Genomic DNA, 576,716 nt, shown 5'->3' with positions numbered 1-576,716 from the left:
TGCCTCCGGAACTCACTGGAAATGAGACCTTGGTCTCAGTTAAGTAATTATTCATGGTTCACTTTCTAAATAAAACATGTAGATACATTGATAGATACTAATGACATATTTATTGTATATCATTGTATATTTCATATATATATATATATATATATATATATATATATATATATATATATATATATATATATATATATATATATATATATATATATATATATAATATTAAAAAAAAAGTGGCTGGTGAAAATCTCAAGATACACCTTTGATCCTAGTTCCAATTAACACCCTTCACTGGTACCTGACTTCACTCTTGTGTTTTGTAGGTCTCATCTAGCCAGAGCGTCTTTGATTGCATGTGTTTGCTGTGTGGGTAGATGTGTCAGTTGTTGAGACAAGACAGTAACCACTTCCTAACTTCGTTTCTAAGACAGTGCAAGATGGGAAGGCTTTAATCTCACACAGATGATTCTGATTGTCTGCACCAATGAAAGGAAATCAGAAGCACTTTCCTTCCATTTGCAGTGTTCTTCTTGTCATTGCTCCCCCTACTCTGCCTGCTACTTTAAAATCGTTTTTAATCTTGTTCAGAATGCAATGTTCCTATTGTATCCTGTTATATATCCTTGTCAACATTAAAGAGTAGTGCTTTTACATTTTTTTCTCCTCCTGTTATTTAGTACTTTAAGAAATTTAGAATATTCTCAGAGCAGTAATTGCAGACTACAAAATGTCAAAGCTTTAATAGGGACTACTGGGAAATAATGATGGCTCAAAGAAAATCAATGTTATTTAAAGGAGCTGAAAGGTTAGTTTGTTCACTCTAAAGTGATTAGCATAGCTGTATCTGTTTTATCTGATAGTGGGTGTCCAACTACACTGAGCACCTGTATCCCAGATGCAACTGAGAAATCCAGAAATACTGTGTCTCAAGACATTTAACTGCTATATTGACTATTGCTAAGGTGACGCACGCACACACACAAAAAAGTTAGAACTATGAGTTAAATGTTCCAACTCTGGGTTAATATCTACGCTGCATGAACCTTGACATTTTAGCAGCAATGCCAATACAATGGATTTGGAACACCTATTTCATAGTACTCCTGATATGTTACCATGGTTACTTATGTGCATTGATTCCCTGAAAAGAAAAAAAAAATACATTGAAGGCATTAAGAAAGTCTTCATGTTGAAACTCTTCTCATAGAATTAATGACGTTTTAGTATTTCAAAATGTAGCACTATTGAGTAGATGATATATGGACAGTCAAATGTGTTACTGCACATTTACTCTTCCTAGGCCCAATATCTGACTGCAGTGTCAAACATAATGGCTCAATCAGGAATACCATGAAGGCAAGGCTGGGATTTCTTTTCCTATTTGCCTATCATTAGATCTCTAGTGATGGTATCTCCAGCCATTCATGTCCCTTACCCTGATACTGGCAGTTTACAGCTGTTGCATGTCCATTTCTTTATAGAAACATGATGCAAACTGACAGAGTTTGGGAGTGAATCAGTCAGCTCTACTGCCCCAAACAAAACAGAGATCTGTACAGACGTGCCAACAAAATATCCATCAAAGTACATCAGGAACTACACCTGTCAACCTTGGCTTCGGTCAACTCCAGTGGGCTTTGGGCAGTATTTCTAGTCTAGATAATGGACAACTGTCTCCAGGGAAATGACAGCTTACAGCAGTCAGGGATTAATGAATCCCTTCAAAAATATATAGTAATAATTGCAAGTCCTCCCATTTCTGTAAATGCACTCAGTACATTGTATAGTTATAGATATTCCAAAGACACTGCCAGCGAAGGACTGTATACCATTACACCATACTGAGGGAGAAGAATGGTTGGTATGATGCTAAATAAACAGATAATGTTGGTAGGCATCTCAAACCAAACCAAAAATTCTGGCAGTGTGGATGGGTGAATCATTTTCTCGATAACAAGCCACCTTGGTTAAAGCCAACAATATTGCTGTCTTGTTGAAGCCAACACTGTTGATAACAAGGGTTTTACAGACTCTTTGAAATCAAATAGTTTATTCACCTCAATTGGCAGCCTTATTTGGTCTCTCCTATGAAAGTAGTCAATTTATCTCATTACGTCTCTCCTGCACAAGAAGAAAGCTCTAGTGCCAAGTGAGTCGTGAGTGGGAATTGCTGGGGGCACAACAGTTGAGTTTAGTTGTGAAGACAATTCACAACTGCTTAACCAAAAAGGGTCAAGACATTTTGTGTAATAGACTAGCATGGAGATTATGTAGCATTATATAATAAATGCCCGACTCTGCAGTTATACTGGTGTCTGTTGTCTTTTAAATTGGTGGATGCATCAAGATCACAACAGCAACAGACAATTCAGTATGAAAGCCTTTGTGTGATAAAGAGTGCATTTAAAAGCATTTCTATCAATCCAGCTACACCACTCAGAAAGGTATATTTTACATATTATAACACTATGTAACACAATTTTTGTTCCTGGGTAGTAAGTGTTATTTCCTAATTGCTTATGCCTCAAAAGTATAGAAAATGGCTATTATTCCCCACAAACTTTACTTTTGTGACCAGGACAGGTAAATTTCAAAATATCACTATTTCTAATGAGAAAACGGGAGCTTTTGTGTCTTTTCGTTCACATAAAGTCAGAAAAAAACAACAAATCAATCCAAATTAACATGTATTTATACTAAAGTAATACAAAAATGACTACAAAAGATTTAGAAGTGAGTAGTTTTTCGAGATTTACGATTATACAGCTCTATCATTTAAGAAGGCAACAGTAAAAGAGTTAGATATGCCAGAACAATACTGTACGCAACTCATTGAGACAGAATACAAGATTAATTTTAAAATGGATATATATATATATATATATATATATATATATATATATATATATATATATATATATATATATATATATAATCTTTGCTTATTATTTGGTTTTAACTTCTTTAATAGCATCTAAAAAATATATATATCTCTTAATTTTAATGGCTGCAGACAAAGTTTTAAGAGAGCACAAGTTTTTAACTTTTTAGTGCAGAAGCAGGTACGGCTTGTGTTTCTTCAGGAGATGCACTCAGACCCAAGCGATGAAGCTGAGTGGCAGCTGCAGTGGAGAGGGCAGTATGTGCTGAGCCACAGCTCCAATACCAGTGCAGGGGTCGCCGTGCTTTTTGAAAAGAGTTAGCAGCAGGCATTTCATTGATTGAAGATAATGAAAAGGGACATCTTGTCAAAGTTATAGCTAGAATTAATGACGATGTTATTACTTTTATAAATATTTATGCCCCAAATATAAGAGTTTACAACAGACACTCAAAAAGGTATACAGAGGATGTTTTAATTGTGTCTGGGTAAAGTGCAAATTCAACTTCTTTGCCGGCTCTTCCTCCTGTGCTCCCCAATCACCCCATACCTCATCCCTGCCAGCAGTAGCCTGTCCATGTTGTTTCAACAGGTACGATTTCCTCTGGTGTTCTGGATTCCCACACTTAAAACATTTCATCACGTTTGAAATAGCAAACACCACACAGCTTATGCCCTCTAGATGAGAGGTCCATGCCACCCCAATAACAGCACTGGGGTTGTGCAACATTAAAAAAAAAAAAAAAAAAGTCTTCTCAATGAGTGTACATGCTTCAACCCCGGGACTTCACAACCTTGTGAAATGGGTTTTATTGGACCCATGAGTTTCCCGTACAAACTCAGTTCTCAAGAAACAAGCATTCACTCTCCATATTTGGGGCGTATATATTTATGAATGTCAATTTCCTATTTCAAAACCTCAAAAGCCACCATCTTGTAAAGCAACTACCTGAGCACCAAAACAGCAACTCCCCACACTCACATTTGAACTATGACTTAAAAAAAAACACCTCACCCTTCTAATCCCTAGCCAGTAAACTTGGTTTTCTACATCTGAATAAGTTTCTTGTAAGAGCAACCTTCTGCTCTATAAATGAAAAAGTAAATAATGTTTTTCATTTCTACAGCCATTAACATTAAGGGATCCTACTTGAAAAGATTGCATTGAGACCAAAAATATATTTAAACACAACAATCTAACAACAGCTGAATTTTAAAAAGCACTAAAATAAAACTTAGCCATATTAAATGTTAGCTTTTTTCCACCTTTGCAACACATTTCTAACACTGCTAACAAACTTCTTTAAAGGAAAACATTTTCTCTGATCAAACTCGTCTAGCATTGATTCTATTTCACACCATAATGCTACAGCACACAAACAGTTCCAAATCCTGAAAATAGGATTGTACTTCTACACCCCTTTTCCCCTTAATTCTATCCAAAAAATCACAGAGTATAAAGTTTTTTCCTGATCTTCTGACTGGCTGAGATGTCGGAAAGAGCCCCATTCTCTTCATCAATTCCTTCTGAAAATTCATATTCATCCATTGACTCATAATCGTCTTCCACTGATGCCGTCTCTCCCTGTAGCTGTAAGCCACCCAAGGAAGCAGCATCAGCAGTTGACTGAGCTCTGGTCTTGCCTGTCTCTCCACTCTCTGCACAGGGAGTCTCAACAGAGTCAGGACGAGGTCCTGTTCCATCAACACTCCCCTCCGCCGATTCCTGGTCCCCCACAGCCGCAGCTTGCAGCTGAACCATCGGACTGTGGTTCTCAGTGGTCCGACTCACCGCAGTACCTACATCAGATTTCGCACTGCCATGCGGGCCCCACATTGACTCACCTTCCTCACTGATAGGGGATTTGGGGAGGGGAGTTTAAGCCCGTCTTTATAGTCTCTTTTTTTAACAACTGTTGTGAACAGGTCAGCATCATTCTCTGTGTCAACAACAGTTTGTACTGAATCAGGTGACTCGACCTGAAGTGGCTGTGTCTCAGTCGGACTGTCCAGCGTTTTTCCCTGTGGCGCTGGCTCAGGTCTCTGCTGCCTCACCTCCCCACTTTGCACTTCCCCCACTTGTGTTCTCTGAAAACTCTCGGCCCCGCTTCTTTGTCCACAGCGTCAGCAGGTCCCTTATTCCTCGGACAAGCCATTTTTTGGTGCCTATACTCTCCACAACGAAAACTCTTCATATTTTCAGAGCTTATGTAAATCATATAATCTTTGTTATCCACATTTACCTTGAAACATTCAAAATTTCTTCATGGTCATTCAATATCATGAAAGTTTACCTACGGAAAGACAATACATGTTTTATATCAGGATTTTTGCACCCAAGTAGAATTGTTTTGATAGGGCCCCTGATTTTTCATAATGGGACAGAACTTTTTCCAAAGCTTTATTTCTTATAAATGAAGGCACATTAGACAGCATGATCTTTTTAGAAGGGGTCGATAAAGGGAGCACAGAAACAAAGGATTCCCTAACCCATAGCCCACTTTGCACTATTATGTTAGCAAATGGTTCCTCACTCAAAAAAACAACAAGAGCTTTTTTCATCCTAGAGGCAGAGAATGCAAAATCCACAAGAGGGAAAGCTGCCAATTGGCACCTCTCTTCAAATGTAAGATACATGCCTGGTTTCCTAATGAGTCAGTGTTTTTATTTATTTATTTATTTTTTTTAGAAAAAACAGAAATACAGGACTCAGAAATACTAAAGTCTCATTATACAATTGTTTGTGGTTTACTGATAAAATCAATGTCGTCGACCGTAGGGATTCTAAAACTCAAATCCTTCTTTCATATGAGAATTAAAGACAATGGTGTGGTTTTTGTGTTTAAAATCTTTTTCATCCTGTCCCATTGCAATTAGTGGGTAGTGAAGGATGAATTCCGGGATTAAATGTGTGGGCAAACAAATGGGACAGCTGCAGAGTCAGGGCCTCTGATTTGGAGTTTTTGGGAACAGGCAGGATAAAGTGCACTGAGCCTAAGAACCTTTATTTTCTGAGCTTATAATAATTCTATAAATCCTAATAGTACCCTTAAAGAAGTGTATTAAACTGTATTAAAAAAAGCTTATTTTGACCCAACTTGTAAAGTTCTCATTTGCTCCCAGACTTATTCAGCCATGGAAGATGAATTTGGAGGCATCAAATTTTTGGAATTAGGATAGCAACAAAAACAAGATAGCCAAATTGTACTCTGTATATACATATGACTGCATTTCCTAGCATGACCTTCCATGGTTTAATTGAAAAGACATGAAAGGATCAATGTAAACATGGTTAAATGTGCCTTGGTCTTCCTATACTAACAAGGTTCTTTGTTTTCAATGATTATGTGAGGAGCGCACAAAACACTGCAATACATCACTGTGGCAAAGTGGCTGAGTGGAAACCGGTGCAGCGATGCAGTGCAGTAATTAAACAGACAGAGCCTTGTAATCATGTTTGGAAAATAACTTTTATTTCTTTTAATCCAGGTCTGGCGATCAAACAATAATCCCCCGGCAAAACACACCAATGTGTACTGCACAGGATAAATAGCATGGGAAATGCAGTCCCAAATAATAAACAATATACGCCCCAGATTAACACAGACATGGTCACCAGTCAGTAGTGCTCGTGGTGGGTGATAATGGTGAAGTCATGTTTCGGTTTCGTGCTGGCCCTTGGCAACAGCTCTGGAACTGTGTTAGCTGGCTGGTAACATACAAGACAAGACAATTACAAACAAACAAAACACAACACTCACGATACTCTTTTAGTATTTATGGGTCTCTCACAGTCCTTCCCATTCTAGCAATTCAAACCAATGCGAAGGAACAGATTGCGATTCTCCGTCCTCTTTTATGCTGTCCCACATGACCCCTTGGTAAACGAGTGCAACCACCTCTCCAATCCGTGGCTGCCACGTTGTTTCCCTTCCGGGTCAATGTATTATTGCAACAGAGTCCCACCCCCTTTCTAGCTTGCCGACTTCCCTTGAACCCTTGGAAAGAACTGTCAGGCCAATTTTTTAGGCTTCAGTTTATTATTTTATATTAAGGTGTCATAAAAGCATTTGAAGGGCTATATTTACAGAATTAACAGCTACATTTAGATTTAAAATTATTACGGGTAGGTAGCAGTTAAAAATGCTCCAAAAACTTAATGTGATTAAGGGCAGATATACACTATCCAAGTAGAACATAGGGAAGCAAATGTGTTGGATGAAAACATATCTATCAATTTCCAAATTGTAGCCTTACTTCAGTATTAGAAATACTGTACTGTTTTGAATATCCTTACATCTCCGTCCCCCCTATTGGTATTACTTTTCCAATAAAGAACCGACTTGCGTGCTTGTCTCCATTCCTGATATACTTAAGTCACGCTGGGTTTCAACTGGCCAGAAACAAACAAAAAAATGTAATATTGCATGAGGCAGCAAAGCCTCTTCCTTTACCGCTAACTTGTTGTACAATTAAAAAGGTTTTAATTCTTTCCTGGATCAGCTAAAAATAAATCCATTACTGATGACTGAGTAGATAATTTCCCCTATTATTTTTATCCAATATACACACACTGGATGCTTGGATAGGTAAAAACTATTTTTATTGTTTCTCAACAGGGTTAAAATAGCACACTAAAAACCACACAGCAACAAGTTAAAAAAAAACAAAAGATTGGAAAAGCCACAAAAAATAAAACCCACACCAGGCAGGGCAGTCCCTTCACCATTTCCACCGTCCAGACCTCCAACCGCCGACACCTTCGATGAACCTGGAAAGGAGCGGGGCAAAGAAAATGGCCGTCAGGAAATGTACACTCAGGTAAGTAGAATTACCACCTCTATCCAGAGGTTCTGGTTACTTCCCCTTAGCCTATCTTTAAACCCAACGTGTCTCCTTTCTCTCTCACTGCTGTTCCTGGAACCCCAGTGTGGCATGCTGGTAACTGACACTGGACCTCGACCTTCCGCACTGACTGGTAAGTATCTCCGGACCTGGATGCTGCACCTCGATCCTTGGGACAACGGTAAGTAGAACGCTGGTGGACCTTGACTGTGTCCTGGCAGGACTACAAAGGGATCACTCAGCGTAGTTAAGTACAAAGTACAAAAATATTAAAGTTAGAGCAGTTCTAGAAATGATTAAAGTGCAAATGAAATAATGTAATCTCTTCTCGCCCTCAGACCCTTGGCTGTCTCCCGGAACCACGACCTTGACTCTGCTGGTGAATGGATTGTCCAAGGAGTGCCAACCAGACACAGCAAGGCAGTTACCTAAAATAAAAATCTATTTGTTTGTAAACCAACAAATGTCTTCACAGTCAATAATTCTCTATACCAACCCGTTACCACAAAAAAAAAAAAAGGTAGCTCAACACCGTCCAACAATGGCAGGTGATAATAAAACAAAATCCCCCAAAAAAACAGAAAATCCAAAGAAACAAATATCCATACAAAAATGTCCCAACCAAGTCCCGCTGCAACAAAGAAAAACAAAAACTTCAAACCCGTTCCCTTGTTCCTGCAGTCAATCTTAGACTGCTACCGAGAGTGTTTTCCGTGCTGTGTTCCTTTCCAATACAGCTGTCTCCTTGCTATTCTTTCAGACGCGTTGTGTGCTTCTTCCCAAAACACTTCTCTCTCCTCCTGGTCCCTGTTCCTCCCTTTTTATAGTCAGCCCACTATCATTGGCTGGACTGGCAGGTAAGGCAGGAATTCCTATCGACTGTGGGGAAAGTGCTTAACCCAAACGTCAACATGTCAGTCACAGTGCACAGGAGAATTAGCAGCACTTTAAAAATCACTAATAAAACACATAACAAAAATACAAGCAGTTAAAAACCATCACTTGTGACATATATATTAAATGAATGTGTATGGATGGTTTGCTGTCTTCCCAGGACACCATTGTAGACTACAGTAAATAAGATCCTCTATCTCAATTGTGTTCCAGTATCACATGTCTTATACTCTTTTGCATTAGATGCTAATTAGCTAAAGTCCTCCTTCAGAATGAGTTGGAGACTGATTTCTGGCAGCCTGAAATCCCAACTGGGGTTGACAGAGCGTCCCAATTAAAACTGTTTTAATCTTGTACTATTACTGATGGAAACGGACTGGACTGGTTTCAAAATATATATTTTTTCAGAAAATTCACAATCTCTGCTATGTGGCACCATCACGACAGGTGGTAATCTACAGTGCAGCAGTAGGGAAATGTGATTCACCCTGTAGGTGCTGGAGTTTTTTTTAACAAACCGTTTCATTCAACTTATCAGCTAAGCCATTTTGAACTATGAGAAAGTAAATTTTTGCAAGGAGGCAGGATGATGGTTACACTCTGGTGTACCACATGTACCTAGAGAGAAGACATGCTTGAGAGCTTTACTGAGACCATGGGCTGCTCTTAAAAAGTCACCAGGATGTGGCAAACCGAAAGTACAAAGTGAGTCTAAACAAGGAGAATACAATAGTTGAGATATCGTAACTGTTAGAGTTACCAAGCTGCTCTTTGAACATAGTAGAAATAAAATCTATCGTGAATATGGTTTGTATAAAAAAATAAATAAAAGCTGTATTACAACCAAAATGGCACTACAACCAAAAAACATACAAGAAAAAAAGCTCATCAATCAATATTTTGGTTCACAGTATAGTACAGTTAAATTATTTTGTTATGTGTCACACAGCGGTAATGCGTTTCTATTGAAAATTGTCTAAAGGAAAGTTTGAGGGTATACAGAGACATTTATGGAATATAGTCTTTCCTCAATTTGATTGATATTTACTGACAAACAAAACAAAGACATGAAATTTAGCATTGATGCTATTGCTTGTTTCTAGCCTAGATTGCACAACTTGTCATTTGCAGTCTTTCTAGGGAGAGAGGTGCAGCTTGTTGAGCTGGCAGGGGGCATGGACACACTGTCTGTGGTCTATATTAATTTAAACAGGGGTGGGTATTAATAACGCTAGACTTAAAGGTTCTCTCCAATGGGAATTTTACCTACAAGTGATGGCCAAAAATAAAATATTTACTAAGTTGTTTCAGTTTAAATGAATGCCATTTTCATAAATTACCTTCAATGCCACATTTATTCTTTTTATTATTTAAATATTTCCTCTCAAGTAAGGACACATATTGTCAAGATTCACTTTTGATGTATTTGGCCCAACCCTTTCATATTGATTTTGTAATAGAAATGGTATTACAGCAAAAATAACTACATTGAGACCACCACAGAATCCAAACAAACTATATGCCTCCTGAAATAGCCTACTGTATATATTTCACAAGCTGGAATTAATCAAATCCCTGCTAAAAAATGTAAATGTTTTTTTGCATCCTATTGCAAATACATGTCACTCATTTTTTTGCCTCTTAACTACACTACAATACCTGTACTTGTACAGTTTGTTGCATAAATCTGGGTATTATTTTCAGTCCCATCATGAAAGTAAGTTTAAAAACCAAGGTGGTCTTTAGCCTCTGATATTGAATACAAATAAAAGCAGTGCTTTATTGTTTCATAATGGAGCTGCTGGTTTGTAAAGGGGGGTTTAGGAGCAGTGAAAGAGTGTTACATTTGTATAATACAAGGGTTTTGGGTTATTAGTAATGTGACTCTTGGCAATTGTACACAGGGCATAGAAAAACAGGGCCAGAGGAATGACTTGAGACAGAAATCTGATTGAAACACATGCAAAAATAACAACATCATGCCGCCAAAGCCAAAAGATGTGTTTTTCATTTTGTCGAACGTCAGATATTGCCGACTATCCGTTTTGTGAGTCATTTAGCTACTTTCTTAGTTCTCTCCTAAAATGCTTATTTTGGAGCTTATCGTTGGTCATTTTCTTGTTTCAATCACGTCTGCTTTTTGCGGTCAGCCTGGTTTGCAAAGCAGCAAGTTTAACAGAGAGAATTAAAGTGGGCGTCTGAGTTCCAGTGTGATTTGAGGGATCATTATGATAAAACTCGATAAGGACTCAACATTTGATATATTGCTGATGTGTGAGTAACACTTTATGAAGAACCTTTGGCTTAGCATCACAGCCTATTGAACTGAATGGAAAAGCAAGGGCTGGATGTGAATCCCCAACCTCAAAGTTCAAAGACAGGCAAGTTCTTAGACTGCTGTGAGTATTATTAACTCACCTGATCCATTTCAACCTCAGCTATTTAAAACAAATTGATATCCAAAGATAGATCTGTTTTTAATTTATATGACATACATGGTAAATAATGAGTGGAGCAATATAAACATTCATGTATTCTTTTACTGAGTATAATAGGTTGTATTATGTATTTAATAATAATAAAAAAGATTTCTAGTCATTAATGCATTAATGATATGGTAATAGCAACCATTTACCTTGGCAATTTTAATAATTTATTCTGTTTTTAAATAAATGATTATTAATTTGTTGACATGTTAATACACCAATTACTTAGAATAAATATTGAAACTCAACCAGCAGAAATGTGTAATCTAAATCCCATATTACACAACACTTTCTAAGTAATAAACTCACTGTGCGATGCTCCACTTGCCAGCAGTCGTTTCATGTTGCAGAATTCAGCGTTGCTTAACATTATTTGACAGTAAATAATTATCTAGAAGTGATACACAGGGCATTGGACAAGCTTGTCAAACAAGAAAGATGATTCCCCTCTGAATAGCCTGATTGGCAATTGTGATACATTCCTTTAATTACTATTGACTCAAGGGAGGGTTTAAATTGTTACATTGTTGCTAACTTGACAGCTTTTTATGTAGTTAAAAAGAATAATCACTGCACTTCAAAGTCCTTCAGAGGCCAATACTGCACGTAACCCAGCAGCTTGAGGCTACGAAAAAATATAATTTCCCATATTGGAAGTTGTTCAATGGCAAACAGACAGTGCCACTACAATGACAAAGCAATGGTTCTATACTGAGGGTGCTGAAAGCGCTAATGATTTGTGGCACTGGTAGAATGGTACCACAGTGATAACGAAGGTCTATAATATTGGGAATTATTTCTACAAGTGAAGACCAAAACCGAAATATTTACTATGGAAGTTGTTTAAACCTTGGAGTTACAATAGGGTAATTACTGACTTGCTGAAATGACCATGGACAAAAAATGTAATTTATATTGAATCCTATGTAGATGCATTTGTGCACTTTAATTTGACTGTGCAATTAAGGAATACCACCTGGTGTAATGGTTATCATCAGAAATATCAGTTAAAATCCACATAAGCTGTAGATTGTAAGCATTTCTGAGACATTTGTTTCCTTTAATTTCCTCATATTGGTTGTGGCACTGGAGAATAAAAATGTCAGTTTATGTATTTAGCATCATTTTCTGTATAACACACAACAAATGAACACATACAGTATTAATGCGATATTAATTATTAAGTGGAGAATGAGATGATCGCAATTCAATGCACATGTTCAACTTGAAATACAACCCCTTATCTTGGGGTTTCCATTTCGTATGGGATATGTAAATAGAGAGTGGTTGCTATGCTTTATACTATTTTAGGTTCTCTTCTTTTCCATTTTACCCCAGTTTGCCCTGGGTGGGCTCAAAAAAATGCATTTGAAATGATTTTCAGCACAATTCAGTAGAAACAAAGCAATGCTATTTCCATTGTAAAGTAGTCTGCAGAGGGTCATTCTGTCAGTTTGAGATGTCTTTTTTAAAATTGCTGCCTTTGTGAAACACTGCCTAGTATATATAAACTCTGGGATTATAATAAATTGGTTTAGAAAGAAAAAACAGCCTTCAATACCCAATATAGACCTCTTGTTGGATTGTTTGGCCCACACCAATTTTGGCATCATAAGCTTCCATTACTGCGTGCTGTTCATGTGTAATGTAAACAATACAAACAGAATCCTATCCTGAACCAGCCCTACAAACTTTTGAATCTTCATATGAAAACCAGTGCTGGGCAAAGCTAATGCTTAGAATGGCTTGTGTGTGCAAAATCGTTTTTTTCCCTTTCCAATCTAGCTCACAGCTACAGTTTAAACTTTTGATTCTTTATATCCCCAGGCAGCAGCTCTTTGACCCTACCAGTATCTAGGAGCAGATGTTATTTTGTATTCTATGTAAAGAGCATTTAGCTGTCTTGGCTGTATACACTTAAAGTGTATGCATTGTAGCATGCTTGTGGTACAATAACACACAGGGAGGTGTACATTTAGCTTTGTGCTACATTTAGACAGCTCCAACAGCTCCCCGAAAGATTACTATCAGGTTGTGGTTCCAGTCTAATGAAAACAACAGAATAATCCACCGAACACTCCTGCATTACCAAACTGGCCCCACCAGTATTCTCCTGCTAACCCTCAGCTAATAATGAGGCAGTGCTGTATCTATAGTTAACACAACACCCACCCTGATCATCACAATATTGTATATAAACACAACACATGACCATCACCTGTTTAATTATTTTTTCACATTTCTTATTTACATTCTTAATTTACCACACCTGTATAGTGTTCTAATTACTTGATAGAGAAGACTAGAACAAGGAAAGTAATTACAGTAACCTAATTTGCTTATCAGGAAAAAAAACACCCCCATCCAATATTTAAGTGAAGGCAATCCATCACAACCCTCTATTGATAGCTGCTGAATAGTAGCACTCCCACATGCAAAGCTTAAATAGGTCTAGTGGACAGAATTACACATGACCAAATTCATTGCAGAAAAGTGGATTGACTAATTTTACGTTCCATCTCAATTTCTTTGGACCAGTCAATCTACTTTCGTTCACACTGTTTTGTGGATGAAAGCGAACCCTGAACCTTATTTCACTCAGTATTCTCACTGAACCATATTTTACTGATTATTCAAACTGAACCCTATTTCACTGATTATTCAAACTGAACCCTATTTCACTCAGTATTCTCACTGAACCATATTTTACTGATTATTCAAACTGAACCCTATTTCACTGATTATTCAAACTGAACCCTATTTCACTCAGTATTCTCACTGAACCATATTTTACTGATTATTCAAACTGAACCCTATTTCACTGATTATTCTCACTGAACACTATTTCACTCAGTATTCTCACTTTACACTTGTGCTTTGATCCTCGTCAGCTAGCAAGATGGCCTCTTGTAGTTTTTGCCTGTTCCTTTCAAAGACAGATTGGCTCCCTCACTTTACTGGCACCTACATTAAGAAATGTCACATTATTTGCTAGAAACAAAGATTGCATCTTTCTTCTTCCTCAAATATGTGTGAGAGTCTAAGACGTTCTCACTATTCATTTTGAGTTTTTTTTAAACAGTCTGTGATAGGCTATTGCCGGGTGGGTGCGTGCATTCGTTGCTGAGTGACAGGAGATCGAGACATTATAGTTGACACGCCTCACAGGCATACAGGTTTTATTTACATAAACACAGACAGAACATGCTGGAACCCAACATGATGCTACTAGCAATACTACTCCTAATACATGGGAGGTCCCACGTATTCACGTCGCTTTCACACACAGCAGACAGGCTCTCCCAGGAGCATCAGGTACTTAATTTATTAATTACAACAATTACAGTAAACACACAATTTGCAATATACATTTACACAGAATCTTAATGTACAGGCTCCTACCCTGCCACACCACCTTAAAATCAATCAAGGGGGCATTTAAAAGTGGTCATTAGAGCTAGGTGGTCTCCACATGCAGCTAACTGAACTGCTGTATTAGACACATATGAGTACATTCCTAGCTGCCCTTTAAGCCTTTCATGTATACTTGAAAACTACCTGTAGTTTCTATAACATGCACACATGAGATCTATGAGGACAACAGGTAAGATTTAAGAAATCTTAAAAGGCTACGCGACGATCTGATTTAAGCGTTCAAAATTCTAAAAGGTATTGACAATGTTGACCCAAGGGACTTTTTTGACCTGAAAAAGAAACAAGGACCAGGGGTCACAAATGGAGACTAGATAAAGGGGCATTCAGAACAAAGGAGGCTAAAAATATATCTGGCTGATGTGCCTTATACATATCAGTTACTTTTTCTGTGAACCGGCAATCTTGTATGGCCAACGCAATCATCTTAACCACAGCACAAGAGGGGTTATCAAAGGAGCTTATGATGAAGTGTTGTATAATGCACTGGTGAGACCATGGTTAATACAGGTCACCACAATATAAAAAGGACATTACTGGATTGAGAGACCGAATGGCCTCCTAACTTTTGTAAAATGTCTTATGTTTTTTACGAGCATTTACAGGATTCTCTCGACTCAAGAAAGTGGAATTTCCTTTGATTTAAGAGGGATAGTAAAAATAAAAGTTTTTGTTTATAAAACTAAACAAAGAAAACTATACATTTTTTGTCTGTCTATGTAGCTTTCACCAAAGCTAAAATGTACTGAGTCACAAACCAGTAATAAAAATGAATCTGGACAGATCAGAAGAGCTTACCCCCATTCATAGGAGAGACAACACAAATCATTGTACGTCTCTGTTCTCACGCACAGGGCTTCTGAAGCATGATTAAAGCTCTCAACCTACTCACGGTTACAGACCTGAATACTAGGTTTTAATTTATCTCCCTGCTATTTATCATAGTGCTGTTTGTCAGATACGCCATACCTCCAGCCAAAAGACCTTCAAAACAGTCATACGACGAACATTAACCTTTTCTCAACCTTCTCAACAAGCTATCACAATCGATTTTACTGCATCCCATCAAGTTTTACCTTGCGAACTTGTATCTGCCTGATAACATCTGTGAACACTTTAGTGAAGCCTTGTAGAATACAGAAAGCACTGTTCAACACGTCAGTGTTTTAATCTTGGCAATAGCCCCAAAGCCTTTAAAAAAGAAAGAGTAATTGTATTGAGAGTTTGGGGTTGCACTATAAACCCAGAAGGGTGAAGTTTTATTAACGTCACCAGAAACCTAAAAAAAAAGAAAGAAAAAGAAAGGGTTGTGTGTACTTTATTTGTTGCAATTTAAGTTTAGCACAGTTATTACACACACACACACACAGAAACACACACATATATATAGTGTTTTTTCATGTACACAAAAGGTTTAAATAATTAAAAAAAAAAAAAAAAAAAAAAAAAGGACCTTTCAGATAAAAGCTCTTCTCCAGCCGTGTAAAATGAAAAGCAAACAGTTGAATCACTGTACTTTTTACTTTTCTTGAAGAAGTGCTTTTGCCCAAAAAATCCTGAAATAAATCATTTTTAAATGATGTTAACATGTATTGTGGCAGAGCAAAGGCTCTGCACATTGGGGGGGAGGTGGGTGGCTGACAGCCCTCTTGGCTCGACAAGGGACGAACAGCCTGGAGACAAGATGGCCACTGTTGCTCAGTCACATAGTTTAAATTGATTTGTTTTTTTAATTGTGTGGAATGTTGAAAGGTGTTGATTGATGTATGGATTGTCAATTAACCCTTGCCAAGTTTTGTTTTTTTCATGTTTCATCAAGCAAATTAATGTAGTTTATTTAATCATCTGCGTTTTAAAGTCGGAAACGACAGGTGTGTTTCTTAACTACCAGAGACATGTGTTCCTAAACTCTTGTAGTTTATTGTTATTTATTGCTTAGCAGATGCCCTTATCGAGGATGACTTACAATTGCTACAATTTGAAATCACGTTATTTTTACATACAATTACCCATTTATACAGTTGGGCTTTTACTGGAGCAATCTAGGTAATTACTTTGCTGAAGGGTACAGCAGTAGTGTGCCCCACTTGGGATTAAACCCATGACCCTTCGGTGAAGAGTCCAGAGCCCTAACCACTACTCCACACTGCTGCCCAGATGTATGTGTTTGCAGCTAACTATAAGCCGATTATACTTTCTCTGTAATTGGATTTTGGTCCAAACTGAAAAAGACTGTACTGACTTTGTCATTGAAATAAAACAATAGGGCAAAAGGTCTATACTTTTAGATCCAATTTAATTCAATACATGTTTAATCTTTGGGGAATATCTATCAGACTTTAATCCACTAAATTTGGATGTAATGGGTAACCTATAGCTACCAACATTTAACTACAAGCATTATGTAATTATTTTAGCTTTGTACAACCACCAGAACAGGTTTGGCCTTTTATTCTTCAAGAACTAAACAGATGGAGGTACTAAGTTTCAGTTTTAGAAAACACTGAGACAGACTGCCAGTCTAAACATTTGTCATTGAATTTGAATGTGTTTTTTTTTTTTAGTATGGAAGAAGTTGGCCAGTACTGTATACAGACCCAATATATGAATATATTTTTAAACAATATAGGTCTTGTACTTGACCGTATCAGAAAGACGCAGTGAGGATGTACACTATACCATTATAAATGGAATGAGATGGCCTTTGCTGTTATAAACATTTCACGGGACAGCAGCAAGGGCTGCATGGAGGAGAACCTCGGGAATATATAGTAGGAGAGGTGCTTTGTGAGTGACTTCCAGATTGCTTTGTGAGTACATGGTTTCCCTCACCAATGCAAAGAAATAGTCCAATTGATAATATATATAGATATATATATATATATATATATATATCATATATATATATATACACACACACACACACACACACACACACACACACTGTGGAAGATATTGCTTCGCCTGTTTCATTTTGAGGCACGTAACCGACCAAGACACACACAGGAACTTGTTTTGAGCATTTTCTCTGCTCATTTTTATTTTACACAGCAAACTAATAACCAAAACAAAATAAACACCTAGCTCTTTTTGATCACTTACTAGACATGCAGGTTCCCTGACTAACTTGCAGGACAGCTAAGCTGTTTACCTGACACAATTTGCAATAACGAGGCCAACTGCCAAAACATCTCAAACAATTAACTAATGCAATGAAACTTAGCAGCAAGGCCTATATATTGTAACAATGTCAACAAGGACACAATACAGAGTTGCTTAATGTAAACACTTGGTTTATTCTCACACAAACAAAATCTATCAAAATAACTAGTTTAAACAATCCAGATTCTTGTAACAGTTCCTGCTTCTCCAGACTGACCCTGAGGTCCTGCTCACAGCCCCTTTTATAGGGGAGCTGGAGGGAGGCAGTGCCCACCCCAACCAATCCACACATGGCTGGAAATACCCTGCCTGACAGTTGGTGAGGGAAAGAATAGGAGGATGACCCAGAGATCTTGGAAACTCCCCAGCCAAGGGATCCTGGAAAGTACAGCTATATATATATATTAGCTAATATATTTCATAGGGGACCACCATCACAAAGTGCTTTACAAGATACAATAGGGTTTGTGAACTATGCATCAGCTGCTGAGTCACTTACAATGTTTCATCCGAAAGACGGAGCACAAAAAGGTTAAGTGACTTGCTTAGTCACACTGGGATTTGAACCAGGGACCTCCTGGTTACAAGTCTGTTACTTTAACCATTAGACCACACAGTCTACTGAGTAGTACATTCTCTTTAAAGAACACACAGCTGGAAAAGCATCCTGGGACAGACAGAGGGACTGAGGCAGCAGGCTGGGAGCACAAGAAAACACAAAGCAAGGAGGAGCATAAATGTACACCGTGAAGCAGAAAGAGGTAGGCACCAGTCGAATGCCGCCTTCTTTCAAACAAATGCATATAAAACAAACAAGGATGAACCGCCCCTAAAAAAAAATTCTCACAACCAAAGCACAGAAAAATGTAACAATGCAAGAGAGAGACTGGCGACGCATAGGGAAGCACAGACAGCAGAAATGGAAACAATAAGGGGTTTGCAGCACTGGGTGACAATAAGCAAACACAGAAAAAAGCAAGACCAGTGGGTGGCCATATAGTCTTGAATGTGGGTGAGTAACCATTTCAAATCTAAATTGAGAATCAGATTTTAAATGATTAAGTCTGCAGGGCTGTGCAGCGATACACAAACAAAAAAAGAGAGCCCATTTGAGAATTCAGCATTCGAGAACTCGGCGCAGAAAGCTTTATCCAGCAGTGTTGAGGGTAGAATGGACAGTGACGTTTGTCAGCTGTGTACACAAACAAAGTGCATGAGTTGGGGTTTAAATACAGGTTTAGCAGATATTATTGGTAGGACCGAAAGGGGGTTGAAAGCCCTTAAAAAGTCTTGCTAGCCATTATCTCCTATTGCATGGGGGTCATCGACCATGAAGTAGCACATTCTAATAGAGCTTTCTGATAGGCAGATGATTAAGGTTCTGACATTTCACATTCTTTAAGGTGTATTGATATCCACCTGTATGTCTTTAAAACAAAAATGCCTTAGCACATAAACACATTACAGAATGGATTATCGGTATACCTAACACTTAGATAAGAAGCAGTTGGGTAGAGCTGTATACTGTGGATTTACTCATTACTGTTTCTTTGACAAATCCAAAGTTTTCAGTTGAATCGCAACAACTAAAAAAGTTAGTTTTTTTTTTTTCTAATTATGAAGAAAGTGTGTAAACTGACTAACTAAAGATAAACTGACATGCTTGATATTGAGAAAATAGTAAATATTAAAAGGTTATTTGATTTGTCTTTGAATAAATTATATATCTTTGTTATCCCTGTAGAGTGAATTAAAAGCCAATCATGGACACAGGATTGGAATTAGATAAGAACATCAATGCAAGGCTAAATGACTGAAAAACATATCTATAATTATGAAGAATATGTAAGACATTTGTATTTTTTGTCGTTCTTCCAAAATAAACACAGAAAACAAATGAAACTAATGATACTTAATGTTGTGGTGTCTTGTAAGCTGCCCTTTAATCCTTAGCGATTCATTTATTCAAAGCTTGTCAGGTGTGTCGGGTCCAATGAATTTTCAAACGCGCTGTTTATTTTACATATTTTTTTTCACAGTAAAACAGCTTTAAAAGGCACTGAATCACAAAAGTACACTCAGTACAGCATCTCCAGCCAAGCCCCACCCCTTGTTTGCTGTATTTTTCACATACCTCTTTAGTCGTGCAAACTGAAAAATCCTCTTCTGATCACTCGTTTTATCACCAAACTCCTCAGTAATTTTATTACTATAACATCTCAAAAAGCTCTGAAAATGTCTGTGATATTCTTTGAGCGTGGGATGCAGAAGCAACTATCTCCTTGTTTATGTCAGTGTTATCTGTGGGTTTTTTTCGGCTTCATACGGCTCCTATCGGTCTCACTCGGCCATTGAAAGGTTTTCTCTGTTTTCTTCAGAAAAAATGACTAGAGACCTGTGCTTGACGTCTTTTTGGTGATGTTGGATAGGGTCCGACATTGGACTGGAAAAGGGAAATTGTAATGTCGAACCTGGTCCAACATACGACCGCAAAGGGTTAACCCTTTTCTATAATGGTTTAAAGAGGGTTCGAAGGCAAATGTCTTACCATTCAAATAAAGAGCAAGCTCTGCAGTCGAGAGGCAAGTATGTCTTATACTGAGATCAGTATTATTAACACTAGAACTGCCAGGTTTATGCTACCTAGAACCGCCGACAGCATTGATTTTGACAGGTACATTTTCAACAGCTTCGAAATGAAAATGAAACACAAACTATAAGATACAACAAAAAAGTTTTATTTGTGAACATCATATCTAACATTTGGATAGCAAAAACACAATTTAAATGAAATAATAAACATAAAAGGCTTTATTTTCAGAATTCTCGCATATAAAAACTATAATAAAAAACATTTCAAAAAATTATATTGTGTAAACTGTAAACTTGTAAGTGTACATACAAAATTGTAAAAACCAAGTAATTATTTACAATAACATAAAAAACTAAATAATGTGAATGCGCATTCAGGGAAACATACTTCAACGCCCATATTAGCACAATCCACACAGATGTAACACTTAGCAACTTGTCGTGTGCATTTACCTGGCATTGTTTTCTGTTCCGTGTGTCATTTGGTGCGCACTGTATCCAGGTTGAGCTGCGTTTCCCTGCTGCTTTGCAGTTTTGTGATCAAAATGTTTCTGCCAAAACTCTGTGGCTATCATCAAGATGAAATCTCTCCTACTGATAATTTCCCCGGTGCATTCCTTGTACAAAATGAAGGAATTGATGGCTGCCATGTCCTGTACATTGTAAAATACATCAATTGGACACCGGTGATTGCTTTCACCTAGTACTAAGTTTTGCGCAGATGTTGGAAACTCTCTTCTTGTTTGTTTGTTTACTGTTCCAATCAGGAACAGTAACTTTTAACTTTTGTTAATGACAGTGAAATAAAATAATGTCATTGGTAACATTCATCCCTTTTCCTGAGTACAGTTACATCAGCCTAAGTAACATATTGTCACCCAATCTCTGATCAGCTGGACGAGTTTCATCTTTGCACAGGTAGGGGTAGAGTCCGCTGCCAGCCAAAATTTGATCCTGTTTGTTTGACATGTATTGTGTCCAGCGACACTGTGCTTTTATCGGAAACAGCTGCTTGTCCACGTAATGTTTTACGTTTAGCTTGAAGCAGGCAAAGCTGTTTCCAAATTTCTGATGCCAAGGCAAATATATATGTAGCTGTTCTCAAGTCAAAACGCAAAAATCTCAAGATTTCTCAAAATTATTGTAATAGTAATATTATAAGACAGCAGACTATACGCTCAAGTAGACAGCCAGACGGCAGCTCTCCAAGGAATTGATAAGATTGCAATAGAGATTTGGATAACACAAATCTAGACTTCAAGAGCGATATTCTATTCAGATACATACTACTGCTAATCTCAGTGGAGGTAGAGAACAAACTGGCATATAAAAATAGCTTATTGTAGGTTATGTTAACAATAAAAGCGTGTATTGTGATAAGCCGTCAAAATGACGGCTTTTGGCAGTTCTAGGTCGAAGTGCTTACAATTTATTTTATTTTTGCGATTCAGACTTTCAAACGCTGTCAGATGTGCCATTAAAAAAAAGTTATTAGTATTCCTTTGTTTAGTAGGTGTTAAAACTTTGTTTCAGAAAATCCTAAATAATCCTGAATTTGGCAGGGTACTTAATTCAGGTTTCGTGTACACACCTTGAAACAAAAAAAGTTTTGTTACAGACTTGCTTTCCTCTTTGAAATGGCATTTTCCTTCAGAAGTCAGCATCAGGATAATATGCACATTATCATGTGAGTGATTTTAATAGGCTATAATGATATTAGGACCCAGTTTGTTCCAACTTCATTCCGAGACAGCAGAACAATAATGTTGTAATGAGTTTAGTGTTTAATTGAGCTCTCCCTCATTTGATTATGAGTAATGATTATACACACATTTTCTGCACGTTTATTTTACATTATAAAACATTATTAGTGTGTAAACGAAACTGGAGATGGCAATAGACATTTAGCATTAGCTACAGGAAAATATTGCATTGCCATCTCTTCTATCATTAACCATCCAGCTGCCTATTTATTTGGACAATTTCCACATCAGTTTATATATTTATTTATTTTTTTGCAGATTTTTCATTGTTAGTCCTCAAGTAAGCAATCTGGACAGTTTTCAAAACAATTAACGCAGACTTACACTCACCAACACATCTCTCTAATGGAACCCTGGGCTCTCCTTTTATTTTATGCCAAAAACATGTGAGAATATGGCTGTTCCTGATTGAATGATTAGTGTTAATTGGGAACAGCCACATTCTCACATGTTTTTGGCAGGGACAGGAATTAACTCAATCTCTGTCAACCACAACCAAAACACAGAAAACACCAAAACTATTTGCAGGCAGAACTTTTGCTCTGCCACAGGTACCTTGTCCAGTGTAATTATTCAAATCACAGATGCATTTTGCCTCACACAATACAACTTCACTGCAAATCTGGCTCTTTTTAGAGGGATATACTGTTTCCATCGAGATACCCTTTGTACATCAAACTCTCATTAATGCTAATGTCTTTATCTGGTACATACAAATCAGATCATATATCTTTCACAGTTTCAGGTATGGGTGTGTATTACTGTGAAGTGTAGGTACTTCATCAGCAGAATAAATCAGTTTCTAGTCATGAGTTTAGCAAAAGTCAGAATGTGAATTGTGGGTTGTTTTGACCAGTGCCAATCCTGACAAGGTTTCCTTACAATCCCTTGTAACATCAATAAAGAAATAAATACGCTCATCTCATTCTCTCTATTAGGTGTCAATTTTTTTACTGTAAGTTTATTGATTTAGTGTAGCACATCAAAAACAGGTGAGAAACTTTGCAGATGCACAGAGAGCCCCCTGCACGCTATTCTCACAGGAGTTACAAATTTGGACTCGCTGGTGCTCCACATGGAAACAGCTGGGTGGTTAAAAAGGCTGAATGTGTAATTCATACAGGGTGATTTTTTTTTTTTTTTTAAATCACACATATTGTTGCTGACCAATACATTTTGAAGCTACATTTTTTAAACTGTACAGTACAGAAAATCCCCTTTATAAAAAAAAAATTGAACTGTCAAATTTGTTGACATAAAACATCAGTAAAATCCTGAGAGGAATAAAGGTACACAGACATAATTAAATAGACTGGTAAAAAATATTGATTTTAAAGGGCTACATTTGTTTGAAAGCTTTTTGGATTGCATTGGGATATAATAAACGGTTGTACAACAATGTTTTTCAGGGAGCTAGTGCAGGGGATCCTCCCTAGTTAATCAAGCTCTATAAATGAACCTCCATGTTTAAGTCCTGGGTTGAACACTCATTCGCCGTCTGATTTTTGCGCTTGCGTATTGACACGCAGTGCTGCAGACCTCACTTGTCATTTTAATTTCTGCCTTCTGTGCTTCTCTGTGAGTTGCCAGGCTTTTGCTTACATTGTTAAATTTTTCTGTGCTTTGTTTGTGAGAACATTTTATAGGAGCGGTTTGGCCTAGCTTGCTGTAATTTGTATGCATTTTGTTTGGTGGCCGCCATGTCCCTTATGCTCTGTGTTTTGTTGTGCTCTTACTTGTTTGTACAATCCCGAGGCTACTGCCTCGGCCCCGCTGACGCATCCCGGCTCCAGAAAACAAAAAATGTTTCATTAGAGCCATGCCCCTTACGCTCACGAATGTATACATTAAATTGGAGTGGCAATGCTTTGTTACCCTCGTCTCTGACTGGGCTCCAATAATGGCACCCATAGTGAAATGACCATTGAGTCAATATACTTTCTCTCCTTCAGCACTAGTTTTGTTCCATCTTACAATGCTCCCTATGCAAACTGCTGCTCTTTGACCAGGCAATTCACTCAGCAATATTCTTTCAACTCCCAACTGAAGCCATAAGCTACAAGCTCACTGTCACAAATTAGCTTACTTTCACAAATCCAGCAGTTGCTGGTTTCTGCCGCTAGAGATCTCCCTTGTCCCTTGTCCCCATTACATATTTTGGTCAACATTTATTTTAAATATATTTATGCATCTGTTCGTATTCAATGATATCTGATATGTCCCCCATTGGGGGAACATATAGTAAATAATGTGTTCTTCACTTTCTGATATTTATTTGCCCAACAGACTATATTGCTAGTATGCCCGGAGTTGGGGCCATCTTTCCACTGGGACCACCAGAGATTTGCTTCCAATTAAGGATGTTTTTTCCTCTCCTCTGAGTAGGTGAGATTAGTCCTTAATAACAATGTATTAAAAAAAAGAAACAAATCCTCCGGCATTGATTGTCACAAATTGACTAACCCTATGTTTCTTTACTAACCCATATTTTATTTGTTTTTTGCATTGGTGGAGCAGATGCAGGGAGCTGGTGGTCCTTTTTTGGCGACAAGTGACGTTAGGCCCAGCTGGCCTTGACCTCCGAGAGGAAGGTTTTCAGAGAGCCAGAGGGGACCCCCAGCCAAATCAATCATGACAATCTCTCTATTATTCCAGGTTCCTCCTAGGGGTAGCATACATGCTGTCCAGCACTGGCGCCCTCTGAGAGAGTGGTTCCCTGAGCCAGGGGGAACCCCTGTATCCTTTACTAACAACTTGCTTTCATCTATGCCAGTGTATCTCTCTGGCCCCTTTTAATTCCTCTCTCAGAATTCCCATCACATGGCACTGTCTCGGAGGTCCAGTTAGGACTATCTTCCAAATGTATCCTCTATCCTTCTCTTCATTTTCCCCTTGGGGGGAAATAATGCTTACTTCTCAGCCTTGGAGGCCGATCGGTTTGCTCTCACATCCGCGAGGGTGGCTCTCTGAGAGCCAAGGGGAAAGCAATGTCATCTTCCAAAGCATATTATCTTCCTAAAGTCACAAGAACATAATTCCTATTTCAAGTCCCATTGCTTACTCCTCATAGTTCTTGCTCTTGTTCTGTGATTTTATACATAGTTTACAAATATTTGCTCAGTTGTGAGTGCCCATCATTTGTGTGTCAGTGGTTTAAACATACTGCAGAGACCAAGTATTCCAACCACTCTATAATTCTGTACTCAAAAATAAGCATGAACTTCTATCTTCACTGACATGATGTGGATCCAAAAAGGGACACCCTTGTTTGTTTGTGGTGTTATGGTTGGGTTACCTGTTACCTAAGACTATTTGCCTACTAAATATCTTGCCATCCCCGCCATCACCCCCTCAAAAATCTACAAATCTAATCATTTTAGTCAGCAATACGTTCCATAAATGCTGTGTCGCCTCAAATGCATTTGCTACGAATACAAAATGACTGGGGTGCCGTATTCATTCTTTAGTTCAACCCCATCCCAAAGTGAGTTTCTGCAATAGTACTGTTATGTCAGTTATGTATAGGATATGTGTACTCTGTGAGTAAGCTCCTATTAGGCCACATGTTGTTGGTCCCTTGACTGGCATTAATAGTAAGGTTTTACAAAATGCTGAAATATATAATGCTACTTTATTTGTTTTCAGCCTTTTTAATTTAGTGCAGTGGTGATTCTCCCTGGCAGTATTGTATTTGGTATAACGTTTTGTTCCAGCATTATATTTTGCACCACATCTCTTTGTTTTCTCCTCCAGCTCAGTCTGTACCTGATTCTATTTCTATCTTATAATCTCTCCCACACTGCTAATAATAGAACACCAGTTCCATTGAACTGAACAGTTTTAAGTGAAGATCTCCTTAATACATTTGCCTTATGAAAGGTAACATTTCCATATAAAAGCACAGCATGCTTTTGTCAGCCATTGGGTTTGTGAGTAGAGTGTGCCGGGAGGCTTATTGATGAATGTTATCATACCTGGCCAGTTAGCCTACCTCAGTCTTGTTTTCAAAGGTTATCAGATAAAAGCAGCAGAAATCTATTTTATATACATTACAATGGGAGGCTTTTCTTAACAGGAATTGCTTGCTTTTTCCCATTAGAATAAATAAGAAGTTTGCAGTTATATTGAATTCATAAAAACCATTGGCTATAGACTTTCTTACATTGAAAAAAAAAGAAACCTGTTCATATACATTCAATGACCTGTATCAGCAGGTTATTATGTGTTATATAGTTAGAAAAAGTCCTTGTATTTTTTTTTTCTTGAACATTTAATAAAACTGTTTATTTTGTTGCCTTGTATCTTGTAATGTGATAATTATTATATTACATTTTGTGCTTCCCAACTCAAGCAGTTAGACTACATCCCCAGATGACGCTTACATCATACTTGAATCAGACCCAATTTGAATGCCATATTTAGTTCAAACACAGCACATCTTGTTTTTGTTATTAAATTTCCATACATGCAGTAGCACAGCATTCATCAATATATGTTAATCGAAAAATCTAACTTAACTACATTTGAATTATTAACACCTTCTGTAGAATGTTAAAAGTCAGTTGCTTATAGCAACAGAAAAAGGCTCAATGATCGATTTTTAAAGCTTCAAAGTGGTTTCACAATCAAAGTGTCTAAGTTCTACACGTAACAGCAAAGCTACGTTGCAAGGCTCTCTGCCACTCCAATTTCTTTTGAAGCCATCTTCCCCAACAGAAAGACACATATAAGAAACTAAATAAATAAGGGGCTCGGGAGACGCACACTGGAACTGTAACATAGCCCATTAAAGTTCCACCATTCCTCAAATGGTGTGAACTTGATGACAATGCTTTAGAACTCTACAACACCCATCCCTTCAAAAACAATAACAAAAGCTGCATTTACGCTGCTCCAAATCGTGTTCTGAACCCATTTTCAATGAGCCCACTGTTCAAGTGAATAACCTCCCCTTCATCACATTACGCACTTGTCACAGATAGCCTGGTTAGTGTGGGTGGTGACGTCAGGTTCAGGAAGCAGTACAAAACAGACTGACGGTAAAGGGCTAAAACAGCCGCAGCCATATCTTTATTAAATACCAAAATAAACTGTTTAAACAAAAACACACAATAAACAAAAGGGCATGCAGGCCAAAACAAAACAGACACCATACCTTGTTCGCTGGCTGGTAGCATTCATTCTTAATCTCCTCTCAACTCAACTCTTCTCCACTCTGAGCCTGGAGTGAGTCTTTTATACAGTGGCTTGAGCCTTAATTACCTTTTAAACAATGACCCTATTAAGGCTCCAGACACATTCCCACGAGCTACTTAGGATTGGGAATTCAACTCCATCCATCCACTGACAAAATACATTTTGATAAATACTTCGATTTAGCCTGTTGACAAAAGAAATTCCGTTGACCATCTTAAGTTAGTCTGTCAATAAAACGAATTTCTATAATCTATTTTCTGGATAGAGTCCAAGTAAAAGAATTGTCAACAAAATAGATTTTCTTTTGTTGTTAGTTACCTTCTAAATGCTGACCAAGCTTTAAAATCTCAAATTAATGAAGTAAAATATATTTTAGACACAATCAATTCTATTAAATACAATAGAATTAGCAGAATGGTACCATGTTTTCATGTTTACATACCAATGGTATCAAATCAGTACTACTGTATTGCTATATCAAACACTGTGTTACAGATTCATTGTGTTGCCATTGCAGTTAAGGGTGTGGTTTGATAATGACTTTGCTAGGGTCTTTGTGGAAATATAGTGGTTATGCAAAGCTGTCCTAATATAGTAGGACTCCAATTATGTGCAGTAATTGAGGGGTAGGCCAGTGAAGACAACCCAAAAAGTCATCACATTGAACAACCATAATTCACCACTATTATGAGCCCTTTAACTGGGGCTCGTACAGTACCTATAATACTGAAATCAATCCTCCAGGACAGCACACACAGAATACATGTAGGCAGTGGATGATAATATGCTTTATTTTTTTACATAAATAAATACTCCCAAACCCAAATGCAGAACTCACCCAGTATTAAGCCTACAGTAGATGATGAATCCAGCCAGAAGGTAAAATGTGATCTTTAACTAGTCTAGTCTAGTCTATTTGTATTTAATAATGCATGGTATTTGTCCTGCCATTGACTATTTAAATCATATGCTTCAAACTAAAATGATAGTCACTGCTCTGGACTAATGAATTATGCTGAGATATTCCTTGGAAGTTGAGTGCAGATGGTATTGTTATTGTATTTTTGACCGTGTCATTTTAACAACAGCAATCAGCTAAGATTGCATGCATTTCTGGTTGCTCAATCAGGTCTTTTATAATGAAAATGTTTCTCAGATAGCATATTGATTTACAAAATGGCAAAGGTGTGCTTAATGCACTATTATGTATAGAAGGGGTACAGAAAACCTTACTGTAGTAACATTTCTTGAAACATTTCTGTAAGGGTGACCACTTTAAAGTAGGTGTCTTTTGTGAAGAATTACTGTTGAATCATGTATTTGAATAAGTGCATTGTGACATGTGCGTTTGCTCAATTAATTGAAAATCAGCCATCAGTGCAAGTATATGTCATTTCAGGTCTTGTAAGTAAGTGGTCTAAAAGGTAGCACTGGAATACATCAAATTCCTCTCTGTAGTATGTATAGTGCCTCTTTAGTTAGCAACTGATTGTAATGGTATTGCAATCACTCCCCCCCAGGAACTTTGAATGGATTTCTTCATACAAGTGGGCCTTATCAAGTACTGAGGGCTTCAACTCATACATTATTATACAGATACATGCTAAAGATATTATACTACAGAGTCAAAGATCAAAGGCATAGAATTGACACATGCAGTATGGAAAAGTTAAACATTTTTGTCCCAGAATCTCACCTTCTGGACCAGCACTTTATCTGGGGAACTTGATCTTGCCATAAGATATGATTTTGATTGTGGGAACCATGCCAATCTATGATGCTGTATAGAAGATGAGCATGAAACACAAATCTTCTAGCAACCCCAGTTTTCTATTGGATAGATACTGTAGCAATTGTTTCTATTGATCAAATGACTCAACAGTCTTAAAAACAAAAGATAAACTATGTTAAACCGTATAATTAATTCTAATTAATGTGGAGAACATCTTTTTATCTCAATACTTTATCCATAACAGAAATACAAGTAGAGTACCATAGAAAATAATTGCCTGGTCTCCAATACACACCGAGTCTGCTGGCAAATATTGTACAAAAGCCGGGTCTCTATTATACGCCGGGTCTCTGTCACTGCCATTGAAGCTGAAGAAGATGAGGACGAGCTTGAATAATAAACTTCTAATAAGTGACAGCGATGAAAGTGACTCAGGATTAATAAATAACAATAATAGTGATAATAAACGTAATTTAAGGAAGGCCTACATGTAATGCATATTTGTTTAATGCAGTTATTACATTATTAAAAATTTTGATCATTTTAAACGTGCTCAAAGTAGGCCAGATACAAGCCTCTTGGTGTATTTTAACATGTTTTGTTGTATTAACAATGTGCAAGTTTGAGATTAAACAGTAAAACATTTTAGAAGTTTATATTATTATTATTATTATTATTATTATTATTATTATTATTATTATTATTATTATAATAATAATAATAATAATAATAATAATAATAATAATAATAATAATAATAATAATAATATTAATATGTCTACAGGGCTGTTTTTTAGTGGATTATTATTATTATTATTTATTATTATTATTATTATTATTATTATTATTATTTATTATTATCATCATCAACAATGGTAGATCTAATTCCATTTTTAAATAAAAATTGGTACCTCTGCTTGTTCGTTTTGCATACCCTATCCTTGTTAACCAGTGCATATAAAAAGACTAATACTTTCGCTTTATACTTGAGTGAACAACACAATGTAATTTTGTTATAAAACAAAACTGTTACTTAGTTCCCAGTGACACACAACCTTTTAGCAAAGTTGGTGGAATGTTTAAATTGAGTTATGATGTTGCTACAAGGTTGCGTATTAATGGTTTCTCAATGACCGCATGAAACATGTGAAGCTAGAGATCTAATATAATCGTCGGTCTTCAATTCGCGCCCGGTCTGCTGGCAAATATTGTAAATAAATGCCAGAGGTCTTTAATTGAAGTTTTATGGTATACTAATACCATTCTTATTGCCCATAGATTTTTTTCATAAAGAGTTTGTTTAGGTGGTATCTCTAAATGTCTTTCTTTTCAAGAATCTAACCCATCGTGGTCCTAGGTCGGACCTGGTCGACTTTACAATTTTCCCTCTCCAGTCCAACATCATCAAAAAGATGTAAAGCACAGGTCTCTAGTCGTTTTTGCTCTGGAAGAAGCAGAGAAAACCTTTCAATGGCAGAGTGTGACCGATAGGAGCTGAATAAAGCCAAAAAAAAAGGATGTATCTGATAGACCCCCCTGCACCACAGAGGTACACCCCTTGAACTGTTTTTCACATTTTGTTGTGTCAGTGCCTTGGAGTTTCATGCATTTAAAGGATGATTTTTTCCCACTTATTTACACACCATACTCCACACTGTTAAAGGGTTTTTATTGAGAAAAAGAGAAAAATAATATATATATATATATTAGATACAAAACTAAAAGATCATAATTGGATAAGTCTAAGTTAATACTTGGTGGAAACGCCTTTGGCAGCAATTACAGCTGTGAGTCTGTTGATATAGCTCTCTACCAACTTTGCACACCTAGATTTGGCAATATTTGACCATTCTTCTTTACAAAACTGTTCAAGTTCTGTCAAGTTCCTTGGGGAGCACTGATGGACAGCAATCTTCAAGTCATGCCACAAATTTTTGATTGGATTTAGGTCGGGGGTCTGACTGGGCCACTCAAGGACATTTACCTTTTTGTTCCTTAGCCACTCCATTGTAGCTTTGGATGTGTGTTTGGAGTCATTTTCATGCTGAAAGGTGAACTTCCATCCCAGTTTCAGCTTTCTTGTAGAGGGCAACAAGTTTTCCTCAAGGACCTCTGTACTTTGTGCCATTCATTTTCCCTTCTATCCTGACAAGTGCCCCAGTCCCTGCCGATGAGAAACATCCCCATAACATGATGCTGCCACCACTATGCTTCACAGTAGGGGTGGTGTTTTTTGGGTGATGCGCTGTGTTGGGTTTGCAGCAAACATAACGCTTTGCATTTAGGCCAAAAAGTTCCATTTTAGTTTCATCAGACCACAAAACTTTTTGCCACATGGCTACAGAATCTCCTGAGTATTCTTTTACAGACTTCAAATGGGATTCAAGGTGGACTTTCTTGAGTATTGGCTTCTTTCTTGCCACCATACCATACAGGTCAGATTTGTGGAGTGCTTGGGATATTGTTGTCACATGCACACTTTCACCAGTCTTGGCCATAAAAGCCTGTAGCTCTTGTATAGCTGCCATTGGCCTCTTTGTAGCCCCTCTGATCAGTCTTCTTGCTCTGTCATCCAGTTTGGAGGGATGGCCTGATCTAGGCAGGATCTTGGTGGGTCCATACACCTTCCACTTGGTAATAATCATCTTGACCGTGCTCCAAGGGATATTTAAGGTCTTTGATATTTTTTTATACCCATCCCCTGATCTATGCTTTTCAACAACTTTGTTCCAGGGTTCTTTTGAAAGTGCTTTGGTGCTCATGGTTGAGTCTTTGCTTTGAAATGCACTACCCAGCACAGGGAACCTACAGGAACTGCTGAATGTATCCTGAGATCATGTGAATAAATACAACTTAACACAGGTGAAGGCCACTTAACTTGGTGTGTGATTTTGAAGGTGATTGGTTACACCCAAGCTAATTTATAATTGCTATTACAAGGGGGGTGGACACAGACTATCATAGACATTTGCAGAGATTTTTGAGATGTTATAGTAATAAAATAATGACTTGCATCGCATTATTGAGGAGTTTGGTGATAAAACAAGTGATCAGGAGAAATTTTTAGTATGCACGTCTATAAAGAGGTATTTGAAAAATACAGCGAACAAGGGGTGGGGCTTGGCTGGAGATACAGTACTGAGTGTCCTTTTTCGATTCAATGCCTTTTAAATCTGTTTTACTCTGAAAAAGTATATTTTAAAACAGCGCGTGTAAAATAAACAGCACTTGTGAAAATAAATTGGACCCGACGCACCTGACAAGCGCTGAATAAATGGACTGTCTTTCTTTAGCCTTTATCATATATCACTTTACTTAAAAGTTGTTTCTCATCTTGCTTTGAAATACATAAACCACTTTCCTTTTATAGATTAATCCCATTCCCCAAACTGTAAAATAATCTCCTTTGCTTAAATTGCAACTACTTTACAGTTGAGAAATGTATGCTTTCCCAATACAATATATCACTTAAGAGAACTGCTCACTTGAAAGAGTCCTTAGCAGTGCTTTATAATCAATGTATTACTTGCCATCCATAGCATTGACCTTTTATTATATCTGGATAGCCCATATCAAAGTATATATGTATTTAAAAAAGCCAAATTATAATAAAGAACTGAGATTTAGAACCATTATTACAGCTTATTTAAAGAGGAAGTAAGCAAGACTTTATAAAACAGTTCCCTGACTATCTGCTTCAACCCCTATGTGACAGGCTATAGGACACTGATGATTCTATTTGTGCCCTGCCTTTGTTGCACATGGAACACAGTGTGTGGGACAAATACAGGGCCATTAACTGTAGCAAAGAACATGAATGAGGAGAAGTACTTGTTTTTAAAAGCTACTGTCTTAGTCATCACATCCTCTAAAAACTGCCCCTCTCCAACACTTAGTGTGAAGCTCCAAAATGTCCTATTATGGGACAGAGTGTTGCAGGGGGGCAGATTTATGGTTACACTCTGGTGTACCAGCTGAAAAAGAGAGAGCACATATTTAATAGCCCTTTTGAGGCCACATGGCTGATTTTAAAAGTGAGTTTTAAAAAATCAAAAGGCTATGATAACAGAGCAGAACAAATATACAAAGTGATTCTAAGCAATCACTTGCTTTAACATCAGCATGTTAGTAAAGATAATTGATATTTCATACCCATACCAAGTTAAATAAAAATGACTAAGCATGTTAACAAGTCATTTCAGCTGCATAAGAAGATAAAAGAAATGTGAAAGATCTTCAGAAGATTCAAGGGCATCAATGTGAAAAAGAAGTAACTAGGCAACTGAAGACTAGCTTTGAAACTTTTCACAGATTTTTCAAGATGCTGACCCTGAAGACACTTTTCCAAGGGTTAAGAAAATATACATTGAGGCTATTTAGCCTTGACAGCAAGGCTGTGTGTTTCGTGGCACGTTGTTCAAGAGATCACAGGTAAGTTTGCTTTGAAGCAGCTGCCATGTTCCTTGTTAGTCTGGACAACTTCTAGTCTCCTCAAATGTATCCTCTATCCTCCTCTTAATTTTCCCCTTGGGGGAAATAATGCTTGCTTCCAGATTTGGAGGCTGATCGGTTTGGTCTCACATCCGCGAGGGTGGCTCTCCGCGAACCAAGGGGAAAGCAATGTCATCTTCCAAAGCATATTATCTTCCTAAAGTCACACGAACATAATTCCTATCTTACTCCTCACAGTCTTTGTTCTTGTTCTGTGAATTTTATACATAGTTTACAAATATTTACTCAGTTGTGAGTGCCCATCATTTGTGTGTCAGTGGTTTAAGCATACTGCAGAGCCCAAGTACTTCAAGTACTCCAAAATTCTGTATTAAAAAATAAACCTGTAGTCATATCTTCACTGACATAAAATGGTTACACCGGTCCTGGTCACAGAGAAGAGAACCAGGGGCCAATGTGGAAGCCAAATAAGGGCATAATCAGAACAGAGGGGAGAAGGAGCTTTTCACAGAATAGGTGGTGAACCATTGGAACAAGCTGCCAGACAGAGTTGTTGAAACAGAGTACCAAATTCTTCAAGAATAGATTGGATGAGCCATGTGGCCATAATACGACCTTTAACTAGACGTCTGGAGGAAGGGTAATCCGTTTAGCTATGGATTAAGAGGTTTCTTGGTTTTGGTTTTTCCTCTCCTGAGTGCTAACGGACCACACTTGCATCAAAGCAGGCAAGCATAGCTGGGCTGAATGGTTTTTTCTCATTCTAGAATTTCTCATGTTTCTATACGAAGCAACATTCTCCAAGATCCAGCTCTTCAAGAAACTGCACCCAATCGCCAATCCAGTGGTCATACCAGTTCCAGATTTCCAGAGCCTAATCCTATAAAAGACCAGCCACCTATTCTCTAAAGCCCGTAAACTATCAATAGCAATTCCCCCCCCCCCATGGATCGTGATCATGTGCTCCATTCCAGGCCTTGTTCTACTAATGGTTTCTTTCATTCTAAGTGAGCTTTCAGTTTCTACAACCTTTAAAAGCTAAGTCAAAAAAGGGTCAGCAGAAAAAAGGTTTTCTTTGGCAATTCATTGATTCAATTTAAACACTTCCCATATTTGGCTTAATTATATATATATAAAAGGGACTGTGTATGTGAATTCTAAATTTGGAACATTGGAAGTACATTATTGTCATGTGGACAGACTTAATAAGAATCAATATTTGGGCTTTAAATATTTAAACTTATTAACCAAGCACCCCCAATATGAACAATACCCAAACATGGTAAAATATCAAACTATGCAATGAAGAAGGTTAACCAGATACACTTCAAAATACTGATGTAAGTAAATGTGAGAATGACATACAAATGAACGGCTGTATGGACAGACAGGCAACCCCCTTTATCCCCAGATATGCTCAACAACTAAGTAGAATACTGTATATGCAAATGTGTGGCATACAGATGGACAGATTAACAATTGTCCAAACAATTGCAGGAAAAATGGTGTTAGTTCAAGTCATAAGAAGATTAACACATAGGCACCTGCCCAGGGCCCAAAGTCATGGGGGGGCCTGAAACAAATGTATTTATTTTTTTAAACAGATACTCAATTGTGCGCAAACTGGAAGAACTCCACTCACTGACATTTCAACCACTGACAAGTGTATCACAGAACTTACTGTCTTGCTCACTTGCTCGTGGCGACACAAGTAAATTCCAGGTCAGTAAGTTTGATCTTGCTTGAATACCATGTATAATGGCTTAAAAACAAAAATGATACCTTTTGCAAATTGGTGGATCTTGAGTTAAGATAATTTTATATATAATCATATATTTGTTGTTATTCATATAAGAAGATAGGGGCCCAAAAGTGCAGGTTTGCCTAGGGCCCCATGATGGGTTAATCTGGTCCTGGTCATAAGAACATAAATTTGAGAATGAAAATAGGCTGTTCAGTTAATAATGGCTCGTCCCTTTCAAGCTCATTTGGTCCCTTACACGGCTAAGGCGATCTTTGTAAATAGGACTGAATCTAACTTTTTTTTTTTTTTTTTTTTTTAATAGTGTTTTGATCTTACTACTTCACCTGATAGGTTATTCAATGTATTGGTAACTGTGTGAGAACTCTTTCCTTTGCTAAACATACTTTTACTCAGCTTCTATTTATAACCTCCCCTCCTGCTCTCTGTGTTAAATTTGTGGAGTAGTGATTGGGTTCAGTTTGCCATTTCGGATTTTAAAAACTCTAATTAAATCCCCTCTTTCCCATTGTATCTAGGCGGAAGAGGATTATTTTAACTTCCTCATACTGTAGCTCATGCCTTGGAACCAGCTCAGTTGCCCTTGTCTGTACCTTCCCAAGTGCAATGATGTAAAGTGACTAAAACCAGTCACAGTATTTGTAGTGTCTAACTAGAGCATCTCATAGGTCTGGAATACAAACAAGTGACTGCCTTGTGATAATCCTGTTATGTTAATTGGAAGGTAAAAAAAAATGTTTTTAAAGCCTTGCCTGTAACAGCTGTTTGACAGAAATAATCATATTGAAAATCCACATGAGGAAGAAGATAATCCTAGCTTCTTGGAGGAAATTCTTTTAAATAGACTTTGCATCCATAACAATAAGACTGATATAACATGTTTTGAATTAAATGGCATTTCCACAATCGATAGGCATAAACATAGATTACCTTTATTAAAAATGTCACAGTATTCCATACCAATACACTTTTCTTGCAAAGACTAGTACTTGTTTTCCTCAGTTGGTGCTCCACGTAAGGTACAGTTACCATATTAAAATTAAAACAGAGCAACAGCAGCATTAGGGAGCTTAGGATAATCTCCTTCATGAAGTCATTTGAATCTGGTACACTTATCTAAGCATGGCCTTCACATCAGAGGACATTTTAATGAAGGCTAATAAAAGGCAGAGCCTCTGGGTGTTGACTGTACTCAGAAGTAGGGTATTATGCCTTTAGAGGCAATTTAGACTGAATTCAGAATGTAGGTGGATGAATGGGGGATTGGTGGCTTTGGTACAGTGTGGTGTTACAGGTGTAGCAGCTAACAAGGACACTTCTGTTCAAGATAATATTGTTTGTGGGACAACTGCATAGGTTTTCTACGTAGACCAGACCTCTGACTTTTGTAATTTAATTGGCCTCGGTTTCTGCAGTAGTAAAACAGGTATTGCATTGAATATTGGGTAATTGTTTAAGAGTCCAGTGCCTCGAAAATGTAATTAACATTAGAACCAATTGTATAGGCATACCTAGAGCAACCATGATGGGTCAATTTGACCGGCATATTAAAAACATAAATATTATAATAAAAGGTCAAACAAATATGTCTAGTTTTATTCAGGAATGTCATATAAAGCATTGACACAACCAAAACATTGTAAATCAACTGACATTTGAACAGAAATGTGTTTATATACAGACATATTACATAACATGCAACCTCTAAAAAAATAAAATAAGCAAATATTTCAAAATAAATGTGTATATACAGGTATAACATACATACAAAACTGTACAACTGAAATATGTAAATAGTATAATTTTATTAATAAATGGGTTTATAGTGCCTACATAACAAAGCGTATATATGCAACCAAAGCTATGCGTTTATATACAGACAAAATATAACTGAAATTACATGGATAAATAAACATTTGAACAGGATGGGCTTCATTTGCAAAGTTTTTGCAGGCACAAATCACACAGATCCTGCGCTTTTCAAAACATGCAGTGTACTTACCGCAGACTCTTTGTGCATTTGGCACCACTATCAACAATAACCCAGGCTTCTGCACCAAATGCTCCACAGGCATATACTAGAGCAAGGAAAGCTAATTCCTCCAAAGGCATTGACCAGGGATCATCTTGGTGTCACTCAGAGCCAGATTTGTCATTGTCCATCTTTGCTGCATCAGAATTTTGTTTGGCAAAATTTGCATTAATTCCAAACACTGTTTTGCTGTCCGGCGTCTTCAGCAATCCATGCAATGTGTATTGGGGTAACAGTGAATTTCTTAGAAAAACAAGTGACTTATAGTAACCACTGCAGACAGACAGTCTGGTGCCATGAGCTGTCAAGGCTGATTGATGGACTATCAGGAGGCTCATTCAAACAATAGAAATGTCAGCATACCGCTCACTTGAGGAATGCAGAATGATATAATCAAACTTCAATACATGGCTGCAAGTCCAGACTGATAAACACAAATAATACTGCAAAATTGAATGGTTTTACAGGTATGACAGTATTCTATCTCCCTAATTTTTGCAGCCACGCAATTTTTTCTTTGTCAGGGGAATTAGTACATATATTGAAAAAGTCAGGACAGCACAGCTCCTTATTTTAAACACACGCAAAGCAAATTAAATTTAAATTCCAAAAATGGTCAAAATGACCATCTTGGTTATTCTACTGTTAAACTATAGTAACAGAGTGATTATACATAGGGTTGTGCAATTAAATGCAGAAATTAAAAATGTCGGCAGTTGCTAGCGTCTTGTTTAGTTATACATGTGGCTGTGTATTCACATGCAATTACAGTGTAGTCAGAGAGGCTTGTAAATAATCCTTGAGGTTACAATATCAAAACCCAATCCCCCCCCCCCCCCCCCCCCCCCCCCTCACAGTGCAAATGCTACACTCCCTGTGGAATCCCTAGTGAAGATCTGCAACTTCACACAGCCAGGATATGAACTTGCACTCCTGTGACTGAGACACCACATGGGTAACAGTTTGTTGAAGTATTTTATCCCAAATGAAGTATACAACATTATGGCAAAATTTTGTTTTCTTGACTTCTGTCTGAGTTGACTTGAAGATCTAAAGAGTACTCCCTCATGAATATATTGTTTTAAATTGGAATAGCAAAATATCTGTTCTGTTTCTTTTCTGTATTTTTTTAGTTTGTATTTCCTTATAAAGCCCATGTTTCTGCTTGTGCTAGTTTTCTAGTTTTTCCCGGTCTCACTCTACAAATCAATAACACATGAATAAAGAAGCAGCTTGAAATCCATCCACAGCTCTCAAGACCAGAACATCCTAAATGATAAATACAATCACAGTGACTCATGTAACCTTGCAATGAGACTCAGCTTACTTTTACAGACAAAATGCAAAGTAAAGGCAGAACTGTATAATCATTGCTTACAATTTTTGTTCACATAGCAGGAATGAAAACAAAATATCTGTCTATACATTTGGAAAGTCTCAAAATGTTCAAAGATATCTTTTGTAATGTATTATGTGGACGAACATGGCAAACATATTGAGCTTCCAGACATACATGACAAGGTGCATCCACCTCAGCTCATAATCAGTGCTTACTTCAAACACTTGGCATGATATAATTGGCAAAGGCCATGACAATGTTTTAAAAGACAAAATGTTGTGCCACTGCTAGCAATAGGTTATGGGAAGAGCCTAAATACAAGGTCTGTCCTTGCTTAAAAGACGATTTCAGTCATAGCTACCTGTACATTAGATCATTAACGGATTAAGATCTTCAAGGAATTTAAATGGGTCCAATTGAATAATTAAGAATACAGGTTGAACAAAAACATAGAAGACTCTGAACCTCGGACCTCAAAGACTGGAATCGGCACCTCTGCTGTACAGTGATTTTACTGTCTAGGATTCAGCCCCTGCTGGATTCCATGAGCTAGTAAGTCCTGGGAGTCTTTAGTACTGTATTTAAAGTGCAAACCTGGCACTAGGATAAGGCTTTGTCAATATGTCCTTGACATAGCTGTCTGAGTGGTGACGTCAGACCCGGAACAATAACACACAGGACAGAGAGACGTGGATTTTGGTGAAGCTGAGCGCTTGCTTGTGCTCAGCATTTAATAAATGAACAAACAGAAAATAAAAGATTGAACAAAAACAGCACACGGCACTCAAGGCCAAAATAAACAGACAGACAAAACAAATTAACACTAAACAAAATAGATACTAAAAACAGCGAACAAACAGACAAACACGGTGAGTTAAATTAATTTACTTTTACTTTGTTTTCTCCTTCTCCCCACTTGTTCTCCACTCACCAAACACACAACCCCGAGTGAGTGAAAACATGCTTCTTTTATATAGCTATACTGAGACTCGATTGCTAGCCAATCATTCAATTGGAGTCTCGGTACAACTGCATGTGAATTAATGAATTGCAATTTCCTGTGCTCACATATTACATTTTGAAGTGCTGTGCAATCCTTGTGCCTAAATACAAATATACATTTTAAATTATTCATGTTACACAGACCCATTTATATCCCGTGCACCAATACACCAACATTAACACACTACATGCAAAATACAACATAAATAAATAGCCCAGGGGCGGGGCACTTTGCCACAGTCCCTAATAAGCCAGAATTTATACTGCCTGGCCCCCTTATTTGCACCTGTTTGTATGTGGCTTTGCTCTGGTGTGGTGAATGTTCTCCTGGTATACCCTGGGTTCCTTGCTTTCTCTGGAAGACAAAAGGAATGCCATAGTGTACTTAAGCATCGGATCAAGTCTACCCAATCATGCTGCAGTGGTACACTGATGTGACAATTGTATGGATTGAGGAGCATGCTTTTTTTCTGTGGTAACCACAGTGTCCAGCTTGTCATTAGTTACAAGTCCTAATAAAGTGGCAAGGAAGCCAACAGTAAGCATTTGACAACATGGAATAAGTTATTGGTTGCTTTAAATTGCAAAGAAGAGTACCTGTTGGGCAGATTGTTACAGAAATGTACACTTCGATAATTGCATTTGCAGTGGCACAAATCTAATTCAGTCCATTGTTACAGGTTGAAACACACGGTCCACAACCCCAGCACAGTACAGCATGATTACAAACAGTTGCTCCAAAGGATTGAAGTCAGTGGGGCAGAAAGACCACAGATTGTAAAGCCTATTTAGTATTTAATATGCAATACAGGAAATGTGGAATATGTCAACTGTGGTCTCAGGAGACATCCCTGTCATATTCGTTGACCTGCTTGACAGATTTTTTTATGTAAACCTCTCAGAACAGCATGGTAACATAATTAGAATTTCTGCATCACCAAGCCCCAACTTATTAGGTATATACTGAGTCTGTCTGATTGTATAATTTAAATTAGGTCTGCAAGGTTATCAGAAAAAAAACTAAACTTCAGGACCTTTAACTTGCAGACACTGTCAGAAAACTATTTTTCCCTCTACAGTGTAGTGTCCTCATTTGATTACTACATTCGGTCATTTAAAACATGCACACCTGTAACATACATCCACCGCTCAAATATAGAGCTATCGTTATAATGAAAAGTTGATAACCATGGTGTATATCAACAGTATGGACAGAATACTGTAGAGATCGAGAAATGGAATTTAATAGTTTAATGAAAATTGGAAAAGTGGCAAGGCCATAATGTTATTAGGCAAGCAAACAATGTGTTTAAGTAAAATAAGTGATTTATAACATGTAGAATAACTTGCATTGTTCTCAAGATGACATCCAAATATTAACCCTTTGCGGTACTGTGTCGGACCAGGTCCAACATTACAATTTCCCCTTTCAGGTCAATCAAAAAGATGTGAAGCAAAGGTCTCTAGTCGTTTTTCCTCCGGAAAAAAAAAGAGAAAACCATTCAATGGTCGAGTGAGACCGATAGGAGCTGAATGCAGCAGAAAAAATAAAAAAATACAATAAAAAGGGCTTCTCATAGCCCAGTGCATTACAGAGATAACACGGACATAACAAAGGAGATAGCTGCTTCTGCATCCAGCACTCAAAGAATATCAGGGACATTTGCACAGCTTTTGGAGATGTTATAGTAATTAAGGAGTTTGGTGATAAAACGAGTGATCAGGAGAGGCTTTATTAATATGCACATCTATAAAGAAGTATGTGAAAATACAGTAAACAAAGAGTGGGGTTTGGCTGGAGATACAGTACTGAGTGTCCTGTTGCGATTGAATGCTATTTAAACCTGTTTTATGCTGAAAAAAAAAAATTTAAACAGCGCATGTGAAAATAAATTGGACCTGACGTGCCTAACAAGAGCTGAATAAATGGACCGCTAAGGGTTAATATGCATTATAAATCGACAAATGCTTGGACAGCCAACACCACATAGATCCCCAGACTATAAGAATGTACAAGGCTGTAGCCAGCTATGAGGCACGGGTCTTGGTTAAAATCATACTAATATTTTTTTTAGGGTCTCTCATGTTGCTTTGCCGCAAAATAAAATGCATTTCATCTCTTATTGTGAGCATACATGAATTCATGTCCTGCTGATATCTACAGCCACTGTGCTCTTCAAAATCGTTTACTGTCACAGACTACAGTGACACCATGCGGCTCAGTTCACACAACCATAGTCGCGCTAGTTAACACTTAGCGGTCCATTTATTCAGCTCTTGTCAGGCGTGTCAGGTCCAATTTATTTTCATGCACACTATTTTACACACGTCATTTCAGGTAAGGCATTGGTGATAGTAGGAGATTTTTTTGATGACATTTAATAACACTGGCGTAGCAAGGATCTCATTGGGGGGGTGCTGGTGGTGAATCACCTAGATTACTTTTCTGGGGGGAGGGGTGCTAGTGATAGATCGTCATTTTTCCACATGGCTGATATTTTTTATGTCCCATGTATTTGAATAATAATAATACTCTTATCTGTTACATTTTGTGGTATATTTATGCAACTTACAATAAATACACGTTCCTTATTTTTAATTACTGTGCAGATGTGTGCATGTTTAAGACTGAGAAGTAATTAATGGTTTTCTTAACAACGCATTTCCCAAGGGTGACAATTAGACAGTGTACAGTAAGAATTAAAATTCGAGATTAATAGTGAGTGTATGACGGTACCACATCCGATATGGGCTGACACACTATTACGTGGACGAGATAAAGTGTAGTCCAACTACACCAGTTCTGCGTTAACAGCGACAGAACATATTTATATTGACTTCTATTTCTTGGGTCACACAGGTTTGAGCATCCACAGAGAAGGACAACAGCCAGACACACAATGAGGTAAGTTATTATATTTTATGCAGACAATGTTACAAGAATATGAATAACTAATAAGCAGTACAGCTACAATTTCACTAATAATTTCCCTAGCCAGGTTATCAGTACTGAATGTGGTTCAATCTCCTACTCCCCAAATTAGGCAATTAGTTTAATCAAATTCACCTCACCCACAACAGGGGGCGCCACTCCATGACCGAGCCCAAACCACAGACTAAGGTGGTCTACTGGTGTCCCAATATTGTCTTGGTGCTACTGGTGTCCCAATATTGGGGAGGTAGTAGTACCTCTCTGTCCCTCCAGCATTCCAACTCGGGATAGAAAAGAACTGATAAAAATCCTGCAATTAAAGTCCAATTAAAATCCTATTAACCACTTCCTATGGCTCTCATTCCTTATTCCAGTTCAGGAGATCTGTGTATTCTGGTTCATCAAAAACAATAACAGAATATATTATAGGTAGGGCTTCTGTTTTAGTTTTTTAAATTTCAGTGCTTAATTTGAGATATTGAGTTTAATGTAAATTTTTTTTTTGTTTTTTTTCAGGGCTTTCGCTTTTTATATACTGCATTAAATTTGTTTTTAGTTAAATTCCCTCCAACTCAAGACCACACGACCACCAGGACAGTAAAATAGATAAGTGTTCTTCCCTTTGTATAAGTTTAGTGATCAGCAGATGTGTCAGCCGCTCGTAGTAGTGGTTTTCACGAACTCTGCTGTGAAGAATAAATTACTACTATTTTTTTTATAGGACTTTCTTCCTATGCAGCGGGATCCAAGACATTTGCTAGGAAGCCAGGACTATCGCAACCATATAGGGACTGTTGGCATGTATGCACCCCTGTCAAAAGCGTTATTCAGTACATTTCAGTTTCAAATATTAAGTACATGTTCTAATTTGACTTCAGTACGTGTTGTAATTCTAATTATGCATACTAACTTGGCCAATCAGATCAAGAAAAATGAAATAAGAACCAATGAATTTAAAAGAAAACAATGTAATAAATCATCCAATTAAAACTTGCCTTACATAGTACATTCCTGCCCAATTTATTGCAGTATATGGACTTGGCATTGGGTAAGGTCTAGTGAAAGATGAACAGACACTGACCCTCTGAGACAAGCATCAACTGGGGGTTTCAGAGCCTTATAAATTGCTTTAATTCAGTGGTAACCCCTCTGTAACTAATATGCAAACAAACAAGTGGTAGCTCAATATTTTAGTGTAAAACTGAAATAATTATAATTAGAAAAAAAAAAATGGAGTACATTGTTAATACAAACTGAACCATGTCACAGTGAACATTGTCCGTCTCAATAGATCACCCCTAGTCTGTTGCTTTGCATAAAAGTGTCTGCTAAATGACTAATTAATAATAATAGGTATATATATATATATATATATATATATATATATATATATATATATATATATATACACACACACACACACACACACAGTCAAAAATGTTTAACAAATAATACACTCCATAAGAAAGCACTGTGTTCTATCCTTGTATAATACAAGGATCGTGCACAGCGCTCTCATGGAATATTTGTTTCATTTTGTTATTTGTGTAATGCTATGGTCTGTGTTTCTTGTTTTTTCCCTGTGACCAAATGAGGCAGGCTGTACTTCAGTGTTTTAACACTAAAAGCTTTGTTTAGCAAAGCTGTACGATATGAGCAGTCATGTAAGGCCAAACTGGAACTCAGACACACACCTTTAAATATACCCATCCATATTTTAATATTAATTAGGATATTTGCATTTTGAACAAAAAATTTTCTGGCTAAAAAAAACAAACACACACAACCTGAAAGTACTACCAAAATAGTGAGAAAAAGGTGAGACTGTTCCCATGGAAATTGTCCCGTTTTGCAGGGGTTTTTTTGTCTTGTAATTTATCAATTCAAAGAGTTCTGTCTCTGGGTAAATGACAATCAAAGCCGCTTCACAGAATTGTCTCAAAACCCAGGGGTCCTTCTTGACCTCTATTTTCCCTGACTTTTTAAAAGATCCACATTATCCAAAGTAATGTGACAAGATACAGAGGGGGGAAAAAATATCCTAATTGAATATCAGAGGAACAGAAACACTGAATCATTGCAAACATCAGAAAGCAGTAAGGGATATACTCTAATGGAAGGAAACACAAATGGATGGAGATGCAGATGGATCACATTATTTTACTGTAAAGCTACCTCTTAGTTGGTGCTTATCTTGGTGAGATCAGCATTAAGTTTTAACATCTACTCTCATATATAGTACTGTGCAAAAGTTTTAGGCATGTGTGAAATAATGCTGTAAGTTAAGAATGCTTTCAAAAATAGACATGTTAATAGTTTATATTTATCAATTAACTAAATGCAAAGTGAGTGAAAAATGGCAGCAGGTAATCTGGACTGATGAGTCAAAATTTGAAATATTTGGCTGTAGCAAAAGGCAGTTTGTTCGTCGAAGGGCTGGAGAGAGGTACACGAATGAGTGTCTGTAGGCAACAATGAAGCATGGTGGAGGTTCCTTGCAAGTTTGGGGCTGCATTTCTGCAAATGGAGTTGGGGATTTGGTCAGAGTTAATGGTCTCCTTAATGAAGAAGTACAGGCAGATATTTATCCATCATGCAATACCATCAGGGAGGCATCTGATTGGCCCCAAATTTATTCTGCAGCATGACAGTGACCCCAAACATATAGCGAAAGTCATTAAGAACTATCTTCAGCGTAAAGAAGAACAAGGAGTCCTGGAAGTGATGGTATGGCCCCCACAGAGCCCTGATCTCAACATCGAGTCTGTCTGGGATTACATGGAGAGAGAAGCAACTGAGGGTGCTTAAATCCACAGAAGAACTGTGGTTAGTTCTCCAAGATGTTTGGGCCAACCTACCTGCCAAGTTCCTTCAAAAACTGTATGCAAGTGTACCTAGAAGAATTGATGCTGTTTTGAAGTCAAAGGTTGGTCACACCAAATATGGATTTGATGTAGATTTTTCTTCTGTTCACTCACTTTGCATTTAGTTAATTGATAAATATAAACTATTAACATGTCTATTTTTGAAAGCATTCTTAACTTACAGCATTATTTCACACATGCCTAAAACTTTTGCACAGTACTATATATATATATATATATATATAATATATATATATATATATATATATATATATATATATATATATATATATATATATATATATACTTGGGGCCTGATATATAAAAATACTGAAATTTACTATAGCTTTAACCTCTAACCTCTGCCTAAATGTAAGATTACACATCTCATGCCTTTTTCAAACTGGCACTTCAAAGTGACAGTAATTTTAGCCTCGCTCTTAAAGACACTTTGCCACCTTGAAATTAATGAATGCAAAAATCAAATGCATTCAAAACAATCCTCACTTTTAAATCAAATGTTTGATTTATTATACCTTAAAAACATGTCAGATAAATATGACAACTGACAAAGACACATTTAAATAAATGAATGAACTCTGGTTTCCATATTCAGGATTCCGCTACATAAGAGAAAGCATTCAGGAGTCTGCTATATAAAAGAGAATTCATTTAAAGCATAGATAGACACCCTCACAATTAAGGACAGTTTTTTACATTTCCTGTTTGCTTCCATTGAAGGCAATGTAAGTACTTGAGGCTGTTCAATTCACAATTACAGCTTTCTGAATGACGTATAATGAAATGAATATGACATTGAAATGAATATAACATACAGTGAAATTAATGTAACGTATATCGAAATGAAAATAACATATAATGAAATGAATATAACACACCGAAATTATTATATCACATATTGAAATGAATATGACATATGCCAAAATGGGAATATTACATACTGAAATGCATATTGTGTATACAAAGAATCACATGACATTAATGGCCAATTAGAGATTAGGCATACAAATTGCTTTGGAACTGCATTTCTATGGGTTAATACTGACAATAAACTGTGTAATATACCACCTGTACACAGGAGAAGAGGTTTTTTTGCACTGCTTTTGTAGGAAAATTGCTATTTCAACTAAATAATGAACTTACTGCAGGTCTTTTCTTTTTACCATGGCTTTGAGTTACATGTCCTGCATTTTCCTTTGCTTATTTTTTCATTCAGTGTCAGCCAAGGCAGTGGAAGGTATCCATGAAAAATTTCTTTCACTAAAGTCATGCTGCACTGTGGTTGAAAGAGTTACTTTTTCTGGTGGTCTTAATTCTATAGAACATCTATATAGAAAACGTGAAGGTCATTTAGATATTTTAATTGCAATGCTTATTGCATGTTACAGTTTTCAAAGAATAGACCCCTCTTTGCTATCCATGCTAGAAGAAATATGCAGGAACACAGTTTCATTAACTGAAGATCTCCAGGCCAGGATCAATATTTTAACCGCCTGTTCTCCAACCCCCTGATTTTCTGCACCCCTTTTAAAATCATGAGGTAGGCAGGCCAAGGATTTTTTTTTTTCTGTATTTAATCATTGTATAATAAAACAATATAATAAATTCAAATTTAAAGTAAGTGCATAAGACAAAAATAAATCAGACTACTGGCTCAATATTTGAAAGGGATATGCGCGTTGCAAATGGCCGTTGTGCCGGAAATTGTGCCAAGTTACCATATTCGAAACTTTTGCACGTCACAGTCCATTCTGCGCTGTGTAGAAATAAAATGTATGCATCGCGCAATATGATGGGAGTGGTCAACAATATGCGTGATCCTGGTATATTCAAAGGTATGCACCAAGCACAAAACCTGGTCTGTGACGCGCAGAATAAGGATTGTAAAAGGACTGCGTTAACTCCGTGCACACTACCATTCCAGCACTGACTACTAACAGACAACAATGGGAAACGTGGGTAGCATGCAGCATGTCCGTTGACATGTGGATGTGAATGATGCAAGGCACACCCAGCAACAGCAACCCCGACATAGTCGAACACATGCTGAAAGGGTGTATCGGCCTCGGCACACATATGAGGAGCTCAGCAATGAGCAAGTCGTGTCCAGGTATTGCTTCGACCGAGACATGCTGAATCATCTATGTCACATGCTGCATGATGACCTGGCCAGAACAAATCTGCTCAGTCATGCCTTGTTTGAGAAATTGGTCTGTCTGTATGTGTAGCCTAGCTACCGGGACCTTCCAGAAAGTAACACGTGATACAGTGGGAATTACTCAGTCAGCGGGTTTGTATGAGGTTGCGCACCTGCCGTGCTTGGTAGGTGCAATTGACTGCACCCATATTGCTATCTAGTTGTATTCAGAATAGTGGGAAATTTGAATAGCTATTCCACGCCGTGTAAACAGGGTATTCTGAATGAATCCATCCTTATTCTCGATACCAGTATACGTAAACTCGATACCAGTAAACGTGATACCAAATTCCCACTTAGTATTAGGATACTATCGGAATACTAGCCCTTCTAGACACCTGTGGCAGGAAATGGCGTTGTGGACACTCGGACAATAAGGAGGAACAATAACAGATGGGTACGGTGCAGTGGCACATGCTCCATTTTATTTAAAGCAAACAAAAATAAATAAAATATTATTTTCCGAGGCACTGGCCCCAGTGCTTCCTGCGGTCCTGCAGGACTAGTACCAGCTCCAGGTGGCGCAGGCCAGGCAGTGGCCCCACGTGAAGCAGTGCTGGCAGAGGCCCAAGGCGAAGCAGAGGAGAGACAGGCAACCCCAGGCGAAGCAGAGGAGAGACAGGCAACCCCAGGTGAAAAAAATAAATAATTATGTGTGGGTGCGGCATTTTTATGTAGTCCAAAATCTCGGTGGTTCTAGTGTTAATTGTAGTTAGAACATAAAGCAACATTGTATAAGAAATAGTTTCGTTTAAATTTCATTTCTCCTTAAAAAAAAAAACAAACAAAAAAAGGTTAATGCAACGTAAATGTTTTATGAACACAGTCCTGTATGTCCTACAAGGTCTTTTACACTAATGGCCTTTTCTGCCTATGTTTTTGTGAAGTTTCATTGTTTCGAGAGAACAGATACAGCATTTGTGGTAGCTTGGGTTTTCCTGGATCTGAATAGCAGCTTGCCTCAGCATCAGTGTTTCAACTCTATGTAGAATAAGCAGAGAACTAGAGTTACCTACATCTTCAGTGGAGAAGACTCACTGACATACGTAATGAAGATCTTGGTTGTTACATCTTAGGGTTTTTAAATTCTAAACCTAATGCTGGGGACAGTTATATTCAAGGAAGCCTATGAAGCCGGGCATTGAGAACACAGAGGTGGAGAATTAGAAGGATGTTGCCACTTTTGGATCCTGTTGGTAGAGCAGTTCGATGAGGTCTTACTAATGCATTGTAAAGTTTTAATATAACTTGCCTTGATTGAAATTCAACACTTTTCATTATATATCCGAGCATCCTGTTGGCCTTTTTATGGCTTCCCCACATTGTCTAGATGAAGACATTTCTGAGTCAACATAAACTCCTAAGTTTTTTTCATAGATTCCTTCTCCAATTTCAGTATCTCCCATATGATATTTATAATGCACATTTTTATTTCCTGCGTGCAGTACCTCACACTTCTCTATTAAATGTCATTTGCCATGTTTCTGCCCAGTAGTGAATCTTTTCTAGATCATTTTGAATGACCTTTGCTGCTACAACAGTGTTTCCCACTTCTATTTTTATGTCATCTGCAAATTTAACAAGTTTGCTTACTATACTAGAATCTAAGTCATTAATGTAGATCAGAAATAGCAGAGGACCTAATATTGATCCCTGTGGTACTCCACTGGTTACCTCACTCCATTTTGAGGTTTCTCTTTTAAATCACTACTTTGTTTTCTACATGTTAACCACTGCCTAATCCGTGTCCATCCATTTCCTTGAATCCCTACTGCGTTCAGTTCGAGAATTAATCTTTAAAATGCGAGACTTTGTCAAAAGCTTTCTGGAAATCTAACTAAACCATGTCAAATGCTTTGCAATTATCCATCCAATGTAATGTTAATAGTGTATATATTTACAATACATTTTCTAATACGATTATATTTCTTACTTTATAATCCCAGTGAAGGATCCAAACTGACAATTTTCCCTCAGGCAGCGAGTAGTTTTCTCATGAGCTGGGGATAGTAAAGATGCTGTACGTCGCACGAGGACAGAAACACAGTCTAGTTAAGACCCCCAGAAAATTGTTTTGTGGATTAGACTTAAAACGCGGTCATAACATAGTCTGCAAGGCGGACTTAAGCCTCTTATTTGGTCTTAGACTTAAGTCAGCTTTGTGAATACGGCCCCAGATGTTTAGCCAACTCTCTGGGCTACATTATTTTTAAAAACCAGCATCACAATTCAAAGTTTTTCATAAGCAGCACATTGTGGGTGACAGGACAAGAAACAAAAAAAGTGTTTTGTGCAAGAAACAGAATATAGTTACATAAAATAGCCTCCCTCGTTACATTCTTTTGGGCATTACAGAGTTTAAACAAACCAAGTTTAAGTACTGAAGCGATCATAAAAAAAGAAAAAGAAAAAAATCTGCAGTGCTATTAGTTCCTGTGTCAGTGCTATCCTGCACTTTGTTGCCGTGGATAGGCTGTAGGTATCAGCTCATTTAGAATGTTATAAAACTGCATGCAAAATTGCGCTGTTGCCAGATTGGGGGACTTAAGTGGCCAGGGGGGACCTTGGTGGATTATTATTATTATTATTTTTTTTTTTTACATTGGGGTTTTTTAGGGGATTTGCAACTCTTTCAATTGTGATATTATACAATGCACGCTAAGGCTGAAAACACTGGATTTTTTGAGTGAAATATAAACACGTCATGGAAGTAGTGTGGAAGGGATAAGCACATGACAGGCGGGGCGTATTTGTCTTCTACACGTGCTGTTCATACAAATGTACACCTGGTTCCCTGGAATAACTAAGGAGCGTTTATTTTTCACCGCTTGCACCCTCGAAACTTCATTTTATCTATGGTAGTATGCTAGTTCAACAGGTTCAACATTACATTATTTCACACGATAAGGCCTATCTTAATATATTTCAGTGTATTTTATTTTAAACTGCAATATTTGTGTTAGCTATTATAGTCCGGTCATTTCAGAAATACTGTAAAATGGAAACTCCTGTACAGTAAGTAAAGTTTCACGTCGTTCATCTCACCTGCGGTGCACTTTTGATAATTTAAATCAATAGGTTTATTATTTATTTGCTCCAGTCGCGTCAGCTGTGCAGTGGCCTGAGCACTTTAAAATTACTCTGTTAATGATTATGTTTATGTTGTTTTTGTATTATCGGTTAGTGATTTCTCAGCATTATTGCTTTTTTTTCATCTTATGAGAGAAGTGCAGCTCTATATCGGTAATATTTATTTATTTATTTATTTATTTATTTATTTACAGGATGGATATCTTTGGTTTCTGAGACGATCTCAGCTTGCTACAAGTATTTCTAGGCAATTGTGAAAAAGCACAAAAAAGACTCGTGCAAACTCAGTGAAACACGAGAAGTTGGACAGAGAAGCAAAAACGCACTCCATGTCACTTTTTGTGGTACCCGTAATACCATACACTCTTAAACAAGCTTAACATGGCTCCATCAATCACCTGACAGAAATGCTCTCGTGATCCTAAATCAGATATACTGAAGCAGAATGCACAGGACCAAATGATCTGCATTAATAAAAAGGATCCTCAATCCTTCATTTACCGAGGGACTGTTAACAGACATTGAAAAGAGCTACTACTTGCTAGACGAAAGTACAGACAGCTCAACAATGAAGCTAATTTGTGCCACGATTTGTTATTACAGCAAGTGGCAACGTAAACGTTCAAGTGGCAAATGCAGAATCTTTGACAAACATTCTAATTAAAACACTGCATGCTGATGGATTAAAAATCAACCATTTAAATGGCATTGGTGTGAACGGGGCAAATGTGATAGTAGGACAACATTGTTCTCTGTCATCGAAGCTTAGAGATGTGCAGCTATTTAGTTGTAGTGAGGTGCGTTTGTCATTCTCTCCATCTAGCAACAGAAAAAGCATGCAGTGTGCTTTCAAGAATCCTGGAGTTTCTAGTTCTTACAACTGGTTTGCTCATAGCAGCAATAGGCAACATGAATACAGACAACTGTTTGATGTCCTGGGAAATGAAAAATGGATCAAACTGGTTTAACTGGCTAACACTAGGTGGCTTTCAAGACATGAGTCAATGTGTAATTTTAGATCAATGGGATATCCTTAAGCTTCACGTCATGCTGGCCAAAGACAAGGAAAGTTGTTACACAGCTGATCAGCTTTATCAGATGTACAATGACAGATAATCTAAAATGTATATGTTTTTTCTGAAGCGAATACTAAAAAGACATGACCAAGATAAACAGTCTTTCAAAGTGATAATTTTGAGCAAATTAAATAACTTGATAATGTTACTAATCTTTACATATCTTACTGTTGTGCCTGCTCAGCTTCAGACTTTGAAAAGGAATTGAACTGTTAAATTACAATTTCAAGGATTACATTATGCCAACATTATACCAAGATTTCACCTTGGAATGTGGGCATGCTAAAAATAATGTCCTTCTCAGTGAAGTAAAGGACCATTGCAAGGAATTCCTAGTAAGTCTCTGTAGTGAGATTAAAAAATGACTGCCAGACAATATTTCAACCCTCGAAACGATAACAGTGTTGCATTCAAATGTTGCCACCTCTCAGGTATGGCCTAGCATCACAGAGCTTGCAGCGGCATTTAAAGCAGTGTGACTTGACATTGATGTTACAGTAAATGAGTGGCAAATGATACCAAATAAACAGTGGCTGCACACATCTGGGAGTGAAGAATTCTGAGCAGAGGTTTCAAAAGATTGCGAAGCACATTAGCACTCTGGCACTCTAGACCAGTGGCAAGTATATAATCCTGTAACAGTATAAAATCAGGTTTCAGTATGAAAAAAGCTTGGCTTTTTATGTGCTTATTCATTTTTTAATTTTGAGGGGAAACGATGTGATTTGTGGGATTTTTACGATCGAATTGAGGGGAAATTCAGGAGAGGACCTAGCAACCCTGCTGAATCCTCACATTGATCCAAATTCTGTCTAATTTAGAGCACAAGGCAGACTCTGAAATACGGCATCCGTTTCTGTACACTACTGAAGGTGTATTCAAGTTCCCTGTTGATGTTTGTCATTTTCTTAGTTATTGAATGCATGGAAATCAGCATGGAGTTGAGCAGCTATTAATATGTTAATTATTATTATATTATTAACGTGAACACACATGTAAAAAATATTGTTTTATTTATGGCCATGAAATAAGGAATTCCAAAAAATAATAGCAAATTTAATTTTGAATCCACTGATGAATCAAGCTACCCAACATACCCTGCTGTATTCATTTCATTATATGCTGTATTCATTTCATTATATGTCATATACCCATTTCAGTATGTGTTATATTCATTTCACTATATGTTATATTCATTGTATTATACTTTATATTCATTTCATTATATGCCATATTCATTTCATTATATTCGTCATTTTTAATTTTAATTAAATGGCCTCTCATAGTAAAGTCATTACAGTATTAAGGTCACTGATAAGCCTCTGTTCAATAACCCCTCTATTGAAAGCAGTTCACAATGTGAATTACTAGCCCTTTTAAACAAAAAATAAGCAACATCATGCAACTGCTTTAGAGAAAAGAAAAAAGTTAATAGCAGTAAAATAATTCAAATTGCTGTTAATCTGTTCAATAAAAGTGTTAACCAATTAAATATTTTGGCAAAATAAAAATACATCCTGAATCCCAAACAAAAGTCCTGTTGTAAAAATGCCATGCCTCTGCAGTGGTAAGGCCATCCCCTATTACGGCCACTTTGTCGGTCCCTTGCCTGGCTTTAATAGAGAGGTGCGCAACAGGAGACGCTTTGCTAAGAAACAAATTGAGCAGGTAGGCTTGCCCAGCACTGAGCTAATCGGGAGGTCCAGATTGGCTGGGGGTGTTCCTGGAGCTCAAAAAGCATGTGCACCACAGCTCGAGGCTACTGCACGGTCATAGCCATACAGACAGGCGCTGAGCGAAAGCTTGCTGTGCAAGCATCAAGGAGGAGAGGGTCCGCTCTATGGAGAGAACTACTACACGAAAGCCTTCCACTTCAAGATGGTGCTCATGAAGGCACTGCCCAGCCGAGGCTGTGTGAAAAGGTCGTTTGAAGAGGCCAGAACTAGGTCAGTTTAGGGGATGTTGATCCCAAACAGTGTAGAGAGAACTGCATAGAGTAGGGCATTTCTTTTAGTGGGACTAGCCCTGGCAAACTTTATTTTAGCTTTATTTTCTATGCAGTGTTTCAGTGTTCTGTGCCTGCCTCGTTATTATGCAGCGACAACCCACACACATAACAAACCCCCCTGTTACAAGAAGTTTCACTGTACTTTAAGTCAGCTGCTGTACCAGAGTTCATTATAAGATAAAAGACTGACTAAATGTAACCTGATTTGGCAAATGTATTCAACTATCTCCAATTACCCAGCCCTAAGATGGTGACAGAACATATAGTAATGGCGATACTGGAATTATCCTGTAGAATTCACAAACCCCAGAAGGCTACTTAATTCTGACACCCTCCCACCACCATACATAGCAACTGAGGGTTTTTTTAGTTGATTAACTGGTGCGCAGATGGTCAGGGTGCTCATGAAAGACAAAAAGCCAGTTGGTTATTTAGCATCCTGTCTGTTGTTGCATGATGCTGTCCAAATGTCTCAAGTATAGTTTAACAGAGCACCAGGAGATGTACAGATCTGTCTGTTAAAGTGCAGTGGTAACAGAAACACACAAAGTTGTTCAGCCTGGGAGACTGTCATTCTGCAATGTTTTATTAGGATGAAAAAGGTTGATCTTGTCAGCGAAATAAAAGTTGACTCTACAGTAAGTGGCTGGAATTCAAATGAGAACAGGAGATTAACTATTATATTTGTTATTGTCTGCAGTTGTACACCTCAGAACTTGTATCCACCAGTCAGGGAGTTCTATTAGCATTTTGATAGAATATTTTACTGAAGTTAAAATAACTGACAATGCACCCCAGTGCATTTTAATAATACAAAAAACAAGAAAGCAGCAACCCTGACAGCCACTACAACCAATTCATTTTTTGCTGTTTTTCCTTTCCTTGCAAAAATGCACTTGCTTCAAAATAAGGCACAAAAAGTTAACTTCAAACTTTTCAGCAATGATCCCAAGGCAATAAAACCATCTTGATTAAAACCAAAATAAAACAACGGAAACCAACCAAAAATAAAATAAAAATAAGCCATCTCCAATCATTAAGGCCATGAGGCTTATACTTTGTGTCAGAGTAAACAAGTGTGTTCTAAGCAGGGCTGGTGCTAGGCAACTTACCGCCCTATGCACAGCTTAGCATGGCACCCTTCATCAGTCATGTAATGATTATTTTATTTATTTTTTAAATCAATAGGTTTTTGATTCAGCTTGTATTGTATAATCGCTTGGTGTGCTGGTATATAACCTGGTTTCTATTTTGATTGCATGGACCATGCACAGGTTTTAAAATTGGCTTTCCCACTGTATATGGGAGTTTGAAATTACTGTCATTATTTTAAACTGTAATATGAAAAAAAATGTATAGGTTGATAAAATCGTCAAATGTATGTTTTTGCAAAAGCATTAACAGTGTTCCTTTGACATTACAAATTAGCTGTTTCATGCTTAACTATTCAATGTCGGGATCATGACTGCTTGTTCGGGTATGGTGAAAGTGGTAATTATGGATTATTTGGAAGCTCGTCTTGCCTGTTAAGGGGAGAAAAAGAAGCCACTGCCCTCTAAAAAAAAAAGGAACTGATCTGGTGATGCCAGGTCAGGAAGGTGGACCGTGATGAAGCCACGCCCTTTCCCCCAAACGCCAAGACTGAGCACATCTGCCAACTCCATTTGAGTGCAGGAATAACAAAAAAAAAAAAAAAAAGACCCAAACCCCCTAATGTTCTCTTTTTGATTTATTTTTATTTTGATTGGTTCATGGCTAGATGAGCAACAGTTATGTCTTCTGGAGCAGTTCCCATATGCCGCTCTACAGCACTGGAGGCCTGCCAAGGTGCTTGCGATGAGAAAGAAATGGCCTGAAAAAATGTGTGGAAGAAAAACCTGCACAAATAGCAGAGATAGGTGGATTGAGAACCATGATCGAGTTACCGGTTTATTTGTTTCTGTAATGCAGACGGGATCTTGGGGAGCATTATTGAAAAAATACTATTACTTCCAAAACTAAGCTGAACAGAAAAATAGAAATTAGATTTCCATGACACTCCAAGCAAGTGCTATTGAATGGGGTGGATTGGCATCATTTTAAAAGCTTATCAGCCTTTGAAAGCCAGGCTCCGCGGTCAGCTTTTTTAATAAGCTTAATTGCATGATCGATAGTTGCGCACTGTAAAGAATATTGTTCGAAAGGGATAAGGCTGTTTATACTTGGCTGTGCAGAATGTCTATGAGGAGCAGAACGATTGATTCCAGAGTATTTATGCTTGGCCACACCGATGGGGCTTCTATGGTACACTGAAAAAGGAGGAATTTTATAAATGACCAATCATGAAGCCCTTGGAAATTTCTTTCACCAGCAGTATGCCAACTATTTACAGTCCCCGAAGAGCTGACTAAGTTAGGGCAGATGTGGGAAACTGAAGGAAGGACAACTAGACCTGTGTTGAAGCCTTCAGTCAAGCCATTAAGAAGGAAAGAAACAAATGTTTGAGTGTGGTATTTGACCATTTTTTTTTTTTTTACAATGGCAGGTACATTAACAGACGTGGATATGTGTTATAATAGTCATTTTGGAAGGGCTGAGGCAGCTGGTTTGTTTTTTGGTTTTTATGGACAGACGATCAAGGAGTGGGCGTCACCACAGCAGCTGTAAATATGGAGAATTTGACAGGATAAATTTCTACAGGTGCTGTCATTGAAGTTGTTGCATAGTTGTTTGTCTCCTGAGTACAGGGTTAAACGACCCCTAACATCCTAGGAGTGGTCAAAGAAAATTTGAGGAAGACATAATCATTGAGTTTATGTCTTCTATCTGGATACACTTTACAGATTTTATCTCAATAGATGCCAAAAGCATATACAAAATTTGGATATTGTGAAGGTCTTGAAAAGATGAGGATCAGATTCTTTAAGCACTATTGAAACTTCACTGCACTCTATGGTACGGCGCTCTACAGATTCAAGAGAAGAAAAAGAATGGAGACCATATTCACATCTTTACCGTGGAGAATGTTGTTTCTTATGACTGGAGTCTGGAGGAGGCTGGAAGGTAAGAGCACTTGGTGGTGGAGGCAGTGGTATAGCAATAGCACTATAGGAACACTGGGAGCAGTTTGGGAAAGCCAGGTCGCGGGCATTGGAAACATGTTGTTAATGTTGGTCAGTTTGCTGTAGGGGTGGCGCCAAATGGTGGCATGAAGGGTATCTGAACACAAGCTGTTGGCAGCTAACAAGGTCACGGGTAGAAGCGCAAGAAGTCATGTGCTGAGGCACAGAGGACAGATTGATGCAATGAAATATTAATTTCACTGGCAATTTAAATGGCAGAAATTCTGTTTGTTAAAGTTGAAATTGATTGGTCATCCTTTTTCCTTTTGCAGCAAGGCAAGTTTACCTTAGATTTATATACATCAACACCCAGGCAAGTTTACCTTAGATTTATATAGGGTTAGGGTTTATATAACATATGTGGAAGTTATCTAATGAGATAGCAATCATTCAATAATCCTAATATTGTTAAAGATGTTTGTTCCTTTTGGTGTGTCTGTGATTGGACATTAACTGTCAAGGGGAGGGGCATTTAAAGGTAATTACTTTGTATGTGCATCAATGTGGTCTGGAGAGTATTATTAAAAAAAGTAATTTAAAAAAAAAAACATTTTTACATTGAATTGAGAAAACACAGTGGTATAGACATGCTTGTTCTGTATTTTATATGACAAGCATCAGGCTTAGCTGTGAAGGCCAGTATTGTGGCACCTTGATGAAATATTAAAACGATTTCTGTGAATACCCTCTGTAAAGAAGCAAGTTAAAGATAAAGCATAAAAGGAACTTTGAAGGATTTGCAAAAGCCAGGACCGCATTAGTGTCTGCCGATCAGATTCATAGGATCTGAAAATTTATCTTATTCATAAACCCAGAATCATGAAGGCATTTTTAAATTGCGCTGTCTCTTCAAGGCTACATTTGCAATTACTGTCTGTCAAGATCAATAAGAATGCTTAGATATATCTGGAAATAAACTGCTTATTTAAAGAAAATATTAATGCCTGTTTCTGGTAAAAAGGTTTTGTAACAGTTTTTATTAGTCTATCACTGCATTTATTGTGTTGTGAAGTCCAGTATTGGATTCAAATTCACTAAACTTTAAAGTTACATTGAATGTTTTTTGAGGTTTCTTGATTCTTTTTTGTGCGGGTTGAGTCACAGAGAAAGTTCATGCCCTGGTTGTGCAGGGTGAGTCAGTCAGGGAAAGCAGGTTCTTGTCCTAGCTGTGCAGGGTGAGTCATAGAGTCAGGGAAAGCAGGTTCATGTCCTGGCTTTGCAAAGTTGTTGTCCTTTGCTGGCTGTTGACAGGGAGCTCTGGCGCTCCTGTGGGTTAGGGAAGCAAACTGGCAGGGACTCACCGCACTACAGCAGCATTTCTAGCCAAGCGCCCATGGAGCTCAAGAGGACCCCTACAGGTCAGCTCTTTGTCCTCAAAGGGTTAGTTGCTTGCCGACCTCCTCTGTCGAACTCCTGGGTGAAAAGAGGCTTGGTCGTGGGGTCTGAGAACACCCACTGACCTTCTGAGGTGCTGTGGGGAGTGGCTGCAGAAACATTTTGGACAGTCTAAATCTGGGGGGAAAAGTGTAAAATAATTGGACACTCAAAATGTAAAATATAAATAAAAATAATTCTGGCGGTAATACTGATGTGAAATTAAGTGCTCTTTCTCATACTGATTTTCCTCCCAAACCTGTAGGAGTGCAAAGACCTAAATTAAAGTGTGGAGAAAAATTAATGAACGTTCAAAGCATGTGTTTACGACGTGGAGGGTGACACAGATAGGATCAATGCATACGAGTTCACATTTAGAACAAGGATCCAAATAAAATTAATAATCAATGTAATGCTTATACAATGCACAGAAATCATTTCCTAGAAAAGTCAGTAGTAGAAATATGCAAGATTTATGCAACGCAACAATTAAGTCATTTTGTAAACAAACTGCTGCAAACTGGGGTCCTGCTGGTTACAAGCCTGTTTCTAATACTACTGGATCACACAGCCAGCCTACAATATATATATATATATATATATATATATATATATATATATATATATATATATATATATATATATATATATATTAGTAACACAGCAGGGAGGGGGATTAATATCCTCCCTGCCAAAAACATAATTGTTTAATGAATTGTTAATTATCCCTTGCACCTGGGAGTAATTGTAAACCAGGTGCATGGTATAAAAGAGGTGCAGTTAATCTGTACTGGGCTACTGAGTAATAGTAAGCAGAAGGTGTGCTCTGTTTCCTAGCAGTTATATGTACTGTAAGTGCTGCGTTAAACCTGTGTGTTTTTTTTTTGTTTGTTTTTGTCAGGTAAACGGCTTAGCTGACCTGCAAGCTAGTTAGGGACCTGAATCAAATGTTTAGTAACAGCTTCAAAGAAGCTAGATGTTTGTTTGTTTTGGTTTATTTTGTATAATTAAAAGTGAGCATCAGTGCTGTTTCTTTCAAATTCTGTTGTTGGGTCGTGACTTGGAAAGAAAAAGAAACAGAGTGAGCCTGTATGGCGAGTCGGTCTTTTATACACACACACAGTGCTCACCTGTTATAACATGCCCCGTTATACTGCAGAATCGGTTATTGCACGGAAGGGTCGTGGCTCCCAGTTGCTCCCTAATGCCATTACAGTAGCCCTGTTATACTTGTTATAAGACAGAATACTAATTGCATGGTCTTGTAACTATGGCTCCACACTATAGCTTTATAAAGGGTGAGCACTGTATGTATATTACGGTAAATTGCACTTAACTCAAATGAATGGAACATGAATAAACACAAGTGTTTTAAAGCAGTTGATCATTTACAGACCCACTGTACAAATGTGTTTGTGAAACTTCCAATACCCTGTATAACAAAAAAACAACAACAAAAAAAAAAAAACATTTGAACAAAGCTGGTGCACTAGACTATGCTAGATCCTCTACAACTGATGCTTTTATGATGTTCTTCAATGTCTCTTGCAAAATCCCCAATTGCAAATCTGCTATTGTAATACAATGGTCCACTGGCGACTTATCTGAAAAGCTGAACAATTTTCAGTGGGGGAAAAAAAAAAAAAAATATTGTGATACATCATGGTTTATTTATAGCGTGACAGTGAAAGGAAGCATAACAGTTTTGAAAGGATTGTGCAACAGAATGTATCAGCATGGTTCCATGTATTTAAAGATTGCTAGAAGATCTCTAGCAGTGGCACTGTAGTTAACTATTTTGTATCTAAAAATCTACATTAAAAAAAAACTTAAAGTAATTTCAACTTAAGTAAACAGTAGTCTTGCAAAACATTAGCTGCAAGGTAACATTAAGCAGCACAAGATTAATAATAATTCAGGCCTGTGAAACCATCCTTTGAATTCTTATTTGTAGTAATAACATATTGCGGGTTTTCCTTTCATTGTGTTAAGGGGCATTGACTATGAGTCAATGGCATTGTTCCCTGCCACAGATATAGTAGGCTAGATTGGTCAATGTGTGAATATATTAGTTAGCACTAGCACCATCTAGAGCAGAGGTCTCCAACCTTTTTACTATGAAGAGCTACTTCTGATTTCCAAAAACCTTTGCGAGCCACTCCTCAAAGAACTCCAAACTAAAAATAAAGAAGTGTTATTACCTAGATTTCAATGCGAGTCTTGATGCTGCGAGTCTTGACTAGGCAAGCAAAATCTGGCTTGGAGTCATTCAGATGCTCATCACTTAGACGGGTTTGAAATTGATTTGATAAAGTTCATGTCTGAAAAGGCAGATTCACATAGAGAAGTGGAACCAAATAAGAATGCCACTTTGATTGCTGCTGTGCAAAGATTTCTGTGCTTGTCCTTGCCCACTAAAGTCCAGAAGTCATACACTGAGTATCTTGCTTTCAACTGAATATAGTTTGAAAGAATTAGTAACTCCATTTCCAGTTCAACACAGTCCAGATTAAACAATGTCTCTACTTGTTCAGAAATGTCACTTACATCCATAAAAGGGATTTGAAGCAAACATTACATAAAACTCCAGCTGCTGAAAAATCATGAAATCTGTAATTAAATTTCTGGCCAAGAGATCACAGCATTTACCAAGGTCTAATCAAGAGATCACAGTATTTATTGTGTCTGGTCGAGAGATCAGTTTTTACTGGGGTCCAAAAGTTCTGCAGAGGTTTCATTTCCTCCAACGTTTCTTGCACAACTGGAAAATTTCCAACTTTGATTTGAAAGTCTTCGCAGCAGTAGTCATCCTGTCTGCAATAGTTATTTTTTTCATTGCAGTTACATTTCAGACTGCTTCATTTCTCTATGACATTAGTTAAAAATGCCAAGTCAAGCAGCCAGCACACTATTTTCTACAACAGGAGTCATAATGTAGTCAACTCCTATTACTTTGCCGTAAAGTGCCTGTTGATGTAAAATACAGTGGTAGTTGAGGGAAACTAAGGAAATCGGGGTCTGTCTTGAAACATGCTATGAAGCCCATGTGACATCCAGTCAATGTGGGGGCTCCATTCGTTGTTACCGACACAAACTTTTAGCTGTATGTTCTTTCTAGCAAAATAATTTGTACGCTCATTATAGATATCTACCCCTTTGGTTTTAGCTTTTAATTTCAATAATGTCAAAAATAGGGATGCACCGAATCAAAGTTTGTGGGATTCGGCAGAATACCAAATCCATCTCAAAAGGTTTGGCCGAATACCAAACATGCAAAAACTGTCAAGACAATTGAAGGAAATTGTTGATTGAAAAACAGACTGACAGCTACTTACAAGGGACATGCACAATCTATAGTTGAGCATTTTTGTTAATAGTACTTTTATATTCAAGGAAATATATGCTTGAATAAGATTTCAGTTTGAAACGTAAACAATTTACCGCTAGCCCCCTCCCTCCACAACAGAAATATTAAAATACAGAACCATTTACTTTTACAAATTGAGTATGTTTATCTTTACTTTTACAAGTTATAAAAAATATATTTCTGTGCACAGATTAATTTCTTTTTTTTTTCTCAGTATGCTCTCTAGACCACGTTTGACAGACAAAGCAGCAAAGCACAAAAGCCTACAACAGTTTGCCGTTACTATATTACAGGTTTACTGCATAACTTTACTCCATGAAAAGTGTGATGTGACTGTGCTGTTGCATACGGGGGTATGTTTGCATTCAACATCAGAGTGAGTGTTTATTGCGTGCGCCACCAGTAATTTAGGGAGTAGAGAGCTGAGACAGAGTTCAAACGTGTTCCTGTTATTAAATAGAACAGTTACGTTCAATGCCGTATCTGTGTCTTATTTACAAGAACTGCACATATTGGTGGTATGTACCAAAATGGATGTGCTTCTGGACGGATATAGGATTCGGATTCTGGATTCATTGTATCCGTAGGCAAATACTGTTCTTTCATGCTAAAGTCCTCAAACATCACTCGAAGTCAACAGATCATTACACTGTATTGAAAACCACTGACAACATAAATCCCAGTCTAACTGTTCACAGACATCTTTGGATAATGCCTCTCCTTGCTACAGTGTTAGCTCCCAGTGGAACGTCAGTTATAGCAGACATTATTTCTGACTTGTTTTTTTTAATCTTTGAATAACAATTCGGCCATGACAGTCATTGTTCCCTTCACCAATGCACCATCTATAAATGCACTCTTGTTTTTTGCTAGAAAGTAAGCAAATTGTAAAGAGGCTTCTGTTACAGCATTTGCTTTTTTCACTGGTTTGGTAAAATAAAAAAAAAGACTTTCTGCAAAGTCGGCTTTAGTTCACTTCCTTTTTTGACTGCAGGAAATGTTTTTTCAAACTCTTTATGTAGTGTTGCGTAGTGCCTCTCAACATTGTTATTTTTTCCCCTAACTGTGCGCACCATAATGTGTAAACAAATTTTGGAAATTATCTTTGAAGCTGCTTTCTCTATAAAATAAATGAATTATAAAAAAGTGGGATTCTTCAATGACTCATGCTTTATTGTACTGGATGAGTGAAGACTAGACCGACAACAGGGGAGACAATGGTGGTAATACAGTAAGTAGTGAATTACATTAATCCAGCTCAATGAAAAGACCAATTTACTCATCAGTACTAACTGCTGGGGGTTATTGTATTGAAGTGCACTTTGAGTATAATTGAACGTATCTTATATAATTGAATTGTACATATCTTATGATGCATTTGAAACATTTCCCTCAGTTTGTGGTATAGACACAGAGGTCTAGGTTGTTGATCAGTTGCCAAAAAAAAAAAACACATACTAATTTAGAAGTAAAAAAGGACCAAAATACTCAATTATGATCTCCTTTTTGTTGTTTTTTTGGACCGTCAAATGAATACATAATGAAGAGACAGCATTTACATGTATGCTATTTCTTTGTTGATATTTAAATTAAAATGAATAATCAAAGGTATTTCTTATTAGCAGGGTGTGTGTATCAAGTGGATGAATTGAGTATGTTTGTCTTAAATTAAAAGTGATAGAGAGAAAAGGTACAGGAGGATGCCCAGCTGTACTGGAGAACAGTTACAAAAAGAAAGGAATTGTGGAAGAATGTCACCACATGTTAGGTATAAAATTCGAGCTCTTTCGTTAGACCAGAGAAAGAGAGAAGACTGCTACGCTTTGTTGTCTCTGGAATTGGTAATAATAGATTTCATATTGTAGGCTACATGCTTGGACCCTAATAAAGCATTACTAAACTGACAAAGTGCTGTATTGACAAATCATTGTAGGTTAATCTATAAACTAAGCGTTTCCCCTCAGTGTTCCATGAGTAATGCGGTTCTGGTTTAATCCAAGCTGTGGGCACTGTAGGCTACTGCCAGCTGCGGCGTAAACAACAACTTAATACAGGACTGGAAAAATATTCTACTTACAAGCAACTGTTTATACACTTTTGTTAGATAACTTTTTTATTTTTATAAATACGATTTGAGTGCTTATTTGTACAGCCAGCTAAATCAGTATTTACTGTTAGGCCATTTTTTTTTTTTTTTGTGATGTGTTATTGGTAATAGTGCTGTTTGTTGTGTTCATAACGTTTATTCAAAGTGCTGTCAGAGAACAGGGACCATGTCTGTGTTACTGTTGATCCGTTGAAATAGAGTTGTTTTACAACTTGTGAATAAAACCATAGAGTAGTTGCTATAGCCGCTGATTAACACTATTTTCAATTGAGTTTAAAAAACAAACAAAAAACTATTTGCTGTCCTAATTTTAAATAGATACAGTAAGGATAGCCTGGTTGACAAACTGTGTTCAGAATGTGTGTACAATAAGAATGGAGATTTTCTTACATCAACCAGGATTAGGTCAAGAATATCAGAAGCGAATACATACTGGAGGTTTGACCAGTTAACACAATTGATCTAAATAATGGTGGATGTAACAATGATGCTGTTTAAATCATTAAAAGAAGGGAAATTTGTGAAAACTAACATCTGACTATGTACGTCTCTGAAGCATAGTCCAGTCTTTAAAACTAAGGCCAATTCTTGCAACCATTCTAATGGTTGCAAGCACCATCAAACAGCAAAGGAAATGTACAAAGAAAATTCAACTGATATGTGAAGCAACCCTTCATAAATGTACCATGTTCATGTTCCACAATATTTTTGCAGTTGTCCAATGTTTTTTCCATGGTTATAGAGGACTACCCATTTACCCTAGTTTACCATGTTTTTACAATACCCCTCTGGGCTATACAAAGCTTACCTATGTTGCACCATGCCTTCACTATCCCTTATTACAATTGGGATTCTAATAGCCTTCTTAATTGCTCCTCTCTTAAACCAAGTGGCAGACGGTCCTATTTTATTCTAGCTCACTTCTATAAGGTTTTGCATTCACTGTGTCCTACCTTTGTGTCAATCTGTGCTCATATAAGATCTGGGTTAAGAGCTCTCCACTGCTTTGTCAATCACTCCTTATCACCTTCTGTTGTGTCGTTATTCTTTCTTTGGCACAGCCTTGGGGTTATGGAATGCCTTTTCCGGATTCCACTGCATTGCTATTCATCATTATTATCTGTGTGTGGGATGAACATGTGTATGTTGAAATAAACTGTAATTGTGTTCATATATTTATTTGTATTATTTTTTGCATGTATAGTAACTGTATGGAATTGTTGTATTACTGTATTAATATTATATTGTATTGAGTATGGAGTATTTTGGTCTTTCTTTGTATTAGTGCTTGCACTATTGAGATGTAGCTGTGCTGGCCCTGCGGGCACAAAGTAAAAACCACTAAATTGCTGTAATTGAACTGGATTATTTTTATTTTTAATTTAGTTGTCACCAATGTTTTTTTTTTTTTTTTACCCCTGTTTTCTCCACAATCTGGAATGCCCAATTGTTATTAGTATCCAGGTTGACTACTGCAACCCCCCAGCGACTTGGGAAACAGAGGCTGGAACACATGTCCTCTGAAATATGTTCCTGCCAATATGTCATTTTTCACACTGTGGATCCACAGCAAGGACACCAGACCTATAGTGCCGGAGGACAACACAGATCTGAATGGCTCCACTGCAGACCCGCAGGCATCCTATCATCCACAGGGGTCGCTGGTGCACAGTGAACCTTGGATTCCCCTGCCGACTTAGGCCCTGCCTATCTGGGCGGTGCTCGGCTAATTGTGCGCCACTCCCTAGGAACCCCCCATCACGGTCGGCAGTGACACAGCCTGGATTTGAACCTGTGATCTCCAGGCTATAGGGCGCATCCTACACGCCACAGGGAGCGCCGTTACTGGATGCTCCACTCGAGAGCCCCCCTTTCCTGGGCTATTTAAATGATCTGGTTTAAATAAGGTTTGCCCAGTAAGAGAAATAAGTACAGTACTGCTGTGTTTTAGAGTAAAACCCTGATGGTTATAAAAAACTGCAATTTTAGTACTGGGTGTGGTGTATGAGTGGCAAGGAATTCGTGAAATGCAGGGTTTACTTGGAGTTAATTGTTTAATCTCTTTGAATTGCACAAATAGATTAGAACACAGTTTTACTGGGAGACACTTCTGATAAGCATTCAATATGCAATGAAACGCAATCTTCATTTCCACACATGATTAAGCCTTAAACCGCTCATCTGCTCTTACCTCGCTTCCTAAAATCATTGTCAAAGCAATTATTTCTATCCTTCATGTGACTACAGCATACCACAGTTGCCAGGTGCTACTTTCAAAAAACAGATGTCATGTCTTAAGAATTCAGTACCAGAAACATAATTATTTGTCTTTTTTAGGGTGGCATAATAAATATAAAATTCCAACATGATTCAGCCTTTTAAGAACTTTTTGGCCTGTCGTCAGCATTCCGTCTTTTACAAAGCATTTAACCAACCCACACTAGCCCAAAATAAAACCATGCAGCATCATAGCAATTCTGAAAAAAAGTGTGTATTTTACTTACATGTACATCTGGTGCCATATTCTATTAATGGAAGAGTTTACATGCCTTAATTCAACAGTCTTGTACTTCCTTGGTCACTGAACATTTTTTGTCATTAATCAACCAACTAACTGCTTCTAGCATGCTTTGTGTCCATTGACATGCTCTCGCCCCAATGACTAGAAACTAAAGCAGCAACTAGTTACCTGAAAGAAAGGAATGGGACATGTTTCTCTTTCTTCAACCTAGTACGCTACCATACCTGTTTGCTGGAACTTGTCCTTCTTTAAGAACTACAGATATGAAATCTACACAGCAAATAGAAGCCAGGTAAGAATTATTTCATAAGCTACAATACAACCATTTATTTGCAGTCCTTCCACACCCTGGCCCTCAAGACCCATTCCAGTCCAGATATTTTTCCAACCAGGTTCTAAATTAGTTATTTGAACTGGCTACATCTTCTGGACTGGATTACATTCTCAGCCTTTTCTCAGGTAAGTTAATTTCTCTAATGTATCCTGATCATTCTCCCTCCTAAAACTGCTTATTTCCTATTCCCATTTCAACCACCACCAGTGTTGCAGGAGGGAGCATGAAATGGATACCTTATTATCATAATATAAATTATATTTCACCTGGAGAATGCTCCCAAGTAAAATTGGTTAATTGTATTTCCAGATGATTTATGAACCCCGAGGTGTAAATGAAAATATCAAAAAACAATATATTGCTGTAATACAGACAACACAGGATAAGCAAAGATAATGTGTTTCTATGGAAGCTTGTATACAGACATGTTAGAGAAAGGGCAAGTGAGATGGGACTGAAATTAGAGACATTAATCATCTAAAATATGTTAATTATATTATTAATGGGTGAGAATAGTACAGCCATGGCCAAAAGTCTTGCATTGCCCTATATAATGAAAACATTTTGCTTTATAAAGTCGATTGAAACTTGCTGAATAATGTTATGTTAACATATAGAATTACATACTGCTTTGTAGTTTTCCATATGCTTAACGGAAAACAGAACAAAAATGAAATGTGACATTTTGAAATTTCACATGAAATACTGTACTATTAGCATGGCTTCTGGTACACTTCTGCAGTATCATTATGTAGTTTCTTTGATTACATGATGTTAAATAATTTGTTTGTGTAAATTATGTCTAGCTGTATATTACTCTGACAATGCTTTCGAAAGATCAACGATCCTAGTCTGTACAATTACATTGTTCTCGATATGCAACACATTGTGTATGCCTCTCTAGTCCTACTTGTTATTTATAAAGGTACCAGTACACATATTTTTCAAACTGCATTAAAGTCACTGCTGGTAAATCTTACTGTTTTAATGCTATTGCTAACTCAGATATGTCAGCACCAATGTCATTGTCACAATGTATTCCAGAAGCAGAACTTCTACAACAGGCTTGAGGTGCATAAATGTATTTACAAGAGTAAACTGTAAACAAAAGCATGTATCACAATGTTTTCATAAATGTAGTCATATGATGTATATTTATATATATATATATATATATATTATATATATATATGACAGATTGGCACTTCATAGTTATTTACATTGTTTGACATATATATAATATATATATATATATATATATATATAGATAGATAGATAGATCTGGAAGTCATATTTATTTCAAATTGTTTGTCATGCAGAGAACGCCTAGAGGGAGCGGGCACTCAATAGAATTATAATTGTATATAAAGTGAAGATGACACTGTGATTATGTACAGTTGGAGTACAAGGTTTCTCGTAAAGAGGGAGAGGCCTGCTCCAGGCCAAAGTGTTGACAGGTGGAATTAGGGTGGATATACTGTATTACTGGAGCTGTAAACTGCAATTGAATAAAGAGAGAACATGTCTGAACCGATTCTATCTTCCAGCTCAGATCCCGGGTTAGGAAAGTACCACTCACAGAAAGATACCCTTCATTCCCTCTTGACCAAAAACAAGAACTTACAACTACAGTATATACTGTATGTTCTTCTCAACTAATTTTCAATTATACTAAAAATAGTATAATTATATACAAATCTGACTTTGAAATTGTTAAGCGAAACAAAAAAAGAAAAGCATAATTTCGTTAAAATTTGCAACCTTATTTTGTATTAAACAAACATGATTGTTTTCAAATGTTGGTAAAGTACAATCATTTGACATCCATATTTCACTTCAGAGTATCACATTCAGATCAAATTTAGGGTTCAGTAGCAATGTATAATCAGCATCATCGATCTGAATAAATCCAATTACGAATATTTAATACTGACTTTCTTTGAAGTAATGTCAGTTTCTTGACAATCATGCTCAATTCCTCACATTGGTGTGCCATAAAATAAGCAGTTATTGATGATTAATTAATGCAAGTTTGCAGTTCACTATGCCGATTACTTCACATTAATGTAAAAGAAATTCAATAAGGGATTCCTTTTTTCAGGTAGTACGTAATTACATTTCAGTGTTCTAACCTGACCTAACCTAACTAATGTGTGAATTATTGAATCAGGTTATTAAACAGATTAGTAATCATGTATCCACACTTATTTTGTGCTTGTGAGTTTAACTATCGATTAATTCTAGCTAACATGATTTGCAGTACTGCTGCCCTGTCGATGAACTGCAATATGAGAGCAACATTCTTTTTTATTAGTTTCAAGCCTTATGGCTGTTTATCCTTTTGCTGTAATGCCGTCTCACTTTGAATGCAGCCCTCGGGTTTCTTTGCTTTCTTATATTTTCTAGCATTTCCCTATTAACTGTAACATCAAACTCTCCTGCCAAGCTTGCCTTACTGCCCTTTGTGTCGACGGTCTTCAATGGCACCTTTATACTCATTCATCTTCTAGTGACATTCCATCTGTACTTTCATTTATTCTCCTGGTTTATTTTTGTGTTTTACTGACAATTTTGTTTGAAGACAATGACAAAAAAAAAGACATGCTCTATTCTAGTGACTGGGAAATTAGGGTTAAGCCAGTTGGCTGGCCCAGGTCCAGTAGCATATGAGGGAGTGGAAGGGAAATCTGTAAGTGCTGGTTTTGGGGGGGGGGGGGGGGGGGGGGGGGGGGGGGGGGGGGTGGAGGTAGGGGGGGGGGGGGGGGGGGGGGGGGTGGGGGGGGGGGGGGGGGGGGGGGGTGGGCTGTTGGGGGGGAATGGGGTAATGAGCAAGTGTTGGCGCTTTTATTTATTTTTATTTTTGTGTTTAGACTCCAGCACAATTCTGTATTTTTATCATGGGGGAATGCCTCAAAACAACCTGTGGTAAGCCTGTCCTGGGCAGTTCATTGTTGTGAGCAGGCTTTAATTAAGTACTGTAGGTACCTAAAGCAGGTCTCCTGATGGGTTCCTTCACTACCAACACTCGACTGCCATTCATAGCACATAATGTATGGTTCCCGGTGCACTATTTAAATACCTGAGAATATGCAAATTCTTCCCAACATAAAAATAAATTCCACTCCACCCCTGCCGAGGAGGTGGAAAGAAAGCGACCAGATTGGTCAGGAAAGTCATTGCCTATTACTCTTCGGTTCTGTTACATAACAAATCAATTCAAGTCTATGTAACTGCACCTGATACTTCTACAGAAGATCGAGACTTTGCACTTGGAAACTAAAACTAGTAACATTTCTTACTGGATTCATAAATTCCTTTTATTTACCCTGGCAAGAGGTCAGGTGACACTAGCCTCTTGCTTTGAGCAATACAGTTAGTAGTGTGATGGGCCACTATGGAAAGTAGGACCACAGTAGGGTGTAGGACAACCATTGATTGTAAATGCTTTATCTCCAATTCAAGCAGGGAAACAGAGGGTGGAAGTCACCAAACATGAATGAGTAGGTGGAATCAGCCTGTTTATCTAAAAGTGTTATTGCATATATTGTCAAATGTGTATGATAATAAACTGGCATCCTGTTGCTGCAGTAGCCCTTAGCTTAAGCAGGCGGCATTTATTGACAATATACAATGTCAGAACATAAGATAGAAAAAGATGGAATCCTGGGAGGAAAACGCACCATTCTACCTTGCATTCATTATATCCACCAGAATGGTATTGTTCCAGATTGCAGCACATTGCTTAGTATGTGCAGAGCTTGATTTCAGCTGTTTAAAGATACTTATATTCCATAAATTGTTATTGTAACAGACAGGCCACTCACTCTGGTTCATTGCTCCTTTAAATGCAGACCCAGGACACAGGAACTTGGTTTCAAAGCGCTGACGTGCTATTTTTAATGAACACACAGAAACAAAAATAAACACCCTCTCTTTTTTCGAGCACTAACTAAAAACACAAACAGGACCCTGAACTTTCTTGCAGGATGGCTAAGCCATTTACCTGACAAATAAACAAACCACACAGGTTGAACACAGGTCTAAAAGATTTTACACTACCTTTTTTTTTCTTTTTATACACTTGAGCACACTATCAAGCAGGCATGTACACAATCCAGTAGCACAGAACAGACTGTCTGCTTCCTTTAAATACCCTTCACCAGGCTCTAATTTACAACGGTAGCCAGGTGCAGGGGATATTTACTAATAACACAATTAACAAAACAATGAAACAATTAAACAAATGTGAATTTGCACTTTTTTTTTTCTTCTGCAGGGAGGAATTCACCCTCTCCCTGCTCACATTATATAGACAGAATAATCCATACATTTTGTTTCACTTTTAAGCATGTCCATAAAAACCTCACCTGAGCTCAGTTATTCTGGTGTACAGTTCTCCATGAACGTTCATGGAGTAGTCACTTAATGACAGGTTTAATTTAGGGTTTTGGTGATTGCCTATTCTTCATCTATTAAACACTCTTATGTGCCAAATCGATACAGTAGAGTACATTATATGAAACATCATTTCAGATATCTCCAAATGCTGGATGAAACAAGTTTTCTCCCATAAGCGCTTTTATTATCAAAACCCATACCAGTATTTAAACAGTCTATTAGCTGCAGCTGAATCATCTTATAGCCTATGTCCCACCAGCATATTATTCATTAAATCCTCACCGCCTTGGAAAACTGGACTCAATTTGGTGAACAGTTAATAGTGCTGTGGGATTTACAACCTTCAGATCAAAACAAGGCACATCAGAAAAGTATCTAATATAAATGTTTAAAAGATGATCCTATTGTCGTCATTGACTGAAGTCATGTTTCCTGCAGCTATTCATTTTAAACAAAAATGTTTTATTAAGCGGCAGAGAACGGTGAGACAGATTTATCAGGCTTATGTCTAAATTACATTTTTGTGGAAAGAAAGTTGGTAAATATTGACAATAAATAAAAAAAAAAAAAAAAAAAAAAAAAACAAACATGAACAATTGTACTGTAGTATATTTGTGCAGAGGCACAAACATACTGGAATTGTTGAGAGGAATATTTTAGAATGTGTAAATGAGAATAACCTCATGAGTGAAATAACCAAAGCACTAGTGTTCAAAGAGTATTCTGGTTTTAAAACAAATATAATGTATAGTAAAGAAATTATGTTTACACCTATATTTAACAGGTTAATCTGGAAAAGTATTGTCCTTAGATCATGCTCTGCTTATAAAGTGGCCTAATTCAGAAAAGTGTGAGGGATTTGAATGTATGCAAGGTATATTCTAAATGATATTACTTGTATTTCACAAAACAAAAGGCAGGAATTACAGTATGCAGCAGATAACCCGCTTGTTACAGCTCCTGCCCCTCTATCAGACGTATGACAGGCATTTCCATTTGGCTGGCTTTGTATTTTTCCAGCATGAATGTTGTTGCTGATCAATTAGGCAACACGTATTGTTCTCCTGGGATAAGGAAAGTTAGCTGGTAATTATGTTATGATACAAAACCCACGTTGTTAGTTAAGGAGGGTCAACTACAGCCAACAGAGATGTGATATTTTTCTAAGCATACAATAGTACATTGACAGGAGAATGCTAGACATGCTGTTGCATTCCAATTACAGGAAACCTAATTAAATAGTTTCTCGCGGTAAACCATCAAATAAATACCATGCTGCTGCGGACCACACAGGGCCAATATTACAGAGTCAGACCTTGCTAGATATCTGATGGGACTAATACCTTATTCAATCTGCAGTCAACACGTGTTGAAGCCATTGCCATTCCTTGTATTCAGAATACCATATTCAACGTGTGATGAGTGTGCATTATAGAGGTGATGTAAATTGGGATGTAAGTTCTTGGTCTATGCTGCTCAGGTAGTGTTTTACAGAAGATATAATGAGATCAAAGACAAGTAGGTAAGAAGTTCTTACAATGGGGTCAATCCCCTTTTATTTAGTTATTTTCTTTATTCTTTCTTCCAGTTCAATGCAGTGCACTCGTCACTCTAGCATAATCATAGTTTCTTTGTAAATACTACAGTTAGGTCACACTGGATCACATATTCAAGTAGTCTTAATAAGCATCAAAATCAGGACTGCTTCCTCAGCTTAACCCTTCATTGAACTCACAGGTGTGATGGCTTAGAAACTGGATTTGCTTTCACCCTTTTCTCCAGTGCCTCTTTACCTCAGATATCTCATGAGCCTTTATTTGTTTCCCCCACCAGAGTGATTAACTGATTTTTGTATCAGTGTCACAGAAAATTGGTAGAGCCATTTCTGTTTTCAATTGGTTACCATAGAATTCTAAAATATAGCAAACTGTTTTAACCCTCATACCTTTAGTATCAGTTATTATGTGGATCTAGTGACTTGATTTTTGTTTCCTTTTAGGTAGTAGCCAGCCACCTGTTTCACTATGCAAAGGATAATTCTAGTCCAGGTAGCCTGGTTGAATTTCCCAAATTGTTTTAGGTTTGGGGTCCATATGGACCCCAGGCGTAGTGTATCGGTGGGCCTGGTCTTCTCACATGAATATCTCAGGCACCGTAATAGCTGGTTCAAGGCTTGTTTGAAAGTACAGATTAGGAGCTTTCCCATGATGTATCATATGTCCTGATCACACATTCCTAAGCTAAACTACAGAAATTCGAAGGCTTGAGTCACATACCATGAGTCAGCTCCTAAGTTTCATTTGTTGCCTAATACTCAGTCCTTTCAACAGACAACATTCCGGTTTCAACATAATTTAAAAGCACAGGCGTTGTGCTTTCCGTTGATGTCAGGCATGCCCCTATACATACTTTCTACCGCCCTCATTCAGTGCTCCAGTGCTGTGATGCGCAGCAAATCACTGGGTGTGTCCAAGTGCCTGTCACTCAAAAACAGAAAGAGCCCAGATGACATGTTCCTACAGTAAAATGCAGTGGTGCCTTCACCTGCTAGAAGACAGCTGTGAGCATTGGACGTGTTATCCATTTTGCATAGCATAAACAACACATTATACCAAATGATTGCTAGAAGTAAAGGAAAAGCAAAGTACACTGTTCATATACACATTTTCACTTACTCTAATTGTTAATTATATGTTGTTTTATTTCTAGGGTCCAGTAGGATCGACATTTCCTTATGAGGGTTAAACTTAAAAAATGCTGTTCAAATCTTTATTAAAGCTAAATTTTACAAGATAAATATTTTGCTAGTACACTACAGAGATAAATCACATTGTTTTAATAATAATCGTCTAACTAAACTGTCAGTGTGGCTTTGAAGAAAAGGGGAGTACGGGGCAGATGTATTGTTGATTAACGATTCCACCCTTTGAGCTACGAATCCACAGAAAACTGGATTAACAAACCACAGTCACAAACAATTCAAGAAAAAAGTGTCTTTTTAATAAGCAGCAATTATAATAACAATTAGCTATACTTTTATACCATTTAAACATAACTGATTTCCAATTTCAGCAAACAGTATTGAAAAATAAATAATAATTAGGCCTATCAATTACGTAGGCTACAAGCATAACTGTAGGGTTGAAAAGCTGGAACACAACTATTCAGATCCAAAAGTAGATTGCTAAAGTTGTTTATTGAACATAGAAGAGCTCTGGAGAGACAATCACACAGGACCAATGGTGTAGTAAATTGCTCTATAGTTATGTCCTTAAGGGACGGCTTTGTAAATTTTGTTAGTACCAGTCAGTAGTCGCTATGCAGTAAGAAATATATGTAGCATTGTGCTTGCAGCTATGTCAGTAAATTCACAACAACACTATTAGGATATTAACAGTTTGCATAGGTAACCTTGAACATTCTCCACAAGGGTTGCATCACTCAGTGCCGGCACTTCATCTATGTATCTTATTTAACCAGAACAGTTTTGCACACAGTCCACACTTTGTAACCTTTCATTGTTTGCACTCTTTGTACAAGTCACATACAAGCCAATTGCTGGAATTTTTCCATCCTCTGTTCCTAGTCTCTTTGTTGCACATGTGCAGTGATCCAGAAAAGCAAATTGGCTCCTACATTAATAATGCATGAAAAAAAAAATATTTACAAACTCACTTCCACACAAACATCCCACTTTCTAATCATGATTTCACATTTCTTCTCAATAGGTTCGAGATCACCACATTTAACGTTTGTAACCCCATCATGAAAACCCAATCCACTTCTTGGTTTCTTGCTCTGCAGTATTTACGAAATCTCATGTTTTTTGCTTGTCACTTGTCCTCCGTATGAATGTACTGCATTCGATCTGTGCCCAGTTGTTTCATAAATTAATTTCATCAAGTCCTTGATTAAACAAACGTGTAGCAGCTGTAGCTCTCAAACTATGATTAGAATAAAGTCCTTCAGACCCATATTTGATGCATTTTCCCAATGATCTGGGCCAGTTGATTAATGCCATCTGATTGGTCACCATACCACTGATTGAATCTGACAGTAGGCAAAAGCCGGATTCACACTTCCCATCCTTTGATCTGTAAATAGAATAAATACAATCAATATATAAAATGATATTACAAATAAAGAAAAAACATCCTTATTATTTTACCACACGTTTTTATAAACATGTGCCTATGTACGATAATGTTACAGCGCAACAGCCCAATAGTTTTAAAATTAAAAACAATAATACAAAAAAAAAAAAACATACCGTAGTCCCATATATATTTCATACAGTCGCATCACACATCTGTCAGGGCTGCTGTTCTTATATGCAAGGACTTCCTTGCACTCATCTTTATATTTAAAAAAAACGTCCAAACAAGTCCTTTCCTAACTGAAGCTGAATATTAACTAACATTAACTCTAATCCTTAGAGTACGATGCTTTTGCCCTGTCGTCAGAAGAGAATGTATTCCAAACAGGTAAACCAGTGTTCAATGGATTTTCAGGTGTATCGGATCCGAGAAGTCCCATTTCCCACAATATATTTTCTTGTGCTTTGGAAAAAAAAAAAAAAAAAAAAAAAAAAAAAAAAAAACTTTATTTATTTTTCTTTTTATGCAAAACAACTCCTGATTTGGTCAAAAGTTTCATTTTCCCATCAAGAACACTGAAAACTTTCAAACTCTGGGTCATTTAACAAACTTAAAGTGTGTCCCTGCAGTCGTAGAAAATGCTGTATACAAATTACAAGTTCGTATAGTGAATTACCACAGTACTCCTCTCCGTTACATTTTCTTATTTCTGTCACAAAACAGATAAGGCTGCATGACAAAGTAGCATTATCCATATTGACTAAATCTCCACTAATTACACGTATCTCAGATTTAAAGTCAGCTTTTGAATTCCTTTCATTTAAACAAACTTCAAACAGATTCACATCCCATTAACATTTTGCACGAGTACTTTCAGAAAATCGATCGCTTGCAAAGATATTAACTTCTTCATTCGTTTTAGTTGCAGCAAAACACTTACTTTCCGCTTTCCTCTTTGTTTTTTTTTTCATTCTTTTTATTTTTCTAATGCCACCTTCATGGTCTAAATCTAAAGCAAAGTCCTTGTTGCTCTCTTCACTTATACCACAATATATTGTCTGTGTCAATGGGGTTTCAGGTTCAGACTCAGAACTCATGACGGCACACCAGCAAACTCATACACAATGTAACCTATTAATATACATGTCAATTACAAAATTAGAGTTCAATTACTCTCCTTATTGAACAATTGTCAATTAGGAAGCAATGTTTTAAGTTGGATAAACCACGAAAAGTGTGATAAATCTAAAGGCACTTGAAACAGTGGATTATTTTACTGATTCAACACTTACCGTGGTTTATTGCTTACTTAATAGGCTGTATTTGTTGTTATCTATTATACTATGCATTAGTCATTACAGCATTAAGCATGTATTTAGGTTTGAAAACCATGATTTAGAAATTATGAAATGTTCATTTCCAATAATCTTATCTTTAAAGGATATTGATGTGTGCCAAGTACTGAGTTTTAACAAGTATCCGTTATGATTTTCTGACAGACAAGATCAAGACAGAAGGAGGAGGGACTAGTACTTTAACCCTTTGAGTAGTGAGCTCTGAAATGCCCTACGGGAGTGTTTTTCTTTTTTGTTGTTGTAACGAGTCATGATGTGGTATCGAACTGAAAAGACAGAGCACTTGTTAAGCTTTTATTAATTATTTTTTTTTATCGCTCTTCCTGCAGTGATTTAGTGGACATATCTCAAACCCCAGTGCACTAGAACAGCCATTATAGAAAGAGCTTTGGAACAGACTAAAGTTCTAAGTGTAAAAAGTTGTCAGGATGTTACCAATAAAAAGAAAAATTACAGGTATTTTATTTAAACCGTTGTAGCAATACGTGGGGACGCATAATAATTTTCAGAACATTGCTACAAACTCTTTAAGTTGATAGAATTGATCAGACAAAGCAAAGAAAAAATAAATTACCTAACACCACCCTTCATTAACAGCCACCCTGAACAGAAGGGGCAGTTATTATAACCCAACAGCTACCCCTTCAACCCCAGTTACACTGCATTGCTTAATAAGAGCACAATGTCTTATGCTATGTTCTAGTTCCAATTTTACACAATGTTAATTTCACATTGAATGTGCTGTGACCTTCAGCATTTAACTTGGGCAAACAAAGTATGCATATAACGACCACTATGTATGCTTTTTAATGCTACAGTACATGTAATTTAATCCAGCAGTAAAATATATTAACTTGACCTTCAGCACTTGAACTGAGCCAACCAAGTATGCAAATATCGACCATTACCTAGGCTTCTTAATGTTTCAATACTTTCAATAGCATCATAATTTCCATAAGGATGCATCTACTAGTTCTGTAAAACGCAAAGATCCAGCCTTGTGACATTCAGCTCATGTACTTGCAATTGTTGAATTTGGACAGCAATGAACAGCTTTTCAAAGATGTATTAAAAACTGTCTGGTGTAATTAACTGTCCGTTTTTGGGGGTGTGATTCCTATATATTTTAGTCCTGCAATCCAGGTGTGTTTTACAGTATATTCATTTTACACAGCAGCTTTAAGTGGTGTGATGAAGCCTCTCTAGTCGGGATGGCCTGGAGCTCTCTCAGCAGCACTTGTGGGTGCACTAGGAAACTCTCAGTCAGTGTTTATTTTATTGCGGTTTTCACATTTTTATTTACAACTAACACACAAAATAAACAAAATTGCAATACATCCAAGCCAGTGTTTTTATTCTCTTTCTCTTTCTGTTTACACTCCACACTCCTACACAACCTCTCTCCTCTCCTCTCCTCTCCTCTCCTCCTTGTTGAAGCTTGTTTCCACTGGGCAGTGCTTATACTTGCCTTACAGACTTCTGCAGCATTGTCAGGTATATCAATATGCTTATAGACAACTGAAGCTTTGCACTTAGACATGGTTGTTTTTGCAGATGAGCACTAGAGTATCAAAGGTGCAGTGTGACACAGAACTGAATTATCTGATAAGTATTTATATCTAACAAAGTACTCAATTAACCCTGTAAATGTATTTGAAATCAATCAAATACTTTGCACAGGTATTCAAATGCGGTGTATATTTGTTGATCAAATGCAAGTGCTAATGTATTTGCATTTTAATGCAAATGCACTTGCATTTGAACCAAACCTCATATATATATATATATATATATATATATATATATATATATATATATATATATATATATATATATATATATATATATATATATAAAACTTAGTAAACTTCCTGATAATTAGCATTACATTATATATTTATACTCATATGCTCTGGTTGAGTCTGTTCAGTTGATCTTAACACGGTTGATCTAAATATAATGTATTTAAATGATTAAAATGGGGCCGTCGTTTTCATATACTTCTGTATTAGCGATGATGGTTTAAAACATTGACGAAATTTACATCAACAATCTAAACTATGGCAGTATACAGATCTAACTATCATTGTATATTTTTTTATTTGTTTTTATTCATAGTTTTGTCTTTTTACTATGAGACAGTAGCAGTGAACAAAAAAGAAAAAGGAAATCTCACCTTAACATGAATTAGATTGTGTAGCATGGTATCAGTTCCCTTACTGCAGTCATAGCTGACATCCAGGATGTTTTTTGTTGCAGGATATGATCTATTGATCTTAGTGATCAAGCCAGAAAAGCCTCTGAAAGAATATTGCTAAGCAAGATAAGAAGAGGGATTTGGACCAGACTGGGAGGATAGAATACACTTGGTTACTTGCATGTTTAAAACAGATTAGTAATTTGCCACAAAAGGAACACGTTACATGTAAATACCTATGTGACTCTGATGGCAGTCGGTATAGTTTGGTTCTGGAATTAATTTCATCTGGAAATATTATATGGAGTGGGATAGACTTTAGTCCTATCCAGAAAAATGCTCTTATTTTTAAGGTTGTAAAAATAAGATGTGCAGCTATGGCCGAAAGTTTTGCATCACCCTATAGAATTAACTAATTTTGGGATGTCGATAAAATTTTAGGGGGATAGAATGTAGTGGTGCCACCTGCTAAGTGAGTTTCATCACTGAGAGAATGTGGCAGGTGTAATTGATTAACTGCATTCAATTGAATAAACTGTTTCACCTTATTACCATTTAAAGGGAGATGCAAGGCTTCGGGAATGTCGGCTCCACACGTTTATTTGCAAGTGTGCCCCGTGAATGGAGGCACCGGTAGTATAACTGATTTGAGCTTTCTTTTGGTCTAAACTGTTTCATGCAGTTAAAGCAGTGTGTATGGCTGTTAAGCAGTCTGTGGTTGTAGTCAACCCGTACATGCTGCGTAAAAAGTTTGAGTTAATGTGGTATTTGGCACTCCCCGTGGGAATTAAGCTTATAAACGTTCTGTTTTGAGTTGTATGTGTGTGTTTGTATTCCCAGTGCCCTGCACACTGCTTTTTAGGAAGGAAGATGTGCACATTTCTTTAGCTCAGATTACTAAACAGGGATTGGTTTGTGTAATATTGGGTTAGAGTGAACTCAAGTAATTCCATGCTAACTATATTATCCCATGTTAAGATGCATTCTCATTGAATGAGAGTAATACTGGTAACAAGGTTATAGGAGAGTGATTTGCTGTATTGCGTTTTGGTGGATTGTTGTTATTTTGTGTGATATTCACTTGGTTTGGAGTGTACCAATTACTTTGTTGTAGTATGTTTAATTGTTTAAGTGTAGTAATTACTTGTTTTACCACTATTGTCCTGATTCTATGAGTTGCCCATTTAATTGTACAATTATCTGTATGAAATTAAATCTTTAACTACTTCATTGATGCTAATTGTACTTGCATTGAATTCAATTTATAATTATCCCATGCTGTTAATTGTAGCTTAGCTGTTTTGAAACTTGATTTTGGATTATTTCATTGATGTTAATTGTAATCTTCTTGTGTTACTTACCTGCTATTTTGAGTTCTGTATTTTTAATCATGTATGTGATCTTTTAACAGAAGCCGTGTTTCATAAATAGTTATACTTTTATCCCTTGGTTGTTTGCTTCTTATCTTTGGCCAGTATAATGTTTTAATTGCCCTGTATAATGAACCTGTGCATTGAGTGATCTGGTAAAAGTAAATTCTGAAGGCGTAGTTACTATAAGGGGTTTGGTGTTAATGCTTAACAGACAATTAATGACAATATATTACCAAGACTTTACTGTTCAAGACTTGCATCGGCCAGCTGAATCTCCCAGACCAGGGCATTTGAGTTCCTCTATTTTTTAATACTGTTATGGTGCTTTGTAGGTTAAATCCAATATTATGGGATATATGAGTACATGCTCTGTGGCTCACAAGTATTGACTCATTAATAATACTGTATTTGTTTAACCCTACATTTACAAAAATACACCCCAAACATTTACACATTCAACTTATTGGACATTGTATGGTAATACAATACAAATAAGCAATAACATTGAATGTTGCATGAAAGCAGCGTTTGGGAACAACAAAATGGAAAAAGTGGGAAATGAAAGGGAAAATCCCTTACTTGTCCCTTAAAATTTGTATTACGGTCAACTGAGAAATGAATGATACAATGAAAGTAATTTGAAACAGAATGTTACAGGATTCGGTTTCATAATGTGACAGGTTCAAAGTAGAGCAGTCATGGTCCTATGGTATAGGTTGGTAGAGTAGCTACTGGTAAATTGTGTTTTTAAAACAGCAGTTTTTTTTTTTTAAGGAAAATAATCAGATATGTATGGTATAAAAGTATATGGCATTAGCCTTATTTAATTTAGGAAACCTATAAAGAAATATTATTATGATTCCACAAAAATACATGACTTGACTCTTGACAAGGTCTTATCCATTTGTTCATTCTTACAGAATGGGCAATTTAATCTGTGACACAGTAAGAAGACAGAACATTTCCTCAAGTCAACAACACTGCTACTACTGCTGTTATTGGTTCTACTGCAAATAACCAGAAAATCAGTTCAACACACTGAAGAGGAAGAGAACATTCCCAATGAATGGACTGGAGCCTAAGGCTGTAGATTCCATTTCTCCAGAGTGCGGGACAATCAGTTCATTTCAATTAGATACAGAGTCAGCAGAGCCTGAAGGTTCTTCTGTTAATCCTACACCTGTAACTATATGTCTGCTTCCACAGCACAGATCAAAAATGATAATCAAAATAACCAGTGCCAGGCATAATGTATTGGCTGCCCTATACTGTACTTTTAAAGTAAAAGGTTGGACTTTAGCTCTTAGCCAGGTATTATCAATGTCTCCTATACTAATACAGGAAAAGGGACCGTAGAGGACTTTACTACTAAACGCAATTTCTTGTAACGCATGAATATAAGTCAATGTATCATTTGAACAGTTGAATCATGCTAGATGCTCTTTATTTTAGTTTTCTTTTATGCAATCAGTTGGTGTATCAATCACATGTGCAATGAGTTACATCATCTTGCATCTAAGTTTAAGAAAAAGCATTTGGTAGTTGCAAATATTTTGGTCTTTTTAGAGGTAAGATGCTTGGTAAGCCTAGCACTACTGAATATAGGGGTGACCTTGATGTTGTAAGTGATGCTACATTGAATTTACATCCATCTATTTCCCCATTATGGTTTGCTATTGAGTCACTAAATGGTTGAGCTTGTGCCTTCATTAGCGTAATGATTCAGGCTGTACAAGAAGGAGTTGTTTTCATAAGGAAGGACTGTCCATTTTATAATAAGTTGTAAATAGGATTGGTCTGAAAAAGTAATGAATTGTATCTCTTGGGAATATGTCTATCGTGTTTTCTAAGAAATGAGAAGATAAAAAGGAGAGGACATTAGACATGAGTACATTTTCTGATTTAATGGAGTGTGATGTATTGGAATTTATTTTTAATAATTAAGCACCCAAGAAGTTCTAAAATATCCTGGACATTTTATCAAACATACATACTGTCTCAGTAAGGTATTTTGCGTAATCTGACAAAAAAAGGTGTTCTTTTAAAACTGAATTACCTATATATATATATATATATATATATATATATATATATATATATATATATATATATATATATATATATATATATATATATAACAGGGCGAGCAGCCCTGTACAGTATTTATTTTTAGAAGTGGCTTTTAACCCTCCGCCCCTGTGCAGTGTATTTTGTGTTTTTGTATTATGATTTATTTATTTGTGTTTATTATGTATTTGTATAAATGTCGGCGAACACTGTGTGTTTTTGTTATTGTATTTATGACGGCATAACTGTGTGTTTGTTTTGTTATTGTTTTGTTTTTATTTTGTTCTGGCAAAGACGAGATTGGCAGCCTGTCCTCTGCCAATTTCTAATTTGAAACCTCGTGCAAAAGGTGGCCATCTCCTGAATTAATGAAGTGATTAATTTGTTGCTAATCGGGAGATGGTCACCTGTATAAATATCTGCAGCTCTCTGCACTCCGGGTCCATGTTCAAGAAGTGGAGAACGGGATAGCGAGAGGAGAGAAAACTAAAAACAAAAATGAAACTGAAACTTAAACTTAAAGGCTCCATGAAGGCTACTGCCCAGCTGGACCGTATGTGTTATTGTGTTTGTGATTTGTTTTTGTTTGAATATTTATTTTCTGTGCTCTGTGAGCAGTGTTTGTTTTGTTTAAATATTTTATTTATTTTTGTGTTTAATAAATGGCGCGCCCAGCATGTTCTTTTGAACTGCAGTACTTACCTGCCTGTTTGTTATTCTTCCGGCTTCTGGCCTGACGTCATCGCCCAGCCACTTCCTGTCACAATATACGACTGAATTTCACGAAAGCCTGCATGTGGAAATTGCTTAATATTATATGAAGGCAGGAATTATTAACATGAGCTAATGAATCTCAATAAAACCCAAGTTTAGCTAGGATGATTACTTGATATTGATTCAGCCTGTATACAAAAAAATTTAAAAAAATCACAACCTCTACTCAAGAAGTACACTGTTTTCAGTTTAATTAGGGAGAACTTGGCCTCAGTGCAGATTCAAGTTGGTAGTTTGGTGTTTAGAATTCAGAATGCTATTACAGAAAATCAACAGAGATGTTTATGTAGATACAGGTTCAATGGCACAGCAGAGACCTTGCAAAGGTAATGCAGTGGTTTGTACTAATAATAGCACAAGGGCAATGAAAGAACACATGCTCATATCTCATACAATGGTATGAATCATAGAAAAGAAATGCACTTATTTATTACATATCGATGGTATGAAAATGGTATGCATAGTTGGTCTGCATGTCGCATTAGACACTCATTTCCTGTTATTTGTTAAGAAGAAAGTATTACAAGCTTAGCAAAACATAATGCTACAGTTAATCCCTAAACCAATGTTACAAAAGCTATATACATTTTCTTTACCATTATCCAAGTCCCCATGTAAAATCCTTCAGTAGTTTAGGAGAAAAAGACAATAAAAAGGTTACATACATAATTATAAATTAACACAAACTGCATAAGCTATTGTGCAATTAGAATATAAAACTTCTGATTGCCAGTAATAAAGCTTTTCTATTAAAAACACATCATTTACACATCGTTATTATTCAGAGACAAGAACATAAGAAAGTTTACAAACGAGAGGAGACCGTTCGGCCCATCTTGCTCGTTTGGTTGTTAGTAGCTTATTGATCCCAGAATCTCATCAAGCAGCTTCTTGAAGTGTGTCAGCTTCAACAACATTAAGGATGACTAATAACCAGTTATTGTTATTTTATAAACATTCATGTATACCTAGATGCATACACATGCACAGCATGTAATGTACAAACATATAGTACACAGACACACACAAACAGATCTACAGACCTATACTTAAGCAATGCGGTCCACCTGCATGTACTTTACCAGTGAATTGAGAATAGGCTTGTAGTTTGTGGGACGAGACCAAAAGTAAAACATTATAAGTTAAAATAAAAAAGGACTTGAAATATTAAAACAAAATTGTAAAGTTTATAAGTTGGTTCCAGATTGGTTTGTCTCTAGATTGTGCACTCAGTTGATTTTGTTCATATAGCAAACAGCCAATCAGAGGACAACATGTTCCTTGCTTGCAGAGATTGCAGTGGTTACAGTTTCATAGGCTATCTGCATGTGCAAATTATAACAGCAACACCCACTAACCCTAACCCATTACCGGGGTTTAGATTAGGGTTTGCAATGCATTTGTTATACTTAAAACTTATGTTTGTTTTTTTATTCTTGGCATGGTCATTTCACTTGCACCATATTCTTCATAAACAGTTTCTAAAAAGTATTAAACAAAATTGCAACAGGATATTTACAAAGGTATTTTTTGTTGGTTTAAGTGATCAACATTCAGTTACAAAAGCCACCCTCAATGCTCAAATGACCTTGGTTGCTAGGCGCATATAGTACTGTACATACGATCCATGCAAACCTGGAAACTGAAGGATAAAGGATAGCCCAGTTTTCATGTTCAAAGACCTTATTATGTTGTGCAATATTTGTTTCAAATCCTTTGTGTTTCTTTTGCTTGTATTGTTGTGGTATGCTTATGGGTCTCTTCTGGGTATTTGTGCCAAAGTGGTTCACAGGTACAGATGTATGAGTGATGCAGTGCGCAATGAAGAGACAGATAGTGATAATCCAATCAGAAAATATATTTTATTTATAATCCAGGTCTGGTGACCAAAACAATAATCCCAGGCAATACACAGCAATGTGAATTGAACTGTTCAAAACAAAGGGTTTGCAGTCCCAACTGATAAAAACTGTCCAGTTACAAACACAAGATACAGACAGGGTCACCAGTCTTGGGTACGTGCTCCTCCAATCCGTGGCTGCCACAACATTTTCCTTCTGGGTAGATAAATTAGTGCACCAGAGTTCCGCTCCCTTTCTAGATGATCGACTTCCTTTTAACCCTGGGAATGAATTGTCAGACCAACCTGTCCAGGGAACTCTGTTCCTGTTAATTAGCGCCTTCACAGGTTGGGAGTGAGATTTACCACTAAGAATCATTCTATCTATGTCATAGTAATACACTGATAATATAACACTATCTTAACAGTATTTATTTTACATTACTAAATGGTAGACATAAAAGGTAGCTGGTCCTTTATCATCAGAATCAAGTTAGCAGGAGGTAAAAAAAAAAAAGAAAATCTGGGATCTGAACGAAATCTTTTCAGATATGTCTGTAATTATAGATCATGTAAATTCTGATGTATTTCGTTTACACTTTTGTTGTTTCTCTCATTAAATGAACCAGGTTGTCAGAATGAAAGCTTATTTGCTGAAAATTTGTCAAGACTGGACCAGCAAATCAAATTCTGCATCAAAACATGCTATCCCTTAACTGACAGGGAGGCCTCATTGGAACTGAAATTTGATGAGCGTGTAATCTATGATCTTTGGTTCCACCGTGTACAGGGGAAAGAGAGGTGCTAGGGCATTTATCAAAAGTTACTTTAACATAGTCAGCATTGCAAGATAAATTCAGTGATTCCTGAACCTCTATGATCTTCAAACATTCTTGAGTATGCCATCAGGAAAACACAATCTTGTGCACACAAGCAATGGTTGCTTTCCAAAAAGAATTGCTTTGAATTGTCACCAGGAGAAAGGCTTTAAAACCATAAGACAAGAGGACTGCATGCATTTGTTTTCCAAATGCACTCTTAAATGATACTTGGAAAATAAACAGTTTGTAGCAAACTGGAGGAGTTTTGGGAAACACGTGTCATGACCTAATTCACTCCTGTTTTCTTGGTTAGGGTAGTTGAGGCCCATTGGCTGTGCAGTGGATGGAAGTTCACAGTATTACTTGGCCAGTGCTGGACTTGCTTGGAGACAATAGCTTCTGTTTAACAAGCACCAAAATGTAAAAAAAAATTAAAAAAAAATGAAAGAAAGAAAGAAAAAGAAAAACAACAACAACAATAACAATGGATTCAGGTGAACTGCAGTTTTAAACAATACATCAGAAGGCATTCTGGATAGTGTGAGTGGTCAACAGGAATCCTCAAGATACCTTATAAATGTTGAATTCAGTGCCCTGCAGTTAATTGTTCTGCTTGACCCTACCCTTGCATTAACTGTTATTTGATATTATCGCCAATTGTTTTCCTTTGCAGCTGGAGAAAGTAAAAAGAAAAAAAAATGGAAAAATACTAATAACAGCTCAAAAGATATAGGACTTGTACATTGAAAATTTTTGTACTGTTTCCATGTCACAAAAGTGGGTTACATTTTGATAAAACAAAATTTTAAAAAGTTTATTCAGGCCTTTTTCCTGAACACAATGTGTAGCCCCTATAGAATGTAGTGACTAGTTTTGTGGGTGATTGATTAAGCTAACCCATCTGTTTCCAGGGCACTAGTTTCTGGTATGGTCCACTGAGGAATCTGCTGCCAGCTGGGGGAATTGCTAGGTCAATCCCTGTAGTTTGCTAAGTATCATGTGTTGTTTTAGCTTCATTCTTATCGAAGCACAAAGGCAGCTATTGGTGGTTGGTCCACAGCAAGCAGGAGTTAGATATTCTGTAATGAAGCAGTGGGACAGGATAGCGCTTTGGCCCAAAATGGTAGTGCATCGAAGTGCTGTAAAACACATTTATTAACAAACAAACACAGGAACAAATCAAAAAATGCTTATCCTTTTACAGTCCTGTGTCAGACCAGGTCCAACATTACAATTTTCCCTTTCCCTTTCAAAAAGACATGAAGCACAGGTCTCTAGTCATTTTTTCTCTGGAAAAAGCCAAGAAAAACTTTCAATGGCCGAGTGAGACTGTTAGGAACCAAATGAACCCGGAAAAAAGGGGTGTAATACCCATAGCCCCTGCACCACAGAGATAACACGGAGATAAACAAAGCAGATAGCTGCTTCCGCATCCAGCGCTCAAAGAATATCAGACATATGTAAAGCTTTTTGAGATGTTATAGTAATAAAATAATGACTTGGATCACATTATTGAGGAGTTTGGTGATAAAATGAGTGATCAGGAGAGGATTTATCAGTATGCATGACTATAAAGAGGTATGTGTAAAATACTGCGAACAAGGGATGGGGCTTGGCTGGAGATGCAGTACTGATGTCCTTTTGCTATTCAGGGTCTTTTAAACCTGTTTTACTCTGAAAAATATTTTAAAAAGCATGTGTAAAATAAACAACACATGTGAAAATAAATTGGAACTGATGCGCCTGACAAGCGCTGAATAAATGGACCGCCAAGGGTTAAACAAAACACAACACACAAACAAACATTTACCCTTAGGTGGATCAGTAGCCTTCACTAAAGGTTCTTAAATCACAGTACACAAACAATTACACTCACTTAACTTCCTTCATCAAACAATCGCTGTTGCTGTCTGCCACAAGCAGGTTGTAAAGAGGATCAAAGACTGTTACTACCCAGGTCTGTAACCCAGCCTGCTCAAAGGAAAGTGTGGTGCTCCGGTAACCTTTCCCTGTTGCCGATTAAATAAGTGCCCATTGTGGGGGGTCCCTGAGTGGCTCACCTAGTAAAAGCACAGCTGTTTGGGGTGCAGGGAGTCATACAGTCAGGGAAGTGCAGGTTTGCATCCTTTCTGTGCGAAGTCGGCAGTCTTCTCTGGGGATTCCAGGGAGAGAGAGCCGCACTGGCGATATTTCTCCTCATTGAGCTACAGCAGACCCTACCAGCCAGATGGACACCCGCAGGGCTGGCCTTTGTCCTCCAGAGGCTGGTAGCTCACTGACTTCTTGAGTTCATGGGTGTAGAAGAGGAAGCTGGTTTGGACCTTCAGTTCTCCCAAGGTGTATGGGAAATTGTTGCAGTGAGGAGAAAAAATAACAAAATAAACTGGGTAGAAAATCTTAGGTGAAATAACCTCCCACTAGGGGTATATAAAAACAAAGACACAGATTCTGTGCAGCAACTGACTTCTTCCGCCAGGCTTGCTTGCCCCTCTCTCTTTCTCCAGACACTGACGTTCTGTTATGATTTGTAATCCAGGTTTTTCAAAACAGAGCTCCTGCTGTTGTTTCTCCTAGAAAGGGCAAGAGCGAGGGAACTGCAAAGCGTCTTTTATTGGTCAAGCCCAAGATCCGCCTCTCGACCACTCAAAGAGAGAGAGACCCTCACCCAGCCTCTCTCTGTCATTGCCATGATTGACAGACGGATGCCATGGAGCTCCGTCAGATAGCCAGTACAGACCTCACCCTGCTAGAGGCATTCTAAATACAAAACATGGTATACAAACACAGCTGCATAAGCAAATGGGGCATCATCTGCTCCTGTTTTGTGACATTATGCTTCCATTTAATACATTTATTAAAAAATTTATATGAATATTAAATTTATATTTAAAGTCTGAAAAGGTGAGACAGTGATCATTTATTGCCGAGGCTCTTTTGTTCAGGTTTGTTTCGGTTAGAGTTAGGGTTGGGTTAGGGTTAGGGTTACGGTTAGGGTTAGGTCTGTTTTGAATTGTACAGTTCACACACAGAGCACTTACAAAAAACATGGTAAGGGTGAGTTTATTCCATTTTATAATGTGACATTTTGTATAGATCACATGTCATAGTCCTGCATTACCCGAAATAACTTCTTGTTAAAATGCATTGGTATTTATTATTCACAGATCTATTGCTATTAAATCTATTGTCCAGGCATTCACAAGCATGCTTATGCAGCTAAAGTAAATAATCAACTGCCTGATGGTTTCTGATTAAAAACTGTGTTCGATAATGCTGAAACAGATATTGCAGGAATATGTAGTATACAGCCCTAGACACAGTTAAAGGAAGCAATGTGTTTAATCTGTAAGTATGCTGGCCAGATCACCTCTATGCATAAGGAATGGTGTTGCACAGATTACTGCTCAGAGTCACTCTTGCACTAGAATTATATGTTTTAAATTATTTATGTAGTTGTGACCTACACTAGCTTTTGGTTTAACAGGGTAAAGGACCTCTAGGCAGGTTGCTTTTTGTATCCAACAGGGAGCAATTTGGACACCAACCACCATGAAACAGACACAGCAGAGATAAAATTAAACTATTTATTCTCCCCCACAAGGGAACCAAAAGACACAGTCAGGTATAGAGTTACGCTAACACTAACAATAATGCAATTTCTCAAGCCTATCAATCACCTTTTACAATAACAGCTAACTCTGTGGAAGGGTTATTTTCTTAAAACTATAAATGATCTATTGCTAAAAAATACACATATTTTATTGCTAAAACTAATAAAAATAGTTACAATATACCATTATTTATAAAACAATAAATTACAAAAACATTGATTCCTGGAATTTCTCTTAAATATAGCAGTCTGTTCCATTATGAAATAAACACACCTCTTACCTTACCATTTATACAACTGAGGGCTGGTATGGGAATAACACACTCGGCTACCCTTACCCGCAATTTAATTTGTTTAAAGTCCAAATTCCCTTTCACACTAAGGGCACCACCAATCAACTCTAAGTGTGTAGCATGAACACCTGGCGGTGACCCAAACAATAACACTAGCAAGGGGAGGGACAGATTAGTCTAACACAGCAATACACACACACACACACACACACACACACACAAATATAAGGCAGGATTGAGAGAGGTCTTCTAGTTAGTCTGATTGGCAGTCAGCATTTCATTTTCTCTAGAACAGGCAGAGACATAAACAAAAAGCTATTTAAATAGACAACCCAGCTATGATGTTAATATTCTAACAGTGCAATATAGTGGAATATACAGTTCAACAAGTATTTAAGCAGACACACAATACAGTGCCATGAAAAAGTATTTTCCCCCTGTCTGATTTTCTGCATTTTTGCATATTTTTGACACTGAATGTTATCAGATCTTCAATCAAAATCTATTATTAGATAAAGGGAACCTGAGTGAACAAATAACACAACATTTTGATAGTTATTTCATTTATTTATTAAAGAAAGTTATGCAACACCCAATGCCCCCGTGTGAAAAAGTAATCCCCCCTTAGACTCAATAACCCATTACGCCACCGTTAACAACAATAACTGCAACCAAATACTTCCTGTAGTTATTGATCATTCTCTCAAAGTGCCATGAAAGAATTGTGGCCCACTCATTCATGCAGAACTGCTTCAGGTCATTTCACGTCCTGCCACAACATCTCAATGGGGTTTAGGTCTGGACTTTGACTAGGCCATTCCAAAACTTTAAATTTCTTGTTCTTCAGCCATTCTGGTGTAGACTTGCTTGTTTGTTTCAGATCATTGTCTTGCTGCATGACCCAGCTGCACTTCAGCTTCAGCTCACGAACGGAGGGCCTGACATTCTCCTGTAGAATTCTCAGATACAGAGCAGAATTCATGGTTCCTGCAATGATGTCAAGTCATCCAGGTCCTGATGCAGCAAAGCATCCCCAAATCATGACACCACCACCACCATGCTTGACCGTTGGTATGAGGTTCTTACTGTGGAATGCAGTGTTTGGTTTTTGTTACACATAACGGGGCCCATGTTGGCCAAAAAGTTCCACTTTTGAGTCATCTGTCCATAGAACATTGTTCCAGAACTCTTTTGAGGATCATCCAGGTGCTTTTTGGCCAACTTGAGACGAGCATTCATGTTCTTCTTAGTGAGCAGTGGTTTCTGCCTTGCTACTCTGCCATGAATCCCATTTAAGCCCAGTGTCTTTCTGATGGTGGTGTCATGAACACTGACATTAGCCGAGGCAAGAGAGGCCTGCAGATCCCTGGATGTTGTTCTAGGGTTCTTTATGACTTCCTGGACGATTTTACATCTTGCCTTGAAGAGATTTTGGCAGTACGTCTACTCGTGGGAAGATTCACTACTGTCCCAAACTTTCTCCATTTGGATAATATGGCTCTGACTGTGGTATGGTGGAGCCCCAGAGCCTTAGAAATGGCTTTGTAACCCTTTCCAGACTGATAGGCATCAACAACTTTTTTCTGGAGGTCTTCAGGAATTTCTTTTGATCTTGGCATGTAGTGCCTCTAGAACATGTGTGCTGACAACTTCACTCTGATGGTAAGGGCCAAAGTTAGTCAGATTTATATTGGCCAGGGCTGGCCCAAATCAGGCCTGATTGTTAACCAAAGTATTTAAACAGCTGACCCTAACTATCCCTTTAATTGGGTTGAGTTAACTAGGAGGCAATAACTTTTTTACACCTGAAGATTGCATGTTTGATTACCTTGCACACCAAACAAATGAAAGAAGAACCAGACTTTGGTGTAATTTTTTCTCTCAGACTTCCTCTATATACCACTTCAACCCACAGAAATTGCTGAGCAAATGCAATGTGAAAAATATGCAAAAATGCAGAAAATCAGACTGGGGGAAAATACTTTTTCAAGGCACTGTATATGTGCTATGCTAAGGCAGTAAGACAGATATGCAAACACACACACTATCGCATTAGGTTACGGATGTAACCCCAGTTCCCTGAAAGAGAAGATGACCAACAACCAATACTTTTGGGATATATCTGTCACAGGTCAGGTATTTACTGAGCATTTTATGTCAGAGCTGCCGATAGGCCCCTCTGAGGAGTACGTCCTCAGTCCCACCTACCGAGGGATTAAGTAGCCACTTCACGGAGATCACTTTCTCTTTTGCATCAAACCTGAGAATGTGAGTGATGCGACCTGGCAAGGTTTGTTGGTCGTCTTCTCTTTCAGGGAACCGGGGTTACATCTGTAACCTAACGTTCCCTTTCAATTCGAAGACAACAAACAACCAATACGTCACAAGGGAGCGGAGACAGCAGACAAGGGATGTCTTCTACCGCCAATGTTTGTGGTGCAAGCGTGCAACCTCAAGGACCCTTGTGCCTAATGGAGACATAGAGGGATCTACCATTGTAAGTCGGTAGAACTTGATGAATGATCTGGAGTAGTCGCTGTACAAATATCAGTCAATGAAGCAACTCTAAAGATGGCCCGTGATGTAGCCATAGTGGGCAATGAGTCGTCTCTGCCATTGCAAAGAGATCAACTCTGACCTTCCCAAAATGTTGCCAAATGTGCTCTACCACCTGAGGATGGACTCGGCGGTTATGCGGTGCAACCATGGAGTCCGAAGTCCTCCCTGGCAGTTTACATATGCTACTACTGACATGTTTCCTCTGGAGCACTGGAAGGAAATGCTGGAGAGCGAGGTGAACCGCTTACAGTTCCATTGCATTTATGTGCAGGGATGTCCAGTGACCCAACCAGGACCCGCGGACTCCTCTGCCTACCCAGACCGCAACCCAACCTGAGTTGTATGCATCTGTCATCAGCACCTGACTCACATCCTTACACCTTTGCGCAGGTGAGAGGTTTGCCTACACCAGCGCAGGGCTTCCCAGCATAGGTGAAACACGGTTAGCTGATGGTGTTTGTTACATTTGGGATGTAGCCAGAAAGCATTGAGCCATGCTTGAATCGGATGTGGAGTAACCCAACCTGGATGGCTGATGAAGCTGCGGCTATCAGAACCAGTAATTTCTGACACAACATCAGTTGTACTGTCGATCGTTGTTGAAACAGGGTTAGACAGTTAGGCAGGTTCGCATTGTAAGGGAGTCCAGCCGGAGACCCAAGTAAACCCTACTTTGCACAGGTATTAATTGGCTTTTGGCATCACTGAGGGTGAGACCCAATCTCACCAGATCTCCATCACATTCGCTGTGTGGGCCACTGCTCCTTCCTGTGACTGGGAGAAGATCAACCAGTGATCCAGGTAGTTCAACACCCTGACCCCCTGCAGCCGCAAAGGGGCTAGGATGGCATCCACGCACTTTGAGAACGTACAGGGGGCTAAGGAGAGACTGAATGGCAGAGGGCCAAGACCTGGAGAGGATTGCTCACAGATGTAACCGTGATCCCTCGAAAGGGAGGAGGGCCTGTGCGGAACAGTAGCGCATAACAGATGTGTACGCTGGTGAACACCCAAGAGTCTGAGGTACAATTGTGCCAGTATTGCATCTGTTGTTGTGAGAAGGGGTGGGTCTGAGGCTGCAAACCTTCAGGAGCCCTGTTGGGGATGCTGAGGCGGGGGTGGAGCCTGCTTTGGAGGCTGCCTAGGGCAGCATTGGAACTGCCTCCCGGAGCGCTATTGCGCTAGTGCCCCACATCCAACCTTTCCCCATCCTTGAGGGTGGCTCCAGTTATTAGCTGCCACAGAAGTTGAAGGCGATGCTTCAGGTTGCCACGAGACGCAGTGGTGGTCGGAATCGTGCGGGTCACAGTCTGTCATGGGCAGACCCCAGTGTCTCCTCTCCCGCAGCTGAGCATGGGAAGGGATCATCGAAGCCACTTGTCTAGACACCTCCCGTTCTTGGTGGGAGCGTTGTAGGATCTCCTCTAGTGCTGGTCCGAATGTATGGCTGAGCGCTTTTTTCGCTTCATGGCCCTGACTCTCTGGAACTCTCTTCCAGCTTTAGTGTGTGCAGCTCTCACAGTCGCTCACTTCAAATTAACTCTCAAGATCCACTTTTTCTCTCTTGCTTTTAACGCTCTTTAAGCCTGATACCTGTTATTAGCTGTTGTCTAAATTGCTATTTCAGGTTTTTCACTCCATCTTATTTGTATGATTCTGTATGACACACGCATCCACAATGTTTAGAATTCACATCTTAGCCCTGTATTTAATGTAATATGCCTCTATTTAATGTATCTGCATTGTTTTTTACTGTTTGTATGTAATGTACTATGCCCAGTATTTTACTGTATTTAATGTATTATGCATTGTTTCTCACTATCTTGTAAAGCGTTTTGTTATGGTTATCCACTATGAAAGGCGCTATATAAAATAAAGATTGATTGATTGATTCTCTGCTTCTCTCCAGTCTACTTGCTGCAATTTTTTTTATTTTCTATTTTCTGTTCTTTGCTTTCTCAATACAGGTCTTTGTATAGCGGGCGGCGTGGATTCTAAATCAGCTACTGGGGCCGGTAGTTAACTCAGTGTTGCCGGGTAATTACGAAACAAAGCAAAACAATTTAAAGTGAGAAAATAATCACATCACTCAGTGCAAGAAATAAAACGTGCTCATGTGTACAAATAAATACAAAAACAAACCTATAATCCAAAAGTAAAAAACTACACACTGGATTTAAATACGAAGTGCCCATGTAATTAAATAAAAACACATATACTAAAGTGTGCCAATGAAATCAAATTAGTTATCATAAGTGACCCCTGAAACAATGGCTCTTACTGTTTTAACCTTGGTAAATATGGACTTGATTTATTGAGGTAGGTGGCTGTATCCCATAGAAAACTTTAACTAGAATCTGTACAGGTCCTAATTAGAGTGTAGTTGTAGAATGATTATCACTGTCTATTAATAATATTATTAATAAATCCTGCTCTACTGAGATCCACTTTAAGCAATGTAGAGACAGAGATGAATATTAGCCTATAGATTGCAATGGATTGCATTGGAATTCAATGCAAGGGAGCAGTGAAGCGGTCATTTCCATTCTGTTCAGTAAATCTTACAAATATGACATTTATAACAAAGATGAGTATCGGACTGATCTGCTACCTGACTCTTCCTTGCATATTAAATACAAATTGACTTAAGAAACTATTGTGACAGATACATAAATCAGGGGCAACTGGAAATGTGTTGCCTATTTTATCACACTGAATATCTTGGTACACCTGAATAGATCATCCCATCTTCAAATACATGTTAAAAACTTTTAATGAACAATCTATCGTGGTACCCTAAACACGAATTTACAGCCGATGCTGTTGATTGTATCTTTGAGGTCTGGGGTCTATTTTAATTATCTAAACAGCTTAATACTTCTGTCTTATCATATAAACCTGATGGTGGCACACCTAATAAAGGCACAGCTTGGTAGTGTGCAGGGTGAGTCATATAGTCTGGGGACCACAGGTTTGTGTCCTGGCTGTGTGAAGTTGGCCATCATCACAAGGCGTTTCATTGATCCCGGAACTCCCATGGGTTTGGGGAATTTGAAAACTATATATATATATACCAGGCGTGGTACATGACAGTCTTGCAAATGGTACACACTAGCAGTTGTTCTTTATGATGGTATGATTCCTCAACCACAATACTCCCATAATTGTAATGTGTCACTGTTTGTACCACTGAATCACAGAGAAATGATAAATGATGATGAGAGGTATTTGTTGTTAACTTTCAAAGTTACTGTGTCGACCTCTCATCAAATAATTAAATGATACTGTCACATTTTCAGCCGTTTAAGATTGCACATAGTTGCAATCTGCGGCTGCAGATAAAAATGTTGAAAACCACTGCTCTATGTGTCTCCAAAAAGGTCACACATTTCGTGTGTTACTACTGTAAATGTTGTGAAAAGTTTTTTGGCTCATATATATTGTAGTGGTGGCAGAACGGGAGAGCAAATATGGCCGGGGTTACAGCAGCAGCACCTTCCCAAAAGGGGTCACGGAATAAGAGAGTAGCAGGCATAGGAGGGGTGCTAGAAGAGAGGAGTCAGCTCTTCATAAGACATCTTCATCATCAGCCTCCTCGAAATGGAGAAAAATGGCGTTGCTTTTTGGACTTTGTTTGTGGACTTCAGGAACTGGCTGATGTGGAGTGGGAATGAGCAGGCTTCCTTTAGTAGGAGTTTCAATCCTTCTTCTCTTGTGTACTGACCTAGTGTAGTTTAAATCTAGGCAGTGTCACAACAGAAAGAAGACCATCCTTGTAACTCAAACCCCTGCCATCATTTTGGATAAGCTGTCCTTCAAGGCACTGATTTTTGCCATAAGCACTTCTAGGGTGGGCTAGAGTACTCAGTTGTCCTCTCCTTGCAACACACCTAGTGTTAAGTGGCTTTAGAACAGCACAGTACATTCTTTGTCATTAATACACTTTATTTCAAGCTTATTACATACAGTGTTCGTCCGTAGGATGAATGACCCTTATGTGGGACACGGCATCATAAAACTAGTTCTAGAAGTACTAGAAGTTTATTTTTTTGTAATTCCTTCCACATACTCGGCAGCGAATGATGACCTACTAGCTTTATTCCATAAGATCTAGAATCGGCATAGAAAGACAGAACTTATGGACAGTAACAAGGTGCTTCTTGGGGTTGTATTCCTCGCACATGACAGGATTTTCATCCCAGGACAGAGAGTGCATTTGAATGATAGTTTTGCATAAAGTAGTGGCAATACCTCCAACCACAGATGGTAGGTGATACTTTGTATTATGTCCTCAATGATCTTTCTATCTTTCTTATAGTTTGACATGGTTACTGAATAAGAAGTTGGGATCTGTTATGCCTTTCTTAAGCTCTGTATGCAAGCCAGTTAACCTGATTGCACAGTGCGAATGCACAATTAACCAGATACATTTGTAACTAAGGTCTCGTGCAGATAAAGCTTGACGTTGATCTTGGCAGTTATTGAAAGGAAAATCTCATTTGAAACATCATTTAGATATTTTATTTACTTTGGCTTTAAAAAAAAGAAAAGGCCACTAATGTAGGTGTACGACAGAGAAAAGGCAACATGTTATATAACCTTGTTATTGATAAACATAATATTATTAGTTATGTGTTACTTAAGTAACAAGTTACCCCAACTCTGGTCATCACCTACATAGATTTCAGAATTTGAAAATTCTGGCAATCAGAAAAGCCAGACTGGTATCTACACACTGCACTTACTGGCTCCTGCGGTTTGAACATGGCAAGCTATTAGAATTTTAAATGACCCAAGATAATTTTGCTTATCAACCTGTATTAAATATTTATTGCCATGCATTATTCAGTTCAGAGGGGTCTGGCTGGATATTTACTCTGAGGTTTAGTACTATTTAATTTACTAGTAATTGCCTCTTAGTCTATAGAACCTTAGAGTTTTAGAGGGCCCTTTGTAATCAATATTTAACAAATGTTTTTAAATGTTATGGATCATCCATTATTTACTTTTGCTGATTGATGATAAAGCACCGTACATCAACATTGCATAAGCGAGCTTGTAAATAAGCAGCAAACAAATCTAAGGGTGTCATTCGTCAGGGACTCTGGGGTCCAGAAAAACCACAGTAAAAAAAGACCCCCACATTAAAAAGTGACTCAAGTATAAATGTTGTCAATGAGAGCCTTGCCATACGGACAAAAGTTGTTGGATTTATCATCACACAAATGCCGTCCCAAGTGTCCTGCAGAGGCTGGGAGCTTGTTGAAATCCGCTGTAGTGCTCCTGGGTGGAAAAAGGCAATTGGCTTGACGGTGGGATTGAAGGGAAAACATTGACCTTCAGTACACCTGAGCTGTTGTGAGGATTGCTGTGAGGAGGGAACATAATTGAACATTCTAATTTGGGCAGAAAAAAAACATGGGTGAACTAATTGGGCACACAACTGAGCACAGCAGTCAAAGCAGCTTCACACCCACACTAACACTAATGCTTATGATTGCAGCCTTTGTTCCCTAAGACCAAATAGCAGCAGTTTATTTGATATGATCAGGTAGATTAGTGACTAATATATTTAGTTTCAAAGGTTATTTGTGAATTAATTATTGCTACAGCTGCGTTTTAAATCCCAAAGATAGGAAAAAAAAGTGTTTTAATCTTGAACAATTAAAGTGATATCTCTAAGTCCCATATGGAATTGTAGTATTAGTCTAACCTATTAAAATAAACAGAGGAGATTTGATGAACCTTCACAGAGTCTTCTAGTTATTCCATGGCCTGGTTTGCTGGCTGTATGGAGAAAGACACAGTATAGAGTTCAGTGCTAACACGCTAGATATAAACCTCAGGTTAGTTGCGAAGAATGGAAACCTCCGACGTTATTTTAACTTCTCCAAATAAAAGTCTTTCTTTATAGAACATGTGTTGCTCCTATTTAGGGCTGAATACACTGTTATTAGAGTGTGTGTCTTTAATTAATGTACTGATTAAGTACTGCTTTTAAAGGCAAGTATTAGTAAATAGGCATTACTGTCACGAGTGACTATAAGATTTATTTGATATTTGTGTTTTTTGTGATAATGAATTGTTTTCTTTTTCGTATTATTATTATTATTATTATTATTATTATTATTATTATTATTATTATTATTATATTATTATTATCATGCACTGTTATTAGTATTGTTTCACTGTTTTGATTTGTGTGAGCACAGTATGATTTGAGATGTTTTTGTTTTCACCAAGAGCACGCACACAGAACGGAGCTGTGAAAAATGTGACGTTAATAAATTAAAGCAGATTGCTTACAGGTGCGGCCACTTGAACCACTGCATATAAACTCTATATGCAGACTCGGAAGCAGAGAGAGAACAGGCAGAGCTGGAGAAAGGGCAGAGCTGGGAGATCGAAGACAGACAGACAGACAGACAGACAGACAGACAGACAGACAAGAACAAAAGGGAGGAACGAAAGCCAACAAGGTAAAAGTAGAGCGAGCGTGAAGCAGCTGGGATCTGACCTGACGGAGAAGAGAGGCACAGAACCAGTGTTTGGGTACATAAGAAAGTTTACAAATGAGAGGTGCAGCTGGGATCAGCAAGCAGAAGCAATAATTAAGAGAACTATAATTACAGCCAAATGGTGGAAGAGGAGAAATGGACGTTACAGCGGCTAATTTAATTAAGTCTGCGTGTCACCACGCATATGTATTTTCTAGTCTGTTTGGTAAATTGTGAAGAAGATCATTGACTACACTTGTGTTTTATTGCACATATGCACCCTGCTGATAGAAGCACTAATTGTATAAATACGAGTGACTTTGTATGTGTGGAAGTACTTGTTTAGTGAACGAGTTAAGTAACTTGCACTTTAGTTAGACGGCACTGTATAAGTATATTCAACCCTTTGTCTTTTCATGTGACGTGATTTTCTGTTATATTAGTATTGGTTTTAAATAGTATATAATTGTAGTTGTTGTTGTTCTTATCTATAAATGTAATGTATCCAGTTAACTGATTTTAGTTAATAGTTTAATTAATAATGGTTAATAGAAGTTGTAGTTTAATTGCTTCTTAGTCATTTATGTCCCCTTTTTCATTGCTGTGTACCAAAAAAACATAATTGATTACTTGCCTGATTGATGTGTTCTGCTGCTGGTCCCCTCTGTGGATGCCTCAAACTTGTGTGACCAAAGAAAGTGGGTTAAATAAAATGATAAATATTATCCTGTTGCTATTGGCACAGGACTGGCATAGTCAGACTGCATTTTATAGGGTGTTGGACCGTGATCATCCTTAGGGGACGGGTGACATTACTGTACACACAAGTACATATTGGTAACTCCAATACCTAAAACAGAACGTACTGTTCTTACAAGGTACTGTAAGTATTACTAACATATAATTTAATACAATTTACAGAACGTACTGTTCTTAAAGGTGCCAGTTGGTATTGTATTACTAAGACAAAAAGTTTCATTACAAATTATCTCTCATTTTGTGCAAGGGTTATAGTGCTCAGTTGGGAAGTGAAGTATGCAAAAAGGCCCTTCAAGGTGTCTGTACACATCGAATATATGGACACCCTGCAGGGCCTTATTGCATTTATAATCGAGGTCAAACAGTGGCCCTGGATTATAAATTAAGCTGAGTAAATTGATTTAATTGAAATATGCAAAAGTAAATATATTTTACTTGTGTTGAACTGATGTGTTGAATTTTACATTGCTATTGAAAAGACCTGCCAGGAGGCGGATTTGTGACGGCACTGAATTCTTTTTTTTTTTTTTTTCTGTGAAATGCAAGACACTGTTTCAGCAGAACTGTAGTAAAGAAAATAAATAAATTATTGTATTTCAGTAATTTTTTAAGGTTGGTATTGGAGAGGGGTGGATAATGTGCAGAAGTGTCTTTTTATGTTTTTCTGTAGCGTTTACAAACTGCTAAAAAAAAAAGATGATTATTTGAAGTGACAAAGTCAGGGTATTTATGTCTTTATTTTTTGGTGGTATTTTTGGGTATTTTTTTCATGTTTTGCTGTCTTCCAGTTTTTTATTGTTCTTCATCCAAATCAGCATGTCTAATCACTACTTTGGGATTTTTTTGCTGGTAGTTGTTCACTCAGTTTAATAGCTTTACTGTACACCTCTAACTGTAAACAAGAGGGCTACCATTACTTGATATTCTGTGAGGCAGTGCAGTGATTTCGAATATGTGACAAAGCTCATCCAATATACGGGAAGTTGGAACCTTGCTTGTTTCACATCACATTGCTTGTTTCACATTCCATTGCCAGCCCTGGATTATCATATTTATACATATAGATATATATATATATATATCTTTGCTTACTCAACTGTGTTGTTTTGTACTGTATATATTACAAGTCTCAGTTTGTTTGCTATTGATGTTAAAAAGCCATATTCCTACATACACAGCTAGGGTGCTTCAGATATAAATGATAAATGAAGCACGCATACAGTGCATTCTCTGTAGATAAGGTTATTCTTAGAATGATCAATCATTTATGCATGGACCTTTGTTACAGTCCCATTTGAATCTCGGGCTTGCATAACCTATTTTAAACGTAGAAGGTAAATGATTAAATAACCCGCTCTTCCTGGATATAACAAGGTCCTCTTCGTAGAAAAGACAAAGGGTGACATTAAGTCACCCTGATTACTTACTTCCCTTAACTTATTTGAGTGAGGGACCGTCTATCTGTGAAAGGGTAGGCGTCTACGTGTGGGTGCATGCATTCGCTGTTGAGTGACAGGCAGGAGATGGAGACTGAGGTTGAAGTTGAAACGCCCCGCAGGCGAACAGGTTCTCTTTACATTAACACAGTGAGCAGCTCATGTGACTCTACCAGCAATGGTAGTGCACGGAGTACATACAACACAGTGTACTAAAAGCTAAATAAAACACTAAAAAAAGTAGAAAACGAAAATAGCGCGTGCTGTTCCCTAATACACGGAGGTCCTGCTTATTCACCTCGCTATTCTTGTATAGAACAACTTTTACCATCTGGCCTTCGGTGGTTTTGGCTTCTTTTGGCTCTGATCCCAGTTCATCGTCATGGCGATCGGAGGATTTCAGCAAGGTATTTCAATCTCTATGTCCGGGTAGCGTGGACGATCTTCAGTCAGTCAGATTATGGGATTGCTGGTGAATAAATGGGATCTTTTTATACCCAACACCCTGCTGGAACACAATTACCTGCTGATTAGGCTTCCACACCTGGTAATCACACACAGCAGGCAGGCTCTCCCAGGAAATTCAGGTACTTCATTAATTACAATAAATACACACGATTTACAATATACACTACCGTTCAAAAGTTTGGGGTCACTTAGAAATTTCCTTTATTTCTGTGAAAACATACATGAAATGAGTTTGAATAGGAGATATAGTCATTGACAAGGTTAGAAATAATGATTTTTAATTGAAATAATAATTGTGTCCTTCAAACTTTGCTTTCGTCAAAGAATCCTCCATTTGCAGCAATTACAGCCTTGCAGACCTTTGGCATTCTAGTTGTCAGTTTGTTGAGGTAATCTGAAAAGATTTCACCCCATGCTTCCTGAAGCACCTCCCACAAGTTGGATTGGCTTGATGGGCACTTTTTACGTACCATATGGTCAAGCTGCTCCCACAACAGCTCAATAGGGTTGAGATCCAGTGACTGTGCTTGCCACTCCATTATAGACAGAATACCAGCTGATTGCTTCTTCCCTAAATAGTTCTTGCTTAGTTTGGAGCTGTGCTTTGGGTCATTGTCCTGTTGTAGGAGGAAATTGGCTCCAATCAAGCGCCGTCCACAGCACTTCCTTCCTTCTTCAAGATCCCTTTTACCCTGTACAAATCTCCCACTTTACCACCACCAAAGCACCCTCAGACCATCACATTGCCTCCACCATGCTTGACAGATGGCATCAAGCACTCCTCCAGTATCTTTTCATTTGGTCTGTGTCTCACGAATGTTCTTCTTTGTGATCCAAACACCTCAAACTTAGACTCGTCTGTCCATAACACTTTTTTCCAATCTTCCTCTGTCCAGTGTCTGTGTTCTTTTGCCCATCTTAATCTTTTCTTTTTATTGGCCAGTCTGAGATATGGCTTTTTCTTTGCAACTCTGTCTAAAAGGCCAGCATCCCGGAGTCGCCTCTTCACTGTTGATGTTGAGACTGGTGTTTTGCGGGTGCTATTTAATGAAGCTGCCAGTTGAGGACCTGTGAGGCGTCTGTTTCTCAAACTAGACACTCTAATGTATTTGTCCTCTTGCTCATTTGTGCACTGGGGCCTCCCACACCTCTTTCTATTCTGGTTAGAGCCAATTTGTGCTGTTCTGTGAAGGGAGTAGTACACAGCATTGTATGAGATCTTCAGTTTCTGGGCAATTTCTCGCATGGAATAGCCTTCATTTCTCAGAACAAGAATAGACTGATGAGTTTCAGAAGAAAGTTCTTTGTTTCTGGCCATTTTGAGCCTGTAATCGAACCCAAAATTGCTGATGCTCCAGATACTCCACTAGTGTAAAGAAGGCCAGTTTTATTGCTTCTTTAATCAGCACAACGGTTTTCAGCTGTGCTAACATAATTGCAAAAGAGTTTTCTAATGATCAATTAGCCCTTTAAAATGATAAACTTGGATTAGCAAACACAACGTGCCATTGGAACACAGGACTGATGGTTGCTGATAATGGGTCTCTGTACGCCTATGTAGATATTCCATTACAAATCAGCCTTTTCCAGCTGCAATAGTCACTTACAACATTAACAATGTCTACACTGTATTTCTGATCAATTTGATGTTATTCTAATGGACAAAAAATTAGCTTTTCTTTCGAAACTTTTGAACTGCAGTGTATATTTACGCAAAAACCCCTCTTCGTGTGCAGCACTCCTACCCTGCCACACTATCATGTAGCAAATGCTATCTATGTTTCGACTAGCCTTCTTGTCATTTGTTCTGGTAAACACTGCCCACAGAAAAAAAGGTTGGGGGGGGAATCTCTAAAAACCATAAACCCTAATAACTTCCCTAAAGGAATCAGAGCTGCTAATCATTAGGGGTCAATTTTATGAACCTGTCTAATAGCAAGCCAGTTCAAAATTGATTTTAGAGCATTTTACAGAATTGGAAACCCCCCTGGATTGCATCAACCATCTTCCCAGGTGCTGTAAAATGCTGCTGTGGCTTATCCCAGCATAGAAAAGCTTAATGAGCCCCTTTATCCAGCCAGGAAGAAGCCGTCTGTTCAGGCTTGGCTGTCAGCTGGTCTCTAAATACAGTTGCTGCCTCCTGTGCTGTATCAGTGTAGTTTACAGCATGACGGTTTTGATATATTCACATATTTATGGGTTCAAAATCAATTAGGGAAAGAGGCCTAACACATACTGAACCACAATACATGTAGGCGGGAGCCCGGGTCAGGAAAGCACAGAAGCATCCATTATTTGTATCCAAATACAAGCTCCCTACTACAGAAATGTCTGCTGTTCTGATTGAGCAGCTATGGGGGGGGGGGGTGGGACAGCATCTGTGTGGTTTACTAAAGTGTTTGTTAATTCAGAGTGTCTAATGTCACAACTGTGGAGCCCAGCAACCTAATGTCTGTCTTCAGTTTGTCGGCTGGTATATACATAATTTTATATATTTTTTTTTTAGAAGTCTGAAGTAAGGTGCTTTGACAGTGAGTTCAGGAGCTGCTCTTCTGTTCTACGTGCCTGCCATGGACATAGCTTAGGTTAGATCAGCCTTGTCTTTATATTAATGTCAGATCCATCTAGTGCACAGCAGTGTTTTGCCAGTAAAACAATAGGCACATTTATCTAAAGTGGCAAATTACTAGAGGGAGCTGGCTTTCCTATAAATGTTGGCTGACCTCTAGAACAAAATTTTTTCATCACCCTACAGAATTAACTCATTATACTTTATAAACTCAAATGAAAACTGATGAACAATGTTATACATATACATTTGTAAATACATACTACTTTGCAGGTTTCAATATAGTTAACAAAAAACTTGATTACATGTTGTTAAATAGAAGATCTAAATTACCGTAAAAACTACTGTATAAGTCGCACCGGTGTATAAGTCAACTCCCCTTTTTGAGACAACAATTTCAGAAAAAAGGTCACACTAGTGTATAAATCACTGCTCTCTTTTTAGGACCCCCTAAAAATACCCAGAAAATAGACTTATGCAAAAGTTTTTACAGTATGTTCATATATATATATGAAGTGTTTAGTTATGGTGGTTGCGGAACTTACAGGTGTCACAGATTCCATAACTTTGCTGATGTGCGTAACTTGCAGGGATGTCAGTAGATTCAATATGTATGTGATTTTATTAGAAAGTGTCTGCAATTACATATTTTGAACTAGCTCCAACACCGTACTTGCTGTCCTTTTTTATTTTTTTATTTTTCTGGAGAAGAAAAAAAAAAATCTTGAAAGTTATGTTAACAGTTCATAAATTCAGTGTGTCTGTATGTGTGTGTGTGTGTGCGTGTGCATGTGTTCATGTTATACAAACTGTCAGCATTCGCTGAGGGGCATACATTGAGTTTCCTCTTTTAAATTGAAATTATTGTTCCACTTGTGTTTTAATTGTTGTACGGTTGCACTAATTTAATGTACATGTCTCTTGTCAACCCTACACCCTCTTTGTTTGTTTCCTCGTATGTATTTCTCACCCCCAGTGTGTTACACTTACTGCCTCTGCTTAGTTCAGCACTTATAAATGCTACTGTTAGTTAGTAGTCAGGGTTGCAGAGCAAATAAAAAATCAACATATTGAAATTTTATTTTTTTGTCTCGTCCTTCTTTGCTCAACCTGTGCACACCAATGCCGCAATATGCTTTTGTTAAAAAGACAGTTATTTTATTTAATTTTTTATCCCCGTGACTTTACTCTCCCTCCCTCTGCTCTGTGATTTACGTCCAAATTTTCTGTGTCAAACTCCTAGCCCTAATTATGAACGATGCATGAGAACTACTAGATCATTATTATCAGTATTATTATCATAATAATAATACTGTGAATAATGTAGCTTTTTTCCCACAGGATGTTTCAAGCTTCCACCCCTTCTGACAGCATGCAACACTAGGTCCGCTGGACGGATGAGGAAACTTGTTCCCTCCTCCAAATTATTGCTTTGGTTATGGGTAAACTGGATCGACTTCGCCAAAGAAATGCCACCATTTTCACCAGTAGTGCCGGTGCTCTGGCTGAACTTGATAACATCAGAATGCTCCTGCAGGTACGAGCTAAATTCAAGAAACTGAAATATCTGTACCTGCAGGAGAGACAACGCCTGCAGTCCTCCGGTCAAAGCTCTAGGTCCCAATTTCTGTTCTGAGAGGAAATGCACTGGTTTGTGGGTTACCGACCAATGGCAGTGACATCGGACCATTTGCTGGAATCCTCACCCTGCCAGACATCCTGGGAGAAATTACAAACATGATTGCAGAGGGAGTATTTTTAACATTAGTTTTGGTCAAGGCTGGCCTGTGGCAGAAACAGCAACACCACCAGCACACAGAGACAGTATTACAGTTCAGCACCTTGGCACACTTTTATTAACACAAAAAAAACCATAGGAACAAAATAAAGGTGTAAACTGAAATATTACAAACTCTTAAATACACAAAACAAACCAAAAGCATATCTCCACTTGAAGATACTAACTTCACTTTACTGAAGTCTCTAACTCACACATGGGCCACTAAGCTGTTTACCTGCACTGAACACAAACACTTTTCAATCCCTTGATACTTATGCTCCACACTACCCAGACTAAGAACATAAAACAGTTTATATAGACACAAGTTAATTACAAACACTCAATCAATTAATACACTATTTACGTCATTACAGACAGGTGTTTCTTCCTTGTAGGCTGAATGTCATCAGCCCTAGAGTCTTCTGGGAGATGCAGTTTTTCTCCCGTGCGGCCATGACACCTGGTGGACACCCAAACGGAACTACAAGTTTTTCTTGTCAGCCTCAGACTGACATACCTATTGGCCATCATTGCACTACAGTAGATAGACTACCTTCAAATAGTATACCTTCAAATACCTTCAAGTAGTTTATTGGGGTTTGGAATGTGGTGAAGGCAGATGGAGAAACCCAATAAATCTATTTGGGAAGGAGCATTTATGTTTATTGTATCTGTTTTTTTTTAATATAATAAAAATAATCTCTCACACTTATTTACACCAGAAGTTGTACAACAGTTTTAAAAATGACAAATAAAATAGAGCTCTGTGTGATATTAATACAGGATCAGCACAGCAGCTCTTGAGCCTCTATTTAAAAGTTTTAGACAGCAGAAAGTAAACAAACCAATAGTGAGCATAGTGATCTCTTTGCAGGCCAACTGGGTCAAAAACGCATTGTGTTGCTTTAGAGCGTTTAAGAATCTCATGGGACAGAAAAAATGTAAACATGCAATTCTGAAATGCTTCGCTTAAACATTGCCCAACTTGCTGGAAATGTTGTGTAGTGATTTATATATATGATTTTCTGATTTTATGTTAACTTAGAATACAATAAATGAGAACCAAAATGGTGAGTTTTTTCCCCTTCATTTTACAATGCCATTTCCACGTTTGTTTTATCTGAAGTGTTTAAAGTAAAATTTCAGTTTTCGTTTGCGTGTTCAGCTATAAAAAGGCACATGTAAACCTCATGTTATTACCTTATGAAAATGTGTCTATGGCAGTGGTCCTCAAAGTCGTACCCGCAAAGCCAGGCCATCATGCCTGCAGCAGCTGTTCTTCAATTATGGGTTGTGAATTATTTTTATTTCACCAGACAAGGGAAACACCGTAATAGATTTAGTTACGAATCCACTTGCTCTGAAAAATTATACTGGAGATGAGCGATCTTTAAAACAGAGTAGTGTTGACAAATATGTCAAATTGAAACAAAGCGAGATGCTATCTACACTTTTTTATTTCAGTTTATTCACGGTTATCTCTGTAAACATTCTATTTAAAAATATTTGCATTGCGTATTTTATGTAAATTATTTAGAGAATAAGCACAGCACACAGCTACCTGAAACTTGGCCTTATTAGAGTAAGCCAAAAATAACCCCACTAAAACTCTTAAAAGAATATATATATATATATATATATATATATATATATATATATATATATATATATATATATATATATATATCTCACACGAGAAGGCACTGTGTAAGATAAGAACCTATGCAATAGTCAGCGTGCTCGCAAACAGCCAAGTAAAATCAATTTATGCTTGTGCCCAAATTACTTTGAGGACCACTGGTCTATGGCCACTGTTTTCTGCAAAGAAACGACAATGGCAAGGAATGAAAAAAAGTAAAAAAATAAATAAAAAACACTGTCAACTTTATATACTATTTATTTCAGGAATAAACAAAATAACATTTAACTTTAACTGCTATTGGCATCCTTTGTTTTGTAGTTAATTCACTGTGGAAAAGTAAGGCCTACGCAACGTATTCTTTACTCCTGGGATATTTTCTACTTTAAAGTGTTAGATATTGTAATGTCTTGCTGTAAAATAAAGGCACACACACACACAGGGGCCACACCCCCTGCCCCTGCTGCCTCTGCCTGCGTTCTGAGCAATATAATGGCTTTTTTTACTTTTTGAAAATGAAAGAATATCTGAATGAACATTTAAAGTGTTCATTTTTTAGGAAAAAAAAGCTGTTGTTGATTCCGACTCAGGAACTTTACAGAAGGACTAGCACGTTTCAAAAGGTACTAGTCCTCAGTAAATTATTTGTTAGTTTCTAACCCTGTATAAAGTATATAAACCTATTTGGCAAGCTCAGTCTTGCTGTGCTTTCGAATTGCCACCTCCTCTCCAACCACCACCACCACTCATAGCCTCATCCGGAGGGGGGTGTACACGATGCCCCTCTGCTTAATATTTTTTGTACATCAGGATGAACATGTCACATAGATTTATTATTGTATTTTCTTTTTTTAACAGGCAGCCCCGGGATGCTCCAAGGGATGAGGCTGTGCTCCAGCTCATTTTTACTCAACTTATTTTTCTTCACCCATTGTTGGATTTAATGTTTCTGGAAATTAATGAGATTTTGTATTATACTAAAGGTAGTTATTTAACGCAAGATTGTCCTAACTGAAAATCTGTTAAACTAATAAGAAGCAAAATTACATCTGAACCTGCAGATTTTCTTTTTTTGGAATTGCATTATCTGAGGTTAATAGCCAAATTTCAAGCAGTTTTGTGCAGTAGAAGAAAAAGAAAATTATACTTAAGTACAAAAATGAGCTGAAGAGAAAGTTAATCTGGTTTTAAAATAAATGTTGAATTGGTTGTTTTGTTCTGGTAGTCTTCCCACGCATGGGTGCACTAATAGAGTGTAGAGCTCAGGGATAATGATATCCAAGTAATTGATGGTAATGGCCCCTTACAAAATGCAAGGTTACTTTCATACATCTGCTTGAACCTCGACAGTACAATTTCAGCACCATGGACAGAGCACTGTTCCGCTGGTAAATACATCTTTCTTTTCGTCCTCCTATTAAAGATGAAAGATGAAATAAGGGCAATAAATAGGTCTCTGTTGTATTGGGATTCAGAGAAGGTGCATTGTTGGTTCATTTGAGTTCACAAAAACTTCACTTAAAGTAGTGCTAATGAAGGTGTTAAAATGCATAAATGGGATGCAATCACAGCACAATTGGTAGTGGTAGGAAAAGTGAAGCCTCCTGAAGCACTGAACCCTCTAAATCATTTGGTTCATAACAGACTCATTGAGCCGAAGCACATGAAGTACTTTGTGCTCTTTAGGGCCATCTTTTGGTAGATCTGCACAACTCAATACATTGAGAGTAAAGACAGCCCACTATCTCCAGAGAGAAGGCATTTAGTAAAGCGCACAGCACTTCACATGCAGGTAAAATGTAATAATATGTGAGCACGGGGAATTGCACTTTATTAATTCACGTGCAGCTGTACCGAGACTCCAGTTGAATGATTGATTAGCAATTGAGTCTTGGTACAGATGCTTAAAAGCTGCATGTTTTCACTCACTCGGGGTTGTGTATTCGGTGAGTGGAGAACTGGTGTGGAGAGGAGAGAATTTAAAACTATAACTAAACATAAATATATAACCGTTGTTTTGACTCACCGTGTTTGTCTGTTAGTCCACTGTTTGTTCAAGTGTTAGTCCGTTTTGTTTGTCTATTTATTTTGGCGTCAAGTGCCGTGTCCTGTTTTTTGTACTGTTTTATTTTATAATAAAATGTGCAGAAGCACATCCATTTATCATTTCATCTCGCAGTACTGTGTGTTTCTTCAGGTCTGACGTCCCCACTACAACTGTCTTTGTCACAGTTATATAGTGACATTTCATACACTTTTGATATGCAATATCAAGCAATTTCATTTTAAATTCTCGATTAATTAGGCAGCTATAGTTTAAACAATCATTTCAGTGCAATGGAACATTTCAGTGCTTTTTCTAAAGACAGAGCTTGGTCATTGCTTTTTGCAAAATTGCCTGGAATATTTATTTTACATGCGACCACACATGCGATTAACCAAAAAAGACCTTCTTAAATAATCATAGTAGAAATATAAAAGTGTTGTCCAATCAAAATCACGCTATTGCTGCTTGAAATAAAATACAGCATAATTCGATCAGACTTCATCAACCATAGAACTAAAAAAAAAGTTTCCTTCCTATCAGTACTGCTAAACACCTTCTTGGGTCACACAACCTAGTGGTTCAAATGAACCACATGAACCTTTGCTTCGTTACACTGTTTGCTTCAATTGTTTCATGTGGGGTCGAACAGCTGTGATTGCTGGCAGCGAGAGATTTAACATCATCCCTGCCAACCTTGCCTTCTCTCTCATACACACACACACAATATGCATTAAGGGCTTTTGCCCTGCCACACATACATTTTAGAACAAGGCTTAGAGTTTAAATATTGATTTGTAAAGGTCACCCAACAGTGTCTTTTTAAATTAAACCACTGAAATCTGTGTTCACAGGGGATCCTATAGGACCAGTGTAACATTCTCTCACAGTCTCACAGGTCAATCATCTATCTAGATCTTGTTAACTGACAGCTGTTGCATAACTGGTATGGTCAAAACAATAAAGTACAGTTCATGCTTAGAAGGTGTAGGCGAAACAGTCCAACTGCCTCCTACATGTTTCTCAGTGTCAGCCGAGAAATGTCAATAACAATTTGAGTTTCAAAGCAATACAGTACTTCTCAAAAGACAAAGCAGAGCACCAAGCAAGTAAAATGCTGTCAACTGTTTTTATTCCATGATAAAAAAATATTTTTGTTGTCTTGACTGAATGCCAAAGAGAAATGGAGTTCATTATTAGTCTTTAAAACATCTCTATGATCTTTTTATTGAATAATTTCTCAATTCAACTACAAACTGGATCCAACAAAAACTAGAGAAGGGGTTAACAGTTCACTTTGCATAGTTGTAAGAGATGCAGTTCTGAAGCTCTGTTCAGGTATCTCAACGCTAAGAGGCAAAAGCTTTCTCTTTGTAGGCGTGCGGTTCATTTAGAGACACTGTGATTTCTATAGGATCAGCTTCATGGTTCAGTCTCTACCCCGCAAAGTCTCCCAGCTGCTGAAAGCACAACTTCAGTTCAAAGACTTTGTCTTTTGTTTTTCACGGATTTTTCACTCTAAAGTTGCAGTAAATCTTTGATCCAAATAGAAATGGTTGTTTTAAATGTTTGTAATGTGTTGTGGTCATTATAAAAAAATTAAAAAATAAATAAATAAATAAATAATAATAAAAAAAAACTGCATTTGTAACTGACCCTAGCATTAAATTTGTACAACCAGGATGTGAACCTGCATTCACCTGCCTGCATAATTAGGTTACTTACAATAACTCTGGTTCCCTGAAAGAGAAGATGACCACCAAAACATGCTTATGGAATATGCCTGCCTTAGGTAGGTATTCAGTGAGCTCTTTATATCAGAGCTGCTGATAGGCCCCTCCTTGGGGTGATGTCCTCAGTCCCGCAGGCCGAGGGATTAAACAGTTAACCCACGGAAGCCATATTCTCTTTTGCATCGAATCTGTGAGGGCGACCGATGCAACATCTCTAGGTGGTGATCATCTACTCTTTCATGGAACCAGGGTTATGGTAAGTAACCTAACATTCCCTTATAATTTGAAGACGACCACCAAAATATACTCATGGGAAAGTATAACAGAGCAGTCGAGAGGGAGAAGGAACTGCAGCATACGAGGGACGCATAACCCAGTGCTAGCCGTGCAAGCTTTCAACTTCAAGGACTTTTTTGCCTAATGTAGCCAAGGAAGAATCTATTATAGTTGACAGAACCTGGACAAATGTTGGACAGCGAGGCCCCTCTGAAGAGAGCCCAAGATGTATCCAACCCTCTGGTAGAGTGCACGGCTACACACCCAGGTGGGGACATGCCAGCATTGTCATACGCAGTCAAGACTGTTTCCACAATCCAGTGTGACAGTTGCTGCTTTGAGAAGGGCTGTCCTATGGTCTGTATACCGTAACAGACAAAGAGCTGGTCAGAATGATGCAGAGCTCTTGTTCTATCTGTGTAAAGCCTCAATGCCCGCACCGAGCAGAGGAAGTTCAATCTCCTATTCTCCTCCGAAGAAAACAGAGGTGGATGGAAAGACTTAAATTCCACAAACTGGTTCATGTGGAAGACTGTGATCACAGGGAGGAAAGCAATGTTTGTACATAATGACACCCTGCTGCCATCGTCCGAAATACGCGTACAGGAGCTTTGCACCTACAGTGCCTGTAGTTTACTGACCTTTGAGGAGGTGATAGCCAAGAGGAAGGCTGTCTTCACAGACAGATACTCTATGGATTGTATGGGCTCAGGTGGGGCCTTCGTAAGAGCCTCCAGTACAATATCAAGGCTCCATTCAGGGAGAACGGCCCTCCTTGGAGGGCGTAATTGCCAAGCACCCTTAAGAAAATGGATTGCCAAGAAATGCACAACTGGAGATACAGAATCAATGGGGGCATGGCACGCAGAAATGGCCGCCAAATAAGGTGACCTACCGGCATCAAGCAGTTCTTGCAGAAACTACAAGATAACTGGCATAGGGCAAGAGACTAGGTCATGACCCTTAGTCAGCCAGCAATATATCTCCACTTATAGGCATATAACGACATAGTGGAGCCTCCTCTAGCATTCTGCAGTATGCCCTCAACCACGTCAGATAGCCCTAGGGCTGACCAGCAGTCCCATAATTGGAACCTACCTGGTTCCGGATGCCAGAGAGTGCCTTTCATCTGACCGAGGAGATCCAGGCAAAGCGGGATCTCCCAGGGCTGCCCTTGGAAGAGCTGGTACAGGGTCGAAAACCAGATTCTCCTTGGCCACCGAGGAGCCAGCAGGAGAACTGTTGCCTTTTCTAATTGGATCTTCTCTATGAAGGCAGTATTGATGGGAATGCATAACAGAGTGTACTGGGACACCCGTGGGCCAGGGTATCGACACAGAGTGGACCGCCTAAGCGGTGGAGGGAATACTATGGGGGCAGTGTTTCATCTCTGCCGAGGTCTGCACCTTCCCAAACTGTCCCCAAATGCGCTCCACCACTTGAGGGTGGAGTTGCCACTCAGACTGATGCGTACCCTCCCTTGGGAGGATGTCCACTGCTCAGTTCGCCACTTCAGGAAGATGCATCGCCCGCATTTTTTAAATACACTTTGTCAAAACATCTGTCCCCTGGATCAGGTTTCTTGAGTTTAAAAGTTAATTATAATGAAGACATGCTTTTAATGATTTTCTTTTTTTTTTTTTATCAACGTATTGTCATTTGGTACTCTTTCAATAATTTTTTACACTGTGATTGCTGTCCTTTTCTCCAAATGGTTCTAAGAAAATGACCTTCAAATCATTAGAGTGTATCTGATGTATCTGTTCAATACATTTTTGCTCTTTCTTTTTTTTTTTTTTACCGGTGAAGCACGTCATTCACTTCAGTTTTTATTTAGTTGGTAAGATTAGTATTTTGTTTCTATTTAGTTTCCATTTTCAATTATTATTCTGTTAGTTTTAGCTTCAGTTAACTAAATTCATAAAGATATTTCAGTTTTATATTTCAGTTTTAGAACAAAAATCACTTTCAGTGTCTTTTCATTTTAAGAGACTTTTAGGTTTACATTGAGTTGCTGCTTACACACACACACACACACACAAAAGCCACACAAAAAAGTATTAATCACTTTTTTTGACAGGGCAAACACTTTCAGCCATGTGATTTGAGCAATAGTGCCACAGAGCAGGAAATCATTACAGCTTGGCTGTGCTATTTATACAGCATTTTCGTGAAACTCATATTATTCGTTTTTTCATGTTTATTTTTTTCATTTCTGTTTTGTTTCTGTTTTTAAGCATTTTCCAGTTGCTATTACTATTTTGTTAAGGAAAATATCATTTTTTTTTTTGGTTTTGACCATTTTCGTTTTAGTTTTCGTCAACTGAAAAACCACTGCAGCCAATATAATTTATTTCCTTCAGTTCACCAGAATTCTTAATAGACATTTTTCAATTCATATTCATGCTAATTTGTGGTACCAGCTAACCCTAATTAACATGGAGAAACATTTATTTCAAATTGCCACAATTCTTCTTTCTTTAGAAGCATTTCAATTAAGAGCTGAGACTTCTTTTAAGGATGACAGATTAACTGCTAGAATAACACCAGCTGTTCTAATCGATGGTGTTTGTTTGACAGAGACGTAGATGGCATGACTACTCTCAAATGGTCAACCTTCTTACTATGGGAGTAATCTTTTCATAAAATGATTGCATTCAATGACAGGTATAACAGTGGATCAATCAAAAGAAATACAGCAAAGCTTGACAGTGCACAATGCTGTCCTTGTTTTATGGCACTATTCAACCAAATTCTAAACTTTAGGGACAGGTCCCAAAAATTTATTTTTTATGACCTTAAACTAGCATTTCCATCTTGATGTGTCTACTAAAATGAACTGTAAAAAAAAAAAAAAAAAAAATCATTATTTAAATATTTAGCAACAATATTTCAGCTTCCACCTTCAGGTTACATTGTAGAAATAGTTTGGTAAACCATCTGGTTTCACCAGACATATATATATATATATATATATATAATATATCAACAACATATATTATATATATATAATAGATATTATATATATATACTATATATATATATATATATATATATTATTTCAGTACATTTTGGACAATAATCCTTCTTCAGTTGTGTAGAAAGAAAAGTAAACACATACAATTGAGACAGGAATATGTTTAGTTTACCAAAACCAAATACCTCATTACTAAGCAAGTACATTTTCAAAAAGGGAGGTATTCCTGAATGGGAGCTTTACTAAACCAAAAGAGTCATATTGCGGAACTCAGTGAGGTAGATAGAGCTCCATATCCAGCCACTGAACACGCCTATTTGATTGCATTGTAATTTCCCAGTGTTCTCCAAGTTCTGGATGAAAAACAAATAAACAAATTTGTCTTGTCATTTAAGTCTCAAGCCAAGCTCAACATCAGTATTTTGTACAACAGCTTTTGAAAGGAATTCAACCCAAACACTATCAAACTATTCTCAGTTTGCAGTAAAGAATGTATCTGTTTCTTATCAAGGATTTGTTTTAGCATGCCTGCTTCAATGTGAGCAGCCATTTAAATTGAAAGAATTGCAGTTCCACCTCCCACAACCTTGATACAAGTCTTATCTGCTCTCGAGAGTGACAAAAACATATCTCTTAAATGTGAAAGAGTCAGGATTAACCAAGCAACAATAGCACTTTTTCGCATCATCTAAATGAAAACAAATAGATGGCAGCTTTGCCCTTTATGAAACAATGGCTCCAGCCATACAGATGAGATGCACGGAAATAGATGAATGACATCATCTCGCCAAAGAGTCAGTGTAGTTTACCATTGCACCTGACTGTAATGTATATACTTCAAGATTTAATAGCTTTTATTTGTGTATACATTAACTAGAGAACTTTTTTCAGTGGATTTTCAGGGGTTTACTGAATTTATTTATTGAAACCCACTAGAATACCATTCCTAGCGTAGCGCCTTGAAGAAATACTTTCAGAAACATTGGCACAAGGCATTATAATCTACAGTGGATATGGAATTTGACACTGCCTTGTACTGGTGAGGTACCATGGTGTTACAATGTATTAGAGCTGTGTTTTGGTATACCATTGTGATACACATTGTACCATTCTACTGACAACAGCATAGCGTTAGGCCCATTAGTGATTGTTATTAACAAATCAGCTCTTTACATGCTCATAGCCATGCACTAATGTTGACTATATATGTCTCAAATGTGTGGTTTGTAAAGAATAATTTAACAAACATGTATTTTAATTTTAAAACATGGTCGTTGGTCCTACACAAGGTTAAATAAATCTCTGTTATTAGGCTTTGCTTTCAGATAGTGTTGCACTTCCCTGATCACCTGGCAGGTGAAAATGTCCCCACCCCTTCAGGGTCTTTTTACTTGTTAGTAACCAACCAGCTGCTTTCCTGTTTCACCTCAGTCTTCAGTAAGACCCTGATGACAGCGCTGAGGTGAAAGGACCTATGAAGTGTAATGAATTTAAAGGCAAAACAAGATAATTGAGATTATTATCATTAAAAAGTATAAAAATTGAATTTATCAGACCCTGCCTCAAACTGCAGCAAAGACACAAAGAGTAATCATGCATCATCCAAACAATAACATACAAGCTACGTTGTTATATTGCACACATACAAACAAACCAGCTCCATGAATAACCAATGAAACGAACCCCTGCGGCAGGGTAGCCTCCTAGCCCAGGTGGCATTGCAGGGGCAGAGGCTCAGACACAGAACACTGCTAAAACCCCTTTAAATAAACAAAAACACAGGAATAAAAACATGGGCCAAAACACAAACAAAAACACATTTAATAAAATAAAAGGCAAAAGGGCCAAAACAAGAGGGCTTTCAAAAACTCACAATAATAAACATACAACACAACACGGAACACGGAACATGTAACACACCCCTCCACCTCTATCACCAACATCAACTCTAACCCTCTCTAATTACCACGCGTAAATACCTCTTTTATACACCTGTGAATACCTCTTTTATACACCCGTGAATACCTCTTTTATACACCCGTGAATACCTCTTTTATACACCTGTGAATACCTCTTTTATACACCTGTGAATACCTCTTTTATACACTTAATCACTTAATCGTTTATTCACTTGTCGGCTCCAGCCACATTCCCACATGTTTTGACAGGAAGGAATGTAACCTCCTCTTTCCCTGCCAAACCAATATTCCCCCCACCACTTCAAAGCCTTCTGTTAAAAACCTGCTGATGAAAATGCAACTGACTTATTTTTACTATCCATGCTGTACTGTTGTTAAAATAGCTTTTATGCATTGCTTCTATATTTATTTAGCTTTGTGAAAGAATGGAAATAGTTGGATAACATTAATGTTTGCTGCAAGCTCTTTCACTTGATAACCATTTCATTTTCCGACAGTCAGACAAATACGGTACACCAGAGATGATGGGATGTTGCTGAGTAGGGACAGAGCAAGCAGTGGTTTGCAGACTTTATCGTTGAAACTGTCCCCAGCAGACTTGCCCTCTGGCCCCAGAATTCCAGAACACTTTAAAGAAGGGCAGAATTTTTTTTTAACACACCTCTGAACCACAAACAAATTGATTTTAATCAACATGTAAGGTGAATGTTAATTTGTGAGCTACTCCATTAAATTGATTTAATTGTTTTATTGCGACAGCAATTCCTTCCGGAGAGCATTGTAGGAATATGGATTACAATCCTATCCTACACCACTAATGTGGCTAAATTTCTACCCATCTGGTTAAAGGCTGACCTGTCTTAAAGTTACCTGTAATTATCAGGGTAGGTGGTTCCCATTCGCATATCACTGGATAATGTGGTCTCCACCCTAAAATGGTAAAGTGTAAAGGATCTCTTTACAGTCCCATTAAAAGGAATGTTTCTATACTGCTTTTGAACATATGAGATATTAACCTTGTGTAGCTGTGCTTATCAATGATGACCTGTAAAAGGGCCAGGAGCCTTGCACATAGAAAAGGGGGAGGGGCAACGCCCTGCCAATAAAAATGTGTTTATTTTTTATTTGTATTGTTTATTTTTAGAATGGGGTCCTCCTTCCACCTTGTGTGTTATTGTTTTGCACTGTTTCATTTTTGTATTTTGATTCTGTAGTTTTGCACTGTTTCGTTTTTGTATTTTAATTCTGTAGTTTTGCACTGTTTCATTTTTGTATTTTAATTCTGTAGTTTTGCAGTGTTTCGTTTTTGTATTTTGATTCTGTAGTTTTGCACTGTTTCATTTTTGTATTTTGATTCTGATTTTAGTTGTTTAAAATGACGCCGTGGCTGCATGTGTGTGAGTGTGGGTGTGTGTGTTCTGGCAGAGACGAGGTTTGGCAACTCGTCTCTGCCAGTGAACGAAAACTCATGAAGAATGCAGCCAGGGGATAATGCAGCTGGTTAATCCCCCGGCTGAGGATAAAAATGTGGCGAGCAAGAGAGTGTGGGGAGTATTTGGAGAAAGAGAGAGATTACTTGCTGTGTCATTGAAGTCTGTGACCAGCCTAACCGGTACCTTTTATTTTGTGTAGTGTGTTCGAGATTTATTGTTGTTTCCAGCTTTTCTTTTGTGCTCTGTGAGCAAGTGTTTTTTTTTTTTTTTGTTCAACCTTTTATTTTATTTTTTTGTTATTTAAAAATAAACGATGCGCCACACGTTTTTTGCACTGCAGTACTGGTGTCAGAATTTTTGTTCCTGCTTCTGTCTTGACGTCACGGCAACGCCAGCCTGTCACATAACCATAGGTCACATATACAAGGAATAAAGTCAATACAATGTGCAATAACCACTTTACAGTTGAAATGACAATTTACATGGTTGGTTTATGATTAGGTCTGTACCCAGCTCATACCTCTCACCCCTTGTGACGACTAGAACTCTATAACATACTCTTATAACCAGAAGAATGGAACACACAAACTTCTGAATATACTCAGGGGTAGGTGTACTAAGATAGGCCAACAATCATAATGCAATTTGCATTTTCGTTGTGACACTTAGCAAAGTAAACATTTTGTCATGTGTACTAAGAGGCTGTATGGGCTGGTGGTTAGGTCCCTGGTTCAAATCCCAGCTCAGTCAAACTCACTGCCTGACCTTGAGCAAGTCACTTAATCTCCTTGTGCTCAGCCTTTTGGGTGAGATGTTGTTGTAAGTGACTCTGTAGCTGATTCATAGTTCACCCACCCTAGTATGTGGAAGTTGCCTTGGATAAACGTGCCTGCTAAATAAACTAATAATAATAAAATAATAATAATGAAGAGTGCTGCAGTATGCCAATTTCAATATTTGTTGCAATATCTCTAGCATTATACTTTGAGAGAGTCATGCAACATTATTCAAATAAATAGTGGGTGTTGAGCTGTGGTTTGCTGCAGCAGACGGATAATGTCTATAGATGCAAGAATCAAAATAACATTGTTTTTGCTAAATGTAAACGTCATCTGTACAATGTAAAAATATAAATATGTACAGTAGGCATATACAGTACATAGTAAAATCAAATGAATACCTAGCATACTTTCTTTTTACTTAAGACTATCGGTAACACAACAAATAAATCATGCTGCTGCATTGTGCACATTGGAGTACAAAACGAATAAAAGATCATTTTAAATTGAAACTAAATGAGTAACATTTTGGTTGTTGTTGTTTTGTTTTTTTTTGTTTTTTTTATTATTATTTTTAACTTGGCCTATGTAGTAGCCTAGATAATTAACGCAAACTAGATCATGGTCCTATACAAATGCTCAGAAAGAGTGTGCAGCCAACACATTGGGGAAACCAGAAATGTTATAGAAATATTGTTTTCAAGCCTTGCAAGTACACCCTGACTAGGGAAAATCCTTGGATGTTCGCCTCAAAAATGCAAGGAGCACAGCTGGCAATGTATGCGAAAAATCGGACTGGGAAATGCCAGCAACAATTGCAACTAAAACATGCTTTCAAAAGTTCTTAACAAATTGTGGAATTGTAAGTGTCGCAATTGTCTCAGCTTTAGTACATCCCATTATACGCGATGTTGGTTAGGTTCAAGTATCTTCTGGGAAAAGTCCTCCAGGTCTTCAACACAGATCCTTTAGTCAGAAGGGTTGGCATAAGCAAGTGAAAACACCACTTTCTGACGGCAGTTAATCCCTATTCAGGGGTGATCAAAGCTGACCCATCAATCCATGATGTTTGTTCCAATCCTGTTCTAAATTGAATTGAACCAATTAAACCTCCATCCAGACCCTAAAGTCTTTAATTATTTCACTGGACCAGTTGAACCTGGAGTGAAATGGCTCTCCAGGACTCTGAGTACGCATCACTGCTTAAATAGAATTTTCTGCAGAATATATTTTAATTGATTGTTAGCGCCTGGTATTTGTATAGGAGACATTTCTTCCAATTACTGGAACTCTGATTACAAGCGCATTTAATAAGGAAAGATTTCTATATCTCCCTGTAGCAGGGCAGGAGCCCTGCACATGAAGAGTGGGTTTTGTGTGTAAATATTGTAAATAAGTGTGTAAATTGTTGTAATTAATTTAAGGAAGTACCTGATGCTCCTGGGATAGCCTGCCTGCTGTGTGTGATTGCCAGCTGTGGATAATCAGCAGGTAGGTGTGTTCCAGCACGGCATCGGATATAAAGAGGTCCTGTTTGTTCACCTTGGGGCTGCAGCAAAGCCACGGACAATGGGCAAAAGATCATCCACGCTACCCAGACATGGAGACCTGGCTGCGTAATCCTGATCGCCGTGAGAGTGACCCGGGATCAGAAGCGAAACCGTCGACTGCCCTGCTAGTAGCTGGAGTCGGGGTTTGGTTGTGATTGAACAGAGAAGATTAGTTCAGGGATTGTAAATCCAACTAATGATAGTGAGCGGGGTGTATAAAGCGGGACCTCCATGCTTTAGGGAGTAGCGCACGCCGTTATTACGGCACCTTTATTTTGATAGTTTTTTGTGCTGTTTTATTTAGCATTATTTTTTTGTACAGCTTGCTGTAGCAGTCCTCTGTGCATTACCATCATTGGTAATGTCACATGACCATTTGTATTTACTTTCAATTTCTGTTTGTATGTGAATAAATCCTGCGCGCCTGTGCTGGCGTTTCAACTTCAACCCCTGTCTTGATCTCCTGCCTGTCACTCAGCAGCGAATGCACACACCCAGAAGCAAGACCCTGTTACACTCCCTTTAACAGCATAGAGCTGGATAAATCATCTTTTACTTTTGTTATCTCTGAACCAACGTATACACTGGTAGCTTTCTAATTATTTTATCTTTTACCCCTGCTGTTTACAATTTAGAATCTGAGCAGAAAGATTATCATTTCAGACTCTGCTTAGCTATCTGTTTGGTTTCTCTTCTTACATCTCTGCCACTACTTCTTAATGCATAGAGACTGAATTATAAACTATTCTTTCTAGTTTGCAGTGTTTACTTGAGCTTTGTGCTCCTAATGCAGCTCGTCATTTCAATCCTTAATACACGGTCTTGCTCAAGGTCTTTTGTTGCTTTCTTTTACTGGGGAAGGGGGTGCATCATATACAGAACTATCTCCCCAGTGACACCCCTGACAAAGCAATGTTTCCCAGGCTGGGGGTCCATTTACTTACATATTTGCTGTGGGTTATTTAAAATTTAACCCTTTCTACTCTGTCATACATATATAATCTTCTAATATCATTCTAACAGTATGTACCATTATTAAAAAAGAAGGAGAACCTAATTCCACACAAAAGCTTAGGAGAACTGAAGGTTGTGGGTGTCCTTCCGTTCCCACTGCAATCTGAGGAGATAGACAGCAGCAGTTATAGGCAAGCAACTGTCCCATTGAAGTGTGCATTTGAGCTCAACGGGTGCTTGGCAAGTAGAGGCCACTGCAGTGCTGTGAGATGGCTGCCGATTTTTCCAGAGCCAATTTAACAAAAAACTGCGCTCCCCTGACTGAATCACTCACCCTGTAGTCATGCCATTACTAGGGAAACTCTCTGGTGCTGTTTGGTGTTGATCTTTTTGTTTTGCAGTGTACATTTTTACTTTGATTCAAACATCCTGCGTTAACAGTAATAAAACCCCACCTGCTGAAAAAAGGGGTTATAACATTCTGAGCAATATATATTTATAAGGTTATAACATATAATATATCTGAACAATATATATTGCCAGGAAATCCTAACCTTTTAATCCTGGATGGAAAAAAGAGGTTTAACTATATTTTTAAAAAATGGTGTAACAAAGGACAATCTAATACCAACTACATATGCAGGCGAATAACTGAACAAAAATAAATACAGGGTCTGGGGACATGCTGTCAGTATTGATAGTTTGCCTTCAGACTGTGCTATGAGGATTAAAATAGCATTTTTTAGCAAGTGGGGGCTTTTTCAGTAAAACAATATTTAGCAAATAGTTTTGCATTCATTATTTGCAAGATGATATACTGAAACAACCAATACACATTTAACTTACGAACTTTTGACGATTCCCCTTATTAATCCCAATTGAACGCACTAGCAGGATTGTGCAATCCAGCACACAGGAGGGTTCTCTTACCTATAAGCCACTGCAGATAAGTAGGAGGCTGGCAGGTATGATTTAAGGTATGCAGAAGAAATTGCAGTGAAACAGCAATGCAAGACTCCCCCTTAGGGTAGTAATCCCTTTCGCATTTTATAGGTTGATGAAAAACATTTTCAAAACATAAACCCAGGTACAGTTTTCACTGGACAGACGAGGAATAGCTTGGTTGATGTATTTCTGTGTAATGATTCAGAAATATTGAATAGTTGTCATTTTGTCACAATTCATATCATCTGGGAAAATGTGAATACAGAGAGTGGTTTAATGACTTGTAATTTTTTGTTACCCGTTATCTGGTATGACCTTCAGCAAATGGTTACAGTTAAAGGCTGTAACCTTACAAGACAATATTGGTAACAGGGTCCTGGGAGACAGTCAACATGGTTTTAGGAAAGGGAGATCATGTCTAACTAACTTGCTTGATTTTTTTGAGGATGCAACATCGATAATGGATAATTGCAAAGCATATGACATGGTTTATTTAGATTTCCAGAAAGCTTTTGACAAAGTCCCGCACAAAAGATTAATTCTCAAACTGAACGCAGTTGGGATTCAAGGAAACACATGTACATGGATTAGGGAGTGGTTAACATGTAGAAAACAGAAAGTACTGATTAGAGGAAAAACCTCAGAATGGAGTGTGGTAACCAGTGGTGTACCACAGGGATCAGTATTAGGTCCTCTGCTATTCCTAATCTACATTAATGATTTAGATTCTGGTATTGTAAGCAAACTTGTTAAATTTGCAGACGACACAAAAGTAGGAGGTGTGGCAAACACTTTTGCAGCAGCAAAGGTCATTCAAAATGATCTAGACAAGATTCAGAATTGGGCAGACACATGGCAAATGACATTTAATAGAGAAAAGTGTAAGGTACTGCACGCAGGAAATAAAAATGTACATTATAAATATCATATGGGAGATACTGAAATAGGAGAAGGAATCTATGAAAAAGACCTAGGAGTTTTTGTTGACTCAGAAATGTCTTCATCTAGACAATGTGGGGAAGCTATAAAAAAGGCTAACAAGATGCTCGGATACATTGTGAAAAGTGTTGAATTTAAATCAAGGGAAGTAATGTTAAAACTGTACAATGTAAGACCTCATCTTGAATATTGTGTGCAGTTCTGGTCACCTCGCTATAAAAAAGATATTGCTGCTCTAGAAAGAGTGCAAAGAAGAGCGACCAGAATTATTCTGGGCTTAAAAGGCATGTCATATGCAGACAGGCTAAAAGAATTGAATCTGTTCAGTCTTGAACAAAGAAGACTATGTGGCGACCTAATTCAAGCATTCAAAATTCTAAAAGGTATTGACAGTGTCGACCCAAGGGACTTTTTCAGCCTGAAAAAAGAAACAAGGACCAGGGGTCACAAATGGAGTTTAGACAAAGGGGCATTCAGAACAGAAAATAGGAGGCATTTTTTTTACACAGAGAATTGTGAGGGTCTGGAATCAACTTCAGTAATGTTATTGAAGCTGACACCCTGGGATCCTTCAAGAAGCTGCTTGATGAGATTTTGGGATCAATAAGCTACTAACAACCAAACGAGCAAGATGGGCTGAATGGCCTCCTCTCGTTTGTAAACATTCTTATGTTCTTATTCTGTCCAGAAAAATGCTCCATCACAACCACAAGCAAGTATTCAGTGTGCTGTGTGCCATTTGTAAAATCCCCTTCTCTTGAACATGTTATTGATAAGCTCTTAACTAGTACCAGGTATGAGTATATTTTGGATTACAAGCAGCTGGATACATATAATGCAAATTAAAGTAGCATTTAAAATGAATTAATGTGATGTGTTCTGTGCTGTACATATCGCAGTGATTGATTTTTCAACGCAATCATGATTGTGCTCTTATTTTTATAACTCAGCGGAGGAATACATCTTAACACATATAACAAATAATGGACAGAGGTTTTATGTAAATTCCAAGATTGCCTTCTGACTGCTTGTGCACCCACAACACTGATACTCAAGGATATGTGAATCAGATTCTGAAAAGTGTCTAATAGTTATGGACGATGGGCCAGAGTATCTTCATCCTTACCCACTATTCTTAACACGAATATTCCATGTTCTCCTCGGGTCCGTCTCCTGAATAATGACTGTACTCTCAATCTCTCACGGCAGCGGAAGAGGATTTGGTTGGCTGGCCTCACAGCAGCTAAAAAGTTACTGGCGCTCCGCTGGGAGCCGCCCCACTCCCTCACTTGGCAACATTGCCTCCTCACTTTCCTTGACATTACCCGTACGGGACTATTTACTGCCCGAATCCATGGTGCCGGGGGGGGGAGGGACTGTGGAGGCATGGAGTGTAGCTGTGAGCATTGTCAGGTCATTATTATAAGATCCAGTGGAATGAAGATCCATAGAGGAAAGGGGGCACCAACTGGGGGGGGGGGGGGGGGGGGGGTGTTGTGTTTGGGTTTTTATATTATGTTGTGTTATGTATTGTTCCATGTTGTTCTTTTCTCTTTAAATAAATAAAAAAAAAAACATTTGTTAAAAAAAAAAAAAATAGTTATGGTCAAAATAATAAGCATACAAATACCTATTATGAATCAAAGCAAACAGCAGATTCAATTTTCTTGGTACTTTCCACAAACAAGACCCTCGCCATTTTCCCCTTTTTGAAGCAATCTCATGTTTCTTCCTAAGTGTCCACACTGGCAGTTTAATTAGACGGGCCTCAGCAGGGCACATGTTCCTCTACTGAGTCGACACCTGTGCTTAGTCCTGCACAGGAGATAAATATTTGATTAGCTCCAGGATGGATGGTCTTCCAATTCAAGTCAAAGGCAGTGCTTCACTACCCCAGGCAAGACCTGCTCTGAACCATACAATAGATCAACATTGTTCAAACACCAAGGGTCATTGAGCTAGAGGGAAAAAAAGATACTCTAGGGAAACCAGGGGAAGAAGTTTATAATCTGAAGTTTTTGCTAAGAGTTCTAAAACTTCTCCAATAATCTCTGTTACTACTTGCAAAATTAGCAACAGCGGAGAGCTGGAGCAAACATTAATGGTTTCATATAATGTAGTTATATTTTTCTGTACCTTCAAAGGATAATGCTGAGCCCTAACCTGAATATCTATTCATATTCATAATAACTTTCCTTATTCAGCCTTATTTGAACAGTGAGATAGAATAACAGTTTAATTCATAATTATTTGCATTTGTTGTGCTGTTACTTAGAGTGTAAATTAATGTGGGAATGTCATTTTGTATTCACTTCTAATGTTATAGGAGATGTAATGGGTCATACCTGATCTAAGAAAGATATCCAAACTTGCATGATTGTTTGATGCACAATGGCAGACTGAAGCTTGATTAGAAAACCCATAATTGCTGGTATGATGATGCTGCTGTTTTTCCCCAGCACTGGAATTGTAATTGATTTCCCTGATGCTTTCTGTCATGTAATATTAATTAAATGTATATTTTTTATGGGTTAATATATTATGCATTTCTAATGTTATGGAGGCATTTCTGCTAATGTGCTTATCACTATCTGATTAAATCTTTATTTTGAGATTTCAGAGTACAATTCACCAGTGGTGGCTTGAGACTTTTTTGACAGTTGGGGCACAAATGACTAAATAGTTATTACCACCCCCCACCCCCACAACCTCCACTCAATGGCTAACGTACTAGTAAATGCACTTGGTTCAGCTGATTTCATGTATGCCTCCGCAAATAACAGACTGCAGTCGCTGTGTAAAATATACCCCCATCAATTAAAAAAAAGCAAAATTAGCACTGTAAACAACACACAACTTCCAGAATTGCGGATATAGATTTTATAATCAATTTGCAAACCAGAAAATTAATACCACGTATTATTTAGTTCTTCAAGTCATTATGTGACAGCAGTGTGGAACATTCTCTATAAAGACACAAATACAATATCACAAAATCATTTATTAGAAAAAAAACAAGGGAGCTTGTCATGTCAGGACAAGAAATTAACAATTGTACCATTAAAAGAGATGAAACCTTTAGTTGAAAGAAGGAAAAATGGCCAACAATAGTTTGTTCACAGCGCTGCCTGCCATTTTATTCACTCCTTGCCCAGTCAAGTCTTTTGTTAGCGATTTTAATACATGCATCACTTTACTCGAATTTAAGACGCAGGCCTTTTTTGAGAAGAAAAAAATGGATTAAAAAGTGCATCTTAAATTCGAAGGAATATGGTAAAACAAATCTTACAAATACACATCACTTAGCATTTACCTGGAAATCTCTAGTTCAAATAATAAAGTGTCAGATCGATCTGATTATAATTACTAGGAGTTGAGTCCCCTAGAATATGACACTTATGGTTCACTATAAATAGCCATGATTATGTAGGAATCGCCTGGTGTATTTATATAGACCCTGTAAAGCAAGGTGTTACATTAGATCATGTGGCCATTGATCTATTTGTTTCAGAAGTACCTACAAGGCCTGTGTACATTCCGGCCAATCGGTTTTTTGCATTCTGAATCGTAAAACCAGAAAACCACTCGTTTTTCTATTTCGGTTTTTCATAAAAGCAAAAACTCCAAAAACTGATTCAGGCTTGTTTTCCCATTTTTCATATTGCTTTTTGCAACGAAGTATTCTAAATTGAATAATCTGTAACACAAAAATAAATAGACTATTAAAAAAAGAAAGTAAGGCATGCTCTACTTGTGTCGAATGTATCCCGGTGTTATGACGTTTTCTGAATCAATACATTGATATCTATACTATGGCTGCACCCTCACCCCCCCCCCCCCCCCAATTTAAACAAATTGGGTTTCCTCGTGAAAGGGGAGCTCTAAACATACGTGAGCACCCTGGACAAATGGGCTAAGATAATATAATCCAGTTAAGTTAATTTATAAAGCCGGATATAAATATTAAGGACCATACCTGGATTTTGGGAGCGACGGCAGCTCCTCACCCCTCCCGCTCCCAGAGCCAGAGAGGGAGGAGCCGCCGTCCCCAGAGCCAGAGAGGGAGGAGGAGCTGCCGTCCCCAGAGCCAGAGAGGGAGGAGGAGCTGCCGTCCCCAGAGCCAGAGAGGGAGGAGGAGCTGCCGTCGCTCCCAGAGCCAGAGAGGGGTGAGGAGCCGCCGCTCCCAGAGCCAGAGAGGGAAGGAGCCGCCGCTCCCAGAGCCAGAGAGGGAGGAGCCGCTGCTCTCAGAGCCCAGAGGGGAGGAGCTATGGCCCAAGGATGCCTGCCTTGCACCAACCAGGGATACCACGCCTGCTCCGCCCAGGGATACCACGCCCGCTCCATTCAGGGATGACACATTTGCGTCGCCTGGGGTTGCCTGCTGCTTCGCATCGCCTGGGGTTGCCTGCTGTTTCGCATCTCCTGGGGTTGCCTGCTGCTCCGCATCGCTTGGGACTGCTGGTGTCTCCTTTTTGTTTTCTAGGGTTGCTGAGGGTCCGCTGCCATCGCCGCCTCCGCCACTAGAGGGAACCGGGCCGCCTCCTCCACCAGAGAGAGCCGGGCCGCCATCGCCGCCTCCACCACCAGAGGGAGTCGGGCGCCGTCGCCGTACTACCTTGGATCCGGGGCCCCCTCAACCAAAGAAGGCTTGGGGGTTCCGACATCAACCCCGCCCACCACCATCCACCATAACAGCCCACCCAAGGGACATAATTGGACTCTTGGGGGGAGGGGGGTGGGGAGGGTGGGGGGAAGGGGGGAGTTGGCCGATTGCGGCCGGTGTACGTTGTACATGGGGGGAGGTGTGTGGCAGAGCAAAGCTCTGCCCTTTTTAAATTGGCAGGGATGGGGTTAATTTCCCCTACCTGCCTGGGTTTATTATGTTCAGGTGGTTGGGGTTGATTAGTTGATTAGGTTAATTAACGATCAATCAGCACCCAGCCACCTGACATAAAAGGAGGCCTCTGCTTCTCATTTGGGAGGAGGGAGCTGAGGAAGCAGGTTGGTGTTTTTTTGGTGGTTTTTTGAATTTTGTTAAATCCAGTGAAGGCATTGCCCAGCCTGGAAACCTTATTTTTGTAAGTTTTGTTATCTTTCTATTTGTGTTTAAAGATCTTTATTTTGCCCTTGTGCACTTTATTTTTGTGTTTATTTATAATAAAATTAGGATTTTTTGAACTGCAGTCTGTCTCTGGGCCTCTATCCACTCACCAGCCTGCCACACTGAGTGATACAAGGATGATTATTATATTAACTTAAAGTAGACCTACGACTGTATTGTAATACAGTACTTTGTAACAACAGCTAAATTAATTAATAAATAATGTTGGTAAACAGACAGAACACTTCCACAACAATAAGCACAGGCGCAAAATTATTGCATCGTCATAACAGCGGGACACAGAGAGCTGGCCGTGTCTGACCTTAGTAATTTTTAAGATATTAAATGTTGTTGAGTGTTTTCATGTGAGGGTTCTTTTGTAACAGAATATGGCGAAGTTTCGCATTGTATCGCAGTTCCTTCTTTTGTAAGAGCTGCAAACCGCAGAGAGACAGGAAATGTTAGCATCTCACAAAGCTTGTCATAGGTTCACTAAAGGAGGCTGTCACACTTTTATTGGTTGAATAGGTCTGTCTCTCTTCCAATACATTAGTATATCTATCATTGTTTAAGTGTGTACCTGTTAGAGAAGCATTAACAGATTTCCTGTGAAGTGTTTGTCTCTCCAGATATCTGCTTGAATAAAAACTGTTATCTTTATCACTGATTCTTGGAGATTGATTTCATTTCTCATCCCTACAGTCTATTATGCATTTTTGTGTTACAGATTATTTCATTTAGAATATTTTGTTGCAAAAACTGATATGAAAAATGGGAAAACAAGCTTGAATCTGTTTTTATATTTTAAACTCAGAAATTACAAAATGAAAAACAAGCAGTTTTCTGGTTTTTCGATTTCCGATTCTGAAAGCAAAAACAATTGGCTGGAATGTACACGGACCCTACAAAATAGTTTTACAAGTTTTATCTTAGCTTTTTATCTTAGTTTTTCAAAGTTAACAATTAAAACCATATTTTTAAATATCTTTTTAAATTTCTGTTTTATTAAATTCTGTATTAGACTGTGTAACAGGGTCATGGGTCACATTTGTGGGTCTTCACTGAACAATCATGACGCAGACATTGGTGCTGACATGCCACGCAGATATAATTTCAACAGGCGCTGACACTAGGGTAGCAGCAATGGTTGCACTAGTGTCACATTTAATAAAGAAAAGAAAACAAAGCTAAAAATAATAGTTTGCCACAGAAAATGACGAGCGCTAGACCCACTAAAAAGAACATCCAGCTTCAAGAAGCTACTACTCCATGGTAACCCCCTCTATACTGTTGGGATCAACATCCCTTAAATTGAACTATTATTTTTGTTTGATGGTCCTAGTTGAGCAGCCTTCATAGTCAACATTCTGCAATCAAGAGGTTCAGACACTCTCCTCCTTGATGTAAACAAACACATGCTTTTGCTTAGCGTCCGTCTGTATAGCAATGGCCTTGCAGCAGCCTCGAGCTGTGGCACAGACATTTTGAACTCCGTGCAGGACACCCCCCAGCCAATCCAGACCACTTGATCCTCTCAGTGCTGGTGAGTCTAACTACCCAATTGGTTGCCCAGCAACGTGTCTCAGCTGCAGAGGTACAGGAACCAGCAACAAGGCTCCCTGTCAAAGCTTTTAACTTAATGGTTTAATTGTCCATTTTTATGTGTGTGTAAAGTGCTTTGGGATCCTTGTGATGAAAGGTGCTATAGAAATGTACATTTTTGTTGTAGTTGTAGTAGTTTGAAATAAATATTTAAATTAGCCAAACTTAGCTTAGCCCTAATAAAATAAAAACTTCACGCATGTCAAAATATACATGAATTATTCACAGGAGATACTTACTAAAGGAAGGCTCATTTGTCAGTATACTGGCACCCCAGACAGCTGAGACAGTCAGTGATGTGGTTAACCTGCTCTGTACTGGAAAAGTAGTAGTGTGAGTGGATTAAGCACCACGCCTGACTACTGCAATTTAAAAGAAGGATAATGAGTTGGGATGAAAGAGGGGTATGCTTTTTTTAAAGTGGATGTCACTGTATCTTCAATGATCATTGAGTCTAGTGCATCAGGGGATATATTCATAGCTTGTCTCGTTGAGCTGACAGGATTTGCTCTCTTCAAGTGCAGCCTTCTTTTGAACATTAAGACACTTAAACCCAACAGTGTGACTGTATGAGGACGGCCGGTGGGAAGACAGGAGTAATACAAAACTATAGTAGAACTTTTTGCACACTTTTTTTGATGCTTTACTCAAAAATATACAAAAACCATTGCAGCCTTCAGGCTCTTTTTGAAGGGAAGACACAGCTTTCCCTGGTACAGTGCTGGAGCAGGTTACCATACATGTAGTGTTGCTACAGCCTCCCACTCCTGACAGATCTTTTTACAGCCTTTTTGATTAATACTTAATTGGCCAACCAATTAAGGTCCCACTTTTCTCACATAAATGGACCAATGAAGGGTGATGGGATTTTAACCCTATCCGCACAAAACTACAACAAAATTAAACATGAATAATTAACAATACTCCACGGGACACCTCACCCTGTCACAGTGAATAATTCTTTACACGTCATTCCAGCCACCTGGATATTAGAAACAATTTCTCTTAAATGATTTTTAATGTCAATTAACCTCGAGTATTTAGAAAAACATTTCAGTACAAAAACCCGCCCAAATAACTAACTGCTAGTACACACTAGTGACCTCACAGTAACATCCAAGTAACTGAGTACTAACATGCGTTTCTTATTTTGCTTCCTGTGTATGTTGTATATTGCATCTTATACAAATAACTCAGAAGGTAGGTCTTTTTTTGTAAAGCTCCTAAATTCTGGAATGATGTGCCTTCTGCTGTCAGGGAAGCTGGAACTCTTGCTGTTTTTAAGTCAAGATTGAAAATGTATTTCTGCAAAATAGCTTTTCTAGCTTAGTCTTCCTATCTTACAATCAAAACACTACGTTACTTACCATAACCCTGGTTCCCTGAAATAGAAAACAACCACCAAAACATTACTTATGAGATATGCCTCCTATTGGCAGATATTCACTGAGCTCTGTATATCTCTGTATACCTTCCTGGGGTGACATCCTTGATCCCGCCTACCGAGGGATTCAAGTCTACCCACGGAAGCCATGTTCTCTTTTTGCATCGAACTCGTGATGGCGACCGATGTGACCTCGCTAGTTGGTGGTCGTCTTCTCTTCAGGGAACCAGGGTTACGGTAAGTATACGGTAAGCAGCATATGAGGGATGCATCAGAACCGCGTAACCCAAGGTTAGCAGTGCGAGCATGCAATCTCAAGTTGACAAGTGGAGAAAGTATCCGATGTAGCCCAGCTAGCCGCAGTACAAATATCAGACTGTGATGCCTCTCTGAAGAAGGCCCAAGATGAACCCAACCCTCTGGTAGATTACACGGCTACACGCCCCAGGTGGGGGCAAGCCAGCATTGTCATATGCAGTCTAGACTGTGTCCACAATCCAGAGTGACAGTTTTTGCTTTGAGAGGGTCTGTCCAAGAGCTCATATACCATAACAGCTGGTCAGTATGACACAGAGCTCTTGTCCTATCCACATAATACCTCAATACCAGCACCGGGCAAAGGAAGTTCATTCTCCTATCCTACTCCAAAGAAACAGAGGTGGATGGAAAGACTCCAGTTCCACAGTCTGATTCGTGTGGAAGGTTGTGATCAACTTAGGGAGGAAAACAGAGTTTGTATGCAGTGACACCCTGCTGCCATCATCCCAAATCCGCATACAGGAGCTGTGCATGGTGGGTTTCAGTCCCAAATACAACTATACAGCCCCACCTGGAAAACATGTGATGTGAGTTTAAACAGTGATACAGCCCCATTGTCACTTTGGCAACAACAAACAAAATACAATTCATAGAGTATTCTAATTCCAGGGATTTCTTTGTTTATGCAAAATGGCTGAACCTAAAAGTTCTGTCCAACCCATGGTCCTTGTACTGTGGTCTGCAGACCAGCCTTGAGGATTCTTACAATGGTCTGGTAAATTGTGCTCTTAAAGATATATCTAGTTTATAAATGACCCCTGGTTCAGAGTAGAAAAAAAAAAAGACTGTATGCGATAATCATCCTCCAAATTAAAACATCTCTAGCCTGATTCTGGGGGTATGTTAATATAGTGCTTTAGTGCATCCAGCACCCTGCATTGTTTTTATAATTCCAGTTTGAGAAGAATTTGCAATATCTTCCTTAACTAAGGGGACATGTCACTGACTAGTATGGCTCATTTAATTCCCAACCAATCCAGACTCTCAAATCAGCGTGCCTGCAAAGTCATTAAAAACTAAAAACGACTTGATGGAGGGAGTATTGGCATACAATTTGAATTAGATTTATTTCTGGTGCACTTAAATGATGAATCGTTTAGTCTGGCTTTTAGCTGCACAGAAAGAATGCATTCCTGGGTGTGTTTTTGACCTTAAGTGTAGAAATACATCCTCAGCTAAGGACATATGCATTATTAGACACTTTCAACTGTTTTCCAGCACATTTGCCCTCTGGAATTGTCATTTCTCTAAGTTAAGCTAAGCGCTAGCGAACCATACCCAAGTACCATTTAAGCATTACGTGATCCAATTTTTAGTTAATCAAATAACACTTTTTAAAGGTGCAATACTCTCAAAATTCCTCTTAACTATTATCAGTCTAGCCAAAATGTCATCTGATTTATATATATATATATATATATATAAGCTTCTGCTTGTGAGATCCATGTTATGAAAGGTTTGATAACATTAAAATTCCAGTCTGTTGCCCTGATGAAACTTGTTCTGCGAAACACAGGAAACAGGAGTTGTGGTTGTCTCAGACCAAATCATAATTGACATAAATCATGAAACCAATCTCACATCTGGCACTAATTGGCCCTTTTTTCCCATACAAGATTTTGGAATGGGAATGGGGATGGGTACAGATAAATACTACTCCAGTGATTAATCCATCTAAATCAAGGTTGAGACTACTCAGGGAGGGACCTTTACTCTCCATCAATCATTACACTAAATCCATCAATGAATCAGTTGATCAGTCAATCAGTATCTAGCTCATACATTACAGTATTGAAACTGTTCTAGTAAATGGGGTGCATATGGAATGAGCTTCTTATCTAGTGGTAGTGACTTTTAGCCTACAGGTGTGGGGCTTTCATTTAATGCAGAGACGTATTAGTGTTGGATTGATGGGGCAAGGGGATGTAGCCACTGAGAAGGTACAACATGATCAATGACAGCTTTCTTTAAAGGCTTGTTCAGGTGTCATGACACTCAAAACATGGATATTGTTTTTTAACAGTGAACTGGACAGACATAATAATCTATTGTTTTTGGCACAGATATTTTTTATGGGGGGGGGGGGGGGGTTGTTTACTGTTAAAAAGATGCACGTTATAGCAAACAGTTAATTAGATAGTCATTTTTAATTGATTTATCAAGAGGTGTATGCTACAGTAACCTTCATCAAATTCCTATTACCCCTGCCCAATCACATGCTCTTGATTGGATCAATTTACACCCAGGTTTATTTAATGTCAGGTCTCTGTCTAATAAGGCTCTGTTAATTACAAAAATTCTCTCTTTAACTGAAACATGGCTTGGACCGAATAACAATGTTTCCCTGATTGAGGCTTCTCCACCTAGCCTTCTTTTATCCAGAAAGCTCGCTCTACTGGGCGGGGAGGTGGACTTGCTACTGTTTTCCGTAGTGAACTTAGAATCAAACAGGAAATTGTTGAAGGTTATTCATCTTTTAAAGTTTTTGACATTAAAACAGTCCATTACCTGTTTATTGTAATTATTTATTGACCACTTAAGTCAAACCTGCTATTTCTGACTGAATTTGAGGATCTGTTACCTATAATGACAGTCAAATATAATAGAATTTTTTTTTATTGGGTGATTTTAGCCTTCATGTTGACATTGATTCTGATTCTAACTCCTTGGAATTTTTGAGGCCACTAGATTCCTTAGATTATATCCTGCATGTCAAAGGTCTTGCGTATAATTGTAGCCATACTTTTAGATCTAGTAATTTCTCGTATTCAGCTGATAAGAACATCATAACCCTAGATCATCATAATCTCTGATCATCTTGCCATTCTTTTTGAGGTGGATCTGTCAGGATCTACAAAGACTGTGGATCGTTCATTTAAATCCAGGGTAATTAATTCTTCACTTACTGTTTAGCTTTCTGATGTCTTGAGCTCATTACACTCTGAGTCCACATCAGTAGATGAGCTGGTTAAAACCTACAACACCACCTTGACTGGCATCTTAGATACTGTAGCGTCAATCAAAACTCAGAAACTGTCTTTTAAAAAAAGCTCACTGTGGTTCAATGATACAACTCATAAGATGAAATATGAGGGTCATACAATAGAACAGAGATGGCGGGAATCTAAACTGCACGTTCATTATATCACAAGAAAGGGACACCTGTTTACATATAAGAAGGCACTGGCGTTGAAAATAAACTGAAGTGCATTTCCACCGTGCCATCTTTGACAGGTGTGCCGTAGGTGCATGTGGCAAAGTATCTGGTGAAGGGGAACAGGTGTAGCAGTGATGCGGTGCAGGGGTGACAAGCAGACAATTGTAATCCATTGAAAAGCGCTTTTATTGTATTCCAGGTCTGGTGACCGTAAAATAATAAATCCCCGGCAATACACAACAATGTGTAAAGCGTGGGGATAACAGGGCACAGTCCTGAACAAAACAACAACACGGTCACCAGTCCCGGGTGAGTGCAGTCGTGCTGGTGCGGCGTGCAAACGCAGGTATTTTTCGTGACGGTAGTGCAGTGGTGCTCCGGATTGTGCTGACCCTCGGCTACAGCTCCGGAGATGTGCTTTAACTGTCTGGTGATGCAAAAACACGAACAATTACAATACAGACAAACACAACACAAAACACGTAACATGGCTTCCTTTTTTTATAAGCTCTCCTTTCTCAGTCCTTCTCTCCACTGAGCTTTACCCAAACGAAGGAAAAGATCAGTGTTACCCTGGCCACTATATATAATCCCGCATGACATCTTGGTAAACAGTTGCAGCTGCCTTTTTGCTTGCAGCTGCCCCTCATTTACCTTTCAGGTCAATACGGTCTTACAATAGAGTCTCGCTTCTTTCCAGGCTGACCGACTTCCCGGCCCTGGAAAAGAACTGTCAGGCCAGCCCTTCCAGATACTTCTCCTGTTCTTTAGCGCCCTCACAGGTCGGGAGGGAGATTTACCACCAGAACTCATTATCTTTCTGTCACAGTGCATTTCTTACTGGTGCTAAATAAAAGATCTTTGACAGACTCAGTTTCTTCAGTCAATTTCTTGTGACTGAACACTTACTGGTGGCCGCATTGCTAATTTTCATAACAATACGTAGTTTATCATATGAAAACTAAAGGAAATCTAGACATATGCACTTGTTTTGTCATGTATTTCTATAACGCATACAGCAGCACCTCTCAACTTCCCAAGACTTTCTACAATAAACTGGAGACAAACATCTGGTGTTTTGGAAGATTAAAAAAAAAATGTATTGCTTTGACAACAGGTCAAATGCAATAGGTTAATATAGAAACTTTTCATTTACATTTAAACACATTGCAGCTAGAACATGCATATTTAGACCCGGTGCTACACTTTTAATCAGGTGCTTAATAAGATGCTTATACATCATAAGTGTTTTCATTAGTTAATTTGAATGCTTGCTCTGCAGTAATTGTCAGAACACTTTCTAGGTTTAATAAAGTTAAAATGAATGACATGCTGTTTTAATAGCATTCCAGTGAGATTTGTATAATTATTTGTTTGCACGATGTCGTTTGAATACTGGTCAGGAAATTATATTTGCTTTCTATTTTTATTATTTATGCTGTTCATTGTATCATATTAAGTCGTTATTTCTGAGATGGGTTTGTTGATTGGTGCAAGTGCGGTGGTGCAACGTTTTGTTACTATATGGAAGGTGTGATTGGATAGTCAGATTTTCATGACCATTTAAACACCCCCCCCCCCCACACACACACTACGAGCCCTCTTAAGCACCCTGCGGCCCCCCAAGGTTTGGACACTGTCTTATCTGGCACTCCAGAGAATGGAATTGAGTACCACTGCAGTATAGAAATGATTTTACGATTGTGCTGTACTTACAAGGCCTTGAATGGATTAGCACCTAGATATTTGCACAGGATGCAGGGCTGTTGGTTATTCCTAGGATCAACAAAAGCAATAATGGAGGTAGGGCTTTTTTCAAGTCAAGACTAAAAACACACTTTTATAAAATGGCTTTCTTATCTTAGTGGGTTTTAATGTAACTTTAAAATTGCTGCTTTTGTATTATTGTATGTATACTGTTATTGAAATGGTCTGACTGTGGCAGTTGTATGTGTGACATGCGTTGTGCTCTGTTCTTTTTTCTGCTAAGACCCGTACAATGCTTTCTGATACTTTTGTATAAAAAGCACTATATAAAATTAAGTCAAAGAGGAGAAGCTGAGATTACAAATAGCTGCTTTGAAAGGAGAGGGTAGTAAGACATTTGACAGTGCTTCAGGTGAACAGAATAATAATTCGTAAATTAGATTTTTTTTGGTATGTAATAATAATAACAATAAAACTACAGTATTAGTTTCTGTATGTCATCTGTTCCCCCCCCCCCAAATGATCTACTACATACTGGTGAAATAGTAATAAAAAGCCTAAATCAATTTATATTAAATATCCTTACGCCAATAAAGTAGTCCCTTTGTTTACAGTTCATGGGTGATGACTATCTATATTGGGGATAAAATATATATATATCTATATTATATATATATATATATATATATATATATATATATATGAATAGTATATAATGGCACTTATGAATTAGTGAATGTCTGAGAAAAAAGTCAGACCGGATTATGCTTGACATACCTTGTACCTTATTTTTGTACTTGAGATTGTATGGATCTGGCCAGGGGGTAAGCTTCGTCAGCCCCCTAGAGGGAGATGCAGTTGCAGAGTTGGTGAAGGGGAAGAATAGTGGAGCAAGTGTGCAAATGAAAAAGATATGGGGTCTTGATTAACAGTTTAAAGAAGCTGAACTACACCATAGTTATAAATCCAAAACTGTGTGGATGATCCAGAAAATACAGCATAAGAAAAAGTCTTCAAAGAAAGAATGACCTTATCTTGTAACAACTAGTCCTCTGTTGTTGCTTACAGCTTCATAGTGGGGGAGGATTTAAAATAAACAGCATCCACGTTAATACTTTGATGATATTGCTTCACCAGTTTATTTCATGCACAATGGAACAATCACACCAGCATAAGGTAAGGGTTCAGAAGTTATATTCGATAACATATATATATATATATATATATATATATATATATATATATATATATATATATATACACACACACACACTCTGTTTTGTTGCTCTCTTTCCCCCACATAAAAAAGCAATGTGATGAATAATTGACCCCAAATACAATAAAGTGTAGATGGCAGCTGCATTTTCTAGACCACACGCCATACTTTATTCAAGGGTATATTCTATAGCTAAAATAAATTTGATTTAAAATGGTCGTGCAATGCCATTCAGGAGAGCATTATTGATTGCAAAGGAGAGAAAATGTTGTATGCCAGCATATTGAAATCCGAATGCAAATAAATTTTTTATATTTGATCAAAAAGGATTATTTATTTATTTATTTTTATATAAGATTAACCCCTTGACTGCTATTGAACATACCTGGTACATCCTCAGAAATGCTTGTTCATGCTTCTGGACGTACCGGGTATGTCCTTATTAAAAAATTTTATTGGTTTGTTTGTTTAATGCTGGATTGCCGTTATTTCACTTGAGTTTGCTCATTGAGAAGTTCTTACAGATATTATTGGGTCAGTGGTTTCATTTTCATTATGTTACACAGATGTTAAACCTACTTTAGAGCCTGCTTGATTGCTAACGCTGGCTAGCACTGTGATACATCATACATACAATTTAAAACTATCTAAATGCAGCTTTGGTTTCTGTTCAGTGAGGATTGATAATAATAATAATAAAAAAAAAAAGTTATTTTGATTAGGAGCTGTGTTTCTTGAAATTAGCTTTGAAGTGACACATCTGATTATTTCCTCCTGCTTGTTTTGCTGATCTGACAAGAAGATCCTTCCATTTCTGGGGCTGTCATATCGACACCATTGTATCGTATCACATGTGTGGGGAGGGAGGAAGAAACCTTGCGGTTTCATTTGTTTAGTTTGTTTGTCTAGTGCTGTAAGCTCAACAAACAGAGGCTAAAATAAACATTAGGAACCACCTGATTTAAAAAAAAAAAAAAATTATAACAGTTACTGTAGTTGAAACCTTGTCTCAGGTTTTGTTGTGTCTGGTTCAATTGGTGTTGAAGAGAAATACCAGTTAGCTAGTTTTTGAGCATATGATCTACTTTACACAACATATATTTTTTTCAATTATCTTATTTTTGTAATCCTTGTGTTAAACTCTTTTTCGTATTTTATAACTTTATATTAGATCTTGTGGCAGGACAGTTGAGCGATGATGTACCCAGACCAGGAAGCTGACCTACCCAGACCAGGAAGATTCACACAGGTACTTGCTGGCAGTGGCACTGGAACAGTTTTTAAAGTGGGGGTGCTGAAAGCCATTGAACAAAACTGTAACTTCTGTATGTGATGAAAGTCATGCAAAGCCAGGGGGAGCTACCGCACCCCCAACAGCCCTAGTTCCAGTGCCCCTGCTTGCGGGTGAAAAGTTCTGGTCTTCTGGACCACTGGTCACATTCTGCATGAGTTTAATATCTGCGTGGTTGACAGCAACTCTTAATTAATTCGCTGCCGACCACGCATTCTCACGAGATGTCTGACAGAGATGATCTGCTAGCATCGCCGCTGTCAGACCACATTTAACTGTATGTGGAACAGTTGGTATGAAAAGGCTATAAAACACTGATAAATAATATACCCCCAAAAATAATGGGCAGTGTCTAATTCATTTTGCTTGAAAAAAGCTCAAATTGCAGTATTACTATGGTGAACAGAAAAAAAGAAAAACGCTATAGCAAAATGATGCAATGATACAACAAGTCAAAATAAACTTGTAACTTTTATTGATTTTCAGGTAATCTAGCCAATCCATTTGAATATATATGATGTATAAGTAATTTAGGAACAATTACGTTTGGTTATTGAGACATTTTGTTCTGTTTTGGAGAATATAAACTGATTATTAAAATGTGTTCTAAACTGGTACAATATGTATATGAAATATATATATATATATAATATATATATATACTATATATATATATAGATATATCGTCACGATATAATTAACTTCAGACCCCTGACCAATTCTCTCATATTACTGAATTACAAATGGTACATTGAAATTTCGTTCTGTTCGATATTTTATTTTAAAACACTTAAACTCAAAATCAATTATTGTAAGGTGACATTGGTTTTATGTTGGGAAATATTTTTAAGAAAAATAAAAAACTGAAATATCTTGCTTGCATAAGTATTCAACCCCCACACATTAATATTTGGTAGAGCCACCTTTCGCTGCAATAATAGCTTTAAGATTTTTGAGGTAAGTATGTACCAGCTTTGCACACAGTGTCGGAGTGATTTTGGCCCATTCTTCTTGGCAGATTTGCTCCAGGTTGTTCAGGTTGGTTGGACGACGCTTGTGCTCCACAATTTTCAAATAGTGCCACAGATTCTCAATGGGATTGAGATCAGGACTTTGACTGGGCCACAGTAGGACATTCACATTTATGTTCTTGAGCCACTCCAATGTTGCTTTGGCCTTGTGCTTGGGATCATTGTCCTGCTGAAAGGTAAATTTCCTCCGAAGCTTCAGTTTTTTAGCGGACTGAAGCAGATTCTCTTGCAGTATTTTCCTGTATTTTGCTCCATCCATTCTTCCTTCAATTGTAACAAGATGCCCAGTCCCTGCTGATGAGAAGTATCCCCACAGCATACTTCACTGTAGGGATGGTGTGTCTTGAGGCATGGGCAGTGTTGGGTTTGCGCTACACATAGCGCTTTGAGTTTTGGCCATAAAGCTCTAATTTGGTCTCATCTGACCACAAAACCCTTTCCCACATCGCAGCTGGGTCACTCTCATGCTTTCTGGCAAACTCCAGATGTGCTTTAAAATGGTACTTTTTGAGTAACGGATTCTTTCCTACCACCCTCCCATACAGACCAGTGTTATGCAGAGCTCTTGATATGGTTGACTGGGGCACCATTACTCCACTCCCAGCCATTGAACTCTGTAGCTCCTTCAAAGTGATTCTTGGCCTCTCCATGGCTTCTCTCAAAAGTCTCCTTCTTATTTGAGCGCTGAGTTTTGAGGGACAGCCTTTTCTTGGCAGTGCCTGGGTGATGTGATATAGCTTCCATTTCCTGATTATTGATCTATCTGTGCTCACTGGGATATCCAAACACTTTGTTATTATTTTGTACCCTTTCCCTAATCTATGCATTTGTATTATTTTATCTCTAAATTCTGTAGAATGCTCTTTCGTCTTCATTTTCTTTTAGATTCACAGCCTTACCAATGATCCTTCAACAGTGGGACTTTTATCCAGAAAATGTGACAGCAACTTTAATGGTTCACAGGTGGAGGCCAATGGTAAGGTAACTGTTTCCTTGTTAGGGCAGTTTCTTTCATCGGTGCAAACTGGGAGCTTCCATAGCACAGGGGTTGAATACTTATGCAAGCAAGATATTTCAGTTTTTTATTTTTCTTAAAAATATTTCCCAACATAAAACCAATGTCACCTTACAATAATTGATTCTGAGTTTCAGTGTTTAAACAGAACGAAATTTCAATGTACCATTTATAATTCAGTAATATGAGAGAATTGTTCAGGGGTCTGAATACTTTTGCAAGCCACTGTGTATATATATATATATATATATATATATATATATATATATATATATATATATATATATATATATATATATATATATATATATATATATATATATGGGAAATTGCTCTGTTTTGACAAACTTTGCATTTATATGACTGGAAACCTTACTCTGATATTAATGCTTATGTGCTTAATATTACTAAATAAATCGTTAGTATCGTATTAGACATGCTGTTATAAAATGGAAAAGGGATATTGATACTGTATAAATATAATGTGTATTGCTTATGGAACTGATTAATAGTGTTGATTTCATTGAACAACAGTTAAGGAATTCATATGAAAGCTGTAAACTGAAAGTAAAAATTATATAATCTGCTGTACTAGTTTAAATTGAAAAGAGAGTCAGTGAAAGACATACAAAGGAAAATACGTTTTGTGTTGAATGTAAACATGAATAATGTGAATATTAGAACATAAGAACATAAGAAAGTTTACAAACGAGAGGAGGCCATTCGGCCCATCTTGCTTGTTTGGTTGTTAGTAGCTTATTGATCCCAAAATCTCATCAAGCAGCTTCTTGAAGGATCCCAGGGTGTCAGCTTCAACAACATTACTGGGAAGTTGATTCCAGACCCTCACAATTCTCTGTGTAAAAAAGTGCCTCCTATTTTCTGTTCTGAATGCCCCTTTGTCTAATCTCCATTTTGTGACCCCTGGTCCTTGTTTCTTTTTTCAGGCTGAAAAAGTCCCTTGGGTCGACATTGTCAATACCTTTTGAATTTTGAATGCTTGGATTAGGTCGCCTTCTTTGTTCAGGACTGAACAGATTCAATTATTTTAGCCTGTCTGCATATGACATGCCTTTTAAGCCCAGAATAATTCTGGTCGCTCTTCTTTGCACTCTTTCTAGAGCAGCAATATCTTTTTTATAGCGAGGTGACCAGAACTGCACACAATATTCAAGATGAGGTCTTACTAGTGCATTGTATAGTTTTAACATTACTTCTCTTGATTTAAATTCAACACTTTTCACAATGTATATGAGCATCTTGTTAGCCTTTTTTATAGCTTCCTCACATTGTCTAAATGAAGACATTTCTGAGTCAACAAAAACTTCTAAGTCTTTTAGATAGATTCCTTCTCCAATTTCAGTATCTCCCATATGATATTTATAATGTACATTTTTATTTCCTGCATGCAATACCTTACACTTTTCTCTATTAAATGTCATTTGCAATGTGTCTGCCCAGTTCTGAATCTTGTCTAGATCATTTTGAATGACCTTTGCTGCTGCAACAGTGTTTGCCACTCCTCCTACTTTTGTGTCGTCTGCAAATTTAACAAGTTTGCTTACTATACCAGAATCTAAATCATTAATGTAGATTAGGAATAGCAGAGGACCTAATACTGATCCCTGTGGTACACCACTGGTTACCACACTCCATTCTGAGGTTTTTCCTCTAATAAGTACTTTCTGTTTTCTACATGTTAACCACTCCCTAATCCATGTACATGTGTTTCCTTGAATCCCAACTGCGTTCAGTTTGAGAATTAATCTTTTGTGCGGGACTTTGTCAAAAGCTTTCTGGAAATCTAAATAAACCATGTCATATGCTTTGCAATTATCCATTATCGATGTTGCATCCTCAAAAAAATCAAGCAAGTTAGTTAGACACGATCTCCCTTTCCTAAAACCATGTTGACTGTCTCCCAGGACCCTGTTACCATATAGGTAATTTTCCATTTTGGATCTTATTATAGTTTCCATAAGTTTGCATATAATAGAACTCATGCTTACTGGTCTGTAGTTACCTATTTCAGTTTTATTTCCCTTTTTGTGGATCGGTATCACGTTTGCAATTTTCCAGTCTGTCGGTACCACCCCTGTGTCAAGCGACTGCTGCATGATATTGGTTAGCGGTTTGTAAATTACTTCTTTCATTTCTTTGAGTACTACTGGGAGGATCTCATCCGGCCCAGGGGATTTGTTTATTTTAAGAGCTCCTAGTCCCTTTAACACTTCTGCCTCAGTTATGCTAAAGTTATTTAAAACTGGATAGGAACTGGATGACATGTGGGGCATGTTGTCAGTATCTTCCTTTGTAAAAACTTGTGAAAAGTAATCATTTAATATATTTGCTATTTTTTTTCTTCATCTACGATTTTGCCATTTGTATCTCTTAAACATTTAATCTCCTCTTTGAATGTTCGTTTGCTGTTGTAATATTGGAAAAACATTTTGGAATTGGTTTTAGTTCCCTAAGCAATGTTCATTTCTATTTCTCTCTTGGCCTTTCTAACTTCCTTTTTGACTTGGGTTTGCAGCTCTGTGTACTCTTTCTGCGTACTTTCTTTTTGGTCCTTTTTTAATGCTCTGTAAAGTGCCTTTTTTCGCTGATTTTTTTTTTTTTAATTGATCTATTAAACCATTTTGGCAATTTAGTTTTACATTTAGATTTGTCTACTTTAGGGATGTAATTGTTTTGCACCTCTAGTACTACATTTTTGAAGAACAATATTAATATTTTGAAGAACAATATTAATTATAAGAACTGACTAAGTTATGGATATGATTATAATTGAAATGATATATTTTTTTTTTTGTTAGTAGTAGAGCCTACTAAGATTTTTCCTGCTCTACATTTAAAAAACATTTCAATTACAATGAAAAAAAAACAAAAAAAAAAGATTGATTAGTATCTGATTCTTTTTTCACCTTTAATCCACTGAAAACCTATTATTTTTTCCCTTCAATTTGATTATAATTATTGATTTTAATTGTATTTTTTCCTGGTCCATTTAAAAACGTTTATATTTATTTGATCTGATTTTGTTATATTGATTAGATTTTTTTTTCTCCTTTCCATATATCCACCAAAAATGATTTGCAATTATTGATTTTTCTTCTGTTCTATTTAAAATACAAAAATACAAACCACTTGGCTTTAAAATGTATGTGTTTTTTTATTGAATTCTCCTCTCCCCTCACAGCACACATTGTAATTGTATAGGATCAAATTTGATTGCATTTGGTTTTTATTTATAATTGCATTTGTACTGGGCAGTGAAGGCTATTTTGGGAGAAAATGGGAAGGCGACTCATTGCAGATGCTGTTGCTAACCTCCTAACAGAGTCTGGCTCGGAATTATTTTGTGCCAGATGACTTTGGCACTGAATATGAACCAAGTGGCACTTCCTAATGATGTGCATTTTAGGAGATTTTTGGAATCAGGTCCAAAGTGGGTATCTGTCATTGGCACTGGGCATTTCGAGAGTCTGATTCCAGAACATGTCTGCATGCAGAGCAGGATTAACACATAGGCAAACTAGGTAGCTGCCTAGGGCCTAAAGTCATGCTATTGAACAGACAAATTAATGCCGGAGACCTTGCCCATGGGTGCTGACAGCTATCCGCAATGCTGGTCGATTAGCGAGTACATGATGACATCATGCAGTCTAGTGCCACGGATAGGAAATGGCTCACATGGCCACCTTACCCAAAAGACAAAGCCGCCACACCATGACTGGATAAAATGAAGATGATGAATGGATAACGCAACAACTGCAGTTGCGCAATTCCACCTACCCCCAAATAATAGGAGAAGGATGAATGAAAGGTAAGCAGCTGAGACACGGGCCCGCCCTTCATGAAATACACTGAGGGAGAACCAGGCCTCTGCCATGCACCCTGCAGGAACTAAATATGAACCACTCGGCACTCAGGCAAAGGAAAAAAACCCTTCTCGCTGGTAGGAGGAAACCTTAGGGAATCCATGGCTGAGGGTAGCCCTTCCTGCCTGTTTGGCCTCACCACGCGTGACTGAGAGGCCAAACAAAAGAAGCGGCATGAATGAAAGCCATACTGGATTTTAATGGCGCTTGTACATGACACACCAAATTAGATTACATTTCCTGTCTGGTGGCCATCTTAGATTTAAGTTTTGGACTCTACTGACTTTAGCTTTCAAAATTTAAAAAAAAAAATAATAAAAAAGATTTGTCACTAAAATATTTAACCATTTGCGGTCCTATGTCAAACCAGGTCCGACGTTACAATTTTCCCTTTCCGGTCCGATCTCGGACCCTGTCCGACATCATCAAAAAGACATCAAGTACAGGTCTGTAGTCGTCTTTTCTCCTGAAAAAGCCAAGAAACCCTTTCAATGGCTGAGTGAGATCAATAGGAGCCAAGAGAAGCCAAAAAAAGGGGTGGATCTGTGCAATACACTTAGCCCCTTCAGCACAGAGATAACACAGACATAAACAAGATAGCTGCTTCCGCATCCACCGCTCAAAGAATATCATGGACATTTATAGATCTTTTTGAGCTGTTATAGTAATAAAACAATAACTTGGATTGCATTATTGAGGAGTTTGGTAATGAAACGAGTGATCAGGAGAGGATTTATCAGTATGCACAACTATGAAGAGGTATGTGAAAAATACAGCGAACAAAGGGTGGGGCGGGGCTGGAGATGCAGTACTGAGTGTCCTGTTGATATGCAGTGCCTTTTAAACCTGTTTTACTGTGAAAAAAAAACAAAACTTTTAAACGGCATGTGTAAAATAAACAGCGCTGAATAAATGGACCTAAAGGGTTTATATTGTGCAGTATGCTTTCAAATACAGCAAACTAGATGCAATTCCCCTATTCTTCTGCAAAAATAGAAATTGTTTTTACATTGTGTGTTGTTCATGAATAAATAAAATAAATAAACAGAATAATCTAATACAGTGCCTATAGAAAGTATTCACCCCCCCTTGGACCTTTTTACAGTTTGTTGTGTTACAATCTAAAATATTGATGCATTTAAATGGGATTTTTTTTTTCTTTGATTTACACAACCCTCTTAACGCTTTCAATATGTGAAAAAAAGGAAGGGGGGGGGGGGGGGGGTGAAAAAACAAATCAATTAAAAATAAAAACCTGAAAAGTCTTCATTAGATAAGTATTCACCCCTTTTGCCAAGGAACTGCTACATAAACTCAGGTGCAACCAATTGACTTCAGAATTCACACAATAAGCTAAATGGAGTCCATCTGTGTGCAATAAAAGTGGTTCACATGATTTCAGATTTAGTACACCTGTCTCTGTAAGGTCCCGCAGATGGGTAGTGTATTTTAAGGAAAGACTCTACTATGAAGACTCTACAAGGAGCTTTTAAAACAACTCCGAAATAAAGTTGTGGAAAGGCACAGGTCAGGGGAAGGGTATAAAAAGATTTCAAAGGCATTGACTATCCCTTGGAGCACAGTCAAGTTGATCATTAAGAAGTGGAAGGTATACGGCACCACCAGGAATCTGCTTAGAGCAGGCCATCCTCCCAAACTGAGCAGCCGGGTAAGAAGGGCATTGGTCAGAGAAGCCACCAAGAGGCCAATGACAACTCTAAAAGACCTACAGCGTTCCATGGCTGAGATGGGAGAAATTGTCCATGTGTCAACAATTGTTGAGGTACTCAACAAATATGGCCTGTATGGAAGAGTGGCAAGAAGGAAGCCATTTCTGAAAAAAGCACATGCAAAATCCTGCTTGGAATTTGCAAAAGGGCATGTGGGAGGCTCTGAAAAGATGTGGCAAAAAATTCTGTGGTCCAATGAAACAAAAATGAACTATTTGGCCTATTTGCAAACAGTTATGTCTGGCGCAAACCCAACACAGCACATCACCCAGGTAACACTATCCCTACTGTGAAGCATGGTGGTAGCAGCATCATGCTGTGAGGATACTTGTCATCGGCAGGGACTGAGAAACTTGTCAGGGTAGAGGACAAAATGGTTGGAGCTAAATACAGGCAAATCCTTGAGAGATCTGCTTCAGTTTGCAAAAGACCTAATACTGGGACGGACAGTCACCTTTCAGCAGGACAATGACCCCAAGCTCAAGGTGAAAGTGACACTGGAGTCCTAGAGCGGCCCAGTTAAAGGCCAGACTCGAAGATTGCTGTCCACCAACAATCCCCATCCAACTTGACAGAGCTTGAACAATTTTGCCAAGAAGAATGGGCGAATATTGCATGATCCAGATGTATACACCTGGTAGAGACTTACCCCAAAAGACTTACAGCTGTAATTGCTGCCAAAGGTGTTTCTACCAAATATTGACTCAGGGGGGTTGAATCCTTATCTAACCAAGTCATTTGGGTTTTTTATTTTTTTATTTTTTTATTAATTGTTGTTTCAAACTAAAAATTATATTGCCTTTTCAAATTGTTGAGTAGGTTGTGTAAATGAAAGGAAAAAAAAAAAAAACTCAATTAAATGCATCAAGATTTCAGGTTGTAACACAACAAACTGTGAATATGCCCTGGGGGGTGAATATTTACTATAAGCACGGTACATAAACAAATAGATAAACAAACAAAATAAAATATAAATAAATAAATGCATACATTGAACCAGGAACATCCTAGTATTAAGCTTGTTTCTTTAACCACTGGACCACCAAGCCTCCTGTTACCAAAGCTTCATTAAATACCTAGCTAATTCACCTTTTAACTTTCAACTCTTGCTCACACTTACATAATTCTTAGCCAGTACCTCCCCATTCTTATCAATTGGTGACAAGGAAAAAGCATATGGGAACCCGGGAGCAAGCTGATGTTCTCTGTGTAACCCCTATAATCTCATAATTCAGTCTACAACATCCAGTGTACCACAAACTTAACACAACCTTGAATGGTTGCCAATGCTAAGCACATTCAGCAGTTTACAGAAGTCATGACATTTTGGAGAAATGAGTACAGAGAGTTCTCAGCATACCGCATGAACTATTATACTGGTCATTAGAAAGTAAAAATACAGAATCTTACACGTGGTTTCAAACAGCACCAGATACAAGACTCTGCATCTAAGATAGAACCGTTTTTGCCAAATTATTTTCACCGTAAGAGAACAACAAATAGTTGAAATTTGCTTCTAGTGCTTAATCAGTAAAAACAAGATCTGGTCAACAACATGGTATTCTCTGTCGTCACTGAATTTGTAGGGACATGTAGTGTTTTGACCCTGAACAGGATTAAGTACCAATCAGTGCCTCTTTGCATGTGTTTCTATCAAGGCTAAAACGTTTTCATTCCCATTCTTGAATTTGTTCATAGTTCAATTAATATTAAGCAATTTCATCCAGGGAATGGGCAATTAAAGATCGGTTAACACTTCGGACAGTTTTTGACAGTATGTTACTCACATAGCTGTATTGTGCCAGCTGTATCTTTTTTGTCCCCTGTGAAGCTTATTAATAAAGCTGTATTGTATGAAATGGGAAATTAAAGTTAATTTTTTTTTTTTTTTTTTCAACAGTGCTACATTGTTCTCACTTAGCTGTATTGTGTGTATCATTTTCATACTCTGTGCAGCTTCAGAACCCAGTGTTCGAGGCAGTTTTATTCATAATTAAACACTTTAATTAAACACTTTATGTTTATAAAATTGTCTATTGCACATAATGGGAATATAAAAGGTGGGTTTGGTGGGGTGCTTTAACAGTTATTTTATCCTATTTTTATTATATGTATCATTTTCGTCGTCTTTACATTTTCGGAAATGACTGTTCCGGGAGTTTTTTGGTGATAAAAAATCTGTTCTGGGCTGGAACGGGTTAATGACTACGAGTTATTAATTGGTTCTCATTGCTAGAATATTCCCCTCACGTGTGTGTAACTTTCTCCACTGCTTTTTAAATGCAATTTAATTAAACAGTGCCTTGCCGGGCTGCTTTTACCCCAGCTCTTTACTTACTGGCTTTGCCGGTTCCCAGTGAAAAGATTTAACGTGCCAGTTTTTTTAATAAGCACAGTGATTGCACTGGGATGGATAGACCTACACTTTTTTATTCTTGCCTTTATCTTTTAAAAGTTTTAAAGCTTTTGAAGCAGTAATCAACTGTCCTTAAGACTGTTCCATTCCCTATTTAATGTAGTTCTGTATATCAATAGTGGAAGGAGTTAATGTAGGGATGGTGTAAAAACCGAAATGAGACGAAACAGCCCGGGATCACATTAATTAAAATACTAATGGCATTTAAAAAAGAAAAAAAAAAAGAGAAAGTGACATGCACTTGAGAAGAATATTTTACTGATGACAAGCAATTAATAATTAATCTCATTCCCAAAATAGTCTTAAGTGCGTGTAATTTGCTCAGCTGTTTATAAATGCAATATAATTAATCATAATGTCGTTCTGGACCCAGCTCGTTTGTCAGTTGAACTAATGTCATTTTTTTTTTTTTTTTTTAAATCGTCACCCTCTTCATTAATGGTATTCTCATACTATAAAACATGACACAAAAAGCACATGTTGCATATCTGAAATAAAAAAAAATAACCACTGTGCAGCCTGGCACTGAACATGCTGCATGAACAGTGTAGTCAAGACTTGTGTGCGTGTCGGCATTTCATTAGGGCACGCCATCTTTCTTTACTTATTATACCTTATTATCCCATATTATCCCCCCATGCATAATATTTGATAGGGGCCTATTGTCTCAGAGACCAGAGAATTTTTGAAAGTTTGGAATTTGGTTTTGTTTTCAAATTCCGGCCCAATAAATGTGAAACAGAAACTGAGGATAATGTGAAAATAGGGATTCAGAAAGATTGAAGGGTATTAAGTTTATTTTAAAGCAATTTGTATGTGCAGTATAATGAAGTCGGTGTGGTTTTGTCGAAAATAGGTAAACCGCAAACGAAACTCAGGGTGCCATAGACATGCCTAATCTTAATTTACCTAGCATATTGTAAAGTAGCACAAAAAACAGGAACAATGTTTATTTGAGTAGAAGCCAGGATTATTATTATTATTATTATTATTATTATTATTATTATTATTATTATTATTATTATTATTATTATGTTTTTATTTATTTATTTTTTTTTATTTTCCAATCGAACAGATATTAGTGTGACACTGGAACTATTTGTGTTAAAGAGGGATGCAGTTTCTGAAGTGCCCTTTATCGAAACTCTGCATGGAAAATACATAATGAAGAAGAGCCACTTGTTAAGGTAATCTGTAAATAAATAAAAATAACAATAACTAGAAACAAACCATGCAGCTACTTCAAAATAACTTAAGACCCTGAAGGCAGCAAGTACAGCTACAAAGCTGTGCACAGTGATGCGCTGTAACAAGGCTTGCGGTGGTGGTCTGTCGTGTAAAGGTGTCCCGCGGTGATGGGGTTGCGCTGTATTGGGTCACGCGGTGGTGGGGTTGTGCCGTACTGTAAACAAGTATTGGAAGGACTAAATAAATCTCAGAACAAACCACCACGACACAGGCTGTACCAGTACCTGAGGTAACGTAACTTCCGAACTGTGTTTATTATTTGGGGCTGGAAACCCATCGTTTGAGGTTTAGCCCCAATTGCTGTGTATTGTCTGGGGTTATTCTTTGCCGTCGGAAGACCGGGATTATAACGTATTGTTTGGACTGTGAACATTGTTGTCTGTCTTCTGTTTCGTAATCACATCACCACTACACCTGTGCACTGCAAACCACTTTGCCACAGTGAGTTATTACTTATTCCAGCTCAGACTTGGAGATCTGCAAATGATGGTGTCTTGGTAATTCCAAGAAATCAATTAAAAACCTACAGTGTGAGGGCTTTTAGTTATTGAACTCTCATTTTCAAACTCTCTGTCAAATGTTATCAGGAATGCAGGGTCTTTTTAAATCTAAGCTAAACCAGTTCTTTGATTTTGGGTTTTCACTAGCAAGCAGTTTGGAGCTCTTGGTTTGCTGTTTGTTTTTGTAACACACTCTGGCATGTTTGCACATGAAGGACACTAATAAATGAAATTGGTTTGATATAGTACGGTGTGGTCTACTGCTCAAGTTTCTGAAATGTGTCTTGTTTGAAACACTGTACGTCTCATTTCTTTCTCCTTTTGTTTATCCAATAGTGGATTTAGGAGAAAAATTTGAGACATACAGCCAATTTAACACATTTGTCAAGGAAGTGAAATATACATGCGTAGTAATTTTACCTCTAGGGTGGACTTATGTTCATTGAGGGACTAGGCTGAGATGACCCGGACAGTTTCAAAGCTAGTCCTCAATAGGAGGCAAAAAGAGTGGTATGCAGTACAATGGTATTGGAATTGATTTCCATTTTGGTTCATATCTGTTTGGTACAATTTATATATGAAATATCAACATCCTTGTAGGTTTTCAATCCCCAGCTACTGGATGCCAGAATCTATTTATATACTAAATCATTATTTCGGATGGCACAATACATCCAGTATTATTGTAGGCCCAGTGGGTGTAATTTTGCCCTATCCATCAGTTATGACCGCATACTTAAAAGTGTCTTAAAAGTGACTTTTTTATTCTGAAAAAAACAAATTTGCATAATTTCCCACAAGTTGCTATTCCTCCTTCTTTGCTGTACTTAAATGTGACTTAACTAGATTCGATATGTGAGTGTGACAGTGTGAAAACCCTACCGGTGCGTGTGTGTGTGTGTGTGTGCTGGTGTGGGGAATATTGGGTTGCTAGAGAGAGGGTTACATTTTTCCTTATCAAAACACTTGGGAATACCAGCCACAGCTGTATAAATAACACGATCACGGGTGTTAGTTAGAAAAGGATAGAATTAATGTTGGTGAAGGTATGTGTTTTGTGTTCCGTGCTGTCCCGTCCTGTATTTACATTTTCTGAGTTTTTGTAGCTTTTATTTTGGCCCTTATGTCATTTTATTTTGTTAATGTGTTTTGTTCTGTTTCATGCTTCACTGCAGCTTTTTTGTGTCTGAGTCTCTCCTCAGCCACATCACAATGAGTTAATAAATAATATCAATTCCAAAGTTGTAAGTTGTCCTTGAGCTTTACCTTGGCACTTACTTTAACCTGTACCATATCATATCATACCATACCATTATTAGGGGTGTGCGATAATACCGATATACCAGTATATTGCGATATTCATCAGGAAATACAAAAATCGGTATTTGGACATGTCACAAAGACGGCTGCAGTGGGTGACGTCAGACCAGAAACAGGACATAAATGACAGAGAGTGTGGTGGAGTTTGGTAGAGCTGAGCGAATGGTTTCGCTCAGCATTTAATAAATGAACAGATCAACACTAACAAACACAAAAACACAGGACACGGCACATTCGCCAAAACAAAAGAGACAAACAAAACAGACTAAAACTACAAAAAAAGAAACAGCAAGCATCTATTTTAACTTTACGTTATTATTTTATTATTTATTACCTCCGTCTCCAATCCCGTTCTCCACTCACCGAACACCCAACCCTGAGTGGGTAAAAACATGCAGCTTTTATGCAGCTGTACCGAGACTCGATTGCTAATCAAGCATTCAATTGGAGTTTAAATTCTGCTTAAATTCAAAGCAAAGTCACATGTCTGGAATCATTCCCTAATAAAATCTAAAAAAGATGGTTGTATCGCATCAAACATTGGTGCGTATACAAGGCTGAAGTAAAATTTGCTGTCGGTGTTATGGCAAATTTCACCCAAGTAAAACCGTTGCTGTCGGGTGTTTATGGCAAATTTCACCCCACTTACAATATATATATCTATAGCTATATATATATATATATATATATATATATATATATATAGTATATAGATGATTATGATTAGTCATACTACAGCTTTTTTATGTTGATAGTTTTCTATCATAATGTTAATAGTTTTCTTATTTATCATCTCTGGATGCTTTCCATTACTTTGATCCATGTGTGATTAAATACATAACCTTTATAGTAAAACAAATAAAACATAAAATGAGGTTTATATAGTGTCCAAGTCACTATCATCCTGGACTTCGAGTCTCGAGTCTGAGTCCTTGAAACAAACTCAAATCAATGTTCATTCAACTAGTGGTAGTAGTGGGGGAACAGTTTACCTAACGAGCATTGTCCAATATCCACCAGTAAAAATGCACAAATAGTACAAAATTAAAATGCACAAGATTATTTGATTTATCTTTTCCTGCTAGATTATTCTATTTGCTCACCTTTTTCAACTTGTCTGTCACTATTTTCTTTTCTTTTGGAGCTGGAGTTAGAATACTGTTTGAATGTACCTGAACTTTATAGATAAGCTGTAACTTCAAGTTTATGGATGTTGTTTTTTACTTTGATAGAAGCCGTGATCTGGACTATAGAGCCGGTGTAGTGTTAGAAAGTGGTACATCATCAGAATGTGGTACGCATACCACAACTTGACTCATGTAATGACAAAAGTGGTATGATGTCATATCGATCAATTGTGATCTGATCAGTGTTTACCTATTGTCTAAAGAGGTACATTTACCATTAATTATACATCATTTTTTTGCAAACTTCAACTGGCAACAGACAATTACTTTCTCTAAAAAGAAAAAACAGTATATTTGTATACTATTATTTTAATGGTGGAAAAATACATTAAAAACGGCGTAAAAGACTGGAAAATATGATAGATTCAGTTAAAAAATGATGTAAATGTCCGAAAACAGTTTAACGTTCCATATTTGAATGGGTTCTTCCCTGTTTTTTTAGCGGAAGTTGTTTAGGCATGTACGAGCAAGCACAGTGGGCTGAGTACCACTTTTTAACACGTACCTGAAAATAACATTGCACAAATAAGAAATTAAAGTTACTTTCACCTATCAGTATATCATCTACTTTGACTTCAATTCCGGTAAAATCTGCCAATCTGATTTAGACATTGCCAGAACTGTATATATACTGTGTTCTTAAATAGTGAATGTAATATTATTTTTATTATTTGTTTTGTAAAACAGAAATGTTATGTTTCACTTTCATTGCATTTGCACTTTTATTAAGTCTGTAATACAATGAAGCATTTACGAGGTTGTGCTTCAGTTAATTTAATTTCAGATCATGTATTTTTTATTTTTTCTCTTTTACGCAAAAACATTGTGTTTCCGTATTTCAACCAGCCATCCAAGATTAAAAAAATAATATAAAATATTATAGAAATAATTAAAATAATACAAATATACTGTACCTGTCCATCACACGTGTCCTCCAAGGATGTTAAAGGGGGACCCCAGCTCTCTTGAGGTCGTTACACTATATATAAATTAGAATTAAACCACAGATATCTGTGTGTGTGTATGTTTACATATAACTCCGTTATTTGTATTATATTGAAAAACCCAAACCTGATTTGAGTAGATTTTCACTACATTTGTCTCATACAAACAAGTCAATAGTGCTGGTTGTTTTTGATCAACTCTGAGGACACCTGTTTCAGCTGTTGTAAAACCGAGATGTAAGTAGTTGACAAGTTTGCAATGAAAAAGTAAGGTAAGGTAAGTTAAGTTATTCTTTCTGTTATTTCATTTGTATGTTTGAAAACTGCATAGAAGTGGTTCTGTATGTGACTGTGGGGTAAAACATCAGGCCATACAGAATGGTTGATTCTGCAGACTTGGGGGATTGGTGTACGCCCTGGTCCTGGAAACAATTCTCAGATGCTATAACACCACAGATGTGCAGCAAAGGCAAGGCTGAAATGGAAACTGAATTGCAGACTCTGCAAAACAAGTGTTAACTTATAATGACTCTGGCATTTAGTCACACATGTTGAGTTCAGAAAAAAACATGTTTAATGTAAAATGAAAATTAGACATTATTTATAATAAAACATTCAAAAAGTATATTTAAAATCAACATTTTGAGAATTTTACATAGCTAATTCAGTGTTTTTGAAATATGCAAAATTGCAATATGCATACAAATTTGATTAATAACTGTTCAGTTCTCATTTAGGTAGCAATAAAATCATCATTCAGTATTGAATTCAATATGTATCACAATACATATTTCAGTACTGTCTTCAGTATTGCAATACAGGTCGTCAGTCCCAATACCCATAAATCATTATACAACACACTTGGCGAAAGAAATGCTTGCATATAATTTGAAATATGGGGAATTATAAATATAAATTAGGGTCTTCAACATGTGAGGAAGGTCTGTGCACAGATTAACATTTCCCCAAGTGGTACTATCCTATCAATACAATGTAGCATACAACTGGAGCTGCCTTTTTGCTGCTATTGTCCCTTAGCTGAGAATTATTACATGAGATCGTTTGATAAGGTAGTGAAAGGTAGAAGTTGGCCTTTGTAGAAATACTGTAAATAATATTTATTGTAGATGTTTTTATTTTACTGACTGGAAATACATCAAGCTTTTATATTTGAGTGGCTGACTTACTACATGTGTGGTATGATTAAAATATAAATCTCAACATCTTTCTTTTTCAGTAAATGTCAAGCTCTGTGTTTTTGTAACCAGTGCAAAGTGCACAGCAAGTAAGCAATACAGCTTTGTCTCATGAAAGGATGCTTTGACTTGCAGTTTCAGAACATTATTAAAAATTCTAAGTTACGCAGACTGCCCAAAGTGACCACAGCTGTCAGTTTAGATTAAAAAGCCTTTGCCAATGATTCAGATCCATTAAGAGTTTATTTGAAAGCTCTGCAAAGCTAATTGACATTTTCAGAGACATTTTCATATGATCTTCAATGGTTATGCAGCAGAAATGATTGCTGAAAAGGTCTGAACTTTGGCCTTTAACATAATAAATGCATATCAACCACTGTCTCTCCTACTCCTCAGAGGAATCCCCACTGAAAAAGACTGAGATTTGATTTTCAATAAATTATCTTTGCCTAAATGAATTGACTTATCTCCAGGGCATTTTATAAAGGTTTTGAAACAACTTTTTGTCCTATTTTACTCTAGGTATACAATTAATATTTTGGTATAGGTAGTATAAATGGTACTGTGTCAAAAGCCCTAGACCCTTTAACCCTTCTCAACATGGATTTTAAAATACTTGCCAAGTTGCGCTTTAATAGGTTTAAAACATTTGGTCTCCCTGGTCAGAGCTGATAGTTTGCTGGTTTTAAACTAGTCTTGTTGATTCAGTAGGACAAAAAAAAAGACATTTTCATCCCTTTACTGAAAAAAGACAATGATTCTCTACAGTCTTTAAAGAAATGAGAACCTTTGAAAGTATTAAAAGTAAATGAGCACCATCCACATAGTGAGAGTGTTTCCTGAGAGTGGGGTGTTTATAAGTAACAATGTTCTGCAACTGGTGAGAAAGCAAACAGATTGTGTAGTAATATAGTCACAGTTCACCGTGAATGAACAGTCACCCTGGAATCTGTGTTTATGCCCACACAAAATGTCTAAAAAAGTCTTACACATACATCAAGCTGTGACTTGATCTTTGAATAATTACCTGAAACCATGAACTAATCTAGCATTGTACATCTCAAGCATTGTTAGAAAATCAAGAAAATGTGTTAATTTTGTTTTAAAGAAAACAAATAACAAAAAAAACCCAGCATGTAGTTTGCTATGAGGTCAGGTTTAGTTGATCCAGGTTTGGGTTGACTTCTTACATTCTTATTAAAAAGGGCACTATAATCTCACTGCAGAGAAAGTTCACACAATGTGTATGTCATTCTGTATGTAACTGTGTGAGGCGAGAGTGTATTAAATGGAATGTCCAGACAGTAATTTATGTGTACAGAAATAAAATAATTTATTTTTATTTTCTATACACAACAAAAGGATTAAATAACAAACGAAAAACAAAATGGTGTGAGGGAAGGAGTGCAGGGGTGGAATCCAAAACAAACTGTGATGACTCGTCTTTAATTTGTCTTCGTGGTGACCCATACATAAACAAAAAAAAGACAAAAGAAATGTTAGTGTTTCAAAAATCCCGCTGCACAAAACCAGACTCTCCCTCCACCCGTTACTCCTCCTATTTTACTTTCGGACCAACCCCGAACACAGTAGTACGTTCCCTTTAGTATGTAATGTCCCGCCTCTGTAGTCAGTGGAACACCAATCCCCAACCGACACGTGTCCTTATCCTTCACTTGACTCCAGTGGCTGGAATTTACATACTCGTACTTCCGCCCCTCACCAAGGTGCCGCCCCTCAAAAGATGACTTTTGCCATGGTCACGAGATCTTGGTAAGGGAAGTCCCGAGTTGGTTTGATGCCACCTACTGTCGGGAGGCTGAATCACAGACCGAAAACCCTTTGACTCATCACAAACTGGTATTCTTATTTTGACTCATACTATTAAGAAGATGTGTTACTTGATTTTATTTTTTATGGAACTAGTAAAAAATACCATGGGAGAGACGAAATACAAGTTCTGAGAGCTCTTCTTCTCGGGGGAAGCGAGAGAGGAGAGTAGAGAGAGAGAGAGAGAGAGAGAGAGAGAGAGAGAGAGAGAGAGAGAGAGAGAGATTTTTGAATAGGTTATTACTGGTCTTTTATTTTGTTGAGAATCTTGGCTATTTTTTTATGTTAATTTGGGATATGCAAAGATTTCACATACAATGCACTTGGTCTGATTGCTGCTAGAACATTGAAATGAGCTTGAACTACAACACAAGTGACGTTGAAGCAATGTGTCTTCTATAGTGTCATCTACTGTATGATGTAATATTACATTTTCAAACAGAACAAAATAATGGGTGCTAATAACGGGTGAGAAAGGGTTTTTAAAATATTGATTAAATAATACAGGGGAGCATTTATGCCAACTATGAATCACATTGGTCAAGAATCATTTGGTTTACTACAAGTAACTATGCAGTGCTTTTGGTCATGTCTCACAATACAGTCCTCTGTTACATATAGAATATTGTGTTAGGGGTGAAAATCAGCTTGTCTCATACAGCATCTTACATACATTGTATATGCATTAATGTACAATATTGTATGTTATATTATTTCGAAATGTCACATTTTTCAATCGTTGTCAGTTTTCTGTTAAGTATACGGAAAACTATAAAGCAGTATGCAATTCAATATGTTAACATAACATTATTCATCAGGTTCCATTCGACTTTATGATGCACATTTTTTTAATTCTATAGGGTGATGCAAATCTTTCTGGCCATAGCTGCAGAAGGCTGGAATTGTGCACGCTTGCCCTACACTATTTTAACAGTACACAGTAGTTCATCTTGATTTCAGATGTCTGTATCACATCAATAATCAGGGAATACTATATATTATATTAAAATATATGATGTGAGGAACCACCCCTGGCACTGTATTTTCTTAGAAAAAGGGCCCATTTCTATTGACTTATCAGGCAGATTTTAGAAAAATAATATGTTATTGAATTGGTCTCTCATACGTAAAAGGTTTTCATTAAAGAAATAAACAGCAGTGGCACGTCTATATGCATCCTCTGTTTTATCAACTTCCTATGACCAACATGCTGTAATGTGTCTTATCGCTCTGTCCTAGACTGATAAAGGGAAGCTGTTTTGTTATTGTAATTGCAGGGAATTTGATCACCCCTTAATCACACACAAATTATCTCCTTATCTCTTAGCCTTTGCTGTCTAATAAATCCTCATTATTTATAGTGACAACACAATGCTTGAATCTGTCCACAGTCACGCCTAGTTTCAGGTCAAGATCGTTGAAGATTTAACCTCAATGCACACAAAGCAGGTTGCCTTGATTGACCCTGACCTAAACAATCATATCAAACAGCCGCAAATTTTGTTTGGAAATGGACTTTCACACAGAACGTTATCTAAAGGCTCTTTACAATCATTAAAAGCAAAACAGAAAACAGACATTGGAGTGCCGTGAGAAAACATTTCTACATCCTAAGTTCATGTTGTATGTTGGTCATTCTTTTGCACTTACTGTAAACTACACTGTATTTAAATATTAAGCTTGCATTGTAGCCCTGTACTACCCTGTAGCACTTGTAAGTCACCTTGGATAAAGGTGTCTGCCAAATAAATTAATAAGATAATAATGTAACTGTAATGATATGCAATAAAGATGGAAAGTTAATTAAATCATTACTGAAACACGTACTCGTTATTTTAGTATGACAGAGGGGTCATTTTAGCAATATAACAAGAATTTCAAAATAACAAATGTAATTAAAATCTAACACATTGCAGTCTGTGATGGAGAGAATTCCATCTTCCATCACTAACCATGAACACGGACTGTCCTGTAATTAACTTTTAGAACAGAAGCTGTACTCTTGGAGAATTCATATTGTGGTTTTATGCAATGTAAAATTATACTGTTCTAAAAAGCACCTCTGTTCCTTTCTAGGTTTGACAAGCTGGTACAGGAGATTCGTACCAGGATTTGCGACTAAGGCCACGCCGTTAACCGATTTGACGCGGAAATCGGAGCCAAATAAGCTTTTCAGTTTTTAACGGAAGCAATGTGCCATGAACCTGTGCTTTGCAGTCCCAATTTTAACCAGCCATTATGGTACAAATGGGTGATGCCAGGGTTGGACTTGGAGCAGTATTGCTACAAAGGAGAGCCAGGAGAATTGAAACCAGTGTCCTAAAGTAACTGTCAACTTTTTCACTGGGAGATCAGATTTTCCACAATTGAAAAGGAGTGTTTTGCCATTAAATGGGCACTGGACTCCTTCTGCAATTACCTGTTGGGAATAAAATTTATCCGAGCGGCTGACCATAATGCATTTCAATAGCTGGGAAAGATGCAGGACTAACAAAGATTACACAATGCGGTACAGAGCTGGCAGAATCAAACTGCGGACTTCATTTTTCACATCCCTGAGAGCAAGAAAAAGGAGGGTGAGGGGAATGTGATGGAGAGAATTCCATCTTCCATCACTAACCTTGAACACAAGGTTTTATGCATTACAAAATTACACTTTTTATTTTTAAAGGAACCCAAAAGTAAATACAATCTCTAACTTGTAAAATAACAGTTAGTGAAGCAGCTGGTGTGGTGTACAGGAGTTTATTTTACAGAGTAGGTGCACATATTCTCTGAGATAATACCTGGTCTTACCAGTTAAAATGCTGTTGCTTAGATGAATTGATTTGGCTCAGAAATATTTACAGTTTCTCCTGAATCCTGGAGGCAGTCGCGCATGCATGCTGATTATGAGGACGGCCATGTTGGGGGAGTGTGCACTCGTGCAGCACTCATATAGACGGGAGCACGCCTAATGTTAGTCTGTGGGAGTGGGGCAAGCTCAAAAGAGTAAAGCATTGTAAATATTTATGGATGCAATGGGAAAACGCGTATTATTGTAATGAGAGTTGTACCAAAGTAAGCTGATGACCTTTAGACATGATATATGGAAATATGTATATATGGTAATACTGGTTAAGTATTTATTTTTTGGTGGACTAGTTCAGGGGTGGGATTAACAATGTAAACCTCTAGAAATAAGAGGTGGTAGCTCATTTGGATGAATCTCAAAGAGGATAGAGGGTAGCGATGTACCTGTAAATTATACACTTGACTTAAAGTGAAAGTATAGGATAGTTGCGTGTCCTTGTCACACAGTTTCATATCTGTGAGGCTTATTTGTTTTTTGCAAGATTGAAACTTATTTTTATTTTCACTGTTATTAATTTTTAAAAACTGTTGCCTGAAGCCATCCGGTGTGACCCACAAAGCTTCAATAAAACTCAGACTTCTGCACTTTAACCTCTCCTTACATCTTCCTGCTACAGACACCAACCCCACCAAACACTCAAATCACTTCTCAAAAAATCAGGACCTTTAGGAACAATAATAACATTAGATTGTTCTGTACAGTAAACATCATAGAGGATGACTTGTTCGAGGTTAAGCAGTTATTTTCTTAGTTTTTATGTGCTGTCAGAGTTGCTGGTGGTAAAGTGGTACTGTAGTGTGTTTCTGTATATTTGCTTGCTTGGCAGAGCTGCAGGTTCAGAACAGTGGTTTTTTAAGAAGTGCATTGTGTGGGTGGCATTGTGATAGAGGGGTAGTGGTGGGGGGGGGCATAACAAAAGAAAACTTGAACAGCTTGATAAGTCTGTCTACAATAGGTCAAGAAGAACATGTTAGCACTCAATCCTCTTTTGAGAAAGAGCTGTGCATTGACATGCCACATAAAACTACAACGCCCTCACACAGGTCTCGTGCAAGTCAGATCCACTTAGACACTCTTGTATGCTTATCTTAGTGTCATGTATTACTCACCTCTATGAGCTGAATAAACATCTATCAGCCTATTCAAGCCAAGCCACGGGCAGGCAGCACTGATTAATTATAGATCGACTCTCCACCTACCAAACACCAAATCTTTGCCTCCCTGCAGAAAGCCCATGGTGGGCGTTGTTGAATCTACAATGTTAACTGAAGAAAGCGAGCTCCCTTCTAAACCCCTGAGAATGTAGCCTTTTTCTAAGAGAAGATCATTAGCATCACTCAAGAAAATCAATAACATTAGAACTCTTGCCTTAAAAGACAATAGTATTGATTGATCTGCTGTGTTACTATTCCTTTCAGTAGAGGTATGCATAAAATGAAAACCATTAGAAACCTGAGAACTTTCATCCAGCTATCAGGAACTTATGTTGCAGGGCACTACTACATGTTAGACGACCACAAAACTTCAAAAGTAAAGGAAAGTCAAGGACTGGAAAGAACAAACCTGTACATTTTAAAATGTTTAAAATAACAGTAAGGCCACTGTTTACCGGTTTCTTATTGCAATAAACATAGTTTCACAAGCTATTGTAAAGTGCTTGAATAACTTTGATGTTAATTTGGATGTCAGTGCATTTATCTGTATATTTGCTCTTTAACAAAATAATAATAATCTGTACACTTAATTTATAACATTATTTCCGTACACATCCCATGAAATCCAATACTTTACCCATGACACTGCTGTGAATTTTAAAGAAAATGTCTGTGATTTTCACAGGGCCTTATAAAGGATACAAAGTACATAATTTCTTTAAAAATGGAAATGGCAGGGATTTGAACGGACTCTTTTACACCTCTTTCCTTTATAGCTCTTCTACTTGCACCACTGAAGGATCTGCTTGCAAGCATGCATCAAAATATCCTACTTATCAATCACCATCTTACACACTAAGGTTGCTGAAGTCTCATCAAATTACTGTGTCTTATTTCAGACAACAAGAGCTTGTTTTCCATTGGACAACTCTTTTATATTTCTAGTATGATTATTTAAGAAGGTTTTGTTGGTTAATCGCATGTGTGGTTGATATGTAAAATAAATATTCCAGGCAGTTAAAAAAAAAAGGCAATGGCCGAGCTCTGTCTTCAGAAAAAGCATTGAAATGTTCCATTACACTGAAATGATTGTTTAAATTATAGCTGCCCAACTAACCAAGAAAATTTTAAATGAAATTGCTTGATATTGTATGTCAAAAGTGTATGAAATGTCATTATATAACACATTGCCTTCTGTGAGCATTAGTGCGATTGTCCACTTTACTAAATGCATTGTCTCTGAAGATAGGGGGCTGTCTTTACTCTCAATTTGAGTTGTGCAGATCTACCAAGAGATAGAACTAAAGAGCATGAAGCATTTCATGTGCTTTGCCTCAGTGAATCTTTTTTTAAAAGGGTTTAGTGGATCAGGAGGCTTCACTTTTCCCATCACTACCTGCTGATCTCTGCATTTCTCCATTTCTCTATTTCTCTCTCTCTGCTCCATGCTCTCTTTCTATAGTATATACTCACTTTCTCTCTCTCTGCTCCATGCTCTCTTTCTATAGTATATACTCACTCTCTCCATTCCACACTCCTACACACTCTCACAAACAGACATTATTTTGCTCATTTTATACCATTCCACACTTCTCCAATCACACAATCAGTCCAACAATGAAACACTGAAATCCATGTGGCTGTGCAAATGGCGTCCATCTTGACTCCAGGCTGTTTGCCCCACACTCAAGCCAAGATGGCTGGCAGCCACAAAACACAATACACACACACACTTGCAGAACCTCTACTCTGCCACACTATAAACCTGACATTATCAGTCATTACCTTGTCCATACAGGAGCATACAGGAGCGCCCTCGCTTTCCTGACATGGTTATTTACTAGCTAGTACTTCCCTCTAATCAATGTTCTAGTTAAGCAATAGAGCCTGAAGATGGCTTTACCATCTGGTAAGGCCCATCTCATGCTGTTAAATGCCTGAGCCGAGTTTTTAATGATTTTATGCAGCACCGGTTTTTGTTTCTAATGTTTTCCTTAATATCCCATGTGTGCATTTTAGTAATTAAAAATATCTAGTAACTAATTCAGTAATATTCAGTAACTTCTTCACAGTGTATTAAAGTTTAATAGTTTAAAAGTCTGTGTTATTATGATACAATAAAGTTGCTGAAAGTAATCAGTCTGCATCCAGTTGTTTGATTTCTACAATGTGTTATTTAAACCGGAGATTAGTTGCAATTGCTGCTGTGTTTACTGTTCTGCAGTTGACAGCAAACACTATTTTCAATGTATTTATTTATTTGTTTATTCATTTAACTTTGTTTGCTATACTAAATTTAAATAGAGAGATTGAATATATAGGACAGCAAGGAAGTAGACTTTAAGCTACATTGACAGACAATGTAGAGGGGGTTTACTTTTCATCAAGCAGAAAAAAAGTAAAATGCATGGAACAGAGATTAAACAGTTTTAACAACAACAGTCAAATTTCTTTTTACCATATTGACCATTCAGGTTAAAACCATTTTCTAATGCTAAATTATAATCCCATTTAGAATATGACAATGTTATCACTGTGGTGCCATTCTTCCAATGGTCATAGTATGGTACAAAGCACATCAACTGCTGTCTAAGCTGCCTCCATGTTTCTATAATGATGGGATGAGCATCTTGACATTCTACAAAACCTTGGGATTCTGGATTCTCTTTCAAAACACCACCAACCCAACATCTGACATACATGCCACAGTCTGGTGTTAGTAATCCATCAATGCTTCAGTTAAATAGGCAGTTCCTATTCAATTATCATTGTCATCCACCCCAATCAAAGACAAGACTATTTTAATGCTGAACAAATGATAGCTTGTAAAAAAAAAAGATTGTGAAAACATACTTGAATTAAAGTGCATTGTTGGTAAATGCTTCATGAACATAAACACTTCCAAGAACATCTACAAATGAACCTAATCCTGACCTTAAATCATAATGTTACCTAACAATCTTTAAAATCATATTTTATATACAATGAGACTGCTTTTAGAATCGGACAAATTGAAAACCTGCTAAATTCAAGGCTACAGTCCACTGGTCAAGGTTTACACCCAGGTACACACTGGCTTCTGATAAGAAACAGTGTGATATGGGAGATGGTACGATGCTTAATATGCTCGATGGTGTAGAAGGAGGAACAGAATTAAGAACAACTTAAGAACATAAGAACATAAGAAAGTTTACAAACGAGAGGAGGCCATTCGGCCCATCTTGCTCGTTTGGTTGTTAGTAGCTTATTGATCCCAAAATCTCATCAAACAGCTTCTTGAAGGATCCCAGGGTGTCAGCTTCAACAACATTTCTGGGGAGTTGATTCCAGACCCTCACAATTCTCTGTGTAAAAAAGTGCCTCCTATTTTCTGTTCTGAATGCCCCTTTGTCTAAACTCCATTTGTGACCCCTGGTCCTTGTTTCTTTTTTCAGGCTGAAAAAGTCCCTTGGGTCGACACTGTCAATACCTTTTAGAATTTTGAATGCTTGAATTAGGTCGCCACATAGTCTTCTTTGTTCAAGACTGAACAGATTCAATTCTTTTAGCCTGTCTGCATATGACATGCCTTTTAAGTCCAGAATAATTCTGGTTGCTCTTCTTTGCACTCTTTCTAGAGCAGCAATATCTTTTTTATAGCGAGGTGACCAGAACTGCACACAATATTTAAGATGAGGTCTTACTAGTGCATTGTACAGTTTTAACATTACTTCCCTTGATTTAAATTCAACACTTTTCACAATGTATCCGAGCATCTTGTTAGCCTTTTTTATAGCTTCCCCACATTGTCTAGATGAAGACATTTCTGAGTCAACAAAAACTCCTAGGTCTTTTTCATAGATTCCTTCTCCAACTTCAGTATCTCCCATATGATATTTATAATGTACATTTTTATTTCCTGCGTGCAGTACCTTACATTTTTCTCTATTAAATGTCATTTGCCATGTGTCTGCCCAGTTCTGAATCTTGTCTAGATCATTTTGAATGACCTTTGTTGCTACAACAGTGTTTGCCACTCCTCCTACTTTTGTGTCGTCTGCAAATTTAACAAGTTTGCTTACTATACCAGAATCTAAATCATTAATGTAGATTAGGAATAGCAGAGGACCTAATACTGATCCCTGTGGTACACCACTGGTTACCACACTGCATTCTGAGGTTTTTCCTCTAATCAGTACTTTCTGTTTTCTACATGTTAACCACTCCCTAATCCATGTACATGCGTTTCCTTGAATCCCAGCTGTGTTCAGTTTGAGAATTAATCTTTTGTGCGGGACTTTGTCAAAAGCTTTCTGGAAATCTAAATAAACCATGTCATATGCTCTGCAATTATCCATTATCGATGTTGCATCCTCAAAAAAATCAAGCAGGTTTGTTAGACTTGTAAAGAAGGAATGGCAATTAAAAAAAAAAACTTTAATGGACTTTGAAAAAAGCATGTTCACTGGATACAGGGTTATGAATGGAGGTGTTTTGCTGAATATGGTAATGCATTCACCTTTTTTATAACTACAAGAAACTAGACTTTAATGTACAATTATATACAGTCACAGATTTAAAAACAGTCACATTAACAATGCTTAAAACTGCACATTACAGTCTTAATTTAAATTGATACAGAAATATAGAAAAGGCTCATCAGTCTAAGTTGCCCCTGATGAACTGAACTGGCTTGTGAACTAGCATTTTGTTCTATTCCACTGTCTTGCTAGAGGAGAAAGTGGCAAACTGCCCAGATTGGGTTTGCATTCTGTAAATTCTTCAGCTAGGGAAGCTTGCCTATGCTGAGATGTATAGTTGTCGTCATTCCAAACAATAGCAGAGATGCAATTCTGTCCAAAGACACCATTTTATAACATACCATCTGTGCCTTTAAGCTTATCAATCAATCAATCAATCAATCAATATTTATTTTATATAGAGCCTTTCATGGTGGACCACAATCAAAAAGTGCTGTACAAGAATTGTGAGGAACAATGCATAATACATTAAATACAATATATCACAACCCAACTCACACATTTGTTTTCATTATAAAAACATGACTTTATTAAACGACTAAATCTATCAAGCGCAATGCTTTTTTCCATGATTTTTTCATGAAGTGACAATCAAAGTGTCTGTGCAAATAGAAAATTATCAAGACATGGTGTGTTTTCCATCTGCTCAAACTAATTCACACTAACGATTGCCCCTTGCTTTTGAGTGAATTTAACCAGGGGTTTTGATTCTCTGATTAAAGATGTAAGAATGTAACATCTTTGATATGTTAATTGGCCTTTATTGTTTCGAGTGTTAAATTATTTTGTCCTTTTTTCCTCCCCTGTTATGTTCCCAGAACAGCACAACTCAGCAAAACTGAAGGTCAGTTGATGTACTTTGATCCCATCACCAAGCCCATTACCCCTTTACACCCACAATGGTTTGCCATTGTTGGATCCCCAGCCAAGACAAATTGGCAAAGCCATGTTACAAACCTACACTGCACTGACCCTGCTCACCAAGTGAGCCTTTCTCTGTGGTTACCCTTTCCGCACTTCTGGATGTTATTTTGTCTACAATTTGGGAACTACTTGAATATAAAACATATTTAAGGAGTACTGCAACATTTTCACCTAAAAGAAAAATGGGGAAAAAAAAAAAAACATTTTTTTTTTGGAACACCCTGTATATTCATTTCTGAAATTCCTTACTTCCTCAGATTAAGTTATAATTGTTCATACCTGAAACCCTAAAAACAGTTACTCACTCATACAGTACTTTGCCATTGCAGAACCGTTTTGGTTACCTGCAATAACCACATGGTTTCAGAACTAGTCGTCCTAATATATTAGCATATGGTGCCATCGGGTAACACAAGGATTTTCATTATTGTTTCAAGCAACTGTTTCATTGGCATGTCAAAAAAGCACAGCATCCCTAGTGCTACCGTTAGTATATAACCATTGCATGGCCACTTGAAGAACACTTTATTGTAGGTCTTTGTTTTTTAAAACCAATTTAGTACTGTACTGTTTTATACTTAATTGCAGTGTAATTTCAATCTGCTATGCCAGATACAACATACCCCCTTTGAATTAGAACTGTCCCAATGATGCTTTCGATAAGCCACTTGTAAAGGGCAAATGCAATCGTTGAACACTCTATCAGTGGGGAGCATACTGACATTTCCTCTTCGCAGTGGTGTGCAATTCGTTTGTGCAGGTAGCTGGCTGCCCAGAGGTCTTAGTTCAGTGGAAGCACGCTGCTCCACACGATCACAGTTGAGATTAAAGTGGCTCTCAGGTATTGGAGGAAATGATAACAGCCAGATATTCAAGTTGGGCACTTAATCACTTTTTTGTCTGAGCTTGCATAAGCCAATGGCACTTCCTAACAGGTCATCGAGGACAGCACTTTAATTCTGCCTTCGCTTGTTGCTTTTGCACCCAATTCCATTTGTCTGTGGGAAGCTGTCACTTTTTCATTGATGATAGTGTTTCCAATAGTACAGGAGGTTCTAAAATAAGATATTGTTTCATCCTTTTACCATTGCCCTGTTGAAACTGTTGCAATGAAAATGAAAGTGAAAAAGTTATTTGTTGGGTCACTTCTTGTTGCAGCTTTTAAATCAAAGCCAAACAATTTACCCATCCCATCCATCAGTAAAGGTTGCGGATTCTCTCATTCTATGTCCATTATGTCTTCTCTACAAATATAAGATTTATATTTCTGTTGCCACGAGTGAAGCACTCAGATCTCCTCTTCATTTACCAAGGTATACTACTGGTCTTTTACCACTTTTGTCATTGTTTTTTTTTTTTTTTTTGTCGTTGTTATTGTTTATAATCACTTATAACTGAAACACTAAACTAAAGTGTTATCAAAACAGTGTGTTATCGCAGTAAAATTGGGACAAGTACTAATTTCATTAAATAAGAAGTAAAAAGAGTATTTTAAAGTATTGACGGTGTCACATTTGTACACTTCTTTTACTCTCTAGTAAAATCAGGAGAGGCAAACAGGAGGGTAAATCGATTTTATAAACTTCTATAGCGTGTTGTTCATGTACTGGCTTACAGACTTTAACATATCCAGACAACAGTTAATCAAGAATAGTCACACAAACTCAGGTATTCAAAGTTTAATGAATCAGAGTGTATTTTATTAACACTTAAATGGATCGAGTGATCATAGATCTACTTCAAATCCTAGCTCATAGACAGTCCAGACAGACTGGTGTCTTTGCAAACTAACAGCATTAAACATTTTAGGACCAAGCAATTTTCAGTGGGATGGTCCCTCAGAACCAAACTCTCTTGCTATAAAAATTAACTAAAAACCAGTATACATAGCAATTGTTATCTTTTAAATAATTTTACCTCCTGTCTCCACTCTAAACTCTCTCCTCCCTGTGCAGCCAAACTGCAGATCTTTTTATATTTGTGACCAAGTGACTAACTAGCTATCAATTATTATATTATCCGTCGATCACATTGTGCACGGATTTACTAAGTCTGTGTGATTGTCAGCTAGTCAAATAATCAGCAGCTGACAGTCACACATTCCCACGAGGCATTTCAAAACATTAAAACAATAACATGGCAGATACGAATGTATGAGGTCTTCTCTAAAACTAATTATATACAGCTCTGTGAAAAAGTATTTGTCCCGTCTGATTTTCTGCATTTTTGCACATTTTTCACATTGAATTTGGTCAGATATTTTTGTAGGTTGTAGTAGTATATAGAGGGAGTCTGAGAGAAAAAAAGGGACACCAGAGTTTGGTGCTGCTTTCATTTGTTTGGTGTGCAAGGTAATCAAACATGCAATCTTCAGATGTGAAAAAGTTATTCCCCCCCTAGTTAACTCAACCCAATTAAAGGGGTAATTAGGGTCAGCTGTTTCAATACTTTGGTTAACAATCAGGCCTGATTTGGGCCAGCCCTGACCAATGTAAATCTGACTAACTTTGGCCCTTACCATAAGAGTGAAGTTGTCAGCACGCAGGTTCTAGAGGCCCATCATGCCACGATTAAAAGAAATTCCTGAGGACCTCCGGAAAAAAGTTGTTGATGCCTATCAGTCTGGAAAGGGTTACAAAGCCATTTCTAAGGCTCTGGGGCTCCAGCAAACCACAGTCAGAGCCATATTGTCCAAATGGAGAAAGCTTGGGACAGTAGTGAATCTTCCCAGGAGTGGCCATCCTGCCAAAATCTCTCCAAGAGCAAGGCATAAAATCGTCGAGGAAGTCACAAAAAACCCTATAACATCCAGTGATCTGCAGGCCTCTCTCACCTTGGCTAAGGTCAGTGTTCATGACTCCTCCATTCAAAAGACACTGGGCAAAAATGGGATTCATGGCAGAGTAGCAAGGTGGAAACCACTGCTCACTAACAAGAACATGAATGCTTGTCTCAAGCTTGCCAAAAAGTACCTGGATGATCCTCAAGAGTTTTGGAACAAGATTCTATGGACAGATGAGTCATAATTGGAACTTTTTGGCCAAAATGGGCCCTATTATGTCTGGGTAAAACCAAACATTGCATTCCACAGTAACAACCTCATACCAACAGTCAAGCATGCTGGTGGTAGTGTCATGATTTTGGGATGCTTTGCTGCATCAGGACCTGGATGACTTGCCATCATCGAAGGAATCATGAATTCTTCTCTGTTTCAAAGAATTCTACAGGAGAATGTCAGGCCATCCGTCTGTGAGCTGAAGCTGAAGTGCAGCTGGGTAATGCAGCAAGACAATGATCCAAAACACACAAGCAAGTCTACATCAGAATGGTTGAAGAACAAGAAATTTAAAGTTTTGGAATGGCCTAGTCAAAGTACAGACCTAAACCCCATTGAGATATTGTGGCAGGACCTGAAATGAGCAGTTTATGCTCGAAAACCCACAAATGTCACTGAGTTGAAGCAGTTCTGCATGAAGGAGTGGACCAAAATTCCTCCACGGTGCTGTAAGAGACTGATCAATAACTACTGTAACTGCTTCTTTGATCACTGTCTAGTGCACACAGAAGACTGCATCATTAAAACTTAAAAGCCTTCAAAGAGTTGTTTATATAGAAAAAAACACTGCAGATGAAGGGCTAAATAAGCAATGTTTATTAAAGACAGGTGCACTTGGTGGACAGGTCTTAAAGAGATAATTACAGTACCCCTAAAGAAAATATGGAGCAATTGGTAAAGCAATTTGGTGGCCTTAATAGTTCTCAGAAGCATTTCTACCCAGTGGAAACTTTTAACTGGACCCCTGCAACACTCTTCCCCTAGAGAATGTAAGAACATGACATTATTAATGGGAGCATTCGTCCTAGAGGTGCTGCAGGTTCGTGTTTGCACTTTGCTATACAGATGTACTTGGAGTGTGGAACATTTATAAATGAACATTAAAGCATTTATATATCTTCTGTAAGAATCAACGAGCCTCGATCATCTCTAATCTGAGTTATAGGCTTAATTTGACAAAGTTAATGTTGTTGTGTCCTTGTGTTGTCCTTTGGTTTGATTGGGAAAAGGTTTTATAATACCAGTGTATTAGCTGAAAGAAACAAATAGCAGACTGCAGCATTACCAACAATGGTCACTCCATACAGAATGAGATTATTTCAACAAATTCTCCAATTGTCGACATTGTTGAGAGTTGAACACTTTTTAACATAGCAGGCATTTCAAATCACCTTTAAGAGCAGTTCTCTGAAATCAGCTTATCAGGTGGAAAACCTTTCTATGATCCACAGTTTGAGTATGACTGGCCTAAAAAGAAGAAGAAAGAAAAATGATTAAAGTTGCATGACTTTACATTTGGAAAAAAGTATTGCACAGTGGTCTGAATATGATATGTGGCAAAGTCATCAACTGTGTGCAGGTGCAGGTGATCAATATTCAGACAGACAATGATAATCCAGGTGCAATGGTGATTTATTGTTTGTAATCCAATTGTCTGATGGCTAAACAACAGTAAATAATAATGTTAACAGGCAATACAGTGGTGTGTATAGCTCTGCTTTAATCCATGTCTTGGTCCAGTTTAACAATAGTCCCATTGTTTTTCACCCATTCGTAACACAGACACAAACACAAACACAAGTTGTGCTCTAGTGCCCATAGTAAAAATACAGTTCTGGTGATACAAAGTGCAGTGGTGTTGATCTGGGTTTAGTGCTGGCCTTTGGGGACAGCTCCGGATCATGTTAGCCATCTAAATAGCAATAAACAGTATTATTAACGACAAACAAAACAAACACTCACAATATCACAGCATGATTCTCCTTTTAGTTAACAAGCTTTTAACCATGCAGAAAGGAACAGATCATATCACCATGACCCCTTGGTTAATGAGTGCCCCCTTCCAGGTTGATGATTTAGTGTACCATAGCTCCTCCCCCTTTCTAGATGGCCGACTTCCACCTAACCCTGGGAATGAAGGGTCAGGCCATCCGGTCCAGGGTACTCTGTACCCTTTACACAGTGCCTTTGCAGGTCTGGAGGGAGATCTAACACCAAGAATCATTTGAAATCAGGTACCATGGTACTGTAATGGGTTTTCTCAGTGTATTATCATTGTAATATCATTTGTATGTATGAGTTAGTTCTATGAATTGTTTAGATCATTGCGACTGCCTTTGTGCTACTGTTGCTCCTTAACAGAGATTTTACATTGCATGTGTAAATATACAGAACAAGTGTGCAGTAAATTATATATCACTGACTTTTAATTAAATTCATGGACCTTCTCTTGTGTGCAGACACAAAAAAGAAGTAGCATGCAATCATTTATTTAACAGTATTGTGTATTCTAATTTAAGTTTGCAAACCTTCAGCAAAGTTAAGGGATTTCGTTTTCATAAAATGCTAAATTAGGTCTGAAAAGGGATTACAGCTAAAATGCTTAAAAACAAACAATGGAACATCCAATGTAGCATGCTAAGAATTTAGATGAAAAAAGATAGTGCTTTGAATGTTAACGAAAGGCATTAAAATGGACTAAATAAATAAAAACGTTATTCTTGAGAGTTATTCATGCAGCAAAAAAAAGGCATTTTGGTATCAGGTTTCCTTAATTTATTCTGACTGAATGAGTGGGGCTTGTTAATAAGGTATCAACAGATTGTATTATAACTTTAAAAGGGTATACTTTTCAACGATGCATGTGTCAGATAATGGAAACACCTTTAAATAAAAGTGGTATGCTCCATAGCAGTAAACCATTTCTTAAATGGGTGTGCTATTTATTTTTCTCTTCATAGATACTGAAAAATGTGAAAGTTATTTGGCCAAATTGTGCACTGAGTATATCACAAATCTGATTATGGATTACAATAAAAAATACCATGTGTAACTTTTCATTACTATGAGTATATTTTGTTGCTTTGGTCTACCACTTTAAGGAATTATAAAATGGAATAGATTCTAAACTAAAATGTTGTCAGCTGGTCCCGGTGTCCCCTATTATCCAAATATCAAGAGGTCACACTACAGGGAGCAGTGTGTATTGAAAACATGACAAGAGATGCAGCGCTTCGAACCCACAGACTGCACAGGGACTAGGAGATGTGACCTTGTCATTAGAAATGACATATTATCCATATAGCATAGCACATTTACTTTAACACACAACTCACAAACTGAGGACTGTGCAGTAGCACCCAGCTCTGTTGTTTCGGGAAGCCTTGCTTGTTCATCAATTTAACTCTTTTCTTTATATTCGTAGAAACAGCATCGTCCTTAAGACCGGAGGGCTGCTTTCACTGTCTCTCGGTGTAAAATTGGATTTTGGTCCTTGCTCCTTTGCATATCTTACACCTAGTTTATATATATATTTTTAACCTGGTGATGTTAAGCCTGTAGAAACCTTTTTAAGATCTTCTGTTAGTCATCACTGTTATTGGTTGCTGTTGCTGCCATTGCAAGATTTTGAAAGGTGACTGTTAATGTGCATACATTATTACCCAAATACTGATTGCTAGTACTGAGCAAGCTGTACTGATCAGAACATTGCATAGGGAGAGTAAAGGAGGTCTTGGGTACTTGCTAGGTATTGCTATATAAAAAGCCATCACTAGGGGGCCAGATATGGTTGCCCTTGAGAAGTGTAGTTTCACTATAATACCATACAGTGCTTGAGTCATGAAACCCAGTTTCCTCTTAACCTTTAGATTACCTCAGGGAATATTCACGCCATCAAAGTTTCAATCAGGAAACTCATGCTATTAGTTATTAAAACAGACTAGACAACACTATAACATTATACGTATTTTACACTACATTCTTTGGCCTTGCCTTTCGAGGCACCCCTGCCCATTCATTAGATGTGTAGAGGCTGCCCGCAGGGAAGCCATGGGCAGGGGGCAGGATAGCTCCCCTCCAGTGACAGACAAAGCCAAACAAAGCAGGTGGAGGCTGGAGAGGAGGAGATAAACTCTGAGGCACAACGGGGACGAAATGGACTGAGGCAAGATCAATCCTTTCCTTGCCCATTATTGGACGTATTGTTTATAGACTGACAAATAAGATTCGATTCATGATTGAATCTGTTATTGGAAGCACCTAAAATATACTTTGCTTAATTTCTGGCATTGAGATCACCAACCTCATTTAATTTCAAACCCAACTCTCGTCAATTAACTTCTGTTTTTTTTTAAGGAGATAATCACAATCGAAAGCTTTTAAGAGACTTACCGGAAATGTGAAATTAAAAGATGTTTTCTTAAAAAAAAAATAGGATTTAATGAACTGATAATACACTCTCAGGTTTCTACAACTGAAGGGCACCCAGAACTCTAGAGGCAAGTTAATTAGCCCACAGCACCACCTTGCTCCCCCAACATATAAAAAAACAAATACATATATATATATATAAAATTATCATTGCATTTATAAATATCTAATTCCCAACATAGTGCTTTCAATCTCCAAGCACTTTGTTGTACTGCTTTGAAACAAATCAAAATTAGAGATCATCATTTGTGTTTGGTGCCACAGTGCTAGCACACCTCAAAGTGCCAGTCAGACAGCAGCTCTGATGCAATGCTGGGCTGACATGCTGTGCTCGCTGGCTTATGGAACACTGCAGGGGGTAAAACAATTTGACTTACACAGGCACAGAGAAATATTGAAAAATCAATGATTTTGTTTTTATTACATTCCATGCCTTGGAATCTTCGGGTGTCATGTCATACTTCTTAGTTGAAATAGATGTAAATCTATTATTTCTGATTTCTTGCAATTGCTTTTTTTTTTTTTTTGAGGGAGGGAAGGAGTGGCTTTTTTTACATCTTCAAAGTTAACGAGTCTTAGGAAACAATACCGGGCACAAATCTACCACCACATTTTTTATACAGTAGTACTAAGAATTATTAAGACAATTGCTAAGGTTAATATCCATGATTCAATATATTATAGGAAACATTCCCATAAAGCAACTGTTTTTTTTTTTGTTTTTTGTTTTTTTTAAATAAAAAAGGCAATATTGAAGATGATAACTAAACAAATAAATACAATTATGTAAGGTTATATATTATACAGCTGTGGATATGATAACTGGCTAAATAACGTTTGATGCCTCTTTAGGATAATATAATGTATTGTGTAGAGTAGTTTACTGTAGTGAATATAGTATAGTATACATGTACTGACATATAATACAGCTATGGCCAAAGGTTTTGCATCATCCTATAGAATTAGCTCATTTTGCATCATAAAGTCGAAAACCTGCTGAAGAATGTTACGTTAACATATTGAATTACATACTGCTTTGTAGTTTTCCATATACTTAATGAAAACTGACAACAATTGAAAAATGTGACATTTTGAAATCTAAGATGAACTTTTGTGTAATCTTTTTATAGTTTCTTTAATTACATGATGTTAAATAAAAGATCTAAAATACTTTCATATAGTTTTTTTTTGTTTGTTTGTTTGTTTGTTTTTTTAAATTATGTCTCATCTTAAAATTCTAGGTGATGCAAAATGTTTAGCCATAGCTGCATAGTATATTTTGTGAGCCACGCCCACTCTCTGTCTGGACTCTACATACAGTATAAAAGTCATGATTTGAATGGAATGAGGAAGTCTGTTCAGACCTGGTAGCATCAGAAAGAAATCTCCACTAGAAACTGTCCTTAGGGCATCGCTTAAGCTCTGCATCTCTCCGACATCAACAACCATGACCACAACCCTATCTTAAGCCAACCCTAACCCTAACTCTTTTGAATCAACTGATGCCCTGAGGACAGTTTCTAGTGGATATTCATTTGTGCTGCATCCTGGAACTTAGGACAATTCAAATCAAGCTTGAAGCCAGGTAAGGGCAGATTTAGAGAAAATTCACATGACAGTAGCAGGACTATTCAGAATCACTGCAAGCACCATACAATATTAAAGAAAATGCAAAAAGTAGTTAAAATGGCATTTCAAATGAGCAAGGGGTCTGAGTAGGTTAACACAGGCAATGATTACCCCACAACTGTCATGGTATATTGTTCCAATAACAGGGTAGCGTTTCACATTAGTTAAACAATAGAATTCATTTCAAATTCAAACTACAGCTACAGCACACAAGGTAGTAGCAGTAAATATTGAGTTTGTCATTATAAAAACTAAAACAAACACTATGAATCCTGCAGGAAACACCTCCAACTTTAGAACTCTGCATGTCGAAGAAAACAGATTGTCATCTGTCGGCACTTGGCTTTATTCACTGTTGATTTTAGCAATGAGACAAATGATGCACTCATTTAAAGCTGCCATTGGTGGATGACAACATGTCAATTCTTATTACTTGGTCTGGGATGTTTAAATTACTTTCATAGCCAGCAGTTCTCTGTCACTGAAAGAAACTACCCATCACACTGATTAATCTTACTTATTCCCCTATCACTGAACTGTCTGTAAAAGGCTATTGATTGCCTGTATTTAGAATATGTATTGCTCTGTTGTAGGGCTTGTGCTGTAGAGAACATCTTAACCTAGGTCACCAGAGCTCTTCTGTTCTGTTCACAGCTAAAAGTAGAAACAAACACATTTTGAACCAAACGCTAATATGGCAACAACTTTTTTTGCTTTGCTGTTGACTTTCATATTTTCTTGATTTTACAATCAAGTCAAGATCTTTTTCCAGTCATAACATCACTAGAGCGTGGCTAAGTAAATCAAATGTTCTTGTCGATTGTTTTTGTTTATAAACTGAACTTGTTTTCAGGTTCTATTTGTCAAAGCAGGTACACTATACCTTAGTTATATTAATATTATATTATATTACTGCTCTGGACAAAAGTTTTGCCTCACCTAGAATTTTAGGATTTAGACCTAATAAAACTGTTAAATGTGAACACAATTTAGATTTTTTTTTTTAACATCATGTAATCAAAGAAACTACAAAATGGTATCGCAAAAGTCTAATGGAAGCCATTATAGTAGTACAGTATTTCATGTTAGATTTTAAGTTTTTCGTTAAGTATATGGAAAACTGCAAAGAGGTGTGTAATTCAATATGTTAACGTAACATTGTTTGGCAGGTTTCATTCGATTTTATGAAGCAAAATTTGTTAATTATTTTGGATGATGCAAAACATTTGTCCATAGCTGTATATTATATTACATAACATAATATTATATATTGCATTGCATTAAGAGTGATATAACAGTTTTTAAATGGGGAGGAAAATGTCAAGTGAAAAAGTGTACTAACTGTTCTGGTCTTTATAAAGATGAAAGAAGGTTTGCTGGAAATAAATAAGCCAGAGAGTAGCTGGATACATTTTTTGGAAGCGTATTGTTTCACAATCTTTTGAAAGTTTTATTCAGCTGACGTGGCAAAAATGTTAATCCATCTATACATCTAAAATAGGTTTAGTTTACCCATTAAAAAATGTCACGGCCAAAAATGTAATATTTACTATGAATGTTTCACCTTTAATGGAACTATCGTAGGTTATATTTGTAGAAATTAACTGCAAGCATTTCTACATTCTTATTTTTTCCATATGTATCAGATTTTATGTAGGCTGACTTGTGTAATTTTGCAAATTTTAAGATCACTTTTTCTACTTCGCTATCATTTTTATACAACTTCAGTATGTCGTTGAGCATTATGAGATTGTTAAGTGATGACATTGTTAAAGGATGCCAGTCACATTGAAAAGTAGGTCACACTACTCAAAATCGATCAAATTTGCACTAGTGGACCTAAATAGGATTCAATTTAATGAGAATATGGCAACAGACAACTTAATTTCTGCAAATATACCCTATGGTAGTTCCATGAAAGGTGAAACAGCTTCTATGGTAAATATTTAATTTTTAGCAGTAACTTGATGACATTCTCATCTTAGACCCTTCACACTAGTTTAAAGATCAAATTAATACCATCTACCCTGAGCTAAAAACTAGTAAAGTTTCAGCTGGTGCCTTCTTCAGTGAAGAACCAACTGATTTATCATCGAGTTTATCACCTGGTATCAAATTACATTTGTCTCCAGGCAGAATCAGCCCCTTCCAAACTGTAGGAGTCTGCTAAGGGCTGTTTTTAGATTAGTCAGAGCGTGTTGGTTGGTCCCTGGTGGGAGTCTGTTACAGAGTTAGTCAGTTACGGTTACTCAATCCAAACTGACGCAGTCACAGGACAAACTACAGTATACCCTGTACTGAGCCCAGCAGTGAACACCAGTAAACCACATGCTGGAAATCCAGGGAACACCTTAGGTGAAATAATAAGTAGTGTTTTGATTTCTTTCTTACGTGCCCCTTACTATTGGATTGTATTTGCAATCAGTCTGAGGGTCCTGGGTTATGTAGTTCCAATAATAATTTTTCTAAATCTGTCTTTACCTGGCTATATTGAGCTTGTGTAAAGGGCAGTGTTGTGCAATGAATCCAGCTGCACCGAAACCTAAAAAAAGATATTTCAATCCCGCTTGGGAAAAATGATAATTCTTGAATCACCTATGTTTGTTTTTGCCAACATATACCTCACCCTCTGTTTTTTTTTTTTTTTTTTTTTTTTTTTTTTTGCTTCTCTTACAAACATCTCCTTTTCTGCTGCAGACATGCTTAATAGTTTTTATGCATCCCTATCGAACACATTTTTTGGTTTGCTTGCATGAATTAACCAAATTTCACCTGTTTCCATCATAGTTGTCAAACTGTTTTTTTTTTTTATATGCACAAGTTTTTGCTCAAAAAAAATGATTAATGGAAACATAGCTTGTGTCTTAATCTCCAGTGATGTGTGAGTCAGCAATCAGAGGCAAGAATAAACATTAGGAACCACATGATTTTTTTTTTTTTTTTTTTATTCCAATTTCTGTGCTTGAAACCTTGTATCAAACTGTGCTGTGTCTGGTTGAGTTGGTGTTAGGGTTAGGGTTGATGTTGGAGATGCAGTTTAGGTAGCAGTTTGAGTAGTTTTATCTTAATAAAATATATTTTTTTCATTTATGTATTATTTTTTTTTGGAATCCCTGTATTAGATCCTTTTTCTTGCTTTATAATTTTGTATAGATGTAATTTCATTTGTTTACCATCCTGTAAGAAAACACACATTTGTGTAGTTAGTAAAAAAGGTCTAGTTTATTTAGTAATAGAATACAAACAGAGTATCTAGCTCTGGTCTCAGTAGGATGGTGCTGAGCCCTGGTCGCTAGGATGAGTCATCTTATAGATGAGAGAGCTTCATCCGCTCAAGCAGCAGCACAGCATTTCAAATGCAAACAGTTTCCATATCTGGTTATTAAAAAGCAATTTAACTGATGTCTACATATGTGGTACTTTGAAATATGATGTGGCATGGTTCCAGATGTTCTTGTAACCGTACAATAAGTTTTTGTTGATGTTATGGGGTTCTGTCTCCGCTAATTTTATGCCCTTGACAGTAAGCCCAAAATAGTCCAAACTGCACTCACTTCTGACACACAACAATAAAAAGGAGACAGACAGGAATATAAAATAATCTTATTATAAATTACACTATGTAACACAATTTTTGTTCCTGGGTAGTAAGTGTTATTTCCTAATTGCTTATGCCTCAAAAGTATAGAAAATGGCTATTATTCCCCACAAACTTTGCTTTTGTGACCAGGACAGTTGTATTTCAAAATATCACTTTTTCCAATGGGAAAACGGGCAAATGTGTATCTTTTCGTTCACATAAAGTCAGAAAAAAACAACATATGAATCCAAATTAACATGTATTTATACTAAAGTAATACAAAAATGACTACAAAAGATTTAGAAGTGAGTAGTTTTTCAAGATTTACGATTATACTGTATTTATAATTGTAAATCTATGTCAGTTCCTTCAGAAATCCCACCTGTCAATCCACCCGAATACCAAACGAAAGACTGTGCACATAAGTGGAAAGAAGTAGATCAAGCTGTGCAAGGGCACCATCATCTCCAGGGCCTAATGGAGTTCCATACAGAGTGTACAAGAGTGCTTCTGGAGTTCTACGAATCCTCTGGAAATTGATGAAAGTGACAAGGGTAAAACAGGTTGTACCAAGAGCATGGCGCCGAGCAAGTGGAGTCTTTATACCAAAAGAAAAGGATTCTACAAGCATTGGTCAGTTTCATCCAATTTCCCTATTAAACGTAGAAGGCAAGATTTTCTTCAGCATTATTGCTCAGTGATTGTCAACCTACCTATTAAAGAACTGCTTCATTGACACTTCAGTACAAAAAGCAGGCATTCAAGGTTTCCCAGGATGCTTAGAACACATTGATGTATCTGGCAACAAATTCAATCAGCAAAAAAGGAGAGGAAGGAGCTCTATGTGACATTCCTGGATTTGGCTAATGCATATGGTTCAGTGTGGCTTGAACTTTTTCGGGCAGCATTTGGTTTTCTCAGTGTATCGATGACAATAACAAATTTAGTAAAAGCCTACTTTGGAGATTTGCAATTTAGTTTTTCAACTTCAGAATTCAGCACTACATGGGCTTTTACCATGGCAATGGAAGTAATTATTAGGGCATCAAAATGGGTAGTGGGAGGAGAGTGCTTGGCTTCTGGAATGCGACTACCATCAATTTGAGCATACATTGATGACATGACAACAATGACTACTGCACTAATTGGTTATTGGGAAAATTAACCAATAACATTGAATGGGCATGAATGCGATTCAAGCCCACTAAATCAGTGAGCATCTTTATAATTAAAGGTAAAGTAGGTTCTACATTAATGGTGAGGCAATACCAACAGTGTCCGAGAAGCCAGTGAAAAGTCTAGGAAGATGGTACTACTAGGATCTAAAGGACACAGTTCGTGTGGGAGAAGTTAGACAACAAGCAATGGAAGGGTTGAAGAGCATAGACAGCAGCGCTTTACCAGAGAAAAACTGAAACGCTGGTGCTTTCAGTTTGGTCTACTGCCAAGACTGCTGTGGCCACTGACTTTGTACGAGGTTTCCTTGACAACAATTGAGAAGCTGGAAGCTTTAATCAGTTCATGCATCAGGAAATGGTTGGGAGTTCCATGCTGCCTCAGCAGAGTGGGACTTTATAGTAAAGGAATACTGCAGATACCAGTCTCTGCACTAACGAGGAGTTTAAGTGCGCCAAGGTCTGACTGGAAATGACATTAATAGATTCATGCAACAAATGCGTAAGGGAGGCAGCACCTGTGTTGAAAACTGGAAGAAAATGGTTGGAAAAGAAAGCTGTGGAAGATGCTAAGGCTGCCCTTCGAATCAATGATATTATGGGGCAAGTTCAGCATGGAAGAGGGGGTCTTGGTCTCAGTTCAGCTCCTCCTACATGGCACAAGGCAACCTCAGCTCAACGGAGGAAACTGGTAGTCAACGAGGTGCAAAAGCGAGAGAAAAGGATCAGGTGTGTAAAGGTCGTTTCCCAGGCCAAGCAGGGAGAATGGATGAGACGGGAGAGTGTGGAACAATGCAAAATCGGCTGGCAAGACCTATGGACAATGGAACAGAGTAGGATCAGTTTCTTCACCAGATCAATATATGATGTTTTTCCATCACCACAGAACCTAAACCTCTGGGTGGGTGAGGATCCCTCATGTCCTTTGTGTTCATCACCTGCAACATTAAGGCACATTTTGACAGGATGTAAGGTGGGTCTTAGCCAAGGATGATTTACTTGGCGCCATGACCAGGTGCTGCAATGTTTGGCCTTAGCATTGGAAGACAGGCATAACCTGACCAATAAGGGTTGCCACCAGTTCCATCAAAGCATTACACACAAAAGACACTATTCCTCCATCCAGGAGAGCAACCACCAAGAAAAGGTGTTAAAACCAAGCCTCACCCAGGAAAACTGGAAGCTGTTAGAGACTGGAAGATACTGGCAGATGTTGGTCAATGGCTTATATTTAGTTAGCCACCTCTAACCTGTGACCAGACATTGTCTTGTGGTCTGTGGTCAGCACGCCTTCTTCATCTGGTATAGTTAACAGTGCCATGGGGGGATGCTGTGGATGAGGGATATGAGAGTAAGAAACTTCGGTATGCTCAATTAGCTGCTGAAGCAGAACAGAGAGGATGGAGTGTCTGAGTTTACCCAGTGGAGGTGGGTTGTCGAGTATTTGTGGCACACTCTACAACCCGGTTTCTCAGAGATGTCGGGTTCAGTGACCTAGAGTTACGTCGCACAGTGAAGAACTTATCTGAAGCAGCAGAAAGGAGAAGCAACTGGCTGTGGTTGAGACGGAACGATTCTGGATGGGGATCTCAAGCACAATAGAAAGAAAGCAACGCTGATGTACGGGTAAGTAAGCTGGGTTGAGTTGAGTGGGGGACGAAGTGGGGTGATGCTGGGATGCCAGAAAAACTGTTGAGCCCTCTTGAGATGTTGTGGGCTAGTTGACGAAACACAGAGGACAGAAGGTGCCCACTTGAAGACCCCATAAATGTACCCTACTTAGCTCAATCCAAACAGTTGTCATGCTGATGCGCTGGGGAGACCACACTGTGGTTGATCCCCGGAGCCAGCGTCGCACCGTTGTGTATACTGATGGGCTGGGGAGGAAAAATAAGCTGCTCCCTGGAGCCAGCACTACACTTCAACCATCGACACAAGGCAGAAGTATATCTACATCAACAGATGGAAAGAAACACAAAAGGATGAATGGATCACATTAGTTTACTGTAAAGTTATGTCTCAGTTGTGCTTAGCTTGGCGAGAATCTAGTTCAAATCAGCATGAAGTTTTAACATCTATTCTTATGTAATGGAAATCATGCATAATACATTTCATAAAAACGGAATGAGTTTTAACTACTGCACACTTCTCAAAAAAAAAAAAAAAATTAGTATCCATATAAATGCTGTAATTTTTGACTATATAAATAATTCTTTTCACCAGCAACCACAGATACACATGCAGCATTATACTTTACTCATTGATGTTAAAGGGTAAATATGCATGAAGGCTCTAATAATAATGTGAGCAGACTTCAGTACTTCCAACATTGTTCCATAATGTTTTAGATCAGTTGTTTTCTGGTCCTCAACAGTTAGTTTCAAATGCAAATAAATAAAACACCAATAGCAACAACAACTATAATACAAACAAATTAAGCAACATAAAAAACAATTGAAAATAGCAAGTGAAAATAAGTGAAAACGCAAAGATGACTCACTACACTTAGCTATGGAAGCTCACTCCATATATCCATATGATCACATCTCAAATATAACCAGCTTTGTGTAAACATACATTGTAATGCATTAATGTGCACTGGTTTGCTGTATATCTACTGGGCTGGCCTAAGGATATACTGCTGTAAGCTAGTGTAACCATATATTAATCTTGTCTTAATGCTACTGCTTTCTAAAAGCTTTCTACTAGCTTATGAAAGGGTCACAGGCAGAATCATTAGCAAGCACAGCATGATCAGCAATAACAACAGATTTAGAACAAACATTGCAAAGTGTCCCTGACACTGTATCACACGGGTTCTGGTAGTATTGCAATGGATTACCAGTGGGTATCGGTTCAGAATGTTGCCATACCTTTAGTACAGTCAAATAAAAGGAGGTTATAATAAGTGTGTATAATGCATTGGTGAGAATTTGAAAATGTCACTGTGGTATCATTCTACAAAAGGCTCATTCAATTCTAGTTGGTAGTGTACAACCATTTCCCCTAAGATAAACCAGTCTTGAGGGCTAATGCCAAATACACACAGTACATTACTGAACTCTCATTCCAAACATTTCGCCTCCCCATGCAAATTCTATTCCTGACATGCACTCTGTAATATCTAAAAGCTACATGTCCCCATTGCAAGCCAGTTTCAGTCACAAAGGGCCTGATAGACTTGGAAACATGGGCTGATCATTATTACCAATGCTAGATTGGCTGGTGCTTCTGTATACATGACATTTGTAATCACTAACAACGGTTATCCATCCATAACAATGTAAACACCTTGCAGGCTTATCAGTACTGTCCATGGTGATCCTACAGTATACCTAGATAATTAGATCATTCCAGTTCAGAAGGAGGGTTGATCAACCTCTTACGCCAATGAATTGCACCATTTAAGTATTTCTTGTCCAGGTCATCCCCCTTGGTCATGTAAATTATATATTTTACCAGACATGAGTTGCACAGCTCTTCTTTTGCACTGGACACTAACCCTGGAACCGTACCCTCGGACCGTTGTTATCCACCTCATGTAGTTTCTTTCTGATCAACAGCAGCTGGAATGATCCAGTTGACAGTGTGATTGTTAGAGCTTCTAACAATCCAGCCCCTGGCTGTATACTTTGATATAACCATCACCCATGTTTGATCATATACAGAGCAATGCAGGTGCTGTGTGTAATATACACCCAATGACTTGACTTTAATGACTTGTAGCGGTTCACTGCTCTTCACAATCATCATCCACTACATCTTAAAGGGGAAGGGTGAGAGGGTCATGCCATTTCTTGAGTAATTTCTGAGAGGTTGTTGGGGTCAAACTTGTGGGATGATTAGTTGTCAAAATATGTTATTTCAGTTGCTTCGTCTTGCATCTGAAGACAGGAATCAGAGCGAGTGTTCATTTTTTTTTTTTTTAAGTAAAGTTAGTATTTTCTTTAACCTCAACATTGCATGATCGCTAATAAGGATTATCAGAAATATTGACCGACTTTAATAATAATAATAATAATAATAATAATAATAATAATAATAATAATAATAATAATAATAATTAAACTGAAATATAATACTAAGTTTCAAAAATTCTATGATTTTGCTTTACTGTACATCAGCCAAACACACTACATATTGCTGACAAATAGTATAACCTTTTACCAAGTAAATGCAGAGGGTCAATGCAGTGTACCAAATTTAGTCCACTTGGTGTGTCTAACTAGTGGATTAAGCAAGTTTAGCCCACTTGACAGGTAGTGCCCCTGCTAATCCGAATTACAGCCTACACAAAGTTAATCGTCACAGGTAGATTATCTGCTAAATCAGACTAAACAAGATCATGATTGCAGCGTACCAAATCAGTATTGTGATGATCCTGTTCAAGTGGATTAACTTAGTACTGTGAAAGACTAACTTAGTATGCTTGCTCATCTAAAGCATTTACTGCTTACAATATTTAAGTATTTTTCCCCTGAAATGACTAGTACATCCGAAAACTTTATTCTGTACATTTCTTATATCGGTCACATTCGGGCAGTCAGATCTGTGAGAATAAAGTATCACACAATAAGGTAATACAAGCCCTACATTTAAAATAAACTTTGTATGCATGTAGCTTTGATACAGTTTTCAGTTCAACGCAATAACATTTCATTTAATATGCTTTAAATAGAAACAACTAATTTTCCATTATCACGTAATTAAACTGTTCTATGCTTTTACAGCAATGTCGGCATCTGAAGATGCAAGTATGATACGTCAATTTGAAATGTGCACAAAAAGACATGAAATTTGATTTATTTGTACTAAATAGGTTTGCATAGCTTTCTTTTTATACAGGGATCACTTTAAATATTTATCTGACATTTATTTGAATTCCTCGTATTGGATTGGTAAAGAAGGCTTTATACAGCTACGGTAAAGTTTTGCATCACCTAGATTTTGGGGATTAAGACATAGTTTATTTTTGTCAGTTTTTCGTTAAGTATATGGAAAACAACAAAGCTGCATTTAATTTAAATATATTGCTGTAATGTTATTTTGCAGGTTTCATTTGACTTTATGAAGCAAAATTAGTTAATTTTATAAGGTGATGCAAAACTTTTGGCCATAGCTGCAGGTTAGTTGTCATTATCGATCTGACCTGTTCCACTTGTTCCGATCAGTAAAACCAATTAACAGGATCATTTTGGCAATCAGGATTAAGTTAGTACAGATTTGCAGGATTTCTTAGTCTGCATTTTAGTCTATTTGATGTGATTAAATCATTGGTAAGCTGCAATTGAGCCAGTATGTTTATTTCAAAGGTATGGTGCTTCCAACAAACTGCTCCAATGTGCAGTACAGTGTATTTGTATAATTTGCTTCATGGTATAATTCAGACGTACAGATTTATTTAAATACCTGTTCATGGTAGTCTTGTTTTAAAAGTGCATTTGCATTTATACAACTTGTGTGGGTGTTCCAAAGTGTATATATGTGTCAGATTCCAATGGCCAACTTGAAGTCAAAATAAAAGCAAGCTTTGAGTTCAGAGCTCACCAGAGAAGGTGCAATGTTTAATCAGCAAAACAAAAAGAAATGGCTAAATTAAATCTATAAATAAATAGTAAATTTTGTGTGGGATAAATAGATAGCATGGGCAATTAAAAAAAAAAAAAAGACTTAGTCTCTCTGTATTTGATTTTAAAGGTATGGTGCTTCCAACAAACTAGTAACCACTGTGTAGCCTCACTGTTTTTTTGCTTACAAAATATTGTTGCATCTTAGAATAAATTATGGTTCCTTCTTCAGACATAAACATACTATTTAATGAGCAAGCAATCTGAGTACAGTGGCACTCCAAAATACCACCACACATTACAAGGAATGGAGACTGACTCAGGGTTTTGCCATTTATTGGACATATAATGAGGTTGTAGCTAACCAAATTAATCTACACATCTGCTGTGCACTTCTATTCACTATGTAAAGAAGACCCAATTTGTTTTAAGAATGCAAGTAATTATATTTATCAATTATATAGAATTTATCAGTTACAGTTCAATTACACATCTTTCCAAGCTTAATCATTCACAGTTCCATGTTGCATTTTACATTGATCGAACATTCTTCTTGTGTTTCCAAGCACTTTAAGTTTGAAAACAAAACAAAACAAAAACATTATACAGTATGTTTCTGTATTTGTACCTGTGATTACTGCTTGGTAGAATACACAGAGTAAACCTGTTAATGTGTGAAGCTGTTCATGTAACTTTTTAGTGTAATTATATTTTTCCAAAAGCAGGCAACATTTTGACTTAATTCACAAGGCCAAACAGTTGAATGTGTGGCAGCTGCCATTTCTTTCTCAGTAGTTTGACCGACATAGCAACAGTAACTAGGGGAGGCGGGGTTTATTGGCTGTTTTGTGAACGGTCAGTTGTAATTACAATTAACCCCAGATCTGTAACAAACTGACATAACCTGTTTTGCCCTTTTTTTCCAAATTATTGCTTTTTCTAAATTGTAGGAACTGCAACACAATTAGATGTTCAGTGGAGACAGGAAAAATACGATTTTATTTCTTATGTGAAGACATGTACAACTAATTATTACAGTTTTGGTCTTTAATTGAGTTTCTCTGCATATGAATATGTCCAATTAAATATTTCATTACAGTTTTTATCCAGACCACTGCTCCTGGTACTAAGCCATCAGAAGTTTAAATAACAGAAGAAAAGAATTGTCAGTGGAAACAATTTTCAGCATTTTCAAAGAAAAAAAATAGACTTGAGCATTGATTTAAACTAATTTAACTTTTGAGGTCACTGAAATTGAGCCACTTCATGCTGGCAGAGACTAGCAGACACTTTATTGAAGTGTACAAAATAATGAAACCAGTACTTTGTGTGAAGAAATGAAGATTTGCTATGCATTTGTAACTATCTAATCACAAAAAACACATGTAAAGTGTTGGACTTTTCAAAGCAGTTCAGAATACTTTCCAGGGTTATAAGACATACAAAATAAACACAGAACAATTTAAGATAACAGAGAGGTAGTGGAAAATGTAAATCTAATTCAAAGCTACTGTGTTTGCTCTTGTGTCTGATCTTGAGGCACACATTGTTCATGTCTGTTTTGTATAAACTTAGGTGGAAAGAACACCTTGGGCAGGATTTTCAAAAAACAGTGTTATTGCATTGAACTCGTGGTATAGTAACGAGAGCTTTAGCAGCAAGTGATTTTCAAATGAAATGTGTTAATTAAATCAATCTGTTAATGTTTTTAAATTGAATTGATCAGGTCATTAATAAACGCATTTCTCGTTAAAAAGCTTAATTGTTGCAGGTCACCTACATCACTTCCTGTCTCAGCAACTAGATAAAGGGAACTCGTTAATCAATATACATGTTAAGAACATAAGAACATAAGAAAGTTTACAAACGAGAGGAGGCCATTCGGCCCATCTTGCTCGTTTGGTTGTTAGTAGCTTATTGATACCAAAATCTCATCAAGCAGCTTCTTGAAGGATCCCAGGGTGTCAGCTTCAACAACATTACTGGGGAGTTGATTCCAGACCCTCACAATTCTCTGTGTAAAAAAGTGTCTCCTATTTTCTGTTCTGGTGATGCAAAACTTTTGGCCATAGCTGCAGGAGTTAATTTTTCTTGATCTGTTAACGAGATCAAGAAAAATTAAAGGAAGCATAATTCTCTGTTATGGAAACTACTAGCGTTCAGGGAGGCAACTCTCCCACCAGCGAACATCAGCCAAATGGAAATAAAAAATAATGGGAATATCTATGTTGTGTATAGTATACATGTAATTTAAAATTGTGCATTTTGTCATGCAGAATGTATATTGATTTAGAACACTTCACATATAAAATGCTGATTTACGATTATCTGGCACAGATTATAAATAAATAAATAAATAAATAAATGAAGCCCCACTAGTCATTTACCCTCTTTCGGGGGGATATTTTTCCACAGCTTACTATATACAGCTCTTTTAATGTGCATTTTGCAGTATTTTTTTGGTTAAAAATAAAATAAAAACTGTAAGCTATCTGTGGATATTGGTTGGAATTTGTTTTCTTATGTTGGCATCTGCTTGTGTCTGTATTTTAGTATGTACGATTGTAGGCTGTAAATAAATACGTTTGAAGTGCCATTTGTGTTTGTAGTTAGCTATATTTTACATGTATTACATGTTTGCAAAGATATATGTTAACATATATGTTAAGCTTTTAACATAGAATTCCCTACCCAATACACAATTTGTTTGTAATTAATTGTTCGGTGAACTTCTAGTCATACATTAACTCTGGTACTCTTTGCTCACCTCCGCGATAAAGAAACTCAACATGAGCAGAAGTAGCCACCGAACACTTACAGTATAATAAGAACATTTTATATACATACAAACGTGTGAAGGTGAAAGTGTACTCTGTACATAAAGTGTGGAGGGAGTCTGACAACATTAAATCCGTTAAGGCAAAATCCATGTCAATGATCTCAATCACATTCCTAATGCGTCGCTATGTGTCCTTGATGCCTGTTCTTTGTTCTTGTGTGGATAAGACAAGTTTTAAAAGCCAAGGACGCATTGCAAATCCACAGTCACTTAAGGAAACTTTATTGAATACCTAATATGCTGTTTTCTTTACCAAGATTTCAGTTATAATTTAAATAAAATGTACAGTAGACATCAGCTGTCATATAATGTGTGTATGCAGAATTCAAACAGGCTACACTTGCTTTGATAATTTCTTGTTAGTAACATTACAATCCGTGCAAATAACAGTATATCATTTTAGCAATACAACAAATGTTTCATGATGTTACAAATGGTTAAAACAAGTGAAAAATCTCTGTGATAACCACAAGCATTGAAAAGGCAAAAATATTTAGATAACTACAAATATTGAATTATCTAGGTTGTCTGTAAGAAATGCACTCTGGTCCTGTACACGCTCTCTCTGTATTGGTAGCCGCTGTCTGTTAAATTTCTGTTTCAAGGTGAGTTATATACTGATTCGTTAATTAAAACCCCCCTTTTCCAAGTGCAAATTAACTCCTGATAAATTATAACAATTAACATGGACTTGCTTTTCAATTCCCACACAAACAAAAGAAAATCACAAGAAGCACTGCTCGTTAAGATATTAATATTATTTCGTAAATCAACATAATTTCAGAAATCACAACAGGATGATTATTTAATAACGAAATAGGCATAACAACCACTTCAAAATGCCAAAATCAATGCTGCATACTTATCTCTTAATTAACATTGGAGTTATCATTTATGAGCTTTAGAAAATTCTGCCCCTTGTATTTAATTGGTACCAATGCACATTCATTCAATCCACATCTTCGACCAATTTAAAATGGCACATATTTCCATTAAACAGATATAGAACAGCAATAAACTTACCTTTTCTTTACCTTGTGTATTTCTTGTTTGAGTATAAAAATATTTCTTGGAGGTTACTATTAGGGAAACATATAACTAACTTGATTTTGTTTTCTATTTTCTTAGGAGTTTTCTGACAGTACTACTTGTACCTCAGGGTTAGAGTGATGTCACATGACCTTCCGCTTACAAAATAATGGGGAAAGTAACAGTAGTAATAAATACAGCAATTTACTTACTAAGTGCAAGTTTAGGATGATATGTCTTGTAGATGTATATAGATTGCTTTTGGTCAGTCATTATAAGAAATGTCAAATATGCTTGACAGTTTTTTATTTTTTGTGAAAAAAACAGGCAGCTAAAATAGGTTAATTTCTATGTCAGTAAAAAAAGAACAACTTTTCTGACAAAAAAAACTCTTAATAAACATGATCCTCAAGTGTATACACACTGCTGTGCAAAAGTCTTAGGAATGTTGGATTTTTCTACTCTGATGCATTATGAGCATCAAAAATTTAGTAAAAGTCTCCATTAGAGTTTTCTACCATTATAACAACCTTGACTTGCATAAAAAAGGAAAAACATTGAGTGAAATAGCTTTCATCACTCGATTTGCAAGGTGTGGTATCCGATGCATAATTAGCAAGTACAGAGAAACATCTGTAATTGACAAACCCAGGACTGGAAGACCCACAGAGCTCTCTAACAAGGATGAGCAATACTTGAAGATAATATCCTTAAGGAATAGAAAGAAGACAAGCGTTGAATTGACAACAGAACTGGCAGAAGGCACATGTGCCATCCATCAAATCAACAGTACAAAGGTCACTCTTGAAATCAGGACTTAAAGGATGTGTTGCAGTAAGAATCCCTCTGTTTAGAAAGGGGAACAAGACTAAAAGGATAAAATATGCACAAGAACACAGAAATTGGACTATGGAACAATGGTCAAAGGTGTTTTGGACTGTTGATGGATGGACAACTACAGCGATATTGAGAGACAGTGGGTGAGATAATAATAATAATAATAATAATAATAATAATAATAATAATAATAATAATAATAATAATAATAATAATAATAATACATTTTATTAACAAGTTGTGTAACTCATAACTATTTATCTATTTTTATTATTGCTTACTTAGGTGGATAGTAAAATACATGTTTACTTACGTTGGGTTGAAGGCAGCAGGAAGCGCGTTGATATCTTCTTTTCTTTTTTTATGCGTATTCCAAACCTTTCTCAGTACAACCAGCAGCTATTTCTCCAATTATATTTAGACAATTTTTTTCTCCTCATTTTTGGTCTTTTTTTTAATCTCCTTTCAAAACCAAGATTCTTTAAAGAAAATTCAAACCAACTGTATTGTATTCAAGTTACTAAACACAGCTTTATGATCTTGAAATGAAACTGTATCCAATAACACTGATTTGTATTGAATCAGTGACCCAAAGATGATTTACTGAACCAAAACAAGCTCTTTGTTATAAAATCCAACTGCAGAAAAAATGCCTTGTGTGTTCCAAGATACGGACATGAAAGCAAACACAACAGTGTTTTATTACACTGCAAAAGTGGTGATAAAATATAATATGCTTAATTCCTGCTACACTCTAGACTCAACAATGTATTTTGAGTATCCAGAAAAAACTGTTAGACAAAACTTGCACATTGTGCTACCTTGAACTGCATGGGATTTATACCAGACAAAGGCATCCAGGTTTTCAAGGCTGACTTTTATACAGTCACTACAATGAAAAACAGCAAACAGGCTTATGCTGAGCACATTAAAGTCCAGGGCACATCCAAGCTGACCTTAATCCATAACCACAAGTTCTTCATGTATCTGTTTAATTATTGCTGCATTGGGTGTGAAATAAATTCTACACTTTTCTGTAAGTTATATGGCACATCCCTTATAAAAGTTTACCACAGTAAATTTCCACTGTAATTTTGCAGTTTTCCTATACCAATACTAAGTATTTACCATAGTTTATCAAGGAGTACTATGCGTTACCATACCCCTGGGCTTTACAGTGGCTATTTATACTTTGCCATGCTTTCACTTCACTTTTTTACACTTTGCTTTGCTTTTACTATGGGAAACTAATTCAGTATACGGCATACAACACAAATTTGAATCACCAAAAATGTTTTCTGTCCTTTCAGTGTACTCGTCTTTAACCCTTTCCCAAATAAAATATTAGAAGGTAGATGTATCGGTATTTCCTGCACTAAAGCAGGAGGTGATAAGGGAGGAGTCAGCTGACTAAGCAGTGTTCTTTCTTGTTTGATACATTGCAAGGTCCTTTTATCACGTCTGATTGGTGATTTTAAAAATGTTTGTGAACGACGTGAAACAAAAGAGAGAGCAGAGTTTATATCATGTAGTGGATAATAATTCAAAAGATAGCACAGGGTTTATATCATGAAGTGGATAATAGTTCAAAAGGTAAATCAGTGTGGAATTCTTCTGTAATCATAGCAAATGGAAATATGAATGTGACTGGATTTGCTGCATGTAAATGTGTCCTTATGTTTTTGTGAACAACAGCCACAAAACTGGTACATCTCTGTGAAAGCACCGGTGTAGCTCCATTTAGACTGGTGGCACAAAAGGAGTAGACAGGTATTTTATAGTAAAGTAAGTAGAGATAGGTAAAGTTACAGTGTTAAAATATATGCAGACCACTAGAGAAAGCCACTAGTTGAATGTGAGAGCATGAGTCAGTTGACGTAGGCAGTAGATAAAGGACAAAAGCTTGCTGGGTTGGATTGGATTGCAGATCTTATTAAATCGTGTTGCGTGGATATGAAGATGGTGCTGCAGCGGGTGTGGGTTCATGTCGTGACCTGTAGTAGCGGGTATGGGTCGGAAGTGGGTTGTAAAAATCGGACCTGCACAGGACTCTGATGTGCATTACAGAAGGGTATCAATTAGCATAGGCATCTGGGGTGATAACCCCACATAGGTTTTAGACACCCCACAGAAAATTTGAGCAAAAGCAAACCCATTTGTGTAACAGAAACACAGCTACTGTGTATATACCCTATTTTCCACATCTATACCATTTTGCATTTATATATACTAAGTAGGCACCATTGTAAGATTTGTGTTTATTGATGCCAGAACATACTTTAAATCCAAGAAACTCAACATTGGATGCCACAATCCAGCTAGATAAATAAATACATTGTATACATAGCTAGATAAATAAATACACTGACAGACATGTTCCATAACTTCTGTCACAAATCTTGATCATCTCAAGAGCATTTACTTTGTCGGTTTCAAATTATGCATAGGTTTTTTGCTCGTCCAACTTTTTCAGAAAACCTCTAGCAGTAAAAATGAGGGTTGCTTGTTAATACAGTAAACAGGACAGAAGGAGCTTGTATTGTTAAGGTTCCCAAAGTACCTATGCGGTGACAATGATAAAGAATGTGTCTTTTAATTTTGTTGCCCTAAGTCTCATGTTATTCCCTTCGGAGGCAACTATCAGTGCAGGGCTGGAGCAATGACAGGCTTCTGTCTTACCAGACTAGTCAATCAATCACAGAACACCTCTGTTTGGCAAAGGGCCACCAGCAAGTCATCTGTCTGCCCAGGCTTTTAATCAAGTCTTGTAGCCTCTCTGGTATTGATACCTAGGCAGTGTTTGTTTTGATACTTTTATACTATATATATATATATATATATATATATATATATATATATATATATATATATATATATATTTTTTTTTTTTTTTTTGGGGGCAGTGAGAGCTAATAAGTATGTCAGTCTGAGGCTGACAAGATCTATGTTCCCCTGTTAAGGTGAAAAACTTGTAGTTCTTTATAGACGTCATGGCCGAAGTGGCTGGGGAAACTGCATTTCCCAGAAGCCTTTAGGGCTGGTGGTAATTAGCCAAAAAAGGAAAACACACCTGTCTAATTGGGTAGGTAGGGTGTTAATTGATTGAGTGTTTGCAATTATCTGTCCTATATAAACTGTCCTTTTGTTCTTAGGGATGAAAAGGGATGTGGCAGGAGTGTTGAATGTGGAAGGAGTGCTGAATGTGGAGACTGTAAGTACGGAGGGATTAAATTGATAAACTGGATTTGAAACAGGAAAACAGCTTAGCTGTCCTGTGTGAGTTCGGGACTGCAATACAGTGAAGTTAGTATCTTCAAGTGAAGATAGGATTTTGGTTTGTTTTGGTTGTAAACGGTTTATAGTATTTTGGTTCAACTATTTACTTTGTTCCTGTCTTTGTTTTGTTTTGTGAGAATAAAAGTGCGCCAAGGCGCTGAACGATAACTCTGTCTGTGGATGTTTGCTATCTCTGCCGCTAGTCAGTCTTGGCTACCCCACAATATATATATATATATATATATATATATATATATATATATATATATATATATGTATCTCGCTATACAAAAGAAACACTGCTCACAGAGCAAAAAACAAAAATTCAAACACAAACAAAATCACAAACACCAAAACAACCCTTACGGTCCTGCTGGGCAATAACTTCACGGATCCCTTCAGTTTAATTTTTGTTTACTTTCTTTTTGTTTTCTCCTTTCGCTCTCCCATTCCTCCTCCGAACACCCACACAGAGCAGGGAGAACTGCAAGCTTTTATATTAGTGACCGAGGAGAATTAACTAGCTATCAATTATTTGATAATCCCTTGGTCACATTCTGTACAGGTTTTTTTAATGTGGATGGGGCTTCCCATCCATGCTGCAACACAAATACAAAACATACGGCTACACCGTCAAAACAATAACAAATACATAATAAATGCACAGCTTTCGCTGTCATTTAAATAAGAAGAAGAAGAAGACGACAACAAAACAAATACACTTATAGGAGCAGGGTTCTGCCCTGCCCCCTTCTCTTGCACAGGGCTCCCAGCCTTGTTTCACCTGCCAAATGCATCAATCATATGTATAGCCAGCATTCGATGATTACTGTAAAATATATATTCATATGTTAACTGCAACTTTTGATTGGGGGTGATGCTGGGACAACAGAATCACTGTCAAGCCCTATAAAGGTGTCATGGGCTAGTTGACAAAACACCAAGGACGGAAGGTGCCCACTTGAAGACCCCAGAGAAGTACCCTACTCAGCTCAGTCATGATGCGCCAGAGAGGCCGCACAGTGGTTAATCCCTGGAGCCAGCACTGCAGCCGTTATGTGTGCTGATGTGTCAGGGAGGCAAGATAGGCTGATCCCTGGAGCCAGCATTACACTTCAGCCATCAACACCAGGCAGAGGGATATCTGCATCATCAGATGGAAGGAAACGCAGATGGATCACATTAGTTTACAGTAAAAGAAGCTATGTCTTAGCTGGTGCTTATCTTGGCAAGAGCTGAGTACAATATCAGCATGAAGTTTTAACACTTACTCATGTAATGGAAATCATGATTGCACTTAGATATGAATGTAGTTTTGATGGTAAGATAGAAGGATATTGTGGTAACACCCTAGATAATTTATGATAAAATGCATTTTATACATGACTAAAGGTGTGTGTTGAGATAGTATCCACAATCATATTTACGTGTTTTGAGATAGCTTAAAGGTTAATGTTACAATTACTTTACAATAATTTAAAAAAAAAAAAATCTGGGGCCTCATTGAATTATCACCATATCATTAGTCAGCATGACAAATAATTATGAAAGCTTAAAACATTTCTAAGACGTGATCTTTTGATAATTGATTAATTTTCCGATTCAGCTTAAAACTGTGGATTCGTCTAAGACACCATCACAAAACCCACAGCAGTCAACTGCTAATTTTCCTATATCAAAATCAATTCAGTTGTCAATTCTAGCATGGTTTCATTGCTAAAAGAGGTGAGGTTGCAATTGTGTCATCACTGAATATCGGTTGACCAACAGAGAAAGTCTCTGTTGGTCAGTAAAGTTATGGTGTAAATGTTTTGAAAGCAGCTATAGTGTGTGCTTATTTTTCTATACAGCGGTGAAAACAGAATACTTTTGGAAGTAATTTTTACGTTATTATCAATAAAGAGTTCTGCATAGTATTCTGTCTTTCTACTATTAATGCTATTTTGTTCATCAACTGATATACAATGATTTACAGCCTAGCTGTTAATTGGGTATGTGTCAGGTTACTTCATTAGGCCACAGTTTTGTTAACAGCAGATTTCTGAATCATGTTATAATCAAGATTTTTTCACTGATTTTCTATGTATCTGTGTTGATCCCTTGCAGAAACAACAATAAAGAATTATACAGAACACACATAAGACTGGAAGGACATTAAACATTAAGAAAGACTTGTCAGAGTTCTTTGTACTGGCAAAGCTGAGGGAGGATGCTATTAGAGTCTATACCCAATGGAGATGTTTCAAACAAAGGGAAACGGATATGTTCATATGCTAAGACTCCTCCTTACTCTTGCTTCCAATTAAGCAGATAACACTGAAAACACTTATTTGAATCAGTATTACATGGAATAAAATTACACTTCTCCTAAGAGGCGTGACATGGTAAAGCTTCAATTTGTTAGTATCAAGAAAATTCATATGGAAAGACCTTGTTTCTGATCAAGTGAAATCCAAGGCTCCATCTAAGGGTTTTAGTCGATCATATTAATAATAGTTGTTTAAATCCCCTTTTGCAATTTGAAAAGATTACTACTGGACCAGTCATTAAAAAGACACCTTGATCAATTTGGTTCAGCTATGAATTTGCATTTAAATTTGCATGTATTCTTACTTTGTATATCATTTTCTCTTTTAGTCCTCACATCCTGGTGAACACCCCTGTGGTTTAGTACAGCTCGTACACCAGAGTGTAACCATTAAACTGAAGTGTGAAAATAATATTACCGATTGTTGTGTGAAATTTAATTACTTTAAATTTAAAAGGAAGTTGATGTGGAAGTAAATAAGACAATTACTTCACAGAGTAATTTTAAAAGGTCCTTTATTATTTCACACACACACACACACACACACGCAGTTACATACATAGATGCTATACTGCGAATAACGATATCCCTAATGGGACACAACCCAACAAAGTTACATACAAAGATTATATTAATCACAGATCAATACAATCCATGAGACGCAACTGAACTAATTCTTACCCTTCCAAGCGGATCGGGAGAGCCCTTCGACCCTGGTAAGAGAAAGCAGCTGTCTCCAAGAAATTACCGAGCAGGACTGCGCGCTAATCCTCACGGCTGACTCTCATCAGAGCAGGGGAGAACCCCGTCCTTTATAACTTAACAAGTTAGGCTTTTGCATGCGAGAGAGTAATTGGCCAGATCACTCCCTCGAGGCTCGGCCCTCTGAATAAACCATTCCTTTCCCTAGAACATTCTAACAAAAACAAGTTATATAAACGTGACAAAAACAAGTTATATAAGATACAGGGTTATTATAGGGCAAGGGCAAAGATGAACTCGAACACATTTCTAGAACTTTCTAGAACACACTTTTTTTATTACACCGATGCATATCTTACATCCACTAGGAGCAGTGCGTTGCAAGGGGACGTGTTAATGGTTACACTGGTGTACCAGCTGTACTTTGAGATAAAACACACACATTCTAATGAATGAAACAGAAAGTTTTATACAAGGTGAACATAAACAACAAGAATAAATAGTTAAGGTAAGTACGTGTGGCAAATTGGTGAATACATGCAGGTGAGTGCAGTGCAGAGCAGATTAATCACACAGATGAATGATTTACAGGTGTTTATTAATGATTCTAATGTCCAGAGCCTTATGGCAAAACCTGCAAACAATAATAATGATGGTACAGCGGCGTATATTACTCCTGTTTGTAATCTCACGGGTTTGACCTGCAACCAAAAAAAGTCCCGTCTTTCCTCTCCCACACAAAACACAAACACAGACACAGTTCCTACAGGGCGTGAATTAAGTGCTCGAGGTGAAAAGACAGTTCTAGAGTGAAAAGTGAGTGTTGATGTCCAGGATAGTGCTGGCCTGCGGCTACAGCTCCGGATCGTGCAAGTATTCTTTAAAGACAAATGACACAAAACAGTGTTACAAGACAGACGAATACACAAACTCACGGTTTCTATTTCACAAATGTATGGGCTCCTTCTAGGTTTGTTTGTTTACTAACCATCTGCAATGGAACAGATCACTGAAGCTATGCCCCCTATTTATACCCTCACCCATACCCCTAGGTTAACGAGCGTATCCGCTCCTCCAATCCTCAGATGCCACGTCGTCTACCATCCGGGTCAGTGAGCTTGGGTGCTGTAGCTCTGCCCCTTTCCTAAATGACCGACTTCCACCTACCCTACAGAATAAATTGTCTTGCCATTTGCTTAAGGTTACTCTGTTCCTTCTTTCTAGTGCCCTCACAGGTCGGGAAGGAGATCTAACACCAAACGTCATTCGATCTCTGTCACAGTATGCCATACCTGTAAGTATTGCCAGATCTATCATTTAGTCTAGTCACATTATTCAATACTGCTGAGTTTTTTTTTTCTTTGTTTTGTTTGTTTGTTTTTTTTACCGCATTTAATTTTGGAATCTTGCATTAATTCAAATCTACCAACAGAATGGCCAGACAAATTGTGCTGTACGGCGTGTTGCTAAGTAGATGCAGAATTATATCTAAAGAAAGCAATTCTCAGAATTCAGCAGTTTTTTTTTTTTTTTTAGATTGAAGCATACATTGTACTTTTTTCCTGAACAGAATACTATTTGTTTATGAATTGTTTATATTCTCAAACATCTGTTTTACATTATGGTGAAAAAGCATTTTCACCTATAGAATGGAATTTTACCATATGTATTACTTTTCTCCACTCTACATTGGACCCCTGCTAGCCCCCATAAAAGAGACCCTTTCTTCCATCTTAATTGTAGATTCCTTTAAGACCTTTGGAGTCTTTCCAATATTCCAAATGTATGCTTTTATACACAGAGACAATATTAAATGTTTATTTTAATCCATACAACTGACTGCGTTTTTAAAGGCGTTACATGCTTTCCCTTATTGGAGCATCTCGTCTTTTGGATTGGAGGACCTGCACTTGGAAATGCATTTACTCTGTCTGGCTTTGGCAGTGATTGGGTTAAAAACCTATCCTTGCAATGTGTTATTGTGTACTTACTTCCATTTCGCAGGTCAGCCAAAGGTGAAAAAATGGGTTTGAATGCAAGACCTGGCCTAGACCTGGAGGTAAAGAAATTCATTTGGATCATGGTCAGGCTAAATTGGTAAACTGATGTACACATGTATTGAGGCACAGCACTGGCTGCTAGAGATACATCTGGCTAGGACTGAAGGAGATCTCCGTAGGGTCTGGGTCACCGCTATCAGCTTGGGTGATTTGTGCTCCAGATCCTGCTTAAAAGACTCCAGCACCATCTTTTGCATCAAAAGTTTGTTTTCTAATTTAAACCTTTTCCATGAATGACATTCAATTCAGACTTTTTCTTTCACCAGTTTGTTGAAGTGTCTAAAGTTGGCTTCCATTTCTGGATGACTGTGCTCAGCTGTCTTCTGTAATATTTTGCAGGTTGGTTGTTAATAATTTATGTTTTAGGTTTACTTTTTAGTGGCATTTTTGTTCATTGTTATAAATACCATTGTTACATCCTCAGAGATGCAACATTTAATTCTCTAACCAGGATAGACTCTTGAGTTGCAACAACTCATTTTAAGATTGTGCCAGATATATCAGGCAAACACTCCCACAAGAAATGCAATAAACAGAGCAACGTTTGAGAAATTTGGATTTGATTAATACATTGTAGATGCAAAAGCAAAACAGTGTTCCACATTCACTCTGTTTATTACTTGAATTTATAGTTTCATAAAATGCTTTTTTCCCAGCTATCATGTTATTGAATTTCACCCCTTGTTCTCATTTTAGAAAACATTTTTTCTCATTTCAAATAATAAGGTTACATAGAGAAAATGCTTTGGAAATATTTCTATTTTAATAAAACTTTCATCAAAGAATGACACTAGTTTGTTTAGTGTTTTATAGTTATAGATAGTAAGGCTGCCTGAATACTAAATAAAATCAAATAACAGTTGTAATGATTTTCATTACATGAGAGTAGATGTTAAAACTTCATGCTGATTTGAACTCAGCTCCCACTAATATAAGCACCAACTAAGACGTAGCTTTACAGTAAACTAATGTGATTCATATGCATTTTCATCCATTTGCATTTTTTTCCACCTGATGATGTAGATATCCTTCTGCCTGGTGTTGATGGCTGAAATGCTGGCTCCGGGGATCAACCACAGTGTGGTCTCCCCAGCACATCAGCATGACAACCGTTTGGATTGAACTAAGTAGGGTACATCTCTGGGGTCTTCAAGTGGGCACCTTCCATCCACGACACCTCAAGAGGCCTCTACAGTGATTCTGGCGTCCCCCCTTTGTACCCCACTCAACTTAATAATGTTAGCGGAGGGAACGCATACAAGAGCCCCTGTGGCCAGAGGTGAGCTAGCGCATCTACTCCCATGTGGCCCCACCAGTCTCTCTCCATGGAGAACCATAGGTGGCAATGAGTGGACTCGGCTGTGGCAAAGAGGTCACCTTGTGTAGTACGTTGTCTGGAGCTCTTCTGGACAGGAACACAAGACCAGCACATGTTTGTGCACTAACTGCTGGCGAAAATGAGATAAAGGCAGGTTCACTGCTTGCAGCTCTTGGGCATTTATGTGCTCTTGCTGCCAATGTCCCTTCCACTGACCTCTTATTTCTCTTCCATTCCAGACTGCTCCCCAGCCCAGGCTGGAGGCTTCTGTAGTGACCACTTGCCTTCTGTGAGGGGATCCCTGGGGAGATCTGAGGTGCAGATTGCCAGGACGGAGCCACCACTCCAGTGTCTTCCGGCATTGTCTGGACACTCGCACCAGCTGGTACTGATCTCAGACCTGGTGCACCTTGAGCGTATTTACCCAGGTTTGAAGAGCGCACATTCTCACCAATCCTAGCAAAAGGATTCTCGAGGCAGCTGCCATCAGCCCCAACAACCTTTGATATATTTTGACTTGTAGGAGAGCATCCTCTCTGAATAGAGAGAGAGTGGCCTCCAACCACCGAATCCTGTCTTCCAACAGTGAGGAAAGAATGCTCACAGAGTTCAGCTTGATCCCCAGGAACACTGTGGACTGAGACAGTATGAAGTTGCTCTTCTGTTGATGTACTGAGAGCCTAACTTCGTCACATGATCTATGACCTGTTTTGTGAACTCCTCTGCGTGTGCTTTGGAATGCGCGCAAACTAAGCAATCATACAAATAGTTCAGGATGCGAATACCCCGCAGCCTGAGTGGAGCCAGTGCTGCATCCATGCACTTTGAAAATGTGTGGGGTGACAGCGAGAGGCCAAATGGCAGCAAGCAGAATTCATACACGTTGCCTTAAAAGGCGAAGCGCAGATATTTTCTGTGCGCGGGATGTGAAAGTAGACGTCTTGCAGGTCGATCGATGTGAACCAGTCACCCGGTTGGACGGACTGGAGGATACGCTGTGCTGTCAACATGTTGAACTTCCTCCGTTTGAGGAACACGTTGAGGACTCTGAGGTCCAGAATTGGTCAGAAACTAGCGTCCCTCTTGGGCACCAGAAAGTACCTGGAGTAAAAGCTATTGAGGGCATCGCTTGGACTTACCAAGAGTACAGTGTTCTTCTGTTGAAGATAGGCGCTTTCCTGTTGAAGGAGTATCGTGCTCGCTGGTTCGACGGTGGTGATGAGCACACCCTATCACCTAAGCGGAATTGTAGAGTGTATCCATGTCTCATAGTCGATAGCAGCCAGCAGCCTGGGTGAAGCCTTGTCATGAGTCGTTGCCATTGGTCAATCCGATTGTGGGGGGGTTTGAGGGCAGCCGGGGCCCCTCAGGATCTGTCTCCCTTGGGCTTGGGATAGGGCGGGTCTTTCTCAGGCCCCGGCCTCGGTCTCCAGCCAAAGGACCGGTTACCCCTGGCTGGCGGTGGTCCCTTGCAGCCAGCTCTGCCTCTGCCTGCTCTGGGGTGGAGGGCGGTGTTCAGGCCCCTTTGCCCCAGCAGGCTGTGAATGCCACCTTGGGTGCTGACGGTAAGCTGGAAGGCTCGAGAATTTGGAGGTGACCTAAGTGACCTTGTGGGACCTCTCAAGGCTCACATCAGTGGTCGCCCCAAATGTCTGCCTCGGTGTAAAGGGGGCATCCAGTAATGCCACCCTCTCGGTCTCCATGACCTTGGCTTGCGTCAGCCACAAATGCCGATGAGTGGCCACAAATGCCGCCAGCGACCTCCATGATGCCTGGCCTAACTCTTCCATTAGGTCAGTCATCGCCTTTGCCACTGCCTGGAGCTCACCTATGTCTGCTTCTATGGATCTTTCCTGCAGTCTCTCTGCTAAATGGGTTTTATAGAGCACCAGTATAGCCATGGCATTCGCTGCTCTCACTGACAGCGCTGCCGATGCGTATGCTTTCTTTAGCATGGCATCCATTGTCCTGCAAGGCTTAGACGGACAGGTTGGGCCCTTATCCCCCTTGGTGAAGGTGGAACCTTGCACCAATACTGTGAATGTGTCCCCGATAGATGGGAATGTGCCTAGACTCACTTCTTAGGCTCCTGCAGTGTGCAGCAGACTCTGCTGTTCTGGAGGCTGAGGGAGCAGACACTGGGTTGCTCCAGGAGGAGCACACCAATTCCAGGAAGTTCTGACACAAAGGGAGGGCTTGTTATGGTTGCCCTTTTTTCTGGAGGAAGCTGTTCCCCTTTCACTCATGTTCTGCTGGCCATGGACCGTCCGTGGCTGCAGCTGCAAGCTGCACTAGCGCCCGGAACTCTTCCCTCTGCGACACATGTGACAGGGGTGATAAGGAGCCCCCTGCTGCGGCCTGCCTGATGGAAGTGGCTGGGTCGGAGACGTCTGACGCCGTGAAGGACAGCTCACCTGGGCTAGGGGGGCTAGGTGTTGGGGATGGGGAATGTGACTCTGAGAGTTGGGGCTGCCCGGTGGTAGGGGGCAGTCTGCCCTGCGATTTGAGTAGGATCTCTAGTATTGTCTGCTGAGCCCTTACAGTCTCCGCTAGCTCTGCAAAGTGCCACTAGGCCGAGCTTGGGTGCCTCTGAGGTGACTCTGACGGGGATAGTACGGGGAAGGAGAGCGGTGCCTGCGCGGCGACCGTCTGTCCCCTGGTGAGCACCCCCTCTAGTCGGTACCACCTCAGCGGTGGTGGGGAAGGGCAGGGTGACCCAGTTGTACGGGAGAGCTCTCTGGTCACTGTAGCGGGGGGAGTCCTAGAGGACCTCTGTGGAGGACCTCGGACCACTGACCTCATTCTTCCATGGCTCAGGGAGAGAGACTCTGCTGGGGATAGGGCTGCTCTCCTGCGCTTTGTTCTTTTTGAGAACTTTCTGCATGGAGAGCAGTCCAGCTCACCTGCCAGTGCTTTGGCTGCATGGTCTGGCCCCAAGCATCTGGCACAGGATCGGTGCTCATCCTGCCTGGGCAGCTTCGCCTCACACTGGTCGCACTGGTGGAAACCAGCAGAGGACCCAGTTGACTGCACTGACATGGCATCGTAGGCGGGGTTGCTGTGCCGAGTTGAAAGCTTGAGAGGGACGCTAGGCCCGAGCTGTTTTTTTTTTTTTTTGGTTGCTATGGCCGAGTGGATGACGGCACGAGCCCGCAGGGTCTCCTTACAGCACCAGAACAGCTCTCCACACGGTATATCAAACTACACGAAGCCTTGTGTAGTAAAAAAGAGTAATGGCCGCTCTCCAATCTCACAAGAGGGGTCAAAACCAGCTCTAGTCAGAAAACTGACGGGAGAATCAGGCAAGAGCACTCTTAAGAATGCTCAAAAGCGTGTTTTTACCGTGCATTTCAAAAAATTTGAATGTATAAACCAACAAATCAGCCAAATTCGGACAAGAAAGCACAAAGCAATCTGTGACCTGTCTCAGTGAAGTGAGAGGGAAAATGGCAATATGCTACTGTGAGGACGTCCCTCTTCAGCAGGACTTGAGATGGACTTCATCCTCACAGCAGGGCCCTGATAGGGCAGCTTTTTTATATATGCTGAGTGATTGGCGGTCAGAGAGGGCTCTTCCCATTCGGTAGTGGTTGTCATTCTATTGAAATGGAACAGTGCTCACTTACAAAATTGTTTTGAGGAATGGATTTAACTGTTGGGTCACCTTGAACAGCACCCACCTCTCTGTTCCAATAACAAGCCCATCTCTGACATTGGCATACTTTCAAGGCAGCTTCGCTATTCATCTGCCTCTTAAAAGAAACAGAAGCACGACAAATCAGACTAAGGTGACACCTACAATTTTTTTGCTGAATTCTCACAGTCTTGAAGCAGTCAGGGGTTTGACAGTACTTAAGTCAGCTCGTGATAAATGTGTTTTGTTTTTTTGATTTTTTTTTTTTTTTTTACCTGCTACAAAATGTAATTGTGTCAAGAAAAGAAAGGGAATGTAGTGGAAGGTACGAATGCATCATGAATACATGCAGACAGTTGAGATGGCACAAAGAGAACCCATTCAAGGTGGCTTCACAGCTATATGTATACTTATTAAGGGAACATAACTGGAATCAATTGAAATCTTGTCCTTCTGACAAGGAATAACACAACTAAAGTGTGAGCTATATATAGTTTTGCAGCATACTCTTTGCTTCTGCAGCTCAGCCGTGACTGCCTCTTAATGAAGATAAATGATTTGACACACGTGGGAAAAACCTATAGGCTTGTTCATTCCTGGAAACAAGTCACATCTAACTTACAGGCTTACTTGAACACTGATTTAATGTACGCCACATTTCTTACATTAAAAAAATATTTTCTCCCCAATTTAGAATGTCCAATTACATTTCTCTCACCACAGCAATTCCCCACACAGCTCAGGAGAAGTGACGATTCAGTGGGCATCAACAAATCCCATGACCAAGCCAACTGCCTCTTAACACCCAGGAACTCGGAGGCCTGTGCCAGCAAGCTACCTGCCTCTGGAGGCCAGCTCTGCAGGTGCTTCAGATGATCAGGCACCTGGCCAGTAGGCTCCGCTGTAGCTCGATTAGCAGAAGCAATCCCTGTTAGAGAGGTTTTGCCTCTCTAACCTACTACCACCAGAGCCAATGCAATGCTCACTGTAGAAACCCCAGCCAAGACCGGAAAATTTGTACAGCCATGACTTGCTCTCCGCTGTTACCCAAAATTATATCTGAGCATACAGTTGACATGTTACACTTTATTGGAATGTATTGTGTTTATTCATGCAATCTAAGCATACTTTGTCACATAATGATAGCACTGTGTAACAAAATTTTTTTTTTTTTTTTTGTTCCTGGGTAGTAAGTGTTATTTCCTAATTGCTTATGCCTCAAAAGTATAGAACATGGCTATTATTCCCCACAAACTTTGCTTTTGTAACCAGGATAGTGATATTTCAAAATATCACTATTTCCAATGGGAAAATGGGTAAATGTGTGTCTTTTCGTTCATATAAAGTCAGAAAAAAACAACATATGAATCCAAATTAACATGTATTTATACTAAAGTAATACAAAGGTGACTACAAAAGATTTAGAAGTGAGTAGTTTTTCGAGATTTACAATTATACTGTATCATAGTGTAAAGAGTAAGTATCTTCAAATGTCCTGTGAGGCGAGAGTGTATTAAATGGAATGTCCAGACAGTAGTTTATGTGTACAGAAATAAAATAATTTATTTTTATTCTCTATACACAACAAAAGGATAAAATAACAAAAGAAAACAAAATGGTGTGAGGGAAGGAGTGCAGGGGTGAGATCCAAAACAAACCGTGATGACTCGTCTTTAATTGTCTTCGTGGCGACCCATACATAAACAAAAAAAAGACAAAAGAAATGTTAGTGTTTTAAAAATCCCGCTGCACCAAACCAGTCTCTCCCTCCACCCGTTACTCCTCCTATTTTACTTTCGGACCAACCCCGAACACAGTAGTACGTTCCCTTTAGTATGTAATGTCCCGCCTCTGTAGTCAGTGGAACACCAATCCCCAACCGACACGTGTCCTTATCCTTCACTTGACTCCAGTGGCTGGAATTTACATACTCGTACTTCCGCCCCTCACCAAGGTGCTGCCCCTCAAAAGATGACTTTTGCCATGGTCACGAGATCTTGGTAAGGGAAGTCCCGAGTTGGTTTGATGTCATCTACTGTCGGGAGGCTGAATCACAGACCGAAAACCCTTTGACTCATCACATGTCCTTTTAATTGATCTTTTCTATTTCCCTTTCTATTCTGTAGTGATCAGAGTGGGTCTGGGTTCTGATGCGCCAATACTGACTTAAAATCTTGTTTCTCTAAAGCTTTGAATTTGCTTTCAGCTTGACTAGAGAATACAAATGCCAAGCCTGAACAGCCTTCTTCATTCCATTGAGAACTATCTACTCCCTTATACACGGTATAAATGTAGCGTAATTGGAGCTGAAAAGTAATACTGTCATATGATTTTAATAGAATGAAGAAGTCTGTTCAGTTCTGACATGTAGAATTTGCCAGACAAGCTTTAAACAACTTAAAGACAAGTAAAGGCAGATTTAACACAATGTATGAGCATAAAAAAACAGAACCACTCCTAATGACTTCAAATAGTAAGGGAAATGAATTAGAGAATAGAAGCTGTTTAAGGACCAGTGCATGTTATTTAAGTTTATACATTGAGTATTGTACATTAATTAAAACTTGGTTAACACGATTTAACTGTTGAATATCAAATTCTGGGGGTATAGGATGGCGGTTGCATGTCCGTTCATCCATGTCTCACACTTACTGTACATGTTTGCTTTAATCTGGAGAATTGCTTATCAAATTGTGATTAAACATTTCATTGCTTATTCTTATTCTATACTATTCCGTAATACTGTTAATACACGTCATGGTCATTAATTAATTTATCATGCTGATAGCTCTAATTTATAATTTATAGCCATGGCAGGGGAATATAATGTCTTCTGTGACCACTTCAAATCACAAGATGCTTAAAGCTCTAGAAGGACAACATGCATGTCTAATCAGCACATAGACTGCTTTAAGGATTAATACACATATATACAGCATTTCAGTACATAATTAATCTGGTCTATTTCCCATCAACAGCTAATATAACAGTAGGTCCATTTCAAAATGCTAACTAAAAAGACAAGCCTTATCAAATATGTTTTTTAACATGATTTAAAAGTTGAAACATATACAGCATTTTTAATATTCTGTGGCAAGTCATTGTCTAATCTTTGGGCATAAAAACTAAAATCTGTTAAATATACAAATTATTTCTTGTTAATACTGGAAAACCATCTGAAAACCAGCATCAAATACAGCTGCTGTTTCATATTTTGAGATTTGAAATGGCCCAGCAGTATTTTCTGAATGGTATACCAGGATAAAATATAAGATGATTGGAGTATTCATGGAGTACTGTGGTTAGTTGACAAAGGAGGAATGGATAGTTAACAGACATCCACATGAGCAAAAAAAATACAGCAGTCCATGAATTGTACATTATTGCAGTATTCAGTTTATATAACAAGCGCGATGCATGGGAAAGAAAGTGTGTTTAAACATCTGTATAGCAAGCTAATTTGAAATAGTGTGTCATTTAAATAACAGCAAGAAGTATTCCAAAATAAGATCTGGTAAAAAAAAAAAAAAAAAAAAAAAAAAATGTGAAAATGTATTTAACAGTGTTTAATTGTTTAATTTAATTAATGCTTGGTGATGCAACTAAAATCCCTCCCTTCCAGTAAATAGACTTTTTAAATAGCTAAAAACAACTATTGACCCTCCTGCCAGCAACCTTGGTCTCACCTTATAACAAGAGAGACTATTTTCAAGTTAAAAGGCAAGAGCTACAAAATAATTCTAACATTTAACAAGGAAACTCGGGAACATCCAAAGAATGCAAACACAAAATAGATGTAAACAACCAATTCCTTGTCTGGAAAAGTACAATCAAGTTATCATGACTTTGTTTAACTGAATTGCAGGTGAAACTATTGTCTGCAGTCTATATTAATATCATGTTTAATAGCATCTCCAATCAGAAACACAGTGCCATGCAGGGTTGTATGCACAGCTACGTCCATTTTATCCTCCCGCTGGGGATCAATTCACCAGTGACAAGGACACTCATTAGGGATCAAAATGACTTCACTCAGAACAAAATCGACAATCTATCTATTTATTCTGCACTTTCCCACCACAAACCCAGTTTACTACTTGACCACCTTCACTCTCGTCCGGTTGCCCCTTCTGCCCTCTCCTCCTTCTCTCCTCTCTCCATTGCTGATGTTTCCGGCTTATTGTTGAAATCAACTACTGCCACATGCACCCTGGACCCCTGGCTGACTAACCTTGTCTGTCTGTGCTTCTGATCTTGCTCCTTCCATTTTGCACACTCACAACCTGTCCTTAAGCTTGCTTGAGTAACGCCAGTACTCAAAAAACCCTCCCTTGACCCGGCTGATAAAAGGGCTCTCGAAAGGGCCGTAGCCAGTCAGTTAATGAAACATCTCACGGATAACAATCTGCTTGATTCTCTACAGTGTGACTTCCAGCCACGTCACAGTACTAAAACGGCTCTGCTCCAGATTGTGAATGATCTCCTACTTAATGCTGATGCTGGTGCTCCCTCTGTGCTTGTCCTCCTTGGCCTAACAGTTGCTTTTGACACCATAGATCATGGCATTCTTCTTGACCACCTTCAGAAGTATGCTGGGATCTCTGGAACCTGTCTCTCCTGGATGCCCTCTTACCTATTCTAGTCTGTTTTCTATGCTGGATGCAGCAGTGTCGCAAACCTAGTCACTTGTGGTGTCTCCCAAGGATCTGTTCTTGGGTCCCTTGTCTTCAGTCAATATTCTCATGCTTCCCTTAGGTCACCTAATCCTCTAACACAGCCTCATGTATCACTCCAATGCTGACGACACCCAGCTCTACATAAAACTCGGCCCTGGATGCTCTTCTGCCATGGTCCAGCTCTTGGCTTGCATTAAAGAAATCGAGGCCTGGATATCTGCCAGATTTCTTCAGCGAACACTAGCAAATCCGAACTCCTAATAGGATCTAAAACTTAACTTAAGAATCTCAATATAGCTGCTCTGAACCTTGGAAACTGTCTGCTGCTGCCTTCCCCCACAGTACGAAGCCTTGGTGTATGTCACACGGCAGAGAGGAGGTTAATATCGTCCCTGCCAAAAACATGTGCGAATGCACATTTGTGGTAATTGTTTTATTGTTAATTATCCCTTGCACCTGGCTATCATTGTAAATTAGAGCCAGGTGCAGGGTATTTAAAGTGAGCAGCCAGTCTGTTAAGGGCTGCTGCTGTGTGGAGGGCCCGGTTGATGGTGCTTTCAATCGTTAGAAAAAAGAAAAGGTACTGTGTTAAATCCTTTTTGTGTTTTATTTCGTTAACAGGTAAACAGCTTAGCTGTTCTGTTTTATAGTGTAGGTTCTTGTTGTTTAGTTAGCGCTCGAGAAAGAGCTAGGTGTTTATTTTGTGTTTTGTTTATTTTGTTATTAAAAATAGTGTGCAAGCAGTTAAACTCTGTGTCCTGGGTCTACGTTTTAAAGGGGCAACGAACCATGTGAGAATTGCGATCTTTTTACATTTGATGGCACCGTGTGTGGGCGTCCCTGGAGACCAAAAGTGGAATCAGGCACGAAAAGCCCCGCTGTCTCCAGCGCCAGAGGGAGAAGCAACAAGCAAGGGGGAGGAGGTGAAGAGCCCACCGACACCACAGCCCCGACCACCACCCCTGTGATACAGTCCGGTGCTACTGCAGGTGGTACCTTACCCCTTGCTCCTGGACACCCTGCCGGTCTGCCTTGCTCTCCCTGCGCTAGACCTGGAGACCAGGAGTCTGCACCATCAGCCACAGCTCTGCCCCTGGTTCCCTACTCCGCTCTCCCTGAGCACCCAGACGTCATTGGTCTGCTGCCAGACGTCGCTTGTGCTCCTCCTGTTAGCTGCTTCGCTCCCCCTGAGTGATCGGACATCACTATGCTGGTCCCCAGGTGAAGACCTTTGTCCACTGCTGCAGCCGCCTGTTCCCAGGCTGTCGCTGCAGTCGCCCCATTCATCCCAGTGGGGTCCCGTGTCACCAGTTCGCGGTCCTTCCCTGGAAGCGCCGGAGGGAACAGCCCACTCTCAATCCCTCCCATGGAAGAGGGTGAAAATTTACATTTGTACTTGAGGGTGGGTGGTCTTTTAAGGGAGGAGGGAGGTGGCCGTTAAATTGCCAGTGTCTTATAAGAACAAAGGGGAGGATGTGTAACACAGCAGGGAGGGGGTTAATATCCTCCCTGCCAAAAACATGTGTGAAAGCACATTCGTGTTATTCGTTTTATTGTTAATTATCTCCTGCACCTAGCTATCATTGTAAATTAGAGCCAGGTGCAGGGTATTTAAAGAAAGCAGCCAGTCTGTTCAGGGCTGCTGCTGTGTGGAGGGCCCAGTTGATGGTGCTTTCAACCATTAGAAAAAAAGAAAAGTTACGGTGTGAAAGCCTTTTTTGTGTTTTATTTCGTTAACAGATAAACAGCTTAGCTGTCCTGTTTTTACAGTGTAGGTTCCTGTTCAGTTAGTGCTCAAAAAAGAGCTAGGTGTTTATTTTTTTATTAAAAATAGCACGCAAGCGGTTAAACTGCAACTCTGTGTCCTCGGTCTACGTTTTAAAGGGGCAACGAACCACGTGAGTTGCAATCTTTTTGCATGTACTTCTTGACAGCAACCTCTCCTTTGATGCCCACATCTCCTCTGTGGTCAAATCTTCCTTCTACCATCTTTGAAACATCTCCAAAGTCCGTCCCTACCTTTCCCTCCCAGATGTGGAGATACTTTGTTATGCATTTGTCTCCTCTCGACTCGATTACTACAACTCTCTACATTGTGGTCTCCCGGAACACACCATAAACCGACTGCAGCTAGTTCAGAATGCCGCTGTCAGGATCCTTACCAGATGTAAACATTGTGAACACATCACCCTCGTCTTGCCCAGCTGCATTGGCTACCTATAAAGTTCAGGATTACTTTCAAAACTCTCCTGCTCACTTATAATGCCCTTCATCACACAGGTCCAGAGTACCTCCTCAACCTGTTGACCCGCTATTTCCCTGTCCACAAGCTGAGGTCCTCCAACTCTGGCCTGCTTGTTATCCCCAAGTAAATGTGCATCACACTTGGAGAACGTTGGTTTAGCTTCATGGCTCTGACTCTTTGGAACTCTCTCCCAGCTTTCCGTTGCTCGCTTTAAAACAACTCTCAAGACCCACCTGTTCTCTCTTGCTTTCTATGCTCTTTGAGCCTGTTATCTGCTATTAGCTGCTGTGTTGTTGTTACTATTTCATGTATTATGCTACTAACACATTATGCATTTTTCACTGTATTTAATGTATTATGCATTGTGTTTTTTTTTTTTTTTTTTTTTTTTCTGTATGTCATGTATTATGCATTTCTATGTTTAAATCATCTGGATCATTTATTGGATTTTCATGCGGAGCTTCCCACCGCTCCCCTCAGGTTTGACTCACTGAGCTCATTGTGTTATGTACTTTCCACTGCATTTAATGTATTATGCATTGTTTTTTTACTGTATATCATGTATTATGCACTTCTCAGTATTTGAAGTATTATGGATTTTGTTACTGCATCTTGTAAAGCGCTTTGTGATGGTGGTCCACTATGAAAGGCATTATATAAAATAAAGATTGATTGACCAATTAGCTTTGGTTTCTAATGAGTGTTATACAGGGAGGTTATGAAGTTAGTTTATGAATTTGAACTACTACTGCAAAAACATGATTTCAAATGATTTGTTATATGTGTGAAAATGTTGTATTTTACTTCATTGGCAAGCAACCCTTTGACATGTATTAAACAGTCACACGTGTAGGCATTAGCTACACTTGCTTTATTATCCATGATCTTTACAGCTCATTGCCAATGTGAATGACAATATTACACTGAATTGCTGCATCATTAGGAATCATGTCTACCCAAGATTGATGCACTTGTGCCTGATGGCTATGGTTACTTTCAAGGCAATAGTGCGCCCATCCACCAGAATGGACTAAAGAGCATGACAACAGACTTCCACCACAATCCCTGGATCTCGTTTCGTTTGGTCTGGTACGAACCCGAATAACGTATTTGTCCTTGTGACAGGGAGGACCCTGTTGCTGGTTCTGCGTGGATGTGTGCCTTTATGGAAGTAGCTGGGACATGCAGCAGGAGATGCGTTGCTAGGCAACAAATTGAAGAGGGCTCGCCTGGTGCTGAGCTGTTCTGGAGGTCCTGATTGGCTAGGGGGTGTGCCTAGTGAGTCTGCGCATTGCTCAAGGTTACTGCACCGCCAGCTACACAGACAGACACTGAGCCAAAGTTTGCTTTGTTTACATCGAGGAGAGTGTCTGCTCAGCAGGATAACTACTACGGAACCTTTCAACTGCAAGACGGTGCCTGTGAAGGCACTGCCCAGCCAGGATCGTCAGAAAGATCTGGAGTCACCAGTAGGCCGGTTCTTCGAGAGCAAAAGCAATAGGTTAGTTTAGGGGTGTGGATCCCAACCAGTACAGAGAGGGTTTTGTAGTGTAGTAGACTCCTGGAGTAGGACATCTTTTTTAAAGGGGCTAGCATTCTCTGTGTGTGACAAACTTATTTATTAGCTTTGTTTTCTTTATTAAATCTTTCACTAGGGCTAACATTGCTGATGGCAGCACCTGTGTTGTTATTAAATCTGCTCACATGTGCGGCGTGTCAGCGTGCAATGCTCTGTGTCTGATTGCTTATTTATCAGTGATGACCCACGTAGGTAACTTCGCCCTGTTACAGTCCTCCTCTGCATACCTCTCTGCACCAATTGAATAAAATATTATTGACAATGGATTAACATCCCTCAAGACACCTTCCAACACCTTGTGGAGCCACAGCATGTCAAGACTGTAATCAGGGCAAATGGTGGTCCAACACGATATTAGTTACAGACACTAATAAAGTGTCCAGACAGTGTACATATAACCCCCAAAAATGAACTACAGTGGAACCCTAAAGTTACAAACACAATGCGAAGGGATGCAACTGAATTGTCTGGAGCGCCAAAACTTGGAATGGTTTAGTGCACTGGAATTATTTTGCACTGCAATTATATAGTTATACAGATGTCTTTCATATAGTCAAGTAGAATAGTAGAGGGAAAAAAGGGGGGGAATTACCAAGTACTTGCACCAATTGCTTCAGTTAATAGCTAAAAGCATCTGTGCTTTTATCCCAGAATAGACGAGGCTCGGAAGAGCAAATGGACAGTAAACTGAACCTGTTTATCCAGCCCTCAGGGAGCCAACTACCTCCGTAAGGGATCCAGCACTTTTTTTTTTTTTGTTTCGACCATTTACTCCAGCTGTCATACCGTATAACCAAACCTCTTCATCAAACGGGTGTGCATCATGTTTTACAAAGGTCAGATGTTCGTGCATGTTGCTGGCTAGATTTTTTAATTTGTTGGCCTTTTCTAAGTCATTGTGGTTACTAATGTGATAATCTACAGTTATGGCCAAAAGTGTTGCATCACCTAGAATTTTAGAACTGAGACACACTTAAAAAAAAATCACCCTATATATATATATATATAGATATATATGTATATATATTATAAATATATATATATATATATATCCACTGCTCTTACAGATTTTGACCCCTGCAGTGGGAGGAAGTTAAAAGCTCTTTAACAGCCTGTGCAAAGGAGTGGTCATGATGCTTGATTAGGGAGTGTGTGGCTCCTGGCTTGCACAGCTGTTCAGATCTTTCTAAAACTCTGTTGTTGAAGTAATCAATTTCTATGTGGAAGTAGCACCTGCATTACAAGGTAACAGCAGTCAAGTGGATTTTTTTTTTGAAGAATTGAGTGTTGACCAAAGAGTTACTGTGCAAGACATGGAGCTTTGATGCTTGGATACAGGAACTGAGTTCAGAGACTCATCAATTTGTTTTTACCTCTGTTAATGAGTTCCAGAAACTATTAGCTAATTCCTTATATTCGTCTTCTTTTTTTATTGCAGTCTTTATATTCTGCACATCTTTTTCTGTAGCAATACTTTCTCTTTAGCAACATAGAGAGTGAATTCAGGCGATTAGAAAATACAGTATCACTGGTAGAAAACACACAGGTACGTAGAAAATGTGTCAATTGAATTGCTGAAAATAGAGCAATGGCCTATTTTAGCAAATCAGAAGTTTTCAATTTTATGTCTATTTGAGTTGCTAAGAAAAAATGCTTAAAACTTGCTCATGTGTCAGCACTGAATTGCTTCATTTTCTTTCTTAAAGGGACCTTTTATCTATTCTCCTTTTGTATCGGCAGAGTAGGTGGGTTTGGTAGAGCTGAAAGTCTTATTTAGTCACATGATTTGAATGGAATAATGAAGAATAATTCAATCCTGGCACACACACATTTTGAAAAGAGCTTTGAAACTGGCCTTAAAGTTTATAAGTGTAAAAAGTTGTCAGGATGTTTACAGTGAAAAGAAAAATTACAAGTGTGTTATTTAAACAGTTGTAGGAACACATGGGAATGTATGACATCATATTTTTCATAACCCTGCTTCTTTTTAAGTTAAACTTCATACAATACTGTGACGAAGTGCCCGCCCCTGTGTGTATTTTCTGTTATATGTTGCATGTGGCGTGTTAAATGTTGGTGTATAGTCACTGGTACACAGGATATAAACAGGTCTGTAACACGAGTGTTTAAAATGTATTTTAGAAAATTGAATTTAGGCACGAGGATTGCACAGCACTTCACGTGCAAGTAAAAAGTAATAATATGTGAGCACGAGGAATTGCACTTTATTAATTAATGTGCAGTTGTACAGAGACTCCAATTGAATGATTGATTAGCAATTGAGTCTTGGTACAGTATGTTTTCACCCACTCTGGGTTGTGTGTTCGGTGAGTGGAGAACGGGATTGGAGACGGAAGTAAAGAGAAGAATAATAATAGTAATAATCGTTAAAAAAAGCTCACCATGTTTTGTCTGTTTGGTCCATTTTGTTTGTCTGTTTATTTTGGCTACCAGTGCCGTGTCCTGTGTTTTTCGTTTAATACAACCGTTTATTTTCTGTCTGTTCTGTTCACCCATTAAATGCTGAGCGAAGCCATTCACTCAGCTCAACCAAATTCCACCTCTCTGTTTATTTTCCTGTTTCTGGTCTGACGCCACCCACTCCGTCCGTCTTTGTGACAAATACAAATAAGTTAGATTTTGTAAATAACATTTTGCCTACACAACAGGAGACGGTGGGCTCAATTCATCAATTTTTCTGTCCCAAATGTCAAATATATATTATTGATTAATTGTTGCATCTCTATCAGCTGGTTTCGAAGAGACTGATCAGCACTAGTCTTGGACTACCTAATGTTACCTTAGTTAAGGCAATCCAAGAATAGGGTTAATCAGGTCTGTGAAACCAGCCATAGATATAATACCACTTCTACTTTAAAGAAATGTGTAAAAAAATATTGGTTCAGAAATGTCCATGTAAATTTAAGGTTACTTTAAGTATTTATCAACTTGCTCCACAGAACTCTTTAATAGATAGGTCCTAAATAACATTGACAGCAATCTGCTATCTTAAAATGCTGTTAGACAAATTATCTTATCCTAAGACCCCTTTCTCTAACTAGCATCGTTTGTCTTTATGTTGACCTTTATCATAATAATCTCTGTGCTATGAGCCCTTGGACGAGGAAGAAATCTAATAAACAAAAAGAACAAGGAAGAAGCCTTATTATTCTGCAGTCTTGTAAACCTTCAGAGGATTCGTGAATGCTAACAACACACAAACAGCTCTGACATTTTATAGACTGACCCCTGAGTTTAAAAGCACAGAGGATTAGTGTTAATTCCTAAGATTAGCAACCATTACTATGTTTGCAGGATCATGTCCTGACAATTTAGCAGGGTTTCTTTCCTGTGTGTATTTTATGCTTCCAGAGGTGCATTGCGCTGCATTTTTCCAAGAGCTTTGTGTAATAGAAGCAGGCTAAAAGCCATAGGGACCTTTTTCAAGTTTGTAGTTTAAAAGCGTTTACTCTTTCAGTAAATATAGGCCTTTATGTCAAAGTGTTGTTTAAAAGATGGTTTAAATGTTACAAAAGTGGTGTTAAACTAGTAATAAACCACTTAGACATACTTTTGACTTTCAGTGTTATAACTTGCTAACCAATGTTTTAAAATCCCTTAAAAAAAAAATCACTAATTTCTAATTTCTCTACAGTTTACACTGTATATTTCACTTGAATGCTGTGGAGTGTTAGTGCTTTTCGCTGTCCATCCATGAATCTAGATGGAAAGGCATAAGTGTTTATTCTGCGCTCATCTGTACTGCATGATTCAGCTCCCACTGAATCAAGAAACAGTTTCATACTTACAGCTTTTTACGTTTTCTTTCATAGCCAAATCAATATTACCAAACCTCCATAAAATAAAATAAATAAATACATTGTTAAAGAAAATGTCCATAGATCTTGGTGCAATCAAATTCATATAGATTTAAATAGAAAAAAAAATCTGTTAATTGTTGCTGTTTTTCTGTAGTTCCATGCAATTTGTGCATGTTTTTCCATGATTCTCCATGGAGATGCACATTGTGTGGAAAATTGTAAATCATTGTTAATTAATCATAAATAGTAAATCATCAATATTTCAACACATTGATCACTGGTCACCGTTTTGCAGATCTTTTGGTTCTATGCTTGTATTTGCTAGATTGACAGAGCTGATAATCCCAATATGAGCTAAGCAAATGTAAAAACCATGATACCAGTCCTTTTAACAGTTGTATTTCTCTTTCCAAACAAACATTTCAATAGCACTTTGGTCTAACAGCCTTGGTGAATCAGGCTCATTGTGTTGATTTTTTTTTCTTGTAATTAGGCTTTAACACCATTGTATATGATGCTGCAGCACCACTTGGCCTGTGGATTTGCAACCTTATTTTCTGCAGCACTAATGGACAAAAAAACCCTTGGAACTGAGAAAAAAGCAGTGTTTGTTATTGCCATGGGAACAAAAGGGTATATGCCCTGATTACCCATTGGTAAAAAGGGCAATTATAACAATAGATGTTGTGTGACCCTGAGAAAATGAAGCATACTGGTATTTTTTAATGTGACTTTGAAACAAATGGTACTTCTTTATATCATATTCATTTTACTAATATGTCCTATCATCTGTTTTACCTGGCTGTGAGCTTGCATGGAGAATCCTAACTGCCAGGCTTTGAACAATCTTCCTCATTCTATTCAAATCATGTGATAATGTGATCTATTGGGTCTACTGGCACCACCTTCTCTACAGATATACATTGACATTAGTAAATGGAAGTAACAGTGGCGTGCCGTCTATGTATACAATGCATGCATTGCATACCCTATAGCTCACCAAAAATATTATTATTATTATTATTATTATTATTATTATTATTATTATTATTATTATTATTATTATAACATACAGTATTCCTTTGAATTTAAGGCGCACTCACATTTAAGACACAGCCCAAATTTACCATTTTCAAGTTGAAGAAAAAATAAAACATCAAATAAATAAGCATTTACAAAGATAAACAGTGTTGTTGTAGATTAACCACTGAGCTTGTTTATTGTGTTGTGCACTGTATAATACTAGGACGGTGTCTCTGTCTTACACACACCACTCATGGCATCACACATCCTGGCAACGACAAGCACGCCACAACACTCCACGGCATTAGGCAACATGTAACCTAGCAACCACAACAGCACTGAACTGTGGTATTGCTTGGCATGTCAAAAAATACGGGGGTCTGATCAGCATTTCCAATCCAAGCTAGTACTGTTTGTTAGAAATGCTGAAATTGTAAATGTTTATCTTGGAATTCCTTAGGAAGCTTGGTTTGTTTTTTCCTCAGCAGTAAGTCTCGTTGCTGCTTGTATATTCTGGCAGACAGCGTTGTTGTCTTTTCACGGCAGGCAGTCACGTTGCTGTTTGTGTACTCGGATAGTCACGTCTTTTGATGCCTATTTTAATACACGCATCACTATAGTGTACTCAAATTTAAAATGCAGGCTATTTTTGAGAAGCAAAGGTTAAAAAAGCATGTCTTAAATTTGAAGGAATATGGTATATAACAATAATTTAAAAAAAAAAAAGATGTATAGGTTTGTATGTAAGAAGAATCATATAGGCCATGTCCGGCATGTCAGCACATGCAATCCCCCGAGTTGCATCTCGTTGCCTGGACAACGTGGCTCTGTGTGACAGATCTCCACTCTGGCTGGCCATTGTAAAACGTAGCTAAGGCATGCAATTGAAGAAATGAATCGTCGTGGTAGAACAGAGCGAGCAGGCCAACTCACAGCTGCCACCTTGTGGGGCTCAGGTCACGAGAGGAAACGGGAAAAAACAATTATTTTGCAAAAACAGAGAATACGATTTGATTGCAGCAGAGAGAGAAAGATGTTGTTAATTTAGTACAACAATTGCTGTCAAATCCATTTAGTGCAGGAGATCATAAGAAACAAAAAACCGAAACCGAAACGGTATTTCAGTGAAGCGGTGTATATATATGCAAGTGGATCTGTGGATGTGGGGAGACAAACGAGTTATTCTGCTGGCTGTGTCTACTTTTTGTTAATGAACAGAGTGTGTGGAATAAGGCTGAATACCACGATTTAAACAATTTACATAATGCCTGCAAGCATCATGAAACGAGCCAGCAGCCAGCATACCTAACAGTGTGTTTACTGTTTTGAAAATTTGGACAAGCTCACACTGATCTGCAGTAAAACGAACAATGGAGACTTGTTGTCAGACAGCACAACGAAAAAGCCTCTCAGCGATCGTGAGATTTTGCAAAGACTAATTTGTGTTGTATGTCATCTCGGAGAACAAGAGCTGGCATTTCGTAGGCATGGTGAATTGGATGACTCCTTGAATCATGGAAAATATGTCAAAACCTTACAACTAGTCAGTGAGTTTGATCCTTTAATGAAGGAGCATTTGGAAACCTTGACTGTTTTTTTTTTTTTTTTTTTTCTGGGACTTCAAACAAAATTCAGAATTACTTAATTGAAGCAGTGAGTCCAATTTAATGCCATTGCCAAAGAAATTGAGGAGGCTCTTTTTGTTGCTATTCTACTTGATGAAACCACAGATATAGCCAATAAGTCTCAGTGTTTGACTGTACTGCATTATGTGACCAAGGACAGTGATGTTGTGTAATGCTTTGTTGATTTTATTGATGTTATTGGCAGTTGGACTGGGACTGGCAACTGAAAGGAGCTGATTAGGAAACTGCGCCGACTATCGGATTTCTGTACTTTAGTTTCTGTTTCAGTAGAAAAGGTAAGCACATGTCTTTTATATTCCCAGTGCACGTTAGAAAATGTTTTTTTGTCATGTTGCATGCCTTGCTAAAGAAGTCACGGCACACCACTGAGAAGTACAATTAGAAAATCCACTAGTCTACAACAAGTCATCATGTAGTCCACTTGACCTATAAGAAGGTAAGAAATGAAGAACATATGAAAATGTATGAATCGGTGGAGGAAATTTGGCCCATCTATGATGAACTGGTTCCTTGTAGCTGATTAATCTCAAAACTTTGGGTCTTAAATATCTCTTTTTCTACTGTATAACCAGCCTGGTTGTTTTTCCATTGCAGAGCTTGAGCCATGCAAATTGTGGGGCAGTTACGGCTCTGATGTGTCAGTGGAGAAAGGGTAAAATGATCCAAGTGATTCAGCATCAACAACATGACAAGACAGCCTATCCCATACCCTCATCACTCTGTGTGAAGAAGTATCTCCAATTAATTTCCAATTGTGCCTTATGCTTCAAGTTTCTATGCTGTGCTAGTTGGTTAGGGTTAACTATGTCAACTTTTTAATTGTTTTTTTTTTAATTTTAAAGACTTCTATATAGTCCCCACCCCAATAAAATAAGGATCTTTGTGAATTCACAAGGGGTATGGCACTGCATTGACCAACCATCAAGACTCCGTCATGACAACCAACGGTCAAGCTACAGTGGCTCAAATCATAACTGGAGAAGGGAAATGTAATATAAATGAAATGTTAAAATGGCATTTCAAGTACTTAAGTATTCATATTAACCCTTTGCGGTCCTGTGTCAGACCAGGTCCGACATTACAATTTTCGCTTTCCTGTCCGATGTCAGGTCTCTAGTAATTTTTTTTCTGCAGGAAAAAGCTGAGAAAACCTTTCAATGGCCGAGTGAGACCGATAGAAGCTGAATGAAGCCGAAAAAAAGGGTATATCTCATAGCCCCATGCGCTGCAAAGATAACATGGACATAAACAAAGGAGATAGCTGCTTCTGCATTCAGCGCTCAAAGAATATCACAGACACTTGCACAACTTTTTGAGATGTTATAGTAATAAACTAATGACTTAGATCACATAATTGAGGAGTTTGGTGATAAAACAATTGATCAGGAGAGGATTTATCAGTATGTATGTCTATAAACAGGTATGTGAAAAATACAGCCAACAAGGGGTGGGGGTTGGCTGGATATACAGTACTGAGTTTCATTTTGCGATTCAGTGCCTTTTAAACCTATTTTACTATGAAAAAAAAAAAACAGCGCGTGTAAAATAAACAGTGCGTGTGAAAATAAATTGGACTTGACACGCCAGAGAAGCGCTAAATAATTGGACCGTAAACGGTTAAGAGTGTCATACACTATAGGACCTACTGCAATTGATTGTTGTCATTAGGGGTGCTAGATTCCGTTTGAATTTTTATCTAAGGCAAACTTGCTAGATTCCGTTTGATTTTTAAAGAATAGTTATATATATATATTGATGTATATATTTTAGTTGTGTTTAAACTCTTGATTTAAAATAAAAATAACACAAATTGAGAACAATTACTTATTTTAAAATAAATAGCTTTCTATAGATTACCGCATATGTCTATAAATAGGTCTTCTGATTGATGTTTTACCTTGGCTTTTCTACTCTTCTTACCAAACGCAATTGATACCTGTTAAGCCATTTGTGTATCTCAATCTTTATTAATGGAAATACAGATAGTCATAACGATTGTAATAGTGTGTCCAGCAAAATACTTTATTTTTCATTATAGCTTTAATAAAGATTAGTTGCTTATCAACATGTTGCGATCTTGTTTGTACATTCTGCTTGTACATGAAAAATTAAGGCTTGGCCTATTTAAAAGTCCATTAAGTTGTTTGAAAAAAAGTAACTCAATTAAATCAAATGCATGATTAAATGAAGCCCTCTATATAAGTACATGTATAAAAACAGTGAAGCAATATGAAAACATGATAGCATCGGGGTATGATAGGGGTCTGTTTTGATTAGAGGGCGAGAGCATTGATTGCATTATTATAAAAATGTTATGCAGTCTAATTATTCAAACAGTGCTAAAATTCTAATTGCTAATCTATCCTACTTACTTTATATAAAAGAGACAATAACTAGTTATGTTCACACAAAACTGACTTTATTTGAAGTACAGTATCACATTAATTCAAAGAAAGAATTTTGACAGTTGCAGGATCAACATTACATAAAATAAAGTAGTTTACTAATAGCAATAGTTTTTACTTGTAGGAAAAAAGACCAAAAAATAAACATAAAATGGAAGCAATCTTCTCTCTCTAAAAAAAAAAAAAAAAAAATCTATTAAACATCGCTTGAGTCTCAGTCCCAGAATAGCAGTTGAGAACCAAACCGGCATCTCCCTCGGTATAGCAAACAAACAAAAAACAAACAAACAAAAAAACACGATCAGCGTGGCATTCTGTAATCTGGCTCAACAAAAGTGAATTCACATCCTCCACAATTGACATTGTAGACGAAGACATCGTATGTACAAGATACTTTATTTTCATGTGCTTTAATATTGTTACTGTACTGCTGCTGTAACTAAGAGCAGTGTACATTTTATTACATTGTCTATCTTTTTAACCCTTTGCAGTCCTACGTTGGACCAGGTCTGACATTACAATTTTCCCTTTCCCGTCCAATCTCGGACCTTGTCCGACATAATCAAAAAGACGTCAAGCACTGTTCTCTTGTAGTTTTTTCTCCGAAAAAAGTCAAGAAAACCTGTCAATGCCTGAGTGAGACCGATAGGAGCCAAATGAAACCGAAAAAAAGGGCGTATCTCATAGCCCCATCCACTACAGAGATAACACGGTGTGGCAAAGTGGCTGGTGATTGTGAACAAGTGTAGAGGTGATGCAGTGCAGAAAAAATCACAAACAATTGTAATCCGGTAGGAAAGGGGGGTTTAAATTATAATCTGGGTCTGGTGACCAAAAAGAAAACACTCCGGCAATACACAACAATGTGTAATGGGCGGAGCCAAACAAACAGGTTTACAGTCCCAAACAACAAGCATTATCCGCCCCACAATATTAAAACATGGTCACCAGTCTAGGATGAGTGTATTAGTGCTCGTGGTGGGTGATAACAGGTTATTTGGTGACAGTTTGTGCAGAGCAGTTCTGGCCTGTGCTGGCCCAAAAGCGACAGCTTCGGAACATGTTTAGCAGTCTGGTGATTAAACAAACAAGGCAATTACTAACACGTACAACAAACAAACACTCACAAATATTCTTCTGACAATCCGATTTCTCTGATAGTTACTACTACTGCGGCTTTCAGTCCTTCCAGGTGCATGCACACAACGCAAGTGAAGGAAAATATTAGCATTTCTCTGGCCCCTTTTATACTACCCCACATGATCCCTTGGTAAATTATTCCAGCTGTGTCTATTGCTTGCAGCTGCTACCTCGTTTACCTTCCGGGTCAATACATTCCTGCAACAGAGTCTCGCTTCCATCCAGGCTGACCGATTTCCCGACCTCGGAAATGAACTGTCAGGCCAGCCAGTCCAGATACTTCTCCTTTTGCTATTTAGCAACCTCACAGGTTGAGAGGGAGATTTACAACCAGAAGTCATTGTATTTCTGTCACACATGAACATACAAAGAAGGTAGCTGCTTCTGCATCCAGCGCGCAAAAAGAATATCACTGACATTTGCAGAGCTTTTTTGAGATGTTATAGTAATTAGAGGAGCTTGGTGATAAAACAAGTGATCAGGAAAGCATTTAACAGTATGCACATCTATAAAGAAGTATGTGAAATATACAGCAAACAAAGGGTGGGGCTTTGCTGGAGATGCAGTACTGATGTCGTTTTGCCATGCAATGCTTTTTAAATCTGTTTTACTCTGAAAACAAAATAATTTAAACAGCGCGTGTGAATAAATGGATTGCAAAGGGTTAATGAACTATGCCCACACAGGGCTTCGCTTATGTCAAGCTCCCGAAGAGGACATTGCTAATCATGTGACCAAAAGCATGCTGGCCATTGGGAGGTGAATATCTAGTGACAACGGTAGGAAGTACACAATTAAAAAAAAAAAAAAAAAAAAACTCTGAGTAGCCATTATTTGCAGACACCCTCTTGTTGTTAATATTTGACCTAAATATTTCTGACAAAGTTTAAACAATTAAGCAAAATTTAGAAAGTTTGACACTTTCCACGTGGTCGCCAAGGTGATACAGCTGAGAGAATTCTTCCTCTGACATCCCGTCTGGTGTTGTTTCTGTAGTATTTTCATTAGCACTCTACTCCTCAACTACAGAAAACACAGCTTTGTTGAAGCAACAGTGGATTGATTGCTGACTGAGTCCCAAGAATGACACATCAAGTGCACAGCTTTTAACATAAATATTTTGTTTTACAAACTGAACTGCACTGAGTTCTGCATTAGAGTCCAGGAGCCCGTTTCATAAAAGTCCTGCGATTGCAATGTGGTTGCAATGAGGTTACGAGGATGCAGAGGTCGTCGCTGCATGCATTTCTTAAAGGACTTCGCAAGTGCCGTCGCTTGCGATCACTCTTTAGCGATCTGCCCTAAAAATAAATCAGCAACTTTGTAATCCACTTTAAAACTCCTGAGCTCAGTGACCAATTGGGTAATTACACAATGGCAGGGGTGCAAAGGAAAACCAATGTTTCCAATGAAGAAATTGATACAATTATAGAAATGGTTGGCCAATACAAATTTGTTCTATTTGGCAAGTTGTCTGGAAGTTTAACTAAAGAAGACAAGAAAAAAGTAATAAAAGCTCTAGGGGAGGAGCAGAAAAAGGTATCTGATGTAAGAAGAAAATGGATAGATCTAGCAAGCAGAACAAAATTAAAAGAAGGGAGATGAAACAGATGCAGGGATTTGTAAAGGTTTTAAGCAAAGGGATGTTTGGTTTTTGTCATCTTTTATTGGATCATTTATTGGATTTTCATGCAGAGCTTCCCACCGCTCCCCTCAGGTTTGATTCACTGAGCTCATTGTGTTATGTACTTTCCACTGTATTTAATGTATTATGCATTGTTTTTTACTATATATCATGTATTATGCACGTCTCTGTATTTGAAGTATTATGGATTTTTTTGTTGTTACTGCATCTTGTAAATCGCTTTGTGATGGTGGTCCACTAAGAAAGGCACTATATAAAATAAAGATTGATTGATTCATTGATTGATAATGATGCTAATATGTTATGCTGACCTTAGACATTAATTAATCATTAACTAAATAAAATGTAGTCATAGCGCTATCCTCTCATATCTGCAATGTCAGGTCTCAGCTCCTTAAGATTCTGTAGAAGTAACTCAGTCATTCCAGCTCCACTTGAATTTTTTTGTTCCATGAATTCCAAAAAAAGCTCTCAGATGTCCAGTCACATTCCTGCAGGTTTTGATCACACTATTGGGATTCAGTGAAACAAAATGGAACCAAGCAGGGCGAACACAACTTTCAAGTGGACAAACAGTACTGTATTCTGCACATGAACAGGCAAATGTGCCTTCAATAGCCTGGTAATATGTGGGGATGTCTTCCTCCACAAGAATGTACACAAAGCCACATGGATATCACCAGACCACAGCACAGAAAATCAAATTGACCACATCTGCATCAGCCAGTGATTCCAAAGATCCCTTCTGGATGTCAGGGTAAAGAGGGGAGCTGATGTGGCCTCAGACATTCACCTCCTGAAAGTCAGAATCAAATTAAAGAGATTTACAAAAACTGCAAAAAGGACCAGCACAAGATTCAACGTCAAACTTCTCCAAGCCAAAGCCATAACAAACCAGTTTCAACTAAAGCTTTCAAACAAATTCCAGGCCTTAGAAGACTTACAGGAAGAAGAACAAACAATTGATCAGAGATGGCAAGGGATGAAGAGTGTGGTCAGAGGCATGTGAAGAGGCTGTGGGGAAAAGAGCAAAACAGCAGAAGGAATGGGTCTCTGTAAACATAGTTACAAAAGATCCAAACATGGAAACAAATAAAACAAACTTTAAACAACAGTCATACAAGATCAAGAAAAGAAGAAACACAAAATCAATATGAAGAGTCCAATAAAGATGTCAAAAGAGCATCAGGAGAGACAAAATGCAATTTATAGATAATTTGGCCAAGCATGCAGAAATTGCAGCAGTCCAGCAAAACATGAAAGAGCTGTATGGAACCATCTGGAGGCTGGCAGGAAACGAACAGCACCAGACAGCGACCAATCATGGACAAAAGGAGCAAAATACTTACCAACCAGGAACAACAATTAAAAAGATGGGCAGAACACTTCAGAGAACTACTAAACAGGCAAGCACGAACGAAATCAGCAGATATTCCTTCAGCAGTACACTCCCTACAGGTTAACACTAACAACCCGCGCAAAAGTGAAATTAAGAAAGCAATACGGAAGCAAAATAGCCCCAGGCCCCGACTGAATACCACCTGAAGTCATCAAAGCCGACCTCAAGATATCCACTGAAATGCTTCATCAGCTTTTTCACCAGACCAGAGGATTGGAAAGAAGGCTACCTCATAAAGCTTCCCAAGAAGGGCAACCTGAGTGAGTGCAACAACTACAGAGGCTTATGCTACTGTCTGCACCGGGGAAAAGCTACTGCATAGTAATCTTGGAGAGATTAAAGGTGGCACTTGACAAGCAGCTAAGAGAACAACAGGTAAGTTTCAGGAAAGACAGATCATGTACAGACCACATAGCCACTCTATGTATAATAGTGGAACAGTCATTAGAATAGAACTCCGTTCTCTGCCTCACATTTATCGACTTCCAAGAAGCATGCAACAGCCTAGCCCAAAACACCCTGTGGAAGCTCATGAGACATTAAGGCATACCACAGAAACTCATCACCATCATTCAGCAGTTGTACCTACAATCCTCATGCAGAGTGATGCACAATGGTCATCTTACAGAGCCCTTTACAGTCAACACAGGAGTCAAGCAGGGCTGCATATTATCTCCCCCTACTATTTTTACTTGCAATAGACTGGTTAATGTGACAAACCACAGAAGGCCAAAGACTGGGGGTACAGTGGTAACTATGGTCACACCTGGACGAATTGGATTATGCAGATAATATTGCTCTAATATCACACACATACACCAACAAATGCAATGCAAAGTCACTGACTTGGCAAGAACAGCAGTCAAAACAGGGCTTATCATTAACAAAGAGAAAACTAAGGTGATGCACAGCTGCAAGCTTTCATAAATAAATGCCTCAAAACCATCTTAGGAATGTATTGGCCAAACACCATCAGGAACAAAGATATCTGAGAAAGAACACAACAAGACATCATAGAAACACAAATGAAGAGAAGAAAGTGGTGCTGGATTGGACATACATACAGAAAACCAACAACAAATATAATCAGGCAGTCACTGACTTCGAAACCACAAGGGAAAAGTAAACCCAGAAGACCAAGAAACAGCTGGAGGAGGTCCACAGAGGCAGAACTGAAAGAGATTGGATACTCCTGGAAAGAACTGGAGAAACGTGCCCAAAACAGAGCCATATGGAGGATCAAAGTGGATGACCTATGCTCCCTAAGGAGCAAAAATGGTTTAACCTTAACCAGGTGTGCAATCCAGAATAACTGAGTAGTATTTCCCATTTTGGTATTTAGTCTTGTCTCCAGTTCTTTCCATTTTTGGAATGATTCCAGTGATCGGGTGATTTTTCATGCTTGTTTAAAATTATAGACACATTTTTCTAATTTTGTGTACCATCCAATGCAGGAGCAAATTTTGCTTCAGACAGGAAGGTTTTGCAGCACAAATAAAATGCTGCCTTTTTGCTTTTTGAGTGAACCAGCCATGGCCTCTCTGCTTCTTTTCCATTTCCCAATACTCATATGTAATGTTTAGCTACTGTCTTTAGGAAAATTAAACGCTTTCACTTGTTCCTGGCCTTTTTGGACTAACAATTGTCTAAATTTACAGTCCACTTTCAACCATTTTACAGGATCTTTTAAAACAGAAGCATCTAAGCTGTAACGTCATCCTGACTTTGAGTTTCCATACCAGATCCCTTTGGAGGTGAAGACGAAATCTCTGCAAAATATTCAGACAGGCACGATATTGCAGCCATATTTCAAAAGAGATCCTTTTTGGCTTGATACAAAAGCTTACTTTTCAGATTTTCTTTTCCAATATTCTGACCAACAGCCATCACCTTCCATCAGACATGTTCAAAATTATAATTAGCCTTTTCATATACTATAGTTTGTATTGTAATGTCAAGTGGAAATAAAAGGAGTCAGATGACCACAGCAAAATCTCAATCGCCAAACAGCCAACTATATTCAGCAAGGGTCAGCACACAACAATACAGCCCCTAGCAGCTTGCAAGCTGCCCCTTTATACACAAAACCCTGCAAAAACATGGAACATTTAGACACGTTATTGGACCCCACATATCGAACGAGGGGCAAACACAACATGATTAGGCAAAATTCACAAGCACACTGGGGTCATGACTCAGTCACGCTCCCCCAACCCTGCTCACATGGACAGGCACTCTGGATATAGACAAAACACAGAACAGTAACACAAAACAATACATTTGTGTGGCACGCCAACACAAATTTGCTACAGTTTTCGCTAACAAAAAAAAAAATTGAAACCCTAGGAAATTGCCTACTCCACCTATCGTTAAGGCCAGGCCTGGGGGTGACATTTCAGTGTAGGCAATTGACTTAATTGACTTATTTTTTAAACCAGCAGCAAGGGCTATATTCTCAAAGCTATTTACTCCAAATCATTATTAGCTCAACTCTCAATGGAAAAAAATAACGCCATTGATAAAACTGGAAACTACAAACCGCAACATAACTCCAATCCACTGACAATGATAAGGAACACCATCACAGGTTAAGACCGGAGTTAAAGGGCAATTACAAGCACATTATTTACACATTTACAGCAGTGCTGATGTGTGACTCATGTTGCCCTTTGGTGACATAGAATCATTAAGCCTGTGGCATATTTAGCTCAAAATCCAGCGAGAGGTTTTAAAATCCAATTATCACCTTTCTATTTAGCAGACTGTATTTACACGTCGACTTTGAAGAAGTTGCAGTGCACTTACAAGGTGGAGTTGTTTGTAACACAGGAAGTGAACTATGAAATCAAGGACTTTAGCAACAACAAAGGGACTAATCTTGTGACACTTAGGAGTCAAATTCATCAGCCTCTAAACCACAAAATAATGGATTTTAATGAAGATGTAAACTGAGTGTGAAGAGTGTGGGCTGCTTTACTAATTTAATGGAATTGTGGATGTGGGTGGAGACTGTAGATTGCATTCATTTAAAAAGGAGTAAAACCCTATCAGAACATTTAGATGAAAACAAAGCTCAGCAAACTGTAGGTCCTTCACCCAATCACGTTATTCTGCAGCTTCTATTGACTAATATATCACCTACTTTACACTATCCCTTTAAACAAAAAAACAAAGCAAATCAGCAATACGTTAAGTTACATCCATAAAATACAACAGTGAGCAGCAAGTCTGTATCATGTTTCCTGGGTTTGTTTTTATATTGCGCAGTATTGGCATAGTATCTCAATGACATTACAGCCCATTATTAAACAACCTAGTCTTGCTTTGCCTGAAGATTAACGCTACATGTTTCTTTACTTACTGTACTTGTTAAGCCAGCACAGATATATCTATCAAATCTCTGAGGCCCATGTGTAAATATAGATATTGCCTTGCATGTTTTTCATGATGCAGTTGTCAACATTTTAAAAATTAAGAATTATACCCTATTTAGAGCAAAAGACACTCTAGGAAAAAGGTAATGGAAGTGGATTAATGATGATCTACAGCCTACCATCATAATTGACTGTATACTGTATAAAAATGGTACCTTCGATTTGTAGATGACTAGAATTATTGTGCAGAGTGGAAGCAGTAAAAGTGGAAGGTTTTCCAAATGCTGTGCATCCCACCACACCTGGGTCATTCTGGACCGTTTCCTTATTTAACACATTTATTTTGTTTTGTTAAGTTACTGCAGGTGGTTTACACTCTTACAAAAAATGTAAACCTGGTACACTTAATTAGCAACATGCTTTCGATACAATGCTAACTAGTGATATACATCCCTGCCATAGCTGTAAATTCAAAACTACAGGCATCAGGGTGACTAAAAAGTTAATGACCATGACATATATTAACAGTATTCACAGAATAGCATAGGATAGGAAATGGCAATGATTAGTTTAATAAAAAATGAATCCGGGGTATTTAAGACCTGCTGTAGATGTCACTGGGTAATTAAATGAGGTGTTAGTGTCATGGTAAAGTATATCAAAAATGACTGATTTACAGAATGTGACATAACTTCTTGTGCTCTCAAGATACGTTTAAAAATGTAAGGGTGACATTCAGATAGTCAGGAGTACAAATAGAGAGCCAGCTATATATCCTTGCAATCTGCCTCTCTCAATACTGTATGCTAAATACCAGGTTTCATTGGTTTGCAAGTATATGTGACAGACATATAGATGGACACACAACCACCTCCACTATATCCCACTATTTTAAAATACTGCTATGCTTTTACCAAGCTATGCAGTTAGGGCTGACTTACACATCTGTCATGAGCAATAACTTACACGCAACAGAAGAGAACCCCATAATCAGAAAAATACACAAACAAGAAGAGTTTCAAATAATGTGTCCTTGATTCATTATTATAATTACCTTTAATTAGAATTCATTATAATACTAATTTCTACTTGAAGATAGCATTGTATCTTTGTCATTATATAATCCTTTTAAAAGGCTTCATGTCTGCCTTCTGTTACAAAGTTTTTTTCAAAGATTTCACAGCATTATTAAGCCTGGGACATACATGAGCAGCATGGTAATGCTAGCGGGCAGCGGTGAGGGGCGACAATGCTAAATTGCTGGACACACATTAGCCACTAATTAACATGACGAAGACCAAAATACATATTTTCTGGTACTAATTTCAAATATTTGTTCATGACAAAAGTATTGGCACCTTTGCATTAAAAGTCTGTAAACATTTAACAGAACTAATTCAAATATCAAATATTCATTGACTGAAAACACACAGTAATTAAGCTGCAATTAAATATTTGCAGATACTAATAAAAAAGGAGAGAGATACATTTTTAAATGGCAGGTGTATGGTATGGTTTTGTGCAGCATTACCATTTTAATTGTCTTATTTTAAACTGCTGGAAAGTTTCCCGCAGAGCCTGCCCAGCTGGCACAGCTTTATGTATATGGTAATGGCTGTATCTGTTTATCCTGAAAAGTAAGCAACACAGAATAAATGAAGGGAAAATCAAGCTCAATAAAATCAAAAACACAACTTAAAATATGGTACAGGTGGCAACCATAATGGTCAATAGGCATAGCTGTGTTTCTGACTGTGTAACACTGCCACACTCCAGGGAAATGGGTAACTCTGATCTGATGCTAAATATAATTCAGTGCTACTATACTAGAGTTTTACTTGTGTACTACTTTCTTCATAGACAGACACTGCAATAAAGTCTACCTTAACATGATTGTAGCTAACAAAATAGTTCCATAAATCTGTTTTGGGCTCCCATTAGCCACAAAGAACCACATGTTATAGAAACATATACAGCTTTAGCCAAAAGTTTTGCGTCACCTAGAATTTGAGGATTGAGACATAATTAAAAAAAAAAAAAAAAAAACTATATGAACATAATTTATATATTTTATTTAACATCATGTAATCAAAGAAACTACACAATTATATTTTTCCAATTTTTGACAGTTTTTCTTTGTGTATATAGAAAACTACAGAGCGGTATGTCATCCACTTTATGAAGCAAAATTAATAACTTCTATAAGGTGATACAAAATCTCCAGGGGGAGATGTAGCACAAATAACTCTGTGACTCACAGCCAACCTTATTAGGCAGCACTGAATAGGTGGCAGTATGAGCAGAGCTAAAAAATAGCACAGAAATACAGAGCACTCATTCTAAGGAACAAATATTGCATTACATTGGTACCATATCGCTTACCTGTGTATAAACCTCCATCCAGCCACATATAATGATCCTCAGGTCCTCTAATAATCCCTAACCCTCCTGATTCACACATCGTACATTGATTTTACAGACATCTTTACAGTTTGGTCCGTTCCCATGATGAATCCACTCTGAACCCCATATTCTAATAGACTCTTATAGGAGTGCCAGGTGCTGCCCCTGTTGGCAGACCCTTGGATCATTATAGTATCTTTAAAAACCTAATAACTGGACGTTAAAATGTAACATTCTGAAAGACATCTTCAAATCCTTCAAATGACTAGGCAAAAAAATATATGTATTAAAAAATAACACAGTAGCCAGGTGTGTCTTGTCCACTTAAAGACTCTGTTATTCAGACCAGAATAGCACATCTGCTACTTGCCACAACATGTTACCATTCCAGGAACACCCGGTAGCAGCCATTGTACATGGGGACAGTTGCAGGTGCACCCACAAAATCTTGTGAAGTTAATGAGATCCATCTTTATTCCCATGATTGTTGCTGAGCGGTTGCACACAATTCTAGCACAGCTTAAATAAAATCATAAGACACATTTGTATACATTGAAAGGGAATTTTCTCATTGTACTTACAATTTTTTGTCCTAACCACTGTAGCTATATAACAAGTATACTGAGTGTTTGTACATAAAGAGTCTACATGAAATGCCTTAAAAACTGTTTTGGGAACATATAACATACAACCATTGAATAGGTTTCATTTTCTGAATACACAGCCAGGGCGCATCAGGCTTCTAGAAGGAGTAAAGCTTGTCTGGGCTTTAGACATACAATCCCTAAGGGGAGAGAATTCCTACAGTTAGAAACTCATAAGAGATGGCAAGCAAAAGACAGCCATTTGGAGGCAAATGGAAGCTTCTGCTCTACTAACTGACGTGCAGCTGTCCAAGAATGAAGGCACTGTTCAGTTCAAACTGTTAGAGGCTGTGTAAAATGTACTAGACTGTGAACAGGTAGATTGACAGCGTGTAGCTACACTGCATTATTTATCACTTTGAAGGTTTCAAAATATTTGGTTTTACTTCGACTCAAGTGTGGACTATTTGTACATATATTTACAGGTAATAGTGTACTCTAAATCATACATAGTTTCCAATGAACAGTAGGAAAGTCTGTAAAATTCAAATGGACTTGTTCAGTTTTTGTCATTGTTTCAGGCTTAAACATAAGCAGTCAATGCAGGAACATAGAGGGCATTAATGAACATCTTTGACCTGGCTCTGGCCTGTCTGGATACGGGTCATGGAAGGCCTCTGCTGAACTAGAAACACAGTCGGCTTTGTTCCAGTTCTCACTGAGTCACATTTCACTCTTCTCCAATCTCCACCCCCTAATGATAGCATGACCCAGCCACCAATGTACCAAACTCTGCCCGCTTGTGCGCTCGCTCAAAACACTGCACTAAAACAAAGCAGGGATTCATTCAGCAAGGGGCCAATGAACACCCCTAGCTTGCCACCAGGAACTATCCAAAAATAGTTTCCAGACTATTAGAATTAGTTCTATAGTTCTGTATGGGCTATCCTCTCTGGAACTGCTACAGTAGGTTGTTTATGAATCACTCTGTACATACAAAATAAAAACAAATTATAAAATATTAGGCCTTAGTTTGGAGTGTTTAAATCTTCAGTGCAATACTAATTTATGCAGCAATGAGACAATGTTAACTACTGATACTGCCCATACCAGGACATAAACTGTTTAGAAAGATTATAGGGGAATCTTCTGAATTCCAGGACCATGCAGGAAAACCCAGGAAAACTCTTTGGATATAATAAATAAGGTTGCAGCTTATGCCTGTGGGTATATTTGGGTCTAGTTTTCCCTCAGGAGAGTATAAAACTGGCAAGGGATAGCTTTGGTTATAAATACAATTTCATCTGGTATAATAAAAATGTCCTATAAAGACACATTCATATGTTATGCATCCTGTTAATATATATTCCAGTAACTTGCAGGGGGTAATACCAGTAATGCAGTTGGTACTTTACATTGGGACAGATTTTCATTACGACAGATAATAATATAATATTTGGACAGCGTGACCAAGGGTCTGATTTATAAACTGGTATTGTTCTTTTTTTTTTTTTTGAGTAGAGGGGTTGGGTGTTAGAGCACTGGGGAATCACCAAGGACTGTGTCAACCTCTAGTATTTAAGTTTCCTAGAATTACCCCTAAAAATAATTAGAAAATTATTCAGTATCATCAGTGGAAAGGTACCAAGGAATAATTACAAGTTCAAGGTAAATCTGGGGTTTTAAAGTGTTTTTTTTTTTTTTAAAGATAAAAATGAGAATAATTATTTTATAATAGTGATAGGACTCTTTTGATGAAGGATGTGGTAGTTTACCTTTGGCTTGGGATGCATAACTCCAGTTGCAGTCAACTGCCACAAAATAGAGCCTTCATTGACAGGCACTATCACTTAAGTGGTTATTGCAGTAGAAGTGCATTACCTAATGTTGTTTCTTGTGTCTTGTGCCTGCCAGCTGCGCACCTACTTTCAAGATCTGTCAGTCTTCCTTATTGTGACTGACACTGACAGGTAGCTTTTATATATTAAGTAGCTTCAATTGTCATTTAAAATGCATGTTCTGTCGCTCCAGTATTATTATATATGTATTTCCAATCTGCCTTTACTGGACTGAGCTTTGCTTGGAGCTTGTCTGGGTTGTCCTATTGTAAGTGCCAGGACTGAACAGCCTTCCTCAATCCATTCAAGTCAGGGAACAATGTGACCTTTCAACTCCTGTACTACAGAATAACAGCTGTTGTGTACAGTGGGTTACAAAATGCAAAAGAGAAATAATTATGTTCAGGTATTTATGATATGTTTTGCAAACTTGTGAGTAAAAGTGCTTAGCTTATAAGATTTACGACATCACAGCAACTAAGCAAATAGCAAAATAATAGACAGGGCCGGCATCAGCACCCGGGCAACCCGGGCAAGCACCCAGGACCCCGACACCAGAGCCCATACACATACAGAACACAGCCTACTGAATATTGCTTAAAAGAACATACATCACGTTTCATTTTCAATTACGCAAAATCAATAAATACATACATAATTAAATGAATGCAATTAATAATGCACATTTTTGTTATTGAGGCAGGTCTCTCCTTGTATTTCTAGTTTTGGAATCAAAGACAGCAGGCAGATAGAATGGTGCAGGAGGCCTTTCAACAAAATACCCGGTAGACGTTTATTCACTGCAAGGGCACCGAACACCTTGTTGACATGCACAAAAACTGTCACTCGAGCTGCGGAGGCAAGGTCCCTACCCTACCCGCCCACTGCGTAGCCATTGGCTGCTGGCGCCCGTTAATTTATGCCGCTCTGTTGCACTCTCACATCCAGCGGGTAGCAATGCAGGTTAGAATTAGGAAGTGCACTCCGCTGCCTCAGCGAGGAGATAGCTAGAGGAGGAGAGGAGAGGAGAGGAGAGGAGTGGAGTGGAGAGAGGGGATGCTAACGATGTATGAATTCAAGTCAGTTTATTCTGGCACATGGAAGAAAAAAGACATGCATACTGTGTTACAAACAGAAATAAGAGGAGGAAACAGCTAGAAAAAATATATAGTACTACAATTTATTTGGGGAAGATAAACAGAAGAAATGGGACAGTGTTCTGAAGGACGATACTTGGGCATCTTGTTTTTGCTTGGACTCTACGCTTCAGGTATTGCAACGAAAGGTAGGCGAGAACTTCCGCGGTGCTTGTTGTAAACGGTGCTGTCTTTTTTGTTTTGGTACTGAAATGGACAGTAGAAGTTGTGTTGCAGTATCTGACTATAGCAATGCTTATAACAACTCCTGTGCGCCCTTGTAAGATACTGTATAATAGACATATTGCGTGTGAAAAAGGTCAAACATGTTGGCAACATGAGCACAATAAACGTTTCAACACGTGTGTGTTTTTAAGGGCGTGTGTTTGTTTAAATGTCAATGCCATAGCTAGTAAGAAGCGTGCTTCTGAGCAAAATGACGAGTTTTTAAGCGTAGTGTATGTATGCATCATGTCTCTGTTTTCTGTAGGAAGGGGAGCCTGCAAGTTTGTTTATGGTCATGTTGCACAGTCAGTACGCACAATTATGTATGAATGATTATATCGGTATGATGGATCATTTTTCAGTTATGTTTTTTCAATGTATATGAAGACTTCCTCACTCGTATATTATTGTAGTGTGTACACTTTCTTTTTTTATATCCTGGTCCTGATTTTTGATGTGGTCGCGGAACAGATTCATTTAATTAAACACTTCGAATACTATCGGTGTTGCATGGTGTGGCACTCCACTTCAAACACTGAGTAGGATGCATAGGATTTTGTACCAGGAAGTATTCATTAGGAATTCAACCAATTTCCATTAGATATTGTATTTCTGTTGCTGCATATTCATGTATTGGCATGTATTGGTGGAATGGTCTAACGCTGTATTATTTAGTCTACAGCAGTGTGGAGATATTTATAATTTTATATAGGGACTGGTTGTACCAGAATATGTCGTGACTTTATTAATTTACTGTCAGAAGATGAATCGTGTACTAACACCAGCGTGAACACGCGCAATATGATTCATTAGTTCGGAGACTATAGCTCGGATTGTTGACTATGCTGAATATTATTTTCTGTTGGTTAGTCAACTGCTTATCAATGCTAAACAAAGCACGGGATACAACTGTCACAGTAGCTAATCATTGAAGACTACACATTTACTAAAACGGTGTTTTCCCTAATTAAAAAGATACTTGTGTTAATTATTTCACTACAAGCTTATAGTTCCGTACCGTTGGAAATCGATTGATAGTGTTGTAGTCTACTGCTTGCGTTCTTTTTTGTGAAGGCTAAGAACTTAGAAGCAGGTACTTCAGTTTCTTCTCCTTGTGAAAATGTAAAGTTTGAGTACATAGTGTGAAAATGTTCACGTTGAATACATATTTTTAAAGGGATGGTTACACTTTATAGATTAATTAATTACAGAGAGATTAATTTTTACAGTGATTTTTTTTTTTTTTTAAATAAATGTAATAAATTTAACAAATTGTGTTTATATAGAACCTTTCAAGTTTCATACAACAGGTATCTCAAAGCACTACACAAAACCAAACAAGAGTAGCCTATCATAATAAAATTAATTTGTATAGAGATGCCAAAGCTTGTATGTCTCTTTTCTCTCTCTCTCTCTCTCTCTCTCTCTCTCTCTCTCTCTCTCTCTCTCTCTCTCTCTCTCTCTCTCTCTCTCTCTCACACACACACACACACACACACACACACACACACACACACACACACACACACACACACACACACTTAATTAGCACTTATAATTACAAGTCCGTGTGACAGTTGGTGATTCATTTGAATTTTATCCCCAATCCAGTTGTTTATCCTAGTGGAATATCAGCAGTTTTTCATGAAATGTCAAAGATTTAAATGTCGTTTTAATCAACAGTATGCACACTGCGCAGTGACTTCGGGTGATTATTATTGTCAACATCTAATACACATGGTTGTACTTGTGTTTTGAATGCATTTTATATTAAATTAATATCCTCACCTCTAACAAACACAATAATTCCATCGGCGTTGTTAAAATGTAATTACATTTAGACAGTGTCACTGTACCCGATTTCAGCGCGAGGAAGATTCTGTGGTTTATTAATTAACACACCTTATATTATTAGGGTAGACGACTGGAACAGCAGGAGCTCTACAAACACGTTATTTATATTTGAAGAGTTACAAAACGACGTGAATTTTACGAACCCGAAAAGGGACATGGTGTGAATGTTAAAAAGAAGGTTAGTCTCTCGTGAGCACGAGATAGTGCTTAATACTGGTAAGAGATTGTCGCTCGTGTGATTTTCTCGTTTGTAATTTCTCAGTTTTGCAATACTGTCATTTTTGTAGATGAACCATCATTTTGCGTTGCAGTTGCACCATTTTCTGAGAAGAAAAGCAGAATGTGTGTGTGTGTGTGTGTGTGTGTGTGTGTGTGTGTGTGTGTGTGCCCTAATAACTCTCAAATCACTGAGACATGACTCCATTTATTCCTTATCGTGTATACCTTCATGGGTAAAATAGTAAAATAAAATTTTAGACTAAATAAGTCTAAAAGCACAGCAGTTTTGCACAGTTATTATGCCATGAGCAGGACATGTGTGATTGTCGTCTGCCCACTGAGAACACCAGGTGCCTGCTTCAGTCAACACATTATGTCGTGTGCACTAACATTATTATTTTTAATTCACACCATGGCCCTTAGGGGTTCTGTAGCATTTGCTGTCCTGTCACCAAATATTTTAATAGTGTGATGTAATCTAAAGAGAAGTATGAATTTTCGATCAATTCAGATCAATACCGCCTTGGAGTATTATTTCATCAGGAATGTGGTTTAACCCTTTAACCAATCCAAGTACTGCTGTGGAACGCAGTAACACAAAATGAGCTGCGCTCTGTGGTCAGAGTATCGATAAAGGTCTGTTGGTGGCATTAGTAATTGAGGTGTAAAGGTTGCACTGGTGTTTCAAATGAACTTTCTGGCTACTGTCAGAGCCTATTGTTTCATTTAGCTTCAACAAGCAGCTACCAATACTATTTATATTAAAGGAATAGACTACCTTAAACTACTTTCTTATGGAACAAATAAAATGAACAATTGCCCTCTCATGTGAGAACTGAACATCTTCTGTTCCTCTATCAATATAGCCAAGACTCAATACCCAAAGTTACCACAAACAAAGTGTCCCCTCTCTGGAGAATACTAGAAGCACAATGATACTGGTCATGACCATTGTCATAAAATTGGTAAGTTTCCACTATACCATTTTATATAATAGTTGCCTTAATTGTATCCCTTCACATACAGTAGGTAGATTGCATTTTTTAATATTAATATTCCTAATTGTAATATTTAACAAACATTGATCTTTGAAAAGTTGCTAGAAGCGCTTCGCAAAATCTGGGCATCACATTATGTTATTATTATAATTCCTGTGAGCCTCCTTGTACCTGCCCTTGTGCAAACATTGCCCCTAGTAAAAGAAGAAATAAATAAAAAGTCATTAAATTGCCACAGTAGTGCCTCACCACTATTTTACCAATCTCATCCTCATTCCTTTGTAGCTGCCCTTGTGCTAACATTGACCCTTATAAAGAATCATTGACGTGCATTGATCGTTTCTAACGTGTGCTTAATTGTCACTGGTGCTCATAAGTATGTTGCACTGGTGCTAGTAAGTGCAATACACTAAGTATAAACACAGCAAAACTTGCCTATAAAAATATTTTCAATATACTCAGTACCAATCAGTATAGAAAGGCTATCAGTACTGCATAGTGTGATTAATCCTTTTTAATTAGAGGCAGGGTCCCCTATCCCTTGGGCTATAGCAAGCAACTTGACAATCACATTTCCCATTGTTTATCAGTGCGGGGGGGCGGGGGAGTGTACTCTGACACAGTCAAGTGCAAACTGTTATGGTACAGCATTGTGTTTCAGCCTAGGAGCCAAGGGGTGTAAACAAGAGAACCATGTCCCACTGTCTCCTCTGGTTTGTGTATTACATAGGTTTTCAGTTAAGTTTTTTTTTTTTCAATACAACTGGATGACAGCTGTAAATATCTCAATGGTTCAATATATCTGGTAACCAGTTTCAGTAATTCAGTTTACACTGCAAGTAATTAAAAATCAAAATTACACTTTTACAGATTTATCCTCAAGTATGGAGTATGCAATTTAATAATGATGTATGTCAAAAACAGTTTTTGAATAGAAATCCCAAGGTTTAAGTGAAAGGCTGTTCTATACTGCCAGACTGGGGATTTATTAGTTATTTGTATTATATGTGTTGCCCTTGGGCTATTATAGGTTTTTGACAGTAGCCTTGGAGCTAATAGCAATATTCCAGAAGAGTAGAAGATTCCACAGTGTGTTTAAAAAAAAAAAAAAAAAAAAAAAAAAAAACATTTTTATTAATTCAGTCTTTGAGCCTTAGGCTTGGGCAATCCACCAAAACATAATTATTTTGACCATTTTTAGGAAACTTGGATTTAAATATGATCTATTTAGAATCTGGAATTTTTGCTACTCTTGCAAAAAAGTTGTTCACAGGACAGGAGCCATGGCTATGTGAAATAAATTGCTGAAGTAGAGAAAATAGGGGGGCTGTGACTGAAAGGGTTTAAAGGTCTCTTCTGTGCTGGAATATCGACATTTCATAATAGCTCCCAGACCAGGTCATTGCATTGAGTTTCACATCTAACTTGTGAATACTTCTTTTTTTACTTCATTTCCAAAACTTAAGGTTTCAATGTTCACATCCATGTAGGTTTATGTGTTGTTTAAGAGAAAATCAGATGTAGTGGAATGGGCATTTGAATTGGTGGAGATGGGACTTTTTAACAAAAGCTCAGTTTCCACAGCCCCGTGTTTCCTTTCTCATGACATGCTAAGATGCTTTCTTGTGGAGCGCCATGCTCTCCAGCACTCCAAAAAAAGTTTTATAGCTCTGCTTTTCAAAACAAGATTTTTACCAGATTTATACCCTCCAGCTCACTCAACCTGACAATGCTTTACTAACCATTCACAGAGATCTGAATGGACCTCCCTGCAGAGGGGTTTGTGGCAATAGAAACACAACTGCAATGAAATCCCTACAAAGAATATCAACAGCATTACCAGTCAGATCTGGGAAACTTAGGAAAGGCCTGGCTAGTTGTTGGATATGAGACCCCCAAAGAAATCCAGGTGCTGCAGATTTTGAAGTGTTGTTGGTGGCTCCCCTGTTAAATATCATCTGATCTCTCCAGTATACACATTCAGGGGGCAGGGCAGTTGGAGGATTTGATTTTAAACCAGTTCCTTTCTACTGTGGGCATCTAAAATCCCCTGACACCTTTTAAAGAAGATCAGGCATATGGAACCATATTGCCAGTGCCATATCCGTAACACACCCCTCCCTATATCCCAAAATGTGAAATGAGCTGGCTTAATTGTGAAGTGCTTTGAGAGATTGCTTATGTGAAAGATGCTATATAAATACCAGTCCACTGTCTACCATGGTGTAGACTCATTGCTTGCAAAAGTATTTAGTGAATGAATTGCAAGCATTAAAATCAATATTTCACATCCTTGGTGACTGAACCGCACACATATAGCTGAGCAGCACAACAGGAGAATGTACCCCATGCGCTGGCCCGGACTCAAGAGGAGTTTTTGAAGGGTTTTTCTTGTAAGCTTGCTGGTAGTTTGACATGTTGCTGCTCATTACGGATCACTGATTGTTCATGCTTAGATGATATGTTCTGTATGGAGAATCTCTGAAGACCTTTTTATTTGTTTACAAACGTTGTGCAATTGCATTGCGAAAATGTGGATCTTTCTAATTTACAGTAGAAGTAATGTGTATGTAAGGTAGGCAACTAGAACTAATGAGCAACATTTAACATAGACATATAAAAAAAAAAAAAAAAAACACCACCACTGAAATTAGGCCATATTTTTACAGTCCCAATGTCATTGACTTCTTGACCTTCAATATTAAGGCCAGCCTCAGAGTACTGCCACATTTTGGTGGCCCATTGACTGGAATTATTCTAAAGATATTTCAGTTTGCTTTAGGAGCCATTTAGAATGTTTGCAAACATCATATAAACAAACTAAGGGGTGAGCACAAAATTAAACAAATGTAATTTGAAGCTTGCTTTTTAAGGACCTTCATGTTGCATTTCTAGTGCTTCATGGTTAAGCCCAACTCCAAGGGTAAGAGGCAAACTGTCCTTTCTTGTCAATCTTTTTGTTGTTGCTGATTCAATACACTGCTAAGCACCTCATCTCTTAGAAAGAGGGGGTGGGGTTCTGGTCTCTTTGAAGTGAGCAGTCACACATGGAAAAGCACCATCACAGTAGCTAATAAAAAGAGCTGAAGCAATTCATGATTAATGAGCAAGTAGTGATAGAGATTCTGAATTATATTGTGCATCACTAGCAACACAGCATTTGGTTTATGTTTTTTTTTTTAAATAACACCTTCTTTTTTGTCCCTGATGTGCCTTTATAATGTGTTATGCCAATTCCCGATTTATATAATGTATTTCAGAAAAGCTGCATGTGTTTAAATTGGATGGAAGCCCTTAAATGGTCCATGGTAATTTCTTCTTAGACTGCTCTGAAACATTAGTTAAGAAGATGTAAAACCACCTGCCAACCAAGCATATTATCAGCAAGGGTGTAACGATACACTGATGTCACAATATATGAATTGTGATATGCATGTCATGATACAACATGTATCACTATACATGTGATGGTCCTAATGGGCTACTTATATGATGCATTATAAGATCAAATTATAATTTAATGACAGATGTCATTGTACTGTTTTTCCTGTTGTAACAGAAACTGACTCGCAGCTGGGAGGTGCAGTTTTTATATGTGACTTTATATGGATTCAGTCAATGAAAGAATCAGCCAGGAGCCCATTTACACAACAGTGTGTGTTACATATTGCAGGTAATTCTATGTATCTGTCCAAACCATGTATATGTTCGCTATAGTGTGTAGTATACATTATATAAAATGGCCCTCAAGGGATTCTCCAGGGTTAATCTTCAAGTTGTTTTTTTTCCTAGTTTTGCCTTAAAGAAACAACTCCAAGTGGCTTTATTTTGTAATGATTCCCAAGGCATTGTACTTCACATTATAGTAGTGACAAATCTTTGTGTTCTGTAAGTTATTTCCCGGTTTAACCTGGCAGAATTTTCTTTAATATTTCAATGTTATTTGTCAATGTTATCCTGGGAGGCAGTCAGCATGTTTTTAGGAAAGGGAGATTGTGTCCAACTAACCTGCTTGATTTTTTTGAGGATGCAACATCGACAAAGCATATGACATGGTTTATTTAGATTTCCAGAAAGCTTCTGACAAAGTCCCACATAAAAAAATACTTCTCAAACTGAATGCATTAGGGATTCAGTAAAATGCATGCACATGGATTAGAGAGTGTTTAATATGTAGAAAACAGAAAGTACTGATTAGAGGAGAAACCTCAAAATGGAGCGATCTAACCTGTGGAGTACCACAGGGATCAGTATTAGGTTCTCTGCTCTTCTTAATCTACATTAATGACTTAGATTCTGGTATAGTAAGCACACTAACAAAAATAGTGGCAAACACTGTTGCAGCAGCAAAGATCATTCAAAATGATCTATACAGCATTCAGAAATGGGCAGACACGTGACAAATGACATTTAATATAGAAAAGTGTAAGGCACTGCACGCAGACAATAAAAATGTCCACTATAAATACCATATGGGAGATACTGAAATTGGAGAAGGAATCTATGAAAAAGACCTAGGAGTTTATGTTGGCTCAGAATTGTCTTCATCTAGACAATGTGGGGAAGCTATAAAAAAGGCCAACAAAATGCCCAGATATATAGAGAAAATGTTGAATTTAATTCAAGGGAAGTATGTTAAAACTGTACAATGCACTAGTAAGACCTCATCTAGAATACTGCGTTTAGTTCTGGTCACCGCGCTATAAAAAGGATATTGCTGCTCTAGAAAGAGTGTAAAGAAGAGCGACCAGAATTATTCTGGGTTTAAAAGGCATGTCATATGCAGACAGGGTAAAATAATTAAATCTATTCAGTCTTAAACAAAGAAGACTATGCAGCAATCTAATTCAAGCATTCAAAATTCCAAAAAGTATTGACAATGTCGAGCCAAGGGACTTTTTCAAGAAAATGGAGATTAGATAAAGGGGCATTCAGAACGGAAAATAGGAGGCACCTTTTTACACAGAGAATTGTTGGAGTCTGGAACCAACTCCCCAGTAATGTTGTTGAAGCTGACACCCAGGGATCCTCCAAGAACGACGAGATGCTTGATGAGATTCTGGGATCAATAAGCTACTAACAACCAAATGAGCAAGATGGACCGAATCATTTGTAACCTTTCTTATGTTTTAATGTGTAAGCATGTGTCACCCCGTTTTCTGACAAATGGATTTCAAGGTAATCATAAACCGATAAATATTTCATGCTAAGTTGTAAAAAATAAAGACATATAAAACTCACACTGGCTTTCCAAAGAGATTAAACAGTGACAAACAGTGTTAAAATGATTCTGTCAGGCAGATATCATCACACAACAGTGAAAGCAAAGGCAGTTTAAAGATTAAAATATAAATAACGTCTTCCTTTCATTATAAAGCATCAATTTAATGAACCATGGAGAATGCGCTTTAAAGCAACTTGCAAAGATTATCATTTTTTATTTTTTTATGATTGATTCTGACAACACTGATTTCTGTGTATGGTTTAGTAACTGCATTTATTGTCTCAGATATAGTCTTCCATAACTTAAAACATACAATCATAAATCCATAAGCAATACAGTCATTTTGACGGTTTGATGTTTTTAAATTTAAACGGTTGTCCGTTGATGACTTTTCCTAAATACATGTATTAAATACTCTGACGGCATTTGAAAGGCAAGATCACGAAAATAAGAAAGTTATAATAGAACTGACAAACTTACAATACGTGTTTTTATTTTGAGTATAACCTAAAATTTTGTATTTTTTCATACACAAGCCTGTTGTTATCTCTACCCCCACTGAGCTTACAGCAGTATGTCTTTGAGTAAAATATGACTCTTGAAGTCTTGACATGTTTTATCCAAAGATCTATTGTAATCCTATCAATTGCTTGGAGAGCTGACATCTGGCTGTCTACGTGAGTATATACAGTCTGCTGTCGTATAGTATTAGGCTACTGTTTTACTCTCATAGGTACAAATAGGGCTCTCCAAGAGTTGAAGAGGTTGTGGCAGAAGAAGCAGTCCTGAGGAATCCTCTGCAGTGCCAGCTGCTTTGCTTGTATTGCCTCTTGCAGCAGCTGCAGACATGCCAGCCATGCCAACTGCTTCATCAAGGACAGGGACAAACAGGCATTCAGGACACTGGGAAGGATGGCACTATTTGGGAAATTATAATTCCTGGTGTTGACATTGTGGGAAGACGGGCTGCACAAAATGTTTTGACTGAAACCTCAGGTCCCACGGCGTACGCAAAAATTTGGAACGGCTTCATTGAAAACAGCATTGCCTGCTACAAACTGGGAGAGCACCTTACAGTGGATAAGCAGCTGTTTCTGACAAAAGCTGTGCATTTCTACAAAGACACAAAGTATGGAGTGGATGTTTTAGACCAGATGACACGTCAGGGCTCGGTTAAAGCCGGTTCTTGCCAGTGACTAGTTGCTGTATTTTACAATGTACTGGACCTGGTAGCTATCAATTCCTTCATTTTGTACAATGAATGCAGCAGGAAAAATATCAGTAGTAGAGATTTCATCTTGAAGCCCCAGTGCTTTGGCAGAAATATTTCGATCAGAAAACTGCAAAGCAGCAGAGTGCTGCAGCAGCTCAACCTGGATTCACTGCTGCACCCAGTGAAACACGTAAGAGAAAACCATGCCAGGTAGCTAAATGCAATAAAAAATATAACTTCTGATACCTGTGCTCAGTGTGGAAGAGCAGTATATTATAAATGCACAGGAAAAGTTGAGAAGTGTTACATCTGTGTGGATTGTGCTACTTAGGGTGCTACTTTGAAGTCTGTTTCCCTGAAAGTGCATTCACATTACATAATGGGAATTGAGTTATTTACTTTTTTTTCAGTTCTGTGTGTACATGTGTTTATTTTATTGTAGTTTTTAATTTTTTTAAGTAAACCCTTTTATGTTTAATTGTTCATTTAAATGCAGTGTTTCAGCTGCACAGATGTTTGATATGATGTGCTTGAATAAAACGTTTGAATTGTATCTGAGTTTGTCTTTCATTTTAACATTGAGGTTGTTTAAAATGTAACCTTTATAATGAGTGCCAGTGGCAGTTCTAGATATGAGTATAAAAAAGACACTTCTTACATTTTCAACAAATGTAAGTCTTGAATATAACAGAATGTATAAATACATACATATATAAAAAAATATGTCATGTGAAGGGAACCAACACATAAATGACATCTGCAATAATGAACTCACATTCTACTGTGCACTGTGAGCGTTCCTCTCTTTTCTTTAGTAGAAAATTCGATTTTTACTGGAACATGGAATTTACTTTTGTTTTGTGTCCTTCTGGATTGCATTTGGGTTTAATCATTTGATTTTCCACATATTTTACTGCTGTATGAGTATGAAGACCCTCCATAGGTGCAGAGACTGGTGTCTGTATCTTCATTTTATTTTGTATAAATCTAATATTGTTGTGCAGCACAGATTGCTGATTATTTGTCATTCAACTGGCATCCCCTTTATGTATTCTGTTTTACACAATAGCCACTTCTCAGTTTGTCATGTTGGACAGACAGCAGATCTGACATTGATAGTGGCTGATTGTAGGTGCTTCTTTGTTCAATACTGCCCAGAATACTGATCTTTGACGAGATAGTATTTTAAAACTGTTAACCATATGCATGCATTGCCACTGCTGAATGACAACCTTCCATTTGATAGCCATGGTTCAGCATGCAGAGACATGTGCTGCACTGTACTGTCCATGGTCCTGAAAATATATTTTCAACTAAACAGCGCATTTAGGCAACTAGGCAGGCAGCAGATTGTATGGGCTTTGTGCATTTAGTACTATCAAAATGTATGACTCAGCAAACAGATAATACAATAGGTTGTTGCTAACAAAATAATTCCATAGAACATGTTCTTTCTCTTTGTAGGTCTGAAATGTGCAGTTTTTACATTTTCACTTTTAAACACGCTTGTAGTACACTAGCTAAATACACTTCTCCATTTGCTTGCCTTCCTAGATCATTTCACCCAGCAGTGTCTTTGGGGTCCATTGGGGGGGCAGCAGGTTGGTTAATCACAGGAAAGGAGATGAATGGGATTCGGGATATTTTTCTCTTCAGGTGACACGACCAAGGAAGTGCAAGACCACCTGAAAGTCTTGCAAACAAAGACTTCTAGGACCTAGTGTAGTACCAAATATCATGGTTTAATATCATGGTTTAAAAAGAAAATACATGACTTCTGTGTGTTTCTTTCAAAACTGCACATTTGAGATCTCTGTAGTGAATGGAAGTGCAAAACAAGTAAAAACTATCAAGATAATCCATTGAGTTGCAGGAAAATTCACATTGTAAGCAAATAAAATTAATTGGTTTAAAATAACAATGGTAGGCAAATTCACAGGGACATACCTGAATGGTAACTGAAGTGATTACCACCTTTTTTTTCAATTCCGTAAATATGATGTAAGGCTGCTAAACATAAAAGAAGTGATGAAACCCTGAGAAAGTGCCAGCACTGATGATTTGCGTTGTCAGTGCCAAGTTAGAAGTTTCATTTCATCCGTTGTTTTTTTTCTGAATAGTAATTAAATGGACCATTTGTCTATGTATACCAGCTCCTACAGCACAAAAGTAGTTTAAAGAAAAATAACTAATTTGTTATTATAGCAAAGTGGTTTGCAGAGTGCAGGTGATGTGATTACAAAACAGAAGACAGACAACAAAGTTCACAATCCAAACAAACATTTATTTATAATCCCCTTTGTACCATTAAACTCCTCCCTGCAATCAACCTGACACCATGGTTTCTCCAATCATTGTCTGCCCCGTAGCTGATTTCAATGGTCCTTCTGTGTACGAGCAGCTATGCACTTCCCCTAATAAGGTAATCTTGCAGTATCCGCCTACCGTCACATCTGTCCATCTAGGAGGAAGCATACCATCAACCTTACACACCGCCCTTTCAGGTCAGGTGGGAGATTTACAGCTCAAATTCTTTTGTTCTCTCTCACTGGAACACACATATTCTCAAGCACTATTAATTGAATAAACTGTGGTTCAACTTCTGGCTGCCCATTGTGTCCCCTGCACCTTAATTGAGAGTGTTATGGCATGCATTTCACTTTGTTTTTTTCCAACGCTGTAGACCTGCTATGCACCTTATGCATATGATGTATTGTAGATGTTAGACTCTTTAAAAAAAAGCACTCATAACAATAATTAAAAACAGTCTGTATGGTGTACTTCAGTAAAAGAACCATGCTTATAATAGATTGTTATGAGTGCTTTACAAATCAGGTGCTTTTAGGTTTTATACTTGAACTTGAATAATAAACTTGAGTCAAGTGTTTTTGAGTTGCAATCCTTTGATACTGTTAACATATCTTATGTGTCCATTTTTGCACTAGCCAGGGGTCTGCTGCACTTCACTGTTCGTGGTCCTAAAAATAAGCTTTTGCTGATTTTAGCTCTCCAGTGTATTTAGACAGCTTGTTACTAGTCCTTCAGATCACAGGATAGAGATTTCAAATTGGACAGCCGTTGAGACCCTTTCTGAAGCTGATCTTGTGAAACAGGTGTATTTGTATCTTGAATATCTTACTTGTTCATGTGCTGTTGTCTGGGTTATACTATGTACCAATCAATCAGATAGATTGATATAGTATATGTTGTATATCAGTAGAATTATCCATTAGAGTTAACCATCTAGGATATATATATATATATATATATTCAACACCAATATATTTACCTTTTGAAACTATCGTCATACACTAAGATTACAATATGTTAACGTAATAAGTTCAGTAAGCTGGTTTCATTCGACTTTTTACATAATTAAATTGTTATCCGAATACGTTTTGGTAAACCGGTATCGACATCTTTTATACAGTTACTCAAAATGATTTTGACTAAGAACTAAGGAAACCACAAATTTACAAGGGGTCTAGAATCTATATATTACGTGTCAAAGTGTTCAGGACGGAGACATTTCGTAAAGCACTTTGTGATGGTGGTTCACTACGAAAGACGCTATATAAAATAAAGATATTATTACTTTTAGACACTTTTTAAAAAATGAATTATAATTGATTATTAAGCAACTGTCATAACATTCTTTTTGGTTTAGGGCCATATCAACTGATTCAATGTGAAGAGTCTGCAAGATGTTTCAATTGTTCTGGAGAGATACGTGACCATTCCTTATATTCTGTACCAGAATTCCTGTACATTCTATGGAATGTATGTGGTATTCCATGTAAGCTCTGCAGATACATATATAGGCATTTACATAACATGGTGTGATACAGATGTCCCAAACTGTATCATGTATATAGGGATGCAACTGAAACCAGTACTCGCATTTACTGGTACAGTCTTTCTAACAGGTGTGGGGAAAGAAAAATGAGATTGTTTGAAAAATGATTTCTCATATATTTCTTCATTTTGTGTTTTTTTTTTGTTTTTTTTTAAGAAAATGTGCTGGAGTGATTCCTGGGTGTGAAACTCCATTTTAAAAATGTTAACAGAAATAGCTAGAGTGCTCAGTACATAGGTAACAGAGCCAGGTAACAGTAAAACAGAGCCATTGGTCTCAAGTAGAGACGGTTTCTTTTTAGCCCCTTTGAAAAGTAAATGTTTGCAGATCAGAAAATCCTTGTACAGCAGCAGGTCAGGACTAGATTGTCAAAAGTAGTCATTTATATTATGGTTTTAAATCTACATTCAATTAAAAACACGTCTGATTACCTTTTCAGTGTCTTTGATGACCATTACTGTTCTCATAATGTGCCAATGGGATTTGCCAGCTCTGTTTCTGAAACTGAGAACACACGCAGTCAAACACTACACAATTGCTACAGATTTCCTGTCTAAATCCATTTGTTATGTCTTCACGGGCATGTATTGTCTTTGATTTTACAATAACTGGACGCTGCCCTCCTATTATTTTCTGTGGAGGTCTGCAGTTCTGTTATTATTCAATAACGGAGTGGCAAATAAAACACGGTTGAGAGATGGCACTAATTAATGATGCGTGTTCCAAAAGACTTGCACTCTGCTCTTAAAAAGTTAACTCTTTCAGTGGACTGCCATGACAAAGAGAAAATACATTTCAAGAGCTGTACACTGCTGTGGTGTGTTCCTCGGTAAAACTGGAACTCCCTCAGTCTTTGTTATTACCTTATAACACACCACAGCAATGCCAGTATCCATTAATTATATTAAGAATTAGATGTGTGGTTGTAAAAACACTTCAGCAGACATTTTCATTGATACAGCAGGAACACAAATGTTCTATTTGCATCACAGTCAAGAGTCAAGAACATTTTTCGTTCAACCTGGCCAGGGGTAAAAACATAATAAGTTTATTAATCATCCAATTAAAACAGTACTTTTTGATGGGGTGTAACTAAAACCCATTTCTTGCCCCTGAGTGACATATTGAAATCCTGAATGAGCCTGATAAAATCAAGACAGGTGGCAACCTTATAATGAGGAGGAAACTTCAAACTGGAGAGTCTAAATTGAAATCGGGGACCCCAGGCCAGGCTTTGCCCTGGGTCATATCTTGAAACAAACAGTGTTACAAATATCATCAGCACTGCTTATTCCAAGCAGTTTCAGACTTTCAGAAAAAAGTGCCACCTAAGCTTCAAAGAATATAGCTGAAACACCATTTCTTTCAGCAAAGCTTTCAGAAATCAAGAAAAAGTAAATCTCAAAACAGTTGAACCACATGATACAGATGTTATTAATGTATTATCAGTGCCCCAGTGTTTTAAAATATTATTTTGTTTTCACAATTTGGGGTCTTTTTAATAAACACCAGCACTGGTTACTTAATCAAAATGGGGCTCTTTTGGTTTGTGCAAATCAAACAGAGCACGCGAGCATCTTTTGTATATTTCTGTTATTATCCTTAACTTTTAAACGTTCAGTACTGCTGAATTTAGAAATACTAAAAGAAAAGTAATGAATTCACTAAGAGATGTTTTGGCTAGTTTTTATATTGTTAGACCTCTTTCTACTGTGCAGCTTATGTATAGGAGGAAAACAAGAGACTGTTGTATTATTACATGGAAAAATACTCATTGATGGCAATATTAATTAATGAGTTTAATTTATATTATAACTGAGTACAGTATATTTTTTTAGATATTAAGGCTAGGTTGTCAAAGTAATTTGCTTCTAATCATCATTTTATAAATGCTTGGACTGGGGGTCTTTGTAGATGGTACATAGTGAATTCTAGGATTTGCTCAAGTAGGGGGGAGTATACAGGCGATGTCCAGTTAACAGTCAACATTTTCAGTGCCATGTTGTTTTTAACTATATCAGTGATACAACCTTTTTTTCACATTTCCATTTTATTCATATTTACAAAGGCTGTCACTCGATTAAAATTTTTGGTTGGTTAATCTGTGGGCATTAGTTGATTAATCGATAGATAAACCAGGCCACTGTCAGTCACATACCTGAAAACACAAGACAGCTGAGCTGTGTTTACCATTACAGCTACGTACATCCCCTTTTTATTGCAGCTAGCAAAAGAAGAGATGAAGTCGTTCTGAATATTGGTTAGAGGTACGCGAGAATACTGTGGCTATTGACAAGTGATTGCTTAACCTGCTGTATCAGAGAAAGTAATTGCACATAATTACCTCTATTTGAGTAATTGGTGCTTCATCGTGCCTCTGAAAGCCAGTTTGTGCTCATTGTGATGTATTTTATCCCTACGCTTCTTTATCCATTTGAGCATCAGTCCAGGTTTGTCCAAAAGTGTAACAGAGGCTCGCAAGTGACTCTGGGAGTGCTCGTGTTTTTGTGCTGACTTCGTAAGCTATCCTTAGATTGATGAAGCCAGTGCTGTTCCACATCGCCTTTTCTGTACTGAACAGAAAAGTTCCAGCAGTATTATTATCTTTTAATAATTGAAATTTTGGAAGTGGCGAGTATATCCCTTCCCTTCCTGTGTCAGTTTGGGTATTTGTGGTATGTGTCTCGTTGTCAGATGAAATCTTTTTTTTTTTATTTGAGCAACAGTAAATCGAAATATTACTTAGATGATCTCAATATAATTCAAAATAACGTTCTATAATAAGCAACACAATTCATCTTTTGTTACATCGCTTAGTGCCTGGCATATTTATGTCCCGCCTCTGCTCACTCATGATTGGAGAGCTGCAAAACCACGGCAGGTCTGTGAATTCAAAGTGTACATCACATTATGACACTAATAATAGGCTCTGTACAAAAAAACGTGATCAAGAATAAATGAAATATTCTGACAGCTTGTAAAATTAAATTCATTGTGTTATTTGTATTACACCATAATGACTGTGAATTTGCTCTTATAATAACCCCGTATATTTATAGACATGTAGAATATCTGTAGAAGATTATGGATATACTGTATTTAGACATGTGTAGGATTGTGACAGGGTCTTCCTCAGGTCACACGCGTGGGTAGCCGCTGTTCAAGCATACAGAGAGACAGAGGTTGGTGTTGAAACGCCGGCACAGGCGCGCAGGATTTATTAACAACAAAAAGAAAGTGAAAGTAAAATAAATGCGGTCATGTGACGTTACCAGCGATGGTAACGCACAGAGGACAAATACAGAAAACCGTACAAAAAGTGCAAAATAAAACACAATACCCCCAAACTATAACTCAAAAGGTGCCGTGAAAACGGCAGGCCTTGCAGCAGCCCCGATCACAGCGATCAACATGCTTTTATACTGACGCTCCGCTGAGACACGCCCACCCGCCTGCTGGAACAGCTGATTGCTTTCAGCTGCTGCTCCACGCAGACCGGTAATCGTCCCCAGTGGAGCGCCACAGCAGCTAAACAATTAAATCAATATTAACAATTAACACAAAAACATACAATAAACTACATATTTCACTGTGCAAGGCTTACGCTTTGCCACATATCCTCCCGCTCAGAATGGAACCCATAGGGGTCCATTCGACAAAACAAAAAAACACAAGGGTGGGTGGGAGGGAACATTAGAGCCAGGTGCAACCTCCATACCAGACACCTGGCTCCAACGTTAGCATCGCTAAACAATAAACATGCACACACATACAACCACTATCCACATACCAATAATTAACAACAATACACCCACAATTATTACCCCCTAAACCCAGTGTCCCTTCACGGGGCTCCTCTCCAGAGGATTGACCCGCCTCCTTCTGTGACGATCCCCCACAAACGACAGGTCCTCCTTCGCTGACGCTCGGCAGGCAGTTCCTCCCGCTGGCGTCCGGGCAGGCAGTCTCTCCTCCTCCCTCGCCAGCTTCCAGGACCGGAACTCCTCCTTCTGCAGCTCTCGGGAACGGACCCTCCTCGGCCTCTCTGGCGTTCGGGCAGGATGTCTCGGCTCCTTCACAGTGCCTTTAAGGACAGCGGCTCCATCCCTCTCCTTCAGCAGCCCCTCAGGGTTACCTGCGGTCTGCCCTTGTCCCCCCCAAAAAATTTCAGGGGTTTGCTCCTCCTGTCTCTCTGTAGCCATCTAGCCTTGCTTCGGCAGGATGCAGCGGAATCCACTTCCGACACCATATGTGACAGGGTCTTCCTCGGGTCACACGCGTGGGTAGCCGCTGTTCAAGCATACAGAGAGACAGAGGTTGGTGTTGAAACGCCGGCACAGGCGCGCAGGATTTATTAACAACAAAAAGAAAGTGAAAGTAAAATAAATGCGGTCATGTGACGTTACCAGCGATGGTAACGCACAGAGGACAAATACAGAAAACCGTACAAAAAGTGCAAAATAAAACACAATACCCCCAAACTATAACTCAAAAGGTGCCGTGAAAACGGCAGGCCTTGCAGCAGCCCCGATCACAGCGATCAACATGCTTTTATACTGACGCTCCGCTGAGACACGCCCACCCGCCTGCTGGAACAGCTGATTGCTTTCAGCTGCTGCTCCACGCAGACCGGTAATCGTCCCCAGTGGAGCGCCACAGCAGCTAAACAATTAAATCAATATTAACAATTAACACAAAAACATACAATAAACTACATATTTCACTGTGCAAGGCTTACGCTTTGCCACAAGGATATACAGATATATCTAGAGGAAAATTACAAAAATCTTTAATTTGTTTTATATATAAAGAAATCTATAGGAATTTGTACCAGGATGGTATGCACTGGTTTCAATATTGTTAATGCATATGTTTTTTTTTTATTATTTTGGGGCTGTGAATTCACACAATGAGGTTCTATAAATTTGATCACATGTCAACGCCATGTCACTTCTAGCATGCATATTATAAGCGGTAGTGTCCAGGTAATTTCCTCGTATCGCTTCTACAATTTAATTTCTCCACTGATATCTGGTAAAGGACCTTGGGAATACAAAAGGCAGACGATTTTAAAGAAGAAGAATATTCCATGTTCTTTTTCCTGCATTTCTGCCTTTTATCCAAAGGTTATTCAAATCTGATCACAATCTTTACAAATCTTTTTTTTATAGACTGTGTAAATCAATACTAAAAAGATAAAGTGCACCATAAAGACACGGACAAGAAGAAAAGCTGTAGTCTGTTAATCTTCCCTTGAAGCTAAACAGAGGCCCTGCTTGGGGGACTAATTAAACCTGTCGCTGTAAGACCATGCGACTGTCTCAGCTAATAACCTTATATAAAGGCATCCCTTCCCTAACGGGACTGCGTACTGTAAGCTAGCATTATTTTAAATGTGGTGTCCTGGGCCTTTGCAAGATCTGAATTTCTTTAAGGAGTGACTTTGCAATTGCTAAACTAACAAAGAAAATATTGGATCCAGCATTGTGCAATATAATTTAAGTTGGTATATACTGTACACTGCCTTTAATTAGAACAGTTGAAAGCTGTTCATAGCTTTGACACCATGTGGCATTGATTCCACAAGGTGCTGGATGAAGTCTCAAGGGTGTTAATAAATTCATTCATTAATATTTAATATAGTCGGTGTAGAGAGAGGCAAATGACTATGATAATGAGTGCTTTTAAAGCTCAAACCATTTGTGTACTCTGGCACAGTAAATGGGTGCATTACGAAAGCTTAGCGATGTTTAAGTAAACACAAAAAGTATTTAAGAGACCCTGGGTATACCAGGAGAGCCCACAGCAGAGTAATGTCAAATCCAGTCGGATAGACAGGCCCTATAGGCAGGTAGTGTCAGCATCACCACTAGAGAGACTGTAAAGTAAATGAAAATAGGAGAGCTGTGACTTTAACAGTACCAATTGCTACCTGTGTGTATTGGTTCTTACCATTGTGATCCCATTTATGAAAATAACCCATTGACAGCCAATATCCTTGCAGCTGCTTGTGCTTTTGTAGTGCCACTGCATTAGCTATATATGATTCAGGACTTACTTCAGCCTATGTACTCAAACCATTATTAACTTTTGTCTGTTTACCTGTCACAGCACGACTCGTTAACATAACAGATACCTGTCTATACAGACTAGGGCATATACATACCCAACAAGCTTCTTAAACTCTGCCAGGAGAAGGAGTTCAAGGTTGCATCCACAAGAGGTCTTTGACTGACAGCATATCACATCTCCTCAGAGCTGCATTTATTGAAGGGTGGGCCATTGGGGAAGATGTTTAATGCCAACTTGATTGTATTGATTCACAGCAAAACCATCTTACAGCTCAACCGATTTTTGCATTTTTTATAAAAAAAACAGCCTAACTTCATGGGGCTTCCGAAAGCTCCATCGCAGATGAGCCTGTTAAAGAAGCAATCGTGTTCCATCTGACAGTAAACTACATTTCCTTGGCTGTTGTTTTTACTGACTTCTGTAGTTTAGCTTTCTCTGCACATAAGTAGCAGTCTCATACACTTACCAAAACCTATTGCTAAATTACTCCTTTATACTTTGTAGCTCACTTTAAATCAACTCTCAAAACCCACGTGTTCTCTCTTGCTTTCCATGCTCCTTAAACCTGATATCTGTTATTAGCTGCTGATACTATTTCACATATTGTTACTGTCATGTATTCTGCACTGTCCACTGTATTGTACTACTTCATGTGTTCTGCACTTTCCACTGTGTTGTACTAGTTCATGTATTTTGCACTTTCCACTGTATTTAGTGTACTATTTCATGTATTATGCTACTATTATGTATTATGCACTTTCCACTGTATTCAGTGTACTATGTATTATGCTACTATCATGTATTATGTACTTTCCACTGTATATCATGTATTATGCAGTTCTCTATTAAGTATTATGGATTTTCTTGTATTTATTGAATCTTGTAAATCGCTTTGTGATGGTGTTCCACTATGAAAGACGCTAAATAAAATAAACATTGATTGATTGATTGATTGATTGAAAGTACAGAACTACTAACATTTAGAAGTACATTTCCTACTTTAAAGTGTAGCTTACAAATTAATTTAATGCATCTCACCTGTACTTCCAGCCATTATACATGTTTCAAATGTGTAGGTTTGAAAGAAACACGGTATCATAAAAAAGTATATATTTTTATTTTAAAACATGATATCTGTTACTTCACTAACAAATCTGTTATTCTAGAGGTGAGATGGCAGACCCTCTTCTTCCCCCATTGGTTTATCCGAATTGTTGAAAAGCTTGAAAAGCCATTCCCTTGAATAAGCCATTCCCTGCCTTGAAAAGTATTTGCATATATGCTAGTTGATGAGCTAAACAGACATGCATATGCCACTACTTAAAACAGGAGGAGGCTGCAATTGACATACTTGTATCCAAGCTGTGTTGACGCTAAAAACTAAAACTGAAACTAAAAACCATCTATAGAGCTGACTCGTTCAGTATGGGACTATTTTAAAGAGCTAATTTATATGTTTATTACATCAGAGTAAATATTTTTTACTTCATGCTAATATTGAACTCGGATTTCGCCAAGGTAAAATGAAGTAGTAATGGAGGGGACCAACCAAGACATAGCTTTGCTGTAATATATGAGCCTTCAGCACTTTTCCTCCGGCAGGTACTGTGGATTTCCTATTGGACTGGCGTTGATGGCTGAAGTGTAATGCTGGCTTCAGGGATCAGCCTCTTTGCGGCTTATCTGGCGCATCACCACACACAATTCTGACTCCAGGGATCAACCAAAGTGAGGCCTCACTAGCACCTCAACATGGCAACCATCTGGAATGGGCTGGGTGGGTCCTTCACAGGGGTCATCAGGTGGGCACCTCCGCTCTCCGGTGTTTTGTTGACTAGCCCACAACACTTGACAGTAATGCTTGTGTCCCAGCACCATTCCCCCTCCATCCCCAACCTAAACCAGCCTCTAATTGTCCCAGGCAAATCTTACTTCTAATAACCTTTACTGTCGGTTGCTCTCTTGGTTCCTCTTTCCTGGGTGGTTCCTCTTATTACAGCATTCTTCTGTGCTAATGCCAAGCATTGCAGCACCTGTCATGATGCCAAGTTAAGCAACCCTGGCTCAGAGCCACCTTACCTCCTGTAAGAATGTGTTTCAGGGTAGCCAGTGATGAACACGAAGGACATGCAGGGTTCTCCCCTACCCACACATTCAAGTTCTGCGGTGATACAATAACGTTGTACATGGGCCTGATCAGAAAGCTCATCCTCCTCTGTTCCATTGTACACAGGTCTTGACAGCCAATCATATGCAGTTCCACATGCTCTCGTCTCATCCGTTCTCCCTGCTTAGCCTGGGACACAGCTTTGAAATACCTCGTCCTCTCCTCCTGCTATTGCCTTGTAAAAAGTTTACCATGGTAAATGTGCACGGTCATTCTGCAGTTTTCCCGTGCTTATTTACCATAGTTTACCATGGTCTGACATGTTTTTTATTATTATTATTATTATTTGTTTATTTAGTAGACGCCTTTATCCAAGGTGACTTACAGAGACTAGGATGCCTGAACTATGCATCAGCTCAAGTCACTTTCAACAATGTCTCACCCAAAAGAAACAGCACAAGGATAAGTGACTAGCTCTGGATCACACAGTGAGACAATGGCTGAGCTGGGATTTGAACCAGGGACCTCCTGGTTACAAGCCTGTTTCTTTAACCACTGGTTACAGTGTTTAGCTGTGCTGCCATGCTTTCGCTATGCTTTCGTACAATTTCCTATACTTTTTGTCAAAACCTATAGTATGCATTGCAGCATCTTGATGTCATGCTATATACTGTATAGCAGGAGGGTGATTCAGAACCACAGTGCACTATTTATTTCAAATACCCTGTTGCTATTGCTGGTAATGCTGCTGTTTGCTAATGGCTCCACTCCGGTTTCTTCAGGGTTCTATACATGTGCATTATTATAGGATCCTTATGGGATTTCTCAATATTTTTTGTAACTGAAGCGGCTGCTAGTGGCTCCCTGCAGTCTGCCAAGGCTGAACCTTAATTTTATATTTATTAAACTAATTTTTCCTGCAAAACGTCCTGAAATAGCATGTTGTTAGAATGTCCTTTGGTGAATGTATAAATCAGAGTTTATAGATACACCAAACACATAAATCTGTCTGAACTAGGAAAATATAGTTCTGAAAAGAGAGAGAGGCGGTTGGGGTAAGTGGCGTTTTCTTCTCTAGCGATTTATTGTCTGGGTCCCATTGCTCAGTTGCAACTATGCTTTAGAATTGGTGTTTAGGTTTTTTTTTTTTTTTTTTTTTTTTGTCAATTTAATTAAGTATTATACATAATTTGAAAGCTACATGTAGATCACTTAAATAGAACACTTCTGCATGAACATGCAATACAATTTCAACTTGAAGAGCATTCACATCTTTTTTGGTTTAATGTCTGTCACATTTTTATGTAATCACAGGAAATGAATTTCTGCCAATTAATGAAGAAATATTTGTTACAGGACATGATTTATTTGATTGACTAAATTCAGTATTCCTAAAAAAATGAATCTGTGAGCATTTTACAAGCTGCCAATTCACAGAGCTTAAATTAAACTGTGATTAAAAATGCTTCCTCTGTGTGTATGTGTAATGTATGTCACACATGCCCTGAATCGTTAGAAATACCCACAGATAGTAATGCATGATTGGAATTAACAGTAGATAGTGGAGCAGAACATATTACCTCCAAAAATGATCTGCAAATTCCACCAACTGTATTTCTTTTGTGTCAAAGACTTTCCAGTTCCGTCATTGCCTTTTCAAGATTTCATATAAATAAAAAGTGAAGGATCCCTCAGCCTGGATGCAAAGGGCCTAGGTTACAATTTACATGCTTGACTACAGTCACTCTGCGTTAATAAGGCAACAACAGCAGCAGCAGCTGTCGGAAGAGAGATAGAAAAAACTTGCCTAGGCTTGCCCTTGCACCCGCTAATAAGTAATTATGTTTGCATAAACAGGCTTGAGATAGCAAGCAGGCAATTGCTCCTAATTTCCTAATAAGTTAATCAGTGCCACCCTGAGAAAAATGCACAGACTCCAAAGCAACGATGACTTTTTAATGAAAAAGTAATGACATGCCATACGTGCTTAAAGACATAATTACCAGAGAGCGAGATCCACTAATGAAGGAAAATGAATGGGGCAATGGAGATATGGGTTCAGATTTCAGTTCCAGCCCTTCCAGTGCTGCAACGTGATAGTTTGTTGTTTTGTGGTTTTGCTTTTTTTTTTTGTTGGCTGCCTCAGTATCAAGGGTTTGAAATTGTTGAAAACTACCTTCCCGGTGCCTGAGATCTTTTTGTATTGCCCAATCTTTTTCAAAACAAACATCAAATGCCTATTCTGGCTTGTTTTTAAAGCCTGTAATTACACTGCAAGCAATTACTAACCAGGTGTAAGCACGTGAAATTGATTTAATTGGACATGTTCCTTACTACCCTTGTACAGGTTTACCATGGCATTTTTGCACGGTATGTTTTCAATTTGACCATGCTTGTTTCATGGTAATATGATGTATTAACCATAATTTACCCTGCTTTACCATACCTCACTGTTATTTACATTGCTTTTCTATGTTTTGACATGCTTTCACTATGGTAAAAAGGGTCATTTAAAGCTTTTATTCTGCATTTGAGAGAAGCCATGCACAGAACATTCAAACCCCTCCAGACTAGAATATATTAACTCACATATTGCCGTTTTTGATGATTATTATTATTAATAATCTTTATATAGCACCTTTCGTAGTGGACCACCATCGCAAAGCGCTTTACAAGATACGAGATGAGGGTGTGTGAACTATGCATCAGCTGCAGAGTCACTTACAAGAACGTCTCACCCGAAAGACATAGCAGAAGGAAGTTAATTGACTTGCTCGGAGTTACACAATGAGTCAATGGATGAGCCAGCACCACACAGCCTCCAAACAAGTATGTGGAAAAGCCTTTGAATACTTTAGCATCCTGTAAACAATCACTACAGCTGATGTATATTTAACGTGAACTATTAACTTTTCTTTTTAGCAATACTTAGGACCACTTGCAAGCTCTTAAATCAAATGTCTGATGTGTGTATTTCTGTATCAGTAACTTTCTGGGATGTATTTTTCCTATTATGAAAAAATCACTCCAGCTTTGAGAATCGAGCAGCTCTTGTGTGTAGAGAGGGGGTGATAGGGTTATGGGGTTAGCAGTGAGCAGTACCACTACTAGTTGGTCTTATTTCAAATATTAACCAAATCTTAGTGGGGTCAAGATTACATAGGCCTGTGTTCAGATACCAGAAAGACACGCGTCCCCTTTGTGATGGATGCCGGCTAAGGGGAGCAGGGTGGTTTGATGATTCTTGCAGTAAGTGCTGATTGAAATGAGCGTGTGCTTCATCATAGAACTCACGACTGCATTAACTGACTTTCTTTGCTTTGAGTTTGTCTGGTTTCCAGATTGCTATTGCCTGGATCCCAGTACTGACTCAGCATTTTAACATGCTGTATACATTCATTAGATTGCCTAACAATTCAGTGCAATGTAGCATTAATCGCGCAAAGGTTAGTCATTGGAAGCAGTATCCCATGGGGACAGTCTTCCTTATCTCAAAGGCAGAATTGCTGTATATTTTTGCACCTGCATTACTTTGCATATTAGGCAGAACAACTCCTAGAGCTATTGTTGTAGCACTACTGAGACCTACAAAAAGTAACTGTTCAACAAAACGCTTACATTTTCAAAGTAAAAATAGGCTACAAGATCAAGCATTTCCTATACAAAAAAAAAGGGATGCTATTTATTTCCTTGAAGAAGTATTAGTAGAACCATTCCCAGACCACAGCATTACCACATTTTATAAAATGTAGGATTCAAATAACAAATGTGTTGTAAAGAACTAGAACAGGCCCACCACGAAAAAGACCTTGGTGTAGTAGTGGACTCTGCAGTGACAGCAACCAGGCAGTGGGAAGAAGCAATTATAAAGGCAAACCGAATTCCTCAAAACTGAACACAACACAGGAGGGTATAATGTGGTTGTATGCGGCTCTAGTGAGACTGTACTTAGAGTTCTGTGTTTAATGCTTGTACTCGCAATACATAAACAGCCTGGCCTTGGAGAGAGAGCAACAAAAGCAACCAGACTAATTGTAGGGTTAAAGGAATGAGCTGTGAAGATTCATTTAATTAGCTTTGAACAAAGAATTAGGGGAGACTTTAAAGTCTTTAAAATCTTAAAAGCTAACCCTAACCAATATTTTAAGCGTAGCTTAGTAATCAAGACCAGAGTTTACCAGGCAGACAAAGAACAGAGGGTAGGAAACACTTATTTACACAGAAAGTGGTGGGATCCTTCAAATATTGTTCTGCTAAGCCTTGAGGCCTGTGTGAACTGTGTAATCCTGGCAAGCACACTCCCAGTGGAGGGTCAAGGGAAGGCCAGCTGAGCTCTCGCTGTGTTGTTTGAAGGAGAGTGGGAGACAGTTCAGTGTCTGTACAGCCTCATGGACAATACCCCTGGATTAGTAATGCTTTGGGGAGCAGTGCCAGTCAAAAAGAATGAAGCTGTGCAATAACTAGCAAGAGCAAGGTGAAATGTGAGACTGGGTGTAGTCAGACACAATATTTTGGGGATATATTTTGATGTTTTTTTAGAGCAATATAGATCATTTATAGTCTTGTTTTCATCTGCTGCGCAGCCACCTAATTATTTTCTGGGGTAAAAAGTCAAGTAAACAAACAAGTATTACAGTAGCTGAATAAACTGAAATGTCTGTTTACTTAAAAATAAACTATTTAATTAACTTTTTTGCTGAGAAAAGGTATAATAGTGAATGCAATAAACCAAGCAAATGGGGATCAATTTATATTTTAATTTGAATAACATAACACATCATCAATAATTAATTAAAATTGAAATGGATCCACATGCGACATGCTTATTAAAAGCGTGTTTATTTTCCTTAAACACCTTTTCCCTGCTTAATTAAATTGGGTTTTGTAGCAATAGTCAGATGCTGATTCAGGCAGATTTATCTTTCAATTGCACAGAGGCAGCACCATTTTATGACATTAACGTTCAACAATATTTCATGCAGAATTGAGTAAAAAGAACAGGTAGTACGGGCTAGAGAAAAAAGGGAATGTATCCAAGTCTAGAAACCATACATTGGGCATTGGGCAGTTACTGTATCTGATGTAGTTTTTTTATGAAATACTGACAATATCTATCCATCCATCCAAGTGTTTGTTAGGGGACAAGGGTGATGCAGGGTCATGCATCAGAAATAACACATTTGGTAAACCATGGTACCATTGTTGACTGCATGGTGACAATGACTGTGATGTAAAATCCATGGTCTGGCAATAGTTAATCATGATACATGATGGCCAAATCAGATTATATTAATAGCTTATAGTTGTTGCATGGTTTATGACACATATGTTTTGGTTAAGGGTAATTTCAAGGCTTGTCTAGCCTTGTTGTGTAATATCAGAGTTTCAGGACTGGAACTGTTGCATTTAACTGAGGCAGCCTGTGCCTTCCATTCAGCACTTTGTGCCAGTTTTGTTGTACTTGCTCAGAGTAATGACAGATCAGGAGGAAAGCACTAGTTTGTTCAATCAATGCGCTCGGCACACATTCATCACTCACTGATGTAGACACGATGCAGGTAAGTGCTTAACCGCTCCCCAGTTGATAGAAGCTGAGCCATTTTAATAATGGCTAGCTGGCAGGGAAAGATGCCAGTTTCCTTGCCTTGTTCCATTTATTAACAGCTTTGGAGGGAATTCTTTCAGAAGTACAGTCTTTGATCCTTGTGTAACGTTGTGTTCCCATACCTCTAAGCAATGTAAAGGAGCTTAGACAACAACAGAACCAAAATGTATAAATTAAATGTATTATTCTAGAGGTCCTTTAAAAAGCTAAAATTGAAACTATTGTAATTTAAAATACTATTAGTAATAGAGGATGAAGAACAGGACCTTAATAATCCCCACTACCTACATATGGATCACAAATATAACCTTTTTATAGAGATCGAAATCACCTGAAATGCTTCTCTATAGAAGGTACTAGGATGCTCATGTCAATACTTGAAGCGCAGAAACCAGGACCAGAGGAGACAGTTAGAGACATACTTTGGACAGAGGACAGGAAAGTCACTTCTTTATATAGAGAGTGATAAGGGTATGGGTAAGGGGTAGGAGGGGTGAAGACCCCTTGCCCTCAATATGTGTTTATTTCATTATTTGCTTTTCCAGCTCTTTTGTTCTCCCTGCGTAGATCGCAACGCTCTCCATGCAGCCTTTAAGCATCATCTGAGTCTGACCTCTCTTGATTAGATGACTCAGTAAGCCAGGGGGACCTTGGTTCGTCCTCTATCCTGTCTAGTTATCTTTTGGGATAAGTTCCTCGCTTCCCGGCCTTGGAGGTCAATCGGTTCGGCCTCACCTCAGTGAGGGCGGTTCTCTGAGTAATCAAGGGGAAACCCTTATTCTGTTGCTACAGTCACAAGCACTTAGTCTTTATTCTAGTAGCCCCTTTATGCATGCTTGGCTCCTGCCTCGTGAAATTCTCCAATGCAGTACTTATATGTGAATCAGTAGATTAAAGAAAAAAAAAAAATATGGCTAGATTTTTAAATGAGCTTCAGACACTTGTTTCTTATGGGATCAGGGCAATGTCAATCTGTTTCAACCTAATTGGGTACACAATCCTGCTTGCTCGACTGCTTTTAAAGCTATTTGATATTGGATTCTGCATTTGCGTATTCAAGGATTAGATTATGCTTGAATAATCAGGATGTGCAACCAGAAACACTGCCAAGTCTTTTGGAAATTCTGCTACACTGAATAATGTGCTGGGTCTGTGTCACTTCTCCACTGCAGAATAAACCATCCAAAGAATCAAGGTTATAAGGGCTAGGAAAGAGACCTTGTTTTGGGGTCAAGTGGAATATCAGTTGATTCGTTGTTCTTTTGGACTTGCATGCTTGTCTTTATTTGTCCAACCGTATTATTCAATACTACTTATTTCTAAAGCATTACCACTGAAGCATCACAAAGAGTTTTGCACAACATTAAACACAATTATTCAGGTAGATGCAGAACCATAACGCAAATGAAATCATACTGGCAGGTAATGATGGACCATTATGAGGAAAAGGAAGATAAATCTGTTCTACACTAAAGACTACATACACAGTATAAGTACTGTAACAATAGATCAGAATGTAAGTGTGTGGACAGATACAGAGGACTCAGTATCCAGTGATGACAATGCATTTCAGTAGACTTGTCATCAGTCAAAGACTTTTTTTTTTTTTTTTTTTTTTTTTTTTTAAATAGGGATAATTTATATCATCTGCATTTTCCAAATATTTAATTTCCAACCAGTTTATAGTCACTGCACAGTGTTGAGTACACAGTGTTTTAGCTATTAGAACGGTGCAATGCTAATATGCTTCTCTACCTCACTCCCCCACAATTATCAGAAGCATTTGTTTGCTGGAATATTTAGTGAGCATGGCAAATTACTTCAGCAAATACAACAAATAGAATTGTACATAAAACATTAAATAGGATATTAAATTAGTAAGAAATTCAGTGTTAGATGATATAAAGTCCTCTCCCACAGTAGACGGGGGACCGAATTCATTTTAATTTAAGTTTAATTACATTGCAGTTCTCCCACCACCTTATGGACAGTTGTCTACAGGAACAAAGAACCTTGGTAGCAGTGGTGTTGATCACTTTTAGCTTTAGATGACTGTCAAAAACACAATAATAATAATAATAATAATAATAATAATAATATATAAATATAATAATATATTATTATTATTATTATTATTATTATTATTATTATTATTTATTATTTATTATATTATATTATTATTCCAACCCTAGTACGATACATTTTTTAAACTATTGGGAAGAACTATCTATTGCTTCATATTCGTTCAGTAAGGCTGCAATAAGACGGACGTTATTGATGCTACCTGATCATATAAAGTTTCACTACAGTGAGTCTGATTAGCTTATCTGCCACGTCTGCCGTGGACTTTTAGAAAAGAGCAAGCTGTGCACTCATTAACACAGATTCCAAGGAGAATCTTGAGGGGTGAGCTCACTCACTGACACTCCCTGTTCAGATCTCAAAATGATGCATGCCCCTGAGACCTGACAGCAGGATAAGAAATGCTTTGATCGCTGTTGGTGGGGTGGAAGTCACCTGAACGCAACACCTGCCTTGATTTTCTTCACTTCTTTCTTCTTCACAGGAACAGACAGCGTGCCCTGTAGGTCAGCCTCAGAAGATCAGAGCACTTATCACTTTGATGCTTGTCAGAGATCTGAAGCTGATCAGCAGCTTTCTAGGGAGAACAGCTTTTTTTAATTATTATTTCTTAAGCCTGTAGGGGTACTAAAGGAAAAGAAAAAGGTCCCACTGGGAGCTTCTGCTGGAGCGATATCTAGGGAGGTGAGGAGAAACTTGTCAGATAAAAGCAAGGTCGTTTATCAAGCTTCTTTCCCAATAATCACATATTAAAATGGAATGGCTGCTAAAAGTAGTTAAAGACTTAAACCCTTCTGGTGCCGAATGTTCCTGTTAAGAGGTTTTGGCTCACTAGGTTTAATGGGGCTGTTGACTGATTGTTCCTTACATCAGCTTTTGATCGATCATTTGTGAGTGGATTATGTGCCATCTACCATCATGCTTATAATCTTTATTATGTACTGTGTTGCTCTAGTTTCCTTGCAAATGAGTGAATGTAAGACATCATACCATATACATTGATATAGTCTTTCATGTATTAGCATCCCAGAATGCCAAATGCCTGTAGTATTTACTGCTTTCACAGACCCCGATTAGCACTAATCTTGGACTACCTAATGTTACTTTAGGTAAGGTAGTTCAGGATTAGTACACTGAAAAATGATTTTATGGCAAAGCTATTAAGACACTCAGTCAAGTCGACAAACAGTTTTCTGTAACTCCAGATATGGGTAGCTGGTCTATAACTGCAACACTTGGTCTGATCCATTGGCTATGCAAATGACATGTTCATGTCTTAAGCAGATTGAACCACTGAAATGTATAAAAACCAAGAGGTGTCAGGCTTTGGTCATGTGACACTATGCATTCTATATTGACTTTGTTATTGCTTGCTAGGTCCCTGGAGCTTCTTCATAAAGTATTTTGCTTTATGCTTCCATTTTACTAGTTGCCTTTTCTGTCTGTGCATTGGTAAGCTTTGAAATCTTGAGTTGGTAGTGTGTCTTCAGGCATAGACTGCATTGAACTCGTTCTGTGAGCGCTGTTCTTCTCAGAGAGACTGGTGTCAAAGTTCAGTGAAAGCTTATTTACCTCTCACGCTTAATCTTTCAAACCCTCCAGCACTCAGCTGCATCTCTGTTTTTTTTTCTCGCAGTGCAACTGAGGCAAGCATTTAGGGGGGTTGGCAGCAACATTTGAGTTTCATGTCCACAGAATCTCAAACCGAAGCCAGAGGTCAAAATGTAATCCTTTCTTTTAATTTGTGTTTGCATAACTTGAATAGCTACTTCTGCAAACAGGAACATGCCTACAGAGGCAGCTTTACACAGATTTACACGAAAATGTAAAATTTATTAACATTGGTAGCATTTATGAGGTCATCAGACCACTGACCTGTTTGATGATCAAAGGGTCTGACATTGACACGAACATTAGTGTCCAACCCTTAGCTAGCAAACTCAATGCAGGGTCATTCTCTATTAAGAAGTTAAACAGGGAGCTTATCATATATTGGTAGGCGAGCTGTGTGCTGCGTGATTAACAGTGCGGAGTAAACACTGACCCTTTCTCTTTCCATTTAATTGACTCATTGAACTGCAGGGGAAAAACATCATGTTTATTGTAGATCGTGTTAAATGAAGTGCTTGGTTCATTGTGGAGAAATCTGTTCTATAATTATCAGGATGGCCAAACCTCCAAAACTGTCTATTACCAATTTCATTGGTACATCAGAGAAAAGCCTAGTCAGACCATGGTATATCACTGGCAAGCACGGGTCAAATCACAAGTTGTATCAGAAGAGCTACAGAGTATACTGCGTCTGATGTCATTATAATTGCTTGTATACATTCCCCTTCAACAGTTATGATGATTGCAGTTCTGCATTATGGGTGATGCTAGGTTGCTGTAATATTGAGTTATTAGTATATTTTCTCTAAATCTGTCTCTACCTAGTTTTGAGATTGGATTGAGCTTGTTCTAAGTGCCAGGACTTACAGCCTTCCTCATTCCGTTCAAATCATGTGACCAAGTGACTTTTCAACTGCAATCCCCACCCCCCCAACCCCCATTGTCACATGAGTCAACATGGTTTTAGGAAAGGGAGATCGTGCCTAACTAACTTGCTTGATTTTTTTGAGGATGCAACATCGATAATGGATAATTGCAAAGCATATGACATGGTTTATTTAGATTTCCAGAAAGCTTTTGACAAAGTCCCGCACAAAAGATTAATTCTCAAACTGAACGCAGTTGGGATTCAAGGAAACACATGTACATGGATTAGGGAGTGGTTAACATGTAGAAAACAGAAAGTACTGATTAGAGGAAAAACCTCAGAATGGAGTGTGGTAACCAGCGGTGTACCACAGGGATCAGTATTAGGTCCTCTGCTATTCCTAATCTACATTAATGATTTAGATTCTGGTATAGTAAGCAAACTTGTTAAATTTGCAGACGACACAAAAGTAGGAGGAGTGGCAAACACTGTTGCAGCAGCAAAGGTCATTCAAAATGATCTAGACAAGATTCAGAACTGGGCAGATACATGGCAAATGACATTTAATAGAGAAAAGTGTAAGGTACTGCACGCAGGAAATAAAAATGTACATTATAAATATCATATGGGAGATATTGAAATTGGAGAAGGAATCTATGAAAAAGACCTAGGAGTTTTTGTTGATTCAGAAATGTCTTCATCTAGGCAATGTGGGGAAGCTATAAAAAAGGCTAACAAGATACTCGGATACATTGTGAAAAGTGTTGAATTTAAATCAAGGGAAGTAATGTTAAAACTGTACAATGCACTTGTAAGACCTCATCTTGAATATGTGTGCAGTTCTGGTCACCTCGCTATAAAAAAGATATTGCTGCTCTAGAAAGAGTGCAAAGAAGAGCGACCAGAATTATTCCGGGCTTAAAAGGCATGTCATATGCAGACAGGCTAAAAGAATTGAATCTGTTCAGTCTTGAACAAAGAAGACTACGTGGCGACCTAATTCAAGCATTCAAAATTCTAAAAGGTATTGACAGTGTCGACGCAAGGGACTTTTTCAGCCTGAAAAAAGAAACAAGGACCAGGGGTCACAAATGGAGTTTAGAAAAAGGGGCATTCAGAACAGAAAATAGGAGGCACTTTTTTACACAGAGAATTGTGAGGGTCTGGAATCAACTCCCCAGTAATGTTGCTGAAGCTGACACCCTGGGATCCTTCAAGAAGCTGCTTGATGAGATTTTGGGATCAATAAGCTACTAACAACCAAACGAGCAAGATGGGCCGAATGGCCTCCTCTCGTTTGTAAACTTTCTTATGTTCTTATGTTCTTATGATTTGAATGGAGTAAGAAAGGTTTTCAGCCCCAGTACTTAGTATACTCCGGACAAGCTCAAAGCCAGGTAAAGACAGATTTAGAGAACAATGGAAATAACTCAATATTGTAACACTGTAGAATCACTCAGAATGATTGCAAACACCATCCAATAGTAAGGGAAGTGGAGTAAAAAGCAATTACGACGACTTTTGAATCTTACTCTTTAACCATGTTTGATAGAAGCGTAGAAAATGTTGGTAAAATTACATTATTCCTTAGTGCACATTGTATGCCCATGTATGTGGTCACATCAATAATCGATATGCAGATAAGCTGTGTGAAAGTTGCGTGTAGCTATTCAGCAACATTTAAGGCAGAACTATTCCAGTGATGTCACATGATAGTGTTGATGTCAGTTTCTAGGGCCCAAATATTAAGGGTAAAATGTGTTTTTGTCTGTGTGAAAACAAAAATAGAATACTATTCCCATTGTCTTCCTAAATTAAACACCCCATTGAAATGTGAAGAAAAATGTGATTATAAATATTTGTTTTCCTTTGAGAGCACATGACTGCATTTTCATTTGAAATAAAAGTCATTTGGAACTCACATTGATTTTAGTCCTGCAGATAGTAAAGTGATGTATTTCTACACTGTTTTACTGCATTAAATTTGCAGCTTGTGTTTGTTTCTGGTTTTGATGTCTCTGTTTTAGTTTATTTCCATTGTGGTTTCTGGAGGTAGGAGGTAGAAGGTATCCTTTTAATCAAAGTTCAGAAAAGCAGAGCAGGGGCATTTTGATAATCACTTTGAGAGAGACATTTTCCCTTGAAGTCTATTTAGAATTTCAATATCTGTCATCTGAAGTTGAACAGAACTGGGGCTTGGTTAGGACTCAGGGAATTGGTCTGGAGATAATCCAAACACATACTTAAGAAGTGCGTTGTCTAGAGGGATACCAACTACATCTTCAGAGTGTTAAATTTCTTACATGATATCCAGTTGTGTGTGTTTTGTATAATACTATATTGTTGTATTTTTTCCCCCCCATAGTTATACTATGCATTTACCATAGTTTACAAATGTTTACCATTTGTTTTAATATTCTTTACAATACCTTTCTGGGCTTTACAATGCTTGCCTATGCATTACCATGCTTCCATGCTTTCAATGTGCTTTATTACACTTTGCAATGTTTTTATTAGAGTAGTAACCAATGTCCTTTAAAAAGAGCTGACTCTCTCAATTGAAGTGGTTTTATAAATGACCATGGGGTGTAGAACTGTCTGCCCTCTCTAACAGTGGCAAATGTGAGCTGGAAAAACCTCTATAGAAAATGACAGTAGCAGAAGGGAAACAAAGTTACATTATACAACAATTGAAAGGTACCACTGTTGTTTCATTAGTCTCAGTATTGTGTGAAAAAAGCACTGCATAATAAAGTAACTAGAACTACTTTCATCTGTTTCATGAACATTTCAATGTAATAAAGTATAGTTAACTGTTGTTCTGTAGTCAGTTAACTCCTATTACAGTCCCAGCTTGGCAGACCCCCAACTTGTTTTACATGGTTTTAACAAAGTGGGACTTATTAAGTACTTGCACAATTCTATCGGTTTCTGTATACTGGTATTTCCCTAAATGTTTCCAGTACTTATCAGTCACCAGAATTCTTACTGTTTTAATAGTACTGTGTTATGTATTTACAGTAGTAATATGCTTGCAAAACATTCAACATTACTTTACAAAAATCAGTATAGTCAAAGCTGGTGATGTGTGTTTCCTGCAGTCTCTCCTGTGATGACAGTGGCACTGCGTCTGCATCTCCACCATCCGTTTTCTAAACTGAAGTTGCTCTTTGTTGTTGGTTTAATATTTGTTTCTTTGCACAGGCTCCCAGTTATAGAGGGGAGGGACATTACATTAAACTTCCCTTTTACATTCCTAACTTCCCTGCAATCAGCCTTGAGAAATCTTTTCAGAACCTATTAGTAAGCACGGCAGCCAATGATCTAAGCAGAAACAAACATGATAGAATATTAAACAGGTAAGGAAATTAAATAAATAATAATAGTATCACCTTTGTGTAGAAAAGTACATCCTGTGAGTGGGGGCATATATAAGCCTACCAGAACCACTGTTAGTTAAACCATTCTTACAGTTTATTATGGAGTTGACAGCCAAGGTGAAAGCGTGAGACTGCTGGTAATTTCATCAGGAGTTACAAGGTGACAGAGGGAGGGCAGATTCGTATTTAACAGCCATCCCTTAGGTGAAGACATTTAGGTGCCCTCTTCACTTCTTTCAGAAATGATTGTTGCTATAAAAAATAACCCATTCAGGAATGCAGGGGCAGCTAGAGAACAGCAAAAAGCTTTTAGAATGTGCTTCAGCAGCATGCTGCTGGTCTATCAGAATTCTTTTTAAATCTGAATGTATGGCAACAAACTTGCAAAAATCATTACAAATGATGGTAACGTGCCACAGTGTTAGGGTTTCGCTAAATGCATTATACAGTATAGTATAAATCATGGGACAAGAGACAGCCCCAGCACTACATCACTTCCCCTGTGCTTTGTAACTTCCCTCAGGGTATACATCCGCAGTGTTCCAGTTAGCCAACATCAACATCCCTCCAGCCCTCCATTCTCCGTGTCAGCTGCTCCTATATGTGGTGGTCTCAAATTTCCCTAAAATATCTCTCAAGAGAGATCGTCTCACTAAGCCCAGCGGACAAGAGACCAACTATTGTATCAACACATTGTTGTCATTTTTATGTCATCCACTATCTGTTGTAATTACACATCTGTTCAATAAAATCACTTTCTACTAAATACTGGGTTGTTTATCTTGATCTCCTGAACAATAAAGTGATTGCTAGATGATACACAAAGCTGAATTTATGAGTAATGCTTGATTAATTCTCTCCCAAGCAAGGCAAATGCACGTATGGAATTGGAATGATTGATCACGCTGTCAAATATATATAACTTCCTGTTAATAGTTTTATACAATGTGGAAAACAACACGTTGGTAACCATAATTGGGAGTTGTCATTTATAAACTCTTAAAAAGGATCTCTAAACTGCATCTCAATATGTAATGGCTTAGTCATTTATACACTAAGTGGAAGAGGGTTAATATAGCACCAGGTAGGAAACCCATTTACTCCACACAGCACAGTCCAAATTAATCTCCCCTCTTCAGCAGGAGGTTTCAGTGGAAAAATGGAGCAAATTCAATGCAAAGTGGTCCACAGTAAGACCTAGCTATTCTGTAAGCGGTGATAATTTTTCAAACATGCTTAGGCCTAGGGAACAGTTTTTCTAAAAGTTTTTTAAAAGATGGAGAAAATTATATATGGTTTAATCATGCCATCAATAATTTTTCCAAAGTTGAATTAAGAGTGTAAAATTGTGTGTGGTATGCCCTGTTTTAAATGCTTGATCCCTAAGCACCCTACAGACCTTTTCAAGAACTCCAAACACATTCCTGTGAGACTCAGAGCTATAGACGATGAATAGTGTGCAGCGTGTTGGTGCAATAAGATTTATTATTCCATTGTAACCTCCAAAGGAGAGGAATAAGACCTTGTTGTCACTTTTGATTTATTTTCATTCTTTATGTAATTCCAAGTGAAGGTCAGGAAGGTATTATTGAAACCAGAGGGAGACAATCAAAAAGCAGAATGATGATCATTATTTTATTTTTTTTATTTGAGATGCATAACTGATGTTTACCTTTATTCAGTGGTCTATTTTAGTAGATAAACAAAAATAAATAGGCTCTCTGGGCTAGAAGGCTGCTTGTTATACTAAAACTCCTTTATTCTGAAAGGTTTACTGTTGATAATATATTTCCTGAGTTACGGTCAGGTCACACAGGAGATTTCCAGTCTATTCTCACATTAAATTCATGCAAGGCTGTTTCAATCATAGTTGCTCCACAGGGACAGTCACAAACTCAGAACTCTCATATTTGAATGTGGTCTCTGCAAGATTTCTGGGATAATTATGTGCCACTGATAGCTGTGTCAGAGACACAGGGGGGGATCTGTTAGATTTTTCTGAATTGCAGCAGATCTAAATACTGCCACCAGTTAAATCATTTAAAAAGGGGGCAAAAACAAACAATTAACTGTGTATGTGAGTTTCTGCAGTTTGGGAGCACTCTGCACAACACAGAATTCCAAATGAATGGTAGTTCATTGATGATAATGGAGTAGGGTACAAGATTAAACATTAGGCCTCAAATGAACGAAAAGAGGGTTTTATGCCTTGTCAATTTATATTTTCTACTATTTGAGAGTGTGCGGGTCAGGGCAGAAGGTTAAAGGTTACAGTAGTTATATAGTTAAGCTAAAAGACTTCCATTCAGTCTGGAAAAATGCCCTTGCTGAATCTGACAACCTGGTGGGGATTAATTCTATAACGTGTTACACTTTGTATAGTTTTAATGGAAATGTAATTGTAGTTCAGTTTGTGTTCTCTTTGTGTGTAATGGTGGATGTAATTGCCTGTTTCTATCCACTTTACAGGGACCTTTTGATCAAAATGTAAACTTAATTTAGGTAGGTGGACCATTCTTAATACGTAAATGAAAACAAGTGTGAGATGCATAATGCACTGTGTAGATTTGTGTCTGTTATTTCTGATTCATCAATCTACCCACCATCCCAATAATCCTGTGTGATGTTGACCTGGTTTCCCGTATAATCTGGATTTATGTTTTTGGTTCATTAGATAAACTTGATGAACCACTGCAAACACAGAAGCGTGTCCCAGTAAAGTATGACTCGACTGACCTGCAGACAGAGAAACAGACACAACCACAGCGTCTTCATTTTATTAGCAAGACAGATTTGGTATCTCTCTGTGCTGAATCACATGGTCTGATATGACACAAACAAGTAGCTCATGCAGAAGAGCAGGGACAATTCCAATCAAAAGAAAATGTCATGGTTTGATTACGCTGGTACAGGCAAGATAGAGAGCTGTAATGACGAGCTTTGTTTAAAAAGGGATTCTCTGTGCAATTATGGTTCATTTACTTAGTTTAACAAGAGGACAGTCAGGTTTTCCTCTGATCCCTTAAATAATACATTTGGAAATATTCTTAACTAGAGTTTATTTGCTTAACAAAGTCGTTCACAGCTGGCAAATAATAATATTTATATAGCGCCTTTCATAGTGGAGCATCATCACAAAGCACTTTACAAGATACGAGACTAGGGTGTGTGAACTGTGCATCAGCTGCAGAGTCACTTGCAACAACGTCTCACCCAAAATATGGAGCACAAGAAGGTTGAGTAACTTGCTTGGGGTCACACAATGAGTCATTGGCTGAGCTGGGATTTGAACTGGTGACCTCCTCGTTACAAAACTATTTCTTGAACCACTGGACCACACAGCTTCCAGACACAGCACTCTGTTCACTGTGCTCTCCCCGATTGCAATTCAAATTATATTGTAGATCAACTATATTGTTGATTCATGGCTTTGTTTAAAATATATGTTCATTAACAATTAAGATCGTTTAGCGAATGTGCAGGCTGGCATTTATACAGGACTGTAGTCTCTAGTACAGTGGTTCCTAACCCTGGTCCTGGGGACCCCCTGTGGCTGCTGGTTTTCATTCCAATTGAGCTCTCGATTACTTAACTAGACCCTTAATTGAACTAATCCTTTTCTTAATTAGACCTTTTTAATTGTTTTCAGCTCTTAAACAATTGCAGAGTTCAAGTTAGCTATAACATGTTATAAGTAACTTGAACTCTGCAACTGTTTAAGAGCTGAAAACAATTACAAAGGTCTAATTAAGCAAATTATCAGTTCAACTAAGGGTCTAGTTAAGTAATTAAGAGCTCAGTTGGAATGAAAACCAGCAGACACAGGATCAGGACCAGGGTTGGAAATCACTGCTAGTATGTCATAGCAGAGCCTGAAATTGCTCCTGTGAGATAAGCTGCATCCACACTTCACTTGCCTTGAGCGATGCGAGTGAAGTTGACAAATGTCAATCCACACCAGACGCGACTTGGAAACTGGAAGACTGGAAATAAATACATGACCCCGCCCATGCATTCCTATTGGACATACTAGAGATGGGCTGTCCCATTACAAAACAGGTCTTGCTTTGATAAAAGGTTACCACCCTGACTTCCGTCAACTCTGTTGTAAAATAAAGGCTGGACTTGTAAAATCTATAGATCAGAGTTATTGAACATCCCTATATAGCCAAAAGTTTTATTGTTATTAATAATAGTAGTAGTAATTGTACAGTTGTAGTCGTAGTATTTTTATTTGTTTCATGGTACCAATAGTAGTCCTGTTTAATGCCCCGCAGGAGGACTACACCAGCTGCCCGCTGGCAGCCGGTGAAAAAAAATTCACTTTAGCACCCCCTAAACAAAAGGGAGTGTCAACAAAGACTTGCCATTAACTAATTAAATGAAACCCTGTTCAAAGGACTGTAAATTAAAAATGCAAAACAACGGGGGAGGTGGTACAGAGCATGCCACCCCTGAGCCCACTGGTCGACAAAGGCTGACATGTCGCCAACGGGCTCCGCGTGGGCACGCTTGAAGCCCGGTGCATCTGGCACAATAGTAGAAGACAGCTGGACAATAGTAGTATAGTTGAACTGATGTTTTCAACAAAATTATTTTATTTTTGTACATTTATATATATACAACTTACTGCAATCTCAATTGTGTTTCTTTACAAAGTGATCCTTTTTGTTTATTAATTTTTTAACATATTTTAAAATGCAACATTATTATTATTATTATTATTATTATTATTATTATTATTATTATTATTATTATTATTATTATTATTATTAAAATATGTGTTCTTATGGGCAGGTCACCACTTACCTTGTATTATTATTTACTTTTAATTTTGCCTGTTATTAAATTTGCGAATTTGCTACCTTCCTAGATTTTGATGGTTTTTGGATTGGCATTTATAATTTAGGATGTTCACAAAGAAAAATGCCAAGCAGTTTTGTATTTTCACTTTTAATTTAAAAAACATTCAAATACATGCTTACTTAATGAAATGCGTCTACTAAAACAGTATCTAGTTTACAGTAACTAGTTATAGCACCTACAATGTCACTACAGCAACTATTCTTACTTCTATAAATGAATTACAATATTTATGGTTTTATACGGCCCTTCAATTTTAAGATATCAGTAATTAGAAAGAATTATTAACTGCAGTGTACTTTAACGATAGGCATTTGCTAACTCTCCGTTTTAAAACTTAGCTATGGTTCACTAACATAACACAGTTTAATGATCACAGTATCATGCAGTAATTGCAGGACTGTAAAAACTTTAACAATAAAGTCATAATCTAAAACACTTTAATTTTAAAACTGGTTAATAGACTAGCAAGCACTGTAAAAATCAGCTTTTTTTATATACAGCGCAGAACTCATTTATTTTAACTTATTGTTTAGGGACTTTGCGATACCAGCACGCTGGAAGTCTTAATTATTAGTATCTACATATCGACAATAACAATCCAAAGCAAATGTGCACCATTGTTACAGACTTTCTAACAAGTCGGGCATAAACAATTTTGGCTGCTACTTAATTAAACTCTTGTAAAAAAAAAAAAAAAAAAAAAAAAAAAAAAAAAAAACAAACGCAAATGCAAAACGCAAAACTGCTTAACCGAAAACAGAACAGTCCTGCAGGTACCTCAGTAGGAGTTGTAGTTTACACAGCCTTAGAGTTTCTGATCATATCAAAAATTCCAGATTTTCTAAATCCATTCATGGAAATATCCGGTCTGCTTTTAATTTTTTAAGCAAATTGGTTTCATCACTCACGTCCAGCCTCATATTCACTTTGACACATTCTTTCCCTTGTCCAGCGCGTGCTTCTTTAACCTGTGCTGCATACCACCAGTCTGTCAGAGGGTGGGATATGCCGCACTCTGATTGGTGGAAGTATTACTGACAATCCAATCCAAACTGCCAATAAAGCCACAATAAATTCCACTCTAAAATGTTCCGTTATACAATATGTCAAATAAAATATTAAAGGGAGGTTGGCGTTTCACTTAAAACCAGACATTAAATGCGTCCAGGTTTTTTAATTCCTGCCACCTGGACATAGATGCCAATTCCCGGACTGTTCCGGTCAAACCCGGACAGGTGGCAACCCTATTCACAGTACAGAGCATATCACCAGCAACAGAGCATTGAATCTAATTACTGCGCTGTCATCTGCCTTTCCAAACCCTAGGCTTGGATTACCTACTGGAGTTAAGAGTATTGTTTCCTTTTAAGCCTTTAATCGGAGTGTCTGTTATTTATAGTATGTTTGTGTGTATTTTAATATCACTGGAGCATGGCTGGTTGAAGGGATGAGTTAGGTAATGACACATTTTCATCTTCCCTGTGACAACCGTCTGCCAAAACTCATTCTCATCTCGATATCATAAATAATGTGCTTTCTGTGAAAAGTGATGCGTCTTTTGTGCATGGAACTGAACAGCTCCCAAACTGGTGAACTCATTCATTTTTATTATCCTCTAACTATATATATATATATATATATAATATATATATATATATATATATATATATATATATATATATATATATATATATACACGATATATATATATGCATGCACAGGTAAGAATCCTTCATCACTTGACTTTATTTGAAATTAATTCTTAAAAAATAAAAAATAATCCTCACTGGACTCTCAGCTATGGTATTTTAACTGATGAAGGACTCTCATGTCCAAAATATGTGTATTTATGTTATACTTTGTGCACCTTTACTAATACTTAAAAATGTTTTTTTTGTTTATTTTTATAATACTCTACAAATATTTTTTTTTGTATATATTTATAATACTATAGTATATATATATATATATGATATATATAACGTAATATATATCATATATATATATATATATATATATATATATATATATATATATATATATATATAATATTCACGGTAGAATCCTTCATCACTTGACTTTATTTGAAATTAATTCTTAAAAAATAAAAAATAATCCTCACTGGACTCTCAGCTATGGTATTTTAACTGATGAAGGACTCTCATGTCCAAAATATGTGTATTTATGTTATACTTTGTGCACCTTTACTAATACTTAAAAATGTTTTTTTTGTTTATTTTTATAATACTCTAGTTTGCATTATATTATATATATATATATAATAATATATATAATAGATATATTATAATAATATATATATATATATATATATATATATTCTTTTTATCTTTTTTTATTTAATCAACACAAAGCTATACTTTTTTCTTAAACAAAAGTTCAGCAAGAGGGCTGCTACTGTTCAAATTTGTAACTGGAGAGAGCTTTTTGAAGGAACCATGTTTTTTTTTTTTTTGATGCTGAACAAAATGTCTCTCTACTAGTAAATTTACCAAGTTAAGCCAATTGTTCAGGCTGTGTTTTTTTCATGGTCATCACAGATATTATGATTTCTGTGAAATGTACCCATTGCTGTGTAATCGTTTACTGATAAATCGACTACAATATTATTGTACAAAATCTGCATTTAAGCTTAAAATCCAATGTATTGCCTTTTCAAAGTGTAGTGCAATGTTAACATCGCCCTTCAGCATCCTTTGCACTGGCTGTGCCTGACTAAAGACAGCACCACTGTCATTTATAGAAATACTAGAAGAAACCTACATTCAAATAAGTGCGTTCTGAAAACACTGAAGAAGACTTTTAGTCGGAACGTGTGTCATTGAATTTAAGTTTCATGTAGTATTTCTAAATTCATCACTATTTAGTGTTTAATGATTATGGATGCTATATCTATGTCATCACTATTGTCATTCACTATTCACAAATGCACAAGCATTTACAGATTCTATATGTTTCTTTAATGATGAAGGCACAGGCTGAGACCATCACCACTGTCAACAGAAAGTGCAGTGGCTTTCTCTCCAGGATATCAAGCACGCTTCTGCCCTTTTGCTCCAGGTCTCCAATTAATCTGAATGTAAACATGACCAGAGGAACTCAATTTGTTTAAGATTAGGGACTGTGACTTCCTGTGGGAATTGCCATCAAGATAACATTTGCAGTGTGACTGGGGAGAGTGTAAAGAGCTTCATGATTAATTCAGCGCAAGACCTCTTGTCAGGTTAAAACAGAAACTATACATAAAATAAAAAAGCCTCTGCTTTAACAAATTGTTTCTAGGTAGTAACCTTTATTATGATGAGAACTAAGCACAGGAAAGTGACAGTCTCATATTTAGTTGATCAGGCTCTGTATTTACCTTCTCTGAAGCTAAATGCTTTCTTTCACTCAATACTATCGATGTGGAACCATGGAAATTGTTAGCATTGCTCATTTAGTACTCAGGTCTCAGGAGGTAAGTCACCACTGGCCCATAACAAATTGCTTTGCCTGGCTTGAAACAGTAACAGCCCTGGGGCGAGTGGATCTCGGTGGGTTGGCAATGGGATATGAAGCATTTCACCTCTGGGTCACCGGTTAAAATGCATTGTCTTCACTCTGACAGGCAGCCTGCATTGTGGATAAACAGAGGGTACTCGAATGTTCATTGAGTACTGTATGTAGTCACACGTGTGAGCAAGTAGCAGAGAGAGGGGGAAGGTGGTGCCAACCTGATTTGAATGGTTCTGTCCCAGAATTTAGGATTCTCCAGATTCCTCTGTAGTTAAGGCTTTGGTGCAACAGACTTTGTTAGCTCTCCAGTTTTACATATTATCAACTGCAGACACACAAACTCCTTGTCAATTTAATGAAGAAGGTAGAAACTTTTAAAAAGCTGACCCTGTCGTATTTGTTTGATGATGTAAAAATAATAATTTGCTGCATTTTACTAAAAAATGCTCAATAATGTGAGGCGTCCTGAATTGTGCTGACACTAGATTTCTCTCGCTAGCGCTCCTGAGAGGGTGTGATCCACAAGACGTTGTCAGCAGCTGTAAGATGTATTGTTTTTCAGTTTGTTTGGCCTATAACAAGTTTAAATGAAGTTACTATGGAAATACAGTGAAGTTACATTGTGTAACAACAGCTCAGTAGTGAGTTTGAGATGCTGAATGTTCCTTAACACTAGAACCGCTGCGGTTATACTTACAGTATACCCATTATGACAGTTACATTTGAAACAACCTCAGTATTAAAATGAAAGACAAACTATCAGATACAACTCAACTCATTAAAAAAAAGAAAATAACTCCCTTCCCATTATGTAACATGAATGCGCTTTCAGGAAAACAGACTTCAAACTAGCACCCTAAGCACAATCCACACAGATGTAATGCTTCTCAGCTTTTCCTGTATATTTACCACATACTGCTCTTCCACATTGAGCACACTTATCAGAAGTTATATTTTTATTGCATTTAGCTACCTGGCATTGTTTTCTGTTGTGTGTGTCACTGGGTGTAGCATTGAATACACGTTGAGCTGCATTTGCCTGCTGCTTTGCAGTTTTCTGATCAAAATGTTTTTGCCTCAAATGTTTAGCTTCAAGATTAGACCTCTCCTACTGATATTTCGACCAGTGTATTCCATGTACAAAATGAATGAATTGATGGCTGCCAGGTCCGGTACGTTGTAAAATACAACAACTGGCCACCAGGGAGAACCAGCTTTAACCAAGTACTGACTTGCCTTCTGGTCTGTACTCCATACTTTGTGTCATTGTGGAAATCCACAGTCTGTTTTTTTCTTGTCCACAATCCCGATGGCAACTGATGTATGAAGGAAACTGAGAATAATTACATTCTTTCTCGGCTTGCACTTGCAAACAGTTTCTTCAACTCTTTTGTCAATCGCAGTGAAGTAAAAAAAATGTCAGTGGTATGTTCACTCCACAAACATACAGGATTGTAATAAACACTTCTAATTCCTCCAACAACATTGCCCGGGAATCATCATTTTGTATCTTATGTGCTTCTGTTACAGTACAGCATTGAATGTGGTGTAGCATTTGCATATCGATCAGTAATGAAAAGCACTGAGAGTGGTATCGATGTTGAGTTTTGCATATGATGTGGGCCTGAGGCTTCAGTCAAAACATTTTGTGCAGCTCGTCTTCCCACAGCATCAACATCGGGTTTTATAATTTCCCAAATAGTGCCATCCTTCCCAGTGTCCTCAATGTCTGTTAATGCTGGTAATGCAGCTGGAGTCGCTGTCCTTGGTACTGCTGCGGCTGAAGAGGATGGCATGGCTGGTTCACCTGCAGCTGCTGTGGGAGACAATGCAGGCAAAACAAGTGGCACTGCAGAGGATTCTCCAGGACTGCTGCTTCAGTGGCACCTCCCTCGCTTTCACTGGTGGATCTAGCTGTTTCACAAATCCATGATTCCTCGTTCTCATGATCACTCACATTCCCTGCATCAGAGTTGTATTCGGACAAAGCGCTAAGCATATCAATCGCTCCTTGAGTGGTCATGCGTTTTGTTTGAGCCATATTGAGTTTCAGCCTAGTCTCTGTCACAAGGCCAAAGCAACATTGGAGTGGCTCAAGAACAAAAAGGTGACTGTCCTACAGTGGCCCAGTCAAAGTCCTGATCTCAATCCCACTGAGAATCTGTGGCACTATTTGAAAATTGTGGTCCACAAGCGTTGTCGAAACAGCCTAAACAACTTGGAGCAAGTCTGCCTAGAAGAATGGGCCAAAATCACTCCGACACTGTGTGCAAAGCTGGTACATACTTACCTCGAAAGACTTAAAGCTGTTATTTTGCAGCGAAAGGTGTCTCTACCAAATATTAATGTTTGGGGGTTGAATACTTATGCAAGCAAGATATTTCAGTTTTTTATTTTTCTTAAAAATATTTCCCAACATAAAACCAATGTCACCTTACAATAATTGATTTTGAGTTTAAGTGTTAAAAAAAAAAAATATCGAACAGAACGAAATTTCAATGTACCATTTGTAATTCAGTGATATGAGAGAATTGGTCAGGGGTCTGAATACTTTTGCAAGGCACAGTATAAATATTCCGTGGTAGTTAGCTTGGAGTTTGAGTTTCATGTTCACTACTTGACTTTTCAAACCAACTGTCGCGTAAAGAGGACTGATTGTTCATTCTTTCTCAGTCTGTTTTATCTGTGATTCCTACAAATAAATTGTGAAAAATATACTACTACCCCTATATGACAGAACCCAGCTTGACATTCACAGCTTGGTATTCCATCCACAGCAGCTACAATACAGTTTTCAAACATTCATTTATTTTTTTATAAAGCCATTATTTATAATTTTATAACTTAAATTTAAAACTTAATCTATAATGATTTTTCTACGGCACCACAGAGAGGGTTTCTGATTCTCAACATTAGGTAACAGCATTGTTGAAAACACAGCCATTACAGTAAAGAATCATAATTATCAGACTTCACAAGAATAAATAAAAGGTCTCGTAAACTACTTCTGTTAGTGTACTCATTCTTTTCATAGGCTGTTGAGTAAAGCACTTCAGTTCATTTACAATGTTTCAAACTCGTTAGCTCTTGCGTACTTAGCCAACTAAACTGATGCATTGTTTCAGTTTCACTATCTGCGGATAGTTTGGAGTTTACACAGCAGTTAACTCGTTTTCATAAACATCTACCCACCATACCAAAATACAAAAACATCAAATCAATTGGTCCGTAGCAAATAAATAGTACACTTGATAAATGAATAGCCTTCAATGGAACGTAAATAGAAGCATAAATAATGCATCAGTAAAGTGAATATAATTCACTGAGGTTGTGAAATAATTCACAAATGGTCATCTTCAAATTAAAGTGGATTTAGTTTGGAATATGAAGTTCATTACATTCATGTTGGATTAGGCTGCTATATGTATTTACTGTACGCAATGCCATTGTATATCAAGACAACTTTATCACAGCTGTTTACTTTTGTTTTATTTAAGTGGATTATTCCTGAGCAACATGTAAATTCAGTGATTAATAGTCAGCTTGTTAATTTTTGTTAAACATTACGTTATTGCAGCACCCGTGTTTACTTAAAAACGAATAACCCACTGACACAAGTACAGTAATGGGAGGATATACATTGATTAAGCTCATTAAGCGGGACATTTAACTTATGCTACCATTTTGATCGTGTGTGTCGGCAATCTACTCCGGCAATTCCTTCCAAATTGATAAGAGGAATAGTTCCAAGGGCTTTTTCTTCAAGACAGGTCAAAGATGTAATAGTCTGAGTGGGTCCACTGGCTGTTTTTTTTTTGGTAGATGAGGCTATTTGAGCTGCTTTGTACTTCGCATTTCGCCTAATGTCTCTCTGTCTCTTTTATTTTTTCACTATTTCGTTTTGTCTAGGAAACCGCATTTATCTTTTTTAACACAGTTTCCCAGCCCTGGTTTGTAATGTTTGTGTCTGTCCCATATAATTAGTATATTTTATATATAGTTTTCTATTTTTATTCTAGCTGTTTTTTGGATCCTCGTTGCTGCTTGCCATTGTGTGCAATAAAGACCTGCCTGATGATTTGCATACATTATAATATGACTAAATAATTTGAATAGACGGAGGGCTGACTAAAGTTTAAATCTTTGACAATCACACTTACATTTAGAGCCTATGAGATAAGTTAACCATCACAACCATAAATAGCAAACTAAGGCATCTGCAAACGTCAGTTTACCAAAGTCATTTTTGAAAATCATGACAATAATGTAGCCGTCTAAGAAAAAAGGTAACTTCAGACTTCTGACTAAAATTTAGTCACCTTTGAAAATCTCCCCCCAAATGTCTTGGTTGGGACCCAGAAGTTAGGCTTTTGTAGACAGGTGGCATTGGATTTAGCTGTTAGACCTAGCAGTAAATATGACATACAACAAAAGGGCAATGATGCATTTTATGTATAGCACTGTATTTGATCTATTTCCTGAATAAACGTAAAGATTTTCGGTGCAATAAAAAGGGCTTCACAAATATTCTTATTAAAGCTAATAATAGAATAATATTCCAAAATCGATTTATATTTTTAAACTCTATTGGAAAGAGTTATATTTGGTAGCATGCAACTAAGATTGACAGAGGATTAAGCAACCTTTGCTGGCATTGCATTTTCTCCTGTATTTTTATTTTCAATGCTTTCATTAAAAAGCAGAGCTGGTTTGGTCAGAGGAAAGAATGAGACATTTTGGTGAGTTTGCAAATCTGAGTAACCCTCTCATCTCGCCTAAAAAAGGACAAAAAGCTCTACTTTGCTCTTTAATAGAGGGAGAGAAAAACCTTGTTGACCTCCCAGAGATTAGGGATAAACCTGCGACTTCTCCGTGGGTCACATTCCTTTTTCATTATCATGCACAGGCAGCCACAAATGGACACCATACCAAAACAAATCTGGCTATTATCTGAACTAAAGTGATACATTATATTAGCGGTTCACTACTCTGGCCCTCAAGATCCATTCCAATCTGGTTCCAGTCAAGTCCTAAATTAGTTAATTGATCATAAGCAAGTTCACTACTAGATAATCTGAGTATGCATCAAAATAAAATGCATTCCAACAGCAGAAACTGAAACTTTATAACCATATTGCCATGTATAAAACATTTTCATCAGTCTCTGAATTTTATATTCAAAGGGTTTTTTACTGAATTTTTATAAAATGTTTCAAAAACATAAAACAGACCATGCTTTTTTTTTAGTAAGGAATAGATTCAGTACTCTGAACAAATCACTAATCCAACCTATTCAGAACAGCGTAACTACTAGACAGCTGTAATTTCTGTCCCTTTTGTAGCAGTGATTTTGCATGGAGACTTTCCATTTTACTCACTTGTAATTTCAACAGAGAGGGAAAGTGGTGATTTCTAAAACCAATTCAGCTTTTAGGAGTCTTTTCAGAAGTAGTGGATGTTAGTAAGTAAGCCTGATAGATATCATCCCATTGTAACTGTCCTTATGCTACCAGTGCCTCTTCATATACAATTATTGCTGTGCTGCTGCCAATACAAATTTGGTTAGAGCATACCCACACACTTCAGGGTGTTATTCAGTCTTCCTCCAGCACAGAGCAGAGGGCCCTTATATATTTACTTGTGAAAAGATGGTGGAAATGGTTAATAGAATAAAATACAACTTCGACTCCACACAGATTAAGAGTGGGTGAAATCAATGGCTTAGAAAGACCTCTTTTGTAAAGGAACTTTATAGGTTTCTCATTTTTAGACATGGTTTCCATGAAAGGTTATTTTTTATTATTATTTTTTTTTTCTCTCATTAGGTTTTCATGAGACAGGTCAATATAACACTGCAGGAAAGATGAAGTGGACGCATTTTCATTTAGCTTCCAACTGGTTGCAATTCTAAACCTAAAGAGCTGTCTAGTGTTGAGACTGGCCAAGCATTCTCCTGCCTTTTTCCTCTCAGGTGGCACTGTAACACAACAGGGCGTCCCTTTAGAAATAACAGCTATTTAAAAGCACAATACCCCCTTATAAGCAGCATGGTACTGGTATGAAATATTAGAGTTGTTTTGTATTGACTTTGTATCATTTTATGCATACCTTTTAAAACTCCTATGGCCTTTTTCGAGCTCTCAGAATCAACTTAACTTCAACTGTCAGTTTAATTGCTTTTTAACATTTCTCAGACTTTTCTATGGTGTTGTTCCAGTATTGAGTGAAGCTTGTCTAAAAAAAAACTGTCAGGGCTGAACAGCCTTGCTCATTCCTTTCAAATCATGTGACAATGTGGCTTTTGAACTCAGCCAGCTCCACCTACTCTCTGTCTATGTGTAGATGGAACTTGGTTTGAACGGAATGGAGAAGACTGTTCCATCCTGGCGCTTAGGATTCTCCAGACAAGCTCAAAGCACATTCAAAGCAGGTGGTGTCTAAAAGAGAAAGCAGAATGCAACACAGCAGAACCAAGAACCACTCAGAATTATTACAAACACCATTCAATAGTACAGGGAGTGGGAAAGTAAGCAATTAAAATAACATTTGAAGCTACTTAATATTTAGCCTATGCCCCTTTGTCACTACATAAATCAAATGGAATTAGTCAAATATGATATTTTAAAAGCATCTAGGTCACAATACCCTAAAAAAGACAATTAAAGGGGGACTTGTTTTTGTCTCTAAGGACTAATTGTATTTGCTGCAGTATTTTTCTCTGCAGCCACACAATGCTTTTTTTTTTTTTTTTTTTTTTTTTTTTTTTTTTTTTTTGCAGAGGGCCTGAATAATTCTTGTTTCTCAGCAAAGCAAGGAGCGCAAACCAAAAGAAAAAGCCAAATGTAAATGTAAATGCATCTAAATGAGATTCTGATCTTGCACTGAATAAAAGCTGATGTCACAGGGGGAAACAAACTGCCGTGATTACATTTATTTCCACAGCCCTATTATAAGATCACAGGGGAAATTGAGCGCTGTTTACTCGCATAGAGAGGCCATTTAAGATGTGAGGCTGCCACCTTCCCTTTATTCCACTAGCATCTGAAGTGCCTTTCCACACGAAGTAATCACAGCTGGGAATATGGAATTTATTTACTTGTGATGTTTGCATTTTAATATTGTGAAGGGAAATAAATAAATAATGCTAAAATCACACACAGCTGCCTTCGTGAAGCCCATGTGAAAAAGGTGAAAACAATTGAAGCCATGTTCAATTTAATACAGTCTCTAGTGACTGTCTGCTACATTCTTCCATGGTTTAGCCTTTTGAGCTCTGATCAGAAGCTGTGTCGTCTGTTTACATTCCTAAAGGTAGTTTTAGCTACAGGGACTAGCATCCCACAGCTTGCAACCTGCTTCACTCTGTATGAGCCAAATAGACCTGCTCCTGTTACTACTACCTACAGAAATGGGCTTTGTTGTGTCATATTACATGTGATCTAGACCATATTAGAAATTAAAGACTAATACATTAACCCGCCACCATCCAAAGAAAGCAGGTGATTAATGTTCATAACTGTAACCTCTTCTTAAGGTGAAAGCTGTAAGGGGTCCTAGAGGGCTCACCTGGTAAAGGAACTACTGTCAAGAGAATGCAGGTTTGTGTCCTGACCGTGCCCCGTTCGCTGGGGATATCGCAGGGAGTGATGCTTTGGCTCTGGGTAATTACTGCGGTAAATGCATGGATTTAGGCAACAAAAGGAAGAAATGATCATGCTAAATTAAGACATTATGATAGGATAAGATTCCTCTGAGACCTCAGAATTCTGGTCTCCTTGCAGTGCCCTAGTCCCCAGTGGAAATGACCCTCCTCTTTAGAATTCTTTTCCTCAGAATATTTAAAGATGCAGACCCTGTGAATGTTTTTAAACATAGAATTAAGACATTTAAATATCTTGTATTTGTCCAAGGTAACCTATATTATAAGCTATTGTCAAACCTTGGGAGGTGTCACATTGATAACCCTATATCTTAAAACAATGTTTTAATTGAACTGCAAATTGCAGTGTTTACATGTTTGTTTTTGTACACACAAATTGATGTGTCCTGTTTCTATAGACAAATATGTACAGCAATGGCTCCATTACGTAAAAACAGGAAAAACTGCATAGCTGCTAAGTGATCCCCTGACAGCCACCTATGATGGATGCCACCCATGCTTTTCAGCCCAGGTTATGAACACTTACTCTACATACAGGACTCAAGAACAAGAATGCAGGTGACATTTATTAATAGACCAGGGATTCTTTTTTTTTAACAAGACAAGAAAATTACGATAATGGTATACGCTGTGATATCATATGCAGTTTCTGTCTACTCTGCTTCAACCATTGAATTCCTCATTTTTCATATCCTATCAGTTCCAATGCAGAATATGTCTTCTACACATACTGTTCCTTCCATGAGTACCATAATGTAATATAAAAGGTAGTTAATTTAAGAAATACAACTATTGGAGAGGAAACCTGCCATAGTATTGGGATTGGATGAAAAAAAGAAAACAAAATTACAAACAATAGGAACATCCCCATAAAACTCTCATTGTTTATAGTATCTATCACTGTGCATCATTTAAACTGGAACACTGTAACATTAATGTCGAGTTGATAATCAACAATAAACGATACATATTACATTAAATACAAAATCAAATCTAACTTTTTGTATTGACAGTAATCAGCTGTTTGCTAATTAATTAAGATTTCCAGAATCGTTTTAATGTTACTTTCTTATAAAATGATAAACAACCATATAACATTTTATGGTTGCTGTGTAGCATTGGCAAGAAAAGGGTTACATCTTCCATCTGATATTTTTGTTTTTTTCGTTATTTTGTTCAGTAATCCCAATTTATTTACCCACCTGCCCATCTATCTGCCTACCTACCATCCATCTATTTTAAGAGGGGCAGTGAAATAGAAAGGAGACAATGCAATCTCTCTTCGCTGCAGCAGATACCAGCAGCGCTATCAGGTTTGAAAGATTATTCTCCTTTGCCTGCTATGGTTCTGCCGTTCATGTTGGCCAGTTCCCTGTCGCAGCATTAACAGCTGCTTCAGTTTATCCAGCTGTGGATGGATTATCCAGCCTGAGCAGAGCAGGGATTACCTGTTATTCTGCATTGTATCTCGGCTTAATAATCAATGGAATAATCCGTCATACAGGATTTTTTTTATTTAAGGATACTTAAGTACAGTAATATTATGCATGTACAGTATGCATTAGAAGCCACTTCATTATGCAAGTTTATAACACACAGCAAGGTGAGCTATTGTGTTACAGAGCTTTAAATATCAAAGCTGATCCGTTGCTTGGTGTATGCTGTTATATTCTTGCAGAATGCTCTTTTGAAACCATTTCTTTTTCCTGTCCTCATTATTTTTGACTGGAACTTACTTAGTATTTACATCTATTTATATTACTTTTGTATTTTTTTTTATTTATTCCTCACTAATACAGCTTGTGTTTTGCCAGTGGATTGTGCAAGTTCAGGCAATTATCCCTATATTATCCCAATATTACTCCCAATAGAGAATTCTCGGTAATGCTGTATTTTGAGTATCATAAATAAAATTTTAAAAAGTACAACACTGACATGTTGAAAAGACCTTTAAAACAGAGTTTAAAGTTATGTGTAAAAAGTTGTCAGGATGTTAATAATGAAAAGAATAACTACCGGTACATTATTTAAACAGTTGTAGCAACATTTGGGGATGTGTATAACGCTGCTTTTTTGGGAACCCGGCTACTTTGTAAAGCTATGAATTTCACAGTTTTCTCTTTTTGGGGTCCAAGTCTGTGGTTTACTGCAGAAGGAAACTGCTTGAAAGAGCAATCCTGAAGAAGAACATGGGCACTGCAAAGCATGAGGTAGCTAATGTAAGTACTGCTGATCAGCTTTGAACACTATTACATTAAAAAAAAAAAATATATATGTGTTTTAAAAAAGTTGCAATTGTTTTTGTTTTTTTTTAATTTTCATCAAAATCAAAAGAACAAAATGTTAATAACCTGTCACCCAAAGGCAAGCCATTCTACAGTACTTTTCACTATAGCATGACCCTCATTAACACAGAATCTTGTAATGAAGATATTTTGATTGATTGCTTTTATTTTATTCTTCATGTGTTATTGTTCAAACTCCAGTTGTCTGCCTAGAGTTTTACAGTATGTGCTGCAAGTGAACATTTCTCCTTAAGAAAAGGTGCATCTGCTCACTGAAACTGAAAAAATGAAAGCGTGGGGTTTTTTATGTTGAATGTCAGCACAGTCAGAAAGAAACAGAAGTGATAGCATTTAGATGTTCTTGTGAAGCTAAAACTTGTGAAGCTATTAAACATTACCCTACAGTTAAAGGGGTCACTTCAACGTGATCACAGTCAATTGCAAAACCCACAGCTTTTATTCCATCTGAACATTTATTTTAGTATCAAGAACTTTGCATAAGAGGGAGTTTCAATGTCGTGATGGCCTTTGTTTAACTGTCCCTGCAAGTACTTCCTCTCTCCAATGTCAAGATGACTTGTATCTGTCAGCACAAGCACAGCAGTGCTGCTCTTTTCATGCTTCTCTGTCTAGCCCTGGCACTATTCATTCTTTAACATGTATTATCCCCGCTGGGAATGCACGTCCTTGTCTAAACCTTGATTACCTGAACCCCTCTGTTATCCAAACAGCCCCTTGTTAACCTGTCTAGTTGTGTGCTGTGCTCTTCTTCCCTGAGATTTAAAGTATAGTTCAATACGGTACATATGTATTTAAAGACAAAGGGGTATCATATTTTATTGGGGGTCATATAAACCATTTCACAATTTTAATTCAATTATCTGAACAATTCAATTTTTTGAACATTCCTTGGTCCCTATTAGTTTGGTTAATAGAGATGTATGTTGAGAACTGCAATTGTGGTGAAATTTGGTATAGGTGTTTTGTAGCATGAAGGGCTTTTATAATTAGTGTATTGAGAGCACCACAATCTGGGAATATGAAGAGATGTCTGTCTGTCACATTTACATTGTGCACATTCTGTGTATGTATTACTATAAATTAATTGCTCTTAATAGAACTTGTTCTTAAATGTAATTACTTACTGTATTTATTTATTTTTTTGTGCTTATTCGTTTTTGATCTTATTTTCTACTGATTGTACTGTACCTGCATAACCTATAACCTATAACTGCTCTTATCTATAATGTGATAGTTTGTACTGTATATTTTGTAACAATTATAAGTCGCCCTGGATAAGGGCGCCTGCTAAGAAATAATAATAATAATAATAATAATAAAAATAATAATAATAATAATAATAATAATAATAATAATAATAATAATATCTAGGCAATATCCTGGCATTTTGATACTGTCAGGGAAATACTGAAATTATACACAAACTTTGACTTGTGTGTACTGTCCAATTACAGAATGGATTGTAGACTGCAGATGAAACTGGCTGCAGCTACAACTTGATATTGAAACAAGATGAGATTGAGTTTTACAGACTGGTTTCATGGTGCAGATGGAAATGTGGCACGACTGCATAGGTTAAATGAAGAACAAACATCCCCCCAGTAATTCTTCATTGGTAAGGGTTACCATGTGCACTGCTATTAAATTATTCAAATCTGTTTTTTGAAGAGGATTATTATATATTCAGTAATACCAAGATATCCCATATGAAAAAAACATATATTTTTATATATGGTAGAAAATAATTATTCTTAAATTTTTCATATATAGAAATTGGCCCCTTTTTTATAGATTTAAACAATATTTTATTCTGTAATCCATATTTATTTTATATGTTGAAAATATATGGTGTACCATATATTTTCATTAGTCTGTAGTCCATATAAAATAAATATATGGATTACAGATTAAAATATATTTTAAATACATCCCATATATTTTAAATTATAAAAAGGGGCTAATTTCTATATATGAAAAGTATAAGAATTTCTAAAATGTGCTCGCTAACTTTTTCAGATACCGCCAAGCATCGTCTACAGCAGTAGTGCGCAGACTTTTTATATGCCACCCCCTTTTCTTAGTTTTGAAAAATATTTATTTTGCCAGCTAAGATGTAAATGACCCCCAGCCCATTGAAGCGTTTGATTTGGCATTGTATGGTGCAGAGCTGCCCTTACACTCCGAGAGCCAATCTCTCTGCTTCCCCGCCTCCTCTGCATACAATGCCAATTTTTGTTTACAAATTTCAAAACTTTTAAGAATGTGTGTAACATTTATCTATTTGCCTAAATCTGGATTTTTTTAATTATTTTTTTTTTTTGTTAAATTAAAAAAAAAAGGGATTTACAAAAAATCTTGAAAAAAATATGAATGCTTTTTTTACACGTGACGTCCCATACATGGAATCCTCCATTTATGTATTTATTTAAAATGTTCTATCCTTTAAAAAAAAACAAAAAACTTTTACCCTTTCTGTCACTGCCGCTTTAGTCATAGCTGCACCCCCCCTTACTGACTCTACCCATCACTTTGTGATGACTTTATTTTTGCTTGAAAATCATGCTGCCCGGTCTGTACAGAAACACATGTGATCAAGTGAGCACCCCCTATTCCCTTTACTGTGGAAAACTGCTTCTTGCAATTTAAAACATGTAAAAGAATATAAGCACTGGTCATTTTGTATTCTTTTAGTTTGTGAACGACTGTGTATTTGTGTAAGTAAGTATTTTGCTAACTAGATAATAAAAGCCCACATCTGTCCGGGACAGTAATTACATCCCGTGAGGATCATTTTCATCAATCAGACCTCTACAGCTCGCTGATTTGCTGTATTTGTCTGATCGACACAGGACTGTGTAAAGCAGGAAGAAATATTAAATAAGAAATATTAAATTTGAAAATATTAAATAAAAAATGTACCACAAGGTTAAACAAGAAAGAATGCGGGTAAGTGCAAAATTCACTATAACAATGGAATTACACTATTTTGTAGATATTGTTTACCATATAACATTTCAAGTAATACAAGTTTAATACATGTTATGTTGCTCTCCTGATAGAATTGCTGCCGCAATTAAACACATTTACTGACACCACTCTCACAGTTCACACCCACTTTACTTGCTGGTTTAAAATCATTCATTTGTGGTTTAGAGAGTGTGTACTAGAACAGAGTTTTTCTTTCATTAAGCAGAAAAAAGTACAATACATAAAATACTGTATTTTTCAGATTAAGGAAAATCTCCGATCCATTTTTTTATATACTGACATACCTCTTACATGCCTTAGAGACTCAGAGTTGGGGTGGGGGCTGTACCATTCCTGCTATTGACAAGTGAATGCACTTCCACAAACAACAGCCTGATTGCCTCACTTGATGAATCTAAATAGCACAACCCTATCGGCATCAGCTTTCTTTAAAGACTGATTAAGCGTGTATGCTTGGCATGTAACCCATAAAAGTGTATTGTAAGAAAAGTGTTTGTTTATTTCTCAAAAATAATAATTCCAGTCCTCTTGATGGACTTTTTCAATAAAAGCAGTTTAATTGTGAGATAAAAAGGAAATCCAATGATACACAGTACAGAACGTAACCTCATACAAACTACACATACACACCTTCAAAACAGTACAATATTGTAGGCTTAACCGTATAGGACTCTATATCGATCGACAAACCTTCAATGCTAGTTTGGATAAAGAGCGCGTCTTAATACAGGAATACAGTGGTTTAAATACAATACAAAACCAGCCCCCCTCCTTCCCCCTTAACTGTGGAACATATCTGTCGGGTGTGATCGTGTTTTTAACACCTATGCCCAAATCCGCACTATATAGGGGAAATAGCACCTTAAAAACCAGAATCTTCCGTCCGAGTTCAAAGGGTACTTTCAGTTTCAAAGTAACCAGATCTTATCCTGTTTTCCCAGACAGACAGGGCCTCTGGCAGCATGTAAGATTACAGGGGGAGAGATAATTTAGGATTTATTCCTTCTTACTATAACAAGAGAGTTGTAATATGGTCACAAGTAATACAATATTTAAAATCTTATAGCATTGTATGTCTCATATTGTTAAGCTTTAAAACTGATCTTTGAAAACCAACCAGGATTCATGAAGCCTGTGAAACAACCCTTATATGAAACACCGAAGAGCTATCGGAAGTAGTTTTTACAGTGAGATAATTGTATTGTATACAGCATCATCATAAATTATAGTGATGATTCATTCTTTCAGATTTCCCACCCTATTCTACCTGTAATACTTATTTGAGGTTTTTCTAATCCCCTGCTATTACATTCCAGACCCTGTGAAATCCAATTGACATAAGGGGACTGGCCAAAATATGACCTGCTATCAAAGCTCATATTGTGTAGTTCCCAGCGCACAGTTAGTCACTGCAGCCACTGTTGGTCTATAAACTGGTTGTTTCACTATGGGAAGTCACAAAGACCCTTATGCTTTCCCATCATTGTCTCTCACACATGGCTTGTGTAGGTCCAGTGGATCACATGACACATCACCTGACCACATAAACTTGAACATCGCAGACTAGAAGATTCTCATTTTTGTCGTTGTTTCAATATTTATTTTCTAACCCTTTATTTAATAGAACACAGTAGGGCAGTTTCCTTAATGATTAATGTTTCATTGCTTAATGTTTCCAGGAAATATTCAAGTGTGCCATTAACCTTTCCCACCATTCTACGCAGCATGTGTTATAAGAGAGCCAACCAAGACTCTAAAATCAAATTTCCTACCTCTGATTAGTTTTTTTTTTTTTTTTTTTAAACATTATTACTGGTCATCATTTTATAGTGCTGAGAAACTTTTGGCTCTTTACATTTTTATATTAATGTAGGACATTTCAGCGATTCAAGTACACCTTTATAGATAGACTGTTGAATCCAGGCATGATTCCTTGCTGCTCGACCATGGGGTGAGTTTGATCTACAGTGCAGGAATGATTAGGTACCAAGAAGCAGCAGCAACTTTGTACCTGTAGTACTTAAAATATCCAAAATTAACATATTATAGCGAGCACTGGAGTAATGGACACAGACACAAACACCAAGGCTCACCAAGGTACAATGCAGTTTATTATGCAGCTAACAGCACCATCCGCACACTCACAGACAGACTCCAGAGCACTACACCACCTGCCAGAGTGACACACACTCAACAAAGGCAAAACACAGGAAGGATTCAACAATTTCAGGACTGTACAACACAACAATAAATGCAGTTTCGATAATAGCCAAAACAGTGAAATACAACAATAATAAACATTGTTGCTAATTTGAGAGGCTGACTCCGGGCATGGTACCCGATCTATGTGTCTGTGTGTCAAAGCCTAGGTTATGGACTTGCAGCACACCCAGGGCAATATTTTTAAGACTTAACACCAGTCTTTAGTTAACTCCAGTTTTTTTAAAAGAGAAAATTCCATGTAAATGATATAAAACTGAAACACTTTTAGAGTGCTTAAGAGACCGTGAATAGTAACAGATCTTTTTTGTTTTTACAAAATCAGCAGCATTTTTTCTCCTTTCAAAAAAGTAGCAATTAATTAAAGACTGGAGTAAACACTTTGAAAATATAACCCCTAGTCTCATATGCAGGGCTGGAATAATCCACAGCTTTGTTTTTGTTAAGCTTGAAAAACATTTTGAAAAACATTGACCACACTTCATTAAACTAAACATAATTGCTGACACGCTTGCTTAAGCAAACTTAGTATTTTTTTTTTAAATCACCTTTAGAAAGTCGTTCCTATATCAAGCAGTTTTAGATAGAATGTTTGGTTTTATAGTCAAAACTATAAACTAAGGGGGGTGATAATGAGGTTGCATAAATGGAGACCCCAGTTACTGTGTTTAACAGCAACGATCACTAATCCCAGACCTAAAAGATATATGTTATAAGGATTGAGAGGACTGAATCTATTTCGCTTAGAACAAACAAGGATTAGGGAATTGAAATCACTATTTCAAATGCAGACCAGAATCAATTGGAAACTGAGTGCAGACAGTTTTAGGATTGGAGGTAGGAGAATGGTTTACCCAGCCATGTGGTTGATGCTGAATCATTGGGATCCTTTAAGACTACATTTGGGGATCACTCAGTTACTAAACGTGGATCCTGACAAACATTCACAGCCTGAATAGCTTAACAGCTTTTCTTAATCCCAAATAATAAAAAGCATTATTGCAATATGGCCTGGTTACTCTAACACAGTGGTACTGATATGTTCCGTAGATACTGCAAATGATATCAAGAGTGCATTGGCAACTACCACTGTGATAGCATTGGTGCTGTTTGTCAAAATAGGGTTAACACTTTAGCTTGAATTGCCCTGGTTCCCTATTTGGAGGTTCACACCTCTCGTATGTGTATATCCCATTATTAACACACACCTGCTTTCTTCTGTGTTTGAAGGCTTTCATGAAGTCTATATTTGTTTTTTTCTATTTCTCAATGCGTATATTATATTACTATGTATAATAATATAATAATCATTTTCTGTTGTACCTTAAGGCTTCTGTCAAGACATTGTTATTGCTTCTTTTCTTGAAAGTATTTTCAATTCATTGATTATTGTTGATTATTACCTGACTAATATTCAATTAGGAACATTTTTTGTTCTTTCAAATCTGAGCTTAAATACACTTTGTATATCTTGACTAGTTAAAAACAATACATTTTACAGTAGAAGCATGTGCTGAAATGTTCCCTGGGACGAAATCCAAAGCCATCACTCTTGGGTTCATAGACAAAGCTGCTGCCTGCTTAGCTAACATTCCTTGACACTTCTTGTCATGTTGGTTCTTTGTCTTTGCACCCAGTTGTATTCATGAAGCGTTCATGTGTTCAATATGTATGAAAACCTGTACAGGGAATGCAATTATAGCAGTGTTTCTGAACAAGCACAAACAATAACTTTCAATTATCTTTTTTATTTTATTATGAATTCAATTGTTTATAATAAAATAACCATATCTGTGTCTGATTCATAATTCCCCATTTTCTTTTGGTGATAATTCTCCCCTTGCAACTTCTCTTTAATACAGTAGCTAAACATACCTTCTGTTTATTTGCTTTCCTTGCAAGATTATAACACTTAGCATTGGCAAGAAGACATACAGATGAGAAAACGACATCCAAAAATCCAAATGCAAGTTTCCTTGAAATAGTATTTAAAGAAAATTAAAATGATTCTTAGTAATACTGGAGGATGGTCAAATTGATGATGGTGTTTTAAAGTGTGTACATGTTTGCATTCATTATGACTAAAACATTAATTTCAAGGTTTAGAAAAAGCATCACCTTAGTAACTAACAACAAAAAAAGAAAGAGAAGAGTAGTAGTTTTTGCAATTTAGCTCCCAAAAAGCACAGTGGAATCACAAGACCGTCCCTAGAGCATGTCATGAATTGACATCTCAGCCTATTGAATTCATTGGATGCACGATGGCTGGTCGTGAACTGCAAACCATCAAAGATGAACATCTTGCCTTTGAACTAAAGAGCAAGCTCTGTACATGCGTTATGCTGCTATCAGTATTAATAACTCTTTAGCCGCTAGGAGGAGATCCATTACAAGCTTCTTCACATGGCTGTCCACAAAGTAGAAGAGTGACCATGCAAATGCTACTATCCTGGAAAAAAAAGATGCATACATTTGTATTAAACCTTAAGTCACCACAGAATCCAAGTCACTCCCCTTGAATTAATTTTAGTTAAGTAAGTGTGACTTGGATTTCAAAAAACGATGCAGTTAGATATAAGGATAGATAAACATAAACTAGTGAGAGTTTAGGAGTGGCCTTTGTCCTCTAGGGGCAGTTAGCTCGCTGACATCAGAAGACCTGGCTTGCAGGGAGGGGGTGGGGGGGGGGTGGATTCGGAGGCAGCACAGTGACCTTCAGTTCTCCAGAGCTGCATTGAGGGAACATCATTCGGAAAGAAACAGGTGTGATCTGTTAACCTTGAATGCAACTTGTGACATGCATTAACCGGAATAACACAGATTCCTTCAAATTAAGGACAGAACTAGAAGGATTCGGTATTAATGTTCCGGCTTCTTGCACATAGTTACATGGCTGTACTGCCAAAGCTTGGAAGCTATTAGAGCAATATCCGAGCTAAACAAATTAGTATTCATCAGCCATTGGTGAGAGCTGCAGCCGGGACCGCGTGGCTAGCCGAGTGGAAAGAACAATCTCAGTCTGAAAGAAGTCCAGCCCAGCAGGGCAGAAAGAAACCAGCTGGGGTGGAGAATGGCATCTTTAGTTCGCAAGCTTTCCTTTAGCAGTAGACCAGGCTTATTTTAACACCCCCATTTTAAAGCTCTGTTGTTGAAATATTAGTCATAGTTCTCCCCAGAAAGAAGGGAAGTCTTTCAGGGAAGCAGCAGGTTGGTTAGCCAAATGCTTTACCCCATCAGTGCTTTCCCAAAAGAGTAACAGAAGTGTCTCCCACTACGCCTATGCCTATTCTCTTCCCTCATTAAGACACACGTGTTTCTGCCTTGTCACCTTACCGGTCAAGAGCAGCCAACAACATAATAATTGTTGCTGTCAAAATAATTCCATAAATGTTACCTGTTTCGTACTTTAATTAGCTATTGTAGGTCTCAAATGTGTAGTTTAGAAAGAAGCACATGTTGTAGCAAACATGTACTTAATTTGTAAAGCATGATATTTGGTACTACATTGAGTTAAAGAAAGCTCTTCCATACTCTTAAGAAATCTGTTGGACTTGCGTTTCCTGGTCATTTCACCTCTATAGCGTCTTCTGCGCCAAAACATGTTACAAGCTGAAAGCATGTGAGTCAATAGCAGCTGGTTTCCATTGAAGGGGTGTGAGCAATGTTACTCTCCTGGTGGCATGACCAAGGAAGTGCAACACCTCGAGACTTGTTTTAGAACAAATCAATGCACCAACAAACTCAAAAAGCATTTCTTTGAGAGATCGTACACAGCAATATCCAACTGGAGTGATGCACACTGATCTTATGAACTTATTTTGCACAAACTGCAATTTATCTTTGTACCACACTAGAAAGGGAACAATAGACCGACATTTAATATCTCAAAACGCAGAAAATAAAAGGCTCGGACTGACAGCGGTGTGACTTCGCCTTTCATTAAAAGAATAGAGGGGACACTAAATCAAGAACTATCGGTATTTTCGATTTGACAGAAGCGTTTGGCTGTGCGAATATCCCCCTGGAAAAACTAGGTAACCCCAAGCTATGTAACCTCCTTAATAAACACATAGTAAATGAGGGGGCAATTCCTTCAGCAAACTGCCTGAGATGGGAATATTTACCCAACGTTTCTAATCTGCACAAGCAGAAAATACAAAAACTGATACAAGATTCTGATAGTTTATCTACAGTCACTGATGAATCCACTAGGATCAGTGTGTTTTGCACATTTTGTTTGTTTTACAAGGGCTAGCCAGTGAAGGTACCTCTGAAGAATAACTTACAGTTATTTTAGCAGATACAGTTTAAATGCACACTTTTATTACTCATCAGCTGCACAGAGCATTGCAAAACGTTTCAACGTATTTGAGGTGGATTTTAATAGTGTCACTGGATTTCTATCTGATACTGCCAGTTTTGTGGTCAAGGCATACAATGACATTCTTCAGGGTGTGTTACCAAATTCAGTGCATTTCACTTGTAACGCCCATATGTTAGCCCTTGCGAGTAATATCTAGGCAAATAATTTCAGAAAACTGTGCTTTAATGATCACCTGAAAGATGCAGTCAGTCAGGAAGCTTGTAATCTACCCATAAAGCTACCGCCTGAGCCATGTAAAACACGAGGAGGCAGTTGGAATTCTGCTGAACATCATTCCAAATACATTAGAAATTTCACTTCACCGGCGTTGCCGTGGTGTCTGTTGTATTACCCTCACAGCTTTGCTCTTGTGTGCGTTTATGTGTGGTTTTATTTCACTGCCTTGCAGCTGAAAAAAAAAATAAAAAAATTGTATGTGTTTTGTACGCTTTTCCGCCAATACTGCTGCTCCCTGCCTTCTTCAAGAAGGTCAGGAGAGACAAGGGGACAGTTTTCCTGGTGGCCACTAGATGGCCGAGGATATTCTGTTAGCTGCTGCAAGGCCAGCCCTGGGGGATTCTGCTGTGCATGGATCTCCTCCGTCAGGTGCAAGGCATCTTCTGTCACCCAGGACCGGGCAGACTCTAACTGTGGGTTTGGCCCCTGAATGGGACCGTCTGTCCGCCTTAGGGCTCTCAAAAGGCTCTTTTTTTTTACCTATACTGTTCAGGGATCTGTGCTAGAATAGGGAAATCCTTAAAAAAAAAAAAAAACATTATCTTCCCTTCTTTTGACGAAATACATATTTGTGCCCGTTGAGATGCACATATCAAGGAAATGTATTATTATTATTATTATTATTATTATTATTATTTATTATTATTATTATTATTATTATTATTATTATTATTATTATTTGTATAAAAGTGTACTGGTAAAGTAAAACCTCTAAATAATATATTTACACTTTTGAGTTGACTAATATTGAGAAGATCTTATTTTTAAAATCCTGTTATACGTGTTCACAGGGATGAAAGGGTTAAATAAATGTCAGCAGCTGTCTACACCGTTCTGTTTATTAATCTGATGATATTAATCTGTTATAATAATGGGATGACCAATTAAAATGGTTATAGAAGTGTAATGGGATGATCGTTTAATGATTTTTCATTATGTGGCTTTAGTGTAGAGGTTATATCGACATCTTGGGACTGTAGGACTGGATTACAGGTTAAAAACAAGTCCTGTAAAACACAGGGTCTTATATATATAGGGGGGGGATAATATTTCAGAGCACTACAAAAGCCTAAAAATAGTGGTACTTGGTTCTTTACTAAAAAAGAGTGCTGTCATTTGTTAAAGGCAAGCATGCAACATCTCCTGTAGTTGCTGTCGATATTCTCTTTCTCTGTGCTGTGAAGATTTGTCCATACATTGAGACTGCATGGCAGATTTTTTGAAGCGAGGTGCCTGTGCTAGATTGTACCTGTAGTACTAATTTAACTTGATTACAACAGACAGGAATAGTATTTGTCTGCGCTGACTTTCAATTTTTTTTTTCTGAAAGCTGTTGTTTGTTTTACGTTCTGTTCAGCAGCCTCTGTAGTAGCCTTTCATTTAATGTGTGATTCTGAAGCTAAATAGCGATCAATGGTGACACAGGGTCTCCCTTCGCTTTTTTTTTTCTTTTAAAGCAATGAAGGGACAGACTTAAGAATTGCAGGTGCAAACGGAATATCTGCTTTTTATTCTCTCTCTGGTACACTCGGTCTGTATGGGCTGAGATCACGCCAAAACAGCAAAGCCCTCTATTCTCTAGCTATCCAACTTGCCCTTCTCTCTCCTGTTACTTCTGCCTCAGTCTCTCCTGTTTTGTCACCCTCTCAGCCTTGACCATGCTCTCTCACTCATTGACTCTCACATGACTTGTCCCTGCAATTTCTTTCAGATTGCTACTTTCTCTCTCACTTTTTCATTATTCTTGCTCACAACTCTCTCCCACCACTGAAGTTGCCCCTGTTCTTATACCACTCAGCGGCCCTTCACCCTCCCCTCAACCTGCTCTCCTCCAATCACATCACTCTCACTGACTGCCACCCCTCCACACACACCCCTACCCCTTGCTTATCTAACCTAACCCTCCCTGGCACAGTCCTGTCCCGAACAATACATGCACCTGCTTCAGGCACAGACAAATAACATAAAGTGTCCCTTCAGGGCACAGCACCCTCAGCAGTCATACAGGTTGATAAAATATTTTCTCCAAAGTCACATTACAAGATGTGCAAAACAATTTACTTCCATCTGCTCTTTCTGTTTAGCAGCCTCTGTAGTAGTCTTTGGTTTAATGTGTGATTATGAAGCTAAATAGCGATCGGTTGTATTTTCATTAAGTCACAAGATGTGCAATACAATTACCTCCATCTGCATGCAGCTTATTTGGGAAATTTCTTGACATGATCCTCAGCCGAAATATACTTTGCTTTGTTGTCCAATTTTGGTATTTTACCTCTAATGCTGCAAACTAGATTTTAGCAACCTAAATCAAAATAACAATGCAACACTGACTTTGTCCCACTTCCAACTGTACAGTACAGGCTACAGATAAAACAGTACAGACACACTGATAGGTTGTTTAAATCTTGTCATGTGAACAGTAAACAAGTTAACCACTTTGCATACTTGCCAACATCTGGAAACTGTTCAGCGGGATGCTCGTCCCCTGGTAGGGGGTGGTGTTATACGCATCATACACATGGGGAGGGGGGGGGGGGGGTCATACTCATAAAACACTATCATATAATAATAGACGGATCCCCTCAACTCAACACTACACGACCAGCATGACAGTAAACACAGACACAATGAAGCGTTCTTCCCTTTGAATCAGCAGATGAGTCAGCCGCACGAAGAGCACAGAGTGGGGTTTTCTCTAACTCTACTGTGCAGAATAAATGATTTCTTTTCCTATGTTTAAATATCAGGACTTTCTTCCTATGCATCGGGACGTGGGACATTTGCTAGGAAATCGGGACTGTCCTGACCATATAGGGACTGTTGGCATGTATGACTTTGGAGTATTTTTTCTTCTTGACTAAGTGCATTTAAGTTAGATTTAGTTTTTTTCTCTTCTCTCTGTACTAGTCCGGTATGCACTAGCCCCTAAAAGAGGTGAATTTCGCACTGACCGCTCAATTTCCCCGATTTCCGCAAAATCGCGAAATAGGTAGACCCCTACTTAAATATAACCAGTGGAACTGAACATACACAATTTAAGGACAGGAGAATTACTTATTTTAGGTACAATCACTGTGGTCAAATAGGAGATGTAGGTTCCAAAATTAATTAAAAAGAAAGGGGCTACAGCTTCACCCCTAGAATTTATGCAATGGAGCATGGGTCTATATCTTCACCCCTAGAATTTATGCAATGGTCCAATTCAAATTGTATATTATATTGATTGAATTAAAATAAATATTTTGTATGACATTTTGTAAGTAATAATACTTTTTTTTTTTTTTATAGCCTGGAATTTGTTAACACCAGCGGAGTGCAAACAGAAATTAAATTGAATTGAACTAAATGAAAATGATTGATGGGATGCAATTACATTATTCTATATTGCCCCCAGTGAACAAATGAGGCCAATCATATCTTGTTGCTCTCAGTCAGTAATACAGCAACACATTCTGTAAGCAGGGTATTGGGCTGAATGGCACTTCCAAACATGCATTATTTGTTACCTGCATTCCTAGACTGTAATGGACTTTTCAATCAATGTTTAATTTAAGCATTATTGATTATGCTCTTTAAAAATTAATACATTAATAATTCAGAGCTTATTAATATGGAGGCATAGTCAGAAAGGTTTAAAGTGTAAGTAGTGGGGTTCTGAAATTACACGTCCTCGCATGTTCCTATAACTGGTTAAATAACATAACCTGTATTTTTTTTTTTCATTGTTAACATCCTGACAGCAATAACACAGCAGTAACACAGCAATACCGATGCTGTGTTACAGAACAGATAAACCAGAGACCTTGATATGTTTATTATAATTTTTTTTTAATCGCTCTTCCTGCAGTGATTTAGAGGACAGATCTCAAACCCCAGTGCACTAGAGCGGCCATTTTAAAAAGAGCTTTGAAACAGAAATAAAGTTATACTTTTAAAAAGTTCTCAGGATGTTACCAATGAAAATTAAAATGATTTAAATTCATTTAAACAGTTGCAGCAATACGTGGGGGACACTACTGGGGAGCACACTTTTCTGAACCCTGCTACTTACTCTTTAAGAATGTGTAAAAACAGTATAAACTTTAAATATTACAATATAAAACTATTAAACATGCATTACTGCACTTTTGACATTTTAGAAACCATTTGAGATTAATTAATATTTATAATGTGGTGCAGAGGTCTAGACATAGGATCGCAATGCTGAATGTGTAAGTCTCTGCGATGTTTCTCAAACCATTAGTGCACAATTCTGTCACGGTGTACAGATGCATTACCATCTTGAAAGTAGTCATTCCTATCAGGGTGCTAGTGCAGCATTGTTGGGTGGACTTCAATGATGGTAAAGTAAACTACAAAACTACATGTTCTACCTTCCATAGTAATCAAGGAACCCAGGGTATACTAGGACAACATGCCCCACACTATGTCAATGCTAAATGGGATAGACAGGACCTAATAAAGTGACCAGACCATATATATTATATGAATTTCCCCTAAGCTACATTTTAATGTTAGGTACATTTTTTTGGTGGCAGTTAATACTATCTCATGAGGCGAGAGCCCTAAATCTTAAGAATGAAGCGTCAGTAAAGAGATTCAAATCATGAGCAGCTGAAATCAGATCTTCATAGAATAAGGACAAGCCATTCCAGTGATGATTTAAAGTAGCCCACATCTTAATATTTGCTTTGAGAGCTTCGTTGAGAACAGAGATCTGCTCAAGTTGTGATCTATAACAGTGTGCAGTGGACTGCCTCAGTAGTGGGCAGTGGCTTACTGTAGAGAGCAGAGATTTGCTCAAGTGAGTGAAAAGAAACTCATTATGAGATATGAGCAAATTTAAGCTTTTTTGGAGTGCCTCCTTGGAATTGCAGGAGGTAGTTGCACAATTGTCTGCCTACCAGAATTTTGATAGGACATCGATGTTGGTCTTTAAGTGTTAAGGTGAGTAAGATGAGGCTGCTTTCGGGAGAGGCATAGAACGCATTGCTGCAAAACCTATTGATTTGATTAGGAGCAGTCTATGAGTGTATTGCATTGCAAGGTAGGAGACTTCAACTGAAATGCTGATGAATCGAAGGACATGGTTTCAGTACCTGACTGGCAGATCACATTAAATGAAATATTAACCTGATTTGGAAATACATGACTTTCACAGTGAAAGGACCAGCTAAAATATAGAACTTGTGATATTATACTACCATCTAGATGTTATGATTAGAATAAAACCATTGGCTTTAGAAAATGCTGCAGGGTAGAACAGATTTGATTATTGTAAGTTAACATAGGCCCACGAGACGCGCCTGCAATTGATTTAAATGTCACGAATTGACACAAGTTGCAGCGCAGCAGTGTCGTTGAAGTTTATGCTTTGTTTTTTGTTTTGTTTTTCAGCAATGGTTTGTTTTGAAAGTGATGTTATGCAAGTAGGCTTCACGTAAAGCACAAAACTAGAATGAGAACAAAGCTGGAGTTCCCGCGTTGAGCTGGGAATTGAAACCAAATTAATATCCTTACCCATTATAATTTGTTTGTGTCGACTGCTGAACATTAGTAGCAGTGAATTGCTAAACCAGGAACCCACATGGAGAACAGACACAAGCAAGATGACTGACAGATCTACTGCTAAGGCGGATGTTGAGGGAGCAGAGGCTGCAATGGCATCTGCAAGGAGACGAGAGTGTAACAGAATTGTACGATTCTGTTATCAAATGACCAGGTGGGAAGGGACACTACTGCTGCTTTAACACTGAACTACTACGGAGAAAATAACTTTACAGAAATAGCTTTTAGAATCTTGTTGATGTACCAATCTTTAAAGAAAATTCAGGGAGGGGCACCTGCTTGTAATTGTTTGCAGGTGGATGAAAAGGCAAACAACACTTCTCAACAGATATTCAGGGCAAGGCAATTGCTGCAGACGGGAATGTCTCTAAATAATAAAATAAAGCAGCCCCAATATTGACCACTCATCCCCAGTAATAATGTGCACACGGGGACCAAAGCAGGTCTTGCTTCCGGAAAAATAAAACTTGTATTAGTCATGCAGTAGGGATTCAAGGAAACACATATACATGGATTAGGGAGTGGTTAACATGTAGAAAACAGAAAGTACTGATTAGAGGAGAAACCTCACAATGGAGTGTGGTAACCAGTGGAGTACCACAGGGATCAGTATTAGGTCCTCTGCTATTCCTAATTACAATAATGATTTAGATTCTGGTATTGTAAGCAAACTTGTTAAATTTGCAGACGACACAAAAGTAGGAGGAGTGGCAAACACTGTTGCAGCAGCAAAGGTCATTCAAAATGATCTAGACAAGATTCAGAACTGGGCAGACACATGGCAAATGACATTTAATAGAGAAAAGTGTAAGGTACTGCACACAGGAAATAAAAATGTGCATTATAAATATCATATGGGAGATACTGAAATTGAAGAAGGAATCTATGAAAAAGACCTAGGAGTTTTTGTTGACTCAGAAATGTCTTCATCTAGACAATGTGGGGAAGCTATAAAAAAGGCTAACAAGATGCTCGGATACATTGTGAAAAGTGTTGAATTTAAATCAAGGGAAGTAATGTTAAAACTGTACAATGGACTAGTAAGCCCTCATCTTGAATACTGTGTTCAGTTCTGGTCACCTCGCTATAAAAAAGATATTGCTGCTCTATAAAGAGTGCAAAGAAGAGCGACCAGAATTATTCCGGGCTTAAAAGGCATGTCATATGCAGACAGGCTAAAAGAATTGAATCTGTTCAGTCTTGAACAAAGAAGACTATGCGGCGACCTAATTCAAGCATTCAAAATTCTAAAAGGTATTGACAGTGTCGACCCAAGGGACTTTTTCAGCCTGAAAAAAGAAACAAGGACCAGGGATCACAAATGGAGATTAGATAAAGGGGCATTCAGAACAGATAATAGGAGGCACTTTTTTACACAGAGAATCGTGAGGGTCTGGAATCAACTCCCCAGTAATGTTGGTGATGCTGACACCCTGGTATCCTTCAGAAGCTTCTTGATGAGATTCTGGGATCAATAAGCTACGAACAACCAAAAACGAGCAAGATGGGCCGAATGGCCTCCTCTCGTTTGTAAACTTTCTTATGTTCTTATGCTGTTTTAAACACATAATAAGAGTGACACTTAGCCAGCCCGAAGGTGTGTTTACTGTTGTTCCGGAACCTTTCCGATACGATTCTGGTAGAAAATATTCCGAGACAGTGCCTTTACACGTATATAAAACAGCAGGGGGTAGTTCTCTCAGGACAGAAGTGTGAGCATGCGTACTTTGCAAGCCGAAGAGGTGTGATGTTGTGCCATCATCGAGTGTCATATTTTGAATATCTTCAATGAAAGCTACAGACGCTGGCATCTATCTAAAGAGGTAAAGCTGTAAAACAGTAAAGGTTCTGGTGACTCACCAAAAAGCACTGCTGCTTTGAGTGCAGAGGTGACTCACATGAGAGTGGGTTCTTGGGGCCCTGTAGCAGGGCAGTAGGAGGGACCCCCGCACATTATTGAGAAGGGGCAGGGCAAAGCCCTGCTTGTATATATGTTTTTGTTATTATTATTATTATTATTATTATTATTATTATTATTATTATTATTATTATTATTATGCACCCCCAAGGGGCAACAACATTGTTTATTTGTATTTATTAAAAAATGTATTCACGGTGTGGCGTGTTGTTTTGTTATTGTTTTTGATGGTGAAACCTCTTGCAGAAGGTGGCCCTCTCCCTATTTATTTAATTGTTTAATTTGTTGCTAAATCGGGAGGTGGCTACCGGCATATGAACATGCAGCGCTCTCAGATCCGGAGGTGGGGGGGTGGACGACAGAGGAGAGTACAGGAGAGCGAGAGGAGAGTGAAAACGAAACCAAAATACAGGTACAGTGTAGGAACAGTGAAGACAATTGCCCAGCCTGACCTGTATGGTAGTACTGTGTTTGTGATTATGTTTGCTCTGTGAGCAGAGAGTGGTTTTTTTTTTTGTTATTTTTGTTGCTTAAGTAAATGGCGGCACAGCTTCTTTCTGTCCTCAGTACCTTTGCCTGTGTTTCTTCCTGCATCTAGCCTGACTTCACCGCCCGACTACCCTGTCTCAGGCCCATATTAGAGAGGTTATCTGCAACCAAATTTCTAAATGGTAATAATCAGGAATAATCGATGCAATATGCACTCCTAATATTCAAAATGAACAATCAAAAAGCCTTTAAATACATTTGAAAACATATTTATGCATTGACCAAATGTTATTATTCAAAAGCAAAGAAGTCTGCAGTGTGGATTACCACAATGCCGTTACACATTACTGAAACTGTGAGTCCTGTCAAAACTTCAGGCAGTTGCTGGCTACAACAAATCAATGGTGAAGTCGATCACTTAGATCTACCAATTGCTTACTACAGAATCGGCTACAAAAACAATAAATGGACTGTAAGGGTAATTTTGCACATGGCTGATTTGGCAGCAGCCAATTCATGGCTTCAGTACCATTCAATATGTACCACATGAAGAGGTTAAGCAATACCTGCATTTTAAGATGCGCTCAGCAGAGCGACTCATTCTATTTAAAGAGAATGATACCACTTCATCCTCAGAATCCAGTGAAGATGACAACACACCACAGAAAAAAAGCCTCCGACTCCACTGCATCCAAAAGAATCAGAAATCGGAGATGTAAAAACCATTCGAAGGTGCAGAAATCCAGGCTCTTGTGCCTGAATAAATGGCGAAACTGCTTCAGAAGTTTTCATACATAGGGCAAACAGTCCACATATACGAGTTGTGGATGTAAAAGACAAGGTGTCAGATTTGAAATTCTGTGCTACAACATGGCAAGACAGGTTACCCAAAAAGGAAGCAATAGTTCAAATGTTTTAGTTTAATGTGTTGAACAAAAGCTTTTCTTTTGAATAAGCAGATAATGCTGCTTTAAAAGTTTCCTCACATAAAGCTTTTAATGTGCCTTTATTTCCTTTGTTGTAAGGCTGGACTTAAGTCTTTGATTTGATATTTTTCATTTGATGTGATCCTGATGTACAACAGTCTGTACACACATTTTTTGTAAATAAATATATAAAGGCACATTAAAAGCTTTATGTGTGGAAACCTTTAAAGCAGCATTCTTTGCTTATTTTACAAGATAGTGAGGAACTATGCATAATACATTAAATACAAACAGTAAAAAACAATGCAAATACAGTGTGAATTCTAAACATTGTGGATGCGAGATCCTCATATGCATATGCGTATGAGGACCTCAGCTTGCATGCAGGGACATAGTGGGTCAGCAGGTTGGAGAGAATTCTGAAAGTAATCCTGAACTTCACTAGTATCCAGTGCAGCAGGGCAAGACAGGGGGGGGGTAAGGATCCTAGCAACGGCATTTTGAACCAGCTGCAATCGATTTATGGTGCGTGATGGAAGACCACCATAGAGAGAGTTGCAGTAGTCGAGTCAAGAGGAAAAGAATGCATGATAGATTATCTCTGCATCTGGGAGGGAAAGGTAGGGACGGACCTTTGAGATGTTTCGGAGGTGGTAGAAGGAGGATTTGACTATAAAGGAGATTTGGGCATCAAAGGAGAGATTACTATCCAGAAGTACACCAAGGCTTCGTACAGTGAGGCAGCAGCAGACAGTTTCTGAGGTTCAAGGCACCAATATTGAGATTCTTGAGTTGAGTTATTGATTCTACTAGAAGAAGTTCAGATTTGTTAGTGTTGAGTTGAAGAAAATTGGCAGACACCCAGACCTCGATGTCTAGGATGCAAGCTGAGAGCCGGACCACGGCAAAGGAACATCCAGGGTCTAGTTTTAGGTAGAGCTGGGTGTCATCTGCATAGGAGTGAAACATGAGGCTATGTTGGCAGATGAGGTGACCCAAGGGATGTGGTGGGAAAATTGAGATTCAAGCAGATTGTTATCTGTGAGATGTTTCATCAGCTGGCTGGCTACACCCCTTTCAAGAGTTTTGGAGAGAAAAGGAAAATTGGATATAGGACGAAAGTTAGATAAGACAGCCGGGTCAAGAGGGTTTTTTGAGCACTGGCGTTACTAGGGCAGTTTTGAGGGCAGCAGTAACCAGGCCTGAAACCAGGGACAGGTTTAGAGTGTGCATAACGGAAGGAGCAAGGTCAGAAGCACAGAGATGGACAAGATTTGTTGGCCAGGGGTCCAGGGGGCACGTGGCAGTAGTTGATTTCAACAGTAGGCTGGAGACATCAGTAATGGAGAAAGAAGAGAATGAAGAGAGAGCAGGAAGGGCAATCAGAGGAGTCAAGGTGGTCAAGTACTATACTGGGTTTGTGGCAGGAGAGCGTAGAATAAATGGTGTAAATTTTGTTCCAAAAGAAAGAGGAGAGATCATGGCAGGTTAGAGAGGAGGATGAATTGGAGGTGGATTTATCAAAGGCTGGATGCAGGATTTGATCAATGGTTTTGAAGAGAATATTTGGTTTACCGTGTCCCATAGATGTGATTTCTGAGAAGTGCTTCACCTTGGCAGCAGCGAGTGCACCTCTGTAGCTACTGAGGTTAAGTACCAAGGAATCCTAATTACAAGGTACAACTTATTAGGGTATAAACCACAAACCAAAATAATAATACGCACAAGCAACCTGTTCAGATAAAGACTAATATGATGCGGTTTTGATATATAGATAAAATTAGATCCCTTCATGAATTAATTACTCTGTGGCTTCAAAAAAAAAAAGTCTTGTCCTTAGAACTCAGGTGTTTGCAATTTCATTTGAACGTAGAGGGCTGAATCTAACTTTTAATTACAATGGAGTAAAGTCATGTTTCCAGATGTACCACTCTGATTATTCTAACTACCATCATTTTAATAATAAATCCACTATTTTAATAAGGAGCTAGATTACAAATAAGGAGCTGATAAGAAACTAAATTAAACTCCTTGGTCCAATTAACATTTGTCAGATTAACATAATGCTTTCTGCTGGGGTGCGCCTGTTAAGGATGTTACTTTAAATTAAACTTCAAAGCTGCATTATTTGCTGAAGATCTCCAAGCTGATGTCTGCATTCACTTTATGGTATGTCTGGTTTTATGAATGGATACTGGGTCTGGATATTCACTAGTAGTACCAATAACAGGTGTTACGTATATGGGTCGTCACTGAATAATAATGAGTCAGACAACTGGGTGTTGACACGCCACACAAGCGCGCAGATTTTATTCAACACAAGTGCTGCCACTAGGGTAAGAGCAATGGTAGCCCTAGTGTCATATTTAATAAAGAAAAGAAAAGAAAGCAAAGCTAAAAAATAAGTATGTCACACAATGTAAGTGCTAGTCTTGCTAAAAGAGACGTCCTGCTCCAGGAACCTACTACACCACGATAACCTTCCTGATACTGTTTGGGATCAACATTTCCTAAACTAACCGACTGCTGTTGGTCCCGACGTCATGGCCTTCCAGTGACTCTGGGTCGTTGCGAGGCCCTAGCTGAGCACAGCCATCACAGTCACCATCTTGCAATTGAAGGGCTCTGTAGTAGTTATCCTGCAGAGTGGACACTGTCCTCCTGGATGTAGACAAAACACCCCTCTGTGCAGCATGGTGGTGCAGTCGCCTGGAGCTGTGGTTCAGACAGCTTTTGAGCTGGCAGCCAGCTCAGTGCCGGGCAAGCCTACCATGTCTCCTGATACACATCCCAGCTGCACACATCCACACAAGAACTAGCAACGGGGTCATCCCTGTTATAGTACTGCACTGCTTTTAAAGATGATTCATGTCCAAGTCTTCACTGGTGTAATAGTTGCACCACTTGGACAAATTATAATGAAATAATGATGAAAAACATCATTTGGTAAGCTTTAAAAAATGTAAAGTATATAAGCATGGAAAATCAACTGGGTTATTAGTGAGTGTAGCTAACAAAATAATTCCATAAATGTTGTGTTCTTTCATATATAAAGTTGGTCTCAGATACCCTCTTTTGAAAAAAAACAAAAAAAAAAACATAATAACTGGTGCTGTACTAGGTAAAAACAAGAGTCTCTCTTAGCAAGCCATACTTTCAGATAGTTATACTTACATGGTAATTTCACCTGGATAGGTCAACCAACTGCTTCCCCTGCTATCTGACATGCTTTCAGCCAGTAGCATGACCCAGAAGACACTGCTGCGGTGACATCACCTAGGAAGTGTAACAGATTTCCTGAGATTAAGATATGGAAACTGAAAACACTAAGAATGTTTCAGTGCATGAGTTACAGAATACCTAGGGATACAGATTGGATTAGGCATCTCCATGAATTAGAGATGCAAATGAGGTTCATCATATGAGGTGACATGTGATCCCTGCTGCACTATAAAGCTGTGGGAGCAGCACAGCTGCAAAGAAAGGGGGAAAGGCAAATCTCTAACAGTATTGGGAACGTGGGAGCACTTAAGAAGAACATAAGAACATAAGAAAGTTTACAAACGAGAGGAGGCCATTCGGCCCATCTTGCTCGTTTGGTTGTTAGTAGCTTATTGATCCCAAAATCTCATCAAGCAGCTTCTTGAAGGATCCCAGGGTGTCAGCTTCAACAACATTACTGGGGAGTTGATTCCAGACCCTCACAATTCTCTATGTAAAAAAGTGTCTCCTATTTTCTGTTCTGAATGCCCCTTTTTCTAAACTCCATTTGTGACCCCTGGTCCTTGTTTCTTTTTTCAGGCTGAAAAAGTCCCTTGGGTCGACACTGTCAATACCTTTTAGAATTTTGAATGCTTGAATTAGGTCGCCACGTAGTCTTCTTTGTTCAAGACTGAACAGATTCAATTCTTTTAGCCTGTCTGCATATGACATGCCTTTTAAGCCCGGAATAATTCTGGTCGCTCTTCTTTGCACTCTTTCTAGAGCAGCAATATCTTTTTTTTAGCGAGGTGACCAGAACTGCACACAATATTCAAGATGAGGTCTTACAAGTGCATTGTACAGTTTTAACATTACTTCCCTTGATTTAAATTCAACACTTTTCACAATGTATCCGAGCATCTTGTTAGCCTTTTTTATAGCTTCCCCACATTGCCTAGATGAAGACATTTCTGAGTCAACAAAAACTCCTAGGTCTTTTTCATAGATTCCTTCTCCAATTTCAATATCTCCCATATGATATTTATAATGTACATTTTTATTTCCTGCGTGCAGTACCTTACACTTTTCTCTATTAAATGTCATTTGCCATGTGTCTGCCCAGTTCTGAATCTTGTCTAGATCATTTTGAATGACCTTTGCTGCTGCAACAGTGTTTGCCACTCCTCCTACTTTTGTGTCGTCTGCAAATTTAACAAGTTTGCTTACTATACCAGAATCTAAATCATTAATGTAGATTAGGAATAGCAGAGGACCTAATACTGATCCCTGTGGTACACCGCTGGTTACCACACTCCATTCTGAGGTTTTTCCTCTAATCAGTACTTTCTGTTTTCTACATGTTAACCACTCCCTAATCCATGTACATGTGTTTCCTTGAATCCCAACTGCGTTCAGTTTGAGAATTAATCTTTTGTGCGGGACTTTGTCAAAAGCTTTCTGGAAATCTAAATAAACCATGTCATATGCTTTGCAATTATCCATTATCGATGTTGCATCCTCAAAAAAATCAAGCAAGTTAGTTAGGCACGATCTCCCTTTCCTAAAACCATGCTGACTGTCTCCCAGTACCCTGTTACCATATAGGTAATTTTCCATTTTGGATCTTATTGGAAAATTACCTATATGGTAACAGGGTACTGGGAGACAGTCAACCAACCACTTCAAGTTGGTACAAGAGTATCACGGACAGGCTGCTCCAAGTGTATTAGCAATGGCAAAATAACTGGGGAGTTTATGCCAAGAGAGACAACTGTGTCAGTTAGTGACGGACAGAGGGGAAAGACAGAGGGTTTCCAAGTCTGGTATATTAAGGAGTAACTAGATCTCTTTCGAGACTCCTTCCAGAACCTCATGGAGTCATGTTGTATCAAGGCCTTTAATGCCTTTTTACACATAAATACCACCTCTGTCATAAGATGGGTCCCTTATAACAGTTTCCCATAGTAAAAGCAGAGGATCTTGTAATAAGGCATAGTGAAAACATGGCAGACCATGGGAAATGCACAGTATAGTCAAGGCAAAAGCTGGGAAAACTGTAAAATGACTGTGCAGATTTGCTGTGGTAAATGTGTATAAGAGGTAAACCAGAGCAAAAATGAAATCCCCTAAACGTGGAGAATCCTAATCAGTGGTCCTAAATACTCTCCTTCTTTCCGAGGAGTATTTGTGCGGCAGCTTTATTCTGCACTAAACTGCAAACCTCACAAATTGGCACTTGCGATATTAAATATGTAGGTGTCACGGCTGTCTAAATGATTTAGAGGAGATATTTGAAAAGAAAACAGTAAACAGTTAGGAACGGTTCCCAGAGTGTGATGTATGGCACGTTGTTATGACAGACATATTGCTGGTAGATGAAAGAGCTACCATTGCAATGAAATCGAAGGACTGTGGTGCTCTGAAAGTGTCTGCTGCTTTATCACTGACTTGACATGCGGCACTGTTTTGATTTCCTTTAGAAGTTTACACCTAAAATACTGCTGCATGCCTTAAGTACAACCCTGGTAGTGCTGGAAAGCTACTGGCTTACTTCCTATTGATTTGAGTGGCTGATTAATCTAAGTCTTGCAAATCAGCCATTTTTGTTCATGCTGGAGGTCCTGTTTTTTTAGCTACTAATCATAAACCAAACTGTCTTTGTCATGCACATCAATGCACAACATAGGTCTCAAATGTGCAGTGTCAAAAGAGACAGATGCTTTAGTAAACATGTCATTTCATTTTAAACCATGACAGCAGGTTACTAGATTAAATAAATCTTTTTTGCAAGCCATGCTTTTAGATTGTTTTATACTTTCTGGGTCAATTCACCTGTACAGTGAAATTATTCCCACGTCTGCTGGTTTATTTTTCCTGTCAGAAACTAAGTAGCTGCTTCTCCTGATCACTGGCATGCTTCGCAGCCAATAAGATGCTTTGACCCCGATGGCTGGGGGGAAATGACCTAGGAAGTAAAGCAATAACAGACTGCCTGGAAAGTAAGGCAAGCAAGCTGAGAGCTTTCTTTAACCTAGTCTCGTGTTAGATGTCTTGTTTAAATTGAAAATACATGTTTGCTATAACATCTGTTTCTTTCAAGACTACACATATATAGAAAATGAAAGTGCATGACAGGTATGATTTATAACATTATTTTGTTAGCTACAACCACTTGAACAAGTCTCTAAAGCTGTAAAGCTGAATCTGCAGTGCTTGTAAAATCAAGGGTCATGATATATTTTAACAAGCTCTTATTAATACTGCAACAAGCAGTAGTTTAATTTGATGTGTGATTCTCGCTCCGGGTGCTGGTGTAGTGGGGTCACTGTGACAAGCCTGATGTTGAAACTCCCTGAGATTGGGTTAATGGACGCGCTCTTGCCTTATTACTGGAAGACAAGCTTTGGTTAAGCAGGGGGAGAATGTAATGGATCGCCTCCTGGTGGCTGATGAGTATATAATACTAACTGCAGGAAAAGACGCGTAGGTTGCTCTTTAGTTGAATAGTAAGATGTGCGTCTATGAACAGTGAGGTTAGTGGTTTGTGTCCAGTCCTTGCCTGTCCATTCAATTCAATGGACTGACATGCCAAGCTATGAACCGATCCCTCAGGGGTCCCTGGAACCTAGGGTTAGGAACCCCTGGCGTAGTGTATTGTTTCATAAAGGATCATTAAAATGCCCCTACCCTACACTGTAAAAAAAAAAAAAGCTGTTGATTTTACAGTAAAAAACTGGGTTGCAGTAATATACCGTATAAAAAACAGGATCACAGTACATCATATTACGGTAAGGCTTTCTTGATAACTGCCGTTTGTACAGTAAATCTGTTGAGTGAATTACCATATAAATAATGTTATTACAGTAAAACCGTGTAAAAATAGTATCATACTTCATGTTTTTACATACATTAGGGTCATCTTTTTTAGAGATTTAAAAAACATACATTTACAGTAAAATATCATAAAAACACACAATTAGTAAAGTTCAACAAATTAACTCTTAATACAAAGAGTTTATATGCGTTACAGAGCCGCCACAGCAGCAGCAAGATTCAACCAGCAATAATCACACCTCAGAGTTACTGCATCGGCTACGATACTGCCAGCATTGAACTCTACAGAGAACAGAGATAAAAATAAAGGGAATAGAAGGCTAGCCCATGCCAAGATCTGACCTGCCACAAGATGGTGACCACACAAAACATAAAATGGCGAGGGAACACAAAGGACATGTAAATTTACATATAATTGTGCAACTGCACATCACATTTAACACACAATAACACAAATAACCCTGTTAAAACACTACTATTTTAAGTCAGCCCTGCAATGGATTCTGGGATTCCAGTTTCAACGTAAGTAGACGTAATATCTACGGTATTTAACCGTCAACGATACCCATGTTTTTTTAAAAGAAATGTGGTCTGTTAAAACGGAAAATATCTGTTTTTACTTTTTTAATGTAAAAAACTGTTTTTTTTTTAAAGGAAATGTTCTGTAAAAATAAACATATTTTCTTCTTTTTAGTATGAAGGTAATTTGCTGTTAAATATAAGGTAAATTGTCATTTTATAAGAGAAGGCAATTTACCTTCATTGTTTACCAGAATTTTACCATTGAATTTACAGACATTTTTTACAGTGTATAACCCTAAAAAATACAAATAAAAACAGAACTACACTTTTAAGTAACAGCACTTACATTTCCAGTATATAGAGGCTATACAGAGTGGAATAGAACAGATATAGTCTATACGTAGCCATGAGTCTGTTCAGCCACTGTTGAATACAGGTGGCCTGTGTAGAAAAGAAAAGAAAGCAGCATGACTCCAATGCTGTAGCTATGTTACTTGTTTGAAAAAAAAAACATGATTCAATCAATGTCTACAGCATTGCCCTTTCTGACTGAATCCAGTTTCAATTCATTTAGATGTATACACGGTTTGCTTGAGCCAGTCCTGGCTGCTGTTCAACTGTGTGGTTCTGTGGCTAGATGAGCAGCTTTGAGAACACAGCACCACTAAGAAACCTGCAGCCAATGTCACTGTGTCACTGCCTTCTCCAGACGGAGAGTAGTCTACAGTAAATACAGGCAGCTATCTCAAGGGACAGCTGTACAGAAGCTTTGCGAGTCAATAGTCCCAGTCTTGCTTTCATAGCCAACCAGACTGAAACATTTATATTAACAACAGGATGATAAGAGGAAACATTGTGAATGTAGCATGTGTATTTTGTGTAACTGGCCTCACAGCGATTATATTCTGTTATGCTAAAAAAAATAATGTAGGTTATATACAAAATAAAAACATGTATTGTAAAAGGCAGTCAAAATGGGCGGGATTATAACTTTATAATTACGGTAATAATAATTATTTTCACGATCCTACCTTTCAAACACTGTCAGGGTATTTAATACATGTATTTAGGAAAAGTCGTAAACGGACAACCGCATAACTTTCAGAGATGCAGAGTAATTTAAATTTGAAAACCTCAAACCATCAAAATGATTGCCATGGCAGCATCTCTCCACAACAATTCAAACATGTTGGAGGCTGTTGTCATGGCAGCTAGACAGTGTTATGACAGCTACTTCAAGTTTGTTTAGCGAATCCCCTGTACTCCATATACCAGTACATACTGCAATTTCATTTCAACAAACTAAGCTAAAATGAGAATGTGGCCAGTATAATCTTGTGCCATCACATGCCTGGCATCATTGTCTTCTTGACACTTTGATGGCTTCCAGAGATGACAGAGAAGGAGCTCTTTCATTTTCAGTGCAGCAAGGTTTAGGAGCCAGGCTTCTCGGTGAGGGGAGCTCCATTTATCTGCTCATCGACTGGTGCAGTGTTCCTGGGATGTCAAGGTCAAGACATGACAGAGAGTGATGCTGCAGAAGACCAGGGATGACTTAACAAATTTTTCTGTTAAAACAGAGATGAAAAATCTCTGCTGACTGGTGTTTTTTTTTTCACTTTTACTCAGCCCCCCCGGGACTATTGATCTGATCAATGCAGATCCTGGGGGGGGGGGGGGATGTTCCCAATGTTTGTGGCTCACGGGTTTAGGCAGTCAAGATCCAGTTCTCTGACTAAATATCAGATCAACCCCCCACCCCAACACACACGCACACACACACTACAATGATGGACTATCACAACACTAGAACTGCGGCTGTTATAGTCATTCATGCCGCCGATCATTACGGTACATCATCAGTATTAAAATGGAAGACAATACTTATAAAAAATGAAAATATACAATAAAATAAGAAACTAGTGTGTAATCAGATGCACCTACAAAACTGTAAAAACAAAAGTTGTTTTTAATCTAAAACGACCACCACTAGCGAAACACAGTGATGGTTATAAATATAAATTGTATACCTTTGAATAGAGCAATATATCCTTCAGATGAGACGTAAAACCGAGGTTGTATTGTAAGAGACTCTTCAGAAGCAGTTGTTGAGCCATAGTTCACCCCCTAATGTCTCTAAATCGCTTCGGATTAAAACATCTGCTAAATTACAAATAATAATAATAGTAATAATAATAATAATAATATTATTATTATTATTATTATTATTATTATTATTATTATTATTATTATTATTATAGCGGTTTCACATAGCAAGTTACATCTGAGAGAGTATTATGTTGTAAAAAAAAAACATTGAAAGGGGAGATTATGGGAATCTTTGAATCAGCAAAAAAAGTAAAACAAAAAAAAAAACACAACATGGCTCAATATGAAACATCTTTAATGATCTCCTTATTTAATGACGTTATACATTTCTTTGCCAAATATTCCATGTCCCTCTTTTGTATGGTCTTTTTTTGCATTATTATAATATAAAACATTAATTTTAAAAATGATTTATAAAAAGGTCAACCTTGCCAGTGAAGACAGTGATAGCAGTCTAACAATTTTTATGGCTGATGACTTTACAGAGTTGCCAACCTGAAGGGAATGTGTAGCCCTCCTTCATCTGCTCCATCTCGATCAACCCTACTTTGAGGTAGTTTGGGGTAATTTGTGGTACGTGTAATTTTTGGTAATTAGGAAGACCCACTGCAGCCTGCATGTTTGCAGTTTTCTGATCAAAATGTTTCTGTTGAAGAGCTGTGGCTAGCTTCAAGATGAAATCTCTTCTACCTTGTACAAAACGAAGGAACTGATGGCTACCAGGTCAAATAGAGATAACAACAGGCTTGTACATATATATTTTTGAGGTGTACACACGTGTATATATATATATATATATATATATATATATATATATATATATATATATATATATATATATATATATATATATATATATATATATATATATATATATATATATAAATTGAATATTGTAGGTTATATTCAAAATAAAAACATGTATTGTAAAAGGCGGTTCTAGTGTTAATGAAATTTAACTTTTAGGTGTTCCACAAACACACACACACACACACACACACGTAAATTCTAAGTAGTTGTGTGTGTGTGTGTGTGTGTGTGTGTGTGTGTGTGTGTGTGTGTGTGTGTGTGTGTGTGTGTGTGTGTGATGGAAAGGTAACCATACAAACAAGTAGCTAATGCGCAGCGTAATTCAGAATGTGCGCGGCAACATGTGATTTCTCTCTTATTAAAAGTTTTTATCTTCATGTCAACACATGAAGCTTTCCTCATGATATTCAGTCGTTCTTTTCTTAATTAATAAGCAGACACTGACATTTAAAATGTCTTTAATGGCTGGTTTACAGACCCAGATTAGCACTAATCTTGGACTACCTTGCCTGAATTAACATTGGGTAGTCCAAGACTAGAGCTAATCAGGGTCTCTGAACACGGCCATGTATGTATAATGGGCCTATTAACAAAACTTTAAGTTTATAATCATAATCAAAGCTGAGAGAACACAAAGCCCCTTTTTCAGGAACAGTGACTTGAAACCTGGTTCCAGAGATCAGGAGATATAGTTTGAAGCAACGTTGCTGTATCAAACCCCAAGTCTTCCCCGGTGTGCCATGCAGTTCTCCTGAAATCAAGTTCCAAGCCACACAATGACTTTGTGTTCCCTCAGCTTAAGGCTATAACAGAATAAACCTTAAAACAGTGAAAACAGAAAATACTATATTGAGTCAAATGGGCTTTACAAAGCAGTCCTAAACAAAGCATTCCTTGGAACAGTTTTGTGAAAAAAAGTACATTGGTCCCTGTCCACCAGCAGAGGGTGAATGCCTGCTGGGTCCCTGTCCACCAGCAGAGGGTGAATGTCTGCTGGGTTCCCATCCACCAGCAGAGGGTGAATGCCTGCTGGGTCCCTTTCCACCAGCAGAGGATGAATGCCTGCTGGTATCACTTCCCCCACCAGCAGAGGATGAATGCCTGCTGGTATCACTTCCCCCACCTTCACAAGGAGCTGCCTCTGCCTCCATCACCATCAGGGGGAGAGGCGCAGGAGCTGCCTCTCCCTTCACCAGAAGGACCAGGACTAGATGTTGGCGGTCCTCAGCAGCCATTGCATAGGCTGCTGAGAGAAGCACGGAGAAGAACCGCCCGACCGCAGTGGCCGAGAAGAGGGCCAACACCCGCACATCAGCTTGTCCTGACTGCCCAAGGATGCCTGTCTCGCTTCGCCCAAAGATGCCTACCTCACTTCGCCCAAGGATGCCTGCCACGCTTTGTCCAAGGATGCCTGCCATGCTTCACCCAAGGATGCCTGCCACGCTTCGCCCAAGGATGCCTGCCACGCTTCGCCCAAGGATGCCTGCCTGATATCGCCTGGGGTTGCCAGCCGCTCCGCATCGCCTGGGGTCGCAGTCGGCTCTACTTGGCCGCAGGGGTCAGTATGGCCGGAGTCCCACCAGAGGGAGCTGCCGGCTATGAAAAAGGGGGGAGAGATCAGGAGACCACCTTTCCCCGCAGCAATATCGCTGCAGGAGTTCTGGGGGCTGGAGTCCCCCCAGAGGGAGCTGCCGGCTATGAAGAAGGGGGAGAGGTCAGGGGACTACCTTCCCCCACAGCAGTTTCGCTGCCGGAGATCTTGGGGGAGGTCTGGAGACCACCAACCCCAGCAGCTTTTCCACTGCTGGACTTGCCCCGGCTGAAGAAGTCAGTCTGGGAGCTGTCAACACGTCTGCTGACAGCTGCACCATTGGCAGCATTTCCGCTGCCAGTGGTACAACGGGAGAAGAGATTCGCCCCACTGTCAGCACATTTGCTGACAGCATGGCCAGTAGCAACATGGTTACTGGCAACATTGCCGCCCATCAACCCCTTAAAGTCCCTGTTCTTGGCCCAGGACTTTGAGCGAGACTTTGGGGATTTTAAGGGGAGAGGTGGCCATTGAGGCCATGTGTGCTTTGCACAAGGGGGGGTATATGTGGCAAAGTGCCTGCCCCTGTGTATATTTTGTGTTATGTGTTGTGTTTTAATGTTGGTGCATAGTCATCGGTACACAGGATATAAACAGGTCTGTGTAACATGAGTGCTTAAAATGTATATTTGTATTTAGGCATGCGGATTGCACAGCACATCATGTGCAAGTAAAATGTAATAATATGTGAGCACGGGGAATTGCGCTTTATTAATTCACGTGCAGTTGTACCGCGACTCCAATTGAATGATTGATTAGCAGTCGATTCTTGGTACAGCTGCATAAAAGCAGCATGTTTTCACTCACTCGGGGTTGTGTGTTCAGTGAGTGGAGAACGGGATTGGAGAGGGAGGTAATACGTATAACAATAATAGTAGTCATAGCAGTAAAATATCTGCTCACCGTGTTTTGTTTAGTCCGTTTTGTTTGTCTGTTTGTTTTGGAGAATGTGCCATTTCCTGTTTTTGTTTGTTGCAACCATTTATTTTCTGTCTGTCTGTTCATTTATTAAATGCTGAGCGAGACCATTCGCTCAGCTCCACCAAACTCCACCTCTCTTGTTGTTTATTTCCTGTTTCTGGTCTGACGTCACCCACTCCGGCCGTCTTTGTGACAGTGCCTTACATCCTTTTCTTGGTTATTTTAACACTGATTAGCACACCTGACTAATTGACTTATTTGCCAAGCTTAATTGATTGTGAAAGCTTTCATATTTCAATTCTGTAAAGAAACATTCAAGATCAGAACGAGCTAACAACTTGAAGGCTGTTTCCATCACAGCCACATGACTGAATTCCTTTACACTGCATTGTGGCAGGGCGGAAACCCTGCACATGGGAAATATGTAGTTTATTGTATATTTTTGGTTTAATTGTTGTAAATTGATTGATTTATTTAATTGTTTAACTGCTGTGTCACTCCACCGGGGATGATTACCGGTCTGCGTGGAGCAGAAGCTGAAAGCAATCAGCTGTTCCAGCAGGCAGGTGGGCGTGTCTCAGCAGAGAGTCAGTATAAAAGCATGGCGATCACTGTGATCGGGGCTGCTGCAAAGCCTGCTGTTTCCACGGCACTTTTAATTTATAGTTTGTTGTATTGTGTTTTATTTTTAGTGTTTTTACAGTCTTGTACCGTCCTCTGTGCGCTACTATTGCTGGTAGCATCAAATGCCATTATTGTTTGTTTTTTTGTTTTATGTGTTAATAAATACTGAGCGCTGTGCTGGTGTGTTTCACTGCACTTCTGTGTCTCCATGCCTCCATTCCAGCTCTCACCTGCCTGTCTGCCTGCTTCAGTGCGAGAACAACACGTAACAATGCCACATGCATCAAAGCAAATATGTTGTAATCTGTGTGATCAAAGCTCCAGACTAATGAGAACTGTACTGAATCGGCCCTCTGGGTAATCAGAAAACATACATCCCACCCCTCCCCATAGCGTCTAAAACCTAGAGTGCAAATCTCCCATAATTACTCTAATTAGGATATTAACATGGTGAAACTGTTTATTTCAACCACTGCTTTCTGACTGTGCCATCCAGCCACGTGGGCAAACATATTCTACTAACAAATGCAATCAGCATTCCACATCCATTCTCAGAATTAAACAGTTGTGTTATTGATTCATATGAAGCACCTTTTATTTGATCTTGCTGCAGAACCCCCTAGCAGAGCTAATATATTTAATCAAATGTATATGTACCTTGATTTATCAACCCCATAAAGGTACAAATGAGATGTGCTGCTATTTAAAATCAGCTGCGGGCTGCCTGGCTGTGTTTTGAAGTTTCCTAAAACATAACAATCTTGTAACGATTTTGATAGTTGGAAATGTTTCAATAGTGCTGTGCTGTTATTTCTAGTCTTGGTACTGCAACAAAAGTGAAGTTCAGAGAAATATGCTCTTAATTTCACTAGAGAAACCCCTGGCCTCCAGAGGCAAATGGAGTGAAAGGCTAGTGAGTGAACCTTGCTGTGCTGCCTGACCCCGTAAGGAAAAGGTTTGATACTGTATGTGTTAGCTGAAGTATTAAGAGGTTATAAATGAAAAATTCTAGTTCTGTTATAGCTCACAAAGCATAATAGAATAAGGGCGATTGCAGATTTGTTTGCAAGGTGATTTGTTTTATAATCCACACAGTTCCTGACTGTATATGATTTCCCAATTGTATGCAAAAACTTAAAAAAAAAAGTCCAAACTGCCATTATTCTTATAGACCAGTTCTAGTCTAGGGAAGGTCAGCTCAGTGATCTAGTAGTTTGGTCCATTAAGCATCATCTGTTCCTTATTAGTTTTATTAAATCTGGACTCACTTGACTTCCCACCCACCCCCAAAAAAAAACAACCTTTCCTCGGCACAGCTGTCTCCATGTGCGATGTGCACACATTAGCCAAGTTTCCATTTCAGAATGTCTTGCTTGATGCACTTCAAAGTTCCTAATCGATTTTGCTAGAAGAAATTTGTCTATATAGGCAAATACCTTCTCTTCATCAAAAACAGATAGCAGTTGAAAGAAAAATATATATTTTTCATAACCTGTAATTACTTCCCTCTTGCGAATATTACTGATGCAAAATAATTATTAAGCTCAAGGCATTCTGGCTAATAAAAAATACTTCCATAAATCTTACCTGTCATGTACTTCCACTCAGTCATGTGAAGTTTTGAAAGCAATGCACAAGTGAGCTGGTATCATATAGTCTTAATAAAAGTGCTTGGCTTGCTTTCAGGTAGTTTGCTACACTTCCTGCTTGTGTCTCCTAAGGTTAATTATACCACTGGTGAAGTAGTCATTGGAAATGGTGACAGGCCTCAGTGACTGACTTATAATTGTGTCAGTATTATACCTGATAAATTATATAATATATATATATATTATATATATATATTATATATATATATATATATTTATATATATATATATAATTTTTTTTTTTTTCGCACTGTGTCAGAAGTACAGATATTTTAGCCAATCTGCTCTTAAAGAGATGCAGAGGAGCCTATGAAATCAGTACAAGCATGGAGATCCTTCAACCTCACGGTGGTAAATTCGCCTTGGTGTTAAAAACATATCTTATCTCTATGACCCATGCTCAAGGTTACTGTAAAGAGGTGTGGGACTATCTGAAATTATGTTTTGTGAAGTGTTACATAGGTTTTAACAACCATTCTCAAGTAGCTGGGAGGTCAGGTCATGTTGTCTTATGTATGAGATGTTGTTAGATAGCACACAAGACTAACAGGAAGACACATGGTGTGTCTTCATATTAAGAGCTAGTATAAGTAATGACATGAGCCTTATTCCTGGTTGGAAACCATACTACCGAGCTGATAGTTTCAACATTTAGACATGCTCCAAATAAGAGCCACAGATACTGCACTAGTCATTATTTTTTAACTTTTAAATAAATAAATAAAATACAAATTGAAAAAATGTTTTTAATTATATGCTGAGCATCAAAAGAAACGTATCACTTATATTTGGATAAAGTTCATTAGATGTGATCAAAAAATGACAATCTGTGTTTTAGAACAGGTGCAGTGACTTTTATTGTGCTGATTAACAACTGAAATCACGAAGATGCTGCAAAATGATTTGTCGATCCTGGGCAGGTGTTATGACTCGTGGACTCCCAATTTGTGGCCTGTCATTTATACCTACTGGTTATATCGTTTGAAATTGCTAGCTGTGAGCACCCAAGATGGTAAGTCACAGTACGCTGCCCTAGTCCAGCCTCCAACATGTCGATTGCATGAAGGTGCTGCTCACTTGACAGACGTGGCCTATTGTTTTTTTTTTCTGTGATGTTCTTTATTGCTTTTATTTAAGCTTACAATTCAACAGCTGAAATCACTCCATATTCTTTGTCCAATCAACTGTCTCACTAATTAGGTGATTAAGTGCATATGCTTCAGTCATAGTCACTCAAGCGTGTCATGGGCAAGGATGAATGATTGAGTGATTAAAAAGAAACCAAATTTTTTTTATAAATTTGTTATAATAGTGATACGTTTCTTTTGATGCTCGGTATATAAATTACATGGAACTACTTTTAATTTACATGATTTAAAGAACACTATTTATCAATCAATGTTTGTTAATTGTTAAGTAAAAATGACCAAATCATTTGATTAATTATCATTTAAGGTTACTCTTAATTACCCTATGCTATTCTACAAGTATCAGTAGTTACCTTACTATTTTAAGCACTGTTATTTCTTTCTTTTAGTATTTTACTTTTCTTGTGTTCTTCAAACCATTATTCATAATCATGCCATTCCAGTGATCCAGTCCCGAAGGTTCATTCAGCCAACTTTAAAGCTATGGGTTAAGCTTACTGATGTGGAGTAAGCATAGTAAAAGTATAGGCAAGCCTGTTGAATCACTGGGAACTAGTTAAAGTTGCCTCTTTCCACAGGGATATGCAGCTTTAATATAATGCATAATGCACTACCTGCCAGGGCTACTATTTGCATAATAAATTATTCATGTCACATGAGGAACAGTCCATTTCAACAACTCCAGGAGACATGTGTGTGTGTGTGTGTGTGTGTGTGTGTGTGTGTGCGTGCACATATGTGCATGTGTGTGCATGTGTGTGTGTGTGTGTGTGTGTTTGTGCGAGTATGTGCATGTGTGTGCGTGTGTGTGTGTGCGTGTGTGTGTGCGTGTGTGTGTGTGCATGTGTGTGTCTGTGTCAGTTTCCTAAGTCTTCAAAGCAGGTTCTTGACTCTACACTCCAGTCTCAGCTGCTAAACTAGGATTGCATTTGAAACTGCTTTAGTTTCTTTGAAACCAATCTGAGAACTGTGCTCCTGTGAGGGTCTAGAATCAACTCCCCAGTAATGTTGTTGAAGCTGACACCCTGGGATCCTTCAAGAAGCTGCTTGATGAGATTCTGGGATCAATAAGCTACTAACAACCAAACGAGCAAGATGGGCTGAATGGCCTCCTCTCGTTTGTAAACTTTCTTATGTTCTTATATTCTTATGACCTTGCCTTGTATAAACAGCCACAGCCATGCCTAACGAGTGCAGAACAATAGGGAAGAGAAGATGCTTCTACTGGTAAATAAGTCTGAGGAGGATTGCCTTTCAGCATGTTGATGGTGAACTGGCACTTCATTAATCCAGGCAAATCCCTCCACAGTTGCTGAAGTGTGGATTTCAAATTTCTCATTAGTTCCTCTTTATGGCTTAAACGCTGGTGTTCACGACTCAGCGCACACAGTGTTGGCATGATAGATGTAATTGCGTTGTAATGGATTTTGGTTGCAGTTGCTCCCTGATCCTGACAATTTCAAACAGTGGCAACAAACCACTTTTTTTATACACACACACACACATTTGTATTATTATTGCTTCCTCTTCTCATCGTTATCCAGGTGGAACAACAGATTGTAAACCCCCAGATATTAAATGTATAAACTGAATAAATAGCCGATTATGGCTTTACCCTCGCCTCAGTTTCCACTACACGACTGTATTGTTTTAAATGCATGTATGTATTAGGTGTATAAAATTCGTCAACACACCATTTGTTCTTTTTCTATTTTTTGAGAACAGAAATGAGGCACAGAAAGGAACATTAAATATTAAAAGCAAAAAAATAAATACAAAATAGTAAGTAATTGAAATGTACTTTTCTATGATTTTCTATGTTGTGATTGCTAAATATTTTACAGAGCACTGTTTTAGTTTATTGACTCTGATAAACTTGCTTACTAATGTCTTGAAAATGCATTTTTTGTTAGGTAATATACTGCATAGTCAACTCTTTTATAAACTAATAAAAAAGCAGCTAAAAATTTTCAGAAAATATTGGACCCGCATTTAAGATTATCAACTCAGCGTTGAAATGGGGTTTCATTTGGTACCTTTAAAGATGTTTTCTGTTTTAAGAAGCAAGTGGAACCAGAGTATATGTTATTTTACCGTACTGGTTTAAAAATCATTTACTGTATAATACCTTTATATTATCAGTTTTCAGGGTTGGGGTAACTCGCTGCTTATGTGTTACTGTAATAATATGACTTTTGTCAATAGCGAGGTAATATAATGTGTTAGATTTTTAATCTGAGAAATAATATTTCCTACTTTCAACAAAAAAGAAACAGGTTTGTCTCAATACCTTTTCTCTGTTGTTCACTTACATTAGTGGTCTTTTTTTTTTTATCACGACACGCCAGACTGCTCCACCGATGACACGATCTCTCGTCCTGCCTCACGGCAATAATATTATTATATTGTTAATATTAATAATACTGTCTCATGGCAATAATAAGGACAAGATCGAGAAGAGGCTTAGTTGACTGTACGTACCACTTTTATTTGACCCTTTTAAATTTTTGATGATTTTATGAACCACTTTAATTAAAAAAATACTTGATATAAGAAATCGGATATTCCGTAGAACAGACAATTTAAGAAATCAGATATCTAATAGGACAGACAATTTTAACAAGCCGTCCCAACACTGACAAAACTTCTTTGGGTCTTGCTACAACAGACCAAACTTTTGATTAATTAATCAGCTAGATTTAATTGACTTAGTCAGTAAAACAAAATCCATTACATGTGCTTTAGACCCTCTTCCTATTGAACTGCTTAAAGAAGCTTTTTCTAGGATTAATAGCTCACTTTTCATCTGGTACTGCTCCCAAGGTTGCTATAGTGCAACCATTGCTTACAAAATCTACTCTGGATCCCCAAATCCTTAACAACTTTCGGCTCATTTCTAATCATCCCTTTCTAGCTACAGTTTTAGAGATATTGGTACATAACCAACTTAATACCTTCCACCCTGGCCATAGTACTGAAACTGCTCTCATTGGAGTGGTAAATTCCGTGCTCTTGTAGTTAGATATGGGCTTACCTTCAGTTCTTATTCTTTTAGATCTAAGTGCAGCATGTGACACTATAGATCATAGATTGACGTCTTAAGAGTCTTTTAGGATTGTCAGGTAGTGTACTATCCTGGTGTAAATCCAATCTTTTAAATAGGCTAGAATATGTTAAAATTGAGGAAGATTCTTCCCTTCTACCTGAAGTTACATGTGGCGTCCCCCAGGGTTCTGTTCTTGGACCAATTTTGTTTTACCTATACATGCTGCCATTGGACGATACTATCCGTAGACTTAAGGTAAATTTTAATTGTTATGCTGATGATAGTAGACTAAGTTTGTCTCTAAAACCGGGTGATACTTTATCTTCAAAAATGCCTTGCTGGTATTAAGCTATGGATGTCGTACAAATGTTTATTGTTAAATTCCTATAAAACAGAGGTAATGCTTTTGGGATCAAAGAGTCAACTAAACAATACAAATCCATGTGTTTTTCCAGGGGACAGCTTCAATAACTCGCTGAAAGCTGAAATGAGGAAGAAGTTGCGTGTCATTTTTGACACAGCTCTGTCAATCGAACCGCATATTAGGAATGTAACCAAAGTGTCATCTTTTCACCTTAGAAAGATTGTTAAAGTAGGATGCTTTCTTTTGCTGCTTTGTATCATCTAGGCTTGATTATTGCATTGCCCTGTTTTCAGGTATCCGAAGCTATGTTTTATCCCAATTGCAGCTTGTGCAAAATGCAGCGGTCAGGGTTTTAACAAGAACATATTTCCCCTGTGCTAGCAGCCCTACATTGGCTCCTGGTGCGGTCTAGGATTGATTTTAAGGTGCTACTCTTAACCTATAAAGCTTTGAATAGTCTGCCCCATCATGCTTAAGGATCTTTTAGTCCCTTATATCCCTGGGCGGCCTCTCTGATGCCAGGATTCTGGGATGCTTACTGTCCCCAGGGCTTTTAATTAAAACACAGGTGGTAAAGCGTTCATTTGCAGAGCCCCTGTACTGTGTAACTGTGGAATAAGAGAGGCCTCAACTGTTGCAATGTTTAAGTCAAGATTGAAAACCTTATTTTATGATCTGTTGTTTCCAATTTAATATGACTGTCATTTTTATTTTACTGTTTTGCTGTTTTTACTGTTTTCATTTTTGTGTACACTAGTTTTATTGTGTTTTTATGGTTTTTGCAGTTTTATTGTTGATGTTTTGAACTGTTGTTTTCTGTTAAGCACCTTCAGATTGCTGTGCCATGAAAGGCACTGTATAAATAAAGTGTATTTGATTTATTTCTTTGTTTGCTTGCTTGCACAGTGATGGCCAACATATATTGCATTATTCCCTCATTTTTACATTTACTGTATCATCACAATATAGTTAGTTTTTCTATAGATTTTGTTGTTTTGTTATTGTTGATTTGCTATTTGTGGTTTTATTGAATTCTGGCAGAGGTGAGGCCAGCGCTGCTGGGGCTCCAAGGCTGGGAAGGGGGCTCTGCTTGCCCCCAAAGGGAGGTGCAGTTGCAAAGGTGGTGAAGGGGAGGATAGAGAAGTTAAACAGGTACAGACAGGGATATGTGCTTGAACTGGGGTTTAAATAGCAAGCTGACTAAAGGGCATGGGGGAGCCTTTCCTCCTGCCCTGAACCACCCCCATGATTACTAGAATGAAACCTCCTGTAGATCCTGGATTCTGCATTCCAGCACACACCCTCCTATCCCATTGCTGGTGAGGACCAGTTGAATGGCAATGTACTTCAATGTCATCGTCATGGCTTCCTTGATCATTTAGTTTAGCAGTCTTTTGCCATCATAACACTGACAGATCTGTACACTCTTTGCAAAACATTAGTGCAAATTGCTTAAGAGTAGATTGGTATGTACTACAAACAAACGGCATCATAGCTCATACACACCTCCTGACTATTACCCACCAGGCTTTGGTAATCAATCAAAAAAATAATTTGATAGTGTAAATGAATACATGTCTCTTTCTTGTTTTTCCTTGCTGTTTTTTAACACATTGGTGTTCCAAAATGAATAGCAGTTATGGAATCTAAAACAGTTTATACAGATAGGAACACAAACACACACACACACACACACACACACACACACACACACGCAGGCACGCATGCACGCACGCACGCACACACACACACACACACACACACACACACTATAGATTAATGAGCAACTACAAATGCCTGGGTATTAGGCATGAAGTTTATCTGAAAACACACATTGACGCTCCAGAAAGTTCTGTTCTTAAGTTGAATGGGGCTTCTGTTTTTTATTAAAATCTTGCTTTTCTTTACTAGCAAAGACAAAGTACATCTGTGTAATTTTAAGCCACTGATAGACTATAACCAAAAGCTTGTGATCCTCAGTTTTGAAAAAGACAGATCCTGCCACAGTGCTTAAAGGTGCATCGCTAATATTTTTGCATAATACTTTTGTGAACTTGCAGGTAACATTCTAGTATATAGCATTTTAACTAGATTATTTGTATCGGATATGTGTTGATGTTTATTTTTTATGTTCTTGTATAGGTCGTACTGTAAAAGAGATTTTTAATCTCAAGTGACTTCCCTTATAGAAGTTCACCACACAAAATTAGCATGGTATTTTTTTTTTCTTTTTCCATGGTTATACTAGCATTTACCATAGTTTACCATGGATTGTTATGTTTTTAAAAAAAGCTTTACGATACTTCTCTGGACATTACAATGCTCATATTTGCTTTCCCACGCTTTCACTATGCTTTGTCACACTATGCTTTTACTATGGGAAATGTTTAAAGGGTTTGTGGTAAAATAAAGGTAAAGTAAGAATTGCAGAATTATAGTACCATATCAGTGCACGGTTGCACCACTCAGTATCATAAGAAATGTGCAATACACATGCCAGATTCATTGTGTATCCAGTTGCCATTTCTCCCAGTTGTAATTCTGCTTGGATGTCTTCAAGATACAACAGTGGTAACTTTCTTGTCATTGTCCCTCATCCAAAATTGAAGCCTGTCTGTGGAAATTTAAATGTAATTATAAATGTACACAAGATGAGCCTGCTATCCAATTGAAAATGTTCTAAATCTAAATATAGTATTGAATGTGCCACTGTTTTGTTCGGAACAGGTAGTACAGATGGTCTTTTAAGTAGCATTAGCTGCTTATCCTAATCAAGCTAAATATCTGAATATCTATGTACATGCTTCAGTTTAGTTAATCAAAACTTCTCCCCTGGCAGAATTCTAAGTTTGGTAATGACTTAAATATTGTTTTTCTCATGGAGCTGGTCAAAAACACCAATTTCTCTTTTTTTTCCATAAATCAGATTGCTATGCCTTAAGACATTCCAAGCATTTTTATGAAAATGCCGTCCCAAAAAATTATGGGGATAAATTGATTATTTGGAGAAGTAACATTAAAGCAACATTAACTGTCCAACACATTTTTTATCATTATTTTTCTTTTTCATTCCAAATTGTATGTATGAATCATTTTAGGAAATTGAGCTGTTGATGTACCCTCTTGTATAACTTTCTATTCATTTGGACTTGTAAATTGCTATTATGGTGTGATCATTAGTAACAGGCAATTGATTGTGGAGATGGTTTCATTAAAAAACTATTATACTGGGATTCCACTATTTACCCAAATAAGTTTAACTTATTTAGAGTCAGGCAGTGTGACCAAGATGGCTGGTGGTGATGTCAAACCAGGAAGACAGGGGACACAGTCAGCAGGGCTAATGAAACTGCTGCTTGCGCCGGTTTATTGTAAAATAAAAAGGTTTAAACAGAAAACAAAACACTGAACAAAGAAAACGGCACGCTGGCCAAACCAAACAGACAAAACACAAAATAAAGTGAACACTAAAATCAAACGCACTGGGACGAGGCACCTCTCCACATGCAGGTACAAGTTGTGCCAGCCATCTAGAAAATGTCTGATGTTCTTAGTTTTTTAAATGCCTTTAAGTTTGCATTCATTAAGTGGTTCTTAATGCAATTCCTCAAATATTGTATTATTATTATTATTATTATTATTATTATTATTATTATTATTATTATTATTATTATTATGTGTATTGGTTGTTTTGAGCATTAGTTCAGGAGCTGCTCTTCAGTTATACCTGCCTGCCATAGACCAATGTAGGCTAGATCACCATCTAGTGCACAGCAATGAACTGGAGGAAGCTTGATTAAAAGTGCTGGCTCTTCCAATCTAGTCTGTTACATATATCTATGGCAGACTGATCAAAAATATGAAGTAACACAGTATTTGAGTAATTGTAATGAGAACCTCTCAGAATGATCGCAAACATTGTAAAAAGACAAGGGGTCTGAACGCCTGTGGTCCTGTAGCAGCATTTATATTAAAGGGACTCTGCTGCAGAGAGAAGAGAGTAGATGGTTTTTTATGGTGCAACTTGTAAGTTGCGTTACATTATTTGCTTATATTATATCCAATATAATTCAATGCTTAAATAGACCAAACAAGCACCTTATGTTAACAAGCCAGATAGCTGCTGAATATGTACCTTTGACTTCCATTGGAACCAATTTTTTTCCCTTACCAAGTGATCTGCAATGGTTCTGAACCAGTACACACTGGTAATCCATCGCTGTACCAGTATCTGTCCCAAAAGTACGATATCTGTTCCACATTCATTGCCATTTCTAGCAATGCTCCTCCTCCTCCTAATTGTGGTAACCATGGTGTCAGTTATTTTCTATCAGTTTGCATCCTTTGCTTTCTTATCCATGTTAGGACTAGTACCAGTCAGTGAATTATCAACTCATCATTCAGTATCACGCTTGCAACTTGCAGTGCAGAGTGCCAGCTAAAAAAAAAACAGCAAGAGCACTTTGGTCAGGGCTCACTCCTGTTACTCTCACCATGGGAGAAGGAAGAGTTGCTCCTTTGTTTTCCCTTTACCCTCATCATTTGCCAAAATAGACGTCCATCTCCATATCCCAACGGCTTCAAGCTGTCAACACTCACAGTAGTCAAGTAGTCATGACACACGAGATGGATGTTTGGTTTTGACTGCTGCTTTTTGAAGATGCATTGCATAATAGCATTTTAGGAGTGCAGGGTGGAGGGATTTGATCAGGACGTAAAGTGGTTGTAGCTAACAGAATAGCTCGATAAATCTGTTTTGCAGTTTCATTTGCTACATAGGTCGAAAGAAACTACAGCAAGCAAGTATTTTCATATTAAAACAGTTTCTGGTTAAAGAACAGCAAAAATAAAGCATTATGAATTGGTGCAGAGCCAGTTTTGGAATATGAAGTTTTAATCAATACACCACCTATTCTCTCAACATTACATATTTGCTAGAAAGGTCAGCCCATGTCTTCAAAATGACTTATGTGTCGATACTATCAAATGTCAAAGTCTAACACCATATGAATGCAATACTTGTGTGAATGCAGAAGTTCACATTGTTCATCAACATTTTCCAAGCGCTTGTTCCCGTGAGGGTTGATACAACACAACAAATGTCACAATTCTGTGTGGCTTCATGGCTGAGCAGCTTCAATTATGGAATCTAAAAGAAACAAAGATTAACACCATCAAACCTGCAGACCTGAATAGTGCTCTAGGAAAGGTAATTATTTAAAACTACAGACAGCTCTTGTAGTATAGAAAAGATACTGCAATTCCACACAAAAAATATGTCAATTTGTATGTATTTTTCTGTATAAGACAATGCAACTTTACTCAAGGGTAGCCTTTCTGTTACTTAGGAGCTGATTTGATTAATCTAGAGCACTGTTAAAGCTGTCCTTGGTTATCTCAGTAGTACCCCTACAAATAAGTGGCTGATGCAGTCCAGGGGATTCGCTCGTGCTGAAAAATAGTTTTTAAAAATCCATCTGTGGCTTATCCCCACTTCTATCAACCCTTTAGTGTAGTTTTGTGTCCTGCCCATGCAAAATCGCTGATCTTCGCTAGGGATTCCACAGGGAGCACAGCTTCAGCACTGGCACTCTCGCAGGTCATAAAGACAAAATTGCCATGCAACGGTCCAGGAGTGGACACCTGCAGGAATGACCTTTGTTCTCCACAGATCAGTAGATCATCAACATTTGCTTTGGTGCTCCTGGGTGTAAATAACTGGCTAGCTTAGTCGTGGGATTGGAAGACACCCACTGACTTTCTGACACCCACTGATTTCACTATGTAACACAATTTTTGTTCCTGGGTAGTAAGTGTTATTTCCTAATTGCTTATGCCTCAAAAGTATAGAAAATGGCTATTATTCCCAACAAACTTTGCTTTTGTGACCAGGACAGTGATATTTTGAAATTTACCTATTTCCAATGAGAAAACGGGCAAATTTGTGTCTTTTCGTTCACATAAAGTCAGAAAAAAACAACATATGAATCCAAATTAACATGTATTTATACTAAAGTAATACAAAAATGACTACAAAAGATTTAGAAGTGAGTAGTTTTTCAAGATTTACGATTATACTGTAAATCACTTTCACGAATCAACCCCCAAATGTAGTCTCCCATCATATTCTCGTTATACTGTCCTTGGTAGCGGCATTCAAAGTCCAGTATATCCTGGTGGAAGCACTCGCCTTGCTCCTCCGAGTACGCTCCCATGTTTTCCTTGAATTTATCAAGATGAGCATCAAGGATATGGACTTTGAGGGACATCCTACAGCCCATTGTGCCGTAGTTCTTCACCAGAGTCTCAACCAGCTCCACATAGTTTTCGGCCTTGTGATTGCCCAGGAAGCCCCGAACCACTGCGACAAAGCTGTTCCAAGCCGCTTTCTCCTTACTAGTGAGCTTCTTGGGGAATTCATTGCACTCCAGGATCTTCTTTATCTGTGGTCTGACGAAGACACCGGCTTTGACCTTTGCCTCGGACAGCTTAGGGAAGAAGTCTTGAAGGTACTTGAAGGCTGCCGACTCCTTATCTAGAGCTCTGACAAATTGTTTCATAAGGCCCAATTTGATGTGCAGTGGTGGCATCAGCACCTTCCGGGGGTCCACCAGTGGCTCCCACTTGACGTTGTTCCTCTCCACAGAGAACTCGGTCCTCTGTGGCCAGTCCCACCTGTGGTAGTGCGCCTTGGTGTCCCTGCTGTCCCAAAGGCAAAGATAGCAGGGAAACTTGGTAAAACCGCCTTGGAGACCCATCAGGAATGCCACCATTTTGAAGTCTCCTATGACCTTCCAGCCGTACTCATCATACTTCAAGGCATCCAGCAAGGTCTTGATGCTGTTGTAATCCTCTTTGAGGTGCACCGAGTGAGCCAGGGGAAGAGACGGGTACTTGTTACCATTATGGAGCAGCATGGCTTTGAGGCTCCTGGATGAGCTGTCAATGAAGAGGCGCCACTCATTCTGGTTACAGGCGATTCCGATTGCCTCGAACAGACTGGTCACATTGTGGCAGAAGCAGAGCCCATCTTGACGGGTGAAGAAGCTAGAAAAAGTTTGGTGACGCTTCCTCTGATCTGCGACTTGCACACTTTCATCCAACAAGTTCCATTGCTTGAGCCTAGACGTCAAAAGCTCGGCATTGGACTTGGTGAGACCAAGATCTCTAATCAAGTCATTGGGGTCTTTTTGGTTGGGGTAGTATGGGTTTCTCTCCTCAGCTCCACCTCTGAAATTGTCATCTGGATCTACAACGTCTTCCTCGCTCTCTGACTTGCTGCTCTCTTCTAAAGACGGCTGCTCTCTCTCCGGAGAAGTGGGTACGGGGAGCTCATGGCAGTGTGGCACCGGGACGATGGATGAAGGAAGGTCCGGATACGTGATAGCAGGTGCATTCTTGCCAGTCCGACGTTTGGAAGGGTCCAATGCGGAAGTAGCAGTTGCTTGAGTGGTCAGTGGGTTCCCGCCAAATTCTTGGGATAGCAAACTTCATGGCTCTCTTTTCCCCTCTGTACCATCCTACAAAAATACATTTATTTCACCCAAGACTAATGTGTAAGAGATTCTCGTAACATTTTTCATATATGATATATTTTTTCAATAACATTGAAAATTGTAAAACATTTTAAAATTAAAAACTTTTACAATTTAAAAAATTTTAACAAATTTTATAACATAAAATTCCGAGCAACAATTGTCCATCTTACCTTCCAGAGTTTTTTTGCAGTGCTCGCAGGTGAAATGAGGTGCCCAGGGTTTGTCTTGATCCCTGACAGGCATGCCGAAATATGCCTTGTAGGCCTCACACATCTTAGCAGATGCTTTCACGGAGTACTTTTTCGCTCTTGTCTTGATAAATTGGCTGCAGACATAGCAAAATGTGTCTGCCAGATGCTTACAGCCTCTTGATGCCATCTCAGAAAAATGCAGATATGTATCCACTTAGGCAGCTGGAGCTAAACTGAACTGGTGGGCTTAAGGCCCCTGTATTTATACTACTATTTATATTACTGGAAAGTTCTAGAAAGTTCTAGAAGTTACTCCAAGTTTAGTCAGCACTGAATCTATCTGGAATGTTCAGGAAAATAGGTAAATTTCAAAATATCACTGTCCTGGTCACAAAAGCAAAGTTTGTTGGGAATAATAGCCATTTTCTATACTTTTGAGGCATAAGCAATTAGGAAATAACACTTACTACCCAGGAACAAAAAAGAAAAAATAATAATTGTTACACTGTGTTTTCAGACACCCACTGACTTTCAGGTCTCCTGAGTTGTTTACTGCAATGATGAACCAAAATAATTGGGCACTTAAAATTTTAAAAGCAAAGAAACACAAAGAAAACTTAAATTATGCTATATCCTCTTTGAAATGGAAAAGCTAACTTTTTTTATTTTTTTTATTTCTTGGAATTAGCTAAAAGATAGCTTAAAATGTGTTTTAAGTATATCACTCCATTTTTGTGGATGTAATCAAATTGCAAAGACCCTGATATGAAACCCAGTTGTACCCTGTTGCATTTGCAATAAAAGGAACTGAAGAGCAAATGCAATACAACAGAAGCAGGTCATTTATGCCTCTCAAATCCCATGCATTACACACATGATTCTTTTCACAAAGGTGTTAATGCTGAAAACAACTGTATTTAATCACAGATCATACACTTTATTAAAATATTAACAACATGTCTAAAGGTGTTTACAGTGCATTCAGTTTTTTTGCATACCTGACAATTGTCAACAGCTGCTCAAATCCATAATGAAAGAATAAATCATACACTAGCACACATTTGCTTATGGTAATTGGTACAAGCGGTAATGTTTTTATTACACGCAAAGGTTACTGTATCACACCATACTATACGTTGGTAATGCAATGCAGTGTGTTACCATATCTGTACAATATTTGAGCTCTGCTAATGGCTTTGCTTGGCTTTCTCCAAGAAGCATCTAGAAGCATCACTTTATATTTGTTTTTATTTTACTGCCCTATTACATTTTTGTTTTGATCGGTTCTAATTGCAATTACTGAAATACTGTTATTTATTTTTTGGTCAAAGTCTATATTTGTAGTTGCCTGCCACAGATATTTGTAACCTATGCCAGATCAAGCATCTTTATAGGATTAAGTGGTTTAGTGATCTGCCACTTTTGCAGGGAATACAGTGCTGTGAACTAGATGGTGCTGACGCAAACTAAAGACATTTTGGCTAATCTATCCCATAGTACACATCTATGACAAGCAGCTAGACGAAGATCAGCTCCAAAAGTCATAGTCACCTTAACACCGATTAAGAAATAAAGAAACACCCTTTTTTGAGTAATTGCAAAGTTCATAAAGAGATAACAATAAAAATTAAAAATCAATACCATGCAGCACTTCTCTCTATACCATTATAATAAAATAATAATAATGAAACAAGATCACAGTCACAACTGTGTGGTTTCCAAGAAGCATAGCACGTACTAAAAAAAATTAAAAAGCTGATATTTTCATCTGACTGTCCCAGGTCCCCAGACGTTTGGTTGATTTCCATCTCTGCACCCCTTCGCATGTACGAAATACATAACCTGGAATTCGCATGAAAGGGGCAATCATGTGCCATCTTTATTGCAAATGTAAAATGATTAGATATAAAGTCTACTGGACAATCTTTTTTCCTGCATTGTGACACAAGATTGCTGCCATGATATAATTGGTGAGGACAGCTTCCTTCAGCAGCACATGGAAATCAAACATTATATAAAAACTGCCTTTGGACATTTGGTTTATAGACAGCTGCCCTTTATGATTTATTTTGAAAATATTTACTAAGCATAGCATTCACAGAAACCTGAAAAGTACCATACTGTTATAACACCAATGCGATCCCTTATAAAACCACGGTATATCTGCAGTAATATCTTTTCCCATGGTTATACTATACTTTCACTATAGTTTACCATGTTTTGTAATGTTTTTATTATGTGTTAACATACCTCTCTAGCTTTACAATGCTAGCCCATGGTTTATCATACTTTCACTATATTACACATTGCTGTGACTTTACTATGGGAAACTATGATAAGGGTACTACTCAACTAAAACCCTAAATGAACTATTAGCATATCACAGCCTTACTAGTAATTAAAACTCAATGTGTTTGAAATGTTGAGATTTTGAGATAATTTATCTTGTGATCTTGACATAACACATTCTTTTTTTTTTCCCATTCCTTAATAAACCACTGTACACAAGCATGGTAAAACACAGCCAATCATAAAACCATGACAAAGCTTTAATGAATGGTAAAGCCTGGATTTTTACCAGAGTAAACTTTTACAAAGGCATGTTATTGTACTTGTTCAGTTAGAGCAGGTAGTCATGGGTTACAGCTCTGTTAAAATGATGAGACAGCACTGTTGTACCCCTTATTGCTCATGAGCATACCCATCTCTGTCTCTTTGCAGATATGAGTTGTGATTGAAATAACCAGCCTTCATATTGCTACCAGACTCGGTGCACAAGAGCTGGTGTCAGCAGACATGTCACTTCTCAGAATTCAATAAGTGCATCACTGTCCAATGGCACATGCTTAAACTCACAGGGGTAACAATGAAGCCCTATAGTTTCATAAGATCACCTTTTCCTGTGTGTCTTATACAACTGAATCTCACTCTGGGACATGACTCCCGCAGGTGCTCAAAGAAGCTGTTAGTATTTGCAGCATGAGGTTATAAATGCTTTCATATAGCATAGGCAGCAAAAAGCAACTTCAAAAAAAGAAGATTTGTTATCCTTTTTTAAAAAAACAATATTGGATACATTTAAAAATACAGGTAGATTATAGTTACATTTTACTGATATTGTATTTTCTACAAGCACACAGTTCAGCCATTTAAGGATTGAACTCCATCAGGGTTGCAAACTGGCTCCAGATTTTACGGACACTAAGCCAGGTCAGGTTTTCTAACTCACCTCTCTAACTGCAAATTACATGATTTTATTGAGCATGTAATGTGAGTGTATATTGCAAAGCAGTCGCTAAAGGAATGGAGTTGTTTTACTAAAACTGGTTGCGAGAATTTCTTCCTGTGAGGGTCGTTTCCATCAATCAGACCTATACAGCTTGCTGATTTGCTGTATTTGTCTAATTGGGGCGGGACTGTGCAAAGCAGAAAGAAGTATTACATTAATAAGGTTAAACGAGTAAGAGTGCGGGTCAGTGCATAATTCTCTATAACGACGGGATTGCACTATTTTGATACATATTGTTTACCATATAACATTTCAATCAATATGATCTCAATGCATGTTATTATGCTCTCCGGATAGAATTGTCGCCGCAGTTAAACATTTATTGAAGCTGCTCTCGCAATGCACACCCCTTTACTTAATTTGTGGTTTAGTTTAAAAAACCTGACCTGGCTTAAACTGCCTGTAAATTCTGGAGCAAGTTGGCAACCCTGAACTCCATGCATTAAATAAATTGTAGCTAACAAAATAGTTCCAAATATCTTTCATGCTGAGTACAAACATTAAATGTGTGGTTTAAAATGTTTGACCAAATGTGTACTTTCTTTTTTTAAATGATATCTGATAAAGATTTAAAAAGTATCTGAATGCATGCCTTCTTTCTGATAATTATAATTATAATTTTCCTATAATCTTATAAGATTATATCATTGTTTTATAATTTCTTGGTCATTTTACCCGGAGAGTGAAATTGTCCCCACCCCTTCACAGCCTTCTTTTCTGTCAGTAACCAACCAGCTACCTCCCCTTCTGACAAATATAGCCAGTAAGATGCTTTGACCCCTTAAAATCCTCACCCATGACAATCATTTTTGCAGTGTCAGGGACAGAAGCACAGACAGCCCTCATATATACTGTTACCCATTGTCACTGAAACTGACTTACTATAGGGAGTTGCAGCTTTTATGCATTGCAGAATATATGTCAACTGTGTGCTACGTACTGCAGGCGTTTCAGATGAATATTTGAATTTGAATGCATTCTTTTATAGATGGTGCTGAGGCAAGTTTAATCTATATTTGCAGTATTTCTGTAGCGTTTGTATGTTTAACTGAGAGGCAGCTGGTTGCTCTGAACCAACGCTTATTTTTTATTTATGCATTTATTTATTTTTTTGGAATGGCCAGATGTTGAAATGTCAATGAATAGTTAATGAAGCTGAGATTTGCAAATCAGCTTTTGTGTTTTTGCAAAAGGCATGTGTTTATAATGTTTTGGGTCACAACACGTGTCAAATACTTTTGTTTTTGCATTGAATGACTGATTTCTTCTGAAAGAAGCAAATTCACGGGTTGCTGTACCACTGTGCTTTTTTTATTTCATGATTTATGCATGTATGTATGTTCTGTCAAAGATCTCCGTGTTTGTGAATGCAGTTCTTATTGAAAATGACTGTAGTCATTTGAAGAGGATGTACCCACTGAAATGCAATGCTTTGTTTTTGGGAATTCTCTTTCCTCTCTGAAGAGGTTTTGGAAACAAATTATGCAAAACTTTAAAGAAGATCTTCAGGGATAGAGTATAACCAGGTTAACTGTAACTGCCACAGGGGCTGTTTACAAATGATCAATTACAATGTACCTAGCTATTGCAGACTTCCGTAGCTAATGAAGTTCAAAGGAGATTGTGTGTTTTTATTTATAAATAGTAAAAAAAATACAACTTGCTGATCTGGCAAAAATCAAAATCCAATTAAGGATTTATCCAGTGCTTGACTAATTGATTTAGTGTGGCATAATGCATGGAGCCGGTTACAGAAAATGGATAGATGGATGGATAATGCATGGAGGCACTATACTATGCAAGCTTCCCCACAGATCTATACCAGTTAATCCTGATATGAAGGGCTAGCATGTGATTTCCTGTTCAATCCTGAGTCTCCCAAACAGAATCAACCAATGGTGCTGAGCTAGTAGTGCTTTTGTGGTGAACCGCCCTGTTTGGGGATGAGGGAGCTGTTCTGTCTCTATGCTCTTCCAATTCTTAGGGTTTCTCAGTGTTTTCTGTGCTGTTGAAGGGCTAGCAGGCCAAGCGCTAACCTCGGTATGTACAAAACCAGTTGTTCGTATTCGTGATTCTGTTGTTCTCTATTTAGAAGCTGCTCTGTTTGACAAAACCTGCTCATCCTGGCAGGAACCTTCTTTGGTTGCTCCAGAATAACACTGTGTACTCCACCAAGTCCTCACCTGTTAAAAGGATGTATAGAAACATAATTGCAAACTCCATGGCATCTCTAGTGGTGCTTCAGTTACAAGCACACCATAACTCACCATTCTCTTGTCTACAGTGCCCTCTGAAAGTATTGGGACAGTGAGGTCTAACCTGTTATACAGTCAAGCAATCTGTATTTGTGATCATGAATGATTAATATGAACAGTAAGTACATAATATACAGTATGTTTTAGTCTTGGTAATTCCATGCATACATTTGATCATATTAGAACAAAAACATATTTTGTGTTCAACCCACTTATTTCACTTGACCATAAGTACTGGGACACATTCACTTTAAAAGGCAATATTTGGTAGCATATTGCTTTGAGGCAATAACGGCATCTGCGACCCATTGACCTAACCAAACTCTTTGTTTCTCCAAGTTTCTCCAAAATCAAGCAGGACTCATCTGCTTAAAAAGATAAATGTTCTATTCCACACAGGAACTTCACATACACATGTACCCTGAGGGAAAATTAATATGGTTACCTATAGATTTGTCTATGTCGCCTCTTATAAGATAGAGAGAATTAAGGGAACAGTCTCATCAGCTAACAATACTGTAGCTCTAACCTGTGCAGATCTGTCATCATTCCAGCAGAGCTTGGGACTTTCAGGGGAGGGGGGGATGAACGCAATAAATGGTCAAATGGTCCAAAATCTGCATGTTTGGGCTGTTTATCGACACTTGGCTTTGACACATGCTGAGCAAAACCCTTAAGCATGTGGTCCGGGACCATATTTTAACACCCTATTATTTACCAGCAAAGCTCCCAAGCAAGTACCCAGGAGAAACCCTAACCCTAGCAGACCACAATATTACCTGACCACATAATCGGTCCAGAACCTTATATGGTAGCACACTGTTTGAAATATTGACCATGGTATAGCAAAAGATTAAAAGTGTGAAAATATGAAAATATGACCACATGGTACCATATATACAATTGTAGCAGCCCTTGTGTTAACATTGCCAATTTATACTGATTAGCTTTGTAGAATTTACATTGAAGATCATTGGTAGCACAGTATTTATTAAGAGGCTCTTTTATTCAGTTATCCGAATCAACCTCTAAGCTCATTCAAATGTATGATTAAAATTTAAAACTATCAACTTTCTACTTTAAAAAGTCCAAGGAAATTTAGTTATCATCCTGATCCCATTACAAACCATGACATTTTTGCTAGGGAGCTGATTAATAACAATAACAATTTAAGACTTAGAATATGTGAATAATTTAGCAGCTTCTTTTATTCCCTGCACAGGACAGATGTCGCCTGTTCTTAAATAATGTGGCTTTAATAACTACAGTATCCCAGCATATTGCAAATTTTTCATAATTAAGTTCAGTTTCCATCTTTGTCACTGCTGGCAGAACTAAACCTCTGTCACTTGTGTTCATTACATTGGCATGATACATGCTTGTTAAATATTTAAAAGTTTTTATAGTTGCTCCTGCTTATTTCAAGGATTAACTGAGCCAAAATAGTAGAAACCAGAAACTGCATCTGACTAATACAGCCTGAGCCCCATTTGCTTTAACGATATGCAGCACATTCAAGAAAGAATGATTAAAATTCCACTATTGGTTCCTTTGCTATGTAAAGGATGTATTTCTAAGATAATTAAGAAATGCCTGCTAATGATTCTGCCTGGGTCCAATATATTAAACAGTAAGTGTGTTCAAGTTACTTTCGGTTTCATTTGGTTAAATATGGTGTTTTTTTTCTTTAAATAAGTGCTGAGGTGCTTGGACTATCAGTTCTGGAACTGCTCTCCAGATCTAGTTGCCTATCTTAGAAGCACTAACTTTAATGGGGTTACAGTCAATCTCTTCTATAATATACCGACTCAGTAAAGGAATGGTATATACTACTTTATTTTTTAAGTTATTGTTTAATTATTCTTATATAATATGAAGTGCAAATTGCTGGCCAATACCAGAATATTAATTAAGATTAACTTTTATTGTATTCTTGTTCCCTTTTTTAAAATTTTTATTGCACTGTATCGCAATAGGGTTCGCAACAGATTTTGTTATGTGTGCAGTGGACATGCCGCGCACATATTCTTTTTACATACACACACACACACACACACACACACAGAGAGGAACCTCAGGTGATACTGCCAACAATGGTAGCTTGCGTGGTATATATGGTTCGGCATGCAATACAATACGTCAAGCGCTACTCCGCTAACCAGTGATACACCCGTCTGTCTATACTGGTGGGATCTACTATCACGAAACTAACTCCCTGTCCCTTGGCAGTTCACCCAACCCTAACCCCGGATAGACACACATGGCCTCTGTCGGTTGTGCTTTCCTTCTCCCAGGACACTGGCCGCTCTCAGCTGTGGCTTGCTTCAGAACATACCAACTGTACAAGATGACATCTCTTGTACAAAAAGAGACACATTACACACAACAAATTAACTTACAATAACTGGGGTTAATAGTTTAGAGTTTATTTAAATGGTGGCCTAACATTAAATGATGTTGTCTAAACGTTCAAACGTTCTGAAATTATGCACTACGCTATAAGTGCTGCCTCAGTGCACAGTGCAGGACAGCTTATTTGATTATTCAATATGTCTTCACAGTCTGTAATTGTTCAGTCTCGCACACAAATACGTGTGCAGTGATTTAAATAACGTGATGGAGGATAATTTCCAATATGATAAAGTAAAGAAATGTAAAAAGAAATAATAATCCCTGAAATATTTAGGAAATTAAAAGGGAAACTAGCACCCCTGTTTAAAATATATACAGTATGACTGTGTGCAGTTGTCTGTGGCGTTGTGTGTGTCACACAAACAATAACAATACTGTATCTATAAAAACTGCATTCCAAGCTGCAGTATTAGCGGTGACTCTGTGAAACAGCCCAGGGCACAGGTACAGTTTAACATAAAACTAACTTTGCAAGATATGATGGGGGGGATGGGACTTAGATGGACTGACTCCCTGTCATTATTTTCCTTATTGCTCATTAATGTTACTGATGGTCATATTGAAAGCTATCGGTACTATTTTAAAGGAGTGCTGGCCATGACATTTTTCTTATCATTAATTAGTATTAGTCACATCCCTCCATTTTCTTCTGTTGAAGATGTTTTTGGCTTTTTATTTCTATAACGGGAACCTCAAGATTCTCAGCACAATTAAAGTGAAAGCAGTGTGTTAATAAAGCTAATACAGTGCTACCCCATCATAACGCGGGCTGTTATAGAGCGGAATTCGTTATAGCACGGTAAGGGCATGGCTCCCATTTCCCCCATATTGCAGTTTGACTCGCAAACATTGAATGAACGTTCTGGATATACAGTAATGAAACATGGCAGACAGCAAAAGACTCGAAGAAGGGCTGTTCTAGGAAAAATAAAAATTAAAGAGTGAGACAAGATGCTGGGAATAATCGTCCCAATAAACTGTTGATTCGAGTACCTGCAAATTGTGTGTGTCTCTGTCAGGATGCGAAGGGTGTGTGGTGTATATATATATATATATATATATATATATATATATATATATATATATATATATATATATATATATATATATATATATACAGTGCCTTGCAAAAGTATTCAGACCCCTGACCAATTCTCTCATATTACCAAATTACAAATGGTACATTGAAATTTCATTCTGTTTGATATTTTATTTTTAAACACTGAAACTCAGAATCAATTATTGTAAGGTGACATTGGTTTTATGTTGGGAAGTATTTTTAAGAAAAATAAAAAACTGAAATATCTTGCTTGCATATATATTCAACCCCTGTGCTGTGGAAGCTCCCAGTTTGCACCGATGAAAGAAATTGCCCTAATGAGGACACAATTATCTTACCATTGGCCATTCACCTGTGAACCAGTAAAGTTGCTGTCACATTTTCTGGATAAAAACCCCACTGTTGAAGGGTCATTGGTAAGGCTGTGATTCTGAAGGAAAATGAAGACCAAATAGCATTCTACAGAAGCTAGAGATAAAGTAATACAAATGCATAGATTAGGGAAAGGGTACAAAATAATATCCAAGTGTTTATATCCAAGTGAGCACAATTGGATCAATCACTGCCAAGAAAAGGCCGTCCCTCAAAACTCAGCCTCAAACAAGAAGGAGACTTGTGAGAGAAGCCACAGAGAGGCCAACAATCACTTTGAAGGAGCTACAGAGTTCAGTGGCTGGGAGTGGAGTAATGGTGCACCAGTCAACCATATCAAGAGCTCTGCATAACAATGGTCTGTATGGGAGGGTGGCAAGAAAGAAGCCTTTACTCAAAAAGTACCATCTGAAAGCACGTCTGAAGTTTGCCAGGATGCATGAGAGTGACCCAGCTGCGATGTGGGAAAAGGTTTTGAGGTCAGATGAGACCAAAATAGAGCTTTATGGCCAAAACTCAAAGCGCTATGTGTAGCGCAAACCTAACGCTGCCTATGCCTCAAGACACACCATCCCTACAGTGAAGTATGGTGGTGGCAGCATCATGCTGTGGAGATGCTTCTCATCAGCAAGGACTGGGCATCTTGTTACAATTGAAGGAAGAATGGATGGAGCAAAATACAGGAAAATACTGCAAGAGAATCTGCTTCAGTCCACTAAAAAACTGAAGCTTGGGAGGAAATTCACCTTTCAGCAGAACAATGATCCCAAGCACAAGGCCAAAGCAACATTGGAGTGGCTCAAGAACAAAAAGTGAATGTCCTACAGTGGCCCAGTCAAAGTCCTAATCTCAATCCCATTGAGAATCTGTGGCACTATTTGGAAATTGCGGTCCACAAGCGTCATCCAACCAACCTGAACAACCTGGAGCAAATCTGCCAAGAAGAATGGGCCAAAATCACTCCAACACTCTGTGCAAAGCTGGTACATACTTACCCCAAAAGACTTAAAGCTGTTATTGCAGCGAAACGTGGTTCTACCAAATATTAATGTGTGGGGGTTGAATACTTATGCAAGCAAGATATTTCAGTTTTTTATTTTTCTTAAAAATATTTCCCAACATAAAATTGATTTTGAGTTAGTAAGTAAGTATTTTAAAATAAAATATCAAACAGAACAAAATTTCAATGTACCATTTGTAATTCAGTAATATGAGAGAATTGGTCAGGGGTCTGAATACTTTTGCAAGGCACTGTATATATATATATATACACACACACACACACACACACACACACACACACACACACACACACACACACACACACACACACACACACACAAAGGGGCGGGCACCACGTCCTTCATTTTCCACCGTACACTACTTGCAGGCAATGTAAATCATTTCGGGAACAAAAATGCTAATATACATTATAATGCAAAACACAAATAAGGTTATAAATCAGAACAGAAATGGCCACACCTCTAATTGTTGGCAGGGACAGATTTAACCTGATCCAGTATGCATCTGTCTCGGTCAGGAAAAATAGTATGTTATTAGTATTATATTTGTTTTTATTGTTGCTGTTAATTTAGGATAGCCCCCTTTCAACTAATATTTCATTTGTCTTCAGCCTTTGCCAACAGCAGCATTATTAATTATTCACGTATCTCGTTAATTTTATAGCTCCATCCGAAGAGGATGAAATGCATGTGTTGAAACAATCACGGTCTTATTTAAAAGCACAGCTATGAAGAGATAAGCAGGTGCTGGCAGTGTATCTATAACAAAGATAGCACTCTGCCCATTGTGTTTTACTGATCTTATTGGTGCAGGAGAAGCATTGTTGAAAATATTGAACAGCAGCATCTGGATGGAAGAGGACTGCAGGGAAAAGTGCTGTGAACTGACTTGAGGTGTATTGGAAGGATTCTACACATTGGAACGATGACAGGAGACAGACAGAGAAAGGGATTGTTCAAATTTAAAAATGAAATTCTACCCTGTTATAACGCAACCTGTTATAGTGCAGAATCGTTTATAGCACGGTAAGGTTGTGACTCCCATTTCCCCCATAATGCAGCTTGACTCGCAAACGTTGGGTGAACGTTCTAGATATACCATACAAAGCATGGCAGACAACAAAAAATGAAAATCTTTCTCTGTTAAAATGAAACTCGATGCGGTGGACAGAGTAAAAAAAAGTGAAATTCAAGCAGCGGTTTCAAAAGATATAAATGTTGCAGAATCTACATTGCATGGATGGCTAAAAGACGAAGAAAAACTAAGGTTTTCTTGATAAGATTGACTCCAAAAGGGCTGTTCTAGGAAAATGTGCTGCACTAAAGACAATGAGTTAGACTCTGCTTTGTTCGCTTGGTTTCTACAGGAACGTCAACAGGGAGGCGGGGACGTGAGAGCATATAGGGGGTGCCCACATCAGTGCGGGCAGAGCCGAGTGAGACAAGCTGCTGTGTGAATGTGCTGCTGTAAGAGTGCAAGGTTGTTTGTTGTTTTTGGTGTGGCCCAGGCTAACAGGAGCCAGGAATAACTGTCCCAATAAATCATGGATTCGAGTACCTGCAAATTGTGTATGTCTCCTTCCTTAATTTTCCACCATACTCTGCAATATTAAATTTGGCTTGTGGGAATTTTAAATCATTTCGGGAACAAAAGTGCCAATATTCGTTATAAGGCTAAACACATAACATGGTCTCACCACATTATAATGGTGTAGCACTGTACCAGAATTCAGTTCCACTGAATGCAGAATGCTGAGCTTGCACTGGTTTTGAAGAAAATAATAAATAATAACATGCAATATCTACTGTTGTGCAAACTAACTATCCCTTAAGCCAGGTACACACCTGAGCGAACAGTTGCGTGCAACTGAATCGCTTATATGTAGAGACGATCTGCTGAGCAATTTGTAATGACATTTCACAGGCATGGCTGTAAAATGTGATTGGTTGTTACAGTCTCCTGGATTGTTTACTTTCCTGTGGTAATGAAGTGGTGAATTTAAAAAGATGTCAACTATGTAAAAAATATATCAACTATATGCCCTGCGTTTCTGATGATGCCTCAGCAAAGGTCTTGTCCAGCATTTATGTGGCTTCGCTTCTGCTTTTAATATCACATTTCAAAATAACTAAGGATGGAATTAGGAATGTAACCTGAAAGGTTACAAACGAGAGGAGGCCATTTGGCCCATTGTCAAGGGTGTCACGGATTCTGTGATTGTTGTTGTTGTCTGTGATTTTCGTAGAGAGCATTGAACTTTACCAACACTATGCTCAATTAGCTTGGTTGCCTTACTTTTCAATGTAGCCGTTCACTATGGAGGATAATTTGTGCCAAAATTTCTTCTCGATTCTACGCCAATTCAAACCTGGCAGACCAGCTAGTAGATAATCACACACACCAATGGTATTGTCCTGCTCTTCCAGTGTGATTGACACTAATGAGAAACACTAGAGTGAAAAGACTGTGCCAAAATGAAAAACTAAATAAATAAATAAATAAATAAATAAAATATATTTTTCAATGTAATGTATTTCAGTTTTTACTTATGTATTTATTTATGTCGTTTTTTTATTAATGTATTTATTTATTTATTTTTAATTTTGGCACAAATGATCCCGTGTTTGAGGCCATTCCACTGGTTGATACTGTGCTTACTACGAAGTTGTCAGTGAAATGAAATGCGACAACGTTGACCAGTTCTGGAAAAACATGGAAACGAGATTCCCAGCTCTTGCTGTAATTGCTGTCAGGTGCTTGGCAGTACCAGTAAATAGTGCTGACACAGAAAGCTCATTTTCTGCATACAAAAATGTACTTTAGGATGACCGGCACTCCATAAAGGCATCAAACAAATCTCTCAATGTACAACCTGTTGTATCTGAATAATATGTAAACAAACAAACAAACAAAAACATAAAATAACTGCAAACTGAATCACAGCAGAAGCAACAGGAGCACACAGAGACATTCTTCTTAGATTCATTTTCGTTTTTTCCTACTTATAGAGACAGATTAATGTTATCTATGTAGGTATACTGTATTTAAAAAAAAAAAAAAACATAGTTGAACTTTCATCCCTGTGACTTCATATACCATTTCTCCCTTCCTCTGTGATTGTTAGTACAAATTTCCAAGACAAAATCCCAGCCTTATCTGTAACAGCCAGTTGTTCATCAGTAATTAGTGAAGGCATTGTTTACTAAAGATAATGACAGACTGAAGGAAAGAACCGACAGCACCAGCAGGGTCAGCGTAATTGTCAGAAGAAAAATTAAACTACACACATTTGTTGCGAAACTACTTGTAGTGTGGATAAAGCAGTCGCAATGAAGTTGCGCCTTTTCGAGTGCGATTTGGTTGCGCAATTGATTGCTCAGGTGAGGAATCAGCTTTATATAATGACTGTCTTATGTATATTATAATATATATATATATATATATATATATATATATATATATATATATATATATATATATATATAATATATATATATATATAACCAACTGGGAGACCAAGAGTCACAACACCTGCCCAAGAACGACAGATCATTTTGCAGCATCTTTGTGATGTCAATTGCTAATCAGCACAACTCACCGCACCTGCTCTAAAATAGTTTGCAATCTTTCGATCACATCTAGTGAATTTTATCCAAATATAAGTGAAAAGTTTCTTTTGCTGCTCAGTATAGAGTTGGTGCCTTCCTTACTGGCAGCCGTCGCCCTACAAGCCAGGGCTGTTTCTATTTGATGCTAACACACTATACTCCCAGACTGTCTTTCAGCTTTTCAAACGATTACATGTTAATATTGAAATTAACACTCAAATGGAAGAAAAAAAAGGTTTTGTTTATTGTCGGTATTGATTTTGTGGGAATAAGAAATAACATTTTGAAATTAACTTTATGATTAGGCGGAATCAAACCCACCAACAATACAATATACAGATAATTAAACTGAAGAACATGATTGTGATTTAATCAATTTTCAAGTACATTTTTGTTTTATTTGTTTATTTTTGGATATATTGTGTTGGTTATTTTTTCTTTGATAAGGTCATGCTTTTCAAAGGTAAGGGACACAGACAATGTCACCTGCTACTGCTGGGTACAATGTCATTCATGGGGCTCTGTGAAATGTTAGCCAGTTTAACACTGAAGCCCTGGGAACACATGACATGGAATGTGGTTCCAGGAGACTAGGATAAGTTTCAAGCCCCTGCAGAGCATACCAGAGCAGAATTGGGGAGACTAAAGGTTTGCTTTAAACTGGGTGAAAGGACAAGGACTCATCAAAAAAGAATTTCAATACATTGTATAAAATTACCACAATGCTTAACCACATCTTACTGTTTATAGTGTAGTACTGAATATGGTTATGAGAAACCACTGCTTATGTTTTGATAACTGAAAACTACATGCATGATTATTCAACCTATACCCAGACAGCCGTAGTTGGGTTGTTACCCGTGATAACCACAGATTAGTGATCGATGTGATTCAGGGTGTACTTCGAAATAATATAGATACATCTTATCAGTTTTGCAATTCCATTCACTAAGATCACAAATGTTCAGTTTTTAAAGAAACACATTAAGGGAAACATGTATTTTCACGCTACACTAAATCAATATATTATAATTTTTGTAAGCAAAGCAAGTTGTTAAAAGTATAGCAAATGGCTAAACTCCTCTGCAATTTCTATCGAAATAAGAAGCCTGCTGAAAAATCCCTTTCATTACAATACACTTTAAGATAACCCATTCCCCTGTACTTTGCGTCCTCCTTGTGGATTCAGTTTAACCAACATTAAAATGGCTAAACAGTGAATGTCAGTTACATTATACTTTATTCAGTGAAATTAAAATGAAATGGAAAACTGTAGCATATATACAGCTAGGTCTATTTAGCATCACTCTATAGAATGAATGGATTTTGCTGCATAAAGTCAATAGAAACCTGCTGAATAATGTTAAGTTTACATATTCAATTGCATACCACTTTGTAGTTTCTTTGATTATATGATGTAGCTCTAAATGATGTTCATATAGTTTCTTTTTTAAATGCTGTCTCGGTCCTGGTATTCTAGGTGATGCTGTGCCGGTCAATATGGTGGCATTTTAAATATAGTTTTCTCCCACGCATTAGTGTAAAATCCCCTGGGATGCAGTTTAACAGGGGTCACATCCAAAGTGGCACAGTGTATATCATGCGTACAGCAAAGGCTGTGAAATAACTTTATGCGGACTACTTCCCAGGCTTTATCATTAAGTGCATTGGAACCATCAAGACTGCTCCGGAATTGAGTGGATGGCATTCAGTTTGACTTCAGCCCATTCCCAGCGAGATGGTACACTGCAGAAAGCTTCATTAAATTTTCATGGCAGCTTATTTATACACTGCGCATAGTAACATTACTCAAATGACTATTTTGGGACATGTGGGATGTTTGGCTATCAAATGCTTTCTGTCCTGTACCACAAAGGGCATGCTTAGTTTGCACTGTAATTGAGAAATGAAGTCAGATTTTACAGCCCCACACAGAATGTTAAGTTCAGTTGTGTTCAGCTGATTCCTAAAGGACAGTATTACACTGGAGAGGGTATAGAGAAGGGCAACAAATTCCAAGACTATATGGTATGAGGAAGGGGTTCCTAATAAAGTGTCCTCCTTACACTATGTTCTGCTTAGCACAGGTCTTGCTCACTACCTGTATTTGAAAATAAAACAAACTACTCAAGGTAAAGTTCAGCTGTTTGCTTTTTTTGTAGTAGTACCTAATTGTGCATATCAGTTGCCACCTTACAAGTCTCAATCCCCTACGTATGTGCATCTGTAACAGGTGGAGATCTGTACTGACTCTGCTGGCGTGTTCATGGTGATGCAGGAGAAGGGCAGCAGTCATCCAATACCCGCCTGACGATCATGGCAGTGACACAAAGAGGTGGGAGAGAGGGTGTGTGGCTTTCCCTCTCTCTGAGTGGCTGAGAGGCGGGTCTTGGGGGAATTGTCGGTCCTATAAAATATCACTCTGCTGTTCCCTCAGGTCTGCCCTTTTAGACGTGCTGAGCGTGCGGAAGCGCTCGTCCAGGACTGAGAACGGACGGGAGAGAGAAACCCGAACGAAGAGAGAAACATAGGGGTAGCGGGGTAACCTTGGGCAGATCCTCCAACGTATTGTGTTTAGCAGGCTGAGGGGGCCGAGAGTGTAGGTCGGTGACCCAGGTCGTTCGGGTAGCGACCACTGGGGGTTTACACTGCCAAGTGCATATATGAGCAACAGTAGTCTGACATGTATATACAGGAGCTATATTTTGACAGTATGGGGCAAGCCCGAAAATAGTAAACCCCTGCTATATTAAGTGAATGCTCACAAATTGTTGTATAAATGGGCTGTCTCACATAAAAATTATTCTATAATGCAAAAGGTATCCCTGATAAATGCTCTGTAATATACGAAAGCTGCATATCCCCTCCCTGGCACTAGGGTGACCAGACGTCCCGATAAAATCGGGATCATCCCAATAAAATCGGGATCATCCCAATATTCTAATTCCAAATTAGGGGCTTTGTCCCGCGTCCCGATTGAGGCATTGTCGAGACGCCATTTGTCCCGATTTTTAGAGTAAACGTTCAATACCCAGGTGTTAGGAAATTTCATATATGTGGCTGCTATACTGTCTCGTGATGCAACGGTATACTCTACTGGTTTAGAGCGTGTTGTTTGCATTGCATCTATGCGGCTATCCAATCACGTTAACCTGCAACCACATGATGCATTATGCGTCATGTGTTCTACTCGGTGCATCTGGTTTTACTGCCGAAGTGTGAAGGGGGCTGGTGTTGACGAGCATGTCTCTAAAAAGCAAAACGCAAGGTGCACGTACCGAACGCAGCGCGAAAAAATAAACTGGATTCAATCACATTTTGTAAATTGTGTAAAGAAAGAGCACAGCACAGTGACGAGCTGGATGTGAAGCATCACGCCGGTGAGACACATTATTATTATTATTATTATTATTATTATTATTATTATTATTATTATTGCAACTGTGAATTGAAGCTTGCGCAAGTAATCGAAGCTCAAAAGTAAAAATGAATTTCAGCATGCACTGCAAGGAGTTCTACAGTTATGTCATCGGCTAAAAGGATGTGTTTTGCGCATGGCGAAGTCATCCGGTTAGGATTAGGGTTATAGTTAGGATTTCACAGACATTTTCGCGGACATGTTTAAACATTGGTGTGGATTTGCCCATACATTGAGACTGCACATCTGCATCCATGGAATTGGATGGAAGTGCAGGGCAAAGCTTTGCCAATTAGAAACAGTCCCAAAACATGGTTACACAAAGGTTTCTGTCATTCTTTAATAAAGGCAATATATGAAGCACGTTCGTTGTGATGTTATTTGTCCCATCCAGGAATTTATTTTATCAGTACCGAGTCAAAACAATAAAACGTGCCAATTCAGGTGTAAAATTCTAACTGTGTTTAAAAAGTAAACAGCAGGTTGTTTGAACCAAGGTAGCTGTGCTTGATTGTGCCTATAGTGCTAATATAACTTGGGTTCAACCAACACAGGAATACTTTTTTAGTCTGCGCTGACTTTCCAGTTTGTTTTCTGAACGCTGTTTCTGTTTAGCAGCCTCTGTAGTAGTCTTTTGTTTAATGTGTGATTATGAAGCTAAATAGCGATTGGTCCTATTTTCTTTAAGTCACAACATGTGAAATACAATTACCTCCATCTGCATTCAGTTTCTTTGGGAAATGTCTTGTAACGATCCCTAGCCAAAATATACTTTGCTTGTTTTGCTTTGTTTTCCATTTTTGGTATTTTAAAAATAAAACTAGATTTTAGCAAACCTAATTCTAAACAATGCAGCACTGCCTGTCCCACCTGCTACATACAGTACAGCAGGTCACAGAATAAAAAAGTGCAGACTGATAGGCTGATTAAAACACTGTTTGAACAGTAAACAAGAAAGTTAACCGCTTTGGAGTATTCTTTTTTAATTATATTTATCTTAGTTTTTGTTTTTGCCTGAATGCAATGCACACAGGAACAATGAACAAAAAAGCTACAAAAGAAAGATATGTAGTTTGCGTCCCTTGCGTTGTGCACTAGTTCATTTAAACAAGGTTTCTTTCCTCCTGCAACGTGTCCCGATTTTTCACTCAAGTGTCCCAATTTTTCACTCTTGCTATCTGGTCACCCTACCTGGCACAATTTTAGTTTTAACAAGCAACACAGTTGACCTGACTTTGACAGAGGGTCAATAGCACAACCTACTAATCTACTGTATCAAAACCAGAACAAACAACATGTAGTAGTGCTAAACACCCACTTCCATTGTTCCCACTAGTTAGAAACGCTTGTTCCTTGCCTTCCAGGAAGTCTGTTACAGTTGCACCTCAGCATTGCCTTGAGGGTCGAGCAGCTTACTGACTGCAAAGCAGCTGATTGGTTACTGACAGAAAATAAGACCCCGACAATTTTACTCTCCAGGTGAAATGACCATGAAAGTGCAAAAATGATCTGAATTCTGAAAACAAGGCCTGTAGCAAGGCCTGTAGTCATATCATGTTTAAAAGATCAATACGTGTGTGTGTGTGTGTGTGTGTGTGTGTGTGTGTGTGTGTGTGTGTGGTGTATATATATATATATATATATATATATATATATATATATATATATCAGTTTTTTGATGTGTAAGGTACACGTATCGTACCTCTTATGGAGATGTTATGGACACAATCACGCTAGTGAAATGTATATTCCACACTTTAATATAAAGGTGATTCTTTACCCTATTGGCAATGCTTGGCTGGTGGTCCAATTTTATTTATCCTTTCATTTCTTTTTTTTTTAAACAACACAGTCCACTTTTAGGAAATCCCACTAGACACAAACAGAAAGGTATTACTTTGGGCAGAAGAATCGCTGTATTGTCACTACGCTTCGCAGATTCAGTCAGCGTTACTGAATTGCTGACACCACAATTCAAAACCGGTTACTTATGTGTTTTTTTTAAACAGGCCTGCAGTATGAAGATATTATATTGCAGCTTTCTGCTTTATAACACTAAAGCAGAGAAAATAACAGGTATATCTACAGACAGATTTACACTAGCGTAGAGGAAAAGGGTGGGCTGGTGTTCTCATTTGTTGAGCAATTTTAAAGTGGTGATGGAAAAGCTTTTAAAATGTGCAGCTTATTTTACACAGACACACACACACACACACACACACATATATATATATATATATATATATATGTGTGTGTGTGTGTGTGTGTGTGTGTGTGTGTGTGTGTGTGTGTGTGTGTGTGTGTGTGTGTGTGTGTGTGTGTGTGTGTGTGTGTGTGTGTGTGTGTGTGTGTGTGTGTGTGTGTGTGTGTGTGTGTGTGTGTGTGTGTGTGTGTGTGTGTGTGTGTGTGTGTGTGTGTGTGTGTGTGTGTGTGTGTGTGTGTGTGTGTGTGTGTGTGTGAGTGTGTGTGTGTGTGTGTGTGTGTGTGTGTGTGTGTGTGTGTGTGTGTGTGTGTGTGTGTGTGTGTGTGTGTGTGTGTGTGTGTGTGTGTGTGTGTGTGTGTGTGTGTGTGTGTGTGTCACAGCTAGTGAGTGACGCAATGCCATAATTTGAACACTGGTTTTATTTAAATGTTGTGTTCATGGAGAAAAAAAAAGATATGGCTGTGTACTGTAATTGCCTTTTAGAGACAGTGTTTTTTCTCTCCATTTGTGATGTTAGTTCTTGTCTTATTTAGGTATTTTTAGCTATTGACTCGGCTCCTTAGCCCCCTGGCTTGAAGAATTCTGCTGCAGCAGCATTCTGTTTTAAAACAGGAGTGCTGGGAATTTAGTCATCGTGAAAGGCAAGAGACTCTGACCAGTCGGTCCAACCCTGAACAGACCTTGATCAAGCAGGTTTTTGTTTATACGAAATTATCTTACAGTAATATTAATACTCTCCTACAATTGTTGAAATACATTTACACAGTCAAGTCTGTTTCACCCCATTGCCTTGCTATTGAGGTGATATTAAGTGCGATAGAGTAGGTTTTCTCGACCTTAATTGGAGGCTTCAGAAACATTTACTCCATCTTGGTGAAGTATATGAAAGAAACTGGGTAATTGTTACATTAGCTAAGGGGTTAATTATTAGTTAATTGGAACACCAGTGCACACTGAGCCCCTGCACAAACGGGAAAGTAAACCCTGTGGCTAATGGAAGACTAAGGCAGCTAAATCCAAGAAGGAGAAGGAGAAGGAGAAGGAAACCATTCTGCATGAGGGTTTGGGCTTATTAGTCCAGTGTGGACTGCAAACTATACCGGTGTGGTATACTTTGGGTGTTTGGGGTAAACAGGCTTAGCCTGTTCCTGTTAAGTTAAGGTTAACAAAAGAAACAATTTAGTTAGTACTCCAATGGGATTTAGGGTTTTGTTTGTTTTGGGTAAACAATTAACGTACACTAAAATATACCTTGCAAACCCTGAGAGTTTATTGGTGCACCCACACAAAATGGTGATAAAGCCCTGGGCCATTTATGATACAAAGGGGCTTTACCAGCATTCTTGACTTTGGTTTCAAGGTCACAGGCAGCTGTCTCCATCCAAAAATCCATCTTGGGTCTATTCATTTGTTTATCCTGCCCTCATCCCTTTTGCTATTTTTAGATGCATTGGCACATCCTTTGGCATTGATCTGCACACCTGCTACTAGGTACTGGAGAACATAAGCCCATGCATCAATATGTCACAGCATGGAATTGACTAGCCGCACTCTAAAAAAGTTACTAAGGCTACAACTCTTTCTGAAGCTGAAGTGTTAACAGGCAGAGCCATTTGTGTGAAACACTGGTAAAAGTGTAATATTGTAGGGCTGAATAATTTTGCATTAACATATTGAATTACATTCCACTTTGTATTTTTTACATCTACTTAAGGAAAAACGGTCAAATTAAATAAATTGACATTTTAAAAGCAAACATGAAATTCAATATTATTTTGGAGTTTCTTTGACTCCATGATGTTAAATAAAATATCTAAATTATGTTTACATAGTTTATTTTTTTTATGTGTCAATTGTAAAATTCTAGGTGATGCAAAACTTTTGGGCATATACAATATATACAACCTGTTAACCATCATACAGATGTTTTATACATCCCTAAGCAAACCAATACGACTTTTACATACTACTGTAAGTTTCAACGTGACAATGTTTCTCTCCCAATGACTGAAGTTCTTGTTATGTAATGAGAAATTGGGCTGTGGTATGGTGATCGCTGCCAAATTCTGTCACTAACAGGTGACATTTTACAGCAGTTTATCAAAACCTGAACTTTTTAAGGTTGGCTTAGAGCTTTACAGCGCTGGTCATAGACACAAAAAAAGGCTTTATTTTGACAGGAAGGGCTTTGTTGGCAATCCCTTTGCAAGCCGACAAAGTCCCTTAATTGGGCTTCTTCCCAGCAGGATCACCTTACTTTGCAAATGTAGACGTCAAGGCTGGTTGTCATTATTGCCAAGTGCCAATGCTTCGACGCTACCCAGACGTGATGCAGTAATAAGGGCTGTCAGATGTATTCTTGGCTGATACTTTTTAACACCCACTGCCGCTTGAAGTCTGGTGGGTCAACTAATACTTTGTGTAGTATCAGTGAAGAATCCACCCTTCTAATTACTTTGTCGACTAAAGATCATTTTTACTAACTATCCCCATAGGAGCTCCTGTTCATTTACAGTCTATACTAGAAAATAAACGCAGGTCATTATGAGTGCTCATTGTCACTGGAATATTTCTATCCCCTTTTCAGCATCTAACATAGCACCCAGGGGGGCAGGATTGGGATACGCTTGCTTGCTGAGCTGTGACAAGTGTCTCTCTGTAGCCAGTTCTGTTGTCCCTCATGTAAATTCCCTAAATTACCCCAAAACAATACAAATAACACTCCCTCCCTGCATTTAAAAACCTGCACAGGTAAAGGAAGTAGCTATTAGAGCCAGTAGACCGAGGAGGTACTTATGTGCTATTCGTAATTGATTATTGTGCGCCCTGTCATCATGTGTTATTAGTAATTGGTTATTGTACCTTGTCAGGGCGACTAATCTCCCACTAGCTCCCACTTTACTATGAATCAGCTCGGGACGGGATGCAATGGGATGGGATGGGACGGATTATTTGGAAAACCTTTCAGATTTACTGTTGTCTTTCAGAATCCTGCCATGCAGGAAGAGTTAAAGCACAATAGACATCATTGAGAGAGATGTTTATCCAGTTATTTATTTAGCGAGCGCGGAGACTGCATGAAAACCAAAAGGAATCATTAAAGCACATCATTCATTAAATCCAATTTGACTGGAACAAGCTGTCCCCTTTTCAAATTGGAACTTCTACAAATTGAGCCATTACAATCAGTTGACCTTTCATTTTGCCAATGGTGAACGCGTACCCTGCTGTTACAGTCCATTTGCGCTGGCTGTTTTTTCCCTAGTCTACATTTTGAAACCATACACTTTTTTATTTTTTTTTTACTTTTAAGAGCCGTGCCCCAAATAACTGATGTCACGCAGCTTAATGGCTCTGAATCATTTATTCTGTTTGAACGTTCACTTACAACCAGGGATAATTGCAGAATTTTTTACACAATGAGTGTGCATGAGAGAGAGAGAGAGAGAGAGAGAGAGAGAGAGAGAGAGAGAGAGAGAGAGAGAGAGAGAGACTATACTGATGTACCTTTCCAGTAGATTCTTAGTAGTATGGTACTTGTGTGCTAATATACGAGGAACACTATGAAATGTTCATTCCAATTTATGGTAATTTTTGCTATGGTTTCACCAGGGGATTATGCTCACTGGAATTGTAATGGTATCCAAATGGCTTTTGTCAAAGTTGTCTTGAAAGAATTGTCCACCATCTTTAATGAGCACTAGAGGTATCACTGCACTTGTAGGATGAATTGTTTATCCTGAATACGTGTTAAAATCAATTAAAGTGGAAGATACAGCTGAACGGTAAGAATCCACTAACTGCGGGTCTGGTGTGAGGTGAGAGGAGAGCTGATCTTTGACAGCTGAATGAACTGGCCTTGACGAAGCTGATCTTTCTTGGAATCCAGATCCAGGAACCAGTGAGAGGTCGCAGGAACAGGTGCCAATGGAAGGAAAACTGGCTATTGATGAAACTTTCAGAAGAAAGCGATTAAACACATTGTCTCCATGTGTAGGTCGCTGAAATAATGGAAGCAGCTATTTTGAAGAATTTGTATTAAAGTAAATAAAGGTAGCTGTGATGGGGAAGCTGGAGCTATGCTTTTGATGATTCCTTGCAGTGTCAGATGGACTGCCAGAATAGACACCAAGATAGGGCAAGAAAGCCAAGAAGCGATATTGATACTGGATCCCACTGATGTATGATTTAATTGTGCCTGGAGCCAGATGGGGAGAGTCCCTTGCATGCTTGATGAAAGCAAGTATCCAGTCTTGATTGAACAGAACAGGAAGAATCTGATTTTGAGCACAGAAGACTGAATAGCAGTTCCAGCCTGTGGTTTAAGATGACCTTGTGGATGGAGCGAGAGTAGAAGCCATGTAGTTTCTGGCAGATTGAAGGAGCTTGGATATAGCTGAGTTTAATTGAACACCAGGTGCTGGAATAGCAGGACCTGCAATGGGACTGGAGTTGCTACTGGAATCAGCTGGTGGAATCTGGTGGAGATAAAGCATTGATTCAGCAGATATGTTTATCAAAGCTTCCAGGCTTGATGCTGTAGAAGAGAGAGCGAGGAGACATGAAATGAAAGTTCTACCCTGGGGAAGATGCGAATTGGATAATTGAAGTGGCCCTAGAAGGATAGCGGGTTTCGTTTTCTGGTAGAGTTTGCGATTTGGAATTGATTGATGAGCTGTTGAATATGGTCCAGTTTAGGGGGAGGGAGGCAGGCTTCGAAATTAATTGTGTCCAAGGTGATGCGTAAGAACTCCAGAGCATGTACTGGACCGATGGTTTTCTATTTTGAGAGGGGGGCACCGAGTGTAGAGAATAGTGTTCTGATTTTTCTGATTGCTTCTGCTGGAGGGTCAGAATGAAAGTGTTGACTGATTGAGGGTCCGAGGTTGCTGAGTGTAAGTTATTGCAAATATGCAATGACGCTGGGATTCTTGACAGGCTGGTAGAAAATCTGTGCCGGTAGAAAATATGTTTGAGGGCTTCAAATCAAAATTGGGATGGTTATTGTGGTGGAAACTGTGAGAAGATTTGAAAGTCATTTCTTGCGGTGGCTGGGCAAACTGATTGAGAATGGATGTCACCACAGTAGTTGCATATATGGAGATTCCTTACGGAGATGACTTTATTTATCTGTGTTCCTGGAAAAAGAAGGTGGAGCTGATGCATTGCCTGCATGGCGAGCTGTAAATGGAACCGTTATCCTATCCCTGAAGCGGGGCGGAAGGGGACACTCTGTGGGAGGTTGATAGTAATGCAGTCTTAGGGCACAAAAAAGTAGAATGTGCTATAACGCTGGCTGCTGCCCCCCGGAGATTCTATTGAGTTTCAATTCTTATTAACAATGATAATTGAAGCTAGATTGATCTCCTTGCCTTCAAAGATCTGACGCCTGAGATGAGGAGCCAGAGTGTGATTTCTGACAACAGGAGCTTGCTGTGGAACATTTAGGGCAACTGTTGCCAGATTGTAGGTGAGAACGTCAGCTGTGGGGACCGGAAGAGATGGCGGCTGGGGTGGAGATGAATGCTAGGCCTGGAGGAATGGAGATTGCTGCAGTTGACAGCAACCCGTTTAGTCCATGTCATTGAGCCATATGTTTAGTGCAGCAACAATAGGATGAAAGAGGATTTTATGTCCTCAAAAATGCTATTGTGATGCTGAAGGATTGGATCTGTTTCGATTGCGTCTCCACGTTGCTGAACTGCTGTGCTGGGAGAGAAGGCGGCGACCATAACTGGAGAGGGAGGGCGGTGGTGGCTACCTGTCGTGGGACTCTGGGCAGGCTGAGCTGCAGGAATGATTGCTGAAGCGCGCTTGCGAGAAGGAGGGAACATGGGTGTAGCAAATATGTAGGTATGTACAGTAAATGTTAAATAGCGCCATACAAGTCAATGGCAAACATTTTGACTAGGCTTCTTTCTCAATGTTGTCGCCATTTCACACCTGAATAAAGTAAACACCCAATATTAACAGTTATGACTATGATGGGACACCCTGTATAATAATTCTAATTATTTGAGTTTGAGCCATTCTAAAAGAACAGATTTATCTAATGATGTCCCTGCAGAACAGGCAACGCACTACTGACTTCTCTTTGTACATGCTGTACATTATCAATAGGAAATATTAATCAAGCCTTCATCTATGGTTGAATAACAACAGTGTTTGCATAAGAAAATAATAATAGCACACTATAACACTTTATCCAGCACGATATTCCCTTGAAACCTTCTGTGTAGTTTTTAATATGAACAATTGCCAACTAAAAATATTGACTGGCGGAAATTAGCATCCTTACTATGCGGGTTTCTTCTGAACAATCAATGGTGCACTATAGCATGTAATACATCTTCTTCATTGTTTCAGACCATTAGAACCAGGAAAAGCAGCTAGCATTTGCAAAACTCACCGCAGGCTTTTTTTTTTTTTTTTTGTTTTTGTTTTACTTTTGTTTTTAATTCAATAATATCAGTGTGTATCCTCTAATAATTTCAAGGCCAACAGTAAGGAAATTGTCCATGACTAAGGGCCTTAGGATTTCGATTGCCTTCCATCTTTCAGCGCCAATGTTCTGCCTCCAACTTAATCTCTCTGCGATCGTCACGTAATTAATCTAATTGAAAGTGATTAGGCAAGGACAGACCATTGATTTTAAATGTTTACAATTCATTAAACTCACTAAAATGGATCTTCCAGTTATATAATGTCCTGTATCTACACAGTCTTTTTTTTTTACATTTCCCTTACTGTTTTATGATGTTTGCAATCATTAGTTGTCCTTTATGTTGTTCCAATATTGAATTGTTATTTTCAATATTGAATCGTGATCATTTCCAATGTTGAATTGTTTGTTATCATTTCTCCCTAAACTTCTTTCCTAAGTGTCATTTGCCTGCCATAGACAAACAGTATGTAGGCTGAATCACCCTTTTGTGCAGAGTGGTGTATTGCTAGCAAAACAAAAGGAAGCGTGATCACTAGATGGCTCTTACCTCAATACACTTTGATTAGTCTAGCCTATGTTAGATATATCTATGACAGGCCACTTGACCTGAAGAGCAGCTCAGGGGAGACGCCTTAAAACAGAATAGCAGGTAACATGACATTGTATTATCAGTGTGCATTCCCTACGTATAGATCGTAAACTCCTGCAAGCTAATATGAAAATTGATGTTCACCACATATGATTATTCTATTAAAGCTAATACAGTAATACATGACTTCCAAGCAAGTACATTATTATCACTAGCTTCCCATGATCCCGGATGCTCTGCAATGCTCTGCCTAGGGATTGATTCACACCTGGGAGACAGATGAAGGACACGTCTTCCCATTAGAGAACAAGCCTTCACTTTGCCACACTGCCCTTGGCCCCCAAGTGCTGACATTCTGAGCTGCTGTTTTGTTAACAGGTCCCAACTGGTCTTATTATTCCCCATCTAGCGGACCTTAATGTTCTAATGAGGCAGATGAGCAGATATGATGGGATGCAACAAAGTACGGTGGAAAAAAAGCAGTCTTCAATGTCCCTTTGAAAGCTGCACCAAATCCTCACTTTTAAGTCTTTGTTCAATCAGTGCTAAGTTCTTTAGCTTAAAGAACAGCAGCACCTCATTGTGTAACTATCTCCTGGAAGGATGTGTATCTGTGTCTGTGTACTACCTGTATGTGTGCCTCACTTATATTAGAAAATATTGGGAATTACTCTATTAAAGGCAGTCAAAAAACAAAAGAACTGGTCTTAGTAAGGTGCCCTTACTTCTGAATGTGCATAGTCATAATATGTGAGAAAGAATTTTATAAGGTGTTTTTAGTTTAGTTCTCTCCACAGCAAACTGTACTAGTTTACTGTTTGACCTTTTACTAATTATTTTTCAAATCTAATTCAAATGAGTTACATTATGTTGTAACTAAGTTTTTAGGGGGGTTGATAGTTTGGTTGGCCTTATCAGAGAGATCATTTAACAGCATGTTTGAAATGTCTGGGACTCATGATAGTGGCATTAATACAGAATAGCAGCGTGGCCTTAATATTGAAAGTGGCTTTCTTTAGCAAAATCTATGCTACATATTTACATGTAAACACTGAGGATTTGTAACAATGTGGAGGCTTGCTGTGAACCGGCGACCCTGAGCACTGCAAATGAGCATGTAAACCACAATGCAAAAGAGTCTGGCTCCTTTGCATCTGTGGTTTTACGGGAGTCTGGACAGAATCCGCAACAGCAGTGTATCACACAACACTGCCCAAAATCAACTTGAAAAAATGTATTTTTCAATGTCAGAGACTTAAATCAGTGTTTAAATGTATTAGTTTACTTGATGGCAAACAATCTCCCATGGTGTGCCGAAATAACATATTTATACAGTAGGGAGATTAAATAGTCTCTAGTTGTGTGAAGTCTCAATTAATAAATGGTTGAAGCCTATTTAATCAGGAAATTACTTGAAAGAGACTAATTGTATTTCACTGCAGTGAAGGATCTGTTCTGTCAAGAAATCTGTTTCTTTCTTCAAAAAATTTTAGTTTTAAATAGTCTTTCCTCTGTGTTACTGTCTCAAATTTCCCTGTAGTATACATACTGTACATAATGGCAGCTATCACTGTGATTGAAGTCATAAAAAGAGTGGTTGAACATCCTGAGAAAGAAGATTCTTATCATTGAGATGTCAATGTACTCCACATTTATGGAACAAAATGTAATATTCCCAACTGTATACGACAAACGCAGAGGTCGTTTGGTATCTGATCATGCATTTCTGCTTAAACTATTCCCAGTAATTTGTGTGAAACGCTACCATGCTCAAGTTACCACTCTGTGAAACCTAGAGGCAGCTCATTGTAATGCAATCATTATAATTGTGTAAATAAAGCTTTTCAACTGCAGCCCTCTCCGTATTTTATCAGTTGATGCCGTAACTTTGTTCATCTTAGTATAGTTTGGGATAATCAAGTAGCTGTGTCTGGTTACCGAGGGAATGTTTACACAGCATTAGTAAACAGATCGGGAAACGATTAACCATTGGCCAGCCATTGGCTGAGGGTATACTTACATGGTTTGGGTTAGATTTGTGTTGTTGTAATACATATATGTCCAGCTATATTCTGTTTAAATGACCTAGATCATTTTATAAAAACTAACACGCACTGTTTATCCAAAACCTCTGCGCAATGTTCCAAATCCATTACAGGTATTCTAATGTCTTCAGGGCAACACACTTGTATAATAATGGTTTTAAACTTTTCAGTGAGTGATGGTTCTAGTGAGTTATACAGAGTTCTGGAAAAAAAAAAAAACTCAAGTACTGGAAAAGCTCTACATATTTAAAATGTGTTGTGTGTGCGTGTGTATTGTGGGGACCAGAATTGAACACTGATTTTTAAATGTAGTTTCACCATTGCATTACACTATGTAACACAATTTTTGTTCCTGGGTAGTAAGTGTTATTGCCTAATTGCTTATGCCTCAAAAGTATAGAAAATGGCTATTATTCCCCACAAACTTTGCTTTTGTGACCAGGACAGTGATATTTTGAAATATCACTATTTCCAATGGGAAAACAAGCAAATGTGTGTCTTTTCGTTCACATAAAGTCAGAAAAAAACAACATATGAATCCAAATTAACATGTATTTATATTAAAGTAATACAAAAATGACTACAAAAGGTTTAGAAGTGAGTAGTTTTTCGAGATTTACAATTATACTGTAAATTTAAGTTTTTCTATACTTTTGAGGCATAAGCAATTAGGAAATAACACTTACTACCCAGGAACCAAAAAATAAATAAAAATTGTTACACGGTGTTATCTGGTTACTTTTCAAAAAAAAAAAAAAAAAGGTGCTTTACTTCAATCAATGTAAAAACATTGACTATTGTATATTGAAAACACATTAACAGCTAAGCAAGCTAAATAAATACAATGTTCTCTCTGGTGAAATAAAGCTTACTAGAAAAGTAGCTGATGAAGGTTTATCCATGATTAAGTATTTTAGGATATCTCTCTAAAAAAAAAAGTTAAGCATTGAAAGTTCAGAAAGGGGGTACCAGATTGCATGGAAATTAGCTCTGTTGCTGCAGACAGAAAAAGGTTGACTCTCATTCCAGCTTCACACTTTCCTAATGGTGACTGGGGAGTCACCTTCGATAATGAAGAACCCGTCAGGTAGACCAGATAAGTCTCTCCTCCCTGGACTTCAAGCAGGCAGCCTGTCAATATAATTGGCACCTTATCTGTCAAATGACTAACTGGAAACTGACATTCATTACACATAATAATGCAGTCTGACTCTCAGCCCCACAGGGAATTGAACCTGCTGGACGCAGTGTGCGAGGAACAAATTACAGCAGGCTTGCAATGTGAATTTCAAAGCTCAGCGATGACATGCCATTCACCTTAAAATACAGCAAGGGACTATCCATAAAGGAAAGCTTGAAAAATACCATTGTGTTAGCATTATAAAACTAGGGTGTATTATCTCTAGCTAACAGACCCTTAGAAAACCATAGTAAAAGCACAGCAAAGTGTAATAAAGCATAGTGAAAGCATTGAAAAGCACAGAAAGGTATGGTAAATAACATGTAAAACCATGGTAAACTGTGGTAAATGGGTAGTATACCCATGGGTAAAGTACAAATGTACTGTGGTAAACTTTGAATGGGTACTAGCAAGGGCAGCACAGTGGAACCAATACTGTGCAGTGCTGCTGACACTAGCACACTGCCTGTTATGTATTTTGGGTCCAGAAATAAGGGAGCCCAAACAAGAAGACGCATACAAAATCAAACGTCATTTATTAAGGCAGTTACACACAGAACACACTCAGAACACAGAACCCCAAGAAGCCCCGAAAGTGCATATGCACCTTCCCTTTTCTATTACAGCTAACACACGGCCTTACACGTGTTGATCTACATTGTACGGGTATACAGGTATTCAGATACCACCTCAGCCTCACATTCACGTCATGTTCTGCACATTGTACTGTATGTTGGGCCAAATGGCGTCCTTATACTTGCTGTGCAGGAAGTGAACTTAAATAAGCTTTGGTTAGCGCACCTTTAATCTGTGCATTTTGTCACAGTCCCTTTTTTTAAGGCAGAAGAAATTAAGGAGCTACTTGGAATTTTATATTTTTCACATGCTTCAGGTTTTAAGAAGATGGAAATAATTGCTAATTAATTCACTTTTTCCGCTGATATCCCTCTGCTTTTCCTGAAGCCGGGTGGCTAACACTGAAACCCTTATGGAAATGACACTTCCTGCTAAAAAAGAGAATAATGCTTACTTTCTGAAGAAGAACTAAGCAAAGAGTAAGTAGTATACTGTAGTTGTACAAAAAGAGTCTGATAGAACCTAGCAAAACTCAAGCTGAAAATGTGACAGGAACTAATAACAAACTAATTAGGTAGCCAAATCTGAGCCAAATTCAATTTAACGCCTGAGTTATTTGCTACTTGCAGTTTTGAGTTACTTTTACCAAAAATGTTGCAAATCCCCAAATGAAATAAGTTTGGCGGTTTCAGCTTAGCCCCCACAACAACAACTAAGTGCAATAGAAAAAAGCAAACCCGTATATGACCTGCCAGCATCATCAGAGTTCATTTTTCCCTAACTTCCACAAGCACCAAAAGAAAATTACAGAAAAATGAATAGAATTTGAAGCTTTTCTCGCATCATCAGTGTAAAAAGAAGAACTCAATTCTTGAACCTAATTCTTTGATCCTTCATCACGCAAATCCCTTGCACCATGTCTGATTCAGCCTTAGTTTCTGTCAGCAGCCAGTGGCAGCTAAGCAGGGCTTTAATATGACTGATTAAGCTATGTGTCAGTATCTGCTGCTAAAGCAGACATATCGACATTCCCTTTCGCAAATCTGAACCCACAAACCAAGACTTGCAACAAGCAGAGCTTTGAGATCTTCACATATTTGACTTGCCACAAAGACTTGTTCTGAACTATAAATCTACCGACTGTTGAAAATAGCGCTTAAACTTACATGGTTTTGCACTAAGGGAAAATGGTAGCACAACAGTGTTATTGGTACAGTATAATGGCACCACAGTATTGTATAAACCATTCATTGGCAGTATATGAGTATTCGCTTGGGGCATGTCCATTGCAAAGCAGTCTGAAGGAGGTAGAATTTTAGGTGAATACGACATGGGTAGGGTGCCTCCTATTGTATTGTTCTCAGCGGCAGTAATGAAGACACTACCAGGAATTTCTTTTTGGCTTTAAAAAGTGCCGTTTGCTTTTTTTTTTTTTTTTTTTTTTAGCTCTTTCAGAAAGATGGATTTAGCTCTTTTACACTCCCAGCAACCAAACCAAAGTGCACAGGCTGCACTTAATATAGGCTCATCCCCGCTGCTCATTGGTTGGGGTTACAGTAGGTAATTTGCATAACCTTCCACCACTCACACAGCACACAGAGTCTGCAGGGGGCAGTGGACACACACACACACACACACACACATGAGGCAGGCAGAGACACACATAAAGTAAATAAGAGGCAGCAGCACACATACATACAGCAATAAAATAACAGTGATAATCACAATCTATTAACCTGACCTGCCTTAGTGTCATGAGGTTATGAAGCCTGTAGACAACCCTATCTGAGAGCTTTGAGAACAAATTACCTTATATACTGAAAAAAAAAACCAATAGTTTTAAAAATATTTTAGTAAAACACAGCAGTTCCCAAATGGTTCAGCTTGTATTGGTACATTACAATAATGTAATTTAATTTACTAAAGAATATTGTTCAACAACGTCTTACACATCTGACAGTTGTAAAGTTACAAAAAAATATATATTTCTGTGCACCGATTATTATTTTTTTTAATCTCAGTATGATCTCTAGAACACGTTTGACAGACAAAGCAACAAAGCACAAAAGCCTACAACAGTTTGCCGTTACTATATATTACAGGTTTACTGCATAACTGAAAAGTGTGATGTGACTGTGCTGTTGCATACAGGGGTATGTTTGCATTCAGCAATTGCGTGATGTTTAGTGCGTGCGCCACCAGTAATAGGGAGAATAAGAACTTCACACATTGGAGGGATGCCTTAAAATGGATTCGGCCGAATCCGAACCCTGCTCAAAAAGTTAGTATTTGGGCCCAATCTGAAACCGAATCCTGGATTCGGTGCATCCCAACTTATTAATAACCACAAAAGCAAATATACCTACCGAGTTCTGGTAATTTCAGTCTTATTAATGGAATAATACTGTATGTGCTCTTAGCTGGAGAAATACTGTTTTCTAAAGTAATTTTAAAGTAATGGAAAAAATGTGAAATCCAAAGATTTATAAAAGGCTTCAGAACTGTAACCTTTTTAAGAATCTAGACCAGAACATTTGTTCTAGCATTTCGAAGGAAGTGTAGGCACTTGCTCTATTTCATGGCTGATCAAATTGTACAGGTGGACACGTCAGCTCTCGTCAAGAATAATAAGACTTCCAGTCCAATCTTCTGTTCTTCCAGATGCACCCCTGGCATACGTGGGGCATGGTGCCCAAGCTACCCATCTGGTTGTTAGATGCAGCTTTTTAGACATTCATCAACCTGGCTTCTGCCTTACAGGCAAGCTTAAGCACTATCAGTGTCACGCTCAGCTTACCTGCCAAGCTGTCAGCTCTCTTCATGTCTAAGACATCTGCAGAGAAATCTTTGCTCTAAAGAGCTCAGGCATTGCATTGAGTATGTGGATTATTTGGTATTACACCTTACAAGGTTTATCCATGTATCCAAATATTTTACACTACATAAAAGTCTTATATATGAGTATTTATTCTGGCATAGTCAAACCACTATGCCAGATCTAATTTTATTCTGCTAGTTTTGAGTGGTGCTTAACATGTTCACTTCAGCAGGTGAACATTTGTAAATTAATTTTGACCTCCACCGGTTGTTCATAAAACAAAAAATGACTTTCACCTTAATATAGTACAGATTTTAAGGAGTAAATAATTTTCAATGGTTGCTTTTTTAAATCTCCCTTTCTATTTTATGTTTTTTGTTGGTTCTGGGTTCTGTTGCTCCAGTATGGATGAATTGATGCATTTTTCATTTTTCTATAAATCTGCATTTACCTGGACTTGCGTTCTTGCCTGGAGAATCCTAAGTGCCGAAACAACTCTTCAGCTAGCCCATGTCTGTATAAATCTAGATGGGGAGTAGAAAGGTCACATAGTTACAGGATATAGACATGCTCACAGCAGCACATTCCTTAAGAATGTATTCTTCACTCGTGATTTTTTTTTTTTTTAATCCATTTACCATCCTATGTTCTTCATATCAGTACGGTTCAGCTGCTGTAAAAGAACTCGAGGTACCTCTCAGAACTCTATTCAAATGCAAAGTTAATTCTAAGTGGTGACCTCAGAATATCTTGTGTACATCAGCCCCTTAATGGTATTCTGTTCATCAACCCTTTTTCTGTTTTAAATGACAAGGACAATGGACTGAGTAAAGGTTGGTCATCAATAGAAAACAAATATAGCAGGATTTTTCCCACGCGTCTGTGTATTGCTTTACAATATGTCAACGCTCCCAGAGATATTCCCCTCATACACAGACATTCTTCATCATCTAAACCTATATTGAACCCACTTTGTCCCTTGGCTAGTTTTGAGAGGTAAAACCTAATCTTGATGTACAACAATTTCCACTTTGCTATCCAAGCCCATATACAGAATGTAAGCAGCATTTGAGCATCACTTGGCTCATAACGTTGACTGCTTCCTTCCCCATTGCGCAGGATCTCTGGGATCAAGAGGTAAGCATGATGCCCATTGAGATTTCCTTTCCAAGCCAAGTAGTATATCCTAAAGCAGCCAAGCTGTCTCAGTGTATTTGTTTTGGACTGGGAAGTGCTGTTTCATAAATCCACAGCTATCCAAGAGCCTGGAGCCTGCTACCTATGGTTCTGATCTCTTTAGGATATCAAACACTAGACAGGATCTGCTTAGTGTCTGAAAGGTGGCCTGGTCAGATTGAAATGTAATTTTAATTGTTTGTTCACCTTCTTTATATGATGTGGTTCAGATGCTCCAGTATTGAGTTATTGTGATTATGTCTCTATAAATCTTGTCCTTGCTTCTTGTCATCTAGCGCTGACCAGCTTTCCTCATACCATTCGAATCAAGTGAGAGTAAAGGCCATTTTTCTTTTTTAATGAGAAAGTTTGTAAAGTCCAAAGGCAGTTTCCTTGACAAGCTCACAGACAGTTAAAGACAAACATAGAGACAACTCATAATAACTGTACTGGATCAACAGAACCCAGAACCACTCAATAATTAGGAATTGTGCAGCTGGGGTCCCCCAGGGTTCTGTATTATTTTGCATAGATGTCTGCTGGAATGTTGAAGTGCTTAACTGTGAATTAAATATTAAATGAATCCGTGCATAAAAACATTCTAATCTACAACTAATCTGGTAACATAAAAAGCTACAAACATACTTTCTCACACGCTGTAATGAAGGCTTGCATCTACTGGAGAGCAAATCAACAGGTCACCCTCACTCAAAACCAGCCAGTCAAATTGACAAACCTGTTTTAGTTCTTTCCGTTCCAACCAATCCACTTGAATGATGCCCCGCCTCCAACAACAAGTTTCGAGTCTGACTCAATACTACACAGACTATTCAACAATTGAACATGTCCCGATAAATTACAATAAGACAGAGTAAATAAATATGTTATCCAAATAATAATAATTTTAATAATTTTAATAATTTTTCTAGTCTAATTATGTTAGGGACTATCATCCTCAGCGGAAAGTTACCCAGCGAAATATCAGAAGTTCAAGGTAAATGTAGGTTCTATATATTTATACATATCTATATGTCTATATATTGTATGTCTGCACTGGTGAAGATCATTCCAAACAGAAGTGAAAAAAAAGATAATTAATGTTAACTGTCAACTCTAGTCTGGTATTTGTGAAAAATCATCGATTTAAGCTGATTTGAAAGAAGAGGGACTCTTCCTCATGCATTGTAATGGCGGGAAAAAGCTCGAGAGCCCGCTAACCCACACGAATCGCAATTAAAAGCTCCCCTGCAATGGCCTAACAGAAAGGCAAGCAATTGACCGCTGTGATCTGGTGACAGACTGTTCCACAGTGTTCATTGACAAATCCACATTTCTCTGTTTTCATAGAAATATTTTCCCTTTAACGATCTTTGGTTTTCTAAAGGCTTTACGGTAATGTTTTAGAATTGGGAAACAAACAAGTGTGATTAACCTTGGGTTATATTAATTGCTAGGTTCTCGTTTTGGTTGTGTTTCACAAGAGTTAATTAAAGACTTGAGAAAAAGGTCTTGCTACCAAACTAGGCAGTTTGTGGCTGCTAAATAGTCTACAATAGGGAAGCTGTGTATTTACTGCTCTGTTACTGTATGGTAGGATATTCAAGGCTTATTGTCCAGACCTTCATGATGCGTGACTAATATAATGCAATTCAATCATTTAATTTAATGAAACCTATAGATGTTAACAGGAAATAGGAGGGAGCATAATTTAATAGCCCCATAGGTGGATTATAAAAAAAAAAAAAAAAAAAAACTGCAGTTTGACCTAAATTGCTTTTAAAGACAAGGTCGCTGCCAGTAATGTAAGTAGCTATACAGAAAGTAAATTGTGAGTAAATATATGCATGGACATACACCTGATTGGTTTATATGTCTGCTGTGTCCAGCTTTCCATTCTAGTCACTTCTTTAGCTCCATCTACTGGATATAATCATCACTACAAACTAATTCAAAGTTGAATACAATATTAAGCCCGATTGGCACGATGCTAAAAATCACCACATAAACAGGTGGTTTTGGAACCTTTACCGACATCAGAGACATTTAGTCCATTGCTTTTATGCCAGATAATTATGTCAGAGGTCCTCTGATGTTTTTATAGGACATTGGGACCGTCTATAAACTTACAAACACTCATCCTGTGTCTTTTTTACTCCTGTGTGAATCGACCATGTCAGTGTTATATTAGAATTGATACAGCATTTCCAGGGTATTCGCTTCAAAGCAATACCAGCCTTCACAATAAACCAGAATATAATATTAAAATTGGTACGATTTTTCATGAGGTTCTGCAGTACAATAAATCGCCCTATTATTGGACATAACCAAATTGGGCACTGGCGAAAATACAAAACATAATCATCGACTCTTAAAAAAATGAATGCTTTTAATGGTGCATATGAAGATATGTATGGAAATGCATATCACTCAAATACGAAATGGTAATTCTAACCTTTGGAAAATAAGACCTAACGAAATTAGTTATTTACACCCGGTTCATTGTTTACAAATAATGCACAAAAGCGCATTTTCTGGCCCCAACATTGCATTTCACTATGAATTTACCGACTTCCCTTGATAAAAAAAAATGATTCCACGTCTGTAAGGTCACTAGACTTCTACTTTTGATCAGCTCTGAGGACACCTGGTTTTTAGTCCCGTGCGAATCATGCTTTATACTCAATATTTCACTGTCCAAAAAAATTGAGAATGTACTGTAAGTAAAATGAGAAAATCCCAACAGGTCATTGCAGATTAAGCCTGCAGATGTGACCAGAGTACCAGACATGGTACAGTGGGCCAAATTTTAGAAATCTTCAATACAGGACAAGACTCACTTTCCACTCAAACAATGGGTAACAGTGATCTACCCACATTCTGGACAGGCAGACTCTCAGGGGAAAAAAAGAAAAATCATTTTAAAACACTTTTTAATGACACTATAACCACAGTAGATATGTATTACAAATTGTACTGTAAAATATTGCTCTGCATTCACTCCATTATAAATAGAATGCACTTAAATTGAATATAAAAAATGACCATTATTCAAAGCTACTGTATGTAAAATTGCAAAGGACAAGGGTCTATAATTTTGCCTACCAGTGACAGCCAAAATTGCATATTTTTTATCTCCCATGTGGTGAATTTGCAGAAATTAACTTGTCTCTTGCAACATTCATGCATATCTATAAGGCTGAAACTGAGAAATAAGTGCAGTGTTTATTGTGAAGAATGTTCTTTCAAATTATACAGGTGTGGTATTTCTTGTTACTTACAAAGCAAACAGAAAAATATACAACTGCAGTCAATCAGACATGTACATACACCTTTTATTGATGATGGGAATGAAGCTTCAGCTGGTCAGGCCCTAGATGAACCACATGAAGCAAACAGTATTATGAAGTGAGGTTCAAGCAGGTTCAGTTGAACCATTGCACCTGACCTGTGAGTGTTTCTTTTAGGAATCCTTTGACGTTACAGACTTTGTAACGTCTCGTGGATCACAGTACAATCTTTGATGTTGGGATTTTCTCATCTTACCTCCCAGACGTGGATTCTGTCACTGTCCAATTTCTACCACATTGGGCACAGTACGCTGTTTCAGGCAAGCCAAAAAGAGCAGTTTTTCTAATATTTATATACACAATTATAAAGTAAGCCTGAAATGCTGTCCCCACACAATTAATATCAACTGTTAACTTAGCAACTACGGTTAAATTCCCTCCTGATACGAAAAAAAAAAAAAAAATGTTTGTAAGTTCACATGGAGTAGAAAAAATCTTGATTATAAAATCCGGTGATTAGTCATGTGACCTCCCAAACACAAAGCAGAGACACAAGAAACAGATGCAATATGTTGTTTTCTCCCTTTTCTGGTTACTTTGTTTACTTTACCCTGACACAGCACCCACTCTTGTGTATTACTTCTTCAGTTGTGCTCATTTCAATTATTTTTTCATCAACGGTTTAATGTGAAGACCATTTTTAAACAGCGTCATCTTTTCATATGTATCTGTGGCAGGAAATGGCATTGTGGTGACGTCAGAACAGAAGAAAGCACACACAGGTCAGGCAGCTGCAGTTCCAACAAAAAAGCAGAGTGTGTGCAGTTTATTAAATAACAAAAATAAATGAATTTTTTAAAGAAAAATAAACTCTTACTCACAGAGCACAAAAATAAAATAAACAAAACAAGTCACCAACACAAAATACGATCAGGCTGGGCAATAGCCATCACTGATATTTACTTTAAAATTGAGCTTGCTTGCTCTCCTCCCTACACCCACCCACAGCAGGGAGAGCTGTAGGCTTAAATACAGTGGCTTTAACAGAAGGGTTTAACGAGTTAGTAATTATTCTATTACCCCCTCGGCCACAATCTGCATGAGTTTATTAAGATGTGTTACTGCCAGCTAGTTTACCAATGCACTAGCCGACAGCCACACGTTCACACAAGGTTTTTAAATAAAATACAGAATACAACAAAAACGCACGAACAAGCCGTCATATATACAAATACAAAATAAACAAAATACACAAATGTTAAACAATATCCTGGAGATTAAGGATGTTTAAAGATGGAACTCACATGAAAGAAAAAAACTAATGCAAACCAAAAAAAAGCAGCAAATTTCTGCAAGACTTTGATATGCATGGAACACATTTGAATGTGGCTATAGCCAATTTCTTTCAAAATATATCCTATGGTACCGTAGTTCCATCCTTTACTATGGAGAGGGTTAACCTTTCTTTTTGTAAAATATACATCCAATTGTGTCCTGCTGTCTTTTGTCTGATCATGGGTCAAAAAGAAAACAACATCTTTGTCTAGGAGAAAAGCCTTTTCTCTTTTCAAATGATGTGCATTCCATAATGAGAACAACATTAGCAAAGGTGATAATAATTAGGAGCCATGTAAACTAGCCTCACGTCTGAAGTCGCATTCGAGCACTGGGTCTGGTAATGAGGGCTGGAAGTGATATTGGGATTCACATTGAGTTCTGACTTTGCTGTCAGATCCATTGAGAAGCACGTCTCCTAAATTAATAGGTTATATACCAATACATGACCATTCGGGGCTGATTTTAAGTATCACACCGAGCACAAAGTTCAAAACCATCATTATTGCAATGGATTACCCTAAAGAAACTCATTACCAGACCACAAGGTTGCCAGCAATGATGAAACAAGTTGTTTGAATAGTGCATGTGGGTCCTGCCTGCAAAGCTTTAACTCATGAACTAGCTGGATAATAATGAAATGGTTATATAGTCTTTAAAGAGTAGCCAATACAAATAATTCCCCAAGTCTGGCTTGTATTTCTATTGGTTAAATGGGTCTATTATGCAGTAAAGAGTCACATGTTGTAATGTATATTTTCTTTTAAAAGATCATTTCTGGTACTACAAGTTCTCATGTTTCCATGCCTTACTCTGTTATATTTGCTAGGTCCTTTCACTTCAGAGGTGTCTTCTGTGAGATGAAATGGCTTCAGCTGTGTCATCTGTTGGTCAATATGAACCACAGTGCAGTATTCCACCTTTGCTTAGAACATAAGAACATAAGAACATAAGAAAGTTTACAAACGAGAGGAGGCCATTCGGCCCATCTTGCTCGTTTGGTTGTTAGTAGCTTATTGATCCCAAAATCTCATCAAGCAGCTTCTTGAAGGATCCCAGGGTGTCAGCTTCAACAACATTACTGGGGAGTTGATTCCAGACCCTCACAATTCTCTGTGTAAAAAAGTGCCTCCTATTTTCTGTTCTGAATGCCCCTTTGTCTAAACTCCATTTGTGACCCCTGGTCCTTGTTTCTTTTTTCAGGCTGAAAAAGTCCCTTGGGTCCAGCAATGTTGTATTCAGAACACATGTTAGTTTGCAGGTACAGGTGGGTTTCTCTAAGGTAGTGCAGCTGCACAGTACTGGGGTTACTTGCATTGTAAACATCCCGGCCCTAAGTAATGGTGCTCAGTATTTATATATGTCGCCCACGTTACATGTAAACATGGACATTTAGAGAAATCGCGTAATACAGGACATATCCAAATGCTACAGACTCCTATGCTAAATGCCTAGTACAGATTCCAATCCCCATTGTAAATCTACTGCATCCCCATGTTTGTAAAGACAGAGTCTTAAGGGAAATTAATAATTGAACAATTCAAGTAATGAATAGTGATATTTCAGTACAAAATACATCATGAAATGTAAAATGTATCACAATATATGAAAACCCCTTAACACGTGTCCTTGAAGGATACATGTTTTAGATGAATCATATGTATGTATCCATCGTATTTCATGAAAGGATTGCCTTGTTTTTACAAAGCTGCTGCTGCTTGTGAATTAAATGTTCATGAAAGGTGCAAAGGACTTGCTACAGTCAGGCAAGGTCAATTGACTGTGACTAGCTTTCTTTTGCGACATTTCCATCTGCAGTAGTCTGTAAAACTGAATCTCATCTCGTTCTATTAGCAAACTAGGGCTGTTGCCACTCCCATCTACTGTCTAAAATCTACAGTCCAATCTGCAACTCAACACACAAGTATTCTGCATGTATCAGGTTGTTGTGTCATATGACATTAATTCACCAACCTGCAGTATTTCCTTTTCAGTAAATATATGTCCCAGCCTTCATGTTCAGCCTGCTTGTTTTTTTTTTCTGCAGTCTGAGATTTCAAACCTGCCTCTGAGGTCCTTAGCTTCTACCATCAGCAAGAGTTGGAGAGATCGAGCTCTGCCAGCCCGCAGTTCTAACTTGGGCTGGGTCCCAACTGAAATCAATTTGCTCTGCTGCTGTTGGAAATGAACAAGTCTGATTTCAAATCATTTTCATCCCATACTGTTTACACGTGGCATGTTAACCCATTAAGAGCCATTATCCTCATTTGAGGACAGGCTACTTTGGAATTTGTGAAGCATTTCTAACTGACATCTGCCTGTTGTTTAAATTTTCTCTAACTGTACTGTTATGATAATTGACTCTAATTCTGTTAACTGCAGACGTTAAGTCTACATGTAACTGTTAATTCTGCAAATATAGCCCTTCAGATGCTTTTATCACAACTAAATATATAATAAAAAATAAAAAAACTGAGTCCTAAAATATATAAATGTCTTGGTGTTTTCCTACCCACAGTGATAATAAAGCTCCGTTTCCTATGTGTTGAGCTTCATAGCCAGTATGAAATTGCATAGGCCTGATTAATGTCTATAACGTCCTTAGGTGTTTGTAAGCCAAATTAAGGATTTACTTTTTTTCTGTGAAGAAATATTGATGTAGAATGTCTCAGATTACATAAGATTACATACAGATTACATACAGCTTGTGTGCTGATTTAATATGGTTCTTGATGGGTTAAGCTGCTGTTATAATAGGTTCTGGCAGACATTCATTGGCAGACATTGTCGACGGTCCGTCACTTTGTATCCAGCAAAGTGTAAAAGCAGCACGAGAAGGTTGTGTAAAAAGTTAGGAAATAAGCATTATGTATTACATAGCACCCCCCTTATAAAATATAGCACAGTGCATGAAGCACGGTAAAGCATAGTCTTGCATTATAAAGCAGCATGGTATTAATGCAGTGGAAAATCCACAGTTCAGCATTCAAATGACTAAAAAAAATAAACACTAAAATATCATAGCTTTTATACATCTTTTTAAACTATTTGCTTAATTGATTTTCAAAAAAATGTGTAAAATTTGCAGTAATGCAACAAACAGAATTATATTAACTTTCCTTTAGTACTGCATATTCTACCACTGAGTGTTCTAGTTATTTAAATCCTGCAAAACAGTTACATAGAGTTGATAGAAAACAAGTTAGGAGAATCATGTTCAGTTGATCAAGTTAATACAGTTATTTGATTCAGTGAAGGCAGGCATCCCCCATCGTCCCATCTCATCAAACCACGTTGATGACTTCAGGTGACACTGTTACCACCTGCCACAGCTGCTGTTTTCAGCTGTTATTTCCTTTTCCATTAGGAGGTGAGGCTCATTTCAAGGCAGCTGTTGGTAAAATAAAAAGAGACCCATGTTGCAAGTGACAATTAAGTTTAAATAAAAATACATTTGATTAAGATTCATAGAAATGTCATGCTACATTGATCAAATAACCAACTCCATGGTCATTATAGAGTGAAAATTCCAGAACAAATTGAAGGTAGTTTTACTTTTTTAACTGTAAAAACACAAAAATATAGATATAGGCAGGAATGCAGTATTATATTTTTTCAGAATTGTTTATTTTATGGAGGGGGTTTAATTTATTTATGTTAGCTATATTGACTTTGATTGTGATTTTAGTTTTTTTTTTTTTTTTTGTGTGTGTACTATATGTTTCAAATTCTAGAGAAGTGTCATATAAGAACATTTTGATGGGTTACATGACAACAAAGCACAGTCACTGGCAGCCTACTTGGGACCAAGTGGGTTTCAGAATTTGATGCACACTGTCAAGTTGTGAGGGTCCAGTACCAAAGTAGGACAGCCGGTATTGTACCAGATAAATCGTACAGCTGGAGGGTATGTAACAGTTTGCTATGACACTCAAAACTGAAGTATCTTTAAATTCTCCCAACCTCTTTATTCAGGCATTGGTGGCTTCTCACCCTTACTGCAGCGAATTGTAAACAGTGGTGTACTGAAGCCAGATGTTTTTAATTACCAACACCCTTTCTATTTCTGTTTTGACAGATTTTTCTATTTTGTATCCCAGCAAAGGCACACTTCATTTTGAAGTGCAGATGTTAACGGATTAGATGTACCGACTTTGCAGCGTGAGCCTGAAATGCTCAGTCCCCGTGTCGAAGCAAGCCCTTTCATGACAGCACTCCCGCTTCTCTACCTGTGCTAATTAGAAAGCACTAATCATCTCTCACTGCAACCTGACAGCCCACTCCTCCAACACACAACTCCCAATTACCAGCCTGATGATTATCAAGCTGTCCAGTGTCCTCGTTTCAGGCAGTGTGGAGTCAAGTTAACAGTCTGATGAAATTATTTGCAATACTGAACTTTTCCAAAGGTCTCAACCCAGAATATATATCTTTTTTGATTATTGAAATAAAATATATTTTTAGTAGTCTGGTGCTACCTTCTTTAACAGCAGTCTGGAAAGGTTTCATATTTCATATAATATCAAATGTTATTTAATTCATCCAAACAGTAAGAGTGCTCAGTTTCTAACACCACTGACTAATTCAAACCACCATTCATCTGTGCAAAACTTGTCATCATTTACAGATTGACTACTGTTTGTAAAATTGGTTCCAGGAAAGAGGTTTTAAAGGGCAACATGTTATTGGTGGGGAATATCTTAGCTTATATATTATTGCTGTTTATATTCACTTTGTATCATTTTGTGTTTCAGTTAAAAACCTGTACCTAATATCAGGTTGGTCTACAGTTTGCCTTGATCACAGCCTTAACAAGGGCTGTTAATCCATTCAGTTGTTAGAATTTCACACAATTAATGCAGAGAGGTAGGCAGAGAATTGTGATGACAACTTCAGTGTTCAAGTTCATCCCGATCATGCTTACTTGGTTTCAGATCCAGGGATTGTGTAGGTCATGGAAGATGATGGAAGTCTCTGCTGTGCTCCTCAGCCATCACCATGAGGGTACAAGTGCAGCATTGTTGGGTGGACATGATCCGCAAAGATGCTTAAGTGAACAACGGCATTCCTTCAGCCTTCCAAAGTAATTAAGGGCCTCCAAGTATACCAGGAGAACATGCCCCACACCAAGGTGCTGCCTAATCCAATTGGGTAGACAGGTTCTAATAAAGTGGACCTGTCTACCAGATTCTTTTGTTGGTAGCTTTGTGTATTCTGTATGTGCTACTGTGAGTTAAAACCCTTTATCTTTTTTTTGTTTTGTTTTTTTTAAACTAACGAATCGTACTGTCAACATCATGAATCTCAATTAGAACGCAAACCCTAAAGTCAATATCTTTAAATAATAAGAGACGATCCATCCCGTAATAGGACTGATTCTGCAAAACTTTCTCCTGCCCATTATGTCAGTCACTCAAGCGCCTCGGTTTTAATTAAACCCGTCTCTCACAGTCCCATTTGGATTAGTGCCTCCAAGTCTGGATCAACACCGTAAAATATCTAAAGATTGAGCTTGCTCAATAAATCAATTTCTACAACACTTTAGACCTTTGCTACCAAACGAGGAACCAGTGACTTTCCAGCAACGAGCTGTATGTCAAAGGAGGTATTATATCTCAGGCTGTAAAATCATTAAGAGGTCTGGCTCTGCTGGTTAGGTCAATATTATAGTTACTCCAGTAACATAGTCCTGCTAAGGCTGTTTTTTTTGTTTGTTTTTTTGTTTTTTGGACACCCTTTTTGGTCTGATTACTCTAATACCGATGAGAAAAATGGACGGGAATTTATCGTTCGACTGCTACCACCATATATAATCAAAACGAGACTCTACGGGTTACCCGATAATTGGAAAACTTATAGTTAATTTCAACGCTGAGAAAAAAAAAAAAAAAAATCAGACAATGCAGCAAATCCGGTATAAGTGGATGTGAGTTTGTTATTAGAACCTAAATAAGCTTTTCTTTCTTTCTTTCTTTCTTTCAATCATTCCCGTTTTTTTGTTCAGCCACACAGGAAGGCTATTAACACTTTTCAAAGGGAGTTTTTTTTCTTGTTTTTCTTTGTTTTTTCTTTTCTTTTTTTGTTTTTTCTTTTTTTTTTTTTTTTTTTTTTTTTGTTTGTTTTGGCCTTCAAAAAGAAAAAGAAAATTGCTGTGGGAAACCAGGGGGGGGGGGGGGGGGGGTGGGACTGAGAGCTAAAAGAAAGGGAAAGGCAAGAGATAGAGAAGAAAGAAATAAGTAAGAATAGAAAAGAAAGAAGATGGGGCCAGGGCACAAACAAGACGACAGGCCGTAGAACCTTTCTTTTCTTTTCTTTCTTTCTTTCTTTCTTTCTTTCTTTCTTTCTTTCTTTCTTTCTTTCTTTCTTTCTTTCTTTCTTCCACAGTTGTTTGTTCATGAATATCTCTACACCTTTTACAATCCCCAAACAATAGTTCTGGATTTTTTGCAAACTGAACAAAAAAAGCATATGTTTATTTACATTTCCATATTTCTACATTTTATTATAACTCAAGTATGAGAAATTACAATTAAGTATGTGTCAAAATTCCAGTACATCTTATCCGGTGTGCAGATGTCATCCTGTGCAGAGAACATATGGTGTAGCTCTAAAGTTAGAAAAACAACAAAATAAGTTTTAATTGCAGTCCCAGAATGCAATCCCTTTTGCAATTTATAATGAGTTAAGGGTGTTATGGTTATGGTCTCTCTTATTAAAACAAAGCACACGGTTTGAGCAGCTCAGCTTTGCTTGACAGTCTGCTCTCCCAAAATGCGCTTATACAGTAATAATAATGGTAAATTTGCTTACTAAATAGTCCACAAAATGTTAGTTTTTCATCAGCTGAATCTGCTTATGAAGTTGTATTTCTCAAATGCGATTGATTAAACAGTTAACATCCTTTTCATATCATCTTGCTAGCATGTGCTGTCAGTGGTGGGAACAAGTGGGTTGAATAGCTGAATATTTCGAGCTGCAGCCTGGGCTGAGAAGTAGCTACAGTATTTGTAACTGTAACTAGTTGCTTTTTTTTTTTTTTTTTCAAAATAATAAGGTACTGTAATCAGTACGCTAACTGTAATGGAGAGATTACTTTTTGGACACACCCCTCACTGCAGAAACTATGAACAGACTCCGTGGTTGAAAAAGAACATTAGTTAAGGCTTGTAAATCTTAGCAGAACAGCAATAGAGATTGATATAGAACACTCTTGATAGGCTAGTAAATAGGTAAGAAATTGGACATTTTGAAACTGTAGTTGGTGAATCGTATCCCTCTAAGGGGGTGCATGATTTGTTTATTTATTTATTTATTTATTTATTTATTAACCCTTTATATCTCAGAACCTGAAGGGGTCTGAGAGATGGTTTGAAATGGTATGTTGTGACATTGTTTCTCGAACTGTTTATTTATTTGATGAGTTAGTGATTTTATGGAATGAAAAGTTAGATGAAAATATATTTTACAATTGAAATGTACAGGGGGTAGGCAAAATAAAAAGGTAAACACCTGCTGATTAATACTGTCAATGGTGTTTTGATTTTCCACAGGCAGCTAGGACAGCTCTTATGCAATAGTGCAAGGTGTTTACATTGTTTTGGAGGGATATTAATGTACTTCAGTGATACCAGTCTCGATTTCCTTCAATGGATCAAAATCTACAGTGAAGTCTGATGTGTAGCGAAGTCAGTTTGGGGTGCTACTATACTGAAGGACACATATTCAAGTCTGAAGGACAGGGTTTTCTTAGTGGGAAAACTGCCAAGGGCATGGTTTTGTAGCTGTGCATGCAAACGTGTGTGATACGTATTGCAAGTGTTTCCAATTTTTTTCTCCAAGCCGTATTGTACAGAAACAGTTAATGGTGAACTTGACTGCTTTCTAAAGTGGTGTTTTTTAAACCTTCCTATCTTAGTCATGGCTGGGGGGGGTATGGGTGGTGTAGAGTGATTCTCTTTGAAAGAGAATTGTGTTGTGGCATTGCCTCTTGAAATCTTAAAATATGTTCTTGATACACTGAGTTATTTTGGAGGAATGTGGGGTTCATAATGGAAAATGTATATTTTAGATTGACGTAGAGAAAAAATACATGCAGTGAAAATGGTAAAAAAATAAATCCCAATGTCAAACAGTATTTTACAGAAATATATACCAGAACCACTCTACCTTACATAATCCGTAAACCATGGAATAATTGATGAAGCCTCCTTTATTCTTTATGACAGACATTTTTAGAAGTTTGTCCAAAGGTTTGAGCGGTGAACTTTAAACAATAGCTGAACGTTTCAGAAAGCATTTAGAATGAATAATAAAGGCATCATCCCAACTGTAATATCAAATTTTGAAACACAATAGGCAATTTCAGGTACTGTAATCGGCTTATCATTTTTTTTAGGGGGTTGTTTGTGCATTGTTATGTTAATACAGTTTTTGTTAATTTACAACAGTATACACATCTTTAAATATACTTTAATGATGAATGTTTAATAGTGTAATATGTAAACTGGGTACAGTAAATATCCCTCACCATTTGTTTAAATATATTTGGATAAAATTTGGCTTAATCTAAGAAATGTTGTACTAGGAGGTCCCCAAAAGGCTCAGCTAGTTTGCATCCTGGTTGTGCAAAGTAGTTGTTTAGGATTACACAGAAAGCATTGGATTGACTGAGGTGCTCCTGCAGGTTAGGGAGACAAGATCGTCAGGGACTGAGCCAGCACCTTGCCGGCTTGGACGTGGGATCTGAGGATTGCCGGTGACCTTCAGTTCTCCTGAGCTGTTTGTGAGAAGTTACTGCACTGAATGGCATGCTTGTAGCATAATATTACAAATTTTAAGTTCTTTTAGAGAAGTTAAAAAGTTTAAACTCATTTTTCAAAGTTTGTCCCAATTTCGTATCCCTCACCCAGCAATTCCACTCAGCAGCACAGAAGAACTGAAGATCAGTGGGCATCCTCCGATGCCACGACCAAGCCAGTTGCCGTTTTACACCCAGGAACTTGAGAGCAGATGTTGGTGAGCTACTGGCCTCTGGAGGACAAGCGTCAGCGCTGCGGTTCTCAGTTTGAGCTCACCAGACGCCTGGCCAGTAGGGTCGGCTGTAGCGGGATGAGGAGAAACAATCCCTGCTGGTTTTGCCTCCCTCAGGTGTGACAATCCTTCTGGAATCCATAGCCAGGATATGAATCTGCCCCCCCCCCCCAGGGACCCACATCCTTTTTAGGTATAAAAAAAGTTTAAATACATCTTTAAAACTTCCGCCGTTCAGTGCAGTGCCTCTTGATTTATTTCTAACACATTTCAGATTAGTTCTGAAATCCCTGCTGGCAGGAAGCTTCATGTGTGCCGCCACCTTTTAACCTGTAATGAGCTCACCAGAGAGTTAACATTAGAACTTTAGAACACTCTCTTCTTTCAGCGCCTCTGTGAAAGGAACTTATTTTAATTTACTGTTGCTAGTTGTGAATGGAAGCCCTTAAGGGAAGCACCAGGAGTTTAGTGATGCCACAAAGGACACAATACAGAAGGAAATAACAAAAATAGGCCCCCTATGTATACTTTTAACCAGAGCTTACAGCTGTTAGTGCTAATTACAATATACTGTGTGCTAATAAAGTATTTACTAATCACATCAAGACAAGGTGTTTTTGTCACTATATTGTGTTCTCCTGAGACCTGCAATGTCAATTGCTTTTTGAATTTTCACAGGGTCTAAGCGAACTTTTCGGAAATACAAAAAAAAGGTGGTTTCACATGGTTTTCACAAGGTCAATTTGCCAACAATGGAAAATCTGTCCCATTGTAATTATCTCAAAATAACTTTTATAGACTTGCATTGTGTGTTTTCCAATCCTTTAGTTCCTACATTTCTGCAACACATCTGCAACATTTTCTGATTAGAATAAAACAGATTTTGATGTAAAACTATAAGAAACTACACAATGAAAATTCTGAAAGCATTAGCCTAAACATACGGGTGGATTTCATTTTGGGATTCATTTCATACTTTGCTGGGATAAACCACTGATTTTTTCCAACTGGATTGCATCAACCACTCATTTTTAGCGGTAAACACAAAGAGGTGGTTGTTGCAATAATGTTTGCTATCCCCCCCAGTGCAGTAAGTTTGTGTTTGTTGTGATTAATGAAACATTACTCAGTGTCAGGTTTACAGTTTGAAAAAACAACACTGACTGCAACAGCAAGCATGGCTGGAAAGAGAAAAGCGACCAGCATCAGCACGAGAATTCAGTGTGTAAATAAAATGTCTCTGTTAGATACTGTGCGCTTGCTGAAGCCTGCTTGGAACTCTCTCTCAGCAAACAATGTAGCGTTGCTTTAAAAAATCTGGGGTTTGTGTAGTTGAGGAGGAGAGCGCTGACGAAAATACAACTGAAACTGAAACTCTGACAACCACCAGAGGGGATGTCAGAGGAAGAATTCTCAGCTGTGTCATCTTAGCGACCAAGACGCTCTGCGTGAAACAGACAGCGATAACGCGAGCATGTGTGCTGCGCTTCTAACACTGCGGCGTGCTATGGAGCAGCATCCGGATATAGAGCCGAACTGGGATTTTTTTAGAAAAGGTTGAAAGTTTGAAAGTCCATGCTGGCAAAAAAAAGGCTTGTCCAGATGCATATCGCAGAGTACTGTATATTTCTGCACTATTCATTTTTTGCACTTACTTTTTATTATATTCATAGGTTTTAATACGTCTTTTGTATTGGTCTAATGAGTGTCTTAATAAAGATTTTTAACTCGCATACACACTTGTTTGTACTGATTACTGTACTGCTAATTGGGGGACATTTTGAATGTCAGGTTGTTGTGTGGGAGTTTATACCGTCCATCGCTTACTGTGGGTGAGTCACATTAACACAAACACGCCCATTCTAAGCGGTGGCAACTGTAACAATATTCTACTGTACAGAAGAGTGTTTTTTTAATAGGTCATTTGATGCGGTGCAACCAGGTTTATTTTACTCCTGAGAGATGTTATTTTAATGTGGCATAAATGATACTTTTGTTTTCTAGCTATTTAAATATCCATTTAGTAATAATAGTTAATCAGCAAGAAACTCAAAGCCAGGGAACTGCTCCTATCTTCAGCTAAGCTAAGTCGATTTCTGCTTTGTAATGTCAATGTTAGTTTCAGCAGAAAGACAGCAATCCATGTTAACTGGACTGTTTTTTTACTGAAACTTGTGAGGCAGTAATACCTTTCCCTAATGACCACATTCTATCCATCGCTCTGTGTCTCCCAAATTAGAATGCATGGCGCATGACCATGGCCATCAGTGACTTGTCAACGTTGTTAACCATGGCTGCCCATTGACAGCCTCTAATGGAAAATGCCATATGGACTGAACAAGGTTAGCGTATGTGGTTTCTCTTCATTATGTGTGAGTTTTTCAGTCAGAGAATGAATCACCATCTCTTTCTTCAATTATATACAAATACTGTTTTCAAAAATGTGTTTCTTTCAAGACTGGTACAACATTAAATATTTGTATATTCTGTAATAAATCAAATAAATAATAATACAATTAATCAAATAAACAACAAACAAACCTTAATGATAAACTATAATTAATATCCTGCTATCCTTATAGCACCTTTTAAACATTGCAATTAATGTTAGCTGTATAAAACGCCGATCTTTATTCCAGTTGTGTACCAGAACCCTTCCAGCAAGCCATGCACAACAGAAAGTCTACACTAGTATAACCAGACCATCTTCTGTAACTACAGCTTATAAAGTACTGGTTTTCAGGCAGACCATGTGGAAGTTCATGCAACAGTTAGAAGGTTACAGTACATCGTTTGCACCCATGTAGTTAGGATAAAATGGCATTCCAGACAGAAAGTGGTCAATGTCCCAAATGGTAGGTAGCAAAGCAAAAGGATTTACTGGAATATCTATTCAAGATATTCCTATGACAAAGCCTTGACTATATAAAATTGTTTTGGGCTTTTGCCAATGGAAAAAAGGGCTTTTGCCACAGGCATCTGGCATAACCTACCTGTCTTAACCTAGCTTCCCTCTTGCAACAAAACTTAAGAGTGAAGAAACTGAAGAGTGAAGAAACTGAAGAGTGGCAGGATTTGACTGGAGTATAATAGCAGGTGTTCTTCGACAGTAAATCTTTCGATGCTTGTGCTGGCTAAGCAGTTCCAAAACTGGTATTAAATAAAGGTTTATCAGTGTTACTCTAAGTCTGGTTTATAGGCCATTCTACTAGGGCTTGACCAGACCTTCAATATACTGTGCCTCCCATATAAATAAATCTATCTAACCCTGTTCCTTCCCAGGCCATCTCTGTGCCACTTGAATTTACTCCCTGACCTGTAAATCTCTACAGGTAATTTTCACACCAGGAGAGAGAGAAAAAACAGGGAAATGGTGCTTAAGGGTGAAAAAGGATTGTCCTTTCAAAATAAATTAAACATTCCCCTGCTGCTTTGACACCTGTAAGAGGTTTGATGGGAAAGAGGCAATGGGTTAGAAATTACAGCTTCCAGAAGCACCCGGTTAAGAGCTGGAGCCATCGTTGATTAATCTCCAACCCGTTTATGATTTAAGTGGCTCATTCACAACTAAAGAGCATCATGCTCCTAAAAGAGAAGTACTTGAACTCTTAAATTGCGCCTTCTTAAGGGGAGGGTTTGGATATCTACAATCAACAGTCAATGCATTTGTAATTTACTTGAAGGATGTTTCATGACAAGCTGAATGTTGTCTACTGGTGCAAAGGTGGTTGCTATGGAGCAACATAAGAGAAGGACTTGAGTTTTATTATGCAATTGTCTTAGTTCTCTTGGTCAGAGGGTGTGGAAACCGGAGTGATGCCTAGGCTGTGCAAGGCAAATAAAAAAAAACTCTTTTAACAATGACGATCTGTTCACATGTCTAGAAAATATAAGAATAGTATAAGAGAGATCACTTATTTTACTACTACAAAATACACACTGCCATTGTCTGTAGTCAAAAACATGGTAAAACAATTTAGTATTGATTTAGTATCTCAAACAGCAGGTTCATACAACGATAGTATCCTGTAGTAAACCATTTGCAGGGTGATTTGCATGAGTAGGGTGAATTATTCACACATCAATAACAATACTCATTGAAGAAATAAAGGCTGTATTGCTTTTGACAGTGAGAGTTACTCACTTTCCATTGAGGTTAAGGATCCCATTCAATCCAATTAAAACATTAGTTAATAATACTTCTTTCTGACCTATAGTGAGTGGTCTGAGTCACAATGTGGTTAGAGTGAGAAGGCTGCAGGAATTGTAAACCACTTGTACTGACAAAACCCTGATTTTCAAATATTTTTTGATGTATAACCAACACTACATAGTCTGCTAGTAGCAGTACGATAAAGCATAAACATTATACAATAACATTGACAGAACCCTTACTGCGGGTTTCACAGATTAGAACTAATCTAGGACTACTGTACCTTACCTAATGTAGCATTGGATAGTGCAAGATTAGTGCTATTGAGGTCTATAAAACCAGCTGTTAAAGAAAAGTATACAAATTACAACTGGGGTACTATTATATATAGAATATCTTATCGGGTGCTGTACAATACAACTTACAATCACTCCATGAGACATCACTATCTGACAAATACATTTAATATGGATGTATCACATCAAATATCAGGGTTTTCTATACATTAATATAATACTATACTATTGCACAGTGGTCCAGGCATTATATATTTGTCTTGATATGATATCATGGTTCCTGCAATGGATTACCAGTGTACATTGTGATATCATTAGTATTTTAAAATATGAAAATGTTACCAATGCAGTACCATTCCATTAAGGACTCATACTATCACACCAGTTCTTGTACTTCTGTTACTGCAATTGAAGTGCTTGCTTATGAACAAAGGGGGCTTTCTTTTAAACCATGGCATTGTCAAATCAGTTTGAACCAGGAGTGAAATTCTTCCTCTAGTCACTGGTACTCCATACCGGGACTTATTTTAATTACCAGTACTGGGTATCAGGACTTATTTCATCTGCTTTTCATCAAATATGGATGCATTCATCCACTCACACAGTCCACTAGCACAACGTTTCTCAAATGCTCTTTCATTCAGCACAGTTCTTGTGGCTTGCATTTTGTTTCCTTATGCTGCTTCTGTTTCTGTTAGCTGCTATTGGCCACCATTAACATCAGTATAATCATTGTATGTTGATTGGCCGAGTTTTCATTCTGATCAGATTTCATTTTGGCATGCGTCACAACTCTCCACCTATTTTGCTTTGTGACAATGCTCATTGGTTGATCAACGAGAGAAGACTTTAACAGTGCAACGTGAAAACAGCAGCATGAAGTCATTATTATTTTCTTTAGTGTGGAGAAACTATCTGAATATCGGAGCGAACATTTCTGCACAGGTTGAAGGCAAAAATCTATGTCATGAATTACACAGTTGATAAATATTTGAAATAGTTATTACAGCGCGTTTTGCCTTCAACAGTTTTGCTTTTCCAGAATTTGCTTGTAAATTTCTAAAATGGCAAGTGATGCGTGGGACAGTAGGGATCAACATAACAAAAAGCAGTATCAATAAATTGCTTCTTCAGATTTGGCGATACAGATGCAGGCGTGCTTCACGTTTTCCAAACGCTGGTCCAACTTGCAAGGTAAATGTTAAGTATAGTGATCAAAGTTTTGTTTTGTTGTGATCTTAGTATTTTCTGTGACTGTAATTATGGTTACCAACTGGCCCTATAATTCTAGGACACTTTCAGACAGGCCAGGTTTATCAACTCCACTCTCAACAGAAAATACATGGATTTTATTGATCATGCAAAATGAGTGTGAATTGCGTGAACTGTCACTAGAGGAATCAAATTGTTTTTCTTATTATTTACCAAAAGCACACACCTGTCCGGGGACGGAATTACTTCCTGTGAGGATCATTTCCATCAATCAGATGTGCACTATTTTGATAGATATTGTTTACTATATAACATTTCAAGTAATAAAAGTTTAGTACATGTTGCTATGCTGGTTATGTGGGTTACCTCTTTGGCATAGCATTGGTTAGCATTGCCTTATAGTCCTTATAAAGTTGTCACTCATTGTACTTCATATAACTGTTATTTTTTCTTTAGCATAAACCCAATTGAGTGTAAGATTGGACTGGGTTCATGCTAATAAACATTTTCATTAGCTGCTGCCTGTGTTTTCTTTCAGACAGACCGAAGCTGTTCAAGGAATTAGTTAGAACCAGCACTATGCATGCGGAATAAATATTTATGAAGGCAAAAACCTTATGCAGAACCTTCCCCCGAGCTATTGCTTTCATTTAGGAGAATGGTTGGAAAAATGAAGCAAATCTAATTCTGTGGCCACATACAGTATGTTTTAATGTGGTTATCAAAGTCTGTTAACATAAATTTATCGTATGTTCCCTAAGTAGGGTTAACATCTATTTTGATTGTGATGCGTGTACCCGCTAGCTTTGAAAAAAAAAATAAAAAATGATTTTAGTGCCATTCATACTCCTTTCTCAAATGTTGTGTAGTTGATGATTATGTTTTTCTGTGTTTCATTCACTATGTGAGTAAAAGAGCTTAAAATCTTATGTTAGGATAGCAACACCCCCATTCCTACTTTGAGTCTGTTCATGCAACGACATAAACAAATCAAGCAGTTAACAGAGCCTGTCTGATAAAGTGAACTGAAAGCTTTAAATTTACACTTATACCCGGCAGTCTTTCTATCTCTTAAAGTTAGTGACTGTATATCTTAGTAAATATAATAAACAATATCACATCTTCAAAACCCATGGAAAATGTCAATATATAATACATGCAGTGCAGTATGTAAATGCATTATATGTCAGTTTAATATGAACTGATATATGTAAGTAAGAATTGCTTTGTGCTAAACATAATACAAAATATGAATCTACAAGGGCAGTGAATTGTACAGTCTCGGATACAGAAGAACCTGCCAACCAAACACCTACCATAAGCCCACTTTTTCTCTGGTCAGCTTTTATATATTGTAGAATGTTGGAGATAATATTTTATGGGGTACAAAAGCACCCCTATCTGTCCCTAAAAAAAAAAAAAAAAATGACATGAGTATCTGATTACAACTCTGTACTCCCAGTAGCTGGGTCGTTTCTTTGTCAGGTTTAAAACATCTCTCTCTCTCTCTCTCTCTCTCTCTCTCTCTCTCTCTCTCTCTCTCTCTCTCTCTCTCTCTCTCTCTCTCTCTCTCTCTCTCTCTCTCTCTCTCGCTGTAACTAAGGAAATGAAATAAGGAAATGAAAACCCTTTAACTTCTCCCTTAATTCCAGTCTCTTAAATGGTCAGGAATTTGGAATTGTAAAGAGAAAGGGATACAATGGCAAGAAAATTAAGGGATTATTATTTCTTTTTATGACTTGCTTCAATCTCCTCACCATTAAGTTGCTGCTATTTACAGAAATGAGGGATCTGTCAAAAACAGCTTTACATTTTTTCATTTCATTCCATTTCTATTTTTTTTTTTTTTAATTTAAGAAAATATTCCCAGTTGACAGGCTTAGCGACGCTTTATATGTGTGGCCATTCCTCAATTAGCACCCAATTACCTACTCGGGGAATGGCCAGATATGTGATTGTTGCATTAGTTTTTAACATAGAATACAAGCTCTGTAAACTTATACGTGGTCCTATATAGCTTCCTTCAATGACAGTGTCATGCATTTTGTCACATCAGCTTTTTAAACCAGCAGAGCTTCCGCCCTGCCACACACTTTATATATGCAGTATGGATTTATACTTTAACATATGTAAATATAGCACTTGTGGAATTGTTATTTTGCTTGCTGCATCCATGTTTTTTAACGAAAAAGCAGGGATTTTACAAAACTTAGAAAGGACCTTGTCCTGAGCAAATGTGACAATTTGGGTGGCGATCACCATTGCAGTTTCAGACAAGATGATCTTTGAATATTTTGCGCAATTCCAACGTGCACTCGTGAAATTGTTTTGCTCACCGCATCCATGTTTTTTAATGAAAAAGCAGGAATTGTACCAAATTTAGAAAGGACCTTCTCATAAGCAAACGTGACAATTTTGGTGTCGATCAACATTGCGGTTTCAGACAAGAAGATCTTTGAATACCGTTGTTCGTTTATGGGTCATAAAAGTCCTTTTTTAATTAGCAATATGGCTGCAAAACCATGTGACCAAAACACGCCATTTTTAAATCGACAATACGTCACTTTACCCTCTACTAGCATACTCAGTTTCATGCCTCTAGTGTATTGCAGTATGGATTTATACTTTAATATATGTAAATATAGCTCTCGCAGGGATTTTACAAAACTTAGAAAGGACCTTGTCCTGAGAAAAGGTGACAATTTTGGTGCCGATCAACATTGTGGTTTCAGACAAGAAGATCTTTGAATATTTTACGCGAATCCAACGCGGCGAGCAAACCAACCGTCCAATTGATTTTTTTTCAACATTTTCTTTTTATAGGTCATTCATGCGCTATATGCTGACATTGTCAGATCTCCATCTTAAGTCATTTTTGTCGACAAGAGTTTTGAAAATTGTCCAATATTTTCACGAGATCTAGCCTAGTGGCCAAACTGTGAACTTTTTCCACTCACAGATGCCAGTCTGATTGTCCACACATAGGCATCTACTTACGTATGTGTTTTCATGACTCTGCGACAAACTTTTGGCGGAAAAATAATAATAATAATAATAATAATAATAATAATAATAAACACAGCAATAACAATAGGCTTCCCAGCCTTTGGCTTGGAAGACTAATAAACAAAGTAATTGGAATTCAAAGCTACTTTTATTGTGTACAGCACTGTAAAAAACAAGCCATCACACCACATTTAATTTCACATTGTCTTCTGTGAGCATTGACATTATTCAGAAAAAAAATAGAGTCTGTCTGCTGTGTCATGACAAGGCACCAGTATGTAGGACATCACATCTTTCACTGTGATGGCAAGACAAGTACCTGCATGTGATGAAATTTTTCCTTAAACTTTCCTTTGCAGAGACCTGTAGGGCTTCAGATAAGGTTTTGTGGCCAGTCAGTCAATTACTGACACAGCTCATCACTGTCATACAGACAGTTCGAACTGCAGCATCCCTCTGGTGCACTTGCAGACTTGACACTTCGCCAATACCTGACTAGAAGGCTGAGAAGTTATATAAGAACCTTCCTGGAAGGGAGAAGGGGAGGATGCTGAGCTCTTGGGGCTCCGCTGGAAAGGCAGGCAGAGATATTATTCCGAAATTAGTTTGTGGATTTTGTGCAATCAGCAACCACTTTCCTGATGGGATATTGGGTCATAATCAACAAGAATCGATTAATTGAGAACCGAAAGAAGAAAGGACAGTACAGTAGTATTATACAACAACTGGACACTTCTCTCCCTTTTTTTCTGCAAAAGGCAGATCACAAAAGGGTGCGCAATATCGTAGCAATAACATGCCTCATTTTTGCAGCTGCTGCATAAAAGCTGAAGAGCTTGTGGACACATTCACCTGGCAGTTCAGTACATATTCATTCGGCATTCACAAAACAGCCCACAGGTAATAGAAGAAATAGGTTGGAAACCACAATTACTTATTAAGAAAATACTCCAGGGACTCAGCTTTCCAGCTGACATAAGTTTGAAACAATTATTCTGAACAACGAGTTTTCTAGCCTGGCAGTTCATTATTATAGAATGTCTTGTAGACCTTTTCTGTCTATTACTGCATATTCATGTATTTGTTTTTGAAAGCTCTAAATTACTTGCAAATACCTCACAGTAATAATTTCATACAGTAAATTGTGTATGCATGTTTGTGATTAAATTAGGTCAATTATTGTGTTGCACCATGGGAAGCAAATAGCTGCAGTTACAATCTGTGGGTATAGCATGGATGTCAGGTCTCAAGGTTTACCAGTGAAACTCATGGTTTTTTACAATTTTGAGTCTCACAACCGTCCAGTGGAGTCTCACGTTTGTGCATAAGTTTGTTATTGTTTGCGAGGCTGCAAAACCTTTATACGTGATACAGTGGTAAATCCAATACAATTATCCAAGCATATTATTTCATTTTTGGTGGAAATGGGTGGTGGGGGGAGTGGTCACCATGAAGAAGTGTACATTACCATTCTATATTCCTGTAGCTGCAGTGCAAACTCCCCCCTTACTCCAAAGATAGAATTGCCTTGTTGTCTCAAACTGAAGGTTTGTCTGCACGAACCTTCAATGTTTCTGTACACAACATGTCATTACACGGACAGAGTCAAAGGAGAGGCTGTCAGACTGTCACTGTCTCGTTCAGGCAGAAATTACCACAGAAATAAAAGACAAATGGATATCAATGGGAACGTAATTATTAAAGTAAAAAATATAAGGTTTTTTATGATGCCAGTGTCACACAATACAAACAAAGACACCATATGGTAAGAAATAATAGAACAATTGAACTTTGATGGTATGTCTATCTCTTTATTTCACTTTATGAGTATTTTGGTCAAAGTGACGGGGAGCGCCACACACTGGTTTTGTATTTCTGTAAAATTGTGCTTGTTTTTAAAAATGTTGACCAATAATAATAATAATAATAATAATAATAATAATAATAATAATAGCATTCACACACTAATTGAAGATTTTATTAAAACTGAAAATCAATTAAAAAAATGTATATTAAACTAATTTTCTCAGTATTTACAAAGAAATATGTGTAGATGTATTGTTTTTGAATGATTTACATGTTAAACCAGATCACATATAAACATTCACTGGGATCTCACTGGTATGAACACTTAGGGGTTGACATGTATGGTATAGGGGGCTCCACCACCTCATCAAAGCTCCTGTCAGGTGGTGTCTTACCAATCTGTAATGGTCATGTGATCCAGTAGTGGTGCCTCCTGTGCTTATTTGTTATAAGGGCTTTACCATTTTAATACACTTGCCATTTGTATCTATTTTTATCAGTTTATAATACACAAGTATAACCAAATATTGTCAGTGATAAGATGTAAGAGAATGGATTTTAAAACCTTACTCCATTGCCTTTTTCAGGGGGAAAAAGTATCTATTCCCATATTGTAAATATTATATTTTAAAATCCAAATACCTGATTGTACAATGTGCATTGTTTTCTATATAAATTGAGACCTACATAAAGAAATATAATGTGCTAACGATAAAGAAGAAGGCACAAGTCGAAAAACAACATTTCCTCACAATTCTTTTGAGTTTTGAGGTTCTGGATGCAACTTTGAAACAGTTTATTCCCCAAAAATAAATTCTGTATATGGAGATGTGATTATGATGAACAGCAGAAGATACATCTGTCTGAGTCATGTATAGCCATTAGAACATCCTTTTACACACAAGTAATTAGGTAAACATTGCTTCCCCTGATATTATCAAAACTCACCTGCTATTGTTTTGTAGGGCTTTCAAAGAAAATGCTCTGAGCTTCGTTGGAACTGGAGGACGTTTGTTGAGGCAAAATGAAAATTACATTTTTAAAAGCTTAGATTGTATTCTCCGACAATGGTTTTTGAAATGATATTGTGCCTCTGGGGAGAAGATAAGACACATTTTATTCAATTCTAAAGTGTTCCAAATATTAATTATATATCTGTTTGTGTCTTCTTTCTTAACAGCAGGTTGTTAACGCTTCTATACTTAATGCAGGTTGATCTCAAAACTAGTGTGATGTGGCTCTCTTTCAAATATTTCAATTATTGAAATGCACAGCCACCAGTTATAATTGCATATACAATACATCCTATGGGTTTATTTTTCTCAACAAAAAAAAAAAAAAAAAAATGGACAGATAATTATTTTTATTCAGGCATTTGGTTATTTTTTTCATTTCATCATATGATTCTTATTTTCTCTGAAAGATTTATGAATTTATTCAGTACTTATTTGTAAATGGTGCTCTTGGAAGTTCAAACTCAATGTGTTACCTCTTCTGTGACAATAGAATAATTACTTATTAATAAGCAATGGTAGCAGAAGAGCAGCACATCGATGTGAGCTGGTGTTACACTGGTACATCAGTGGTAACATTTTCATATTTTTGACATACCAGTCTTATAGTAGTTTTCTCTACTAAAATAGCAAAGTGAAATCATGGTAAATCGTAGGTAAGCATTGTAAAGACCACTAAAGTATGGTAAAGCATTTTAAAAAACATGGTTAAAACTGTGTAAGGGATTGTATCACAATAGGGGTAGCACCAAACAGATCAGTAAACTAATCAAATAGAAAAGTGACAGACGACCTTAGAAACTGGTAGTTGACTAATCGAATTTCACATGATTGTGAAATGATAGCAAACCATGTCATTTCAGATGGACAGGCGTGCAATTAAAATCCACACATAAATTACATTTTAGAGCATTAATAAATATACTTTTAAAACAAATCTGTCGTGCACAAACATCAAAGTGTTACAAAATAGAGCACCAGACATTATCAAATACATTATATATATTTTTTTTTTTTCAAGTGTCAACTGGTTGACCTGTTAGACTATTTTTACCTGAATGCTGTCAAATTAGTAATTGTTCTACCCTATATCCCAATTGTTTGAACCAATATTCATTGCAGTATTTGTGTATCAGTACCAGCATGCAAAAAGAAAGAACCCTTTCAGTAGCAATGGCAGCACAATGAATTTAAAACAAATATTGTAAAGCGGCCCTGATCTTGTAGAATGGCACTGCAATTATCAAATATCAGACAGGTAGCAGTAGACAACTCCATGCACTGAGAACACTTCATTATTCAAAAGCAAGAAGCATCAAGTACAGACACTTCACAAAAGCATTCGAACACAACTGAAGACATGTATATGCTAGTAATACACTAATACATGGGGCTTGAATCAGGACACCAGGGCACTTATTCGATCAGTGTTTTATTGAGGCAAAATAAAAAGCCACGGCTATCAATACTTATTCGATCCATTGTTGCAACTGCAAATGATTCCTATTGGGATATTATTGGTATTTCATTGGTGTGTCAAAATAGGAAAACCACTGTGGTCCACATCAATGTGGATGCCCTTTGGCTAACATTGCCTACAGTACAGAACCATGGAAGACCCCTATCTACCCATAGTCACACATAAATAGCTGGCCCAAGGTTAGCACCGACAATCCTAGATCATGTTTTATTCATGTCGCCTATGGGTACTCAGAATATTGATCTCCTATTTTTTGCCCTTTCTGTTTAATGAAGCCTGTTAGTCAGGAATCAAGAAAGTACTGGTAATAAATAAAAGAACATTGCCAGGCTGTGTAAAATTAACTGTTGTAATGAGGAAATTAGTGACTTTTATTGGTAAAGCTCTCATCCTTTCATTAAAAGTCATATTTACGACCATCTATCATGCAATGAGCACTCAAGCAGCTCGGAGTTTAATGAGCGTGGATTGTCACCTTGTTCCAATTATCTGTTACCTTTGACTTCCCTAAGCACAGAGGCTTTATAAGGCAGTGTGTTTATAATTAGCGGCATTAGTTAAGTGGAGAATGAATGTGTGCGCCCAGCTGACTGATAAACTGTTGTGTTAGCATAACTAATGTGCAAGAGATGCAAAATCAATGCATGCTGTGTCTTAAGGTAAATAATACTGTACTGTATCTCATTATCTATTGTTTTAGCAATCTAATACATTGGGAGAGCAGTGCATGGAATATAAATAGTGCTATAAATTCTACTGTTGCAGTGTTTAAGGGGTGTTAATGAATTAAACAGTTTCTTAAGTCTTACCTGTCATGCACTCCTATCAGCTATGTTGCATGTTTTAAAAGAAGCATTTGTTTTAGCAAACTATTTTCATAAAAAAATCTGGTGCCCTGCTTAAATAAAGCTCTGTAAATAAATCTCTTAAATACAGCTCATGTCATAAGTGAAATGGCCAGGGAAGTGAAAGTAGGGAATTCAATTATAGCTTTCTTTAACATAGCATTTAATTGAGTGCACTAGGCTCCCAAGCCTTTCTCTGGTGGCTTGGATTTGAATTTGGCTCCTCTGATCACAATTAAATTAGTGTAGTTTCCTCAACCTAGCCCTTGCAATCCACATACTATAACATCGTCCATGGTTTATCATGAACACTAAATTAACCAGGAGAATCCATGTTGTCTGTTTTACATAGGCTTGAAAACACTATATACAATCATTTTCTTTACACCACTATGTTCAAGTTAGGTGGGAATGGTGGCAGATGAATTCAGCATCCCTGTTGTTAACTAATTGTGACTCCAATGTCCCTATAAACATCTGACTCCGCTCCAAGTTTAAATCAAGATTGGCTGCCAAATTGCTTTTTCATCTAAATACATTACATTTCCTCTGTGTAGCCATGTATAAATGTTAATTTCATGTCAAAGAGATAATTACACAACTCAGAGAAGTTCAATACTCCAATAAAGGCATTCCAGCTGACATTTAAAACCGAAACTGCACAGAAAGAAAAACAAAAGAGATGTTTTATTCATGGAGAAATCTCCATCTTCCCCAAGAGAAATTGGTGATAACATTAAAAGTCATATTGTTTTGTTTTTTTCTTGTTAAAATGTCATATAGGATTTTAGTCGTGTGTTTGGAGATTGATTCTGTGTAAAATGGATGTATTTTACAGACCAATTTGTTTTGCAAATGTTTGAAAACTGTAAAAACCACTTGATTCAGCCATGTTGGACAAGTCGTCCATAACACTAAAATATGATTACAAAGTAAAACGTAGGCTGTGCAAAGTGCCTTTGCTGCTCTGGTGCTCCTCTGGTTAGGGGCGGTTTCTTCTACAGCAGACCAGGTGCTCATTGAGCTCAAGCAAACTTCTGCAGGGATGGCCTTTGTTCCCCAATGGCCAGTACCATGTGTACAGAGGCAACTGGCTTGGATGTGGGATCTGAGTACACTCACTGACCTTCATTTCACCTGAGCTGTTGTAGGAAACTGCTGTGGCAGGAGAGCATAATTTTAAATAGACATATAAGTGACAGCAAAAAAGTTTTAGGGAATTCATTGTATAAGCCACTTATTTTTAGGGATAGTCCCAGGATTTATACAAGGAGTATTTCCAGTGCTGTAAAATGCTCGAAAAAAATTAAAGAAGGGCTGGTATCTCCCATACATGTGTCCACCTTCCTTTTACATTCACAATGTACAATGTAAGTTATAGGCTAGACAAATCTGTTTCAACAGTAGGCTGGTATTTTTGCATTACGGTAATGGAAAAACTTGTCTCCTCTCAATCATTTCAAATGCAGCTGATTAATCTCCCAAAGCACACACACACACACACACACACACATACAGAGCTCCTTGGTGCTGGCCAGGCAGTTAGGTGAGCTGTCTATTATCACATTTAAATTGTAGTCATGAGCGCACAGAGACATGAAATCATCAGATCCGTACAAAAATTAAAGAACCGTCAAAAATCAATTTGAAGGCAGCTTTTTGTAGCACACGCTGCTCCGGTGTGATTGTGCTTGCTTAATTATTTCCACATGTTTTAGCCTGGCCCGTCCGGTTCTTTATAGCAGAAAATCACTAAAAGGAATTCATTTCATCTTGTTCAGCTGGTGGAACAATTTTCTACTTGTCACTCAAGGATCTCATGAGAAGGACTCTGTATTTGTCAGTTAATTTTCTCTCTCTACTTTTCTGCTTGGAAAGTGTCTGGAGTGTTAACTCACAAGTGGCATTTCTTTCTTTTCTTAAGCTGTTGTTGTTAGGAGGTTTTCTACAGGCTATGTGAGCGCCGTGCTGATTCAACAGTATTATGGATTTAAAGTGCTTACTGTTACATCGCTTTTAAATCAAGTTCCCTCTTACTTTCTTTGGCTTTGTTTTACTTAAAACCTGATTATAGTGCTTTTGCGCATTTCTGAGAGTGTCCACAAAACAGCTGTACAAGCATAGCTGAATTCAGTTCTACCAATTGCCTGCAGCATTATCTTTGTTACTTACTCAATATTTAGCATTTTGTGGCCCCTATAACTGCAGTCTATTTAGGGTTCTTCATCTTTGGTGCACAGAATACTGTCAAAAAGTATTTGTTTTGATCTGGTTCTTCATTTTAACCCTGTACAACCTTTTAATTGTCAGTTTCTGTCATTTAATACAGGGCAGATGTGAAAACATATCTATCAACTTTTAAGTTAAGCCCTGCTCATTCTTTTAATGTCACTATTTAATTATAATTGGATTCGTCATAGAGAGTCTAAATAAAATAATGTCAGGATTACAAATACTGTACTTTTTTAATTGTCTTCCGTTTCCCTTCTTTTTGGCACAATTTTCCACTAGCGACCCAGGGTCTTCCTTCGTGTCTTGTTGATTTGCCTGATAAGGAGGATTTAAGACATGATCAACACTCAGCTTGTCTGTGTAAGACCATGTTTAATTAAAGGGGAAAAAAGCTGTTAATGTTACAAAATTGGTATCTCACTGGTATCTTCTGCCACTTTACTGACCAGTATTAGAGTAACATAATTCAGGCAGAATAACTGCAAACATTATAAATGGGTAAGGGAGGGATAACAAAAACTAAAGCCCAAATTTACAAATGGGAAGAAAGGACTGAAAAAGCCATGTAAAGTGCATGTTAATGACCGTAATCAAACAATTTAAATACCCCTCACTGCAATTAGCAGTGGAGAATTACACACCTCTCACAATAAATATTGGGTTTGGGTCAACCCTGCATGTGTAGGCTACACATTCCAAAAGAAAATAAATGGCGATGAGGATGCTTGGAATGGAAAACTGAAATTTACCAATGTGGAATTGGAGATTTTGGTACAAGCAGTACTTGTAACACATGAAGATGTGTTACCAGCTTGAAATACATCACCAGGACAAAGGAACAAAATATGGAATGAGTGGTGGCTTTTTAATAAACAAATACCACTTCAGAGTTTGTAGTCCAGGTTGTTTATGAATTATGACACATCATCCAGTTACTGTGTTTTGCAAATTTGTTCAGCTTCCGATTTTGTATAGAATAATACTTTCAAACTTCAGAAACAATACGTTTTATTTACTTACATCCATGGCAGTCAAATGGGTGGAAAATCCTTCCATTGTACAGCAATGTTCAACAACAATAAATCCATACAGCTTCGTCTTCAGTTTAACTACGACTTATATCTTCTGAAATTCTTATGCAGTAACAACTCTCCTATGTCTTATGTATGTCTATATTTCTGACTCTATGTATGATTTTAAAGTATATCTGTATGGTCTATAATATAGCTACATTATTCAGATGAGCCTACAACCAGCTGTACTGTATTTGCTCTAGCTACAAACTAACTGTGTCACCTGTCCCTCTGTCCTTTTTTTTTTTTTTACCGTTTTCTCAAATTTAACAATACTGCCTGTACCAGCATTGTTAAATATCATAATGCCAAATTAAAAAAACATAAATTCTGTAGGCATTACTAAAATAACAATGGAGGATGAGCCCTCATTGTATTACATGTATATAAAACTTTCTTTAGTGTGCCTCAAAATATCGTTCCATCTTTTCTTAATTTCCTACACTGTTCTTATGGTAATGCCTACACTCTAGAAGTAAAGACTCTTGTTAGATCCTTGCTTTGCCACCGTGGGGAGACCTTTTTAGGTGCTTCTAAGAACTTTTATTTTTTACATGGATTCTATATTCTCTTTTTGCAGACTTTATTTTTTGTCATGTAAGCTGTGAAACGTGTAGAAAACAATTGAGTGCGAACAGCCAATCAGCTTCCAGATCTAGCGGGCTTCTATTTTGCATAGATGCCCGCTGGAGCGCTGAAATGCTTAACTGTGAATTAAATTTTAAATCAATCCGTGCATAAATACTGGCTTTTTCCCTTAGCATTTTAATTTACAACTAATCTTATAACAAAAAAAGCTACATAAACATTGATGCTTTCTGACGCTGGTCCAGAGACAAGGAAAATCATGTCTGTGACAGGACACTGTAATGAAGGCTCAATTTGCATCTTCTGGACAGCAAACCAACAGGAAAGACATGTTTGGTCTACAATTCTGGCATAAGCTGGATCCAAACAACGCCCTGCCTCAAAACCAGCCAGTCAAACTGCCAATCCTGTTTCAGTTCTTTCCGCACCAGCCAATCCACTCCCTTCCAGCTTCAATGATGCCCCGCCTCCCCGAGTCTGACTCTATACTACACAGACTATTCAACAATCCTACAGTTAATTTATTTGGCAATGTCATAATAATAATAATAATAATATTAATAATAATTACAACTGTTTTCTCTATGTGTATGTTGTTTTTCTATTCTAATTATGTTAGGAACTATTTTCCTCAGCGGAAGGTTACCCGGCGTAATATCATAGGTTCAAGGTAAATATAGGTTTTAAAGTTTTTTCTAAACAGAAAATAGTTTTCTAATAGCGACAGAGCCCTCTCAATGCGGGCTCTACCATGTGATAGATGACTTTGACTTTTCATTAATGCATAACTCCAGTCGTAGTCATCTACCATGCAGTAGAGCCTGCATCAACGAGCTCTATAGTTAAAATAATTAAGCAAATATGAGGCCCACGATTACCGGCAGCATTAATAAATAATAACAGAATATTTAATAGACCTCATTGTAAAATCCCCTCCCAATTTTAGTGCTTTCATTCAGAAATACCCCAGAATTATACATGCATATACATAATTACATATGCATCAAAGGCTAAAGCGCACAAAGACATTGTCCCCGCAAATCCCATCTTAATTGCGTGTTTATGCCATTGCGTGTGTTTTATAAATCCCATCCAAGAATTCAGAACCCTCAGAGCCTGTTTTAAGGTCATAAAACATGTGCAATTCTTTTATAAATTTCTGCCTCAATCTTAAATGGAATCTGTTTCTTCAGTATCTAGGATGTTCCATAAATCAGGCATAGCATGTCTTTAGGCAGTTATATTTCCTATGACATCTGAACCTACAAACTCACACAATATCTATAGTTAATCATGGTGAGCTGTATTACGGAATGTGGGTGCCTGTCTAACGTTGGTCTAATTGATTTAATGATTAAGACATAATTTATGACCTGTTATGGTGAAGTCTTGTCCTCTACTCTTTTATTGTTGTAGTGAGTTATGACATACATCAGCTCACCCATTTGTGCAGAAAGTCAGTTGAATTGAATAGTGTAACATGGCTAGCTGTCATCTCCTCTGAAAACTCACGGGATAAACAGATGGCGGCTCTTCTGAGAGTCATGAAAATGTAAATGAAACATATAAATAGCAGGACACCCCAGGCTTAAAATCCAGGGAAATAAATAGTTGATGCTTTGGCTTCAAACTGTATGAAATGAGTTGGACTTGTAGTTTGCAGTGATTTTGTCGGGAACATTTCCGTGATTAATGTGCTGTTAATTTGTGTTTGAAGCCGCTGGGAGTCTAATGATGAATAAGCCAGCAGTTCAAAAGCATTTGTGTGAAAGTGCTGCAAATTATAATCAATGGGCAAAAGAAACAGTTTGTAGATTACTTGATGTTCCCAAGAGTTTAGTCTCTTTTGCTTTCTTTCTTTTTTTTTTTTCAAAGGAGGTGATAACAGATCTCATATAACTGGCATAGGCGGCTGGTGAGAATACAAGTAGTTTAAAATTATTTAGGCTGGATTTAAAGGAGTGCTATTCAATTATTTAACATCCAGTTTCTTCCATTAGATTTATTTGTACCATAGTTATTACTGCTCCCCATTTTATTTTTAGGTTCTTAACTTTACCTATTCGGCTAACTACCAAAGAGAACAGAACAGTGTGTTAACAAATAGCCTTTTGAATCACAATGTTCTAAATAAAAACACCATGGTTGGAGAGTTGGACCGTATCCAACTCTTTAGCTGATGCCTTCTCTGATTGAGCTGTTATTCGAGCGGAAATCCCAAATATTACACTAGCGACCTGCTGCTGGTTATTTGATTTGATTTATGCAGGTAACACTTCGCTGGGGCGATGCCTCCTGATTTCAGGGTCCGCTTGTTAGCAGCATCACCAAGGGCCTCATTTAAAAGATAATAGAAGAACCTAACAATCCAGCAGTCCTTCAAACTAAATCCACTGCCCAGGTAATCACAACTGCAGTTCATCCACTCCTGTGCATGTTGAGTGGCAGTGGTTTGCACACCAGCTGTCATTGAATGAGAATGTAAAAATCAGTTGCCATGCGTCAATTCTCTGAACAGATTAGTGAATATGTATCCATTAGCTGAAAGCTATTTCCCTAACCAGAAAGAGAAGCTGATGATAAGCCTTTAATATATGTTGTACATGATTTTGTATTCATATTTTTTTATAGATATCAGTGAACCCAATAGTGTAACATTAAGTTACAACTAATGTACACAAAGATGTCAACTTTGCTCAGCTGGAGTTACCATCTTCAGTGTTTTTGTACAAGAGTAATAGTAGCAGTTGCTATTGGCTTAATGGTAACCACAGTGAAACTCTTTCAGATTTTATCAAAGAGTATAACAATAGTTTGAACACACAATTCACACTGGCAATCCATTGGTACAATAACAGATCCATAAAGTAATACCATGCCGGTTCAGTTATCAGAGTCCTATGCATTTATTGATTTAAGAATAGTCCAATCACTGTGATCCATATCAGGACTACTGCATTGTACAGTTCCTGAATTAGATTGCCACTACTGCTAATGGTTCTGCTATAGTTTCTTCAATAGCATATTAGTATCTTCAGTTTTGGAGATGTGTTTTCTTACACAGTGCCTTCTTTCCCTTTGTCTCGTCAACAGCAAGTGAAAGTAGCGATGCCCTACCGGAATCCATGCCGTCCGTCCCCGGGACCCTCCCTTACTTCCTGGTGGAGCCAGAAGACGCCTACATCATCAAGAGCAATCCCATTCACCTGCGCTGTCGCGCCAGGCCGGCCATGCAGATCTTCTTCAAGTGCAATGGAGAGTGGGTGCACCAGAATGAGCATGTTTCCGAGGAGAGTGTGGACAAGAGCACAGGTACCGACTCTAACATCCCACAGCTTCTAAATCAGGGGGTCCAATATGTGGACCACGGGTGGATCCGGAGAGATTTTTGAAGCATGAATTTTGCTTAGGCCTGACTGCATATCATCCTTGACTGCTGTAGAATACAGAATACAGATGTATGGAGTCAGTGACGTGAGCTTCATCCAGTTGCCCGTGTTTGCTCTCACATACCTATGTGTATAGTTTAGCAACAATCAACCTAAAATCTTGCAATTTGTAGAGCTTAATTAAGCTGTAACCTGCAATCAAAGCCAAGCATCTAAATGTTAGATAAATATTTACTGATATGCAAGAAGTACTGAAAGCTCCCAAATTTCCTTTTGTGCTTTGGCTCTGCCTCCGTGTTTTTGATGATTAGTCAATAACCCTTATTCACTTGGTGGATATAACTTTGAGATCTACTAAAATGTATTAGTTGATGCATTGGCCAATGCTCTAGGCATCAGTTAATACATTTAGAGATAACATTTTCTGAAAAGACTTACTTCAAATGGTTTTTCTTCATCCCCGGGATGATATATTATAGTAGCCCACACATACTGTACAGCAGAGTACCTAGGTATATCACACTTGAAAGCTTTCCATATATCTATAGAACCACTTATCTAGGGATACAGATTGGTTAGGATATTCTTTGTACAAGTAATTGAGAGAATCTAGGAACGTATGCAGATAACTAAAAGTCTGTCTTTATGTAGAACCTCTCATCCAATTGATTTACTTACACCATTTTTTAGCATTTTTTTTTAAGTTAGTAAAGGCATCAGAATCTGGGAAAATATGGAGAAACTGTCCATGTGGCAGGGGATGTGTGTTACTAAAATACGCACATATATCATAAAGTTATATTTACAAGTTATATTAAAAATTATGTTTAATATCCATATTATTTTTACCATACACTTTGTTTGACTAGTTGAATAAATTGCCCTGTCTAAACATTGACACCTTATAAGAAGCTAAGTAAATAGGCAAATGCTTTATCAAACGCCCTTTATGTGTTAAGTAATTCCTTGCGAGCCTACTTTACACTTAAAACTGGAAATTTTGTTGAAAAGTATGTTGGAAAAATATGACAGAGTAGCTTAACTGAATCAGACGTCTTGACCTAATTGTATTATACAGCCTTGATGATATTCAAAGCAGCTCTTGCAAGCAGAGAAGAGTTTCACTGCATCAGTAAGTTCATTATTGTGTGATTTCTCTGCTGTGAAATTGTATCTGTTTTCTAAAGCTATTCATATTAGGAACATTAAACTCAAATATATGTATGGTTTTCATTGTTACTGTTAAGTAAATGCTACAATGTGAGTTAAAAATACATGTGCTTTGAACCATTTTTCAGATAAATAGTGTATGATTTAAAATAAACCATATTTTGTCTATTGGGCACAAAATTATAAAATCATATTATATTATATATGATAAAAAAAAATACAAATCACTAAGACCCCGGTCATCCGAGCAACTTGGGAGACACAGAAATAGTTAGTATGAATGAACATGCAGAAAAACAGTAATACTTGTACATATGTTGTACTCTAAAGGTATATTTAAGCATTAGCATTCTTCTCATAACCCCAAACACTGTGTTTCCTTATTGTTACACTGAAGCATTTTCTGATGAAACGGTTCTAACTCTGTAGTATCCACGTTGAGTTTTTCTCCTTAAAATCTGTACAGCCATCCATCACTAGCTTTAAAACTTGCCTCTGGATGTAGTTGACTATGGAAGAACAATGCTTTCTCTTTAAGTACTGTCCCTGAAATCGGAGTGCTCTTTTCCCTTTATTAGACAAACCACATGTACAAGCTTGTTCTCTTGGATTGTCTTGACAGAGTCCCATAGTTCTGGGCAGTGCTGTGGCGGTACTTGATTCCATGGTACTTGGGAATTTCTCAAGTTTTAGTTTTGTAGTTTTTGTGTCAGTAATTGTTGACTTTCCCACACCATACTCTTTAACAAGTTGAACAGCGTGTTGAACCTTTTCCAGCTCCTCAATAATTTTTCAGCTAAACTGTCCTTTTTTGTTTGTCAACCATTTGGGACATGCTTGCAGTGCAGTTAACAAGATGATTCTGATCAAAGGGGTTTGAAGTAATGGGCTTCTATCATAGTTATATATGTAGCTTTAAATTGAATTACTTTCCTGTTAAATTTGTATGATTGCAACCATTCTCAATAATTTTTATAACTGCTCAAACACTTTGATAAGTCTGTTTAAGGTGCTTTCAGGAACTGCTTTCCAGTTCAAGTTGCCTGTCATAGATATGCATGTATGTGGGCTAGACCAGCCAGAGTGTCTTTATAGAAGTGATCTGTCACTTTGAATTATGTTTCATTTTGTTTTGCTGCAATACACTTCTGTGCACTAGATGGTGCTGGCACTTACTAATATAAAAGTGCTTTTGCTGATCAAGCCTACATTACATTTGTCTATGGCAGGGAACTAAAACTGGAGAGCAGGCCCTGAACTCATAGCTCCTTAATAAACATATTCACAAAAACAATAAAAATATACACATTGTATTAATTACAATGAGAACCCAGAATGACTTCAAATATCATAAAAAGGTAAAGGAGCAGTAAAACTATTGAGTGTGAACAGCCAATCAGCTTCCAGATCTAGTGGGCTTCTATTTTGCATAGATGCCCACTGGAACGCTGAAGTGCTTAACTGTGTATTAAATTTTAAATCAATCCGCGCATAAATACTGGCTTTTTCCCTTAGCTAACTAATTTTTTTCCTTTTCTTTTTTCCTTTTCCTAACTAATCTGATAGCATAAAAAGCTACTTAAACATACTTTCTGACACTGGTCTAGAGACAAGTGAAATCATGTCTGTGACAGAACACGGTAGTGAAGGCTCAATTCTCAGCTACTGGACAGCAAGTCAACAGGAAAGACACGATTGGTCCACAATTCTGTCATCAGCTGGATCTGAACAACACCAACCCTTAAAACCAGCAGGTCAAGCTGTCAATCTTGTTTCAGTTCTTTACGCTCCAGCCAATCCACTCCCTGCCAGCTTGAGTGATGCCCCGCCTCCAACAACAAGTTTCAACTCAATACTACATGGACTATTCAACAATTGTGTCCAGATAAATTATAATAAGAAAGAGTAATATCCCAATAAATAAATATGTTAGCCAAATAATAATATTTTTAATAATAATAATGTTTTCTCTGTGTGCATGTTGTTTTTCTATTCTATTATGTTATGGACTATTTTCCTTAGCGGAAGGTTACCTGACAAAATATCAAAAGTTCAAGGTAAATATAGGTGTTAAAGTTATTCTCAAAAAGAAAATAATGAAATAAATCATTTTCTAATAGCGATAGAGCCCTCTCAATGAGGGTTCTACCATGTGGTAGATGACCTTGACTTGTGTTAGCGCCCTCGACTATGGCTCGGAACGCATAACTCCAGTTGTGGTCATCTAGCACACGGTAGAGCCCACATCGACAGGCTCTATCGCTTAAATAATACTAAGAGGATGTAATTTAAAGCTACTTTGTGTATACAGTGGCTTGCGAAAGTATTGACCCCCCCCCCCTTGGCATTTTTCCTGTTTTGTTGCCTTACAACCTGGAATTAAAATTGATTTTTTAGGGGTTTGTATCATTTGATTTACACAACATGCCTACCACTTTGAAGATGCAAAATATTTTTTATTGTGAAACAACCAGAAATAAGACAAAAAAACAGAAAACTTGAGCGTGCATAAGTATTCACCCCCCCAAAGCAATACTTTGTAGAGCCACCTTTTGCATCAATTACAGCTGCAAGTCTCTTGGGGTATGTATCTATAACCTTGGCACATCTAGCCACCAGGATTTTTGCCCATTCTTCAAGGCAAAACTGCTCCAGCTCCTTCAAGTTGGATGGGTTCCACTGGTGTACAGAAATCTTTAAGTCATACTACAGATTCTCAATTGGATTGAGGTCCGGGCTTTGACTAGGCCATTCCAAGACATTTAAATGTTTCCCCTTAAACCACTCGAGTGTTGCTTTAGCAGTATGCTTAGGGTCATTGTCCTGCTGGAAGGTAAACCTCCGTCCCAGTCTCAAATCTTTGGAAGACTAAAACAGGTTTCCCTCAAGAATTTCCCTGTATTTAGCGCCATCCATCATTCCTTCAATTCTGACCAGTTTCCCAGTCCCTGCCGATGAAAAACATCCCCACAGCGTGATGCTGCCACCACCATGCTTCACTGTGGGGATGGTGTTCTCGGGGTGATGAGAGGTGTTGGGTTTGCGCCAGACATGACGTTTTCCTTGATGGCCAAAAAGCTCAATTTTAGTCTCATCTGACCAGAGTACCTTCTTCCATATGTTTGGGGAGTCTCCCACATGCCTTTTGGCGAACACCAAATGTGTTTGCTTATTTTTTTCTTTAAGCAATGGCTTTTTTCTGGCCACTCTTCCGTAAAGCCCAGCTCTGTGGAATGTATGGCTTAAAGTGGTCCTATGGACAGATACTCCAATCTCCGCTGTGGAGCTTTGCAGCTCCTTTAGGGTTATCTTTGGTCTCTTTGTTGCCTCTATGATTAATGCCCTCCTTGCCTGGTCCATGAGTTTTGGTGGGCAGCCCTCTCTTGCCAGGTTTGTTGTGGTGCCATATTCTTTCCATTTTTTAATAATGGCTTTAATGGTGCTCCGTGGGATGTTCAAAGTTTCGGATATTTTTTTATAACCCAACCCTGATCTGTACCTCTCCACAACTTTGTCCCTGACTTGTTTGGAGAGCTCCTTGGTCTTCATGGTGCCGCTTGCTTGGTGGTGCCCCTTGTTTAGTGGTGTTGCCGACTCTGGGGCCTTTCAGAACAGGTGTATATATACTGAGATCATGTGACAGATCATGTGACACTTAGATTGCACACAGGTGGACTTTATTTAACTATGTGACTTCTGAAGGTAATTGGTTGCACCAGATCTTATTTATAGGCTTAATAGCAAAGGGGGTGAATACATATGCATGCACCACTTTTCCGTTATTTATTTTTTAGAATTTTTTTAAACAAGTTATTTTTTTCATTTCACTTCACCAATTTGGACTATTTTGTGTATGTCCATTACATGAAATCCAAATAAAAATCAATTTTAATTCCAGGTTGTAAGGCAACAAAATAGGAAATGCCAAGGGGGGTCAATACTTTCAGAAGCCACTGTATGTATAAGGCACATTAGGCCTCATTTACGAAAGGACACTTGGAGTTAGTGTGCACGTAGTGAGACTAATGTACGCGATAAATCTAAATTTACTGTCCCATTTACTAACAGAGAATGCGTTGATTTACGTGCATGGTATTTGGCTAATTTACATAGCATTCCATACACACTATATGTATTGTGAGCGATTATTTAATGTGCACAATAATGTCAGAGACTTACCCGTGACCACTGTGATATCAGAAGCCCCAGCAGTCCAGACGTATCTTTTGGTCAGTAGCATTGTGAAGGCAGAGGTGGCTTAAACTGACCGAAAATGAGTGGTCACAGCAATGATTTTGATGGACTCTGACTTCGCCCACTCATCACCCATTGGTCCATCAGTGTCCCCTTGCATTCACACACAGACACACCCACATAAACTGACTGACAGACAGGCAGGCTGCTCAAGGAAAGAGGGAGAACGACACCACAGCACACGTACACACCAACACAGCAAATTCCCAACCCCGTCCCCAGTGCATTAAGACCATATTTGTTGCGACTGCCCCACCATTACAATATGGATATTTCTTTGATTGTGTTTAATTAATTGACTTGTGTAATTAATGTAATTCATGTCAATAATTGAGTGTTAATTGATTGAATGTGATTGCTTATATATTGCTGCATTGTAAATTGAGACTACACCCTGATGAAGGCTAGGTTTGCCGCTATGCATTGGTAGTCTCTTATTTGTTTTTTAGAACATGCTGGGTCCGTGTTCTATTTATAATATTCTGTTTTTGGATATACCCCCTTAATAAAGGTATTTTACCTATAAGTTTGTAAGAGTGCCTTGGTTTTTGGTAATTTGCCTGAAAAACAATGGATTTACAGGTATTTTTTCACCCATATTTCTTCCGAAACTTTTGAAGAAACCCTTGACTCCAAAGAGCACATTTTTCATAATAAGAAGGCTTAATATATTATTAATAGTTTAAACCAAAAAGCGCTCCTGGTTCTTGTTCTTTTTTTTGATTCGTAGTTAGAAATGTATGGGAACCCAGGAAGCCTTGCTTGCTCCCACGACAGACACATACAAAAAGATCTTTACGTACTTAATTGCAACTGGCAGAATACATGACACATATTATTGATACATGTGCGATCCCCTCTGTGTAATCCTAAAAAGGAAAGAAGAAATAGACTGTTACTTCTTAATTTCATACACTATAGCTGTGACTTTTTTTTTTTTTTTTGTAAATTGCAGGTTATTAAATAGGTTGATGTTAAAGCTGAATTATATAGTTTAAAATATATAGTTACCACAAGTTTTCTCCTTGAGGATTTTTATTAAAATGTAGTATTTTTTATTTTATTTTAACTGTATACCATTTCATGTGCAAGCACAACTACAATCAGTTACCTATAATTTCTGGACTACCGTTCAAACACATTTTCATAACCAAGTAATTCAGCAAGATGTATTTATTTTGTGTTAGTGAATCAGTGAATCAGGCGTAGAAATCTTCTGAATTAATTCACTAAACTGAATTAATCAAACAAATCAAGGAAGTAAAAAGAATTGAACTGCACATCAGTTTTCAGGCCAGAAAAAGAGGTTTAAATAGTGCGCCTATCAGTGGTTAAAGCCTGGTCTCCATATGCACATAATATGCCCACTATTTTTACCCCGTTACTGCAGGCGACATTAGTGATACACTATAGCCCATAGTGCAGCAGTTTTGGGGGATGCGACATTATGTGATATCACTATACGTATAGTGCAGCCCCTTTTATATTTAAAAATATATATATATATATATATATATATATATATATATATATATATATATATATATATATATATATATATATATATATATATAATTTCTGCTGCGTTGGTTGGCACAGTCTCTAAGTCACAAAGCTTAATAAAAAATCAAAGATAGAATTGGAGAATGTACTGGAGAAAAACAAGTTATTACATTTTTTTTAAGGATTTATAAGGTGTATTGAAAAAACACTGTACTTTTTAGTTTGATTGTTTATAATGTTTTAATTTTATTTTCTATTTTGAAAATGGTAGCTTAAACCTGTCATACAGTAAATCGTACCTCATTCAAATGTAACTTAAAAAGCAAAAGAAGGACTGAGATATCATATAATTGCAGCTATTATGTAAGTATAGCTGGTACCCCAGAGGGTAATAAAAATTTTAATTCATTTTTGCGTGTTATCAGAACTGAGGGAAACAGCTTAAGTGGCCTATAAGCCAGAAATGATTTATTGGTGAGTAGGAATATATATATATATATATCAATATATAATATATAATATATATATATATATATATATATATATATATATATATATATATATATATATATATATATATTAAGAAGATTGAACCGAGTCTCAAGGTACATCTCTACCTTGGCATCAGGTTCTTAGAAAGAGTTTCTTCATACCTGCTGATTAATCCATCATTTACAGTGGAGTACATGGTCTTATAATAGTAAGCAGAATTGTATTATGGATTAGGGAGATTATCAGATTGAGAGATCTACACCAAATAAGGTTTTATTGATTGCTCCATGGCTTTCCATCGCCACTGTAAAATCGCTAATGGAATCTCTTTATTGCCCACTAGGCAGAAGGAGCATACCTACTGATAAAAAAATAAAAAACCCTTGGGCAATTCAGTTGGGCAGAAACAAACAATGTTTTTTATTCTAGTGCCTTGATTTACAACCTTTTTTAAAGGTGTCTGAAGGTTTCAGCTCAAGTACCCATTTACACAGTTGCAATAAAAGGCAGAATTGGCTGATTAACAAATGATCATTTGTCGCAATAGATTGGGACTGACAAACTGCTGGTTTAGGACAGAATACCAAACAGTAATTCTTAAAACTTTTAATTACAAGTGTTTGGATGTAATTGCTTTACTTCCCATCTCAGTATAATTATATGTGCCATATAAAATGTTTAGAATGTTCTGATGATGCTTCCCAGAGGCACATGTTTGTTTGTTTTTTTGTGATTTTGAAAATCGCTCAATAAACTTTGTCTAGTTATCAAAACCTACTGAGATGAAGGCTTGTCCTTTCTTCATCAAGAATATAAACATATTTGCTTTTAGAACTTTCAGAAACATTAGCACCGTGCATGGAAGAGACTGACCTGGTTCATTTCAGTTATTAGCTTGTTCGTCGAGTTCCACAAGTTATCCACAAGTTATCCATATCTTCTGGACAACATTTCAATTGAAATAAAACTAAAATAAATTAAGGAAAAAAAAATAGATTGCTAAAGCTCTGCTGTAGCCTACTCCCTGCCTATGGCTCTTCAAAGGGTAACATTTTTACATTTAAAATAATAACATGATCACGCTACCCATGCTGTTACGTGCCTTCATAGGCATTTATGGTATTGCTGTGTTTATACAACTGTTAGTACAGTAGCATGAAAACCGCTGTTAGTGTAGAAAGAAGCCGATACAAGGCTTGAACAAGCAATTAGGAACACTGGCATTAGGGTACAGGGCCCCCATGATGTGAAGAAGAGTTGTATTGCTTCAGGTCTGCACTTTTATTTATATTGGTGGAAATAATACCAAACATAAAGTGCAATGTTCCACTTTACATTTTTCCATATAACCAACTGTGATGAAATGTGTCTGTTTGTGTCCTGTTCGTCGGGGGAGCAGAGGGAATTTTCATGCCTGGCATACTGGTCACTCCCTGTGGTGGCAGAAGTGCAGTTGTGTGGAAATATCACATGAGCGCTGAAAGGGTTTCATTGCAGCCGTCGGGCAGGTCCCAGACCTTTGTCATTTGTCTTTGTCCCAGACCTGATATGATTGGTTTCTTCAGGAGAATGAAACCCACAACCACTTAGAAACACTGTTAACGTATTTGTTTCTAGTAAAAGTAATTAAGAAATGAATGGCCTATATATTCATTTTTCATCTAATTAAGGACTGCTAGACAAATCACTTTATTAGTAGTTTATCCTGATAGGATTTGGAATCGCCTTGAATTAGAGAAGCAAATTAGGATGTGATGTGACATGTGATCCCTACAGCACTATAAAGCTGTGGGAGCAGCACAGTTGCAGACTGTCCAGCATTTGAAAGAGGCATGGTAGTTGTCGAGCAGGTGGCACAGTAGCAAGGGCAGTCATGTTAGTAGACTGCTCCAAGTCATCCGTTATCAGAGTGCGTCAGCAATGGCAAACAAAGGAAGAGGTGGCCAGAGAGAGAGAGCTGTGGCTGCAAACAGTGGCGAACAGAAGGAAAATACAGTTGGAGAGGCTTGTCAAGTCAGAAATAGTAAAGGCTAAGTGGAATGATAGCTCCCAGTACCTTATGGAGTCTATGCCACACTGTGTCCAGACTGTGATCAGAGCTTTACCAGCAGTTTCATGGGAGCAGCAGTTAAAAAGGATCGCTTTGATTAATCTCTAGAAAATACGAATAGGGATCCAAACATGTGTTCACCTTCATATTAGCTGAGAAGTCACTAGTTAGATGACAAAGCTTTAAAAAAATCTTGTTTTGACGACCATTCCTCAGTGATTACTCTCTCTAATTCCGTCAGGGAAGTTGAGAGTGGAAATCTTATAGAATGGTGCATTACTGTATAATAGTAGTGTATGCCCCCTGTTTCATAAAAAAAAAAAAAAGTTCTACTCATATCACTTTCATAGAAGGTAAAATTACAAGAAACTACATCAAGTAGTTCCTATGGCTAGTTCCTTCTTCAGTGAACTGAAGAAGACATTAGTTGAAACATGTGTCTACTTGACTTTTCTTATAGTTTACCTTAGAATTGAGCATTTTTAAAAGTTCTAGGTAATCCTGCTAGAATTTTTAGAAGCTGCCCTAACAGTTCCAGATATTCAGAGTGCAGTATGCGTCATGCAATAATATCGTCTTTGCTTTTCGACAAAGAGTAATAATACATTGGTTTGTTTTCAAAATTAAAGAACTAATAACTCAAATGAACAAAGAAAATACAAATACCATTTGCTGATCTGCTGCCTTTCTGTTTACATGAGTGCTGGCGGGAAGCATCGCTGTCATTCTACTGCATAGACCAAGGCTTCTGTTCCCAAGCAATTTGCTTAAATTTATTGCCTTTTGGATTAAAAGCATGGGATATTGTGCCAAGCTGAACAAGAATCGAACAGCCTGCTGTGAATAACTGCTGTATCCGAGCCAAATTACAGAACAAGGCTAGTGGAGGTGCACGTCAGCTTTCATGCCATGTCCAACCCAATTGCATGGTTGTTGTTTTTCTTAAACTGCGTTTGGAAAATGGAAGCTGACAGGTTGAATGCAAATTAGATGATAAATGAATCAATTTTAAAATAGAGACCCGACCAAACGACAGATTAGCATTCATCCAACACTTCATAGTTAATGTATGGAGACGGGCAAGGGTCAGAAAACATCACAACCTGAACTGGAACAATGACAAGACCTTTTAAGCTTTCCACATAAAAGCCCTGAACATAGGTGATAAAGTGGACCTGTTCCCACAAGAGTTAAAGTGCCCGGTCTGAAAGGTCAGTGTGCAGGCCTGTTCAGAAAGGTTAATATCTGGCTTTTAGAGAGGCCTATCTGTCAATGAACAAAGATTCGACTTTATCAGGGGGACAAATAAGTGTGAGATTCCTTTGGAAGCTTATTGCTTATTGACCCAGCACACTTGGATAAAAATATTAAAACAGCTGTGTAAAGTGTAACAGCTAGGCCTGCCAGCACACAGGATCACATTGCGTTTATATGACTAGTGATGTGTGCCGTGTATAGTCTTGAAAAAGTGTTGCCATGCCTTAGGAATATTGCAATGAGACCTTTAAACGGGTTACCACTGGAAACAAGAAACAACTTGCCACGTACTTACATTAACATAACATAGTGTATTGGGTATTCTTTCTTCTCCACTTTATCAAAAGTTGAATTGCTTTATCAACTTTAAAAATAGAATATCAAGTAAAAAAATATCTGCCATTGTCTGCGTCTCTTCGCCACTCAAAATCCTACAAAGATTTTTAAAGGGACTACACTTCTTTTTGTGTAGGTTGCACACTGATTTAACCTCTATATTTAACAATATTTTTATGAGAGACAGGAAAAGGACAAGATCCTTCGTCAAAGGCCTAAAAACAGAATTGCCAAGCTCTGTTTCAATTTGTCACATTTCAGTTCTCCATTAAAAAACAGGAGTTATGAAATACTGGGGTAAACATTTCAAAATGTGGCCCATGTAGACTATTTCAGTGTAATTATGATATGAAGAGTCTGTTACCAGACAGTACAACACAAAAATTAAGCTAACCACCACATTGACCTCTTTGTAAAATGCCTTTAAAGAAATTCGCAATGTGTACTGCTGTCCGTTATACAAAATTCCCCATTTGAAAAAAGAAAAGCAACACTCGGTAACACCCTTGATAGATGTACAAAGCTCAGTCACATACACAGCACTGCTCAAAACATCTGGCTTCAAAGCATCCTACACTGAAGCATTCTGTCATTATGTGATCATGTTGTTTTGTACCATTAGCACACAATTTTACATTAAAGAACTCTTTTAACATCAGCTACTGTTACATATAATAGCAGGGGATCTATTTTAATGGGAAACTAATGGCAATTGTATTTCACATTGCTCTATCTGCACACAAGAGAGTGGAACTATTCTTTCACACAAGGCATATGATCCAAAATGCATTTTTAAATTGCTGATTTTCACATAAAGGTATATAATATATATATATATATTTATATATATATAGATATATATTATATATATTATATATATATATATATATATATATATATATATATATACACACACACTGAGTGTACAAAACATTAGGAACATATGCTCTTTCCATGAAATAGACTGACTAGGTGAATCCAGGTGAAAGCTATGATCCCCTGTTGATGTAACCTGTTAAATCCACTTCAGTCAGTGTAGACGAAGGGGAGACAGGTTAAAAAAGGATTTTTAAGCCTTGACACAATTGAGACATGGATTGTGTATGTGTACCATTCAGAGGGTAAATAAGCAAGATAAAAGATTTAAGTGCCTTTGAATGGGGTATGGCAGTAGGTGCCAGGCGCGCCGGTTTGAGTGTGTCAAGAACTGCAACGCTGATGGGTTTTTCAAGCTCAACAGTTTTCCGTGTGTATCAAGGATGGTCCACCACCCAAAGGACATCCAGCCAAGGGCAGGCCAGTGGTCAAAAACAGCTCATTGATGAAAGAGGCCAAAGGAGGCTGACATGAATTGTGCAGAGCAACTGACGGGCTACAGTTAGTCAACTGACAGTCCAGTACAACATTGGTGCTGCAAGACCCATAAACAAATTCAAAACTTGTCGTACCTTGACACGAATGGGGTATGGCAGCCGACGACCTAACAGAGTTCCACGTCTTTCAGCAAAACACAAGAAACTGCGGTTGCAGTGGGCTAAGGAACGAAAACACTGGACACTGGGGGATTGGAAAAACATTGCCTGGTCTGATGAATCCCAGTTCCTACTGTTTCACGCTGATGGGAGGACTAGGGTATGGAGAAAACCACATGAGTACATGCATCCATCATGCCGTGTGTCAAAATTGCAGGCTGGTGGTGGTGGTGTGATGGTGTGGGGTGTGTTTTCATGGCACACATTGGGCCCCTTGATAAAAGTGGAGCAACGTTTGAATGCCACAGGATATCTGAACATCATTGACAATCAGGTGCATCCCTTCATGGCAGCAGTGTATCCATCTGCTAATGGATTTTTTCAGCAGGATAATGCCCCATGCCACATGGCTAGGATTGTCCAGGAATGGTTCCATGAACATGACAGTGTTCAGCTTACTGACAGCGTTCATCTTACTGCAGTGGCCTGCCCAGTCACCAGATCTCAATCCAATTGAGCATCTGTGGGATGAGATGGAACGAGCTATTCAGAGTAGAGATCCACTACCAGCCAACTTGACACAAATGTGGGAAGCATTGGAGTTAACATGGGCCAGCATCCCTGTGGAATGCTTTCGACACCCGACAAATTGAGGCTGTTCTGAGGGCAAAGGGGGGTGCAACGTAATATTAGGAAGGTGTTCCTAATGTTTTGTACACTCATTGGAAAGAAGATGGAAATGTACACATTTTAACCATCCTTACCTGTTTATAAAATCACCCTGAGTAGGTCTGAGTTGTATTCCTCTTTTTTTTTTTTTATTACACGCGTAATTGAGGGTTTTAGAATATATATGAATATATAGTCCTCTATGGATTGTTTTCCTCTGCATAACATCCTTCTGATATAGTCAATTATGTTATAATATGACTGAATATGGGGATTTAACACATGTTATGCAGTGTTTTTGTTTAATATTCAATTTTTTTTTTTTTTCCAGCACTACTATAAATATTTATTTTATGTTGAAACTACAGAACTTTTATTAAAAAAATCTAGAGCACAGGAAGTTCCCCTAAGGTAAAATAGTTTGAAGTGAAGACTTGCAAACTACATTAACTCACATCTTGGCATCAAAGCCCATTGCTGTCAGTCTAGCTTCTTTCAATAAGTAATACATTTCTTGACAGTACAATTTTTGTGGGAAAATGGACCTTGACTTCCATTTGAACTAGAAGGCTTAACAATCATGACAAAAAGTGAATGAAACAGTTGACAGGAATATAGGTATTCTGGAGCCCCCTTTAAGAGAATCAGGCAGGACAAGTGTCACTCCTGCAGGGGCACTGGAAGAGATTTCTTCTGGATAAATGCACATATAAAAAGATAACAAGAACTGTCAATAAATAAAGAATAAAAAAAGCACTGGCTGCAAACTACATCAAATAGATGATTACATAACAGTAGTGGTGGATATTTATTAAAGATTAGATTATTTCAGTATTAATTTACTGTCTCCTTCCCTTTTTATGATGTTAGTAATAATTCTGAGTGGATTGTAATAACTCAGACACTGTGTTTTTGTATTTTTGGTAAGGCTCAGTTGCTTTCTTCTGAGTTCAAGAGCTGCTATTCTGTTCTAGTTACCTGCCATTAGAGATGTGGGAAACGGTTCCTTTGAAACCAGGTACCCGGTTCTTGCTTTGGAACCGATGAACCAGATCCAAATATCAGGGATCCAGTTCCTAGGAGTACTGATATGTTTTTAATAAAACTGATTATTAAAAGCATTCATTTCTGTCAAAATACTTTGATAACTATAATTGACACGTTCACAGTTAGAAAAAAAGAGCCTGCGATGTATTTATTACAACATTAAAATATATATATATATATATATATATATATATATATATATATATATATATATATATATATATATATATATAGTGATAGATCCTGCAACTCTCAAGGTTCGCTGCCCCTTTAAAAACATAGACCCAGACACAGAAATGGAATTTTGCAGCGCTTATGCGCACTTTTTAATAAACACAGAACACAAATAAACAAACAAAACCTAACTCCGTTTTGGAGCTCTGACTATACACTAACAGGTCCCTGACTAACACGCAGGACGGCTAAGCCATTTATCTGTCATAAAACAGCACCAAACAAACCACACCGGTTTAACACAGCACTTACTATACTTTGATTGCTCGGAAGCGGAGCACACCTTCTGCCTCCTTCTACTCAGCAGCCCCGAGTATACTGGCTGCTGACTATTTAAACCCTGCACCTGGTCCTAATTTGCAATAATCCCCAGGTACGAGTGACAATTAAACAATAAAATAATTAACAAAAATGTACAGTTGCACCTGTTTTTGGCAGGGAAACTATTAACCCCTTCCCTGCCGTATTTTAGATCCTCCCCCTTGTCTTTTCAAGACACCGGCCATTTAACGACCACCCACCCTCAAGTCCACAAATGTCAATTTTCGCCCTCTTCCACAGGCGGGCTTGAGGGTGGGCAGGTCCCTCCAGTGCTTCCCGGGAGGGACTGCGAACCAGTGACACGGGACCACACCGGGATGACTGGGGCGACTTCATCAATGACCGGGGCACAGGCGGCTGCAGGCGTGGGCAGAGGTCCGCCTCTGGGGACCGGCGCAGCCAACTCCAATCACCCAGGGGGAGTGAAGCAGTGACCAGGGGGAGCACAAGCAACGTTTCTTGGGGAGTGTGGAGTCGAGAACCAGTGGAGGAACTGTGGCCGGTGATGCAGACTCCTGGGTTCCAAATCTAGTCTAGGGAGGTCCAGACATACCGGCAGGGTGTCCAGTCTTTTGTTGTTAGGGGCACACATACTTTCTGACACCATAAGTGATAGATCCTGCAACTCTCAAGGTTCGCTGCCCCTTTAAAAACATAGACCCGGACACAGAAATGGAATTTTGCACTTTTTAATAAATACAAAACACAAATAAATGAACAAAACAGAAACAAAACCTAACTCCGTTTTGGAGCTCTGACTATACACTAACAGGTCCCTGACTAACACGCAGGATGGCTAAGCTGTATACCTGACATAAAACACAAAAACCACACCGGTTTAACACAGCACTTACTTTACTTTGATTGCTCAGAAGCGGAGCACACCTTCTGCCTCCTTCTACTCAGCGGCCCCGAGTATACTGGCTGCTGACTATTTAAACCCTGCACATGGTCCTAATTTGCAATACTCCCCAGGTGTGGGTGACAATTAAATAATAAAATAATTAACAAAAATATGCATTCGCATCTGTTTTTGGCAGGGAAACTATTAACCTTTTCCCTATATATATAATTTTCTTGGAGAATAATTCAGTCTAATTTTAGTCTAATTTCAGTCTTAATTCAAACTAGTCGCATGACATGAAGAGTTGATCGGCTCTGCTTCCGATTGGATTTGGGTAAAGTGAATTTTTTAAAAAGGTATATAAAAACACACAATGGCTTTCACTGTTGTAATAAAACCTTTATTTTGAAAATTGGAGATTATTGATTATTTTGTTAATTTTAATTATACAAGACGATTTCACAGATTGCACAACATTGTTGGAGCATCGTTTGTGTCATATCTTATATGTAGTCTCTGTCAAATATTTTTCCTTTTCCATTGTGTATCCTCCATTTTCTGCAGTCTACTATTTAACCCCCTCCTTCCGTTCCGAAATTGTTTTGGAACCGGAATCGGAATCAAAATACCCAGTTCCAATGACTGCTAATCTCCAAAAATCTCCTCAAATGCACATCACTACTGTCGGCGCTGCCTAATCGGGATCCTGATAATCGGGATTGCTGCTTAAATGGGATACAACTCCGGGTGACAGTTCTTCCCAATGCTAATTATGTCATTTCATTCAGATACAATATTTTCAAATGATGAATGGAGATTGCTTTTAGAGCAAGACAGGTTTGCGTAGCGCAGTGCAGGGAGTACGTGATTGCGCTGTGACTTGCGTAAACCACATTGAACTCTTGAAGAAGGAGTGGCCTCCTGTGGTTTCTCAGGCTGCTGTTGCAAAGAAAGCTGATGTGTCAACATCGCAGGTGTGATTAATTTTGTTTAGGAATGAAAACAACATGGACTTGTATTCTAAATGATGTATTTAACATTTAATCATAATGTGATGCGATTTCTTTTTTTTTTTCTTTTCACTAAGAATCCAAAAAGTGTGACTAAAGGTCGTCTCAAATGCCTCTCATTTAATTGGGACAGCTGCTTATTCAGGATGTTTTTCCTTCCCCTCGGCGTCCCGATAAAGCGGTGCCGAGTGTACCTGCCATAGATATACTGTATGTAACCAAGACCAGCCAGTGTCTTTATTGAAGTAAGAGCCAGCACCATCTAAAGATCTGTCACTTTGGAAATAAGTTCTTCCATAAGAAGGGACAAGGGCATTCTTTTCTTTTAAATAAATGTGTAATTGAAACATTAATATTCAAGGGTTGAATTTGAAAGTTGGTAGATCTGTTTTCAATCCAGCTATTGTTTACCTGGATATACCTACCCGTTTCAAAAGAAAGAACCTGATTCAGTTCCAAACAAACTCATTTACTCACAAATACACAGAAAACTATAAAATCAAATACAGGCAGAGACAGCTGAGCATTGTCTGGAATTTTCATTCCAGTAAGGGTCTGTTGTGTGAAGGAGAGACATCTTTGGGATTCATTTTTCATGAGCCTGAGATACAAGCCTGCTTGTCACCACCAGCTTGGCCCCTTGTTTGCATTTCGCTGTGGAAGTCTCTCTCTCGTGTTGGCAAGGCAGCTGAAAAAAAAACTAAGCAAAACCTGGGGTTTAGTTTAAAGGGACTGTCTGCTTCTCCTGTTTAAACAAATAAAGCTGGCAAATGATGAACTAGCAAATTGGTGGCACTCTGTTTCCTTTAGAACAAACCACACAATTATTCACTGTCTGCCAGCTCGAGTTATACTGAGCTTAATCCCTCATCAGCATATCACTACTGTATTCCTAGTTTTAATTTCTTTGTAACACAGCATGAAGTTTCTTGTTGTGCCACTTTAAAAGAAAGTTCTCAGTTTCCTTGCCTTTCATTTAGTATGTTACTGTTAGGAGTGTTTTCAGTGTCAAAGCATTTCATTGGCTGCCAAGGATGGCAGTCAATAGGGGAAGCAGTTGTGGTTGGTTAGTAACAGAAAATAAGATAATACAGGTGGGGACAATTCAACTTTCCAGGTGAAATGACCAAGAAAAAAAATTACCAAGAAAGTGAGAGAGTACTTTGAAGTTTTCTTTAACCTAGTGCCAGATATTATGTTTTAAAATGAAAATACATGATAACATGTATTTCAAAACAGCACAAACCAATATAGCGAGTGGAAGTGCAGATTCTTACAATTATTTTGTTGTAACCATCGTTTGTGGTTCAGTGGCAGGAGCAGGGGTTCCTCCCTAGTTCATCCAGCCAATCTATCAATTAACCTCCCTATTTAAGCCCTGAGTCGAACACTCATCCTCTGTCTTGCCTTTTGCGTTTGCGAGTTATCTTGCAGCACTGCAGGCTGCACTTGTCGTTTTAATTTCTGCCATCGTGCTTCCCTATGCGATGCTAGGCTTTCACTTACATTGTTACATTTTTTTCTGTGCATTTGGTTGTGACAAATTTTTATAGGAGTGGTTCCCCTAGTTTGTTTTATATGTGTTTGTTTTATATGCGTTTGTTTGGTGTGCTCTGCCATACCTGTCTCTGCTTCACGGTGTCCCTTATGCTCTGCCATACTTTGTGTCTCATTGTGCTCTTGCTTGTTTGTACAATCCTGAGCCTGCCGCCTCGGCACCGCTGACCCATTCAGACTTCAACACATTAATTGTTACTAAGATATTTCATTAGTGCTGTGCCCCTTATGCACACGACTGTGTTCGTTCTGTCTACATTAATTATGGCAGCATGGATTCACGACATCTTCTCATTCTGGCTTACAATAATTCACTATGCAATTTTGGTAATACATTATCTTACACAATTAGAAATTGTAGAAAAAGTCTGTCTCTCAATGCTTTGTTACCCTCCACCTTGAGTGGGCTCCAATAATGGTGCCTGTAGAGATACGTGCATTAAATTGGGGATAGCATATTCCACATATCATCGTGTTCTTACAACGCTGCCTATACAATCTGCAGAACCTTGACCAGGCAGTGCATTCAGCAGTATTCTTTTTAATCCTTCAACAGTAGCTGTAAACTCCCAACTGCAGCCGTAAGCTACAAACTCACTGTCGTGAATATAGCTCATCGTCAAGCAGTTGCTGGTTTCTGCTGCTAGGAGTCACCCATCTCCCACGAGTGAAATTCTCCATTCATGAGCCAGGTTCTTACAGATTTTGTGAACATAGTTATTTTAAAATGTTTTACATATTTGTTTTTTCCCGATCATCAATCAGTCTCTCTCCCTTAGGAACCACCTCCCCACAGTTACACCTATCCATTCTTCAACCCTGCCTACTTCACTTCCCAGACATTCATTCAGCAGACTCATTAAATTCTCTGGTGGCAAACAATTATGCAATAATTTAAATTATTCATTCTGCTTAACCTAACTATGCTGTTTTCTTCACATATGCTGTCTTAATAGCGACACCCATTCGCTCTTCACTCCATGATATCTATTCGGCCATGCTTCTTCACCGCAAACAGCTCCTTGGATTCTCTATGCACTTTACTGTTGGAACCTGTTTTTCCTCTCCCACCACCCCACTCCACTCCTGTCCCAGCGCTCCTCTAGAACCGTCTCCATCATTTTGGTGCAGCTTTAAGAACTGGTCCTTACTCTGCTGCTTTCCTCCACTACAATGTAACTGAAGCTCCAGTATCAATGTTTATCCAGTTCTCAACCTCAACTCTCTTCCTACATTCTCGCTCCTCCTATGCATTCGGCTGGTGTGCCTTCACAACCTTCTGCAAGCAAGATTGTATCTGCCCTGCATTCTTCAATCTCCCTGTCCTTGTTCATGCAAAATAGATAATTTACACAATTCAGCAACCTGATACTTGACAATTCATCCCTTCACAATCTCCTCACTGCACTCGCTCCTCCTATGTTTCTGCTCCAACTAAATTCTTCCCTTCACAATCTATTTGTTCGCACAAGATTTTATGGCCACCGCTCTCGCTTCATCCACCTGCTTCTCTTACTCAACTTGCTTGTCTTCCTTGACGACCTCCTGCAAGCAAAATCAGGTATCCCCTTCTCCTTTCAACCATGAAGTTATTCTATCATTCCTCATTCACTCATTCACATAAAAGACAAGCTGCACCTCTCACTGGGAACATACAAATCTACCCCCCCGTCCCCCGGGGGGGCCCCTCCCCTCCCCCCATTCCAGCGTATTGGAGTCGTCGATTTCATTTACAATTGGTCATAGAAAAGTGTATAGTCAATGAGAATATCAGATAAACAGTTTGTCTTATATCGATTTGGTCAAACAGTATGCTAGTATGCCCGGTAGAGGGGCCGGTCTCATCGCCCAGATGCAGGGTTTCCCAAAAAAACAGGGTTTTTTAATCCTTGAAATTAGCACTTCACACCACACGGTGTGTATATATATATATATATATATATATATATATATATATATATTATATATATATATATATATATATAAGTATAGTAATCATCCAGTATTGATTGTCACTAATTAACCTATGTTTCATTACTAGCTCTTTTTTTTTTGCATTGGTGGTGCAAATGCGGGGAGCCATGGGTCCTCTTTTGTAGGCAAGTGAGGCCGATCGGTTCAGTCTCACCAAGAAGTCAGCTCTCGCTGAGCCAGGAAGGCAACCTTGCTCTCTTTCTCAAATCTCCATTTTATATCACTATGTTTCCCTTGGGCGAAGCATCGATGCTCCCAGCCTTGGGAGAAGGCGAGAACCTCCGAGAAGGCGGCTCTCCCTGAGTGAGGGGGAAACCCTGTATTATTTACTAACATATTGCTTTCATCTATGCTAGTGTTCCTCTCTGGCCTCTTCTTTGCATGTTCATTTCCTTCACTCTTTCAGAATTCCTGTCGTTCCGCGTGGCTCTGTCTCTGAGGTCTGGCCATGCCAATCTCCCTAAATGTAGGCATTCCTTGTTAGTCAGTGCTACTTCTTGTAGTCTTTTTAAATGTGTCTGCTATCCTTAATTATCTTAATTTTCTGCTTAGGGGAAGTAATGCTTGCTACCCAGCCTTGGAGGACAATTGGTTCTGTCTCACCTCCATGAGTGCAGCTCTCTGCGAACCAAGGGGAAAGCATGTCATCTTCTTAAAGTCACAAGCACATAATTCCTATTTCATGACTCCTCATAGCCCTTGCTTGGGTCCCATGAATTAGCTACAACCACTTGAATGGTTGCAGAATAACACAGAAACATAAGTGAGGTCCATCTGCAGCGAAGGACCTCCTTTAATTGAAATTGTGTAGCAATGCTCTTGATAAGAGTCACCTTGGATTTGCTAACTTGTTTACATCAGCAAGGTGTCATGTAAAGCAGCTGGTTTGTTTTTGAACTCGTTTTTAAGACACAACCTTTATTCCTGTCAGCTGAAGCCAAAATATTTTAGCTGAAGTCAGCTATAATAATCTTATCACCTGTACATGCATTCAACCTTCATAGAAAGTTACAAAACCTGGCACAATGGTAAACATGCAGGAAAGTAGGAAAGCATGGTAAAGCATGGCAATTATAATAGGGATGCTATACTGTTAAAGAACTATAGCTCTGGATTACTGTAATGAATCTCCTCCTAGCAGGTGATCAGTTAATATCAGTATGTACTTACCTCTTGACTACAGTGCTTGCTTTGCTTTATTGGTAAGATGTTCGTCTTTGAAGCTTGTGTTTTACGGTTCATGTCCAATCCTTGCCTATCTATTCAATTCAATATGTCAATTCATTACAGTACCATGAATGGCAACATAACAGATGTTGCACCCTGGTGCTAATGTGGTTCCATGGTACTGCAATGGGTGACTAGCTACTCATTCACTGTGGTACCAGTGGTTCATTTGTAACTGTACTTGCCCTCATATGGTAACAAATCCTTGAATCGTTATATTAAATATTTTGCGGAAGGAAAGGCTGAGAACAAGATCGATTTCAGTATTTTATTTGTAAGCATACTTTATTACATTGAATATCATTTGGTATTATAAATGCAGTTTAGACATTCATATTTTTATTTGTGTTTTTGAGACAAAAAGAAAATAAGATATAGATAACTGCATACAACTAATTCAGTCATGTTCAATAAATAAGCGAGTGGGGACAGTAACACCGTCAAATTGTTCTATAAATGGGAGCCAAAATAAGAAACTCACCTTTTTTCTATTTATCTCGCTCTATAAAACAGGTCAAGGCAAAAATTGAAAATAAAGTCGGTTTCTCTGTGTTTTTGGCCAGCCTGAAGCCGTGACAAGTTTTTGGAATCATCTCAACAAACATGGATTATAAACAGATCTGCCAGGCAGGAACAGCAATCACAGTCCACCCTGTGGAAATTGAAGTTGTTTACACTGTTGTAAGAAGATATTGCGAGCGCAGCTCTGTCTTAGAGATACAAGCTGTTGGAAGCTTACAGCATTGAAACACAGCATGTTTTCATGCATTGCAACAGATGTTGCTTTTGGAATAAACCCTAATCCAAACCCACTTGTCCGCATCTAGTAGGTTTACACAGCTGCAGATGCCCATCTTTTTTTGAGCAGCAACACAGTAGTCCCCTAAGGAGATATATAATGTGGAAGATCTTCCAAGCAATGGATATGTGATGGCACGCAGTCCACTCCAGAACCATCATTTAGTCTCACTTCAAAGAGGAGGAAAATCATTATGGTAATAGAAGACACACCACGAATGCAGAGTACTGAAGTTCAAGGAGTTTTGTGTGTGTGTGTCTATATATGCAAAAGAAGATATATCTAACAGGAATTTCAAGCAGTGTGTTTTACAGCTGAATAACCTTAGATATTCTCTGTATCTGAAGGGGTCAAACGGGTTGTGTACGGGGACCCTTATGAGCGAAACAACCACAGGACTCTATCAACATTCACGGAGTATTCTGTTTATATAAGAAGGATCATTATGGAAAATAAAGTATGTTTGAACCTAAATTAAACAACTGAATTCAGAGATTCACTTTCCTTAGATCAAGCTCCACATCTGCTTAGCAACAATATGTGATTTGGAACATTGAGGTTTGCCTGATGATTCTGTTGTTTGATTTGAGAATGCAAGATAGATTCCAAACTGAAATCTGGTAAGAACGATAATCACAGGACAACAAAGACATTATTTGCTGCTAGATACAGTATCTCAGTGCTTGGTGTGTAATATATATATATATATATATATATATATATATATATATATATATATATATATATATATATATATATATATATATATATAGCATATAACAAGATAACAAGGATACAAGGATGCCTTGGTTGAAAGTATCTAAATGTGATACTGGTGCTCTAGTAGCTATTCTACTGTCTGTGAATTCCATTGAGGAAAGATTCTAAACTCCAATATCACCAAACACTGATAGCAGTTATAAATGCAGCTGTGAGCCATTTCACATAGGAAAGAACACAAGCCTAATCACTTATTAATGAGAGTTGCTCCAGCAACAAGATCCATGCCTTCTGCTAGATTAATGTGTATCATTTTAATCAGGTCTTGAATCATGACAGGCAAGTCAATCATATTTCAAGTAAAATGTTATCCAGCGTGAGAATTTTTCATGAGGATATATTTGAGTTTCGTTGAAAGAGCTCAAGACTAAAATCCCAATATAGTATGTAAGTGGTCAGAATGGTCCTATTTTAAAAACGCAGAGTGCATTATAATTCCATTGCTACAGTTAGTGTCATAGCTGCTTCTATTAAGTCATTTTAACACAGAAAGGGTTTGCATCATTTCAGAAAATCTGAGCTAGAAATAAACACAACTTCTACTTAATTTAAGGCACATTAAGACTTGTGTTAGATTCACTACTCACCATTACTGTTTGGAGCTGTCCAAAATATTGCTTTCAGCATTAACAAAATGTAATACTCACTCACATAACTTTGGGATAGAACCGAACAGATAGCCCTAAGTTTGAGGAACATGGATACACTTTCAGTCCTAGCCACCTTGCTAAGAACTCTTGTTCTTGTTGTAGGTCTGAAGATCCGGGAGGTGCTGATCAATGTGTCTCGGCAGCAGGTAGAGGATTTCCATGGTCCGGAGGATTATTGGTGCCTGTGTGTGGCCTGGAGCCACCTGGGCACCTCCAAGAGTCGCAAAGCCTCTGTGCGCATCGCTTGTGAGTATCTGCCACTGTTTCCCAGAGACATTTGGGACCCACAGCAGTGTTGGGGGAAGGATTCTATTTGTCCTGCACCCAATCCTGGGTTTTATCATTTTCACGTTGAGAAGTATTGCTAAAACGATAATGGCTATGCTAATCCTTTCCATGTTTACTGAATCTTTTACTGAATCAGCTAAGTAATCAATTGAACCCTTCCAGATTGTTTTTACTTATAAGGACAGGGTAAATAATTTAAACAAGCAAACTGGAAAAGAAAGCACAACATTGGAAAGGTAAATCTGTAAATTAGAATTATAACAAATGACCAGTCTCTAATCGGAAAAAAAACCCTGATAATTGGGTGTTACCTTGGTAGTTGAGCTTGTGAGCCCTCTACCTCCTGAGGTGATCCACGACCAGAAACTGAGGTTTTTTTTTTTTTTTTTTTTTTTTTAACCAGGGTACTACTGCTTAATTATTATTGACAGGAAGCAGTGAAAACTATTATTAAAGTGGTGCGGGTGTGTAGCGAGTGACTGCCATATTGAATAAAATAAATGCTCTGCCTTGCCTTGCAGACCTGCGGAAGAACTTTGAGCAGGACCCTCAAGGCAGTGAAGTGCCTATTGAAGGGATGATTGTGTTGCACTGTCGCCCCCCAGAGGGAGTGCCTGTGGCTGCGGTAAGTATCTCTAGGAGGCGCTGCTCAGTTGGAAAGATACAGCTGTCAAGCTACACAGGTATATTTTAAGAAAAGTGTTGGTATATAAAGTTTATCATAGTAAAGCATAACAAAGTGTAACAAAAGGATAGTGAAACTGTGTTAAAATCATAGGTAAGCATTGTAAAGCCCAGATAGGTAATGTAAGGCATATTAAAAAGCAATGCAACCATGATAAACTGCAAAAAATACAGTGTAGAAATGTTGTGTAAAATATCATAAGGGTAAACGAAACAGGGATTTGGCAAATGAGAACAACCCTTCTAAAACAGATGACAAAGGTCCTGAAAACGTCATTTCATTCTTCAAAAACAGGCTTTCACAAAACATTTGTTAGTACAGACCTTAATGTTTTATGAATAAGGCCTTATGTAATTTAACAGTGTTAATACCACCATCTTCAAATGTAGTAACCTGATTTGCTTTTGTTGGTGCAAAGTGTTAATTGACTGGTTTTGGTGGATAATAAAATTAATTTAGACCAATCTTTGTTTAGTATTTGCTGTCCAATATATGTAAACTGAACCTTTATTAAGGCAAGTCAAAAGGAAAAAGCCAGTGCTTGTGTGGATTGATTTTAAATTTGATTCACAGTTGATGCTGTGATGTAGCAGCGGGCATCTACTGTCTGATAGATACCCGCTAGATCTGGGAGCTGGCTGGCTGGTGCTACTGAATCCTTTTTTAATTCTGCTTAGATCATATCATCATTGCCGTGACTATTTCAGCAGACATTGACAAAGATCAAAAAGCTACAGACTATTCTTTACAAGTAAGCATGTCTAGGAACATGAGCATAGAAAGACGACATTAATAACGTGGAAACAACTCGGAGTTGTAGAAGCTGAACTTTACTAGACAAGATTGACATTAAATATTAAAAGAAAAGCTGGAAGCATGATGGTAAGGATGCAAGCTTCAGGATTCAGTAAAACAAGCTGAAGTACAGACATTTATTTCAGCAGGTCTATTCTACGTGCACAGTTTTCTATTAGAATGCAATCATGTATATTTGTTCTGCTTGCAAGTTGAGTTAGTTTAAATAAAGTGTTATGGCTATGACAAGAGATCATGTTTTTGCCGAAGCAATTACAAGTAACATGGACACAAAGCATTTATCCATTGCAAAGTACATTTTCTGTTTCATAAAGTAAACAGCCTGCAATTCTGTCTCCAAGGCAATGGCAGGTAGCAATACATTCACCAGCAAGTCGTGTTGCGCTTTTAATGCTTTTGTTTAAAATCAATAACCCTTTTAAAAATCATTAGCTCTGGAGCAACAACACAGTAAAACAGCATCAGACATGCCAGTGGATCTGGATTTGTGATGCATGAAATGACAAAAAAAACCATCCCCCAACTATAACTGGGACTGCCAAATAGGAACCAAAAATCTGCAGCATTAAAATAGTAGCATTTCTACTAAAGTCTTATGTGCAACAAGGTGCAGGGTGGCGGCCTTGCACACTGCTGGGCTCATCTGCACTCTGGGTTATATAGTTTTCAACCTCCAACATTACCAACACGAGCAATGACGTGCCTCTCATTTTATCAAATTTTGGATTCATATTCAATTACAGAAGGAGAACCCTGGCATGAACTTAAAGAGTTACCACCCTCACAGGAGCGTCTTCCTCTGGGATATCATTATCATTAGGCTTGCTCCTTTTCAATGTTTATTTTTCAGAGGGGAACATGGTGCCAGTTTCTCTCTGTACAGGTACAACTATTTGTTTCCTCTCTGAAAATTGTTTTCAGAATGAATGGAAGAAGCAGATGTGTGCAGTTTGAAGTGTCACAGCGCTGTGTTTGTTTTTGTGTGTGTCAGCTCTAAATAAATGACCCCGGTCTGCTGGGCAGGCCGCCCTGCTGCTTTAATGAGTGGTAGCTGGCCTGGGCTGCACACAAAACCAGAGGGCAATCTGACTCAGGGAGTGAGTTATTGTTGGAACTGCAGCTCAGGGTAATGAGAAATATATCGTATCTAATAAAAGAGAAAATGTGCTTACGAGGCCAGCATGTGTAGGGCTCCTCTCATAGATTAATTTAGATGATGGACTGGATCCTGGCACCCAATGCATCGATGACAAACACTGACGATGAAGAATAATCCCTTTAATTGTGTTGATGAAATAACACTGGGATGGGAAAACACATAAGTGAACAAGATTAATTCATCCATGTATTTGAGATAAGGATCAGGTCTGCTGACGCAGTTTTTTTATTTTGTCGGCTTGTTCATGTGTTCTTATTTGTAACCTCTATGATTGAGCAAACACGTTTTGTTTGATTTGGGAGCAGCTGCAGTTTGGCACTAGTAAATAAATAGATGATTTAGGAAAAAAAAAAGTGAAACACTTGCCATCTGTAGTGTGGTTTATATAACATCCCTGATATTTTCTGGTTAATCAAAGTTGCAGCTCCCTATTATCGAAGATCTGACAAACTTATAATAGAGGTCTAATAGTGGGAGCTCATTTGGTAAGGGCTTCTGTACTGAAGACAACACAACTATATTCCAAAAGAAGCTAAAACTAATCTTACCTGAGGGAGAGAAATTGTCACCTATCCTAAAGGATGTTAATAATAATCTGAAAAAGTAATATAATATGGATTACTGATTACTGGCTCCAAAAAGTAATCTGATTACTATATTACTTATAATTTGCCAACTGTTGATTGCACAATTTCCAGGTCAAGCAATGACAAGAAATATGTTACTTTTATCCCTGAAAAGTAATCTAATTACTTCTTCATATTATAATTTAAAAAATACCACGCTGTAATAAATTACTCAAAAAATAATCTGATTACTGATTACTGTAACTTGGGTCTTTAACAACCCTACTTTTCTTCCAAAATAATTGAAACACTTTGCAACTCAATTCCATAGCTGAGAGGGACTTCATGATTTATATTATAAGAAAATCTGGTTATTACCTTGGCTCAAATACATATGCAGGTGGAGCATCTAAGAGTTTAAGTACAACGTGGTATTAAAAACAGCAGTAGCAGGGAGAAGATGAATAAGGCTGTGTTGCCAATGACTGTGATTGCATCTAAGCAGAATATAATGAATTAAGTAGACCCCATTTGTGAGAACTGTTGATTGCTCACAGTAATTGGAACAAATGCAACAATTAAGGAAATGCATTCCCAAGCGCCCAGCGCATACTTGCTAGACTAATTTATATCTGTCCTTCTATTTCCACCATGGAGCTTTTCATCACTAGGCTTCAGTGGTGTTTGATGCCTGCATTGTGAGGCAAAGCAGGTTTAACTTGCACAGTTGGGCTAATTGTGCCGCCAGTACACGGGCTGATAATAGGTTTGAATCTGGCCTCCCAGCAATGTAATTATGTCAGATCTTACGCCATTTAACCTCCTCGTTGCCACTACTGCATACAGATTTGAATGTGGTAAATAAGCAGTTGAAGAAATGGATTTAATGCATGGAAATAAAAACAAATGAGATTAAAGGGAACTTTACAAGAACCATATTCCATAGCACTGTTAATATGGTGTAAGCTTCCCAGCCAGTATTCAACAGGACAAGTCTGCAAGGAGAAATACGTGACAATTTCTCAATGATTATCGTCTCCCTCGGTGAAATTAGGGGTTTGTAATCCAAGTAACGTATGTGTTTCCATTGCAATGGTCAGCTAATGGTTCATCTAAGGGTTTGTCAGGGTCATTGACAGGTATCATAATGGTATCCCAACTGCGTTTTACCATTTTGTTGTGTACTGAACTGAAACTACGACATGTGGCCCATCAGTTCTCGTCCAGTTCCTACTACCTGGTTGATCTCATACATTTGTCTTAAAGGATCCCAATGACTAACAACATGGCTATTTATTTATTCATTATATAAAGGTAAGATTAGTCTGGTTGATTATCACTGGACTCTCTCCAGACCACAATGTCCTTTGTGTATTGTGGGGACCACAATTTAACACAATATTCCAAGTGTGGTTTCACCAGTGCGTTATAGAATCTCCTTTGATTTGTCCTCTACACTTTTGACTATATAACCAAGCATTCTATTTGGGTGGCTTGGACAGTTGATGGCAATCTCACAAATTACTTCACTTCTCACCCTCTATCACTGAATCCAGTTTACAGAATCTCTCCTTACATTCTCACACATTAAACACTGTGAATACCCTTTATTGTACAGCTTATGGGGGTGGTTTTGGACACACAAATGTACATGAAGTAAATACATTAAACACAGAGGAGACTTGTGCTTTGCACCAGCACTTTCACAACACTAGAAAGAGGGTATTTTAAGTCACCTACAAGCACATCATTCAAACCCATTGACTCTATTGAAACTCTTGCCCATAGATGTTTAGTGAAGTAAAATAACTATTCTTCCAGTGCTTTCTCTCACCTCTCAAGTTCAATGATTTACCTGACAGCACCGTTTCCTTGGTGATCCCGAGATGAAGAAACTATCTGCGGTAGGATACATAAACAGCATTTGGCTGCTATTAAAAAGGCACAATGGTGGTTTCTCAGTTATAATGTTTACTTTTTCTTCACTGCATTCTCTGCCTCATTGCTAAGGAAGGGTAAATATTGTCTCAGGGAGTCCATAAAGAAAACTAGGATTGAAAAGAAGTAATTCTGAATTATCAGTAGCTGTGATTTATGAACTGTTACATGTAATGTATAAACTGAGGCAAGCTTGTGTCTTTGCCTTTGGGGGAGCTTGGCTGCCCACAAGGTCTGACAAAGTAATTGCTATTTACTATACGTTTGTGACACTGCAAAATGTGTACCTATTTTTATATTTTTTACACATTTTAGCAATATGTCATGCATATACAGTACATTGAATATTCTATAGGCAGCTTTCAAGATATTAGTGAGAAACTTAAGACCATAAACTTATTATTATGAAAACTTACAGCATCCTTTCACAAGAATTTAAATGTTCCTTTAGTATTGTGTATGCAATATTTTTAACCATAGACTGAAGCAGTTGACAGGAAAAGGAGTTCTCGTTCAGTATATCTAACCAAAATCACACTTTAATTGAGTTGCTCTTAACACAAATATAAGGCCATGTGTCTATATTCAGCGGTGTATAAAGTTTTGCATATGTGTGTGAAACACAACACTGGTCATGAAACATCACTAATTTACTATGAATTATACTGAGTAATTTGAACATAAAAATATAACATATATAGCTGTGTAAGAAATTAATATACTTTGCCTTTATCCTATGGTCATATTTTCCTATTATAATTATACTACACACACACACACACACACACAGACACTTTTGGAATTATACAGTCCTGATCATTTTCAGTATGGGTTCTCGCATCACAGTGTTTGACACCTGTTTGACATTTAATTTTGTTTTTGTCAGGTGGAATGGCTAAAGAATGAAGAATTGGTCAGTTCATTCAACGACGATAACATAGACACTAGGGCTGATCACAACCTCATCATTAAACATGCCCGGCTGTCGGACTCTGGGAACTACACGTGTCTGGCCAGCAACATCGTGGCCACAAGGAGGAGCATGCCTGCTACTGTGGTAGTGTACGGTGAGGCTGGCTGCTTTTCTGTATTATCTTTTCCTGGTTCTACAGATACAATGTCATGTATGAAGAACTACAACTTAAAGAAGCTTCTAATTCCATTTCCAACATTGTGACAGGTGACACTGACACCAATAGGGTTTTAAGTTTCAATCTTAGGCTTTATTCATATTTTATTTTTATGGATCCTCAAGATTGAAACTCACAACCATGTCACATGAGCACACAAAGTTTGTGCTGTTGCCAACAAATCAGCCAATAGCCACGTTATTATTATCGTATTTGTTTATTTAGCAGACGCCTTTATCTGACAGCACAGATATTGACTGCAGCTTTGACCTTCTAGACAGTACTGTATTAGTGCTGTATAACAAGAATGAAAGTGCTACTGGAATGGCATTATTGGGGCAATAGAAGCCATGACCATATCACCTCATAACTGGTTCCGTGGTTTAAAGAGTACACCTTATAGAGGGACAACACTGTACATAAAAGATGGGCAGTATACATGTTGTGCATATTATACAAAAGATTTAACTCGAGGAAGCTCAGTGCTGAAGGTTAAACGTGTTATATTCTGAAAGTAAGGGTAAATAATGTGCTTTGAACAAAAAGGCATGCACAACTTCTGATTTCCAGTTTTGAGTTTCTCAGTCCCTGAAGTCCAGTGCAAACAGTGCTATTCTGAGGACTAAAGATAACTGTCATTGAGAATGGGTCACAGATAACTATTTAAACACCGTACAGATCTGTCACCGTGGTACAGTCCTAAACTCTAGTGACAGTGCTATGGTGGGTGTTTCAATTTTTTTTTTTTTTGTCCACTCCCTGTATATCCACTCAGGTCATTGTTTAAAATGAAGACAGGAATACACAAACCACAAGAGGAGGCAGTAATGAGTTTATTATAAAAAATAATTAAAAAATGCATTAATCTGTAGCTTTTTAATAGAAGGCCTTTCAATGCAGCATTTGGTAATTGCGTTTGTGATTATTCACTTTGTTCATTTGATGAGTCTCGATAGAGTTTTGTGAAAGGGCAACAGCTATACTGCCTCCATGCCAACTGGTACACAGACCATTATACATAATGAATATAGTTATATTGTTTTGCTTTATGAAAGCTAAGTTAAAAATAGCTGCTGTTTTTTTTTTTTTTTAAACGCTTCTATTAAATTTTCAAAACACTTTGGAAGCAATTAGAGTATGTCTCATACTACTGCACAGCATTTAGTGATCTCTGATTACTCATACTTGTTGGAAAGTATTCTGTTCAATAGAGACAGACACACTGACAGAAAGAAATATACTACCTTCCATAGTGTAATCATTAAACTCTCCCCCTGCAACATTCTGCACCTAGTGAATGTAAGAAATACATTGGTAAGAAATACCACCTAGCCCAAAAGGAGTGTTAAAGGTATGTTGCAGGGGGGACAGGTTAATGGTTACACGTGGTGTACCAGCTTTACCAGCTTGACAACATGTTTAACGGCACTTTTGAGGACACAGGGCTCCTTCTGAGTTTTAAAAAGTTGGATGTAATGACTGATATAGAACATGATACAAAGTAACTGTAAACAGCAAGAAAAATAAATGTGTTATATTTCAGACCTTGTACCCCGTTTACCCTTTAAGTGAGAGAGAAATCACTTGTATGGCTAATAAATGTGGATGCTATTAATCAGAGTGTGACAGTACTCAAAATGTTATGATTTGGAGCTTGTCCCCATTCACTTTTGACTGGAATTTATTATTATACTGATCTCTTCTAAAGGTTTCTCAAAGCACAAACATGGCAACATGCAGTAAAGCATAGTGAAAGCATGGTAAAGCATAGGTAGGCATTCTGAAGCATGGTAGATCTGCTAAGTTACTGTGCAAATTGACCGTGGTTCAAGCGATAATAAAGAGAGGGTGACTTTTCCAGGGAAGATAGTGAGCGAGTTTGACTGAAGCAGCTGCCTTCTCTTCTCTACAGTGAATGGGGGCTGGTCATCGTGGACAGAGTGGTCAGCTTGTAATGTCCGCTGTGGAAGGGGCTGGCAGAAGCGGTCCCGGACCTGTACGAACCCAGCACCCCTCAATGGGGGGGCCTTCTGCGAGGGCATGTCGGTGCAGAAAAGCACCTGCACTGCCCTCTGTCCAGGTAACAAGCACTGTTTTGCTTGAATACACAGGAATATATTTTACTGATTTTGAATGCTGCTCTCAAGACATCAAAAGCCAGATTTCAGAATATTCCAGTACATCTTATTTTAAGTGTCATCTCGTGCTTAGGGTCCATTATCAACTGACAAACATTCTAAAGACACGGGTAACGGCATAAACGACATATTGCTACGTGACTTATAATAAGTTCATATGTATAGTTGATCCTGTCTCATGGTTTAAAAGAAGAAATGTGTGTACTATAAGAGACAAGGTCAACTGTAGGTATTAACTCATATTATGTTAAGGAAACCGACATAAATTTGAAGCAGTTCTTTGCAATAGGAAACATTGCTCTTCATCAATAAGTCAGACAGGACATTTTTTATCCACAAATAAAACGTGAAAACAGCTGTACAGATTTGTTTTATACATTAAAACAACAATACAGATGTGTTTTCAGATCTCTACAGGCAGTTGATTTAATACTGTAAAATCAGGAAGGGTCCTACAAATCCTAATTTCCATTTGCTCATACTTGGGCTAATAATGTCTGGTTACTACAAAGGAGCTTGCAGTCAGAGGCCACACGCTTTGAACTCACTGTGCCTTAAAGCAGTGTAGGGCAGTGTACACAGTAGGGGAAGAAAGCCTTGTAGTAGACAAGCTTAATATCACAGTGCTCCTTAATCTCAGGGAAGCGTTTGAGTGCATTTACAAAAAGTCAATTTATGTTTTTACCACCAAAATAAATCACTAGTGATGTGCACATCATATTACAGGAGGAGAAGAGGTTGTGGAGAAAGTAATGCATGTAAAGCAACACAATATACTTCTTCTAAGCACTTTTGCAAGCGACGTTCCCAGCAGGCTCCAAAGATAAAAATTTACATTTAAATTAGTTGTGAAGGAAGCTTGAAAGAACCAACCGTGGCCCAGTACATGCAAGAGCAGAGTAGGCGACAGACCTTTGTGAGAATTGAATTCCCACTTTCAAGATAGCTTGAAGACTGGTTTCCAGTGGTCTGTACTGGCTCTAATTAAATCTCTCCAGTAACTGAATTTGTTAGTAATATACTGTAGAGTTGCATCAGTCTGCTCCGTAAAGTGAGCACAGAACTGCTCTTGCCTGGTTCTACTCCTACATTTGCTGATCGCACATACCGTGTGTCCTTGCGTGGCTCACCCTCTGCCTCTTGCCTTCTGTCCTGGGACCCCTCCTGTTTTCTCTCTACACCCACTCCCTGGGTTCCCTCATCTCCTCCCACGGCTTTTCATATCATCTCCATGCTAATGATGCCTAGATCTTCCACTCCTTTCCCACCTCTCGGCCATCTCCTCCTGGATGCAATTGCATCATCTCAACCTCAGCCTCTCCAAATCAGACCTACTTTTCTTCCCGCTTTCCTCCCCCACAGCTGATCTATCTCTATCCTTCTTCAATCCTCAACCCTCGCTCCCTCCTCATCCACCAATAACCTCTGTATAACCCTTGACTCCTCCCTCTCCTACTCAAAGCACATCTCTACTCTGGCACGCTCCTGTCGCTTCTTCCTCAGCAACATATGCAGAATTTGACCCTTCCTCACTGACTACATGCAGCGCCTAGCTTTGGCCCTGGTACTGCCCCGCCTTGATTATTGCAACTCCCTCTTTTTCCTTCATCGTTTCTTCTATGCTACACCGCTGCTCTGCTCTCTGCACTGGCTTTATATCGCTGCTCGCATCCAATTCAAAACCCTTGTACGCGCCTATCATTTCTCCCTACACCCATTCTCATCTCCTCCGCTCCTCCACCACCAGCAGATTAGCTGTACCCACCCCCCACCCCCGTTCCCAGGCTTACAGAGCCCGCTGCTTCTCTACTCTTGCCCCTCAGTGGTAGAACGACCAAGCCAGATATCAGGACTACTCAGTCCCTGACCACCTTCCAGCGCCTCCTCAAGAAACACCTGTTCAGACAGCATCTGTAAACTTCACAACTCTCCACTATACTGGACTATATGGCACCCAATTGAAACAGTACTTGCATCAGCTTGTACTTGCACTAAACTGATCCATACCTTGCCGTATTCTTCTACTGCTCTTAATTATAACTACTTCCTGTATCTTATATTTGACTTTACTCTTACAGGTATCCATATTCACATTTTTTGTATAAGCAAATGTTTTAAATAAATTTTTAGTCGAACCCGCTCTTACATATACTTATTTACTGTATTCACTATTTTTTGCTCTTTACTACTTACTGTGTTCTCTATTTTCTGGCGCCAGGTGAACTACAGGGAAAAGATTCTCAGGCACTGATTCCTACAATTCTGAGCAGACCTTATAACTAAGACCATGTGTAAATCATGATTTCACAGACTGGGTGGGAATTGTGAAATTAACCCAATACTGCGATTTATTCAATATTCTTATGAAATAAAAATATATGACCTCATAATTAGTATTTGTATTTCATACCAAAAAAAATCACATTAACTAAACTGTACAGCTCTGCTGTGTGCCTGCGTGTACTACTCACCATGCACACAGTGCTGGGCAGTGATTATGTCATGTGACTATATGAAATCTAGGCGGGGAATTAAAATACCATACACTGTAAACAAGAAAATGTGTCTGCAGCAGATCACGTAAAGCAGTATCCAGCAGGGGTTTTACACAGTGATGTGGGTAAGCTCTTCTGTACGTCCTGCAACGTTACTGTAGATCACGTCCGAAAATCGTCTGTTGACAGGCATTTAGATTCAAGTAATCACCGAAAGAGAGGCAGAAATCCAAAGTATTAACACGACTGTTTTGCTTGCAAAGAAACAATGTTCCAAAAGTCCACTGAAAACCATGAAGCACGAAACATATAAACATCTTATTTGTTTTGCAAAGCCTAAATTGTAAACATGCATCTGACGTAGCACTGAAAGTTGTCCTTGCAAATACTCTTTACCTACAGGCTGTTAATTACAACACCGTTTCACAAGCTTTTGTAAAGTGACGTTGACGTTGATTTTGATGATGTTAGTGCATTTATCTCTATTTGCAGTTTTTTTTTTTTTTTTTTTTTTTTTTTTTTTTTTAAATAGTAATGTGTACACACAATGTATAAAATAGTTTCGTTCACATTCCGCGAAATATGACACTTTACCTGTGACACTAATGTGAATTTAAAAAATAATAATAGTCTGCGATTTTCATAGGGCCTTACGCATGATGAAGTCTGAGTTAATATCTCACAACCTTCCTAGCTTGCCTCCGCAATTGACCACCTTCCAATGACGTTCAGTTCTATAAACCAATGTGCCAGAAACTCTATCTTGTTTCTCAGTTTTGTACCGTTAACAAGTACTTTTAATTAAATGCTGAAGTAAACGCTATGAAAACATATCCCTAAATCAATTAGATAAAATGTGTGTTCTAATGTTTTGCATGAGTGGTCCTTGGGGAATTAAAACAGTGAATTTGCTCTTATCTTTCGCCCCCTAGTGGACGGAGGCTGGGATGTGTGGAGCGAGTGGTCAGTCTGCAGTCCGGAGTGTGACCACCAGCGGAGTCGAGACTGCACGGCCCCCTCTCCGAGGCACGGCGGCAAGTCGTGTGAGGGTCCGAGCCAGGAAACAGAGAACTGTACTGAGGGGCTGTGTACACAGAGTGAGTGTTACTGGAACTACAGCTGGGTTCCATACCAATCAAACCAGTTATATTGTGTTTACCTGAAGGATTTAAAGTATTTCCGTAATAAATAAATGAATACATCAAAACTGACAAGTCCATTGTGTGTCATTGTTTCATCCCTCAGGTCAATGGCTTTCCCTCTATAGGTATCAACTCCTGTCAATATTTGAATAATATTATACAATATGAAATACAATAGGGTATTAGGTAAAATACTAGAGTTTATGCCACATGTGTGGCTAAATAACTCAGAGAATAACTTTAATTGCTATTTTCATTCTCTATAACAAGAAGAGGCAAAAAACAAGAAGTAACACAATTACAGTAATAATCCACAAACACATACTACACCGAACAAGATAGTGAAGACAGTATTGGCATTAACTTATCCAGGTGATTTAAACAGCAGCATAAAAAAACGTGCATATATGTGTAGTTCTTATAAGTTCCTTCTACTTGATGGACAAAAGCCAGGTAATACAGCAGGCCTGTCAGAAAAGATAGACAAATGGGGCTTCTTAAAGGTTTTGTGTATAAACAAAAATGAGAAAATAAGATTTTTGCAATTGGATTGTTGTTATAAAATAATAAAACTAGTGAAAGAAGTCGTGAACGTTTTCACATACAGTGAACTATGCTGCTCAATACACTGGAATTCAGAGCTGACCCTGCAGCATGATCACAGTCACAGTGTTGTGGATTACGTTTTAGACATTGCTGCTATTGTCAAACGCTCTAAAGTACAAAATACTTCAACTCAATTGTAAAAGAATAAAAATGATAAAATACACACATAGTATAAATAGCACATCCCCATTTATACCAACCACCACAGAGGTACTCTGGTGGAGTATTCTTTATGTAAGATAAAGTAGAATATTTATATGGAATGCAATGCAGTTTTAGGCTATGTTTTAATATTTTTTTTTCCTGTGGGTGATTATTCTTTTAAGTAAAGCTGCTCTGGAAGATACTGTATCTTTTTCTTTTTTCTTTACAAGCCTTAAGTATTGAAACTTGTTTTTTAATTACAATGCAGTGTCATTCTTTTTTTATATGTGGTAGTTTAGCCAGTTGCACCTTTGTAGATAATCTGAAAGCAATTATATTCTGTATGTGTTTTCAGATGGAGCCAGCCAAGCTTCTCCAATTTACTAAAGCAGTGTGCTGGTAAAAACATTATCTAAGATCTACTTAGCCAAGCGCTTCTATAAAACACCCATTGCCCTCCCTGCAATGAGATGTAATTTCTTGGGTTACAGATATTGTAAATGCCTATAATTATCTCTTTCTCTCTAATTCTCATCCCTGTAGACCGAAAGCTACTTCACAAGGTGAAACCACAGAGTAAGTTGGATTTTATTCTGGGGGGTAATTAATTGGCATCTTGTCTACGGGGGCAGGAGTTTTCTTTTAATTATTACCCTAGGCTTCATAATTAAATATGTTATAGTCTGAACCATGCCAGCCTACTTTTAAAGTACTGAAAGCTAACACAATAATTCCAGTAAATCTTTTCTAATGTGTATTACCATCATGTCGTACACATTTTCCTATATGAAAGATGCACACATTATATTAATAAACATGTATTTGATTTGTAATGATATAGATTTTTTACAGCATTTCTAAGCAAAAAGAAAATGACAGAGTGTCTGCATGGAATGATCGATACATTTTCTTCACTCACAGATTAAAATAAATTACCATTTAAAAATGAAATTCACCTTTACAGTAATGTGTGTGATTTTCATGTAGGAAAATGTGAGACCTATGAAATAATGACACTTTATATTAGGTAAGATTTCATTTTAAAAAGTTTGATGACCATGGAAGATTGCTGAGGTCTTTGTTGTGCTCATCAAACCACTCACACACTTTTCTGGCATGGAAGATGTGTACATTATGTTCTTGAAAGTGGCCATTGGCATCAGGGTGCAAGTGCAGCATTGCTGGGTCAGGGTGGACCTGATGAAGTAAACTATTGCATTTCTTCAACCTTCCAGAGTCATCAAGGGACCCAGGGTATACCAGGAGAACATGCCAAATTCAATTGGGTAGACAGGCCCTAATAAAAGGTCCAGGCACTATGCAAATTTCCAAGCAGTGGTGGCTCATCACGTGGCAGAGAGGGCACAGCCCACTCGAAACTTTTGAAATAAATAATATTTTGTATTATTTATTTATATGTAATATAACAATAAATACATAGCTTTAAAGTGGATGCAGACGTTCAAACCAAATTCTCCACGCAGTCACTGTTGTACATTCACAGGAGGCAGAATTCCTCTGTAGTTTGATGAGCATGTCTATTAGCCAATTGTATTCTTCCATTTTTTCAGCTGGCTTGCCTGGAACACTGAGTAAAGCCAAGGGTGGCTTGCCTCCCCTACTCTTTTGCCTGTTTTAGCCAATCACACATCGATGACCTTGGATAGTAAACGAGTTAAACGAACGAAGCACAGTTTAGAAGGACGTAGCAAATGCCTATAGATTGATTCATTTAAATTTGTATGAAAAAAATAATTATTATAATTAGGGCTTCTGAGTTTCGATTTTAACCAATAGAAAAACGATAAACACCCCAGATACAAAAAATATGAAATCACATATATCCAATAAACAACAAAAAAACACTGGAAATAGTTATGCAATTCGCAATGACTTGACCCCTTTCTCCAAGAATTAATTAATTAATTAATTAATTAATTAATTAATTAATTAATTAATTAATTAATTTCCCAGTGTAGTTGGGCAATGTTCCACCTTCCTGACTGAGTGGCAGCACATTTCTACATTTCTATTGGCGGACTGTAACACGCTTGCAAGATTTAAAATGAGATGTTCTTGCTCGCAATTACAGTACATAGTATTTACATGCTCATGGATTTTAAAATAGAATTGCAAATTGTGGCAAAATGTAAAAAAAACACCTAGCACACAAAACCCCCAGAAGAATATGCCCGAAACCCGAAAAGGATTTCGTTGTGGAAGACAGCAAAGGAAAGACGGTACAACTGAAGTGTTCAAGTGCTGTCAAGTTATCAGGGGTGCCCAGTCCTGGTCCTGGAATGCCGGTGTCCCTCCTTGTTTTTGTTCCAACTGTACTCTAAATTATTTAGAACAATAATTGGTAATAATTGGTCCAATTGAGTAATTTAGGACACAGCTGGAACAAAAACCAGGATTGAATACCCACACATATTGTTACTAAAAACAACTGAAGTAACCGGAAACAATAATTTTATACAGTGTAAAAAAGCGAACACCCTGGAAAAAAAAAAAAAAAAGATTTACATATAAAATAGCTAAAAGATAAGCACCGAAAAAATGACATTAATAAAAAAAACCTAAAACACAAGGCTTAATTATAATGAAGAATACTTTTTCTGTTTGTTTCTTCAAATTGTAATGTACCTTGCTCCGGAATTAAAGTTTGCTTCGTTTTTCAGAATGGTATATCATTATTTTGTTGGTCATTTATTTAAGTTTAGCTAAATAAGTCAATAGGATTTTATCTGCATCAATGCATCACCCCTGAGTCTGTAGCTCATGTAGATTTTGGGGAGAAACATTTATTTAACATCAAACTCCTGGCTCCTGATCATTTAAATAATATACTTTAAGTAAATGTCCTAACAAAATAATTATATAAAATGTTTCTGCTGTGCACTTCCATCTATCATATAGGTATCAAATGTGCAGTTTTGACAGAAACACATATTATAGCAAACATGTATTTTCATCTCAAAACATGATATCTCGTACTACACCAAGTTAAAGAAATATCTGTTCAAAAACTGTCTTGCTCTGTCATTTCACCTGGTGAGGGAAATTCAGGAAGGTAAAGTGGAACCAGATTTTGTGTTTTAAAATAAAAATGCATATGTGTTATAATCTGTTTCTTTTTCTTTTTGTTTTTGTTTTTTGTTTTTTCAAAACTGCACATTTGAGACTTGTGTAGTGAATGGAATTGCAAAATGGCTAAGATTTTTGGAATTATTTTGTTAGCTACAGTTACTTGAAGGTAGTTCTGAAATCAAGGACTAGGTGCAGGGCTTGTGTGAGTTTCAAACCTTGCAATCTTTGTAAAGCTGCTAAAAGATACTTGGTTGGCAGGTGCTTCTGTATTCAAGACTATTCAAATTACTGATATTAAGTGATATACCTATGGGCCAGTCTGGAGTACTATATATTCCCTATGTACACTCTTTTTTTTATAGAATCCTGTGTTTGTTGATGAATGAGGAATTTGTTGTATATTCACCCAACTCAGACTGCCTGTCTGCTTACTAACTATCTTTAATTAATCAGTAATCATCCGCTTTCTGAATAAATGAAAATTATGTTTATGAGCAAACTGTCTGACAAGTGCATTATTTAGAGGATTAAACCACCCACTAATAAAAAGCAGTAGGGAGATATATTTACAGACAAAGAGCTATTGGGACAGAGATGGCTCTCGTTACATCTGAATCAATTCCGTTTCGATTCTACGGCAAACCAATGGTCACAATCCATTAGCCTCGAGTTCCCAAAGCCATAGCCAAAACATGTTTTAACCTTGCTGCTGTTTTTATTGTTGTAAAGCGAGCTTCTGAGGCAAGTGCTCTGTTTCTTAAAATAGATTCAAGAATTGCTTGTGTTATTCTCAGAGGAAGCTGCATTTCGAGTCCTGAAATTTCTACCTTTGGGAGCAACACAGCACTACTGATAGGGAATTAGAAATGATGCAGTCAGTATTTCAAATGCATATATAACTTAGCTTTGCACAATAAATAGGATTAAGACACGTCATGTCCCTATTAAAAAGTATTAGCAGCAACAGCACTTAGAATTTTTTAGAGAGCATAGACCTCACACCATGAAAAGCATTCTAAACATTTAAACACAACACATTCTATATAAACAGATTAAATACACTGATATCACCTTTTAGGCTTTTTTTTATGTGCTTTTGAAAGGCGCTGTGAAAGTTGTTGCTATAATATGTTTGTAAATGTTCGATGGCTGCCTCCATATCATGATCGGAACAGTGGCCTTTTATTACTTCCTCATTTGCCTTCACAGTTACAATAATGACAGATCCACCAGTCTAAACAAACGGTGTCATGTACTATTATTGACAAAAAGGTGAAAATACATTATTATATAAAGTATGGGGTATATTTTCACCAGCTTAATGTTGGGGGTAATATTTGGGGACAGAAGGAAAAGGTATCTCACCTGAACAATGAACTAAACTGTAAGGTTTAACACAGGAGTTTGGCTTTGTTTCTTTTTTCCAGGTATTGAGAGTGGCAGTGACGTGGCCCTCTACTCTGGCTTAGCAGCAGGTATTATTGCTATGGCCGTCCTCGTGGTGGCGGTCACTCTGTACCGGAAGAGCCAGAGTGAGTACGGCGTGGACGTCATCGACTCCTCCGCTCTCACGGGGGGATTCCAGTCCTTCAACTTCAAATCCGCACAGCAAGGTGAATATGTGCACTAGCTGGCACTGTGTGCTTTGAAACAATCCTTTTAGAAGCCAATGCAAATAAAAAAGAGGATTCCATAGGAAAAGAGCGTAAATCAGCAGTTCCCAAGTAGTTCACCTGGTAAAGATACGACCATGTGGTGTGCAGAGTCATACAGTCAGGGGAGGGCAGGTTCACATCCTGGCTATGTGAAGTTGCCGATCTTGGCTGGGGATTCCATAAGAAAAACTGGATAGGCCTAAGGCACTTAGGGAGATAAAAATCATTAGGGCCTGTGTCTCCTTCCCTGGTCAGGTGCCCAGTGAGCTCAAGTAGACACTGCAAGGCTGCCTTTCAGGGTAGCTAGCTGGTATTCTCTGGAGCGCTAGAGTGTAAAATCAGATCTAGCACAGTGTATTTTTGCCTCTCTAGTGTAATAGCTCTTCACTTAAGTGTACGGCTATGGCCAAAATAATTAACTAATTTTGCTTCATAAAGTCAAATGAAACCTACTGAATAATGATACATTAACATATTGAATTACATACCGCAAGAAAACAACAAATATTTTAAAAAGTGACATTTTGAAATCTAGCATAAAATACGGTACTATTATGGCTTCCGGTAGACTTTTGTGATTATCATTTTGGAGTTTCTTTGATTATATGATGTTAAATAAAAGACCTAAATGAAGTAGTTTTGTTTTTTTAATTGCGTCTCAATTGTAAAAGTCTAGGTGATGCAAGCCATTTGACCATAGCTGTAGTTGTTGAAGTCCCCCCCATGACTGTAGCAGGCTTCATATATCTTGAGCTGACACTTCTGGGTTACTAAAAGTTATCTTCAAGAACTGCAGTGTATTCTGAACCCTGTTTCAGGCAGCATACCATGCGCTGAGGCAGCATGCAGCTTCTGTGTGCCCCTTATTCACACATCCGAGGCCTGTGTTGAGACCCACAGACATCCTGTATGACTTGAATGCGGAAACGTCCTAGCAGGGTTTTATTTGTGTTGCTTGTCTGTAATAGCTATTCACACTTAAACATCTGAACTGCACACTGTCTGTTTGTAGCCTCTACTTTTTTTTTAAATAATAATGTGTACATTAGGTCCAATTGCAATATATACTGCCCCCCTTATTAGGATTCTGCATTGCTCTGAATGAGGGCCCCAGGTGTGTCTTGTTTAACCTTTACATTACACCTCTACAGTGCTGACCCTATAACCTTTACATTACACCTATACAGTGTTGACCCTATAACCTTTACATTACATCTCTACAGGGCTGACCCTATAACCTTTACATTACACCTATACAGGGCTGACCCTATAACCTTTACTTTACATCTCTACAGGGCTGACCCTATAACCTTTACATTACACCTATACAGGGCTGACCCTATAACCTTTACTTTACATCTCTACAGGGCTGACCCTATAACTTTTACATTACACCTATACAGGGCTGACCCTATAACTTCCCCTTTTTTTTTTATAGAAATCACACCTTTATATGGCTGGACCCTTTATGCTAACTTCGCCTTCTTTGTACATGTGAAATGTTTTTAAACAGATATATTATACAGTCAGGGAAACATTTGACATGGATGAATTTATTTTACAATTACGCAAAAACGGGCTACATAAAGGTGACCTTTGACTTTTGAGTAAGGTACTTTTTCAGGTTCGACTGTAGGCTGCAGACAGAGCCGGCTTCAGCCCCAGTTTGATATTAGAAGGAGATGAGATTGTTTTACAGGCTGGTTTCATGGTGCAGATGGAAGTGTAGTTAAACATATGCAGTTTTTTCCCTGCAGAATCAATGTTAAAGTAAGGATGCCTCCCCACGTTACAGGTACAATACGACAGGAAAGAGCTGTAGACAAGCACCTATCAATTGACAATAAACAGAACATAAAGCAGTGAAAATGTCAAACTTTTTTTGAAGGGGAGGGGCGGAGAAGTCTGGGAACTGAAATGCATCTGGCCTGTAAATAGAGTTTAAGTCTTCCTTCCCTTGTCTACCTGAATTAACGTTGCTTCTTAAATTTGTATGTGTGAGTGATTTTTAATCAAAATTCTAATTTCAACTTCTACTTCTACATCAGAATCATTTAATTTACTTTTTTTTTTTTTCCAGTTCAATATTTCTTTATTTCCACGTTTCATTAAAAAAATAAAATTTATATGGAAGAGCGTTCATAAAAAATTGAAAAAGCAATAAAAAAAGGAAACTTACTCCAGTCGGGGGTTCTAAGTCGAAACTATGTAAATAAGTTAAACAAAAGTTGTGCACATGATTACATGAACAGTTTCCATATAGTGCACTAAAGATTCAATTTATTTTTGATGAAAAGTTAATATCAGCTTCAAAGTCTCTGAATCTGCTTTTAACTGACATTAATCTTCATTGAGCTTGGCTGGACAATCCTAAGTGCCAGCACTTCCTTATTCCATTCAAATCATGTGACAGTGTTAACTTTTCAATCCCCACTTACTCTACATTTATACAGACGAAGAGTAGATGGAGCTGACAGAGTTAAAAATTCTCATGACTTAAAGGATGGCTATTCAGTGCTGGCACTTAGGATTCCCCAAGCAAGCTCAAACCAGGTGATGACAAATTACAATAATTCAGTGCTGGAGGAGAGAAAAAAAGGAATTAAAATGACCTAGAAAATAGGTTATAAAAAGGTTTTTACAGCAAACCACTAGATAGGCATTGATTTTTGTCATCAGTACAAGAATTTAGTAAGTTCATAATTTAAACTTACACAATAGGAATTCACAATATGTTGACAATAAATACCAATGATAATAAAATGTGTTCAATTCTGAATTGTGCATATCATTAATTGTATTTATTTATTGCATTTATATAGCGCATTTCACACAAAAGTGCTACAAAGCACTGTATAGTACAATACAAGGTACATTTACATTTATACAACACCTTTGTCTAAACGTCCCCAGGCATTGTCACACACACACAACTGCTACATATTCAATTGCATATTTAAAAAACAGTATATTAAAACAAATGCTTAAAAGCAGAAATTTAAAAGTTACATTAAAACCCACTAAGATAAGAAAGCAGTTTTAAAAAAGCATGTCTTGACTTAAAAACTGTAACAGTCCCAGCTTCCCTGAAGAAAGAAGGGAGGACATTACATAATTTAGAGGTTCTGCATGAAAAAGCCCTTCCTAGCAAGAGAGAAGTGCATTACAGTAATCAATTCTGGATGAAACAAAGGCATGCATTAGTCTCTCTGCATCAGATACAGAAATAATTGGTCTAAGTTTGGGTTTATTTCTCAAATGGTAAAAAGATACTTTAGTAAGTTCCCTAATATGTCACAAATCCTTTGATCCTAGATCAGGATCAAAGACGAGCCCCACATGTTTTCATTTCTAGTTTAAGATTTAATGACAGATTACTATGGTCGAGCTCATATAATTCCACATTTTTTGGGTTGGTTCTGAGAGCCCACTAGCATAACCTCTGTTTTATCTGAATTTAACATTAAGTAATTCTGAGACATCCAACACTTGATGTCTGCAAGACAAGCAGCAAGTAACTCCCCAGCAGAAGTATTTCCTGGCTTTAGGGAAGATATAGCTGGGTATCGCCCACAGAGCAATGGAATTTCACTCCATGTGAGCGGATAATATCACCTAACGGTACCCTATGCAATGAAAATAACAGAAGGACCTAGAATAGAGCCCTGTGAAACACTGCAGACAACTTCAGACCTTTCAGACCTTTTTTTTGCCTTCCCAATAGAGACAAACTGAAATATCTGAAAGATACGTTTTGAGCCAGTGTCTGGTCACCGGTGAAAAGACGCTATTTGGTATATTTGGTAAATATAGAGGGACAGGCTGAGACAGTTCAGGTTTACAGACTCCCATTATCACCAATGCATCAAAGACAGGCGTGTCAGGTTATTCAATTGATCCATGATAAGCAGTTCACGTATCTCAATTACAACTGAGAAACATATTAGTAACAATGATAAACTTGTGAAGTACTGTATTTCGTCTTTATGTAATTGCTGCACATACTGACGGTGTTTGCTGCCTTCATGTTTATAGCCTTCGTGGTTAACCTTAAGAAAAAAGAGTATGCATTGGGACTTCTGCAAGTATTCGAAAAGCATGAAGTTAGTTTAATTACCGTGTCAGTGAGGCTAGCTTTAAATGCTCTAAATAGCCTGATTCAGCAATTTCCAATATTCATCTTCTGGCTTAAAAAGCCAAGAGTCTTCATGTTGCAGCCCTGCCAAGTTGGCCACGGGGCCTAGTCAGTGGAGATCTAATAACCTTTCAGTGATTGACGGTCCAACGCCAGGCAGAACAGGTGGCCGAACCACACGCTATCACTGCACTTCACAGAGAAGCACACGCTGTGTCACTGGACAACAACAGGGAATTCCTTCCCAAGCCAAGTCATGCAAACAGTGACACAGCGGCTGTGTCAATAGACATGCTGTCTGGCTATTAGAAAAGGAGCTCTAGGAGTCAGGAAGGTAATGGGGTATAAAGTCATACATTTACAGGTTTTGGGAACAGATTCAAGATTGTGGTGATCTGAACTTCAGTCTGAATTGATCCAAAATAAACTTTTTTTTTTCTTTTTTTTTTTGGTAATTTGTAGTGCTCACCATTCTTTTTAACCTTTTCTACAAAGGTGATGGAAACCAAGCCTTATTCACAAAGCTCTTGAGTTTAAAGATTTTTCTTTTCTATTATTATGGATAAAAGTATATTTGTGAAATTGTTTTAGACTGTTAAACTGGTCTAGGCTGTTATTAAACTGTTATAAAAAATGTAGAGGTGAATTACCTAGGATCTTGTTGGCCTGTTGTTAACTTCTGTTAAGAAAAGCACTAAATAGGCTGAACTCTTCTAACATTGCATTTACATAGCTTCTGTTACAATTATAAATACATTGTGTACTAAGTTGCTGTGTTGGATGGTGAAGAGCCACAGGCAACGCTGACCATTTTGGAGACAAAATGTCATTAGTATGCTGTTAGAAAGGCAACCCAACCCCAATATTTAATTTTAAAAGCTGAAACCAAAATTATAAAATGGTTGGTCTTTGAAAAAAATGGGAGCAATTCATATTAGAATAAGATGGAGAATTATGAATGGAAAATAAACAGTTTCTGTTGCTAATTTTATAGGTACTAGTACCTTACTTTTGCTTGACAACATATCCTTGGTATCAAATGGTAACGCAGTATAATGTTGCAACAAGATTGCGTTCTTTTTCTCATTGTCCCTCCTAGGCAATTCTCTGCTGCTGAACTCATCCATGCAGCCTGACCTGGCAGTGAGCAGGACCTACAGTGGAGCTATCTGCTTTCAGGACCCCATGGACAAGGAGCTCATGACAGAGTCCTCCCTGTTCGACCCCTTGCCAGACATCAAGGTCAAAGTTCAAAGTTCGTTCATGGTGTCTCTGGGAGTGGCGGACAGAGCCGAGTATCACGTCAAGGCTCACCCCGAGACCTTCCCCAGGGAGGTCAACAGAGACTGCAACACCCTCAATGGCACGAATGAAACACTGCTGCACCCGAGCCTCTCCACTGTGCCCTCGAAACCCCAGCACAGAACCGCTGGCATATTCGGGCATCTGGGTGGACGGCTGGTGGTCCCCAATGCAGGTAAGCATCGGAAATCTGAGATGAACTTGTGTAGCTTTTTCAGACCATAGTAGGATATTGATGATTTTTATGCGTGAGTGTCACAAAGATGGCTGGAGTCGGTGACGTCAGACCAGAAACAGGAACCGGGAAATAAACGACAGAGAGGTGGAGTTGGGTGGAGCTGAGTGAATGGTCTTGCTCAGCATTTAATGGTGCATAGACAGACAGAAAATAAAAGGCTGCAAGACAAACAAAAACACATGACATGGCACATTCACCAAAACAAAGAGAAGAAACAAAAATGGACTAACACTAAAAAAACACTGAGATGATGTTTTTAACTATTACTATTATTATTTTTATTATTATTATTACCTCCGTCTCCAATCTCATTCTCCACTCACTGAACACACAACCCTGAGTGAGTGAAAACTTGCAGCTTTTATGCAGCTGTATCGAGACTCGATTGCTAATCAATCATTCAATTGGAGTCGCGGTACAACTGCACGTTAATTAATAAAGTTCAATTCCCCATGCTCATATATTATTACATTTTACTTGCACGTGAAGTGCAGTGTAATCCTCATGCCTAAATACAAATATACATTTTAAATACTCGTGTTTCACGGACCCGTTTATATCCCGTGTACCAATGACTATACACAACATACAACACAAAATACACACAGGGGCGGGCACTTTGCCACAGTGAGCCTTTATTATATATCTGCAGTGCACTTAGGATTTTGAGAAATAGTATAATAACAGTACATCCAAACGCATGTTTTATAGCAGTCAAGTCAAACACATACTGGTACACTTCTACCAAACCAAGTCATCAAAGAAAAAGCAATATTTATAATATACAAAGCCTATTCACTTGGGGGTCGGCAGTTTGTATCCGCCCCATGTCAGTAGCTGATTGAAAGTTATTTATCGGACGTCTGTTTGATAAGGCTTTCTGGAACCAGACAAGGTCTTCTATAATGTAATTTTTTGTTTGAAGCAGCAAAGAATCTGTTGAACCTCTGTGCTGACAAAAACCTTGTGCTAAGTAGCCATGCTCTCTGAAGTCCAGGCAGAGGCAAGGTGTACTGTTCCGTGAAGCAGTTGAGCAGGTCACGGAAATCATAAAGGAAGAAGCCCTATAGTATGTGACTGGAATACAGCACACACTTTTACTCACCGGCATCACTACAGCAATAAGGACGATTCTGTCCTCCTGATTCACTCCAGATCCTTCTTCAGTCTAAGCTAGATTTATTTTCTTTCAGATATATCATTTTTCAGGAACAAACCACTTACAGAGGTCAATAATGATGTTATTTCAGGAAAACATCTGACATTTATTCTTACCTGACTCTCTTTTTTCTTCTCGTTTCTTACCACCAACGCTTGTCTCTAGGCTTGTCTCTTATTTTGGCTCGATCTGGCTGCCTGAGGACTCAGACCATTGCGCCAGATTAATTCATTGTAACAGAAAAAAAAAACTTAGATTCTGGTATAGTAAGCAAAATTTGCAGACAACATAAAAAAAGGAGGAGTGGCAAACACTGTTGCAGCAGCAAAGGTCATACTGAAACTGAAGAAGGAATCTATGAAAAAGACCTAGGAGTTTATGTTGACTCAGAAATGTCTTCATCTAGACAATGTGGGGAAGCTGTAAAAAAGCCAACAAGATGCTCAGATATATTGTGAAAAGTGCTAGATTTAAATCAAGGGAGGTAATGTTAAAACTTTACAATGCATTAGTAAGACCTCATCTAGAATATTGTGTTCAGTTCTGGTCACCTCGCTAGAAAAAGGATATTGTTGTTCTAGAAAGAGTGCAAAGCAGAGCAATCAGAATTATTCCGGGTTTAAAAGGCATGTCATATGCAGACAGGCTTAAAGAATTGAATCTATTGAATCTATTCAGTCATGAGCAAAGAAGTCTACGCAGTGATCTGATTCAGGCATTCAAAATTCTAAAAGGTATTGACAGTGTCGACCCAAGAGAAAAAGAAACAAGGACCAGTGGTCACAAATGGAGATTAGATAAAGGTGCATTCAGAACAGAAAATAGGAGGCACTTTTTACACAGAGAAATGTGTCTGGAACCAGCTCCCCAGTAATGTAGTTGAAGCTGACAGAAGCTGCTTGGTGAGATTCTGGGATCAATAAACTACTAACAACCAAACGAGCAAGATTGGCCGAATAGCATCCTCTCGTTTGTAAACGTTCTTGTGTTCTCCTCATGTTCTTATTACGATAACAGCTTGGACATGTGCAGCCTAACTCTAATATTTATATATGTTCTAATATATAACAAAAGCTGCTATGTTTTGCCGAGCTTTGTTAGGGTGCATTTATGTTTGATCATTTCTCTCCTTTTTTTGTTATTTATCATAGTTTTATCATGGTGGCTGCCTGAAGTTATTTCTTTATTGTTAACAGTGCACCCTGGTGATTGTAAAAGGAGTAAAATCTGCTTGGGCCTAAATTTAAATGCCAATCTGATCCCGATCAAACAAAATCCGAACCCCATCTGAGCTTGAGACCTTTGAAATATTTGCATACCCGACCCGACCTGACCCGACCATCTCCACAAACATATTCCTAACATACACTGCTGCAACTATGTACCTTCAGTATAGAGTATTCCCACTTCCCAGTTCAAATGTAAAGAAAGAAGAAAATAATCACTCTCAATTAATCATATCTCATTTACTTCCTTTCCTAATAATCCAACACTGCATGATTTAAAAGACAACAACAGGCTTCTTTAAAACTGTGTTACCATAAATAACCACACAGAAGATGCTCTTGCAAATTCGCGTATCATTTTGGACAAGCCTATTAAAAAAAACCCGCTAAATTAACATTCAACAAGAAATACTACACGGCAACGATAGCTTTTAAAACAGCTGCAGAACAAATACATCTCTTTTCAGTGTGCCGCTGCAGAAATTAATTTCCTGTCTTTTTGCTGTCGTATTTCAGTAATATTTTGCAAGATTTGCATTGTACAAAGCCACATTGACTTTTATTATTGCTGAATACAACAATGTCGTAATTTTTCCAAACAGTAGATTTAGACATAGCCTTTCCAGCACCGAAACGCTCCACTCCTGCACATTCTCCTGTTGATAGTTTTTTTTTCCCTCCAGCATATATACAGATCAACCCACTTTACATTTCTGTGCAACATACTTTGTGATATAAAGCAGGTCATGATATAAACCGAGTTTCACGTTTGCCTATGACAGCACATTACGAGTGCAAGAAAAAAAGAAAGAAAACTAACGGTGCAGCATTTTAATACTGTACGTTTAGTCGTTATTTACATTTATGCATATAGTTTAGCACAAATATGTTTTGCATCATTAACTGGAAAGAAAAAGTTTGTGTCATTATCTAAAAAATAATTGTCAACTGATAAGCTCTATCAACTAGGCGTTGCACTTGGTGTTGTTTTGTGCATTTGTATAATCTGGCTATGTTAATATTTGGTGATGTCGTTACTTAGTAAAGCCAGCGACAGCCCAGGCTGGATAAAATGAATCAGGAGATTTATGAGACGATATTAGTGAGGTCATTTCTCAAAGAACCTATGGTGCATGGCGAGTGTTTTTTCAAAAATCATGAAAAAGCAGGAAATGAGTTTTAGGAAGCACTTGCACACAGAGGAAGAAAATAAATGCTCAGTTAAAATTAAAGATGCCATAATCTACTCAATGATAACACTAACACGACCCGACCTGAGCTTGAACAATAATATACAAACTACACCCCACGCTTATTGTGGGGCTCGGGTCGAGTAGTAAGGCTCTAAACAGGAGTGTGTCTCAAGGCTGCACCTCTTCTATCCCTCTTTGCATCTGTGTCAGCCACTGCATGGATTGGGCACCCCAAAGGATAATTGGTCAGAGCGCATTTGCTCTGCAATGATTCAGGAGCTCCTACAGGCGGCTCTGCTGTCAGATCAAATAAAAGCCGGTCAGTGTAGCAGGTGTTTTTTTTTAATGAAAGCTAACGAGGTGTCAAGTTGAAAATGCTCATGGCAGTGTCAGCATTCTCCCACACTCGCACCATGTCTCCAGCAATGTCTGTATTCACCCACACTCGCACCATGTCTCCAGCAATGTCTGTATTCTCCCACACTCGCACCATGTCTCCAGCAATGTCTGTATTCACCCACACTCGCACCATGTCTCCAGCAATGTCTGTATTCACCCACACTCGCACCATGTCTCCAGCAATGTCTGTATTCTCCCACACTCACACCGTGTATCACCAGGCTTTTCAACCCATTGCAATCTGAGCACCTCAATAAGCTGATTGATTATCCCCCAAGGGGGCTGAAATCCTCGGCAACAGGAATATAGTGGAGGTGTTCATACGTGCATGTTGCACATTTATGTGTAGCTGGAAAACTGCTTTTACAATTGTGGTAAAAATTGGTGTTAGCATTATTTAGTATAAGTTATTGAAAGTATGATATTTTGGTGTCTGTCCATACATTTGTGCATATACTGTATGAGGAGAGCATTGTATCAAATTGCTGCTGAGTGGTTCGCGCAGAATGATTTGGTCAGTACAACAACGAGTCAGTTTAATACTTTATTAAACACAAAAAGCACCAAGCAATAAGAACAAGGTAGCAATGCACATAATTACCAATTAGACAAAAGAGCTCTACATAAGCCTTTTTATACCTAACTTATGGTTACATCATTTTTCAAAAATTACTTATTTTTGTAACTGTTTCCCAATATAGTTTGGTATCCTGTCGTACCATTTCTTGGTCCTTGTAATGAACACACTGACGATTAATGCAATTGACACACAAACCCTGCTAATAAGATATATTACTAGAAGAGAGGATAGCAGAAGAGTACACCAAAAAGACACCAAAAACCTCCATATAGCACACCCAAATAGGCAATGGGTCCTTATCAGTAACTTTTCACAAGCTTCCCTTTATGTTTAGAACTTACAAAATCTGAATAGAAAAAAGAAAATACACAGAGCATAGAAACATATCAAACAGAAAAACATTATGAAACAGCACTTCATCTCAGCATGATGATTAAAACATTACGAAACAGTACTTCATCCTAGCATGGTGATTAAAACAATACAAAACAGCACTGCATCTCAGCATGGTGACTAAAACAATACGAAACAGCATTTCATCTCAGCATGATGATTAAAACATTACTAAACAGCACTTTATCTCAGCATGGTGATAAAAAACATTACGAAACAGCACTTCATCCTAGCATGGTGTTTAAAACAATACAAAACAGCACTGCATCTCAGCATGGTGACTAAAACAATATGAAACAGAACCTCATCTCATGGTGATTAAAACAATACGAAACAGCACATCTCAGCATGGTGATTAAAACATTACGAAACAGCACCTCATCTTCAGCATGGTGATTAAAACATTTCGAAACAGCACCTCATCGCAGCATGGTGATTAAAACAATACGAAACAGCACCTCATCTCAACATGGTAATTAAAAACAACCTCATCGAAACAGCACCTCATCTCAGCATGGTGATTAAAACAATACGAAACAGCACCTCATCTCAGCATGGTGATTAAAACAATACGAAACAGCACCTCATCTCAGCATGGTGATTAAAACAATACGAAACAGCACCTCATCTCAGCATGGTGATTAAAACATTATGAAACAGCACCTCATCTCAGCATGGTGATTAAAACAATACGAAACAGCACTTCATCTCAGCATGGTGATTAAAACATTATGAAACAGCACTTCATCTCAGCATGGTGATTAAAACATTATGAAACAGCACCTCATCTCAGCATGGTGATTAAAACAATATGAAACAGCACCTCATCTCAGCATGGTGATTAAAACATTATGAAACAGCACCTCATCTCAGCATGGTGATTAAAACATTATGAAACAGCACCTCATCTCAGCATGGTGATTAAAACATTATGAAACAGCACTTCATCTCAGCATGGTGATTAAAACATTATGAAACAGCACCTCATCTCAGCATGGTGATTAAAACATTATGAAACAGCACTTCATCTCAGCATGGTGATTAAAACATTATGAAACAGCACCTCATCTCAGCATGGTGATTAAAACATTATGAAACAGCACCTCATCTCAGCATGGTGATTAAAACATTATGAAACAGCACCTCATCTCAGCATGGTGATTAAAACATTATGAAACAGCACTTCATCTCAGCATGGTGATTAAAACATTATGAAACAGCACTTCATCTCAGCATGGTGATTAAAACATTATGAAACAGCACTTCATCTCAGCATGGTGATTAAAACATTATGAAACAGCACTTCATCTCAGCATGGTGATTAAAACATTATGAAACAGCACCTCATCTCAGCATGGTGATTAAAACATTATGAAACAGCACTTCATCTCAGCATGGTGATTAAAACATTACGAAACAGCACCTCATCTCAGCATGGTGAATAAAACATTACAAAACAAAACCTCATCTTCCAACATTGTGAATAAAACACTACGAAACAGAACCTCATCTTCCAGCATTGTGAATAAAATATTAGGAAACAACACTCACCTGAGTATGGTGATTAAAACATTTCGAAACAGCACCTCATCTCAGCATGGTGATTAAAACAATATGAAACAGCACCTCATCTCAGCATGGTAATTAAAACAATACAAAACAGCACCTCATCTCAGCATGGTGATTAAAACAATACGAAACAGCACCTCATCTCAGCATGGTGATTAAAACAATACGAAACAGCACCTCATCTCAGCATGGTGATTAAAACAATACGAAACAGCACCTCATCTCAGCATGGTGATTAAAACAATACGAAACAGCACCTCATCTCAGCATGGTGATTAAAACATTATGAAACAGCACTTCATCTCAGCATGGTGATTAAAACATTATGAAAGAGCACCTCATCTCAGCATGGTGATTAAAACAATACGAAACAGCACCTCATCTCAGTATGGTGATTAAAACAATACGAAACAGCACCTCATCTCAGCATGGTGATTAAAACATTATGAAACAGCACTTCATCTCAGCATGGTGATTAAAACATTATGAAACAGCACTTCATCTCCTAGCATGGTGATTAAAACATTACGAAACAGCACCTCATCTCAGCATGGTGATTAAAACAATACAAAACAGCACCTCATCTCAGCATGGTGAATAAAACATTACGAAACAGAACCTCATCTTCCAGCATTGTGAATAAAATATTACGAAACAACCTCACCTGAGTATGGTTGATTAAAACATTTCGAAACAGCACCTCATCTCAGCATGGTAATTAAAACAATACAAAACAGCACCTCATCTCAGCATGGTGATTAAAACATTACGAAACAGAACCTCATCTTCTAGCATTGTGATTAAAACATTACGAAACAGCACTTCATCTCAGCATGGTGATTAAAACATTACGAAACAGCACCTCATCTTCAGCATGGTGATTAAAACAATACGAAACAGCACCTCATCTCAGCATGGTGATTAAAACATTTCGAAACAGCACCTCATCTCAGCATGGTAATTAAAACAATACAAAACAGCACCTCATCTCAGCATGGTGATTAAAACATTACGAAACAGAACCTCATCTCAGCATGGTGATTAAAACATTACGAAACAGCACTTCATCTCAGCATGGTGATTAAAACATTACGAAACAGAACCTCATCTTCTAGCATTGTGATTAAAACAGTACGAAACAGCACTTCATCTCAGCATGGTGATTAAAACATTACGAAACAGAACCTCATCTCCTAGCATTGAAATTAAAACAATATGAAACAGCACTTGATCTCAGCATGGTGATTAAAACATTACGAAACAGAACCTCATCTTCTAGCATTGTGATTAAAACAATACGAAACAGCACCGCAACTCAGCATGGTGATTAAAACAACACGAAACAGCATTTCATCTCAGCATGGTGATTAAAACATTACGAAACAGAACCTCATCTTCCAGCATTGTGAATAAAATACTACGAAACAACCTCATCTCAGCATGGTGATTAAAAGATTACGAAACAGCACCTCATCTTGTAACTTAGTCATTTTGACATACTTTACTATGATACTAACACATTAATTTACCTAGGTTAAAAAAACTATTTATTTCCATTACTTACTCTATACTATTCTGCACATACTGTTGATATGCCTGTGACGGGGTGCCCACCCCTTGTGCATATTCATTTATGTATGTATTCATTTGTGGTGTGGCTGGAGCCTTAATAAGGTAATTGTTTAGTAGGTAATTAATGCTCCAGCCACGGTATAAAAGACCCACTCCGGACTCAGAGAGGAGTAGAGTTTAGAGAAGATAAGAACGAGAGCGAATGCTACCAGCCAGTGAACAAAGATACTTGTGTTTGATAATAGTTGTTAGTGTGTGTGTGTGTTATCTTGCTTTGGCCAATGTGCCCTTTTCTTTTTGTGTTTTTTGTTCAAATCTTTATTTTTGTATTTAATTAAAATACGAGCGCAGCCCTGCCGTTTTGCCCCGTACCATTTGTGCTAGCGTTTCATTTCCCTGGTCTGATGTCACCCCTGTAGCCCTTACTGTCACAATGCCTCAATATGCTTCTCCCATATGTTCTCTTTATCTTTCAGGAGTGAGTCTGCTGGTACCCCATGGGGCGATTTCGGAGGATACTTCCTGGGAAATGTACATGATCGTTAATCAAGAGCAGTCAAGGTGAGTTCCACTACCCAAATCAGCTCCTCCAGTTAGGGCCAGCTTCACCCAGACAGCATCTGCTCAGGCAGCCGCTATTCAGTCCTATTCACAAAAATAAATTAGGTGTCAAACATTGTGTTTATTTCCCAGATAGCACACTCTCGAGCCATGTGTGCTTGGTGTCTCTTGCATGAGCAGCAGCCCAAACTTGCTAGGCAACACTGAAAATGTTCTATACCCATATCACAAAAAGACAGGCGCTGTACTGTAATTAAAAGAATGGTTCCAAAGGATTTTATTACTTTTCTCCTTCAAGCAGGTGTACAGAGAAGGTTATTAAACTGCATCCCTGTGTAGTAGTTTAGAATATCAGGCTGCCTCCATGAAAGAGCCAGAAGGGTGTGAGTTTCATAGCCTCTTTGCTGTGTAGTTGTGGCAGGGCGGAAGCCCTGCACATGGGAGATATGTAGTTTATTGTATATTTTTGGGTTAATTGTTGTAAATAGATTGATTTAATTGTTTAACTGCTGCGGCGCTCTGTGTGGAGCAGCAGCTGAAAGCAATCAGCTATTCCAGCAGGCAGGTGGGCGTGTCTCAGCAGAGAGTCAGTATGAAAACATAGCGATCACTGTGATCGGAGCATCAGTATAAAAACAGCGATCACTGTGATTGGAGCATCAGTATAAAAACATAGCAACCATTAGGATAGGGGCTGCTGCAAGGCCTGCCGTTTCCATGGCACCTTTTGATTTATAGTTTGTTGTATTGTGTTTTGTTTTTAGTGTTTTTACAGTCTTGTACCATCCTCTGTGCGCTACCATTGCTGGTAGCATCACATGACATTATTGTTAGTTTTTTTTGTTTTGTGTGTTAATGAAGACTGAGTGCCGTGCTGGCGTGTTTCACTGCACTTGTCTCCGTGCCTCAATTCCAGCTCTGACCTGCCCGTCTGCCTACTTCAGTGCAGGAACACCTAACAATGCCTCAGTAGTGCATATCTATGAAGATATAATATTTAACATTCATACCTCAGTATCCTAGGCCATCCCCCACTGTGTTGGTAATATACAAACATGTTGGTTAACATTAATTTATTAATATCAAGGATGATGCCTCCATTATGTGATTAACATTTAAATATAAAACTGGGGTTTTAGTCCTTCACAAATGTAATATTTCATTAAAAATTATATTTACAATTCCATTATTCAGTTTTTCAAATATATCAAAAGAACTGTGAACAAAATAGAAAAGAAGTATGAGGCCAAGTTATAGAAATATGCTTTTCAGTTTCAATATTAAGAGAGGTTAACCAGTCAAGTAATTAAGTCAATATACCGTACTTAGTTACAAGCATGTTAAAAATGATCTACAATAATAAAAGTGAAATCATTTAAGAATTATTTTAACTTTAAACTTAATTAAAACGCAATAAACTTTTTAATTTTATTGGGAAAACACTTAAACAACTCTTAAACTTGCGTCCGCAAGATTAGTTATTACAATAATTCTAAAGCCAGTGTAATCAGTTAGGTTGTTACTTATTGGTTACGTTTCAATCCACTAGTTTTATTAAATCTAAAACCCTGAGATTGTTAAACAAGTCAAAATTATATCACTTAAAGCAAGGGGGTCAAACTCCAGCCCTCGAGGGCCACAGGGTCTTCTGGTTTTCATTCCAACTTAAGCTCTCAATTAACATCATTGATCTAATTATTTGTTGAATTTGACATATTGAATTTTTTTCAAGGTCTTTTTACGGTTGATGGTTTTAAAAATGCACTTGATTCAAGGTACACTGCCTATGAAACATGTTGAGGCCTGAAGAGAAGTGTTTAATATGTCCAGTTAATCAAATAATTAAACCAATTAAGTAATTGAGAGCTTGGCTGAAACAAAAGCCAGAAGACACTGCAGAAGTAGATCTAGAATGTTGTAGGGGAAGACAAACTTAATTAACATCACAGCATCTTAAGTCTCATAGTAGATTTGAAATGTCATTTTACAAAGTGCATTCAATTACAACTACGAATTTCTCCCACGGCTGTAAATTGTTCTGGAGGTATGTAAGATCAAGGTCAGTCCCCTGCGAAGTGAATATAGTGGAGGCTTTCTTTGTCACTCTTTGTAGCAGGAGAACCGCTCACCAGATTGTCATCAAAATTGGTATTCGTATTATTTTGCATACATTGCTGAGAATGTCATCTTCTGTGGATGGAAATGTCCGTCTGTCTGCACATCCGCCCATGTTTATGTCACACATATTTTTGCATATATCTGATGAAATGCTTATGCATCTGTCATGAAGCTTGATATAAGTATTATTTTGCATAAGCTATTGAGAATATCACATTCTGGGGCTATATGGGGATATCTGTATGGCTATCCGTCACACTTATATGTTTGTGTATATCATAAAGTATATACGAATAGAACTACAACACCGTTGATGGAGGCATTAGGCTTACTGTGAAACAAAAAAAAATGCATCTCAGCTTGTTTAGCCTAGGAAAAGAAAACCCTGCTGCATTAAACAAGAATGTGTGTGATATAGTCAGGTGATCTTGCAAATGTTCTACTCCGTTACCCAAACAAGCTGTAATTGGAAGTGATTGTAATTACACAATAGAGGTAGGAGCCAATCAAAGCTCTTGGAGAAATGTGCAATAACTGATGAGGATTTGTAAATGTAATGACTGTGAGGCTTGTGGTTAAGGAATTTAATTGCATATTACAAAGCATGTGGCATGTAATTAAGTGAATTTGTTCCTGCATGGGTGCCCCTAGCGTGTAACATCACCCTGCTCTACAAATATAAAGTTTCAGGAGGTATTTATTAGAAATCATTATCTTTGTGTATCTAATTACAGACTGTTAGTGTGCTGCAGGGCGGGGTTGAATTGTGCAGTAAGGTGTACAGTACTGCTCACAACACTGTGAACCTGGCACAGACTTAAAAGATTTAAAAGATAGCTTTTCTTACCAACTAATCTTAAAGGTAATTTAATGATTCTGTACTAAAAGGCATTGGTAGCTCCCCTGACTGGCTCACTTGGTAAAGTCATGGCTACATATTGTGCAGGGTGAGTCATATAGTCAGGGGGTATCACATTACCTCTGGCACTCCCACGTGAGGCAGAATTGTCAGGGACTGTTTCTCCTCACCATGCCGCAGTGGACCCTACTGAACAGGCAGGGCTGCCCTTTGCAATCCAGGGGCCAGCATTCGCGCTTGAGTTTCTGGGTGTAAAGAGGCAATTGATAGAGGTGAGGAATTGCTATGGTTAGGGAACATAACTGGGCATTCTAAACTGCATAATGAAATAGGGAAAACATAATTGGAAAAATAAATGGTAGCAACAGTGGTATGGGACATTGGTTGAATGGTACCACAGTGTCAGTTCCACATTTCATTGGTTAAAATGCACAGTGGCCCAAATCACAGACACCTTCAACACAGGATAAGAACCACCTGTTTCCAATCAAAATGTGCCTTCACCCACATAGCCCAAATCAATGCCATTTCTAATTGATTTTCAAGTCAGCGTATAAAATTTTAAAGCACTCTAGTGTTGTGCGATATTAATTATTCGTGAATTTGTCATGTCTTATTCAACAAACGTCTGATATAAACATAGTTCACCTTACAATATAGTTTTCATGCATGCTTGTAAGAGAATGAAAGGGCAATAGAACACATTTAACCGGCAACATTTATACTGAAAAACAATGCAAAAATCTATAACGATGAATCAAGTCGTTGATGAAGGTCTGATTACCGATATTGATTTCATCCACCAATTCCCGTTTTCTAAAGTAGTCTACTAAAAAGAAAAGTTTCAGTACCACTGTATTTCTTATGACTGAGTTTAAGTTTTGGAAAAACTACAGGAAACCATACGAAACATAGTAGATCTTCTGGATAATGGCATAACGTTTCTGTAGGTCTTTTTCAGGGCAGGGTTTAGCCATGCAATCTAATCTTCCAGTACATTAACTGTATTCTACTGATCTCAAAAGCATGTAATAATAGAGTATGTCCCCTGAAATCCAATGTTGTGCCGAACAGCTTACGAAACTGTACCTTTTAAAACACACAGATTCTGTGTCTCTGCTATATGGCATGGCATTTTCTGTGCAGCTGTTTTTTTCAGATAAGGATGCAGTCCGCCGCTGTCTGCAGAAACAGCAGCTTGATTTGCTGTAGAATTGAAAATGTCAGTTAAAAAATCATTTCAGGATATCAGCATCTAACAAGTCCTCATGAAATTTCATAGGTCATTTCACAGACACTTTCATCATCACTGTGCCACAGCGGACCCTACTGACCAGGCACCCGATTTATCCAAGGCAACTTACAGGTATTATAGGGCAGTGAAGGGTTACAATGCAAGCTTAATATTTAAATACAGTGTAGTTTACAGTAAGTGCAAATAATACTACTAAAATACAATATATACTGGGATGCAACAAGTTAGGGTTACAAGTTATATCTACAATGACAAAGTAGTGCAATAGTGCAAGGATATTGCATTAGCTGAGGATCCAGTAACGTGGTGCTAAGGTCAGGCAAGTCCAATGCATAATAGGAGCGGAAGATCAAGGAATCTACAAATGCAGTCTAAGCAGATGGGTCCTGAGGAGGCACTGGAAGGCGGTAAAAGATGGAGCAGTCTTGAAGTTCTCCAGTAGCTGATTCCACCATAGAGGGCAAAATATATTCTATGGGGCTGATGTAAGGATAGGCACAGTGCAAACAATTGCAGCTGCAAAATCCAAATTGCCTAGCGACCAGGCAATTATTTTGCACTGTTGCCTATGTAAGCTTACCAACAATGCAAATTACTCAACACGCACAAATAATGAACTGCAATCATAATAGTGAGGGTTGGAATGAGTGCCGCCTGTGCATCGAGCTGTTTAGCAGCCTCACTTATAGCCCAGAGGTGAGTTAGGAGAACAGAGAGCAGCAGGTGCTGTATTAGATTTGTGAAGTACGAAAATCAAACCAAACAAAAAAATATGTCAGGAAGCGCATCAAAGTCCTCTTAGTGCACAGAAAAAAAGAGACGTTTTCTGACAAGGAGCTGAGAGTCCTTATGGCTGAGGTCACTATGAAATTGAGTTATTTGGAAAAGCCTCAGCCAACATCAATTATGCTATCAAAGAGGCGACATGGTCCTGTGTAGTGGAGAAAGTCAATGCTGTTGGTGTTACCAGGAGGACAGTCACCCAGGTGATGAAAAGGTGGCAGGACCCGTGACAACAAACAAAAGCTCAAGTCACAACGCATGCACAGGCATGTAGCAGGAACAGGAGGAGGGCCGCCATCCACGTCACAGCTGACACTGCACAAGAGCCAATCATTGCTGCATCAGGAAGTGTACCTGAGGCCAATGACAGGTCTCTAAAGGTGTTTTATACAGCTCTTAATTATTTGCTTCAACAGTGGTTTGCACCTTGTCAGAGGAGGGTCAGCAATTGCCCAAATGCAAGGCAAAATCCTTACATCTCATTATAATGTTTGCACCAACCTAGTAGTCTAGATCTGTGCCCAATTTCGTGCTCTTTTCTTCATTTGAATATATTTCAATATCATTTAAATGGATTAATGATGGCAAACTGCTAATTTGATAGCAGGTGCAGAACGCCAGGTGAAAACCATTGTTTACATATGCCGCATTTTTATGACTACTAATGTCCCACTTTACGCCAGCTAAATACATTTTTTTGGCAGCAACATGGGTGTTTTGCAGCTGCAAATCCCTTTGTATGTATCCTTATAGTTGGCCCATAAATACTTATATCTGAATACATAAACAATGTTCATACTAACTAAGCAAACCCTCCTTGTAACTAGCTACTAGTGACCCGTATACGATTACACCAATGCCATCTACATTTTCCAGTTGCTGTATTTAGTTTCTTCCCGTTTAAGAAGACTGCTTCAGAAAAAAAATACATGTAACTTCTGTGCCTTGTGTATACCTTAGCAGGCGTTGCTCAAGCGTTTAGGAGTCTTTTCAAAAGTAGCCACTGTTGTTGAAAAGGGACATTCATTAGCAAGCCTGGTAAATAAGAACCCAAAGCAGAAACAGCAACAAAAAATAAGAGAACAGACAATAGGTTATTAAACAGGTAAGAGATTAAATACCCTGATGATGTCAATGGGTTTTTCTTTTCCATACATTGTACTTGTTATATTAACAGAATACTCCTTCTTCATTAGTCCTTCCTCATTCGTGGAATAACTACAGTACTCTATGAACATTCATGGTATATATCCCTTTAAGATCACTCTGTGTCAGTCCTTTTCAATTTGGAGACAATCTGAAAAAATACATATTATCTTGTCAATATTACTCCAGTTGTAACACACTGCTTATACAGTACAATGAATCTATTTTCTTTTCTGCCTGTGTGCAGTTAATTCCTGTTCTCCAGCTATCTGACACATGATCCCCGCAAGCAAAGAGAGCTTACGAATGATTAGCAGAGCTGGATCAAGAACAGAGGCAATGCAAGTTAGCTTTAACAGACTGGCCCACTTGAAGAGTGACCTGTGCCATCCAAGGTTCATGAGAACCCAACCCAGATAAGGGTCACAGAATAAAGTTCTTTAAATAGGGTAGTTTGCATGGGAAAAAAAAAATTGTTGCTATCTTTATTTTTAAAAATACAAGAATGATGTCAGTAACACCCCCGCCATGGCTGGAAATTCATAAGAAGAGCAATCGGCAGGATTAAGTAGCTGACCTTCATGTATATAAAAAGGATGTACAGAATAGAAAAGAATAGCAATGAAGAGTTTAGTCAAAAGTGATATTTAACACCTAGGTGTCATTAGGTAAGCAAATGAAGTGTTATTATCATGGTGAAGTAGATTAACATGCCTGCTATTCAGCATGTGGAATAACTTCTGATGCGCTCAAGAAATAAAATGTGATCTATGTACAGACAGAGAGACACCTCCACATATTCAATGTCTGATACTCTAAATAACTTGACCATACCAAGTTTCATCACAATTTAATAAACAGTTTTCCAAATATATGCTAATATATAAGTATGACGTACAGTGAATGCAGACAGACATGCATGCACATACATTTTTGTAATCGCCTTTAGTTTTTAGCATTTCATTGGCGAGAATGTACATTTCTAGTACAATAAACAGTACAGTAAAACAATACAGCGGTCTGACTGTGACAGGTGTGTTTGTATAATGCAAAGTCCCGTTAATAAGATGGACATGTACAAGCCCCCTCAAGTTCTTGTTAACATGTTTTCTCTGACATTAGTCCTCTCTCTTGAGTCCAGGTTGCTATTAATCTGCTGTGCAATTTGGGGCAGCTTCATGTGTCGCAACGGCACAGATGTTGTGCTCAGGGCTCAACACTGAGTGTGGGGAAGAACAGTGTCCCTTTGGAAAACTTGGAAAACTTGTCTGGGACTGCATAACAAAAAAAAAGAACAGCCATCGCCTGTGCCGTTGAAAATGGTTCAAACTTATCTAGATGAAACCTGTGTAATAGACCACCAGGGGTCTATCAATTTTAACTGTGGCAGATCTTAATACCACTGCCTTTCAAATCAATAAAAAACAAACACGTAATCAAACTGACTTGCACACCAGAATTGGTTAAGAAGCCTTGAAATTGATCTTCAATGGAAATGCAGTGGTACCACTGCAACAGTTATGTACTGGTACTAAGAAAGCAATAATCAGTTTTGGTGAGTAATCTCTAATTTGATAAAAAAAAAAAAAAAAATTGTAATTTAGAACTGTAAATTGGTTCCTCTTTTAGAAAGGTAACGAAATGCGGTAACGGATTACAATTTATGTTAAAAAATACATTGTTACTTTTCGGCTAATGCATAACGTGGAAAACACTTCAACAGTACAAGTCTAACCTTACATGCACTTGAACACATGTTTCATATCATCTTTCTAGAAAATGGCATCAGAGGAGGGAACGAGTGGGTTCGAGAGCTGGATCTACAAAGGGCATTTCGAGCTGCAGCCTGACCAAACCAAAAATATTATCTCTGTAATGTATAAACAGTGTCTGAGAAGTAACTATAAGCTAGTTAGATGTTTTTCAAAGTAATATGCTATTTTAACTAGTTCTAGTTTTGTTTACAGATTTACATTTTAAAGGAACTTCCCCAATACTATATATAATTAATTTAAATGGCCTTCACAGTGTAGCTGTTGCTCGTCATCTAATGCCTTTTGAATTGCAGGGCCAGAGAAATTGGTCATGCCATTAAACATGCATGAGCCACTTAGAGGAATGTTTCTCTCAGTGAGCAAAACGCTTCCTGCAAAGTGATGAGAATATTACAAGAATAGACGTAGAGGAAAGAAAAAAAGATAGCAAAGATAAGTGTTAATGTAAATGTGAGTGTTTAAGTGCTGCTGTCACTGCCACTGCGCAAAACATCGCTAACCCTGCCTGCTCACCTCAGGGAGCCGGAGTCACAGTGAGGGGACTTTGAATAATGCATTTCTGAAGGATGTGGAATTAGCATGCAGGACCACATCAGCCCTGCAGCCACTGAAAGCACAAGACATTAATGCTTTCCTAAGAGCTGCTACACACATACAGTGCACGGAGAGGCATAGCTGGGCATTGTTGCGGTGCGATACCACTTAGTCCCCAACTGGGCACATATGAGCAGTATGCACTATGCCACTGACTTTTTGCTACAACATTGTAGAAAAATTGAATGCTGGTTGTCAGTCCCACACAATAGGCTAGGTGCTCAAATATAATGCAATGCCTTGCATAATTGTTTTTTTGTAATCTATATGCAGGTGGCAGCCACACCCCACCCAGTGAGTCGTGTTAGTCGAGATTTCTCCCTTTATGCTTTTCATTTAATAATTATAGTACAAGGTGCAAAGGTTTGATCCATTTGGTTAAAGTATACCTGTTTTGACAAACCAGTGGTGCTAATAACCCAAACACACTGGTAACCTGTTCCAGTACCATGCATCCTCATACCAAAGCTAGGGAGGCAGTGCTTATGGAGCAGAACCATTGTGCAGTATTGGTCCAGGTTCCACTGCTGGTATCGCGGTATCCCCATAAAATTTCTGTAGAGGGCATCCCGACCTGTGTGTAGTAAGATATGTGGCATTTATAAGCTGTTTTGTAAATGTGGTACTGTCACAAAGATGGCTGTAGTGGGTGATGTCAGACCAGAACCAGGAACAAACAAATAAACAACAGAGAGGTGGAGTTTGGTGATTTCCATTACATGAGAGTAGATGTTGAACTTCATACTGATTTGAACTCGGCTCTCGCCAAGGTATGCACCAACTAAGACATAGCTTTGCAGTAAACTAATGAGATCCATCTGCATCTCCATCCATTTGCGTTGTTTTCCATCTGATGATGTAGATATCCTGTCTGGTGTTGATTGCTGAAGTGCAATGCTAGCTCCAGGGATCAGCTCATTTTGCCTCCCCAGTGCATCATCACACACAACGGCTGCGATGCTGGCTTCGGGGATCAACCCAGTGCAGTCTCCCCAGCGCATCAGCATGACAACCGTCTGGATTGAGCTAAGTAGGGTACACCTCTGTGGTCTTCAAGTGGGCACCTTCCATCCTCTGTGTTTCGTTGACTAGCCCACGACACCTCAAGAGGGCTCAACAGTGATTCTGGCGACCCAGCATCACCCCCCTCCATCCCCCACTCAGCTCAGGTCAGCTTACTTACCTGTACATCAGCGTTGCTTTCTTTCTATTGTGCTTGAGATCCCTATCCAGAATCTTTCCATCTCAACCACAGCCAGTTTCTGCTCCTTTCTCCTTTCTTCAGATAAGTTCTTCACTATGCAACGCAACTCTTGGCCACTGAACCCGACATCTTTGAGAAACCGGGTTGTAGATTGTGCCACAAATCCTCGACAACCCACCTCCATTGGGTAAACTTGGACTCTCCATCCTCGCTGTTCCGCTTCAGCAGCTAGTTGAGCATACCGAAGTTTCTTCCTCCCATACTCCTCATCCACAGCAACTTCCCATGGCACTGTTAACTCTACCAGATGAACAAGGTGTACTGATCCAGACCACAAGACAATGTCTGGTCGAAGGTTAGTGGTGGCAATCTCAGGTGGAAAAATAAGCTGTTGACCAACATCTGCCAGCATCTTCCAGTCTCTAGCAGCTTCCAGTTGTCCTGAGCGAGGCTTGATTTTAACACCTTTTCTTGGTGGTTGCTCTCCTGGATGGAGGAATATTGTCTTTTGTGTGTAACGCTTTGATGGAACTGGTGGCAACTTATTGGTCAGGTTACGTTTGTCTTCCAATGCTAAGGCCAAACATCGCAGCACCTGGTCATGGCACCAATTAAACCGTCCTTGGCTAAGACCCACTTTACTTCCTGTCAAAATGTGCCTTAATGTTGTAGGTAATGAACAAAAAGGATATGAGGGATCCTCACCCACCCAGAGGTTTAGGTTCTGTGGTGATGGGAGAACATCATATGCTGATCTGATGAGGAAACTGATCCTGCTCCGTTCCGTTGTCCATAGGTCTTGCCAGCCAATCTTGCTTTGTTCCTCACTCTCCCATCTCATTCATTCTCCCTGCTTGGCCTGGAAAACGGCTTTTACACACCTGATCCTCTCTTCCTGCTTTTGCACCTCATTGACTACCAGCTTTCTCTGTTGAACTGGGGTTGCCTTGTGCCATGTAGGAGGAGCTGAACTGAGACCAAAACCTCCTTTTCCATGCTGAACTTTCCCCATAATATCACCAATTCGAAGGGCAGCCTTAGCATCTTCCACAGCTTCCTTTGCCGTCCATTTTCTTCCAGTTTTCAACACAGGTGCTGCCTCCCTTACGCATTTGTCACGTGAATCTACTAATGTCATTTCCAGTTGGACTTTGACTCACTTAAACTCCTCGGTTAGAGCAGAGATTGGTAGCTGCAGTATTCCTTTACCATAAAGTCCCACTCTGCTGAGGCAATCTTGGCAGTAGACCAAATTGAAAGCACCAGAGTTTCAGTTTGCCTGGTAAAGCACTGCTGTCTATGCTCTTCAACACTTACACTGCTTGTTGTCTAACTTCTCCCACACAAACTGCATCCTTTAGATCCCCGTCATACCATCTCCCTAGACTTTTCACTGGCTTCTCGGACACTGTTGGTATTGCTTCACCATTAGCTTGTTTGTTTACACTCAGCATTCAATTATTGAACAGACAGAAAATAAAAGATAAACAAAACGCAGGACATGGCACTGGCAGCCAAAACAAAGAGACAAACAAAACTAACTATACAGACAAACACTGTGAGCTGCTATTATAATTACTATTACCGCTGTCTCCAATCACATTCTCCACTCACCGAACACACAACCCTGAGTGAGTGAAAACATGATGCTTTTATGCAGCTCTACCGAGACTCTATTGCTAATCAATCATTCAATTGGAGTCTCAGTACAACTGCATGTGAATTAATAATTAAGAAGAATTAATAATAATAAGTGCAATTCCCCGTGCTCGTATATTATTACATTTTTCCTGCACGTGAAGTGCTGTGCAATCCTTGTGCCTAAATACAAACATTTTAAACACTTGTGTTACACAGACCCGTTTATATCTTGTGTACCAATGACTATACACCAACATTAACACACTACACGTAACATACAACACCCAAAATACACACAGGGGCAGGGCAACATTGCCACAGGTACAAGAAAACATTAGTGGACTAATGAACCACAATAAGTGATGACAAGCAAACCACAGAATTAAGAATAACCAAACGGTAACCCGGTCTCCTTCTTAATTCCTTTTTTTTTATCCACAAGTTGCATCTAAAGCTAAAGAACTGACTCAAGGGTACAGGTTATAAAAATTACTATTGTGCAAATAAGATGCTGGTTGCATGCCAAAAGACTGCACGGGAGCCCCTTAGCAATGGCTGAACACCTGCCAGGAATTGAGATTAAAATTGGGCAAGATTTCTAAAACATCTTTGTTTCCCTAAGCTCAGAAGAAGTTTTCTGTAGTGCAGCAACTACGCTAGTGTTGCTGGAAACACCAAATGTATAGGTAAATCTTTAAGAAATGGTCTGTTCTCAAATTATTCTACTGTGTTCTGTTATTTCTTTATTTTAATTTATTTACAATGTCTTTTTTCTGTCCCCTTACCTTTCCTGATGCTTGCATATTATTCTGAGTGGTTCTAATTGGTATTACTCAAATACTTTCCTTTTACAAATAATTATTTGTAAAAGGAAAGCACCAATTTTATATTATACGTATCTATAAATATATAAAGCTCTCCAGATAGGTCTTGGGTCATTGAGCAATTTACTTTCCCATTTAAATACTATGGGCCTTATTTTCATACGTGACTAAGGGGTTTAAGCATGCGTGAGCTCTTTTTAGTCATTTAGACGGGTAATTTTCAGTGTTTTCAGGCATTTAGTCGTATGTCTATTTTAAGTTATTCACGGCTAGTTAACTTAGCTGACATATCACTGTGTGCGATTTCTGAAGCAACATTCACATCTGTTATTAGTCTTTTAGGGATTGGTGTAACTTCAGTTGTTAATTGTTTCAAAGATAGACGATTCAGTGTGTTTTTTTTTTTTTTATCGAAGTGGTTGCTGTACACAGACAGAGAGAAGGAGAATGTATTGGATGCAGTATTGGATAGATGTGAGGAGTTATCAGAGGATTATCAGAACTCCACAATGTGCAGCTTTGTTGTTCCTGTGGCAGTGAAGATAACCCTAAGATTATATGGGGGCTTTTTAAAGTATGAAGGATATTTTATGCAGTGTGCCAATTACACAAAGCAGGCAGTCACCAGAGAAACCTCACAAAGTCACTAGATGGCGCTATAAATGTCGCTCGACAATTTGCCAATTATTAGATAGTATATCTCAAGAAGTCTCTAGATGTTGCTTTTTAGAGACCTTTATAAAAAAGATAATTTACCAAGTGTGCTGCAGCTCCTCTGATAGTTGGAGGTGGGAGCAACAGGTGGTCTCCCCCCTGGCTGCGAGGGCGGGAGCAGCGGTTAGTCTCTCACTGGCAGTGGAAACGAGAGCAGAAGGTAGTCTCCATCTATCACTGAGGACTGATGTGGCTTCCTTCTGGGCTCTGGCGTGGACGTGCCTAGTGCCTGTGGAGGTGGAGTAGGTGTGGCTCATTCCGATGGGACTGTAGAGGGTGAGGCCCCTCCCGTATCTGCAGCCAGATAATAAAGTACCATGGCTGCGATGTCTAGGATGGATGCTGGGCAACGTTTCTTTTCCCTGGCTTGCCATTGCTCCCCATCTCTGTCCCACAGCCTTTGGAGCCTCCTCATCCATCCCTCAGGGTCTGTCAGCCAGTCCCACATCACTTTTGAGGACCTTGGACCCTCCTGCTTCTGGTGCTCAGGCTCCTCCCTCAATGGCGCTAAATGCTCAGGCACCATCCTTTTGGGCGCTGGAGCTGGCACCTGCTTCTTCCCCTTCTTCTGTGAACTGCCGCTCCTCCCCTTTTTTTTATATGGTAAGGGTGCCTCACTTAGACCTGTTCGGGCAGCCACTTCCACCTCCTGGTGTGGTGTGGTTGTCAGGTGATATATGCCCGACTTCCCCAATGGCAAAGCACCACTCCTCCCCTTTTAGGCAGGTGAGGCAGACGTCCGTCTTCTCCACTCTTCTCAAACAAAAGAAAATCCAGAAAAATAAATGTGTACCCGCAGTACTGTTCCTGGCCTGCATATGTGGAACCATTGTTTCCCACTTTCTGACACCATATGTGACCAAGATAGCATCATAGTGACATCAGATCTGGAAGAAACACACAGTACTGTGAGAAATGAAGCACAGATTTATTAAACAAATAGTTTAAACAAAACAAAACACTGCACACAAAAGAGAACGGCACGTGGCCAAAACAGACAAACAGAACACGAACAAGTAAAAAACAGTTCAGCACGAGTAGCAATTATTAATTCTCTATTTTCCTTCCGCCTCTGAGCACACAACCCCTTTATCACCCGTGACACCCTATTTATACACTTGTATAAACCAAATACAGTTAATTTACAAAATACAAACGTCACCAAATTTCAACAGTCTTATCCAAATGCACACAAAAGAAACACCAAGTGCAATGGCTGATTGACAGCTCTCATCAGTCGACAATTCATGCCTTTTTTAGATAATGACACAAACTGTTTTGTTCCAGTTAATGATACAAAACGAGTCTGTCTTGTAGAAAACTATATGCATTTGTTTAAATGTAAAGAGCGACTAAATGTACAGTATTAAAACACTGCTCTTTAATTCTCCATTCATTTTCTTTCTTTTTTTCTCACACTCATAATGTCATGTCATAGTCAAACATGAACCCTGGTTTATATCATGACCCACTTTATATCACAAATAATGCCTGCACGTGAATCATAATGTAAAGCAGGTTCATCTGTACTTCTTCACACATATCAACATTCGCTCAATATCTAAATCTGCATAATGCCCTCGTCCCAGTCCCTTTAAAAGTACTGCTTAAAAGTGGATCTGTGAATTGCTAACCTTTGCAGACAGTTCAGTTTTGTAATAACTGCAGTAGGCTTTGGTCGAGTTGCCTTCCACAGATTTTATCCAACCATTAAATTGCTGAGACTGACACTCCTCTTGGAATCGCTGACTGTGTTTTGTCTTTTGACATCTCTATTTGAGATAGACTGCAAAAATGGATTTAAAAAATATGACAAAATGACGACTACACTACTTTTCACACGTTGCTTTCCATAACTACCAACTACGAGCAAGTAACGCAACAACGTGCATAATCACCAGGGTGCGTTAACTTGTGTAGACGCAATGACGTCACCGTGGCATGCACCAGACTGTACCACTTCAGGATGGGAGAAGCATGGTGTATTGAGCTGCTTGTGACTGATGCTGTGGCTATACAATCTGGCGACTTCTTTCTCTGAAAATCCCTGTTGTCGGTAATGAAAGTCGTTAGATTTGTCGCTAGTCGCTTTGACGATATTTTTGTTGCTAGGGAAATGTGTTGCTAGATCTAGTGACAAAATTGCTAAGTTGGCAACACTGATTTTATGTCAAAACTAATAAATGAATAAATAAATAAATATATAAATAAATAAATGTCTATAAATGTATTTCAACATTTACCGGATTCTCCCGAGTCAACGCCCCAGTTTGAACGGATTGCCCCACCCCAACTTTTATCTAAAAGTCAAATTTTCACTATTAATTTCTGAGATTTTAATAACCATGCGCAAATAATGCCTGAGGGGAACTATCACGGGCCACTTGAACAGAGAAAACTGCCTAGAAGTAGTTTCTCTACGCATTGCATGATTCAGGGTTAGGGTTCATCTTCGGTTCAGTGGAGTTCGGCGGTTCAGATCAGATGATACAGACTCTGCAGAGTGATTGATTACGCTAAAATCCATATTTTGGATTTTTTATTATTATTATTATTATTATTATTATTATTATTATTATTATTATTATTGTTTTTAGATACTGCTAGAGCTTGTAACATAGGCACCGTTTTTTGGGTTTTTTTTTTTTTTTTTTTATTTTATTTTAATGCTATAGTGCTACTTTGGGTGTTAATTTATTATTCTGTGTTGTGTTTTCACTCTGGACACTGCAATTTCTTACTTTCATAAATGAAGAACTGCATGAACAAATATTTTAGCAGACTCTCCAGCTGTATTGAGGTTTGCAGCCATTTATTGTGAAGCACGCCTCGTGTTTTTTTTTTTTTTTTTTTTCAGAAACCCAAATGACCTTTACAAATGCCTACCAACTAAATGTAGCCGATTCTGAGCCCCATCTGCTCATTACCATTCTAATTCATATGCTGCCTTCTCAATGAACACATTAGTGACTACAGGTTTGAAAATCACAGCTACATTGACATGTCTAAATCCAGCGTCACCTGTAGGAGAGAATTGAGTCATCTAGATGAACATAGGTGACTTAGATACTTAAACCCTTAATTAAAAACTTGATTTATGAAAATCGGGGATATACTAGCCCTGACTGCACTAACCTAAAATAAAAAATAGTCATGTACTAAAATAGGGTCCATAATGCATAAACTGTATTTTTGGTGAAGTGAATGGTATGAACTGAAATTCCAAGTGTTTCTGTGGAGTACAGCAGGCCTTTGAGTAAAATTTAACTTTACCTTGAAGTCACAAGTACTTCCAATAAATACCGTACATACTTGCTAACTTATGGATTATGCATTAACTACAGCCTTACATTTGAACTGTAATGCTAATTTGAACTACTGTACAAAAACTTGGTCATTTAGTCAAAACATTTAGTCCTGCCTTAATAATGTGGCAAACTGCGAACCTGGAACCTCCTGCTTTGAAGCATAGCGCTGGTACCTCTGTACAAAAGAGCCAAGGTCACTTGCAGGAGCTGGTATCAAACTTATGTCTTTATGTTTTTAGATTGCATTACCTACTAGCCTTGACCCCTAACCCTGTGCATGCTACATAATTAAAAAATGTTCTAGTCCAAGAAGTTGCTACTTTCGATGTAGTTACCTACCAACTACAACTAGGCTGTTCATTGTTTTGTTTTCTGTAAATCTTCCTTTCTCAATTTGTTATGCTCTTTCTTTCCAAGTCAGCAGACACACTCTCAAAAAAAAAAAAAAATCCAAATATATTTGTTTTAAACTGTACCATTACTGCAGATAATATTGTATTCCTTATTGATTGCCTTGCTATAGCAATAGAAAGCATCCAGACTGTCTCCAAATACACAATAGGACAGATGAACTGATTCTGGACCAAATCATTCAATATACGAGAGCAGGGAGTTAATAATAATTATGATGTTTTAATCATGTGTGTTAGTGTATGGTACTGCTTATGAAAATATGTATTTGTGTATTTATTTATCTTTAATATAAATATCTGTAAGTCTAGTGGCTTGCATATACTATTGCTTTTCAATAATACCTCAATACCGGATTGTCTGTAATGAAGTGGGACGGCAGGCGGCGTGGTTGGGTTGAGGGAGGGGTAGATAATAGCGACCCATCACTTCTACATATACAACACTGTTCACTTTCCAAAAATGATGTTGGCAGATAGGCAAATTGGTAGGTTAGGCTGAGTTGGACTCAGACTGCACTGAGAAGTCCAGCAGATCACGAATCCAGTCGTTTATTCACCAGTCACAAACACGCACTGCAAGCGATTCAACCATAGTTTTTATTTTAAATTGAAAACTCTGATTTATTGGTCATGTGTTTCTGGCAATTCCCAGTCAGGCTACAACTGAATGTAAGAACAAAGTTGAGAATGTGAAAGAGTGAATGTAGAGGTTAAAAATAATTGTTTATCAGATAGCCAATTGTAATCCGAAAATCTGTCTCGAAATTCGAGTGAACAAAAGTTTTGGGGTAGTGCCATGTTTTCATCTTCACTATGAAAATTGTTTATGTTTCACAGAGGGTATGAATGCTACTTGCCAACTGTAACAAAGAAAAAAAATATGAGCAAAGAAAAAAAGAACACACACCAAATGTGCATTCTTTACAATGCCCATTAACAACCTCACTCCCAGCCTTTTTCATTCAACTCATGTCCGCACAAGGAGATGTGCCGGGTAAATGCCTTTGCAATAACAGGGGACAGATTACTGAATCATAAACTCAGAAAACAGCCACGTAATGCCATGAAGAATCATTCTACTAAATGCTACCTAGGATATGTTGACATTTTTTAAGAGGCTTGAGCAAGATGCTATCGTTGGCCTGCTAAAGTAACGAGACCTTCAGGGACAAGCTCACAAGACTAGGTTGCAAAGAGAGCAGCCTGCAGGAACTCAGATAGTCTATTTGATTTTTCCTTGACAGTGGTCTTTGCTGAACTGCTACAGAAACAAGCGTATCACAGCCCAGAAGTCACATTTAAATGTTACACTTTTATGTGTGAGCTGTTGTATTGTTTTAATTAAACTGCATTTGGTGGATATTAGCTAGGGGTTTACTGCTAAATGTACAGCTTACTGCTTAAAACAAGCGCAGCAATGCAATTAGAGAAATGTTTCAACATGAATTGTCAATGGACTAGATTCTCAAATTAAAATTTTCATTAACACAAGTAAAAACTAAAAAGTTTACCTATTTATAGCTTTAAAAAAAATAAAAAATAGTCAGCACTTGGGTGTCCGTTACACAGATACACGTCAGTCGCATTTTACCGCCCTTGTATTAAGAAAAAAATCAATCCCTATTATATATATAACAAATTAATGTATTGACTTATCACATGCGATTTACAACACCGTCACCAGTTTTTTGATACATCTCTTCAATGTCAGTGAATCATATCATTCTGAATTAAAATCCTTCTTCTCTTGAAAATATAGTACTGTGCCAACAAAACCAATTCAGTGTATCTAAATGGAAGCCGACTTATTTTAAAACACAATCCATTCAGATATGTATTTTTGGTATTGTATCTTTTTTGTGTTCCATGAAAAACGGACAAGGGTTTGAACGGGCCAAAATGAAATAATCAGATAAGCTCTCAGCCAGTAACATTACCCAGAAGACACTGCTGGGGTGAAATGACCCATTTAGTGAAGCAGTAGCAGACTTCCTGGAAAGCAAGGCAATCAATCAGCCTCTTTAGTGTAGCACCAGATGTCTGTTTTTAAAATGGAAATACACGTTTGCTATAACAGTTGTTTTAAAAACTGCAAATTTATGACCTTCACAGCTGATGGAAGTTACATAAGTTCATATTAAAATGTAAAATTCGGGGGGGTATTTTCAAATCAGTAAAGTTCCTTCAGTTAGTTGGTGTCTCCTCACACCAGTAGCTTTCTTTATGAAAAGGTGTCCAACAGATACATACACATAATTAGCTAATACATTATTTCAAATATTAGCAGAAGGAAAACAATCAACAACTGGCGCAGAGCTGTGCTTGCCACACGGTCTTATCCATCTCTTCTAAGAGGCGGGAGGTAAATATGCTAATGTGCATTCTCGCTCTTAAAGTTGTACTCTGCTTTGAGAAACTCATGCATTGTTATTGTCCAATGTTATATATAATAAATATTGGAGCAGTCCTGTTTCAGCTTCAATTATCTCCACAAGTGCCCCTCAAATGATCTTGTTATGGATCCAAATATATATTGTTGTCACTCCTTTGAGTTACTATATTTGATTGTATGCCTATTGTACATTACAGTTAAAGGGCAGTGGCTGTTTTTTAGGGCTAATAAGGGCTACCCTTATTATCTTTAGTAGCAATATACTGGCACAATAGGAGCCTAGGAGTGTGTGAGAAAGGTTTAGTGATGGCTGGTAGGCATGTAGACATACAGACAGATAGACACAATCAATGCATAGCGGTTAAACGAGGCAGTCTTCCCAGCGACAGCGAGTGGAAGCGACAGCGAGTGGGAGAAGTATAGACGTGGAAAAGTACAGAGCAGTTTAGAAGCAGTTTGAAAGCAGGTTGACGGCTGCAGAAGAAACTAAACTTAAAAAAAAAAACCTCAACATGGTCTTCAAGCCAGTAATCTGTGACACCTGCTTGATGTGGGAAATCCGAGAAAACCAAGCGGAGCTAAACCAAGTGTGCGTAAAGTGCCGCGTGATCCTGGATTTGCATAAACTAGTAAGTATGCTAGAAATGGAGCTGGAAGAAGTGAGACAGCAACAGGATCTTGAGGAACTGGTACGCCCACAATTCATGGAAGTCTGCATCACCCCTAACAGACTGAAAGCCACCAGGGAGATAGAAGGTCAGAACAGCTGGGTTCAGCTAGGCAGAAGCAGGGAAAAAAAGAAACTTCATCAAACACAACCACCAGAAAACAAAACAACCAACAAATTTGAGTCACTTCAGAATTTTGATGAGCAGAACCAACAACAAGATAATGAAAGGAACAACATCCAGGACCCCATTGACAGTGGTGACCAGACAGCAAAAAGAAGGGAGGTCATGATTGTTGGGGACTCCATATTGAGAAACACAGCAAGTTCAATTTGCAGTTTGGACCCCCTTACTACAACAGTGTGCTGCCTTCCGGGAGCTTCGGTCAGGCACATCACTGAGAACGTGGACAGGCTCCTAGAACGAACAGGAGATGACCCAGTAGTAGTCGTCCACATCGGTACAAACAACATTGGAAGAGACAGACCAAAATCCCTGCAAAACAAATTCAGAGAGCTAGGAAGGAAATTAAAAGAGAAAACCAAAACTGTGGTATTTTCTGGTATACTACCAGCACCTTGCAAAGGACCATATGGACAGCTGGAAATAATTAATCAAAATGCATGGCTGAAGATGTGGTGCACACGGGAAGGCTTCACCTATCTTGATCATTGGACCACATTCTACAATGAGGACTATCTGTATAGACAGGACGGGCTGCACTTAAATAACGAGGGAACCAGTCTACTTGGAGAAAAGATCCTCGAGCAGGTTCAGAAGCATTTAAACTAGAAAGGAAGGGGGGAGAAATCAACAAAAAAACAGAAGGGAGACCGCACAACTCAGGTAAGATAACCATTAAATGTATTTATCTAAATGCTAGAAGTATCAGAAACAAAATTCTAGAACTTGAAGCTACTGCACTAACAGGTAACTATGATGTGATAGGTGTTACAGAAACGTGGTTGTCGGAGAGCGATGGGGACGAATATAATATTTATGGATATACACTGTATAGGAAAGACAGGCAGGACAGAAGAGGAGGAGGGGTAGTGCTATACATAAGAAACCGTCTTGAAGCGCAGGTGTTAAACCTGGACAAAGAAAATAAAACCGAATCAATATGGGTCAGAATAACGGAAAAAAATTAAAAGGGCATAATAATAGGAGCATGCTATAGACCGCCAGATTCAGACGGTGAGCAAAATAATCTGTTATACAATGACATTAGAAATGCGTGTAGCAAAGGAGAAGCCATACTAATGGAGGATTTCAACTTCCCCCATATAAAATGGGAAAATCCGGTGGGGAGCACGTAGGATGAAATTGAAATGGTGGAAATGGCAAATGACTGCTTCCTAACACAATTTGTCACGCCACCGACTAGAGGGGAGGCATGCCTTGATTTAGTCTTTTCAAATAACGAAGACAGAATAACTAAAACAGAGGTCAGAGAACCACTGGCAAACTCAGACCACAACATGGTCTCATTTGAAGTGTTTTTTAAAACCCCAAAAGTAAAGACTAAAGCCAAGGTTTACAATTTTAGAAAAGCAAACTATGAAGGTATGAAACAGAGACTAACAGAAGTAGACTGGAGTAAAATAGAGAAAAAACCCAAGAAGAAGGATGGTTGTTCTTCAAAAATGTAGTACTAAAGGACAAAACAATTACATCCCTAAAGTAGACAAATCTAAATGTAAAACTAAATTGCAAATCTAAATGTAAAACTAAATTGCCAAAATGGTTTAATAGATCAATAAAAAAAAATATTCAGCGAAAAAAGGCACTTCATAGAGCATTAAAAAAGGACCAAAAAGAAAGTACGCAAAAAGAGTACACGGAACTGCAAACGCAAGTCAAAAAGGAAGTTAGAAAGGCCAAGAGAGAACTAGAAATGAACATTGCTAAGGGAGCTAAAACCAATTCCAAAATGTTTATTTAATATTACAACAGCAAGAGAACATTCAAAGAGGAGATTAAATGTTTCAGAGATACAAATGGCAAAATCGTAGATGAAGAAAAAAAAATAGCAAATATATTAAATGATTATTTTTCACAAGTTTTTACAAAGGAAGATACTGACAACATGCCCCACATGTCATCCAGTTCCTATCCAGTTTTAAATAACTTTAGCATAACTGAGGCAGAAGTGTTAAAGGGATTAGGAGCTCTTAAAATAAACAAATCCCCTGGGCCGGATGAGATCCTCCCAGTAGTACTCAAAGAAATGAAAGAAGTAATTTACAAACCGCGAACCAAGATCATGCAGCAGTCTCTTGACACAGTGGTGGTACCGACAGACTGGAAAATTGCAAACGTAATACCGATCCACAAAAAGGGAAACAAAACTGAACCAGGTAACTACAGACCAGTAAGCCTGACTTCTAGTATATGCAAACTTATGGAAACTATAATAAGATCCAAAATGGAAAATTACCTATATGGTAACAGGGTCCTGGGAGACAGTCAACATGGTTTTAGGAAAGGGAGATCGTGTCTAACTAACCTGCTTGATTTTTTTGAGGATGCAACATCGATAATGGATAATTGCAAAGCATATGACATGGTTTATTTAGATTTCCAGAAAGCTTTTGACAAAGTCCCGCACAAAAGATTAATTCTCAAACTGAACGCAGTTGGGATTCAAGGAAACACTTGTACATGGATTAGGGAGTGGTTAACATGTAGAAAACAGAAAGTACTGATTAGAGGAAAAACCTCAGAATGGAGTGTGGTAACCAGTGGTGTACCACAGGGATCAGTATTAGGTCCTCTGCTATTCCTAATCTACATTAATGATTTAGATTCTGGTATAGTAAGCAAACTTGTTAAATTTGCAGATGACACAAAAGTAGGAGGAGTGGCAAACACTGTTGTAGCAGCAAAGGTCATTCAAAATGATCTAGACAAGATTCAGAACTGGGTAGACACATGGCAAATGACATTTAATAAAGAAAAGTGTAAGGTACTGCACGCAGGAAATAAAAATGTACATTATAAATATCATATGGGAGATACTGAAATTGGAGAAGGAATCTATGAAAAAGACCTAGGAGTTTTTTTTGACTCAGAAATGTGTTCATCTAGACAATGTGGGGAAGCTATAAAAAAGGCTAACAAGGTGCTCGGATACATTGTGAAAAGTGTTGAATTTAAATCAAGGGAAGTAATGTTAAAACTGTACAATACACTAATAAGACCTCATCTTGACTATTGTGTGCAGTTCTGGTCACCTCGCTATAAAAAAGATATTGCTGCTCTAGAAAGAGTGCAAAGAAGAGCGACCAGAATTATTCCGGGCTTAAAAGGCATGTCATATGCAGACAGGCTAAAAAAATTTAATCTGTTCAGTCTTGAACAAAAAAGACTACGTGGCGACCTAATTCAAGCAAACCCAAGGGAATTTTTCAGCCTGAAAAAAGAAACAAGGACCAGGGGTCACAAATGGAGATTAGACAAAGGGGCATTCAGAACAGAAAATAGGAGACACTTTTTTACACAGAGAATCGTGAGGGTCTGGAATCAACTCCCCAGTAATGTTGTTGAAGCTGACACCCTGGTATCCTTCAAGAAGCTGCTTGGTGAGATTTTGGGATCAATAAGCTACTAACAACCAAACGAGTAAGATGGGCCGAATGGCCTCCTCTCGTTTGTAAACTTTATTATGTTCTTATGTTCTTATGTCTCTCTTTTTAACTTGCACCGTAAGAAACAAATGAGACCTCATTCTAAGTTCTCATGAGACAGTCTAAGTTAACAATAGTGCATAATGTTGTCTCTGTACAAAAAATATAATCTTCTAAATGACAATGATTTGCCAAAAAACAAAAATGATTTGCGTTGATTTTTTTTTTCCAATTTGTTCACAGATGCTTAGTAGATAAATCTGTGCTAGAGGCTACAGTTAAAAAAATAACACACACATTGTTATCATCCCAAGACTACATAAAAGAGGTTTAATTTAAGCGAAATGTGCTGAGTTTTGATTTTCCATATGCTAAATTAATGCAATCAGCTTGTTTATGTAAAAGCCTTGATGACTGGACTATACTCCCCTGCAGTCTTGTCTGGTCTCCCTGAAATCATTTCAGCTCTTGGTTGGATAGCATTCAAGAGAGTTTCTGCTCAGGTGTTCATTAATATGAGTCCGTGCTGCTATGCAGGTACACCCCTGTTGGGAGGGGTTGAAAACCAAAATACAGAAAATACATGTTACTATTAATCAGGTAATTAGTAATCAACATTTACATCTGTGTGAAGTACAGGAGTTTACAGCCTTTGTATTTACAGCTGTTGCACGGCACCTGTACCATATTCAGACTGCACGTGCTTGTTGTAGTTAATAAACATTATCGTATTTGCCAAGTTCGCCTCAGAACAGCTGATAAACCAACCAGCAAAAACAGCAGAATGATGAAGAATGATGAAGTTTTCAGTCAAAATTCCTAAAGAAGTGAATTAAACAACAAGAAACTGCTGCAGCAGGGACGAAAACTTTAAGCGAAACACACATTCACTATGAATATACCTCGAAAAAATAACAGAAATATGTCATTGTTTTTAACGAATTATCACATTAACTCTACTGTACATGTAATGGTCAAATTGTATTAAGCATCACTCTCGTGGTTTGTAGTGTCTCCAGAACACCTTGATAAAATGGCACCCTTATTACGTACATTATGGTGTACTTTATTGTCTATGTTGTCTTACTAACAAAAATAAATAAATAATAGTCAAGAAATTAATTATTTATGAACTTTTTTCTTACTTTTCCATGGGATCTGCCTGCTCGATTTCCATAATGAAGATGAGGAAGATAGCAATTCAACTGGATAATAACTCATACTGGCCTAGAAAAAAAAACAAACATTTTTTTTCTGTAATATTTTGTTTTGGCAGCGTGCAGCCAGAGGAGGGCTCAGAAATTCTTTTAGGCCCAGAGGTGACCTATGGCCCGCCTGACCTGGCTCTGTCCAGTCCGGTTGCCTTGACGATAGCCCACTGTGCAGAGGTCAGCATGGAGCACTGGAGCATCCGGCTCAAGAGGCAGGTTGAGCAGGACAAGTGGGAGGTAAGCCAGCTCACCTGTGGGTTAGGCATGGTAACGATAAGGAAATGGAGTAGGCTACAAAATCACTGACCGAAAGAACAATGTCACGTTTCTATAGAGCCTTACAGATTTCTATCACACTATTGTACAATGCGAGAGATCATAAGGGCACAACCTGCCAAGCACCTCCAGCCCCTGCTTTTATTGCGCTTGTTAACAGATATGCTGCACATTTATTCTTCTTAAAAATCCCCAATGAGAATCCACTTTGAAATGTGTGAGCACATATCAGTTGTTTTGGGTTTGGTAACTGAGTGTGTTTGAAAAGAAATCATGAATAATCGTAGTTCTCCAATTAAATCTTTGTATGACCTCCTGTGTGACACTAATTGTGAGGTGGATCTTTAAAATCATATTTGTAAAGAGGAAACGGTTATCTATACAGGGCTACCAAGATATTTAGCACATAAGGGGTCTTAGAATAACTTGAGGTGAGGCATTTATTTCCTATTTTATCTCAGTTTCAAGGCTGGTAATAATAACAGCAGCATTTTGACCAGTTTTTTTCCTAACACAGAAGTTTGTTAGTTTGCTAGAAGTAATGTAATAATAAAATAAATAAATAAACCCATTTGATATACTGCATTGCTTGAGGCAAAAGTAATACTGACTTTGAATTGTTAATTCATTGCCTTCAGCTATGCACTGATTTGTTTTTCTTGTATAAATAACAACAAAAAACAATAACAGGCTCATCTTACAGTAATCATTATACCGTATAATATACAATTGAGCCTTTAAAGTGATTGAAGCTACACATAGTTATAGTAAGCATGTATTTTCCCCTTTTTTTTTTTATTAGTTTAGTGATCGCCAGTGGCTTTTTACCCCAGTTTTTTCCTCAATTTGGAATTCCTAATTAATATTTTTATCCCGGTTCATCGCTGCAACACCCCGACGACTCGGGAAATGGAAGCTGAAACCCACATCCTCTGAAATGTGCTTCTGCCAATCCGTCATTTTTCACATTGAAGATCCACAGCGAAACCACCAGACCTATAGTGCCTGAGGACAACGCAGATCTGAATGGCTCCACTACAGCCCTGCAGGCACACTATCAGCCACAGGGGGTGCTGGCACACGGTGAACCGTGGATTGCCCTGCCGACCTAATCCCTCCCTACCTGGGCGGTGCTCGGCCAATTGTGCACCACCCCCTAGGAACCCCTGATCATGGTTGGATTTGAACCTGTGACAGGCTATACTGCACTCCACGCGCAGTGCCTTTACTGATGAGCCAGTCGGGAGCCCTTCTAAACATATATTTTCATTTTAAAATATGATATCTGATACTATACTTGGTTGAGGAAATCTGTTTGCAAGCCATGCTTTTAGTTAGTGTTGCACTTGTTTGGTCATTTCACCTGGAGATTGTCCCCACCCCTTCAATAGCTTCTTACCTGTCATTAACTAATCAGTTGCTTCCCCTAATGCCTGAAGACACTGCTGAGGTGTAATGACTCAGGAAGTGAAAGTGTAACAGATATATACAAAAAATATGGCATATAAACGTAGATATTTCTTTAACCTAAAGATGTTCCACTAATATCAAGAATATGGATGTTCTGAGCTTCAAAACCACATATCAGTAGTAGTAGATATTGCACCATGAACGTTGATTCAAGTCAGGCCTCTTAATATTACAAGGAAATTATTGAAAATATCTGAGCATAATGGTGTGCATCTTTCTCTTTCCTTGCAGGAAGTGATGTCGGTAGATGACGAGTCAACAGGCTGTTACTGCCTCATTGACTCTCACAGCTGCCTCCTCCTGCTGGAGCAGCCTGGTACCTACGCCCTGGTGGGTGAGCCCCTGACAGAGACTGCGGTCAAGCGTCTGAAGCTGGCTGTGTTCGGAAGCATGTCCTGCAACGCACTGGACTACAGCCTGCGAGTGTACTGTGTAGACAACACTCCACACGCTTTTCAAGTAAGCAGAGCTTTGTTTGCACAGTAAATGGAGACTAATAAATTCAATAACAAACATTTTGACTAGACGTCTTTCTCAAAGGCTTCAGTAAGATTGGATGGTGCAATCACAAACTGGTACACTACAAAGATGTTATCTGGAGCAGCAGTTCTCAAGTTGGTGTCCGGGAAACCTTCAGGGTCTTCAAAGGTTGCCCAGACGGTCCACAAGAAATTCTGGGACATTTGGTAAAACAACATAAATTCTGAATGTACAGAAACATGTTCTTTCACTGGTATCTTGCGATAAAGACAGTATTCCTACAAAACGTACTTTCACAGCAGCACAGCTTTTCTTTCCTGTTTGTGATTTGCATTTTGCTCCCCTTTTTAAACTGACAAAAAAATACTGTATTTTTTTTTTTTTTTTTTTTATTTTGTATTTTTAAAATTCCCAATTTTCTCACCACATATGGAATTAAAAACTGCATCTTTCTGTTTTAGTCTTATGCAATAAACTTGGAGAAACATCTGTAAGTCACACCAGTGCCCTTCAAAACTAAACTTTTTGACCTACTTGTAACTGCTGAGCTGTAAGACGCATGACAAATCAACGATTGCAATGTCTGCTATTAGTCCTGACTTTGAAGAAGTTCCCAGCAGCCACCAGCGGGGCTCTCGTTAGAAACTGTGCAGTCATTAGGCAGCACAGATTTTCAGTTCCCTTTCTTCCTTTCCTTTCTATCCACAGGTTTGTGTTACTGTGCTCTACCTTCTCTGCAGTAAGCCTGGCTGCCTGCTGCTTTCTCACAGGGGGTGTGTAGGAATCAGAGCCGTGTCTCTGCTGGTGCCAGCAGGGTTGCTGCTCCAATTCTCACTGAGGCTGTTGCTGCAGCTGATAAGAGCTGTGCTGGGCTCTGATACTGCTCCTCTGTCACTGACAAAGAGAATTGAGTTACTGGCACTGCATGCTCTGTAGAAGTTTAGTCTGAGTTACTGGGGACTTTTTTTGCTGCCTTTGCAACTGCATACTTTATGTAAATAGGACAGGGTGAAATTAAATTAACTTTTGATTACAGGTGTTTTAGGGATATATTGTCAAATCTTTTTACTCCAAATTTAATTTGCAGAAATGTGAAAAACAAGTCATGTGTGGCAGTCCCTATATGGTCGGGACAGTCCCGATTTTCTAGCAAATGTCCCGCGTCCTGATGCATAGGAAGAAAGTCTCGATATTTACCCATAGAAAAAAAATCATTTATTGTGCACAGTAGAGTTAGTGAAAAGCACACGCTGTGCTCGTCGTGTAGCTGACACATCTGCTGATCACTAACTTATACAAAGGGAAGAACACTTCATTGTGTCTGTTTACCGTCATGCTGGTCGTGTGGTGTTGCATTGAGGGGATACGTCTGTTATTATATGATGGAGTGTTTTTTGCATATGACCCCTCCAATGTGTATGATGCGTATAACACACACACACACACACCGGGGACGAGCGTCCCGCTCAACAGTTTCCAGATGTTGACAAGTATGATAAGTTGTCATATTAAACAGCTCGTTTTGCCGGCCATTAATCTTGGACTGTCGAATGTTATTTTAGGTGACTTAGTCAGATAAGTGCTAATCAGGTTCTGTGAAACCAAACATTAGTCTTCTTCCATTGTGTAATATGTAGTGTGTTATCATTATATAAGATGTCATTGCATGCTGTCTCTCTGCGCTGGACTAAATTAAATCACAAATAAATTATAAATCACAAAAACGAACATTGTACACATGATCTAAAAAAAACAAAAAAAACATTTGATTTGAATTAGAGAGCTTGTTCTATCCACAGGATTACGTCAGTTCCCAGGGTAAGACGTACTGGAATTATATTATTATTAAATCTTTAATACAAATAATACAAATAATATTGATTTCTCACTCAAGATTTATAAATCATTTTGGAATTGGAATTATTTCTTTTGAACACACTTCTACTCAAAATGTGTGTCATTAAAAATATTTCCATATCCTGATTTAGAAAAATGAAGAGCCAAAACTTATTTAATCATTTTCTTTTTTCACAGGAAGTGGTAGCCACTGAAAAAAGCAGAGGAGGACAGTTACTGGAGGAGCCAAAAACGTTACTGTTCAAAGCAAACACCTTCAGTCTTCAGGTCTCCATACAAGACATACCCCAGTTCCTCTGGAACATCAAGCCCTTCACAACCTGTCAGGTACACAGCACTGCTTAGCAGAGACGCCACACCAAATGCTCTTCAATGGGGAGGCAGTGGTTCTGTACTACCTGGACATATTTCATTGTTTCATGGTCACTCGTAGTTGTAAAGCATGTTCATGGTCATTCGGAAAAGCACATGTGTAACAGGGCATAGACTGGATGCTATCCGACGACCGTCTTAACCACTATACAAAAGAGCCGTGCCCGTCTGCATTCATGGTGTTAGAGCTTTTCACATCATCCCATCTCACTGACGGGACAGAATCTGTAATAGCAATGTATCCCACAACACTGCGCATTACACATGGCTAAATGTATACTACTCGATTTTTAAGCACACACCAACAGTTCTTATGCTTTACAATACAAAAGAATGTGCAGTATGTTCTTACAATATTATGACACATTATTGGGGAGGCAGGGTGAATACCTTATTGCCTTTTTTTCTGTAGCATCTCATTCCAAATAGACAGGAAATTACAAAATTCCTTTTAAATGCTGATGACTGCAACCTGAGAAACAAACCGGCCAGCGTTTACATGTTTTAAGGGGTAGCACATGGTAAAATGTATGGGAGATAGTAAAAAAGATTGCTCCCTCAATTGCACATGTTGGTTAGTAGAGCTGCCATTGTTTTTTTCTCATGTCATACTTGCTCTTTGTCAATGCCAATCTCTAGTGCTGTCCATCCAAAACATTTCATTACCACTTCATTCACTCAACTCAAGAAAGGCTTAAAAAAAAGACACCTTTCATTAGCTCTCCATTAGACCCAGCTGAATTAACAGCAATCATCTCCCTGTACCTCATCTTTCCAGTAGCATTCACCACTACAACATTACAACGACACCCATTATCAAAATTAACTTACAGCTTGTGCAACATTAATAGCATAAGCATAATGGGAAATAGTTCTTTGATTGTTTTTTTTTGTTTGGTTTTTTTTTCAATTATAACCAGTTCCATTCTGTAGAATGTAGGTATCATTATTGCACCGCAAGGTAATACAAAGTTCATGTTCAGCCTATACAAATACTGCTGGCTGACAGTTTCCCACCCCTACACTAAATCAATCTGCATTGCCCTTAAATGTTAAAAGTTACTGGGTTGTATCTTGATACAGCAGATGGTTTCCTGCAATGGCTGCTGTAATTTAATTTGTGTCTTACAGAACCAACATTCCCAGTGATCTAGTGCACAGGGGTGGGAAAAAACGAGAAGCCCCTGCAATATGTAGCACACGCTTTCCCAAAGGAGGCGGTTATCATTAAAAAATAAGCACTTGCCTGTCCAGAACAAATAGTCTTGGGATATCCATACTTGCCACACTTCTCAATAGAGCGGTTTCAGGAGCTCAATACTTGAAGACTCATTGAAAAGTGTTTATTGCCAAGTCATTAAAAAATCTATCAAAGCCACACCAAGCTTGGAACTTCTTGGCCCACACTTCCATTATTTTTATTTTCTTTGTTTACAGGAATTTCCCTTCTCTCAAGTGTGGTGCAGTAACCAGCAGCCTCTGCACTGTGCCTTCTCTTTAGAGCGATACAGTCCTGCCACTACACAGCTCTCCTGCAAAATCAGTGTCCGGCAGGTCAAAGGGCACGAGCAGATTCTTCAGGTCTACACATCTGTAGTAGAGGTGAGTGCACCCCTAGACATACTGTCTGTTGGATATTCGGGGGAGTACTGTATAAGATACGAATGAAAATCTTCATTTTGGCCCTGCACACTTTTAGGTGAGTAGACTTTGGTTGGCCCTGTCCTGTATCCGTGGAGCTATAGCTTCTAATTTAAAGACATTTGTTATGGGGTCACAAAATTACTATGAGGTTACCCCACAACCCCACAATAACAATGGCCCTGGTTTTAGCTGTTCTAAAGACAATGAAGAAACCCCAAGGACCAGTCCTCGTAGCAGCACAGACTGCTCTGGTTTGCTTCAGTTCCAAAACAGATTCATCTCAATTAAAGTCCAGAGTGGTTGTCTGCTTCCAAACTCAACCCCTGAAATGCAGTTTATAAACAAGGCTTTATCTCGTGGTTATTGCACTGAGATTGTATTGCACAGTATAAATCAATTGATAGACAGCAACTGAAATATTATTTATGACCAACAGCAAGGGATAACATTTACAGGCAGCTTCAAGTTTTGTTTCATGGCCTGTAAAAATGTCAGACTGTTTTGATAATATGTAGTTTCATTTAAAGAAGATGGTGCAAACAAAATAATTCTGGAAAAGCCTACCTAATATGAATTTTCTGGGTCTCAGATTGTCCTATATAATTTATTTATTTTATTTTATTTTAAATGTACACATAGCGGTAAAGGTGAATTAGATTTTTTAATGGTGATATAACTTGAAGCAGAGAATTGAACGCTTCTTGCAGACGCTTCCATGCTGCACTTCTGGTCAGCTTCAAGAGGTGGCATGAAGGAACAATGTCAATATTTAAAATATGCCATTTATAGGAAAAGCAGCAATTGGTACTCAAGGCTGAACCAATAAGAACATAAGAAATTTAAAAATGAGAAAAGGCCATTCGGCCCACCTTTGCACGCTGACTTTGATGCCATAGTGATCCGTTAGCACTCAGGAGAAGGAAAACAAAACCCCCTAAGCAGGTTAGTAGGGGAAACGAAACCTCTGGGAGTTCATGGCTAGATGGACAGCCCTTCATCCAGGCGGCTAGCTAAAGATCTTATTGTGGTCACAGAGGGGGTTGTACAATACTGTTTATGACAGCATCTAGTCTTTTCTTGAAGGATCGGATAGTCTCTGCTTCAACAACTCTGTCTGGCAGCCTGTTCCAGTGGTTCCAATGTGGGACACTTCTGGGATTTGAAGTATCTTTATAGAAAGTAAATGGATGTTTCAGGGTTTGTTTTTTTTTTCTTTGTTGCTATTGAAATTTTATTATCAGGAAAGTTCTCAGCTGCATTCTTCAACAGGAAGTGCAGCTTAGAAAAGAGTGCAAAAAACCTTTTTAAAAACCTTTTTTAAATGCTAAGCTGTTTAATATTGCAGTATAATAAAAAGAACAAAGAGTTTTCCTTAAGAGTAAGTTGCTTCACATGGCAATTTGATTACATTTTCAAAATGTGTTTATTTATTTTTGTCCGTTTTAAGGGGCTGTGTCTATGAGTTTGGGAGCTAGTTGCCTGCCATAGACACATGTAATGTAAACTGGATTAGCTAAAGTGCCTTTTATATTAGTAAGCGCCATCTGTGCACAGTTCAGTATTGCAGAATCTTGACCCAAAGAAAATGTGTACTTGATGGTTCTGGCATTGTGACTGATGTTACATACAGCATGCAGGCAACTAGACCTGTAGCACAACTCCTGAACTCTGAGTGTAAAAAACATGCTCTTTCCATGAAATAGACTCACAAGGTGAATCAAGGTGAAAGCTATGATCCCTTATTGATGTAACCTCTTAAATCCACTTCAATCAGTGCAGATGAAGGGGAGACAGGTTAAAGAAGAATTTTTAAGCCTCGACACAATTCAGACATGGATTGTGTATGTGTGCCATTCAGAAGGTAAATGGGCAAGACAGAAGATTTAAGTGCCTTTGACCGGGGTATGGTAGTAGGTGCCAGGCAGCCAGTTTGAGTGTGTCAAGAACTGCAACGCTGCTGGGTTTTTCACGCTCAGCAGTTTCCCTTATGTTCGCCACCCAAAGGACATCCAGCCAAGGGCAGGCAAGTGGTCGAAAACGGCTCATTGATGAAAGAGGCCAAAGGAGGCTGACACGAATTTTGCAGAGCAACAGACGGGCTACAGTTAGTCAACTGACAGTCCAGTACAACATTGGTGCTGAAAGACCCATAAAAGAACGCACAACTCATCGTAACTTGACACGAATGGGGTATGGCAGCCGACGACCTAATACAGTTCCACTTCTTTCAGCAAAAGACAAGAAACTGCGGTTGCAGTGGCCTAAGGAACAAAAACACTGGATACTGGAGGATTGGAAAAACATTGCCAGGTCTGATGAATCCTGGTTTCTGCTGTTTCACGCTGATGGGAGGACTAGGGTATGGAGCAAACCACATCAGTACATGCATCCCTCATGCCGCGTGTCAACATTGCAGGCTGGTGGTGGTGGTGTGATGGTTTGGGGTGTGTTTTCATGGCACACATTGGGCCCCTTGATAAAAGTGGAGCAACGTTTGAATGCCACAGGATATCTGAACATCATTGCCAATCAGGTACATCCCTTCATGTCAGCAGTGTATCCATCTGCTAATGGATTTTTTCAGCAGGATAATGCCCCATGCCACAAGGCTAGGATTGTCTAGGAATGGTTCCATGAACATGACAGTGAATTCAGCTTACTGCAGTGGCCTGCCCAGTCACCAGATCTTAATCCAATTGAGCATCTGTGGGATGAGACAGAACAAGCTATTTGGAGTAGAGATCCACTACCAGCCATCTTGACACAACTGTGGGAAACATTGGAGTCAATATGGGCCAGCATCCCTGTGGAACGCTTTCGACATCTTGTAGAGTCCATGCCTTGACGAATTGAGGCTGTTCTGAGAGCAAAAGGGGGTGCAACTCAATATTAGGAAGGTGTTCCTAATGTTTTGCACACTCAATGTATAGTATTTGAATAATTACAATAAGAACCATTCAAAAAGATTTCAAGAATCATAAATATATAAGGGGACCATTAAAACAACAGAATGTCATTTCAGAATACTTTTAAAGTAGGGGCAGTGATCCTGGCCTTCAGTTTTCAGTTCAGTGTACTGGGGGACGTTCAAGTACAGAGGGGGCTGTTACCATGGTGACAGTTGATGATGATGGTGGGGGGAGTTAGGGCTCTGATGTCATAAAGAATGTAAGGATTAAAAGTATTTATTTTTTAAGCATAAAAAGATCTAAGGGAAGTGATACTTGTAATACTTGAACTTGAAAAAATGTCCAGCATTTGAAAAGTTACTGTCCAACTTAATGCTAAATATTTTCTAGATTGGGGTGTGGTGTTTTAAGCACATTTCCCCAGAGCTCTGTCTCTTAAAACTGAGAAAAAAATTCTCGTTCTTGTTGTGATGCTGCCCTCGTAGTCTGACCCCAGCACCCTACCCCAGTCCCACCGAAACTCAACCGCTGTTCATTTCTATTCCAGAGTGAAAAGGAAAGCATTCCGTTCTTCACGCAGGCTGACTGTACCGTGACCTCTCAGACTGGACCCAAGGCCTTCAAAATCCCCTTCTCCATCAGGCAGAGAATCTGTGCCACCTTCGACACTGCCAACGCCAAAGGCAAAGACTGGCAGCTTTTAGCACAGAAACTCCACATCGAGAGGTAAAACAGAGCAATGAACCTGGCACACTGTGGCAGAGCAAAGCTCTGCCCTTTAAATTGGCAGGGATGGGGTTAACTTCCCCTACCTGCCTGGGTTTATTATGTTCAGGTGGCTGGGTTGATTAGTTGATTAGGTTGATTAACGATCAATCAGCGCCCAGCCACCTGATATAAAAGGAGGCCTCTGCTTCTCATTTGGAGAGAGGGAGCTGAGGAAGCAGGTTGGTTTTTTTGGTTGTGTAGAAAACTTGAATCCAGTGAAGGCATTGCCCAGCCTGGAAACTGTTATTTTTGTAAGTTTTGCTTTTTATCTTTTTGGTGTTTAAATTGCTTTGTTTTGGCCCTTGTGCCCTTTCATTTTGTGTTTATAATAAAATAGTTATTTTTTTGAACTGCAGTCTGTCTCTGGGCCTCTATCCACTCGCCAGCCTGCCACACACACACACACAGTGTGTACTTACAGCCTCGGCAAGAAGCTATTCGAAAAACACTGCAGGGACTGTGCTGTCAGTTTGTACAACAACAGAGCAGGGGAAAGCAGATTTTGAGAAAGAATTATTAACCAGAACCACTCAGAATGATTGCAGACACCATTAAATAGAAAAGGAAATGGGAAAAAAAGCAATTAAAAATACATTAAAAGCTACTTTTAAACATGTGCCTTCAGTTTTGCTCAATCAGTGTTGGAGTGCTTGAGTCCTTACTGCAATACCTATTGAGACTTCATTGTCAAGCCCAAAAGAAATAATTCCAGTGCCCCATGAGCACATTGCCATAGAATACAAACTGATTGTCAAGAGGTGATTAAAGCTTATTCCTTTAGCCAGAGAGCTGCCTCAACTACAGAGACTATAACTACTCTAGGTAGAAATATGGAAAAACATTTTACTTTATTGTTTATTAATTTGGAGAATTCACGTGTTCTTTTATCTTATCTTAGAGTTTCCTCTGATTATCTCTGATCTACAATGATATTATATCAGATGCTTTCCCTTAAATATTGGATGCAAATGTAATTATTGAACAGCAGTGTTGGCAGGTTGAATCTGGGATGCTCATTACAGAGCTCCCAGTATAGAGAGTAATTGCTTATACAATAATGATGTTATTACATGAAGATTTGCCGTAGTGTCACTAAGGGATTACATCAGGTAAGAACTGTTGTTCCCAAGGCCATTTCCATGTAATTACACAAGTTACTGTGTTAGAGGAGGGACTATTGGTTATTGCCCAGTTATTACAATGTGATTAAATGGCTATCCATGCCCTGTAATATAAAGTGCTATTTAAATGTATTTTCAAAAAAGACAATACTAATATTTGGACATGTTTCTAATGCCAAACCTCAAGCTGTTTTATATTCAGTAACCTCATTCTAATGTTGTATAATGCTTTGTCTTAGCAATCTGGCCTACTTTGCCAAGCAGAAGAGCCCATCGGCGGTTATCCTAAACCTATGGGAGGCCCAGCACCAGGATACTGGAGATCTGGACTCTCTGGCAAGCGCTCTAGAAGAGATTGGCAAAATCCATTCCAAAAGCCCAGATGGAAATGAGGGTCAATCTGACAACACAGACTTGAGCTATTCAGCGTAGCCAAAATCAAAAGAAAGCCACAGCGGACTCCAGAAGCTAAAACTACAGCAATGTCTGCCAAGGGCAAGTTTCCGTCGATTCCAGAGGAATATAATTCTAGGAGTCACGGAGGAGAAGAAGGAAAATCTTCGAACAGGACTCAAATATTATCGATCAGATCAGGAGTGTTTCAGAGCCAGTCAAAGGAATAGCTGGGAACAGTTGACAACAGAATTTTATATAGTCAAGTCTTGCCTATAGATTTCTGTGATTTTTTTTTTTCTACTTATCCAAATAAGCTAGTTGGGTACTTGTATGTGTTTAGGTCCCAGGGGCTACAGCTATTCGCTAGAATATTCTACTGAAGACCACCATGTGTTGTCATTGCTAGGAAAGAAAGATTAAGCACACGGCACAGTGTGTTTTTGCACCAACACCAGTGCTGGTCAGCGACCTCACAAACACCTGGCTTTTCCAATAAAACAGAAAGGGTTCCTTCATGAATATGCCCTATAAGTCAAAGTAATGTGTTTTGCTGTGTTTCCATAACACACATCCTTTTCTACACAGCCTTATTGAAAATACCACTGGGATACCATTTGGGATTTGAAGTAGCCCTATGGAATCTATAGCAGAGCAGACCACATCATTAGCGGCAATTGCAACACAATGTATTTTGACCCAGTATTGGTCCTGATGTCACACTGATATGGTACTGCAGAGAATTGTGTTTTATTACCAAAATCTAAAGTTATAACTGTAGTGTTGTTCTACCAAGTGCCTACCATTGTAGCTGCCCTTGTTCTACCGTTGTCTATTAGTACAGACATTGTCATATAGTAGAACAACGCAATGGGCACTGGTAGCACAGGGTATGGAGTCATTGGTAAAATGCTACCACAGTGGTAACATTTTCTTATCCTGTAAATCGTAATGTTCTGGACTATCCAATACACTGGTAATGCATTCCAGTACCATAGTGCCATTTCAGTATGATTTAAATGGTGCATTGTGTTCAGTATACTTCATTTCCAAATGGGGCCGGACCATCTTTTTAATTCTTTTGTTTGTAAACTTTAGATGTAAGCGGCCTGTATAAAACATGCATGGTGTGTCCGAGTAACCTTGGGTGTGTCTAAATAAGCTTCTTGTCAAACATTCATTGACTCAAACTGTTGAACAATGGGAAGTCTTGAGCGATGTCCACATTTAAATTAGAGTCAATTTCCCATTGGTGGGTTTTGAGTCATTTGGATCATCTTTGCTTTGTTTGTGTAACATGCAACATTAGCATTATTCCATTGTCTTTAACATGGTTAATGCCTCCAGATTCAATCAGGTGAAATTCAAATGTGATCATTTTGAGCCGCTATGTTTCTTGTGAAAAGCACCTGCAATGTGATTGACTAGTCTGGGAATCACTCTACGGTTTGTCAAGCTGAAAAGCCTTTGTGTCGGTGTGAATGTCACATATGTGACACAAAACAAGTTGCTATTTTGCTAAGTATCTCTGCTTTACAGCCTCCCTCCACCCTGGACGTTTTACAATTTGCGTCCATTTCTTTATTTTGGTACCTGCTCTAAATAGTACCATGATAAATGCATTAATCTTTAAGGGTTACTACACATCATTCCTATAGAAACCTTGCCTGTAATTGTACTTGTATATTGAGGTTGTTGTCTAACAGGTGATTTGCAGTTATTAGCAGAGTTTCTCTTTCTGCCTCAGTCGTGTAGGTAGGCACTGTATTTCCTTTGCGAATTGCCTTTATAGACTAAGTATGAGTGGTGCTTGCACAACTCCAGGCAGGATTGAGGCAGGATCCTACTGTTCATTCTTTTGCAGAAATCTAGGCTCCATGTTTGCCATGCAGATGGTAAGTGGATGTATATGTAATAGATGTATGGGTGTTAAAACAAACTTAAACACTCAAAGCAGAACATTCCAATAATCCAGTTATTCAATTAGTTATTCAAATGTGTGTATTGGTAATCGTTTCAGTGTAATGTGTGAACTGTCCAGCAGATGGTTGGTGTAAATACCTATCAAGATGTTGGCTTTAAAGTCGTGCTCGGACATTTTTCATGTTCTAATAGTCTTTCAAAATTCCAAAGTATAACTTGTAAATCTTGGGTGTAAAATAAACCTGATACCACCCTTCAAATTACCTTTAAAACTAAGAAACACTCTTCTGCACAGTAGAATTGTGATATTTATTTCAGATGTAATTTATGCACTAGTGTTCTTTGCATCATTTTGATAAATTGTGTTATTTAATAAAGTAAGAACATAGTCATTTATGGCAACATAATTAATGTCAAGCAGTGCTTTTTTCAAGTATTTGAATATTTGTCCCTGCATTATATTGAACTATGTTCATGGGAATACAGTCATGAATCTGATGTATTTCCCTACTTCAACTATTACCAGGAAAATGCTATTTATTGTAAGCTTGAACCTTATACTTTTCAACACTTATTTTCAGGAGCTCACAAAATACTGTAATAATTTAATCACTCACCTTCTAAGAGAGGTATTTTTGAGACGAGATCTTCATTGGAATATCATGTTAATTGTACTCTGTGTTGTAGGGGGTTTGCTACCTAATGCAATCATTTTCAATGTATTCTTTGTTTCTGACCAACAGCTGACCAATTGTGGCCAGTGCAGGGTAACACAAATCACAGCAGATAAAACAATTGTCAGTCATATGCAGACTTGTAGTCAAGTCTGAGTCACGAGTCCTTGACTTCGAGTCTTGAATCCAAGTCAAGTCCTTGAAACAAACTCAGATAAATGTCCATTAAACTAGTGGTAGTTGTGAGGGAACAGTTTACCTAACGGATGTTGTCTGATATCCATCTGGAAAAATGCACAAATAAAAAAAAAGATGATTTTAATCTATTTTTCTAGCTCGATTATTCATTTGCATGCCTTTTTCAACTTGGCTGTCACTATCTTTTTTTTTTTCTTTTGGAATTGGAATACTGTTTAAATGTACCTGAAGTTTATAGATAAGAATTAAGCTCAAGTTTGTGGATGTTGTTTTTCACTTTGATAGAAGCCATGATCTGGACTATCTATTTTGACTTCAGTTCGGATAAAATTTGGCAAACTGATTTAGACATTGCTGGAACTGTATATATACTTTGTTCTTAAATAGAACATTTTAGTTTTATTTGTATTATTTGTTTTGCAAAACAGAAACATTATGTTTCACTTTCATTGCATTTGCATTTTTATTAAGTCTGTAATACAACAATGCATTTACGAGATTGTGCTTCCGTTCATTTGATTTTAGATAACAATTTGTGTAGATTCATGATGGAATAAAAAATGAAGTTTATACAGAGATTTCTAGGTTGCTGCTGCTTTATAATACTGTGTAGTGCAGCCAGTACATGCTAGAGCTGGGGAAAGAAATAGTGGACAACTAGTTCTAAGGGTCGGTTGGGTTTATTATTTTGGACCCCTGAAGACCTCTGCTTCATGGACTTGGACGTTATTTCTGACTATATGTATTATTATTGTCCAGAGTGTGCTGTTTTCTGTTGCTCTCTTGCTTTCCTTCTCGGTTTTTGTTGCTCAATATTTCTTCGTTTTATCTTGTATTCTGTTAGGATTTGTTGAGTTTAAGGACAGTGGAAGGAGGCTTTCTAGGTGGTGAAACTGTCGTTGTTTTCTAATAAGGAGCATTAATTGTGCTTTTTGTTATTTGTATTGCTTTATATTTGGATATTCACTTATTGTCAGTTTTCCTTTGCGTTTGCTCTCTGCATTTATGCACAGCATATTGTTAATGTGTATTTCCAATATCCATAATAAATTATTCTCATTTTGCTAAATGGAGTGGTATTAAGCTATTCTGTCATTCTTTTTGTTTTTGCTATCAACCAGTCCTTCTGTCATATCAGTCTGATATATATGCCTGTTTGACAGTAGGCAAGTTTCGATTTGAGACTTGAGGCTAGTTTTAAGTGAATTTGACTGATGAATTCATTAACATTGCTGCAAACAGTGATGGCGTGTGGGAATGAGTGGTGATTAGAAGCAAAACATAAAATTTTTAATCACACAGAGGCTTTCTGTTATGACAAAAAGTACTTTTATAACTTATATGATTATTCTTTTTTTCATTAATTTTTGTTTCCAGTAAACTCAAAAGTGATGCTTTGTTGGGTTGGTTTTTATTGTGCACAGTTTCGTAGTAACTGAAGACACTATTCAGAGAGCTGTAGTTGTTGGTGGAAGTTTTAGGGGAAGAGAGACAGGAAAGGTAGAATTTCATGTGTAATAGAAAATATAAAAGGACTGATTGTTAAAGTCCCCAAGACTGTCCTTTAGTTAAAGTCACACATTACTCCGAATGTCCTCAGCAATCATACTCAGAGTCCCGGACTCGACTCCTGCAATCTGCTCAGGGCTCTGAGTCAGAGTCCCGGACGAGACTCCTGCAATTCAGTCTCAGCAACTCGAGTCAGGACGTCCCGGACTCGAGTCCTGCAATCAGCTCAGGGCCTGAGTCAGAGTCCCGGACTTAGACTCCTGCAATTGAGCTCAGCAACTCGAGGCAGAGTCCCGGACGTTAGACGAGTGCGTTCTGCTCAGCAACTCGGGTCTGAGCTGAGGACGTCGACTCCTGCAATCTGCTCAGCAAACTCGAGTCAGAGTCCCGGACTGACTCCTGACAATCTGCTGAGCAACTCGAGTCAGAGTCCTGAGCTGAGGACGTTAGCAATCGTTGAGCAAGTCTCAGGGCAGAGTCCCGGACTCGACGAGTCGTGCAGCTCAGTCTCAGGGCCTCGAGCTCAGAGTCCGTTACTCGACTCCTGCAATCTGCTCAGCAACTCGAGCAGAGTCCGTTACTCGACTCCTGCAATCTCAGGGCAGCAACTGAGGAGAGTCCCGACTCGAGTCCTGCAGCTCTGTCTCAGCAACTCGAGTCAGAGGACGTTAGACTCGACTCCTGCAATCAGCTCAGGGCCTGAAGTGAGAGTCCGGAGACGAGTCTCCTGCAGTTCTGTCTCAGGGCCTGAACTGAGGACGTTAGACGAGCACTGCGAAAGGGTTAACAAAGAAATCATTCTAGTCTCTCCACCTCACTCAATAACAGCATGTCGTCAGCTCGACTGGACAGAACCGACTCATAAACTGAAAGTAGCGAAACCTGTTGCATAATAAACAGCTTTCATGATGTTTCAATGAAGACCCCAACCAAATATATGCTCCATTTTATAACTATTTTTTTTATTGGCCCTGAAAAATAAATGTCAAAGTAGCAAGCCTAATTATACTATTAAAACAGTTTGGCACTAATGGCTACATACTGTATACAAAATAGTCCCTAACAGAGTTCTCGCAAGCTGTTTTCAAACAGCGTTGTATGACCTGTGAAATTGAAGGTGTGCTCGTCCATTAGTGAGGTACAGAAAGTTGTAGCATGTCTAATTGTATTAAAGAGCGCTCCAAACTCACTTTTTAATTCACCTGGTTATGTAGCTATTAGAACTGGTGCTATCCTGAAGTTTAAACAGAAGCTTTCCATATCCTCCCACTACACTACCTGAATTCAATTTGGTTAGCTCCATCCATCTAACTTCTAAATGTTTAAAATTCACAGAAACAATTTCACTCTGGAGATTACTTAAAGCAACTTCAGATTTGATGATGTTTATTCATTTTTTTTTAAAATTTTTTTTTTATACGCTAATATTCAGTACCTGTACCAGAGTTTATCAAGAGAATACTAAGTTAAAGTCAGAAATATATTCATATACAGTGGAGAGATACTCCTATGACATTTTGTGTAAATTATATTGTTTGCATAAATATTTTGTTTGTTATATACAAATTCACATTGAGAACCATGTATCAGAGTTTTAAAGAAAATACAAAGAGCAAGTTAAAGTCAGAAATATATCCTATTATGCTTTGATATATTGTGTTAATTATATTGGTTGGATAATTAATTTCTCTGCTTAATAGTCTAGATCACTGGAGCCCATTAGAGGCATTTAAAACTGTTATGGGATATGGTGTAAAGGGGAATCGGGATCTGTGAATTGAACTGGAGAAATGGCATTTGTTACTTTGCCGGTCCACTGTTAGTTTAAGTATAATGAATGTGATCCCAATTCTTAGGGTTTTATTAATATATAATCCAAATATATTATTATTATAGAGACGATAGAGAGAGAGAGAGAGAGAGAGAGAGAGAGAGAGAGAGAGAGAGAGAGAGAGAGAGAGAGAGAGAATTAAATCACTGTTTGTATGTGCATTTAGCTCCCAGGATTTTGGACAGAAAATAAAGATTTGGGAGGTCTGTGTTCAAAATTAATAGTTTCCATTTAACCCTTAGTGTTTAATAAAAGTACTTAATTGGCAGGTATTCAGTAAATCCATTAATGAATGTGTTGATTTCAAAACAAGAAATGCTGTCCTTCCCTCACGTTTACAATTGAGTACCAATCCATGCCAATTAAGTTCTGCACTGAGTGTTTTAAAAGCCGATTGGAAGACTGTTTTCCGCGCTGGCATTTTTACTGGAGTACCGACGCTGTAAACTGACTTTTCATTGCCATTCGTTTCACTCCGAGTATCACATTGTTCTTCAGTGGTGCAGACAGCACCAGCTTAAAGAATGTAAAAGATTGTTTTTTGTGTGCTAATCTTTAGTTGTATGGTTACCCTTTATTTAGTGTTGTTTTTTAGTTCATTAACCAAGAGCAAAGAAAACACCATGCATTGTACTATAGGCACCGCTGCTGTGAAATTATTACACAACACAATTGCTTGTATTTCTGTTCCATGCAATTTTCTGTTATCGTGCCTATCTATATTTATTTTACCCTTCTGTGTCCCCTCGGGGGCCACAGAAAACATACAAACCACAATATTTATCAAATGTGCACATTTTAAGTACTGTCCGCACACACATCTTTAGAACTGTTGCACACACACACATTGATCCTGGTTTACCATTCGCACTTGGAATCTTGGCAGGCACAGTTTTAAGTCATTGGTGTTAATGGAGTTTGCATTTGAACCACCCCCAAACTACCCATACATGGTATGTTTTATCCTACATAAATGCCTCAGTGTCTGTAAAGATATTCAAATATCTATAAAGAACACAAAGTGAACTACGAAAAAAAGAAATTCTGCTGCAGATACCATAGTCTTGGTATGTCAGAAGTTCATGCATGGAAAAATCTATAGATAAATAGATACAACACACACACAGAGAGACTTTTGAATGGAATATTCGTGCATGCACATTTGATAGGCCCTGGAATTTGGAGACAGTATGGGGCCACCCTGTATCCAAAATGCTAGCACTGTCCAAACTGTAATTCCCTATATTGGATGGCAGTTATTTTAAACAGATTTTCAGCATTTTCAGTGTAGCAGACAGTGTCTGGAGTTTTCTTTGCTACTGGTTGATGGGTAAAATCAGAATAGCAGGGTGTCGGCTATTGTAGGAAAAGTCATGGTACCCCCTTATAAAAGTGATGGTACCTCCCTTATAAAAGTCATGGTACCCCCTTATAAAAGTCATGGTACCTCTGTGTGGCAGAGAAAAGCTCTGCCCTTTTTAAATTGGCAGGGATGGGGTTAATTTCCCCTACCTGCCTGGGTTTATTATGGTCAGGTGGCTGGGGTTGATTAGTTGATTAGGTTAATTAACGATCAATCAGCGCCCAGCCACCTGACATAAAAGGAGGCCTCTGCTTCTCATTTAGGAGGAGGGAGCTGAGGCCTCCTTTTATGGTAGGGGAAATTAACCCCATCCCTGCCAGTTTAAAAAGGGCAGAGCTTTGCTCTGCCACACTCCCTTATAAAAGTCATGGTACCCCCCTTATAAAAGTCATGGTACCCCCCTTATAAAAGTCATGGTACCCCCCTTATAAAAGTCATGGTACCTCCCTTATAAAAGTCATGGTACCCCTCTTATAAAAGTCATGGTACCCTCCTTATAAAAGTCATGGTACCTCCCTTATAAAAGTCATGGTACCACCCTTATAAAAGTCATGGTACCCCCCTTATAAAAGTCATGGTACCCCCTTATAAAAGTCATGGTGTTATGAATGTAAATACAGTTTATTTAAAGAAATACAAATACATACTCACAACTGTTTTTATCTAATAAACCCTTTACCGAAAAAACTGTCCAATGATCTTTTCTACCTATAGAAATATTGGCAGCTATTTGCTGTATAGGATTTTAAAATAAATAATAAACACTACAGTAATATTTTATTGTTATTATGACGTGGCAACAGTACCCTCTGGTGGACTCTGATGAATATATCAATTGGCAAAATTGTGTTCTACTGAAATGAAACTCAGGCTTACCACAAACCATGTAAAAACACATACTGTAAATACAATTGAATAGCGTGAACCTTCTGGTGCTCTTCACCAAATTGAATGACAATAGAGTTATATAGCAACAGTGTCATTATTTCACTTCTTTAACTTCAGCTGCCAAACAAAAGCTACATTTAGCAGATTAAGGGGTAGGTGTACTAAAGTGTTTTGCGTCTGTCAATAGTTACAAACAAGTTGGAAGTCTTGGGTGAAATGTACTAAACAAGCGCAATGCTATTTGTGGCTTTTTAGGGAATGTATGCTGCAGTTTCTGTTTGCGGTTCAAGCGTAGATGAATATGCAATTATGGGCGTTCCTGCATAAATTTGCAAAAAGGGGGCAACGATAGTGCAAGTGAGGGTTCTCCAATATTATAATAAGATGCACGGAAGACAATTCCACAGTTTGTGAACTTTTGAAAGCATGTTTTAATCATTTCCCAGTTTGCTTTTTCTCGTACTTTGCCAGTCGTGCTCAATGCAATTTTCCTTAAAAGCAGGGCTACTTACAAGCCTTGAAAAACAATTTCTAGTTTCCCCCAACATGTTGGGAGCAATAGATTGCATACATGTGCCGCTAACTGCTCCAGCTCATTTTGAGCATCTGTAAAGGAATAGGAAACACACCTTTTCTATTAATGAGCAGAAGGTTTGTAATTGTGCACAATTTAGCACTGCGCCCCTGACTAACTTAAATAAAAACGGACAGTATACATTTGGCTTATAGGCTACTAATGATAATACGAATTAGTGGTATAATTCAAAATGTGTTCCTGTTCCTTTTAAATTTGTATTAACGAGAATTGACTGTTCTCATGTAAATATCATAAATTGTCAATGTGACACCAAGATCTATTTTGTGTTAAATGTCTACGCCACCAAGTTGATGATAATAATAATAATAATAATAATAATAATAATAATAATAATAATAATAATAATAATAATAATAATAATAATAATTTAATTAAAAAAAAGTAAACATTTCGTTTCAATTTAAAATAATATTTTATTTGCATTGTTCACCAATGTGTACAATGCAGCAGCATGATTTATTTTGTGTTACCTTAACAGGCTAAAATAAAAAGAAAGTGCGCTAGGTGTTCATTTGATTTTACTACTGTCCTGTATACTGTATAGGCATACTCTACAGATTTATAATGTAATGTGTAGCCTACCCAAAACACATTAGTGTTATTTCAGGGCAACGATTTATACATTTAAAATACATTGAGCACTATAAATGTATGCATGTGCGGAAACACATTTTTTATTTGGGTGCGAAGGTGGGGGCCCCACTGTAGAATCTGATGGGATAAACTGTCTTTATTTGAACAATGTCACACGATTCTCACAATAGAGATCTCGCAAATGAGACACAACAAATATTTAAATACATATTTTCTCTTCGTACATACGACAAAATGTATACTTTGCTAAGTATCGCAAAGGAAATGCAAACTGCGGTATAATTGCACTGCGACTGGCCCATCTTGGTACACCTACCCCTAACCGTTTGTAATCTTTTAGACTCTATACATTCTCAATAAAAAAAAGGTACTAATTAAAAAACGTGCTCAATATTTTAGGTCAAACAGATAACTACAACTTACTTGGGAACTTTAAAATCCAAGCAATTATACTTAGACAAATGCAAACTAGAAATAGTATTGCTGAAGTGACTGTGGAAGACAGGCGCTGCAGAGGATTTTGATTGAATGACATCCAGTGAATGCAGGAAGTGATGGAGTACAACTTGCAAAAACAACTATTAGATTGATGCCCGAAGTGTAACAGTCAGACGGTTTGTGCTATTGAATTTGAACTACAGTATTGGTATGTGCAGGCCAGAGTCACAAGATTGCAGAGATGCTTTCCATTTTCAGAATGCAGATGGATGCTTTTTATCATTGTCTCCAGGTTTCAGGCTGAAACAGTGGGGTAGTTTATCTGTTTATTTTCTGTAATATCTTCTGTTTTATTCCACCTAACCACTTTTTGTGATTGTAATCCATCTGTTAACTTGAAATTACCCTGTTGCTGGAAAGGTAGCAACATTTAAGCTGGAGATGTTTTAAACTGATGACAAACTGATAAAATGTTTGAATGGAAAACAGTCCAATTGTAACCTTTTCTTTCATTAAGAGGCGCTTCAAATTACAGTCATTGTTTTACCTTCCTTGCCTTTTTTGTCTATGCGATTATAAGTACAAAAATGATATCTTAATTAAAAAAAATATATATATTTTTTTTTTTTTTTTGTTTTTATATATATATATATATATATATATATATATATATATATATATATATATATATATATATATATATATATATATATATATATATATATATATATATATATATATATATATATATATATATATATATATATATATATATATATATATATATATATATATATATACACACACACACACTACATTAAGATGCATTGACCTGAGTTAGGAGTTAGGAGCTGCTCAGTCATCGCCATCTAGTGCACAACTGTGTATTACAGCATACAATAATAACAACACTAGATGGTGCTGGATGACAAAGCACCTTATACTGAGGTAGCTTGGGTTAGATATACAGATAACAGAAGAGAAACTTCTCAGGTCAAAGAACACAGAAATACAAAAAAAAGCTAAACAATATTTAAACTGCTCAGAATAATTGCAAACAGGCAAGGCAACAAGAAAGGAAAAAAAAGATTTGAAATGTAATTTGATGCTGCTTGCTTTTTATATCTGCTATACAATTCTGACATTTAAAAAATGAGTAGCAATTATGATAGGAAAAAAAAAGTTATCAAATAATTAGCCCAGGAGATTTATTTTGTTATCAAACTGTTGACTGGCATTTTAGCACTTATAATGTAAGATCTGAACGCTTGAATATTGTGAACGCATTAATAAAAGCTACAGTGATTTCTATTAAAAGGATGTACTGGTTTAATTGTAGTGAAAATAGAATTATATATTTCACCTTTTCAATCAAAACTGCTGTAGTCCCAAGAGATTGGTTTGATTATTGAAGGCTACAGCTTTACTGTTTTACAGTGTTTGAAATCCTTTTGAGTGGCTTGAATTAACATGACACACTGTAGATTGGTACATTACAACTATAATAAAGCCGTGCAAGATAGTACAGATATACTAACATTCAGAACTATTCTTGTGTATTTGTATTTACTTCATGACATTAAGACTTTTTACTCATCAGCAGAGGCCAAATTTCCTTTTCTGTGTATTCTCTAGTGGATTTATTCTTCGCTATCCAAAGAGACTCAGGATTCAGGGTTATTATTAGCTCTAGATATTTTAATCAATGTATACAAGGGAAGAGTCTACAAGAGACTGTTGTAGAAAGAAGGGTTACATTAGATTTTATACAGAGTGTTACAAGATAGGGTGTGTCTCTAGTTGGAATGTCACAGAAGTTTGTGATAAGGCCTTTTGTTCATTACATGTGGTTCCAGCTGTGATGGAGCCTACCAGAACAAATTGTCCTGGACAGTTCTTTCCTGGAGCCAGGGTGTAAATCCTTTGATCTGATGGGGTGTTGACTGTGGTGTAACTTCTCTCCTGTCTCAGGCAATCCTGCGTTATCACAGCACAAGATAAAATCAGAACAGAGACAGTCTCAGAGTTATCAAAGTTTGTGTCCTGGGGATGGGGGAACACTGTTGTTCACAAATCCAAAAGGCCAGCTGCAGCTGATGCAATACAGTCTCAAAGGCACCTGGTGTTCAATTAAAGGTATATAGAAATACAGGGTACACACGTAACACACAAGATTTAAAGTTCGTCAGAATTAAATCATTTTCCTATTCACATGGATAGAGTAATTGATAATATTAAAATTGATTTAATTTTATTTTTACTTTTGTATTTTATTTTTTTTAATTTCACATTTGTTTTCCAGAGTATTCCATTCCAGTGGTTTACAATGTACTGCCTCTAAATACTGTAAACTATGTGAACAAATCGGGTAAAAATCAAGGCACTATCCTCAAAACAACACTCTATTTTTGGTTAAACATTTGGTAAAATACAGTTTAAGAAGTTTATTTTTGTTCTCAGTTTAGAAATGTTTTACTATAGAGCAAAGGCCCTGTGTGCTGTTCCATTTCAGATTCAATAGGTTGAATTACATGAGTACATACCTGAGACCAGGGCAGAGGTTTAATTAGTTCAATTTAATAATTAAGGACATGGTTGGAACAAGAACCTGGACTGGAGGAGAAATGCACTTTATGGAAAGACATACTGGTAAGAAATAAAAATAACCACCATTACAGTACAATACTGGGATAGCCACTCAGAACAGTAGCAATGGCAAGTTCCAATCATAAAGGGGTACTGGAAGTTTTATTCTTTAATGTCCTGCATGTGTGGACAGACAGAGTCACAGTACGGTGCATTCATTATTAATTGAGAGCACAAACCTTCTGCAAAGACCAGCAGGGAGCAGGGCACAGGGCAATTGTTATGTGTGGGTGGCAGGCTGTGTCACAAGGAAGAAGGGACTCTACATTTCTGTCTAAAGAACAGGATTGAGGAACAAGGAAAAGCACCATTGTACATTATAACACAAGTGTATTTCCCCCAACAAAAACTACCCTAAAATCAGACTGCAACATTAGTGGCCATGGCAACACAAAGGGTAATGAATATCAGTTTCTCGTGGATTATTGTTCTATCCTTGAACAGAGCTGGTGCATTGGCATTTGATTTGCATTTTCGTTTTAAGTGATATAAGACACATCTTTGCACTTGATGACCTGAACCCAAAGGTTTGAACAGTGGCATTTTGAGCATTATACAGTGTATATACATATACAGTGCAGCAATGTAAGACTGGTCAGGGCCATGTCACCTTCTTGCATCAATATGGGAGTCTTCCTTGAGTTTCACAGGATCACAGTTCCACCAGTACGGAGCAAAGAGAGGCTGCCTAAAAACAATGCATTAAAGAACATTCTCTGTAAGTCAGAAAACCTGCTCTTACCTTCCGTCACCTCAGCTAGCTCACTCTGTGTTCAAAATGACTAGCTCTGTATATGCATGTCTTTATATTACACCTCACAGCTCTCTATATTCATTACTGAGTTGCTTTTGCTATTAGCGCCAAACCCCATTTCAAAACAGCTATTCCTTCTCTTGGATAATGCTTTAAATATAACTTCAATAGCTATTTAACTCAAAAACGCATACTTGTATAAGTTTACCTATACATAAGATATCATAAGATATAAAGGTGACACCCCTACAGCATTGCCCATACACTTAGAAACACTAGTCCAAATACACTTCTCTAGGTGTGGCTTGCTTTCTGAAAAATAGGCGGCTTCATATATTGTTTTGTTCAGGAGCAGCTCTTTAGCTGTACATATGCACCCTTTGATAGTGTCTTACTAAAAGGAAGAGTCCGCACCATCTGGTGCCAAACTGTATTGCCAGCAATGCAAAAATATATTTGATTCTTAATACCTGTTCAGCAGATGGTGCTGACACTTTAAAGGCGGTTATATAGCTTGGACAGCCAACTAGAGCAGAGTAGAAGTAGCAAAGCACCTTCAAATATAGGAAAAAGCAAACAAAAGAAGGAAAGAATATTGAAGCCTTGCAATAGAACCACAAGTGAGGAAATGTAAAACAAACAGAATGACTTTTGATCATGTACCTGGTGTTTTACATATTTTAGTGAGAGAAATAAACTAGACTAACATGCCCTGTTAGGTGTGTGCTTAGCATAACATTGGAATTATTAGATAAAATGAATAGACTTACTGCATTATAAAAAGATAAAGAAATTAAAAAAAAATAAAAAATTTACAAAGCATTGCCATGTCTTCATCCCACACTAGTGCCTTGTCTGACTCCTGTACATTTGTTATGTTGTGCAGTGCCCATAACGCAAAACCAACTAAATAAATATTACAGTCCTGGGCTGCAACAGCTTTTACCACTGAACATGAGTCAGGCAATGGCAGATTTAGAGATCATTGACACCAGAACCCAGAACCACTAAGATAGATTGCAAACACCATCACATAAATCTAAAATGATGCTCCTCAGCAAGCTTTACATTGCAATTGGAGCATGTTATTGTAGCAATGATGTAAAAATGGAAGTGATATAACCATGCTCAAATAAAGTGTTCAAACTTTATAAAACACACACAAATAACTCAAATCTTTATGTGTTATTTATTTATTTATTTATTTATTTATTTTTAGGAACAGGGTCTCTATAAACTAATAAACAATATCATAATTTCTGTATAATTGCTTTTTATAAATTAATTTGCCAACCTTCAACATTTTGCTGACAGCATAATATAGTGACAGTCTTCTTCTTCAGCCTACATATTTCAAAGTACAAATCAGAAAAGAAAAATCTACGAGTCAATGTGTTCATACTTGCTTCACCTAATGCAGTGTTGTGCTGTGTGGCCACAAGGTGTCACAATTGCACATTTTAAAATGACCCGCATTACTGTATTTGCAGAGAATTCAAGATTACTACATAAGTGAAATGTTTCTAGGACACATTAAACTGATTATAACTAAAACAATAAGTACATAAATGTTCCCCAACATGCACATCCACCTACTCTATAGATGTAAAATGTGGAGTTTTGAAAGAAACACATGTCTAACATGTTTTGTTTGTAATTTGAAACATGTGATGTCGGAAGCTACACTTGGTTAAAGACATATCTGTTTGAAGACCTTGCTTTCAGTTTGGCTTGCACATCATTTATCATTTCACCTGGAAAGTGAGCAAGTCCTAAACCCTTCAGGGCCTTTATTGCTGTCAGTAACCAACGAACAACAAATGACTGACATGCTTCTCAGCCAGTAAAATGCCTTGTCCCCAGATATCACCTTGGTAATGAAGCAGTAACCAACTTCCTGGAAAGCAAAGCAACCAAACTGAGATCTTTCTCTAACCTAGTGCAGTACAAAATGTCATGTTTTATGAAGAAAATATTTTTTTACTGTAACATGTGTGCTTTTGAAAACTGCACATTTGATACATGTATAGTAGAATTATTTTGCTAACTACAACCACTTTTACAATTTCAAAAAATGGTAATTCGTTGCGGTACTGGGTTCAATTTGACTAAGTTGTCTCTGTTTCTGTGTCATATTCCAAAACACTGTAAAGTTTAATTATATCTGCTTTCTGAATTTTAAAGGGCTATTCAAACATTTAAAAGCAAATGAACATGTTTATATAGAAATAAATGGTTTAGAACAGCTGAGTTAATTAAAATAATTAATTATTTAATAAACCATTGGCAATTGGCAGGGTCATTTAATGCCTAGCACCATTCTCTTGCCAACGTCTGCAATAATTTCCACTGCAGATTATTGTTTCCCTCCAGCACTGTTAGTTTAGTGTTGACTACATTTAGTCAACAGTGGGAAGAATAAACATGTTTTATCATAAAAAAACAGTTGGTTTGGCCAATCCCTTTTCCCAGCATTGATGCAACACTCAGTCCTCTTGTGTCACTTCCTCTCTTTATTTTGCTCTGGTATCAACACATTTGAGGTGTCCAAAAGCTACAGGGCCATTCCAAAACCTGTGTTATTGCTACAATGGAGTGTTTTCATTTAAATGACATAAAGATTTTAACAGAACAATTTACATTTTTACAGCATTAAAAAAACAACAATACTTGCTTTGTTTAACAGAAGGGCAGTTTTTGTTTTGTGCTTATTATGATTTCCATTACATGAGAGTATTTGTTAAAACGTCATGCTGATTTGAACTCGGCTCTCGCCAAGATAAGCACCAACTAAAATGTAGCTTTACAGTAAACTAATGTGATCCATCTGCATCTCCATCCATTTGCGTTGCTTTCCATCTGATGATGCAGATATCCTTCTGTCTGGTGTTGATGGCTGAAGTGTAATGCTGGCTTCAGGGATCAGTTTATTTTGCCTCCCCAGGGCATCAGCACACACAACGGCTGTGATGCTGGCTCCGGGGATCAACCCAGTGTGGTCTCCTCAGAGCATCAGCATGACAACCGTCTGGATTGAGTTAAGTAGGGTACATCTCTGGGGTCTTCAAGTGGGCACCTTCCATCGTAGCTAGTTTTGTTGACTAGCCCATGACACCTCAAAAGGGCGCGACAGTGATTCTGGCATCCCAGCATCACCCCCCTCCGTTCCCCACTCAGCTCAACCCAGCTTACTTACCTGTACATCAGCTTTGCTTTCTTTCTTTTTGTGATCAATTGTTTTTTTGTTTTTTTTTAGTAACAGAAACAAAGCATAAAAAAAAATTAAATAAAATATACTATTTACAACATTGCCAATGCTTGCACATTAAAATAATAATAAAATAATTAAGAAAAAGTTATTGTTATCTAAAAATAAAATGACATACCAAAAATAAAAGGTAATGGAAAGGAAGCCCGTGTCATTTAAACATTTCATGCTCCCAAATTTTTGTAACTGGCAGAGTATTACATGCTTGTTTTAGCAAGTGTCCATAGATAGTTGAGACTGTCCCTCGTGAACAGCTGTTTGTCACCAGCCAGTCTATCAAAGGATGAGGACATACGTCTGAGTCCCAAGGAACTCCATAGGCACGTAAAGCAGACCTTAGTCTTAAATATAGAAAATAAGAGAAAACTGGGAGAGAGAAGCCTTCCTTGAGTTCCTGGAACGTTCGAAGGCCTGCACACCGCTATTTGACCAGACAGGGTATATAAAAGGCTTACCTACTATCAGTAAATTATTATTATTCCAAATAGGGGATGAATAAGAAAATGTAAATAGACCTCCCACACATTTTTCCACATTGTACCAAGTTTTTAATAAATTTGCAACAATAGGGAAAAATTTGAAATTTAAGTTTTTTCTTGGGGATGCCAGTTATTAATAAGTCCTGTAGTCTATGTGGGTGAACTATAACTGCTTCCAAATTGTGCCAGGTGACTTTTCAGTCTATGTTGGTCCATGTTTTTAAGGCTCTAACTTGACAAGCCCAATAGAAGAGTTTAAGATCAGGAAGAGAAAATCCACCATTGACCTTTGTGCGTTGCAGTACTGTTAGACGAATGCGGGGACGTTTTTCATTCCAAATAAATTTAGATATAATGGAATTGGCTTCTTTTAAAAAAGTAGGCTATGGGGATAGGGGTAACAAAGAAAATAAAAAATTAACTCTCGGTAATATGTTCATTTTATTCGTGGCTATCCTGCCTCGTAAAGATAAATGCAAGGGAGACCATCTCTGTAGGTCTTGTTTAATTTTATCGAATAAAGTAGTGTAATTAACTTTGTTTATAAGTTGCAGAGAGGGGTGAATCTGTATTCCCAAATAAGTACATTTATTATCAGTTGAGATTGTAATAGAGAGTACTGCATTCTTTGCAGATAGATTTAGAGGCATTAAAATTGATTTAGCCCAATTAATTTTATAGCCAGACATACTGCCAAATTTAATAAATAGTGCTAGACAAGAAGGAGTTGATTCTGAAATATAATGTAATGTTTTGAGCCTGCGGTTGTTATTAGAGAGATATCTGTACTTTGTCTAACAGCTTGAGCTAGCGGTTCCAACGATAGAGCAAATAGCAATGGGGAGAGAGGACATCCTTGACATGTTCCCTGTTGTAGTTTAAAAGGGGAGGATTGATAGCTACCAGTCATCACAGATGCTAAAGAAATGTTATATAGTACTTGCACCATATGAATAAAACCTGAACCAAATCCAAAGCATTCCAAGACCAACCAGAGGTAGTGCCACTCAATTCAATCGAATGCCTTTTCCTCATCCAGGGAAAAAACTGTACAAGATTCGGAGTGGGAGGCAGCATCACAAATGACATGTAGTAACCTTTGAATATTGTCAGAAGCTAGACACCCTCTCATGAAGTCTGTTTCATCAAAGTGAATCAAACTACCAATATATTGTTCTAATCTAGAAGCCATGACCTTGCATCCATGCATATAAGGGAAAATGGATGATAACTGGAACATTCATTTGGATCTTTATTTTTTTTCAATAATAGTGAGATTAAGGCTGTATTTTGGTCCCTATGAAAAGAGCCTGTTTCAATAGCGTAGTTTATAGAGTTCAATGTAAGAGGACCAGCTATATCCCATATTGATAGGAAGAACTCAGGGGGGAGGTCATCTAAGCCCAGAGACTTATGCTTTTGCATAGATTTAATTACCTTCTTCTAAGAACATAAGAACATAAGAAAGTTTACAAATGAGAGGAGGCCAGTCGGCCCATCTTGCTCGTTTGGTTGTTAGTAGCTTATTGATCCCAAAATCTCATCAAGCAGCTTCTTGAAGGATCCCAGGTTGTCAGCTTCAACAACATTACTGGGGAGTTAATTCCAGACCCTCACAATTCTCTGTATAAAAAAGTGCCTCCTATTTTCTGTTCTGAATGCCCCTTTGTCTAATCTCCATTTGTGACCCCTGGTCCTTGTTTCTTTTTTCAGGCTGAAAAAGTCCCTTGGGTCGACACTGTCAATACCTTTTAGAATTTTGAATGCTTGAATTAGGTCGCCACGTAGTCTTCTTTGTTCAAGACTGAACAGATTCAATTCTTTTAGCCTGTCTGCATATGACAAGCCTTTTAAGCCCGGAATAATTCTGGACGCTCTTCTTTGCACTCTTTCTAGAGCAGCAATATCTTTTTTATAGCGAGGTGACCAGAACTGCACACAATATTCAAGATGAGGTCTTACTAGTGCATTATACAGTTTTAACATTACTTCCCTTGATTTAAATTCAACACTTTTCACAATGTATCCGAGCATCTTGTTAGCCTTTTTTATAGCTTCCCCACATTGTCTAGATGAACACATTTCAACAAAAACTCCTAGGTCTTTTTCATAGATTCCTTCTCCAATTTCAGTATCTCCCATATGATATTTATAATGTACATTTTTATTTCCTGTGTGCAGTACCTTACACTTTTCTTTATTAAATGCCATTTGCCATGTGTCTGCCCAGTTCTGAATCTAGTCTAGATCATTTTGAATGACCTTTGCTGCTACAACAGTGTTTGCCACTCCTCCTACTTTTGTGTCGTCTGCAAATTTAACAAGTTTGCTTACTATACCAGAATCTAAATCATTAATGTAGATTAGGAATAGCAGAGGACCTAATACTGATCCCTGTGGTACACCGCTGGTTACCACACTCCATTCTGAGGTTTCTCCTCTAATCAGTACTTTCTGTTTTCTACATGTTAACCACTCCCTAATCCATGTACATGTGTTTCCTTGAATCCCAACTGCGTTCAGTTTGAGAGTTAATCTTTTGTGCGGGACTTTGTCAAAAGCTTTCTGGAAATCTAAATAAACCATGTCATATGCTTTGCAATTATCCATTATCGATGTTGCATCCTCAAAAAAATCAAGCAAGTTAGTTAGACACGATCTCCCTTTCCTAAAACCATGTTGACTGTCTCCCAGGACCCTGTTACCATATAGGTAATTTTCCATTTTGGATCTTATTATAGTTTCCATAAGTTTGCATATAATAGAAGTCAGGCTTACTGGTCTGTAGTTACCTGGTTCAGTTTTGTTTCCCTTTTTGTGGATCGGTATTACGTTTGCAATTTTCCAGTCTGTCGGTACCACCCCTGTGTCAAGAGACTGCTGCATGATCTTGGTTAGCGGTTTGTAAATTACTTCTTTCATTTCTTTGAGTACTACTGGGAGGATCTCATCCGGCCCAGGGGATTTGTTTATTTTAAGAGCTCCTAGTCCCTTTAACACTTCTGCCTCAGTTATGCTAAAGTTATTTAAAACTGGATAGGAACTGGATGACATGTGGGGCATGTTGTCAGTATCTTCCTTTGTAAAAACTTGTGAAAAGTAATAATTTAATATATTTGCTATTTTTTTTTCTTCATCTACGATTTTGCCATTTGTATCTCTTAAACATTTAATCTCCTCTTTGAATGTTCTCTTGCTGTTGTAATATTGGAAAAACATTTTGGAATTGGTTTTAGCTCCCTTAGCAATGTTCATTTCTATTTCTCTCTTGGCCTTTCTAACTTCCTTTTTGACTTGCGTTTGCAGTTCTGTGTACTCTTTCTGCGTACTTTCTTTTTGGTCCTTTTTTAATGCTCTGTAAAGTGCCTTTTTTTGCTGAATATTTTTTTTAATTGATCTATTAAACCATTTTGGCAATTTAGTTTTACATTTAGATTTGTCTACTTTAGGGATGTAATTGTTTTGCGCCTCTAGTACTACATTTTTGAAGAACAACCATCCTTCTTCTGTGGGTGTTTTCTCTATTTTACTCCAATCTACTTCTGTTAGTCTCTGTTTCATACCTTCATAGTTTGCTTTTCTAAAATTGTAAACCTTAGCTTTAGTCATTACTTTTGGGGATTTAAAAAACACTTCAAATGAGACCATGTTGTGGTCTGAGTTTGCCAGTGGTTCTCTGACCTCTGTTTTAGTTATTCTATCTTCGTTATTTGAAAAGACTAAATCAAGGCATGCCTCCCCTCTAGTCGGTGCCTTGACAAATTGTGTTAGGAAGCAGTCATTTGTCATTTCCACCATTTCTATTTCATCCTTCGTGCTACCCACCGGGTTTTCCCATTTTATTTGGGGGAAGTTGAAATCCCCCATTAGTATGGCTTCTCCTTTGCTACACACATTTCTAATGTCATTGTATAACAGATTATTGTGCTCACCGTCTGAATCTGGCGGTCTATAGCATGCTCCTATTATTATGCCCTTTGAATTTTTGTCCGTTATTCTGACCCATATTGATTCGGTTTTATTTTCTTTGTCCAGGTTTAACACCTGCGCTTCAAGACGGTTTCTTATGTATAGCGCTACCCCTCCTCCTCTTCTGTCCTGCCTGTCTTTCCTATACAGTGTATACCCACAAATATTATATTCGTCCCCATCACTCTCAGACAACCACGTTTCTGTAACACCTATCACATCATAGTTACCTGTTAGTGCAGTAGCTTCAAGTTCTAGAATTTTGTTTCTGATACTTCTAGCATTTAGATAAATACATTTAATGGTTGTCTTACCTGAGTTGTTGTTCTTGTTTTGATGCGGTCTCCCTTCTGTTTTTTTTGTTGATTTCTCCCCCCTTCCTTTCTAGTTTAAATGCTTCTGAACCTGCTCGAGGATCTTTTCTCCAAGTAGACTGGTTCCCTTGTTATTTAAGTGCAGTCCGTCCCGTCTATACAGATAGTCCTCATTGTAGAATGTGGTCCAATGATCAAGATAGGTGAAGCCTTCCCGTGTGCACCACATCTTCAGCCATGCGTTTTGATTAATTATTTCCAGCTGTCCATATGGTCCTTTGCAAGGTGCCGGTAGTATACCAGAAAATACCACAGTTTTGGTTTTCTCTTTTAATTTCCTTCCTAGCTCTCTGAATTTGTTTTGCAGGGATTTTGGTCTGTCTCTTCCAATGTTGTTTGTACCGATGTGGACGACTACTACTGGGTCATCTCCTGTTCGTTCTAGGACCTGTCCACGTTCTCAGTGATGTGCCTGACCGAAGCTCCCGGAAGGCAGCACACTGTTGTAGTAAGGGGGTCCAAACTGCAAATTGAACTTGCTGTGTTTCTCAATATGGAGTCCCCAACAATCATGACCTCCCTTCTTTTTGCTGTCTGGTCACCACTGTCAATGGGGTCCTGGATGTTGTTCCTTTCATTATCTTGTTGTTGGTTCTGCTCATCAAAATTCTGAAGTGACTCAAATTTGTTGATTGTTTTGTTTTCTGGTGGTTGTGTTTGACGAAGTTTCTTTTTTTCCCTGCTTCTGCCTAGCTGAACCCAACTGTTCTGACCTTCTATCTCCCTGGTGGCTTTCAGTCTGTTAGGGGTGATGCAGACTTCCATGAATTGTGGGTGTGCCAGTTCCTCAAGATCCTGTTGCTGTCTCACTTCTTCCAGCTCCATTTCTAGCATGCTTACTAGTTTATGCAAGTCCTGGATCGCGCGGCACTTTACGCACACTTGGTTTAGCTCCGCTGGGTTTTCTCGGATTTCCCACATCAAGCAGGTGTCACAGATTAGTGGCTTGAAGACCATGTTGAGGGTTTTATTTTTTTAAGTTTAGTTTCTTCTGCAGCTGTCAGCCTGCTTCCTGCCTGCTTCCTTACTGCTTCTAAACTGCTCTGTACTTTTCCACGCCTGTACTTCTCCCACTCGCTGTCGCTTCCACTCGCTGTCGCTGGGAAGACTGCCTCATTTAACTGTGTTGTTCTGCTGTGCTGTTGGCTCCTCCCCTTGCCCGTGTCTCAGAACGGCGCTGAATTTGAATCAGCTGCTCCGAGTTTCAGCTTGTTTGTTATCAGAGAAACATAGGTGGCTGTTTGACTTTGAGCTGCTGCTGTGTTTCCCCAATGTCCTGTGTTTTCTGATTAAAGCAATTAAAGATGCAATTTCTCCTTACTGCTTCTAAACTGCTCTGTACTTTTCCACTCCTGTACTTCTCTCACTCGTTGTCACTTCCACTTGCTGTTGCTGGGAAGACTGCCTCGTTTTTAAGGTAATAGGTGCATCAAGAAATTTACTTTGATCAGGATCCAGTTTAGGTAGATTTAGTTTGCTTAGAAATTTTTTACAAGCAGCGTGATCTGTAGTGGTCTCTGATCTATATAATTTGGAATAGTATTCTTGAAATGTTTTATTAATTTCTTTAGGTTTTGTAACCAATACATTATTTACAGTTTTAATCGCGCTAATTGCTGCCAAACATTCATTATGTCTTAGAATCAGTAATCTACTAGGTCTTTCCCTGTGATAATAATAATTTTGCATGGTGCGATGAATGAGGAATTCTGCTCGTGACAACGTCAGGGCTTTAAATTCGGAATTGAGACTATTTAATTGTTTTGCTTATCATCAGAAAAAGCCTGCTTCTGTCCTTTCTCTAAATTTGAATTTGGGTTTCAAGGTTAATAATTTGTTTGTTTCTAGAGGTGTGTATATGGGAAGAAAATGCAGTTCAATTACCTCTCAGAAAACACTTAGAAACTTCCCAAAGAACCTGAGGATTCTTAGCAGAACTGAAATTAAATTTAATAAATTCTTGTAGTTTATTATTAAGTTGTGTAATAAACCAGGAATTTTGTAAAAGAGAAGTATTAAAATGCCATCTCCTTTGCATGTGGAGGGTGTATTGTAGGTAATATATTACACAGTACAGGGGAATGATCTGAAATGAATATTGGCAGTATGTCAATTTTTGTCACATATTCAATGAGTGTAGATGAGGTAAGAATATAGTCAATCCAAGAATAGGTTTTGTGTCGAGCAGAAAATAAGGTGTAGTCCCTTGCATTATCATTTTTCAAACGTCAAATATTCCGCAAATTAGTATCTCTAATAAAATTATTAAAAACCACTGACAAATTCAAGCAATTATCAGCTGAATTGGGATTAGATTGATCTAAATCCAGATTACTTACTGCATTGAAAACTCCTCCTATTATTAAGTGGTACTCGGAGAAATCCAGACAAGCATTCGCTATACCAGGAAGAAAGTTAATATCATAGCCATTAGGGGCATAAATAGAAACAAAATCAAATTTAACATTGTTCAAGGAACAAATAAACAAAACTCCCTGAGTTGTCACCCCCAGATCCTTCAACAGAAAGTTTTTATTTCTTATTTACCATTATAAGACCCCCCTTAGTTTTATTAGTTGCAGAAGTGTATGCTGCAACACGAAAGTGTTTATTTTGAAAGCCGTGAATGTCCTCAGATTTAAGATGAGATTCCTGTATTAATACAATCGATATCCTTTTATGGTGCAAAAAATCTAAACACTCTGTGCGTTTAACAGGAGTATTTAAGCCACGGACATTCCAAGATAGAATATTAATATCAGCCATCATGGTGGATCAACAAATGAAAACCTCTCTCTCAGGAAAACAAACAACATTAAGACAGACATAAGATGTATTCTACCAGTTGCAGCAAAGAGCACATTGTGTGAAAAGATAATATACCAGTTAAAATAGATATCAGACAGATATGGTATGCAAAACAGTACAATATAGTTGTAGGCAAGAACTGGCAAATAGAACATCAAAAGAACAGATTCGTAGAAAGTCAACACTGAGACATATTAACAATAAACACAAAGCAGTCAGAGGTAGAAATTACTCTCATCTGCCAAAAACTTAAAACTTCGTTGATCCGTGACCCCTCAACACAGCAAGGTAACACTCTGATCTCTAAACCCCAGCCCCAACTTCAAGTCAACTACAAGACAAAAAATATCTGTATATCGGCTTATTATTTTTTAACCTTATACACCTAGCTCTGAAGAAAAAAAAAGAAAAAAAAGCTCTTTACAGTATAGCACAAATGCAACCACATTAACAAATAATTTGTCAATAAGCAATGAGCAATCTGTAATGTCAGTGTTGTCAAACCTTAAGTCCCGGTTAAGTTCAGATCCCTTGTTGAGTTGCATCCATTGCCAAAATAGGACTCGCAGACTCCAAAGAGACAGCGGATTCTTCAACTTCCATAGGTGTTTTAAATAGCCAGTGTTCCCCCCATGAAAACCCTTAACCAGAGCTGGATAAATCAGGAAAGACTTGATCCCCTTCTGAATTTAATGTTTCCTGGCTTGCACCATGTCCCGTCTCTTCTGAGCTGTGACATTGCTGTAATCCGAAGGTGGAGCTGGTCCGAGCTCCAGCGAGAATGGTCTGGCTGTCATTGTAATGCAGCAGCTTGAAAATCAAATTTCCACTGTAGATGCAGTGGGCTCTTTCGATCTCAATAGATCTGCCCTCCAAAGCCGGAATCCATTTAGGAAGATTACGTTGGAGGAATTTGATAGGGTCAGTCTTGTCTTTGCCCTCATCTAACCCAACAAGCCTTAGATTATTTTGGCGCTGTTTGTCCTTGTGCTGGACCAGTTTCTCTTACAATTTATCAACAGTGAGTCTGGTTTCAGTTGATTCCTGTTTGACTGCCCGAACAGTTTCCTGCATATTGTGTCAAACTTAGAAGTAAACGTTTTCAAATCCTTTTCCAAGGATCCAAGACTCTCTGTTAAACCGTGAAGTTCTTCCCAAATTACTTGTCTCATTAGGGGCTGCAAATCCCTGAGCTGTTGTTTCAGCAAATCCACATTGGTAGCACGCAGCTGTGACTCGGGGAGGTCGGTACTCAACCACAGCCATTTGCTGCTACTTTCTGCTGCTTCAGATAAGTTCTTCACTGTGCGACACAACTGTTGACCACTGAACCCTACATCTCTGAGAAACCGGGTTGTACAGTGTGCCACAAATCCTTGACCAACCCACCTCCACTGGGTAAACCTGGACTCTCCATCCTCACTTCTGCTTCAGCAGCTAGTTGAGCATACCAAAGTTTCTTCCTCTCATACATCTCATCCACAGCATCTTCCCATGGCACTGTTACCTCTACCATATGAACAAGGCGTGCTGATCCAGATCACGAGACAATATCTGGTCGAAGGTTAGTGGCCTCAATCTCAGGTGGAGAAATAAGCCGTTGACCAACATCTGCTAGCATTTTCCAGTAGCAGATTACAGTTGTCCTAGGTGAGGCTTGGTTTTAACACTTTTTCTTTGTGATTGCTCTCCTGGATGGAGGAATATTGTTTTTTTGTGTGTAATGCTTTGATGGAACTGGTGGCAACTTATTGGTCAGGTTATGCTTGTCTTTCAATGCTAAGACCAAACATCGCAACACCTGGTCGTGGCGCCAAGTAAACCACCCTTGGCTAAAACCCACCTTACATCCTGTCAAAATATGCCTTAATGTTGCAGGTGATGAACACAAAGGACATGAGGGATCCTCACCAACCCAGAAGTTTAGGTTCTGTAGTGATGGGACAACATCAGGTGTTGATCTGATAAGGAAACTGGTCCTGTTCTGTTCCATTGTCCATAGGTTTCGCCAGCCGATTTTTTCCACACTCTCCCATCTCATCCATTCTTCCTGCTTGGCCTGGGTAACAGCCTTTACACACCTCATCCTCTCCTCCTGCTTTTGCACCTCGTTGACTACCAGCTTCCTCCATTGAGCTGGGGTTGTCTTGTGCCATGTAGGAGGAGCTGAACTGAGACCAAAACCTTTTCCATGCTGAATTTGCCCCATAATATCTCCGATTAGAAAGGCAGCCTTAGCATCTTCCATAGCTTTCTTTGCCGCCCACTTTCTTCCAGTTTTCAACACAGGTGCTGCCTCCCTTATGCATTTATCATGTGAATCCACTAATGTAATTTCCAGTTGGACCTTGGCACACTTAAACTCCTTGGTTAGAGCAGAGACTGGTTGTTAATATATCATGGGTAGGGTGTCTCTTAGTTGTATTTTCATTTGACCAAATTATAAAAAAATATAGAATTACAACAACAGTAAAATGTTAATGCAATGTCAAGTGGATATTTTTCACAAAGTATCCTTACATAATTCATTTGAAATAATTCCTATAGGACTCCTCCTGGCATGTCCTAAGTTCATTACCTGAACAAGCATGCATGTGGCACAATGGAATTAAAGAGTTTTAAAGAGTAAGTAGCAGTGTTCTAAAAAATTGTATGTCCTCAGGTGTCGCTACAACTGTTTACTAACATACCTGTAATCTTGCTTTTGTTGTTAATATCCTGACAACTTTTTACAGTTATAAATTTAAAGTCTGTCTCTCAAAGCTCTTTTCAAGATGTCTGCTCTAGTGCACTAGAGTTTGAGATCAATGATGTGTCCTCTCTTTGATCACTGCCAGGAGGCACCCATATTCCTGAAGAGACAAGCCCCAATGAAGCTGGGGCAGTGACGAGGGTGTGGTTTAAATATCTATCTATCTATCTGTTCTGTCTGGTGGTGCATGCTGGGAGTGTGAGGAGTGAGTGGGCTGCTGTCACATTGGGAAGGTGTGTAGAGTGAGTAGCAAGGTGATTTCTCTTTTTTTTGTTTTGTTTTATGTATTTTTTTTCCTTTTGGGATACAGGTGTGTGTCAGGTGGCTTGAGTGGTGCGTGTGGGTGGTGTCGTCAGACCAGGAAACGAAACATAAACACCAATGGTACGGGGAAAATGCCGCTGCTGCGCTCATATTTAATAAATTATAAAGAAACAGTTTTAAACAAAACACAAAATAATTGGGCACATTGGTCAAAACAAAATAACACAAACAATTATCATTTTTCTTATTAAATGAGTAGCTTGATCGCGGGTTGGTAGCATTCGCTCTGTCTCTCCTTACAACTCTCTTTAATCCTCTCTACATGAGCCCGGAGTGGGTGTCCTACCCATTGATCAAACAATTACCTCATTAAGTCTCCAGTCACATTCTCACAAGATATTTTAAGGATGGGGAAGTAATCCCATCCTTTCCAAATAACAATAATGCCGTCTTTTTGCCGGCCAATAATAATAAACAATAACATCTGACGACTTTCATCCGTCTGCAAACAAATAATAATAATAATAATAATAATAATAATAATAATAATAATAATAATAATAATAACGGGCACCCCATTACAAAGTGTTATATAGTGTTTAGGTTTTCTGGGGGTGTTTAAAAAAAATAAGTTGACTTTTGTCATCTTTAATCAGCCAGGATGGCCAGTTCAAGGGGGAGGGAAAAATCTTCCAAACTTTAATTTTGAAAAGTTAAAATGGTGACAGAGGTAGGACTCCCGAGTGGCACATCCAGAAAAGGTGCTCTGCATAGAGAGCAGGATACACCCTGAAGATCATAGGTTCGAATCCAGACTATGTCACTGCCGACCACAACCAGGGGTTCCTAGGAGGCATCGCACAATTGGCCGAGTGCCTCCCAGGTAGGAAGGGCTTAGGTCGGCAGGGGAATCCACAGTTCACCGCACACCTGCAACCCCTGTGGCTGGTAAGACGCCTGCGGTTCTGCAGTGGAGCCATCAGATCTGTGTTGTCCTCCAGCACTATAGGTCTGGTGGCCTCACTGTGGATCCACAGGAGCACGTTTCAGAGGACGTGTGTTCCACCCTCCGTTTCCCAAGTCACCAGGGGGTTGCAGCAGTGAATCAGGATACAAATAACAATTGGGCATTACAAATTGGGGAGAAAACTGGGGTAAAAACCACTGGTGACAACTAAATTTGAAAAAAAAGGGGTTCACCTCATTGGAGCAGTGTGGGTAATGTGGTTGGGTGTGAGCATGTATTGTCTGCTTCTCAAATGGATGAGGCAATCGTTGCTTTTTTAAGTGAGATTGACCTTGTTGCAAAGGCAATTGAAAAAGGCATTGTTATTAATGACACCTTTGTTGCAGTTACAGCGCTATCTTTACCTTCCAGGAGAGTCATTCTCTCAAATTTCCATCTGTTTCTGAAAAATCATTTAATTTAGAGTGCACATTCTCTGTATGGTCAAGTTGTATCCAGTCCCAAGAGAATACTGATAGGCTGCAAATCCCCGCAGCTGAAGCATATGATATTGTTCCGAAGACAGGTCAACATGATTTTTAACTATATGAATCGAGAATTGGATGTTTTCATTGTATTAAAGAAGGGCACATTGTAAAGAACTGTTCTGAGAAGGACAATAATGGGAGTAGTGAGAAAAAAGGTGAACAGAGTGAGGAGAGAAAAGAGGCTGGACAGCCAGGAGTGGCAGATAAAGAAAGTAGGAAGGTGCAGAACACAACTCAGGCTAGCGGGAGTCTGAATCAGGACAGCAATGTTGAGGTGGGTGTGAGTGAGTCGGCAGGAGTAGAAAAAAAGGGCCGTGGGCTTGCTGGGAGTAATACTGGGGATCCTTCCGCTCTGGCTGCATCTGCTGATGGTGAAAGAATGAGTGTCAGTGTGGTGCAGGAAAGTAACCGCCATTTTGTGAAAGGAGGTGTTTCTGCTGTGCAAGAATGAAGACTCAGGGCGAGCAAGAGAAACAGACAGAAACTGAGGGAGGCGATAAGGCTGGGAACACAGCGTATAGAGGAGAAGGGAGCGAGCGGGTGTTTGAGTTAGAAGAAGAGGCAGAGAATAGGGGCTATAGATGTGATCGCAAAGAAAAAAAGCGAATTGCACAGATGATGGTGTACCTGTATCTGATAGCTCTCAGCCTGAACATAGCGGGGAGAAAGTAACGTGGAGTGCCAGCAAAGCTCCGGAGGAGTGCTCAGAGTTTGACAGTGAGGAGGAGGTGAGTCTAACTGACTGTTCACAGATATCAAAGTCCTATTTCACTGGGGCTGGATACAGCGCTGACAGTGTTAAAATATTCTTACAACTCAAAGGTAGCAGGGGAGTTAATGTTGAGGATCATTTCCCAAATATTAAAATGTTTTTGCTGTTAGTGCGTTTTTTTTTATACAGAAAGCTCCAGGTTCTGATCTCAGGAACGCTGGCGTTTGAAGAAGTTGATTGCAAAGGTTAATAAGTAGTTTAAGGTAGCTTGAAATGGGTTGGAAGGCTTAAATTTTTCTTTTTCATATATATGTGGCTATTTTTTCTTCCCTGTTTGTGTCGTTCTCTCTCTTCACAGTATGAATTCTCTTAAAATCGGGTCATTAAACATAAACAGATTTACAAGAGACACACACTGATTCTAAGAAGCAACAGATTGGAATGAGAGAGTATATCACGGGTCTACTGTGAGTGCTGGGGTAGCATCCTTTTTTCAAGAAATTTTAAACCTGTTTCTTATAATGTCACTGAGGTGGTAAGAGGGTGGCTACTTAAATTACAGGTGAAGATTGGTGAAATCTCACTTGTTTTTATTAATGTTTATGCACCAAATGATGGCAGAGAACAGATTATTTTTTTTCAGATTTTAGACACAGTTCTGAATGATTGTGGAAGTGAAGAAGTTTTAGTTTTAGCAGGTGATTTCAACTGCACTATACATTGTTCAGAAGATCAAAATCACCCCTTCCCTGGCTGAGTAGTGGGATGCGGGGAAAGTACAGATCAAGTTATTCTGTTCTGTGTTTAAAATGTATATTTGTATTTAGGCACGAGGATTGCACAGCACTTCACGTGCAAGTAAAATGTAATAACATTTATAGATTTCCCAGATATCAGTAGACAAGGAATATAAAGGGGCATTTGCTTAAAATAGAAAACTTGTCAGATCTCCCCCTATCAAGTGTGATGGGGGATTGTGACAGGGACCCCAGGCCCTATGTATATTTGTGCACTATGTTTTATGATATACTGTATTATTATGATTTATGTATTGTATAGGACAGTGAAAAACCAATAGTATTATGTATTATTTGTTGGTATTGTGGTATTATGTTGGTATTGTGTTTCAGTACAAGCAAGGTGCCTTCAGTCATGTTATTCTTTTGTTATTTATATTTTTAAATACCTCGTGAGAATGCGTGACTGTCAGCTATTGGTTGTTTAACTAGCTGACAGTCACGCAGACTTAGTAAATCCTTGAAGAATGTGACAGATGGATAATATAATAATTGATAGCTAGTTAGTCCCTCGGTCACAAATATAAAAAGATTTTCTATTATTTAATAAAACACTGAACGTTGTAGCGTCTCAGTTTTGCTCCGCCATTACATGTTTGTTTAGGAATCTTTTTCTGGTCTGACGTCACCCTTACATCCATCCTGTTCACAGGGATAAATTGTATAAATTATGTGTAGAAATAAAATATGAGAAGCAAAATACAGGGCCTTCCAGACACGTCTTGGGGAGAGAGGTTAGAGGTGGAGGAGCAGGTCAGGGCAACTTGGAGAAACTTCTGTACACTGCTACTGTCAAAGAGGCTGGGAGATTTACAGTGGAGACTTCAACACACGGTTCTCGTTGTTAATTCCTACATCTGCATGTTAGACTCGATGGGGTCTGACTAATTTCCTTTTTAGTTTTGTTTTCTGTAATGGATTAGCCTCTTTTTTTGTTCTATTAAAGAACGCATTTGTTAAACTGAATGCAGTTTTTTTTTTTTTTTTTTTTTGTTTTTGTTTTTGGTATACCTTATATTAAGGGAAAAAAATGTTTTGTGTCAGTTATTTAATTTCCTTTTGGGGCAGGCCAAGCCATCAATTTTAAAATCTATGAAATCTAGCAAAGCTCTAGAATGAAAAACCTGGTGTGAGTCTGCCTTTATTTCCACTCAACACTACAATATATACTGTATATAGTGGATATGAAGGCAGATTCACACCAGGTTTTTCATGTTCTTGAATTCAGTGGTTTATTTACCCGGGGCTACACTGGACAGGTTAAGCGTGTTGCTTTACTGTGACAAATAATACAATTAAATTAAAGAAAGTCCAAAAACACACTGTTTTGGCTATGTGTTGCAGTCACAAAGTACAGTCCCTGGTTTCTCTCTCTCTTAGTCCCGCTTCTCTTCTGCATTCTTTGGGTGGTGCACCTGTGTTCTTTCTCTCACTCCAGCTTGTCTCTCCGTTTCAGCAGCAGCAGCAGCAGCAGCAGCCCACTACTTATCACTGCATCCAGGGCACCAGTCACCAATCCCAAGCAAACACGGCTTCCCACTCTCAATCTCTTGATGGTTGCAACATCTCGTCCATTGGTTTTGCCAACAATGTTGGTACCACTTATGCAGCATGCCGAGCCCCTGATTAGCGGCGATTCTCCTGTCTCTAACGTCCCCGAACACCTTCTGCATTGAACTGCTGACCCACCCAACTTTTCCGAATCCCACAACCCGTTAAGCAGGTCGTACTATATATATTATATTATATATATATAATATATATATATATATATATATATATATATATATATATATATATAAAACACACACACACACACACACACACACACACACACATTACCAGAGGTGATTGGTGTCTCTTCCTATAGATACCTTGATTACATTCACCTTTGTTCTCCTGTGAAGACACGGCTGAATCAAATGGATGTCCGGAAACCTCAGCGTTAATACCTCAAATGTGCCGCCCAACATTGTCAAAGGCAGAACGAAGGAAAGCACCTACATTTTAAAAAATGCTAAAATAATAGACCTGGTCCTACAGATGGATACAAAAGAGAAAAAGAGAATTGGGATAATATAGCCACCTCTGTAAACAGCTTGGGCTCTTCCAAAAAAAATGCATCAGATGTTCAAAGGCGCTTTTATAATATTCGCAAACAATTCGCTCAGCAATTAAGTCACCAAGGAGACAAGAAGGAGTATTAATTGGTTAATAATACATAGCCAGATAAAAGTTTTTTTGATTTTTGAATAATTATTATACTTTATTGCAAATACTAGGGGCTAACTCTATTCTATTATATGGCTATTTGTTATTTACCAATTAATATTTCTTCTCCTTGGTGACTAAAACAATCACCCTAAATTGGAATTTTGCAGTATGTATGAATTATGGCAAGATCCTGGATAGAGGGCACTCACATGAGTGATATATTTGGTATCGTACACCACCTGTATGTTTAATGAAGATAAGTTCTTCCTACTGAAAAAACATAGCTGTTTCCCTGCAGGATTCTGCAAAGCAACATGTGTGCAACTATAGCCCCCAGGACAGGTGGAAATCCTGTTATATTAAAAAAAATCAGTTTTAACCTTATCTAACTCCCATTGGTTGTGAGGAAATATAATATAATCATGTGTCCCCTTCACCAATGCAGTAGTTACTTCATTAATAGTACAGGACATAGAGGCTTGACTAATACCCACCCTGTCTCTCCCACGCCACTGAAATCACCCAAAGGCATAGAAACCCAAAACCAATAGACTCTAAATCAGCCTTAATTGCCTCACAGAGATCCACAATCGTAGAGTTGTCTGGTCTGAACCTAATCCTAACTTCCTTGTCTGGTAAATCAGGAAAGTTGACGGTATATTCTTTTACTGTTTTGATTGTGCCTTGTTTGCCTCATCTGTTGTGCATGAGTGCTGTATTCGCTTTCAGAAACAGTGGAAAAGCATCAATTTTGGCTAGATGCAAAAAGCACCATTCAGAACCCTTTATATAAATCAGGAGAATGAATTGAACACCTCCTGACCAGGTGAACACATGCGACTAAGATTAAGAAGAATAACAAATGTTGACAATCATGGGGTTTCCACTGGGGGCAATTCACATATGAAATGGTGATGTGCATGCACATTTGGGAGAATTACTCAGGTAGATCAGGTCTGTGGCTGAAAAAAATGGCCAAAGAGAGGGATAGGGTAAATCTCATTTATTCATGTAAATGACGTAATAAATGGGTAAATCCACATCCAGTTCGGCATGGAAATCCACATTTCATATGTAAATGTTAATGAGCGTGTTTATTCTTCACTATAAATATTGCAAGGGAGCAGGTCAGTTGTTACTGTGGATTTCAAGACAGCACGCCTATCCGAACTGGCTTCCAGTTCGTTTCAGGATTGATTTTAAGATCCTGCTAATAACTTACAAAACCCTAAATACTTCAGTCCCATCTTATTTGCATGACTTGTTGACCCCATATGTTCCCAGACGACCACAGGACGTTCGATTGCTCACTACCCCAAAGATGTTTTTAAAGAATACACGTGGTAGAGCTTTCAGTTATAGGGCTCCTAAACTTTGGAATAAGCTGCCTCGTTCCATAAGGGAAGCACCAACCATTGCTCTTTTTAAAACAAGACTAAAGACACATTTTTATAGTCTAGCCTATTTCTCTTAAAAACTACTCGTCTGCACCATTTATTGTTCTGTTCTTACTGTTTTGTTGTATTAACCGTTTATTCCTGTTGCCTGCTGATTCTGTTTTAAATTGACAATTAAAAATAAAAAACACACCAAGTTATATTGCCATGTAGTTAAATCAAGGTTGCCAACCTTGTGATTTTTTTTTTTTTTTTAAGGACATCATTTTAAATAAATAAATAAATAATAATAAATAAAATAATAATAATAATAATAATAATAATAATAATAATAATAATAATAATAATAATAATAATATAATTAATTCTAAAACAGCCTAGTTTTGTATACTTATATTTCTATAGGTCTTAGACTGGATAATTTGCTTCGTTGTTCTGAAGCGGGTGGTGTTTTTAACAGCAGATGTATAAAGATGCATCAAGGCTATCCAGCATAATTCCAATAATAATATGTGGTAAAAGCGATGGAAGCTGGACGATGTCTCGGGAGCACGATGTGCTCTGGCCGCTTCATTGAAGAACGCGTATACTCATTCAACAGCAGAATTTTAAACATGTCGAATCCTGTCACTTCTTTGACATCTCACAAGGTGCATTGAAAGACATATTACACAACCAGTGCAAACAAACGTAATTGAACAAATAATAATAATAATAATAATTACAACCGTCGCTAAAGCTGGCATAAAGCAGAGAGCGTTTTACTTTGATCTCATAGATAAACCCTTATTGCAAACAGAAAAGCCCCGGTCCGCAGCGCCAATAAAGAGACCCAGGTCCTCACAATTACTGTTTCCCATGACGCAGGGTATGGCTTTGGACACTGAATCTTGTTTGAGGTTGCTATTATTAAATTACTTACTTTATTTTGCAAGCAGACAGTCATATCCTGCAGGGTCGTGATAATAAATTGGAGTTGTTTGAACTGGAGGGGGCACGTCAGTTTGCAGCTGCTTTGGTTTACAGAATGCATGAGAAGGTAAGCACATTCGTTGTGGCTGTGATAAACGTGCCGTGCCATTTGATTGCGTTTTTTATTTTATTTATGTAAAACAAATCTTCTAATAGAAGTCGTATTGCTGTTATTTTTTGCATTTTAAGCAATGTGTTTTGGTGGTGTCTGGTTGATCCATAGTGCCGCTGTATTAAAGATAATAATATGTGTTGTTATATTTATTCGTTTCTAATTTGTTTAATTTTAATAAATGTTAAAAAGAAAAATAATACATTTGTAAAACAAACATTTTTGTTTTTGTTTCGTATACGGTAAGCAAACATAATAGTTGCATTGGAAAAGCTCTTAAATGTGGGCTTACTTCTCTGGTATAGTCAAAGTAGATTGCAAATTCTGTGAGCTAGTAATTGGAAACTGTTTTGTGCCTCAAATTCGGAGCCCTTTAAAAGCACCTCTTTAAAAAGGTGTTTTTAAAAAAGCATTCCCTTGAATGATACCTGATCTTCATTCGATTCAAAGAGAACATAAACAAGCGGAGAGGGGTCTTGTGAGTACCTATTATACTAACGAAAGCTAAGGAAATTGTTTAGACTCGTTTAATACTTTTATTATAATGAATAATGTTGCTTATCTGGGCACACAATGTTTTTGTTCTCTTGTGTAATGTCGTTTTCTTTTCATTATCTAAAAAGGAAACCTGTAAAGTATTACAATTATACCCATTATGCAATATTTTTTGTAGTATTTCTTAACGGGTCAGAAAGTCATAATAACAACGTTTTACATATTAATAATTGGTAAAGAATGTTATGATACAGCGTTGTATTAATAAATTTGCCACTGAAAAAGCAAGTTATGTGTGTGTGTGTGTGTGTGTGTTTGTGTGTGTGTGTGTGTGTGTGTGTGTGTGTGTGTAATCCAATTTAAACCAAATATGTGCATTGCAAGTCATGTTTTCCACATGTTTAACTTCCTTTCTGTTTTACAAATCCATGTATTTAAATGGTCTAGACTCTAGCATATTTGCAGAATCAGATCCATCGTGAATTGTATCGATGCTACTAGCCCTGTGTCTGCACTATCTGAGCTTCCCTGTGACATTGACCTGTCATACCATCTATGTCACTGTTGTCAATCACTCGGCTGCTTGCAAAGGGCAAAGTAAAAAGGTTCCTTTAAATGTAGCCCGCGTATTCGTAGGGGAGTTTCTACACATATTGCATTTATATATGGGCTGCACATTTCTAATATCGAAACTGAAGTCCCGATTTAAGATGTTGACTGCAAGAGTTACATATCGTTCTGTCTCTTTACTTCTGGTAAATATACAGAGCTCATGCCGCAGGATAATGTGTATCATATTGTATGGACTTCTATCTCTTATGAAAAATAGTTGAGATTCGCGAACACAAAAAATACATCGCATTTGCGGATCATTCGTGCATGTGCATTTTCCGAATATCAGTGCAATCCATAATCCATGATACTTTGTAATTGATATGACAAAACTGCATGTGATACATTTTTCATTGTTTTATTTTCTCTTTATGAAAAAAAGTAAACAAGCATACTCTAACCAAAAGCCTCAATTCAATGCCCTGCTAGTTCATTTTTCAATCTGGTTAAGCCGATCCAGGACAAAACAATACGAAACGTCTTTCAGACTATATATATCACACAGTTTTAAAAAAGCATGAAAACTAATAGTAATAATTTTTATTGTATAGACCACGGATTTTTCAAGACGTTTTGCGTTGTTTTGTGCCCCGTAGGTACACTTGTGTCTTGCTGGCGCTTCACCTGCCCCGATCCGACCATGTTAAAAAGTCACCAACTCGGGCGGCTTTCGTTCAAACCATTGTAAAGAACTCTTCGTTTATGTATAACACAAATGGGAAATCCGATTGAAAAGTTTTTCGAAATAAAACTTTGATGAATCACTCACCAGTTAAGAAAAAAATGTAAGTACGAAGTTTCAGAAAACATTTGTAAAACAATTCAGAGAATCTCTAATGAATAAAGGCCAATGCCAGGTGTTATGTGTTTCACTATAGATTGATATCTGTAATGAATAGATAGAGGCCAAAGGCAGTTACGTGTTTCACAATAGATTCATATCTCTTAGGAAAACTAGGTAAAGGTTTGAGGCAATGCGATTTCCATACATGCAAAGGCCAGCCATAATTCACTAATATATGCAGGTGAAGATGAGAGCATTTTCCTGGTGGATGCAGGTGTGTAAAATGCATTGCCCAAAACACACACACACACATAAGCTATGTGTGTGTGTGTGTGTGTGTGTGTGTGTGTATTTAAAGAGTACACATACCTTTGGTGACATCATTATAATACTTAATACTTGGTATTTTTTCAGAGACATTTGTCTAGGCAGTATACAAATGATCAATGGAGAAAGATGCTCTTTATTGATAAAGCACCCTTAATTAAAAACTGTATATTGTCTAAAGAGAAACTTAGATTGATTATTGATCAACCCCATGTGAAACATTCTTACTGCAAACTTTAGCTGCCTTTTCAAACATTTGGTTCTGTAATATATGTGGGGAAATAAATGTATACTAGAAAAAACTGTTTTAGACTACAAAGCGATATGCAATTTCTATATGTCAATGTAACATTATCAATTCTATAGGACATGATGCAAAACGTTTGTCCATAGCTGTAATGCCCCCCATATAAGCTACTAAATAAAAACACTGGTTTGTTTTTAAAAGTTGTTTTTCTGTCATCTGCATCTAGGTGTATGAAATGAGTCATCATCTTAGCAAAGAAACATACAATGAATTGCTGACAGCAAGTAGCCTACTAGTAGTGTTAAAAAATATAGCCTTTTACAACCAGTTATTTAGTAAAAATAGTAGTGAACTACAGAAATAATTTTTATAAAAAGGCGAAACGTGCTTACAGTATAAAGTTCGCTACAGGAAGGATGCTTATCAGGGGCGATGTATAAAATACTGACTTGCCTGTCCGTGTATGAAGTATGGCAGGGATCAAACACTTCAGGGTGCTTGGACACATCTGTAGACAGTAGTTTCATTCATGATTTTTCCTGGAAAGCACATGTTGTCAGCACTTAGCTGTGATTGGTTAATCCACCGAAGGTACCGTGCGGCAGTCAGAAAAAATTGCTCTGGTTTTGGTTTGAGCGGTACCGCTCAGCAACACCATGGGACTAGTGGTATCATCCCGCACTGATCTGTCCAACACCATATGAAAACAATGCCAGTGATACAGATGGCAAAATACCTCACGTGCTGCATAGCACAGCACCATGCCTGTCTGACCCAGGCTTTACGCCTCCTCTTTTAAAGTCTTAATTTTGAGTTTTTATTTTATTCTCACATGGCCCTGCTAGGTCTCTTCTGTACTGAACCGATGTGCATCATCTGTTTGTAAAGTGACGCAGTGGCAGTGCAGGCGCTATTCAAAAATATATTTAAATATATTGGCATATATTGCATAATACAGTTTGTAATATACTACATTATATTTAGAGCTTCTAGTTTTCGTTTTTTATTTTCAACACCAAAAGTAAACTATCCGGCTGCAGATTTGAATTGAGATTTTGAAACTTCTATGTTGACAATCCTTCAAAACCATTATCAAAATACTATATCAGTTCAAAAGACCTTCCCCTGACACGTTGTTAAGATTGCAGTTCAGTTATTTCCATTTAAATTTAAGCTATAATAAACCTGTTAAATATAATAGCCTTATTTAACTGTGCCATTCTTGGACTAAACCTGACTCTCTCAAAAAATTTGCTTGCACAAGTAAGTTTCAGACACCATGTTTACTTGAGACTAGTGTTTTAATTAATATGAAAACTCCATTGTAAGCACTTTTCCAAAATCACCACATGAAGTCATTTTTTGGCTCTCAGACATCATCCAAATTAAAGTCACTACCTGCCTGATAAGAACTGATACTGTAGACAAATGTTCTAATTTAAATGAAATGCTCTCATCCGCTGCCAAGTTTTCATAAGAACATAAGAACATAAGAAAGTTTACAAACGAGAGGAGGCCATTCGGCCCATCTTGCTCGTTTGGTTGTTAGTAGCTTATTGATCCCAAAATCTCATCAAGCAGCTTCTTGAAGGATCCCAGGGTGTCAGCTTCAACAACATTACTGGGGAGTTGATTCCAGACCCTCACAATTCTCTGTGTAAAAAAGTGTCTCCTATTTTCTGTTCTGAATGCCCCTTTTTCTAAACTCCATTTGTGACCCCTGGTCCTTGTTTCTTTTTTCAGGCTGAAAAAGTCCCTTGGGTCGACACTGTCAATACCTTTTAGAATTTTGAATGCTTGAATTAGGTCGCCACATAGTCTTCTTTGTTCAAGACTGAACAGATTCAATTCTTTTAGCCTGTCTGCATATGACATGCCTTTTAAGCCCAGAATAATTCTGGTCGCTCTTCTTTGCACTCTTTCTAGAGCAGCAATATCTTTTTTATAGCGAGGTGACCAGAACTGCACACAATATTCAAGATGAGGTCTTACTAGTGCATTGTACAGTTTTAACATTACTTCCCTTGATTTAAATTCAACACTTTTCACAATGTATCCGAGCATCTTGTTAGCCTTTTTTATAGCTTCCCCACATTGTCTAGATGAAGACATTTCAACAAAAACTCCTAGGTCTTTTTCATAGATTCCTTCTCCAATTTCAGTATCTCCCATATGATATTTATAATGTACATTTTTATTTCCTGCGTGCAGTACCTTACACTTTTCTCTATTAAATGTCATTTGCCATGTGTCTGCCCAGTTCTGAATCTTGTCTAGATCATTTTGAATGACCTTTGCTGCTGCAACAGTGTTTGCCACTCCTCCTACTTTTGTGTCGTCTGCAAATTTAACAAGTTTGCTTACTATACCAGAATCTAAATCATTAATGTAGATTAGGAATAGCAGAGGACCTAATACTGATCCCTGTGGTACACCGCTGGTTACCACAATCCATTCTGAGGTTTCTCCTCTAATCAGTACTTTCTGTTTTCTACATGTTAACCACTCCCTAATCCATGTACATGTGTTTCCTTGAATCCCAACTGCGTTCAGTTTGAGAGTTAATCTTTTGTGCGAGACTTTGTCAAAAGCTTTCTGGAAATCTAAATAAACTATGTCATATGCTTTGCAATTATCCATTATCGATGTTGCATCCTCAAAAAAATCAAGCAAGTTAGTTAGGCACGATCTCCCTTTCCTAAAACCATGTTGACTGTCTCCCAGTACCCTGTTACCATATAGGTAATTTTCCATTTTGGATCTTATTATAGTTTCCATAAGTTTGCATATAATAGAAGTCAGGCTTACTGGTCTGTAGTTACCTGGTTCAGTTTTGTTTCCCTTTTTGTGGATCGGTATTACGTTTGCAATTTTCCAGTCTGTCGGTACCACCCCTGTGTCAAGAGACTGCTGCATGATCTTGGTTAGCGGTTTGTAAATTACTTCTTTCATTTCTTTGAGTACTACTGGGAGTATCTCATCCGGCCCAGGGGATTTGTTTATTTTAAGAGCTCCTAGTCCCTTTAACACTTCTGCCTCAGTTATGCTAAAGTTATTTAAAACTGGATAATTTTCATTAATTTCTATGATATAATGAAGAGACTTAATTTTGCTCATTATAGAAAGACCTTGGATTCAAAACTGCTGATGATCAGTAAATCTTGCTTTGACTGCCAAAGAGAAACTTTCATGTCTAGTTCCGCTCTGCTACAGGCAGGTAAAGGCAAGGCTACTTTTCTTCCATTAAGCCTATTGTGTACCAAAGTTATTAAATACAGTTAACACTTTATTCTCCAATATTCAAACCAGTTCCTAGGTGGACAGAACATATCACACCAGTCCTTATGCGTCTGCTTTTGTTTCCTATTCATTCTCGTGTTTCCTTAAGATTCTGGTGCTGATAAATAAGGCTTTGCATGGTCAGGGTTCTAGTTACATTGTGGACCTTCTCAACCCTTACAAAGACAGCTGGAAGACAGCTTAGATAATCAAACTCTGGACTTCCAAAGCCTTTGGTTCCAAGATGTGTTATTCTTGGTGGGCATAGTTTTAGCTGTGTTGCCCCTTCCTCTGGAAGTCTTTGCCCAGCTGCATTAAAGACTTCACATTAGTGTTGAATTTTAGATCCACTGTTCTCGGCAGCTATTTTATAGTGATCTTATGGACTTGTTCTTAAAACTTTTAATGTTTTTTGTAATTATTGTTTTTATGGTATTATGAATTGTTTTTTGTTTGTATTTCACCTGTTTTTAATGTATTTTTAAATTGATTGATTTATTGTTTGTTTTGTCGGGGTTCCAAGCCAAAGGCTGGGAAGCCTATCGTTATTGTAAGGTTTTTTTTTTAATCATTTTTTTCCTCCCAAAATTTTAAACTGCTGCTGCTTCAAAGCTCTGTGGCTGATCGGATTCTGACTTGGCAGGTGACAAGATCGATACATTGGCTGTCAGATGCTGAAAACATTTTGCTGCTGCATCCTTGCAATTGGCGCCGTGACGGATTTTTCGATAAAACATTTCGAAACCGACAGACTGGAAAATTGCAAACGTAATACCGATCCACAAAAAGGAAAACAAAACTGAACCAGGTAACTACAGCCATCCAGCCCCGACTTCTATTATATGCAAACTTATGGAAACTTGCTGTGATAAATTTTAATGTACAAATGGCTGCCACAAACTTTAACGAAACGCGCCCTTAACAACAAACTGCTGGTATTTGAACACTGTTTGACCAACAAACTCCAAACTTGGTAGTCATTGTCCCAGTAACAATGGGATACAAATGTGTGAAAATGGTGATGTTTTATAAAACAAAAGATGGCCGCCAGGAAAACCTCAGAATTTACATTTGAAATTTAAAATTAGGTCCTCTGCATTCCTAATCTACATTGACAAAGTATTTAACTTGACTAACTCCAAACCCCACAAGCATCTTCCCTGAAACTATATCAGATACAAAATGACTTTTAAAAAATTGTGTTGACCGGAAATGAAAATGGCCGTTTGATGCATTTTTTTTTAAACTTTTTGAAATCTTCTTAGACAATGTGGGGAACCGGTGAAGCTAACATTCGGATCTGTGAAACTTGGCATATATCATCAACATCCAAACCCATCCAAATGGTTATGGTTTATAAAAATGATGGCTGCCAGGTATACGTTTACATCTGAAATTTAAAACTTCCTCAGTTGACAAACGTTTTACTTGATTAACTCGAAACTTCACAAGCATCAAATTCTAAAAGGTTGACACTGTAGCAATACAACTGACTTTTAAGAAAGGGGTCACAAATGGAGTTTAAAAAAAAGGGGCATTCAGAACAGAAAATGGAGGCACTTTTTTACACAGAGAATTGTGAGAGTCTTTCTTCTTGAAGCTGACACTCCTGAAATGTTCTTCTTTGGCACCAGCGAAGTGATTGAAATGACACTTGGCAGATATCAGCATCCAAATCTGCTTGCAAAGCAGAAGCTGCTGTGATACAATTCAATAGTAAAATGGCTGCCTCATGTTTCACCAAAACGCGCCCTTAACAGCAGACTGCTTTTATTTGAAAACTGTGTGACCAACAGACTCCAAACTTGGTAGGCATTGTTCTGGAGACAGCGGAATACAAATATATTAAAATGGTTATGTTTCGTGAAACAATATGGTTGCCACTCCTACATTTTCTTCTTATATTTAAAACTGCTTCAGTTTAAAGATGGTTCACTTGATTAACTCCAAACTTGAAAATAATGGTGTCTGTGTCGGTAAAACTTGGTAAAACCAAAAATGGCATTTATGCATTAAACAAGATGGCCACCTGATGCATTTTTTGGAAATCATCAAAATCTTCTTTTGTGGAACTGTAAATTTCTTTTGTGAAATTAACTTCCTCAGTTGACAAACGTTTTACTTGACTAACAAACAACTTCAGAAGGGTACTGACACTGTAGCAATACAACTGAATTTTAAGAAACTGGTGTTAAACCGAAATGGCCGTGTGACGCATTTCTTCTTGAAACCTCCTGAAATGTTCTTCTTTGGCACCATTCTAGTGATTGAAATGACACTTGGCAGATATCAGCATCCAAACCTGCTTGCAAAGCAGAAGTTGCTGTGATACAATTCAATTAAAATGGCTGCCACAAATTTCACCAAAACGCACCCTTAACAGCAGACTGCTTTTATTCGAAAACCGTCTGACCAACAGACTCCAAACTTATTAAATACAAATATATCAAAATGGTTATGTTTCATAAAACAATATGACTGCCACTCCTACATTTTCTTCTTATATTTAAATAATAATAGTTCTAATTGTCTGTTCGGTAATAATAAAAAATGGCATTTATGCATAATAAGATAATATTTGGAATAAAATAATTATAAAACACGTTTAGACGGGTAATTATATTATTATTATTATTATTATTATTATTATTATTATTATTATTATTATTATTTATTCCTGCTTGAATGCTGTGTAACCAATCTACAACAAACTTGGCAGGTATCCCAGGTTGAATACAATTCAAATGCTAAAAAATCTTCTTCTTGGGAAGTTGCGTCGATACATTTTAATATCAAAATGGCTGCCACCAAACTCATCAAAACGCACCCCAGACATCGAACTGCTTCTATTTGAAAACTGTTTAACCAACTGACTCTGAACTTGGTAGGCATCATCTTGTAGACAGTAAAATTGAAATAGGGCAAAATGGTGTTCTTTTGTAAAACAAGATAGCCACCAGACTTACATTTTCTTCTTAAATTTAAAACCGCTTTTGTTGAAAAATGGTTTAGTTGATTAACTCCAAAGTTGACAAGTATCATCCCTATGTCAATACAACTGACTTTTTCAAAAATGGTGTTTAAACCAATATGGCTGCCTGACGCATTTCTTTAAAAACCTTTCAAAATCTTCGGTCAAATGTAAAACTAGCTTATAACTCCCTACGGAGTGCAGATAGGTTAATGGTTACTATGGAACACAGATAGGAACCCATATATGTTGTATTAAAAAAATTGCCTTGGTCGTGACCTTTGATCTCTCCTTAGGGTTAAAAGTAAAACTGGCTTATAATGCCCTACAGTGTGTAGATAGAGTCTTGGTTACTATGGTGTTTAAAGTTATCATAGTATCATGAAATAATGAACTGATGCAGTATTTTGAATTGAAACTGTTCCATAAAACTGATTTGTTGCTGCAATGCTACAGCTTGCCAAAATGTCCAACTGGTACCGAGCTTGGAAGCTGTAAAACTGCCTGGCAATTCTAGTTATTATTGTTATTACTAAGTCCCTGATTTCTTTTTTTTCATATTGTGCAGCACCCGGTGTGAAGTAATTTTTTCAAGTGAATAAATCAATTTAAGAAAATTTCTCAGACCCCATTACTTAAATCAATGTTAGGTTTATTTTATATGCAGGGAATCAAGTTTCCCAGAACAGGATAAGCAGATTCAAAGTTTTTACAGGACACTAAATACCTGTTGTAGAGGTTGTTTCCTCTCCCCTGTTCCTGGCACTTAAGCAGTAGTACAGGGACAATGTTCTATGGGTACACCTCTCTTAGTACTGTGTGTGTAATGTTTTTGTGTTGTGTGCAAAAGATGTGGCTAGCGTCATGTGCTGAGGTAGACTTGAAAATTGCTTGTGAGAATAAAATAACTGTTTTCCAGCTTGGTATTCTTAGGATGTTAGTTAGCTAGTGTCATGTTATCTTGGGCGTTTCAGTTTCCTCAACCATCATCCGTCATTTGTAACAGAAGGATTTGGCTGTGGATTGTGGCTGAGAAAGTTATAACAGACTATTTTACAGTGCTTTGTTACCGATTATGCCATAGGGGTTTTAGTCCCAAAATTATTAAATAAACATACATTGATAAGGGTTGTTGTATATATATATATATATATATTATATATATATATATATATATATATATATATATATATATATATATATATATATACAGTACTGTGCAAAAGTTTTAGGCAGGTGTGAAAAAAGCCAAAAAGCCATACCTCCGACCTGGAAACAAGGCCAAGCGGCTCAACTATGCACGAAAACACAGGAACTGGGGTGCAGAAAAATGGCAACAGGTGCTCTGGACTGATGAGTCAAAATTTGAAATATTTGGCTTTAGCAGAAGGCAGTTTGGTCACCGAAGGGCTGGACAGCGGTACACGAATGAATGTCTGCAGGCAACAGGGAAGCATGGTGGACGTTCCTTGCAAGTTTGGGACTGCATTTCTGCAAATGGAGTTGGGGATTTGGTCAGAATTAATGGTCTCCTCAATGCTGAGAAGTACAGAGAGATACTTATCCATCATGCAATACCATCAGGGAGGCATCTGATTGGCCCTAAATTTATTCTGCAGTATGACATTGACCCCAAACATACAACGAAAGTCACTAAGAACTATCTTCAGCGTAAAGAAGAACAAGGAGTCCTGGAAGTGATGGTATGGCCCCCACAGAGTCCTGATCTCAACATCATCGAGTCTGTCTGGGATTACATGAAGAGAGAGAAGCAACTGAGGCTGCCTAAATCCACAGAAGAACTGTGGTTAGTTCTCCAAGATGTTTGGGCCAACCTACCTGTCGAGTTCAGTGTAGTTCGTTCACCTGTCGAGTGCAAGTGTACCTAGAAGAAATGATGCTGTTTTGAAGGCAAAGGGTGGTCACACCAAATATTGATTTGATATAGATTTTTCTTCTGTTCACTCACTTTGCATTTTATTAATTGATAAATATAATCTATTCTTGAAAGCATTCTTACTTTGCAGCATTTTTTCACACCTGCCTAAAACTTTTGCACAGTACTGTGTATATATATATATATATATATATATATATATATATATATATATATATATATATATATATATATATATATATATAGCACACCAGTTCTTTTAGTTGGGGGTTTCAGTCCTCTCCATAGAACAAATGCCAGTTGAGACAGTATTAAAAAGCAATGTGTTTTTATTACTGTAGCAGGGGGAGATCTGTGCTGACTGCTTGCGTGTTCACAGTGCTGCAGGAAGAGGGCGGCAGTCGTCTAACAACCGCCTGTGAGTCATGGCAGTGACACAGGGAGGTGGGAAAGTGGGTGTGTGGACTTTCCCCCTCTCTGAATGGCTGGGAGGCGAGTCTTGGGGCAATTGTTAGCCCTATACGTTAACGCTCTGCTGTTTCCTCAGGTCTGCCCTTATAGACGCACCGAGAGTGCGGAAGTGTTGGTCCAGGACCGAGAACCAGTCGGGAGAGAAAAGGAAACAAAACGTTTCACAGTGAGACAGTAAGGGCGGGGAACCCTTGGGCAGACCCCGGGAAAAAAATAACTAAGCAGGCTAGTTAGCTGGCAGTGTAGGTCGGTGATCCGGGACGCACAGATAGCGGCGGCGGGGATATAGCTGTCAAGTGCCGCACCTTTTCTTTGTAGTTTTGTTACTGTTTTATTTTCCCTGTTTCTTTGTGCTTTCTGTTTTGAATTATTGTTTTGAAGCACCTGCAAGTGTGCCGGTATTGTGTACCATCGTTTGGTATTCCCGTGGTTCTATTTACCATAGTTGGTAAGCAGACCACGGACCAACACCGCCATCTGTGGGCTAAAAGAAAAAGAGCACCCCAAAATAAAACTGGGCACCTGTGCGGTGTTGCCAAACCCACCTGTCTGTCTCCCGTGTCAGTGAATTACCCACCACCCTTCCATAATTACAGATAGAGAATTACAATTCTTATTAGGCGGTACACAATCAAATACTTGAGGCTGTATAAAGACAGGCAAAACCAATACAATTACATCCGTTTGCTTTCTTTAAAACTATACTAATCACTCGTCCGCTCTCAGCTTCCCACAAGTTCCGTCAGTCTGCCCAGTTACAGAATAGCAGCATTACAAATCTGCCTTTTCTCTCCATATCAGTATCACTATAAATCAGTCAGTCACAAACAGCTGAGGATTATACTGTAAATTTACAGTATAATCATAAATCTCGAAAAACTACTCACTTCTAAATCTTTTGTAGTCATTTTTGTATTACTTTAGTATAAATACATGTTAATTTGGATTCATATGTTGTTTTTTTCTGACTTTATGTGAACGAAAAGACACAAATTTGTCAGTTTTCTCATTGGAAATAGTGATATTTTGAAATGTACCTGTCCTGGTCACAAAAGCAAAGTTTGTGGGGAATAATAGACATTTTCTATACTTTTGAGGCATAAGCAATTAGGAAATAACACTTACTACCCAGGAACAAAAAAAAAAAGAAAAATTGTTACACAGTGTTATTTGTTGGTGAGATTATTCCTTTTCTGTTTGCTGTTTTTTTCTACTTTGGTACCTTTAATTTTGGTTTTGTTCTTTTGTTACTTTGGATGTCATGTGCATTGCTTCACTGGACTTGTTAGGCCTAAATTTCATTTATCATCCATTGCCATCAAAACTGTCTTTGTAATTGGTTTCCCTGTATAATTATTCATTCACCTTTGTCTTTTTTGCCTGTCGATGTGTGTTGGTTTTGTATTGGTGTGGTGTTTGTGTGTGTGTGGGTTTATTGGAGACCCACCGGACACTGCATTGATTTCATTTTAGTGTTATTTTGTTTGGATGTTTGTTTAGTTCACTTTACTTTCTTTTCCTTATACTTCATTTATTACATTATAGTTCACAACAATAAAAATGTGTTCATGAAATTGACACCTCTGACGTCCCTGCTTTTGCTGTCTGTCACTCTTGCTGACTTAGTTATAACTATTGGGCCAGTAGTATCTCCTTAGGGAGGACAGTACAACTGCTTCTCAGTTGTACAGAGTGATCGTTACACTCTTTGATCACTATTTCATCTTTTTCTCTGTCTCTCCCCTCTCCCTACTCCACCTCCCCCCACTGTCACCTCCCGCCGTAACCTCCGCTCTCTTTCCCCCTCTGTCCTTCCCTCCATCTCTCTCTCTCCTCTTTCTCCTCTACTCTGCTAAACGCTCCTATTTCCAATCTAGTATCCAATCTTCCACTAACAACACCCTGAAACTATTCTCTACCTTTTCCTCCCTCCTCTGTCTCCTCTGATGACTTTGCCTCTTTGTTATCTGAAATTTCTGATATACACTTCCACCCCCCCCCCCCCCCACCCCTTCCCGCTCCAACCTCAAAACCCTCTGTCTCCCTGTGACAAAGTTCCCACCCCTGTGTATATTATGTGTTATGTGTTGCGTGTGGTGTGTTTAAATGTTGGTGTATAGACATTGGTACACGGGATATAAACGGGTCTGTAACACGAGTGTTTAAAATGTATATGTGTATTTAGGCACAAGGATTGCACAGCACTTCACTTGCAAGTAAAATATAGTAATATGTGAGCACGGGGAATTGCACTTTATTAATTCACGTGCTGGGATTCAAGTGAATAATTAATTGGTAATTGAATCCCAGCACAATAGTATATATAGATGCACACGTTCACATACTCTGGGTTGGGGGTGTTCGGTGAGTGGAGAACGGGAGAGAGGGGAGGAGAGTTAAATATCAATTGCTATTGCGTGCTGGTGGGACCAGCACGATACTTGTTTATTTAAAACTCATCGTGTTTGTCAGTGTGTCTGTCCGTGCACCGTTTTGTTAAGTTTAGTCTGTTTTTGTTTGTCTATTTATTTTGGCGTAGAGTGCCGTGTCCTGTGTTTTCGTGTTTGTTTAAACCTTTTATTTTGTAATAAACCGGCGCCAACAGGCGTCTTCATCATTTCATTTCACATCATCGTCTTTGTATATTTCATTCCTTCCTGGTTCTGACGCCGCCCACTTGGCCGTCTCTGTGACACTCCCCTATTAACTCAACCTCCTTCTCCTCCTTCTCTCCCCTCTCAGACTGACCTCTCCTCCTTCCTCCAGGGCCACAAACCCACCACATGCACCCTGGACCACCTCCCCACTCACCTCTTTCAAGCTGTTGCTCCTGCTCTACTCCCCATCTCCTTCCTTCTCAACACCTCTCTCCTCTCTTGCCTCTTTCCCTCTGCCTTCAAACAAGCCTCTATTACCCCCTCCTCAAAAAACCCCACCTCACTCCAGAACTACCATCCTGTCTCCTTCTTACCCTTCCTTTCTAAAACCCTTGAGAGGGCTGTACACTGTCAGCTCTCTGCTTTCCTGTCTAACCACTCTCTGCTTGACCCTCTCCAATTTGGTTTCCGCTCTGCTCACGCCACTGAAACTACTCTCCTGTCTGTCACTAACTCACTAAACTTGCCCCATGTTGCCTCTTTCTCCTCTGCCCTAATTCTCCTCGATATCTCTGCTGCCTTTGATGCTGTCAATCACTCCTCTCTCGCTGATCTGGGAATCTTGATTTTCAGTTTTAAGAGATAAAACACCCCCAGATACAAAAAAAAAATAAACCGGTTGATAGCCAATGAACACCGGAAAACACCAGAAAAAACTGTGGAAATGGGTAATTATTCACATTGGCTTTACCATTTTCCCATTTAAAAAAAAAAAAAAAACCTACTACAAAAATAAAAATAAATACATTTCCCAGTGCTGCTGGGCAATATCCCGCCTTCTTCACTTGTATCTATCATGAATTCATTCTGAATACTTTAAGCCCGCCCAAACTACAGAGTGACAGCACATCACTACAATTCTATTGGAGACTCCGCTTGCCAGATTTAAAACAAGATTCCAATCAGGATGGAGGCTTGTTAGCAGGATTTAAAGCTGTATTACAGTTAAGATACAGAGGATTTAAAACGCAATTGTGGCGAAATGTACAAAAATGCCTACACACCAAAAACCCAGAAGATTTTTAAAAACACTAATTTCATACAGTATATCAAAAATGAAAGCCCCCAAAAAAGCGATGCATAAAACTCGAACAGCTAAAAATAAGCACCGAAAAATACAATTAATAAAACCTGAAAAACCGAAGCTCTAAGTGTTTTGTATTTCACCTGCACTCGTATGTAACCCTGATGTAACTATCAACACTGTTATTTGCTCTTGAACTGCCCTGATATCAAATCATACTGTTGTACTTGGTCTTATTCGGACTGGAGTCATTGTATTTTGCTTTTAATTGTACTGCAATTTTTAACTGTAAGTCGCCCTGGGTAAGGGGCGTCTGCTAATAATAATAAATAATAATAATAATAATAATAATAATAATAATAATAATAATAATAATAATAATAATAATAATAATAATGTTAGCTGTAGGCCCAGAGTCTATGACTCTAGTCCTGATCAACTGTCAGCAGTGTATGCAATTTTGGAACTTGCAGTAATGCCATCTACCATGTTAGTCGCTTTTCAGAAAATAACACGGTTATAGCTCTGCCAGTCCGCCCGCTTAGCAGTCTGCTACACAGTACTTATTTAATGGTTAATTTGTGTTCTATTATTATTATTATTATTATTATTATTTTATTATTATTATTATTATTATTATTAGGTGTTACAGAACACCCTGCAAGAAACGTATCCCCTTACCTTTGCTGTGGCTCACGTCGTCCATATTGCTGAAGAATCTTTTTGAAATCATGGGTCATAAATCAACATGCATGCCTTTGTAACATTTCTCAGCATTTGCTTATGAATGCTCACCAGGAGAAAAAAACATTCTAGTTTTCTGTTCCCACAATACACCACTATTTTCAATCAGAGCACCAGCATTGATGCAGGAGGGAGCATGAACTGGATACACTGCGATGTTTAGAAGAAAAATTCTTTCTCCTGGTGAACATTCCCAAGCAAAAGTTGAAAAACTGATTCTCTAGTTGATTTATATATGATGTGCGAATAAAAAACTAGGATACAGCAAAGGTAAAGTCATGTGTTTCATGTAAACACTGCAGGAGGTTCTGTAGCACTTTAAAATCTGCTTTTTAATGGGGAGATGCAGCTTTTATATATTGCATTACAAAGTACAGGGGTCAGGGGTCCAACTTGGAGGAGCATCAGATTTACACAACAGTGCATTCTTCAGGGGGTTCGCTTGGTTTGCCCGAACCCTGTAAACGTTCTGTTCCCTGCAGGTCTGGTAGTTGAAGAGCGCCCATCTACTGTGTCTTAAACAATGCCATGCTTCAATCCTTTGCAATGGCTGAGAGACGGGAGAGAGTCAAGGACGCTGGTCTTGGTGGTGGTCTTTGTAGCCCTCTTACTGGACAACATGCTGCTCACTGTAGTGGGTAAGTAAGACCTGTAAACAATGGAAACTGCACCTGAAGTTTAAAGGTCTTTAAAAGGGGTTGTTATTTGGCACAGTATTGTTGCGTTTTTTTCATGCTAGGAGAATCACTTGCTTACTAGAAAATAAATGACGGCTGTTTTTAAAGCACTTCGTTCAAGGTGACTAATATAAACTACAGGCCTCTTTCACTACACTTGCTTCATCACACGCTATCTTTCCATTCCTTCCAGCTTCTTTTTATTATCTATACATCACGCCCCCTTAAAAGTGTCAAGCTCAAACACCCAATCATAAACTTCCAAGAGTGCAGCCAATAACCCAAAGCAACACCCAATAGAACTCAAATGAACTGCATTGGAGAAACAGGAAAATCCATTTCCACCTGATTCTCTCAATATAGGTATGATTCAGTTAACTTCACCTCCAGACCAACCTCCAGATCAGCATGCACTTATTCTGTCTACTGCCCTCACTAGGACAATAAAGGAAAATAACAAGACTTAATTGCTCAATTTATGGTGGATCATCCCTAAGGAATTAAGTCACACAGCTTTAGCAAAAGAGCCTCATTACATCAATCACCTTTTACCTTTTTTTTTCTTTTTTTTTATCATTTCTCTTACTTAATTACCTTTGTAAAAATGTGCTTGTAAGAGGGTCTTGCTTCTGGGTGTGTGCATTCACTGCTGAGTGACAGGCAGGAGATCAAGAAAGGGGTTGAAGTTGAAACGCCGGCACAGGCACACAGGATTTATTAACAAACAGAAAGCGAAAGTAAATAAAAATGGTCATGTGACGCTACCAACGATGGTAATGCTACAGCTGTATAAAAAGTGCAAAATAAAACACAGCACAAAAAACTATCAAAATAAAGGTGCCGTAACAACGGCGTGCAATACTCCCTAAAGCATGGAGGTCCCACTTTATACACCCCGCTCACTATACATTAGTGGGATTTACAATCCCTGAACTAATCTTCTCTGTTCAATCACAACCAAACCCCGACTCCAGCTACTAGCAGGGCAGTTGGCGGTTTCGCTTCTGATCCCGGGTCACTCTCACGGCGATCAGGATTACGCAACCAGGTCTCCATGTCCAGGTAACGTGGATGATCTTTAGCCTGTTGTCCGTGGCTTTGCAGCAGCCCCGAAGTGAACAAACAGGACCTCTTTATACCTGACGCCGTGCTGGAACACACCTACCTGCTGATTATCCCTAGCTGGCAATCACACACAGTAGGCAGGCTATCCCAGGAGCATCAGGTGCTTCATTAAATTAATTACAACAATGTACACACTTATTTACAATACATACACACAAAACCCATTCTTCATATGCAGGGTTCCTGCCCTACTACATACCTTCCCCCTTGTGCAAAGCACAGATGGCTGCCACTGGCCACCTCCCCCCTTGACTGACACCTCTGTGTGGGTGGCAGTTACAGCTGGGCAGGAGGGTACATTGGGTCTTTTGTGGGCTGCTCTTTCCATCCCAGGAACCGGTGACAGGCAACCCAAGCGGCGTGGATAGGGTGACCAGAGCGGAGGCTGGTCACAGGCGGCTGCAGCTGCAGTCAGAGGCAAGAGCCCCTGCAATAGTGTAGTGATGTCTGGTTCACCTGGGGGAGCGAAACAGGAGTCTGGGCGAACGACCATGTCTGGTGGTGCAGCGACCTGGGACCCAGGCCCAGCAATGAGAGGTCCACTCACAACGATACGGTGTCTGGGAGCACGGGCCGAGGGAGCTGACCCTTAGGCGCCGGAATGGAGCACCGGGATGGAGGTCGGGGCTGTGGTGGATCTGGTCTCCTTGACTCCTCCACCATAGAAACCCATCACTTCTCTCTTTCCTGACTGTTGGGGACGGTAGCTCCTCCTTCTTTGGCCCTCGGGATGGCAGCTCCTCCTTCTTGGACTGTAGCTCCTCCTCTGGCTCTTCAGACAGGCAAGCTGCCACTCCTATTCTGGCCTTTCAGGACGGTAGCTCCTCTTACTTTTGCCTTGGGGCACTGTAGCTCCTCCTCCTCCAGCTTCCAGGGCTCCAGCTCCTCCCTCTGTGGCTTTTCCCCCACATCTCAGTTGGCTCCCCTCTCTGGCTCTCTCAGCAGCGCCTCCAGTGGCTGCTGAGCGTCACCTTCGGGCTTGCCCTTGTCCCCCCCGAAAAATTTCAGGGGTTTGGAGCATCAGCTCTTTCCCCAGGGGTCCTCCCCCCTGGAATCACAATCTCCTCCTCATCTCCCGCCTTGCCTCAATGAAACACAGCGAATCCCTCACTGCCACCATGTGTAACAGGGTCTTGCTTCTGGGTGTGTGCATTCGCTGCTGAGTGACAGGCAGGAGATCAATACAGGGGTTGAAGTTGAAACGCCTGCACAGGCACGCAGGATTTATTAACAAACAGAAAGCGAAAGTAAATAAAAATGGTCATGTGACGCTACCTACGATGGTAACGCACAGAGGACTGCTACATCAAGCTATACAAAAAGTGCAAAATAAAATGAAGCCCAAAAAACTATCAAAATAAAGGTGCCGTAACAACGGCGTGCGCTACTCCCTAAGACATGGAGGTCCCGCTTTATACACCTCGCTCACTATACCTTAGTAGGATTTACGATCCCTGAACTAATCTTCTCTGTTCAATCATAAACAAACCCCGACTCCGACTAGTAGCAGGGCCGTCGGCGGTTTTGCTTCTGATCCCGGGTCACTCTCACGGCGATCAGGATTACGCAGCCAGGTCTCCATGTCCGGGTAGCGTGGATGATCTTTAGCCTGTTGTCCGTGGCTTTGCAGCAGCCCCGAGGTGAACAAACAGGACATCTTTATACCTGACGCCGTGCTGGAACACACCTACCTGCTGATTATCCCCAGCTGGCAATCACACACAGCAGGCAGGCTCTCCCAGGGGCATCAGGTGCTTCATTAAATTAATTACAACAATTTACACTTATTTACAATATATACACACAAAACCCACTCTCCATGTGCAGGGTTCCTGCCCTGCTACAGTGCCCTAGCTACCAATTACAACAACAGACAAGTCACAATGATATAGCTGTTCATGCATTGCTCTCACAAGAAGGGACTACCACTTGCTAACTGATATAAAATACAACTACCATCTGAGGTTACCAGAAGCTGCTTATAATTAAGGCTACGATTTTGTCACTGAAGTCACGGAAATCGTGAAAATCGTGAATTTGAAAAAAAAGTCAGTGAAATCTTGGAAATGGATATAAAACCACTTTTCATTAGGGGCTTCCTTTATTTCCTTTAAAAATGCAGAATGATGTCATGCACTGAAAATACAAACCTGCGAGTATCTGTGAACGGGTTGGTTGTGATGCACACAGCAGTTACGTGTAGTGATGCAGGCCAGCGAATAAGATAGAAGCAAGCATGTAAAGCGATGACAGCTAAAATAATCATAATAACGTAAGTGAGCTGTTTTCTATAGACAGGTGAACAAGTGCATCAAGAGCAGAAGTTTATCAGCTTACAGAGGCTTTCTTTACAACATGCTGTTAATTTCAGAATCGTGGAAAACCCTGTTAAAGCCTGGTTCATACAGTAGGCTTTTTCTGTCGCAGATGGATGCGGTACGTCCGATGCAGGCAGCTAAGCTGTGCAGCTTCACTATTTGCTCTACGGTAACGGGACTTGGAGAGTCTCGGCCCTTTTGACTGCGCAAAGTGGTCGCATCAGTTTTCATACAGACTGCGTTCATGAAAGTGGTTACATTTACATTTAAGTAGATGTGCTTAGTAGTAGTTTGTACCTATACAAAAGTTATGTCGTTGGCATACATGTCAACAGTCCCGAAATGGTCGGGACAGTCCCGATTTCCTAGCAAATGTCCCGCGTCTCGATGTATAGGTCTGTTTTTACTTTTTTTACTGTAATGATGGTCGTCTATTATATGATAATGAGTGTGTTTTGCGCATGACCCCTCCCATGTGTGTGCTGCACCTGCACAACTCGAGTCATTTCACCTCAGCTGTGCCTTCTGAGTCCAAGCTTGTTACCAGCAGGGTTAGACTCCTACAGGAAATAGTGAGTGGACTCTAGGGTCACGCAATGTGGACCAACAATGCATATCTTTCTACCCACAAGAAGTCTGAGACCTATCGAGCTACCCCAGTGGGGTCCAGGGGCAAAGCCCCTGGGGATTTTTTCACATTTACAGTACCAGTGTAGTCAATTTTGCACCTAAAAAGATGAAGATATTAATACTGTTTGTTGGATGGAAAAATGTTTATTTGCATGTAAAGAATTATGTTATGTGAAGATTGGAACTAAGTTTTAGGCTACCAATAATCAGTATAATAATTAGAATTAATAGTAGAACACACTAAACTGTTAAATTCTGCCAATCCCTCTGTTGGGTAGATTATCTATGGAAGGTTCCCAGCCCAGAATAAAGAAAAGGAGACTCTCACTCTTTGAACGAGGAGGCCTGTCCTTGCCTGTTCTATATTATTTGGCTGCAAGGCTATATTCGGTCCAATATTAGATTTTCAAAAATATTAATGCCGGATGTACCCACATGAATCCATTTGGAAAACAATCTGACTATTCACATCTCCTAACTGGTCCCATAGAAATTAAAATAAAATTTAAAAAAAAAACAGTTATTAAATGCACTAAATGTCTGGTATAATGTTTAAAAGAATATTAGGGTTAGACAATGATTATTTAAAACCAGAGAACAAACAATGTTCCACAACAAGAGAGGCAACTGACAAGGCCTTGACCTAACATATCCACTGTAATGAAGAACATCCTTCCTGCTTTCAATCATCGGTGTATTATTTATTGATAGTAATACTAAGACTACTAATAATAATAACGGTCATCAAAATCTTTGTTAGATAGCGTCTTTCATTATAAGGATCCTAAAGCTCTTTACAAATAAAAAGACAAAAAAAATACCATGCAACTGCAAATAAAAACTAAATCTAACAATAACCTAACACATGCCCTTTTCACATACAATATAGCATCCCAAAGCTCGTTTGCAATAACAACTATAAAGACCATGCAGACATCATCACAGATCACAGGAATAAGAAACAAGCAAACAAAATGCACAAAATAATTAAAAAAAATAAATAAATAATAATATAATAATAATAATAATAATAATAATAATAATAATAATAATAATAATAATAATTAAAAATCTGACAAAATAACAGATCGCAAATAAAAAGCAAATGACACAATGTATGCAATAAAATAAAGAACAGAAGGCTTTATATTATAGTGTAGTGAAAACGAGTGTGCAGTGTCTTCATATACACAGATAGAATATTAAATAACTTTTGCTGTATTATAAGCTTTCACAATTATTTTCAGCAAATCGAGAGATCTTGCTAGGCGCACAGGACCAATGAGGGAGGCAGTGCCTGTTGTGGAGAAAATGTTGTTTTTCATCGAGTCTGTCGCATAGTGTGTTTAGTTTGTCAGTTTTGGAAGAAAAAAACATGGTCAGCTGTTATGCTATTTTTCACTTAGTTTACTTTAGAAATGTATTAAATTAATCAACACATGTTATTATTATTATTATATAATAGCATTCTTTAAAATATGTATTTGCCTTTTAGAAACCAATTTTCACATGTTCATGGTGCCGCTTATCAATTTCAGTACAAGACTGCAGTGACTAGTTTAGCTAGAGAGCACACGCAGAGGCATTAAAAGGAAAAATTGCATCAGGAACATTAAAGGATTAAGTATTGGAGAGAAATCAAATAGACTATTCAAGATAAATAACAATTAATATGGACTGTGAAAAATGCTGTTTCAGTAAAAATAATGGGTTGACTGTGTCCACCCTTCCAATAAACTGAGTGGACTGCGTCCACCCGCGTCCACCCCCAGTCTAACACCGGTTACTAGCTGAAAGCATGCCAGTCAATAGGAGATACAGCTGATTGGTCATTGACAGTAAAGAAGTCAGTGAAGGGATGGGACAATTTCACACTCCAAGTGAAATGACCCAGGAAGTATAAGCCCTACGTATAATGAATAGATGTGCATGGAAAACGTATGTGGCTATTTTGTTAGCTACAATTACTGCCTTGTTTTTTTCTGCATGGTTTCCTTCACCTGCTGCCCTCTGTCATCTATGCAACAGAGTTCCACTCTTGGGGGGTGTTATAGTTGGACCATCAGACCAAAGAATACCTGCAAAAATCTCTCTCACTCACCAGACATTGCCCCACCAACTGATTGCATTTCTGCCCGTACAAATATGTCACAAATATAGTTATTTAATGGAAAACAGAATTTAGATCAGTTTAGGTCAACTAAACAGACCCCACATTAGTCTTGAAACAAATTCTGACTGTGCTGTACTAAAATCCTTCTTATTTCTTTCAGTGCCCATTATCCCCAGTTTCCTGTACGCCACCAAGCTCAAGAATGTGAACGATTCTTTAACCCACAACACAACCTCAGCTCCTGGGCAGGCTGCTTACGAAGCTGCTACTTTCTCCTCTGTCATCTCATACTATGACAACACAACAATCATCCTCACAGACGACACTGTCAACAGCACCAGCAGAGACTTTAGCAGGACTGTCAATGGCTCTCTGCTGACAGAAGAGGGCTCAGCGGTCAGAGACAGAGACTGCGTAAAAAACAATGACATTCTCATGGAGGAAAATGTCCAGGTTGGGCTCCTGTTCGCCTCCAAAGCTTTAATGCAGCTTATTATGAATCCATTTGTTGGGCCTCTTACTAACAGGTAAAACCCGTTCAAATGAGAGTTTTAATGTACTGTATTCCTTTGCTGTTAGCACATGAGAGATCAATGTAAAGAGTAAGCTGCTTCAGGTGTCTTTTTAATATCCTTTTTTATTTTGTATATGTCACTGTGTTGTGATGTTTGCAATCGAGTTGTTATCATCTGTTTTTTAATCTGCCTTCACCTGGCTTTGAGATTGCTTTGACCTTGTCTGGAGAATCCTAAATGCCGGGATGAACAGCCTTATTCCATTCTAATCATGTGACAATGTGACCTTTTAGTTTTACCTACTTTTTCTGTCTATGTTTGTAGAGCAAGTGGGTCTCGCGGAGTTGAAAAGTATAAAATATACCCCATTTAATATAGCTGTAAAATGTATATCTGTTTTTCCTTTAGGATTGGATACCACATTCCAATGTTTGCTGGCTTTGTGGTAATGTTCCTATCGACAATAAGTAAGCAGAGAGTTAGTTCATAATAGTTATCAAATTTGATCTAATTCAAATACGTTTATTTTTATTTGATCTTACCATGTTAACATTTGGATAATTCTAAATTATGAATACACCAAGGTCGTAATTCCATAGGGTTGGTCTTTCATTACGGTTTGACTTGACTACAACTCTGGGTAGAACCACTGCCACTTACTCATATACCAGTAGTTGTTGTAGTAGTAATAGTCGACTACTAAACTTTGCCACTTTTAAAAAATAATATGCAGTTGATCATATGTGGTGGCTCTATTTGTGAATGAACTGTTTTGTATTTTAAAACTGCTTGGAATTTTTGCAAAACTCTGTATTAATGCTCTAAAATGTCATTTACATGATCATGGATTGCAGCCGCAACTTCACTTCTGTGCATGTGAAACCACATGCATCACAATGACTTCACAATCATGTGATTACTCCACTACGTTTCTGAGGTCGATAAAAGTAAAATAATAAAAAATAATAAAAGTTTATTCTCTACAAAATAAGTATTGTTAGCACAGTATTGTTTTCCTACAGATGGTATTCGTCCGAAGTGTGCCACAGCTCTCTGATCTGATAGTTCTTCCTTGATTTACAGTGTTTGCTTTCTCTGAAACCTACGTCTTGCTGTTCTTGGCACGAATGCTTCAAGGAATCGGCTCGTCCTTCTCATCTGTTGCAGGTGAACTGAACCTTGAACTGACGGTCTGGAGATGAAATGAAGCACATCCATCATTGCCAAGCACAGTCCACTCCGCACAGCCTGTCTTATTAGTCAATTTGTTGTTAAACTGGCTGGTCACGGATGGAGCTGTGTGGGTTGTCTGGTCTGTGCTTGCAGTTTGACTCGGATCAGGTTAAAGCCAAACTGATATTAGTCAGCAGCAGCCTATAGCATATATTCTTTAACATAATGCTATAGTCATCCACAGTTTCAAATTAGGTAGAACCTATAAGCAGACAAACGTTTCAGCTTTCAAATCATATATACAGTACATACAGTAATAATACATATATGCAAACTATTATTTTGACTTTTTTTCTTAGAATCTGACTTTCTCATCACAAAACAAAAACAGCAGAGCTTTAGTTCAGCAAGGAAAGCTTGTGTTTCTGGGTAGCTAGCTGTGTGAAACTTTAAATAGGGCACCAGGCAGATTAAACAATTAATGAATGTTTAATTGAGGCTTGCAAAATGAAAGCCGTAAAAGACAATCAGTAATCAGTTAATCAATTGATTGGTTGATCTCTATTTAGAGATGGCAGGTGATAAATGATGGATCCATTGTGCAATGACCTTAAAAGAGAATAATCATATTTCACGTGAAATTAAAAGAAAGGGTGGAGACAGTGGTATAAAAATTCTCAAAGTGTAAGCCTTCAGTGTTCCTCTGCTCATCTCCTCTGCCCTCTCTTGCAGGTCTTGGCATGCTAGCCAGTGTTTACAAGGATGACCATGAAAGAGGGACGGCCATGGGGGTTGCTCTGGGAGGACTGGCTCTGGGTGTCCTCTGTAAGCATTTTGATTTAAAAAATGTAAAGGAAAACAAAAGCCTAGCTCCCACGGGAGCACTAGCAGAAGCCCCTAGCCGATCTCACGAGCAGAATAACAGGCGCTTGGCAGCAGCTCCCAGCAGCCACATCCTCTCCTGCTTGAGTCCAAAAAATGACCAGTTGGCTTCTATAACCAGCTGATTTTATAGCATGTGGCAGAGTTAATTACTTATCAATGAAACAATCAACATGGCCACCTGTGTCTTAACAGGATGGCCACACTGAGCTTCCTGCTCCCAAGTTTCCTATATTCATTTCCTCCTGCCTCAGGGGGATTCACTCAAACAGTACAGTGCTGTTTCATTACCCATACTGTTTCCTTGCTTTGTAGTGCTGTTTCAACTCACTTCCAGACAGTCCTGAAATCACCACTATGTTAATATGCTCTTTATAAACACATATGTACATCAAAACTTAAATTGAATGTCACCACAGAGAAGGAATAAGACTGGATTTATTGTATTTTGTTGTTAAAAAAAGCCTACTGGGTTATCAAATGCCACGTTTTTATTACTTTTACAAAGAGTAACAGACATTTTTAGGAGTTACAGCAAACACAATAAAAAGCCTTAAGTTTTATTAATTAATGACTATGTAGTTTTAATTTTACTTTTTGTCTACTAAGTCACTTCTAGAACAGACTAAAAAATACCATATGATAAGATTCTAATAGCAGGGTATTTACCATATAGAAACCCTTGGAAAGATATGCCAGTACAATGAATTTGGAACAAAAAATGCTCCTAATACAGATACAAATAAAGTACCACAGCACACCTGTAAGAGACTACAAGTATATTATTGGCATGTCAAGATATGAAAACCATTACCAATGTGTACCTGCGGCTGGTAAAGACATGGTCGCGTGGCATGCAGGGTGACTCACACAGTCAAGAGGGCCTTTGCTGGGTATTGGAGCGTCACTTTGACTCTGGTGCTTCTGCAGGTTAGGGCACAATTAGCAGACATCTGACCTTCAGTTCCCCTGAGCTGCTGTGGGGAATTGTTCTGGGGAGGAAGCGTAATTGAACATTCTAAATTGGGGTAAAATTATTTGATAAAAAATATAAAAATATATTGCTCTTGTGCTACCATTTCCCTTCAATGTAGGACACTGTGGGCAGTCAGATCGGTAAAGCGCTCTAACAAGACGTTTCAATGTCATGACCATTCCTCAATGGTTTCTGCTTCTCTCCTTCATCCACATGTGAAACTGTTCCTCATGAAAAATGAATAACCTGGAAGGCACCTGCACCTGCCCATCATTGCGACTGAAATTGACAAGCGACATTGAGAAAAATCCCACTCCATAATAGTGTGTGTTTGTTTTTTTGATTGATGGCTTTTTTTTTTTCAGTTGGAGCCCCCTTTGGAAGTGTGATGTACGAATTTGTTGGGAAGAAAGCTCCCTTCCTGGTTCTAGCCTGCTTAGCGCTGTTGGATGGAGGTAAAGATGGTTAATACATTTCTAAGGGTTATACTTGCTGTCAGCAATGTTTTCTGAAGCAAGCCCCCCAAAAAAATACCACCAGATCAGACATTGCAGTTCTTCCTGTAAATTAATTTAAACCGGTCCTCAAAAAAATATTAAGAAGTGGACCCCTCAGCTGACTGTCTGTCTGTTTCACTCTATGTGGTGAAAACAATAACTTTGTATGAAATTCATTAAAAACAAAGTAATAATTCAGCATTGAATCAAAAATGTATTGATAGCATTGTGTTGTGTTTTTAATACAGCGTTGCAGCTTTCTATACTTCAACCTTCAAAGGTTTCTCCCGAGGTGAGCATTTCTGCTATTTTGTGTAGCGTTGTATGCTTTATGATATACAATAATATTAACCCCTGATTAATAATTCATTCATTCATGTTCTGTTCTTTCTTTTTAGTCTGCACAGGGCCCGACTTTATTAACCCTGTTACGGGATCCATATATTCTCATTACTGCAGGTAACAGTTTCTTCAGCACATCCTTGTGAAGCATATATTGTTGATTATCAAATGCATTAAGCAATAACAGAGACTGCCAAGCCGATAAAAGTCAAAATGGGAGACTATTGTCTCACGTGAGGTCCTGGATTTTAATTTGAAAAAATCAATGAATGTGCTTCTTCTGTCAGAACTAATCAGTCTTTCTGTAGAAAGCTGCTGTACGATGCTGTGAATGGGGACTTTGTGATGTTTCTGTACAACACAAGATACGCGACTTTGAATTCCTAGTAAAAATAAATAGCAGTCATTCTCGCTCATTAGAACAGCAATAGAGAGGTCATATAATATCTGTAACTAGAGGAGGCAAATATTTGTTTTGTACTCAGAGACAGCCATCTCCACCACCAGTATAATATTCTCAATCTTGTCTTAGACTTTATCCACTCCGAAGACTATTACCTCTTTGTACACTAATGTAAATAATACTCTAAATATACTGCTTGTATCTGTGTAAAATAATATTTAATATGTTAATACATTGCAAAATGCTGTGTCCTGCATATAGTATAAGTGAATACGGCGTGGTCAGGTTGTCTCTTTTTGTTATAAGAGATGTCATCTCATGTAGTTTTGTGCAAGAGGTTCTGGCTATTCAAACTGTGCAAAGAGATTTCTGTTATAACACACAGTGAATTAACTTCTTATTAATCGCAAACATGATTCTCATGAACTGTGTTAACTGTAGGACTGTGCTGTGTGTTCAATGCACAGGAAGGCATCAATACACACAGATGTAGTTTTGACAAACCCTTAACCTTCATGAGTTGATTTGAAGAGATTTTTATTATTCTATTCAAATAGGCAGCACCGTGTAAGAAACAATGTTCAACTTTCTCTTTTACTCTAAATCCCTGAAATGGGCTGTGTTTTTGCAGGGTCCATATGCTTTGCCAACATGGGGGTTGCAATGTTGGAACCAACACTGCCAATATGGATGATGCAAACCATGTGCTCGCCAAACTGGCAACTGGGTATGTTTTTGTATTTAGTCTAGAGAATTATCTATATGGGGCAGTCTCTGTGAGTAAACCTGAGCAGGTGGAATTTCTGTAATAAAGCCAGTACAGCAATGACTGCTAGGTGTGTGCTCAGTTAATTACCCCTGAAACAATGAATGTGCTAGATATTTCCAGTGCAATCTTTTTATAAACAGTGTGAGCAGGGTTACAGCTGCATTGTTAAAACCACTTCACTGCAGATATTCAGCTGTTATATTTTGAGAAGCAGCCCTTGTGGTTGAGAAAGGACAGCCATTATGATCCTGGTAAATTATGACATAAGCAGGAATATCAGTAGAGAATTATTCAAAACACACATAATAAGATATTAAGCAGATAGGAAATTACATGTTCCAAAAATATAGCTGCTGTGAAGTATCCCTTTAATTTATACAACACTCTTGTTTGTTTCAGCCTATCAGAGTGCAGATAGCTCTTCATTTATTACACTGCAACAGCACAGTGTAACTATAACCTGAACCCCAATGATAGCTGCATCACACTTGAATTAGGCACAATGCTGGGCTTTGTTCAATTCAAACACAGCACAGAGAGACGTTGGATAAAGGAATTGAGCAGCATGACCTGATTACCGAGGGAATCAGGGATGAGATATCACTTTAATATCTTTAATTGTTGTGTATTCACATAGTAGTTACTTAGTAAATACATGTGTACTTACAGATAATTACAATGTTATTATGCCTTGTTACAATGTACTTAATGTATAAATCTGTTTACATAAGTCCACAGTTGTAAGTCCGCACTTGTGTCAGAAAGGGTTCGGGTGAGGGTTAAGGGGTTAGAGTTAGGGTTATATTGTGCAAAAAAAAATTGTATTTACTAATTAACTAGTAATTAAAGGCACTTAATGTAAAGTGTTACCTTATTCTCTAATTCCCTTGGTAACCAGGTGCTGCAGCTTGATTATTCCATATATAGTTATGTAATGGGGCGTCAGAATCACTGTTGAGCCCTCTTGAGGTGTTGTGGGCTAGTCGACCAAACACAGAGGATGGCAGGTGCCCACTTGACGACCCCAGAGATGTACCTTACTTAGCTCAATCCAAACGGTTGTCATGCTGATGCGCTGGGGAGGCAAAATAAGCTGATCCCTGGAGCCAGCATTACACTTCAGCAAACAACACCAGGCAGAAGGAAATCTACATCAACAGATGGAAAGAAATTCAAATGGACGGAGATACAGATGGATCACATTAGTAAAGCTATGTCTTAGTTGCTGCTTATCTTGACGAGAGCCGAGTTCAAATCAGCATGAAGTTTAACATCTAGTCTCATGTAATGGTAATCAACTTAAGTTTAAAATGAGCGACTATTGAATCATTATGTTTTAATAGGTTCAGGAATGTGATGCATTGCATTTTGCTCTTGATAATTTGCCATTGTATTCTTTAGGGATTGCCTTTCTCCCAGCGAGTATATCGTACCTCATTGGCACAAACCTGTTTGCTATACTTGCTAACAAAATGGGAAGGTAAGTTCAGGCCACGTAATGTTTGAGAGCTATTACAGAAATTTCTTAATGATCATTAAAGATATTAAAATATAGTGCACAAATAGCAAAGTGTTAATAAACGGTACTCTTGCATACAGACAGTGGTGTAGTGCTTTATGTACAAGTCAGGGGTCCCCATACACGCAACGCAACTGCAGTTCACAAGAGGTCGCAAATGGAGATTAGATAAAGGGGAATTCAGAACTGAAAATAGGAGGCACTTTTTTACACAAAGAACTGTGGGAGTCTGGAACCAACTCCCCATTAATGTTGTTGAAGCTGAAACCCTGGAATCCTTCAAGAAGCTGTTTGACGAGATTCTGGGATCAATCAGCTTCTAACAACCAAACAAGCAAGATGGGCCGAATGGCCTCCTCTTGCTTGTAAACTTTCTTATGTTATGGGTTTATGTATGGGCTAATAAAAGGCTGCTTGGCTGGAAACCTTGGTAGCGCTTAAGAAATCTTGGCTTAACAGGAGTTTTACCTGTGAATATAAAACTCTCTTTAACCAACAAGATACATTTCAAGCTCTCTAAGTCAGGCGTCTCCAACCCTCGTCCTGGAGGACTGGTGTCCCTCCTGGTTTTTGCTCTAACTGTATACTAAATTAATTGGGCCAACTAAGCTTCTAATAAACACTTAATTGGTCCACTTAAGTAATTTAGGGTACAGTTCAAACAAAAAGCAGGAGGGACACTGCCCCTCTAGGACCAGGGTCAGAGACCCCTGGTGTTAGTGATACAGACCAAAATATAAACATAAAACACATTTTAAATATGTCTTGATACACGAACATTTGTTTGGTTTATAATATCATTAATATCCTCTGCAGTGGTCATTAGTTCTCAATTAATGAGCTTGGGCCACATTTTCAAAGTGTTTATTCGTGTCTACAGAATGCAATTTAAGTTCCCTCAAGGTGATTTTTTTTAGGTGACATTTACATTATTTTTTTCTCCTTTAAAAAAAGTAAGAGTCAATTAAAGACTGAAGGGAATGCTTTGAAAATATGACACCTTGTCTTCTGTTAAGTGCCATAGCCTTTGTAGTGGGGCACTCCACTGTTCATGCAGTAAATGATGTTGCAGGTAATTGCCGCTGCGTTTAATATTTATGCTGAAATAAAATAAATATATTGATGTGAATTGTTTTGCAGGTGGCTCTGCTCCATGATTGGCATGTTGATTGTTGGTATAAGTCTCATCTGTGTAAGTCCCCCGAGCTCTTCTCTTAGCAATTTGGTTTCTATTTCATAATTTCCACTGAACATTTACTTTGACTTTTTATAATGTTATTTCAGGTCCCCTTAGCAAAAGATATCTACGGACTCATTGGTCCGAATGGGGGTCTTGGTTTTGCAATCGGTATGTATACTGAAGATATGTTTAATGCATTGCTATGTTGTATGCCCTATGATTATATTAGCAACATGTTAGATATTGTGTGATTTATACAATAATTAGGTTAAAGCGTACAAATCAAGGCTTTGAAAAATTTGCAAAAGTAAGCTAAATGAACACTGGATGCGTTCTCTGAGCTTCAGCTGTCATTTGAATTGTTTTTTAGGTTTCCTTTTCTATTTGATGTGGTTTTCAGTCATTGTGAGCTGTTCTAGGATCTGTTGATCCCCAGTATTGAATAATTATCTGGCTTAGAGATGATTATGAGCTGCTTTCCTCTTTCCATTCAAATCATGTGACAAAGGGACCTTTGAACTCTGCCAGCCCCACCTACACCCCATATATAGTTGAAAAGTCACATGATTCAAATGGAATGAGGAAGGCTGTTCAGGCCAGACAAGCTCAAGCATCTCAAAACCAGGTAAAGGCAGAATAGAGAAGATTTAAGCTAATTTCAAAGAACTCTTTTTTGTGTGTTTAATCTGTCTTCTAGCCCAAGTGATGCTGTTCATAACATGTGCTTTTTAAAGAGTACTGATTTAAATTAATTAAAAACTCATCAGTCCCAGAACTGTACAGGATGCATGAACACATTTAAAAGTCTATGCAAATGGTGTTTAATAGATGACCAGCCATAAAGAATTTGCTTTAAATAGACTGCAATTAACATCTATTGAATTAACCAGCATCTGGAAGCGAGGAAGGGTAGATTGATTTACAAAGGACTATTTCTTATCTCAAGCACATTAGCTAATGTTGATGGATTTCCATGCAGCCTGAAGATCTTTCAGTCATGTTGTACTGATAGCAATAGAAAGTAGTGGTTGCATTTTTTGTTTTTCTAGTTATTTTTTTCCTGTGATTCAACTTGTGTAATCAAAGTGTTGTATACTGCATTTACACTGGCCACTTTTAGAATGGCTTAAAGTACATGGTACAAAAAAATAAATCCAGTACATTTACCTAATATATATATATCTGTTTGGAATGAATGTGTATCTAATGCTTCTTGTAGATATCTCAGTGCTGTATGTCCGGTCAACTTGCATGAAGGAGTGAAGTTGTCTAAAAAAATGAAACACTATGAATTGTTTGTTCTACAAGGACTCACAGAAGAAACTCAACAGGAAGTGTAACATGGGAAAGAGTACAAGAGATACTGTTTACAAACGCCTTTTTCATATAAGAAGATGTGATATCTACGAAGTGACTGTAATCGTTTTTTTTGTTAGCTATAGTCTTTTTGGTAGTGTGATTAAAAAGTATTAAAGACTAGTTCTATTGCCTCTGTTAGATCATGGTGATGTGGCGAGTCTACCTCCTTGCTGCACAGAAGCAGCTATGGTTCTCATTGGAATCGAGGAATACAGCGGTGGCCAAATATTTTGCACCATCAAGAATTTTAGGACTGAGACGTAATTAAAAAGAAAAAACATAACCATAATTTTGATCTTTTATTTAACATCATATAATCAAAGAAACTACACAATAATATTGCAAAAGCCTATTGGAAGTACTGTATGTCATATGCCACATAGTGAGAGGTTGGTGAGCTGAGTCAGGTGATGGTGGTGGGACCGGCAAAAATACTCAGCAGGGTTTTTATTTGTCTGGCCAAAGGTGGCCACCGACCAATATTCCAACAATAAAAGGGAAAAATGACCAACGAAAAAAAAATTAAAATAGTCTAAATAAGTCCCCACCAGTATCAACAATGATAAAGGAGGAGACTAAAATAAAAAGGGAAAAATTAACAAAAGTCCCGCACACACACTCAAGCAATAACTATAAATGAATAAAGAACAATATTTCCACTGGCGCTGGCCTCTAGAGGGCTCCCGGTCCTGGGCAGGTTTTAGTGTCGTGCTTCCGGTCGTTCTTCTGGGTAGTAGACTGGATAGCCGCCTCCGGTCTCTGTAAACACAACACCTTTGACAAGAAAATAAATTACAAAGCGTGTCTCCTTTTATTGTTATCCCCAGGACTGAGAGAGCAAGCGCAGGTCCTTCCGTCACTTAAATACTGCCCGACCCCGCCCTTGGTCTCGGCCCCGGTCGCCGCTATACCTATTTGTCGTACATAGTAACCCTGACTGGGGTATGTGGTGCAGCGGCCGCGGACTTCCGCGTTTGGAGGGGGCAGGTGATCTTTCTGGAGTTCCCGGACGGCTCGACCTTTGCCTTTCAGCCGGTCTCGTCCCGTTTTGCGCAACACCACCAGCGATCAGGAGGATCCACCACAGCTCCGACCCGTTGCACCCCCTTCACACACATTTTTCAATTTGTCAGCTTTTTGTTGAGTATGTGGAAAACTATAAAGCAGTATGTAATTCAATATGTTAACATAACACAGCAGGTTTCATTCAACTTCATGAAGCAAATTCATTCATTAGTTCTATAGGGGGATGCAAAACGTTTGGCCATAGCTGTGGGTTCCATTGGTCAGTATAGGGTTTTAGTAAGAGTTCTGTTCATTGACTCATTCACTTTTCTACAGGTATGGTGGACTCCTCAATGATGCCCATTATGGGATATCTGGTGGACCTTCGCCATGTGTCTGTGTATGGGACCGTCTACGCCATTGCAGATGTTGCCTTTTGCCTCGGATTTGCAATCGGTAAGTAATGTACCATCATCAAACAGCTCCCAGGACTGCATGTACCATCATCAAACAGCACCCAGGACTGCATGAACCATCATCAAACAGCTCCCAGGACTGCATGTACCATCATCAAACAGCACCAATACTGCATGTACCATCATCAAACAGCACCAGGACTGCATGTACCATCATCAAACAGCACCAGGACTGCATGTACTATCAGACAGCAGCACCCAGGACTGCATGTACCATCAGGCAGCAGCACCCAGGACTGCATGAACCATCATCAAACAGCACCCAGGACTGCATGAACAATCATCAAACAGCACCAGGACTGCATGTACCATCAGCCAACAACACCAGGACTGCATGTACCATCATCAAACAGCACCAGGACTGCATGTACCATCATCAAACAGCACCAGGACTGCATGTACTATCAGACAGCAGCACCCAGGACTGCATGTACCATCAGGCAGCAGCACCCAGGACTGCATGAACCATCATCAAACAGCACCCAGGACTGCATGAACAATCATCAAACAGCACCAGGACTGCATGTACCATCAGCCAACAACACCAGGACTGCATGTACCATCATCAAACAGCACCAGGACTGCATGTACCATCAGCCAGCAGAACTCAGGACCGCATGAACCATCATCAAACAGCACCCTGGACTGCATGTACCATCATCAAACAGCACCAGGACTGCATGTACCATCATCAAACAGCACCAGGACAGCATGTACAATCATCAAACAGCACCAGGACTGCATGTACAATCATCAAATAGCACCAGGACTGCATGTACAATCATCAAACAGCACCAAGACTGCATGTACCATCAGCCAGCAGAACCCAGGACTGCCGGCCATGCGCTTCCATTCACCTTGTCGATGTCAGTTTTCAAAGGAGCGCATGCTATAACAAACATGCATTCTCATTTAAAGCAAGGTTCATAAGAAAGAAGAAAACTGCAAAACCTGAACAGCAGGTGTGGAAATCTGGGTCAACCCCCAAATGACAGTGCAGGTCTAACTATTCTCTAACTACTGCCCACAATATTTTAATGATCTACACAGTGGAGGGTGTAATACTGATACCATTTAGCACTTCCTAAGGACATGTTATGTACCTAAGGTAAAAGTAGAAGAAACTGTAGGTATTTGTATATTGCTTTGGCAAGGGTTGTTGTCCTCTCTGTCTGAGCGGTGTGTGCACAGCACCTGTCATACCTACACTTACAGCTCCTGATTAGTACACTAAAGAAGGCACCAGCTGAGACTTTGTCACTTTATCAGTAAATGTAAACGTATTGCTTAAATGTAATATTAATACACACTCTGAATAAATATTTATTTTCTCTTGTCTTTCAGGTCCTTCCACCGGTGGAGCAATTGTTAGAGCCATAGGGTTTCCAAGCCTCATGGTAATAATTGGGGTTATTAATATACTGTACGCACCCTTGTGCTGCTTCCTAAGGAATCCAGCAGCAAGAGAAGAAAAAATGGTGAGTAAATGAAGCGGCAAAATGTCACAGAGGTGCTACTGATACTATTGTCATAGCTGCTGCAATCATTGCATCAATCTTCTGTCACTTCCTTTCTCTATTTACATTGAAACAGCACAAATGTCATAAACTACCTGGTAATAATATATTATAAAAGACGACGTCCAGGTTAAAGAAAGCTCTGTTTGCAGGTCTTACTTTCAAGTAGTTTCGTACTTTCGTACCTTGGTCATTTCACTGGGAGGGAAAAATAGTCTCTGCCCATCACCTTCTCTGCGTTTCCTCATGATTGACCTCAAAGACTGCTGAGTAGACTAATAGAGCTGTATTGTGGCTCACCTAGGAAAGGTTATCTGGCTTATGAGATTCGGAGTTTGCTGGTTCAAATCCAAGTCATACTAAGTTGCTAATCTTGGCTGGGGATCTATGGAGTTGGCCTTTAAGGTATGTGGGGGGTTGGTTTGACTTGCCACACCATAGCAACCCCACATGGACAGCCACTGGGGTTTTAGAGTTTATCTTGGTAGGAGAAAAGAGGCTACTGAAAAGGCAATGGGAACAGAGATCTCTGTCTATACAGTAGTGAGGTGACATTCAAGACATTTTGGAAAAGGGATGCTGCTTAGCTTAGGGAAATAGATCCTAGCGTATTCAGTACTAACCCACATCAAGGAAGTAGAGTACTCTACAAGCATGCTTCATTTCACAGTCACTGTCAATTCTTTGTGTATTTTATTGACAATGCATTTTCTTTCACTCAGGCAATTCTGAACCATGAGTGTCCCATGCCCACCAAAAGCTACAGAACCCAGAATACCTGTCACGATTTTCCACTGAGTGATGAAAGCTTTGATGAGGAGAGCCAACAGTGATTCTTTGGAAGTTTTCTTTAACTCACCGATCCCCCTCAATCTTGTGTTCTATTGTAGTTAAACCACCACCCATCCCCCTCAGTTTTGAGAATGCACTCAAAACATTGAATTATTTACATTTCTGTTGTAGTTATTTGTCCGTGCTGTATTGACTGCACTAGACTGTGCTTTCAAATTACATTTTAAACCTTTATTTATTTCTATGAATCTATTTATTTATTTACCCTGTATGTCTTCTATGTTTCCTTAAAGCAGGTGGGGCAAGGGTAATAGCAGTGCCAATTCCATTACAGAAAATACATTTTGTAATATAGTGAGGCATGCTGTAGTTTTGTAAGTTATGTTTATTTAAATATATATTATTACTTCTTAACAGCTTTACATTTATGCTTGCACATAGCAAGAAGTAATATTGGATGAATCTTAGGACCTAATTTACAAAAGGCCACTAAATTTAGAGTTAACATGCGTGATAAATCTAAATTGACTGCCCCATTTACTAACAGAGAATGTATTCATTTATGTGCACAGTATTTGGCAACATAAAGTGAAACTGCACTGCTTACCTTTTAATTTTAACATGTATTCCTTGTGTGATATAAAAAAATAAAAATAAAAAAGCCTTTTTCCTTTCTCCTTTAATGCATGTACAATAAAAGTCATGTTGTAAATGACATATTTTTTTGTTTGTTCTGTTTACTTGAGAATTATTGATCAATTCTCTTCCTTGTCGGCATTGCCACCCTGCAGAGCAGGCTCCATGGATTGGGGTGCCAGTGCTATGTGAGGACAGTCACATTGGGGAAGCCAATAACCTGGTAGAAGCCTACTTTCACATCCTGTAAACATGTCCTCTGTGAGGGAAATGTAATATAATTAAGAAGAACATAAGAACATAAGAAAGTTTACAAACGAGAGGAGGCCACTCCTCCTACTTTTGTGTCGTCTGCAAATTTAACAAGTTTGCTTACTATACCAGAATCTAAATCATTAATGTAGATTAGGAATAGCAGAGGACCTAATACTGATCCCTGTGGTACACCGCTGGTTACCACACTCCATTCTGAGGTTTTTCCTCTAATCAGTACTTTCTGTTTTCTACATGTTAACCACTCCCTAATCCATGTACATGTGTTTCCTTGAATCCCAACTGCGTTCAGTTTGAGAATTAATCTTTTGTGCGGGACTTTGTCAAAAGCTTTCTGGAAATCTAAATAAACCATGTCATATGCTTTGAAATTATTCATTATGGATGTTGCATCCTCAAAAAAATCAAGCAAGTTAGTTAGGCACGATCTCCCTTTCCTAAAACCAATATAATTCCCTGGGCGCTTTAGCAGGGCATGCTGTTATATTATACACATGAGTAGCTACAGCTTTTACTGGCAAGGAGCATGGGAATCCAACTAAACATAGGATTGGATAAATCCTAGTGCAACACTCACAGAAGATATTGTAACGGCCAGCTGTATATGGGTTCAGGGGGAAGAAATAGGCAGACAACACTGCTATTTTAAAACTTTTGTATCAATGGATCTTTTTCCGCACTTTCCTTATCTTTCTTGCTCTCTATACAGTGCTATACTAGTCCCAACTCAACTCTCCTCAGTTGGTGCACAGCACTTCTTTTGATGGATGCTGACTCCACCCACTTATCACCCATTGGCCCATCGGTATCCCTCGCATTTACACACACCCACACACACACAAACACACACACACACACACACACAGAAACTGTCAGGCAGGAAGGCTGCTCAAGGAAAGAGGGAGAGTGATTAGCACGTGAAACTCGTTCACAACAGCTCACAACATCACACCATGACAGCAAATTCTGCTCTGTCGCTCCCGCGACAGACACAAAAAAAGATCTTTACGTACTTAATTGCAACTGGCAGATTAATTAATTTTAGTGTGTGCATTAAAGTGATAATTTATTAGTGAGTATGGAAAGCAGGCTTTAACCACTGACAGGCCCGTGTTATTTATACCTGTCTTTCTAGCCTGAAGATTTGTGACGTGCAGTTCCATTCTTTTTTAATGTCTCCATTCATTTGGTTTATTTAGTTTTGTGAATCAATTCAACAAATTTGTTTGTTTGATACACTGATTTACTAACACAAAATAAATACATATTGCTGAATTACTTTGTTATGAAAATGTGTTTGATCTGAAAAAGTCCAGAAATTGTAACTGATTGTCTAGAACAGGGGTACAAGTGTCACAAATGCTGTTTTTTAACTGCCTGTATTTTTGTTGTGTGTTTTTTAGTGAGTGTGTTGTATTTAAACTGATACTAATTCTCCTGTGCACTGTTACTGATGTTTGCGTTAAGCACTTTCCCCACAGTTGATACAAAGTCCCACCTTACCTGCCAGTTCAGCCAATGATAGTCATGGGCTGACTATAAAAAGGGAGGAACAGGGACCAGGGGGAGAGAGAAGTGTTTTAGGAAGAAGCACACAATACGTCTGGAAGAATAGCGAGGAGATGGCAGTATTGGAAAGGAACAGCAGCACAGAAAACACTCCTGTGAGCAGTCTAAGGTTGATTGCAGGAACAAGGGAACGGGTTTGGAGTTTTGGATTTTCTTTGTTGCAGCAGTTGGGATATTTTTGTATGGATTTTTGTTTCTTTGGATTTTGTGCTTTTTGGGGGATTTTGTTTTATTATTACTTGCCATTGCTGGACTGTGTTCAAGCTACTTTTTTGTGGTAATGGGTTGGTGTAGAGAATTATTGACACTGAAGACATTTTTTTTTTGGTTTACAAACAAATAGATTTTAATTTTAGGTAACTGCCTTGCTGTGTCTGGTTGGCACTCCTTGAACAATCCCTTCACCAGCAGAGTGATCCTGGAGTGGTCCCGAGAGATGGCCAAGGGTCCGAGGGCGAGAAGAGATAATATTATTTCATTTGCATTTTAATCATTTCGAGAACGATTCAAAATTTTTTGTACTTAACTACGCTGATCGATCTCTTTGTAGTCCTGCTCAGGCATGTTCAAGGTCTGCCAGCGTTCCAAGGTTGTCCCAAGGTTCGAGGTCCAGCATTTGGGTCCGGAGATACTTAACAGTTAGCATGGAGGGTCGAGGTCCAGCTCCGGTCTCCAACGTGCCACGTCGTGGTTCCAGGAATGGCGGCGAGAGAGAAAGGAGACACGTTGGGTTTAAAGAAAAGCTAAGGGGAAGTAACCAGAACCTCTGGATAGAGGTGGTAATTTTACTTTCCTGAGTGTACGCTTCCTAATGGCCATTTTCTTTGCCCTGCTCCTTTCCAGGTTCATCGAAGGTGTTTGCGGTTGGAGGTCTGGACAGTGGGTGTGGTGAGGTCAGTGGTGGGTTCGGGTTGCGAGGGAAACAGACGTCGGGGAGAGGGATTTCTTGGGACTCCCTGGAGCTATCAGAGACTGATTCCTTCTTTTTTTGGTTCATCTGCCATTTTGGACAGTAACCTTTCCTTTTTTTCGAGAACTACCAAAAGGAGGGGACTGCCTGGTGTGGTTTTTATTTTTTGTGGCTTTCCCTGTCTTTAAAAAAAAAAAAAAAACTTGTTGCTGTTTGGTATTTAGTATTCTATTTTAACCCTGTTGAGAAACAATAAAAATAGTTTTAACCTCTCCAAGCATTCAATATGTCTTTATTGGAACCCAGGGATAAAAAGAACCTGCATAAGAGAAATTATTATCTACTCTACACCCAAGGTGACGTAGTCGTTACAAATTCTAAAAGCAGGCTTACTATGGTTAACCCTGGTCACCCCACCCGTGACACAAACACATCTGGCAATAAGGGCCATTTAAGTTAAGACAGTTCACTTGGTTACCGCACAGACAAAAAAAAAAAAATCACTACATCGTAATGTACCTAAAAATGTCTATAGAAATTGCATGTAGGCCAATATACTGCTTTACACAAAACACATTAACCCCACTGCACGATCCCTAGTCAGGAATAAGTATGCAGCCATGGTTTCAATCAATTAATCAACATATTACTTAATTTATTTTATAGTACAAAAATAGGCACTTATAACTTGAAGCAGCTTTCCTAGAACATTGACATTTTCAATGGAAATCTCAAAAAGTCAAAAAATGAAAGAGTATGTAATGCTAACTGTATTCCAAATATAACATTTTTAACAGCACTGAAAAAAAGGTACTGGCAAGCTGTGAAAATGTGATTTAGTAAACAGCACCACTATGAATGTAGTTTTTAATGACTTAAAAAAATGAGGTAAGTCTATTACTTATATAAGTGTTTTCATTTTTAATGCGTATGATTCCACACCCGTGTCGTGACTTTTTCATGACCGTTGACTAAATCATTTGTCGTGGTGATACCACCATTCACAAATTACTGAATGTTTTTTTAATGAGATAAAAAATGAGGAGGTAAGTCTATTACACATATAGGTGTGTTGTTTCACCTAGGGGGTGGTATGATTCCACACCCACCCACTGGTGATCCCCCACCAACACCCCACCACCACCCCACCACCCCCCCTCGCGCCTGGTCCCGCTGAACAATTTACAAATGTTGGCAAGTATGCAGTAGGGGTACGAGAATGGAAAAATACAATGATGTGTTGTCCCTAGCTAGTAGTTCATTTTTTTCCACACTCAGTTTTCTTTATTCTCGCTCTGCCTTTTTTGTCATCGACTCTTCCACCATAAGAAGGGAACTGATTCTGCCGCCAGTTATATTTCCCTTCCCTTTGAAAATCAGAGTGGAACACAACATCACGCTAGCAGTGGCGCTTGTTATTTTTAGCTTTAGATGAAACACAATTATTCATGATAATATGATATCGATAATAATTTTGGAGTGCAATAAATAATCAAGACTAAGCAAATTATCAACAGTGTCATGATAAACAATGATTGTTCAAAACCAACCCAACAGGCAAAAATATCTATGCATAATTATAAATTCTCTTTGAAATAAAAAAGTGTGATGAAATAACTCGCTAAACAGTTTCCAGCAGTAACACAAGTACCTGACTTGAATATCAAACCGAATGAGGAAGGCAGGCCATAAACAAACACATGCTAAAACGCCTGACCCCACCTGTATTATTCATATTGAAGTATGTACAGAAATACTACTTATCATTGCACTTTGTATAGGCAGCCTGTACTTTGAAAAATTAGACCTCTATTATATAATCCCTGTTAACAAATATGCAAACAAATTCCATGTTTTTCTACTTACAGTAAGAATCTCTGGAGTATTAAATAACAGAGCATGAACATGCATGTGATTGCAATGTAAACGCTTGGTAATAAACAGTGCATCCTACTCTCACATGGTAATTACTGTGTAAATGCCTGGACATGACCTTGTGAACTACACCTTGTTATCTGATGTTATTACATGGTAACACCATGTCACAGACCAGGTTGATACAGTATTAACACAAAGAAAGGTCTACAGTACTATGTATTAGTAGGTTCATTTCTGATTACTGCACAGACATTTAAAATATGTGAAACACCAGGGTGGACCCCATGTTACCATTGTAAAAAATATTTATTACAACTCCATCACAATTGATAGTAGTGTTGTGATCTGCTTATGGTTCTGCTAGGATTTAGGATGATATCACAATAGAATCTTATTGTTAATTCTCAGTATGTTTTGTGGCTGGTGTTTAGTAGACCAAAGCAAATGGACTGTTGCTAATCTAAACCAGATGGCTCCAGACCTTATTCACATTAGTAGATTTGAGTACTGATCGTAATCTTACCGTATTAAAAACACCGGATCTGGCCTTTCATGTTTTCGATGCTCTTCCAACTTACATTTCACTAACAATAGCAATAAACACTAAGGGAAACAACACACAAACACTGCTATATGTTTTTATCATATTTTATATATTTTTTTTTTTTCATTCCCAATGACTGTTTTATGCAGGTGCAGGTCTCTATAAGCTGTAATATTAAAATTCATCTGTGTTGAGATTCAGTTTAACCAATAAATCCATTATTATATAGTGATTCGGATTATGGGTCAGTTCAGATTATCCAGGTTGATATAGTTCCCTGTCCCTTTAAGATCAACACTTAGAAAACTCAATATCCGATCCTAGGTGTTGTGATGTCACTTGGAGGATTACTTTTATCTAGTGCGGAGGAGTTATCTGTTTTTATTATAAACTTTAATTTCCTCTCTCCAATGTGGCCTGGTTACGTGGTAAAGTCACAGCTTGTTCCTCATCAACCATGAGGCAGGAGAGAAAAGGAGACAAGCTTTCCATCAGTGTTTGCTGAAGCCCTAATGTTTTCAATTTCCAGTTCCCATAAATAAGAAACACATGCAGCCCTTGCTAGGGTCTGTTGCTATGACATGTGATTCAATTATTATATAAACAGTTTCCATTTTAAGTAGGTTTTGCAGCTTGTTCTGATGGTGTACTACATCTATGCATTTTTCTCGTTTTTTACAATAGCCCCAAATTTCATAATGAACCTCTTCTTTTATAGCAGTGGTCAGTGGTTCTCAAACTACGGTCCCAGAACCCCTAGGGATCCACCATGGTTGTCCGCAGGAAATTCTGGAACTGTCTCTTTTGTAAAACAACATATATATTTAATGTACAGAAAACTCTTCCGTTACCGCTGTAGTGAGAGACAGGCCTTGTGAAACAGACGATATGCATTAAACATGCTTTCACTGCAGCATAGACTTTCTTTTGTAGTCTGTGATTTGCCTTTTCCTCGGTTGTCAGTTAGGGGTCCCTATTCAAAACTGCTTTTAAAAGGGTTCCCCACTTCCTGTATTGCTTGACATGAAATGAGCCAAATAGCCTCAGGGCTGTCAACTGAACTATCGGTTGTGGCAAAGTGGTTTGCAGTGCACAGGTGTAAAGGTGATGCGATTACAAAATGGAAGACAGACAACAAAGTTCACAATCCAAACACGCTTATTTCTATAATCCCAGTCTGGCTACCACAAAGAATAACCTCAGGCAATATGCAGCAATGTGTATTACACTGTTCCAAACAAAGGGTTTACAGTCCCAAGATAATAATACAAGTATAACACACACAAAGACACAGACATGATCACGTCCAGAGTGAGTGCTAACGTGCAAGTGGTGAAATACAATTTATTTGTGTACAGTTGTGAAGTGTTGTCCTGATTGATGTTGTCCGGGTTGGTGCTGACCTTAAGCATCAGCTCCCGGTACGTGCTAGCCATCTAATAAACAGACAAGTATATAATTACGATACAAACAATCAAATGTTCATGGTACAATTATAGTTCCCCTTTCAGCGGTTCTCTTTTAACCTTAAAAAAGGAACAGATCACCTAGCCACGTCCTCACGTTCTCCAATCTGCAGTTGCCACATTGCTTCCATGCTGGGCTGATGATTTGGTGTACCATAGCTCCTACCCCTTTCTAGATGGCCCACTTCCACCTTTCCCTTGGAATGAATTGTCAGACCATCTAGTCTGGGGCCCTCTGTTCCCTTTTATTTTCTCCAACAAATAAATCTGCTTGTCCCAAAGTCAATCACAATAGTCTCTATGTTACATAGTAGTTCCTGTTGACAATATCCTTGTTTTTATTTATAAGAAGTCAATATGTCATGGGCAGGGTGTTTCTTATTAGAAGAGACATAATTTCGTACGGTGTGCCTAAAATACATCTGAAGGGAATTGACGTGAGGATTTCTTATTTTGATAGAATAGACCATGGAAACAGTAAATAGGAATTATATCTTAGTAAAACGGCACGTAATTGTTGAATTCTATAGCTTAAAATAGTGTGTCACAGAGTGCATTTTACTATACATCGGAGTGTAGGTGGGGCTTGCAGAGGTGTCACATGATTTGAATGGATTAAGATTGAATGTCAAACCAAGCGTTTAAGATTATCCAGTCAAGCTCCAAGCAGCTCAAAGGAAGTAAAGGCAGATAAAGAACTCGGGGGGGGGGGGGGGGGGGGGGGGGGGGGGGGGGGGGGGGGGGGGGGGGGGCATGTAAAAAAAATAAGAAGCAATTTAAATTACTTTTGAAGCTTATTTTCTCTTTAACCAAAATAACCTAAATGAGACACATTTACGTTGGAAAACAACAACACAAAACTATTTTCATGAGCACTTTCAAACCATTGGGCTTGCCACTAAATCCACAAGCAGCAACATTACAATTAGTTTATAAGAGTATACAGACAGAGTCAGTCACGATTGAGCACTTTATATCATTGAATCATTCTCTATTACATGACAAACCCTTTAATGAAGGGTTGCTCAGCAACCCCTAGGCAGTGGCAATACAAATAATGAGCACTAGTTTTTTGGAAGAGAGGAATAATAGGAATTAATTAGTTTGACATCAGCGGCCACCACAAAATCCTTCCTGTTTCCCACCATAAATGATCTTTGCATTGTAGAGACTGGAGACTCGGAATCAGGCTTTGTCTGACACTTTAAGCATTTCCGGTCTCAAAGCGGGAGTCGCATTGTGTCTTTGTAATGTTATAGAGCAGCCTGTTAGCAATCACAAATATCTGATATGTGTGCTTGTTTTTACTCGTTGTAGCTGCTCTCATGCTGTGACTGCAATTCTGCAGGTATCCAGCCTGTTCATTGAGCACTTATGATGAATGCAGAATGACATTGCTGTGCAATATGTCAATGGCAAGATGCGTTCCAAAAACCTGTGTGGACACTTGAACTGTGATTCAATGTAATTCCTTTCTCATGAATTTAGCCTGTGTTAACTTGGTAAAAACATTCTTCTGCAGAAATATAATGAGGGATTCAGAGTCTGGGGGCATGAAGAAACCTGTCAGTGTGTATGTCAGGCCCCCTTTATTCATATAATCTATCTAGAGAATCACTTCTCCAGTTGTGACGAAACTTGGTAAGGATGTGGTTTTGCAGTTCATTGGGAGTATCCAATTACAGAGAGGCCCCTGTCAGTCAGTATGTCACCCTTGCATTTGTACTTTGTTCTGATTTTAACAAGAGCCCAGGCAAGCTCACTGCACCACATCAATTAGATTTCAACTTAGTTTATTTTTTGTAACATTATTGGGTGTGTTTTTCTATCTGAAGATGTTCGTTTTCAATATATGCCACTTTGGAGTCAAATATAGCCCAAGGTGTGGTTTGGTTTGGTTTAATGACATCCTTATAATATAGTTCTGTACAAACCTGAGGAACTTTCTGTATGGGGTGTAAGGCATGGTCTGAAAACTCTATCTATTTATAAATGTGAACAAAAAGATTGTGAAACTAAAATGAGTCACCTATCTTTCTGCCTGCTGTTCCCTTTGACTAGCGTCGTTTGGAAATTTGCTTACAAACCATTTATAATAAGCAAGCCTCTTTAAAAGATAACAATGTCTTTTCAGGTTATGTTAGTGAATAAAGCAAGCTCTTTGTTTATTGAACTGTCAGCAGCACACACTGTACATATTTGATCTGATAAGGGTCATTATTAGATGACAAAGAGCATATAGTGGCTTTGAAAGCAAACAGCACACCATCTGCTATTGTTACAATAGGCTGCAAACTGGATTACTACTTTAGAGACAATTGATCTTCTCCTAAACAGTATTGCTTTATAGAGACATACAGAGTATATACATAGTTTATAATCTGTATAGATACAGAAGCCGGACAAACACCTATGATATGTAGCACACACTTTTTATTGCTTTGTAATGCAATAAAAAGTAAAACTGGTTAAATTCAGCCCTCCTACATACTGGCATTCTGTATAATCTGGCATGATTTTTTGGTCATAGCCAGATCCCTATTTATTTTCATGGTGTGATTACAGTATGATTTGTAAATTTTGTCTGCCTTAAATCAATGTTAATCTGACTCTGAAGTCTGGCACCAAATCATGTGATTTTATAATCAGGTGTGTCTCAGGAGCAGAGGTTCATTTGTGATCTGGGACCTTTTTGTTTATCGGGCTACAATGATACAGTTTGTAAATGATGAACCATAAAAAAAAAAAAAAAAACAACTAACAAAAAAGAACTCTATTTACATAACATGTACAATAAAAAAAAACACTTTCCTGTACCATATATTGAATGACAAATGTGCTGCAGTGATATGTTTTTAAAATAAGACAAGAACCCCACAAGCAGACCTTGAAGCATGTATGAGAGCTGCTGTAAACCAAGGTCAGTACATTAGTCTAGAAACAAAAACGCTGTCCCTCTTCCTTTATTATAAGATTAGGTACCTTTTTGTTCACAAATGAACCCCTACAGTATAATACTTGTTTAAAATGATAATTGGACAGGACTTTTACTGTATGTAGTGTAATACATTTTTAAATTGTTCAGTTTGTGTCATTCCTTTATTTTTTTAGTATTAGATTTGACAGTACCTCTGTAAACCAGCACACTGTACGATCCAGCACAATGTTCTAGTCCCAAGTGATACTGGATTAGACAGGTTTTACTGTATGACTGACATAGATTTTAATATAGAAAGGCTACATTGACAAGCAAGCAGGTCTAACACCTAGGAAGAGCTCGGTGGGCAGGTGTTTATGTACTGTTCACAAGTTACTAAAGAGACTTAGATTATTGCAGCTAATTCAGTATTATATGGCAAGAGAAATATCTGTGCCATTCACTTTTTATTGAGATTAAACCAAAAACCACTTGATGCAAATTTACTAGAGAAGCATAAAGTATACCTCTCTGTCGCTAGTCTAAACCTTGTCTTGGTTCTGCTTGTACTGTACACTCAGTGTGCCCTGTATTTATTAAAGCCTGCAGAGACTGGACCTGTTCTTCTGTT

The 576,716-nt window shown here is 38.1% G+C and overlaps 2 protein-coding genes across 2 annotated transcripts; both read left to right on the top strand.

The window, feature by feature from the left end:
- The first annotated feature begins 234,138 nt into the window (after positions 1-234,138).
- Positions 234,139-498,091, top strand: LOC121303003 (netrin receptor UNC5D-like). Its single transcript, XM_041233393.1, has 17 exons — positions 234,139-234,458; positions 403,144-403,362; positions 427,188-427,331; positions 427,895-427,998; positions 433,424-433,604; positions 435,580-435,747; positions 439,233-439,397; positions 440,736-440,768; positions 444,686-444,895; positions 450,172-450,549; positions 459,180-459,264; positions 483,864-484,035; positions 485,776-486,003; positions 488,059-488,208; positions 489,691-489,855; positions 493,354-493,532; positions 494,935-498,091. The coding sequence occupies exons 1-17, from the start codon at positions 234,380-234,382 to the stop codon at positions 495,125-495,127; spliced, it is 2,853 nt and encodes a 950-aa protein (XP_041089327.1). The 5' UTR covers positions 234,139-234,379; the 3' UTR covers positions 495,128-498,091.
- Positions 498,092-529,879: 31,788 nt separating this feature from the next.
- Positions 529,880-566,491, top strand: LOC121302982 (chromaffin granule amine transporter-like). Its single transcript, XM_041233358.1, has 16 exons — positions 529,880-530,071; positions 546,107-546,262; positions 552,648-553,014; positions 553,411-553,469; positions 554,086-554,169; positions 554,908-555,000; positions 556,399-556,488; positions 556,779-556,822; positions 556,929-556,989; positions 557,907-558,002; positions 559,446-559,524; positions 560,704-560,755; positions 560,848-560,911; positions 563,444-563,563; positions 564,928-565,061; positions 565,823-566,491. Exons 2-16 carry the CDS (start codon positions 546,148-546,150, stop codon positions 565,931-565,933), a joined length of 1,569 nt encoding a protein of 522 aa, XP_041089292.1. The 5' UTR covers positions 529,880-530,071; positions 546,107-546,147; the 3' UTR covers positions 565,934-566,491.
- The last annotated feature ends 10,225 nt before the right edge of the window (positions 566,492-576,716 follow it).

This window comes from Polyodon spathula, chromosome 31 (genome assembly GCF_017654505.1).
Source record: "Polyodon spathula isolate WHYD16114869_AA chromosome 31, ASM1765450v1, whole genome shotgun sequence".
Lineage (NCBI taxonomy): Eukaryota > Metazoa > Chordata > Actinopteri > Acipenseriformes > Polyodontidae > Polyodon > Polyodon spathula.
Note: the sequence above shows the minus strand (reverse complement) of the source record. Positions and strands in the feature narration are given on the sequence as shown.

Coding starts and splice junctions, on each gene's coding strand:
- LOC121303003 (XM_041233393.1), top strand. CDS start 234,380: ATGGGACAGTGTTCTGAAGGACGATACTTGGGCATCTTGTTTTTGCTT. Junction 435,748..439,232: donor CTGCACTGCCCTCTGTCCAG/GTAACAAGCACT, acceptor TTCGCCCCCTAG/TGGACGGAGGCTGGGATGTG. Junction 450,550..459,179: donor GCTGGTGGTCCCCAATGCAG/GTAAGCATCGGA, acceptor TTTATCTTTCAG/GAGTGAGTCTGCTGGTACCC.
- LOC121302982 (XM_041233358.1), top strand. CDS start 546,148: ATGCCATGCTTCAATCCTTTGCAATGGCTGAGAGACGGGAGAGAGTCA. Junction 554,170..554,907: donor GTCCTTCTCATCTGTTGCAG/GTGAACTGAACC, acceptor CCTCTCTTGCAG/GTCTTGGCATGCTAGCCAGT. Junction 556,990..557,906: donor ATATATTCTCATTACTGCAG/GTAACAGTTTCT, acceptor GTGTTTTTGCAG/GGTCCATATGCTTTGCCAAC.